Below are 576,716 nucleotides of genomic sequence, written 5' to 3'. Positions count from 1 at the left end.
CTCTCTCTCACCCCACCCACTTGCTCTCAGGGAAGCCATGTTGTCAGCAGCCCTGCAGAGAGGCCCATGTGGCAAGGAATGGAAGCCTCTTGCCAAAAGCCTCCTGCCAACAGTGAGTTGAACTTAGAAATAGATTTTCCAGCCCCAGTCAAGTCTTTAGCACCGCAGCCTTGTCTGACAGCTTGATTGCAACCTCGTGAGAGACTCTGAGTCAGAAACATCCATCTAAGTAGCTCCCAAATTCCTAACCCTCAGAATCCATGTGAAATAATAAATGTTTCTGGTTTTCGGTTACTAACTGTTCAGGTAATTCTTTTATACAATAACTAACACAAATACTTACATCATATAGCGGAACTTAGTAATGTGTCTGTTTCCCAAACCTATGCCCTTACCATTGTGCCTTTCTGCCAGTCTATAGTAGTTCTGCACTCCATAACTAATGGCTTTTGTTCTGGTTTTGAAAGACAAGCTAGCTCAAGTAAAGTGAGGATGAAGGAAGAAAGCATGAAGCAAATCACAGACCTCCAAGGATAGAAACAAAGTAGAGTTTTGCTTTTAATAAGAAGTGAGTGTCCAACAATTTATCCACCCATAAATAACATCTATAAATACTAGAATAAAAAAAAAAAAACCTTGGGGGCTCTAGGAACTCAGAAAAAGGAGACATATTTTGGAAGGCAGTCAAATTGTAGCAAGAAACCAGCACTGAGTGAATTCCAGTTTTTTCAGGTAATGCCCTGAGGGCAGCCAAAATCATGGCCAAGATGGCATGGCTGAAATTCCAAGAAAAAGTCTGCTACTATTCTGGCTGGGGGAACCAGCTGAAAAAGCCCAGGGAAACTACACAACTAGAGAGTTAGAGGAGAAGAGAGCCAGGAAAAAATACCAAATTCTGTGCTTAAACTCAGCCTAAGTTTCTGCTGGATCCCTGAACCGTATATGAGTTGGCCTAATGGAAAGCAGCTAGTAGTTAAAGCTTACAGAACTGATCTCAGGTCTTAAATTCCCACTCATTATCGACATTACAATTTTCAATTTAAGTCAAACCAGGTTTGTTGCCTGCTAAAATAAGACATCAATGCTCTCTGGAGCAATATAGCAAAATCCAGAGTCTCTACAATGTAATTATTCACAGTGTCCTCCAGGATATAATGTAAAAATGCTCAACATATGAAAATGTGATTCAGTCTCAAGGGAAAATGTAAACAATAGATGCCAGCTCCAACACGGTCCATATATTGGCTTATGAGGGAAGAATTTTTAAATAGCTATTGTAAGGATACTCAGTGAGGTCAAGGAAAATATACTTTAATGAACAACAGAAACTTTAGTAGAGAAATAGAAAATATTTTTTAAATGGAAATTTTAGAATTGAAACACAGAAAATCTGAAATTAAAAATTCAATAGATGGGCCTAATGGCAAAATTGAGATGAAGGGGAACAGTCAGTGAATTTGAAGATGAATCGATAGAAATCACTCAGTTTGAATAAGGGAGTTGAAAAAATTTAACAGAATCCCAGGGACCTGTGAAATAACTTCAAATGTATTACTGAGAGAGAGAATGGGGCAGGAGAAAATTTTAAACAAAAAAAAAATCAGAAACCATCCCAAATATTTGAAAAACATAAGGTTGTAGATCCAGGAAGTTCAAAAGATCTCAAGTAGGATTAATTTGAAGAAATCCATGCCTTTACACATTATAGTCAAACTGCTGAAGAGCAAACATAAAGAGGAAAATTTTACAGTAGTCAGAGAAAAACATCACATTATATATAGGAAAATAAAAGAAATTACTATAAACTTTTCACTAGAAACTGGATGCTAGGAGACACTGGAACATCTTTCAGTGTTGAAAGAAAGTAACTGCTAATATGGAATTTCAAATTAAGCAAAATATTAAGAATATCAAGGAAGTAGGATCGCCTGGGTGGCTTAGCAGTTGAGCCTCTGTCTTTGGCTCAGGGCGTGATCCCGGAGTCCCAGGATTGAGTCCCACATCAGGCTTTCTGCATGGAGCCTGCTTCTCCCTCTGCCTATGTCTCTCCCTCTCTGTGTCTCTCATGAATAAATAAATAAAATATTTTTTAAAAAGCGGGGGAGATCCCTGGGTGGCTCAGTGGTTTAGCGCCTGCCTTCCGCCCAGGGCATGATCCTGGAGTCCTGGGATCGAGTCCCACGTCAGGCTCCTTGCATGGAGCCAGCTTCTCCCTCTGCCTGTGTCTCTGCCTTTCTCTCTGTGTGTCTCTCGTGAATAGATAAATAAAATCTAAAAAAAAAAAAAAAAAAAAAAAATATATATATATATATATATATATATATATATATATATATATCAGGGAAGTAAAGAAATTTTCAGAAAACAACAAGAACATTCATCAGGAAATCTGTCACCACCAGACCTGCAGTAAATATACATTAGGAAAAAAAATTAAGGGGCCCCTGGATGCCTCAGATTGAGAGTCTGCCTTTGGCTCAGGGAGTGATCCTCAGTGGTCCCGCAATGGGCTCCCCACAGGGAGCCAGCCTGCTTCTTCCTCTGTGTCTTTGCCTCTCTCTGTGTCTCTCATGAATAAATAAAAAAAAAATTTTAAAAGAAAAAAATTTAAGGTAGAAAAATACTGAGGAAAATGATAGCACAGGGAATCTTGGACTTTCAGGAATGAATGAAAAGCACCATATACAAGTAATAAATATATAGGTATATAAAAAATACTTTTAATTTCTATTGAATACATATGACTATTCACAGCAAAGAGTATATAGCATTGTCTTGTGGGATTTATAATGCATGTAGGTGTGATATATACAACAAGTATAACTCAGAGTATGGCAGGATGGACCGTAAATGGACCTACACATTATAATACTCTTCATTACTGTATGATACACATTATTTTCATGTGCATATGGTAAATTCACCAAGATAAAACCATTTGTTAAGCCATAATGCAAGTTTCAATAATTCCAAGACACTGAAGTCATACAAAAGATTAAATTAGAAATCAACAATAATATGGTTAGGATGATCATAAATGTTTGGAAATTAGACAACAGTTTTCTCAATAACCCAATAACAAAGAAGAGCTCACAGAAGAATTAGAAAATATTTGAAACTGAATGATAATGAAAATACAACATATAAATATTTGTGAGTTGCAACTAAAGCAGTGCTTAGAGGGAAAATTATAGTTTTAAATATTTATATCAGAGAACAACAAGAAACCTCTACATTTAATAACCTCAAGAATCTAGAAAAAGGAGAAAATAAAGTAAGCCAAAGCAAGTAAAAGGAATATATAATTAAGAGCAAAAAACAATAAAATAGAAAACAATAAATAGAATTAATAAAGTCAAAAGCTTATTCTTTGATAAGAATAAACAAAGTTCCTAAAGCTGTAGCTGAACTGAGTTGGAAGTGGAGTGGGGAAGATGATACAAGTGACCAATATTGGGAGTAAAAAAAAGAGGTTATATCTATATAGATACTACAGATATTAAAATGATAAGAATTACAAAAGTTTTATGTCAAAAAAATTGACAACTTAATAAAATAAATGTATTCCTTGAAAGCTAGCAAAGTACAATCAAGAAGAAACAGATAACTTGACAGCTATTAAGGAAATGAGTCTTGCTAAAAATCCCTCCTATAAAGAAAATCTCTAGTCACTCTAGTGACTTCTACCAGACATATAAGGAAGAAAATCATACTAATTATACACAACTCTTCCAGAAAATCGGGGAGAAGAGTGACATTACCCTGATGATAATCTATACAGAGATATTACAACAAAAGAAAACTACGGATCCATATCATTCATTAACATAGATCAGAAACTCTTAAACTTTCAGCAAAATATTAAAAGAATAACACATCGTGACCAAGTGGTTTATGCTAGTAATGCAAGGTTGTTCTAACATTTAAAAAGAAACCAATGTAATTCACCATATTGACAAAACAAAGGAGAAAATCACATACAGAAAAAAAAAATCACTTGACAGATTTCTATAACCATTCATAAAAATTCTCAGAAGCAAACTATGAATAGAAAGAAACTTCCTCTATGTGGTAAAGAACAGCTAGGAAAGTATTTAAAGCCCAAATCATATTTATTAAGAAATAATGAATGTTATTTCCTTACTTAAGATCACAAAGAAAGTAAGGTGGCCTTACTTTCTATGAAACACTGTTGGTGCTAGCAATTGCAATAATTGAGAAAAATAAACAGTAATAAAGATCAGAAAGGAAGAAGTAAAACTATCTCTATTTGCAGATGATATGATTATGTAGAAAACCTTCCGGAAGATAAAAAACAAATACTGGATGAACTAACGAGTGTATATAGTGAGATCTCAGGATATGAAATTAAAACTTTAAAATCAAAATTAAAAATCAAAAAATTGAAAATCTCAAAAATCAAAATTAAGGAATTTTATACTAGCAGCAAACAATTGGAACACAGTTTTTTTTATTTCATTTATAATAGCCACCTAAAAATGATAGTATCCAACAAAAGCCATACAAGACACCCACACCAAAAAGTATAGAATATTATTGAAACAAACTAACTAAAGATCACAATAAAAGGAGATATACAATGTTAATGGATTAGATAACTCCATTAAAATGTCTCTCTCCAAATTTATCTATGGTTTCAACATAATGCCAATTTAAATTCCAGAAAGACTTAAAAGGTGATTATAAAATTCATATATATATGTATATATGTGGGGGGTTGTGTATGTGTATATTTGTGTGTGTGTGTATATATATATACATACATATACATATATATATACACATAAATGACTTAGGATATAAAAAGCATTTTTGAAAAAGAACAAAATTGGCATTCTTACATTATCTGATTTTAGGATTTATCTAAAGACCTAGTCATCAAAACAGTAATGGCAAAAGAATAGACATGTAGATCAATTTGTACAGAATATGAAATCAAGAACAAGTCTCATACAGTATGGTCAATTTTCAACAAAACTGGTGTGACAAAAAAAATTCTGTGACCATTTAACAAAGAAAAATTTATCAAACTGCTGAAACAACTAGATACGCATAAGTAGGAAAATAAACGCTGACCCTTACCTAACACCATAAATAAAAAATAGAAGTTGTCCATAAACATAAATGTGACACAAACCAAAAAGAAACAAAGAAGAAAATAATTTCAGCCCTGGAGTAGGGAATAATTACTTACAAAAAAACTCCACAAATTATTAAAAAAAAAAAAAATTGGATCTCATCAAAATTTAAACTTTTGCTCACCAAAAGATAGTCTTAAGATATGGATAAGCCACATACTGGTAGAAAATATTTGCAATATGAAGGACTAGTATTTGAAATACATAAAGAACTCTAACAATGTAATAACAAGAAAAATAGGAATAAGAATTAAGTTGTGAACAAAAAAGTTTTGAATAGACACTTCACAAAAGAAGATAAACAAATGGAGAGTCCACACATAGAAAAAAAAAAAAAAAAGCTCAAATCACAAGTAATTAGGGAATCCAAATTAAAACCTAGAATATCCAGTTTCTGGGTAATGACAGAAGTGGAAGCTATGGTACCAGTGCTTGTCAAAAACCATGGTGAATGCTCACTGCCCAGTTCTGTGGTGTGATTTATTTTATTTATTTATTTATTTATTTTATTTTATTTTATTTTATTTTATTTTATTTTATTTTATTTTATTATTTATTTATTCATGAAAGACAGACAGACAGACAGACAGAGAGGCAGAGACAAAGGCCGAGGGAGAAGCAGGCTGTCTGCGGGGAACTTGATGCAGGACTCCATCGCAGGACTCCAAGATCATAACTTGATCCAAAGGCAGATGCTCAACCACTCAGCCACCCAGGTGCCCCTCCATGAGCTTTTTCTACTGAAATTTTCCAAAGTCCATTTCTTTTACACTAGATTAAGAACCGTATCTGACTCAAACAGCTGCTTTATGAAAACTATTTACTTAGACAACTAAATGTAGACAGCATTGATTTTAATTTTTAATTAGGTTCAAGGAATTAAGTAAAAGTTGACAGTATCCAGTGTCAGATGCAATAAAAAAAGAAGTGGGTAAAATATAGTCAGAGATATAAAGATAAGCTAGTTGAGATGAGAAGGAAACTAAAAATGAAATAACAGAACCAAAATCTACATTAGAAGCAGAAAATATAATGGTTGACACCGTAGAAAATGAAATTCATGGCATAAAAACAAATTTCAAAAGTCATTCAAGGATGCAAAAGACATGGGCAGCCCAGGTGGCTCAGCGGTTTAGCGCTGCCTTCAGCCCAGGGTGTGATCCTGGAGTCCCGGGATTGAGTCCCACGTCGGGCTCCCTGCATGGAGCCTGCTTCTCCCTCTGACTCTCTCTCTCTCTCTCTCTGTATCTCTCATGAATAAATAAATAAAATCTTAAAAAAAAAAAAAAAAAGAATGCAAAAGACAGAAAAAGAAACAGAGAGGTGGATGATAGATACAGAGGGTAGGGACCAGAAATGAAATGTGCAAACAATGAATATTTTTAAAAATAAGACCATGATACATGGAAAGAAACAAAAATCAAAGATATGGGGGGGGGGTACTTTGCAGCACTGAAGAAAAATGTGTATCTACTGAACAAAAGGATTTATTATTAGTCAAAACTAAAAAAATAAGAAAAAAAACTGATAAAAAGAGACCAACAGCCAGGAGAAATAAAAAAACTATCAAACACATAATACAGTGTAAAATGTTAATAAAATCCCAAGCCAATAGCTTAAGTGGACTTCTATTAAATTTGTCAAAAATGCCTCTAAAGTTCGTTCAAATATAACCTGATAGAAATAACTAAAAAATTTATGGAAGGAAAAATAATAAAGTAGCATCTACCAGTAATAAATCTCCTGTAGTAAAACATACCATAGAGCTACAATAATCAAAACAGTATGATATTGTTTTTAAAAATCAGAGAAATTTAATAGAAATTCCAGAAATAAAACTCCAGTTGTAAAAAAAAAAAAATTGGGAATAATGATAACAGCATCACAAACAAGTAGAAAAACAAAGGATTAGTCAAGAAATTGACCAGGTTCAAGAAAAAAACTCATAAGAAAAAAACTCAATTAGATCTTTGTATCATTCCTTATTTTAAAAAAAATATATAAAATTCAGATGAATAAAAGAAGGTAAAAAATGAACCCAGAAAATATTAAGAAAAATAAATTTAAATATGTATTCTTTTGGGGGCTAGAGAAATCTTTCATGTTTTTCTCATAAAAACAATGGCAGCAATCTCCAGGGAAAGTAGACTTCAATGCCCATATAATAATTAAAATCTCACAGTGTATATATCTAAAGCAGAGATAAGATTAAAAGAAATAGAAAACTAGGAAAAGATTTAATGCCCTTCATAAATAAGAGCTCTCATAAATCCATATAAGAGCTCTCACCCAATAGAAACATACACAAAAGGCACACATAATTAAAAGTAAACTAAGTCATTAAGAAATAGAATAAAACATTCCCTATCACAAGGAATCAAAGAACTATAAATTTAAAAACAAATATTTTTTAATCATCTGGCCTTATTATTTCCTTCCTAGCACTTCCTACAATCTATAATTACCTGTTTATCATATGTCTGCCTACTAAACATTAATCTCTTTGAGGACATGGTCTTTCTACAACTGTTTTTAGCACTGAACCCAATGCCTGGCACACAGGATTGATCAGTAAATGTTTACTCCACATTTAACAGATTTATTTTTTTCTCGTTACTTATTTATTAACAAACACTTTCATAGCACTAAATGCCTGGCATAGTTCTGTGCTATACAAATATCAACACATCATTCTCAGAGCAACTTACTAAAGTCTATTTTTATCACCAGTTTACAGACTGAAAGACTAAAGGAGCAGATTCATGAGATAACTAATCCAAAGTCATTCAGCTGGTAAATAATAGAATGAGGGCTTAAGCCAAGGCATTCTGATTCCAGTCTCCATGCTCTTAAGCACTATACTTTCAATCCAATATAACATAATATATCATATGGATTACCATATGATCCTTTTCAGCGACTTCATCTGTGATCTCTGGTTATTTCAAGAAAACCCTAGAGACCCTAATGGAAGGAAATAGTTGTTAGGTATAGACCAACAATTTTAGCAAACTTTTAAAATGTATCCATTAGCTATCTCTTCATTTCATTACCTCATTTGTCGCACTAGTATCTGTGTGCCCTCTTTTTTTAGTTTTTAATCAATTTAGGTTAGAACAGCTTTAGATTGAGAGAAAAATGGTGAAGCTATACCACACGCTATTGACAGGGCAAATTTGTACAACTGATTAAATACCGATACATCGTTATTAACTAAAGGTCATATTTTGTTCAGATTTCCTTACTTTTACCTAACAGCCTTTTCTGTTCTAGAACCCTACCCCAGATACATTATATTTAGTCCTTGTGTATCCTTAGGTTCTTCTCAACTATGACAATTTCTTAGGCTTTTCTTGTTTTTGATGACTTTCACAGTATTAAGAAGTACAGGTCAAGTATTTTGTAAAATGTCCTTCTGTTGGGATTTGCCTGATGAACAATTATACAATACTGGGTTTATAGGTTTAGAATAACAGATTTATTTTTGATGATTGTACTCAAGACTAACAAAGATGCATTAAGATGATCGTTCTCTTATAGTGTGAAAGTAAAAGTTGCTACATCTTCCCTAGAAATAATTTTAGTAATATCCTGATCCTTAATACAACCAAATGATTTCATTTCTAGGACTCCTAAAAACACTACCAGTGATGAGGTCAAGGACTGAGCTCACTGATCCACACACTAAGAAAAATTAGATAAATACATCTATAACAAAAAGAAAAAAAAAAAAAAACCTAGAGGAAGTCCTTCAAAAGGTTCACAGTGTTTCTCTCTTGGTGGTATATTATCTGTTTTAAATTTTCTACATTTTAAATTTTTCCTACAATGAACACACATTTATCACCAGAGAGAACAATGTAACTTTTTTTTTGAAGACAGTCATGTAAATACACATTTTAGCTCTGACTACCCTCTGCAGGCCAGGGCTCATGACAGTGTTGAGGCAATAGGCTGCCATTTCCTGCATCCACGATGCTTGAACTCTGCCACAGATTGGCCCAGGGACCTGGACCTGAACGCTCTCCAGGACACACAAGCCAGGGGTCTTCCTACCACAGTTTCTATTTAAAAGCTGACATTAGGACTATGTCCTTGACACCTGTGACCTGGCTCATGGAATACTTGTATTGTTATGTCTAGAGCTTTTTCTCTAGTCTCCATAGAATCAAGCCCAAGATCCTTATCTTGACAATTGTCCCAATATTTGGTCAACTAGTATTTCCCCAACCTTAGATTCCACTACTTTCCTTATAGGTTTTTGTCTGCTAAGTTTTTTGAGGACTAAGCCATATCTATGTTGTTTTCACCTTCTGCACTTAACAAGTCTTCATTAAATCCATAATAAACTAAATTTTTAAAGTAATTGATATAATCTGACTACTTTTTTCCATCATTGCCCTGAACATACCTCATTGGTTTCTGCTTCTGCACCTATCCTTGTACCATCCACCCTGCCTGGCCTAGCTCTTTGGCCTTCCCTTTGCATTAACCACTTTGCCAGCCCTGTAGATTCCAGTTAATTCCATGTCCCTCCATTAATTCTCCCCTACTCATTTGGCCTCCTCTGGTCTCTACTTCTTCTGATCTCCTAAAGCTCCATTTGTATATTGTTATACACCACCTTACAGTGTCCCCTGCTAATATCAAGTCTACCTGAGTTTGAGCCAGCATCAATTAGTGGAAAGTCCTAAAATTTGATATAAGGAGTCATAAACCAACATTGGAGACCATCTGGGGGCATATGTAGCCACGTGATTTATGCTCTTTAAGCCTGTTTTTACCATCTGTAAAATGGAGACTATACAAAGATCAACACAAATAATACATATAAAAAAAGAAGGCAGAAGAAAAGTAATCCCTATTATTGTTACCATCACTAAATCCTCTCTCTCCCAAAGAGTTTGCAGTTTCCTGATACCACGGCATTCCTCTATCTTCCAGAGCATCTCATCCAACATTTCCCACATATCATCGCTTCTTGGCCTTTTGGTTAAAACCAAGTGCAGTATTTCCCACACATCACAGGGACTTCGAAGTCAGAAGACATGCCTTATTATTACATGACCTTAAACAAGTCACTTGACCTGAGTTTCCCTGTTAAGAATCATATTACCATATTTCCCCTACCTATCTCACATTGTTATTGGAGCCAACAAAGAAACGACAATGCACAAGTACTTTTTAAAGCACACTTAATCTGCAAAATGTGACTGTTAGATTTAATTATCAAACATACTCAGTATATACTTATTGACTTCAATTACACTTGGCCTCTTTTCAAATTCTACTTAGTACATTTTACCCCTCTAGTCTTTCCATGAAACACAAAAGAAAACTCCCTCCCTGAGCTATACTCATACCAACTCTGACTTACCATACCCAACATCAGACACTAGCTTCCTTCTGTCTAATAGGCATTATGGTTCACACAACTAATCTTGTTCTCCTCTGTACTTGGGCTACTAGGAGACCAGATCCAAACATGCCCACTTCTAGCAACTATACAGGACCTCTGAGCATGCATTGTTATACTATGCTCCCAGCTTCATCCTTTTCTACTGCTTTACTTTCCCCTATACTTTTCCATTTGCTCTTTTACCTTGTTCCATGTAACTCTAAAAGCCACCCAAATTCCTTCTGAAATGAAAAAGAAACAAAATCTTCAAACAAAGCTCCATTTTTTTTTATTTTATTTATCCATTCATGAAAGACAGAGAGAGAGGCGGTGACATAGGCTCCTGCAGGGAGCCCAATACAGGACTTGATCCCAGGACCCTGGGGGATCACAACCTGAGCCCAAGGCAGACACTCAACCACTGAGCCACCCAGGTGCCCCACTCCATTTATTTGTAAAAACAATGCTCTGCTTTCTTATTGCCAAGTGTTAGGATTCCATAGCAACTATGACAGTCTATTTGGTCATTCATAAGCTCAGTGGCAATAGGAATGGCTATGGCAGACTTTTCACAGAAATTCACAGTGGTTTCCTTGCTGGTGTGAATGCAACTTTGCAATGTTATTTTATAGCAACTTTCACCAAAAAAGTAGAAGTTATTTCCCTACTCCTTGAATCTAGGTAGGTTTTGTAACTCGTTTGAGGAAATAGAACACAGCAGAAGAAACGGCATGATGGTTCTGAGACTCAAGAGAACTTGAGAAGTTCCCTTCTCTCTCTTAGAATCCCATCTAGCCATCAAATGAACAAGCCCAGGTTACTCTACAGGATAATGAAAGACATGTAACCTAGTTGTTCCCGTTTCTCCAGCCAGGTCCCAAAAGAAGAGCCACCTACCTAACTGGAAGTTGATGCAAGACTAAGGATATCCAAGACCAGAAGAACCCTTGGCTGAGCCTAGCCCTAGTTATTAATGCACAGAATCATAATCTAAATATATGTTTGTTGTTTTAAACCAGTATTTAAACCAGTAAATTTGGGGAAATTTTATAAGCAGTAAAAGCAGCTCATACAGTAGCTGAGAACATTCAGAGGGCTGGAAAATAATAATTCAGTCAAAGGAAAATAATCATTTGCATGTTGTGAATACTATATAGATAGGAAATACAATCAGAATCTATTGAGGACACCATCTTGGAATCCAAGATGACTCCATCACATAAGGGAGCAAATCAAAGCAACTTATCCTCATGAAAAATGCAGTTCACTTGAAGGAGGATAAAAACAATCATCATTACCAATCAACATGCATCCAAAGCTAGCTGAGTGCAAGACACTGAGCGCACAACCCTCAGCATCATCTAGGGTTCCCATTCCCCACACCCTTCCATACTTCTTCGTTACTGCCTTTACAACTTACAAAGCTTGGATTTCAGACCGAAGATATCAGACAGAAACCTACTGCTATGGAATGATTCCTAGGACCAGAAATTCCAAAGCTCCTGCATTTAACAAGACCCAGAGAGGAGACACAGAACGGAGGTATCACAGAGCATTAAGAGACCTGTCCTTGTACTGACCCCTGAATCTAATGCCATTCCTTCCAAGGCTACTTACTGGGCTTGGACTTAGGAAACCTAATAATCACTTCTGATGTTTCCACCTACCCTCTGCAAAATGAGGAGTTCTTTTCAGTCTTAAAAGTTAGTAATTTTGAGACTAGAGGACAAGAAGTTTATTAAGGCACAGTCTACTTTTTTGAGCAAGTTACTTAACCTCTCTGACCTTCACTTTCCTAATGTTTAAAAATGGGTTTAGTAAAACCTCCCCTACAGCATTGATCTATATGTAAAGCACAGTGCTGACATTCAACAGCAGGCAAATAGTAGACGCTCAATAAACAGAAGCCAGTGGGAAAAATGTTTAGCTTTTCTGTTCAGACCATGTATTTTCTGCTAGAATCTTTTGATAGTTCAGTATTGAATTCCAGGGTTTTCTACTACTCTAATAAGTCCTTTTTATTGAGAGTACCTAGAAGTCAGGAATATTATTAATTATGATTATTATTGGTAAGCCACAGAATTAAAAAGCATAGAATGTTAAAAGAAAAAAAATGAATGTACCTTAACAAACCTGTAATCTCAAAATTACTGATTTTTAAGAACACAACAAAGTTCCTCATTTTGCAAATGATGAAAATGAGGCTCAGTGAATAAGTGGAAACTCTCGAAGTGAGCCCAGGGTTTCCAAACCCCAAATCCATTCTCTTTCCACAATTCAGAAAATTGTGAATTGAATCACATTCACCCCAAGAATTTAATAAGTATTTGATCACAGTGGTAACAACAACAAAAACACATACATGTATCTCCTAAAGGAAATGTTCCCAAGTCATTTCTCATCCATCCTTTGGGCCAGAAATACAGATTAGCTTTTGTCACTGCCATATCATCAGGCCAGCTTCACTCAAGACCCACTTATTGTCTGCAAATGTTGCTATAATTAAATCCAAGTGGCCACTGTGAGTTATCATCACATACCCTCTCCAGCCATTAGTCAGATTTTCAGGGCTGCAGTTCTTTCTAAAGAGGTCACTCACTTCTCTTTCCCCTTGGCTATCCCAGCAGGTTTTTTCTTTCCATTTCTTGGGCAAGGAACTTTTAAGCCAAACTCATTTTCAGGCAATGGGCCAACCTTCCCATTTATCCCAATGACCTTACGGCAGCCAGAAAGTCTCTCACCAGCGTTGCTGCTGAGCTGAGGAAGGGAAGGAGGGAACTCTGAAGCAGTATTTCTTCAGATGCTGAGCAGAGGACTGAGGGCTGTTTCTAATAGAATGCAAGATTGCTGTCACATTAGTACCACCAGGATCAGAATCAGGAACACCTTGTGTTTATATAGCACAGTACCATACTTCATCTCTCTGGATGTTTACAATAATCCCTCTAGCTAGGATAAAGAAAACTGTAGCATCTTTAAGGTGGATAGCATCATCAGAATCACCTGGTCCAAATTCCTCATCTTACAAATGAGGATTCTGAGACCCCCAGGAGGGAAAGTAACTAGCCCAAAGTCATTTAGAGAGCAAATGGAAGAATGCACCTAGACTCAGTTCTCCTCTCCGAAGGTCATTTCAGGAAGCATCTCACTCTCTGCTCTTAGGATCCCAGAAGACTAATAAGCGACTATAATGGAATATGTATTGACGCTGTCCTCTGAGAAACCACCTCACCACCATTTCTAGTCAACATGAGACACTTGGGTTTGACCATGTTTGTTTCTGGTTTCAGGGATAAGCACATGGCCCAAACTTGAATAATTAGAACACACCCTCCTGCCGGCCACAGTTATTGGTTTGAGGATAATTATACAATCTAAATTAGGCCAAGGAGAATCACCCCAGAGTTTTTGCTAGAACTTTAGAAAAAAATCTCCTCGGTATTCTCTAGGATTGTGAACTGTAAGGATTATATAAAAGCCTTGAGTGGCTAAAGGATATCTTTCCCACTAGTTCAAAAAAAGCCTTCCTTAGAAAGAATCCAACATAGTGACATAATTTGAGCACCTGGATTCAACCATGTCTGAAGACCTAGACCTTTTCAATTACAAGTGTTGATAAATTTTACCTTTAAGATAGTCTGAGTTGTGTTGTCATTTGTGACCGAATGAATCCTGACTAATACACGAACAAAAGTTCCCAATTACTTTCAATCATGAATGAAATTTTAAGACTCCCTTGATGCAACACAGCTTTTAACATAATCACGGCAACACAAGCACCCCTTCCCCTATCCACTTACACACCTATACCCAATGGACCCCCTAAATGGAACTGCTCCCTGAGTCTTCCATAGTACTAATCACATTAATAAATTATTACCAAGCACTACTTTTTGCATTATCTCTGACTATACTGCCATTAAATTCTGTAAAATCCCCATCAGGAAAAAATATATATAAATGAAACAAGAGGGCTTTTAGGACTCTGGTTTACCTAATGTAAAATGGCCCAAATTGTGAGAAAGCAAGCATCCAGTCCATCATCCCATTGCCTTGGTGCACACCCACTTCCCAGCCAAAGGGCAGTATTAATGATATATGCTCAGACAGGACAACCCATTTAAAACAATGCCTGCTAAAAAGTCATGACAGCATTTTTTACTTACTATGAAGAGCTGCCCTGAGAAAACAAAATACTACTACTAAAATCACCTCAGCTGTCACATCAGCTTGGCACTTTTCAAAAGACCCATCTTCTAGGTGATGGAAAAGATTTGTAGAGAAATTAATAAAGATGCTTCAAGTGTCACCAAATGTTCAGCATATGCTGTGGTACAGGAAGTGAAATTGCAACCAAACAAAAGAAGAGGAAGAGGAACAAGATTGTGTATTGAAAAGACAAAGCATCCAGTGCCATCATTCTACTTGAATGAAAGCTTTACTAATAGTTGTGATTTGTGGACACTAAGAAAGCAGAAGTTTGGCTATCAAAGCAAGTCAGGAAAAGAAGTCTTCCATCCTACTATAAATATGCCTGTTTCTCTGTGTACACTGTGGTATCAAATGCTAAGAAGCCCAAGAGTTATTTTTCAAGTATTGCATCAGAGCCAATATTATGCTTGATGGATAGGAAGGAGGGAAGGGGAAAAGAAAGGATATAAAGGATATAAAGGGATATAGATATTGCTTCTTAATTCATTTTAGATCCGGATCATGCCCATCCTTTTACAATTACCTGAGAAAATTTGTCATGTGATGGGTTCTAGGAAAAATACATGACCCTGACTAAAGACAAACAGCATGCTTAGCCTCAAAATATTTTGCATGCAAACAAGCAGAAGTTAGTATCAGGACCCAGACACATGTTGAAGGAAAACCAAGGAATGAGGAAGAGAATACATGAATAATTTAGGAGTCCAAGTAGAGAATCCATACCTACGTTTTAGGCTAACTCCACTCTGTTCAACTTGTCATGGAACGTTCCTGTGGTGCCCTAATACTGGGCTAAGCGTTTGAGTACACAGTGTGAACAAACCAGACAGGGTCCCTATTCTCCTCATCATGTACTGTCTAAAGGGGAAAAATACATATTAATAAATAAATATCAATGAGTATTGTTCCAGTTGTCTATTACGCAAAACAAGCTACTCCAAAGCATAATGGCTTGAAGTGTCAAACACTGTATTATATCTTGCAACACTGAGGGTCAGGAATTCAGGCAGGGTTCAGCTAAGCGGTTCTATCCCACTTGGTGTCAATGGAGGCCACATGACAGTATTCCACTGGCATACATGATGAAGTCTGGAGGGTCCAAAGCTGCTCACTGACATGTCCTATGCCTTCGCAAGGACGACTGGAAGGTTGGGCTCAGTAGGGACAGTTGAACAAGTGCCTCTGTAAGGATGCTCTGGCATGGCAGTATCAGGGTAATCAGGATTCCTGTTCAGTAGCTCAGGGCTCCCAGTAAGTGTTCCAGGATACAGGAAGCAGAAGCCACCAGTTTATTAAGATCTGAGCCTGGAAAGTCTCATATCATCTTTTGCCATGTTCTACTGGCCTAACAGTCATGGAGCCTACCCAGATTCAAGGGCAGGTCACAGGGATCCCACTCTTCCTTATGGAAGAAGAAAGAATTTGCAGGCATTAGTCTACCACAAATATTTAATTCACACTTCTGAAAAGTACTATGAAGAACACAGTGCCATAAGGGGGATTGAGAGAGGAAATCTAATTTAGAGTGAGTGAACAGGCAACCATGGGCTCTCTAGCTCTGGAGCATAAGTAGTCATAAGCTATAAAGTGCAGCCCATCTTCATCACACAATGATATCCCATCTTCAACATTATCTTTCCCCAAAAAAAGAAACCTGCCATTATTCGTGGGGAAAAAAATTCAGGAAGGTGTTTTGTGCTTTTCTAACTCCCTGGAAGACATGTACAGGCTTCAAAACTACTGAATTCTATTCTCTGAAGACTGAAAAAAATTATATCCCTGAGAATTTAGTTAATGATATGCAATATCAAACTTCACTCTGAAATCACATACAACATCTATAATAGTACAATAAAATAATAAGCAATCGAGGAGAAAAATGTGTTACTAAATATGAATATCTAGAAACTATAATTTGTCATCTTAATGTACAGAATGTTAGATGCTACAGAATGGCTATAATTCACATTTACTTTTTATAATGAAAGTAAATATTTTAACTTAAAATTTCCAGGTATTTATGTTTATCATAAAAATTACATAGCTGGTATCTGTGCATGTGTAAATACAATCCCTCTGTATACTCAGCTTGCATTCACAAAGTAAGCATCTACTTTGTGCCAGGTCCTTTCATTATATACCACCTTCATATACGAATTCTGAGAACAGTAGAATCCCTTATTTGATTGAGTCTGTCCTCCCCTCCTCCCTCCTACACTGCCGCTGCCCTAATTCAAGACTGCTTCAGTCTTGCCTAGACTATTAGAGCAAACTTTCTCCAGTCTTTTCTCTCCAGTACATTCTTAAATGGCCCCCCAGAGGGATCTTTCTGAAACCATCACCACAGGATAACATCCAAGCTCCAAAGTCTAATGGGCAAGGCCCTCCACAGGCAGGTTGTCATCACTCTCTCCAGCCTCATCTCTGACCGCCCCAGATACTCACATGTCCTATGGTTCTGTAGTTTTGCCCACACTTGCCTCCTTTATTTTTGCCAGCTTATCCTTCAAGCCTCATCTTGAAACTCCCCTCCTCTAGAGAATTTTCCCCAGGCTCCTGCTCTCAGCTCTGTCACAGCCTAATGACAGCATATTAAACTGTCCACTTTGTCTGTCCCTGACCTCCAGCCTCAGCCTGGGGCTGTATCTTCTTCACCTTTTTATTTCCAGTGACCAGCAGGGCCTTGGCCCGACGTCACCATTCAATAAACATTGTGGAATATCTCCCCCTCTAGACCCCAGATAACCTTCTAGAAGGTTGCTTGTCTGCCTTGAGAAAATCTCAGCTTTCTTGAAACATCCAAAAGCTGTGGTGCCACTTGGGATATAGAGGAAAAAAAATATTTAAGTTCAACTTTTAAATTGTTTTCCTAGTAAGCAGAGGATTCTTCTCCATGGTCATTTATTTGACTCTACGTTGACATCTGATGTAATCTCCTATTTCTAAGTTCCAAAACCAAATTTCTGGGAATTTGTTGGCCAAATCTAATCCCAGTACACTGATCCACCACACTGGCTTTTCAAACAGTCCCTGAAAATGCTCCTTCTGCAGAGTTCAGCATTCCCTGGGATACCAGAAACTGATGAAAGAAATGAGAGAGAGGAGTAAAGATCGCACAGTAAGCTCTCTAGTACATTGTCATTGCCTAACACTGGGACCTAAAGCAAGTTAATTTCTCCATACAGCTCAGCTGCCCCATCTAGAAAATGGGGACTACAGGAAGATAATCACTGCCTCACAGAATTTAGTGAGGTAATAAATGTAGAGTATTCAGCACAGCAAATAGCACCCCACACACACCTCTTGCTCTCCTCCTCCATCCCCTGGTAAACATTAAAGAAAGCAGGTTCCCATAAGCAGGAGACACAGGATAGACAGCCAACTAGGCCCTGACACCCAGGCCAGACCCAGCCCATATGCAGGAACTTGTTTTCTCTGGCCCGCAGTTGCCTTTGCAGACCGAGATTCCTAGGGAGGAACTCCCACTCCCACAGTGATGAAGAGGAGAAGTCATAGACACTATATACTATTAAGTACTGGTTTCTCCATGGCTGTTCCCCCAGGCTGTAGTGTCACAAAAGGCAAACAGGTTCTCCCCAGTAACACAATAGGTGCCAGCAATGAAATCCAACTGTCTTTCTTGTGCAGTGCATCTGGAGGCACCCCTTTCTCCAGACATCATCACCTGACACACTCCTTTAACACCACCCAAGAATCTCCAAACATAGGGGAAACACTGGGTCCACCTAAATAATTTGCAGACTGCATCTCAGAATAGTTAGTTTAAAACCAAGTTGCTTCTATTAAGGTTGCTTCAGGGGAACAGCAGTAGGGAAATTGGAAACAATCAGAGGTCAGGAATCAGAGGGAGCTTAAAGATCATCTGGAAAGAAGTAATGACTTGCTCAAGGTCATACAGCAAGTTAATGACTGAAATGGGAGTAGAGACCAGTGCTCTTGAAGCCAACTCCACTATTTTTGCCCAATAAGGCATGGAGAAGATGATGATGACTGAATACACTTTGGTATTCAGTGAGGGGAGGCATTTTAAGAGCAGAAGGACTACTGAAGTATACACATTGATTTTTGCATCAAAGATTTGTTGAGTGGCAACCTGTGTCAGGCAGTGAGGTAACAGCAAAGAATGTGATAGACAGGGTGCTCATAGGGTGGCTTACAGTCTGAGTAGGGTGAGGGGCAAGATAACAAGCAAAGGCACCAAGTAATTACCATTTGTGACAAGAGCCATGAAGGAAGCAAAGACAGCACTGTGATGGCAAATAACACAGGAGAGGGAGCTTTTTAAAATAAGGTGGCCAAAAAAGATCTCATAGAAGAATCGGCCTTTAAACCAAGACCTGAAGGGCAAAACTCCAGCCATAGGAAGAGCCAGTAGAAGAATATTCTAAGGAGAGAAAAAGAGTAAGAAGCAGGAAAGAGCTTTGCTCTTTTCTAGAAATAGTATGTGGGGGAGTGGAGCATGGAGAGCAAAGCACAGAGTGTAGGAGGTGGGATGAGCAGGGAAGGCTGGAACCACAGCATGCCAGGTCTCATAGGCCAAGGCAGGAAATTCAAATTTTACTCTAGTCACAATAGCAAATCTACAGAGAATCCAAGCAGAGGAGAGGAGAGACACGTTTCATCTTCATTTCTTGGAAGATGCCAGTCTGCATGATGCCAGGTAAGCAAGCATAGAAGCAAGGAGCACACCTGGAAACCAGAGAAGGGGATATGCTAGAAGTGCTAGTGCCCTGGGCTCTAGTGAGGACGCTGGTGATAATAGAAAAAAAAAAAAAAAAAAGCACATGGATTTGTGATCAGTGGAACTGAAAAATTTTGTCAGTGGATTAGATTTAACTGCAAGGAAAAAGAAGGCATTTTACTTAGGTATGTCACTTAAGACACTGGCTGGCCACCCTACAATTTAGAGAAATTTCTAAAGACCTAAAATGAATGTGAGATGATAAGTAACAAACTCTGGCTTAATCTAGGTAATCTGAAGTCTGAGCAAGTTGGTAGACATCCCTAGGCCTTGGTTTCTTAATGTACAAAAATGCAGTAATGACACCCACACTATCCAATGATCAAAGGGATTTAGGGAGTACAGTGCGTGCCTGGCACGTATTGGTCCCCCATGTTAGTTCACTCTTCCTAAAAATAAAAAATCTCATTTGGGAACAGATATGGCCCTCTGAAGATTTTTTTTAATTTAGTCCACTATAAGGCAAAAAGCTTTTAAATATTCTAAATTAATATTTTCTAAAACAAATTAGTAGCATGCATCATTACTATATCATTAGGAAAACCTATAAAGCCTTTTAGAAGATCTATCTTTCTTTCATTTGTTGTTTCTGACTCTCAGTGTTAATCTGTTTGGTTTTATTGTGATGTAATCTAGAGAAAAATCTTAAAATTCTTCAAGTTATTGCCTTGTAAGTAGGTCAACCTGATTACATGAACTAGGGTACAACTTTGGATTTCTCAACCACACATTATGTTAAGTTTCAATTCTAGGTCCAAACAATATTTCCAAAGTGACACAGTCAACAGAAAGAAAAATAATGCCCCGTTGGTTGATTCTTGGGGAGGAACCACTCAGGAGGCATAGTGGAAGTCAAGAAGTAGGTAGCACGACTTGCATCCACTTAGCCACTGGAATCTAAAGTCAGCATCTTTTCCACACCAAGCTGTAGAAGAGCAGGAAGCAGCTCTGGGGCTCCAGCTGAGACTCTAAGACAGTAAGGAATCATCTGGTCTCTCATCCTATTAACAAAGGCTTTCAATGCTGAGACATGGAAATTGAGTGTTTAAAGCCTAAATAAGACTATTCTGCTATCACCTAAGATCTTCCCCCAACACATTTGACATGTATGTACAACACACATAAACTTGTATCTAAAGGCTTTGCCCTGTGATTTTGTTGGTTTGTTTGCTAGAAGATTCAAATTCCGTAAGAAGAGAGAGAAATCACTGTGATTTCTAGCCTAACTCATTCATTGGAGAATCACACTTATGCCTTAGGGAGAAAAATTATTTTTCCCCTCAAGACAAGTAATTCGGAGACTATCATAAAGGTTTGTTTCAATTTCTTATTCAATATTCCAAAATAAAAGTAGAATGTAGGTACAACTTCTTGGGAGCTACGTAGTGCAATGTAGGGGTGTACCCAGAAAACCACAACCACATATTTGCTATACTACTAAGCATGCATTCCTATGAAAAAGATGAACAATACCCAACTGCTGATAACCAAAGAGCTTGCTATTCTAAGTGAGGGTGGTAATATAATATGTTTCTAAGGCTAAATATCTCCTCTCACAGAGACTGTCATTTAAATTCCTGCCTAGCAAAGGGATTTTTATGGAAGGTTAATGCCTCCTATAACATTTATCCTGGATGGTGGAGCTTTTCGCATAATTTTCTAGGCTTTATTCCTGGCAGTGTTATAGAACCTTATCTTCCCTCTAATAGCTTGCCAGTAAAGAGCCAGTGCATATAAAGGCAGTCGTTATTTCTCAGTTCAGCCCTGATTTAATGAAATTCCAAATCTTTAGTAAAAGGAGGCTTGGGGTTAAGCCATGAAGAAAAAAAGGGCAGGCCAAAGGCAAGCTGTTACAGCCCTGCATAGGTCAGAGTTATCGAAGGTTACTCAGGACAGAGCTCTGGCCAGTGGAGGCTGCCCGAGGCTGCAAGAAAGAGCATTAGTCAGGCCAGTGGACTAAGTCAAGGACAGTATCACTGTTGTCTTTGAAGGGATCTTTAGCTGGAGGAGGATTTTTCAAATACCCCCCGTTTGCCTTTGAACTTATTTGCCTTTTTTTTTTTAATATTTTTTTTCAATTTTTATTTATTTATGATAGTCATAGAGAGAGAGAGAGAGAGAGAGAGAGGCAGAGACATAGGCCGAGGGAGAAGCAGGCTCCATGCACCGGGAGCCCGACGTGGGATTCGATCCCGGGTCTCCAGGATCACGCCCTGGGCCAAAGGCAGGCGCCAAACCGCTGCGCCACTCAGGGATCCCTTTATTGCCTTTTTATCATTTTCCTAATACCCTTCATTATTTTAACATTTATTAGAGACCCTGGCATTTCAGTAAAACATTTCCTTCTCGGTTACTTCTCTACCTTTCCTTCCTCATCCATAACTTAGGATGACAACACTGATAATGACCATAATAGACTGTATTTTCTAAGAATGACCACAGCAATATTTCTGGTCCTACCTGCCCTCCTGGTACCTTGTCAATTCCCATCAAGAGGTAGAGTCTGTTTTGCCTTTCCTTTATACTAGACTTTGTGACCACCTTGTTGAATAAGATGCATGAAGCACAGGACTTCTGGGGCAAGGCAATTATAAGCAATAAAACTCTTGGCTGTTCTTTAGAATGCTGTGAGAAAGCCAAAACCAGTCTATATAGACAAATGACATGGAGAGCTTTGATGTAACTGGTTGACAGCCAACCTCAACCAGCAGAGCTGGGAGTAAACAGGTCTTCAGATCATTCCAGCCCTTGGCCTTCGAGTCCTCCAAATGGGGCCTCACCTGTCACAGAGCAGAGATAAATCAACATTGTGCCCTGCCCAAATTTCTGACCCATGGAACTATGAGCATCATAAGAGTTGTTTCATGCCATTTTGGGGTAATTTCTTTCATAGCAATAGTTAGCGTTGCATCAATGCATTAAAACTATATCCTCTGTAAGAAATTAAAAGTATTTGCTGCAGAGATCTCTTGCTCTCCAGTAAAGGCTCCTCAGGCACACTCCAGTGGTCCCTCAGACATTGAATGCCCTAGCCATTCAAGGGCACCAGTGAAACACTGAAAGGGGCAAGGTCTCTGGAGATCCCAGACATGAGTCCTTTCTTGTAGCCTCAGCTAAGTTACTTAACCTGAGCTTTACTATTTCATCCTAACAGGGTGATCATGTCTACCTCAGAAAAAATAAATAAATAACAATAATGTCTACCCTTGGAAACAAGGCATGTGAAGCTCTCATGCACAGTAGGGCCTCCATAATTGAGAATGCTTCCCAGTACATGCTTCCTTCCTTCAGGAAGTCTGTACTAGTACAGAACTTGCTGTCTGCCCCTCCACATCACTCCTTTAGACTCCATCTAGCATAACTTCCACGAGTCAACAGAACATTTTAGCTGGCTCAGACACTGTTGGCCATTGTTAAGAGAAATCCATTCCCCACCATATCTTTGTGCATTTGGGTTATAGATTCCCACACGAACTTTGTATCTACAAATCTACATCAGAGCAGAGGAACCTCATGAGAGGAGGAGAAATAAAACTCTGACTCTCTTGCCCCTAACCTATTAATGTTCAAGGATTTAAAACCTAGTTCTTGACAGAGTAGCAGCAGAGCAGGAAAATACAAGAGACCCCTAACAGGGAATTCATTGTAAGGGAAATGGAGTTAGAATAGGTAAATAAGACAAAATACTAGATTAAAGAAAATAATTCTAGGCACTACATGTAACAAGTTGAACCCCTCAGAGACCCATTGAACTGGAGCCAGAAGTAGTTTTTGAGAAAAGAAGTTGCATGTAAATATCACCACCTATCCTCCTATAGGGTTGTACCACTTGGAGCATCAGTATTTTCTTCTAGAACTGTGCTGTCTCATACAGTAGCCACTAGCCATATGTGGCTACTGAGCACTTAAAATGTGGGTAGACCAACTTGAGATGTAAGCATAAAATATACACCAGATTTCAAGGACTTGTTATGAAAAAAATCAATTATTTCATTAATAATTTCATATACATTATACACTGAAATAATATTTAGGTCTATTGAGTTAAATAACATTGACATTTCATCTATTTATTTATATATTCTTTAATGCATCTGCTAGAAAATATATATGTGGCCCACACTACATTTCCGCTGGATAGTACCGCACTATCCTTGTATCCACAACATCCTTGCCTATGATACAGGGCATTGGAAAACCAAGCTGACTTGAGCAAATGTGTAAATATATATTCACAATGCAATAACAAACAAGTCCTAGAATTCTTGGGGTCCAGGAAGAGCTTTATCAGACATTCCTGTGGAGAAACCCCAAGGCTTAGCCCAGCTCTCATCAACAGCTCCCCTCCTCCACTAGCCATGTGGTGCTAGACACACCCACGGCACAGACAGGGCAGCCTGGAGATCACTGGTTGAAGAACTTCACCTCCAGGAACGCATCTTGGTCCCTGCTCTCCCTTTCCAGGAAGGACATAGAGATGGGCATCAAGGAGAAACAAGGACTCATGAACCTGGGAATTCTCAAGAATAGTGGGGGTTAAAAAAATCTCAGAAAAGGCAAGAATTCCAGCTAGGAGACTGAACTGAATCCCAAACCATGGTAACTTGGTGTTAAAAGTCACATAGCTTTATTTATAGTCCTGGATTATCAAAGCCTCCTCATTTCGGTTACATTTATGGTTCCCTTCTACTTACATATTCATTCCTCATAATAATAATAGTTACCCTTGAATGGTGCTGTTAGACATTTGATACATATGTTGAATCACCTCTAAACCCCTAAGACATAGGCATTATTACCTAAATCTTATAGATAACAAAACTGAGACGTGGAGCTGTTAAATCTTGTTCAAATTCTAGTAAATGACAGAATGTAGATTCAAAGGAAGAGGTCTCATTCCAAATCTCACAGTCTGTAGTTTTCAGGAGCCACAGAATTCCAACCAACAAAACAAATGTGCTATAATTTATTTGCATTGATTAAATATGTACTTAAACTTGTATGTGTACTCCTTTGCAAAGATTTTATGATGCTAAAATAGATAATGCCACAGATAGAAAGCTCTGACTCGGTTTCTACGTTTCACATTGAACACCCTGACCCTCAGTTTCCTCTCCTACAAAAACCTGCATTTGAGGACAACATGAGAGTGATGGATTCACGTCTTGGTTCTGTGCCTATACTAGATTCTATGGCCCTTGCATATACAGGGTCTTATCAAGCTAAAATAGTCTTTTAGTTATTCAAAAGTCATGTAGCAGACATGGTTTCTCTTACATAGTTTAGTCTTTATTGTGAAGGCAGCAGAGATCACTTTTAAACTGGGCGTGAGATAATCAGATTTGCATTTTAGAAGGATCCCTGTGGGGTAATCTCACACACACTGGTGGGAGTGTAAATTGATACAATCCTTTTGGAAAGCAATTTGGCAAAGTGTACTAAGAGCTCTAAAATGTTTGACACGGTAATATCACTTTTGTGACTACTCCGAGGAAATAATCCTAAAACCAGAAAAAGCTTTATGCACAAAGCATCCATTGTAGCATTATTCATAATGGCAGAAAAATGGCAATGACCTCACTACCCAACAATAGGGAAATGGTCACACAAGGTTCAGTACATCCACTTGGTGGCACATTACTCAGCCACCTAAATTAGATTCATGACAAGTTACCAGGAACATCAAAAAAATGATAATTTTAGGGATCCCTGGGTGGCGCAGCAGTTTAGTGCCTGCCTTTGGCCCAGGGCGCGATCCTGGAGACCCGGGATCGAATCCCACGTCAGGCTCCCGGTGCATGGAGCCTGCTTCTCCCTCTGCCTGTGTCTCTACCTCTCTCTCTCTCTCTCTCTCTCTCTCTGTGACTATCATAAATAAAAAATTTTAAAAAAAATTTTTAAAAAATGATAATTTTACTAATATTAATATTAGCAACACATCTTGTGGTAGATTATAAAAATAGCCACAAATCCTTCTGCCTATACCCATGTCCTTAAAACAGGATGCTATAGAATCTCTTGTCAAGAGGTAGAATGGATTTCTCCATCCCTTGAGTGTGAACTGACCCTGTCACTTGCTTTGGCCAATGACATATTAGTAAATGAGATACAACCAGAATCTTGAAAAGCACTTATGCATTGGCACTTGCTTCTCACTGGCTTGGAAGTCTTCCATCACCATATGAGGAAGCCTAGGGATAACCTGCTGGATAAGAAGAGATACATTGACCCACTCCCTTCTGTGGCCCCACATGGCAGCCAGCCAAACCCAGAAGCAGAGTCATCTAACTAAGTGGCAGCAAAACACAGATGCACAGCTAAGGCCAGCCAAGACTAGCAAAAGAATCACACAGCTGAGCCCGGCCCAAATCGCTCCCCCAGGGAATTATCAACTAAATCAATGGTGGTTACTTTAAACTGCTAAATTTTGAGACCATTTGGTACATATCAAAAGTTTACCAATAGAGTACTGATCATTTTCAAAGCTAGAGATGGAGTACATAGGGGCCAGGGTTCATTACAATATTCTCTATGCTTTTGTGTATGTTTTATACCTTCCATGATTTAAAAAAAAAAAATTCGATACATATACACATTTAAGCTCAAGGAAAAGTAAATGTTAAGTAAAACATTTGAATGCAAATATATACATGTATACAATTAGATCATAATGATACAAAAGAAATTTTCCATAGTAAAGTACTAGGAAAAAATATATGATTGGTTTGCTCTGGATGCTCAGACTACCAATTTTTTTTTTAAGTTTGTACGTATTTTCCAAAGTATCTATAATAAGCTTGATTTACTTTAATCTAAAAATAAATAGTTACAATTTTATTCATTTTATCTCCCATGCTCCAACAAATTTTTTCTTCTTTTCATAGAAGACATGGAGAAACAACTGGAGGGATGAGAAACTATAGGCAGAGAGACAAATTCAGAGGAAGTTAAAATAGCCTAAGGGAAAAGTTACCAAGGTCGAAAATCCAGGCAACAACAATAGAGAAGGACATTTAACCTGGACCATGGATGGGTTTCGGGGGATCCAGGAACCCAACCTTAAAATGTACTCAGTTTTGGATTTAAGTATGTAAACACACCTCTCAAGACAGAAAATCCATAGATTTCATCAGATTCTCAAATGGTAAATATGATCCCAAAAGCTGAAGACCCATTAAGCCTTGCCTCTCTGTAGGCAGGGAAGAATTTAGTTTGGTCTTAATTCCTACTCAAATCTGACCAGTCGTAAGACAAGCCGAACAAGAACGTTGAAATGATCAGGCCACAGTCGGGGACTTTGGTCCCCAAAGCATGACCTACCTAAGCGCATGATGGACCCAGGCAATGTCAACCTTCTGTGTCACAACTCATCACATGCACTTTCCTACTGTCCCTTAGAAGCTAAATCCACTCTGGAGAAAGCTAAATCCTGTGGAACATCACTTCAGGGTGTCAGAGCCATGGGTCTACCTGGGAACTCTGGCCTCCTGGAGACACATGGATGCAAAACCAATTTTTCTAAATCTGTGCTTCCTCCTACCATAGGAGCTTTGCATATGCTGTTCCCCTGGCTTTATTCCACTCCCCTTCAACTAGTGAATTTATCCTTCATATCTTAACCTTAATCAGTATTTCCCAGGCCAAGCAAATTCTCCTGATATATCCTTGCAGAGCACTTAGCACAGATAAAATGTATTTCTTTTTGTGATTACTGAATTAATGCCTGCCTCCTTCACCAATAATGATTATAATAAAAGCCAACATCATCTGAATGTTCACTATGTACCAGGCCCTATATAGGAATCCCTTGATATATATTTGTTTATTTTACTAGCATAACAATCTCACAAGAAAAAATGAGGGCTAGAAGACTGCAACTCCCCAGCAAGGAAAAAGCAGTGGTGGGATATAATCAATCGCAGGCAACCTGCGGCTGGAACTGCACTGGCCTGGAGTTCATGTCTTTTCACTGATTGTATCCCCATGCCCAGCACAAGGTCTAGTGCCTAACAGGAACTCCAGTAGTGGTGACTAAACTGGCTGGTCTCGCCTAGACTGAACTGCACTGAAGGAACTCAGAACTGGGGACAACCTTACAAATCACCTTCACAAACTCCAACAGAAGAGGAGCAGGAGACTCACACCCCACACTGGGCATTGAGTTTACTTAAAGGGAATGTGGTTGTCTTAAGGCCATACAGAACCAGGACAGGAAGCCAGATCTCCCAACACAGCCCAGTGCTTTTTCTACCTCATTAATTGGAAACTTAAAAATATCAGGTATAAAATACCTAATAAATACTTTAAACCAATAAAGAAGTATTACATTCCCTTTCCCTGTCCCAACTTTACTGAAGAATCAGGAGGGAAGAGAGATGGGTGGGTAAGTAAAGAAAACAATTTCTGTAGTAATTTGTATTTGGAGAAAAGTACACGGATTATAGAAAATTGCTGTTCATGTAAATTGTTCCCTAAAAATGATTTTCTTTTTTTTCTCCCCTCAATTTACTAGTGTTGAGCATTTTTTAACTCAAAATAACCTTGATTTAGCAAGTCTGCGTCTTAAACTTACAATTATTTCAATGTGATCATCTGTTGTCAATTACTTTTGTTAGCTCAATGGCAATCTAACTTGTGCCGATCTTGGTTTATGAAGAGGTGCACCGTAACGGGTATCTCTAGGTCTACAGCGATGCAGCCTTGGCCATCAGAAAAAGCCTCATCGTGGCTGGGGAGGCTCTTTGGATGTCACATTAGCTGGAATAGGAAAGGTTCTGAGATTGGTGAAAAGGATTAGGTGAGTTTTATATTGTTTGTAGAGCCTCATTTATTCTTGTAAAGACTCAATGTGTAAAACAAGTATAGCTTTCTTTAATTCCTCAAAGAATTGGGTTGCAACCAGAAGAATATCAAGACACTGACCCAGCCGTTAGACTACATTATCCTCAACTTGTTTCTTTACATCAGGGAGATCTTCAACTAAGATGCAAGTCAAATGATTACTATTTTCAGTGATTCCAAGGGGCACCTGTACACCAATGTCCACAAGAGCCAAACTATGGAAAGAGCCCAGGTGCCCAAAAACAGGTGAATTGATAAAGAAGATATGCTATACACACACGCGCAATGGAATATTACTCAGCCATCAAAAAGAATGAAATCTCACCATTTGCAAGGACTTGGACGGAACTAGAGGGCATTATGCTGAATGAAATAAGTCAGAGAAGACAAATACCATATGATTTCATTCACATGTGGAATTTAAGAAACAAAACAGATGAACATAGAGGAAGGGAACGAAGAATAAGGTAAAAACAGAGAGACGCAAACCATAAGAGACTCTCAACTATAGGAAACAAACAGGGTTGCTGGAGGGGAGGAGGGGGGGGAACAGGGTGATGGCATTAAGGAGGGCACTTGATGGAATGAACACTGGGTGTGATATGCAACTGATGAGTCACTAAATTCTACCCCTGAAACTAATAATACACTATATGTTAACTAAATTGAATTCAAGTTAAAAAATTTTTTTTAATTCCTATTTTCTAGGGGTGCCTGGCTAGCTAATTCAGCTGAGCATGCTCTTGATCTCACAGTCATGAGTTCACGCACCACACTGGGCATTGAGTTTACTTAAAAAAATAAAATAAAATAAAAAAAACTTACGTTCTAGAATTAGAGCTGTGTTTCTTTGGAATGTTTTAATAAATCCTTCTACAGTGGCTTCAGAATGTTTTCTTTCCTGGTGGGTACATAGTTTTATTTTAGCTTAGGGGAGAAGGCTTTTTTAAAAGTTCCTATCAGGTTCTGAAATAGCAGCTTCCAATTTGGCTAACTTCTAACCACAGACATACCTTAAAAAAAAAAAAAAAAAAAAAATTCCTCTCCACTACCTTGCCAGGTTTCAGCTGGAGGAGCAGTGACCATTTCCTGGTTATACTGAACAATCCCACGGTCGCAAGAGGGCTCCTCAGGAAGGGTACAGAAGACACTGCCCCCCCCCCCCCACCAAGATCCAGAGCTACTTTCCAAGATCACACAGAGAAAGACAGTCACCCCAAGAGCAGGCCACAGTTGTGGGAACCCAAGAGCCAAGGGAGTGCCATTCACAGTTCCCTCCAGCCCTATTTTTTAGGCCCCACCCCACCCCACGGTTGACAAACCAGGTCCTCAGGAAACAAAAGGAGACAAAGGAAGGGGCAGGAGCGGTGGAGAGCAAGGATGGTTAAACCTGTGTGGCTGCCCCAGGGCCAAGGCCCAGCTGCTGGGCTCCTGGGGCTCCGTGGGCCTGGGAGGCCCAGTCTGGTTTTTGAGTCCAACCCAGTGCCACAGAGCAGAAAAAATGAATGCTTTAAGCCGGACATGTAGCAAAAGCTGCAGGACTTAAAGCAGGGACTTCCCCATGGCCTCCAGAAACCTCAACGGGCACCCCTGCCTGGTGGCCCGTCGCTCCTGGGCGGGGGGGGGGGGGGGGGGGGGGGGTCTCTGCTTTCTTCTTCTGACACCAAGAGTGTTAAAAGATAAATTGAGGCATATTAACAATGCTAAGAGTTTATCTGAGCAAAACCGACTCCAGGTAGGCAGCACCAAGCCGAAAGTGGGTAGCAGCACTCCACCAATAGGAGCTTGGGAAGAGATTCTTAGAAAAAGTAGAAGCAAAGTAAGGAAATTATTGATTGGCTATAGGTTAAAGCCCAATTGGCATAGCGTTTCTGTTTCCTAACCTTGAGGCACTCAGGGGCTTAGATTTTGGTTGGCTTGGGTAGGCTGCCCACAGCATGGGAGACACATCAGTCTGGTGACTGACTTGCTTAATTAATTGACTACTGTTAGAATGATGTCATTACCCACTTTCACAGATGAGGATACTAAGAGCCCAAAGAGGTAGAGTGATTTGCCCGAGGTAGCAGAGCAAGCCCTGGGTTGCCTGAATCCGACTTAGAACTCCATGAGAAATGCGCCAGAGTGTCAACAACATGATCACTTTTCACAAGCCAGGAGGCTAATGCAGAAGGACACGCTAACATGCTAGTGAGCTACAGAGAATCCAGGTCAGAGACTGAATTAGATCCAAGAGCAGCTGCCTCCCATAGGGCCCCCTGGGACCCCCACAAACACTTTGCAGGAAGGCTTCTGTCTTTTATTCTGACATTGCCTCTACCACCAGCAATGACATCGAAGCTCAGCCCTGGCTTATTTTAATGCTCTGGATTTTTAAAATGCCTTCTCCCTGAAAAGAGCTGTGGAAAAAGTTCATCATGTGCTCTTTGGAAAGCCTCTGCACCCAGAATAGATGCCTTCATGGTTAGATGTCACCAACAAAGCCCACTGTCTCCTAATAAAAGAAAACAATCATAAGGTCTCTTCAAAATGTTCAAGAAGTAAATGACACATGTTTTGAGAAGAGCGTTGGTACGCCGGAACGGGTCTAGAGGAACTCACCAAACTAAGACTAAGGAATGTCTGGCATGAAATAGAAAAAAAGGAAAACTAGACGGAAAGAAAGGCTGCCTGGACCATTCAAAGGGGGATCATGTAAAACAGGGGCAAGGTATATTCCAAATGTTTCCAAGGGACAGAAAAGTAACAATCAATGGGATTGCTACGTTGCTGCCAATGATGGGATAGGCTGGGCAGGTGTCTCTGCAACATACACAGCCTCAGTTTCTCCACCTGTAAAATGGTGGTGGCAAGAATAGTACCTATCTCATAAAGTTGTTGTGAGCATTAAATAAGATCATGAATCTTAGGGGCTTATCACAAAGCCTGACACACAGTAAGTCTTCCATCTAATGTCCTCTGTTGTCCTTGCTGTTTAGAGGAAGTGAGTTCTTTGTCCTTGGAGGTATTCAAATAGCAACTGATGATCCACAAGCCATGAAGCTGTGCTGGGAAAGAGATTCATGCTTTAGACAAAGGATCGGATTAGGTGACCTTAAATTTCCTTCCATGCTTGGCTTTCAAATTCTTTGCTTCATTGAAACTGAGGTTAATGTGAAGTCGTCTATTGGACTACCCTCGCAGGCTCCAGCTTCGGGGCTTTGTTTTTCCACCTTTCTACTTGCAAATCGTTGCTGTGGAGCAGAATCTGGAGAGTGAGTCTTGAAGTGCACAACCCAGGAAGGAAAGCTTCTTTTGCTTGTTGGCTGCATTCTTGGAATTCCCAAGATTCCAGCCCCTTTTCCTCCTCACATTGTAAACATTAGGTTCTTGTGGGGAGGACAAAAAGGTCACTTTCCAAACAGCATTTGCTCCCAGGCTCTGATCTGAATAATTCAACTCGTCCTTGGTGAGAGCACCAGGCTTGGGGATGATCTCAAGCCATCTGACAGGCGCGGTGCTGATATAGGCTAAATGGGAGGTCATTGTTTGAGCAGAAGAATAGCATCCTCGCTTCTTGGTGAGCAGAACCAGGTATGGGACCGTAGAACAAGTCCAACTGACTCATCACAACTGAACCAGTGACAGTCAACTGCCTTCTCCAATTCTCCTTTTAGCAGGACCAAGCCCTTGAGGAGCAGGAGGAGGAGGAGGAGGAGGAGGAGGCATATATTGGGGGGATTGCTACAAATTCAGCTTACTGCCACTGCCTTTATAACCACAATATAAAGTAACTCCCACAACACAGTGAAGATAAGCTCTTTAAAGAAAATATAAAAGCATTAGCTTGGCAATTCACCCAAACCTCATCATGCACCATAGACATTTTTGAAGTTTAACAAAGAAAAGCACATCATTAAAGAATACTGCTCTATCACCATTCTTATGCAAATCCTCCCAGATAGTTGGGTGGAAATTTCCATCTAACACGCAGTGAGAAATAAGTGTTGCAGGGTAGAAATTTCAGCTATACTGAGTGCATCTATCACTTGTATAATCCAAACTACTGTATGTGCACTGACTACAGAATTAGTATTGATCCATTCGCCATGTAAACATCAAGTACTTTCTATTATTACTTGAAATAGCATGCTATCACAATTTCTATTTCCTCCTTCTATCTTAAATAGAAGTATTGCACATTAGCCCTTTCCTTCATGTACTTTTTTGCACAGCTATCTAACTACAGTGTTCAGTGTGGTGCTGAGTTTCCTGCAGACATCTGCAGTATTAGCATTAAAGCACTTTATTTTCAAGTCATCTCTGATGGAAGACAATACAACTTTCATTTACCCAGGAAACCTGTTACCAGAGCTTCTCTTAGAAACAAGAACATTTTCCTCTCTCCCTTTCTCCCTCTCTCTCTCTGTCTCTGTCTCTCTCTCTCTCTCTCTCTCTCTCTCACACACACACACACACACACACACACACACACATCATCATCATCATCATCTTTTGTTTGCTACTCATCCCCATGCTGAGATCACCATCATCAATATGTACCTCCAGCCCCATCCCCACCCCCCAAGAGGACAGGACCACCAGGTCTCTGGAGTTCTGAGGTAGTAGGAAAATATTTGCCAAGGCTGAGAATGGTATTCGACTTTAGGATGACTTGCTATGGAAGCTCAAGATTTGACTCTGGGTTGCATCGTTCAAGTGTCTGGATGCATGAAGAAAAATTACTTTGGAGAATCAGTTCTGGTGTTTGAAAGCATATAAAAACATAGCAAGGGATGAGCCTTCTCTTTTCTCTTTCCTGTATGCCACAGCATAACAGCATGAGGAAATTTGGACTGGGCTCTGGACCCTGGAGGGTCAATTTTCGCTCAAATAGCTTGGAGCTACATATGGCATAATTCATGTTCTCTGGTGCCTGTGGCATTCCCTGGGTACCATGAGCATCCTGACCAGTGCACGATGCTTCTTGTTACCTTGGCCATGATGTGAATGATACGCACTGCGTGTGACTTAACTAGATTTCCAGTGTCTTCAGAGCCCAGCAGCAGCCCTAGTCAGAACACATACAATTTCACTTCTGTCACTGGGAATCTATACATTGCAACCATCACCTGCCACACAGCCAACTTGCATGACTGCTTGTAATACCCCTTTAGCACAATCCAAGTTGTACAACACTGTGGTTCTCTTTTACCAACATGTGAAACCTGCACATTTTCATCTGAAAAAAACAAAGCTGTGGCTTCGTTTAATGGAGAGAAAATATCCGGAACCAGCTGAGCACTATTCAGCCACCGGCCTCATGTCCAAACTCCTTTCAACCACTCTGAAAAAATAATAATGATTAACTAATTAATTGAAATTCTTCTTAACAAATGGCAGCTTTGTTGCCAAACTTGACTGATGTAAACTCAAACAGATGAAATTGTGAGATTGGATAGTGTGTGTTAAATATTCAAAGAGAGTGTGAGGATATTATAAAGGAACTGTGCACCTACTTCTGCCTCTCATAAATCTCCATCTTTATTTCTTGACACCAACTATTCAGTCTCTTGAATGCTCAACTGTGTTCAGAGCAACAAAGCTTTATTTGCCACCCTACAGAGTACCCCTTCCAGAAGTGGGACCAGATGTAAGATATGCACATGTGCACTCTCCTTCTTACGTGTGATCACTGGAAGTGAACCGCGGAACCTCAAAGGAGTGAATCAGGTTGCTCCAACAATAACCATGTTAATGTTTGGAGAACATAAAATTAATTCATTAACCAATTGATTAAAATAAAAGCAGTATCATAGCAACCACTGCTGGTTGCTTCTCCACCCCCCCGCCCCCCGTTGTTAACAACACCCTGTCTGATTTTGACCAGGTAAGCCACCACTCAAGGGAAGGTGACCCTCTCCCTATCTCAGGGTAAAATCGTGAACAGGCAGTAACTGATTGAACTTATCCCATTCTCTTGGCAGTGACTGGTCCAGGAGCAGACATATGCCTCAACTCTGACAAACAAGACATGAAGGAACCAGGCTGGGGCCTTCAAGACAAGGTTTCTTCACTCTTAAAAAGAGATTTGGTGGAGAGTCCACCAGCAGTCAAAACACTGTGCCAGGCTGGATCTGCACATGACCCCTGGACCCCAACAGTCATATTATGCAAGAGGCAAAAAGTCATGATTCTTGTTGAGCTGCTGAATTAAGCAACCCTAAAGAAGCCTGACCTTGGACTTCCAGTTTAAAAACGATATAGTCATCCCCCCCAACCCTTATCAGAAGGCGATTTCAAGACCCCCAGAGGATACCTGAAACTGTGGCTAGATATACCAAACCCAGTACATACTACAATTTTTCCTTTACATGCATATCTATGATAAAGTTTAATTTATAATTAGACACAGTGAGAGATTAGCAACAATAACCAATAATAGAATAATCATAGCAAGATACTGTAATAAAAGTTATGTGAATGTGGTCTCTCTCTCTCTCTCTCTCTGCACTCACCCTACTTCCTGTGATGATGTGAGATGACAATGCCTGTATGATGAGATGACGTGGGGTGAGTAACGTAGCAGATGTTTGGCTACTATTTGGCCTTCTGAGGATAAGTCAGAAGGAGTATTGTCCGTTTCCAGACTGTGGTTGACAGTAGGTAACTGAAAATGAGGAAAGCAAAACTGTTGGGGGTTGGGGGGGGGAGCACTCGTGTAATTATTTTCCTGGTGGTTAGGGTTTCCATTACTATCATCAAAAGCAGCGCTTCTGCTACAAGTAATTATCAGTCCTTATCAATTGGTATGTTGAGAAACGACTCTCCACTCACTTCCTCTCTTGCTGCACCCTTGCCCCAGATGAACTTCTTGGTTGAAATGGGAACATTTATATATTTGAGAAGACACGGTTAATGTTGCTTTAAAAACAAGAATAGATACTAATGAAACTTACCATCAAGTACCTTCACCAAAGAAGGAAAAATTTCATCCTGGCCTGTTAACCAAAATCTGCCCTGTACACACCCAAGAGCATCCAGCTGTGCATTACTGCAGAGCTCCAAGATGGCCTCATTATCCAGAGGTGAGAGAGTGATTACGATATAAAAAAGATGCATTTTTTGAAGGCCCTGGAGCTTCACAGCTTTTTAGAAAATAAAGCCCTCACTCTACAGTATGGCTGTAGGTAGCCATTTTCCAGGATGGCTTAGGCCCAGAAACCACTGCTTTCTTCACAGAGAATGTCATGCAAGAGTCCTACAGGTTAAAGAGAGGCTGAGGCCTCTACTCCACCCTCTCAGTCCGCACCCCATGACAATCCCTGAGTCATTTCCACTGAATCGCAAGGACTCCCTGGAGTTATTTCAGGAATGATCTAAACCAAGGATGAGGGGCCATCCATGTTTTGAGTAATAGAATATTTTAAGCAAGAAAAAGACATGAAGTCCTAAAAGTTGAAACAAAAATGCTTTTGTCTGTAGGAAAACGTGCAAAGCAATGATAAAGTGCTCTATTACCAGAGGAGAAATGACCACAGCAAGGCTGGTGAAGAATGACTCCTCACCTCTCCTTCAGGATTCACCTGCAGCCCCCCAGAGTAGGATCTATTGAAGAATCTCTTTCTACTCTTGGCTGGAAAGAAAAAGAAGAGCTAACGAAACATAGTTCAAGACATCTGCAGGAAGACATTAGGGAGCTTTGGTCTACACAGGAATTGTATTGTGTCTCCAGGTCAAAAAGGTGGGGTTAGGCCATAAACAATGTTAAAAGACTAAAGACAGCTTGAGAGAAAATAGTTCTAGCACATGTAACAGACAAAGCTTAAATATTCATACTATATGGAATCTACAAGTCAATGTAAATTTTTTAAAAGACAACTCAATATAAAAAGTGAGGAAAGAATCTGAACAATTTATAGAAAAAAAATACAGGTGACCAATAAATTCATGAACGGATTCTCAGTTTCACTGCTAATTAGAGAAATGCAAAATGCAACAATGCAACACCACTCTCACAGCCTTATGTTTGCAAAAATTTAAAAGACATAATATCCAGGGTTGCAAATAAAGTAGAGAAATGGGCACTCTCACACATCTGATGGAAGTGTGAATTGAAACACAGTTTTGGAGGACAATTTGGCAATGTCTATCAAACTTAAAATGCAATTCCATTTTAGGAGTCTGCCCTACAGATATATTTGCACATGGCTGTAAAGATATAGCTACAAGGATACTCACTGCAACATTGTTTGCAATTGCAAACACACAGGAAACAATGTGAATGTCCATCAGTAAGGACCAGATTAAATATATTCTGGTATATGCATAAAATAAAACAGTGAGCAAACATTAAAAACAATGAGGTGGATATGGGTGTGTTATTATAGAAGCATCTGAAATGTTAAAAAAAAAAAAAAAATGAATAAAGAAAAGCACATGTTCCAAGAAAAATTTTAAAAGATAAATGTGCATATATCCTCTTTTTAATATACTTCGTATGATGCCAGGAATATAGTAAATACCCAATACATATTGGAAGTATAAATGGCTTATAATTATTTGGTAGAGGAATGAATGGCTGATGAATAAATAAATGATGAATGTACACGTAAACATAAGAAATTTGCAAAGATAACCAAGGTTAGCTCGGTGTAATGGGAAGGGAGATTCACTTTTCATATACCTTTTTATAGATCATTTTAAAATTTTTAGTTGCTATTTTCACATTAACAGAAATAGAAAAGTTAAAGATCCATCTCTGTTTTTGATTAAACATATTAATATCTTAAACAGTACTGAAAGATAAAGGAAAGACATAAGGAAAACATTTGCAACACATATAACAAAATTAACTCCACAGAACACAAAGGGTTCTTAGCAATTAATAAGATAGAGATAAAACAGAAGAAAAAAATAATGAATAGCCAAATGCTATGGTAGGCAAAACTGGTTGGTAATTGTCTACCTATAATCCATTCTTTCTTACAAATAGAAATGTATCAGAGGGCAGGGCCAGCAATGTTTATTATCCAAAAGAAAAAGTGCAAATGACCAAAAATCATGTTAAAAGATATTCAATCTCATATAATCAGAGAAATACAAATTAAAACAAAATAAAGGGCAGCCCCGGTGGATCAGCAGTTTAGCGCCTGCCTTCCACCCAGGGCGTGATCCTGGAGTCCCAGGATTGAGTCCCGCATCGGGCTCCCTGCATGGAGCCTGCTTCTCCCTCTGCCTGTGTCTCTGCTTCTCTCTCTCTCTCTCTCTTCGTCCCTCATGAGTAAATAAAAAAAAAAAAAAAACTTTGAAAAAAATAAAATAAAACAAAGTAAAATACTTGGTTTTGCCCATAACATAGGCCAAAAACAAGAAAAACATTTTTATTATCCAGTGCTGTCAAGGACTTGGAGAAAGGCCTTCTCAAAGTCAATGGAAGTACAAATTGGTACAATAATTTGGGCAGTAGCTTGATACATCTATCAAATTTAAAATACGCTATCTTCAACCTAGAAATTCCACTTCAAGCAGTCTGTCCCACAGAATCCCTTACACAATTACCCAAAGATCTATGTGCAAGAATGTTCACTAGAGGCTCATTCATTAGCAACAATCTGGAAACACTTTTATCTATCCATCAGTAGAGCTGTGAACAAGAACACGAGTCAAGATCTCTGCCGCGACAGAGCCTCTGTTCAGTCAGAGGTAGGGACAGATGATAAACAAGGAAATAAGCAAGATATGTTCTAATTACATAAGTACTATATAAAGGAAACAAAACTGGGTGATATGATAGAGCATGTTTGGGGGTACAGAGGTGGTCAGGGCAAAAGTGAGACTACTGTATGGAGCCATCAGGGCATGTCTCCGTGGAGGGCAACAGTGAGTTAAGATCAGAATGATGACAAAGAACTAGCCCAGCAAATATAAGGCCCTGAGACATGGTAGGAGGGAGACAAAGGATAATCAATAAGAAAGAGAAATGGTCCAGATGAAACTAGAGAAGCCACTGGGGTATTAAGCAAGGAGGGACAAAATCAAGTTTACCATTTTCAAAAGATCATTCTGGCTGCTGAATGGACTGGCTGCTGAATGGAGAATGCATTGTAGGAAATACCAATGAGGGGATGGAGAGCCGTTAGGATCCTGGCAAGGTGAAGTGGTGGCTTAGAACAGGTTTCTGGCAGCGGAGAGTGTGAGAAGTGTCCAGATAAGGGCATACTTTGGAGGTAGAGCCAACAGGATGTGCCAGTGGATTGGCCTTGGGGTCCGAGAGTAAGTAAAGAAGGAATTGAGAATTGAGGATGTCGCCAAGTCTTGGGGCCTGAACAACTGGGTGGAGTTATTTACGAAGATGAGAAAGCCCAGGGGGAGAAAGAAGTTTAGTGGAGAAAGTCCGGAGTCATTTTGGACATGTTAAGTTTGAATGTCCTATGAGACAGACAAGTAGAGATAAAGTGGGAAATTAACATATATATTTGCAAATGCACGGAATAAAATCTGGGAGGTTATCCACCTAACTGATAAAGGGATTCTCTCCAGGAAGTGCAATTGGGGGTGGGGGGAAGGGAGATGAAGAGGAAAGAAGCTACTTCTACATTTGACTTTATATACATTAATAAGGTTTGAAATCGTTACAATGAATATGTATTACCTTTGAAATTTAAATAAATGAATATAAATAAAAGAAGACTGAGTGATTTTCAATTTTTTTTTCCACAGAGCTTTTGCTTCAAACAAAATCTTATCCAGAATGCTCTTCCCACTGTCATCATTCAGGCCTCGGCTCAAACATCACCTCACAGAGGCCATCCTTAACACAGGATCTAAAGGAGCTGGGTTGCTTCCTTCCCCCAAGTTATTCTGTTGCATACAATTGCAGACCATGTTTCATTGTGTTCATACACTTGCAACCCAAAATTGACCTATTTGTTTACTTGTCTACTAGAATATAATGGTCCAGAGTAGGAATGTTATATGTCCTGTTCTCCAAATACCTCTAGAATCTGGAACAGTGCGTTGCACACAGTAGGCACTCAAGAAATACTCCTTTATTAAAATAAAGGCTTAAAAATAAACTCCAATTTGTCCTCAGGATAAAAAGCTGAGTGGCTTCAACTGAACCAATGCTAGGAGTCCAGAGTCTTGTCTCTCTCTCTCTCTCTCTCTCTCTCTCCTTCTCTCTCTCCCCCTCCCTCTACTCCCTTCCCACCAGCACTGGCTGCCCTAAGGTACGACCCGGGAACCCCCTGGGCCCTGCAGGAAACTGGAAAACCCACAGGACTTCCGATGGCTCAGATCTCTTCCAGTTCAGACCATCCACAAGGGTCTGCTCTGAGGCCTCCTTCTCAGGAACTCTATGTCCTCCGGTTGCACCCAGGCCCGCCAGAGCGGGTCTGGTCCAGACTCAGCTGGAAGCTGCACCCTCTCCACCTCCCCTCCACTGTCCCAACGGCCCCCACAGGCCGCCCCTCTGCCAGGTGCTCCAGGCGGTGCCCACTGCCCCTCCACGGCCCCTGCCCACGGAGTCCCCGGCGAGTGGCGGGGCTCAGCCCTGGCTCAGCTCTGCACTGGCCAAGTGGACCCAGAGACCAGCAGACCAGGGGCCTGTGCTGCGGGAGCTGCACGTGGGAGATGACCCAGGCCGTGGCCAATTCCCGGCCGTGCCAGTGGCTCTCACGGGAATGTCCAACTGGGTCCCTAGCTCTCAAGCCTTCCCGATTGTCCTGAGGCCACACAGTCACACTTTAAGACCGGCTGTGTGTGTGCGTGCGCCCGGTCGCTGCCTTCGTGAGATGCGGGTGACGGAACGGCCGGCCTCCGAGGAAGGGCAATGCCACCTGTCCGCGCCGCTTGGCCTCGACGCCACCTCAAGCAGAGGCCAGCAAGCCTCCCGAGGCATCGTCTTCCTTCCCTTCTGTGGCCCGGAGGGCGCAGTTCTCACCCTCGGGTTGCGCTGCTCCCCAGCCTCGGCCAAGGCCCGGGCCTGGCGCACGCACCTGCTGTCGGCCTTGGCCGCGGGCCAGCAGCTCCCAGCCAGAGGCCAGCGCAGAACCGAGAGCCGAGAGCCGCGCTCGGCGACTCGACGGGAGGCTACGCCCCCGCCACTCCCGGGACCTCGCCCACAGGTCAGAAGCATCCTCCTTCTGCCCACCGTGTCCCTTGGCTGCGGGACGCGCCTCCGCCTCTGGGTGGGCTGAGGGTGGGACGTGGGGCCGCCGGAGCCTCAGGTGAAGCCGGAGAGGCCTGGGCGCCGCGGGGAGGATCCCTGCCGTCCGCAGCAGCGCGGCGACTCTCAGGAGGGAGAGCGAGCGCAGGGAGGCTGCGGGCCCCTTCCCCAGAGCCCGGGCCGCGGTGCTCAGGGGCCACCTGCTGGCAGCCGGGGGCATGTGTGGCTCCGGGGCGAGGGCGGCCCGGACCCAGGGCTCCTCCAGGGACACACACGCGAGGCCCTCGGCCGTGGCGCGCTCACAGGCGCCCGCCCGGGAAGCCTACGGCCCACCTGCCGCAGCACGTGCGCGCTCACACGGGGAGCCACGCGCACGCATGCACGCGCCTGCAGACGCGGATGCAGGCGTGCAAGCGTGCAAGCGTGCAAGCGACACGTGCAGTGCGGGCTGCCCATTAGCGCGCCGCTGCACGCCCGGGGCCCGCGGGTTCGCGCGGACCTTGAGGCCCGGCCCCGGGGCCCCGCTCCCAGGCCCTTCCCCGCGCCGCCACCCGGAGACACACGGAAACGCACGCGGCTTCCCGCGCCGCTCTCCCACCCTTGGGCGCTGGGCAGCGCTCACCGCAGGGCGCAGCTTCCAGGGGCCCTGAGCCCCACGTCCTCCCGGGGGCCCGCGGCGCCCCCCCCCTGCAGCCCGGGCACGTGGGGGCACCGGCCCGCCTCGACCGCGCGAGGACAGGGGCTCAGGGGCGCGGGCTGCCAGCGAGTCCCCGCGGAGTGCGGGACCCACGGGGTGGGACGGGCCCCGAGCTGCCCCGAGCTGCCCCGAGCTGCCCGAGGAGCCGAGTTCAAGGGCGCGATCGTCCTGAGCAGCCCCCGCCCCCCGCAGGCGCCGCCCGCCTTGCACTCCGCGTGGCCAAGCGGCCAAGACCCCGCCGGTCCTCCCGCAACCAGACGTCGCCAAGTCCCGCGGGTTCCCTTTCTGCTGCCCGTCGGGTTATCCCGGCGAGGCACCGGCGGGCCCGGGCCTCCGTGGGCTTTCGTCCCGGCCCCCGGCCCAGCCTCCGCCCCGGGCCCCCCGCGACCCCTGGGCGTCCAGGGCGCCCTCCGTAACCCAGACAGATCCTTCTTATTTATTTATTCATGATACACATGGAGAGACAGAGAGAGAGAGGCAGAGACACAGGAGGAGGGAGAAGCAGGCTCCATGCAGGGAGCCCGACGCCGGACTCGATCCCGGGTCTCCAGGGTCACGCCCTGGGCCAAAGGCAGGCGCTAAACCGCGGAGCCTCCCAGAGATCCCCAGAGAGCTCAGTTTTAACAGCTGGAAGCCAAGAGTCTCTAACTTGCTCCAAGGACTTCCTGCTCTCAGGACCAGCACCCCGATCCCAATCTCGGCGTCACCCCCCTGCGTCTTGCCTGTCCCGCCTGCCCTTCCACACTGGCCACTTTCAGCCACCCCAGTGCCCCCTGCTTCCTCCCACACCGGGAGCTTGGCACAGGCTCTTCCCTCCCCTGGCTCCCCATCCTCATGCCCGCGCCTGAGAAAATCCTCCTTCCTCTCTCTCCTCCAACGCCAATTCCTCCTGAGGCCCCCTTGCCCCCTGATCTTCTCTCCCTGTGAAACACTCCTAACTCCCTGGAGTTCTGTTCTAACTCACAGCGGCAATGGCAATGACCTCTTCGTGCTGCTACGTGGTCTCCCTCTGTCCCCCCCTGCCTAGGCTCTGAGCTCTACGGGGGCACAGACCTTGTCTCTTGCTCATTCTTTTACACCCAGGTTCCCAGGAACTGCACACGCTAGAGAAGATGATAGTCCAGCCGGGTCCCTCTGCCTCCAAACGGCGTCCCCTAATTCAACAAGAGTCTCTATGTCTCAGGGGGGACAAGGTTGGCACAGTGATGCCAAGAAGAAGGACTAGACCTTTCTGGATTCCAAGACCCCTGACCTTACAGGTTAGTCCCTGGTTCGAATGATCCAAGCCAGCCCATCCTTCCACCAGCCCTGGCACTCAGCAGAACACACTGTGCATTTGTTTCTACCTTGGCAGGCCTGTACCATGATCTTTCTTGAGCAAAATAATAGCTATCTGATTGGCAAAAGGCAGTCCTTGCCTGCAGTCTCTGGTTGTTGGATAAATGAAAATAAACCCATAAAGAGAAGAAAAAAGACCAGCAGATAGGAATGTCATCTTGGGAAGGCAGGGGAAGCGTTTTAATTCGTAGTGCCAAAGGCTCCCATTAAATAAAATATTGACCAAGGAAAAATGTTAAACTTCTTTCTGTACGTCTTTTTAGATATTCACCACCCAAAGGACAAATTAGGCCCTCGGAGCTCCTGAGGGCATATGGTCAGAGAACTCTGGGTAGACAAGCCTCCTTCATAAGAGCAGCTATACAACCCATGGAGCCTCTTCAAAAACTACTAAGAATTTCAAGACAGTGATAGCAGAACATTAGCCAAGTTCAGGGCCTTTCTGTCTAACTACACACGTGGCACATCCATGGAGCTGGTCCTGCACCTTCCTTCTGGAAAACTGGGTAGCCCCAAACTACCCACGCACAATTCAATTCTGGAAACATTCATTCACTAAGCACATCACCTGCACCCTGTTCTTGCCTTCACGAAGCTCAGAGCCTGAGAGTAGAAAAGCAGTCAGTGCACAGCCGAAAAGATAACTCAGTGTATCTTTACTCCCCTGGAGGCAGGCGAGGAGGATGGGCTCCATTCCAGCTCCCAGGATCTCGGGGGTGAACGATGACCCGTTAAAGTGCAAACATGCCCTGGGGATTGGCTCATGCACCGTGCCCTGTAAATTACTTTACTCACTCTGCAAAAGCCCGGCTGCATTTTGGTGGCAGGAGTTGGAGAAAATCTGGCCAAAGACAGCTAGCCCCAGTGCTACATGGAAGTGAGGGTCTTTAGAAAGCCAGACGTCCCCTGGAGGCCCTCTGCAGCTTCATGACGGCCAAGTGCCACTCCTTTAACAGGAATTGTGATGGATGCAAAACTCCCTGAAAATCATCCAAGACGATTCTCCCTCCGTGTGCCAACCGGAGTGGGAAGTTTGAAGGCTTCCTCTCCCGGAACCCTGGCTGCAGCGCTTTTGCCAAAGAAGAGCCAGGGAAGAGATCAAGGCAAACTTCAACTCCCCACATGCAATAAAAATAAAAGCCACCATTTGCTGTCCAGCACACTAAAGCAAGGCTGTGTCGTGAGCTTTTACATTGAACCTTCACCTGAGTGTCCTAGGGTATGTGTCATCCCTAGAGTCTGGTGACTCTAGGAAGGCCGATGTCTCTGTGTGGGTTTTAGTTTAACACTCGTGTAGTAATAGCCACAGACCAGGCACCATTCTAAGAACTTGACAAGTATAAACTCATTAATCCATGCAGCCACCCCATAAAGTCGGTACTATGAATAGCACTCCCATTTTACTGATGGGGAAACTGAGACAACCACAGAGCGAAGTTACTTCAATGCTGTGTAGACTGTAATTGGTAGAACAAGGATTCAAACCTGACTCCAGAATCTGTGTCCTTAACAGATAGTTAAGGTACACAACAGGTAATGTTGTATTACCTCTCTAGGCTCAAAAGGTAGACAGAGTAGAGTGCAAGCTTACCTCCATAATCTGACTGTGAACGTGTATGCCATGTGGGTTCTAATTCTGTAGATATTTGCAAATGCCAAGTTACTACATCATTCTTTCAAGAAATCAGCTAACACGGACTAAGATTTTGAGTTTTGGGGTGCCTGGGTGGCTCAGTCGGTTAAGCATCTGCCTTTGGCTCAGGTCCTGATCCCGGGATCCTAGGATCAAGCCCCACATCAGGCTCCCTGCTCAGCGGTGAGCCTGCTTCTCCCTCTCCCTTGGCCTCTCTGCCCACTTGTGCTCTCTCTCTCCCTCTCCCAAATAAATAAATAAAATATTTAAAAATATATATATATTGAGTTTTGGATTAAGACAGACCTGGATTCAAATGTTAGGTCTGCCATTTGCCAAGCTGGGAAGCTTGGACAACTAACTGCAGCTATCTGTGCCTCAATTTCTTTGACTGTAGAATGGTCATAGTAATGGGACCCACCTTCAGAGCTGCAGTGAGGATAAAATGGGTTAATGCAAATAAAACTCTTTGCATGGGACCAGGGCCAGGGTAAGACCCAATACAGGTTAGTAGTTACTTTTCTTAACACTATCATCTTCATTTCATCAATAACGATTGAAAGATGGTCGGGCTCAGTGAGAAGAAGATGGAATTTGGAGACAGGAAATCCTGAATGGAAATGCAGCCACATAATTCATTCCCAGCATGGCCTTGCGTGAGTCACTTCTAGCTCCTCTTCCTCCCCCATAAATGGAGACTGTAATAGAGCTACCTGTCCAGCATTTGTCAAGAACACACAGGCTCGTATGTATCACAAGGGCATGGTTATCTATCAAGAAACATACACATAGTGCTCATCATTCGTGAGACATAAAATAGCCTATCTATGGTGGATTGAGTGGTGACCCAAAAAAAAAACTTATGTCCACATCCTAACCCCCAAAATCTGGGAATGGGCCCTTTTTTTTTTTGGAAAAAAGAATTACATTCTTTGCCAATGTAATTAAATTATGGATCTCAAGAAGAAATCATCCTGGATTATCTGGGTGGACCCTAAACTCATGTTCCTATAAGTGGTTGGAGAAGGCCAACATAGAAGCCGGAGAAGCCATATAGGAGAGATGTGAGGAGTGCAGTCAGGCCAGGGAACACTTGGAGCCACCAGAAGAGGAAGAGGCAAACGAGGGCCCTTCACTAGAAACTTCGGAGGGTGTGTAACTCTGCCAACACCTGGATGTCAGACTTCTGACCTCTGAAACTTTGACAGAATAAACTTCTGCTGCTTTAATAAAGCCACCAAGTTAATAGTCCTTTGTTACAGCCCTAGGAAACTAATGCACCGTCCCTGGCGGAAGAAGAGGAAAAACAAAAAACCACGAGTAGGCTGTATTGGTTTGTTTGAGCTGCCATAACAAAATGCCACAGACTGGGTGGCTTCAGCGGTTTCTCTCTCACAGTTCTGGAGGCTAGAAGTCCATAATCAAAGTGCGAGCAGATTGCAACTTCTAGCGAGGACGCTCCTTGTGGCTTGGAGACACATGCGCCTTCACCATGTCCTCCCATGGCCTTCGCTCTGTGCATGCTCAGAGAGAGAACTCTGGTGTCTCTGCCTCTTCCCATAAGGACACCAGTTCTCTTTGATTAGAGTTCTGCCTTTACATTTAACCCTAATTACCTCCAAAAAGGGGGATCCCTGGGTGGCTCAGTGGTTTGGCACCTGCCTGCGGCCCAGGGCGTGATCCTGGAGTCCTGGGATCAAGTCCTGCATCAGGCTCCCTTGCATGGAGCCTGCTTCTCCCTCTGTCTGTGTCTCTGCCTCTGTGTGTATGAGTCTCTCATGAATAAACAAATAAAATCTTAAAAAAAAAAATTACCTCCATAAAAGCCTTATCTCCAAATACAGTCATGTTGGGAGCTGGGGCTTCAACATACGAATTTTGAGGGGAACACAATTCAGTCTATAACAGAGGCCATGTGAAGAATGTGTTAAAATTCAGAGTAAATAGATACAGCTCCACTATGGCACGTGGAAGTATTCTGGAGTGCAAGCCTGTCCTGGAGGGGAACCCCAAGAACAGGTAGCAGCAAAAGAGGAAGCCTTCCTACACCATTAGCCACCTTCTCAAGTCTAACTCACCTACAATTTATGCCAGGTCACTATTATTCCCCTTTCTTTTATTAGTAGAGTGGTTGGTCTCCCCCTCAGGAAACGACCCACAAGTTTTCATTTTTGGAAAGTTAATTCTTCAATTTTATTTTTTTTAAGATTTTATTTATTTATTCATGAGAGACACAGAGAGAGAGAGAGAGAGGCAGAGACACAGGCAGAGGGAGAAGCAGGCTCCATGCAGGGAGCCCGACGTGGGACTCGATCCCAGGTCTCCAGGATCACACCAAGGGCTGAAGTCAGTGCTAAACCACTGAGCCACCTGGACTGCCCAATTTTTTTATTTTAAATACCTCCAAAGAGTATAAGAATCCCTTCAAATTGTATGGAGGGTTGTGTTTATAAATAAATATCTGGACAGATTTGGGTTTGAACAGCAAAGATGGCTGGAGTCATTTTATTACAGAATTATTAAAAAGCAGTTTATCCCCAAGTGGATGGGAATACACATCAACTCCAAATGGGAGAATCGTGAACAGGATTTGGGATTATATAGCAAAAGCATCTGGGGGAACTGCTCTGCAATTTGAAGAGTGTGTTAAAATAAGTCCTTTGACATCTTTTAAAACCTAAGTAAATCAGTTTTATGTTTCTCGAACAGGTTAGGTTTTGGTGAAATAAACAATTCAAACTTTTCAAATCATCCTGGCTTTGAAAACAAACAGCTGATCACCATCCATTCCTGCATATCCATTTCTCTTGAATGTTTACAATTTATTTGGTCAGTAAGTATTTATTCGGTTCCTACTATGTGCCAGGCATCAGCCTGGATTCAACCGCAAACAAAAATAGACAATGCACGGCCCCAAGGTAGGTCCACAGTTGGCCCCGGGGTTCAGGAGCCGGGGATCAAGGAAGAAGACAGCCTTACGAACACGGAGGCCCCAGCATAGGAGCTTGGAAGGGGAGGCAGGCCAATAATAGGGGACCCATCAAGGTTTATGCAAACTCAGAAATAGTAATAGCCACTGCCTAAAGTGGTTACCCTGATTTAGGGATGGGGAGGCATGTGGCCAGGAACATCTCAGGCCACAGTTGGGGGTCCCAGTAGCCCAAGCCAGGTGCTCCTTCTTGATCTACCAAGGGGGCTGATACAACGCTGAGCACAGCCACCTGGGAAGAGGAGAGCACCTGCAACAGATACCCACTCCCTGCTTCTGCCGGGATGGAGATGGGACAGGAGCAAAGAAGCACCAGTTCATCCAGCTGGAAGTCGACAACAAAAAGAGAAAAATCACCCAGAAAGTGAGGCTGGAACAGATGCAAATCCACCTGGTGAAGACTGGGTGGTCAGGGACTCCCTCATGCATTGGGATTTTTAAGCCCCAAATGCACACAAAGGGCCCAAGCTCCCTGTGAGTTTGGAATGGCACCTCCAGACCCTCCTGCCCTGTCATTCTCTCACGGAAGAGCAGCCTCTGGTCTTCTTGGAGCCTTGTCTAGCGTGTCTCCCTGACCTGCAGCTCTAGCAGAGGAGGTGAGAAAAGACGAAGTGCAGGGAGAGAGGAGCCCCCCACCCGGAATCATCACATAAACTTTAAGCCAACTCCTCTACTTGCATTCTTTTTTCCTACCTGACCTTATCTCTTCTGGAAACTGGCAGTGGTTTCCAAACTAAAACGGTATCCAGGAAAACAAAAAACAAAAAAACAAAACAGTAGGAGGCAAATAGACTTCTTTATCTGCCCTTGTATTAAAGAGATCCTGGAGTGGTGAGCTTGGAAAAGCCATGGCCTCCCTCAGCCTCATTCTTCATCTTTGAAGAACAGGAATGAACAAGGATAAAAGCCCAGCTCACAGAGCTAATGTGGGGAGGAGTGAATGTTCACGATTTGCACATGTGTGTGCATTAGTAATTGTTGGTACAGACACACCACGCCACAGAAGGGCCCCATGAAGCTTCTGTGAAGCCACAGAAGCTCCCTCCCTGATGCCTGGGTGTCTGTCCCCTGCACTGAGGCGGTCACCCCGAGTTCCTGACCCACAGATGAGGAATCCATCGGGGACAATAATATCTGCCATTCACGGAGCACACCCTCTGCATCTGGCACTGGGCTGAAGGTTTCCCCTGCAAGACTCACTCCACCTTCAAAATCAGTCAGTGAGGGGGTGATACAGTGAGGGGGTACAATTTTGTGAACATACCAAAAACCACTGAATCGTATGACTTAAATGGATAAATTGTGCAGTATATGAATTATATCTCAATACAGCTGCCCTAAAAGCAAATACAAACCCACAGCAGAAAAGGAGCTATTCTTCTCCTCATTTTAAAGGTGAAGTAACGGAGGCTCAGACAGGCACGAGAACAGCCTGAAGTCACACAGCTAGCAGGGAGCAGAGCCAAGACATCTGCCCCCCAGGCTGCTTTCCTGTCTCTGTGAGGGTAGCTTCGGCTTACAGAGGGCTTGCTCTCAGGGAGGGCCTGGGCCAAGCAGGTGGCTCTGATTCTCCCCACAGCCCAGGAGGCAGCCTGCCCCTGTGTTGGATAATGTGGGTCCTCAGAGAGTTTCCACATCTGCTGAGCCAAACCTGCCTCTGGAATTTCCACGCCCTCATGCTGGTCCTCCCTCGGCAACCGCATGGAGTGGGGATGCTCTGCGCTCCAGGAGATGCCTTCCAAGCATCAGAACACACCAGTAGATTCCTCTTTCTTCTTTCCTCCTTGGCCTGAAAGATACATGGGCCCAACTGAAGCTGGGAGACCAGTGATTCCCAAAAATCATCCTGTGGACCCTGGCTGCACCACTGTCACCAGAGGCTCTAAAAATCCCCAGTTCCATTAGGAGAGTCCAAATCAGTGGGTATAATCCCAGGAGTCCATATTTTTTAGAAGCTACCAGGTGACTTCTGTCAGAATCAAGGTTTAAAAAAAGGCTATCATTTTAAAGAAAGAAACTGGGGGTGCCTAGGTGGCACAGTCAGTTAAGTATCTGAATCTTGGTTTTGGCTCAGGTCATGATCTCAGGGTTGTGAGATCCAGCCCCATCTTGGGCTCTGCACTCAGCACATAGTCTGCTTGGGACTCTCCATCCCTCTCCTTCTGTCCCCCTCCATATGCTCGTGTGTGTGCTTTCTCTCTCTCTCTCAAATAAATAAATCTTTAAATAAAGAAAGAAACTAAAGTTCATAGAGGGATGTAACTATCTCAAAATCACACAGCCATATTCAAACCAGCTCACCTCTGGACAAGCCCACTTCCATATCAGTGATTCTAAGTTGAGAAACTGATGTGAGACTGTAGGTTATAAGGTAAAGGGTAAAGGACAGAAATATGTGATCCATACAAGAAGAGGCGCTGTTAATCAGCAACCTAATCTCAATGCCTATTTTTTAAAACCCAAGTAAAACAATGTGGGACATTTTAAAGCCATCAAATTTAAGGTGAACAATACCCAATTTGAGTGGTCATACTGAACCTGATTCGTTTGCACATTGCATGTAAAAATTTAAATTGATATAATACTTTGCAAACCACTGAAGCATGATAAATGAAGAGCATCAGGCTGAGTCCTTACTGAGTGCCTACTCTGTGCGCGTGCTGGAAATAGAGGGACAAGTAAGAATTGCTCACAGCCTTCAAAGAGCTTGCCGTGCACTGGACAAATCAGAGAAGTGAATGCTTGTTTCAACATTAAAGGTGAGTGGTAAGCACTAGGGGGTCGTGACACCTTCCAAGGAGGGCCCATTGGCCCTACCTGGAGGTTCAGGAAAAGGATTCCTAAAAATACTTGAGCAAGTGCACCTAGGTGACTCAGTTGGTTAAGCGTCTGACTTTGATTCAGGTCATGATCTCAGGGTTCTGGGGTCAGCCTGCATCAGGCTCTGTGCTCCTCAGGGAGTCTGCTTGTCCCTCTTTTTCTGCCCCTCCTCCTGAGTCGTGCTTGATTTCTCTCTCTCTCTCTCTCTCTCTCTCTCAATCAATCAAATAAATAAGATATAAAAAAAATGCTTGAGCAAAAGCATGAAAGCTTGCAATTGGGAAGCCAGCTACAGTTACTTAGAGGTAGGTGTGTCCATGCCACAGAGCCTTCAGGGTTCTGCTAAGAGTCTAAGCTTTGCCCTATAGGTTATAAGGAGGCATTGAAAACTTTAGACAAGGGAATGACACACACGTAGGGGAGCTTTGAAATGGTCCTTCAGGCTGCAGTGTGGAGGACAGCAGACAGACAAGAGCAGACAGGGAGCCCAGCTAGGAGGATGTGGCCACGGTCCGAACAGGGAACAGACAATGGAGGCTCCCACAGAGTAGAGACAGTAGGAGGAGAGGAAGAGATGGATGGGGAGAAGGAAGGGCAGGAGACTTTCTGCATATTCTAATCACCTACTCCCCAGAATGTGGTCATTTTTTATTGAGATTTGAAGGGGAAAGAAGAATTGAAACCATCTCAGAGGAAGAACTGGAAGGGGCCCATGATGCCCCAGGTGCAACTGAAGGCAATGCTGTGGTTCAGGGGAGTTCAGACGTCCACCTGCATTAGCATCCCAGGTTGTGGCTAGCTGCTGTGGGGAGGGCAGAGTCCAGGCAGTAGGGACTAGGAGGTGTCACAGCTTTTCCCAGGAAGCCAACTCTGAGATGGAGATTAGCATGCAGAAGGTTTATTAGATCATTGCCTGTGGAAGGAAGGGGGTGGGGAGAAGGAAGCAGAATGAGCAGAGGGAGAAGTTGGGCTGTGATGGAGCCCTGATGGAGGTCTCAGGGAGGCTGGGATGGCTCTTCAGAGTTGTCCCAGTTTGCAGAGAGAGGGCCAGGCCTTTACATCCCTGCATCCATCATAGAGGTGGCTCAGGGAAGGGGCCGTGGCTTTGGCAAGGCAGCTGTCTTCAATGGAAGCAATCTTGTACAACTGTGTGCAAGTTATACTCCCGGAAGCTGGGGATAACATCCTACACTTTGAGGAGGGATCTGGGTGGCAAACGTAGGGTCTGCTGCAGCATCACTAGTGAGGATGTCAGAGTTAAGCATAAGGGCTGGGGTCAGTCTCCTGGTGAGGCGATTGGAAACCGCACCAAAGTCAAAGTGTAAGACAGAGCCACTCGGGTAGCCCCGGTGGCGCAGTGGTTTAGGGCTACCTGCAGCCCAGGGTGTGATCCTAGAGACCCGGAATCGAGTCCCACATCGGGCTCCTTGCATGGAGCCTGCTTCTCCCTCTGCCTGTGTCTTTGCCTCTCTCTCTCTCTCTCTCTGTTTCTTATAAATAAATAAATAAATAAATAAATAAATAAATAAATAAATAAATAAATAAATCTTAAAAAAAAAAAAAAAAGACAGAGCCACTCAGAGGGGGATTGGGGAGTATGAAGGAGCCAAGCCTTCCTCTAGCTCTGTGGCTACCAGTACAAGGGCAGCAGGACTCTTTTCAGAATCATCGGAGTGTTCAAAGCCCCGTAAACTATTGCCTCAAACATGACAGACTCTGTCCAGGCCAGGGTCTCTGGCAGCTGCTGCTGGCCCATGGGAATGGGAAGGGTCGGCACTCAGTTGTACTCTGACCACAACCGCCAGAATCTGAAAACAACCTGCCTATTCAACACTGGAGGGCAAATGAGTAAATCATCGTGTTTCTATATTCTTTAAAATAATTCAGGCAACTTTTGAGTCACTTGAAAAACAGAATTCATTCAGCAAAGAAAAACACATGAAATATCCCCCTCATCGGTGTAACTATAAAAATGAGCTCTGCATATGGGCAGACACTGGCAGCAAACACAGAAAATAAAACCATTGATTTTTATGATTCAGAGAGTATGGATGGTTTTTAATTCCTATTACCAGAGCTTGCAATAAATACTTTTTTCCAGCCTTGACCACCTCCCACCAGAGGAGGCTACAGATGCATTAATATTGGTATGGCTGGCTGACATTATCTCCCATTTCATACTTACAGTGACATCTGTGTGCAGCCCACATGGCAGGCAGACCTCAAGCCTGCTAAGAGATTTTTCAGAGGCAGCCATTAGCTATGTCTCTGAGCAAAAGGGGTTCAAAAGTTGGCAATGAGGAAAATATTTCTAGGAGGGGAGATAAAAGAGGGTCTTAGGCCTCCCAGTCCCAACAACTAGTAATTGGAACATTAAAAGAGGCAGAGTATAGCTCGATATTTAAGTAAAGTGTTTGTAATAACAACTGATAGGCTGTTTCCAGGGTCCGGCTAGATTCAAGCAGATGCTAAAAAGACTATAAAAAATCAATAAAGGGAACCTCATGCAAAACGGAGTCGTGAAGCCTTGCAGGGGGAGCTTTCATACACTACAACTCACAGTAAGAAGAGTACCTCCCCTTTTCCAACCCACAGAAGCTTACTTTATGTGGTCCAGCAGGGGGAAGGAAGATTTTCTCCCCACCCAGCAACAGCCCAGCCAATGGGAACTCAGCAAAACAGCTGCTCCCAGCTTCCTCCTTTCCCCTGCAAAAGCAAGCTCATCTCCTCTGTTCTCTGGACTTGCCTATGATTCACCATAGTCTGCTGGTCTCAAATTGCAGTTCCTCTACTATTCCCAAATAAAGTCATTTTGCTGATAAAATAAGGGGCTCTTGTTTTTTAAGGTCAACCAGATCAGTGGTCAAGAATGCTGTAGAAGAGTTTCAGGCAGTCAAAGACCCTGCCTTGATTTGTTTGATCAGAAGATTTTTGAGGTGGTAATTAAAAATTTAACTCAAGAAGGTTGGGTAGAGACCAGCTGGGTCAGAGCCTCATGGATTCCTAGAGGGCCAAGTGAGATGATCCAGGGTAGCCTATGGAGAAGCGCATTGAGAGAGCTCTCCTCCAGCACCCTTTTGTGGTGATCCACTAATCTGCATTTGGGCTACAAAACAACTCAGACCTTTCAAGGCTGAGTCATTCAAGAAACCACAAACTTCTATCTCTTCCTCGGGCTCAAAAGAGTTTCTACAAGTGTGGTAAAGAAAAACCCCAAGGCTAACCAAGTGGCCCTTATTTCAACCATCTTCCCCTAAAAATACTTTAAACACACACACACACACACACACACACACACAATGGTCAATGGTTTTTGAATGCAGGCTTTCAAGGAGGTCCCCCCTGCCCAGGAGTTTTAATTACAAATTATCAAGTAGCCCTAAACTCCATTGCACACATCAACTGGGCTTTGATTCTGCCTACAATTCCCAAAGACATTTTTTGTACCTTTCCTGAAGCCATTTAGCCAACGTTTAGTGAACTCACTGTGTGCCAAGGAATTGCGTTAGGCATTGAGGACCCAAAGATGAACTAAGCCAGGAGCAACAGTTGAAAGAAAGTAAAATTACATATCAAATGTGAGAAGAGCGGAGATGGAAGCACAGGGCATAATCCATGGGATTCTGTGACCTTCAGAGACAGGTGGTATCACACCTGGAAAGAAAAGATTAGTAGAATTGCTCCAGGTGGAGAAAGTGGCACAAGATACAGCAGAAACTGATCTCTGTAGGGAAAAATGAAAAAGCTGAGTTTCCCAAATGGCAGTAGGTTAAGGGGCAGAGAGAATGGTGAACCTATATAGGTAAAGAGACTTCTAATCATGAAAGATTTTTCAGGCCAAGCCTAAGAGTTTGGGTTTTATCCTAAGAGTCATAGAGAGCAGTGGGGGTTTTCAGGCAAGGAGCCAGTGGAATTTGTGATTTTCATTTTGATCTTTCTGGAACAATGAGAGGATGGACCTGAGGACGAAGGGACAAGCGGGAAATTTTACTATCTGTTATAACTTAATCTGTCTCATTTAATTCTGACATCACTACCGTGATTCCCCATCCCTCACCTGATGCATGATCTACTGTGATGTCGATCTGCTTCTGTCATGGAAAGATTTGGTGGTGTGGTTGAAAGAGCACAAGGCCTAGAAATTGGAAACCCCAGGTTAGAATTATGATTTCTTTACTGACCAGCTGTGTAACCTTGAAAAAGCCACTTCGCCTCTCTGATTCCTAGCTCTCTCACTATGGAGCAGGAGCACCTGCCTCCCAGAGGTGTCCTGAAGGCCCTGAGGCAGGGATGCGAAAGGTCTTGGTCAATCACAGAGCTCTGTGAAAATACAAATTCCATTGTCTTCCTACAATAGTAGGATGGAAATACAGGGGTTCTCATTTCCCCCCAGCATTAACTTTGCAATGGGGGGGGGGGGGTCCACCCAGATTTGGATTCCAGGTTTTCACTGTACTGAGAGAGTCTCAATACTGTATCTTTAGACAAAATTGTACTACATAAAAGAAAGGGCCCATCTTTCTTTACATTCCCCTGTCCCCAAGAAATTGAGGTTGCACCAAACCATACTCTGCCGCTAGAGGGAGCTCATCCTTTAGCATCAAAGTCATTTAAACTCAAATTCTCAAGAGGTCATCTACTGGAATGCACCGAAAGCTGGGGAGGGTTGCTTGGTCGCTTGGTTGCTTGGTTGGGGGTGGGGGCAGTACTTTAATCATCATTGTCATTAGTCCAGATCTCTGCCATTAGGCTAGAGTTCAATCCAGGGCGACCATTTCCTGGTATACAAATTTGGACCCACCACTTCATTTCTCCGAACCTGTTTCTGCATCATTCCTGTCCAATGGCGATTATTAGGTGAGATATTCGATCACAGAGTGGCCAGCAAGTCCCTAGCACAGAACAGGAACTCCATACTTCTAGAATGCTCTCCTTTTCACATTTGGCTACAAATAACAACAATTGAGAAATCTGTGAATGAAATTGAAAGGCCAACAAGAGACAACAGAGTGGAGAGAGGCGTGAAGGGATGGTGACTGCTCTTGGTGTCAGATGTGGACATCCCTCATCCTCACATCTGTTGAGTGAAGGCATCCATATATGTAGATGCTGTTTTATAAGCCCCATGGTTAGACTAGGCAGTCACAAACAGATGGGCAGCTAGGAGTAGCTGCAAAATGAAGCAGGCATATGGACCGCAAACTATGGCTCCCTCTCCTTCTGTTGGAGCCATTCCCTTCAATTCCAAAGTCATTACCCTGAGGTGGGGGGGGGGAATTTTATTTAATCGATTTCGTGTCACCCTACCTTATATTTCTGAAATCACCATATTAATCCTGCCTTGTATTTCCACAGAGCCTTCTCTTGGTATTATAGCAAGTGGCTCTGACAAAGGCTGTGCCGAAACCTTGCCAACACAACTGGTGGAAAAAGAAGATTTGAGTCAAACAACCAGGTTCCCTTGACCGAGTTCCAAATATCAGATGGGGTGTTTTTTTCCTCTCTGAATTAACTCTTTTTTTACTAAACCAACAGAGTCAACAGGATCTTTTGATGTCTCTTACGCAAAGGGAAGAGGGAATTCGCATTTGTCAAGCACCTGTCCTGTGCCAGGCTCTGGGTTGGGCACTTTACTAATACTCCCATGTAATGCTCACAACCCTATAATGGAGAGGTACTTATCTCTGCTTTACTGATGAGGTGCCTGAAGCTCAGAGAGGTTGAGTAACTTGCTGGAGGTCACACAGCTAAGTGTGTGGGAGAGCCAGGTCTGGAGCTCTTATGTGTGAGACACCAGAGTCTGAGCTTTTCCAACAGGTGCACACCAAATATGATAAAAGTCTGTCTGAAATCTCCCTCTTTAAAGTGTTCCTATGTGATGTGTTCCCTTTTTAGATCTCAGCCATCTCAACTTCTAAGTCTTTCTGCAGTTTTCCCTGTTAGAAAACTGTTTGCATTTAATCCACCCTCAAATGACCTTACCCTCTTTATTCACTATAACGATGCCCCCAGAAAAGGCAAGAAAAGCCTGTTTCACATGAAGGGAAACTGAGGCTAGGAGTGACTTAACTAAGGTCACCCAGTTGGCAAGCAAGTCTTCCAGGTACAGAAAAACAACCTTCTCTCATGCAGACCCTGCCGCTAGACTGAGCTGGAAGAGTGCCACAGTGCTCTGGCTCTCTGAATACACAACTCAGGAGCATTATCCTTTCCTGAACTCTCATCTCAATACTGATTAAACATATCTTAAATTAGTCACCTTATCTCTGCCTTCACTGCCAGTGCCCCGGGTCAGGCCCCCATTGGCTCTCAACAGGATCCTTGCAAAAGTCAGCCACCTGCTGTCCAAATCTCCAAATCTCCTGCCTCATCAACCCAGGGCCTTGCTGTCAACAGAGAGCTCTTTTCAAAAAATTAATTCCATGGACTCACATAGCTGATGAAAATGTTACAGTGACACTCCTGTCATCTCCCAAAGAAAGCCAGAATCCTTTAACCTGCAAAACAGCTTCCTTTATGCTCTGATGCAGGCCACCTCTCCAATCTCATCAATTCCACCCCAAGACCATGCCTTCCCCTACCCAATTGCTTAACGAGGCAATGTAGTGTTGGGTCTATGATTAATGTTAATTCACTCCCCAATTCTTTTTTTGGCAGTGGAACCCTGGAGCTCTCACCGAGCGTACAGACTCCCTTGCAGCTAGGTGTGACCATATGACTAGGTTCTGGCCCATGGGATGTAAGAGAATGCAACGTTGGCTACTTATGGGATGTAGAATAGGAAGGAAGCTTCTTGTGGGGCACCTGGGTGGCTCAGTTGGTTAAGTGTTCAACTCTTGCTTTCAGCTCAGGTCATGATCCCAAAGTCATGAAATCCAACCCCATGGTTGGTCAGTCGGGCTCCATGCTCAGCAGGGAGTCTGCTTAAAATTCTCTCTCTCCCTCTCCCTCTCTCTCTCCCTGTGCTCTTTCTCTCTCTAGAGTAGATAAATAAATCTTTAAAAGAAAAAAAAAAGAAATAGGAACTTGGGTCTCTGAGGGTTTAGAGTATGCCACTGTTGTGCTTAGTTTTTGCTTCCTTGAAGATAAGGATTTGAGTGCATTTATTTCAGAGATGATGCAGAAGACACCAGGAGGGTGTCGGGAAAGAAACAATAAAATGTACATTACTAAGCCATTACCACCATGGGCAGCTGGCCCTCGATCACAGTGGGAATACTGGGAAAATGTACAATATCACCCAGAGTTATCCTGCCCCAGGGGCAAGGATGCTGAGGGATTTATATGGCAACACCTGCAGAAACTGATAAGAGTTTTGGAGGAAGGGGGGGGGGCATTCCTTTGCTGCCACTTTGAGCCCACCTCACTCCAGGCAGAGGGTGACATGGGTGCAGAGAGGCCCCTCAGGGAGGCATGGATGCTAGATGACGGATGGTCCGAGTATACAGAAATGGTGACTGTGCAGGGGATTTGGCCACCCCACCTTGGTATAGACATGTATTTGCCACTCACCCACCTCTCCATTCCTTCATTCTGCTTAGACTTTTATGAAAGAGAAAAGTAAACCTTCCATTTTCTCAAGTGATCATTATTTAGTCTCTTAATGCTTAGATTTCTGTTAAGCAACATAGTGTGACATTGCCTGTGTGCAGAGTCCTTCTCTGTCCCTTGTGAGATGCAAGGGGACTGAGCCTCTCTGCCCTCAGTTTCTCCTTCTGGAAAGTGGGTCTACTCAGACTTCCTAAGAGGGCTGGTTTTTAAGGGTGCCTGAGATCATACTTGCAAAGCACCCAGCACGCTGCCTGCCACTGAGTGAACCGGTCGAAATACCTGTTTCACTTCTAAGAACTTTTCAAAGGCTACTCTTGAATTTGCCTTCACAGTCCACATAGTCTCTAGGACCGGTCCCTACAAAAGGCAGAACATGATGCGCTGGCCCAGAGCAGTGCTGGAGAATGTTATCAGCAAAGGCTCAATCTGCAGAGATGCTACTGCCCCAGAGTAAAAATGATATTGGGACCTGAAGCCAGAGCCCAAGATCAAAGCCAAGAAGAGACAGCCGATCTGGGAAGAAAATGACCGGAAATGAGACCAGACCCACAAGGAAGCCAGGAGAGGAGGGAGGAGATACCAGCACTCCTGAGGCTTTCAGCACAAGTTCCCTAGTCACTGAGCTTCTCTGGCCCCAGCATCCAGCCAGGCAGCAGGGAGCCAGTGCCCCATAAGTGTCTGTGAATGAGCAGGGACAGGTCACCCAGGCGGTGGCCTGGCTCTGTTCCCAGCTCTGCTCAGTTAGCAACACTGAGGAAAGCAGCTCCCCCAGCAGGCACCCTGGATGTCTGCAGACTGCTCACCCTCCTGCCCCCCTCCATCCCTCCCCGTCCTCCCACCAGCACCAGCAGCAGAGAGCTCACTCCAGAGCCAGAAAGCAGCAACTCCTCCCTTTCAAAGACCAGTCTATGGGAACCTGGAATCATTAACAATTGCACGGCTGCCCAAGGTAAATATTTGTGGACTCCTGATGGATAGCAAGTGCTCCGTCATTAAGATTAGTTGAAATTGAACCTAGGGGGTTATTGTTTTAACTGTTACTCTCCCCGGGTGCTATCACACATGCAGAACTGGTCATTAATATTAATTATTCAGTTGGCTTCTATGGAGTACTTCCCTGAGCCAGGGTCTCAGAAACTAGGAGACAGTCTCCATGACTTTGATTAAATCCTGTCTAGCTGGGGAAACAACTGAGCAACCAAGTAACTTTATGAGTGTGATCAGCCAGTGATCTTTAAATGTTAACTGATAGGAATTAATCTGACTCAAAATTTGCTGGGGCCCCACTCCCAGGGACTTAATGCGGGACTTGCATTTTCTCAAATAGACTTTATTTGTTAGAACAGTTTTAAATTTACAGAAGAACAGAGAAGCCAGTACAGTGAGCTCCCATATGCCCCCTCTCTCCCAGTTTCCTCTATTTTTGGCATCCTAGATTTGGATGGCTCATTTATCAAAATTTATGAACCAATATTGATACGTTTTTATTTACTAAAGTCCAGAGTTCATTCAAATTTCCTTCGTTTTTACCTAATGCCCCTTTCTGTTCCAGCATCCCATTCAGGACACCACATTACATTTAGTTTGTCTCCTTCGGGGCTCCCCCTGGCTGGGACAATCCTTCAGATTTCCCTCGTTTTTCATGACCTTCACAGTTGTGGTCAGGTTGCAGGGTGCCTCTCTACTGGAATTCGTGTCGTGTTTTTCTCATGATTAGACTGGGCCTGTGGCTTTGGGGAGGGCAGCCACAGAGGGACAGTGCCATTCTCATCACATCATATCAAGGGTCCATATAATTGGCAGAACTTACTGCTGTTGATATGGACTTTGATCGCTGACTGAAGTTGTGTTTCTCAGTTTTCTCCACTGTGAGGCTACTCTTTTTTTTTTTTAATCACTTCCATACTCTACCACACTTAAGAAATGGGAAGTTGCAAAAAAGAAGAAAAAAAAAAAAAAAAAGAAATGGGAAGTTGTCCTTCCCGTCCTTGAGGGCAGAGTATTAGGTCAGTATGATCTAATGGCTATTTATTTCAAACTTCAGGTTTCACTCCAGTACTGTTGTATTTGGTTGTGCAAGTTGCTCCAGTGTTGGCCATTGGAAGCTCTTCCAGTTGGCCTCTGGATCCCTCTGACTCAATTTAGGTTTTTTGGTTTGTTTTTAAGCACATCCTCACTATCTAGCACTATGAGATGCTTCGGGCCTATCTTACATTTTTCATGTTCCAGTCCTAAAATCATCCATTTCTTCAAGGAGCCTCAGCACCTTTTATTAAAGAATGGTTTTAGAAACCAAGACTTGGGTGTTAGGTAGACTGCCTGCATTTTACATAGCTCCTTATTTGCACATAATTTCAAACTTAGAGGAAAGTTACAATAAAGCATTGCATTTTGTGCCATTTACTGTGCCATTTGATCTCTTTCTTTCTCTCTGTACATAATTTTACGAAACCATTTGGGACACCATGGCTCTCTACCTCTACATACTTCAGTGTGTATTTGCTAAAAAGAACAAGGATGGTCTCTTACGTAACCACAAAGGGTTACTGATTTCCATAAATTCAACATAAATGTATGATTCTTTTTTTCTAAACTACCATCCATTTTCCAATTTTGTCAATGAACCCAACATTATCCTTTATGGATTTTTTTTTTCTTCTAGAAAAACTCTAGACAGAACTCAGTCTAAAATTAGGTATTTCATTTAGCCGTCATGTCCTTTAACCCCCCTGTAATCTGAAACAGTTCCCCAGCCTTGCTTTGTCTTTTATGACACTGAAATTTTGAGAATACCATCTGCTTTTTTAAAATAGAAAGTTCCTCACTGGGGATTTGTCCAATTGCCCAGAGTTGGCCAGATTATGAAGTTCAAAGGCATAGTCCCCAAGTCTATCCTCACATCTGATGCCAATTGCAAATCCAGGGGATTACCAAAAGTACCCTTAAATTCGGTAATTTGCTAGAAGGGCTCATAGAATTTATGGATGGCTGTTTTACTCACAGTTATGGTTTATTACAGAGAAAGGAGACAGATTAAAATCAGCCAAAGGAATAGATGCATAGGGCAGAGTCTTGGAGGGTTCCAAACAGGAATTTTCTGTTTTCTTCTCCATAGGGCTAGCACATATTGGCCTCCCAGAATTGATACATGACAACACACACAAGGGATAGGTAAGGGAAGCCGACTCAAGACTCAACCTGTAGAGCTTGTACTGGAGTTCCCTCATGCAGGCATGATGGATTGATTGCCTGATTGACCATATGGTTGAGCTCAGTCCCCAGGCCAACCTGTGTCACATGACCCATGTTTCCCATTCTATTCACAAGGTTGGTCTTTCTGGTGTGGCCAGCCTCTACTCCTGTCAGTTATAACAGATTACTTCCCAGAGCTGAGGGCAATAGCCACATTTCTTTGGGCAAGGCCAAATTCTTTACTGCACACTGATGTCTTTTCCTAAATAGACCCAGATTATGCATTCCCAGCAGTGATAGCATCTAAGCAATGTTGCGGCCTTCTCAAAGCATCATATCTAAAGGTACACACTGCCACACTGTCCATCTGCCTCACCTTGGTGATGTTAACTATAAACATCCAGTCAAGGTACTGTCTTCCTCCACTGTACAGGAATTATATTTTCTTTTGCTTCTAATAACCATCTATGAAAAGGGGGGATACAATTTAAGATCAAGCAAATATCCTGCACCTAATCAAAATTCCCCTGGATTTAGCATCCATTGATGTGTCTTGCCTGAACCAATCTTTACTGTGACAGTTGCAGAATGTTGCTGTTAAATCTCTAGTACCCACCCCCTCCAACTTTTCCAGTCAGCACGTGTCAGCTACCATACGCAAGGAGGACTAGCAGTTTTAATAAGCATCCCCAAGTGATTCTGATGCAGGAAGTTTCCTTAACATTCTCCAAGAAACACACTGACAAGCTAATCTAATTCAGAAATGAAAACTGGAATAGAATAAGTCTCCACTTTGTGGATGAGGAGACATTCATCTGTAGAAGAAATCCATCTTGGGGAGAAGGAGCAGCACTTGCAACAGCCAGGTGTTTGGAAGGGTCTAGCTCATTTGAGAAAAGGCAAGGATTGGGACCTGGAAGGAATAGGTCTTCTTTCGATTCCCTTAGCTTATTTTCCTTATTTTCTTTCCAACAGCTTCATGCTGCTGCCTAAAACCCTTCATTTTTTACAGAGTAGAATCAAATCCTTTTTACTATCATACCACCTTACTGGTCAAAGTGATCCAGCAGCACCTGCTGCACTTGGGTAAGAAATGTGGAATCTCAGACCTCATCGTTGACTCACTGAGTCAGAATCTGCATCTTAGCAAAATCTCCACATGGTTTGTTACCATATTACATTTTGGAAAACACTGACCTTTAGGACCCCTCTTGATCTAGCCCCTGACTCTCCAGAAGAGTCAGACTCCAATCATACTGATCCATGTGCCCTCCTCTGTAAATGCCTCCTATTCTCTCTAGCCTCCAAATAGCCTTTTTACCAGCTAGTCCTTTGCCTCAGATGCCCTGATCCATCCCACACCACAGCACTTTGAATACTTGCTGCCTCTTCAACCTTCTGGACTCAGCTTAGAATCATTTCCTCCAGTCTTTCCTGATCCCATCAACTAGGTTAGAAGCCCCTGTCATGTGCTTCAAAGGCACCCTCAACTTCCCTTCTTTCAGCTCATGTCCACTGTATGGTAAATGCCCATTTTCCTATCATTCCCTCCACTGAATACTGCAAGGAATTTAAGGGCAGTGACTGTCTTCACTCATTCATTCCCAGAACAAAGTACCTGAGCCCTAATGGGCACTAGTAAAATTTGTTTAATTAAATAATAGATATATGCTTGATTACAGCAATAATTAACATTTATTTCATGTTTACTGTGTGCCTGGCACTGTTCCATGTGAGATATACGCACACCCATACTAATTATGCAGATATAATTATTATGTCCATTTTGCAGATGAGAACATTGAGGCACAGAGATGTTTGGTTTCTGAACCAGGATTACCCAGTTAGCAATTGCTGGGACTAGGATTTGAATCCAGGCAGTCTGCAAGTTTCATAGACTGTGTTTCTTGATACAAAAGTATCCTGGGGGGAAAGCAAGCTAGCTCTTCTCTCAGAGTCCTCTGTGGATGGGTAAGTTCTAGCAGACTGACCCTCCTAGGCACAGAACTTAAAGCCCCATCACCACCAGGGCAATGTGCCATTATTATTGTCAGGCTACCTGCCAGATGGGCAGCCACTTGTGAGGGCTGAACTTGCAAACCCCAAAGAGGAGAAGAAAGGAATAAGGAAGTTCAAATGAGCTTTTAAGTGAAAAGAAAAGTACTGTCCTACTGTGGCACAGGCTTCTAACGATCTCAAAAGGTAAAATGCTCAAGGAAGTTTATCACAGAGAAATGGACACATTTACAAAAGTTGCTAAACTGAACTCACTTATTCATTCCGTACGTGTGCTGAGTTCCTCTCGCTATTAGCCAGGCATTGTGCATGTACAGATGGTGAAACGCCAATGAAAGGAAAAGACACCACCGTGCCATCAAGGGACTTATAGCCCCTATCGATGTCCATAATAACCTAAAGGCTGTATCTGAGTCATAGCTGAAGAGAATAAGGTCTCCTTATAAGAACACACATTTCAGGATGTTACAGGGCAAGATCCAAGCCTGGTCTTTTACGGGCCATGTGAGCCCACGAAAGTCATTTCAGCCTGTGTCCTCTTTTGCAGATGCTAATAATTCCTCTTTCACGGGCAGTGAGCCATTCTTTGATTCAACAAACATTACTGGATATCTGCTAAGGGCAGGAACTGGGGACAGGAATAGAAAGGATCTAGTCTCTGACCTTCCAGTGCTCATTACAAAGGGGACAGACATATAATGCACTGAGAAACTCCCTGCTCTATCACTAGGCCCCATTTGACACATGACAGGCATGCACCAGAAATAGGAACTAAACGGATAAATGTAAACTAAAAATCCATAAGGCTACGGGGTAAGTGTATGGCAGGCCTGGATAGCCATTCATGTATTCAATTATTCATTCAAAGTTATTTCCTGAGCATCTACTATGTGCCAGTCACTATACTGGAGCACAGGAATGTGGCAGTAGACAAAACAAAGACTCCATGGAACTTTGCCCCAGTGCAGTTTTCACTGTGCTAGCGAAAGAAGATGATAAACAAATAAGTAAATGAATGCATACATTCATCCCAGGGGATATGAGGAAAAACAGAGCAGAATAAGGAATCAGAGCGACGTCCTGGGTGGCTCAGCGGTTGAGTGTTTGCCTTTGGCTCAGGGCGTGATCCTAGGGTCGGGGATCAAGTCCCACATCGGGCTCCTTGCAAGGAGCCTGCTTCTCCCTCTGCCTGTGTCTCTGCCAACTCCCCCTCCTGCTGTCTCTCATGAATGAATAAATAAAATCTTTAAAAAAAAATAAATGAATAAGGAATCAGAAAAAGTGGGGGTGGGGGCTACTGGACCCGTCAGGATGCACTGAGCTTGCACGGCAGAAATAAGCAATGCAACGCCTCAGGGGCTTAGCACAACATAGGTTTATAGTTTGCTCTCCATCGTGGGTGTGGACCGGGAGCCTTGAATGTTTGGTTCCCGCTCCACCTTCCAAACTCAGCTGAGAAATCCTTTCCTCCAATCTTCCCCATTCGTCCATCTGGTTTAGAAGCCCCTGCTGTGCCCCTCCCCACAGCGCTGCTTAGGGTCCACCGATTTACCGAGATGCCACCTCAACAGGAGGCTTCGCGGCCCACCACGGCAGGTGAGGAGAGAAGCAAGAGGCAAGCATCTGCAATCCCACGTGATGCACGGCACTTCTGCTCCCAGCACATGGGCCAGGACTAGTCAGCAGCTCTCCCTCGATCCCAGAACTCAGGGAAACGTGTCTTCTACACCAAAGAACTTGAGAAGAAATCCATATTCTTTTGTTCTTTTTCTCTTTTTTTCAGCTTCATTGAGGTATAACTGAAACCAATATTCATGAACATTAGTAAAGGGCTAATAATGTCCCCCAAGATGTTTTTCCTTTTTTTTTTAAGATGTATTTATTTATTTTATAGAGAGCGAGAAAGTGTGAGTAGGGGGAGGAAAAGAATCTACAAGCAGACTCCTCGCTGAGCACAGCAACAAATGCAGGTCGTGACCATGAGATCACAACCTGAGCTGAAAGCAAGAGCCAGAGGCTTAGCAGACTGAGCCACCCAGGAGCCCCCAAATACTTATTTTTAAACACGTGGCCATGAAGGCTTCTTGGAGGAGGTGATTTTTGAGCGAAGTCTGAAATGAAACAATGTCATGCATACATCTGGGGAAAAAGTGTTCCAACCTGAGACAAGAGCTAATGCAAAAGTCCTGAAGCTGGATGTGCTTGGCATGTTCAAGAACAGCAAAGCTGTCAGAGCAGCAGAATGCTGGGTAGTCCACAGACCTCAAACAAAAGATATTTGATTTAGGCTAGAGAGGAGGAATAGGAGCTTGCCAGACCTAAAAGAGGTGTTCCAGATAGAAGGCACAGTCGGGGCAATGATGTAACGTGGACAAAATAAGATGATGTGGGTGAAAGTACTTTATAAAGGGCTCCATTCATACTACTTGTGGTTATTGCCCACCATATGTAGGGAAGAGGTAGTGAAATTATTAGAGCAAATGGTGGAGAAAGTTGAAGATTCTCGGAGGTAGCTATGTCGGAAAAAGAACCCTTAGGAAAGATGAAAAATCAGTGATAACATATTGGCATTAACAATGCAAGTGCAGCCTTTTTCTGACGAGCCCTTTTGGTGTTCTGGAAACACTGGATGAAGTCGTGGGATCTGCAAATACTTAATCAAAACCATTTTGTGGCTGGTTCTGCTGCCATTGCTATGTCTGCCACTTAGAAATCACAAGAAAAATCATGGTAGGAGATTAAGCGTCATACTAGAAATTATCCTGGTTAGATATGGACTAGTCAGGGTCTTTCAAAGACATAGAACTTCCTGGAGGAGATAGAGAGATAGATAATAAAGATTGGCTCATGTGATTATGGAAGCCAAGAAGTCCCACGATCTGCCATCTGTAAGCTGGAGCCTGGGAAAGCTGGTGGCGTAAATTCCCATTGGATCCGAAGGTGTGAGAACCAGGATCACTTGATAGTACAAATTCTAGCCTGAGAGTAAAATACTGATGTCCTAGCTCAGGCACAGAAAGGATTTCCCCCTTTCCTCTGCCTTTTTGTTCTTTTCAGGCCCTCAATGGATTGGACGATGCCCACCCAAATTAGGGAAGGCAATCTGCTTTACCAAGTCTACTGTTTCAAATGCTGATTGCACCCAAGACACCCTCACAGAAATTATCATTTAATCTAGGCACCCCATGGTCCAGCCGAATTGACGTATTAAATTAACCCTCACAAGATGTCAGTTCCCAAAGAAAGCATAACCACGTCGACCCATCCTTCAGAACCAAAGTCAGCAGTCCTGGTCTCAGGAAAACCAGAGAAAAATGCTGCCCCTCCAGGAACCCATCTCCCCACATATGGAAAAAAATGGCAAGTAGTAATTTTTATGGAAGCAATGGAACATGATTGGTAAGAATACATGAAACATTTGGCTCTCATCTCATCTCTGTCTATACATAGTAAGTATATACAGTATACGTGTGTCCTTGGACAATCACATGCCTCTCTCTGCCTTCTTCCTCAACTGTAAATTAAAAATAATAATAATACTATCTTCCTCAAAAAGTTGTAGTGATAGTTCAAGGAGAGAATGCATGTAAAGCACACAATAATTGTTAGTTCTTGTCTATACATTTAAATATTAGGAATCCTACTATCGTTAGAGAAGCGTTGGTGGAAAGCCTGAGAGGAAAATGTATAATGACAGGGTTAAATTCACGTTGTGAACAGAAGGAGAAAGGAAAAAAGAATTCAACTTTATTAAGCATTAACCATGTGACAGACACTGTTAGACCCTAAATCCTTTGTCTCATTCATTTCTCACGACCATCTCTGAAGAGTGAATTGGGCAAGACAATGGTCTTCATTTTTCAGAGACTGAGTTTCAGACAAGTTTAGTATCTTGCTCAAGGTCACTTAGTTCCTAAGTGGTATTTTTTTTATGGCTGCAAAAACCTCTTCTCTTTCCATTACAGCAAAAAAATGTTTCTGCATGTTACCAATATCCTTGCTATTATTCTCAATACTAACGCTAATCATTAATCTCCCAAAGAAGCACATCTGAAGTCAACTCTCCAGACTCAATACCAATTCATTTTAGAGATAAAGGCAGTTCTTATTAGTGAGGTTCTCAAGAGAGTCACAGCACTTACTAGCGTTATAACCAGGGGTGAATTCCCTAAACCCTCAGCCTTGATTTGCTCACCTGCAAAATGGAGATAACAATGCCTTGCAAAATCACCATGTGGATTAAATGAGATTATATATGGGAAATCGCCCAGCAAAGTGCTCGCTTTTTAATATAAATCTTCAAATCAGCCCTACAGAGATAGTTTGGAAATCCCTTACTGTCAGAAACCATTGAAGTGATAATCTAACTTCTAATATCCATGGTTACTTTTGTAGATGTAAGGAAACATTTCTTTGGGGAAACTCTTTTGTGGAATTAAAAAAACCAAGGGAGTTCATCTTTTTCTAGGTTAAGAATAAACAGGAAGAAAGTAGACACTGAATGAACATCATAACTCAATATTATTTCTTATTTTTACCTACCAGAGAATATGTTTCATTTTTGCTACATGAGGGGGTGTGCAAAAAAAAAAGCACATACTAGATTTGTTAAAATTATCTATAGGTTGAGCTTGTTAGCTTTTAAAATTGACTTATTATTTGGTATCAAGATAGGAATTCTAATACAGGTATCAAAAACATCTCCCAGATGTACAAAATCATCCACTCCAAAGTTGTCTGCTGATCCATCGGCTCTAGGGTGAGGACAAGAAAACTGCTTTCCCAGAGCACTCCAGGTTATTCTTAAAACCAGGCAAATCTGGAAAATACTATTCAAACCCACCTTGCAAATTTCAAGATGTTTCACCTCCCCAGGAGGCTACTAATTTTGGCCTCAAGTATTTTTGGCCAACGCAACTACCAAATCATTAAACAATTCCCTAATGTGACTGACAATTAACTTTTAATAAAGTACTGCTATAATTAATTTCAGAAAAGAAAGCATTCCTACAAAGGAAACCTGTCTGCCCATCTGAGCAATGAAGAAAGTACTCAGACTGCATTAGAATAGAGAAGCCCACTCTGAGTGGGGAAGAGAAAGTGATCCAAAGGATCTCTTTGACCAAGTGATTTATATCAGGTGCTACTTGACATCCAGGCAGGTGTTTGTGCACTCGAGAAACTCCTGTCTCGAGCATCACTACACCGCCAGGGAGAAGGTGACTAAGGACCAAGAAATTATGAACAACTGAATTTCATGAAGCAAACGAACATTTACACAATGCCATAGGATTTACAGAGACCTTTTATAAACGTCTTCCCATTTACCCTTCAGAACAACTCTGTGAGGTAAGTTGTCCTCACTTTACAGTCAAGGAAAACAAGGCTCAAGCTAATGATCAAACTGTCCCTGGAACGTTGGGTATTCGAGATTCTAAGTTCCTGGCTCTTTCAACACTTGGAGCTGCTTTAACAGACAATGTTGAACTAGAGGGAAGGGGTTTCTGGGATGGAGTGGAATGAAGAAGGCAATTGTTATAAATCAAGCAGAATAAAATATAAGTGGAAGAAAAGGATGAGGACTCTAACAGAAGTCAAGAGGGCATTCAAGAGTTCAGAAAGGAATGGTGACCAATGACAGCAAATCAACCTCATAAATTTCCAAAGCTGTGCTTGAGTCAAAGCTTGTCAGGGCAGACCCCACACTGAAAGGTCCTTTGCAAGAGGGAAAATATTTCCATCATTCGTCATCAGGTGCCATCCCCAAGAGCAGAAGGAGTACGGCAAACCTATAGGGTCACCAGGTCATCATGCTGAGTGGGATGCCCTAGGCTTTAAGACCATACATCAGAGACAGACATCCCAGCCTGTGGAGCTAGAAGCTGTTGGGTCTGAGATCGGATGTCTCCCCCAGGGTCTCTGCTCCAACCCCAGGGCCATTGGCCCAATCCAGACCACTTCATCTCTCCTGGTCCCTTGATTGGTCTCCTTGCTTTCAGCCTCCTTCACTACCTGCAAAGTACCATTTCAAATTGCAAATGAGGATCCAGCCTCATTCCTCTAGGGAAAGACATTCAGCAACTTACGGGATGCCTGAGATGCTAAGTGTTACAGTTAAGAACTTCAGCACTAGAGTCATATTGTCTAGGTTCAAATCCCAGCTCCCCTCCCACCACTTATGGTTCCTTAAGAAGTTACCTTTCTAGGGATGCCTGGATTGAGCGTTTGAGCATTTGCCTTTGGCTCAGGGCATCATCCCGGTGTCCCAGGATCGAGTCCAGCATCGGGCTCCCTCACGGAGCCTGCTTCTCTCTCTGCCTGTGTCTCTGCCTCTCTTTCTCTCTGTATCTCTCATGAATAAATAAATAAAATCTTTTTTTTTAAAGTTACCTATCTTCTAGGAGCTTCCTCTCTAAAAAGTGGAAAATGATGACACCAGTAGTATCTACTGCACAGACTGTAGTGAAGCACTTAGCACGGTGCCTGCCACATGGTATGTGATCAGCAAATGGTGGCTGTCATTATTGCTCTCTAAAACACCAACCCCAAGGAGATATCACTGGGGTGTTGGACTAGTTCATCCTCTGCTAGGAATTGTCCCAGTATAGGATGGACCCCTGTCATCACAAAATAACTCTGTGTCTCCATGTACTAGTTTTCCATTTGTTCGACAGTTGCTAAGGGCCTATTCTGGGCCAGAAACTGTTATCAGTGCTGGGGAACTTCCTTTTTCTATAAAAATTATGTATTTTTAAGGTGTTAAAAGTTTTAAGGGGTTAAAAGTTTCAACCAAATTCCATGTGGTTGTGGGGTCTGGGGACCAATAAGCATCATTCTGACACCAGCTGAGTATCCTATGATCCAACTCAGTTCTGACACTATCCACCTGGAGACACCATCAGATCCCACAGGTTAAGGGCTCAGTCCTAAAGACTGGCCCTCTCCACACACACACACACACACTTCAGATGTCAGTCACAAACCTGCATTGTCACCTGGGCTTCTGACAGACTATGGACTGGGACTTCAAACAAAACCCCTCCTTGGATTTGATTAATTTGCTAGAGCGGCTCACAGAACTCAGAGAAACATTTTACTTGCTAGATTACCAGTTAATTATAAAAGGATGTAACTCCGCAGACAGATGGACAAGATACACAGGGCAAAGCGTGAAGAAAGGGCACAGAGCTTCCATGCTCTCTTGGAGCACATCACTCTCCTCAAATTTCAATGTATATTCACCAACCCGGAAACTCTCCGAATCCCACGCATTTAGGATTTTATGGAGACTTCCTCACGCAGGCATGAGAGAATATTGACTCCATTTCCAGCTCTTCTCCCCTCTCAAGAGAATGGTGGGTGGGGCTGAAAATTCCAAGTATCCAAACATGGCTTGGTGTCCCAGGGACCAGCCCTCATTCAGGAGCCCAGGAGCCCACCCAAACTGTCTCGCTAGAACAATCTGACACTCCTATCACCCAGGAAATTATAAGGTGTTCAGGAACTCTGCCAGAAACCAAGGACAGAGACCAACATATATTTTCTTTTGTCTCATTGGTGTACGATATGATGCTTTGATACACATATACATTGTGAAATGATTATGACTATAGCCAGGTTCATTAACATCACCTCACACAGTTATCCCTTTTGTGGTATGTATGTGTGTGTGCGTGCACCCATAATGAGAACACTTATGGTTGACGAGTTTAACGAGTTTCAAGTATTATTAACTATAGACACCATGCTGTACCTTAGATCTCTAGGACTTATTTATCATGCAGAAACTGAAGCTTTGTACTTTTTGACCCATATCTCCCTATTTCTCTCACACTTCCCCACTCCAGTAACCACCATTTCACTCTATGCTTCTATGAATATGATTTTTTTCATACTCCATATATAAGTGAGATCATGCAATATTTTCCTTCCTGTGCTTATTTTGCTTAGCATAACGTCTTCTAGGTTCATCCATGTTGTCAAAAACGGCAAGATTTCCTTCTTCCTTAAGGCTGAATAATATATATACTATACACATAATAATATAACATTTATATTATTTATATAATAATATAAAGTAAGAGATATTATATATAATATTATATACTATCATATATATTGTGAATAATGCTGCAATGAATATGAAGTGTGGCTCTCTCTTCAGGATATTGATTTTATTTCCTTTGGATATATACTCAGAAGTACATGGGACTGTTGGGTCATATGATAGGGTTTTTTTTTAGGAAGCTCTATACTGTATTCCATAATGGCTGTGCCAATTTACATTCCCAACAGTGCACAAGGGTACCCCTTTCTTCATATTCTCACCAACAATTGTTATCTTTATTTCTTTGGTAATACCACCTCAACAGATATGAGAGGATATCTCATTGTAGTTTTGATTTGCATTGCCCTGATGATGAATGATATTAAGCACCTTCTCATATACCTTTTTGCCATTTGTATGTCTTCTACATACAAAACGTCCATTCGAGTTGTTTGCCTATTTTTCATTTTGGTTATTTGTTTTGCGCTATTGAGTTGTTATGAGTTCCTTATATATTTTGGATACTAACCCCTTACATCTGTATAGTTTGCAAATAGTTATTCCCAATCCATAGGTTGCCTTTTTCATTGTGTTAATCATTTCCTTTGCTGTGCAAGGAAATTTATTGTTTATTTTTTCTTTTGTTGCCTGCACTTCTGGTGTCGCATCCAAAAATTCATTGACAAAACCAATGTCAAGGATACTTCTCCTTCGTTTTCTTCTAGGAGTTTTATGGTTTCAGGTCTTATGTTTGTCTTTAATCTATTTTGAGTTAATTTTTGTTTTTAGTGTAAGGTAAGGGTCGAATTTCATTCTTTTGCATGTGGATATCTAGTTTTCCTAGTATCATTTATTGAAGAAACCATCCTTTCCTCTTTGAGTACTCTTGGTGCCTTTGTTGAAGATTGACTATATGTATGACTGAGTTTCAATCTGGGCTCTTGATTCCGTTCTACTGATCTGTGTGTCTGCTTTTATGCTAGCACCATACTTTTTTTATTACTATGGTTTATAATATAATTTGAAATCAGAAAGTATGATGCTTCCAATTTTGTTCTTCTCTTTCAAAATTCCTTCAGCTACCCAGGGTCATTTGTAGTTCCGAGTCATTTTAGAATTGATTTTTCCATTTCTGTGACAAGTATTGGGATTTTGACAGGTATTGCACTGAATATGTAGATCTGTTTGAGTAGTATGAACATTTTAACAACTTCCAATTCATAGCACCAATTTTGTACATCTGAGAAACAAGTGCTAAATAATTAAAATGCCATCTCTGTCCTCTCAGAGCTTACGTTCTAGTAAAGTGGACTAAGACTTTAGACTTTGGCCTGTTCTGAGTGATCTCTTGGAGACCTCTAGGAGCAGAAGGAACCAGGGCCAGGAACCAGAGTAGGCTGGTCTGAAGGATGAGAGAAGAATAAAGCAGTGGCCCCAGAGGAGCCATCCTAAAGGACAGAGAGAGGCTCCTGAGGTCTAATTGCACTCTAGCCTCCATGCTCATGAGACACTTTTGCACTTTTATAATAGGTTCTGTCCAGGTTCCTCCCTGGGCATAAGACAGGTCCGATACACTTACATTTACATTAATCCAACCAGAAGAAAAGTCTATGCATGGATGCAGGGGTTGTCACAAGTAGGGACCAGTCTACATGTATTACATTAATGAACATTCTGATAGCTCTGTGGCTGTATCAAAAATGTCACTTCATTTAATTCTCAAAACAGTCATATCAAGTAGAAGTTTCCAGACCCATTTTATAGATGGTAAAACAGGTTCACAGAGGTGATAAAATTGCCTGGCCTACCAGTGGTAGAATGGAACTCTGAACTCAACTAAATCTGACTCCAAACCTGTGCTTTTGATAGTATATCATTTTATCCAAAGAAAAGAGTTTCATCAGTTCTGCTTTAATGGCCAAGTATTCATGACTCCTCCCCTTCCACATCCTAGAGTATGTTCACCTGTATGTACTCCACTCCAGGCACTGTCTCTAGCTATGGAGTCCATAGAGATGAACTGGACATCAATCCCCATCACAAAATTGCTAGTCCATAGGGATGTACTAACCATGACAACAACCCTGAAATCTCAGTGGTGTATTTCTCACTGTTCTCACAGTCCCACGCAGGTCTGTGAGGTTTCTGTTCATGCCAGGATCAGGGGTTTGGATCCTTCCATGTGTCATTCTACCAAGTCAGACTCCTTCAACTCCAGTTGATTGGCCAGGAGAAAAGGAGCCAAGAATATTGCAGAGAACTTGTAATGCCCAGGTCTAGACGTGGAAAATATCATTTCCAACCACAACAGACCTAGGAATAGCATAGACAGTTGTAACCAGCCAGCCAGGCTTTGCTAGAGAAGTGACTGGAAAACAAAGTAGCAGGTGTCCTATTCTCTGAGATGTGAGTGGAGTGTGATACAAGTTAAGAGGAGGGCCAGTTTCCTCCAGCCCAGCTTGTCCAGGAGAAGTATTATTTCTGTCTCAATGGCCAGGCTATACCTTCCATAGCAGTGAAGTGAGGTCACTACCTGCTAGGGAGAGGAAGGGCAGGACAAGCTCTCCTTCTGTATCAACCTGAAGCCCATCTTGCCCAAAAGATTCTGTTCTTCACCAGACTCCTTCTCCCACAGGCAGGAGCCCCTGCTTTTAGCAACAAAAGTGAATATTTTTCCTGTCCTTCCCTGTCTTCATGCCTTCAGTGCCCTGGACCTTGGGTGCAGATGCTGCAAAATGGAGCTGTTCATCTTCAGGCTGAGAGCGAGAGGAGAAGGTCAGCCTCCTTGGTGCAAAGCTTCCTGACTCTGATTCACAACCAGAACTAAAGATGATAACTATAATGCCCAACACTTAAAAAAATAAGGCTTTGGCACTCACCCCTAATAAATTATTGAATGCTTCTCTTTCCTCACCTTCAACCTCCATTTCTCATTCTTACTGCTTCTACTGGATTCCCACCACCTGAGTATTATGTAATATCATAGAGCCGATTTCTCAGACTTGACTGCTGATATGAATGATCTAGAATACTTGCTAAATATACAGATCATGAGGCCTCTCCCCCAAAAATGCGAATTCTGGGAAGGAGCCCAGCAATCTGTATTTTCTAAGAAGAGTTTCAGGTAATTCTTACCTTCAGAAAAGGCTGGAAAACACTGTTATAATGCATATGCCATCATAAATGATTTCTGAAAGTTTTTAGCTGGAAAACACAATTTTATATAGCTTTTAACACCTTGTCTTAGAGTCTTGTTAACAACTGATATTTACGCATTACGTAACAATGATCTCATACAGGTCTCACAGTCACCAAGGGGAGCTAAATGGAAACTGGAAACAGAAAAGGTGAGTGATGTGCCCAAACTTGTCCACAAGGAAATTATAAAGTTCAGATCAAACCCAGGCTTCCCAACATCAAGGTTACATCCTGTGCCTTCATTATCCTTCATTCTATCATTTGATGAATCTTCATCCTGCGCCTCCTATCTGCCTGTGGCTATGACCCAGGTGGGAGGGCAATCCACACTAACTAAAAAAGCCAGGAAGCTTCTCTGACATCCGATCCACCTGTGGCAGATGGGATGGGGAGGCAAAGATTCGGCTGGGAAGTTGGCTGAGGAGCCAGGCAGAAGCAGGAAGCAGGCAGTGCTGATGATAGGATTCCTTTCAGCGGAGCAAACAGTAGCCCTGGGGGCTCCTCAGGAGGTGCCAGGACCCAGACTTGCACTGAACAGGGTGGCTTGGAAATCATTAAAGGTCTGAGAAGTCACAGAACCAAGTCCCCAATGGTCAGCCAAAGTATGGGTCAGCCCTGATGTCTTTACCATTCTTGGCCTTAATCCAGCCTTCTCTCTCGCTGGACGTCAGGGGTTCTATTTCCAGTTCAAGACCCTCTGTGGCTGCCATTGCCCGCCTCCTCCTGAAACATGCTTTCTCCAGGCATTTTCTAATTCCCTTCCTTGGAGCCCCAGGACAAATACCCGCTCCTTTAGGGAGCCCTCATCTGTACTTCCCAGGCCGCCCCCCGCCCCGCATCTGCACTTCCTTGGAAGTAATTGGGCACTAAATCACTCAGATTAGTGTTTTTTGGGACATAGGCTGGGTCTCATGAGGTTGAGCAGGAGGCCAGACACAGCCCTGCAACTCAGAACCGAATGGCCCACTGAAGTGGCACAAATGTGTTCTCTCTCAATACCCCCTGCCAGGCTCCTGAGCTCCGTGAGGCTGCCTTCCACCCCGCCCCTGAGGCCTGGCCAGAGCTCACACCTCTTCACCTCCTTCTGGCTCTCTTGCTCTGGTTTGCATTCTCTTTCTCCTTCTCTCTTGCTTTCTCTTTTGCTCTCTTTCTCTTCCTTTTCCTCTCTCCCTATCCCTCTCTTCCCATCACAGACTCAAATTTTCTTCCAGTGGGATTTGTCTTTCTGTTTCTCTTGAATGCTCTCTCTCTCTGTCTCTCTCAATCACACACACACACACTCATCATCATCATCACAGGTTGAGGTTCAGGTGAGAGATGAGTCACACCTGCCATTTCACCACACTGAAAGACATGCTGTTTCCTGGTGACACACACGTTGCCAATCACCAGGCCTAGCTTTTGTCCATGGGCTTGTTTCCTCTTTATTACATGTTTGTGGCCCACAGTGGACAGCAGGTGTTGTTTTGATCCACATTCCTTTCTATTCAGTTCCTGCTCTCCATTGGTTTCCCTCCAGAGCCTATGGGTTCAAAATGTGCTGGTAGAGACTCATAGGGGCTCGGGATGAACAGTGCCCACCATGACATCAGCTGCAGCTACAGGAGCTTCTCTGGGGAGTCAGGAGTCTCAGTTAACAAATCCAGAAAGTTCAACTTGAAGTTCAAGTCCCCCCAAGTCTGGATGATTCCTGCTGGTACATTTTCTCAGTAAAACACCCCACCGTGTGTCTCCCTTTCCCTGGTATCTCCGAATTTTCTTTTTTTTTTTTTTAAGATTTTATTTGTTTACTCATGAGAGACACACAGAGAGAGGCAGAGACACAGGCAGAGGGAGAAATAGGCTCTCCAGGGGAGCCTGATGCAGGACTCGATCCCAGGACCTCGGGATCACGACCTGAACCAAAGGCAGACACTAAACCACTGAGCCACCCAGGCATCCCGGTATCTCTGAATTTTCATGGAAGCCCAAAGCTGACAGCTCCTGGATCTCCTAACTCATCACATACCTTCAGCCCAGACTAGCTTATAAAGTTAGAATAAGGGTTTCTTTGAAGAGAGTTGCCCATCTGGCAGGAAGTGTCTGACACCCCTGGCTCCTCTTTATAAAGGAAGGAAGTGGGCAGGAGAGAGGGTACTCAGCCCACCTCAACCCACAGAGAGCTGCCTGTGACTGCAGAGTGGAGAGGGAATGACACAGCAGGGGTGAGCTCCACCTCCTCAGAAGGTGCAGCAAGGGTGACATAGGTTTTCCCACGGGTTAAGTGCACTTCACCCAGTGTAGCTAAGCTGGAGCCATCTTAAAAGGAGCCCCTCACAGGAGGATGGTGCAGGCTGAAGAGATGCCAGCAGGAAGAGTCTGGAGGTATTCCTTCTGAGCAAGAGCTGAGGAGGGGTTATTGGCTGCCAGCCAGGGGATGCATCGCCCACGCCAGAGATCCCTGGGAGGGCCAGGGCTGGGACTTCAAGGACTCACAGAGTCTCTCCTTGAGCATTTGGGCATCTGCCACACAGACAGCATCAAGGCCAATTATGCCAGCAGCTGTCAAATAAGAATTAAGATTTCCCTCCTTCCCACTCATCCAGAAGCAGTAGAAAGGGAGCTAGCTGGGAGGCAGGGTAAAAGAACAGACCACATCTCTCTTCTCCAAGGCAGGAAGCTGAGTCCAACCTAATTTAAATCAAATTGAGCTTTTTAATACTCCAAAAAGGAGTCTGTTCTGATACCTGAAATCACCAGAAAAGCTACTATTTCTGAGTTATTGGCTTGGAATAGGAAAGAGAATCCCAACTGAGCTGGCTTAAAGAGCAGTGGTTGATTTAAAAACTAAAGCTATTTTTGGATTTCACTCTACCAAGTTCGACCCATTCAACTTATTGGTCAGTTATACGTAATTGAGATATGCTCAGATATAAGGCATACTAGACTCTTAGAGGAGGCAGGTATTAAAAGTGGACTCTGAGATGAGAGGAGAAACCAGAAGGTGGGGCCAAACAGAAGGGATCTAGGGAAACTAACCTGGCTCAGGACCAGGCTGCTGTGGACCAGTATGTAGGTCCCAGCCTAGCTCCCAAAGTCTGATTTTTTTCCATGTACCTGTGTTGGGCGATCCACTCTGGAAGATGCTGCAGAAATGGGGGTCCAAGGCTCAGAGGTCAAACACTCAGAAGTCAAGTAACAGTGGACCTGGCTCTGGAAGATTTCAGAAAGTGGATCAGGGACCAAGCATATTCCATCACCCAGAGGGGAGGAAAATGCCAAAAGGAGTTAAGCAGGGTACCTGGATTCCAACCAAATTCACTGAGTTTCAGGAAAGGACTTCTACACAAAGGTGAAACAGGAGAATTAGAAAGTACAACTGATAAAGCACAAGGCAGAGAACTAAGATGGAGACAAGTCCCCTAGATGGAGACAGAAGTGCTCGTTATGTGCAGGGACTCAGTTCCATGAGTTTGCTTCCTAGGAAATGTTCCCCTACAGCCTCGCCCCCTCTCCTCTCTGCTCAGTCCCTGACTGGATTAAAATTTCCTTTTTGTTTTCATAGCATTCTGTGCTTCCCTCTCGTTTTAGTTCCTATATTATACTATATGATACAATATGATACGATACTATAATTGTCCCCTTTCTATCCCCACCACAGGGCTTGAGGAGAGGTTTTCTAGGCACAAGGATTCAGTAAATGATTCCTAAGTATATGCCTAAGTGAATGAATGCATGAGTGAATGGATGTATGAATGAAAAGCTACATGAGTGCCTTGGACTAGGTACTGGTGTATATAGGTCTAAAAGTTGGTTAGCATCAAACAGGCATTAGCAGGTAGGTTAGGGTATGGGTAAAGAAGAGACTAAAATGGCTAACTGGTGGGAATCTGGATCTAGGGTAGATTCGAATTCCTTTTAAGGACCCTAGTGTTAAGGGAAAGGAGTACAAGAGCTTTCTCAATCATGATGTCCTAGGATTTGAGTGATGGGGGGGGGGGGTCTTATCAGTGGAAGATATCAGGAAATCCAGTGGGAAGTTGCTGAGCTCAGGGAAACAGGATGGCAGCTGATATCAAGATGGCAGCCAATGCGGCGGTCCTTCTAGAGTGTATCACAACTGACCCTGGAGCGTTTGCAGCATAAGGACCATATCAGTGTGAGTACATCTTCTGTATTAAATATCTCAAGGGCAACCATTTATCAGTGGTGCCTGGTACTGTGGTACTACAACTTGTAGGCTGAGGAATCCTATCTAAGGAGCAATGATACAGCTCCTACTGAATCCAGTTCCCACTGAACTACAGCTACAGAAGAATAATGTCATTTGGGAACATATGCTAAGAACACCTTCCCAATAAAATTCTTTAAATTAAAAGGCAGTGTTTAAATCATAGTGAGCATATCAACATCAAGGAGATGCAATTGATTCCAACTACCAGAGGGATACATCAAAGCCCGTATTACCATGTGCATCCATATTCCCACAGAAAAGTAAAGCTGGACAGACAAGGGGAGAATGGTCAGACATCACACCCAACATAATTTCAGATCTCTGAGCCCCATGCCAAGAATCTGCCAAACCTTATGGCATCCAAGAGATGGGAGTTAGATAGAAAAAGCATATGGCTAGGGTGGGAGGGGGTTGAGGAGAAATTGCACAAGAAACAGACTTGCTTTTCCAGAGGTCTGCTTCAGCATCAGACTGTTGAGACAAAAATATGCTGTTCGAAACACACGAAAAAAATGTCCTAACTATTGCCTTTTAATACCAGGAATTGTGTCCCCGGGGGGCAGGCCACATCCAGCCTCCACCTCGCGCACACACACAAAGTGCAGACATGTGGATGGGTGCACACAGGAAATGTAATTCCCAGGAATCTAGACCTTTTGGGGTGCTGTCAAAGGCATCTGGCAGAAGTAACTTGATTACTTGATTCAAGACCCACTCTACATGTTTTGCAAGTATAATTTTTTTTATTATTTCTTAGGGGGTAAAAAAAAAAGTACACACATAAAATTAAGTTTTGGCATATTTTTAGTGTTTTTGCCAACTGTTACATGGGGGAGGGGTGTCAGCTTTGGTTCTTTAAATTATGTATAAAAAACAAGTGGTCATAAGTAATTTGAAAAGAAAAAAGGAAAAGAAAGCTATCACAGAAAGCCAAAAGGCTATTTCTACCGGGTGAGGAAAAGCCACTCCAGGAATTTCAAAAGTGGGTGGATATGGTAGCTTAGAGAAAAATGGATCAAGCAGGGCATATCCGAGCAACAGCCTGTCCTTCCATATTTAACATGAGACTAGGCCATAAATCTAACAATTGTTAGACACTGTGCCCAAGGGCATTCCTTGGTTCAATAAGAGATGTGACACTAAGCAAGTCACCCTCTCTCAAAATTAATTAAGAGTTTTGGAGGACCTATGATGTCTGCTGCTATGCTAAGTTTCACAATCCTCACAACCATGAGGATTTAGGAATTGTTATTCCCAACTTCCAAGTGAGGAAACTGGAAGAAAGAAAAGTTTCATAACCTTTCCAATGTTACGCAGCATCCTGGACCATCAAAATTGGCCAGGGGATGGAGTGTTTGAGTTAGGGAGAATAATGCCAAACCAGGAAACCAGCAGAGGGAAGAGAAAAACCAGAGCAGATCAGGTGGGACATCAGGGACACGTGATGTTTTGTGCCATCTGGCCTCATTTTCATTCCATCCACCTGTTGCACTGACTTCCTCCAAAGTAACTTGAAGACTCCAAAAAGCTTCTGATGCTCAGAAAAGCTGATTCAGGATCCAAAGATAGGTAGGGATGGGGATGAGGATGATGAGAATGGTAATCACGAATGATGAAGATGATGAGTAACATGATGGCAGTGATGATAAATAAAACAGTCCCACCTATGGAGCTCTTTCAATGTGCTAGACATTATTAGGTTTTCTCAATCTTTTACCTCATTTTATCCTTACTATAACCTTGTGAGATAGAGATTACCATTATCCTCCACGTTACAGATAAAGAAGCTGAGGCTCAGAGAGAAATGAGTTCCCCAAGGTAACAGTTAGTAGCCGAAGCCCTACTTGAAACCAAGTCACCCCTACAGATTCTCAAGGCCATGCTCTTCACCAGTACACCTGGTGGTCTTCACTTGACCCATTAGTCACAGTCCCAGTATGGACCTAATACCCCACCTCACCTTGGGAAAAGTTTGACCAAAGTAATTCCTAAAGTTCCATGTAGATATGAAATTCTATGACCTGACTTTGTCATTATTGTTACAAATACATCCATAATATGTTTGCCTTCTAAATGTTGGTTCTTTTTGTTGTTGAACAGAAGTTTTTCATTTTTGGAGTCCAATCTTGGAAACTTTTATTTCTCTGTGACTTCAGTGCTTAGTAAGGTATTCTTCTTTGGGGAAAAAAATGATAACAACTCTATTTTACATTAGTCTGTTTTCTGACTGTACATTCTTTTAACTCTTGAATCCATCTGGAATTCATTTTGATGTATGGTAGTAATCAGATTTTATATCCACTGGTCTAGCTAACACTATTTCTGACAAAAGCCTCCTTATTGCCTCTTCCTGCAATTACTATCACAAGATAAGTTGTTCTTTTCTCACAGTTTACGTTTCCAAATGATTTTCCAATTATTTGAATTCCCACCAATATGAGTCTCCATCTTCCTTAACTATGCATAGATAATTCAACATTAAACTTTTTAGCAAATACATTTGATCAGAAGGGAGAAAAGAAAACACACTGCCCAAGCCACTGGGGTTCCAAGCTGACCCACAGCGGAAAGGAAGACTTCTGAAGGATTTATTGATGTAAAAAAAAAAAATCACCTCTATTTGAAATTTCCAAATAAACCAAGTTTATGCTTAAAAAATCTTTTTTTTCTTTTTGACCCTAAAGAGGACTGGCTAAGATGGTAACTTAGAGAAGACATTTGTTATCTCCATTCCCAAATTTCCATGAAAAAGGCAAACAAATTCAGTCAACACTCCATAAGCAATTTGTAGACTGACCCAAGTGCAGACTACTAAGGTTGGCATCACCCCCGGGGCAAGTACTACATTAAGCAAACAGTTGAGTTTATTTTCTGGAGGACAAGCAAAGTGCTGACTGAGCCTTGGAGGTAAGATGCCCCAAGTGAAGAAACAGTAAAATCACCACATCTACGAAATAAGAATATTGCAGGTCAGAAGAAGGAGAGGATATCTTTTTTAAAAAAATTTCTTTTATGAAATAGATTTACTCCAAGAAGCAGGAGAAATTTTGAAGCATTTATGAGTCATATGCTCAGCAAGATTCAAGAATATATTGAATCTATGAAACTAAAACAGAGTCATGAAGAAGTAACAATTTGACATCAAGAAAGATTGGATGAACATGAAAATAAAACTGGAATTAAAGCTGTAATGGAAGCAGACAGATACTGCAGAAAATTGGATTACCACAGTGGAAGAGACACGAGAAATTTAAAACCCTAAGCAGGAAAAATAAACATTTTTTAAATGTAAGAGGATATGCAGGATACATTGAGGAGATTCAGTCTATGTATGACCCCAATGTCCACAATATTCTAGTCTTTATAACAGCTTTATTGAGATATAATTTACATACCGTATAATTCATCCATTAAAATGCACAATTCAGTGGATTTTAGTACATGCACAGAAATGTGCAATATTATCACCATCAATTTTAGAATGTTTTCATCACCCCAAAGAGAACTCCATACTCGCTAGCTCCTAAACTCCTTATCCCCTTCCAGACTCTAGTATAGGCAACAACTAGAATACTTCCTATCTCTAGGAGTTTGTCTATTCAGGACATTTCATATAAATGGAATACTACAATCTGTGATCTTCTGTGATTGGCTCCATCCATATAGCATATTTTTAAGATTTATTCATTTAACGTATCAATATTCTTTTTATAACCAAATAATGGATATTTGGGTTGTTTTCACCTTTTGACTATCATGAATAATGCTGCTGTGAACATTTACGTACAAGTTTGTTTGTTTAGCAGACATATGTTTTCATTTCTCTTGGGTATATACCTAGGAATGGAATTGTCACTGGGTCATATGGTAATTCTATGTTTAAATTTTTGAGGAATTGACAGACCATTTTCCAAAGCAACTGCACCATTTTACATTCCCACCAGCTGTATACGAGTGTTGTAATTTCTCCACATCCTCACCAATACTTGCTATCTGTCCTTTTAATTAGAGCCACCCTAGTGGGTATAAACCAGTGGCTCATTGTGGTCTCAATTTGCATTTCTCTGATGACTAACGATGTTGAGCATCTTTTCATGTGCTTATTGGCCATTTGTAGATCTTCTATGGAAAAATATCTATTCAGATCCTGTGCCCATTTTTAATTTTGTTGTCTTTTCATTATTGAATTGTAAGAGTTCTTTAGATATTCCAGATATAAATCCTTTATCAGATATATGATTTGCAAATATTTTCTTCCAGTCTGTGAATTATCTTTTCATTTTATTGATGATGCCCTTCGAAACCTTCTGAAGCACCAAAGTTTTTAACTTTGATGAAGTCCAATTTATCTATATTTTCTTTGGATACTTGTGTTTTATTGTCATATTTAAGAAACCATTGCCAAATCTGAGATCATGAAGATTTATGCCTGTGTTTACTTTAAGAATCCTTTAGGAATACCTCTTACTTTAAGGTCATTAATCCACCTGATTTTCTATATTGTGTGCAATAGAGGTTCAAGTTCATTCTTTTGCATTTGAATATCAAGTTGTCCCAGCCCTACTTCTGGCCCTTTGAGTCACTGTGTTCTTTAATATCCAAGAGAAATAATTCAAATCTCAACCCACATAGCTGCAGAAAGTTCAGTGCTATCATCAATATTTTTAAAGATTCCTTTATAGAGAAATGTGCCACGTTCCATCATCCTTTCTTCTGAAGTCTTTCCTATCACAGATGCGGTATGGCTCAGAAAGCAGATGCTCAGAACTGTCCACGTTGCAAAAGAAGTCCTAAGAATGCCTTCCAGGGGACTTTCCTCCTGAGAAGAGGGATCCCGAGCAGATCTTACCCACAAGCATGCTGGAGTCATATGTGTCACGTACACAATCTTGCAGCTTGAGTCATAGCTGATGGCACCAGGGAGCAGTTGCAAAGGTATGAAGAAGGCCAGGAACTTATAAGATTGCTTGATAAAGACACTACTTACAAAGTGTACTCCATATAAATGGGGGGGGGGGGGCTGACCCAATCAAGTCCTCTATTTAGAGAATTATAAATGCTCCCACTCACGTTGTGAGATTCATGGGAACTCTAGATCACTATAACTGATCACCACCAAGGATGATTTGGGTTCACACAGAAACTCTTAATAATGCTAAGTTTTATGGTAAATGGGTGTAATATTTTCTCTTTTTAAAGGGACCTCTACAAATATAATGTTTTATTGCAATAAATTCCTAAAATTAATCCTTTCTTTATGGAATAAACCTTCCTTGGTTCTATTGCATCATTTTCCACTCCTTTTTTTAAGACTTAAGATTCTTAAGAATGGTCTATTGGTTTCCTTTTCATCCATCTCTATTGAGAATATTTAGATTATGCTACTTTTTAATTGGCTTTAAATTGATTAGGTTCCCTATTCTAGAACAGTACAAATGATAGGGGAATTTTCCAATTCTTGTCAATTGGGGAAGAATTATCAATAATTACCTCTACCCTGGAATGTGTTTTCCTTTTTTTTTTTTTTTGAGATTTAATAATTTTATTTTTTAAAAATATGTTGAAATTTGTTATTCTTCTTATATATCCAATGATTTTTGCTCTGCATATTTTGATGCTATTCTGTAGCACATACATTTGCATTGCTATTCAATTTCCACTCTCAATTAGTGTTTCTCAGTGACTAGCAGCATCAAGTCTCATCTGGGAATTTGTTAGCTATGCAAATCCTCATGCCCCACCCCAGACTTAATGAATCAGAAACTCTGTGGGTGGGGCCCAGGGACCTGTTTATTGACAGACCCTCCAGGTGATTTTGATGTACCTTACTGTTAGAGGATCACTGATCTCTATCAGCACTTCTAGTAGTATAAAATGATTCTAAAACGAGTTACTAGTGATTCCTATAACCATTCTCTCTTTTTGTTTCCATTTTCCCAATATATCTTTGTCTTTTATTTTTTAGCAAACCACTGAATTTTATGATCAAATTGAAAAAAATTTAACTTTTTTTTAAACAGGAAATTTTAAACTATATTTATTCTCAGACTTGTTATGCTAGCCTTTCTAATGCGATTTTACGCTTTCTGTTTTTCATTTCTTTGATATTTCCTTTCTGTTCCAGTTCTCTTTATAGATTAATCTTTGTTTCACTCTTCTAAAAAAATTTGGAATTCTAGTAATAAATTCCATGGAAAACTTTCAAAAGCGCTCTCAAATCTATATTTATCAAATACAGAGACTGTAATTTTTACTATAGTCTATTGAAAATACGAAAATTAGCACTTACATTTTCTCTTGCCTCTATTCCTTCCATTTTGCTTTCTTTTATTTCGAATTCAGTTATTATTTTCCCTTTTATTTTTTAAGGATTTATTTGTTTATTTGAGAGATACAAAGATAGCAAGAGATAGAACACGAGTGGGGAGAAGAGGGAAAAGCAGGCTCCCCGTGGAACAGGGAGCCCATCGCGGGGCTCAACCCCAGGAACCTGAGTTCATGACCTGAGCAAAAGGCAGACGCTCAATTGACTGAGCCACCCAGGTGCCCCTATTTTCTCTCTTAAATATGTATAACATGTTAAATTTCTTTACATATAGTCTTTTGCTTTCTGTCACCATTACTTAAATTATATCTGTGTATTTAATATAGGCAAGGCTCACGGCAGTGTATCACATCTCAAGGATCTGGGACACCTTATGAACAATTTGTTAAGCAATATCGTGCGGGTGGGATATTTCTCCAGATACCATACATATTTGATAGTTTCTTCCTATTCCCTTCACATAGGAACCATAACCTTCTCCACTAAGTTCTACATTGTTTCCTGGCATTCAGTGTTGCCAAGAATTCTAACATCAATCTGCTTTTTTGCTCTTTTGTTAGAAACAGGTTTTTTACTTTCTTTTCAGGATGCTTGCAAGGTTCTTTTTCTTTGAAATCCAATTTTTTAAAAAAATTTAAGGATTTTTTAAAATCGGAAATCCTGTTTTATTTTTTCCCACAGTTATCGCCTCCACTCATTTGTTCTGGATTCTTTTCTAGAATGCTTATCAATCATGAAGCTAATTTTTGCTTTCTGTTGCTTACAGTTGCCATCTTCTTTGATATTGCTTTAATAACTTTGCCCATTTCCTCTGCATTCTAAGAACACCTAAAGTTCATCTTCTACCTCACTTAATTGCTTTTTTTAATAGTATCCTGTCTCTGCTCTCTTGATTCCTATGTAGATTCTACTCCAGCTATAACATCTGATCATTCGTGCATTCTTTTATTTTCTTACTCCCTTTCCTCCCAAGAACAGCCGGGTCAATTTAAAAGAAACAAGTATCTTTGCATGTCTTGTTAGGAATTAATATTTTTAAATATGTTTTCAGTTTCTTATAAGAAATATATCTTGGAGGAAAGTGAATTTGCCCAGTCACATTACATTACCATGCTTCTCTTGTGCAACAGAATTTTTCCATAAACTTTACACTGATTCTGTCCCGTTTTGAAGGAGATACACACTCATCCAAGACTGAAGGATTACCAAGAAAGAATTGCTTCAGGACTAATCCTGACTTTGGACGAGGAGGTAGTAGAAGAGGGTGCCCTCCCAACTCCTTCACATTCCCAGATTCTGATCCAGAGGAGAGAGAAAAGTTGCAACAGGTTATGAATGCAGAGATTAAATGACCCTGAGAGGGGCAGGACCACCTGTGGGAATTTGTTAACATCTGTAAGAACCAAAGACAGGAAAAAGCCTCCTGCTGTGCCTTCCTTGAATACATTCTTAGTCCCACAATATTCCAGGGCCAGAAGGAAACTAAGGCCCAGAGAAGTCAAGCTCTCTCCCCAGCTGCGACATAGTTTACACTTGAATCCAGGTGCCTAACCTCCAAACTCAAGCCATTGCACATGGCCACACAGGCTGTACACTGCACCATCTAGAGAACTGCGTTCATAAAGCTACACCCCTAGCATTGCGCACTGTGGCAGCCCTGATTTAAGAATTACATTTTTTAAACCCGGGGAATTTTCTTTGGTCACTAATCCAAAGCAAGTGCCTCTTTATCATGATATACTCTTTTCATTTTATGAGAATATCATCTTGACTAATTCACATCTTTAATAATCCTTCTAAAGTTTTCTTCTTTTCTCTGAATTATCCATATTTACTTTTTTTTTTTAAGATTTTATTTTTTTATTCATGAAAGACACACAGAGAGAGAGAGAAGCAGAGACACAAGCAGAGGGAGAAGCAGGCTCCATGCAGGGAGCCTGACATGGGACTCTATCCCAGGTCTCCAGGGCCACCCCTGGGCTGAAGGCAGCGCTAAACCGGTGAGGCCACCCGGGCTGCCCCCCATATTTACTTTAAAGTCAGTTGTATTGGTTCATTTTCATTTTCTCTTTCTTATTTTCTTCATGAGTTTGGTGATCATGGGTTATCCAACCCCCATCAATGTATCATTTGCAAATACCTTCTCCCATTCAGTAGGCTGCCTTTTCATTTTGTTGATTATTTCCCTCACTGTGCAAAAGCTTTTTATTTTGTTGTAGTCTCAATAGTTTTTGTTTTTATTTCCTTTGCCTGAGGAGATATACCTTTAAAAATGTTGCTATGGCCGATGTCAAAGTACTGCTTACGTATTTTCTAGGATTTTTATCATTTCAGGTCTCACATTTAGGTCTTTAATCCATCTTGAGTTTATCTTTGTGTATGATGTAAACGAGTAGTCCAGTTTTTGTTTTTTGTTTTTTGTTTTTTTGGCGTGCAGCTGACCAGTTTTCCCAGTAGCATTTATTGAAGAGACTGTCTTTTCCCCATTGTATATTACCTCTTTTATCATAGATTAATTGACCATATAAGTGCAGGTTTGTTTCTGGGCTCTCTATTCTATTCCATTGACCTAAGTATCTATTTCTATCCCAGTACTATACTGTTTTGATTATTACAGCTTTATAACATATCTTAAAATCTGTAATTGTGACACCTCCAGCTTTGTTCTTCTTTCTCAAGATTGCTTTGGCTATTTGGGGTCTCTTGTGGTTCCACACAAATTTTAGGATTTTTTGTTCTAGTTCTGTGAAATCATTCTTGATACTTCTAAGGATGAAAGGGGTTGAATGTTTGTGCTCAGTCTGCTCTTGGACTGAAAGCTAGGTAGAAATTTTCTAAAAATTAAAATAAAGTTTGAAAGCAGCTGAGCAGTGGTTTTAAGAAACTTTCCTGAACTGTCCTAAAATGTTTTTATTTAAAATTTAAAATTTTATATTTATATATTCTAATTCTGGGTAGAGTTTATAAAAATTCTATGTATATTCTATAAGTTTTATAATTTTTTATAAATTTTTAAAGACTCTTTATTGGGCAGCCCCGGTGGCCCAGCGGTTTAGCGCCACCTTCAGCCCAGGGTGTGATCCTGGAGACTGGGGATCTACTCCCACATCAGGCTCCCTGCATGGAGCCTGCTTCTTCCTCTGCCTGTCTCTCTCTCTCTCTCTCTCTCTCTCTCTCTGTCATGAATAAATAAATAAAATCTTTTTCAAAAAAATAAATAAATAAAAAATAAAAACTCTTTATTTTTAAGTAATTTTTACATCCAACGTGAGGCTCAAACCCACAAACCTGAGACCAAGAATTGTATGCTCCATTGACTGAGCCAGCCAGGTGCCCCAAATTCTATAATTTTATATTTACATACATTTTATCTATTTATGATTTATATTTTATATAAATTTTAAAACTTTATTCTTTAAAGACTACTATGTATTTTTTCATAATGATAAAAAGATGTTTTAAGAGGGTGTTGGGAAAATATGATTATAAGAGCAGTGGTTTATCTATTTTTTGGTATATTTTTTTATTTGCCAACATATAGCATAACACCCAGTGCTCATCCCGTCAAGTGCCTCCCTCAGAGCCCGTCACCCAGTCACCTCCACCCCCCACCCACCTCCCCTTCCACTACCCCTTGTTCGTTTCCCAGAGTTAGGAGTCTCTCATGTTCTGTCTCCCTCTCTGATATTTCCCACTCAAGAACAGTGGTTTAAAAGTCTCCCTAGGGTGCCTGGGTGGCTCAGTAGTTTAAGCTCCTGACTCTTGATTTTGGCCCAGGTCATGATCCCAGGGCTATGAAATCAAGCCACCCTCTCCCCCTGTTGGGCTGCATGCTGGGTGTGGAGCCTGCTTAAGATTCTCTCCCACTTCCTCTGTCTTCTCCCCCCACCCCCTCCCAACTCACTCTCTCTTAAAAAGAACAAAACAAACAAAACAATTCTATCCCCAAAATTCTGTAACTATGTAGGGTGACACATGTTCACTAGACTTATTGTGGCGATCATTTTGCAATATATACAAAAACTGAATCATTATGTTGTTCACTGAAACTAATATAATGATGTATGTCAATCATATCTCCATAAAAATAAATGAATTCAAAAGTATAATAATAAAATAAAACTATTTCCCATGAAGACCTGAGGTTTGGCAAAGGTGGCTCAAGAATAAAAGAGGAGGATGAGGGGACAAATTCCCAGTGTCCTTGCCATTTTTATCTATTTTATATATTTGGGATTTTGTACAAGATTTCATCTGGAAAATGATCACCATTTCCTCAAAAAAATGAAACACATTGTGTTACAGCCTTTATATTTGGTTTATTCAGGTATGCTGTGATTTATAAGTAAGCTTTGTTTTTTATTTAACAATCATTGAAGAGTTGTCTGCCTTTAACAATCAGAATTTATTTTATCTCTAAGAACACGGCCTCCCTTGATTGCATCACGGGTTTCTCCTGCCACCTGGTGGCAACATATGTCTATTGCAGGGGCAATTTCTAAATTTAGCTGGTATCCGCTGAAGTTGCAAACACAACTCACAAAACAATGATTTGTAGTGGGCTTCTTTTTTAAAAAATTAGAGTATAGTTCACACAGCGATAAATAGTTTCAGGTTTACAACATAGTGATTCAACTTTTCTTATTTCCCTAACTTATTCATTCCATAACTGAAAGCCTGTATCTCCCTGTTCCCCTTCACACACTTTGCTCATCCTCCAGCCCCTGCTTTCCTCTGGCAACCATCGGTTTGTTCTCTATATTATAGGTCTGATTCTGCTCTTGGATTTTGTGTATTCATTTGTTTTGCTTCTCAGATTCCACATATGAGTAAAATCATATGGTATGTCTTTTTCAATCTGGCTTATTTCACTTAGCATAATGCCCTCTAGGTCCATCCACCTTGCAAATGGCAAGATCTCATCCAATTTGTGACTGTATAATATTCCACTGTGTGTGTGTGTGTGTGTGTGTGTGTGTATCACATCTTCTTTATCTGTTCATCTATCAATAGACACTTCGGTTGCTTTTATATCTTCGTTATTGTAAATAATGCTGCAACAAACAGAGGGGTGAATATATCTTTAAAAATAGTGTTTTTGTTTTCTTTTGGCAAATTTCTAATAGTAGGATTATTGGATCATATGGTATTTTTATTTTTAATTTTGGGGGGGAACCTCCATACTGTTTTGCACCAACTCACATTCCCACCAACAGTACTTGAAGGTTCTTTTTTCTCCACATCCCTTACCAACGCTTGTTATTTCTTGTCTTTTTTATTCTAGTCATTCTGACAGTTGTGAGGTGGTATCTCACTGTGGTTTGGATTTGCATTTCCCTGATGATTAGTGATGTTGAACATCTTTTCATGTGTCTGGACATCTATGCAGAGAGCTTATTTTTAACATCTGTTATAAGTTACAAGACAGTTCTACATCCATTATCTCATTTTATCCTCCCACCATCTTTGACAGGTGAATATTCATAATCTCTCCATTTTCCACAGAAGAAAAAGCAGCTTAAAAGCTAAAAAAAACTTACCTTAGATGACAGTCAAAAAATTATGGGAGTGGGGTGTAACCCCAAACTTTTAACAGTTATAGGAGAATGATGTAACTATCTAAAGGGTCTTAAATCTAGAGAGAGATGGTCTGGAAGGACAAAATTGACAGCCATCAGAATAAAGGTAGGTAGTACTTGAAGTTTTAGGTTGATATGACTTGGAGCCATGAGAATGACACAAAGGGATTCCAATACACAAACTAAGATGGTATGGCTTAGTAATGGCAGGTAAAAGAAAGATAAGGACACTCATGCTGTTGGCAGTCTAAAATCACAATGTGAAGGATGAGCATGAGAAGGAGGAGGAGGAGGAAGGAGAGGGACATAACAGTTCTACTGTACACAGTCCAGATCAAACCTAAAATTCAGGTCCCTATTTGTTATGAGAAACACAGATGCAACACAAAAAATAAGAAAGTATGACTATTTCTAGTCTCTTTTCCCTCCTTACTACTCACTCTCAAAAGAATTCTTCCTTGCCCAATTATCCAATCAGTCTCTAAATGTTTTTGTGAATAGTGAGGTAATCAAGAAGAAAGATAATAAAAGAAGAGGAAGACAATATCAAGATTTAAAACAGAAAGGGAGAGAACTAAGGACAAGGGAAAAAGAATTAATGCAAAGATGAAAAGAGACCTTACAGGCTGGATTTAGAAGAGAATACTTTAGACTTTGGGATGAAAGAGATATGAGAATCTGTTACAGTTGCCTTGTGTGGAAGATTAGTAGAGAGAGAGCATGGACAGAACTGGGCACACCCTCAGATGGCTCATGAGCTGTCACAGAAGAAAGAGATTAGAGTACAGAGCAAGTCACAAGTCCCAACAGACGGCAAGAGGTCAAGAGGTCAAAACTCCTGAGAAAGAGGCCAAGACCAGCATGACTCCAAGGCAACGTCTGTACCACCCATGACTGGACTACCAAGATAGAAACCAGATCTTCAGCATGGATGGGTCCAGACCAATTAATGCAAGAGAGAGAGGACCACATGCCAGTGAATAAAGAAGAGAAAGAAAAGACTGAAAAACACCATCTGGCAACTCAGGGACAAGAAGAGAGAACTCTGCCCCGGCTTAAGAGCCCACTCTGACATTTTCTAACCGGTGACTTTGGAGAATTCCTCCCATCTCTGAGCTTGCACGTCATCCTCTAGATATTAAGTGGATGTTGATGTCTAAGTGAGGAGGTAATCTCTGGGTGCTCTTCTGGCTCTGGCGGTCTGCCTCAGTGCCTCGGCATTCCATGTGGTTACAGACACCGAACCTGTCTCCCCAGAAACAGAACAGTGGGCCTGAGGGAAGCAGATCTTGACCTGCTGTGGCTGTTGCCAAAAGGAGTTCTTATCCCCAACCCCAATGTAGCCTGCAGCTTTCTCACCACTGTGCTCTTCACAGCTGCTTCCCACTGCCTTTGGGACATAACCTCCAGCCACCCTCTCTCATTCTATTCTCTAGGTGCCAACTGCATTGTGTTCTTCAGCATTCCCCTTGCTCGGCCCTGGGCCTCTGCTCCTGCTCTGTCCTGTCTCTATACAGAATGTGAGTGGCATCTGCCAAACACCTCTTGTTTATGTTTACCAATAGATTCTATGATGGAAATTTATGTTTCTCAGTAGATTCTATGATGGCAAGTGTGAGTTCCTCCCTTCTCTGGTTCCTTAGACTCTCAGAATTCTGAAGTTGGATGGGCTTCTGATAATTAACTATTCATCTTTCATTTCAGATTGTCATCTCTGTGAGGACTCAGTAAATATTCATTAAACCATTTATGAAATGACTTATTAAATAATTAATGAATAAGTGGACGCATAATGCTAACAAACCCCCATATTTCTCACTGTATTCTCAGCTACTATCTTTATCTTCTGAAGTTTTGTAATAATTCTTACCTGTTCTTATGTCTGCCTCCCCTTTCATCTTTTAAATTCCTCCTTTAAAAAATAAAATAAAATAAAAAAATTCCTCCTTTTAAAACTTAAGTCATTTTTAAGTCATATTCATTGCTCCTCTGCTCAGAGCTCTCCAGAGTACAAGCCAGGGGTTTGTAATGACTTACAAACTCCTGGTGAGCAGGGCTCTGCGCTCATCCATGGCACTTTGCCTTACTAACTACACTATAGCCATATAGCCCCCTTGTTATCCACAAACATGCCCTGGCACCAACTCTTCTGAGACTCTGCCTCAGATATGTGGCCTGGCTCACCCTTTGCACACCTCAAAGCTTTGATCGCATGTCACTCTCTCATGGAGGCTTTCCCAGACCACCATATTTAAAATTTTCGACATATCTGCCCCCTGAAACTCCATATCTCTCTCCTGCTTTATTTTTTCCGTGGTATTTACTACTTAACAATATATGATATAATTTACTTATTTTATTTACGTTCTATCTCTTCCAATAAGTTCCATGAGAAAAAGGTTTGGGTCTGTTTTATTCACTGCTATATGCCCAATAGTTGGCAGTGAACATTTGTTGAATGAAATTCCTGGTTCTCAAGCAGTTGGATTCCAGCATGGTGTCTCACTCAAGTAAACTAATTCAATAGGCAAAAATAATTCAAAACTTTTATTATACTCTTTAAAAATGCTAAAGGAGATTATAATCATAACCCAAGTGAGCCTTCTTCAAATTTTCTTCCCATCCTTTTGTATTTCTTAGACTCTGGCAGTTGTTTCCTCTAAAAACTTCACTTACACGTCTCTTCCTGAACTTTTCCCACGTGCCTTGTCCAAGCAGGTTCTCCACTTTTCCTTCCTCATGGGCCACTCCCTGACCATCCCAAAAGTCACTGCCAGTACTTCTTCCAGTATCACTGATCCACAGTAGGATGAGACTCCCCCTCACTCACTATGGAAGGAAATGAGCCAAATCCTCTAAGAAGCAAGGTTCCCTCACTCTGAGTGCTCTTCCTAAGGTAATTATAAGAAAGAAGTCTTTGGTAGTAGTTTTGTTCATTTGTTACAAATGCAACTTCAGAGAGCAAATAGGCCAAGGGCCCCAGTATTTTCCCAAATAGTCAATTTATGTGTTAGTAGAGGCACATGTGTTTTTATTAACTTACCTATTATCACTTGGAGAGAGGTTAAAGACTTCCCTTCCCCTTAGTTTGAGAACCTTGACTTTTCTGCAGAGTAGAGTTGGGAGACTGGAGCATATGGGTGACTCTAGAAGAGAAACTGAATCCCACCCTGACAGCCTTGCCCCATACTCATATGCTCAGCTCAGAGAGGAAGGTCTTACCAGCTGGAGAAGCATATTCCAGGGAGCAGTCAGGCTACAAAGCTGTCAGTTCCAGGGACTGATCATCTCAGTTGGTGGCCAAGACTCTGGAGGCATTTACCTGGAGAAAAATTCAAGGACGACAGGACCCAGAGTTTCTGCCCTTGAATCAAGGGGACTAGAGAACAGAGACCAGCATTACCACCAGGACTGAAGGTGAGACACACAACCAGGATTGCCCCTAGGGGTAAAGTGTTGTGCAGCAAAGGAGATGTGAGGAGCAATGATGGGATCAGCCAGTAGATCATAATGGGGTCCTCTAGTCCTAGTCGGGCCTGAGGACCCTGACTTTGAGCATGTGAGGCACCTACAGCAAGAATGCTGATAAAATTCCTCCGTTGGTCAGAATGGGCACAAGATCTAGGGGCAGAAGGAAACCTGCAAGTAGGGCTGTCAGAGGAGAGAGCAACCAGAAAATCCATTCACTCAACAAATGTTTACTGAGTCTACTACTGCCAGGTATTCTTCCCTTGGAGCTGACCTCCCAGTCAAATCGGCAAACCTCTATTTGGGACAAGTCACTACCAGAGAACATCCCCAGTAGCCACTCTTGTATGGCTTCCCCATACACACTTGATCCATACCTGTGGCTAACTCTTACAAACTTCAGGGAGTACAGTCTGTTTGCACTAGGTATACATTTTAACCCCAGAAAAAGTTTAACAACCACACCAAAATAATAGTGCCTTGAAAAATAATTTAAAAAACAAAAACAAAAACAAATGTCCATGCTGATTTTATTACTGGTGTTTCCTAGAACTCTTGGCAGCCTACTCAGGATTCCAGGATTCCACAGAGCACAATTTAAAGTCTTTGTCCTCAGTCAGGCTGACCTTCCAAAAAAGAGGTGGGCACACTCTCTATCCCCCAAGCAGCAGTAGTGGTGAGATATATCAAAGCAGAGTGAGCCAGGCTTCATTACTGGAGCTCTGAGGCCCGAAGTGGGCTCCCAGAGGGTCCATGTGGACTTGTAAATAGATGTAGTAAAAGAGTAAATAATGAATTTGTGCGATTGGAGGGAAAAGCTCCAGCAGTTCTGGTGATGCAGAGACAGCCATTTAAAAGAGAGTGCCTGGGCATGCATCTCACCCAGCAGATGTAATGGCTTCATATACATTCATGAGCTTTGGTCTCCCAACTCTGCCTCTTTTTCAATCACAATCATAAAAGACAAAGGAAAAGTGAGAGGGGAGAGAAGATAGATAAACTTTAAGGGTCCGAATTGCAAACACAACCTACAGTTTGTAAATTGCTTGGAGACCTTTGGAGGGAGAATCAAGGAAATGAAAAGTAGAACATACAGGAATATTGCTGTTTAGGGGAAAGTCTCTGCTCTGGGCATAAAATCTTGTCTGGAGAATGGTTGAGAGGCACAATACTGACTAAATGTGAGATTGCTTTGTATAAAGGACGTGACTTGTTCTTTACTCTGCATTCTTCTGCCTGTCTCCTGTGGCCACCTCCAAGGTCATTTCCTTGCGGAAACTCCAAGATTCTATGATTTTAGTTATATTAAAACCAAGAGCCCAGGAGTCCTGGCTATGTTTGTTGGCCTCTGCTACCTGCCACCCCTCCCAGGTGGATCCTCTGAAAGCCCAACCTGCCAGTCAGGGGGGTGTCTCATAGCTCAGATGCTAGAGTCAGTTTGTGTTTAAATACCAGTCAGCCACTTCTGTGTAACCCGCAACTCCTTCCAGAAAGGATTTAAAGTCATCTGCAAAAAGGCTTCTCAACTGTATACATTTGTGCATGTGTTACCTGATAATTTGAATAGAGGGATTTATTGTTTCTAGAAATAAACATAAACACACACACACACACACACACACACATACACACGCTAGATGAGGGAATTGGATGCCAGTAACTTGAGGTCAAGCTATTGTTACATGCTGAGGTCTTGTGTCCTCAAAGGCAAGTGCATGTTGCTAACTTCAGCTGGGAGGAATGCAGCAGTGCAGCCCAAAAGAATGAAAGAAAGATCACAGGCCAGCTTCCGTTCCCACACCAGGCTGTGTTTAGACCAAAGGCAGCCGAGAGCCAAGCAGCCAGCTCAGCTGGGTCACGGGGCTCTGCTGCCCCTTCCCTGTGAGTGAGACTGACCCCAGGCCCCAGCAAGCTGTTAGGGGTCTCCACGCTGCCGGAGGAGCAGCTCTTCAGAAGGGATGCGAGACGAAGGTCGTACCCATTTGTGTTTAGCCCTGGCCTCGCAGTGGCTCTGAGAATCCTTGGCCCAGGGCCAGCTTGGATAATTACATTTCACCTGCCCAAACTCTTCCATGGTTTCCCCTGAGAGATGTATTCCTCTTCCATGGCTGCGGTGATCCAGAACATAAATACTCTCTCAAAGGCAGTATTCTATGCCTGGGCAGTTGAGGTTTTGTTCCTTAAAAGGAAAAATTCTCTTTAAAAATGCACTTATTTTCATTCCTTCATTTCATCAGCAAACATTTAGTAAGCAACTACTTAATAATTCCTAAGTGCTGTGCTGAGTGCCGGATGTGCAAAGAGGAATAAGATGATATGTTTCTTTGGCCCTTAAGAAGCTCACAGTCTAGTAGGAAAACCATCAGCAGGAGCAGTAAATGCTTTTAAAAATGGAGTATGACTGGTGAAATGACAGAAATTCTGAATCTCCTTAGAAGAGTCAAGGAAGGTCCTGAGACCGGTGATGTTAAATCTAAACTTTTTTTTTAAGATTTTATTTATTTATTCATGAGAGACACAGAGAGAGAAAGGCAGAGACACAAGCAGAGGGAGAAGCAGGCTCCATGCAGGGAGCCCAATGTGGGACTCGATCCTGAGTCTCCAGGATCCCGCCCTGGGCTGAAGGCGGCGCCAAACTGCTAAGCCACCAGGACTGCCCTAAATCTAAACTTTTAAATAGAAACTCAATAAGCAGATAATGAAGAAGAAGAACATGCTAGGCAGGGAACAAATGCATATGCAGAAGCGAGGAGGCATGAAAGAGCTTGCAATTGACAGAATAAAAGATAAAGTGGCTGGAGTCTATGGTATGAGAGAAACAGGCAGAAAGGAGAGGCTGGAAATGTAATCTTTGGTTAGGCTGTGAAGAACCTGGGATATCATGGTAAGGAATTTATCTAAAGCATTTGAAGATTTTTCAGGACGTGGAATAAGATCATGCTTTAGTACAATCCCTCCATGGCAGTGTGGAAAGAAGAATGAGGAAACTAAAGACAAAGAGGTCAGAAGGAACAAAAATGTGGCACTGTCATCCTAAACCCAATGAGAGGTAGTGGGAATTGAATAAAAGCAGAGATGGTGGCAGAGATACTCAGACAGATACAAACTCTCAGAAGGGAAATCAATAGGTTCTTAAAGCCAGGCTGGATGGCAAGTGAGAGAATAGAAGGATCCAGAAGACTAGGCTCATGGATGGCAGGACTATAGTGCAAGATGCCACAAGAGGCAGAGTTGGGGCAGGAGGGGCTCAGGTGGAGATTACGGAAGACAACTGCAAGTGCAGGCCTGGGCTTATTAACTTCTACAACTTCTCTGCAATGACTACAGGCTGAGTTTTATCAACAAATTTATCTCTGGTGGCTTATGCCAGTGGTTCCCAAATCTGAGCTTAAGAATCACCTGGAGGGCTTGTTAAAACACTGGATGCTGGGTCCCACTTCCAGATTTTCAGATTTAGTAGGTCTGGGGTACCTAACCCAAGAATTTTTATTTCTAGCAAGTTCCCTGTGATGCTGACATGATTGACCTGGGGCCCACTAGGAGAATCTCTTCTCTAGACTTTTTTGAGACTCTTCTCCTACTTGGTCTAATACTTTCCCTAAGTGGGTAACTAAAAGGGCTGGATACGATCAAAGATGTTCTCTTTTACCAGCAGAATTTCAAGGATTCAGTTCTAACCATTAAGAACAAGTGTTTGGATTTGGTGGCTACTTAATCTCCCATTTTTTCTTACTCAAATGATAGGTTTAAAAAAAAAAAAAAACCTTAGCCATAGGGACACCTGGGTGGCTCAGTTGTTGAGCATCTGCCTTTGGCTTACGTTGTGATCCCAGTGTCCTGGAATTGAGTCCTGCATCAGGCTCCCCACAGGGAGCCTGCTTCTCCCTCTACCTATATCTCTGCGTCTCTCTGTGTGTCTCTCATGAGCAAATAAAATCTTTTAAAAAAATTTTTAGCCTATAATAATAGGTAACCTATTTTTTGAGGGTCTACTATATGCCAAGCATCATGATAAGCACTTTCTATGCATTGTCTCACTTAGCTCTATCGATAACCCTATGGAGGTGAGTACTATTATAATTCCATTTCTCAATTGAGGAAATTGAGGTGCTAAATGGTTAAAATGAGCCCAAGATCAAGTTGCCATTAAATGGTAGATTTACTTCAGTCTATGCTCAAATACTATCATATATTGCCTCCTTTACTATCCCATATTTTGTTCTATGAAATAGGCTTACTCCAAGACCAGAACTTTCCATATCTTGTCATTAACCTACAGTGATTTCCTGAATCTGTTTTCAAAAATCTGCCAGCATAGAGCTGACAACCACAATGTAGTGTAATAATCATCTTTTGGCTTCTTAATAACCCTTGTGCATTGAACAATCTAGAGAGTGGAAGGGTCAAGTGGAAGGCAACGCCCTGTAGTGCTATGAATGTGTTTGAGGACTTCCTAAGAAAATGTCTGGGGGATACATGGGCATTCTTAGCATATTACAGTGTAAAAGCCTCGCAACATCTGTTCCAACAATATCTCTAGACAGTACATGCAGTATCATCCTTAAAAGACAATTTTCAGAAAGCCCTAAACAATTGTTAAGATTTTTTTGGCCACCTCCGAAGAAGAAAGCAAACAAAGCAAGGAATTCATGCAAGTTTTCCATAAAGAATCTATTGGCTATTTAAAATCTAGTAGTTACTTAGCCTCTAATATACATGCCTAAACCGTGAGACCGAATATATCCTATGAGACCACAGGACATTAGAAATTCTGACCTGTGTCACAGCATTATTTTGATGTAAATTCCTAAGAGCTAGGGAATATAAATATGGCTGCTTAAAGAAGCCATAGGTAGCAGGGCAACTCTTTTAAGGAGATTAAGCTCTTTGAAGAGCATAGATGAGTGCCCTTCTGGAAAAGACAAGGTTAAAAGAAAATTTCAGGAAGAAGACCAGTCTTAAACTGTCCCAGAGCTGTGCCTAGCCCAAACACTCCCAGGCCCAGTAGCAGGGGTAACCTGGGATTAAGTGTTGCAGTCAAGGGCAAAGAATCTTCAAGGCAAGCCCTTACATGTAAGCCTTTTCCCAAATCTCTGTCCATACTATTGGCTTTCAATATCACCACCAGAGCTTGGACTTAAATATTAGTTCTTGGCTCAGGTCCTAGAATCTCACCCTTTTGAATCCCTTTTCCCAGGGACTAGCATCAATACACTTCCACCACCAAAACCATCTCCACAGCTACAGCTGAATAACATCTTACTTTAAGTTGGCCATAACAGTTCAAATACTGCCTCCTGCCTGACTTCCTGCAAACTCTTGGTTTTAGCTTCTGCTGCTGCCCTGTTCCAGACACTACATCCCTATCCCTTGGATACAGAAGCTATATATCCAACATTGCTAGTCCTCACAAATTGATTTCCTCTCCTTTGGCTCATAGCCCAGTTTCTCTTACAGTGAGATGTGGCCATACTATTCAGTTCTACCAAAGGAAAGAAATGGTATTCCAGGTCTGGTCCATAAAACCTTGAATGTGCCTCTTTCCCCTTCCAATAGCTGGGTATTAATTTCTAGGGCAACCTTGAAAGCCATGTATTAAAGATGGCAGAGCCTATCAAACTGGATCACTGAATGCCTGTGCAGAACATAGTTTCACACCACCTAGAGGTCTTAGACTGTTCATGTGAATGAAAATAAACTTGAGTGCATTTGAGCCATTATATATTCTGGGGACTTTGGTTACTGCAGTTGGCCTATCTGACTAATACAAATGGATCAATACCAGAGCACTATAACCTTTAGAGAATCCTCCACAGGGACCTTCCTCACTGATGAGTGAACCTCCCTGACCATGTGCTCAGTCCCAATCTGCTGATTTTCCTGACCATGTATGGCTAAGATCCCAGCACCTTATCTGCAAATCCCATCTAAGGAAGCACAGTACCCTATGGATTCAAGGATGGAAAAAGCTAGATTTACTAGATTTACAGCAAGGAAATAGGGGAATGTACACATACATACATACATACATACATACACAGCCCTGGGCCTATTTCTCCTGGTTTACTAATTCAGAGATAGATGGCTGACTGGCACCCCCAGCAGGAAGAATCTAAGTCTGTAACTTCAGTGTCCCTCTGTAAAATATGAGAGGATCCAAAAGAATGTCAATATATCACTGACATCTCTTACTTTTCTGGAGTAGATTCTTTTAATTTGTTCTTGTGATAGTAGATGTGAAAAGTGCTTCCTTTAGGGTAATTGGGAACTCCTGAAACCAGAAAAATTTTCAGTTAAACCTGTTTAAAAACATTGTTAGGGGTGTTCTGAGTTCCTATCTAATACATTCTCTTCTTACAATGCTTAAGAGAGGCTTGGAACTTGAGCCCCTGAACCAGCACAGGGAAGAGATGAGACATTAAAAAAACATGGGAGACATGGTAAAACCAGTGAATTATCATGAACAACGGCCCGTGCTACACTTCATTTGCTGTGAGGGGGAATTCCTTGATCAGAAGCAATGCTATATAGAATTATAATGATAGGTAGATAGGTAGGTAGGTAGGTAGGTAGAGACAGAAGATTCTATAAGCCCAAAAATGATGAGAGAGAGAGAGAGAGAGAGAGAGAGAGATTCTATAAGCCCAAAAATGATAGCTTTGGCAGAAGCATTGTGTACAGGGAAGTCAAATCTGTGTCCAAAGTGTCTATTTGAGTAAGAACAAAGTACTTCCCTTTCCATTTTAGAAGCAGTTCAATGTAATCATACTGAGAGGGCTACCATATTGAGGGCTCAGCGTTGGTCTCTATTACTGGTAGATTGGGCATCAGCATCAAGTATAGCCAAACTGGCCTTGGTGAGTAGATGTCTATTTGTTGCCAGTAGATTCATAATTTCCATAGAAGTTCAGTCGTTCCATTTTTGCAAAAAAAAAATTATTGGAATTTTGATGGGGATTGCACTGAATCTGTAGATTGCTTTGGGACATACTGCCATTTGAACAATATTGTCTTCTAATGCATTAATATGGGATATCTTTCAATTTATTTAGTTCCTTCATTTCTTTCAGCAATGTTTGTACTTTCTTGAATTTGCTGAAACTTGTTCTGTGGCCTAACCTATGATCTATCCTGGAGAATATTACATGTGCACTTGGGAAGAATGTGTATTCTGCTGCTAGATGGAATATTCTATATATGTCTGTTAAATCCATTTGGTCTACAGTATTGTTCAAATCCACTATTTCCTTACTTATTTTCTCTCTGGATGATCTATGCATTGTTGAAAACTGGGGGACCGAAGTCCCCTACTAGTATTGTATTGTTGTCTATTTCTCCCTTCAGTTCTGTTAGTGTTTGCTTAATATATTTTGGTGCTCCACCGTTAAGTGCATATGTACTTACAATTGTTATATTTTTTCAATAATTGACCTCTTTATCATATGATCACCTTCTTTGTCTCTTGTTACTGTTTTGGCTTATAGTCTATTTTGTCTGGTATATTGCTAGCCTTGCTGTCTCTTGGTTTCTACTTATATGGAATATCTTTTTCTCTTTTAGCCTATGTGTATCCTTAAAGCTTAAGTGAGTCTCCTTTAGAAAGCATATAGTTGGGTCTTGTTTTTTATTCCATCTAGCCACTCTAGGACTTTTCACCGGAGAATTTAATCCATTTATACTCAGAATAACAGTTTATAGGTAAGGACTTCTTAATGATATCCTATTGTTTTCTGGCTGTTTTGAAGTTCTCTTATTCCTTTCTTCTTCTCTTGCTGCCTTCCTTTGTGAACTGATGATTGTTCTCATTGCTATGCTTTGATTCTCTTCTCTTTATCTTCTGCATATCTACTGTAGGTTTTCGCTTTTGTGGTTATCAGGAAGTTTACATAAAACATTTTATAGATATAACAGCCTATTTTATGTTGATAATATTGATAATCAGTTACCCTTGATCACATACAAAAATGCTACCCTTTTACTCCTCACCTTTTGTTACTGATGTCATAATTTACCTCTTTTTATATTGTGTACTCATAACAAATTATTATAACTATAGTTATTTTTAATACAATTATTCTTTAACACCTATACTAGAGTTAAGTAGTTAACATACCACAATATTACAGTATTAGAGTACTCTGATTTTGACTACATACTTACACTTACAAGTCCTTCTCACACTTTGCCAAAAAACTGAAGAGGGGGAAACACTTCCTAACTCATTCTATGAGGCCAGGATTACCCTAATGCCAATGCTAGACCACAACACTACAAGGGGAAAAGACAAAACAAAAACTATAGACCAATATCCCTTAGGAACTTTGATACAAAAATCCCTAACACAACACTCCCAAATCAAATTCAACAGCATATGAAAATTATTACATAGCATGACCAACTGAGATTTATTCTCAGAATGCAAGGTTGGCCCAACATATGAAAACTGATCAATTTACTACACCACATTAACAGAAGGAAGGGAAAATAAATAATTATCTCAACAGACACAGAAAAAGCATTTGACAAAATTCAACACCTTTTTTTTTTTTTAAAAAAGATTTTATTTATTTAATTTAGAGAGAGAGAGAGAGAGCACTCACACATGCATGAGCAGGAGGAGGATCAGAGGGGGAGGGAGAGGGACAAATAGACTCTGATGTGGGGCTCCATCCTAGGACCCTGAGATCATGACCTGAGCTGAAATTAAGAGCTGGACATTTAACCAACTGAGCCACTTAGGCACCCTTAATACCCTTTAATGATAAAAAAAAATCAATAAACTAGAATTAGAAGGAAACTATCTCACAAAACAAAAGCTATATATAAAATCCACAGAGATCATGCTCCATGATTAAAGACTAAAAGCTTTTTCTCAAAGATGAGGAATGAGACAAAGATGTCTACTTCTATTCAGCATAGTACTGGAAGTTCTAACAAAACCAATTAGGAAGGAAAAAGAAATAAAAGATATTCAAATTGGAAAGAAGAAAGTAAAATTATCTCTGTTCTCAGGTGATCTCATAATAGAAAACCCTTAATACTGAACACAAAAAAAGTTAAAAATACTAAGTGAATCCATCTAAATAGCAGAATACAAAGTAAACATACAAAAATCAAATAGCATTTCTATACATTAACAATGAACAATCTGAAAAGGAAATTGTGAAAACAATTCCATTTACAATAACATGAAAAAAGAGTAAAATACTTAGGAACTAACCATGAAGTTGAAAGATTTCACAATAAAAACTACAATATATTGCTGGAAAAAGTGAAAGAAGACAAAAATAAATAGAAACGCATCTCATGTGTTCATGGATTGGAAGTCTTAATGTTGTTTAGATGTTAACGCTACCCAAAATGATCTAAAGACTCAATATAATCCCTATCAAAATCCCCATGATTTTTTTTGCAGAATAACCCATCCTGAAATTTATATGGAAGCTCAAGCAACCCCCAACAGCCAAAACAATCTTGAAAAAGAACAAAGCCAGGACACTCACATTTCATAACTTCAAAACTTGTTACAAAGCTACAATAATCAAAATATAGTGGTGATCATTAATAAAAGAAAGGATAAGAACCATATGATCCTCAGCGTGCCTGGCTGGGTTAGTCAGCTGGCATCTGCCTTCAGCTCATGTCATGATCTCAGGGTCCTGGGATCAAGCCCTGTGTCGGGCTCCCTGCTTAGTAGAAAGTCTGCTTTTCCCTCTACCCCTCTTCACTTGCTCGCTCTCTTTCCAGTAAAAAAAAAAAAAAAAAAAAAAGAACTACATGATCCTCTCAATAGATGCAAAAAAAGTATTTCACAACACACAGCATTCTTTCTTGATAAAAAAACTCTCAAGAGAGTAGGGATAGAAGGACTATACCTTAACATCATAAAGGCCATACATGAAAGTCCCACAGCTAATATCATCCTCAATGGAGAAAAACTGAGAGCTTTTCCCCTAAGGTCAGGAATAGGACAGGGATGTCCATTCTCACCACTATTGTTTGACATACTACTGGAAGTCCTAGCCTCAGGAATCAGACAATGAAAAGAAATAAAAGGCCTCCAAATCAGCAAGGAAGAAGTCAAACTATCACTCTTCACAGATGCCATGATACTCTATGTGGAAACTCAAAAAGATTCAACCAAAAAATTGCTAAAACTAATACATGAATTCAGCAAAGTCACAAGATATAAAATCAACATACAGAAATCAGTTGCATTTCTTTTTTTTTTTTAAGATTTTATTTATTCACGAGAGACAGAAGCAGAGAACAGAGACAGAGGCAGAGGGAGAAGCAGGCTCCATGCAGGGAGCCCAATGTGGCACTCGATCCCGGGACCACAGGATCACACCCTGAGCCAAAGGCAGACACTCAACTACTGAGACACCCAGGCATCCCAATCAGTTGCATTTCTATACACCAATAAAGCAGCAGCAGAAAAAGAAATCTAGGAATCAATCCCATTTATAATTGCACCAAAAGCCATTAAGATACCTAGGAATAAAAACCTATCCAAAGATGTAAAAGATCTGAAAACTAATGATCACTTATGAAAGAAATTGAAGAAGACACAAAGAAATGGAAAAGCATTCCATGCTCATGGATAAGAATAAATATTGTTAAATTATCTCTACAATTCAAAGCAATCTACATATTTAATGCAATCTCTATCAAAATACCACCAGTGTTTTTCACAGAGCTAGAACAATTCTAAAATTTGAATGAGAGCAGAAAAGACCCCAAATAGCAAAAAAAAAAAAAAAAAAAAGTGGGTAGGATCATAATTCCAGACTTTAGGCTGTTTTATAAAGCTGTAATCACAAGACAGTATTGGTACTAGCACAAAAACAGACACATAGATCAATGGAACAGACTAGAGAACCCAGAAATGGACCCACAACTATAGGGTCAACTAATATTCAACAAAGCTGGAAAGAATATCTAACAGAAAAGAGACAGTCTCTCCAATAAATGGTGCTAGAGGGGCAACTGGGTGGCTCAGTAGTTGAGTGTCTGCCTTTAGCTCAAATCCTGATCCCAGGATCCTGAGATCAAGCCCCACATTGGGCTCCTCGCAGGGAGCCTGCTTCTCCCTCTGCCTATGTCTCTGCCTCTCTCTGTGTGTCTCTTATAAATAAATAAATAAAATCTTTAAAAAAAAAACAAAATAAATGGTGCTAGGAAAACTGGACAGTGACATGCAGAAGAATGAAACTTGATCACTTTCTTATGCCATACACAAAAATAAATTCAAAATGGATGAAAGACCTAAATGTAAGACAGGAATCCATCAAAATCCTAGAGGAGAACACAGGCAGAAACCTCTTTGACCTTGGCTGTAGCAACTTCTTACTAGACACATCTCTGGAGGCAAGGGAAATAAAGGCAAAAATAAACTATTGGGACTTCCATCAAGATAAAAAGCTTCTGCACAGCAAAGGAAACAATCAACAAAACTAAAAAGGTAGTCTACAGAATGGAAGAAGATATTTGCAAATGACATATCTGATAAAGGGTTAGTATCCAAAATCTATAAAGAACTTATCAAACTCAAGCCAAAAAATAAATAATCTAGTTAAGAAATGGGCAGAAGACATGAACAGACATTTTTCCAAAGACATCCAGATGGCCAACAGACACATGAAAGATGCTCAACATCACTCATCTGGACAATTAAAATCCACAATGATATACCACCTCACATCAGTCAGAATGGCTAAAATTAACAAATCAGGAAACAAATGTTGGTGAAGATGTAGAGAAAGGGGAACCCTCTTACACTGCTGGTGAGAATGCAGCTGGTAGCCGCTCTGGAAAACAGTATAGAGGTTCCTCAAAAGGTTAAAAATAGAGCTACCCTACAACCCAGCAATTGCACTAGTAGGTATTTACCCAAAGGATACAAAAATACAGATTTGAAGGGGTACATGCACTCTATTTATAGCAGCATTATCAACAATAGCCAAACTATGGAAAGAGCCCAAGTGTTCATCAACTGATGAATGGTTAAAGAAGATGTGGTGTATATATGCGTGTATATACACATACACATACACAATGGAATATTATTCAGCTGTCAGAAAGAACAAAATCTTGCCACTTGCAATGATGTGGATGAAACTGGATTGTATTATGCTAAGTAAAATAAGTCAGTCAGAGAAAGACAAATACCTTATTATTTCGTTCATATATGGAATTTAAGAAACAAAACAGATGAATATGGGGAAAGGAAGGAAAAATAAAATAAAAACAGAGAGAGAGGTCAACCATAAGAGACTCTTAACTATAGAGAACAAACTGAAGGTTGCTGGAGAGGAGGTGAGTGGGGCATGGGCTAAATGGATGATGGGTATTAAGGAGGGTACTTGTGATGAGCACTGGGTATTATATGTGATGAGTCACTAAACTCTCCTGAAATCGATACTATATGTTAACTAACTTGAATTTAAATAAAAACATAGGAAAATAAAACTTTAAAAAATATATAAATACCATTAAGTATTTTAGAGATGAGGAGGAGAGACAGCATGGGAAGAAGTGGGAAAGAGAGTATTAAGCAGACTCTGTGCTGAGCAGAGCTGGCCACACGCAAAAGAAAAAAGCTGGACCCTTTCCTAACACTGTATACTCAAAATAGATCAAAGACCTAAATGTAATAACACCTAAAACTATAGCATTCTTAGACAAAAACAGAGGGCAAATACTTCATGACATTAGGTTTGGCAATGATTTCTTAGATATGATACCAAAGGCAAAGGCAACAAAAGAAACAAATTGGGCTTTGTGATTATTTAAAAACTGTGTGCATCAAAAGACAATAGCAACAGAATAATGGATAAAATATTTGCAAGTCATATATCAAATAAAAGATTTAATATTAAATTGAGAATCCCTAAAACTCAATGAAGAAAAAAGCCCAAATTTAACAAACAAAGTATTTGAATAGACATTTCTCCAAAGAAGACATTCAAATGGTCAATAAGCTCATGAAAGAGTCTCAACATCCTTAGTCGTTTGGCAAATGCAAATCAAAAGTACAATGAGATATCAGTTCACACTGGTTAGGATGGCTATTATAAATCAAAAGTACAATGAGATATCAGTTCACACTGGTTAGGATGGCTATTATAAAAAAAATTAAAAACAGAAAATAGTAAGCGTTGGAGAGGATGTGGAGAAATTGGAACCCTTATGCGCCACTATCAGGAATGTAAAATGGCATAGCCACTGTGGAAAACAGTATGGCAGGTCCTCAAAAAGTTAAAAATAGAATTATCCTATAATCCACCAATTCCATTTCCCATGTGGAAAATAGTATGGCAGATCCTCAAAAAATTAAAAATAGAATCACCATATAATTCAGCAATTGCATTTCTAGGTAAACCTAAAAGAATTAAGAGTATGGTCTCAAAGAGATATCTGTACACCCATGTTCATAGTAGCATTATTTACAAGAGCTAAAATGTGAAAAAGACCAAAGTGGCCACTCACAGATAAATGGATAAACGAAATGTGGTATATGCACACAATGGAATATAATTCAGTCTTTAAAAGGACAGAAATTCTAACTTATGTTTCAACATGGATGAATCTAGAGGACATTATGCTAAGTAAAATGTACTAGTCACAAGACACATACTGTATGATTCTACCTATATAAGGTAGTCAAAATCATAGAGATATAAAGTTGACCAGTAGTTGCCAGAGGCTGGGGAAGGGGGAAACAGAGTTACTGCCTAAAGGATATAGAGTTTGTTTATATAAGATTAAAATAGTTACGGAGATGGATAGTGATGTGCACAACATTTTAGATAGATTTAATATCATTGAACTGTACAATTAAAAAATAGGGGCACCTGGGTGGCTCAAACATCTGCTTTCAGCTCGGGTCATGATCTCAGGGTCCTGGGATCGAGCCCCACATCATGCTCCTTGCTCAGTAGGGAGTCTGCTTCTCCCTCTCCCTCTGATGCTCCCCCTGCTTATGAGCTCTCTTTCACTCTCAAAATCTTTACAAATAAAAACAGTAAATAAAAATGGTAAACGTTTCACTTATTTTATACAGTAAAAATATGAGAGAGTTCCAATTTCCAGTTCCCCATGTAGAGCTTGGAAGTCGCCAAACTGTCCTAACAGCAAGTAAAGAGCTGAACACACTGAAAAATTAATGCTTCTTGGATTCATAAGAAAGGAGACGGAATAAACACAATTGCAGAAACAGGCAAATAGAGGGAGTCGTAGTTTACCAGAGTGGAGACTCAAGCATAAACTGCCAACAAAGTCAGTGCTAGGTGGGAAAACCTAAACTGTACTTGCTGGAGGCTCAGTGTAGACAACTCTGGAAGTTAAAAACTTTAGGGGGACCCAGTCATAAGTGGGCCCCAACAACATTGTGAGATTTACCTGCAGAAGCTCAACTAGACTCTCATGGTAAATACAGGAGAAAAATCTCCTTAAGCTTCCAGCAGGGGAAAGGAACCACTTTGAAATAAGTCAGAGAACTTTGTTCTTAACAAGGCCTACTCTAAGGAGTACCTAGTTAAGCAGAGCCTCAACTGCTAGGGTATTATAAGAGCCTAACTGACCTGGGAAACGGAAAGACCTAACATTGGTGCCTGCTAGCCAATCTGTCCCATGTACAGGGGCAGAAAAAAACCTGAAACACTTGTGATGTTCACAGTCCAGAGGCAAAGGGTTTGATGAAAGACTGAGACCTAATGACAAGACCCTCTCACCACACCTCACTACTGTATGAGTATGGTCTCAAAGAGATATCTGTACACCTAAAGGTGTACTAAAGGCCTACTTCCAGCAGTTTCTTCTTTCTGATACATCATGTCTGGCTATCAAGAAAATATTAGAAGGCATACCAAAAGTCAAATCACAGTTTGAAGAGACAGAGCAAGCATCTGAACCAGACATTGCAGGGATGCTGGAATTCTAGGCGAGGAATTTAAAATAACTGTGATTAATATGCTAAGGGCTATTATAACGGATAGAGAGCATGAAATAATAGATGAGCAAGCAATGCAAGCAGAAAGACGGAAATCATAAAGAGAACCAAAAGAAATGCTAGATATCAAAAACACCGAAACAGAAATGAAGAAAGTCTTTGATCAGTTTTTTAGTAGACTGAACATGACTGAGGAAACAATCTCTGAGCTAGAGGATAAATCCCTGAAAACCAAAAAAACAAAGAGAATAAAGACTAAAAAAAGGAATGGAATATTCAAATACTGTGGAGATACCACAAGAAGTATAACAGGACACATATGCAAATACCAGAAGAAGAGAGGAAAGAAACAGAATATTTGAAATGATAATGACTGAGAATTTTCCCCCAAATCAATGTCACACACCAAACAAGAGATCCAGGAAGGTCAGAAAACACCAAGCCAGATAAATATCAACAAAACAAAACCAAAAAACCCTACAAGTAAGCATATCATTTTCAAATTACAGAAAATCAAAGACAAAGAACCATGAAAGAAACCAGAGTGGGGGGAAAAACACCTTAACTATAGAGAAACAAAGATGCAATAAAGTATGCAAGCAAGGAGAGAATGGAATGAAATATTTAAATGCTGTGAGAAAAAACCACCAACCTGGACTTCTGTACCCTGCAAAATTATTCTTCAAAAGTGAAAGAGAAATAATTTCTCAGGTAATAAATATTGAGGAAATTTGTTGCCAGTAGATTGGCCTTGCAAGAAAAGTCAAGAAAATTTCTTTAGAAAAAAAAAGAAAAATAGGTCAGAATTCAGATTTACATAAGGAAAGGGATAGCATTCAAGAAGGAATGTGAGGGGCACATGAGTGACTCAGTCAGTTAAGCATCTGCCTTGAGATCAGATCATGATCCCAAGGTCCTGGGATTGAGCCGTGCATCATGTTCCCTGCTCAGTGGTGAGCCTGCTTCTCCCTCTCCCTTTGCCTGCTGTTCCCCCTGCTTGTGCTCTGTTAAATAAATAAATAAAATTTAAAAGAAGAAGGGAAAAAGAAATAAGTGAGAGGGGAGCCTGGGTGGCTCAGTTGGTTAAGCAACCAACTCTTGGTTTCCAGTCAGGTCATGGTCTCAGGGTCCTGATCTCAGGGCTGTGAGTTTGAGTCCCACATCGGGCTTGATGCTAGGGGTGATGCCTGCTTAAGATTATCTCCCTCTCTAAAATTAAAAAAAAAAAGAAGAAAAATAAAGGAGTTAATTGAAAGTAAAATAAAAACCCCAACATTTTTTTTAATTCCAATTTAAAAAATTTCAAAAGACTCAATCAAGTTATTTTTGTGGAAGCTGACAATTTCAAAATTGATATAGAAGCAAAGGGAGCCAAGGATAGACAAGAAAAATTTGAAGGAAAAGATCAAAGTGAGAGGATTTATTCTGCTAGATATGAAGACATATCCGCTACCATAGTTTACATAATATAGTATATATGCAATACAGCATAAGGATGGACAGAGAACAATGGAACAAATAGGGTTTTAATGCATTTTAATTTTAATGCATACATGTCCAATTTATGACAAAGTGGCACTTTTCAATAAATGATGGTGAAAGAACTAGATATAGAAAAAGAAAAAAAGGAAAATGCTCCATGCTCACACCATACAAAAATAATAAATTCCAGGTGGAATTTTAGAATCTTTTAGGATAAAAGATACAATAATATAGCTTCCAGAAGATAATATAGAATATCTCTATGACTGTGGAATAGGGAAAGATTTCTTAAATAAGACAAAAAAAAGTCATTAATCAATTATAATGAGAATATTGTTAAACTGGACATTATAATTAGTAACTTCTGTTCATGGTACTTAACTATTAAGAGTGAAAATGAAAGCTGACAGAGTGGATGAATATATTTGCAATGCATGAAACTCCCAAACCTCTCATATCCAAAGTGTATGTGTACACACACACACATACACACACACACACACACACACACACACACACACACACACCACACTGCCCTATGCATAAATGAAAGGACATACAACCTAAGAGAAAAAAATGGGCAAGAAACTAGAACAGACATTTCACAAAAGAGGATATCCAAATGGCCAATAAACTTACCTGAAACATGTTCAACTTCACTATTCATCAGGGAAATACAAATTTAAAAACATGAGATACTACTCTAACTCCACCAGAATTATTAAATGTAAAAGATGGATTGGTAAGGAAGTGGGGGTACTGGGACTCTCAACCACTGCTCATAGGAGTTCAAATTAAGCTAACTATTTTGGAAAACTTTTGAGATCTACAGAGGCTGAATATGTTCACATTCCATGACCCATCGCTTCAGTAAGAACATACAGAACAAAAATGTATATATATGTAAATCAAAAGATATGCAAAGGAGTATTTTTATAGCGGCAATATTAGCAATAGCACCAAACTAAAAGCAATCTAAAATCCCATCAACACAATAGACTAGATACACAAATTGAAGTCATACAATTGCAATACAATGCAATTACAAGCTACACAAATAACAGAGAGATGAATTTCACAAATGTATGCAGAAGTTAGACACACTTGGACAAATATGGTATAATTCTATGCATGTAAAACTCAAAAACAATCAAAACAAATATCTTATATTAGAAGTCAAGATACCCTCTTCAAGGGAAGAGTGGTGATTAGAAAAGAGGTATTAATAATGCTTCATTTTTGATCTGGACTTTACACGGGTATGTTCTCTTTGTGATAACAAGACAAACACAATTTGTACGCTTTTCTGAATGTTATATGTCAATTAAAATTTTTAAATGCAAATCTGATAAATGTCCTTTTGAAGAAACGTTCCTGTTTCTAATAGAGATTACTTGCCTTGCCAGTTTCTTCTCATCCTTGCCTGAATTGAACTCATTTGTCTCATGTATGCTGAGGGGAGTGCCCTGTCAGAATTGAAGTATGTGTTTTAATTTCTCTTCCACAGTGAGATGTCAACTGCATTTTGATACAGTTCAAGACTAAAAGTCACCTTGAAGCAGATCTTCCCTTTTCTGCAAAGAATCTCTTGCATGGGTTCCTCCCCTCAGAGAAAGGCTTAGTAAAACTCAGTATTAACAAAACTAACAGTATTTGAATGGTTTTAAGTATGATATCTTATAGAGGTAGTCACCAAAGAGGAAGTAGGAATAAGGGTTCTAGGTTTGTGTACTGGAATGTAGTGTTTCTAAGAGGTCTAATAGGATATTAAGACCCTGGATGGTTGTCCTTTAAACAACTGCTGTGAAAGAACTTTACCTTGACAGCTTTAATAACGGCTAGAGCAGAATTTAGCCTTTCTGCCACCTTATTTCCGACCTAATATTTAGGGATAACTGTGCCAGCACAGTTAACTGTGCCTTCTGTGGAGCCTAATTAGTCTCCTATCTTCCTAGAAAATTCTCAACCTTGTTCCTGCTGCCCACAGCTCTTACACATTTATCAACTGCTTCATCCACCACCTACTGACTCACATCACTACTACCTGTGGAGTGACCATCAACTCAATCTGTGCCATTCCCACTGTCCTGGGGTAGCCTAGAACCCCATGGATTTGGTTCAGAGAGGGACTGGAAAGAACTTTAAAGATTCTGGACAGTTTGGCTTGAAGTCTCCTTTAGAAAGAGTAACATTAATGATATTGCTCAAGACAAGGAGTCAGGACCAGACCTTAAGCCACTTGAACACATAACCACATAAGAGAGAGATGGGATTTTATTTTTTTAAAAAGACTGTATTCAAATATTTAATTAGCACAAAAATTATCATAATACATAATCTGTAATCTAATGTAAGCTTTTGAGGACACGTATCCAACTGAGAATACTGAAACATCAGACATAGAATGTGCATGTGATAACTGACATAGGAGTGCAGTGACAGTATGATAGATCTAAATGTATGAGTCAGAATGCCATACAGAGTGACTCACCTCCTTCATAATAATACTATTACATCACCACAGCATCATAACAATAAAACAGTAACAGTGTAATGAGAATGGACTTCTGGACTTTGAGTCTTACTGACTGTGGGATTCAAATATTACACATGGGAAAATGAATGCGGCACATTTCTTGCCCTGCAAACCGTGTAGAACTCTGGCTTCACCTATAAATTTACTCTTCTCTATGAAATGTTTTAAAAACATTTTCACATACATTATTTTCAAAACACTCTCTTCAGGTAAGCAGTCACAGCAAAGACTGCTGTTTGTCCTCTAACATGAATTTCTCTCTCTTCCATAGTAAGGAAACACTCACAATGGCAGGCTTCTCAAAACAAAGACTATAACATGTTAATGTTTCATTAATTCCTGTCAATCAGTTTATTACAAAATATATGCATATTTCCTTAGGTTCAGGTCTTCTATAATTTTAACTGCTGCATACTTGTATTTTTCAAGCCACATCATTTCCCAAACGTAACTATTAGTCCTTTTGAGTTTTTCTGGTCATTATGGGCTTTCATAACATCTAATGTCTTTTGCAAATTTAAGTACATACTACATACTTTAAGTACTACATACTTCCTCTCAGAGGTAAGATGTCAAAATATTAAAATGCTATTTATAAACCACAAACAGAATCCCTTCTTTTGTATTATTTTCAAAGAAAGTTTCAGTCTACAGTCTGTTTTTTAAAAATCAATTAAGTCAAACTTTGCATGATTACACAAATGTTTATTAAAAATACAAATGTCCTTTATCAACTTTATTTTCTTTACTAATACTATAATTCTACAGGGGTAAAAATACACATGAAGTCACTAAATTTGTCAGGCAGGAGTCTCTCCAGTCCTCTGCCTCACTAACCAAACTATTGCTTGCTGGTAATAATCCCACCATATGAATCGACTTTTTCTTGGTCCCAATTAAATCTTAAATATCCTTATTAAACATAGAAGAAAGTAATACTACCTTCAGTTAAGCATGCCACATAAACGTACTATCATGGGTCACCTGACAGTCTGCCATGTAACATAATCTAAGGTCTACTATTTTCACACCAGATCACTGGTCCAAATTCCATCTCCACAAATATACACTAAGATTATATATTCCAATATGGACCACTACCTTTCCAACCAATCCCACACCTACACTGAGCTTAGAGATTTATTTCATTTTTAAAGTATTTTCTAGTATCACATTCTTATTCGCCATCTCTATATTTTCAGCATTGTGATGAAACAAGGTCAAGCCTACCCCTTAGTCCCTAAACAGACACCTAGAGAAAAGCACTAAATTCCTGTAATATACAAACTGTAACACAAGCACAGAAAAAGCGACCACACATAGAAGGTGTACAATGATTTTCAAGAAGCAGAACTAAAAATGAGGCCTAAGTGACTCGCTGACTAACAAAATTATTACTTTACATAATAGCATAAAATATTTCTAAGTGTTTCTCAGAATAAAAGCTAGCCACTGATTTGGAGTTCCTCAGGCAAATATCTTCATAACCTGGATGTACGCAGAAGTTTCTTAAGACACAGAAAACAGTTAACTATAAATTAAAATATTGAGAAATTAGACCTTTTCAATATTTAAAAGCCTCTGCTTGGGGGATCCCTGGGTGGCTCAGCGGTTTAGCACCTGCCTTCAGCCCAGGGCGTGATTTTGGAGTCCTGGGATCAAGTCCCACATTGGACTTCTTGCATGGAGCCTGCTTCTCCCTCTGCTTCTGCCTATGTCTCTGCCCCTCTCTGTGTCTCTCATGAATAAATAAATAAAATCTTAAAAAAAAAAAAAAAACCTCTGCTTGTTAAAAGACCTTATAAAAATGAGTAGGTAAGCCACAGACCAGAAAAAAAAAATATGTGCAAAATACATATTTGACAAAGGATCAATATCCACAATACATAAAAACCCCTACAACTTAATAATAAAAAAGTAAATCCAATAAAGTATGAACAGAAGACGTGAACAGATGCTTCACAGAAGGAAATAAACAAATGGCCAATAAGCACACATAAAAAGTGCTCTAGTATTATCAATCATCAGGGAAATACAAATTAAAAACATAGAAACCACAAACCACCCATTGGAAATGGACGAAATTAAAATGTTTAACAACTCTAATCCTTGGTAAGGATGCAGAGCCCTGGGACTTTCAAACTATGTTATGGAGTATAAAGTGGTACACTTTGTAAAAAAAGGTTTAGCAGTAATTCTACTCCTAAATATTTGCCCAAAAGAAATTAAAAACATATGCTCATCAAGACTTACACAAAAATGGTCATAGTAGCTTATTCAGAACATCCCAAAACTAGAAACAGCCCTGATGTGCATCAAAAGGACAAACAAAATGTGGCATATTCACATAGAATACTTGCTACTAAGCAACTTAAAACAGGATGAACTACTGATAAATGCAACAAGATGAATGAATCTGAAAAACATTATGCTGAGTATGAGAGCAGTCTTATGAAAAGAGAATATATTGCCTGATTCTATTTATTCTATTCAGGATAATTGGGCGGGGGGGGGGGGGGGGCGCAGATTTAACTTGAAAGAACTTCCCAACATGCTGATAACATTCTATATCTTCATAGAAATTTAGCGTATCTAGTTGTATTCATTTGTCAAAACCATTTTTTTTAAGATTTTATTTATTTGACAGAGAGAGAGAATGAGTACAAGCAGGGGAAGCAGAGAGGAGAGGGAGAGGAGGCTCCCTATCCAGGAGGGAGCCTGACAAGGGGCTTGATCCCAGGAGCCTGAGATCACGACCTGAGCTGAAGGCAGATACTTAACCAACTGAGCCACCCAGGTGCCCCTGTCAAAACTAAATGTACACTTACAATTTGTGCATTTCATGCATGCAAACTTTACTTGGAGAAAAAAAAAATGTAAAAATAAAAAACAAAGAAACTTCTCTGTTAAAAACCAAGAGTGGAATCATACTTATTATTTTTTTAGAAGAAAAATACATTATACATTATCTAACTTAAGTATGTAAAAAAAGCTGAATGACCTTTGCACTTATTTGGATGTCTACCTGGCCTACTCCCTCACATGTTCTTTAGGTCTCTGCTAAAATCCAACTTTAACAGAAAGGCCTTCTCTAGCAACACTATTTCAACATCCCCAAGTCCCTCACTTTCTATCTTTGTGTCCTGCTTAATACTTATTCATAACCTTTAGTATCACAAGAACACATTGTTTATTCTAAGACTCTCTACCAGGGGAATGTAAACTCCAAGAGAGCAGTGGGGAGAAGGAAAGTATTCTTTAACACATTATTCCAACAAATCATTCAACTGCAATCCACTTGAGCTTTGAGGTAGATTTTAATGGAAGTGTCTGGCCTCCAAGGAATGGACAGAGAAATACAGTAAAGGGGGAATCTCTCCTCTCTTCTCTCATTTCCACCTTTTGGTCTCTGCTTAGAGGGAAGCTGGACTTTCCACTGAAATCCTCCTACTCCACATATCTGGGTCCTCTCCAGCCCTTACTCCCTCAGCAAAGAAGAGAAACTAATCTGATAAATCAGAATTTGTTATTAATTTGGCCACATTTTACTAGAGAGTGAAACCACTGAGCTAAGCTGGCCCATGTTCTGGCCAGCGTCCTGTCTCCTCTAACTTAAGGAGACCAGGAGGTCCTGACTTTCTCACTGCTACCTATGTAGCAGTGTGTGAAACTGCTGTGTGAAACAGGCCCATAGGGTTCATTCATTTTACATGTTGGGAAAGTCTAAACAATCTTCTTTGCAAATCTAGTGAAGTTTCCAGTCTAGGCAACACGAGTATATCTGGAGTGGGAGGTTTCAAGCCTAAGCCATGTTCTCCAGTAGCTTTTTTCCCCAAGAACCCTGAATTGAAGGTTATAGGATGCACAACTAGATTAATAAAGTTTGTACCAATATTCCATTCGGACAGCAATCACTGGATATATAATACTGTAATATCAGCCAAAATACCAGAGAAGTTCTGAACTCCTAACTCAAAGAAAAATATAAAACAAAAACATAAAAATAATATAATACTCCATTAGTGCTAAAGAGCTTATTTTAATAAATTTGACTTTAATACAAGTGTAAAACAACACTCCTAATATTTCAACTATAGTTAAACCCACACTTCAAAGCTAAGTCAATAATTAGTAACATGTTAATTCTGAAAAGTTTTTAACTACAAGAGTTATCAAATATAATACAAAACCCAAATATTTAATGCTTTCAGACACAATATTGAAAATAAACTTTTTAATATCCCAAGGCTATCAAAGGTCCTCCCCTGAAAAAAATCTTTTTTTATTTAACAAGTACAGTACCCTGCTGTTTATATTAAAACATTTTTTAAAAATTTCTAATGTTAGTGTGATTTGAGTACTTCTATGCCATCCCCAAATGCCTTATGTACATACTAACCGTGGTTCATGGTCTTGGTGGAAAAAAAAGACGTTAGTCACAGTGTTTAAAAATTGTAACTAGACTTTTAAATTATAAAATGAAGCAAGAAAGTTTAACATTATTTAGTACCTTTTTTTCTCCTAGAAAAGTGAAAAGTAGCCATCAGAAAGAGACATAAGGGAAAATCTTTAAATTAAAATGATGAATCATTAAAGATACTACCACCAATGTACCCCAACCAAGATCAGAAAGAAATTAAGAATATGTGAAATGTTGAGGAGAATATTTCTTCTAAAATTAAAATGAATGTGTTTTAAGAGAGGAAAAAAATAAGCTCTTAAAATGAAATTTACAAAGCAAAACATGGGCTTAATAATTTATTAAAAATTATACCCCTAATTTTCTCTGGAGAAAAAGGAACATTATAAACAAGGGCATGAAACAGACTTCAAATCAAGACTTATATCAATACTCTGTTCTTGCTTAAAAATACGATTTAAAAAATTAAATTTCAAATATTTTCCACTTAATGTGGGTTAAAAAATACAATGTTTATATCTGAAATATAAACTAGTCATTTATTTTCATTCATAATATAAAGTGGTTTAGGTAAGGTTTACTTTTCCCAGTGCTCAAAGTTAAATAGGAATTGTTTTCTATATCTAGGAATTATAATGGTAATATGAAGTATAAGTTTAATTTTGAACTAAAGCTCAGAGATTCCATTTAAAATGTGTATGAAAATACCTAAATAAAACAAAGGCTTTAATTTTTATTATTTTGCAATGATAGTAAGTTTACTTTTTCTAACATTAGGAAAAAAAATCTAGCCTCCTTTATCAACATAAAACTATTAAATAATCACAACAGAATTTTTTATATATAACTTAGGAAAACAGTTTCACATGATACACTCATAACACTCAATTACAATCCAGAAAGAGACAATCTCCCTGAAACAGAAAGAAGTTCTTTCTTTTTGTCACCTCCATTCCTTATATATAATCTTTATTTCACATCATTTACATAGAAGTATTTATCACAATCTGACAGGTAGATAAGAAAAAAATTTCTGCCTTTAGAACTCATAAAGTAAATTTACTCAGTCTTCTTAGTATGTTTCTTTTTAACAGTATCTGAAGCAACAGCTATAGGTTTTGAGGTCGATGAACCAGTACCATTAAAAGATGATTTTGTTTCACTTTTCTTTTCACATGATGAAAACTGCTGCTGCCAGCCAAATAGCATCCGACCCAATGTATCCTCAAGAGGAGCAAAAAGCACAGTAGCAGTCTCTGTAATCATCATGGTTATCTGGAAAAAAAAAAAGTTCAATTTTGAATTTAAATACAAATGTTTTCTGCTTCTCAAAACTGAGAGGAGAAAGTAAATTTAAAAAGAGAAAGATTAAAAACACATTCTTAGTTTTTACTCTTTAAAAAAATGTTTTTTATTGAGGTATTATTGACATATAGTTTCAGGTGTAAAACATGATTCAATATTTGTATATATTACAAATGATCACCACAATAGGTCACTATACATAGTTACATATTTTCTGTGCTGTGATGAGAACTTTTAAGATTTATTCTTAGCAGCTTTTAAATATGCAATACACTATTATTAACTATAGTCATCATGCTGCACATTGCATCCCCATGACTTATAACCAGAGGTTCATACCTTTTGGATCCCTTTACCCATTTCATTCCCCTGACTCCTTGCCTCTGGCAGCCACCAATCTATTCCTTATATTTAGGAGTTTTGTTTTATTTGCTTGTTTGTTCCAGTTTTTAGATTTCATATACAAGTGAAATCATGTAGTATTTGTCTTTCTCTATCTGACTTATTTCACTTAGCATAATGTCTTCAAGATCCATCCAAGTTGTTGCAAATGGCAAGATTTCATTCTTTTTATGGCTGAGTAATTTCCATTGGATAAATAAACACATACCCACATACACACACACACACACATTACATCTTCTTCATCCATTCATCCATCAACAGACATGTTGTTTCTATTATCCTGGCTATTGTAAATAATGCTGCAATGAACATAGGGGTGCATCTATCTTTTTGAATTAGTGTCATTTTCTTCAGATAAATATCCAGAGTGGAACCACGAGATCATACAGAGTTCTATATTTAATTTTCTGAGGAGCTTATGTATTGTTTTGCATAGTGGCTGCACCAACTTACATTCCCACCAATGGTGTACAAAGGTTCCTTTTCTCCACAACCTCATCAACACTTGTTATTTCTTGTCTTTTTGAAATAGCCATTCTGGCAGGTGTAAGGTGATATCTCTTTATGGTTCCGACTACATTTCTTGATGATCAGTGATGCTGAGCATCTTTTCATGTACCCATTGGCCATCTGTATGTCTTTGGAAAAATGTCTATTCAAAGCCGTCCATTTTTTTAACTGGATTATTTAGGTTTTTTGCTATTCATTTATATGAGTTCTTTGTGTATTTTGGATATTAACCACTTATCAGATATATGATATGCTAATATTTTGTCCCTTTCATATTGCTGACAGTTTCCTTTGCTGCACAGTTTTTTGGTTTTATGTAGTTCCACTTGTTTATCTTTGCTTTTAATGCCTTTGCTTTTGGTGTCAGATCAAAAAAAAATGCCAAGACTGATGTCAAGAAGTTTACTGCCTATATCTTCTTCCAGGAGTTTTATGGTTTTGGTTCTGGAATCCATTTTGAGTTAATTTTTGTATGAGATAGTGGTCCAATTTATCCTTTTGCATGTGGCTCTCCACTTTTCCCAGCACCATTTACTGAAGAAACCATCCTTCCTCCATGGTATATTCTTGGCCGCTTTGTAGTAAATTAATTGACTGGATATGCATGGGTTTATTGCTGAGCTAAAAATGTATTCTTTAATCTTTAGGAGAAACAAACTAAGCTAGGTTCTAGGAAATCTCTGTTCTCTATAAGTTTATACTTTACCAAAGTAGAACATAACTCATTAACAATAATACAAGGCACCATGTTTGTGGGTACCAAATGAGCAGTATAACCACAAAAATAGTATTCAAAGGAAACAGGAAGGTAAAATATCTACAGTCTATAACAAACAACCAAGAACAGATACCATTAGTATGCTCTTAACATGTGCCAGAACTTTGATAAGTGTTCTATATGATCTTATCCTCTTTAAATTTACGCCAACAATTACTCCACTATTACTCTGAGCACAGAGATGTGAACCAAGGCCGACAGGTTCAGTAATTTGCCCAAAGTCACAGAACTAATAAGCAGTAAAGCAGTTTGGAACACCCAGATTTTGAGTTCAATCACTAAATACACTGAATTCCATCATTATCTAAGGTCACAGACTTTCAGTAAATTGCAGGATACTACCCTTAGGAGGGACAGTATAAAGTCTCTAATCATCCAATTTTTCCCACAGGTGTATTTATATCCAAAGCACCGAGACATTAAGAGGTAGAATATAAAGTGCTACCAATTCTTTATCTGGCAAAATGCACAGTGTTCAGAGATGTTCAGATACTCAAAAAATCAGATTGGTACCAATATGGATCTGAGGGGAGAACTAAGGACTAGTATGGTTTGAAAAAAGCCCAAGAATTTCCAAAAGACAATTCCTCCAGCAGATCTAAGATAATGAATCACATTAGAAATTTTTGGAATCAAATCTCCACAAGAGGCCCCTACCTGATCCATTTGTTTAAGGAAAATGGAATCAAGAATAAAATTCTTATGAAGTGCAATACTGTGTAGGTAGTGAGCAGTTGGGAGACAGAATAGGGGTCCATCAAGAAGAATGCATTAAATGAAATGCATACTGTGCACCTGTTAAACCTAAGAGAAAAGCAATATGGAAAAATTCCTAAAAATACTGTTAGGTGAAAATGAGACAAAGAACAAGAGCTACGGAATACTATCATTTAGATAAATTAAAAATGCAAGGACACACAACATTGTGAATATACAAAAAGTCACAGAATCGTATAACTATGAAATAGTTTGTCTTGTTATTTTGACCTCAATAAAAGTAAACAAATAAAATAACGAACCTTTTAAAAACTGCATGCACACACATGACCTCATGCCAGTCATAACTATATAAATGCCGTGTATCAGACTCAGTCTCTTACCAGAATCAATATAAAAAACAAATACATAAAACAACCATTAAAAGGCCCTGGAGAATAACAAATCAGGTGGAACCTAATAACGCTTTGAACCCTAAGAGAAAGTTACTTGAGCAAGGTGAGCTCCACATTCGACCTGTTTTTTTCTTTTAATGATATGTGTCAATTCACAGCATAGGACAAGAGCAAACACAAGTCCCAAATGGACTAAGGACACAGAGGCTGCAGTGGAGAAGGCCAAAGCATCCAGGACTTGAGGGCAATACAGCTCAAGGCAAAGAGAAGCACAAAAAAGTGAGCCCAAAGACCCACACATAACTTGCCCTGGAGAAGTTTACCAACTCTAAACTGTACAAACATAGAAAGAGATTTCAAAAATCTAACAAAGAGCAACAGTTGGAAAGCTAAAAGCTGGTCAGACAGACACTTCAGCAACCAGCTGAAGGCTGGAGTTCAAGACCAGCCAATGTGGAACTGCCTAGGGATATACCTCAGGTTTAAACCGAGACTCCAAAAGGGTCACATTCTAGAAGGCAAACTCAAAACACAACAGCATGAACAAAACCTAAAATCAACTATCAACAGGATTAAAATAATCTGCTTATGCATTACATCTTGCTGTCAGAAAAAAGTTGAACACAGTCCCCACCCTTAAAGTCCTTACAGATCAGTCAGGGACAGGCTGGTCAGAGACAGAATAAACCAGTAATTACAGAGCAGTAAACAGTAAATGCAGTGATAAGACCTGGCCACAAATAGTTAAGTAAGAGATACAGATTTGGAAGTCATTACTATACATACAACTAAAAGGTAAAGGGGTAAATATGAACATGGTCACCTGAAGAGAGAATATAGAGTATGAGTCTAAATATAATGTTAATCTACAAGTTTAAATCATTATTGGGTAAGATCTAAGAAGAACTTCTTTATATGAAATTATTCCTTAGAATAAATAGTTAAAATAATGTGTATTAGCATAACTACCTTGGTCACAGCTTGACTTCATGGACTGCCAATAACAAATAAAATAATTCAGTTAAAAACAATGGTCCACTGTCAGGAAAACAGCAATGTCTTTTACAAACACTAATAGAGAAGACTGTCAGGATCTAAAGTATTTCCTAAGAACATGAACTATAGTATTTTTCAAAGTCGAGTGTTTTAATAGAATCTCCACTCCCAGTAGACTCATCACTCAGCTGAGAAGTATTGCTGGCATCAGAAATTACTGCTGAGATAGACTTATGAGGTTCAAGGACAAACTTCTGTGAATTCAGCCTCTTATCAGATCTTGATTCAGCTAGGTGACACCAATATAATGGTGACAAATGGAATGAACCTTTATTCTTTTACAAATAAAATATAAAACTGATTCCTTATTTAGCAAACCATTAACAGAACAAGCATAACATCTAAATTAAATAGCATTTGACTTCCTGGTCTCTTGCTTAAAAAGGAAAAAAAAGAAAGTAGAAACTCTAAAGACTATTGGATATTTACAATATATCCTAAAATATAAATAATTCAGGTAAAGAAACTGTTTAAAACTCTACCACATTCTTTATGTAATATCTCATATTATGTCATTTAAAAGATGCCCAGAAAAATGTGACATACAATCTAAGTTTTTAAGGGCACAAATAGCATTTAATGTACTTTTAGATCCTCTACTGAGTCTAGCATAGAAAGCACAATGAATAAACATAATTTCTACCTCATATGATCAACTGAAAGACTATCACAATGAATCTATATATAAGGAAAATTTACATGATTACTCTCTCCATCCAGAACATACTTCTGTCTCTGCATCCCTAGATCCAAAAAATCCTTTGCAAGGCAACTCATGTGTCTACTCCATTAAAATAGTGTCCGGTGAAATCTGAATGAACTCCCAAAGACAAGTGGCATATTCAACCATGTTTTTTGGTCACCTATGCTTTCTTCATTGGTGATCTCATTCGTTCAGGCATCAGTAATTATTAACCTGAAGACTGTCAAATAAATTAAAATTTTAAGATTTCCATTTTTATAAATGTCCTTTTCAATAAACTGGGCAAATGAATTGTTCGCTTCTGGTAGTACAATCTTAGATAAGTATGGAAGAATTAAATACAGAGAGACCTCTTAAAGAGGACTTTGGTCATTTATCAGTCAACAAATATGTATTTAATATCTGCTACAAACACTAGACACACTGCTAGGGATGCAGTGATAAATAAAACAAAACTAGTCTCTATCCTTATAAAGCTTAAAAGGATAGTGTACGTTTCTCATATTTCTTTTCCTAACATCATAAGGACAGACTTTGGGTCTTATTCAAAGTTTATATGCCCATTTGTATCCCCCAAAGGGCCTAACAACACTGTCCCTCATTCATGTTTTCAGTAACATACTATCTCAATATACCCTTCAACAGCATTTAGTACAACCCCCCCCATCCATCCTTCCTAAAGCCTTATCTTGGTTTTCCCCTTGCTTGCCCAACAACTTCCTTCCAGTTTCCCATTCTGAATCTTCCTTCTCTAAATAAATATTAAAGAATCTTATAGCTCTGTCCTCACTCCTGTTTCAACAGCTCTGTTTCTCTCTATGTAATATAACTGCCTAATTTATAAATTTAATACAATCTCAATAAAAAATACCAACAAGTTTTTCTATGGAGTTAGACAACTTGCTATTAAAGTTCACATCAATATGCAAAAATAGCCAGAAAAAATTAAAGAGAAAAACAAACATGCAAGAATATTCAAAAAACACAGAAAATGAAAAATTCCAAGAGTGTCTGATTCTCCATAACCTTGTAGATAGAACACAGAACCAGATTTTTAAAATTCTGCCAGCTAGATAAATGAAAAAGGATATCCAAGTGTTATTTTAATATTTCTCAAATTATGAGTGTTGCACATTTTTTCACGTTTGAAAGATATCTTCCTATCTTCTCTGTGTGAATTGTCTGCTGACAGCTCCTTTTAATTTTCCTTTCAGGTTTTGTTGCTCTATATCCCTTAATTTTTAAGGTTGTTATGATTTACAAATATAAGCCGTTTGTGATGTATGTTGTAAATACTTCTATCAGTTTGACAGGTATATTTTTACTTTGTCCATGGTGCTTTCTTCTATGCAACTTTTTAAAAAAAAATGTTATAGAGTCAAATTTATCAACCTTTTCTTTATAGAAAAAGAAATAAAGTAAGCCCAAAGTACATACAAGGAAGAACATAATAAAGAGATGAAATTAAGTGAAATATCAAATAGGAAACAATGACACTAAAGGCTAGGTCTTTCCAACAAATTAATGAAACTGATAAACATCCAGTAGGGCTGATTTAAAAAGAGAGAAAACACAAATGACCAAACCAGGAACTAAAGTAGAGACGTTACTACAAATTCTACAGACATTAAAAAGGGTATCAAAGAACTGCCATGAAAAATTTCATGCCAATAAAATAAAAAATGTAAGCAAAACACCAAATTCCTTGAAAAATACAACTTACCAAATGAACACAAGTAAAATAAAAAATCTAAATAGTCCTAGATTAAACACTTAACCAGGAAATAATATCAAACCTACATAAATGCTTTCAGAGAATAGAGAATTGAACACTTTTCAACTTAGTTAATGAGCCAAGTGTTATGCTGATACAAAAACCAAACAAAGGGGCAGCCCCGGTGGCTTAGTGGTTTAGAACCTGCCTTTGGCCCAGGGCAGGATCCTGGAGATCCGGGATCGAGTCCCACGTCCCACGTCAGGCTCCCTGCATGAAGCCTGCTTCTCCTTCTGCCTGTGTCTCTGCCTCTCTCTCCTGCATCTCTCATGCATAAATAAATAAAATCTTAAAAAAAAAAAAAAAAAAGCAGACAAAGAAACTACAAAGAAGAAAACTGCAAACCAATATCCTTCATGAACATACTGGAAAAAAATCCTTCCAAAATATCATCAAATTGAATCTAGCAATATCATAGCCAAATGGGGTTTATCACAGAAATGAAAGGTTGATGTAACATTTCTTAAAATCAATGTAACCTACTACACATCAACAGAATATAGGAGAAAAAATCCATATGATCATCTCAACCAATGCTGAACAAAGTATTTAACAAAATTCCAAACCACTTCATGATAGAAATTATCACCAAATTAGGAATATAAGGGAATTTCCTCAACCTGATAAGTACAACAATAAGAACTTATATAGCTCACATCATATTTAATGTATGATGAATGTTTTCCTACTAAGGTTAAGAACAAGACAAAAATGTCTACTTTCACTCACCATTTCTATTCACTGTTGTACAGGAGGTTCTAGCCAGGACAATAAGGCAATAAAAAGAACTAAACAGCATCCATATCAAAAAGGAAAAAGTAAAATTGTATTACAGATAACAAGATTATATATGTAGACAATGTTAAGAAATCTATACAAACTATACCAGAACCAACTGGTAAAATTTAGCAAGGTCACAGGATTTAAGAAATACATACAAGAATCAATTATACATCTACACACAAGCAATGTAAACCGCAAAACTGAAAATTTTTAAATTATTATTTATAAAGGCATCCAAAACTATGAACTACTTCAGGATAAATTTAAATGTAACAAAATATGTGTAAAACAATGAAAACACATAAATTTAAGAAGAACTAAATAAACAGAGAAGTATATCATATCGACAGAATGGCAGATTCAATATTCTTAAGATATTATTTCTCCCAAATAGATCTATTAAACAACACAATCTCAATCACAATCCTAGAAGTCTTGCTGGTTTTTAAAATTTTTTTGTATATTTTTTATTGGATTTCAATTGTTGGTTTTTTTATAGAAATGATATCCTAATCTTAACATCATATGAAAATGTAAAACACTTAAAATATCCAAAGAAATCTTGAGAAAGAATAAAGTTGAAGTATTTACACTATTTGATTTCAAGACTTACTATGAAATTATAGTTATGTAAAACAAGTTGGTAAATTCCAAAAAAAAAAAAAAAAAAAAAAAAAAAAAAAAAACAAGTTGGTATTGGCTAAAGATAGACATATAAATCAATGGAACAGAATACTGCCCAGAAATGGACCCACATATATAAGGGCAACTGATATTCAACAAAGGTGCCAATATAATTCAATGAGGGAAAAGACCGTCTTTTCAACAAATAATGCTGGAACAAAGTCATGTTCATATGGAAAAATAAATCTGATCCTTATCTTTTACCAAAAATAAAAATTTGAAATGGATCATGTAACTAAATATAAAGGTAAAAACTATAAGAAGAAGATACAGGTGAAAAATCTTCACAATCCTGGGGTATGGAAGGATTATTTACATAGGACACAAAAAGCAGGACCATAAAAGGAAAATCTGATAAATTGAACTTCATCAAAACTAAAAAAACTTCAGCTCTTCTAAAGACAATATTAATGAAATAAAAAAGAAAGCCTAATTTGTGGAGAAAAATATTTGCAATTCATATATCTCACAAAGGATTGCTATCTTGAATATACAGAGAACTGTTATGTTACAACTCATTAGAAGACAAACCATCCAATTTTAAAAAATGAGCAAAGATCTAAACAAACCCTGCTTAAAGATAATGATATAAATGGCTGATAAGCACATGAAAAAGTGCTCAGATCTCTAGTTTATAAGAGAAATGCAAAGAAAAAAACCTTACAGTGAGATACCACTGCATATATAAAAAACTGGAACTTTCATACGTTGCTGGTAATAATGTTGAGGAGTATAACCATTTTGGAAAAGAGTGTGCCAGTTTCTTTAAACATTAAACATATGCTTTCCATATGACCTAGCAATTCCACTCCTAGTTATTTATCCAAGAGAAATGAAAATACATGTCCACACGAAGTACATGTGTTCACAGCAACTTTATTCATAATAACCTTACTGGAAAAATCAAAAACTAGAAACAATCCAAAATCTGTCAACAGATAACTGGATAAACAAATTGGGGTATATAATGCTACTTAGCAATAAAAAGGAATATGCAACAGCATAGGTAAATCTCAAAAACATTACACCAAAAAGGGGTACCTGGGGGGCTCAGTCAGTTAAGCAGCCAACTCTTGATTTTGGCTAGGTTATGATCCCAGGGTCCTAGAATACAGTCCCTTGCAATGGTCTCCGTCTGCTGGTCTCTCTGTCCCTCCCCCTACTTGTGCTCATGCTCTCCCTCTCAAATAAAATCTTTAAAAACACATTATGCTGAAAAAGAGAAGCTAGACACAAAGATATATATGATATAATTCCATATATATAAAACTTGAAAAAAAGATTAATCTACAGTGACAGAAAGTGGGTAAGTGGTACCCTGGAGATATAAGCAATAGTTGGTATTTATTGTAGTACACAAGGGCCTTTCTGAAGTAATGGAAATATTCTGTATCTTGACTGTAATGATTATGCAGGTACATAAATTTGTCAAACTCATTAAATTTAATCATAGAATGAGTATATTTTATTGTACAAAAATAGTATTTCAGTGAGTTGGTTTTTAAAAAAATTTTAAAGAGCCTGTTCCTAAGATTTTTGTAAATGTAATAGCCCTTTGAAGTTATCCTTTGTATTTCTGGAAAATGTACTGTCAATCAGATTAATTTTCTGTATGAGGTCATTTAGCCCAACTTTCTCAGATTTGACACCTTGAATAAAAGACCATGTATAATAAGGATGAGAAATAGAGTACACAAAAGAATTAGTTGGTGGCTTAGGTATTAGTGGGATCCATCTAAAAAAAAATGCTATTCTGCTAAGCATTTTTTAAAAGAGACACGGATGAGGTTGGGCTCTGTACCACAAGTTGGGAGACGGCTATAGGTTATACCTAGAAAAGGAATTAACAGGTCACAAGACATGTAATTCTTTAACTTTGTCAGATATTTGCCAAACTGCTCTCTCAAGCTGCTTCTACTTATACTCTCTCCAAATCTCTTTAAAATAGTTGATATGCTTTGTCTTCAATTCCTCTTATTCACCTCACTTTATTTACAATCATTTTTCTATTCTCTATCAGTCCACTGAAACTGCTTTACCAAGGTCACTAAATACCTCTTCATTTCAAAATCCAACAGCTTTTCAGTTTTAATCACTCTTAAAAAAAAAAAAAAATCACTCTTAACCACTCAAGTCTCCCTGTGTTTTATTTCACAATAACACTATTTCACCATAACTCCTTATGCCAAGGAGCCAAAAGATAATCCACGCTTCTCAAACTTTTTTCAAATCATCTCTGATAGGAGAAAGTGAACTTCACAGAGCCCGAAACAAAGGCATGCCAAATATAAAATGTCATATTTTATCTTTAAAAATGTGAATTTTGAACTCTATCCCATTATATATTCCTGTTTAACTTTAAGATGTTTATAATAATAACACTGAGATCAACCAATGGTATATAATGCATCACATTTATAATGTGACTTAGTACAGCTAGTGCCCCAAAAAAGCCATATATCCCTCAGTGTATATATAACTCCAATTTTTTTTGTGTAACTCCAATTTAAGAAAATAAATGACAAAAAAAAAGAAAGAAAAGAAATGACTTGCTCAAAACTGTGAAGCCTGGATTTCACATTCTGACTCCAAACCCCATGTGCTTTTCCCTATACTAAGTTTCTTTCCTCTGAGACTTAAATTTTAACAATTATAAATGACTTGTGAAAGCTGAAGAGTAGAAGTAAGTCCTCCTTGAATGAAACCAGGATCCTATAAGAGCGAAACATCACTAAATGTCCAGCTTGCTTGGGTTTGGGAAGGCAAGGAGGAGGAGGGGGAACGGAAAGGAAAGGAAGGGAAGGAAAGGAAGATAAGAGGGAGGAAAAGAGACAAGAAGAGGAGGAGAAATTTAACACACTTCTCTCGGAAAAAGAAAATTAATATATCAGACATGGAAAAAATTAGTAACTACATATTTGAAACATAATTAACAAGGATGTGTACATATATGCAATGCAGAGTCCTTATACCTCCAAAATAAAAAATATACTTACTTTTCATACATACAAATTATAAAATTTCATCAATGTAGTACAGAAATGAAGTCTCAACAAACACCAGAGAATAACAAACCACATATACTGTCTATAATGCAGTTAAAGAAAAGTTTTTAAAAGTTTAAAAGATTTTTTTTAATGTCTGAAATTTTAAAATACAAACATTTTTTGTCAAAGAAGAAATTGTAATGTAAGTTAAGAGGAATTTAAACTGGGGAGCCTGAGTGGTGCAGTTGGTTAAGCATTCAACTCTTGGTTTCAGCTCAGGTCATGATCTCAAGATCTTCGAACTGAGCGCCATATCTGGCTACCAGCTCAGGACTGGGCTATCCTCTTAGCATTGGGCTACCTGCCAGCACTCAGTGAGAAGTCTCCTAAGTTTCTTTCTCCCTCTCCTTTTGCCCTTCCCCGCACTCACTTGCGTGCACTCACTCGCTCTCTAAAATAAATGGATAAATCTTTAAAAAAAGAAATTTAAACTGAATAACAATAAATGCATATACATGAAGACGTGTGATGTGGGACACAGCAATGTAAAACAATATGATTGAGGAACAACAAAACCAAAAAGTTGGTCCTCTGAAAAGATTAACAATATACAAAAGTCTCTGACAGACTGATGAAGTAAGTAGAAAGGAACTTCCTCCTTGACTATAGAATAACTAGTTCTAGACTCTAGGCATAAAAACCTTAAACCTGACCAAAAAATGAGGTAACTACTTTTGGGCACTGGACAACAGAGAGTGTAAGACTAATGAGGAGAAGAGAGAAACTGATAAACTGATCCACACATTTACCCTCACTTCTGCCTCAGGACAATTTCTCAATCAGAAAGCTAGAACTAAAACTGAGGTGGTAGAAATTGATGTCAGTGAAGCTAAATGGACTTGAATCTGCAGGGCAGGGTATCAAATAGGAGGACACTGGGTAGGCACAGGAGGCAGGGGAAGAGACACCAGATGTCTATATGGGATGGTGCCACAAGTCCTTGGCTTAGGGCTAGGCTGCACATGTCAAGAGAGAGACTTCCTCTGGCTTACCACGGAGTGGATGCTAATGGGTCAAGACATCAAAAGAGATACTAGAGGTTGAACAATGGTGGGGACATTTACTTTCTGTTTCTCTGACAGAACTCATTATTTTTATACTTCTAGCTTTCTAAATGTGTTTGTTTTACTTTTGGGGAGCTGGTCTCTTTGAAAAGAGAAATCATCCTTATCAGTATATCTGTATACACCAAAACACTAGATTATTATCCAAAACAAGCAGACAATACACATTTTCTATACACACTGACTATATAAAGAATACAGCAAAAGAGTAAAGAAAAATAATTACTGGCAAATTTTTCCCTGTATATTCATTTTTTTATATCTAAGAAATGAAAGGCTATAGTAGCTACTCAGAAACAAATGAGAAGTCACTTAAAAAATCAATATAAATCTAAATGGAATTTAGGCAAATTTATGGGTTAAAATGCATATTTTATTTAAAAGTTGGTGGATAATTAGAAAAATGTTGTGAAATATTATGAGACAAGTTCAATACTGTGTGTTATTACCACATTTCAATATGGTGTTTAAGTATTATAATAAAGAACTATATGTCCAGCAATAATTGTAAGAAAAATTCATTTTTATTCCACAAACCAAGCCTTCAACAAAAACTGATCCTTATAATTAAAAAAATTCAACAAATACAGGTACTACTTATTCTTACCAATACATCCACAATACGCATTTGTTTTCTTTAAAGATTAAAGTTAGAAATCTCAGAAATGATATAGCTCCCAACACCCTGCATGATGAAAACACTCAAAAAACTAGGAATAGAGGGAACAAACTTCCTCAATCTGATAAAAGGCATCAATGAAAGACTCAAAGTTAGTATCATATTTAATAGAGGAAGACTAGATAGCCTCTCCCTAAGATCCAGGAAAAAGACAAGGATGTTCATTCTATTTCTGTTAAACTCTGTAGAGTGTGTCTAACCGGGCAATTGCACAAGAAAATTAGACAGAAGACATGCAGATTGGAAAGAAAGAAGTAGGGGCGCCTGAGTGGCTCAGGCGGTTAAGTGGCCAACTGTTGGCCTGGTCCTGGCTTAGGTCCTGATTTCAAAGTCCTGGAATCAAGCTCTGCATCAGGCTCTGCACTCAGCAGGGAGTCTGAGGATTCGCTTTCCCTCTCCCTCTCTCTCTAAAATAAATAAATAAGTCTTAAAAAAGAAAAGAAAGAAGTAAAACTATCTCTATTTGCAGATGACATCATCTTGAATACATAAAAGCCTAAGGAATCCACACCAAAAAACCCCCACAACAACCTATTAGAGCTAACAAATGAGTTTATTAGCAAGGTTACAGGATACAAGATCAAAAAACAATTTTAGGGCAGCCCCGGTGGCTCAATGGTTTAGCGCCACCTGTAGCCCAGGGCCTGATCCTGGAGACCCGGGATGGAGTCCCATGTCAGGCTCCCTGTATGGAGCCTGCTTCTCCCTCTGCCTGTGTCTCTGCCTCTCTCTCTCTCTCTCATGAATGAATGAATGAATAAAATCTTTTTAAAAAATCAATTTTATTTCCACATATTTACAATGTACAACCTGGAAATAAAGCTAAAAACCAATTCCATTTACTACAGCATCAAACAGAATAAAATACTTAGGAAGAAATTTAACAAAAGGAGCGTACATACAACTCGTACACTGAAACATAATGAAGAAGTATTTTAAAAGACATGGAATAAATGGAAAGACATCTGTGTTGGCAGACTGAAAGCCTTAACAGTGTTAGGATGACAATACTCCCAAACTTATTTGCAGATTCAATGCAATCTCTAAGAGAATATGAGCTGGACTTCTTTGCAGAAATTGTGAAGTTATACCTAAAATTTATACGGCAATGAAAGTGACCCAGAGTAATTAAAACAATCCTTAGAAAGAACACGCTCAGAGAATTCATATCTCTCCATTTCAAAATTAAGCAGACAGCTAAAATAATTAAGACAGTGTGGTACTGGCAGAAGGATAAGTAAATAGATGAAGGGAGTAAAAGTGAGGGAAAAGAATCCAGAAAAATACTCTTACATTTACAACTGATTTTTCTGCATGGGTGCCAAGAAAATTCAATGAAGAAAATAATAGTCTTTTCAACACATAATACTAGGACAACTAGATATCCACAGAAATCTACATGAGTATATAAATAGATATCCACAGAATGTAAAAGAATGAAGCTGAATTGAAAGTTCCTCATACTATACCCAAAAATTAACTCAAAATAGATCACAGAGCTAAATATTAGAGCTAAAACTATAAAACTTGTAGAAGAAAACATAGACATAATCTTTTTAACCTTAGATTTGGCAACAGTTTCTTAGATATGACACCAAAAGCATACACAACAAAAGAGAAAATAGGTAAACTTGACTTGATTAAAATTTTAGAAATTTGTATTTTTAAAAACATTACCAAGAAAGTGAAAAGACAATCTACCAAATGGGAGAAAACAAACACAAATCAGAAATCTAATAAGCATCTAGGATCCAGAATATATGAGGAATTCTTACAATTCAACATTAAAAAGACAAATGAAACAATTAAAATTGGGCAAATGATCTGAAGAGACATTTTTCCAAAGAAGATGTACAAACAAGCACATGAAAGATGCTCAACACTGAACAGGGAAATGTAAATCAAAATCATGATGAGAGGACACTTCACACCCACTAGAATGGCTCTAATAAAGACAAGCATTGATGATGGTATGCGAAACTAGAATTTTCATATACTGCTGGTGGGAATGTAAAATTATCAAATCACCATAGAAAACAGTGTGTAGTTCTCCAAAGGTTAAACACAAAATTACTGTATTATCTATTCCATTTTATGTGACATACCCAGAAGAAATGAAACATGGATCTACACAAAAAAAGTATAATAATGCTCACAGCTCATTATCATACTAGCCAAAGAATAAAACAACCCAAATATCCATCAAATGATGGATAAACAAAATGTGCAATATCTATACAATGGACTCTTATTTGGCAATAAAAAAGGAATAACATACTGATACATACCATAACATGGATTAACCTCAAAAACATTACACTAAGTAAAAGAAACAAGTCACAGGGCCACATATTTATGATATCAATTACATGAAATGTCAGAATAGGCAAATCTATAGACAGAGAATAATAGATCAGTGGTTGCCTACATTTGGGGGGCCTGATGGAAAATGTTAAGTGACTGCTAATGGGCATGAGGTTTCTTTTCTGGAGTGGTGAAAATGTTTTAATATTGATTATAGTGACATCTGTACAATTCTGTGAATAGACAAAAAAAATTGAAATGTACACTTAAATGGATGAATTGTATGGTACATAATGTATCTCAATAAGCGATTACAAAAAAATACATACAGTTCACAAAGTGAGGACTGGAAGAGAAATATGCATAAGAAGAGACTACCTTAGATATCTGAAGTTCCTAAATTACAGCCACAGATCACTTTCACTGCAGAGACTACTAAAACAAAGGTAAGTAATCCCTATAATGCCAAGTCACTATAAGATATAAATTTATATAATATATATGGTTTTCCTTTTAAGAATTCCATAGGTTAAGTTTTTAGCCAAAAATACCTAGGCTAAGACAAAGTTAGCTATAAAATTCCTCTACACTTAAATAATAATCTTATTTTAAAACCAAGTATCTACTTTTGAATAGGGAACAATATCTAATAATGGTAGATAATCAGAATTAGCCTCATGACGCAAATAAAATTCCTAAGACTGTCACAGTGATAAAAGGATATGCACCATCCAATTCTCTCAACAATCAAACAATGAAGATGAGGAAGTCAGGATTCAGAGACATTAAGTGACTTGTCTATTCCAGAATTAGATAGCAAAGCTAAGATTTGAACTTAAGACTGCCTGTCTCCAAAACCTGTGATCTTATATCATACTACCTCCTAATTTCAAGACAAAATAAAGCTTCCAACGAGACAATAATAAGAAACTAAGCACATGTATGTCCTACTATAAAATTCTGAAATGTTAAAGCTTAAAGGAACCTCAGAGAACACCTAGCCCAAGTACCTCATTTTACAAACGAGACAATGCTGTCTTCAGTCTCTGATCAGCAATAGCAATTTCCACTACTCTCTGGCCTCCAATATATGGTTAGACTATCTGCAAATCTTTCCTGATAGCTTCAGCCAATGTCAAAGGAAGAATCATACAAGAGCTATGTTTCAGAAAGTCATGGATGCAATGAATAAACCACCCAAAATTTACCTTTTTAGACTGTAATAACAATAAAAAATAAATGTTCCTGTTATTTGCCTAGTATGCAGAATTCTGGTTACACAGAATTTAGAATACTGATTTATAGCTATTCTGAATTCTTACCTTTGTGACCACAAGAAACATGGTATAAAGGAACATAAGGTTATGCCTTGATACTGCCAGATACTTCGTGTGCTGGAATGTGAAGATAATTGACCCCAGTAGGGTCACCTTGGCAGGGCTGAAAATAAAACATACTTTAAGTCAGTAAGTAACAAATATGCTCCATTTACTTCTCAAAGAGTACTCTGGAAAATATTAATTTAATGAGTTATTAACAGATAAAAATGAGTTCTGTTAATATACTTGTAAAGTTTTAGAAGTGCTAAGTTGTATAAAGTATAATTTCCCTGATAAAATATCATAGATCTTAGAATGTTCATACATATTGTGACTCTCCAATAGAGTTCATTTCTACATACAGTATTTCTGAAATACATCTGACCATATAATACTTTATCACAAAGATATGAAAGTCCCATGTTCCACAGTATGACTCAGAAAAAGGAGATTAGTCATTATAGCACGAAACAAGCACCCTTTGGGTGGGTGGGAAAAGAAAGCCCTGATTTCGGGATCCCTGGGTGGCGCAGCGGTTTGGCGCCTGCCTTTGGCCCAGGGCGCAATCCTGGAGACCCGGGATCGAATCCCATGTCGGGCTCCCGGTGCATGGAGCCTGCTTCTCCCTCTGCCTGTGTCTCTGCCTCTCTCTCTCTCTGTGTGTGTGACTATCATAAGTAAATAAAAATTAAAAAAAAAAAAAAAGAAAGCCCTGATTTCTAGTATTTTCCCATTTCCATGGTGTAAATACTCCCATCACAGTAAATTTCAGGCTACTGTACAGAATGGAAAAGAAACAGATACACACAATTGGCTCTCATATAACACTATAAGCCAGATCCAGCACATTACTTTGCTAACTCCAGCATAGACTATTAGTGTTAGTATATTAATAAATGAATGCTGAAATTTTAACATCCATAATAAAATGTTAATCTACAAAAGCATTACTTTCGTATTATTTATTTGCCACACATTTAAAGTATGTATCTCAGTAACAGATCATTATCTAGCTTTATGCTTATGCTTACAACTAGAGAAAGATAAATGATAAACTCTTAGAATGCCACATGGCAAATATGACAAATTGCATTTCATGAAAAATTAACTATTTATTTATTATAAGCTGAGGATTGAGTCAAAACAGGGTTAGGTGTAGGCCACAGGGGTTTAGACCTTGCTTAACAGTTGACTGGGTAACACTCATGTTTTGGAACAGTGGTCTCTCTAAACTTTTTTTTTTTTTAATTTTATTTATTTATTCATGAGAAACACAGAGAGGAGAGAGAGAAAGGCAGAGACACAGGCAGAGGGAGAAACAGGCTCCATGCAGGGAGCCCAACGTGGGACTGGATCCCGGGTCTCCAGGATCACGCCCTGGGCTGAAGGCGGCACCAAACCGCTGAGCCACCCAGGCTGCCCTAAGCTTTTTAACTGTGCAGCCCTATTAATACCAAAAAAAGTGTTTTAAGACACAAATACATGTTTATCAATTAACTTATAAATTACATATACATATAACTGTATTATAAAATGTATTCCAAATTGACATTTTTAAAGGATGAGATAAAAAAAAAAAAGGAATTACGTTAATCTCTTTTTTAAAGATTTTATTTATTTGTCAGAGAGGGAGAGAGAAAGAGAGAATAAAAATGACCACAAGCAGGGGGAGTGGCAGGCAGAGGGAGAAGCAGGCTCCCCGCTGAGCAGGGAGCTGGCTGTGATGCGGGACTCAATCCCAGGACCCTGAGACCATGACCTGAGCCGACGGCAGACAGTTGTTTAACTAACTGAGCCACCCAGGGGTCACAGGCATGAGGTTTATCTTAATGTCATTTTGCTATCTTTTGTTTCTAACAGTTTGGGTTGTGTACCATAGTGTCTCATCATGGGTATCCTCTTAGCATATTCACATTCCATTTTGGATTGCATTCCCTTAGAGCATAAATTCAGAAGCACTGAATCTGAAAAGCAAGGATTTTGCAGACAATAAAATGGGACAGGGAATTGGAAAAGAGCTGAGATTTAGGAAAATGTCAGTAAAACTGGTTTGAAAGATCAGGACACAATTAGAATATTCTGAGATTAGTTTCCTGTGAAACTGGAAAATGAGCTTATGTGCATCCAAAATACAACAGTGGAATACGTATAGGGTAACAGACACATTTCCATTCCAAAAGAGAGAAAATGAAAGAAAAGGAAGGAAGAAGTCACTGGTCCTGTGCAACTTCAAAATCCAGCAGGGCAAACTCCATTAGGTTTCAAGGTTTCAAGGCCTGGGAATAATCCTCTGTGACATAAGGTTCCATCCAGTGAGTCCACCCATCCATTCTGCACCCATGGCTCTGGCCTTTGCACCTGGACTCCAACTGTGGGCCTGGCCTCAGACATCTAGGCCCGTGGCTCCCAGCCAAAAGTCATTTTTCCTTTTTCTTGAAAGGTAACACATGTTTGCAGCTGAGCAGTTTTATCAGCCTATTTCCTGCCTAAAGAATTTTGGGAGTCTGACAGTCTCTTCATTTCACCTTATCTTTGTCCCTTTCCAGGCAAGCTGGCAGTACTTATACTGATATAACATTTTCAAAAACCTTGTGGGTCTGCAGCGTAAGACATAGGAATCTATAACATTAGTTAAAATGGTCCTCCACAGGGGATACCTGGGTGGCTCAGGGGTTGAGCATCTGCCTTTGGCTCAGGGTGTAATCCTGGAGTCCCGGGATCTAGTCCCACATCGGGCTCCCTGCATGAAGCCTGCTTCTCCCTCTGCCTATGTCTCTGCCTCTCTCTGTGTCTCTCATGAATAAATTTTAAAAATCTTAAAAAAAAAAAAATAGATGGTCCTCCACATATCTTTCCTAAATAATCTCATGTCTGTTCCTAGCTTGTGCTGTGATGGCTGAATGGATCCATGAGTCACACACCTAATTTAACACTAGCAAAAGTTTTCTAGCCACACTCTTTACCTTCTCTCCACAACAGACTTTCGTAAATATGAATCTCCTAATTTAATCACCTTTGCAATCTGGATAGGCCGAGAATTTTCCAAATCATCATATTAGCTTCTTTGTTCAACAGTTATCCCCTCAATTGAACTTTTTCTCTCTCACTTTACTAAAAGCAGCAAGAAACCAGTCCAGACCTTTAACACTGCTTCAAAATCTCAACTAAATATCCAAGTTCACTGCTCACAAATTATACTTTCCACATAACTGTAGTACATAACTCAACTAAGTTTTCTCCCACTGTATGTCACCTCTCCTCCAATTTCCAATATCATGTTCCTCATTCTCTTTTGAGCCCTCACCAGGATCTTTAACATTCATAATTCTACCATCATTCTGTTTATGACAATATATATATTCTCTAAGACCATACAGGCTTTCTCTACTATGCAAAAGTATTTGGTAATAGATAAATGAAAATTTATATATACACACTCATACACAAAATATCATAATGAACAAGTAATCAATCTCACCTGACCAACTGATAATTCATTCATCTAATGTTTACTGAGTATCTACTATGTGGTAAATTTGTTCAAGGATACAGTACAGATTACCTGGCTTATTCCAGGATACAAGCAAAGGAGAAAATAATAATAAATCAAGTCAAAGCAAATAGGATATGGAAGAAAGACAGATCTTATAGGGTCTTACAGGCCATCTGGGGAGTCATTCCAAGGTTTTGAACAAAGGAGAAACAAATTGATTTTGGTTATAAGAGCTCAAGAAATGTTTTGTGAAAGACTTTTCAAGGCATTTACAAAAGACAATTTAAGACAAAATGAGAAAAATTTCCCTTGAATATCATTAATGCCTTATTTATAACTTATCAGTCAAAGCCTTGTTTGTTCTATTTCTAAACTACTTCATTCACACTTAAGAGTACATTCAAAGTTAAATATAGAATTTGTTGGTTCACAAAAAACATATACTTCATCATACAGACTGCTTCTCAACCTTCATTTTTAATCCATTTTAATATAAAGTCTTTCCTCACCTTGCTTATTACTATGGCCACTATTCCCTAAGTCTTTTTCCTCCTTGATCTGTGGTAACAGTAACTCTATCTCTTTATTTCATTTGCAGGAGCATCAGGGATACACCCATGACTTATTTAAGAATGAGTCAGTGTCTTTAGATAGCATTTAATGATCAGATTCTCTTAAATGGATGCAAAAGGTAACCTGTACACCCTACAAATATAGAGTGGTTTATTTCCTTTAATCTTTTATTTTTATGTGTAATTAAGCTCAACTCTCATTTTTAAAGCAACAAGGCCTTACAATAATGGATTGATTTGTTCCCATAAACTTAACATTTTACTACCATGCAAATCTGAAATCTGAGTGATGTTGTTTGTAGTCATTAATGAAAATGCCAAAAACCTGCAACTGATTCATTTCGATCCACAGAAGTGTGTTCCTATGTACTTCTCTCTCCATAAATACATACTCTTCCCACAATTCCATAACAATCCAGGAGCTTTGGTTTCTAAGGGGAGGAACTCACAGAGAAAAGAATCAATATTTATTTTAAAAACTGCATTTGAGAGAGCAGACTTCTTGAAAGATTAAGTTTCTTGATTCTCTTCCCATTATCATGACTATTTTTTTCAGCTTCATTGCATCCATATTTAGATACTTGGTAAGATTTAAGGATAAAAAGCTGGTCTCGGTATAGTTTATACCAACTCACTAGGACATCTTCAGCCATTCATCAGCTTCTGGTTTCCAACCTCCTTTTACCAACTGTTCAAAATTCGTGATGATGCTACCACCTGCACCTAAAAATAAAACAAGAATTTTAGATAAATTTTATGGAGGAAATATTTGAAACAACTAACATAAAATTCGAAGAAGATCCCCAAAATATAATTTTGAGGAGGAAGGAAAGAGTTTTCTTGTACATTTATGGTACTGAGACAATTGCAACTCCTCCCATTCATCAGAGCTGGCAACTGTCTATTGTACCATAATTAAGGTTAAAATTGGAACCTCAAGCACAGAGATGTTTCTAAGAGTTTGTTTCAGGCTGAAAAATAAAATTTTCTGCTTTATCATTTCCTTCCCTGTACTAGTTTTAGGTGCAGTATAGTAAGAGATTAGAGAAATTTGTTCAACTTCTACATATAAAAGAACTCAACAATAAAGGTAAGTGATATAGAGTGAAGATGAATCCATAATCAATCATATTTAAATACTATTTCTAGTTGTTCTGGATAAAAAAAAACAAAAAAGAGCAATTTTTAATATAATCCTTTTTACATAACTTCTTAAGTCAATTTGTCCCTCTAGTTCTGAGCTACTAATCAAACCAATGATAAAGATTTTATATTGTAAGATAGGCTCAAAATACGGTTGATGACTAGTTGATGACTAGTACTAACAAAGTGCTAGTTATAAATTAACTTTACTAGCGAACAGAAGACTTCTTTCTTCCCAAAATACTGTTACTAAAGTATGTGGTCCTCATTAACGTAACTAGAGAATTGTTCAGTAGCAATAACATATCAATAACAGAATATTTACAAACACATTATGTTAATATTACCTCGGGCCCATCCAATAGCTATCATCACTATCCAGCTATTTTTGTAATAGCTATTAGCATGTTTCACTCCACCTACTATTTTCCAAGTTCTGGTCACTTCTTTCATTCCCGCAGCCAAGAGTTGAACAGGTAGGAAAGAATAGCCCTGGGAAACTAGGTCACATGGGCAAAAAAATGTAATATACCTGAAATTAAAATTTAAATATTTTAATGTAAAAACAAAATATAAGTTTTTATAATATAAATATTTTAATACTTTATAAAATTTTAAATATATTAAGTATAACATGTTAATATATAAATGTAATATATAAATATAAATTATTTAATATATACCCAATTTAGTTAGGTAAGCTTAGATTTTAAACAAATCACAAGATCAGCAATAAAGAGAAATCAAAACCCAGCATATCAGCAATAATTTTCCAAAGCACGACAAACTGAATTATCCATATTAACAAGGAATTTGACTTCAAGAAGACCACGGATTGGGCAGTCAATTTTTGTAAATCCTGGAGGCATACACAATAATCTGCCCAAAAGAAATGATCAAAGGGGACTTTCATCTTGTTTGGACTTCTGAATAGTCTTTATATGCAAAAAGTATTTACTGAATCCCTAATTTGTGCCTATACTCTCCTAGATGGTAGGAGCTGAATCCACCAACAAAAAAAGTAAAGGTACAATCACTTTTAAGGTAGGGACTTCTCTAAATGGAGTGTCTTTGTCCTCTGGGAAAAGGAGTTAGAGAAGAGTCCTTAGTAGCTGAGAAGGGCTCCATTTCAACCCTATTAGCATCTTTACCTGTATCCTTCTGTGCAGAACATAAACTAGGACCAATACAGAGAAAGGTCATAGCTCTCAGGAGACAGATTTGTGTTGAGGAAAAATATTTTTACATTCAGGTAAAAAAAATATGAAACTCGTTCTTCAATTAAATTGTGATACTAGTTTAAAAATAACTCTCTCAGGTAAATTATTATTTTTTTAAAGACTTTATTATTTATTCATGAGAGACACAGAGATTGAGAGAGAGAGAGAGAGAGAGAGAGAGAGAGAGAGCCAGAGACACAGGCAGAGGCGAGAAGTAGGCTCCATGCAGGGAGCCCGACATGGGACTCGATCCGGGGTCTCCAGGATCACGCCCTGAGCCGAAGGCAGCGCTAAACCGCTGAGCTATCCGGGCTGCCCAGGTACATTATTTTTTGAAGTTTAATTTGTTCTACGTACCTATACAGTCTACTAACAGCATTAACTGGAAAACACACTAGTTTTTTTTCTCCCATTTCTAAAATACTCTGGCAGACAATTTCATGCTTAAAGCAGAACATAGTATTATATGTCTTCCAAAAGAACTGCAATTCATGATTCATAAAGTCAGAATTCCTAAAAGTATTCATGGAATATGAAATTTATTTGTTAAAATACTACTTCAGAGATCCAGTGCAAGATGCAATGGGGTTTGTTCAGGCTCGAGTACTCTTTCTTCTTCATCTCCACCTACCAATGCCTTCCTATTCTTCAAGGTCCCATTCAAATACTATAATGTACATTTGACTTTGGGAATTTCTTTTTAATATTCTCAGTTCACTAAATTCTGATGGCTCTGTACAATTAAAATAATCAATTCTTATGCTTCAACATCTCTACAAATTTTTTTCTATAACATATAAAGGGTGTAAATCTCATAATAAATCAGAATAGTCCTTAGATGTCATTCATTTTGTTATCTCCTCACCTAAAACTCAGCGTGATGAAAAGTAGCTCTAAATTAAATAATTTATTAGTAGTTAATCAGGAGACAAAATACAAAATATGTCAAATCAAAGAATCAGTTGATAATTAAAGAGTTTGAGGGAAAGGAATAAATTATCTGAGAGTAATAAAAAGCATTTTAAAAACAATTCATTTAAAAATTTTACATGTCCAAATATTTTGAGAGCCTCTACACACCTCTCTCTCTAAATACAGAATAAGGAAGTCGATTTAAGTACTGGAAGAAAAGGTTACACATAAAATAAGCAATTTTTTAAAAGATTTTATTTATTCATAAGAGACACGGGGCAGGGGTTGGGGGGTGCAGAGACAAAGGCAGAGGGAGAAGCAGGCTCCATGCAGGGAGCCTGATGTGGGACTCCTGGGTCTCCAGGATCAGGCCCTGGGCTGAAGGCAGTGCTAAACCACTGAGCCACCCAGGATGCCCAAAATAAGAATTTTTAAAAATATTTTAAGATATAATAAAAATACTTCGGTATCCACCATAGATCAGATTAAGAAAGAAGAACTAGGTTTGACTTTGGCAGTAATGAATGCTCAAAAGTAAAACACTCAAAGAAACAACAAAAACTAAAAGAATACAGTATAATGACCCCATTTTTGTTCTCTACGCATGACTATCTTTAAAATGAGTTTAAAAACCTAAACTATTAGCAACTTGGACTTTTTATATTCAACTATGTGACATTTTGGCATAAGAGCTAAAATTTGTAATTATTGCTATTTTTAAATAAACAAGGCTTTATCCTATTTAATCAGATATTGCTGAAGTATACCTACAATAAGCTAACATTTTAAACAGAACACAGTTCTCATTCAAGTGTTAAATAGCCACAGGGCAAAAAAACAATTGTTTATTGTTCTCAGTAGATTCACAAGTAAACAAATCAGACTAATGGCTCCCTAAACAGCCATTCTTGCTCTATAACGTAAGTTAGCTTTTTAAAATTCCCTTAATGAACCACTCAACCAATACTCATTAAGCAATCACCACATCCCTCCTTTTGTAAAGACATCATTTCACCTCTTACTAAAATCATCACATCCAAGGCAACTTTCATTGTATAAAGTGTCTAAAGAAAACACTGGAGAAGAAATGGAACACCAGACAAGAAAGAATAAGAAGGCAACTGATTTCTCATACATTTTTAAGTCACAAAGGTTAAACGAAAGAAAAAACAGCAAAGAATAGTTCAAAATAATAGAAGTTAGTCTAAAATAGGATACAACACGATGCCAGACCATTGACAAATGAAAGCTAAACCAGTTTAAGTAGGAAAGATGAAAATAGAATTTAGGTAAATACCTAGGGCTGAGCAGAGAGACTCTTCCCATGGTTAATCAGAGAACCCTTGTTTTCACTTTATTATTAATTCTACTCCTCTGACTACAAAAAAACAGCATTACTTAACTAAACCAAAACAGAATTACAAATTAAATACAGTTCGTGTTAGTCCAATATGACAGCTTTTCTCTTGTTCTTATTACTCTAACAAATTAATAAGTTTGTGTATTTTATGTATGCTTTGAAAAATACTGGAGAATAACAGACCTATAAAACTACACTTTTTCTTGTATTTTTCCTCAAAACAATACAGTCACAGTTATACATATGCGCATAATTTAATACTTGGAAGTTTGAGGAAACCAAATGGGGCACAAATCCCAGTACATAGAAAAATTACAAAATATTAATTTCCCCAGAAACAGTTTTCAAAAAGAAAAATCCTATGAAAGTATACATTATCTTCCAAACAATACTATACTATGACATACCAAGTTATTGTTTCCCATTGCCAGTAGATGGTGCTAATATCCACATGTGAGTACTATGAGCTATTGTACTGAATAAAGATGGCCTTTTCATTAAGTGCATTCACAGAATCCCGTAGTTTAGTTTGCTAGAGTTTGAAGTACATTCCAAAAATCATTTTAGCTCTCAAATTAAAATCAAATAAAGCAAAGATTACAATTTTTTCTCAACATTAAAACCTTAAAAATAAAATAGTAAAACATACTGTGTCTTTAAACAGTTACCATTTTTTATTTTTAAAGGTCTGAGAGGACAGAGGTCTTGTCTACATTTTCAGGATCCAAAACAACACACTGCATAAAAGCCAACTAAAGATAGCCTAGATCTGAATTCTGCACCTAACTACTAGATATCTGTGATACTTGGGCAAGTTACTTAGCCCATCTTGCCTCAATTACATCATCTGCTAAATGAGAATAAAACAGTACCTACCTCAAAGGGTTCTTGTGAGGTTTAAAGGAGATAATACGTATAAAGCACTTAAAAAAAAGTCTAGGACATAGTGAGTATTCTATCAGTGGTTGTTAATATTATTTTGTAAACAATAACAATGTTCATCAGAAGAAGAATAAAATGTAGATATTAATAAATTATACAGCATGAGAAGGAATGTACTAACGTACATTAGTAATATAATGTTAAGTGAAAAAAAACAAGTCCCAGAGGCACCTGGGTAGCTCAGCTGGTTAAATATCTGCCTTCAGCTCAGGTCATGATCCCAGGGTCCTGGGATCCAGCCCTGCACAGGAAGGAGGGGGGGGGGGGTCCCTGCTCCAGCAGGGAGCCTGCTTCTCCCTCTCCCTCTGCCTCCCCCCCTCCCAACTTGTTCTCTCTCTCTCAAATAAATAAAATAAAATAAAAAACACATCCCAGAGATACCTCATTTTAAAACAGGGCCAAAACAAGTAAAACAAAAAACTTATTGTATAGTCGTATGTATTATATACCTTTTTCAGAAAGTTAAGATAAACACAAACAGGATAGAGATTATCTGTAGGAAAAGTACATAGAAATGGGATGGGGGGGCGGGGCGCAGGCCGTTTCCCCCCCCAGCGGGCTCCTCCCGCCCAATTAAAAAAAAAGAAAAAAAGAAATGGGATGGGGGAAGAGAAATATATGTAAGTTATTGGTAAAGTCCAGTTCTTAGGTTGAGTGCAATATGATGGAAATGTAAATTTGTTAACCACTTTGAGAAATGATTTGGCATTATCTTTATCTAATAGAGTTTAAGAATAACTTGCTCTGTAACTCAATAAATCTACTCTTAATCAAATATAAAGATAAAATCTTGCTCATGTACACAAGTATATACCAGAATGTTCTTAGCAACATTGTTTGTAAGAGAAAAAAAAACTAGAAACAATTGTCAACAGAAGAATGAATAAATTATGACAATTCTAGTATGCTATACAGTGAAAATTAATAAATTAGAACCATACACAATAAGACTGAATCTCAAGAAAAAAGGCTGACCAAAAACAGAAAGTCACTGAAAAATACATACACATGATGCCATATATAACACTTTCAAAAATATATTGTTCAGGGACATAAACATATGCTAAAACTGCACAGAAAAGTAAAGGAATGGATAAGCACAAAATTAAGAGTAATAGTTATCTCTGAGAAAGGAAGAAAGGAGATGGGATCAGTCAAGCAGTGGGACATCAAAACTAATGGCAAGGGTTTTAGGGAAGATGATGGCAGCAGTGGCTGTACAGACTTTGATCTCTTCAAACCCTAATAAAAACAGGGCAACTAGAAAGCAAAATCAAAACCCCATCCACAACGCTTAAAACTATGTGACAAGGTATCCCTTCAAATCCCAAAATGCAAATGGAAAGAGACAATTCACCAACACCCACAGGACCTATATTTTTTGGAAGGAAGAAGAGAGCAAAAAGGTGGCAACTAATGGACCTAAAAACAAAACAACTCCAAAATAGCAAATGGGTATTCACTAGAAAGCACAATGGGCCAATTTGGAAACAACTGAAACAGATTCTCCAATACCAGGCGCCATAGTAAGAAGTTCCTAAGAGGTTGAAACAATTTAGTCCCCATAAACTTTCAAAATGGATCCACCCAAGCTGTCTCCCAGAACAAGCCCCAGGTGAAGAAAACACTGGTATAGAATTAAAACAGCAGTACAGAGCAACAGAAGGAAGGTTCAGACCAAACTGAGAAAGGAGAAGAGACATAGGAATCTGAGAAAGCAGGTCTTAATCTTTTGAACACTATAAAAACAACAGAAGCAGGAACTCTATGAAGCCAGAACATCTTTTCTGAATTCCACCTTACACTAAAAGTTCAAGAAACCTAATTTCACATAAAAATGACCAACAGAAAAGTATCAAGGTCAAATCTCACACAAATTTATTAAAAGAAAAAAAAAGCAGAATAAATCCCTGTAGACAATGAAAGCACTCAGGAAAATCTGTCCACCAAATAGATAAAAACTGTGACCTACTATTTCAAAACAACCTAAAGACATTAAGAAAAGTGATACAGGGGGATCCCTGGGTAGCTCAGCGGTTTAGCGCCTGCCTTTGGCCCGGAGCATGATCCTGGAGTCCCAGAATCGAGTCCCACATCAGGCTCTCAGCATGGAGCCTGTTTCTCCCTCTGCCTGTGTCTCTGTCTCTCTCTCTCTCTCTCTCTCTTTCTCTCCCTCTATGTCTATCATGAATAAATAAATAAAATCTTAAAAAAAAAGAAAAGAAAAGTGATACAACACATAAAAGAACAACACATATTAGAATTAGAAAAACTAAGAACTGAAGATACAATCCTCAGGAAAAAAAAATATTAAAGGAAAAGAAATCACTTCAGTAATGAAAACCAAACTAGAATGAAAACAAAGAGAAATAAGCATAATAATACCTTCAAAGAAATACGAGAAAGAGGAAAACATTTTAAATTTAAAAAAGGAGATTTAAAAAGTCCTCTAAACTATGACCCAGCAACTGCACATCTGGATATTTACCCCAAAGACACAGGTGTAATGAAGAGACAGGACACCTGTGCCCCAATGTTCATAGCAGAAATGTCTACAACAGTCAAACTGTGGAAGGAGCCACGATGTCCTCAGATAGATGAATAAAGATGTGGTTATATGTGTGTGTATATGTATACATATGTGTGTGTATGGGTATATATATATATGTATATATATACACAATGGAATATTACTTAGCCATCAGAAAAGATAAATACCTATCATTTATTTCAATGTGGATGTAAATGGAAGGTATTATGCTGAGTGAAATAAGTCAGAGAAACAATTATCATATGGTTTCATTCATATGTAGAATATAGAATATAATAAATAGTGAAAGGGACTATAAGGGAAACTGGGAAAAAATGAGAGAGAAAGACAAACCATGAAAGATGCCTAACTCCAGGAAACAAAGGGTTGCAGTAGGGGAGGTAGATGAGGGGATGGGGTAACTGGGTGACAGGCACTAAGGAGAGCACATGATAAGATGAGAGCTGGGTTAAACTATATGTTGGCAAATTGAATTTAAATAAAAATATTTTTAAAATATTAAAAAATAAAAAGTCTACTGAAGAAAGACAAAGAGCTGTATAACAACCATAAGAGTTCCTGAAGAGTACAAATACTAAAATAATTTTCTCAATTGGAAAAAAAAAAAGCATGTACCTACTAAAAAGAACATACCACATAACCTAAAAATACTGACTCAGAATGACCAACACCAAGACTTCTTTTATTTAAATTATTAGGCTTTAACAGGAAAAAATATATTTTGGGCATCTAGAAGGGTATGTGACTTATAAGAAAAATAAAATTAAATGATCATCAGACTTTTTCACAGTAATGTTTTATGACATAAGAAATAGAGTGACACTTTCAAATCCTCAAAGATACAAAATGTGATCCAATTATTTTATACCCAGCAAAGCTGACTTTCAGGTACAAAAGACACAAACATCAATATATGGGACCTCAGTGGTAAATCTCCTAGAATATAAGCTTCAAACAACCAAAACTACTAGAGAGACACAAACATAAAGACTGGTGATAAGCACTAAACATACAGTTAACTATAAAATATAAAACTAAGATTGAATTACAATTAGGAAGGCAAGAATAACAGTATATAATAGCTATAACTATGACAATGTAGAATAGTTTATTTTTACAATGGGAAGAGAACAAGAAACACATATGCAAAAAAAAAAAATTAATGTTCTCAGTAATCACATCAATGGTAGTATTAGTACTGTCACTCCAAAGCTATTGTGTATCATATATATAATAGAGAATAAAAGAAATGAGTAATGCTGGAACATTCTATTATGCCTTGTGCCCTCAAGAAAGAAAATTCTTAGTGTGAAAGAAGGATACACACACACACACACAGAGGTAACAGAAAAGTTTAATGAAGGCTCTATGGTCTTGAATTTGAATTAAAAATATTAATATGAACTCATAAATAATTTTCATCCTGATTTTTCCTAGCTCTGTCCACTGAAAAGGCTTAGAAACAGTATCAATCCAGTAATAATGAACAACTCTAGTGTTCAAATTTTGGTCCTGAAATGCCATTGCTCAGTAAGAGAAACCAGAGAAATGAGTGATTCCAGAAGAAAAGTACAAGATGAATCTTAGGGTGCTTTGGTGGCTCAGTCAGTTAGAAGTCTGGCTTCAACTCAGGTCATGATCCAGGAGTCCCAGGATCCAGCCCCACGTGTGGGATTCCCCCTTGACAGAGAGTCTGTTTCTCCCTCTGACCCTCCCTACTCTTGTGCACGTGCTCTCTCTCTCTCTCAAAGAAAGAAAGAAAGAAAGAAAGAAAGAAAGAAAGAAAGAAAGAAAGAAAGAAAGAAAGAAAGAAAAGAAAAGAAAAGAAAGAAAGAAATCTTATATTAAGTATCAAGGAGCTAATCAGTCTGAAGAACCAATCTGAAGAAGCTCCCATCTGCCAAAGATGAAACAAATTGAACTTCAACAATGACAACTGCAATTTATTGCAACCTATGAAATATGTTTAAATCCATAAGTTCATAATAACTAAAAAAAAAAAAAACAAAACAAAACTGGTTACCTTTGGAAGATGACAGGGGACTAATTATCATGAAAACTGGTACATAAAAAGAAAGAATCAAGGATTTATCCTACCATTCTTACATGAATGGTACAACTGGGTAACCAAATAATAGATGGTGAGTGGAAAGTTATCTATTTATAATACTACTCCATCTAATACATAAGAAGACAGAACTAGACTATTACCATTGTGTAATTCCCAGTTAATTAATACGGTCATTAAGTGTAAGAGTGCAAACGTCAACAAAAAAGAAAGCAAATCAGATATTTGGGGCCCCTTCTGGTCTTGCCAAAGGAATCTAACCTGAATCTGATTTGTATTCGGAATCAATCTACCAATTTTCAAGAAACACAGAGAATTCAGAAATATAATGATCTGCACCATGTGTATGCGATCAGCACATTCCAGACTACGGAAAACTTTACAGGTCAAATGGCTCTGGTTCAAGAGATAAATTATAAGGGAAAAAAAGGAATGGAGGGGGAAATCTATAATATAAAAATGACTTAAGAGACATCAATCTTTTAATAGGTATGACAAAATTATAGTGTCTAGGGATGAACATCTGGATGATAAAATCATAAAAATATACAAGTGATTACCATAAAAGGATAAATGGTATGCTACTGTAAGGGTTAAGGTGGGAAAAGCATTGTGATTAGAATGAGATACACAGAAGGGGCTTCTAGAATGAATGGCAAAAACTTACTTCTTACTTGAGTAAAACTTCAAGTATATTATACTTCATAATAATACATTAGGCCAAATATTTATTTTTTTGTGGTTTTCCTGAATTTTCATTTTATAATAAAAAGATTCCTATTCTAAATGATGGGAATGCACCTTTTTTATATCACAGTTCTTTATACTTTGCATTTATTTTATAAATATTCTTCTGTATCTGTTTAATATTAATTGAAAAATTTTAAAGAAAAAATATATTGTAATAAATAAGTAAATAAAAATAAGACAAAAGATTTGATCCTAAAAAAAAGAAAACTGTTCAAATGAAACCTCTTCTTGGTTAAAGTCATGGTCCAAATGCTGAGTTGAATTCAGACCCTGCCATTCACCAATTCCCTAAGCCTCAATTTCCTCCTGCATAAAACTGCAATAATAAAAGATCTGAGGTTTACAATTAAATATTATACTATTAATTCACTATGTAAAATTGCATTTCTTATTTTCCACTTCTAACATACTTTTTAATTTAAGCTAAGAAAGCATCCACTTGGAGACAAGCAATTTTATTTTATTTAAGGGATCAAATAATCAAGATCTGTAATTCCTTACTACTCAATTACAGAAATCCCTTCTAATACATAGCAGTGCATTTCTTTAATATATTTAGCGAACCTAGAAAAGTACTTATCACACAGTTCACAAAACAAAATCCCTGTTCTAAAAAAAACAAAAACAAACAAAAATCCCTGTTCTGATAAGCTATTGTGTTAGAAGAATGAGACAGACCAACATAAAAAGAAATAAACAGATAATACATCAGACAGTAGTAAGTCTAAAAAGAAAAATAAGGAAGGATTATGTGATATTCATGGGAGAGGAGGTGCTATTCCAGTCAAGAAGACCTCTCTGAAAAAAGAAAATATGAGCCTTTTGGGGAAACAGCATTACAGAGAAAAGACTGCAAGCACAAAGGTCCTGAGGCAGAAAAACATTGTATGTGCTCAAGAAATGATAAAAACCAATGTTGGAAAAAAAAAAAAAAAAAAAACCAATGTTGGCTAAAACAGAATGAACAGGAGTACAATCAATGGAGACATTACATCAGGAAGAACAAAAGGGAAGATATTGTAGGGTTTTATAAGCCATAGTAAAAGTTTTAGATTTTGTTCTTTTTTATTTTTTTTTATATTTTGTTCTTTATTGGATAAGCAACTAATGAGCATAGGAGTAAAACGTTCTAACTTATTTTTATCTTTCTTATTTTCAAATAGCTCCACACCCAGCATGGAGGAGCCCAACACAAGGGCTTGAACTCACCATCCTGAGATCAAGGCCTAAGCTAAGATCAAGAATTGGACACTTAACCTACTGAGCCACCCAGACACCCCTCTAACTTATTTTTAAATAATCACTTTGTCCATGCAACAAAGAAGGGTGGTTAGTATACAGGAGAAGTGGAAATGGGTGAACTAGGTAAAAGGGTTTAAGAGTACACTTACCATTATGAGCACTGAGTAAGGCACAGAACTCTCGAAACATATTGTACACCAAAACTAATATAACACTATATGTCAACTGTACTTCAAAGAAAGAAAGAAAGAAAGAAAGAAAGAACGAACATATAGCAAGCAGAAGACTGTATTTTAAGAGATGATTAAACAAATCTATGAGAGACAGGGGCACCTGGCTGGCTCAGTTGGTAAAGCATGCACTCTTGATGTCTGGGTCATGAGTTTGAGTCCCACACTGGGGGTAAAGTCACTTAAAACAAAAAACAAACAAACAAAAAAAACAATTATGAGAGACAGGGGCTGTTACATGTCAAAGCTCTAAAGTCAAATTTCCTGGGTTTGATCTGAATATGAATACTGAACTGTAAATTCTAGCAAAGTTTCTCCAGGCCTCAGTTTTCTCATTTGTCAAATGTCAAAAATAATGGTTACCTTACGGGACGTGTATGATTAAATATGAATATAAAGAATTTAGCTGATATACGGTTAACAACTCAGTAAATATTAGCTATCAAATTTATTATTCTACTCCTACTTGTTTCTACTAACACAGGTTTCCACTGTTACTTTTTCTCATTGCCACCACTATGTATAATATTCCCCTTTAAGACTGGTTGCATACTCATTTAAAAATTATCACAATAAAAATGAACTTTAAGTGTTCCTAATATTCTATATTTGATATGTTTTTTAATCAAAAGTATAGTTTCTGCTTCAGATGTTGCAAACCCACTCTGATGTGTATTATACTTTTTTTTTAGCTTGATGGATCAATCTTCTTAAAGATAACTGAATCTTTGGATTTGTAAGAATCCAAAGCCATTCCTACTAACATTTTTTCTTCACTTCAAAACTAGATTAAAAACAAAATTAGGGCAGCCCGAATGGTTCAGTGGTTTAGCGCCACCTTTAGCCCACGGCCTGATCCTGGAGACCCAGGATAGAGTCCCATGTCAGATTCCCTGCATGGAGCCTGCTTCTCCCTCTGCCTGTGTCTCTGCCTCTCTCTCTCTCTCTCTCTCTCTCTCTCTCTCATGAATAAATAAAATCTTTTAAAAAAATAAAATAAAAAATAAAAAATAAATAAAAACAAAATTAATGTTAAATCCCATAAGGCGATGAAAAATCCAACATAGAATATAATAAGAATGGTAATTATAAATGGATCATAATAATCACCTGGACTTTTTGTGTAGTTGGTCGCATTCTTGATTTTATCCTTTTGTATGTCTGTGGGTATGAATTAGTAAGTTTGGGGTCAAATATTTGGTTTCCTTTCACATTTGACAAGCTTCCACTAAAGGTAACAAACTTGCCTCTGGACAGGATAAATGAGAAGGGTGAGAAAGAGACTTTGTACTTAAAACCATCAGCTTTATTTGGGTTCCTTCCTTTGCACATGTATTAACTTTTCAAGAACATAAGATAGGTTTTATAAAGAAAAAAATTTCATTTATTAGTAATTTACAAAACAATTTTTTAAAATGTCTCATAGTTCACCATAATGGCAGCTTACCAGATTGAAGATGCCAGTAATATATTAGTGTTGTTTGCAAGAAACCTCAACGGAGGCTCTGCAAGCAACACACAGGATAAAATTCCTCCACCAAAGCAATGGAGCATAGCAGTAAACCAGCTTGAAAAAGGGTTCTTCCGTGCCACCGCCGCAGCCCCTGGAACAGCAAAGTGGAAATGCACTCTGAGAGAACTGTACACTGAATAAACCCTAAGGTGCCCGTGGCACTAAAGAAAAACTTCTTGGGCAGCCCGGGTGGCTCAGCAGGTTAGCACCTGCCTTCAGCCCAGGGCATGATCCTGGAGACCCAGGATCGAGCCCAAGTCCCACATCGGGCTCCCTGCATGGAGCCTGCTTCTCCCTCTGTCTGTGTTTCTGCCCCTCTCTCTGTGTCTCTTGTGAATAAATAAAATCTTAAAAAAAAAAAAAAATAAGAAAGAAATGAACTTAACTTCATGACTTTCAAAACCTTACTCATAAGTGCGACAATCACAATCATTATAAACTCTATCTTTTGTTCTTTAAACCAAGACTGTAAGCACTTTGTTAAGACACAGGTGATCGGGACACCTTTAAAACACTCTGTCCAGCCTCTTACTGCCAGTTTCCTAATAGCACATTATTATAAACAATCTCCCTACCTACTCTCTCTCCTTTCATTCCCAGCCCTGTTTTAAGTACTTCCAGTTGATACATCAAAGCAAATTTTAAGAAAAATTTATTATCTTAATTACTTTAGAAAATAAAAGCTGAAATAAACTTAGCTTTTAACATAACAGGCTAGAAACAGAATAACAAAATAAACCCAGAGGTGAAAGGCTCATGAGGAACATATATATATACATTATCTTAAAATGCTTCCTAACAAACTACTTATTAATTAGAGGGAAATAATTTTAGAGTGGAGAAACCTTGCAGACCTCACCATAAACAAACATCAGGTGACTCCTGCTATCATGCACTGAAAACACATCTTAACTTCTACAGTATTTCCACCAAAAATATATAACTCGAACTAATCTAATCAGATACACCCAAATTGAGGGCACTTCTGGGAAAAAACCTGGCCTACACTTTAGCAATGTCAAAGTCAAGAAACACATACCAAAAAAAAAAAAAAAAAGGCTGATAAAATGCTCCAGATTAAATAACATTAAAGAGACAACAACTACATGCAATGTATGTTCTAGATCATATCCTAGAATGGGAAAGAATATTTACAAATGACCTTTTTGGACAACTGACAAAATCTAAATATGGACTATGGCTTAATAATAGTGTTGTATTACTGTTAAATGTTCTGATTTTAGTAAATGTTCTATAGTTCTTATATATTAACAGACTTAAGTAATTTGAAGTAACTACGCAAATGCTTCCAACTGACATTCTGGTGGTTTTGAAAAAAAATAGTAATGCATAAATAAAAACACTCAGAGATGCTAGAGTACAAATTTCTAGTTCTAAAATGAGGAAGTTCTGGAGATCTAAAGTACAGCATAGTGACTACAGTTAACAATACTATCTCATACACTTGAAATTTGCTAAGACAGTAGATGTTAAGTCACGGGGTGGGGGGGGTAACTATGTGAGATGATGGATGTGCTAATTAACTTGATTGTGATAATCATGTAACAATTCACATGCATATCAAACCATCAAACTGTACACTTTAAATATATATAATTTTGTCAATTATACCTCAGTAAAGCTGGAAAAAAATTTTAAATGGGGCAAAACATAAATGCTTGATGAATTTGGGTAAAGTACATGAGAATTCCTTGACCTATTCTGGCAACTCTTTTGTAAGTTTGAAATATCAAAGGGAAAGTACAAAAAAATAAAAATAAAAATAAACTCAACCAGAGAAATAGAAGCAATTTATAAAAATAAAAGCAGGGATGCCTAGGTGGTGCAGTGGTTGAGCATCTGCCTTTGGCTCAGGGTGTGATCCTGGGCTCCTGGGTTTGAGTCCCACCTTGGGCTCCCCACAGGGATCCTGCTTCTCCCTCTGCCTGTGTCTCTGCCTGCCTCTACAGATCTTTCATGAATAAATCAATAAAATCTTTTTAAAAATAAAAAAATAAAAGCAGAAACCAATTAAATAGAAGTTAAAATAGCAAGATGGAGATGGGCAATCAATAAAGCTAACCCCAAGCTATTCTTGGAAAAACCAATAAAACAGACCATTGTTCAACAAGTCTGAGAAAGGGGCTCAGGGTAGGAACAAAAATAATGCAAAGCATTAGAAGGAAAAATAAAGAAATAGTTTTTATAGAGTTTTACAGGAAAACAACATCCATTTAATATAATAAATGTGAAAATGCAGTAGAAATGGACAACATAAATTATCAAAATTCCCTTAAAAACAGATAGAAAACTTGAACATATAAATAACTGGAAAAAACCTACAAGGCCAAGATCTATCTTAAGAAAGGTGCCAACTCAGATAAATTAATGGAAAACATTTACCAAATATTCTTGGATTACTCATTTTTATGCTATATAACCATTATGGAATACAGCAAAGGAGAAAAACTTAAATCATTCCATGATTAATCCAATATCATACATTATAAAGAAAGAAGAGTGAGAGAGGAAGGAGGAGAAGAAAGAAAGGAAAGGAAGAAGACAGTATAATTTAGTTTAGGAGTATAATGCACAAATATATTAGTAATGAATTAAAATCAGTAGTTTTTTGAAAAGATAATAAATCAAGACAAGTAGATTTTATCCAAATTAAAAGAGTTCAATATTTAAAATTCATGTTTTAAAAGATTTATTTATTCATGAGAGACACAGAGAGAGAGAGGCAGAGACACAGGCAGAGGGAGAAACAGGCCCCATGCAGGGACTCAATCCCGGGACTCCAGGATCACACCCTGGGTGGAAGGCAGGCACCACCCAGGCGTCCCTAAAATTCATTTAAATCATTTACTATACTAACAAATGTATTATCATCTCCCATTTAGACAATTAAAGACTTAAAAATTCAACATGCCCAATTTCAAAAAAAATCTAGCACGCTGACAACAGAAAGAAAAGTACTTAACCTGAATAAAGATATGAAGGAAAAGACTTTTTTGACCTTACTAAAATTCAAAACTTCTATATGACAAAAGACTGGAATAGTGTTTTTCAACTTACATAAGCAAATTCCAATAAATCAACAGAAAAAGACAACAAACACGAGAGAAAAATGGACAAGTCACAAAGCAGGAAATATAAATGACCAAATACATATCACACATTCAACTGGTAAAAAAATGTACAGCTCAGTATTTATATTAACTTATTAGTTGGCAACAATGTGAAGAAGTTCATATACTGCTGTAAGAGTATTAAAAGTCATTTTAAAGAGTAACTTGGGAGTATAAATTAAAATTTTAATTTAAAACTGACTCAAGTGTCCAAGGAATTTCATACAAGAATATTAAAGCAGTGTTGTTTATAATGCTGTGAAAAAAAATGAAAAAAATCTAAATGACTATCATCAGAGAAGAGTTAAACGAACCATGATCATTTGTGGTATGGAATACTATACAGGAGCAATCAAGAGTGTGATATAGCAATATTAACATGGGAAGATGCATATACATGGAATGCACAGAAAAGGGTATGCAATACACCAAAATTAACTCCTATTATATCTCTTGAGAAAGCCTGGGATTTGTGAGGATGGTCAAATTTATTTAATTATATTGATTATGATATGATAATGATATAATATTATGATGATTTAATCATATTTGAATTCTTTTAACTAAATTATTACTAATTATAAAATTAAACAAAATTTTAACAAATTATGTCACACCCAATCTGTGGAATACAATGCATCTATTTTTTTTTTAAGATTTTATTTATTTACTCATGAAAGACACAGGGAGAGAGAGAGGCAGAGATACAGGCAGAGGGAGAAGCAGGCTCCATGCAGGGAGCTGGACGTGGGACTCAGTCCCGGGACTCCAGGATCACGCCCTGGGCCAAAGGCAGGCGCCAAACTGCTGAGCCACCAGGGATTCCCAACCCAATACAATGCATCTATTTAAAAGAATGTAGCAGCTTTACATGCACTGATAGACAAAAAAAATATTTATATATGTATATAAACAATATGTAGAATAAGAAATCATTATTGTACAGAAAACCATGTATTTCGATCAGTACATATACATATAAATAATACATAAAATAAGGTCTGCAAGAATATATAACCAAGTTGTTGTTATCTCTTAGGAAAATGCCCATTTATGCAAAAACAAACAACAAAACAAACTACATAAATGCATGTGTGAATTTGTTAGGGTAACATCATCATATTTGTATTAACATGGAAATTCATCTCTATGTGCTCAGGGAGAAAAAAGGAGATAAAGTCAAATAGTGCAACCCACCATTCCACACAACAAAACGTGCCCAGGAGTGAACATGAGTTGGCAGATGTGCATTTTCTGTGGTGTACATATCCTGTCAATGAACATGTGATGCCAAGGTTTAATGATATACATCTGGTAAGAACTCAAGAAATGGTGACCTGTTCCAAATCTGGAAGAAAAATCAATTATGAGAAAAGTACTAAGAGGCAGGACATCAATCTTCAGTGTAGCAACTTCCTTAAACCTAAGAATTTTCAAGAATTATTTTGATAATACATGCTGTCTCTAGAGCCAAACCCCCATGTAAGCTATGATACCGCTATGTCTCTACTTAGATATTATTACCTACCTAAATATGTATATGGGCACTAGAGCACCACAGAGTGGTGACTGATTATAACATTGGTCAGTCAGCCTGACAAAGGAGTATTATCTTTTCTTAGGTAATGGTCACTAGCTTCCTCCATACTGCACCATCTTCATGTTGAAAAGGAATACAGAGGGGTGCTGCACGGCTCAGTCGGTTAAGCGCCTGTCTGCCTTCAGCTAAGTCAGGATCCGCTCAAGGATCAGACTCAGCAGGGAGTCAGCTTCTCCCTCCCCTCTGCCCCACCTCCAACTTGTATACACAGGCACACTATCTCAAATAAATAAATAAAATCTTAAAAAAAAAAAAAAAGCAATTACAGAGTGCTTAATGTAGAGTGCTTATTGACTCTATGGTTTAACTACTCAGGTATAAATCCTGGCACCAGCACTTACTCTTTGTGTGAACTCAACAAGTTGATTGTTTGCTTTCCCACATCTTCAAAAAAGAAAAAATAGGGATCCCTGGGTGGCACAGCGGTTTGGCGCCTGCCTTTGGCCCAGGGCGTGATCCTGGAGACCGGGGATCGAATCCCACATCGGGCTCCCGGTGCATGGAGCCTGCTTCTCCCTCTGCCTATGTCTCTGCCTCTCTCTCTCTCTCTCTCTCTCTCTCTCTCTCTGTGACTATCATAAATAAATAAAAATTTAAAAAAAAAAGAAAAAATACACATACGGAAGTGGTAAAGAAAAAAGTAATTTACACCACACAGTTGTTGTAAAAATCAACTACAAGTGAGTACTTTGAAATCACTCAGAATGGGGACCTGGCACACAGTAAGCAGTAAGTATTAACTTACCACTATTATTATATAAGTAAATCAAAATAAGCAAAAAATTACCCTTTCCTATTTCTACCATTCTATCACACTCCTATCCTGAGAAATGACAACTGCCAGACTTTTTCCCTATGCTTATTTACACATACACACCCTTTATCCCCCTTTCTCTTAACTGTCTTCCAATCCTACCGTGTGTGTGTCCCTCTCTCTCTCTCTCTCACACAGGCATACTCTGGTTAGCTCTGGGAATGCATTCTGGAAATGACTGCATGACAGCCATAACGAGCCCATCACAGCACAGTCACTATGAAGAACACATTCTAAGATAACTTATTACTTCAAATAAACATACAATTAGGAATACTCACTGGTGTCTGTCCTCTGTGTTCCTGGGTACTACTCTAATGGAAATTTACCATTACCTTCAGCTACCTAATACCCAACACTCACTAACTTAGCCAAATTTTAATATACCTGGGTTTTCCTTTGACCATTAAAACAATCCAAATCAAATTTACTAAATGATTTCATTTAAATGATTCACTCATGTAATACTCATTTCTGATTAGGTCAAAATAACTTTCCTTTTTTCCTCAACTTGCACATTTTATTCTGTCCTCTTAGGACATAATCACATTCTAGATTTTGTGTATGTGTTAGCTCCATTATAAAGTTCTTATCTCTTAAAATTCTAAGAGACTTTAGACAGTAGGTGCTCTATAAATGTACTGAATGACAGAAAAACATGTGAAATATTTCAAGAGCTCAGTATTATGATTTTAACTACCATTAACTTCCCTTTGTATTGTCACAAGTCAAAGAAGCAGCTGGAATTATATACCAGTTTTGTGACCTCTTTGTAGGATCACTAAACCCTGCTGGCTTAAGTTTCAACTTTCATAAAATGGGAGTAATACACAACTTACAAGGATTTAAAATAAGAAAATATACAAAAAGACATATTTACTACCTAGTACACAGCAGACACTTGTTGATATATCTACTGAACGGACTGATCATTACCAGCAGAGAAAGCAGGCAAAATGCAACTTCTGGCTGCTTCTATTCTCTGAGCCCCAGATAAAATTCTTTTCAATTCTTATTGCAAGGCTGAGATGAAAACAACACACCATAGCACTAGGAAAGTACTTATAACCCTAAATCACTTAAATCAGTGAAACGAAGATTTTATTAGAGAAAAAAAAGAAAGGAAAAGAACAATTGAAGGGTCTCACATCCATCTTTTTTGTCTAATTTTCAAAACTATGTCCGCTAGAAAAATTTCCCTTAATTCAAATAGGCCTTTCTATGAAGCTCTTTTCAATATATACACTATGGTAACACATTTTACAGTATGAGGCAATCCTATGACAAATCTCTTTAGGTGTTATGTTCTTTTGTATATATCATACCAGTACCAGAATTAGTTTATTGTGAAGTTAAACTGTGAAAATACAGAAAGTTAACCAGAAACAGCTTGTAGATCTTTCCTGCATATATAAATAATTGTCAGTAGAAAAATATAGTTAATATGGTTTCTTTGCTTTTTTTTCTCAGTTTTAAAACATTCCTTTAGCTAAGGAACAAGCTGACATTAGGAGATGTTATTTTATTTTTAACATGCTCATATTTAAAAGACAAAAATTATCTGTCCTATCTTAAGATGTTTGTGATATTCCCCAAAACTCTTAACAAAATTTGTCACATTGAGATCTGACTCTAATTCAAAGTAGGAGTTCTGAAAAAAAGAAAAGAAACAAACAAACAAAAAAAAAAATATGAGTTCTGAAGCACTCATAATCACCTATGAACTTTAACATCACAATATTTTCATTATGAAATGAAAGCTAGAAAATAAAGTCATATTCTACTTCCAGTTTTGGATCAAGTTTGGATCATAGTGGGCCAAGCAAATCTACAGACCCACCTTGTGGTTGTTTCCATAGTTCCTTAATGTGTAACTAGAATAGACGTAGCTGGCAAGTAACACAAAGCCCATAGTGATCCTCTGATTTATGGAGTCAGACGTAGCTGGCAAGTGACACAAAGCCCATAGTGATCCTCTGATTTATGTAGTCAGAATCAGTATGGTAGAAACATTCGAGTAGAAGCCCCTAGAGTTTCTTCTCCCCCTCAAGGTATTTTTAAAAAGCAGTACCACAGAGATGGGTGCCATAACCAAAAACGTCAAAGATGAAAAGGTGGTGACAGCTATCACATCCCATTTAACTTGCCTATTTGGTCTATAAGTACTAAGCAGATGGATCTTGGAGAATGCCTGTGGATTATCAGAAAGGTAGACAGGTAGTGACTCCAAATACAGCTGTATTCAAGATGCAGTATTTTTACTGGAACAAATCAATATAACCCCTGAAACCTCGTAAGCAAATTCTCTTTTTCTGTATTAATTTGAAGGAACCCCAGAGACACCTCTTTTACCTGACTAGGTGAACAGTATATTGCAATCTTGCCTTAGTTCTATGTCAACTCTCCTGTTCTCTAACAAAGTCACAGAGATTTTGATCATATTGGAAATCCATCCAACATCACACTGGCCCACTACAACTAATGACATTATACTGACTGGATCTAGGCAGGAAGTAGCCAGAACTTTAGATATCCTAACTTGACATATGCAAACTGGAAAGTAGGAAGTTAAACTCCACTGCTAGGACTCTGTACCGTCTGAGTCCAGTCAGGGAACAAAATACATAGTTATTTTAATAGAGAGAATTTGCTATAAAGACATTAAGTATAAAATTTTTAACTAGATTGTTAAAAAGGTAAAACGTACTACAGATTCACAGAATTACCAACTACAGAAAGCAGTTAGTTTACCACTACTGGGGAAACAAAGGATGGGTTGAAAATATCTTTAAACTTTGAAGCTTGAGGGGATCCCTAGGTGGCTCAGCAGTTTAGTGCCGCCTTCAGCCCAGGGCGTGATCCTGGAGACCCCGGGATCAAGTCCCACATCGGGCTTCCCACAGGGAGCCTGCTTCTCCCTCTCTCTGCCTGTCTCTCTGCCTCTCTCTCTCTCTGTCTTTCATGAATAAATAAAAATCTTAAAAAAAAAAAAAAAAAAAAAAAAAAAAAACTTTGAAGCTTGAACATCTCTTTAGAGCCAAAACTGAGATTCTTAAGGAAGAAACACAGGTCAGCTGTTGTTCTAGTCCAGACCACTCACTGCACAGATGAAATACTGGGTTTTAATTTATCTCAAACTACCCGGTTAGTGATAGAGTTTTAATACTGGTGTCCTGATTTTATTAGCTCTTTTTACCACATCACACTGCCTGACCAATATTTTATGTCTTGTCAATCAAATATTCTTTCACTTAAAAATTGGAGACATTTAAGACTCTCTAATAGAAGTAAATTATGAACTGTCATTTCTGAGACATCCTTTTCCACCCTACACTGGGAGAACAAACTGTCAGTTTTTAAAACATCACATAACAAAAGAGGCTTTGGGGTTTCATGAATTTTTTTATCTGGGTATTGATTAAACAGATGTGCTCATTTTGAAAATTCATTGAGCTGTATGTACATTTATGATTTTTGTACCTTTCTGTATGCTTTTATGTGTGGATTCATAAAGACAGCAAAATTATGCTGCCACCTTTACAGAATCCTCAGAACTGACAAATTCTTGACATATAAATCCTTTCATCTCCCACAAATTAAAAGGAGAAACAATAATAGGCTTTATTCCTGGATTCCTAGTTCTGGAAAGCAAAACTCATTGGTGATATGGAAACGATAGAAATCATGGAAGAAAATAACACTGTTAAGGCTACAACAACATCTTTCGTCTTGGTATCCTTAGCATCTTGGATCCCTGGGTGGCCCAGCGGTTTAGCATCTGCCTTCGGCCCAGGGTGTGACCCTGGAGTCCCGGGATCAAGTCGCAGGTCGGGCTCCCTACATGGAGCCTGCTTCTCCCTCTGCCTGTGTGTCTGCCTCTCTCTCTCTCTCTCTCTCTGTCTCTCATGAATAAATAAATAAAATATTTTTAAAAAAATCTAATATAGTGCCTGATACACAGTAAAGTTTCAATGAACATTTGCTTAACTGAACTTCCTGTGATTTGAGAGAGGTTAGCAATATTTGAAATATTTTAGATATTCCTAAACTATGAACTTTCTTAATATCACTGTCTTGCCAGATCACCAATACTGTCCCCTGTAGTATAGTGGGGGAGAATTAACAGGAAAAATAGATTGTGTGTGTAAAAATCAAGTAGAAATAACTGTAGATTAAATTTTCAGGAAATTTTACCAAAAATAGCAACTGGATATGAATGTATGATTGCAAAAATGTGTTAATTTTAATGAAGATTTAAATAAGAAAAGAGAGAAGGCAGATTTAAAACGTAAGATAAGAAAAAAAAATAAAATGTAAGGTAAGGGGCAGCCTGGGGGGGCTCAGTGGTTCAGCGCCGCCTTCAGCCCAGAGCATGATCCTGGAGACCCGGGACTGAGTCCACATCGGGCTCCCTGCACAGAGCCTGCTTCTCCTTCTGCCTGTGTCTCTGCCTCTCTCTCTCTCCGTGTCTCTCATGAATAAATAAATAAGATCTTAAAAAAAAAAAAAAAGTAAGATAAGAGAGACTAAAATTGATATAAACTTTCTGTTAAGTGGGGTTTTTCTTAAGATTTTATTTATTCATGAGAGACACAGAAAGAGGGGCAGACACATAGGCTGAGGGAGAAGAAGCAGGGTCCCCACAGGGAGCCTGATGTGGGACTTGATCCCAGGGTCCTGGGATCACAACCTGAGCCAAAGGCAGATGCTCAACCACTAAGCCAGCCAGGTGCCCCTGCTAAATGGTTTCTGACTAATAACCCTCAACACAGCATTTTCCAACTTCCTACTAAAATAGGAAAACAAACAAGCAAAACCTATGACTACTAGCCAAAACTAAAAACTATAGAAAATCAGATGCGAAGGTTTAGGAGGAACTAAAGTTAACTATTTGACAAATGGAGGTAAATTAAGAAATAAAAAACAATCCAAATTATTAAATACAAGTCATGTGGAAAAGGAAAGAGGAAAACCATCATCTTTCCTTGGATTTGAAACCTACGACTTGAACCAAATAGCAAAGGGACGCTGTCCTTATCCACACCACAGAAAGAAAGAGTTAATCCCCTTTACCTGTTTCCACTAGCATTGTTTAAGCTCTAGGAAGAGATATATAAGATGTAAATGGTAGGCAAGTGAGGAGAGAGGTATGGGCAGTGATAAAATACATTCCAAAAGTCAGGAGTCTCAAGGAGTAATGTGCTCCAGAGAATAAAGATAAGAAGAATCCTGGTACTACATAGACGAATTATAGTTTTATTGCACAATAGGTCTGAGTTCTAGAGAAATCAGTCAACAGGGGATAAGAAAAAGTTGCCAATTAAGTAAAAATTTAAACAAAGTATTGGCAAATAAAATCCTTAGTGAATTAAAATGATACCTCAAACAGGTGGAGTTTATTCCAAGAATATAAGGATGATTCAATATTTTTTTAATTTTTATTTTTATTTATTTTTTAGTAATTCCTACACCCAACATGGGGCTTAAACTCACAACCCTGAGATCAAGAGTCACATGCTCTTCTGACTGAGCAATCCAGGAGCCCCTGATTCATCATTTTTAAAAATGTATTACATTACAATTTAAATAGAAAAAACAATATGATCAACTCAATGAGAAGTGAAAATACAAATTGCCAATAAACTTAAGAAGCATTCACTCAGTAACCCTGACAGGTACAAATGAAAACTATTTTTCTGATCATTAGAATGATAAGATAGTTAAGAATGATAACAGTGGGGGGGGGTAGCAAATATTGAGGAAGAAACAAGCAGTCTAACATACTTCTGGTAAAAGCTTAAATTGGTACACTCTTTTGTATGAATTCTATCATTTTCACCTGTTTACAAGCACTGGTACTGGAATATAAAGTATGTTTCTCTCTCTCTCACACACACATATATAAAATATATTCACAAGATGTAATACTGTTTCAGCATTAAATTAGTCCAGCGCTTCTCAAATTTTTTGGTCTCAGGACTCCTTGCGCCCCTAAAAATTAGTGAGCAAATGAATGGTTGCCAGAGACTAGAGGAAGGCCAACTACAAAGGGCAGGAGGGAATCTGGGGTGAGTGATGAAACTACTGGATATCTTGATAGTGGTGGCAATCACATGTCTGTATGTCTTTGTCCAAAATCACAAACTTTAGGACAGCTCGAGTGGCTCAGTGGTTTAGAGCTGCATTCAGCCCAGGGCGTGATCCTGGGGTCCCGGAATTGAGTCCCACATCGGGCTCCCTGCATGGAGCCTGCTTCTCCCTCTGCCTGTGTCTCTGCCTCTCTCTCTCTGTGTGTCTCATGAATAAATAAATAAAATCTTTTAAAAAATCACAAACTTCAGTTTAAAGGTTAAAAAGTCAGACTTGAAAAAAAAAGTTCTTGAAGACCCCAAAGAGCTTTTATGGGAGTTAACAGGTATATTTAGCTTATTAGAAATTGTTGAGAAAATTTTAAAGGAGTACTTAATGTTTTTCATTTCAAAAATAATAAACATACTAAATGTTAACATCAATTATGTATTCTTTATGAAAAATACGTGTTTTCCAAAGCAAACATTTAGTGAGGAAGGTCCCACTGTTTTATGTTAGCAAATCCTTTTTTTATGTCTGGCTTCAAGCAGAAAACAGCTGGACTCTCATATCTGTTTCTGTATTCAATCTGTTACAGCATCACAGGTCATGTAGCCTCTGGAAAATTCCACTGCACACTTGTGAGAAAATGAGTGTAAAGAAAGACAAATAATATTTGCATATTATTATGAACTAATTTTGACCTGGAAGTGTCAGGAACCCCAAGGGTTCCCAGGCCACACTTTGAGAACCTGATTTGGCCTATACAAGAAAACTCCAAATACTAAATATGGCATGATAAGGTACTTCTTTTCAAATCAGGGAAACACTTTCACTTACACAGATTATCTGTCCTGATTTAATACAATATCCACCTTTTCCAGGGCAAAACTTCGACCAAACAATGCTTTAAAAGACTGAGCTACAAACATCAATGTAAGTGAAAAATATTTCTGAGAGCAAAGAGTCAAAAACAAAAACAAAAAACAGTCCCCAAGAGTTACAGCACCTCTTCAAGCCCTCATTCACTCATTAATGAACTCTCCCTAAAGGACCAGGCTGCATGAACAGATAAAACGTAGGAAAGGGGGAAAAAAAATGCCTGAGCTCAAAGAAAGAAGAGAGTCATAAAGGATCCAAAAGGCAAGCAGAATAACTGCAGAAGTAAAGCAATACAGGCATAAACATACTCTGAGAGTAAAAAAGACGAATATTGCTCCTTGACCATATACGATTAAAAAAAACCCTCAAAATGCTGTATAGTGAAACCGTGCCAAACGACCCTTGGACGACGTCACGCGTACGACGGAAAAAAGGGGGATCCCCTCTCTTCCAACCACAATCACTTTATTCGGCTGCAGAGCAAGGTGACAGAGCTGGGTACGGAGAAGACAAGTGTCCCTGCTTGGGGCTCTCTGAGCGTCCACACAACTTTCAGGGCTGCAGAGCAGTCCAGAACCACTCCTTATTCCAAGCGACCAAGCTCCACTTGCTGTCCCCGGGGGGCTCTGTCCCCAGGTGACTTTTACGGGTTTTTTTTTTTAAAGATTTTATTTATCTATTTATTCATGAGAGACACAGAGGCAAAGACATAGACGGAGGGAGAAGCAGGCTCCGTGCAGGGCGCCCGACGTGGGACTCGATCCCTGGACCCCGGGGTCACGCCCTGGGCTGAAGGCAGGTGCTAAAGCGCTGAGCCACCCGGGCGGCCCATCTTAGGCACTTTTTCATATGTTTCTTGGCTCTTTAGAAATACTCTGTGTGTGTGTGTGTAACTGCCCGTTAAAGTTTCTCTCCTTCGTCTTCCTCTTCCTTAAACACACTTTTTTTTTCCTACGGAATTGTCTTTTCGTAATTGACATGTAGTTCTGTATACACTTTATTTACACATCCTTTGTTGGCTCTAGTTTTGCAAATACCCGTTCTCAGGTTGTGCTCTGTGTCTTCAGCCCTTGAATGGTGTCTTCTGAGGAACAGTTCTTACTATTTTTTTTAAGATGTTCTCTATCTATTCATGAGAGAGACACACAGAGAGAGGCGGAGACGCAGGCAGAGGGAGACGCAGGCTCCACGCGGGGCGCCCGACGGGGGGCTCGATCCCGGGACCCCGGGGTCACGCCCTGGGCGGCAGGCGGCGCTGGAGCGCGGAGGCCCGGGGCCGCCCCCGCAGGTGAGCCGTGAACGCCGGGGGTCCCCAGGCCGGCGGCGGCGCCCGGGGACCGCGCAGGGCCAGGGCCAGGCCGGTGCAGGGGCTCCGGCTCCCACACGCCGCAGCGGCGTCTTCCCCGTCAGCGGCCCCTGCCCGCCGCGGCGTCCGCACCCGCGGTCGCGCCTCCTCTGACGCCTCCCGGGGCCACACACACACACACACACACACACACACACACACGCCCGCTCCCTGCCTCAGTCTCCCCCGCGCTCGCGAGGCGGGCGGCTCGGCCCCGGCGCCCCTCCAGCCCGTCTCCAGGCCCCGGGCCGTTCGGGCGGCTCCGGCCGTCCTCCCGGGAGAGGCACCCTGAGGCGGCCGGTCTGCGGCTCCCGCACTCACCCGGCTGACGCTTCAGCGCCATCACGGACACCAGGTAGTGGGCGATGTCAAAAAAGGGGAACATAGACGTGCGAGAAAAGGCAAGGGTCAGCTCATCCCACGGAGAGTCCATGACGACGACCGACAGCAGCAGCCGCAGCAGCCCCGGCGACGGGTTCCTGCGGTGCGCGGCCAGAGTGGGGGAGGGGCCGCCGCCTCGCGCCCGGGCGCGCCGCCTGCGGGAGCCCTGCGCGTGCGCCCTGGGACCCGGCGCCGGCACGCTAGGGGCGGGGCGGGGCGGGGCGGGGCGGGGGCGGGGGCGTGTCCTGGGAGTGGGCGGGGCCAGCGGCTTCCCGCCTGTTCCTGCAGGGCCGAGCCTGGTTCTCCCAGACAGGGTCCGTCCGGCGTTCTTCGTGCTGCAAACGGTGCCAGCTCCAGGAGAATGGGCAGAGGAATATATACGTAGTGAATTTTATTTTATTTTTATTAAAATATTTTATTTATTTATTCATGAGAGACACAGAGAGAGAGAGAGAGGCAGAGGGAGAAGCAGGCTCCATGCAGGGAGCCCAATGCGGGACTCGATCCCGGGACTCCAGGATCACATCTTGGGCCAAAGGCAGGTGCTAAACTGCTGAGCCACCCAGGGATCCTCCGTAGTGAATTTTAAAATGCACTACTTACATTAACATTTAGCACATTTGGGCAGCCCGGGTGGTTCAGCGGTTTAGGGCCTGCCTTTGGCCCAGGGTGTGATCCTGGAGACCCGGGATCCAGTCCCATGTCTGGCTCCCTGCATGGAGCTTAGCCTGCTTCTCCCTCTGCCTGTGTCTCTGCCTCTCTCTCTCGCTGTGTCTCTCATGAATAAATAAATAAAATCTTTAAAAAAAAAAAACATTTAGCATATTTATTATTTTAAAGCCATATGTAGAGAACTTTTAAATTTTTCTCCTAAGATGTGAAATATGCTAAGTATTGATTGCATAGCCCTCGTAGAGTCTTGGGGACTCTTTTGGGTCCTCAAGAAATTTTTTTAGGGATTTGATTTACATACATTGCATTCATCCTTTTTAATATAAAGTTCTATGATTTGGGATAAACCTGTACAGGCCAGAGGGGTAGAGGTTCAGAGTGGGATTAACTTCTTTAAATTGATTCACCTGACATTTGTCAAGCAAAGCTAGTGTGCAAGGCACATCGTGATTTAGTGGAGATCTAAAAAAGAATACAATAATATCGTGCCCTCAGTAAGCTTGTGTTTTCTCAAGAGATTAAGTTTTCTAGGCACACACGTCATTTGTACAGAACTGGTAGTGAGAAGCAGAGGTGCCATGCTAGAGCAGTTCCGAGAAGAGGAGGACTATTTCAGGGAAGTGGTAAGATGACCCGGCCTTACAGGCTAGAAGGAGATGGACAGAGGAATTTTGGCTAGACTACAAAGTGAGAAATGAGGCTGGAAAAGAAATCCTTGAATGGCATACCACAAACTATGTGGCTTGGCTTCAGAATCTAAGCTCTTGATCACTACATTATGCTCAGACAAATCAGAGCCAGAATCCATTCTCTTAACCATTATACTAAACTGGGTTTTTCCCTTTTTGATGGAGGTGGAGGGTAATGTGCAATCAACAAATAGTTTAGGAGTAAATTGGTGAGAAGAGACTGGAGACTGGGAAAATCAAAGGGTATTCATTTTCCATACTTTTTATGCATTCCTTTATCTTTGGAATTGCAGTGTTATGAATTTAGGGGCACAATTTGGATAGTGTTTCCCAAAAGGTTTTACATTTGACAATCTTAAATTTCATAAAGGATGCATTTTGTTCTTTAAAAAGTAATATATATGAAGGACTCTTTGCAACACCTCCAATGATAGTCTATGCCACTATTATTCTAAGGTATAATTAAATCAATTATTAAGACCAATAGGACAACATAAAAAGCATCAGAGTTTTTTAAAAAGCAGGTAAATCCAACATTTTACTTACCCTAAACAGACTAATTCCAACAGAAAGAAATGAATCATTTCAGGCTCTCCTAGTAATCTGAAACTTGTTTCTTTTCAAAAACTGAGAATTAGATGGGTCTCCATCTGCCTAGAGTCTAAAGAAAAAAATGTGTAAATCTAAGAAAAATGAAATTATAATCTTATAAAAAGACAATTTGTATCCAAATGTTAAATATGCTCACTATATTTGCTTCTGGTCAGTGCTTCAGTTATTTAGTAAAATAAAATAATCCAGAAAAAAAGGAAGTGAGCAATGAAAGAAGGAAAGGCTTTGAACTGGTAACAGAGCAAGGTGAGATTGGGGGAGATTAAGTGTGAATATTCAAACTTTTCCTGACTTTTGGAAGCAGTTTACAAAGTTACATAATCATTGCAGAAAAATGAATTTGTATTATAAAGTATTGCTTATCTATTAGAAAGTAAAGCTGGTCTTATTATATGAATATCTAGAAGAGTTTAGACTAAAAAGAATTTGAGTTCAAAAACATGTGAAACTAATTTTCATAAACCAGATTTCTCAACAATACTATTGGCTCTTTGTTGTGGTGACTGTCTTATGCATTGTAGGATGTTTAACAGCATTCCTAGCCTCTACCCAATAGATGCAGTAACACACACATGCCAAAGATGTCTCCATATATTGCCAAATGTCCCAGTGGAAGGCTGGGATGAAAATGCCCCTCATTCAGAACTACCCTTATAAATAAATAATTTTTTTGCAGTCTGTATCTCTGTATACAAACATTACAGTCGTGCCACTAATATTAATCATGAAGTTAATTCTAGAACAACTCACATAACTCTTCTTAGTCTCAGCTTGCTTACCCATTCCCCCAAGTCAAGGTGGCAAAATCCCAAAAACTAGTATCTCAAAATGTAATCATCGCTATCTCTTCTCTGCAATACTGCTTTCCATCCACTGAGTGGCATGCCTTTCACTTTGGGAAATCAGTAACAGTAACTTTTTAAAGAATCATAAAGGGCCCATAGTTAGGTTTCATATTAAAGGGGCTAATTACACTTCTAAACTTTGATATTCCAATTAGACATTTTCACTCTAAAGTTATTTTGATAGGTATTTGATACCATGCCATATCAAATTATAGTGTAATATTACATGACCTTTACAACAAAATGTTTAATTTGAATTCAACTTTTTTAATATCCAGCATTATCTCCGAGAATTAACTAAAGAACATCAGTTGCATTCAAAATACCCACTGAATTTAATCAGTTAAGTGGGCTGCTAGTGCATGAGATTTAAGTGATGAACCAATTTGGGTATCACTCAACTTTTTAGACTCAAGTGTTTAATAATAGTGCCTTTCGATATGGTGACTTTTAAAATATTACTTGGTTACCTATTTCTTGCCCTGGAGGCAAATCCTTTTCTATAAACATCACATATACCTCTAACATAAACTATCAAACTAAAACTGTTCTCCCTGTGTAACAAATGTAAATATACCTGATTAAAAATCTGATGTTATTAAAAGGAATATCTCAGTATTCATCAGTGTAAGGACTGCCAAAACTGCAGTCACTCACCACTGCGTGGCTGCTAGGTGTCTGTGGTTACCAACACCCAAGGTTACAACTCATCTCCATTCAAGATTAACAGGTACCGTTAAATCAAAGAATAATAACATTCTAGAAGTTGAATGGACCCTTTAAAAAATTACCGTGGATTGCAGGTCATAGAAAACAGTTTGGGGCAGCTTAAACAAAGTGAAGGATTTACTGAAAAACTGCAGAATCAGATGAAAGGAAGAATTGAGCCATTAAGCCCTAAGAAGAGCAAGAAGCTGGGAATTTCTGAGGCCAGCAGCAGCAGGTGGGGGTGGCTTGCTCTCAGTTACTAATGATGGTCAATGTCAACATTGTTCCATCTCTGCGCTCCCCTATTCAATACTGCAGGAAAGAGAGCCTGCCTGGCCTGGGATAGATGTCCTCTCCTGCTTAATCAGCTCTAAAGGGAGGCTGTGGCACATGGACCCATAGCATCCCTAGGTATCAGAGGCAATGTCCTGAGAATAAAGTGAACGAGGCAACCATCACAAGAGGTGTCTATTACAATCATTTTCTTTAGCCCATTTATTTCAGAGTAGGAAACCCAGGGTGACAAAGAGATCACAAAGGCAGTCAGTGACAAACCAGGATTGGTTATTATCCTGTTACAATCTCTCCTAAGTACTCCTCCTGGGCTTTCTCCTATCCCACAGACACCAAATATTATTCTTAAAGTTGTCTTTTAATAACAGTTTCAGCACCCCTACAGCAATGAAAAGGATACCAGTTAAGAGCCAGAAAGACTTATTAGGAGTCAGGGCAATGGGTCAGCAGTCAGGATTAGAAAAAGGGTTTGTAGTTTATAGCATAACCAGTTTGTTGAAGGAACTGAACTCAGTGGGACACAATCAGGAAGTGAATTTATCTTCCTCCAGAAACCCCACGCCCAACTATAATCCTGTGTCAGATCTCCCCTTCCCATCCTTTAACATTATCTCAGCAGATCCCATTGCTTCTTGTCATTAAACATACTAAAAAATAAAATGAAATGAAAATGTTAAAGTCTACTACAGCTAAATTGTCAGTCTTGCATCTAATTCAGAACTTCTCCCATTCCATCAGCTTGGTCTGCCTAGCCCAGAAACTTGCCATAGAAGAAAGGTCTTTCATCTTTCCTCATCTGCCCCTTCCATCTTCTGTCCCCTCCAAAGTCAAGGTAAAAGGTAGCGACATTATAGAAAAGGAACAAAGGTCTTGTGGTTAACAAGTGTTGGTTATAGTTCTCGGGTTTTTTTGTGGCTATTGATACTTTTTATGGGAGGTTCCCAGCGCTGACCCATTCATGTGGTACATTTGTAGGTTTGGCAATGATGCCATGGACCTCTGCATAGCTAGGTTTCCCGACATCTACAGTTGCAGCAGACACCATCAGGCTAACTCAACAGGTATATCTAACTTTGCACATTGAATTAAAACTTTAAATATGGCTTTTACAGCCTCTCAGCAAGGAGTGACCATGTATTAAAATACTGGCAAATGAAAATGAAGAGGGAGTCTGTTGGAATGCTTCTAAAAACAAAGTGAAGAAGAACACAGCTGGTAGACTGATTCTGCTTGCTTGACCTTAAGACGTATTATACATATAACCTCAGTAATCAAGATACTGTGATATTGGTAAAAGAATAGACAAACAGGTTGGGGAAAGCACTGTGGCTTCTCTCACAAGGGTGACCCATGCTCTTGATATGGGTCTTATTTCTGCCTTGAGCTGGAACAGCCATCATGTGACCATGAGAGAAGGTCAAGAAAATAGCAGATAACTGAAGATATCAGCTATCTCTCTCAGGCTTACTGTTTTTTTTTTTAATAAATTTATTTTTTATTGGTGTTCAATTTGTCAACATACAGAATAACACCCAGTGCTCATCCCATCAAGTGCCCACCTCAGTGCCTGCCACCCGGTCACCCCCACCCTCCACCCACCTCCCCTTCCACCACCCTAGTTCGTTTCTCAGGCTTACTGTTATTTGAGAAAAAAAGTAATCCTATACCTGTTTAAATAGCGTCTGAATTGGCATGGTGGAGAGGTGTGTACTTACTTCCTCACAGACAGAGGAGTAGAAAAGCAAATGCACCAAACCTTTGAATTCCCTTCTATGAATTTCCTTTCAAATTGTTGACATCTTGGGGTGTTGGGAGCAAAGGTCTCTGGACCAGTTGTTATCTGTAAGTCTCAGTTAGATGGCCTACCTCCTCTTTTTAGAATATGAAGGTAACATCTTTTGTCTTAGGGGCGTTCCAAGATAGTAAGTCCCAATTAACATCTTGTTGCACTAGAAGATAAGCAAAAGAGAGAGATTCGAAAATGAGGTCGATGAGTGAGGTTTGAAAGAAAATGCATGTAGCTAAAGCTAGGAACTCACAAAACATAAGTGATCTGTGTAGATGGGTTGGTTAAACCAAAACATGAGCAATGAGAACATAATATGCCCCTAACATTTGGGCAAACCAAAGGAATCCTACTTAGAGGTTCAGAAGTGTGTCCAAATAACAGGGAATGAATGGTGAGGAGGGTCCATAAGTACAAATAGAGAAGGTAAATGCAGTTGCAGGTGGTCTCTGTCCAGTAACAATCACTGAGGCAAATTAATCCAATTTAAAGCTGCCCTTATAGGACAACTGACAATAAACATGTATTCCATTGCTTGAGCCCAAAGCTGTCTAGGTTTCATACAGAATTCATCTATATTACATGCTTCCCAGATCTATTTTTTAAATCTATGTCAGTTAGTGGAATTGCATATGTTTCTGTGGACAGCACAGTCTGCTTCAATCACTCAAAGTTCCTTAAAAATCTGTAAATCTGTATAAATCACATTAGATGTAAAATCTGTAAAATGTAAAGATTTATTAGTATTTATTATCCACGTTCTTGTGGTTTTGCATAGAAAAATTAGTAACAAGTTTCCTTAGTCTGAAAAAAAGAAAACTTAAAGAGAATATTTTTTTAAAGATGTATTTATTTTAGAGGGTGTGCATGGGTAAGCAGGGGGAGGGGCAAAGGAAGGGTGGGGAGAGAGAGAGAGGAGAGACAAAGAGAGAGAGAATCTCAGGCAGGCTCCCCACTGAATGTGGCACCTCCCAGGGACTCAATCTCACGACCCTGAGATCATAACCTGAGCTGAAATCAAGAGTCCAATGCTTAACTGACTGAACCACCTGGGTGCCCCAAGAGAAGATTGTTAATAACAGCACAACTTCTTAGAGGCATTATGATTATCTAAGAAGGGAATAATTCCCCAAAGTATTTTAAACATGGAAATCTATTTTTTTCCCTCCAAGCAGTTCATGAAACTGGAAATCCAGCAAGGAAAACCCTGTACAAATCTCTTCCTATCACCACTATACTCAGCTGGACTATCAGCTTATTTCTAATGTTCATTCACTCAATAAATATGTATCTCATCTTTCAAATGGGGCCCATCAAATCTAACAGCAAAGTCTTTCCCTCCATCTCCTTAGCTACCTCTCTGTGAAGTTTAGCCAGCTAGTAGCAGCATATAAAATTGCATTTTCCATTTTATACTAAGGGGTTCACTTGGGAAACTCTCATCTTAGGAGACAGGGTAGCATAGTGGTAATATAAAACACACGGTCTCTGGAGACTGGCTGGCTATTTACTGTGTAACCTTGTAGAAAGCAATTGCTAACTCTCTCTAATCCTGTGCCTTCATCTTAATTTAGGATTAACAGTATTTAATAAGTAGTGTTGTTTTCAAAACTAATAGCGCATGCATATAAATTGCTTAGCATAGGGGTACCTGGGTGGCTCAGTGGTTGAGCGTCTGCCTTTGGCTCAGGTCATGATCTCCATGTCCTGGGATCGAGTCTCGCATCAGGTTCCCCACAGGAATCCTGCTTCTCCCTCTGCCTATGTATTTGCCTCTCTCTGTGTGTCTCTCATGAATAAGTAAATAAAATCTTTGAAAAAAATTGTTTAGCATAGTGCCTAACACATGAGTACTTGCTTGATAAACCTTAGCTATCAGTCTTCTCCTATGATATTCAGACCTCTTGGAAGGGAATTAGATATTTTTTCCTACTGCTTTCTTAACTACTGAAGTTATATAGATTTTATTAATTTTAGAGGAATAGTGATTAAGATTGCAGGTGCTGAAGCAAGGGATCCTGAGTCAAATTCTGGCTCTGCTCCTTGCTAGCTGAATTATCTTGGGCAAGTTTCTCTGTACCTCAGTTTTCTCATTTCTAAAATGGTGAACAACAAAAATAACTAACTAACTAACTAACTAACTAAATAAATAAATAAATAAAATGGTGAACATAATACTCTGTACCTCATGGGGTTTTGTGAGGATTAAATATATTAATGTGTGTTAAGAACAGTGCCTAGCACATACAAAGCCCTCAATAAATGTCAGTTACTATTCAGAATTTACTTAACCAGCATTATAAGGACTTTAATAATTTTCTCTTATCATGAACATAATTCAATTGGGACCTAATTTCTTTTAAAAAAATCTATCACATAAAAGCACTTTCAAACTTGTGATCTAGTATATATTAACTAAATAATGAACAAAATCATCTGTGTGCAATAGAAAAGGATGCTTAGGTGACAGACTTCAGTAAGCTCAGTGAAACCGTCGTTAGCATTCCAAGAAAAAATGTAGGTATTTCTCCCTTATTTGCTTCCTTTTACTTTTGTGTTTTGCTTTTTATTTTTATTTCCTTGTCTTTAGCCTTGTACCTAATAATTATGTGTGCCCAAATAGAAATAACAATAATGCTTCCCTTAGTCCATGAAAACAACGCTATTGCTTTGACTAAAGTCACATAGTTGAGGTTTCCTTGAGTTCTCTTATTACATTTTCTCACCCAGAAGCCATCCATATTGAAGTCTACCAGTTCAATTCAGAAAAGTCTTTGACAAGGCTTCCAATCCTGTAAACTCACCTAACTTTGAGGTGCCAAAGGAAAAAAAAAAGTTAACCAGAATACTCTCTAAAGAAGAGCTGGGAACATTCTCTACCAGACGGAGGTTAGGACAACTGGGCTAACAGTTGTTGCACATCCATAACCACGAGAGAGACTGAGGATAAAATTAGATATAGGGACATTGAGACTAGCTAATTAGAGTGGGTAACTGGCAAGTCTGGTCAGTCAGATAATAGCTGAGACTAAGAAATACAACCTGAGGGGCAGATAAAGTTTAGTCAGCTGTCATTAGCAGGACCATAGTCAAACATTACCAGAACAAAAATGTCAGGTGAAAAAAGTCAAGCCAATGAAGCAAGGAACACTTTAATGACAAGGTATGGATGACTAGCTATTACAAAATTACTGATGCTAACACTGGGCAGGAGCCACACGAAGATTTCTTCCAGACGGGTGAAAAGTTGCATCAAAAAGGACTAGTCTTTAGACATCTCCTCAAAGAAAGCTCAAACCACGAAGAATAAAATTGATGAATAGGCTTACATTAAAATTAACTTCTAATTATCAAAAGTCACCATTAAGAGAATAAAAAGGCAAACACAAAGTGGAAGAAGATACATGCCATATGTGTTTATCTCCCAACAGAAAAGTCTTACCCCCAAAATATAAAGAATTCATATATATCAATAAATAAAAGTCAATTAGTTTTTTTAAGTTCAGTACAAAACAGCAAAAACTTGAACAGATAATTCACAAAAGAGGATAACCAAATAACCAATAAATACATGAAGAGGTCCCAACTTCAATAGTCATCATGGAAATGCAAATTAAAACTGCTTATTAAGGAATGCCTGGGTGGCTCAGCGGTTAAGCATCTGCTGGCCTGGGATCAAGTCCCACATTGGGCTTCCTGCATAGAGCCTGCTTCTCCCTCTGCCCGTGTCTCTGCCTCTCTCTGTGTCTCTCATGAATAAGTAAAATCTTTTCTAAAAACCTCCTTATTGGGCAGCCCCAGTGGCGCAGTGGTTTAGCGCCACCTGCAGCCCGGGGTTTGATCCTGGGGACCCACATCAGGCTCCCTGCATGGAGCCTGCTTCTCCCTCTGCCTGTGCCTCTGCTCCTCTCTCTCTGTATGTGTCTCTATGAATAAAGAAATAAAAATCTTAAAAAAAACCTGCTTATTAAAATGTTTACAATTAAAAAGAGAGACAATACCGAGTGCTGGTAAAAATATAAAGCCACTTAAACTCTCATAGACTGCTGGCAAGAGTCTAACATTATGCAACCACTTTGGAAAACTGCTAAAGGTGAACATAGATATCCTCAGATCTACAAATTCCACTCACAAATATGAATAGCACCATTATTTATAATAGCATAAAATTGTAAACAACACAAATGTTTGTCAAAATAAATATGGGTGAATAAATTGTGATGTCCAGTTGCTATATAGGTATACACACACAGACACAAACACAATATTCTGTACAGCAATGAAAATGAATGAAATATTGCTACTTGCATCAATATCAGTGAATCATGACTCTCAAACACAATATTCCATTTAATGGAATTCAAAAAACAGGCAAAACTAATCTATGGAGTTGAAAATAGGGATGAGTGGTTGCTCTTGGAGGCAGGAGAAGGGAGCTTCTGGAGTTTCTATTCTTTACTATGATGTTGCTGTGTTCACTTTATTGAAAATGGAGTTATACTTTTAAGATGTGTACATTTTGATTTGTATTTTATACCTCAAAAAGTTTTTTCAAGTAAAGAGGAGGAATGACATTTTCTAACAAACTTACTAGGCAGCTTGGGGCTTGGCAGGAAGTCTGGCCCTGACTGGGTTTTCTGTCTCTCCAGGAAGAGCTCAGTCTCTGTGAGAGTAGCATGATAAGCCAAGGTATAAAAACCTATCCTAATTCAGTCAAAGGCAATGTTATGTTATCTGTTCAATCAGAGGTTTCCTCTGGAACCCTGAGAAAAAATAGTGAAGCTGCATGCAATTTTCTTAGTTCATACTCTCCTGAAGTCTGTTTCCTAAAGAATGAAGAAGAGAAGATGAAGTTAATAGTCACTCTGGCATTAATCTGCAGGTGCTAAAAATCTTGGGCCTTAAGAATGGTTGATTCTTTGTATCATCTACTTTTAAATATATATTCAGGGGCAGGGATGCTTAAAAAGTAGGGAGAGGAGGTCAGATGCCAAGTCCTTCAGTTGTAAGCCTCTAGATGCTACAAGAGTTCTCTTCTCCTTGAAAGGAAGTAATTTCAGCTAAATCGGGCTAAGATTCTTGTGTTGTTGCTTAAACAAATGAATACTTCGGGCTCCAGACATACAAATTTTAGTGCGCACTTTGAAGTCAGAGCTGGGTGGCAAGGATACCTGAAGTCAGGCTCAGATTTCATGAAGCATAGAATAGATTTCTATTCTCCACAAGGCTTCTAGATCATGAGAGTCAGTAGGGGTAAGGAAGAGAATACATCAATTCCCCTAAAGATTGCCATTCAGAAGAAGAATGGTGAATGGTTCAATAGTTATATGAAAAATGACCACCAGCATCTCTGCCTACATTGGATTCTTGTGAGATATTTGTGAGGAAATTCTAATAGGCTGGTTCATGCACCTGATCAACTTTATGGGCAGATGAAGAACACCTCCAGGCTCTTGGGAGCTTTGTTCTACTTGGCACACAGACAAATGAACAAAGATTGTGTAGCATGACTGTGGGAGAGCAGGACCTCAGCGGTAAAAGAAACAGTAAGAACAGGGCCATATATAAATGGCAACAGGGCAGCCCCGGTGGCGCAGTGGTTTAGTGCCGCCTGTAGCCCAGGGAGTGATCCTGGAGACCTGGGATCAAGTCCCACATCCAGCTCCCTGCTTGGGGCCTGCTTCTCCCTCTGCCTGTGTCTCTGCCTCTCTCTCTCTCTCTCTCTCTCTCTCTGTGTCTCTGCCTCTCTCTCTCTCTCTCTCTCTCTCTCTGTGTGTCTATCATGAATAAATAAATAAATCTTTAAAAAAATAATAAAAATAAATGGCAGCAGCTTTATGTGTATGGCAAAAGCCAATTATTCCTGCCATCCATCCGTCCTGAAAACAGCAATGATGGTGGATAAGATAGCCAGGCCTGCTGAGGTCAGTTCTCCCATCCCCAGCAGCCCCCTACTTAATGCTTTTCTGAGACCCCTGCAGATAGTCACATATGCAGTTCCCTGCTGTCCCTCACATGACTGGTTTCTTGAGTTGTTTTCCTTCCTTGCTTCTGCATACTTTACATTCCACAATAATAAAACTGAAAGCCAGTCCAGGACTCAGGGCTTCACCTCAGTGCCGGCACTTCTTGGTGCTGCCTGATGGTATAGCCCCTGCGGGCCTCTCTTTGTTCCAAGGTTCCAAGGTATTGGACTCCAAGGAACCATTTCGTCTCTCATAGCAAGGCGCCACATGGCACCTGATGACTGCTATAACAGCACAGGGTACTATGAGAGCCCCTGGAAGATGATCTCCTAACACAAGCTCGAGAGGTTGAGAAAGTCTGGGGAATAGCTGCTTAGCAAATGAACTCGAGTCATAACCTCATGTGTACTCCACAGTGTTTGCCTGCCATCCCTGGCTACAAAGCAGGGGATTTCCTTCAGGAAGCTCTTTGCCAATCTCATAGCAGCAAATCAGGCCTCTGAGTAGCAGTACTCTCCCAGAGTTTAATGCACAGTGTGTCCTGCTTCTGACTAAAAGAAGAGACCTGGAATTTGACCAGGACTCTGGTCTACAGGTCTAGAATGTGTAACAGCTGTCTGGTTGAAGCCCAAGTACAAGTCCATGAACTGATGCAACAATTTGTTTAAAGTGGAAAGATAATTGTCCTGCCGGCAAATCAGCCACTATTCGATGGACTATTTTATAGAGCAATCTGTTTCTCTTGCTCCTGTTTATATATATCCACCCACAGAAGCATGGGCCAAGCACTGTACACACACATACACACTCACACACACATACGTACACACACCCCGCACCCCGGCATCATGTTCTCTAAGCCGCATTGCTATGTCTACTGGTACCTCGTGGGGCCTTGTTGCATGACATATTTATCTATCAAAAACTAAGTGCAGAAAGCAGATAATCTTTTGCATCGTTCAGAAGGACAGAGAGCTCAAGGATTCCCACTAGTCTCAGGGTAATTGCAGCATTTACTGGATGGGGATTGGAAGCTGGGAAAATAGCCAAAGAGTGAAACTGAAAACTTGCTGCCAACTTCTGCAAGACCTCAAACATATGACATCCTCCCACTACCACATTCCCACAAAGTCCAAAGACTAGCGACTACTTGGCCCGGAGAACTGGTGCAGAGTAGCAGGAAAGAACAGGGCGGGGAGGCGGAACTAGTGTCACATGCCACTCCAGAGAATGGGGTCTTTATAAATAATGAAAGAGTCACAGGGATGGGACTCTGTGTCTTTATAAGAAGCCCCAATATATCTCATCGCTAGATCTAATAACTATTTGATCTTTCCTATTTGAAAAAAGAAAACAACACTTTACTGAGGTATGATTGGCATACAAAAAGCTTATTCATATTTAACGTACACAACTTGATGAGTTTGGAGATAAATATACTCCCATGAGATGATCACTATAAGCTATGTCATAGACAAATCCATCACCTCCAAAATTTTCCTCCCATCTCTTTATTTGTTATTATTTTGTGTTTAAGTGTAATAAGATCTACTCTTAGCAGTTTTAAGTATATAATACAATATTGTTAACTATAGGCTCTAAACTGTTCAGTAGGTCTCTAGGACTTACTCATCTTGTATAAGTGAAACTTTGTCCTCTTTGACTAAGACGTCTCTATTTCTCTCTCCCTCCAGCCTCTGGCAACCACCATTTACTCTCTGCTTCTATCTAACTATTTTAGATTCCTTATGTTAGCAATATCATGTGGTATCTGTTTGCTGTACCTGGTTTGTTTTTTAGCATGTCCTCAAGATTCATCCATGTTATTGCAAATGGCAGGATTTTTTTCTTTTTAAAGGCTGAATAATACTCCATTGTACATATATACCACATTTTCCTTACCCATCCATTGATGAGTAGGAAGTTTTGAGCCATATTTCTTTAAATAATTTTTCTGCCCCTTTCCCTTTCTTTTCCTACTGAGACTTCCACAATGCATATATTCATTTTCATAAAGATATGCCATACATCCCATAGGCTTTCTTCACTCTTTCTTTTCTATTTTGTGGTTTTTGGGTTTTTGTTGTTGTTGTTCCTCCAACTGGATAATTTCAAATGACATGTCTTTGAGTGTGCTGATTCTTTATTCTGCTTGATTGAGTCTGCTGTTGAAGCTCTCTATTGAAATTTTCAGTTCAGTCTTCCTATTCTTCTTCAGCTCTAGAATTTCTGTTTGGTTCTTTTTAATGATTTCTATCTCTTTGTTGAACTTCTCGTTTTGTTCATGTATTGACTGGGTTCTGGCTTTGGAAAATCCTGGGGTCGATATAACACATAGGGGAAAAACTGCCAGAGTGAATTCAATCATATATTTTCTAGCATAACCAAAATGTCTACTAGTATTTTCTATGAAATACCTAACTTTATACAATGCAAACATTTCTCACTCATCAGATTTTTCTAATGTTAGCCAAGTTTTTTCAAATTCTAGGCTTAAAAGAAATCTATATCATTACCATTTTCATAAAGAAGTCATTTTTTTCACAGAGCTATGTCCATTATACTTGTTTTGAGTGAAGCCAATAGAGTTATTAGTTTAGGAAAGTTCCAAGTGTCAGCCAACATCCACCTAACCCCCAGCCCTTAGTTCATTATACGAATTTGACAAGAGTGTCCTAAATGAGCACTAAAAATCCAGAAGGGCATCATTATAGTGGCAAAGAAGGCCATTTGCAGCAAAATTATACCAAGATGAATATGTTTAAATATTCATCATTGTTTAGATTACTGAATGTTAAACTATAACAAAAGTCTGAGATTGGCTTATAACATTCGACCATATGAGGAAATTAAAACTACTGGTGGAAGATTTCGGATATGCTTAAATAAACCATTTCTTAGCAGAAAAATGTTTTCCTTACTCAACTTATTGTTGGTTTTAAGACATTTTTTTGTCTGAAGAGATTCCACTTCTAACCCTCTGCCTTTCCATTCTCCATTCTAACCAGGGTCTGAAGCTATGAGATGATAAGAGTGATCTTTTTAGTTTTCAGACAAAAATGAGGAGGGGACATACAGCAGAGATGAAATATGCCTTTCTGTTCTTCTGATGGAATCTGATATTTGATGCATATTTGGGCTATTTTGGAAGTGATGGAGAGGGAGAAGTGACGAAGTAAGCATGTGAACTGAGAAGGCCTGAATCATTCACTAATTTTAGGATAGTCAAGCTTGTCAGCTCTGTAAGTGAATTGTCTCAGTCTGTTATGAAGTTATATACTTATGCAATTTGAATTAACACAAAGCCTCATATGAATATAAGTTATTTTAAAAATAACCCGTGGAAGGTTGTGAAAGATGACTAGCAGGGTCCTCAAGCATGAGGCAGAGAAAACAAATTAAAGGAATGCAATCTCCTCACTGAGGTGTTTCATAATTTCTGTACCTGGATATCTTTCCCTATCAGAGTATAAATTCTGAAAGGCAAGTACTAAGGCTTCAACACTTTTGTGCAGCCCATAGCACAAAGCATCATCCTTAATGAGTAGTAGGATCCAGTGAATGTTAAACTGTACCATTCAGCTTCAGCTTCTGAATTTATATATTTTTTTTTGAATTTATATATTGATTAACCAAGAGGGTAAATGTGAGTCAGTTGGGTAAAAAAACGAAGAGGAACCTTACTTTTTAAGAGGGAAAAAACAGCCTTGTCAGTGCAGTCCTAATTGTGCCTTCACTGCACTGCCTTTTCTGTTCGGAACACAGAGACCTCTGGGCACTCTAAATTGTCAAGAGCTCTGTAGGCTTTCCAGAGTAGCAGCTTTGTGTGGCTAAACACAGGACGTGCTTTCTTTTTGCACTTTTTTGCGGGGTAGGTTTACCAACAAAGTCGTTGTCCCTCTCTTCCTGGCCTTAGCCCTCTGCAGATCTAGTTATGCTGTTTAGGTTCATGAAGTATAAATTAGCATAATCCGATTAGATTAGCTGCTGAGGGACGTCTTTGGTCTGAAAAGCGGAGAAAACAAAAGTATCTCACAAAGAGGGGAGGCTGGAGCTTGCAAGGGGGAGGGGCGACAATTGCTCCTGTGCTGCTGGCCTGAAAGCTTGCACCTGCACAAGCCCTCTTGTAAATAAGGACTCTTAGATGGTATTAAACAGGGCACTGAGGAGTCCGGGGGAGCTTGGGGAGGTAAGCATCAGGAAGAGAAAGGCAAGACAGCAGCTCTGCATCCCATTAATTGATTTATCTGGATTGGCAAGGCAGGAGTTGCTGACAGAAGAGAATGCCTGTTTGATTCCTACTCAGCACTGAGAGTGGGTCAGCCCCATAATCTGGTCTATCGAGATAAGCGTTTTAGAATCTCTGCAAGAGACTGATAAGGGGTTTACTTACAGGGAACAAAGTTCACTGGATGTTTGATTTCGGTACTTTCTGAATTGGACTTCTGTATGTTTCCTTTATTTCTGGAAAAGAAGTGGGGGAAAGCTAGGTGGTGGTAGCTGTTTTAGGCCTTTGGGTAAGGTGTGCTTAGAAGCCAACAATCAACTTATTATAACAAGGGAAGCCAGAAAACTTTTTGACTGAGTGCAGCTTTCTCTGCTATGGGCCATTTATGCATAGAACTGCAATTTTCATTATTTTGAAAACTAAGGAAGGACTCTATGTATGCAGTAAATCACGATGTGATCTCAGATTTGTCTCTTAGACTCTTTTAAGCCACAATTCCTCCAACTGTAAAGTGGAACAAATACTACCATTAAATGGTTATTAGGACTATCAGAGATAGCATTTATAAAATATAATAGGCTCTCAGTGGATATTAGTGACCCTTCCTTGAGGTGTTTATACTTCCCTTCTGCATCCCCACCTTGCCATACTGGCATCTGTTTATGTTGTATATCTACGTAGGTGTATCATGGTATCAATATCATGATATTCAAACACAATGTGAAGAGTTTACTAGTCCCACAAGCTGACTTTTGTCTGCCTTGTCTCCCCATCTTTTGTCCAGTACATCTTTCCTTCTCAGTCTCTGCGGTGGAACATCTTTCCTCCTGGAGCCTAGAGCCATTCAGTCTCTCAGGGAAGATGAAGAAGATACTCCAAGGTTGTTTTCAGAAGGTCTGGAATCTAGGGGCAAAAATTTAGTCTGAGGAGGCAGGTAGGAAAATCATTTCTATCTTCTAGAAGCCAAAGTAAGCATGCAGAACACGCTGAGTGTGAGATGGGGGTGTGGAGGCCTGGTATCTAGAGAAAAGGGTAAGAAGGTGATAAGGAGAAGGCCTGAGAAGCTCACTAACTCTGACAACCCACATATCTCTTGAGCTGTGGGTTGAAACAATTGCATCTTCATACATCTTTTACATAGGCAGAGTTGGTGGGGTGGCATAAAGGGAAGTGGCACAAGGTATCCTTAGAGAAGATTCTCTTCCTTCCCACGTAGATTTTAGTAAAGATAGCTTTTGTAAGTCTGACTTTTTCAGGGATATTTTACAACATGGCCAAGATATCGATTAGGAACATATATGAAATTATTTATAATTATATCATGACAATTATTTTTTATCATGATAATTATATCATGGCCAAGTAAAGGTTTATCCAAACACTGCTAGGAAATACATTAATATTATATATCTCATCCAATTTCAATAGGTATCAAAAACCTTTCATTAAAATGCGTTACCGGATCCTCATGTGGGAGGCAAGGAAAACTGCCTTTCTCTATGCCCCAGGAGGTAGACCCGTACAAACCTCAGCCTCCATCACTCTGGCCTCCCTACTCTTGGGCCTCTAGTTGGGCTAACAAATGAAAGGCAGTAGCAGAGCAGAGGGTAGCAGGAGAAAAAGAGGTCAAGGTATTTACCACTCCCATGGCACTCCCACCACTTCATCTGCAACCACAGCAACTATTAGACAGACTCCTTCGTGGACACAGCTCTGCTAGAGATACCAGGCAGTAGCAGACTCTAATCCCACCTTTACCCAGCTATCCGTTTCTGGAGACTCAATTTCTGAGGAAATTGTTCTTCTGAACTTTCACTTCTTGTTTTGTTTTCTTCCTTTTCTCTTTGTTTTGCCTTTTGGATGTTTCTTTTTCTTCCTGCCCAGTATATGTGTACTCTTAGCTCTGCCAACTTAGGATAGAAGATGCTGATCTATCTCAAACCCGGTGGGCCCTTGGTCTCCCACTTTCTTGTATCAGAGTACCAGGGGGCAAATTTTTGAAACTTTTCTTTATTAGAATCAAATTTAGAATTTGGTGAAGGAGCAGTTTTATCTATTTGAACTTATTTGAATTATGTAATTTTCTTTTTTTTTTTTATTTTTTTTTATTTTTTTTGAATTATGTAATTTTCAATGTCATAATAAGTCGTTTGTATTAAAGGGGAAGAAATATTCAGCATCCCCCCCCCACCATTTCTTGCCTCAGAAACCTCAAAAATGGGGCCTCACAGCAAGATTTTAAAGTGGGTTCAAAAGGACAAAAACCTCAGAGTGAAGGAAGTCTTTATAACTATGACTCAAAATCCAGAACCATAAATTTAAAAATCAAATTCTTATACAAGGCAAATGAATGCCATAAACAAAGTCATAAGACAAATGAAATATTGGGGGGGGGGGGATATTTGTTTTTCACATCACAGAAAAAAGATTGATCTCTTTCACATATAAAGAGCTTTTAGAAATTGGAAAGAAAAAACCAAACAACCCAATAGAAAAAAAAAAAGCTAATAGTCCTCAAAAACACAAATAACTCATAAGCATATGATGTCAGCCTCACTCATAAAAAGAAAAATGCAAATTAAAACTGCATTGAGATAACATTTTCACCTATCAGATTGGCAAGTATCCCAGCAACTGTCAACATGCTCTCTAGGTGACTGTGGAAACAAGAATTCCCACACGTTGCTGCTAAGAATGCACTTATCCTATAAATATATCTACAAGCTTGAGAAATCTTGTGTGTTGAAGGCTATTCGTTGCAGCATTGTTAATATCAGCAAAAGACTGGATAAAACCCAGTGTCTGTCAGTAACCAAGGTATATCCATATGGTATAAGACATGCAGATATTAACAAGAATGAGAAAGTTCACTATGGTATTGGAAGATCTCCAGGATATAGTGTTAAGAGAGAAAGCAAGGTGGTATAAGAAAGAAGGAAATGAGAATATATGATTATGTTTGCACAAAGATACAGATAAATTAGTTAAAAGATAATGGTTCACTCCTTGTGTTGTACATTCTAAGGGTTTTAATAAATGTATAAAGTCATATGGATGATGGTGGAGGATCCTAAACTTAGGTGAAGGAGATTAACAGTACACTTATGATGAACACTGAGTAATGTATAGAATTGTTGAATCACTATATTATACACCTGAAACTAATATAATACTATATGTTAACTCTACTGGAATTTTTAATTCTAATTTTGTATTCACTAAAACAGCCTCTTTGCTATCATTGATTAATTTTATAACTAGATATTACATAAACTCATTGAAATAAATGTCACTGATTTTTAAAATCTAGTTTTTGTTGATGGTATATGTTGGCATCCTGAATAGAATTTCTACTGGAGGAGCACCTGGGTGACTCAGTCTGTTAAGTGTCTGACTCTTGGTTTCGGCTCTGGTCATGCTCTCAGGTTCCTGAGATCAAGCCCCTCATTGAGCTCCACGCTCATCATGGGGTCTGCTCAAGATGCTCTCTCCCTCACCCTCTGCCCCTTGCCGCCCTCATGCTGTAAATACATACATACATACATAAAATCTTTTAAACATTTTGAACTGGAGGGAAAATTGTATAATAACATGTATCCATCATTATTATATCAGACAGAGTAATTTCAGTGCCCTAAAAATCCTCTCCCTTTCGTCCTACCCCCTCCCACTTCCAGCAACCACTGATCTTTTTACTGTCTCTATAGTTCTGTCTTTTCCAGAATGTCATGTAGTTGGAATCATACAGCATGTAGTCTTTTTCAAGTTGGCTTATTTCACTTAGTGATAGGCATTTAAGGTTCCTCTGTGTCTTTTCATGGCTTGATAACTCATCTCCTTTTAGTGCTGAGTAATAGTACACTGTCTAGATGCACTATAGTTTATGTATCCATTCATCTACTGAAGGACATCTTGGTTGCTTCTAAGTGTTGGCAATGACGAATACAGCTGCTATAAACATCTGTGTGAAGGTGTTTGTGTGGACATAAGTCTTCAACTCTTTTGGGCAAAAACTGAGGAATGCAAGTGCTGGATTGTATGGAAGGATATGTTTAGTTTTATAAGGAACTGCCAAGCAGCTGTCCAAAGTGGCTATACTGTAGTGTTTCACCAGCAATGTATGAAAGGTCCTGTTGCCCCCCATGCTCTCCAGCATTTGGTGTTGTCAGTGATCCAAAATTTAACTGTTCTGATAGGTGTGTAACAGTATCTCATTGTTTTAATTCGCATTTCCCTGATGACATTAGATGTGGAGCAATTTTCCATATGCTCATTTGCCCTCCGTATGTTCTTTGGTGAGGTGTCTTTTAAGGTCTTTGGCTCATTTTTCTTTTTCTTTTTCTTTTTATTTATTTAAGATAGTCACACAGAAAGAGAGAGAGAGGCAGAGACACAGGCAGAGGGAGAAGCAGGCTCCATGCACCAGGAGCCCGACGTGGGATTCGATCCCAGGTCTCCAGGATCGCGCCCCGGGCCAAAGGCAGGGGCCAAACCGCTGCGCCACCCAGGGATCCCTTTGGCTCATTTTTCAATTGTTTTTGCTTGTTTGTTTTCTTCTTGAGTTCTTTGTATATTTTGAATAACAATCCTTTATCAGATGTGTCTTTTGACAATATTTTTTCCCCAATCTGTGGCTTATCTTCTTATTCTCTCTTCTTTTTAAAAAAAGATTTTAGGGACACTTGGGTGGCTCAGCGGTTGAGCGTCCACCTTCGGCTCAGGGCGTGATCCTTGGGTCCTGGGATCGGGTTCCCTGAGAGCCTGCTTCTCCCTCTGCCTATGTCTCTCCCTCTCTCTCTCTTCTCTCATGAATAAATAAATAAAATATTAAAAAAAAAAAAACCACCCAGACTTCATAGTAAATGGTATAGGAATGACCAATAAGCATATAACATTAACCATCAGAGAAATGCAAATTAAAACTTCAGTGAGATACCACTACAGATAGACTAAAAGAAAGACCAATAATAATAAGTGTTGGTGAGGTTTTGGAGCAATCTGGAATTCTTTTTTTTTTTTTTTTTAAGATTTTATTTATTTATTCATGAGAAACACAGAGAGAGAGGGAGAGACATAGGCAGAGGGAGAAGCAGTGTCCCTGAGGGGAGCCCAGTATGAGACCCGATCCCAGGACCCCGGGATCATGCTCTGAGCATGATTCCTCAGTGGCTCAACCACTGAGCCACCCAGGCATCCCTATCTTCTCATTCTCTTAAAATTGTCTTTCACAGAGCTTAATAATTAAAAAAAAAAATGTTGTTACTGACCCCACTCCCACTCTCCTTTTCTTTTTTTCTTTAAAAAATAGCTTTGAAGGGTCACTTGTTTTGTTCAGTTGGTAGAGCATGTGACTCTTAGTCTCAGGATGTTGAATTGAAGTCCGACATTGGGCATGGAGACAACTTAATAAAAAAAAAAAAAATAGGGATCCCTGGGTGGCTCAGCGGTTTAGTGCCTGCCTTCAGCCCAGGGCATGATCCTGGAGTCCTGGGATCGAGTCTCACATCAGGATCCCTGCGTGGAGCCTGCTTCTCCCTTTGGCTGTGTCTCTGCCTTTCTCTCTCTCTGTGTGTTTCTATGAATAAATAAACAAAAACTTAAAAAAAATAGCCTTAGAAAGTGACTTTTTGATAACCGTTTCCTGGGAGTATTACTGTATCCCTCCTATTATCTCAATCCCCTGTTTTAAAACATTACTTCTAAAATACAAAAACTATGGATTTTAAAGCACTTTATCAATTTACAAAAATACAGCAGTTGATTTGAGACCATTTTATTTTAGGATACTTATAACCACAAAAGATAAAATGTATAGCTTTTTAATGTTTTACACAGCCTAGCCTATCCATTTAAACATTTTATCTCACTGGGTAACAAACATTTATTCTTTAAGCAGAAGTACTGAAAATAAAAGATGTTTATGCCTCAAAACTTTGTACTTTATAGTTTTGCTTAGAAAGTTCTCTTTTCAACTATGTATATGACCATCTTCTGAAAACTAATTTTGACTCCAAAATATTTTACAATATGTCCAAATAAGGGCTCCAAGGCTAAAGCTTTTGAGAAGATTCAGATCTCAATTTGACAAACACTGTATTTTCTTGTTTGTTTGTTTTGTTTATTTGATTGTTTTGTCCTCAGCAGCCCTCTCCTCTCCTTTTTAAATCTACTCGTGCAGAGAAAGTAAACTCAGGACATTTGGGGTTCTCCTCTGACATACTGCTTAAAAGCTAAATATGTACCCAGTTTTTGTTCAGAAAGTCAATGATGCTCAGTCTAGGGACATCTCTGAGGCCTGTCCCATCCAGAATGTTACCGTACCATGTGATAAGACTGGGGACATTCGAGGACCCCCCGCTACAGTTCCTATCCCAGGTTCCTTCCTCCCTATGGATTTGGCTCATTTTGTGACCTCTGTGATCACATAGATGTTGTGCTCAACATCTACCTCCTTGGGTAGAGTATTAAAGAGACACCAAGAAACTGGATCTTATACCAACAGATCCTCAGCTTTAACCTTATCTAGTTACTTATTAGTCCAAATTGAAAGGAGCTGAAGGGAAGGCCAAAAGATGTCACTGATATGACAACCTCTCTAAACTTCTCTTAGAGACCCAATGGTTTCAATAACTGATTAGCCCATCCCTTTCCACATATTTTCCAGTCACCACTGTTAAATACTTCAAAACTCATTCTTTCTGCAGTGCCCATATGAGATGTGATGTCTCCCAATTGCTGCCACAATTGTATGCTCTCAGGTATGTTAGTGGTTGGTGGAAAGAGAACATGTGCACACATGTACTTGTGCTCACATGCACACATACACACACCATAAGGTAAAATTAAGTCTTAGTTTATTTAGTGAAAGATATAAAAAAACATACCCTGTAGTGACCTGACTGCTGGAGCAGATGCTAAATATTCAGCACAGCACTCCACTTCTCCCAGAGTGGGGAGAGGGTCACAGTGTCCCTAAGACTATGTGCAAAGTAGAGTCCTGCTGAATCCAAGAGATTTAATTCTTTGCTGTTCCACAGTGTTTTTAAACCTGATTTGTATCACTAGTTAGAAAGAATTGATATGAATAGTCTAAACTGAATATAGGAAGAAAATGCAATCCCATATCCAGTGAAGAAAAATACTGTCCATTTCCTTAGACACTCTTCTTCCTCCTCAACTGCAGAGGAGCTAAAACCAGGAGGAGACAGGTAGGAGATGTGGAGGAGTAGATTTCCTGTCGTGTGCATGCAAGCACATGCACAGACACACACACTCACAAGAACCAATGCTCTGAACCATAGTTCATGCTCAAGCCAAGGTGGAAGCGGGAAGCAGAGTCTAAAGAGAGCAACTAACAGTTGCTCCTGCAGGCTCACTTTCAAGCCTGCCTCTGCAGGACAGCGTCCTCAAAGTGTCTTGCTGTGGGATTACCCCCAACTTGGTGCTTTTAAACAGGAGGACTTTGTTTTGCAAGGTTGTGTCTGATTACCCAATAGCGTTATTGGGTAATATGCCTGCTCCATGATGTTCCATTAAAGTGGTCAGGATTTAAAATATTAAGAATTCCCACATCTGACATTTATCCAAAGGATACAAAAATAGTGATTCAAAGGGGTACATGCACCCCGATGTTTATAGCAGCAATGTCCACAATAGCTAAACTATGGAAGAGCCCAGATGTCCATTGACAGATATATGAATAAAGAGAGAGACTATAGATATATAGTCACCTCTTCTTTATCCATTTATATATTTGTTCATATACATATGAATATATGTATATATAAGTCCATATATATATTATATATATATATATAACTCACCATCAGAATGAATGAAATCTTGGCATTGCCATTTGCAATGCTGTGGATGAAACTAGAGGGTATTATGTTAAGCAAAATAAATCAGAGAAATACCAAATGATTTCATTCATATGTATAATTTAAGAAACAAAACAGAGGAACAGAGAGGAAGGGAAGGAAAAAGAAAATAAGATAAAAACAGAAAGGGAGATAAACCATAAGAGATTCTTAACTATAGGAAATAAACAGGGTTGCTGGAGTGGAGTTGGGAGGGTAACTGGGTGATGGGCATTAAGGAGGGCCCTTGAGGAAATGAGCACTGGGTGTTATATGCAACTGATGAATTACTAAATTCTACTCTGAAACTAATAATACAGTATATGTTAACTAAATTGAATTTAAATTAAAAATAATTTTTAATAAATTTAAAAAAAGAATTCCCACACCTGAAACTAATGCAACATTGTGTGTCAACTATAGTTCAATTTAAAGGATAATTTTTTAAATTTAAAAATACAAAAGGAATTAAGAATTTTGACTCACACACAAAATGTGTCTGTGAAAAGCAGTAATTTTGAATAAAAATGACTGGGGCCAAATTCTGACTCTGCAGTGGAAACGTGAGCAAGATAAATAGTCTCCTAAACTTCAGTTTCCTCATCTGTGAAGTGAGAATAACACACATAATTAATATAATGTTAATGATACAGCATTGTTATGAAGATTAGGTGGGCTGATACACTGGAAGCTGCCTTGGCAGTCAAGGAAGCACCCCACCCATGACTCTTAGCTCTTACTCTTATTATTATAGTTTTATGTACATTGTGAAATTCTGAAATAGAGATCCATGTACATACTTCTTTGGCCATAATTCTGATTAATTATTTATGATAGGTTCTAGAAGGATAATTACTTAGGTTGAAGCGTATGGGCATATTGGATGATAATCCTGTCTTTTTCAGTTATCCAGAAAAAGAAAATTCAATTCGACAGTTCGCTTCACTTGACTACCAGGGAATTCTTGAACCCTGGATATTAAATTCTTAAATTTATTTGGCAGATTACAAACCTAAATTTATGTATATTTATGTTAAAATCTAGTGCTCTTTAAGGTCTCTTTGTGATAAGTCATTAGAAAGAAAGAGAAAGAAAAAAAAGAAAAGTTTCCCTATTTATGGTACACCCAACAATCACAGAAGTGAAAGTGGTTTAGGAGACTGTGCACACCCCCCCCCCCCCCCCCCCCCCCCCCCCGCCCCAGCCTCCTGCAATCCTTTGAATGCATTCATTCCTTGGCATTCCTTTCTGACACCTGCCACTTTAAATCCCTTGCTTTGCATTGCCATTGGACTTTTAGATTCCCTCCTTATCTTTGACCTTTTTATTTAAGGATGTGACTTTTAACTAACCTTTGGCCTGTGGGTCAGCAGTTAAGCTGTCCATTCTCCCAGACTCCTTTCATCTTTTGCCTTTTTAAGGACAAAGCCAGTTGTGCATAACTTATACATATTTCACCCATCTCAAGCCATTCTTAGGTGGTGATACTTCCTAAGGCAGGTGCTGCATGTAGAATAGAAATGATGAGAAACAATGCTTTTAAGAAAAGCATTAGACTTTGGGGTTTTCAGGAAAATTCAGCCTATCCAAGTTTCATTTGTGTCCTCTTTTAGGGGAGGCTGCCTTCTTAACAGGGATGGTCTTGATACAGTTTTCTCATTTTGAAAATGAAGTCTCTTGCAGGGCTGTGGTGAGGAGTAAATGTTAGAAACTACCCCTCTCCTTGAGGAAATCTTCGCTTACTGGAGAAGGGGGACAGGCTATACACCAATATTTGTAACCATAGAGTAGAGGAAGTTAGGGTCAGGAAGCACAAAAGGGGATTCTAAGAAAGTTAAGTTTCAATAGAATGGTGGAAATCTAGGAGGACTTTGTGTAAAAGATGGTGTTTAAGAGGAGTCAAGGGGGGATCCCTGGGTGGCTCAGCGGTTTAGCGCCTGCCCTCGGCCCAGGGCATGATCCTGGAGACCCCGGATCAAGTCCCACATCGGGCTCCCTGTGTGGAGCCTGCTTCTGTCTCTGCCTGTGTCTCTGCCTCTCTCTCTCTCTCTGTCTCATGAATAAATAAATAAAAGTCTTAAAAAAAAATAAGAGGAGTCAAGGTTTGTGAAGGAGTGGTGTTTAAGATCAGTCATGAAAGATGTTAGTGGGTGGAATTTGGAGCAGGTGGAGGAGTGAGTAGAATGAGAGAGAATAAGAACATTCATGCATGCAAGTGAAATCATAAGAGAAAACTCAGAAGTATTAAGAAGTAGGACATGTGTAGAGGCCATCAAGTGAGGCAGTTTCATTAGCATGTACAATCTTTTTTTTAAAGATTTATTTATTTATTTATTCATGATAGATGTAGAGAGAGAAAGAGAGAGGCAGAGACACAGGAGGAGGGAGAAGCAGGTTCCATGCTGGGAGCCCAACGCAGGACTCAATCCCGGGACTCCAGGATCGCGCCCTGGGCCAAAGGCAGGCGCCAAACCGCTGAGCCACCCAGGAATCCCCTAGCATGTACAATCTATCTAGGGGATTGTGGAAGATACAAGGAAGGACCAGGCTGCAGAGGGCCTGGAGTAAGGCACTTGTCTCGGTCTGGTGGACAAGACACTGAAGGTTTGATAGCTAGGGAGTGGTCTGACCACAGCAATGGTTTGAGAAGGATAATGAGGGAGCTGTGTGAAAGGTAAAATGAAGAGAGAGCCAGAGGTAGAGAGAGAGACAAAGGGAGAGGAGAGAAAGACTAACCAGGGGATGCTAGATTTTTTTTCTAGAGTAAAGACCATGATGGGGGAGGGGCTGAGAGCCAAAAGCTATAAGAATGAAGAGAGCAGTGCTTAGTAAATTTACGAAATTCTTTTTTTTAAAGAACAATTTCTTTTCTTAAATAATTTATTTGCAATAAATTAATAGTTAAATAGCAAGCCCAATGTTAAAAACGCACGAAACACATTAACAAAAAAAAAATCTTTGGTTAATACATCTAATCACATTCTATAAAGCAGATTAATTCAATTTCAATTAAAAGGCATATGAAGATTACCGAATGCTGTTGTAAAGAGCATAGCAATAAGGTGCTTATCCATTTTCAATCCTAAAAAACTTAGAGGGTGAACAGGGCTGTAGAAAGGTTGGACACAGAGTCAGGAAATCAAGCACTAACTGTCCATGGGACCTCAGAAGGCCACTTCAGAACACTCTGGTCCTGTTTTCTCCTCTGTATATTGAGGAGTAAAACTAGCCAATCTAATGATCTATAAAAATCAATGACCTGGTTTCCAGAAGTTTCCAGTGCCCACAGGAGACTGAACATTTTTTTCAAGTAACGGAGTAGCATAAATGGCATAATCTGTCTAAACTTTTCTGTTTGGTTCAAATGATCCATAAAGAGATATGCCATCGGTGAGCTCTAATGTATTTTAACCATATATTCTTACTACTGCAATTACCAAGCCTTGACTATAAGACACCAAGGAAGACTACAGAGTAATTTTTTAATTAGCTTCCAGTCTCATGGATACCTTGCCAAAGGTTTTGGTCTATGTGTACCTACAATTCCTTTTGACAGTCACTTTAACCCAACACAACCTGATATACCAAAACCTAAGCTCACAAAATAAGAGGTGAATTAGATCAAGTAGTATTTTAACTGTTTATTCATTTATCAATGGAATTTCCTGCAGTTTCTTTAAGTCATTATCCCCCTCATATAGTTTAGTGATAACTCAATCTCCTCACGACTTTTCAGAAGCACCCTCTTACACGTCAGTGGAAAAGCCCCCTGTATACACAGACCTGGCTCCAATAGCAGAAAAGGGGGCATTCATTCTGAGGAGAGCAGTAAAATCCTGCATTCAGGCAAAGAGGTCCTCTGTGCCTTCCTCAGCAACATGTTAATATGAAGCTAATTTAAAAAACGCTGTCAAAAGTGTTATTTTGATTTAATGCCAGATGAGAGAGTAAGTAGTGTTTGATCGACAACTGTCATCAAAGCTTTGAGCTATACTATCAGTTGGTTTGGGGACAAATTTAAGTCCACATCACCTCATAGAAAGAAATGCACATTCAGAGGAAGGCTCCTAGAATCGGTGTGTATGTGTTTCCCTGGACTATTCTGGACCCATAGGAAGTGTACAGAATGCAGTTTAAAGGACCTAGAAGGAAAATATTGTTTGGAGAAATGCACTGGGCTACGAGTGTAAATGCTGTATAGATGTCAATGACATTATGACCTTGCTATCTCGGGGGAATGAGAATTTGAGGGAGCCTCATTGAGCTTTTTTCTGATCACCAAACCAAAGAAACTCACTTCAACCTTCCATAAGTCAATATCTTCTTTCTGGAGTAGCAGGAAATTTAAATTCCTCTGTTGTGTACACACTGAAAATCCATAATTGCAAATCCATCAATTTCCTACCTGTGGTTCAGAAGGTTTTAAAACCAAGGCTATGTCAAGAACTTTAGGGAAATCAAATGTCCCAGAGACCATCAAATGCTATTATTTGTATTCTGGGCTCAGCTATGGGATTCATCTTTGAATCCATCTTTGAATCCAATCATCAGGGTGGCACATGGTTGTGAGTACTTTTGCCAGATCCACACTGTTTCATTGACTAGTGGGTACAACCCCTCCCAGAATAGGATTGAGCTAATGCTCCATAGCAAGGAAGACAAATTACAAATTCATTAATTCATTAAAGTCTGGTATTACATTCCTATTGTCTACTCTAGATCTTTTGTTTAAACTAAGCTGTCAAATGAGTCGTTAAATGGTAACATTTGGATTTTCATAATTATATTTGAATTTTACAGGTCTTAAATAGCAGAAACTCAGGCTGAATGAAAAGTTTTAATGTCTGACATGTGCAACTAAGGGTTTAGATAACCTAGTTCAGCTGTTTTTCATAAGAAAACTATGAACTCTACTTCATAAATTATCAAGTCCTTTCCTCTCACAGATATAATCCACCTTTTGGCTTTAGAGATAACACATATATAAATGGCTCAACACAGGCAACACTTCGTATTTCCACAGGGATAAGGGATACAGAGCTCTTCCACATGTATTGGCCATGTTCCTGTAATCCTCACAGGTCAGGAGGGTCTTTTCCCTGAACTTCCGCAGGGAGTTCATGTTGGTTTCCATGAGGGTTGTCTTCACATTCATCAACCTTATTTCATTCACCCTCCATCACATATATCTCATTTTTCAAAACAAACTTTAAAATACATTTCGAAAAAAAAAATACATTTTGAGGGAAGCATTTTCTACTCATCCATCTGAGATCTGTTATGAGAAAACTCCTTCCTTGTATTGAAAACAAATTGAGTAAAGCGGTGGTTTTCAAACCTGTGTTTAACCTATGTTTTTTTTCTTCTTTTTTCTTTTTTTTCCCCCACAAACAACATGTTATGCAGATCCTGGATAAATAAAATAGAGGTGGGTTGCTCTGCCTGAAAGGCCCGGGCTGGTGGCAGACTCCAAAGCCTCATAGCCCCTTTCCAGCTCAGCTGTCCCTGAGCCATCTCCTGTGGAACTTAAATTCATGCCTCACAAATTATTCATCAAGTTGATACCAGAACATGCAAAAGGCTGTCGACGGCCAGTGGCTTCTGAGCAAGTGCTGCCCTGGGTGATTACAGCCAGAGCCCCACTACACAACTTTGGGGCTTGGGTCAAGTGAAGGAACCTGGTAGTCACCAAGAAGAGTCCTGTCCGGCAGGTGGGATCCTTGGGGGAAGAGTCCCAGAATGTTTCCCTGAGCAGCCACTCCCGTTTGCTGCAGGGTTTGCTCCCCTAAAACCTTGACCAGGAAGTTGATATATCTCATTGCCAGGCGAAGTGTTTCATTTTTGCTTAGCTTTTTGTCTGGAGGGTGAGTGGGGATGAGCTTCCTCAGCTTGGCAAAGGCACTGTTGACATTCTGCTGCCTCCACCGCTCCCTGGTGTTGGTGAAGATCTTCCTGGTCATGTTTGAAGTCCTGAGACAGGAAAGAGAAAGGGCCCAGTACTGTGTAAGAGACGGTGGGTATCACCTGTCCTGCCAAGAATTTGAGATGTTAGATCTTTTTGAACCAGGTTTTAGGAAATTCCACTTCCTCATTTTTAGGTTTGTGGGTTTTTTTTTTTGGGGGGGGGGGGGTTGGTGATGGTGGCTTTTGTTTTTCCTTTTTTTTTTTTTTTTTTTAATCTTCCTTTTGACAACGGAAGAAAATGTGGCAGAAGAAGGGATAGGGTCAGAACAATACCCTTCAGCCTTTTTCTCCCTCCCTGTTCTGGAGCCCCCATCACAAGGTGGTTTTATCCCAGTAACCCCACTACTTCCTTTGGAACTAACTCTTCATAACTGTTCAGAATTAGGCATAGCATAGGATTTAGTATTGTGCAAACAAAATATATAGTCAGCCAACAGGGAGTTAAATATGAATTCTCAAAAAATAAAAGCTCTAACCCTAGGCTTCACTAATAAGATAATTTGAGGAATGAGGACATTAACACAGCTCTCCTCTTAAGACAGCAGACCTCACCTGGAGGGTTGGGCCTCACTGTGCAAAATCTAAAATATCCAGACTGGACCACAATTAGAGGAGGGTGAACAGAGTGATGAAGAGTTGTGAAACCCTATTGTATGAAAAACAGAAGTGGGGATATTTGGTGTAAGAAGAAGACAAGACAAGGGGCAAGTGAGGGTGGCAATTTGCCATAGATGCTGTAGAAGATATTCAGGCCTCCACAAGCCTGCACTTGGGTTGCCTTTCCAACCCCAGGCAGCTTGGATTAACATGTGTTAATGGGAATGTAGATGATGCATCAGCAAACAAACCTCTCTATGATCTCAGCGTGTGGTGGACATTGAGCACCCGTGCTCTACTCTTGAAATAGGAACCCCGTCATCCCTATCAAAATTGTGTGTGGTAAGAAGCAGTGCACTCACCGGTCCCTGTAATCCTGGAGGAAGGTACAGCAGGAGTTCAACATAGAGGAAAAGCCACCTTGTCCCTCCAAGGGTGTGTGTTCTGGTCAAAGCACCAAACACTAACCAGCTGTGAGGCGCTGCCTAAGTCACTTCACCAGCCTGAGCCTCAATTCCTCAGCTATACGACGGGTGTAATTATACCATCCTTTCCTCACAGCTTGTTGTAAGGATTAAATGGAATACTACACGTGAAAGCATTCTGTGAACTATAAACTAAGGAAAATAAGAGCAAACAGAGCATTTGCTTTGTGCCAGGCACTGTTTTTTTGTGCATTAACTCATGCTCTATACATACGCAAGCAGCGTTGGCTGTAGTGACAGTACTGTAGACACTGTCGGGATTGGCCAAGAGACGCTGACATATTCCAGAAGTCATTTCACTACATTGTGTGCTGGTATCTCTGCCCTTCTGTAGGAACCAAATGATGATCTCAATTAATTAGAACAAGTCACTGTTACCACCAAGCCCTGACCCTACAGGGATCAGTCACCAATGGAAGCACCTATACAGTGGTTAAGAACACAGGCTTCGGAGCCAGAACCTTGTTTTGGCTTTTGGTTCTGCTCTTTAGCTGTCGGACCCTGAGCAATCTACTTAAACTCTCTATGTATCAAACGCCTCATAAGTAAAGGGGGACTCAGGGCACCATCTGTAAGGACACATAAAATGATCCACGTAAACCATTTTAGCAAAGTGTTCGGCACACAGTAAGTGGTCAATAAATATTAGATAATTACAATCACCATCTCTACAAATAAAACAGGGAAAAGTAAATGTTTATTGCAACTTAGCATTTTTTTTTTCTGATACAGAAGCTACGTGCAGTAGAAAATGTCTGAGCTTGATTTATGTATTTGTTCTGCTCTATATGTCTACGGACACGCGCACGCGCATATGTGTGTGTGTGTGTGTGTGTGTGTGTGCAAAATACCTGGAAGGATTCAGGTCAAACTGTTGATAGTGGTTCCTTAAGGGAGGACAGTGGGTTGGGGGAAGATAGAAAAAGAAGATGAGTGTGTTTTGTTATAGTTGAGTAATATTTTACATTTTTTTAAGGATTTTATTTATATTCATGAGAGACACACAGAGAGAGGCAGAGACACAGGCAGAGGGAGAAGCAGGCTCCCTGTGGGGAGCCCAATGTGGGATTTGATCCCAGTACCCTGGGATCACAACCTGAGCCCAAAGCAGATGCTCAATCACTGAACCACCCAGCTGCCCCAATATTTTACATTTTTATAATAAGAAAGGTCTCACATATTATTTGCTTCATAATAGACAAAAACTAAGAAAGTTTATGTGCTTTAATGTAGAAAGACCTGGTTTTAAATTTCAGCTCCCAATTTCTTAGTTATATGATTCTGAGAAAATCAGTTAACTACTGTAGCCTCAATTTCTTCTCTGGAAAATGGAAATGAAGCCATCATCAGGGTTCTTGTGAGGATTCAGTAATATGTTATGTGAAGTATATAATATATAAATGAGATACTATGTGCCTGCTATAAAGGTGCTTAATAAATAACAAGCATTCTCTTCCTTATACATATGATAAGTGTCATTACTCCAAAGAATAGCATTTTTCAATCATCTGTATGGTCCCAGGACATTTCTCCATCCCTGTTCTTGTGGCCTTTCCTGCTTCTATCTGGGTTGGGTGCTGTGCTGAGAACCCAGTGGTAAGAAAACATGGCAGCCCAAGCTCACTGGCTGGCCTCAGGCTCCCTCCACCAGCCACTCAGGTCCACTTCCTTTCTCTGTGAAGACATTCTTAGTAGGACCCATAATCCAATTACAATCATATGCACTCCGAGCTTAGGTAACAACACTTACTGACCCTATGTGTCTGACACTCTACTGGCTGCTGGACACTGGGAAACCAATGTCTTGTGAATGGACAGCGAAACAGGGGCTATAGAAGCACAGAAGCAGCTTCTACCCAAGTGTTCTAGGGGCCTTCCCGGCATACCATGTGTCCTTCCAAACTGAAGGGGGTGAACTAGGTGATCCCAAAGGCCTCTTTCTGCTCTAAAATGCCACAGTGCACAGCCTATTAATAGTCTTTGATCTAACTCATTTCCAAATAACCTAATCCTTCATCTGCAATGAAAAATATGAGTGCCATCAGAACTATAGCCAATTAAAACTAAAATATCACAGTTTGAACCTAAATCAAGGGATTTTAGATAGAAAACTATTCAGTTTTGTTTACACCACGAGGCTGGCTGCTTTGCAGCCAGGACTGTAGGAGCAAAGTTACTTTCAAGCTTTTCTTGTCAAAGGAGGGTTTAGCTCACTCACTAAGTCAACTCTACTTCCTTATGTGTGGGGGACGGGGACGGGGGCGGGGGGGGGGGGGCAGTAGTGGTCCTTTTCAAGCTGGGAAGAGAAAGATTAAGCAGGATAAACTAACTGGTGTTCTCTTCTAAGAGGGCTCAATCCTATTGTGCTAGAAGCAGACAGAGGAAATAAGGAGAGGAAAAGATGGGCTTCGGCTTCAGAAATGTAGCCTGCAGTCCTAGAAGAAGCTTAATAATGCCTTGTTGATTTAGCCTCAAGGGTGTTACTCTCCTCCACAGGGGGAAATAGAAATCAGGTCTTTAACAAGCTGGGAAAATTCAAAGTAGTGGTCACTGGAAAATACCGAACTACTTATTAAATCAAAGTAAATTGCATTTAGTGTTTTACCAGTTGTAAGGCCCGATTACTGCTAAGCTTGATCTCAGAATAATTTAAGAGCTTAAAAAAATACACCAGATGCTGCAAAATCAGAAAACACCTGATAGATGTCAAAAAAGAAGTAAAGCATGCTGTCCCTGGGTCACACGGGGAATTGGTGGCATGGCCTGTGTCTCATGCCTCTCTATGTATGCATCTTTGTCACCACTGACTCCTGCTGGGTCAGGATACATAAACTTTTTGTGGCATGGATTCTTTTGGCAGACTGGGGAAGTCTAGGGGAGGACTCTATCCCAGGACAATGATTTTAAATCATTTTCACAAAGTGAAAAGCTTTTGGTTCCCTTCTCAAAATAATTATTTTAAATGCATGAGTTGAAATACATAGACGTATAAAAATAATCCATTATCATTAATAATTCTTAAAATAATTTTAAAATGCAATATAGTAGTAATGTGCTTTGTTTTTAACACATTAAATGACGTGTTACCATAATTTCTACACCATGATATATAAGCAAAAGATCTGCAACATATGTGAGAGGAAGGTATTTATGATTTTTGTTGGTGACATTGTCACCTGTACTACTTTTTATTACCCACATTTGTAAATAAAGGAAAGGCTAAATTTAGATGAAAGGTTACTAGAAGTAAAAATGTAAATTCTCCCCATCCAAATACACAGAACCCCTGATTTCTATTTACATCCGTCTGGTTGGATAGGTGTCATGGACCTGGGATTAGGAACACCTGGGCAGGGGGAATGTAATGGTAAATATAATAGGAATATATATAGTTGGACACAAACTTCCCTCTCTTATATTGTCCTCACTGAAGATAACAGGTTACCAAAGAAAAGAATGACAATTATCCCCCCACAGAAAGTAGCCAATGCCCCCAATAGGGATTGCTGCTTTTCTGTGACAGTGGTCTCTGGACACAGAGTCCAGGTCAACAAGAAAAGGGTGCAGCCCAGGCTCACAGCTAACATTCCTGCAGTGGCCTGTCCCAGGCAGTCAGATCATGTGGCTCTTTGTTCATAAGACTTTAAATTCCTCATTCTTTCATTTGGTCATATGTATTTGTCTCTTCGTCCATCTTTTTCTCGAAAATAAGTGAAAACAGTCTCCAGAAGGAGAGAAAGGTGATTTACATAGACAGGTTAAGGGAAGATGCCTAACCTCCCACACTGGGCATAGCGTTGCCTTTTGAAATCAGTACAGAAGTAATCACATGCTCTTCCAAGAAAAAACAAAACAAAACAACCAACAAACGAGCTGTCCGTAGGTGCATAAAGTAAAACACAGAAGGTTCTCTATCTATACCTTCAATCTGATCGCCCAGCAGTAGCCAGTCTGGTGTGTGTACTTTATACATAACACATATGTCCTTTAAATATCAGAACACACACTATTATGCAAACTACTTTCCTCCTTAGACACCTCCGCATGTTGATGTTCTAATAAATGCGTTTCCCTGAGTAGCAAGCAGTCTTTGTGTGGGCACCCGCCTGCTGCACCTGAATCCTCTGCCAGCCCCGCCCCACCTGCGGCCCTCGCCCCTTCACTTCCCGACTCTTCCCTTGGCCTGCAGCGCCGGGGGGGCAGCTCGGCCTGGAGCTGGGCACCTGCAGCTGCGGAGTCGGCACCTGCAGCTGCGGAGTTGGCACCTGCAGCTGCGGAGCTGGGCACCTGAACCTGCAGAGTCGGCACCTGCAGCTGCGGAGCTGGGGACCTGCACCTGCGGAGTCGGCACCTCCACCTGCGGAGCTGGGGACCTGCACCTGCGGAGTCGGCACCTCCACCTGCGGAGCTGGGGACCTGCACCTGCGGAGTCGGCACCTGCAGCTGCGGAGCTGGGGACCTGCAGCTGCGGGCGAGTCGCTCACCGGGACGGGACGCCGCCGCAGCGGCCCTGGCAGGAGCCGCGGGGGGACCTCCAGCAGCACCCACCCAGGTGGGGCGGCCTGGCCGACCGCGCAGGGCATCGCTTTGCTCCCCCGGAGCCGCGTCCCCCCCGCCCCGACCTCGGAGCCCCCCCCAGGGCTTCCATTGAGTCCTCGGCCCTCCGAGCCCCCGCGCCCCCGGGGCCGACGCACCTCCTCGCGGAGCCGGGAGCCGGGAGCCGGGAGCCGCAGCCTCGCTGGCCGTGTGCGCCCTCGCCGGGACGCGCGCCTCCGCCTCCGCCGCCGCCGCCGCCTTTATAGGACGCGCGCGGCCCTTTGTCTCCGGGCCACTCGGGGCCTGCCCGCCGCCGCCGCGCGCCCCTCCCGCGCCCCTCCCGCGCCCCGCGCCCGCAGGACGAGGCTCCCGCCGAGAGGGCCGGGGGCGCCAGGGGCCGGGAAGCACGGCGACCCCGGCCCAGCGCGGAGCAGGTTACTCAGCGCCCTGCCCACGGGGCTTCCCGCCTCCACACCTGCCCTCTCGGTCTACACTCCAGCATCACTCAACGACCCAGTTGGGATTCCTGTGGCTTCTGGCTCAAAGCCCTTATGCGGCTCTCCATTTCACTCAGAATTAACCTGAAGTCTTCACGAGGGCCCCTAAGACCCCCTTTACCTGCCTGTTCCTTCTCTCCCCCAGGTTTAGTCGACTGTAGCCACTCTGACCTTTGTTGTTTCAGGAACGTACCCAACGCACTCCCGCCTCAGGGCCTTTGCACTGTTTTCGCTGCCTGAAACACTCTGCCTCCAAGTTACCCACGTAGTTTCCCACCCCCACCTCACCTCCTTTCATCCATTGCACGGTTATTACTGAGCACCTACTATGGTCCACCCTGTACAGGTGCCGGGAGACAACTTCAAACAAAACACACAAATCTCTGCCCTCAAGAAACTGACATTCTTCCTGTCTTTGGTCAAATGTCACCTTTTATTTTTTTTTAAAGATTTTATTTATTTATTTATTTATTCATGAGAGACACAGAGAGAGAGAAAGAGGCAGAAGCAGGCTCCATGCAGGGAGCCTGACGTGGGACTGGATCCCGGGTCCCCAGGATCACACCCTGGGCCAAAGGCAGGCACCCAACCACTGAGCCACCCAGGGATTCCCCCAAATGTCACCTTCTTATGAAGATTCTGAGAACGACATCTAAAATTGCACCTTCACATACATAAGGACTTTTCATCCTCCTGCCCTGCTTTATTCTCTCTTTAGTGCTCCTTTCCGTTTAGCAATATTTTACTTATTTACTTCATCTGTCTCCTCCCAACCCCAGTGAATAGGCATTCATCAAACATTGGCTGAATAATGAATGGGTAAGTAAAGAATTTCTAGATATCACATTCTCTAAAGGACCCAGCATGGGATTTAAAATCATAAATTCACAATACATTATAGTTTCATGGATAAAAGTGAAGGACTCTGGAGTTGCTGCCCAAATTGAAATCCCTGGTCTACCCCCTTATGTGACCCTAGGCAAATTATATAACTTCTCCCTGCCTCAGTCTCCTCATCTGTAAAATAGGACTATTTAAAATAGGACTGTTGTAACAACAATAGGACTATAAGGACAACTACTGGCTCCCTTTCCTGGGAGATTATATAACCCCACCCATGTGCTGGACAGTGCCTCCCTGTAGGTGGTGGGAGGGGATTTCTCTGCCCACATCCTGGCTTGGCCATGAGACTTGCATCAGCCAACAGAGTGTGGGCAGACCTGACATCTGCAGTGATGGAGGGGAAGCTCTAAGAGTGATTCCTAGTTGGGCTGTCATGAGAAATGTTTGGGGTTGGGGTTGCTCTTTCAGCCTGACAGCCATAGAGCAAAGCCATAACCAACCACAGCCCTCATGTAACATGAGCGAGGAGTCAATCTTCACTGTTTTAAGCAAGCCTCACTGAGACTCTGAGATTGTTTGTCCCTCTTCATATATATGTATTTATTATATTTTTATTATATTTCTTATTATAAATTTTTTAAAAAGCTTTTGTGTGAATTGTTAGAGTTTCCAGAAGCAAGAAGGTGAAGAAAACACTACATCTGCATTCAAGGAGTTCACAGCTTTTGGGAGGGAGAGGCATGGCCATAATGACTAAATACAAGAGAGTCCTGAGTGCTAGAGAGTGTGAACAAGATTCTAACAGGAGGATCAGAGATTGCTTGTGAGGGGGATGGCATTTAAACCCGGCCCTGAGGCAGGGCTGCCTCTGACATCTGTGGGATCCAGGACAAAGGTACAGATGGAGACTTCTGAGCCATCCCCATTCTTTCCCCACTGCCCAGCTCTGTTCTGCTCGGTGAAGGGCTTTGTGTATATGATGTGGACTCCCAGCCCACACGGACCTAAGGAAGAACCCTGTGCAGGCTCTGAAAATAGGCTCAGGGCCATTTGAGCAGAAATTCAGGGAGTCCTAGATACACAGAGTGTGGTCTAAATCCAGGGGTCCTGGATACCCAGAATGGGATCTAGAATGTAGGAAATGGGCACCCGCTGGGTACTGGAGAAGAACTAATACGGAGTCATCTAAAGCACATCTAAAAAGGCAGGAGTTACAGTTGCCTGGGTACGTGGGCAGAAGGGTGGGAAAGACTGAAGGAATTACACAGGTAGGAGTGGAGGAGAAGCCAATCCATGTGAAGCCAGCTGCATGGATTGAAGATGATGAGAATGATATGTTTAGGTTTACAGGTTCCAACACTCATCTGGTAGCAATGCAAAGGATGGAACGGGAGTGGGGAGTGAGTTGGAGAAAATTGATCAACTTGTGCACAAAGGGGGCCCTTAGAAACACACTTTGATATTTCCAGATGATATTTCCATCCTCCATTTGTCCTCTTTCTGCCCTTCTGTCTGCTTTGTGGGCTGTGGAAGGGGAACTGCAGATTCCCAGTGCCCATGTTTTTCTACCAAGCCCTGTGACATCACTATTCTGATAGACCGCGTATTATATTTTTTAAAAGATTTTATTTATTTATTCATAGACACAGAGAGAGGCAGAGACACAGGCAGAGGAAGAAGCAGGCTCCATGCAGGGAGCCCGATGTGGGACTCCATCCTGGGTCCCCAGGATCACACCCCAGGCTGCAGGCGGTGCCCAACAGTTGTGCCACCGGGGCTGCCCTAGACCGTGTATTATATTTTAAACCAAGAACCCATATTACCCTTCATCTTAGCCAAAAACCTTAGCAAATGTATTTGCTTAGTGGCATAGTCTGTGATTGCTAAAAAAAAAGGGGGGGGGGGTGGCAGCCTGAGTGGCTCAGCAGTTAAGCGCCGCCTTCAGCCCAGGGTGTGATCCTGGAGTCCTGGGATCTAATCCCACGTCCGGCTCCATGGAGCCTGCTTCTCCCTCTGCCTGTGTCTCTGCCTCTCTCTCTCTCTGTCTCTCGTGAATAAATAAATAAAATCTTTTTTAAAAATGTCGCAACTGGGTAGCAAGGGCAGAAATGTGTGATGCCAAATGAAACAATAAGCTGTGGAGTGGGATCTGTGCACAACTGGACAAGAACTGACAGGAGGGCAAAGATTACAGAGAAAGAGACCCAACTATACTGGCACACTGGGACCAGGGTCGACATTTGCTTTCTTCTCAAAACTGTCTTACACGTTATTGTTGCCTTTATTTTTAAAATGGGGAAACATTTTTCGGTGCCCCATTCCACTGGCAGTGATTCTTCCGATGATGGGCGCTCTTCCATCCCGGTCTCCCAGTGCTGAGAGTTAGGGGCTAGGTCCCGTCCCCCAGGGGAAGGGGTTGAAGGAGGAATTTACATAATCCGATTATTGAGGGATTAAGTTTGGGCAGCTAAACGCCTCTGTGTGCTTGAGCTAAAACCCTTACTATTCATGGCTCTCACTGCCCCCTGGAGAGACTGCACCTGCAGACTCCTGGCGAGGGAAGGGTAGGCCGCTAGGAGAGCCGGGTTCTACTGGCTTAATTGATCTGTCTGGATTAGCCTGTGAATCCTGGACCTCTAGTCCTGTGTGCAGGGGTTGTCAGCTTCAGGAGAGACCAAACCTGAGGTTTGCAGAAGGGATTTCTGTCATCCCAGGTGGTTGTGAGCCAAGGTCATTTTGGCTGGAGGTCAAGCATCAGCCTTACCTCTCCAGTCTTAAAACTCCTTCCTCCCTACTCCATCCATCCATCCATCCATCCATCCATCCATCCATCCATCCATCCATCCTTTCTTCCACCCATTGTGTCCGCAACCATCAATTTATTCATTGCATGAAATAGCTGGTTCTTGATAGTTAATAGAATCCACTAGTAAATCCTTTTAGGTAGGTTTTGTTCCTTCAAGTGTTCTCTCTTAGGTTAATTTTGGTACTTTTCAGAATCATTAACAAAGTGTTATATACAGCTATTCAACGATTTTTAAAATATATATATATATATCTGATGGCACCTGGGTGGCTTAGTCATTAAGTGTCTGACTTCAGCTCAGGTCATGATTTCAGGGTCCGGCGATTGAGCCCCAAGTCCAGGTTCCCTGCTTAATGGGGAGTCTGTTTCTCCCACCCCTCTGCACCTCCCCCATTTGTGCTATCAAATAAATAAAATCTTAAAAAGATGAAAATTTAAAAATATATCTGTATCTGTGTTGCTTTCCTCATTCCTCATGTTGTTGTTCATGACTTCTTGATTAGCTTTGCAGAAGCTTATACATTTTATTGTTTTTGAAAACTACCTCTGTGTTCCAACACTTTTATGATTTTCTAATGTATTAATGTCTACTCTATGTTTTTAAATCTGCCCTTTCTCATTTGCTTATGCTTATTTTGTTTTCTCTCCACATCCCATTCTTAGATTGAATGTTTATTTTATTAATTTTCTGGCTATGAATTATATTCTGATATATCTTTGGTGTCATTCTGTGTTTCCATTTATGCTATCACTGTCATTAGTTTCTAACATCTGTTGTTTATTTTAATTTTTCTTTTTGAAGGTGCTTTTAAAATTTCTTTATCATTGTATCTTTTGGTAACAATTTACTATTAATTTCTAATTTCACTGTGGTATAGTCAAAGATACACTGTATATTCTTTTGTTTGGGATATTTATTGAGAGCTTTCTCTTTGGTAAAACATGATCAACTGTTATAAATGATCCATTAGCAATAAAAAGGAGGTAAATATCCTGTTTGAAAAATAAAATGTTTTTATATACAACCATTAACATAATCCTTCACATCCTTTTGGTCTATTTTAATCTATTTGACAGAGTTGTATGAAAATCTCCCTCTATTATTTCATATCTGTTCCTTCCTTTCAGTTTTTCCAGAAGAGTTTGCTTTAGATCTTTATATTTTAAGATACAATGCATTTGACACATGAAGACTCAGTGAAGTTTTATTGATTTAGAGAACTATACTCCATATCAATATAAAAATGGTTCTCTTTGCTTTGCTTTTTGTCATGAATTTTATATTAATACAACCTACTTTGCATTTTCCAAAAAAAACTGTGCTTGTTCTTTTACAGTTAATTTGAAGCTGTGTGGGTATGACTCTTGGTCATAGGTTTTATCCTTCTGTGAAACTTTATTTGGTTAATTAAAATTCTTTTGACTCTGGTTTTTTAAAAGTGCCCCATCACCATGGTGAATTCTTCAAAGCAAATCTCATTCTAGTTTACTTGCTTATTGGCTTGCCTGTTATACACTGTAAATGTCAAGAGGGCAAGGACTTAGCTTTGTTAATCACTAAACCCCACAGTGTTCACTGCACATAAAAGCTGCTTGATAAGACATTTGTTGAATGAATGCAAGACAGCGCTGACTCATTTCTCCAAACAGCTGCCTCCAGCCTGCCCTGCTTTCTGTCAGAAGACACATAGCTTGTTTCTATGAAACGAATGCTTCCAAGGCCATGGGACAGGTTTGGGTGATTTTTTTTAATTAATTAATTAATTAATTAATTTATTTATTTATTTATTATTTATTTTTTTTTGGGAGGGGTGATTGTTTTTTAAGGAGAAGAGAAGAACATTCTGGCTGCTGTACACAGAGGGGTGAGAAACAATGTGAGGAGACTAGCTAGCAGGTTGTGACAGGAGAGCGGATGCTGCTTGACCTAGGGGGTGATATCAAGCACCAACTGGGGGCCAGGTGTCAAATTCTCTATCCCATTATTTAGCACTAAGTACTAGGTGTCATGCAAAGCATTACACACACTTTTTCCATTTAATATGAGAAATTATATATCTTGATTATAAAATTACATAACAAGTTATCATCCTTGACAAAACAAAATATTGCTCCCAAACAAGTGAAATACTAAAAAGTATGCCCAAAGAAGCAAGACTTCACTTGCAGCTGACTCTGTTTTACTAGTGGTCCTTGGACAAATATCTTCCCAGAGCCAGCAGAGGCTGTAAATCCTCATGGACATTAATGTCACTTCGTTCACAGGACCCATAGAGCCACTTAGTGATTAGCTTACCTCCTCAGATGCTCTTCCTGCCTCCCCTTCTTCGACCTCCTGCAAATAAAAAAGTAATAAAGCAAGCGGGTGCAGACGAAAGCAGGTGATGTAAGAAACCAGGGCATCTGGAGGGAGAAATAAGCTGACATGGCCTCATCTCTACTAGAGCGCTGGGAAGGGTGCTGGCTGAGTGAGAGCTTTGGTCTTCTGTCATAAGGAAAGAGAGATCTGGCTGCTTTCTCATCATTTTCGGACTTTCCTGAGGTTGTTTCCTAGTTTGGCCAGAAAAGGAAAGATAGTAGAATCTGCAGACCAGAGTCTCTGATGTACACTAGTCTTGCGGCCCTGGACATACTCACAGATAGAAACAATAAAGGAAAAAATGGTATTGATATATAAGGAAACAAATGTGCTGTCCACTGAGGTTTTCCCTGCAGCTTACAGTGACTTTAGTTGACAAAAGAAGAGGACAATATTACTCGGTAAACAAAGTTATCCTTACTTGGAAGATTGCCATAGCCTGCCAGACATCCTGCATTTCAGAAGCAGTCAACGTTGAATCTCAGTGGTGGTCCTCAACTGGATCCAAACCTAAGGCCCTGTTTGAATAAAGAAGAGGGGAAGGGTGGGTGATCCATCTACAATCAGATTTGCAAAGATTTCCTGCACTGTTGTAACACTGTCTTCTTGATGCCTTTTCTCATTTCCTGTTTTCTCTGTCTGCTGTCTAATCTTGTGCTTTGCCTGGGACAAGTGCAATGATAAGGCTACTGGTTTGGATTGCAAGTAGAGGAATTTATAAATTGCTTTCCAGACCCATGCTGCTTTGAAACTTTCTCAATTAAACTGGCTACTTGACTTAAGAAACAAAAAGCTGATAGAATTGCCAACCCCCCCCCCCATATTTTACCTTTCTGAGGCTGTTTTCTATAACATGGGAATAACAAATACTCACTTTGCTATGAATTAAGTGCAATAAAGTATTAAGAAACACCAAGTGGGTGACAGCTCAAAGAAGGCCTTTGCTATGGCTGCAGAGGCAGGCTGACTGCCTGAATCCTCATTCCTACACTAGTCTCCCAGTTCCAATATTCTCATGTGAGTTGGAAACATTAGCTTCATGGCTTATTGTGAAGATTCAGTGAATGATTTGGAGTAAATGCTTAAAAATGGTGAGAATAGGCATCTAATAAAAATCATAGCCGCTCAATACATTGTGTTTTCATTTTCATTGCCAGAAAAACCCTATCCAAAAACTAAATGGAGAGTCTGAACACATGCTTCTAATATCGTTCAAAGGGCACTTTTTTCCTTTCATTTGCCCCCCCCCCCCGCCCCCCCCCCCCAGCTATCCTGGCTCCCACTTCTCTTCTCCCAGTTACTTTGGGTCCTGTGCTGCTAAGAAGCATTTATTTCCTTCTGGTATTTGAAGCAAACAGAACCCAGAGCTGGGTGAGGGAGATATCAAAGAGGGGAAAGAAAAGCTTCTCTTGAGCATCAGTCTCTCTTTTACCATTAATTTCCACCCTCCAAGGCTCCCCAGACCCAGGACTCCTTGGTAACACCCAGACACACATGCACACACATATCTCTATCAGGACACCTGGTGTTGAGGCCTGTCCAGAGCAAATGTTGACCATTGCAATAGAAAGCACGGCATAGAACTGCCTAAAGTGAGCGGGCTTTTCTTCCCATAGTTACAACTAGAGGGATGCACAGCCCTGGGTGTGCCCAGCTGCTGACTCTCAAGACCAGGCTGATTTGGCCTTCGCTCTGTAGGCCTGGAGTGGAGAGTGCTACTTCCAGCCAATAACCCCCAGGGCAGTGGGAAAGCAAGGGGAATTGGGGGGAGAGGAACGGGGAGCAGAGCAAGGTACTGGAGAAAAGAAAGAGGTGGGGTGTGACTCCCCTTTCTCCTTTTTATATTCTCTGGTCTTTGTATAAGAGACATAACTCATCAAATGGGTCCCCTAGATGGGGATTTGGATGCTCTGTGGGCAGCAGATAAGAGTGCAGCCTTCTTGCAGAAAGTAAATTCACTGAATACTCCCCATAAAGTCAATAATGTCAGGCTTATCAGCTGTCCTCATTCCCCACTCCGCCCCCTGGGGACCAGACTTGAAATAAAGGCCACAGCTCCCAGGGCTGGAAAGTGAAGGCACAGGATTGGACTAGGAAGGGGCCTCTGCCCCCCTGAGCTATATTTTAGGCAGGTGGGGGAAATCTGCCAGGCCTGAGCTGCCCAGAGCCCTCTGCTTTCCAGACGGACAAAGCCCAAACCAAACACATATACCGAGGGGATGAGGGAGGCACCCCCTTAGTCCTCAAATTCAGCAGATGTTTTCAGGAGACGCCACCGGGGCTTCTTAGGGACAATTAGAGGATGTCATTTGAAATATAACCAATAAAAAAAACCTATAGGGGAAACCTTGGTTTCTTGCCACAGCTCTCACATTTGCTTTTGCATAATACAGATACTTCTGTACTACCCAAGAGCATATCCATCTTTTCTAGCTGGTGGAGATCTGGTTTCCTTACAAGTTATGTGAAATAAGTCCAAGACCAGCTAGCTAGGGTTTCAGATACGATTCTGAAACTCACACTGTAGCCGAAGTGGGCTGTTTTAACAGGACGCAACCTGTGCTTGGGGCTCCTCTCCTCCCACACTCGACACCCTTAGGATCCAAGCAGACATTAAAGCTGGCCCAGACCTTGCCAGGGAGTAGTCCCAGCTTCAGCTCTCTGACCCAGGCAGCAGAATCTGGCTGGGTGGAAATGGACTTGTCCTAGACTGATTTCATGGGATCAGTCTCAGTGAACCTAAATTCTTCTAAATCCCCACTCTGGCCTTGGAGGTGCTTCATGAATATTTCCTGAGTCAACAAATGGACCTCAGCCCCCAACATAGTACGCGTGAGTAGTAATCTAGCCAGGAGTGTTGATTAAAAACATCATGTTCTTATTCAAATAACCTTTCTACACTTTCTTTTATCCAAACTTCACAGCAGTATATTCAGGTCCCCCTGCCCCCAATCTGTTCCTTGCCCGCTTTTCTAGCTGTCTTTTCCCCCCCACTATTTATCCATGTATAGCCAAGTGGTCTTATGTACTGTCCTACAAAGCCCATTCCATGATTTCACTGACTTCTTTTGTTCAGAAATGCTTTCTTCCCTTTCTTCATTCAAAGTTACTGTTCACTAATAATGTCTTAAGATCAAGTTACACCTCATCGTCCCTTCCTTGCCCTCCTTCCTAGAGCTTTTTCTAGCCTAGGGTGCTCAGGCTGCCTTCTACAAAGTCTGGGACTTTTGGTCTCCTTATCCAAGCCTGGTCTTTGAGAATCAATTAATCCCATGTCCTGTCTCCCCAAAAGACAGAGCATGCACCTGTGCCCTTGAGGCTAGGGTCCTTTCTTATCACCAGACCTTAGGACAGGGTCCTCTACCCAAGAGAACTCTTAAATATCTAATCTTACAGAAAAAAAATTACTTGGGTTTATTGGGAAAATATAAGTTCATGGGATTTATTCCAAAAGTAGAAATAAAAGCAAGATACTATTCACAAGAGCCACCATTTATTAAACATCTACTATGCACTGAACAGTGTACCAGATACTACAGATTTCCTATATTTCTTATAATAACCCTTAAAGGTAGACATTAATTTCAGCCCCCTGAATTGAAAAAAAGTTGGAACTCAAAAGTTAAATAATTAGCCCAAGATCATAAAACTAGGAAGTGGCACCCCTGGATTTGAGTCCAAGTTTGTACAACACCAAAGCCCTTGCGGTCTCTAGTGCATTATGCTAGTGTCATACTGTTTTGATTAGTACAGCACAAAAATTGTGGTAAGATTATTCCTTTAATTTTTTTATAAAGAGGGCAGCCCCGCTGGTGCAGCGGTTTAGCACCGCCTGCAGCCCAGGGCGTGATCCTGGAGACCCTGGATGGGGTCCCACGTTGGGCTCTCTGCATGGAGCCTGCTTCTCCCTCTGCCTGTGTCTCTGCCTCTCTCTCTCTCTCTGTGTCTCTGAATAAATAAAATCTTTAAAAAAATTAAAAAAATAAATTTTTTATAAAGAGTGTTATAAGAGTTTTTGTAACATGTTGAAGGGCACTCTAGTAAAATCATAGTACAAACCATGGTACACAGTACACATGCAAAAAGAAATCCTTTATAAAAGAGACAACTACAGTATTTGGTGTTATCACTATTTAAAATTTTAGCCATTCTAGTAGGTGTACGGTGATATCTCATTATGCTTGTAATTGCACTTCCCTGATGGTTAACAATGTTGAACATTTTTTCTTTCTTTCTTTCTTTCTTTCTTTCTTTCTTTCTTTCTTTCTTTCTTTCTTTCTTTCTTTCTCTTTCTCTCTTTCTTTCTTTTCCTTTTTCTTTCTTTCTTTCTTTCTTTTTCTTTCTTTCTTTCTTTCTTTCTTTCTTTCTTTCTTTCTTCTTCTTCTTTCTTTCTTCTTTCTTTCTTTCTTTCTTTCTTTCTTTCTTTCTTTCTTTCTTTCTTTCCTTTTTAAGATTTTATTTATTCATGAGAAACACAAAGAGAGAGAGAGAGAGGCAGAGACACAGGCAGAGGGAGAAGCAGACTCCCTGTGGGGAGCCCGATGTGGGACTCCATCCTGGGAGCCCAGGATCATGCCTTGAGCCAAAGGCAGACGCTCAATCGCTGAGCCACCCAGGTGTCCCTGTTGAACATTTTCTTAAAGTTATATTAATAATCAACATTATAGCTCTCTCTCTTTACTTCTCTATTATCAATGATAAATTTTACTCCCTTCAGAAAATGCTGTTACATTTAGCACCTTTGGTCAGCAGTTTACATATAGTTTTGTGGGGAGAGAATAGTCATAGGGAAACATTATTTATGGGACGAATACTAAAGGTATAAAGTTAGATTAGAAATAAAATTAATAGTAACTTTTAGTAAAAATGGACATTTCCATAACATTTTTGGAAAATGATACATTTTGGAAGAGGACTATGCTGAAATTCAGATTGCATTTTTGCGTCCAAGGAATAGGATCCCAAAACACAAAGTGCAATGAATCAGAGCTGAGGAAGCTCTAGCATTACTTCTCATACCAGTGATAACAAGAAAAATTTCTAATTATCAGCTGAGCAAGGGCTGATTTATTAATGTTTGCTTCAGTAATATTTCAGATTTCATGGAAGAAATTATGACCAGGAAAAATGGCAACATTTTCCCCAGTTTTATAGAGATATAATTGACTTCTAACATTGTATATAGGTCATAAAGTGTACAACACAATTATTTGATATATGTACGTATTGTGAAATGATCACTACTAGTTAACATCCATCACCTCACATAGCTAAAAATTTGTTTTCTTGTGACAAAATGCTTTCGAATATACAATATAGTATTGTTAACTATACTCATCATGCTGTATATTATACCCCTAGAACTTGTCTCAACTGGAAGTTCGTACCTTTTGACCACCTTCATCCAATTCCCTACCCCCTGCCTCTGGCAACCACCAATCTGTTGTTTCTGAGTTTGGTTTTTCTAGATTCCACATATAAAGTGAGATCATATAGTTATCTAATCTTTTTCTGTTTGTTATGTCCCTTAACAATAATGCCTTCAAGGTCTACTTATTTGGCCACAAATGACAAGATTTCCTGCTTTTTTGTGGCTAAACAGTATTCCATTCTCTATATATGCCACATCTTCTTATCCATTTGTACATTGATGGGACACTTAGGTTGTTTCCATATCTTGACTATTGTAAATAAACCTGCAATGTATGGGGGCGGGGGGGGGCAAAAATCTCTTTGGGATAATGATTTTGTTTCCTTCAGGTAAGTATCCAGGGTGGAATTGCTGGATCATCATATGGTAGCCCTATTTTTAATATTTTGAGGAAACTTCATGCTGTTTTTCTAGTGCCTGCATCAATTTACATTCCCATCAGCAGTGAATAAGAGTTCCCTTTTCTGCATATTCTCATCAACATTTATTAGCCCCTGTCTTTTTTAGTAAGTCATTTTAACAGGTGTGAGATTTTGATTTGCATTTCCCTGAGGATTAGTAATGTTGAACACCTTTCCAGGTACCTGTTGGCCACCTGAATATCTCCTTTGGAAAAATGTCTATTCAGTTCCTTTGCCCACTTTTAATTGGATTGTTTTTTTTCTATTGAGTTGTAGGAGTTCCTTGTATCTTTTGGATATTAGCTCCTTATCAGATACATTGTTTGCAAATACTTATTTCTAATCTATAGGCTGCCTTGCATTGTTGTGCAGAAGCTTTTTAATTTGATGTAGTCCCACTTGTTTATTTTCACTTTTGTTGCCTTTGGTGCTTCTGGTGTCATATCCCAAAAGAAGATCATTGACATGAACAAGGTCAAGAAGTCTTTTCCCATTTTATTCTAGGAGTTTTGTGGTTTCACATTTATGTTTTTAAATCCATTTTGAGTTAACTTTTGTGAGTGGTGGAAGACAGAAGTGGTTTCATACTTTCGCATGTGAACATCCATTTTCCAACCTCATTTATTAAAGAGACTGTATATCCTCTGTTGAGTATTCTTGGCTCCCTCATCAAATATTAGTTGATTGGATATGCATGGGTTTATTTTCTAGGCTCTCAATTCTGTTCCATTGGTCTATGTGTCTATGTTTACGCTAGTACCATACTGTTCTGATTAGTATAGCACTAGATTATGGTTGGAGATCAGCAAATGTGATGCCTCTAGCTTTGCTCTTCTCAGTATTGCTTTTGGCTATTTTGTTAACAGTGCTGAACATCTTTTTAGCGTGCTTAATCAGCTGTAAATATTTTTCAGTGAAATGTCTGTTCATGTCTTTTGCCCATTTTCTAATGGATTTTTCAGGCTATTGAGGGTCAGTTTCTTTATATATTCTAAATGCTACTCTCTTGTCAGCTATGTAGTTTGCAAATACTTCCTTCTAGTCTGTGGCTTGATTTCCATCCTCTTCTTGTAGGCTTTTGTAGTTTTAAATTTTGGTTTAGTCCAGCTTACCAATTTTCCCTTTTATGGATTATGCTTTTGGTTGGTATCAAGTCTTAAGAAAGAACCCTTTGCCTAGCCCCAAATCATGAAGATTTTCTGTTTTTTCCCTTAGAAGTTTCATAGTCTTAGATTTAAGTACAGGATACATTTGAGCTCATTTTTGTAAAAAGTATGAGGTTCAAGTTGAGGTTATTTTTGTTGTTGTTTAAATGGCTATCTTAGCCTCTACTGAATTGCTTTTGCACTTTGTTCAAAAATCCATTGAGTGTATTTGTGTGTCAATGTCTGGGTTATTCTGTTCCAGTGATCTATGTGTCTTTTTACCAATACCACACTGTCTTCATTACTGCATTAATCAAGGGCTGCCTAATAAAGTATCACAAATGGGGTGCCTGGTGGCTCAGTCAGTTAAGTGTCTCACTCTTGGTTTTGGGCTCAGGGCATGATCTCAGGGTCGTGAGATGGAGCTCCGTGTCAGGCTCTGCGATCAGCAGGGAGTCAGCTTGAGATTCTCTTCCTCTTGCTCTCCCTCTGCTCCACCCCTGCTTGCACACGAGTGTGTGCTCTCTCTCTCTCTAAAATAAATAAATCTTAAAAAAAAAAAAGTATCACAGACTAGGTGGTTTAAAACAGACATTTATTTTCTCACAGTTCTGTAGGTTAGAAGTCCAAGATCAAGGTGCTGGTAGAGTTTGTTTCCGTTGAGGGTCTTTCTTCTTGACTTGTAGATGACTGCCCTCTCCCTAATCTTCGCAGTATTCCTTCTGTGCCTGTCTGTATTCTAATCTCTTCTTATAAGGGCCTAGTCATATTTGATTAGGACCCACTCATATGACTTCATTTTACCCTAGTTTTTAGAAGTATGGTACTTGTGGCAAGATTTACTATTTTACCAGATTGCTTAAGAATGTTAGTGGCTGTAATATCTACTGCAAACTTGCAGAATAAACACGAAACATCTCAAGTAATTTAAAATGTTTATTTATCATCCCAAACTGATTATATATTATAAATTCTGATCAAAATAATAATATTAAAGGTATTTTCAGTAGTACTACAAACTACCTGTACCTGAAGATAAAATCAAATAGTCAACTGGTAAGGATACATTGAAATTTACGTTTAAAATATCACTTTGTTTAAAAAATTCACATACATGTGTTTCTGGTTTTGAATTAGAAGGGACACACAAATAGCTATATATGGTCTTCATTTAACAAACCCATGCTCTGAATGAGTCATCAAAAGACTACAAAATCTTGTAATTTTCTTTAATGGCACATGAGACAGTACGTTGTTTTATAAAACAAAATACAGTACTTCTAATTCTCTTCACACACCTTTTCAACCCCACTGTGAGAGCTGCTCATAAGTGTATAGCAGCCTGGTTGAATAATGGGTTCCTGCATCATCTCTATATTGGGTTATGTTGGGGGATGGCAAGAGGGACATTCTAACCCAGAAATTCTGAAAATACAGAAGCACAGATTTCTCATTAGAAAAATGTACACTTGCCTACTTTAGTACTGGTTCTGTAAAAAGGTATCACTATTGAATCATTCTGTTTGACTTATAAACTATAATTAGATTTTAGTTTGTGCAGAGAAGCTTAAAATAGCTTAAAACATACTGTTCATTATTGCCTGAAACAGAAACACAAATTTGATGAAAGAAGGTGGAAATGAGTATTTTCGATTCTCCTTTACTAAAAGTACTGATAGTTATATGACACTAAGTATTCCAAGTTCTTCCTCTCTGCAAATTGTAACTTATACCTGATTTTGGCTGGGTAGAGATTTAGTAACAAGGAGATGAGGGTTTACCTCTAGAAAAAGCTGGAATGTTGAAATAGTCCAGGGCAGAACAAGAATTAAATCTAGGAAGGGAGAGAGAGGGAACTGCTTGGGGCTAAGGAACTATGTAACATAAGGGATCATATAAAGAGACCTTAGGAGACAATAGCCTGACCAATAAAATGAAAATACTAGTTCTATTTAGAGAAGGAGGCAACTTGGTAATGTCTCTGAATTCATGAACCATACAATTTGTCCTTTAATGCCTTGATATAATGAAACAATTTTTTCCCTAAGCAAATTCAGCTACCCACCTCCTGAGTAAGGCTTGTATTCTGAACCATAGTTTCCTTAATCTTATTTGAAGGATTAGAAAAGGGACTTGGAAGTAGGAAATGGAACATTTCTTGAGAACTTACTTAATCCTAGGCCTGATGCTAAGCACTTTATGTTCCATTTTATCCTACCGAAATTCTAGAAAAGTACACATTTCCCCAATTCACTTATGTGGAAATTGAGGCTGAGAGGTCCTCTACCACAAATGCCACATGACGAAGCTGGGATACAAACTCAGGCCAAATTCAGAAGTTTGTGGTCTTTTTATACTAATATGCTGACTCCCCTAAGTGAAACATTAGAGGTGACCTACCACAGGTCTCAATGACAGAGGAAGAGGAGGAAAGAGAAATTCCCTCAAAGATATCCTTTCATCTGGTCAGGAATTGGAGTTTTTCCATGGTAATTATTAGAAGTTGAGAATGTGGCTCTTTCTCTGACTAGTCTTTGAGGGTAAATTTCCCATGGAGATTTATAATATTAAGGATGAAAGAAGTGTTCATTTTCCAGAAGGTGAAACTTGGGAGAGTCTCAGAGACATTTGCAGCCTTACTTAGGTTTGTGATACTGGGTAAGGTATTAGGCTAGAATGTGGGAATTCATTCCAAGTGTGTTTCCCAGATGCAGCTCTGGTCTCCAATCTATAACCCCTGCTTTTCTATGTAACACCTTGCTCTTCTGTCTGCCATCTGAAGGTCTATAACCATATTAAGACTAGATACAATGGTTTGGGGTCACAAAGAAGAATAGCAATGAGCACAACTTATCCTCAACTTCTAGTATCCATAAGAGAGTATCAACAAGGGAAGGAGGAAGGATTCTTTGGAAATGAGTGCTTAGCCAATGGTTTCCTGGGGAATTGGAAGGGGTGAAGTAGCAATGGGACACATCTTGAGCTTAAGAGAATCAGGTACTTCTGGACGTTAAGAATATCATAATCAAAGGCTGATGTCTCCACATAGGAACTATTTCACTGTTTGGAGATATGGCATTTTGCAGATAAAGGTGTGAAGATAGCCTAAGTATTTTGGACAAGAAAGAAATACTCCTTCTTGATCTCTTTGTCAGCTCAGGCTCTCAATCTGAGCAGAAAGATATTAAGTGGAGAACGGCAGAAATACCCTGAAACTTACTCCTAAGGCAGAGGTTGACTTCTCTGTCAAGTATCTCAAGCAGAGTTAAAGATGCTGTGCTGTGATGCAATGAACTAGGAACTGGGCCAAAAGTCATGGCACTCTTAAGTTTTAGATTCCAGTGTTTCTCAAATCACTGCTATAGCTTATTGATTTAGCTATAAAATGAAAGGGATAAAATGAATGTGACCTCTTTTAAGACTCAAGAGCAAGATGATTTTCACTTGAGAGTATACTTGTTTTGGGAGGATGGTGGTAGACATTCCGCCACCTAGTGGTCATATTACAGGGTTTGTAGCTAGGGAATTAAAGAAACTGATTATCCCACTGCCCAGCTTCTTAGGGATGCTTGATTTTAGGAACTGCTGTCATACTACACTTTTATTCCGGGAGCCAGGTATCAGTAGCTGCAGCAGAGGGGAGAAGGCCAAGTGCTCCTTGCTTAAAGAAGGAGTGAGTGACCACCAGTTTGTCAAGGGAGAGGTTATCAATCTTGCCTCTCAGGATCTCCCTGGAGGATATCCAGGGGTACCTAACTTCCAAGTTAATATAAGAGGTTTTCGCCTATGAACCAGACAAAGTGGACCTGAAAGTAGCCATATCAGGAGAATTATTGGGATACTCAGGTGAAGAAAGAAAAATGATCTTATGAGGTTTGATGGTAGATCCACCTGAAACAAGGTCTCTGGACACTGGGCACAGTTAAGAACTGTCAAGAAGCACAGGATGAAGTATGGCTGAATCTGTATCAGAAGCAAGCCTGGCCTTCAGAGTCTGGGGAAAAGCTTTCATTCCCTCAAGTCAGGGTAGGAACAAAGCAAGAGCAGGAACTTGTAAAACCAGAAGGCAGTCAAGGAAGGTATTTCAGCTGCCAGTGGTCTGTGGAGGGAAGGATACAGAATCTCTGTCAATGAGACCAAGACATCTCAGGTTTTGGATTATTCAAGACCTTGAACTACAGAGACAGATAAAAAAAAAAAAATAACCTAAATAGTGGTGGGTAAGACCTCCACCACCTGGCAAACAGTGGAAGCCTCAATTTGAAATGGGCAGAAATGTGTATTGCACTTTTATATACACTTCTAGATGCTGAGCACAAGCAAATGGTCCTCAGTAAGCAAGGCAGATTTTGCTCAGGAACACTATTATTATCTGATATTTTTTTCAACCATGAAAAATGAAATTATGTTCGGCTTTTTGGAATTTGGGTATGATTTCTGTGGGCTGATTTTCCAGCAAAGAGAGACTGATTACAATGGCCTGTCCTTTGGGGACAAGTTTAATGGTAATCTATAAGGGTCTCTAAAAGCCTCATTATGTTATGAAAAGATCCAATGGTCACATGTTGAAAGCTCATCCCAACAAAGGAATTTGGGTCAGTGGTTAACATTTATCAAAAAAAGTTTTTGGTGTTTTGAAAATATCAAGTGGGGTGGTTTCAGGTCACTTTTCCCAACCTTGTTTTAGAAAAACTCAGCCTATTCCCTCAGACCCTCTGCTTTCCATTTCTGACACTCCTGTTATTCTCTGGTTTTAGAGGAAAATCTGGGATTTTGTCCAGAAAGTTGTCCTGAACAGCTTAGATAAAACGTTAAGACTCAGCTTCCTTTCCTGAATAAAAAGATAGCAGTGTTTATTGTATATATACATATACCTCTACTTTTCACTTGGAATATATAATTAAAGTGACTCATGAGATGTGGAAGACAGGGCCATCCCATCCCACTCAGAAACGTATCTTGAGGCAGGGGAAAGGAAACTGAAGGGTTTTAGAATGGGTGGTATTTGACAAAGCAGGAAGTCTGAGTTCCTGTCCCATCAATATGCAACAGATACAACATCTAGATAGAACAATGAGAATGGATACAGACTTTACAAACACCATGATCTGGGAGTGGGAGGACGGAGAAAGCATTTGTCAGGTTTGCCGTTCATCTTCGTTTGGGGACATGATAGTACAGAAGGGAGGGAACAGGTAGGTTCATATACTATTTAAATTGGCTTGCTGGCCATAAATGAAAGATATGGAGCTGCAATTGATGAATGAATGCACTGAAGAATAAGTACACTTAGAAAAATAAGAGGTATTTCTACTAATATTTTAGTGTTAACATTAAAATTGGGAGTACAAGGATTATAAATTCAGAAAATATTAATGTCCATGAATGGCTCATATTTTTACCTAACAGATGGCTGGGAATGAAATAAGGAAAATAACTTTTGTGAAATCACAACCCTTTCAAAATCATGTCTGGTAACATGATCTCGCTCGAATGATTTGTTAACAAGTGCTACAGAGGTCAGTGAAAATATTCTCACAATGACTGGAAATTCAAGCATCACACAAGCACAAGCTTTCTTTTCACTTAAAATATAAAAATACAAATTGTACAGGAATTTGCATATCTTTGACAAAGCTAAAAAGAAGCTCTCATTCTCACAGAAAGAATGATGCCCTATACTCTAAAACAATTCCATACTGGGTTGCTTGTAAAATGAACGTTCTAGCATCTTTTCTTGATGTCACCTAAAGTCTGATCACTTAAATATTAACTCCGACTCTACAACCTTGAAAGCAGCACTAACATACAAGCTTAACTGCTGATTACAGGAGTGGGCTATTCTTTTTTACTAGTATATCCTCCTTAGCTTTGCCCAATAAACCCATCTTCCAGTCCAAACATTACCTAACAGTATGAAAGAACATCATATTCTACAGGAACTTCAAAGGGTAAGGATGTTTCCCTCAAAAGAAAATTGAGGTGCTTACCAAAGGGAAGGGAAAGAGAGACAGGCGTGTGTGCCACTCATCTCTGCTTCTCCACTGTAACCTAGCACTGTACCTAGCACATAGGGACTCCTGAATAAAAGTAAAATGAGAGAATTCAATCAGATGGCTCAGAGGTTAGGACTCTTTCTGCATCTTCAGACTCAACATATATCTTTGGCCCCTACTTACATTTGACAAATAGAGATTTATCTTCTTAATAGTTAGAATCCACCTGTTTCAGAAGGGGAATTTTATCATTTCAACCTATTGTCTCAGTATAACTGGATAACCTCATCCCACTCAGAAATAGGCCAGATTCCATTGGGCTGCACATTGGGGGGAGAGCGCTTCCAGTCCCACGTCTTCACAGGAATCTTCCAGGTTTTACCATAGTTGGCTTCAATGTATTCAGTGGTTTCACAGGGCACATGAACCTTCATGTCTACAAACTCAGTCCAGCACAGTGTAAACTTGGGAAACAGGTATCTGTGGCAAAACAGAGGCAATGTGCAGAGGGATGAGACTCAACAGAAGTCCGGTCTAAGGAACCCAGCTGCTAGTGCACTCGGATTGAAGAAAAATTCTCTCCCATTAAATAGCTTTGGGGACAAATACAGTGGACATTTTGTTGTTTCTGACTGTCTAACCTTCCCTTCCACTTTTAATGTTTTTTTTTTAATTTTAAAGATTTTATTTATTTATTCATGATAGACAGAGGGGGGAGGGCAGAGACACAGGCAGAGGGAGAAGCAGGCTCCATGCAGGGAGCCTGATGTGGGACTCAATCCCGGGACCCCAGGATCACGCCCTGGGCCAAAGGCAGGCACTGAACCGCTGAGCTTCCCAGGGATCCCCTCCACTTTTAATGTTAACAGCATCCCCATTTCCCTGTCCCTATGGTTCAGGAAGGGCTGACCCCACCCCCTCTCTAGAGATGGGTTAAAAAAAAAAAAAAAAAAAGACCCAGGCCTAACTAGTATATTATATTATTAGTATATTATAGTGATTGGATCAGGGATGGGAATATACACAAATTAGGCAAATAAAAGTCAGCTTTGGGATTTCCACTGGAACTACTGGAAGAAAGAGGCATTCTTTCTGCTGAGGTTTCTAAGCCGGTGGGATGGAAGCTGAGCATCTTTGTTATCTATTAGCAAGAAGAGCCTGAAGATGAGGTCAAAGCAAAAAAGCTCCCAAAACATGGAGAGAAATGACTAGCTGAGAAAACCCTAGAGAAGGACTTGGATTTGGCTGTAACCATTCCTTAAATATCTCAGGTAAGCCAATGAATATATAAGTATTTTTTTAAACTACATTTCTAATATTTGAAATTCTTCATACACAGAGGGAGGTACATGTAGCAGTGAGAAAGGAAACAAAACCCTTCTAGTCAGCCACAGAACCTGAATCAATTCTGACAATATAAAGACATTCTCCAACAACAGTACCACAAATGCTTGTGTCTTTGTGACAGGCCTTATTCACACCTGCATTCTGAGTTTCACTGTGGTCCTAGATAGCTTCTGAAAACCTAGTCAGCTTAGAGAGCTAAAGAAGAAACTCTCAGGATCAGCCAGGGTATTTTTCAGACTCCTTTGCTAACTCATACTGTAGTGAAAATTTCACACCACAGTACATGAATGTGGTAGGATGCACTAAGATCACTTTTTGGGGATCTTCACACCCCAAACCCCTCCTCAAATGCAGAAAGAGACCTAATGCCTGGATGTCCTGTACTTGAACAATATTTCCCTTAAAGACAGTGATATGGACCACATTCTTTCTGCTTTTATTTTACCACCTGCCCCCTCCCTTAAATTTCTGTTCTCAGCCACAAACTTACTTTCTTATTTTTAACAGTTCACACATCATTAAATCCGCATCAAATTCAAACTGCCACTGAAAGAATCTAACTACAGAACACTGAAATAAGTACCACATGTGTGAATCTTCTTTTCTTTCAACGTGGACTTCCCAAGGATATCTAGCAACTGTGACTCCAAGATGCATTCCCAGGCTTCTGTCCCTCACATGAACCTTCCTGTAGTTTCTTTCTTTCATCTCAGATGTGAAAGAAAGTCTCTACATCAGCCCAGGCAATGTTAGTTATAATGAATTTTACTCTATCTATGGTGGAACTATTTTAACTAGCAGATATGTTTAAGAAATTAAGCCAAATTATGTTTCTTAAAGGTACTCCAGATCAGTAAATTCAATTCAATATATTACCAAGGAAAACTAAAATGAGCAGTTTCGTTAGACTTAAGTTTATATTATAACCCTATATTCTGTGTTGGTGTTTTCTGAGAAATGTTTCTTTTCTTCACAACATGAAAAGAACTTTCAGTAATGAGATTTCAAGTGGCAATAGCAGAGATCACAGAAACTTAAAATATCAGTGGATTAAAGAAAAAAGGAACAGGAAAGAGCCAGATGTCAAAGCATAATCATATTGTGGAAATGGGATCTAGCTGGGATATTCTCCAAGGAAAGGTCAGTTCTCATACATTCTGCTTTTAAATATCATGTTTTACCACCAGATGAACATAAAGCCATACATGAAAATGAGAGGCTGAACAAATTCTAAAGAAAGCAACAAGTCCCTTCTACCCAAACCAATGGGTGCTGGCAGTTAATAGACAATCCCAGCTGGCTTCTGTGAAAAGACGGCCACAGCAAATCTCATAGCTGAGGAAGAAATAAGATACAGCATAGCTCCACCATCTGCTGGTCCCAATTTTATTCTGCACACTCATATTCATGGAATTGCTTATTTTGTCATCAGACACAGCCATCCATCACCGGCCTCCACCCTCCCCTATCAGATGCTGGTCAGAAGAATGTCCACCTGTCCCATCCTATCAAGGGGACACACTCTAGTTGAAATAAAGCAGAAATTATGGTCTATCTTGTTACACAGGCCAGGAAGCTCCTCTCTTAAATATTAGCCTCTATAGTCTATCAAAGAGGTGAAAGAAAGAAAAATCACAGGTCCAGGATAGACAGGGTAAATGAGAATACTACAAATTTTACAGAAGCAGTATTTTAAACAATGAAATGTTCAAATGAACAAAACCAAAACATTAAAAGCACATAAACAATGTATAAAAATAACACAAAGACAATTTAACTCAAATGTTCATTTTTGCTCCTAAATGGAAATATCCCTAAATCATTATGGTTTTCTTTTCACTAAAAAATTTTTCAGTTCAATCAGCAAAAAGAAAATTCCAGCTTCCTAGGAGAAGAGGAAAGATAAACAAACCATAAAATGTGAAAGTTGACTGTAAAATGGGACTGAGGAGAGGAAGAGGGAGTCAGTGACACAGAATATCACATGCCATGTACTCTGCCCAGGTTACCAGTAAACAATGACTAAGACTAGAACACACCATGGGTCTGTGACATTACCTTACCTTAGCTTTTAAAGCAAAGATTAAGTTTGGCTAAGCAGTTTGCACTTTAAAGCTCTGGGACAGGATCCAGAATGGGAACAGATTTAAATTCACACTAAGGCAACCCTTATAAGTTTAAGGGATCTTTTCAAACACACAAAAAGCCTTCCATTCACAGTTTCTATTTCATAGTTCGTTTACTTCATTTTATCTTTGCATAAAAGAATAATTAGAATTAAGACTTAGAGTTAAAAAAAAAAAAGAGTTGGAGTAGACCATTGCATTTTCTTCCTCACAGACCTCCTTACAATCTGTAAAACTACTTACTGGTTGCTGTATAAAGTAATCTCATCAGTTTAATTGTGCAACCTATAAACATAATTGCTAAATGAAAAACACTTTTTATTATTACTAGTTAGCTAGGCTAAGTGAGCAAGAGAGAGAGAGAGAAAAAAACTATCAATTACAACTGAATTTGACCTTTTTAAACATAAGCTGCATTAAACTCCGAGTTGGAACAGCAGAGCCATGTTTTTAAACAAGAATTTCCTACAAAACAACACAAATGGTTTATTCTCATTACCAGTTTTGTCTCTGCTTTTAATTCTTAATTTCTTTTCTTGTGTTATTCTAGTGCCTAAGCCCTCTAGCATTCTACTTAATAGAAGCAGGGAGAGTACATTTTTTTTTTTATTTTTGATAGAAAGGCTTAAAAGGTTTATCATGAAATATGATTGCTTCTTTTAGGTTTTTAGTATATTCTCTTTATCCGGTTAAAGAAATTCTGAACTCTTTTATTCCAAGCTTGCTAAAAGGCCTCCCCACCCCCCCTTTTGGTTAATTACGAAATTTATCAAACGTTTGCAATGTCATTTATTGAAATAATAATGGAGGGGTTTTTCCTTTAATCTTTTAATCCTTTAATGTTGAGAATTACACTAATATATAAATACTACAAAATTTGATTCATTGTGCTTAAGGTATCCTCATCTGTGTTTGACAATACTGTAATTTTCCTTTAAAAAATTTTTGGCACTGTTCAAGTCATTTTGCTATCAGTCTCATACAATAAGTTGCTTAAAGCATTCTTTTTCTTTTTAAAATTTCTGACATAGGAAATATAGGGAATAATCTCTCTGGTAAGGCATGGTAAAACTTTCCTGTAAACTTTCAGTAGGGAAAAGACAGGGAAGGAGAATTTCCGATCATTGATTCAATTTCTTTCATGAGTATGGGTTATCCAGATCTTCCTGAGTTAATTTTGACATTTATTTTTTCCCAGAAAAATTTATCATTTTCACATTATACCTAATTATCAAATTTATGACTTAACATTGTCCTTAGCATTTTCTTTTGAAAGTTGGTATAATGAGTTAAAAACATAGTTTCTTTTTTTTTTTTTTTTTGGCTGATTTTAAAATGTTTATTCTTTAAAAAGCTAGTTTCTTTTTACACTGCTATAGAGTTCTTAATGTTTCTTTGCCAATGGAATATAATGGAATTTTACAACTATATAAAAAAGTTACCTTTGTCTAAGAAATGGTATTTACTGTGTGTACAGTTGACAGTATTCTCTACGACCCAGAACCCTAATTAATTGACGAAATAAGCTACCTCAAAAGGGATATTACAGGATTTCCCAAAAGAAAGGTATAGACACACACACGTGCACACATACACATACACACACATACATACACTCTTCTGTGGCTCAAAAGACAGTATCACGGTCCCCTCTGCAGGGAACTTATAATTACCAAATACAATTTAGTGATAAGAAAAATCCTTTCAGTGATGAAAAAATAATTCTAAGTCCCATCAAAGTACTGCTGTAGTTTATGCATAAGAAATTACTTAACCATGAAGACAAGAGAAACAAAAGCAAAAATGAACTATTGGGACTTCATCAAGATAAGAAGCTTTTGTACAGCAAAAGATACAGTCAACAAAACTCAAAGACAATCTACAGAATGGGAGAAGATATTTGCAAATGACATATCAGATAAAGGGCTAGTTTCCAAGATCTATAAAGAACTTATTAAACTCAACACCAAAGAAACAAACAATCCAATCATGAAATGGGCAAAAGACATGAACAGAAATCGCACAGAGGAAGACACAGACATGGCCAACAAGCACATGAGAAAATGCTCCGCATCATTTGCCATCAGGGAAATACAAATCAAAACCACAATGAGATACCACTTCACACCAGTGAGAATGGGGAAAATTAACAAGACAGTAAACAACCAATGTTGGAGAGAATGTGGAGAAAGGGGAACCCTCCTGCACTGTTGGTGGGAATGTGAACTGGTGCAGCCACTCTGGAAAACTGTGTGGAGGTTCCTCAGAGTTAAAAATAGACCTGCCCTACGACCCAGCAATTGCACTGTTGGGGATTTACCCCAAAGATACAGATGCAATGAAACGCCGGGACACCTGCATCCCGATGTTTCTAGCAGCAATGTCCACAATAGCCAAACTATGGAAGGAGCCTCGGTGTCCATCGAAAGATGAATGGATGAATCATCGAAATGGATGAATTCATCGAAAGATGAATGGTCTATGTATACAATGGAATATTACTCAGTCATTAGAAACGACAAATACCCAACTTTTGCTTCGACGTGGATGGAACTGGAGGGTATTATGCTGAGTGAAATAAGTCAATCGGAGAAGGACAAACAGTGTATGCTCTCAATCACTGATCTAACAACATCTTTCATTGGTTATGCGTGTTCTACAATTTCAAATACATGCAGCTACGTAGTATGTCTGACTTCCTCCACTAAGCATAATATTTTGGACATTCATCTATGTTATTGCATGTATCAGTAGTTCATTTCTCTCTATTGCTGAGTAGTATGCCACTGCATGAACATGTAAGTTGTTTATCTGGTCAGAAAATGGACAGTTGGGTTCTTTTCTTTTCTTTTTTTTGGCTACCATAAGTAAGAATGCTATGAACATTCATGTCAACTCTTTCAGTGAAAATATGTTTTTATTTCTCCTGGACTACTACCTTATAGAAAACTTTATAGAATTACATTCTTTTTTTAAAAAGATTTTATTTATTTATTTGAGAGAGAGAGAGAAAGCAAGAGAAAGAGTATGAGTGGGGATAAGGAGAGGGAGAAGCAGACTCCCCACTGAGCAGGACCCTGACTCGGGGCTTGATCGCAGGACCCTGAGATCATGACCTGAGCTGAAGACAGATGCTTAACCAACTGAGCCACTCAGGCACCCTTAGAATTACATTTAAACAAAACATATGGTGGTCTTAAAAAATATCATTTACCTCACACAGATGAAAGGTCTGCCATTTATTCATTCTGAGGTAATCTTTTTTTAAAAAAAGATTTTATCTTTATTTTATCTTAAGTAATCTCTATACCCAATGTAGGGCTTGAACTTACAACCCCTAGCTCAAGAGTCACATGCTCTACTAACTGCAGCAGTCAGGTTCCCCTGAAATAACCCTTTCTTTAAAAAACCAAATAAACAAAGTTAACTATATAACTAACTCCCACTTCTGTATATTGTATACAGGTAGAGGTTTGGAGATACAATTAAGGAAACCTAAGACAATATATCTGTTGTAAAATATAAAGATATAAATAGAATAGGAAATGTGAGATCATTTTTAGAAAAGTCTATGTTTTAAATACACTATTTTTTTGTAAATTTTTTTAAAGATTTTATTTATTTATTCATGAGAGAGAGAGAGAGAGAGAGGCAGAGATACAGGCAGAAGGAGAAGCAGGCTCCATGCAGGGAGCCCGATGCGGGACTCAATTCTGGGTCTCCAGGATCACATCCTGGGCTGAAGCGGGCGCCAAACCACTGAGCCTCCCCGGGGCCGCCCTAAATACATTAATTTAAAGAAATAATTCAAATTCATCGTTTTAGCTTCACAGCTATAAGTACTAAAAAGGCAAATATATTTTTGAGAGCTAAAACCATGGGAGCTTGGTATCAATCTATAAAGCTGAGAGAACCTAGGAGTAGAGATTCAACAACTAACTTTAACTTCTGGTAAAACAGAATGGCTGAAAAAACTGGGTGGCTTGACCTTGTGGTTCTGATGCCAAAAAGGTGGTAGCTGGATCAAGATACCAGTCTGGTATTATTACCTTATCATCTTAATAAAACAAATGCACTTAAGGACTGATTTTGGTTTCACGTAGGGCTCAGGTCTCACTCAGTCCAACAGATTTACCTGGCCTGATTCTATCTATAACTCAGAAAGGAAAGCCAAATCAGCAGAAGTTCCCAAATAAGATATGAAAAAGTAAAGGAAAAAAAAATCTATGGAAATTCAGAATAACGAGAGATTATTTCCAGTTAAGAGTACTGAGGAGCAACATCAAAAAAGGGAACTCAATGCTCTTGAATGGACACAACTGGGACATGTCATGATATATTGTAAGCCGGTACTACTTAGTGACATGCTTAAAATCTTGGTCTCAAAGAAGTTGCAAAAGGCTGGGTATCTAAATGCAATGTGGTATTTTGAGTTATATCCTAAGACAGAAAAAGGACATTAAGGAGAAAAACTGGTGAAACCCAAATCATGTCTGGAATTCAGTTCATTGTAATACACCAATGTTAGTTTCTTAGCTTTGAGCAAGGTACTGTGGTACCACATTAGGAATAACTGGCATACAGAAACTCTGTATTATCTTTGCAACTTTTCTGTAAATCAAAAATGATCATAAAATAAAAAGTTTATCTAAAAAATAGGGGTGAGGGGTGTCTGGGTGGCTCGGCGGTTCAGCGTCTGCCTTTGGCTCGGGGTGTGATCCCGGGATCCTTATGAGGAGCCTGCTACTCTCTCTGCCTGTGTCTCTGTCTCTGTCTCTCTCTGTGTCTCTCATGTATAAATAAATAAAATCTTAAAAAAAAATAAAAATAAAAAGTACGAGTGAAAAGACAGAATAAAACATGCTGCAAGGAAGACTGAGGAAGCCCATACAACTTCTAAGTCCTAACGAGTCAAAGGAAAAACAAGACTGAGGAATAAAATCTTGGACTTTACTGGTATTGGAACATTACCCACTTACCCTTTGTACTTCTCAAACAGCACAAACAATAATGATTTCATTTCTGGGAATCTAGTCAAGGAAACAATCCATAATTAAGCTTTTACTTTATGTAAAAAATACTCATAGAATTTTCTAATAAGAAGAAAAATAGAAATAGTTTAAAGAGAAAAATAGTTAAGTAAAACTATTATTAGGCCTTTCTCCATATTCCTACCAAGTCTACCTAACAAACTTTTCTATTTTAAAGCCACATTTCCTTGCTGTCACTTCTAGACAGACTTTGATTTGGTATCTCAACTATATATAATATATACTTCAATTACTATACTGTTGATAAAATACTTTAATAATTTGTTTCATGGTCCATACTATGAAATCCTTGAGAGCAGAAACTAAGTATGTTCACATGAGAATACTTAGCACATAGAGTTAGTAAATAAACTCTGCATAAATGAAACATTATATGAGAGCCACACTCGGATAGGAGTCTAGTCCCACAGAAAACAAATCCAAATTTTGTGAAGATCTGTACAATAAGCAGAAATATCAGAAGTATCAGACAAATATCAGAATATCTACAAATATCAGAAGGTGTAAGGAACCCACTACTAGCTCATGGAGTACCATGTTTCCTATTAGAGGTTAGAGAGGTAGCTATATTACTCTGATAATATCATAGAGTAGAAAGGGCTATTTTCATAGCAGGAGTCTTTACAATATGATAGATCGTGGTGACGCTAACATCACGTATATATAATATAGGTTCTGAAGTGATATGGCCCCACGTCTGAGTATTAGCTTTGCCTTAACTTCTACATCTATAAAATGAAGGTGACAAGATTAATGGCTCCCTCATAAACTTGTGAAGATTAAATGAGATGATGCATATAAAAGCTTGGCATAGTGCCTGGCACATGGTAAATAGTTTTTATTATTACTTCTCAAACTTCTGGCCCCTATTTACATCAGCTGACTCAGATGGGAAAGAACGAAATAACCCCAAGAAACCTGGGCAGCATCTGTAGGAACTGTAAAGTTATGGAATAAAAACATCACATTCTGATGACTCAGTTATTATATTCATCACTTTTTATTACTAGTGATTGGGACTCTGGAGAAGAAAAATAAGTATACAAAATTCAGACCCACTGGAGTAACTAATCCAAGTTAACACTGTGTTGAAGGTAACTATGTTCGTGTCAGAGCAACACAGTAGCACAAACAGTAATAATAATAATATAGTAATGATAGGAGCAGCAGTAGTTAAATGTTTATAGAGTACTTACTAAGTGCCAAGTACTGTTGTAAATGCATTTCATATATTAACTCACTCAACCTATTAAGTCTTAGAAATAAGAACTTAGGCTTAAGAACCCAGCAGCTCTGGAGTTAAATCTCGGTTCTACCATTAATGAGCAAGTTATTTCATTTCTCTAAGTGTTACTTTTCTCATGACTGGGAGTGAGAACACCTAACCCACAGGGATAATGTGAGGATTGTCTGAGATAATAAACATAAAGTACCTATTATGTGCCAGATAACCAGTATTAATACTCTAGTAGCTATATATTTATTATTCACATTAATATTATTATTACATCTGAGGACCAAAAACATTATTTTGCAGGCATGCAGAGTAAAGTTTCAAAAGGAGGAATTTTTTCTTTCTTCCTGAGTTCCTTGTTAGCCTTTTTTTTAAAAAAATGCATTCTATGATAGTATTAAGCTTTTCTCAGAATGAACATGAATACAAAGTAAAATACTATACAGATAAAAAGACCTTTAGAGTAGCTTTAAAAGCTTTTTTCCCCCCTCAAGGAATAGTAGTGGTGAAAATACTATAGTTCCTTCAAGTAAATAGAGCTGAAAAGAATGAAAATGGCATATGGCTGGAGGAATCTTCCAAAGAAACTACTCTACACAGCCATCCCCTGTTCTTTTCTCTGCCTTTTAAGGTCACAGTAACAGGATAGAAAATCTGGGATTCACACCATCTGTCCAGACAGTTCCATCACTGCTCATTTCTCTTGTTAAATAATCAGAACACTTCACACTTCCCAAACACTGCTACCATAAAGAGCAGTAACAGCAGAATGAAAGAAGCTCTTTCTATGCAGAAATGTACTGGTTAGAAATGAATCGTTCTTTTGAAGTTTGTGGGTTTCAGATCATGTTAGTGAGAAGAAAGATATTCAAGCCTCGGAAGGAAATTTAAGAATAACAATGATAATACTGGAAAAAAAAAAAACAATGATAATACTGGCTCAAGAAAGTACCTTTCTTAGAAAAAAGGTGAGATTCTCATATGAGTTCTCTAAGAATAGATTCGGGAGTTTAATATTGAGTTAATTATATAGGTATCTAATCCGTAAGTTTCTCATAAGATGAAGAAGAGAAATAGTTTTCTTTACCCCTGTCCTACTACTAGTAGTAGTAATAATAGCAGCCAATAATTACTTGACACTCAGGACATCTTTAATTCTCTTTGAAACTTTTTATGTATTAACTCACTTAATCCCTAAAGCCATTCTATGTAGCAATTTCTATTATTATTGTCAATTTTACACTTGAGGAGACAGGCACAGGAGACAGGAGAGAGGCTAAATAACTTGCCCACAGTAATAGAGCTAGTGAAGAATAAAGCTGGGATTCAAAAGCAAGTAGACTGGCTCTATCCCTTCAATTTCTGTGCTACACTATCTTATAGTTTTTAAAGAAGCCTCTAAATCATACACTAATTTTAACTTTTCAATTTCTTTAAAAGATTTATTTATTTTAGAGAGAGAAAGAGTGAGAGTGAGCACGAGCAGGAGGGGCAGAGGGAGAGGGAGAGAGAATCTCAAGCAGACTCCATACTGAATGTGAAGCCTGATGCAGGGCTCTACTTCATGACCCTGAGATCATGACCTGAACTGAAACCAAGAGTCAGACACTCAACCGAGTCACCCACGCACCTCCAAATTCAGTTTCTTTATTATATTTGGATAAACAAACTACAGCCAATGTTATAAACACTTACCCCCATTCACCTAGCCACAGTGAGAATGTCAATTTTATGTTAATTTCTGTCTTCTAATCAGAGCTTAACCTTATAATGAGAATTCAACCATACACGAAGACTCCTTACCTTCAAATAAAGATTCAGCAATATCAAGAGGGTGTGTCAATGCACCCAGGAAAAACCAGTCTGAAAACGACATTTCTCTTCTGTGTTATAGAAATTCCCCACCCTGCCCAATGGCTCAAATGTATTCAACAATAGAAGCTCCAATCTTAGCTAGTTAGTGAGGCAAATTTATGCTTCGGGTCACAGAACTACCATAATAATGATAATAATCACATTAGTAATCATAATAATGATAACCACATTTTTTACTGATAACTGAGTAAGTGCTAAGCATTTTGCCAGGTGCCTCAAATTGTGAGGTGTATTAGGGAGGCAGTGAGGAGTGGTGGCTAAAGGCCAGGTTGCTGTCTAAGTCTTTCACTTATGTGCTGTGTAGTCTTGAACAACTACTTACAGTATCAGCACCTCACCGAATACCTGCCTCCTAAGATTTTTTTGATGATTATATGTTAACAGATGCAAAATATTCATATAGTCAAACACAGTAATACTATCCAAAGTTAGCAGACTAGGAGATTAATGTTCAGAAAAGCTAAAGGCCACGAACTGGTTACGGAGTAGCTGAAGTCTCCCATGTCTGTCTGACTCCAAAGCCCATGCTCTGTGGGCTCCTGTTCCCATTCATTCACCTCTCTTTGTCTTTCCCTCTCAGAATTGAGAATAGGTCAACTGCATCATAAAGGAGAACATAGTGGCTCTAATGTCATTTTTGTCTTTTCTCATCAGAAAGTTTTACTGTAACAGCATTAAAAAAAATGTTAAAAATGTCAATCTAACATACTGCACTCCATCAATTCTGAAACATTTCCCCCTACCCAAATTTTTCCATCTGTGAATCATGTGTCTTAGAATTATAATTGGCAGTATTTTTCCTTTCTTCATAGCACAAAGAATAATGGTGCATCTTATAATCCATATCATCTTAAATTTGACAAAATATGGTAGCTGTTAAGCTCAATGAGTATACTTTAAGGATCAGCCCGCAGTTATTGTTGAAGTCATATTCTACAGCCTGTTGAGCATTCATGGCTTCAAAGCAGTTCAGTCCCAACATCCTCACTTAAATTTCACTTCACCCTGACTATCCCCTTCTTACTGACCCTTTGCCCATTTCCATCAAATTAACAAGCTCTTACTATTGAAAAAGCCAATTAGTGTTGTGGCTACGGCTCTGGCCACAGTGTGCCTTGTTTTGCTTTTCCCTTTCTGATGCCTCAAAGGCTTCTAATCATAATGACTCTTTAGACTGAAGTCCCAGGGGCACTTCCTCCTCTTAAACTGTCCTTATAAGCAGTCCATACTTTCCAAACATAATTGGGCTTTATGGGTAAAATGAGGAAGAATAAGTTAATAGTGAAATTGTGACAGTCTTTTATTTGTTTTTTTCAGTTGCTTCCTCATTTCTACCTTCTGAAGTTATTTCTCTGGCCCCTTTTATAAGTACTTATCTGATTCATACTTAAATTTTTTTCCTGTTTTGGCCTGAGTGCCTCCATTCCACATATGGTCAGTCTCTTCATAGAAGAAAAAAATGTCGAGTTTTATATCATCTTTTCCCTGGAAAGATAGTTCCAAGCTGTCCTCTACCTAGGAGGAAGATGAAAACTTTCACAGACTGAAATGAAGGAAGTATATTTAAAAAAAAAACAAAAAAAAAAAAACAAAGATTTTGTTTTGTAGAGAGAATACTGATTCTAACATTTTTTAAAAGCTGAAACCCTCTGAAAATGGATTTATCAGTAGCATGACATCATTTCATTTCTTAAATGCATATAAAATAATGTTGCTTCTGACAATTAATGAAAACTCAGAGGAAATGATTTACAGTAGCTAAATTACCACTCTGCAGAACATCCTGTTCCTGAGCCCATTTCTGACTAAAGAAGGAAAGGAATCAAGAAAAATGATTCCCTTTAATAATCAAGTAAAACTGTTAGGAAATAAGTCTCTCATCTCAATCAATAATAAGTACCTAGGTAAATGCGGTATCATAGAAACTCATCTACATAGCATAAATCATTACATTATGTACTTAAAAAAAGAAGAAGAAATAAAAGTTAAAGGTACAAAGAATTTTGAGAGCATTTCCCTAAAGAAACTTAATGATTTAAGTTTCTTAACAAATAATTATGTTCCCATTAGTCTTGATGTATCTGTCTTGTTATAGCACTAATCACATAATTATTATGTGTTTTTTTTCCCCAATTAGACAGTGAACACCTCAAGGATAAGTACTGTTACTTATTTTTGTGTCCAGGTGCAGAGGCAGTGCCAGGCATACAGTGAGTGTACAGTAAACATCTGCTGCATGCCTAGAGTTCTATTGCTTGGACTCTAACCTCTGAAAAACATTTTATTAAATTTTCATATAAACTAAAATTACGATAAAGAAAATAATTTGTTAGTGACTAAATATGCTTCTACTTGCTTTCCAGGACAACATTTCCCTATGAACTAACAAATTAAGGGTAAGATGTTATTTGCAAAAAAAAAAAAAAAAAAGAGTAAGATGTTTGCAAGGAATCATGGGCTTGGGGCATAGAAATTAAATTAAATTCTCTAAAAGGAAATTTCATTTAAGTCATGATGACCTATTCCTAGTTGAACTCTGAGAAAATTGCTGTGACCCAGAACATGTGAAATAGATAAGAAATTTAAGTACTATTTGAAATGATTCTATATTTCTAACCCTTAGCTACCAAAGGACCATTTCACGTTGATAATGACAGGACACCTAAGTGAACATAAAATTAAGTGACTCATAAGAAACAATATAACTTCAGGTAGTGTGGGTGGGACTCTTAATAATTGTATTAATTTTACATTATACAGTATATTAATTATGTTATATTGTTATCTAACATAATGGCAATAAACTCGCCTTCAAGAGTTCAAAAGATCCTTTTCTCCTTCTCATTATCAACAGAAAGTCAGATTTTTCTGGTTTTCCTTAAAGAGTCCAGAAGTCACATAAGAAACTTCTGCTGATCTCATCCTGGTCAATACTGAGTGATAAAATGACATGTGCAACATTCTTAACCATCTCTGAACTGTTTCATATAAACTCTAACTTTGAGACATGTTACTTACGAAGTAAAGCAGATTGTTACTACTGACCTTCCCAAATTTGTGTTTGAGTGGAAGTCCTACATCCTGAAATGCTGAAATAATATCAGATTTATAATCTTGTATAAAAATTCCTAGGTCAACATCTTTACTATAAGTAATAATGTTGCATTGCCGATACCACCCTAAAAATTAAAAAAGAAACAAGAAAATTTTTTAAAATCTTAAGTTTGGAAAAAATTAGTCACTATTCTATGATCTTTGTAAGAGTGGTTTTTATTTCATAAGATTAGACTTCCAGTGCTTTACCAAAATTATTTTTAAAAAATTAAATCCCAAACTAAAAATCTATGGTTATAAGGAGCCATCTGTAGAAGAACCTTTCTTTCTTTTTCTCTTTCCTTCTTTCCTTCATTTTTACTGCTCTGAGCACTCAGCATCCTCAAAAATTTTCATGAGTTATTTTTATTTCTAGATAAACTATCAGCTTTAATGATGTTAACTGGGCCAGGCCTCCTGTGTGGCTCAGTCAGTTGGGTGTTTTAGCTCAGGTTATGATCTAGGGGTTGTATTGAGTTCTGAGTCAGGCTCCACACTCTGTAAATAAATAAATTCAATTAAAAAAATGTTAAGTGGGGGATGCCTGGGTGGCTCAGTGGTTGAGCGCCTGCCTTTGGCCCAGGGCATGATCCTGGATTCCTGGGATCAAGTCCCACATTGGGCTCCCTGCACGGAGCCTGCTTCTCCCTCTGCTTGTGTCTCTACCTCTGTGTGTGTGTCTCTCATGAATAAATAAATAAAATCTTAAAAAAAAAATGTTAGGTGGGCCATCCATTAAAAAAATTACATTACAAAAAAAAAATTACATTACTTTTGAGAATGTTTGATCATAAGCCTCTAATGATGAAGGCTGCCTTTAAGGCATGCTACACAATATAATTTAATTCTTTTGCTTAGCTATTATCCCTTTCCTGAGCAACTCTGAACAGCTCATGTCTGATATAAATCAACATAAAGATTGATTTATTAATTTAGAGAGAGTGTGTGTGGTGGGGGGAGAGGGAGAGAGAAACTCAAGCAGACTCCCCACTGCCATGGAGCCCAACAAAGGCTCCATCTCAGGACCCTGAGATCACAACCTGAGCTGAACCAAGAGTCGGTCGCTTAACTGACTATACTACCTGGTGCCCCTGAGGGGTCATATAAAAAAGAGCAGTTTCATCCCCAATTTTCAGTACATTGTCAATATTAAAAGGCAATTAAGTGCTATAGTACTGTTCTAAAAAACTAAAATCTATACCTTAGTACTACTAAAGGCTCTTGGGTCTCCCCTAGTATCCTTCTAATTCTTTAATCCAAATTATTCAGAAAGTACGTAAATGTCTACAGTTGTCTTATCGGCATTGCTATTGGGCAATACTATTTGGCATTCTAAACTTTATCTTCATTTTAACATAGATCTTTAGAAGTCTAGGATGGGGTCTTATCTCTAGCTTGAGAAAAATCCACACCCCACATCCATGAAAGATTCATAAACTATTAAAGATGGAAGGCTCCTTAGGGTGTCTGGGCGGATCAGTTAGTTAAAGCATCAGACTCTTGATTTCAGCTCAGGTTTTGATCTCAGGGTTGTGAGTTCTGGCCCCGCACTGGGTTCCACACTAGGTGTGGAGCCTACTTTAAAAAAAAAAAAAGGAAGGCTCCTTAAATAGTGTCTAATCTAACTCCCTCATTTTGCTCTTAAATGAAGAAAAACATGGATTAAAAATGCATAATACAACACAAGTGATTAAGAAGTATTTCTGATGACATAGTTTGTAATACAATCTTGCTTCAAAAAGTTAAACCTTAGAAAAAAAAGTTAAACCTTAAAGCATATATCACATAAATGTGTGAGATGTAATGTATAGTGGAAAGAGATCCATCAATCTTTCTCTGATTCTAACAGCAACTTGCATAAGGACTCTAGAAAAGCATTCATTTCCCCCTCTTAGAATGAATAGAATGTGGTAAGGCAGTGATGTCCAACCAGTGATAGTATCAGTGACCTGGAAAAGACTTGTGGGAAGACCTTATGACACTCCCTCAGTCTTCCTCTCATTTGTGTAGTGTGTAAATAAAGAAATAGAACAGATTTTTTTTCTAAAATGGCAGAACAATCTTTGGGATAGAAATAATAAAATGCTAATCTAAGGATTACCTGAAGATCAAATGTAGTCTATATATCCTGATATAAATTTTATACATGACTTATAGTTTTTGGTAAACACATACAACATGGTCTTCCTAACTCTTTTCTGTTTCTGAAATTAATTTCTTTAAAAAATCAATAAATTCCTGCTACATGCACTACATTTATTCTGTCTATGACACTTCAAATATCACAGATGTTTTGTCATCTCAAGCAGTCATCCCTAAAGCCAGAGGACAAAATGACAAAAAGACAAATGTAAAGCAACACGAGTTTTACCTAGACAAGTTCCACTGCTCAGCCAGAACTGTACTCCCAATTTCTTTAATGTTTTGGCTGCCAGTTGCAATAATTCCTTTGCATTCTTCCGAAAGGCCATAGCTTCCACAGTGTTATCATCAAGGTATTGCTACAGATATAACAAACAGTCAGCTATTACGACCATTCCTAAATTTCTAGAAATAATTCTGTGACATCCAAGTCAAATTTGAAAATTAATCCCATATTATAATTTTTCTATTATAAAAAATCAAGTGTCAAAAAAAATCAAGTGTCAGACTTCCTTATTTGTTGCACTTTTATAAGACTACAGGGGCAGATTCTAGAAAAGACAAGTGAAAGGGAAAGGAGTATAACCAGGATTCCCAAAGGATGAGACTTCCACTTCTATCAACTCCCTCCACGTCACAATTTAGCAGACTGGGCAGTTAAGAGAAAAGAAGACTAATTCTGAGAGCTATAAGCATATCTATACAAAATGCACTTAGAGACATTTTCAAGATTCACTGATTCAATTGGTCTTGAGAAACTACAGAGTTTAATAGAAAGAGCCTGTGATTTTTGAGTCAGATTATCTGTGTTCAAGTCCAGCCCCACTTCTTTTTGGCTCTGATGCTGGGCACTATCACCTTAGAAGAACACAAGCTGTACTAGTAAAGTGACTTCATTCTACCACTTTACCTCCAGTGCCCAGAGCAGCACCTGAACATCTGCTGAATGAGTGAGAGTATGAAAGAACAAACCTCTCTTAGATACAGTTTCCTCATCAGTAACTAAAGGATAAGAATTACACTTTGCAGGGCTGCTCTGAAGATTTAGTGAGACAATGGATGACAGAAAATATCCCATAAATTATGAAGTTCTGCACAAATATTATCAGCATCATTTACTTAGTCATGCTTTTCTAATTTTCTTCATGATTAGGATATTCTAGACTAAGGAAAACACTATAGATTCTTCAGTGATGCTTCGCTACCTATGGATCAAAATCTAAACTTCTTGCCATAGTAGACGAGGACGTTTGTTCTGGTCCCTGACTACTGGTCCAGCCTCATGCAACCTTCCTCACACTGTATAATACAGCAATACCTTCTAGCTCCCCAAATATAGCATAACTTTTCAAGCCTCTGTTTCTTTATACATGTCTCCTTTATCTGAAGTGCTCTTGACTAACAAAATCTTCCAAGTCTCAGTTCTACCCTTTGAAAAACATTCCCTAATTTTCCTAGGAAGATGTATGTATTTATTCTCCAATGCTGCCCTTTTGTCCAGCACATACAGAACAAAGAAATATTTGTCAATAGAAAAGACAAATGAAAGAATCTGTCCAATGACTTTATAGTAGTTACCACTTACATATACTTTCACTATAATTATCATTTTAAATTCACATTGTTGATTTTATTTGTATTTCCTCCACTAGCTTATACAGATGGTTTCTTGAGGGCATGTACTAAACCTCCCCATCACTGGATTTACATATTTAGAATGGCGCCTGACACATAATATGTGAGCATCATATAGTGGTAAATGGGAAAATGAATAAATGACTCGGCCCCTCCTACACTAGCCCCTGCCTATAATAACCTATATTACCTATAATATCCCATCATTCTTCTACAATATAGCAGGAGAAAATATAGTTGCTGGAAGGACTTTAGGGAATCTTAAGAAAAAACTATCCCTAGGAAGAAAGTGGGATCCCAGAAGAGAAGTTGCCTTCTCCAGAACATACAAATTGTATGTGATCCCTTCAAGATAAAAACATACTCAGAGCCATAGCTTCTCTTGATTGGAAAGGGAGGCGCATGTTCTTACCCTTGGTATGGTGGGAAAGACTGAAGAGCAGGACTTAGTCTATGCTCAGCCAATAATGACTGTGTAGCACAATGAAAACTCAGGTTTTTTACTTGTTAAAGATAAATACTTGCCTTATTTAGAAGAGTGACTGAAAGAGTCAGATTAAATAACAGACATGAAAACTCTGCTTGATAAAAATATTACTCTGATAGTTATGTCCTACGAGGCTGTCCCCTGCATGGACATACTCTCACCTCTGATATACCTTTCCTAGCATGACACTTCCAGAAATTTCACTTCTTAGAACTGATTCTCATATATATTAAAGGATATGTACCTATAAACCTTTCATATCTGTTTTGGATTTTTTAAAATATAGTATTTATTTTTTTCTATTTAAAAATGTCAATCTTGGGGAGGGGCAAGATGGCGGAAGAGTAGGGTCTCCAAATCACGTACCAACCAAATTATCTAGAAAACCTTCAAATTATCCTGAAAGTCTATGAATTCGGCCTGAGATTTAGAGAGAACACCTGGAATGCTACAGTGAGAAGAGTTCGCGCTTCTATCAAGGTAGGAAGACGGGGAAAAAGAAATAAAGAAACAAAAGGCCTCCAAGGGGGAGGGGCCACGGGAGGAGCCGGGCTGAGGCCCGGGCGAGTGTCCCCAGGACAGGAGAGCCCCGTCCCGGAGGAGCAGGAGCTGCACCGACCTTCCCGGGCGGAAAGGGGCTCGCGGGGAGTTGGAGCAGGACCCAGGAGGGCGGGGATGCCCTCGGGCTCCCGGGGACACTAACAGAGCAACTGCGCGCCCAGGAGAGTGCGCCACACCTTGCGGCCGAGCTCCCTAAAAGACTGCAGCTCGCACGGCGGGACCGGAGCAGCTCGGAGGGGCTCGGGGGCGGCTCCGCGGAGGGGGCTGCGGGGCGGGAGCAGCTGGTGGGGGGGCTCGGGCGGCGGCTCCGCAGAGGGGGCTGCGCGGCCAGGAGCAGCTCGGAGGGGCTCGGGCAGAGGAAGAGGCTCCGTGCGGAGGGGGCTGCGCGGCTCCAGGAGCAGCTTGGAGGGGCTCGAGCGGCGGCGCCGCGGAGGGGGGCTGCGCCGCAGGGAGCGCGAATCCAACAGGGCAGGCCCCGGAGCACAGGGCGCCGGGACACAGCCCAGGATCCGGCCTCCCCCGGGACAGGCAGAGGCCCGGAGGGCCCAGGACAGCAAGGACGCTCCTGCCCCGAGCTGAGCAGATCAGCGGCCCCGCCCCGGAGCATCCAGGCCCTGCAGACGGAGTAGTTACTGTGGGAGCTGAATCCAGGGCTCCAGAGCTGGCCCCGCCACTGCAGTTGTTGCTCCTGGGGCCTCACGGGGTAAACAACCCCCACTGAGCCCTGCACCAGGCAGGGGGCAGAGCAGCTCCCCCAAGTGCTCACACCTGAAAATCAGCACAACAGGCCCCTCCCCCAGAAGACCAGCTAGACGGACAAGTTCCAGGGGAAGTCAAGGGACTTAAAGTACACAGAATCAGAAGATACTCCCCCGTGGGTTTTTTGTTTTTTTTGTTTTGTTTTGTTTTGTTTTGCTTTTTGATTTGTTTGCTTCCCCCACCCTTTTTCCCCCTTTTTTCTTTCTCTTTTTCTTTTTTTTTCTTTTTTTCTTCCTTTTCTTTTTCTCTCTCTCTTTTCTTTCCTTCTTTCTCTCCTCTCTTTTTCTCCTTTTCCCAATACAACTTGCTTTTTGGCCACTCTGCACTGAGCAAAATGACTAGAAGGAAAACCTCACCTCAAAAGAAAGAATCAGAAACAGTCCTCTCTCCCACAGAGTTACAATGTCAGAAAGCCAATTCAGAAGCACTATTATACAGCTACTGGAGGCTCTAGAAAAAACCATAAAGGACTCAAGAGACTTCATGACTGCAGAATTTAGAGCTAATCAGGCAGAAATTAAAAATCAATTGAATGAGATGCAATCCAAACTAGAAGTCCTAACGACCAGGGTTAACGAGGTGGAAGAATGAGTGAGTGACATAGAAGACAAGTTGATGGCAAAGAGGGAAACTGAGGAAAAAAGAGACAAAAGACCATGAAGATAGATTAAGGGAAATAAACGATAGCCTGAGGAAGAAAAACCTACGTTTAATTGGGGTTCCCGAGGGCGCCGAAAGGGACAGAGGGCCAGAATATGTATTTGAACAAATTCTAGCTGAAAACTTTCCTAATCTGGGAAGGGAAACAGGCATTCAGATCCAGGAAATAGAGAGATTCCCCCTAAAATCAATAAAAACCGTTCAACACCTCGACATTTAATAGTGAAGCTTGCAAATTCCAAAGATAAAGAGAAGATCCTTAAAGAAGCAAGAGACAAGAAATCCCTGACTTTTATGGGGAGGAGTATTAGGGTAACAGCAGACCTCTCCACAGAGACCTGGCAGGCCAGAAAGGGCTGGCAGGATATATTCAGGGTCCTAAAGGAGAAGAACATGCAACCAAGAATACTTTATCCAGCAAGGCTCTCATTCAAAATGGAAGGAGAGATAAAGAGCTTCCAAGACAGGCAGCAACTGAAAGAATATGTGACCTCCAAACCAGCTCTGCAAGAAATTTTAAGGGGGACTCTTAAAATTCCCCTTTAAGAAGAAGTTCAGGAGAAAAATCCACAAAAACAAGGACTGAATAGATCTCATGATGACACTAAACTCATATCTCTCAATAGTAACTCTGAATGTGAACGGGCTTCATGACCCCATCAAAAGGCGCAGGGTTTCAGACTGGATAAAAAAGCAGGACCCATCTATTTGCTGTCTACAAGAGACTCATTTTAGACAGAAGGACACCTACAGCCTGAAAATAAAAGGTTGGAAAACTATTTACTATTCGAATGGTCCTCAAAAGAAAGCAGGGGTAGCCATCCTTATATCAGATAAACTAAAATTTACCCCAAAGACTGTAGTGAGAGATGAAGAGGGACACTATATCATACTTAAAGGATCTATCCAACAAGAGGACTTAACAATCCTCAATATATATGCCCCGAATGTGGGAGCTGCCAAATATATCAATTAATAACCAAAGTGAAGAAATACTTAAATAACAATACACTTATACTTGGTGACTTCAATCTAGCTCTTTCTATACTCAATAGGTCTTCTAAGCACAACATCTCCAAAGAAACGAGAGCTTTAAATGATACACTGGACCAGATGGATTTCACAGATATCTACAGAACTTTACATCCAAACTCAACTGAATACACATTCTTCTCAAGTGCACATGGAACTTTCTCCAGAATAGACCACATACTGGGTCACAAATCGGGTCTGAACCGATACCAAAAGATTGGGATCGTCCCCTGCATATTCTCAGACCATAATGCCTTGAAATTAGAACTAAATCACAACAAGAAGTTTGGAAGGACCTCAAACACGTGGAGATTAAGGACCATCCTGCTAAAAGATGAAAGGGTCAACCAGGAAATTAAGGAAGAATTAAAAAGATTCATGGAAACTAATGAGAATGAAGATACAACCGTTCAAAATCTTTGGGATGCAGCAAAAGCAGTCCTAAGGGGGAAATACATCGCAATACAAGCATCCATTCAAAAACTGGAAAGAACTCAAATACAAAAGCTAACCTTACACATAAAGGAGCTAGAGAAAAAACAGCAGATAGATCCTACACCCAGGAGAAGACGAGAGTTAATAAAGATTCGAGCAGAACTCAACAAAATCGAGACCAGAAAAACTGTGGAACAGATCAACAGAACCAGGAGTTGGTTCTTTGAAAGAATTAGTAAGATAGATAAACCATTAGCCAGCCTTATTAAAAAGAAGAGAGAGAAGACTCAAATTAATAAAATCATGTATGAGAAAGGAGAGATCACTACCAACACCAAGGAAATACAAACGATTTTAAAAACATATTATGAACAGCTATACACCAATAAATTAGGCAATCTGGAAGAAATGGACGCATTCCTGGAAAGCCACAAACTACCAAAACTGGAACAGGAAGAAATAGAAAACCTGAACAGGCCAATAACCAGGGAGGAAATTGAAGCAGTCATCAAAAACCTCCCAAGACACAAGAGTCCAGGGCCAGATGGCTTCCCAGGGGAATTCTATCAAACGTTTAAAGAAGAAACCACACCTATTCTACTAAAGCTGTTTGGAAAGATAGAAAGAGATGGAGTACTTACAAATTCATTCTATGAGGCCAGCATCACCTTAATTCCAAAACCAGACAAAGACCCCACCAAAAAGGAGAATTACAGACCAATACCCCTGATGAACATGGATGCAAAAATCTCAACAAGATACTGGCCAATAGGATCCAACAATACATTAAGAAAATTATTCACCATGACCAAGTAGGATTTATCCCTGGGACACAAGGCTGGTTCAACACCCGTAAAACAATCAATGTGATTCATCATATCAGCAAGAGAAAAACCAAGAACCATATGATCCTCTCATTAGATGCAGAGAAAGCATTTGACAAAATACAGCATCCATTTCTGATCAAAACTCTTCAGAGTGTAGGGATAGAGGGAACATTCCTCAACATCTTAAAAGCCATCTACGAAAAGCCCACAGCAAATATCATTCTCAATGGGGAAGCACTGGGAGCCTTTCCCCTAAGATCAGGAACAAGACAGGGATGTCCACTATCACCACTACTATTCAACATAGTACTGGAAGTCCTAGCCTCAGCAATCAGACAACAAAAAGACATTAAAGCCATTCAAATTGGCAAAGAAGAAGTCAAACTTTCCCTCTTCGCCAATGACATGATACTCTACATAGAAAACCCAAAAGTCTCTACCCCAAGATTGCTAGAACTCATACAGCAATTTGGTAGCGTGGCAGGATACAAAATCAATGCCCAGAAATCAGTGGCATTTCTATACACTAACAATGAGACTGAAGAAAGAGAAATTAAGGAGTCAATCCCATTTACAATTGCACCCAAAAGCATAAGATACCTAGGAATAAACCTAACCAAAGAGGTAAAGGATCCATACCCTAAAAACTATAGAACACTTCTGAAAGAAATTGAGGAAGACACAAAGAGATGGAAAAATATTCCATGCTCATGGATTGGCAGAATTAATATTGTGAAAATGTCAATGTTACCCAGGGCAATATACACGTTTAGTGCAATCCCTATCAAAATACCATGGACTTTCTTCAGAGAGTTAGAACAAATTATTTTAAGATTTGTGTGGAATCAGAAAAGACCCCGAATAGCTAGGGGAATTTTAAAAAAGAAAACCATATCTGGGGGCATCACAATGCCAGATTTCAGGTTGTACTACAAAGCTGTGGTCATCAAGACAGTGTGGTACTGGCACAAAAACAGACACATAGATCAATGGAACAGAATAGAGAACCCAGAAGTGGACCCTGAACTTTATGGGCAACTAATATTCGATAAAGGAGGAAAGACTATCCATCGGAAGAAAGACAATCTCTTCAATAAATGGTGCTGGGAAAATTGGACATCCACATGCAGAAGAATGAAACTAGCCCACTCGCTTGCACCATACACAAAGATAAACTCAAAATGGATAAAAGATCTAAATGTGAGACAAGATTCCATCAAAATCCTAGAGAAGAACACAGGCAACACCCTTTTAGAACTCGGCCACAGTAACTTCTTGCAAGATACATCCAGGAAGGCAAAAGAAACAAAAGCAAAAATGAACTATTGGGACTTCATCAAGATAAGAAGCTTTTGCACAGCAAAGGATACAGTCAACAAAACTAAAAGACAACCTACAGAATGGGAGAAGATATTTGCAAATGACATATCAGATAAAGGGCTAGTTTCCAAGATGTATAAAGAACTTATCAAACAACACCAAAGAAACAAACAATCCAATCATGAAATGGGCAAAAGACATAAAGAGAAATCTCACAGAGGAAGACACAGACATGGCCAACATGCACATGAGAAAATGCTCCGCATCACTTGCCATCAGGGAAATACAAATCAAAACCACAATGAGATCCCACCTCACACCAGTGAGAATGGGGAAAATTAACAAGGCAGGAAACAACAAATGTTGGAGAGGATGCGGAGAAAAGGGAACCCTCCTGCACTGTTGGTGGGAATGTGAACTGGTGCAGCCACTCTGGAAAACTGTGTGGAGGTTCCTCAAAGAGTTAAAAATAGACCTGCCCTACGACCCAGCAATTGCACTGTTGGGGATTTACCCCAAAGATACAGATGCAAGGAAACGCAGGGACACCTGCACCCCGATGTTTATAGCAGCAATGGCCACGATAGCCAAGCTGTGGAAGGAGCCTCGGTGTCCATCGAAAGATGAGTGGATAAAGAAGATGTGGTTTATGTATACAATGGAATATTCCTCAGCCATTAGAAATGACAAATACCCACCATTTGCTTCAATGTGGATGGAACTGGAGGGTATTATGCTGAGTGAAATAAGTCAATCGGAGAAGGACAAACATTATATGTTCTCATTCATGTGGGGAATATAAATAATAGTGAAAGGGAATATAAGGGAAGGGAGAAGAAATGTGTGGGAAATATCAGAAAGGGAGACAGAACGTAAAGACTGCTAACTCTGGGAATCGAACTAGGGGTGGTAGAAGGGGAGGCGGGCAGGGGGTGGGAGTGAATGGGTGACGGACACTGGGGGTTATTCTGTATGTTGGTAAATTGAACACCAATAAAAAGTAAGTTAAAAAATAAAAATAAAAATGTCAATCTTGAGCTTACCATACCTCTAGAAAAAGACAAAACCTTAATTTAATTTTTTTTTTTATGATAGTCACAGAGAGAGAGAGAGAGAGAGAGAGAGAGAGAGGCAGAGGGAGAAGCAGGCTCCATGCACTGGGAGCCCGACGTGGGATTCGATCCCGGGTCTCCAGGATCGCGCCCTGGGCCAAAGGCAGGTGCCAAACCGCTGCGCCACCCAGGGATCCCTTAATTTAAATATTATATCCATTTGATCCTTGGCATTCAGGCAACCTTTCCCTCAGTCTTCCCCCAAATATAGACTGAAAATAATGTGACAGAAGGTACCCACTCATGGGGAAATTAAGGCTTAGAAATTTGTCCAAAATCTCAGAAAAAAATTGGTAGAAAAGGAGGGTAATATAGCTTTGTAGATATTCCTAAGCCAGGTGTCCAGATATTTCCATATTACCCTCTGGTTTTTCAATAGAATACAATAGACTGGACTGAAACTCATTAAGTATTATTTGATAGTTACTGCTGAAACAAAATCAAGTTCAGGAAAACGTATATTATCCTACTTCTAAACTTCTTGGTAGATTAAGAAAATAATTAGAAGTAAATAAAGTAAGTCAAGAGAGTATTTCCTCTTCTCCTCCCCCTGCCTTCCTGAACTATTCAATACTAAAACCACTAGGTAAGGCAAAGCAAGAAAATGCTCATGGTAGCTGGGTATGGGCATCAGAGCTTGAATCAAGTGAGGAGGGAATCCACATGGAGAGGACACCCCCTCCACGTCCAGTGTGAGGAGTCAGAGCCGGAAGCAGTTTGAGAAGTATGTCCATAGATGGAGGCAGCCCAGGGGGAGATTAGCAACATTCAAGCAGGGTGAGGACAGCAACCATGTGGGAGAAGGGACAGAAGCAATGACAGGCAATTGGACATATAAGCAAATATATTAAGAACAACAGAAGTCAAATTTCTCACTTTTTGAGAAGGGAGTCACAAATAAGGAAATAAACCCTAGGCTGTTTAAATGAAACATAAATTAGTTGGAATGGTGATATCAATGTAAATTTATGGATCTAAATAGATAGATACAGAAACACACACACACACACACACACACACAGTCATTGAGAGGGCTTGTGTGCAACAAAAACCAAGTAGCAATGAACACACCTGGCATCCAAATCATGGCTTCTAAAAGGAATCAGGGGATGCCTGAGTGGCTCAGCAGTTAAGCGCCTGCCTCCGGCTCAGGGCATGAACCTGGAGTCCTGGGATCAAGTCCCACATTGGACTCCCTGCATAGAACCTGCTTCTCCCTCTGCCTGTGTCTCTGCCTCCCTCTATCTCTCATGAATGAATGAATGAATGGATAAATAAATAGATAGATAGATATTAAAAAATAAAAAATAAAAGGAATCAGAACTTAGAGAAACAGTTGATTCTGGTGTTGCAGCAGGGAAGTTAAAGGATGAACCTAGAGCCAAAGAGCCAAAGAGTAAAATAGAACTCAAAAAATGAAGAAGACGTGTCAAAAAGCCATGGAAGCCACCATGAAGAGGTTTCCACTGGCCAAGTAAGAAAGAATTTGAGGATGAAAGTAAATAATGAAAATAAAAGAGGTTGCCTGGCTGACTCAGAAGGTCATGTGACTCTTGATCTCTGGGTTGTGTGTTCAAGCCCCATGGTGGGTGTACAGATTACTAAAAAAAATATATATATATAAGTAAGTAATTAAAAAGAAAAGAATGGACTATAACCTGTTGAATAAAATAGGAAACCAGGATGTAAACAAATAAATTGAAAGACTGATAAGGATATTATCAATTTTTTTAAGAGGGAGATCGCGCACCTGGTGTGGGAAGAGGGGCAGAAGGAGAAAGAGAATCTTAAGCAGGCTCCATGCCCAGCACAGAGTCTGATGCAGGGCTCAATCTCATGACCTGGGCTGAAATCAAGAGTCCAACACACCTCACCAATTGGGCCACCCAGGCGCCAATATTTTGGCAATATTGCCAATATTTACTTGGTTTGAAAGTACCTTCTGGGCACCTGGGTAGCTCAGTCAGTTGAGCTTCTGACTGGCAATTTCAGCTCAGGTCATGATCTCATAGCTCTTGAGACTGAGCCCCACGGTGGCCTCCATGCTCAGCAGGGAGTCTGCTTGGATTCTTCTCTTCCTGTGTCTCTCCTGAACCCTGCGCAAACTTTCTCTCAAATAAATAAATAAATATTTTTTTAAAAAAGTGCCTTCATGCCAAATTTCTATTGGTAACAAAGGAAAAGCAGAACCTTGACAAGGGTGAAGCTAGAGATACCACTTTAATCGAGTGATCAGTGTGAACATCAATAGTAACGGGACAAATCACAACCATGCAGCATCTGATGTAATGAGAAAAGCACAGAATCACCTCTGTTATTCCTATTATAGGTGTATTACCTGAATCTTATATGAGGAAAAATCAGATGAACCTCAAACAAGGAACAATTTACAAAATATCTGGCCTGTAATCTTCAAAAGCATCAAAGTTATTCATAAAAGTTAAAAAACAGGACTATGAAATCATTCCAGACTGGATGAAACTAAAGAAATAGAAAAATTAAATACAGGGGCACCTGGGTGGCTCAGTAGGTTAAGCAATCAACTCTTGATTTCGGCTCAGGTCATGACCTCAGGGTAGTGAGATCAAACACCTGGGTCATGCTCTGCACTCAGGGCAGTGTCTGCTTGGGATTCTTTCTCTCCCTCTCCCTTCACCCCTCCTCCTGCTCACACTCTCTCTCCCCCTAAAATAAATAAAATCTTTTTTAAAAAGAGAAAGAAAAAAATTAAATACGACATGTGATTCTAAATCCTTTTTATCATATTTTACTCTGAACTGGATCCTTTTATTATAAAGGCATTACTGGGGTAATTAGCAAAACTCAAATGGGGATTAAGTGGTAATAAATCTACATGTTAACTTCCTGATTTTTTTTTATTAAGACAACGTACGAGAATGTTCTTGTTTTGGGAAAATGCTAAATTATCTGATTTGTGAGATATACAGTCAACAACTTACTCCCAAATGGTTCAGGAAAAAAATATTTGTATTTTATTTATAACTTTCTTGGATGTTTGAGAATTTTTCAAAAAAAATATTATTAGAAATAGAAAGTTAGAAGGTTGTTTTATGAGCTCTGTTGGATTAGTTCATTGCTTGTTTTACACCAGGCATTGTATATAAGACTGTTTGGCGCCATCAAGTGTCCAAAGTTATGTATGCTCACTTCAATTTAAAAACTGACTCTCCTGGTATTTTCAAACAATGAAACATTTAAGAGATTAAGAGTAAAGAGTTATTAACCTAACTAGGCACCCTACATTAGTAATACCAATATAACAGCAAAAAAGAAAAGAAAATTTGAAATCACAAGTATACCTTGCTGCAAGTGAGGGACACAAACAACCTGATAGAATGAACACAAAGTTCCATATGATCCTACTATAAATATAAACCTCCAGGCAGGATTATAGTCTTGCTGTGTGATGGTACTCTAAACAACAAAATCTATGAGGCTATAAATGGTAAGCCCTCTGAGCATCTATCATCCATATTCTTCACTCAAATGCTGACTGAGTGCTTGCCCTAAAAATTTCAAAAGCAAGAACGAAAATACAGAATTAAAAAATTTGATACTATCCTAATGATGCATCACTATTTTGAAGCATTTTACATTTTACACTGCTTTCTCACAAAGAGCAATGAAATGGGCCTGGGCAAATGCTTGCTAGGTAATAGAGGAGTCCTCCTAAGTGTCCTTAAAAAAAATCATTTGATTCAGATGAGCACATTATTCTCCAAACATTTTTTCATAATTATAGGATTTTTTCTTTGTGCCAGATGCTGTTTTAGATACTGGGGCTACAGAGGTGAATAAAGTAAGATGCCTGCCATCAAGAAGTTCATATAGTCTACTAGGGGGACAAGACATACACTCCTAATTCACTGTCATAAGTGCTCTAACAGAAGTGGCAACCAGAACAAACTCCCTTAAGGCCAGAAGAGTGAGTGGTCAAGTCCAAGCACCAGACTACATCTCTGCGTCTTCTTACTTACTGCGTGATAAATGATGATCAGCACTTGCCTATGAGAGTAGGCTCATCCACAGAGGCAGTTGGCCAGCTTTCCACCCATGAGGCTGACTGGGTATGTTTCACAGCTCCACAACTACAGAAAAGGGGACTGGGCTGGGAAGACCCACCAGGAAGGCTGTCAGGCCTTAGTCCATGGGAGTAACACAGCCTACCAGGAAAACCTTGCATTTGTGGGTGTGGGGCACAATTTTAGGGCATCACTTAGTGATGATACAGCTGGTACTTCATTTCTCCATTCCTTTCCTGTTCATGTGTCTACAGCTTTCTTGGAAGGGAATCCCAAAAAGCAAAGGGCAAGAGGAAGGATTAGGTACCCCAAATCCATCATAAATCTGTTTTTACTATATTTCTGTTTCCAGTCATCACTTAGAACTGAACTTTCATGTCTCTCAAAATCTTTATATCCCCGGGGTCAGCAGAGTTCCTGGGAAACTGGCTTTCAATAAATGTTTATTGAACTGAAAGCTACAGCTGCAGAATAAAGTAAAGTTCAAAAAGCACTGGTCTCTGCATAGCATTTACCTTCAAAATCCTTCATAAACACAAAAAAATTCATATTCATTGTCAACCCTCTGAGAAAAACTGTATTTTCCATGAAATCTTTTCCAAATCTATATGGTCCATCTTCAGTGGCTTCATCCTAACTGGGGTGCTTCAAGAACACACCACCTTTGATAAAGTGTATGGGGTGTCCTAACCTAAAGCAAAGGCCAGTGCTAAACCTACCAAAAGTCTATCTAAATAAAACAATGTCTCCACAAACAACACACCATTCAACTAGGGAAGAAATAGTTTCTTGAGGTTAATGTTTAAACTACCTAAAAATCAATCAATCAATCAATCAATCAATCTAGAAGAAAATAGATAAACCAAAAAATATTTCTTACCTATTTTTCATAAGTCCCTTCATTCCCTACCCCTTCCCAGAACTATTAAAAATACACACATTTCCTTTAATTTAAAAAGTACAATATTTGATTATTTCTAACCTGAAAGAATGCTCGAGCTTCTTTATACCTACACTCAATAAACCTAGAGCGTGGTATTTCTTCTAGAAAGTGCACTGGATCTTTTGGGATGAGAATTTCTAATCCATCAATAGTAATTTGTTGTAATTCTGGCCTGAAAACAAAAGTTAAGATTTATTACAAGGACTTAACCCAGAAAACTGGCAGCTCTTCAAAAAATACAACATAAGTAAAAGAGCTAAACATCAAGCATATTTTCCTCAGCTACCTCAGAGATCACTTTTTAAGATCTACTTTCTCAGCAACTTTCAAATATACAATACAGCACTGTAGCTACAGTCACCACACTGTACATTACATCCACAGAAATTATTTATCTTTTAACTGGGAGTTTGTACCTTCTGACCACTTTTACTATGAAAGCATATATTATGAACATATCTTCTCCTGTGTTTGTACTTTTTATAAATGTAATCAAGAGTTGTATTATTTTAAGTCTTGCTTCGGTCACTCAACATTGTAGGATTCAACTATGTTGTTACACAGAGCATTAATTCATTCATTTCCATGCTCTACAATATTTCACTGTATGAATATACAATGTTTGGGGGCGTTACAAACAATGTTGTCATGAATGTTCTTACATATATTTCTTGGTGTCATGTACATGAATTTCTTCCTATTGAATATTTACATTTCAAAACTGATTTGTGTAAATTACATATTAATTATTAAATGTAAACAAAGAGTAAGAATTCATGACTGGAAAATATAAGTTTCAGGACTCCCCTTTAGATCCTGAATTTACCTGTCAAAAGCTCCAGGATAACGACCAAACTGTAACTTTCGGAAAGGAACAAATTTCCTGTCCATGTGTCCTTTGAGTCGTAAATGGCCATGCCAGAGGTAGTTGCCACTCCTCTCATGAAAGACCACCAAGTGGATGGCATGATTGGCCAATCTGCAGATGTAGTGCAAGGGAATTTCAGTTCCAGAAAGTGAGTCTATGCCATCTAGCCGGGGATCTTTGCTCTCGATCTTTAGGCATTGAAATCCCATATTTTCAGCTATCCGAAACCAGCCTTCCTAAAACCAAAGAAACATCAAGCTTAAATATTTAAAACCAAATGCTGGTAGCAAAACTAAAGTGACTTTTACACTGAATTAAGCCATACATATTTTATGCTAACGTGCTCTTTGCCTGAAGATTTAGAACTAAGGGTGGCAAGGAGGAAGGTGGTGGTGGTAGAATTAAGAAGCATACCAGAAAGGGGAACTACATAGCTTGGAGGATACATTCAAACTCTCTTTATGCAAATTAGTACCAATTTCTTCCTTGGAAAGAGAATGCTCACATTAGTGTTTTCTGGATAGTATCTACAAAGTAATTGTTAATATAAGGATAGCACTTAAAACAAAACATTTAATTTTCAATTTAACTTCTATTAATCTGTATCTTCCAAAGTACTTCAAAAGAAGAATACTTTCATCTCATAGTTAAACTGCTACTTCAATAGAAGTCCATCATAATGCCAATTAGAAAAGATACTGAGACATACTATCAAACAAGTACATTTTCCAACATCATTACAGTAAAATCTAATGTAACAAGATTAATCTATATGGTAGACTTTTAGTCCTAATACTAACAAAAAGTGCTATGGATGATTAAATAGTATTAATTATTGAGAACACACGAGATTTTAATAGGACTTTATAATTTCCAAGGAACTTTTATAAACATTATTGCATTTACATATGACATCTACCTTCTAAAATAAGTAGCACGAGGTATGCTAGATTAAAAACCAGACCCACAGAAGTCTAAAAAACCAGAATTAATAAGAGGCAAAGCCATTGCCAGCATTTAGGTCTTCTCCAACTAAATCTAAGGTTCTTTCCATTCTTAATACTACCTCTCTATTCTATATTCATATAGTGTATATGAAACTCATTCACATTCATTATCTCATCTGATGCCCCCAGAAACTATTTGAGGGCAGCAAGGAAGATATTATTATACTTAGTCTACAATTAAGGATAACAAAGCTCTAAGTGGTAATATCAGGCTTTAACATTATTAAATTATGGAGCTGTGTCTGTAAGTTTGTCTTAAGTCACAGTAGTCATAAACATTCTTCAAGAATACTTTATTCACATCACTTACTGCTTCTGAATGTTGTCATTTGGATTAGCTGTATCCTCATCATGATCTCATAACAGACATAGACCTCTATTATAATATTGATTATACAGCTTTTTAATTGTTTAATTGTTTAACTCCACCAACAACTGCAAGTACTAGTTGATTCCTAGTACACAGTAGGTACTCAACAGATATCTGGTGTTATTGTTATTTATGCTGTTATATGAGAGAAAGTGCTAATTCTGGTAGAGAACGCTAACTGGCAATAACAACTGTCACTTATGGATATAGAGCTAAACTGTGTCCTGACCAAAGGAATGTGGATGGAAATATCATATAATACTTCTAGGCCTGGCTTACAATCTTCATAAAATCTTCCATGCTTTCCCTCTTCTGTCTGCATCTAGGGAAGCAAAGAACTCCAAGATGGAAAAACCACACAAATGAAACAGCCTGTATCCCTAAGTCACTGCTTCGAGGAGGGTCATCCAGGAGTACCCCTGACCAAGAATATCCATACTGGAGTTGAGTAAAGACAATCACTCCTTTCTTGTGCTAGGTTAATGAGATTTTAGGGATTTTTTTTTTTTTTTAACAGCAACTAATGCAACTTACCCTAACTAATGTAATTTCACCTGACTCTCCTTATGTTAGATTGATCAACTGCAGGGCTCCTCTTTTTCCTTTTCTCTCTGAGTATACCTAAGAAGTAGAATGTACTGACTGAGGGTGAGAGTGACCAACTCAGAGATGAAATGTACAGGATGGAAGAAATGCATTATTAGCTGGTAAATTGAGGAAAAAATTAAAAGGCTAACAAGACCTTGAAGGGGAATCAGACCTTGGGATGTGGGAGGAAACACTGACAAACAAAATAGGTAGAACTATGAAATGGCTTGTCTTCTTATAATCATGAGAGAAAAGTCAGAACAAACTAATTGCTCTGATGAAATAGAGCAAAGGCCTAAGTCAAGGCTATACAGCACAAATCTACTCCCAATTGCCTTTGGCAGTAGTTTGCTCACTTTATGGTAATGGTATTAATAAAGAATAATCACATACGAATTAAGTTTGTAATAATTAGGTCTAGTACTCTAATTAGCTCTACCTTAGGAGAAGGTTTAGGAAGGACTATCCAAGAACTCTATGTGATGTCATATGTATAAAAGAATAAATATGAACCTGTGTAATTATTCTGGGTATTGCTGACCTTTTGCATATTGGTCTTGCCAATCGTGGCACAGTCTCTTTCTTCTAAAGTATTGGTTCTCAAGGCAAGTGCTACCATATCCAAGAGACATTTAAAAAATTTGTGGGCAGGGGCACCTGGGTGGCTCAGTTGATTTAAGTGTCTACCTTTGGCTTAGGTCACAAACCAGGGTCCTGGGACTGAACCCTGTGTCAGGCTCCCTGCTCAGTGAGGAACCTGCTTCTCCCTCTTCTTTTGCCTCTCCCCTCATTTGTGCATTCTCTCTCAAATAAATAAATAAAATCTTTAAAAATATTTGTGGGCATATTTTTAATTATCATAATGATTGAGGAAGATACAAGTGGCATTTAGAGCCTCAGGCCAGGAAGGCTAGACATTCTATAATTCAAAATATGAATATCTGTCCCATATCCTAAATAATTTCAAATGTTCTATCAGTCCTGCAGCAGAAAAACTTGTTCATAATGATCTGAACCTCTATTTCTCAGGGATACAATGGCTATGCTAAAGAGGAGACAATTTTACTTTTCTGTTGTTGGAAACCTGTTCATTATTTAAAAAAATCACATTACTAACAGTATCATTCATAATATGAGTCTATATTTGAAGCTAATCATATTTAATGATCCCACTGAAAAGTGCAACCATCTGAATTACTTCATTATGCTTTCCAATGTAGTCTTGACTGAACATTTACAAGCTGAAATACACATTCCCTTTTATTTCTAATTCATATTATAATTAAGACATTATATTGACTTAGGGGATTCTGTATGTAGGCAGGTTATAATGTCAAACTTCATTTTGGGAAAACAAAGGAACATTATAAAAACTCTTTATAGAAAAGGCTTATAAGCATTGTGGTCTTTTTCTATGAGGAAATCAAACAGTCCAGTAGAAATGGGCTACAAATACTGACATTTAGGAATCAGTGAGAAAGCTGGCATAGCCTTATTATTACTCTATCATGAAAGTCACCAGTTTATGAAACATGGCCCTAAAAGAAAGCTTCCAACTGGTTTTCAGTGCCTCATTCTTAAATATGAACAAAGATCAGCAAACATTAAAGAATGGCTATATCATGAAAACCAAATAAAATAACCACAACAAAAAAATAAATAACCATAACAAAAAAATAAATGCCCAAAATGAAGGGATTTAGAAAAACAAAATGCAATACGGAGCAAACAACTAAACAAAACCCCCAAAACATGAAAATCTACAGAACAAAAAAAGATATAACCATACCCATGAAACAAGAATCATAAGAAACAGTACACAAAATTTTTGGAAAAATATAAAAATTTTGAACAATATGAAGAAAATCAATGGCAGTGTTAGATTTTGTTTAAAAGTAGGACAAGAACTACGGGTGGTGGAAGGGGAGGTGGGTTGGGGGTGGGGGTGACTGGGCGACCAGGCACTGAGGTGGGCACTTGACGGGATGAGCACTGGGTGTTATTCTATATGATGGCAAATTGAACACCAATAAAAAATAAATTTATAAAAAAATAAAAGTAGGACAGTTAGAAAAAGAGATGAAAAATCTATAGATGAGAAAGAAATCAAAGACAAGAAAATGAGAGACTCAATTCTGGAGGTCCAACATCCAAGCAATACAAAGTTCTTTCTTTCAAAATAAAGAATACTTTTATTTAATATTATCTTGTCCTACCTAAATCAATAACACAAGAAAAAGAAATCAGGTGTAAAGATTGGAAAGGAAGAGACTAAATTGTCTTTTTTTTTTTTTTAAGATTTTATTTATTTATTCATGAGAGACACACACAGAGAGAGGCAGAGACATAGGCAGAAGGAGGAGAAGCAGGCTCCATGCAAGGAGCCCGATGTGGGGCCCGACCCCGGGCCTTGACCCAAAGGCAGATGCTCAACCACTGAGCCACACAGGCATCCCACTAAATTGTCTTTTTGTGCAGAAAATATAACCTGCTACATTCAAAGAAAGAGAAAAAAGAAAGAGGGTGGGAAAGGGGATGAAGAAGGGAGAAGGCAGGGAAGAAACTGAAGTTTATCTATACAGTGCAGATTTAAGAACAGTAGCTGGGAAACAGGGTCAAAATACAAAAATCAACAGCATTCTCAACTACCTCTAATAACGAATTAGTAAAGGAAGAGGTAAAATATCCATGTTATCTTGTCACCTCCACCCCTTGTGCGTGCATGCACACGTGCACACAAACTATAAGGTAGCAAGGAATAAATCTTATCAAAAATGTGCAAAATATGGAGCACCTGGGTGGCTCAGTTGGTTGAGCGCCTGACTCCTGGTTTGGCTCAGGTCAAAATCTCAGGGTTGCGGGATCAAGGCACACGTTGGGCTCCACGTTCAGTGCAGAGTCTCCTTGAGATGCCCGCCCTCCCGCCCTCCCTCCCTCCCTCCCTCCCTTCCCCTCTGCCCCTCCCCCAACTTGTATGCTCTCTCTTTTTCTCTAAATAAGTAAATAGAATCTTTTTTAATGTGTAAAATCTGTTAGAAAAAATACAGTATTTTATTAAATCTCATCAAAGAACATCTGAATGAAAGGATTATTTATTTATGTTCACAGTTAAGAAACCTTAATATTTTAACAATATCAAGAAACTTTTCATGTTTTTGCTTTCTCAGACTAGCCTGGATGATTAGACACATGGTCAAGATACCTCCACTGCTCCATTTGACAGCAAGCCACCCTGGAGAAGCAGAGCTGCCTAGGTGACTAGAAGCTGAGCTTAGCTGAGATCAGAACTGCCCAGCTAAATGCTACCCAAAAATCCCACCATCACAGAATCATGAGTATCAAACAAGTACTACACACTTTCAAGATGGAAAGAGTAGTGCTATGGACTAGTGACATTGCCCTCACACACCTTATGTGGCAAATACTGAATATTCATCACCAAAACCCTTCCTACTTGCCTGCCTATGCTGATGGAAATGCTAAACACCTGTCTTCCTAAGCCCTTTACAACCAGAAGACGTACGAATCTAGTTCTGGACAGTGAGCTATAAGCAGTTTATCAGAAGCTTCTGAGAAAATTCTTGCTTCAAAGGATAGTGTCACTAGCCCTTCCTGTCTTTAAACATGGATTATGATGCCTGATAACCTAACCAGGACAGCTATCTTGTTATGATGAGAAAAATGAAGAAAGAACTTCAGTGATACCAGCCCTGACATCAGTGAGCAGCTAATACCAACGGCACCAATCTTTTAACCTCTTGTTACACAAGAAAAGTAGGTCCCTCTATTTGCTGAAGCCATTGTTAATTGTCTTCTATTACTTATAGCTGAAAATATTCCCAACACAATTTATAAAAAGCTTTAAAGATTTTTGAAATGTTTTACTTTTAAAAAACTGGTTTATTCCCACACTATTTTGTAAAGGACACATTCTGTTATGTGAAAGCAAATCATCTTACCTCATTCTTCCACAGGTGATACCGTAGCGCAAATGTGGTAAAGTCTCTTGGAACACAGAAAAACTTGCATTCTGAAGTGGAGCCATGAGAAGTATTTTTGACTTGTTCAAAGTCTTTATTAATCAATTCCAGGATCAAAGGATCAATAAGGAACACTGGTACATTTTGGCTGGATGTTAGCACAATAAATTTTTTAACTGCACGCTGTTTGAGAGAAAAAGAATCTCCTTAACTCTTCTAAACCAATACAATAATCCACCTTATTAATTTTTTTATTCATTAATTTTATAAGAATATGTACAGTTTTTACTCAAAAGATACCATGTCTATTATTTATGCTGAACGAGTAAGCAGATAAATACTATAGGGCCCCTGCTCTCAGGATATACACAATATACTAAGCAAGATGAACAAGTATTTACAATATATGATAAAATATGCTACAGTAAAAATATATGCAACATACTATAAAGTACAGAAAAGTAAGCTACCAATTATACATCAAAAGAACAACATAGACGAAATTGTACCTGAGATGAAAACCTGGGGCTTACAAATTATTCCCTTGGTATTGGCTAAATCTTTTTGAGCCTAAGTTGGAGAGGTAATACCGGATCTGTCAGTTTTTAAAAATGGTAATGTCAACCTTTTCAAAATAAAAAATCAATTCTGTGTGCTACTTTTTTTCATGTTTGTTAATACTGCTTAATAATCTTTCTAAGCAAAAGATTCAAACTAAAATATATTGCATGCTTGACTATTCTCAAATATAGTTTGATTTTCTAACAGTAATGTAATATTTTAAAATATAATTCTTTGGAGCAGTAAGTAGAGACCCCTACTGAAAAAATAAGTTTCAAAATTAGAATAGAAACACAATCCCACTCAAGTGTAACACCAAAGAACAGCAAAGATAAATAGAAGAACTGGTATACATTATTGCTTAAAAGTATACCTTAGGGCAGCCCGGGTGGCTCAGGGGTTTTAGCACCACCTTTGGTCCAGGTAGTGATCCTGGAGACCTGGGATCGAGTCCCACATCAGGCTTCCTGCATGGAGCCTGCTTCTCCCTCTGCCTGTGTCTCTGCCTCTTTCTCTCTCTTACTCTGTGTCTCTCATGAATAAATAAAATCTTTTTTTTTTAAAGTATACTTTAATGAAAGTAATAATGATTTCAAAGGGATGTATGCCCATTAAAAAGATGTCTCACAGAATTAAGGATAAACTATTATTCACAAAATTTGAAGAAAAATGTAAAAACATATACAAGATAATAAACAGATAAGGATATTAAGAATTTTAAGGATAGACTGGGGCGCCTGGGTGGCTCAGTGGTTGAGTGTCTGCCTTTGGCTCAGGTCTTGATCCCGGATCCTGGGATCGAGTCCCGCATCAGGCTCCCCACATGGAGCCTGCTTCTCCCTCCCTATGTCTCTGCCTCTCTGTGTCTCTCATGAATAAATAAAATATTAAAAAAAAATTTTAAGAATAGAAAAAAAAATGAGGGCAGCCAGAGTGGCTCAGCGGTTTAGCACCTGCCTTCGGCCCAGGGTATGATCCAGGAGTCTTGGGATCAAGTCCTGCATTGGGCTCCCTTTGTGGAGCCTGCTCCTCCCTCTGCCTGTGTCTCTGCCTCTCTCTCTGTCTCTCAAGAATAAATGAATAAAATCTAAAAAAATTTGCGAAAAAAAAAAAAAAAGACCATGAGAAACTCTCAACTATAGGGAACAAACTGTGTGTGGCTGAAAGGCAGGTGAATAGAAGGATGGGGTCACTGGGTAATGGGCATTAAGGAGGGCAGGTGATAGAATGAGCAGTGGTATTATGTACAACTGATGAATCATTAAATTCTACCCCTGAAACGAATAATACACTGTATGTGAACTAAATTGAATTTAAATAAAAAAATTTTTAAAGAAAGAAAAAATGAGATAAAGCTAGTAATAAGTCTCTTACCATTTGTTCTTAGGCCGAGTATGCAAAATACCAAGACTACAATAATCTCTGCTCTAGAGGAATTTATGATCTCTTAGTGGCTGAAATAACTAAGTTAAAAATTAGAAAGCCAACTTTATGCTAAAAGATTCAATAACTTAGGGACACCTGGGTGGCTCTGCGGTTGAGCGTCTGCCTTTGGCTTGGGGGTGATCCTGGAGTTCCAGGATCAAGTCTCATATCAGGCTCCCTGCATGGAGCCTGCTTCTCCTTCTGCCTATGTCTCTGCCTCTCCCTCTGTCTCTCATGAATAAACAAAATCTTTAAAAACAAGAGATTCAATGACTTAGATGAAATGGATAAATTTCTTTAAAAACACAATTAACAAACTCCCATAAGATGAAACAGAAAATCTGAATTGCCCTATACCTATTAACTAAGTTGAATTTATATATACATATATGTTACATGTTTATATATTATATATTCATATATATTTTTGTATATTTTATTTGAATATATTTTATGAGTTAACTAAATTGAATGTGCATATATACATATATTCATTATATATTCATATATGTTATATATTTGTATATATTTGTTTCATATACTTTATATGAATTTTATATATATATATGTATATATATATAAACAATAGCAACAAGAAAAAACTCCAGATTCAGATGATTCACAGGTGAAGTCTATCAACAATTTAAGGAATAATACCAATTTCACAAAAATTTTTTCAAAAAACTGATGTCTTAAATTTTGATTTTCTCATTTATCTTTTTTTTTTTTTCTTTTATGGTGGTTGCTTTCTGTGCTTCACACTAGGAGAATAAAAGAATGATTTTGGAAGAAAGATGATGAAGTGACAGACACCAGCACATATATGGTATTTAACGTTTGTAGAATGAATCTCTTTCAGCTTAGTGTTAAATACAAACATGACAAACACATTTATGGCTTTGTTACAATTATCAATATAAGTATAGATTGGGGCAGGGTGGAGGAGAGATTCCCTAACTCACCTTCTAAATATGCCTTCCAGGCTGTTATCAATGCAATCATCAATGCTCCTTGGAAACAGATGTCCAATTGACTCTAAATCCAATTAATTCTAAATAAACATGTCTATCATCATCGTAATTCGTTTTGTTTAGAAGAAAGAAAAATGTCTTGTTGATAGAGTGTACTGAGACTGTAAGAGCCTATTCATCTACAAGGGCTTTGGCGGGACTTGTTCTTAGTGAAAGGCTGGTTCCTAATAATCATCCTTCTCTTTCCTCAAGTCATCTATTTAATAACTCATTCTAGAATCTTATCAGCTTGCAGTATCACACTTACTGATTAGATTTCATCCCTCCTTCCTTCTAAAATACCATAACAAAAGTATTTTAGTACTTCTCCCCCTCCACATGATTCTGCAATTATAAACAGTGATTCTTAGTACCATGCAATGTAATTAACACAGAGAACTCACTGAATAGTGAGCTGTTCTTTAATCTTTTCTCATTTATCTTGGAAGCAAACCCTTTAAAAAAAAAATCCCTTATTTTCTCCTACCTCAGGATCCTTCCCTGAAAGAAAAAGATGAGGCTTTTCCCGTTCCCCTCAGACAACTCCTACATTCACAGAGCAAAATATCTGATATTTTTAATAAATTAAAAATTTATTTTGATATTTCATAGTTGAGGAGGCTGATTTAGGATATCCCAGACTTTACTTTTAAATAATAGTTCAAGACCAATTGGTGTCAGCAATGACCTAAAATTATTACTACTTCATTGCTGCTTCATGATTTTGAAAACCCATTTCCTATCTAAAGCTTCATGTCTCTGGTTAAAGAGATGCCAAAGACGAGTCATCCACAAGAAATAAATGGTCATATTCAAAATGTATACTAATAGGATAAATGTAATTTTTTATTAGTAACCAATAACCTTGCACTGTTTTTCATTCTAAATTTGGCTAGAAAAAAGGTAAAGAAACATATTTTATAAATGTATACTCTAAAATTTGTAAATCAAAACAGGGATATCTTGTGCATACCACTAGTTTTCTTGATCTTAAAAAGTAAACATGTTGACTAGATTTCTATTCTTAATCATTATTTTCCCTTATTCATAGTTCCATTCTGATTCACATATTTTTTCATTTGGAGATGCACCATCGTTTAGTGAGTGAGAATTCTGAAGGCAAACATTTAGAATCTGGGTTCAGTCACTTATTAGCCAACTAACCTTAAACCTTCTAAGTGAACTGAGATAAAAACATGTACTGACTTAATAAAGTTTCCATAAGAACTAAATGAAATACTGTATATAAAGCACTTGACACAGGGCCTACCTCTTCCCCTCCACCACCTACTTTCACTGCCCACGAAGATAGCTATCACCATTGTCATCATTCAACAAATACTTATTGAGTACATAAACAAATGAACTAAATGAACACTATAAATGAGGAATTTCATGCTTGTACATACCCACTGTGTGCTATCAAATCCAATTCGGCTTCCTTTAGATTTAGATAAACCAGTTCCATTCTAAGAAGATAACAGAAAAATATTTTAGTAAATTCAAAGCTATCTTTCTCTGTCTGACTTGTTTGAGTTGGTATACGGAGAACAAACTGGTGGTGGCTGGGGCGGGGGAGGGACTGGGCAAAATGAGTGAAGGAGAGTGGGAGATAAAGGCTTCTAGTTATGGAATGAATAAGCCACAGGGATGAAAGGTACAGCTTGAGGAATGCAGTCAATGGTACTGTAATAGTGCTGCATGACAGACGGTAGCTACCCCTGTGGTGAGCATAGCATGACTTGATTCACTGTGTTGTACTAATTTACTAATGTACTAATGTACTGTTGAATCAGTGTTGAAACTAATGTAACATTGTGTGTTAACTATACTCCAGTAACAAATAAAAATTAAGAAAAAATATTCAGGGCTAGAGAATCAGAAGGAAGAAAACCTTATCAGTTTTCATCTGACAAGCCCCAAAATACTTTGAAAGTATAAGGAAAAAGAATGTCTGATGGCCTAGAGACAACAGGAAGAATGCTTCAAACTGAAAGAAGATCCAGAGAAGTTTCTTATGCCTTGAGTGTGTTCTTTACCTAGAAGATGTAGATGGGAGGATACTGAAGAAGAAAGAATAGCCTTATCCTAAAAATGAAATATGCCCCAGGCTCCTAAAAAGGAGACTTACTTCCCCCACTAAACTGCAAACTCAAGAGCAGGGACTGAATCCAATCCTTCTTTGTATTGACAGTGCCCTAGCATGGGCAATGAGTAAATGTTTAATGATGGTTTGTTAAATGCAGGGAAGGAGAGCGGAAAAGAGGAACAGATATACTGAGTAAGATAGAGTGAACTGGTCTCTCCTCATAAGCTCTCAATTTGACAATAATATTTTCATACCAAGGGATATTTGAGAACAAACCACAAAGAGATAGCTTTGTAATCTTCATCCTTGAAAAGAGATTGCAAACTCTGTGACATAGCCCTTGTTGCTTACTTAGCCCTTCATTAGTAGATGAGACACAATTTCTGAGCTTTGTTTTCTTTGCTGGATCATTCTCATCAATATAGAAACATGGTATTATTTCTCCTATCTTCAAACAAACAAACAAACAAACAAAAGAAAAAACTCCTCTTGCCAACTAACAATTTTCTCTCTTCTTTCAAGCAAAACCCCTAATAGGTTGTCTGTTCTCACTGCCTCTGATTCATTTCTTCCCATGAGCTCACAAGATTAATTTCACTCTTTCAGGTATTCATCAAGATCACCAATGACTTCCACATTGCTAAATCCAATGGTCAATTATTACTCCTTATTTGATCTAACAAGAATTATTGATCATTTCTATCTCACTTAAACTTCAGTTGCTTGGCTCTCAGAATCCCATACTTCTAGTTTTCCTGGATTTCTCTCTGGCTGCTCCTTCTTATTCTCATTTGCTAGTTCTTCCACCTCCCTGATGTATTGGAGGATCCCAAAACTCAGACCATGAGACTTTTCTCTTTTTATTCACTGTTCACTTTCTTGGTAATTCATCTACTCTAATGGCTTTACATACAATCTACACACTTACAACTTTCAATTTATATTTCCAACCAAACCAGTCCTTTGAATTCCAAACTTATATATTCAACTCTATTCACCTCTTCATCTGTATGTCAAATAGGCATCTCAAATTCAGATCTCCATCCCTCAAGCTTGCTTCTCCTGTCTTTTCCATCTCAGTAAATAGCAACTTCCCAATTAGCAACGTTTCCAATTAGGCCCAAAACACTGAAATTATCCCTGACTCCTTTCTGTCTTTTACATCCAATAACTAACTCATCAACAAATTCTGACAGCTTTACTTTCCACTTTTTCTGAACTCTACCACTTTTCATGAACTCTTCCACTTTTCATGACACTTGTTCCACTTCTTCCACTTGTTCAAGCCATTACCATTTTGTGTAAGTTACTAGGACAGCCTTCTAACTGGTCTGTTTTAGCCCTTGACCTTACAATCTATTCTCAACAGAGCATTCACTCTACTACTTTTTTAAGAGTCAGATCATGCCACCTATCAGCTCAAAACTTTCGTATGGTTCCTAATTTCACTTAGAATAAAAGCAAAAGTCCTCTATAGCCATATTGACATCTTTCCTGTTCTTAAAACTGGGAGGCATGTTCCTGCCTTAGGACTTCTGTGCTTCCTTTGGTCTCTGGGTAGTATGCTCCTCTTCTAAATATCCACATAGCTCATTCTCTTCAAATAGGCCGCTTCCTCTATTTGTAATGGCCTTCCCAATCTTCTTTACCTGGAGAACTTATAAAATCAATTCAAAATACTATTTCATCCATTAAGTATTCTATTGTAACCTTCCTAAGTAGGTTATTCAGCAGTTTTTCATTCACTATAAACTTTGCACTTACCTAAGCTTGAAGGGTCAAAGATAAGGACATAGGAGGTTCCAGTTTTATAGGAGCCTGAAAATTATACAATTATGGTAGTCCTTTTTAAGAAAAGAATGCAAAAATATCTTTTGCAAACTTCACCAAAAAATTTAGCTTGGTAATATATTCCTAAGGCCCCTTCAAGGGCCTTTGGAAGTGAAGGACCCTGCAGTTTAAATTTCATTTATCTTAATAGTTAATCTACCTGGTAAGAAGTTACTGGCACCCAGTGGCTATACTGTAGCTGTATCAGAGGAATGCAGTCCCTATCAAGCAATGATCCTACAAATAGAGAACCAAGAGAAGAAATAACCTGACCTCTCTTTCCCTCTGGTCTCCAATCTCCAGGTGATGTTTCCCATTGGCTGACCTCAACTAGAAAATACAAGGGAACTCAGCTAATGCAGTCCATAGAGGTCAGCCTCCCAAGGCCCAGAGTATGGAGAAAACACAATCTGGAGGAGCTAACAGTGACTACCCACATGGTAAGAAATTTGGATCTTATTTCATAGGTGTGCTATGCAGAGAATAACTGGATCTGATCTTAAGAAAAATAACTGTGACAGCTGTACAGAAAAGGATTACAAAGGCTAGAGACTAAAAGTTCTTAAACTGTAACTAGTAAAATAGGCAGAACAGGGTTTATGAAGTATACTTTAAAGAAGTAACATATTATATTGTTATTTGCTTATATGTCTCTTTCTAGGTTTCTTTTTTTTTTCTTTTTCTTTTTTTTTAATTTCATTATTTGAGAGGGAGAGAACAAGCGAGCAAGGTGGAAGGGCAGAGGGAGGGGGGGAGAGAGAATCTCAAGCAGACTCTGCAGAGTGTGGAGTAGGACATAGGGCTTGATCCCAGGACTCTGAGATCATGACCTGAGCTGAAATGAAGAGTCAGACAAGACACTTAACCCACTAAGCTGCCCAGGCGCCTCTATACATTTCTTAACTCCTTGCTTCTTCAATCCCAAATTTCCCCAATTTGTGACTTCCTAGACAGCAAGGATTACACATGACTCATCATTTTGTCTCACAACCTAGTACTAAGCTTGGCACACAGTAAGTGCTCAACCAACACTTCAGAAATAAATGGCTGAATGTTCTGAAAGAAATGCTACATAAAACCAGGAGTTTTAAAAATAAAAAATTTTAAGCCTAAATATATTCCCATAGGATATTTAGAGTAAAAATTAAGTGAACAAATAAATTAAGTGAAGTAAATAAAGATGGAATCAGATGCCAAAAAAAAGGGTAGAAAGTCTGGTGGCTTACTGAACTACACGGATAAAGGAGTCAAATTAAGATATGCCATTAAAGACAAAGTATTTGAGACAGAGGAGGTGAAAATTTAAGGAAAAAATCCTTTCTTTTTTTTGAAAGAGAGTATCCAATAACTCACAGAAACCAAAAACCAGAATTCTTAATCTAGCATGATCATTAATCTGCCTACAGAGAATCGAAGAGTAAGACTTAAGAACATCTTTTTAAGTCTTTAATAACTGATCTTTTTCAATTATTTATACATTTGCGATCCTAAGGATCAGAAACACGAATCATGGTAAATCCATCAATCCTACAGGCAGCTTTCCCCTTCTGGATCTCAGTGCCTTTCCTTCCAGGGGACGCACTGTTCTTTTCCTTATTCCCAAGTCACTCAAGTTCTTAGTGGATAGGCCTCATAAATGTGATGTGGGATGGTGGAAAGCTTTGTTTATTAGTAAGCCAAAATGTTTGGCCAGAAAACCTATGAAGTCTGAAGTCTGGGAACACATGGAAATATTTTTTCAGTATCTGTCAATTCCAATGGAAGAAATTCTTTCACATTTCTCCTGAACAATGGCAATAATGGGGCCAGGGAGATGTGGAGGAAAAATTAGGAAGAGGACAACAGCATTTATCAAAGTTTATCATACTACATCAGATTATCAGATAAAATATTTTTCCTCCAGCAATGACCCATATATTATCCTTCAGAACATAAGAGCCAATAGCCAAAGAAGATATTTTTAACTGTATGTTGGTAAATTGAACACCAATAAAAAATAAATTTATTATTAAAAAAAGAAGATATTTTAAAAATCATTTCTTGCATGATTTTAGCCAACTGACCAACTCAAAATATTTCAAAAATCTTTGTTGCAAATGATCTAAATGGCTACCAGATTTATTTCCATTTCTAATAACAGCATATAAAATTGTTCACTGTGAATGACTATTGTTAAACTTGAAACCCAAACTCCCCTTTCTTCCTTCCTGGTCTTCTAACCAAACACACAGAGGTTACTACATATAATGCAAAGAAAGACATCCTAGCACAAAACCCTGTAAGTGGCTTTCTAGGTAATAAGAATAGCTGGATATTGCAGGTACTGATGCTGCTTATAGTTCTAAGTCAAGAACATCATTAACTGAGACGCCTGGGTGGCTCAGTGGTTGAGCATATGCCTTTGGCTCAGGTCATAATCCCGGGGTCTGGGGATGGAGTCCTCTATCAGGCTCCCTGCGAGGAGCCTGCTTCTCCTTCTGCCTATGTCTCTGCCTCTCTCTCTGTGTCTCTCATGAATAAGAGATAATAATTTAATAATTATTAATAATAATTATTAATAATAATATAATAATTTATTAGATTATTTTATAATAAATAAAATCTTAAAAAAAATCATTAACCAAACCAACAGTTTGGTTCACTCAGTGCTTTATATAAACATAGGTTGTTGACTTTTCTTCCTTCCACTTAGGCAATAATATTTTATAATTTTTTACTGTGATTCATAATACTTTAAAGCCATCTCATTTCACATCTTATCAATGCTATAGTATTTCATTTGAACATATTCATATTTACATGTGGTATTAGCTCTATGAGTAAAGACGTAAGTTTTAGGATCTGAACTTGGCAATCTTCAGCAGGAAGCTTAACATATCTGGGCCCCAGATAACTCACTTATGAAAAACTGATAAATGTAGGCTCATGAGAAACCTGTAATAATTAAATACAATTTAATTTTCAAACAGCAATATAAACCTTAGAAGGACCAGAATGTATGAGCTACTAATAGCTAGCTACCATCCACTGAGCATCTACCATATACCCAACAGTAAGTTAGATGAATTACATACATTATCTTAACCAGCAAAGTTGCTATTAGTGCATTTAAAAAAAAAATGAGGCTCAAATTGACTTGCAGTAAGCCAAACAAATCATAAATATATGGAAGAAAGAAACCATTTCTCATTGTTTCTATCACTTTGTCAGAATGCCTGGCAAAAGTGACTTTTAAATAAAAATTTTTGAATTAATAAAGTTTAAAATTCCATTTTGTAAAATGTAAAATTACTTGACTAGGAATAGCTTAATATAGTTTCTATATTTTTCAATAACATAAAAGTAACCTTTGTTATTTCAGAACTTAGATGTTCATTCTACCTATGATTAATAGTGAACATAAAAAATAACTAGTACAAATACAAACTTCGCAAATCTAAGAGCATACAAGTTTAGTGAACTTTTTAAAATTTTATGCCTTATTTTGTTCAATTTTGCTTAATGGCACTTATCACTAAGGCAGTTTATATGCCATGGACACAATATAACAAATACTACTTTTGATTATAAAACTGAAGATAATAATAAAAAAATAGCTCATGGGGTGCCTGGGTGGCTCAGTTGGTTGGGCATCCGACTTGTGGTTTTGGCTCAGGTCATGATCTCAGTGTCCTGGGATCGAGCCCAACATCACGCTCTGCATTCAGCAGGTCTGCTTGAGATTCTCTCTCCTTCACTCTCTGCCTCTCCCCCCATTTGTGTTCTCTCTCTCTCTCAAATAAATAAATCTTTAAAAACAATAGCTCATAGGCAGACTGTAAGAAACTCTTAACTATAGAAAACTGAGGGTTGAGATAGAGGAGGTGGGTGGGGGATGGGCTAGATGGGTGGTGGGTATTAAGGAGGGCACTTGTTATGATTAAGCACTGGGTGCTACACATATAAGTGATGAATCACTAAATTCTATTCCTGAAACCAGTATTACACTATATGACAACTAGAATTTAAATAAAAACTTGAAACAAAATGAATGAGTGAATGAATGATATTACTTGAAAAAAAAATAAACCTTGGGTCAGGTAACATCTTTCCTCAAAAAAAATAAAAAGCCTATATTTTTTGATCTGTATGTGACATGCACTGTTCCAAAGGTTTTATGTGCATTAATTTGTTTAAGCTTCATAAGTCTACAAGATGGTACTGTTATTCTCCCTATTTTATAGATGAGGGCACAGCATTTAGAAGTAATTTACCCAAGATCCCATAGCTAATAAGCAGTATAGATACGGTTTATTCCTAGGCTGGAGTTTGTGCTTTAAACAACTAAAACTACAATGCATTCCAAAAGAAAGGGTCGAGATAATAGTTATTTATAGGAATTTAACGTATAATTAAGATGGGATTTTTAAGTTAATGATGGAATTAAAAAGGTGATATTGGTACAAATGATCAACCATTTGGGAAAAAATTTAAGTTAGATATCGAATTCATACCTCATTCTAAAGTAAATTCTATTTAATTAAAAAATGTAAACATGAATAGTATTAGATGAAAATACAGGTGAATATTTCCACAGTCTTGGACCACTTATGACATAAAAACCAGATGCCTTAAGGAAGACAGCTGTCTACCTAGAAATTAAATACAAATGTATTACGGGGGGTTATATCATGAATATAAAGTTAAAAGGCAAATTCATAAATCAGGAAAAATGTTCAATATGTCTGATAAAGGTATACCATCCTTAAAATTATATAGAACACACCCTCAGAAAAATATGCAGGTAGGAATACAAAGAAGTAAGAAAAAAAAAAAAAAGAAACAGAAAGAACCAGTAAGCATATGGAAAGTTTAGCCCCAGTAGTAATCAAATAAATGACCTATAATGGAGTTTAATATCTTTTCAGTTTTTGAACATCAAAAACACTAAAAATATTAGGAACAAGGTTCTTGGGGGTAGACTCCCTAGGTTTAAATTCTATCTCCCTCACTTAATAATTATGTGACATAAGGGTGCCTGGGTGGCTCAGCTGGTTTAAGCATCTGACTCCTGATTCCAGTTTAGGTCATGATCTCAGGGTTGTGAGACTGAGATTCCATGCCCAGTGTGGAGTCTGCTTAAGATTCTCTGTCTCCCTTTTCTCTGCCTCTCCCCCTACTTGCACACTCTCTCTCTCAAAAATAAAACAAAATAAAATAAATTATGTGACAGTTGACAAATTAAGAAATCTCAACAAACCTCAGCTTTTTCTCCAGGAAAACAGAAAGTACAAGATATACTTAATTTGCTGTTTTAAGAATTAAATGTGCAATGCTTAGCACAGTGCCAAGCCTAGAAGCACACCAAAAGATGTAGCTGCTGTAGCAGACACTGTAGGTCAGTTGACCTGACCCCCACTCTCACACTTCTCCTCTGCAATCTCTATTATATAGGCTGGAAAAGCTAAGTAACAACAACAACAACAACACTAGTAATAAAACCTTGCTTTCCCAGATTATCTTATATCTGGAAATCTGTAGGTAAATGTCACAAAAGTAGAAGCCTTTTAGAATGCACTATGTCTTCTTCCAGCCTTGTCTAGCACAAGGAAAACGTCAAGAGAATTTGAGAAGCTTTGGACTTAAAGGCAGAAGAGACCAATAATCCTCTATTTGTTTAAGCTACTAGTAGTCAGCCCCAAACATCTCTAACTCATACAGATGCCATTACTGTTGTTACTGTTGCTATTATTCCCACATTTGAAAAGGGGATAGCAAATTAGACACACTACTCATCCTTACGGAATATAACTTTGCGATATGTGACAAAATCTAAAACATGCACATTAGACCCAGAAATTCTACTCTAGGACCTTCTCCGGAGCAAGTACTCAGGAGGGGGTTGAAGATGGCACACAAAGGCATTCATTGGGATAAACAGCCAAGATAGCTGGTAGCCTGGGTACTTGCCAATTATTTCAGAAATAAGTTAGCCTGCAAAGAATGGACAAGCTGTCAGCCCTGCTTGTTAGAAATTGGGTGATTCAGGGAGGTAAGTTATCTTCTCTGTTAGAGTTTTGGTTTTCTCATCTGTAAAATGAGATCTAGCAACTCCACATAACAATGCTGCATAATAAACTTGACCCAGTCTTAAAATGCTACCATGCATTTATTTTCTCTGTCAGATCCATGGGTCAAGCTGGGCAGCTATGCTTTGATCTGCTTCATACATCTCATCCAGAGCCCAGACTGGAGGAGCAGCATCTACTCAGGGCACATTCTAGTCAGGGTTACACAAAGGGCAAGTCACATCATAACAATCTCTTTGAAATTTCTGCACGTGTCTGTAACATTCCACCAGCCAAAGTAAGTCTCATGGTCAAGTTCAACGAGGGCAGAGAAGTATCCTCCCCTAGAGTGGGAGGGAGAAGTACATTGTACTAAAATAAACCAATTTTGGTATTTTATCAAAATTATTTATTACTGAATTCTTCCCAATAGGGATGATGTGTTTGGAAGAATAATAGTTTTTATATAACTGTAACAGAAAAAAAATTCAATAAACATTACTGAAACTTGGCACCTTTGACTAGTGTGTTATTATAATAATATTTAACTGCAATGTTGAATTGCTCGCCACACTTTACAAAGATGAGAATCTCAGTAAGATCTATTTCTAGGAGCGCCTGGGTAGCTCAGTCAGTTAAGTGTCTGCCTTTGGCTCAGGTCATGATCTCAGGGTCCTGGGATCAAAGCCCTTGATGGGTTCCTTGCTCTGCAGGGAGCCTGCTTCTCCCTCTCCCTTTGCCTACTGCCCCTCCTCCCCCACTTGTGGTCTCTCTCTCTCTCTGTCAAATAAATGAAATCTTAAAAAAAAAAAAAAAAAAAAGAACTATTTCTGCAAGAATTTGAAAAACTGCAACTAATTAAATTTAATTAACTAAATTTAATTAATTAAATTTAATTAGAAAAATATACAGTTAAAATTAAGCCTAATGATGAGAAGAGAGAAAAAAAATATTACCTTTGCTGATAAATAGTGCTTGTAGTAGTACAGCTGAAACAGCAGAAATGCAGAACTTGTCAAAGTTAAAAGCGCCAAAATCACGTTCTTATTGATTCTACTCATTAGTCTGCGGTGCTCACTTGGTTGTCTTTTGAGAGTAACCCAGTTGATTTCATCTTTTTTGGATAAGAAGATAATCTTGTTTTCTGTAAACAAAAAGATATTTCTAAAAAACAAAAACCTATTTTTAATTTTTCACCTCTAATAAACACCACAAAAATAGAGAAAATGTCACCTGAAGTTCTATAGAACATTCTTTGATTTGCTTATTTCCTCCTAAATAAATAATCAGATATGAGACCAAACATGAAAGAACAAAAATATTTATCATGTCATTCTACAAATAACAATTGCAAATACCAAACATGAACAAGATATCTGTAAAATTTGGCCAATGGAGATTTGGGGGCTTCTATAGTTCCTGATTCAGTAGATCTGGCTTCTGAATTTGCATTTCTGACAAGTTGCCAGGCCATGCTGATGCTGCTGAGCATATTAACTACTTCCATAGAAGAAACTGAGAAAATTTTGTCAGGAAACATCATCTGTATGATAGCTTTTTGTTGTTTTTTGTGACCTAGGATATGGTCAGTTTTTATAAATATCCCACATATGTTTTCAGTCCTTTTGCAAATGTAAATAAACCATAAAAATAAAAATTTTTGTCCTTCCACCTTTGGTTGCATCTGACAATTAAAGATAAAACATTTAATATAGTTCTACCTCTTTGTACCTAGTCTGCCCTGATTTTGGTTAAACATATATTTAGTTCTTCAAGTGTTCATCTTTATTCCTTTAAATATACCGACACCTCTATTACTCGATGTCTAAACTTTCTGTCCTTTGTTCCCCAGCTGAAAAATAAGAGGAAATCAATAAATTTATACTCACCCTCCTTTTTTTCCTCCTTCAATCTTGACTTTTATTAATTATTTCTACCTTGTTTCAGTTCTATTATATTCTGTTGCTACAAATCCCACAGTTCTTTTGTTCTTGTTCATATCTTCCCTGCCAAGCCTTTTGCTCTATCATCTCCATTCATCTCTAGATGGCTGATTTTCATCGTCTCACAGTTTATCAAAAAACTTAATAGATATTATTTACCTTGAGTTCTTGCATTGTTGAAATACACTTATCAACTGATAACTGTGCTGAGGTCATACTTTCTTCCCCCTGATGACTTGTATGTAGGCTTTGTACCACCGTCCTATAATGCTAAATATCTCCTTGACAATATCTGATCCTTCCCCCAGTACTCCTCTATAGGTAAACTGACTTTTTTAATGAAATGAGCAGAGAATGCACTCCTTAACTCTGAAATCCAATTTTTAAAAAGTAGGTTGATGTTGACGACTCTACAGCTGACCCTTTAACACAGGTTTGAATTACATGGATCCACTTATACATGGATTATTTAAAGTTGTAAATGTACTTTCTCTTCCTTATGATTTTCCTCATAACATTTTTTCTCCAGCTTACTTTATAGTAAAAATACAGCATATAATACATATACAAAATATGTGTTAATCAACTGTTATCAATAAGACTTCTGGTCAATGGTAGGTTAGGTTATTAGCAGTTAAGAATTGGGGGAGTCAAAAGTTAACACACAGATTTTTAACTGCATGGGAGGTCAGTGTCCTTAATCTCACAATGTTCAAGGGTTAACGTACATTAGCTTTCCTTCATTATGTGTCATTTCGACCTATAGAACTAAGATTTCCTTTTTAGCAGTTTAAGTTATATGTTTGAGTATTTTTCTGTTTTTTTTTTTAAGATTTTATTTATTTATTCATAGAGACACAGCTAGAGAGAGAGAGAGGCAGAGACACAGGCAGAGGGAGAAGCAGGCTCCATGCAGGGAGCCCGACGTAGGACTCGATCCTGAGTCTCCAGGATCACACCCTGGGCTGCAGGCGGCGCTAAACCACTGCGCTACCGGGGCTGCCCTATTTTTCTGCTTTCATGCTGAATTCTCTATTTCCAGGATACAATGAGCATTTGTTTCATCTCCTTTCATTCTCATTTTACTTTGTTCAATTTTCAAAAGTCCATCAACATGCCCTTTACTGACTTTTCAACAATGTTAATTCTCCTTTTTTGCTTTCAATATGGTCTTTTATTTCTGATTTTCTTTTTTTCTTTTCTTGAGTTCCGCCAGAATATGATTTATCACATCCTGTTGTCTTACTATTTCTCCCTAGTCAATTAACTTTCTCTATTATTTTAAAGAAGTGATTATTTCATTAAATTTGTTAGGCCAATACAGTTTTCTCATGGGTTCTTTGTCAAGTGTTTTTCCCTGTTCACTTTTTCCTTTTTTCTTGCAGCACTTTTGTGTAGATACTGTGCCCATTTCCATTTTATTATTTACCTGTAGATGATGTGAACTCTATTCGGACTAATTATTTGGAGGGGACTGTGGAAGGAAGAAGTAGGCTGTGTTCTGGTCTAGAAGGTAGTCTCTGATATACAAGAACGCATTTTATGACAGTGTTCTGAGCATGAGTGTGTGTGACAAAAACAGAGGCAAAGAGAATGTGTCTTGAGAACAAGTGAGAGAAAGTTGTTTGGCCATGACTTCTTGCCTTACCAAGAAAGTACTTCCTGCAAGATGGTGGGTGTGTCTGTGTTTTCTCATTTGCTCTTCCTTTCCTGCTAGTTCATGCAGCCAAACCATCCAAGGAAACTCCCGCTGCCTTCCTATACACCCGGATCCCCCTCTAAACAGACGATCTCTCTCATATCACTCTACAAACTGTATCTGAGATCTCTTCCAATTAGCATCCTCTTTTAATCTCTTCCTGCTTACATTTGACAACCATTTCTCAAATATTTTGATTTGGGGTCTTAGGATTTCTGGTCTCATCAAAGATACAATCTCTGTTTCTCATTTTCCTTGTAATTTCAGGGTAATTTCAGATAGAAGAGGGTACAAATGTCTCTACTCTGCCATCTTGAAAATCAAGTCTTGGCTTAGAGTTTTAAAACAATACAAATGAGCTTCCAGAGCTGAAGCCTACATGAAGCAAATACAATATTATATAAAGTCAACAAACTACTTAGGAGAAATGATGCTAAACGTAGGAATAATTCACTTGATTTACAGATAATGTGTAGAGTAAAAACAACTGAGTAAATCACGATCATGTTCTGTTTTCTTATTAAACTGTAAAAACTAGCAACATACATAAAATAACATTGATGATGACACTAGTTTTTGCTATCAGCTAAAATCTGCTAAAATAAATACTCTGATAAGGGTAGCTTGTAAGAGAACAAGGAGAATTTCCTTCATTTTTAATTTTTCAGCTCAGTTTCTTGTAGTTATACTAAATAGTGTTTCAACATATTATATACTGATTCCTATGTACTTTTCTAAAGTGGCATTCAGAGTGTGCCATAACTGAGCCTCTTCTATGCTCAAATTAATACATAGAGAGAAAGCATAAAAGGCCTATATAAACCACTACAGAGACCCAAAATAAGGTCCAAATTATTACCTTGTTCTCTTTTTGGACAGGTCTCTAATCTGCAATCAATTCTTACATAAAATAAACCTCCAACACTTATCATCAATCACTTAACTCTACTATTATCAAGATGATATCCAATTAACTTTATTTCATTATTTTCTATAAATGCCAAGGCAATTTCAATTGCAAAGAAGGAGTATTTGCCTGTCAAAGCATTCCTTTTTGCTAGCACAATCTCTTAATTAGGAATGTAGTTACCATTTTAAAATGAAAAATGTGATACTTAAAAAAAGAGGCGCTAAGGCTTATTCATTTTATCTCTGGTATCAATTCCCTCTTCTTTCTTCATAGTCATTCTAATTTAGACTCTAATTGTACCTAATGTCATAATTTTAACTAAAGCTTTCGACCTGCCCATAATCTCACCCACAGAATGATATACCAAATTGCTGACAGATGAATCAAGTTGTGCCATGATAAAAAATTTTTCAATGGTTCTCTTCCACCTACAAATAAAGTTCCAATGCCATACAATGGCCTTCAAGAGTATTCACAATCTGACTGAACACAGGCAAATTCTGTAGGCTTCTCCCACTTCACACACTCTGAGATTTCTGCCCAAGAATCCTGGAGTATACACACTTTTCTGCCTCTGCTTTTGCTCATTCTCTCTTGTGTGAAATGCTTTCATCCATTTCCATAAAACTAGCTCTACGCTTTTCATAACTCTTCTCAAGTAACCCTTGCATAAAGTCTTTCATGGTCTTCCAAATCAAAATTAATTTCTCCTACACTGAAACTCCTAGTTTTACTTTCCTGCTGGGAACATTTACTGTCTACCTTACAAGCAGAGGCCATAAAAATGCTAAGCACTGGACATAAAATGATAAATAAGATACAGTTTCCTATTTTCTAAGGGTTTAGAGATGAGTAGGAGTTTTCAAAAGAATGGTGATGTTGATGGTGATGAATAACGTGATGTACCTAAAAAATAGCATGGGAAGTTTTTTCCAAAATCAAACAAACGCTACTCCTTACCATCCCCACATCTAGTTTGTGATAGACTCTATCAGAGGAAAATATGAGGGAAATGGAAATGGTGTAACTGCTATGTAGGAGTAGGCACAAGTTATCATGGCAACACAAGGAGAGGCTTTTCTAACTTTCCACTATGAATTATACTTATTAGTACATATGAATCATTCCCCTACCAGCCTAAAACTGGCTGAATTAATATCAAGAAATAACAAGTATACTCAAATAATGCTAAAGAACACACAAAATTATTTTAAAAATTTTTTATTTTAAGAAGATTTGCAGGAATTTTTATGTTAAAGCAAAATATGAAAAAGTGATTCTTTTAAAAGAATTTAAAGCTCAGGGGTGCCTGGGTGGCTCAGTCAGTTAAGCTTCTGCCTTTGGCTCTCAGGTCATGATCCTGGAGCCCTGGGATCAAGCCCCACATCAGGCTCCCTGCTCAGCAGGGAGTCTGCTTCTCCCTCTGCTCCTTACCTTACCTGTGCTCTCGCTCTCTCTCTCTCAAATAAGTAAATAAAATCTTTAAAAAAAAAAAAAAAAGAATTAAGAATTTAAAGCCCATACTTTGTTCCAACTCCTTAACAGGAAACTTTTAAAAATAATGTATGGAGAAATATGGCATAGAAAATAAAAATATTCTTCACGTATATGTTTCTTTTTATATGTGGCATTTTAGCGATCGTGATAAAAGTTCTGGGGAGGATAGGTAATGTATTTTCTTTTTGGAAGATTTTATTTATTTATTCATGAGAGACACAGGGAGAGAGAGAAGCAGGCTCCATGCAGGGAGCCCGATGTGGGACTCAATTCTGGGACTCCAGGATCACGTCCTAGGCCAAGGGCAGGCGCTAAACTGCTGAGCCACCCAAGCGTCCCAAGGTTATGTATTTTCTTAGGTAAAGCTTCCTAAAAAACACAATATGTCTAATGAAAAAGAGTACAAGTATTGCAGATAATAAAATGAAGGGAAAATAAAAGGAAAAAAGCAAACGTTTTCAGAAAAATAATAATGCAGATATAAGGGGAGTTATGAGGTTTAAGTAATTCAAGTATCTTCAAGTTCTAATGTAAATGTGAGAAATATAAGTATGGTGTATTGCAGCACAGAATTCATCTCAGATGACACGGAAACCTGCCATCACCGGTACCGTAAACTGACATTTGGCAATGAAGAAGAAAGGATTGGGCAGATCTGTCTCCCAACTGAACCTTTAATGGATTATGGGTGTCAGAGCTATCAGTCCTCTCAGTCTTTGGGCCTGGGATAACCAAAGCCCAAGACTAGTCACGTCTAGTCAAGAACAAACACATTCTTATATCCTTTATTATCAATTTCACTATGTGTCAAGACATGAAAAGGTTGGAAAAAACTGGTGGTAGATCAAAGTCATACACAAATACGAAAGGAAAATGTGCAGGATGGGAAGTTCACGGCAAGTTCTCAGGCTTGCTCTACAGCCAAGATCAGCAGTTCATATTCTCCTGGCTTCCCATTTGCTTGTTTTATATAATTTGTTCTTTGGAGGTAATGGCAGTGAAAGACTTTGGCACCTGGCTTACCTGACATCCCAAGACCACCACCACCATCACTCCTTTAAGAATCATCTGAGAAAGGATCTGAATGTCTAATTGCCTTTTTTATTTCACTTTCCCATACTCCTGCCTTCTGGACCACCTCTCTTGACATCAGAACTCTGACAAGAAATGACCAGGCCTGACACCTAAATTAGGTTCCTAAGATGATGTGCGCCAGCCCGTTCCCTTCAATGCTGCTAGGTGCCAAGTTATTCAGGGACGTCAGAGAGGGAGAGGAAGAGGGAGGCATGGGTGGTATGAATTAGACAGAACTGAAATTCAAATATGGTTTGCACTGCAAAATAAAACAGGAGGCTAACCACAAAGAGGGCAGTGTAATTAGACAAAGGTACAATTAGAGCTGTGAGGTAGCATTTTAGAAAGCACAAAGAGAAAATGCTTCTGCACATGTATTCAAGGTTAAGGCATGAAGGGCACCTGGGTAGCTCAGTGGTTGAGCATCTGCCTTCGGCTCAGGTCATGATCCTGGGGTCCTAGGATCAAGCTTGCTTGTCCCTCTGCCTATGTCTCTGTCTCTCTCTGTGTCTCTCATAAATAAATAAAATCTTAAAAAAAAAAAGACATGAAAAAAATCTACATTTCCAGTTGCTATGAACAAAAAAAAGGCACAGTAGCAATAAATGCTACCCATCTTCCCTAAATACTACTGGTCTTTCATGTTGTTCATTTCCTTTCTTTTCATAATTAACTTGAGAGTTAAGAATAGCCTGGAAGTTAAGGTTAGATTGCCTGGGGTTAAGAATTCTCTGTTTACCACTCATTCACTTCTTAACCCTTTGCAATATAACCTCTATCTCAACATGCTGACAAAATTAAGATAAAAAAAAAAAAAAAAACTGGTCTCTCCATTTGATGCTCCAGAAAAACTGCAAATATGTAGTGACTCCTTTCTGAATAACTATGGAATGATGAGGTCCTGCAAAGTGTCAGAAATGACAGACCCAGACAAGAAAGTCTAGCTAAGAAACGAAGTGAGGACAGGAGGGGACTGATATTACAAGGGCAAAGTAAAAGGGTAAAGGAAGTTGTATTGTCCAATTGCCTAGAATTGTCTGCTGGCTATAAAATCTAGATGAAGTTCTCTTTACATTCTCTTGCTCTTAATCATTTTATTAGATACACTTGCCATAAGCTATTGGCTTAGTACTACTTACAAATATTCCAGCTGACTGCTAGATATGTCTTCTTGAACATTCCATTAGCATCTAAACAAATCATGGTCTGCCTTCACCCTAGATTTCTTCCATGACTTGACCATTATATTCCGTTAATAGTATACCTATATTCTCCATCTTTTATATTCAAAACAAAATAGTTTTGTGGTTCTAACTCTATATCTAATGAGTCAAACTGTGTATATTCTTCTCAGTGCCTCTAAAAGCTGCCATTTCTCTTCCATTTGCAGTATAATTAACCTAATTTAAAGGTCTTATTACCTCTGCCTAGAGAGAAAGCCTCCTACATGAATATCCTACTACCAACTGGTAGTAGAATATCCCACGGTACTCCATTCCAAATATTTCCTCAAAATACCCAACTTAGGGGTCAAAGTCAAATTTATATCAAGTGTACCTCTTTGTATCACTTTCTCTACATTAAGACCTTCTATGGCTTATTTCATACTATTTTTTTTTTTTAAGATTTTACTTATGCATCAGAGACACACATAGAGAGAGAGGCGGAGATGTAGACAGAGGGAGAAGCAGGCTCCATGCAGAGAGCCCGACGTGGAACTGGATCCCAGGACTCCAGGATCACTACCTGGGCCGGAGGCAGGCACCAAACCGCTGAGCGACCCAGGGATCCCCATTGTACTATTCTTTTATGTAAATCCACTGATACAGTACTGTCTCACCTAGGTGCCTTAGCTTATGCTATTCCTTCTATCTACAATGCTTTCTCCCCCCACCTCCCTGCCCCTCTTGCTGCCTATCAAGTAGTTAAGAGTACTGAAAACAGACTGCTGTCTTCAAATCCTGCTCTGCCACTTGCAACTCGTAGGACTTTGGCCAGGTTACTTAATGTCTCTATGCCCCCATCTTTAAAGTGGATTTATAAATTGTACTTGACTCACAAGGCTGTTCTGAGGACTGAACAAATTAATGCATGTAAAGCACTGAATAGCACCTAGAACAGAGTATACAGTAATGCTAGCAATAATTAATAAGCCATTTTAAAGGTCTACTAATAATTCCCTCCACTCTCACACAATTAAAGTCTCCCTCCCTTATATTCCCACAGCACTGTACATCTGTACTATTTTTGCAGTTAGTCTTAAATTACAGTTCCTTGAGACAAGAGGCTATTATGCATCTTTCTTTATCCCACGGTATTCCGAATTCCAAATTCTTTCACAGAATTTAAGCACACAGACTTAAAAAGCAACTTTTTATAGAAGAGCTCTGTGTGGCTAGAAGAGTACAAAAGAATTTGAGATGAGCTGTGAATGCAAGCATCTGCAGGTGAAGAGTGATAGCCAGAGTTTATGTCACACAGGTGGGCTGGGTTTGCTACTTCATTCACTCATTCCTTCATTAACTTCACAAATATTGCTGAGTCCTCTGCACTAGACACTGGGCAAGCTGCTAGCAGTTCCCTGTCACAAGACTATAGGGTATGTATAACCACAGAAGATTATGGTTATTTTGAAAGCAGCAGAAACTTGATGAACCAAGGATTTCTTTTGATCCAAACATTAATTATATAAGCTATTCTTTGAGGTCATTTAAGAGCTACCTTAGTTAGCATACACTCCACGGTAAGAACACTGTTTGTCTTTGGGTTGGGTGGAGTGAAGGTATTTTTTTCTATTTATCCTATGTGAACATCAATTGACTTTCAAATATTTTTTAAATTTTTTTAAAAAACTTCAAAAAGTCTGAATCAAATTTTTTTAATTTATTTATTCATGAGAGACGCAGAGAGAGAGAGAGGCAGAGACACAGGCAGAGAGAAAGGCAGACACCAGGCAGGGAGCCGGATGTGGGACTGGATCCTAAGACTCCAGGATCACGCCCCGGGGCTGAAGGCAGACACCAAACCGCTAAGCCACTGAGGCGTCCCTCTGAATCAATTTAAAAATACTCATTTACTACAGCTCACACATGTTATAAGCTTTGATTATGTTAATATCTTCCTATTTTTTGAGTAACAGAATGGTATTAAACCACAGTATTTTTAACTGAGCAGTCTTCCCCTCAAGAATGCAAGTTCTTAACTGCTTGGTTGATGCTTGGGTACTGTACTTAGTAAAACTATATGGCTAACAGAATAAAACACAGGGCTCAAAATGTATCAAATATTAAGACAATATATAAAGTATGAACACATGTACACATATAAAACCTGGATGGATATTCACCAAAATATCAATAATATCTAGGTGGGGAAAGTGGAATGATTTTTTACACTGTTCTTTATACTGTACTGTTCTGTACTGTCCCAATATTGTTATAATGATCATACCTGATTTTCATAAAGGCATTGAAATTATTAATAAAAACAGATGATGGGTAGTAGTGGTTTAATAGCTGCCACATTTGCTAGACAGGATCTAGATCATTGCTACTTAAAAGGATGGTCCTGAGACCAGCAATATCAGCATCGCCATTAGTTTGTCAAAAAAATAACACAACGACTCTATTATAGACCTACTGATTTAGAATCCGCACTTTAACAAAATCCTCAGGTGATTTCCTATGTATGTTAAAATTCCCCTAACTCTGGGAAACGAACAAGGGGAGGTGGGCGGGGGGTTGGGGTGACTGGGTGACGGGCACTGAGGGGGGCACTTGGGGGGATGAGCACTGGGTGTTATGCTGTATGTTGGCAAATTGAACTCCCAATAAAAAAAAAAAAACAATTAAATAAATTTGAAAAGCACTGACCTAGAAGCTAAGGCCCTTAGATGCAGCAATAATCAGAACAATATCTACCTTGTTCATCTTAGCACCTAGCAGTGCCTGAAACACATCTATACCTGTTGAACAAACATGTAAATGTTATTATTTCTGAGCAATTAGAAAGGCAGAGAAAAATTACATTTATTTGAATTATTTTCCGCCAGGGTTCCTAGAAACGGGTGTTTAGTATCTGCTGCAAATGCCATTACATTATTATGATAACAATGTTGGCCTCAACAATCTACTATGAGTGACTACATGTAATCTTTTAAGAGACCTTGCTCACCGCTCAGGGCCAGACGTCTCCTTCAATCATTTCTCCAGCCTCCCACCCATGGGCACATCCTCTAGTCACTCTAAAAATCTACCCTTCCGGGGATCCCTGGGTGGCGCAGCGGTTTGGCGCCTGCCTTTGGCCCAGGGCGCGATCCTGGAGACCCGGGATCGAATCCCACGTCGGGCTCCCGGTGCATGGAGCCTGCTTCTCCCTCTGCCTGTGTCTCTGCCTCTCTTTCTGTGTGTCTCTCATAAATAAATAAATAAGTAAATCTTAAAAAAAAAAAGTCTATTCCTCAAAGCAAATTTATTTCAAGATCTTTAACTACCACCCTCTGAGAGACAACTTACTATTTAAGTTCCCAATGTACGCACTCCATCTGCTTGTATTTCCAAGTCTACTTCCTACGCCTCAAATCCAGCAAATTCGAGATTAACAATTTTATTCTCCATCAGCTCTCTCCCTCTCCCATGTCAGAAGAGAAGGCTGCTCCCCACTCCTAGGCTCCCGTTGAGCCCACCGGGAAAGCATCAGGATGAGAGAGAGATGGTTAACGGAGTCGTCCCTCCCTCCCACCGCCCGAGGAAGCGGCCGCGCTGCGGGAGGCGTCGAGGTCCCCGCCCCCCCCGCCCCTCCCGCCACGGCCCTACCCGCCCGCGGGGCTGCCCCAGGCCGGCGGCTCTCCGTGCGTCCGCGCCCCCGCACCCGCCGCCCCACGGCCCGCCGCGCTCGCCGCCACTCACCCCCAGCGCGGTGCTCCCGCCAATCCCGACACGGCTCTCACGACCCTGCTCCAACGTCGCCACCCCGAGCAAAGTCCTACGAGGGTCTCGGTCGCCCCCCCAAACCGCGCCTGTCCCCGGATGCGGCTCTTCCCCGCGGACCCGCTCAGGGGCGTGGGCGGGGCTGTCCCGCCCCGGCCGCTGCGGGGAAGCAGGTGCCCGGAATGCTGGGGATGCACGGGGAGCGCATCCGACCGGCCAGCGATGACGTCTGAAGGCGCACCCCCCGCCCCCCCGCGGCCCCGCGGCGTCTCCCACACCTTACCTCACCCAACAGCGGCGGCAACTCCGCTTTACGGCGTTCCCAGCAACCGCTGCAAAAGGTGCCGTCAAGCGCAGGGCCGTGGCTGCTCCGGTCGTCGTCGGAGACCACCGCGCGGCACTGCCCCGGGCGTCGGCGCGTCCGCAGCTCCGGCCGCGGCCTCCCCGATCCCTGAAGCTCTCCTGCCTGTTGCCATCTCATCGCTCGGCACGCTGAGGCGACCTGAGGCCTGGAGCTGCAGCAAGGACCGCAGAGGCCCCAGCCGAGCTGTGCTGCTAAGAGTGTGAGCTTGCCAGGTACAGTGTAGGATGCTAAAGATGCGGATTTCAGATAAAACGAGGAGGTGGTGTTTTTTTTGTTTGTTTGTTTGTTTTATAGCGCGTGTGCTATGCAAAGGGATTCAGAGTAACTCCCTGAATTCTGGTCTGGGGACCATCCATCAGGTGAGACGGGGATGTAGTGGGAAATAGCCTGTTCTTGCTCAGGAGGTGGAGATGCAGGACATCCAAGCTCCAGGGGGAAGTACACACGCATACAGTCCCGGCTCTGGTCTTCTTTTTTCTTTTAATATTTTATTTATTTACTCATGAGACACGCACAGAGAAAGAGAGAAGGAGGCGGGCAGAGAGAGGCGGAGACACAGGCAGAGGGAGAAGCAGGCTCCGTGCAGGGAGCCCGACGCGGGACTCGATCCTGGGACTCCGGGGTCACGCCCTGGGCTGAGGGCGGCGCTAAGCCGCTGAGCCGCCCGGGCTGCCCCCGGCCCTGGTTTTCTTAACTTCACAGTGAAATCCAAAGGATTGGTAAGAATCAGATATGTATCGATTTTGACGTCAATTTTGTATAAAGCACTAAATACTGTAAATTTTGTTTATACAAAGATTACTATTATCAGTCCATCGTAAAAACTGAAAATACTTTTATATATCTGAGTTTTCTAAACTCTGTTTTTTTGGAACATCATATAATGGTTTTTTTTTTCTTTTTTACCCCCCCGCATTTCCTATAATACCAGTTTATTTTTCCTTTTAGAAATTTTCCGTGTACATACAAACTTATTTTGTCCAAGTCCTCTTATTACTTAAGAACTAGTTCTGTTAAAAAAAAAAAAAAAAAAAAACTAGTTCTGTATACTTAGAACTAGTAGTTGGTAGATTCATAAAAAAGAGAACACCCAAAGGAAGGTTAAAGGGATCACTGGACACGAGTGCTAACTTGGCAGACCAAAGATGGGAAAATGTGAGCATCAAAATGAGTAACTTATTGATTGAAACACTACAGATAAAAATTCTTGATTTTATAATTTCTTAAAAATGAGAAGCACACTAGTCATAATTGAAGATTGCCAGGGCACCAAATCTCTATTGTAAAACTTGATGAAGGAAAAACATCAAGCATTTATCCTTTCTTGCATGAACTGTTAGCCAACATGCTAATTAGAATTCTAGCTAATAAATGAATTAAAGAACAATTACCATTTTGCTACTCATGATGAAATATGGAACAACATTTATCAATAGATGTTAAAATTTAGGTGAAATATTGATGAGGAACTTTTTAACTTTATATTATTTTTTTGATGGGGAACTTATTAATAAGTGGATTAGGCTGACACCACCTGAACCCACCCCGCTGATCAATCTTATGATTGATCTGGGGTGAGACACTCTGTATGCCATGATGTGATGCAGCAGAAAGTACACACCACCACTTGCGAAGGATTCTTGCCTAAAAATTGAACCTGCACTTATTTAATCAAAACTCTAGATTTAACAAAGGGTATGTACAGAAGCAATCAGCCAAATTCAGAATGTATGATATTCTAAGAGGTAAAGGCCCCAGTATATCAATGGAATTTAAAGAGGAGGGAGGGAGAGAACTACCACAAAATCAGAGACCTAAAACCAAAGGCAGTGTGTAGACCTTGCCTGTATCCTGATTTGAAGAAAACAACCATAAAAAGACATTTTGAGGGGCACCTGGGTGGCTCAGTTGGATGAGCGTGAGACTCTTGATTTAGGCTCAGGTGATGATCTTAGCATTGTGGGACTGAGCCTGTATCAGGCTCCCTGTTTAGTGTAGAGTCTGCTTGAGATCCTTTCCCTCTGCCTCTGAATGCATGCCCTCACTCTTAAAAAAAAATAAATTTTGAGACAAAATTTTTATATGAACAGAGCCATTAGATTATATTAAGGAAGTGCTGTTAATTTTGCTAAGAATGTTAACACAATGTGGCTGTGTTTAAAAGACTAAGTCATCATCGACACATACTGCAATGCTTATAGGCGAAATTTTAAAAAGCTTTTTAAAAGATGATACAGACATGGCAAAATTTTAGTAACTGATAAATCTGTGATGAGCATAAAGTGCTCATTAATAGCCTCTCCCTCTGTATATTTGAAAGCGATCATAAAAATGAACAAGAAAAGGGAAAAATTATCATCAGGTTCTTAGAAGTAAATACTTTTCAAATACATAACAAATCTTTTTCCATATAGACCTAAAAAACAAAAAACAGCAGTTAAAGTGAGGATTACATTGGCAATCTTTTGAGCGAAGATCTTTTAAAATACACATCAACTGATTGGAGCTTCTATTTCTCCCACATAAACTAAAAGCACAATGCATCATCTACTATTCCTACTTTATTTTTTTTAAGTGGACCAAGAACTTAAACAAGTGAAGCAATCAAGTCAGAGAGCCTATATTTTTGAGATTTTGTTTTTGCAGTCCTCCCCTATCATTTACAATTATCTTGGACACGACTGTCTTGTCAGTGACTTATTTTTTAGCTATCTTTAAGGTTTCCCTCAACTTAGAATTTTTCATATTCGTGTATCATTGGTTTAGGTCATATTTAAATTCTATAATTAAAATGACTGACACTAGCGTAAACAAGTTTGGGAACAAACAGCTAACAGGATGTAAACACAACTCAACTGGTGGAAGCAGTACTTCTCTAGCATACCAGAGAAGCCCAGTCAGTATGCTTTAACTTGGTCAGCCAATCCAGTTGGACAAAGGGTACAAGAATGGGTAAAAGCAGTCTTTATTATAGGCAAAGATGTATCTTTTTATTAAAAGATTTAAAGAGAGTGCACATGTGCACGTGAGGGGGGTTGGGGAAGAGAATCTCAAGCTGACTCCCTGAACTCAGAGCTCAACTTGGGGCTCAATTCCATGACCCTGAGATCATGACTGGAGCTGAAATCAAGAGTTGGACGCTTAACTGAGCCACTCAGGCACCCCAAAAATCTTTTAAAAATTACAGATGTAGGTAGGAGTGCCTGGGAGCTCAGTCAGTTGAGCATTTGCTTTTAGCTCAGATCATGATCTTGGGGTCCTGGGATCAAGTCCCACATCTGCCTCCCTATTCACTGGGAGTCAGCTTGTCTGCTCTACCTCTCCTCACTCGTGCTCTAATTAATGAAAAAAAAAAAATCTTAAAAAAAATATTTTAGGGGCACTTGGGTGGTTCAGTTGGTTAAGCATCTGCTTTTAGCTCAAGTCATGATCCCAGGGTCCTGGGATCAAGCACTGCATTGAGCTCTTTGCTCAGTGGGAAGCCGGCTTCTCCCTCTCCCTCTGCCTGCTGCTCCTGTTTGTGCTTGCTCTCCCTGTCAAATACACTAATAAATATTTTTAAAAGTCTTTTAAAAACATTACTCTGCTATGGGATTACATCTTGGCCCACCCTAACATTCTGGGTCCTGGGGCAAGAGTACAAATGGAGTCTAACTGACATATTTTAAGTACTAAGTAAAGAACCATCAAATAAGTATGTATCCTCTACCTTGGCAAATATTCCTTCTCAAAAACAGAAATTTAGGATCAAATTTGGAATTCTCAGACATATACTGTAAAGTGTGAGCACAGCTAGGTCGGCCTGTCCTCACAAGGCCCTGGTCTGTCTCCTTTTATTTCTAGTTTCAGCTTACCACAAGAGTCCTGGTATGCATGCACGTGGACACCCCAGTCTGATATCTAAGCCCCATCCATCACGAACTGCCACTCCTTTAAGTGTTAAGGTGTGTGTGACTGTAGCACAGTCTGTCTTCAGGATGATTTCACAAAGAGGCCTGCATCTGTTCTGGAATCAAGCTTTGGGCTGGTCAGGCAGGGAATTATGGGGTTCTGGCTGTCTGATGCATAGTGGATAGGGGAGCATGAATTTCCAAGTGGGTGCAATCCTTTGGGTTCTTCTTCATTCCGTGAAGAGGCACAGCCAGTATGAGGATCAGGGCAGGGATCCCTCTTGCCCAAGTCTAGGTGCGCATATACCCCCATGTGTCACACCATACATACTGTTAGACTTGCTCTTTCCATTTCATATCATGAGTACCCTTCCATTAGTAGCATATTCTGGAACAGGTGTGTAGGGTTACTTGGAAGCACCATATTCTAATCATTGTGGTGACCTTGTGCAAAAGGGGCATAAACATACTACTAATCCCATGCAGTGTAAATGTAAAATACGGTTTAGTAAGGGAAACACTTGGGACAGAAGTAGAGTGCACTCGATTTCCGAGTTCTTATCCCACAGAGATTCAGACAGGCACAGAAGGACTGATATTCATGGAAAGGACTCTAATTGAGGAAACCAACCCCCATGATAGTCTACATATTTTTAAAATTTATTGGGAAAGGGCATGCAGATTATATCTAGAAAAGTATGTAACAATGTTATCTTATTAGTGCAGCAAGTTAGAAAAGGGGAGTCTTTGGAATTCTGGTAGCCTATCTTTTCTTCAATTGACAGGTTGCTTGTATTTTGCTCTTGTAAAGCTATAATGAGTACTGGCTTATTTGTATGTATGACAAATACCAATAAATGGAATTAGCTGTTCAAAGGTATGTGTATTTAATATTGCTAAACTGTTCTCCACTTCATCTTCTATAGGAGGGTACTGGTTTCTCAGTATCTATGTCACACTTCTCTCCCTATGACTCAAGAGGATCCAGTCTCCCTTCATTCTTCTTTTGGTGAAAATAACCATAGTTCAGAGCTCTGGTCTCATTTAGTCATTGATTGGTTTTCTTTTTTCTCCTAAACCAATTTCAAGTTAGGAAACACATTTTAAAAAGGCTTAGATTCTGGTTCTGACTCTTTTAGCTACAATCTGCCAAAATGTAACCCAAGATGTGACAAGCTTCAAAGACAGAAACTAAGTCCTGGATTTATATTATAGCATGTTTCATCTTTCATTTATAGCTGCACTGTACAAAACTGTAGGGAGTAGTAAGATGTGGCTCTTTACATTTAAATGAATTACAATAAAAAATTCAGTTTCTTAGCTGAACTAGTCATATTTACAGTGCTCGAGAGCTGCCTGTGGCTCCTGGCTACCATGTTGGACAGCACGAATATTGAACTTCCCATCACTGCATAAAATTCTGTTGAACAGCACTGCTCTAAAATATAAGCTTGTGGGGGCTTTTTTATCTTCTCATTCCCAACAGCACATTGTAGATAGTTAATGAAAGTTGGTAAAAATGCAAGCACTGAAGCAAAAGAAAGCAGAAAAATGTTTAATTTTTAGATGAGATATTCCAGGTGCTTTTGTAAGAACTTAACTTGGTCATTCTATACAGAACATACAATCATTTCAACATACAAGTTACTCCACTTTGCATACTCTATTTTAAAGTTAAGAAGTTTCTAGTTAAAGTTTAAAAGGCTTTGTCTCGTTTCCAAGGATAATGAGGCAATATGCTTATTAAAACACTAGTTTGCAGAACTGAGTACACTTTAAGTAGTTCATTAATGTTCTCCATAACTTAAAGGTTAAACCTGAGGAATCAGAATTTTTATTATCAGAACTGCATAGCAAAACCATGTCCAGATGACAGACATAACAAATAAGCTATAGATCAAGATAACCTATAAATCCAATTTAAAGCAAAAACAAAATGTTAGGAGAGATACTAAATGATACTCAGGTTAGCAAAGTTTTGAAATGCTTCATATTTTTTAATGCAACTAAAGTTGTCAAATGTTAAGTGGGCACATACACCTAATATCATTTATCCCATGACAAAAAACTACTGAATCATTTGGTTGTTTGGAAATAATTATTTGGGCTAAATTCACTCTGTATTGTGGCACTGAGCAGTCATAAATTGAAAGTGCAAATGCCTGAATGGAAACATAGCTTAAATCATTTATTTATGCTACTATTCTACACTGACACACTAATGCTGTGAGAGACGTTTACAATTGTACAAAGTCTTGATATATAGAGTAATAAGCTTGATGTGAAAAACACAAAAAGGCCACAGGTCATGCAGAAAATAAAGAATGTAAAGGGCATTTTAATCAGGAAGGTTTGTTTTTGTTTGTTTGTTTTTTGTTTTTTTTTTTTTTTGAAGTCCTGGTCATACCACTTTAAGCACATGCTTTATTAAATGAAAGAGCATCTGGAACTATCCCAACACTTAAATCCATTATTAACTGAAAATAATACCTTACACATTTATATAGCATTTTATGGTGTTGAAGCAATTTCACATACTCCATTTCATTTTATTTCTCACAAATTCTCACACATGTGAGAAAAGACAAACAAGTTACAATTATTTTATGTAAGGCAGTGGAGGCCCAAAGATGAGAAATGATTTATGTAGAGGTCATAGGCCTAGTTAGTATATGGTAGAACTATGGTGATTAATTTTAAATTAATTACTTCAAAAGAAATGAAACCAAAATACTTTTTATATCATATCCAGAAATCTTAAAGATTGTGGTTTTTAATGTAGATTGATCTAAAACTTTAACTATTACATATCTTATAGTATGAATTAGTTATAAATTTGATTTTAAAGAGTCTCCCTTAAATGGTAAATTAGACTCTGTGCTTTGGTACCTTAGAGATATTGAAAATGTTAAAAAATATATATGCGTTCTTATAGCCCTTAGGCTCTCCAAAAATTTCCAGTACTAATAAAAAGGCCTTTTACCAATCATAATTTGACTTAATTTTAAAACTAGTCCAAACTTATGAAAACTCCAAGCCAAAGCAAACACATTCACCCACCTTCTGCCCTACATACTGTGAAGTCCTTACATGTCCATTCCCAAAGACCAACTTATAGTGAATGGATATCATTATAAGAAAATATGTTTAAACATAGGTCAAATGATTATGAATCAAAAGTGATTACCTTATATTGACCCAGAAATAACAAATACTGTTTTAATTTAATAATTGGGTACTCTGAGGAGAAAAGTACTATGGCAATCTATTATTTATTTATAAGCCAGTACTAACCTTTATATGACAAGTCCAACAATATCTTTTCAATAAAAGCATCATATACCAAATACAGTCCATTTAAACTCCAAACTACTCAAAAAGCTGTATTTACATTAATCAAATATTCCAGGTAGCAAAGCATATCAGGTCACAAATATTTGGATAATGTGAATACTGTAAAATACACAGAAAACTAAAATTATACTGAACATGAGGTAATCGTTCTGTAGTGATTAAAGAAACATTCATGATCTAGTATAACGTTTCAGTACCAGCATTATGAAATGTACATTTTGGTTAAAAATAGCAAATAACTTTATGGTTACTTGGGTATTGAGTAAATGTATGCTGACTATACACTTCCCTAAGAGAATATATCCAGTTTAAAATAAAATCAAGGAAGAAAGTTTTCTAGACCCATTTTATGTGACTATATAAAAGTAAGCCATATTATAAGCAGTTAATTTGAATTTTTTATAAACTATAACAAATTTACTTTTTAAAATTTGACTTATTAGCAAAACATTGTTTTTAAGATACAAATTTTGTCACACTACTCAAAAAGGTAGTAAAACTATATGCACAATAAATCAAACTTCACTAATTGTGGAAATCTAAATACAAAGCATGGCTGCCCATATCACAGACACTTAAATATCTGCTGCATGAATTAGCTGATGAATGGACATTGATCTTAAAAATATGGGGTTTTTAAAAAAGAACTACGATAAAAAAAATAAGAATTACGATAATTTGAAAATAAACTTCTTAGTATTTTTAGCCTGGAATCCACCATATTTTATACTAAGAAGTCTACAGTGTCCTCTTCCAAAATTAATACTCTGAAATAATCATCTTCCATGTATATCCTTTTCCAACTTTTTCCATGTTTTCAAAAGAAACAAAAAATAACTATAATTTTAGAAGTACAGAGAAAAACTAATCATTCTAGGTAAGTAATGAAATGGAGTATGTTAGCTTAATTAAACTTTCATTACAAATTATTTACTTTTATTATTTGTACCACCCAAGAATCAGTTACAAAAAATTCAAATTATACATGATACTGTTTATACTTTAATTCAACAAATGAGTAAACAAAACCAAGCCAATGTGTTTCTTTAGATGATAATATGGGAAAAAATTACTCTTTGCAGAACTAAGTAGGCCAAGTCTAGCTGTACAGTGGCTGGGTTTGTCAACATGTTACAGATGCCATCAATAAAACCCATGTACAGACAGGCACACTTCTAATACTATCAATTTGTTTACCTACACCTGGAACATTCAAAGAATTACTGTATATTAAATTGCTATGTGCGCTCAGTTATTAAATGCTTGATATATACATATTTACCAAGTTAAAGATGTATGTGACATGGTAAGCCCAAATAATCAAAATCAATTGTGAAAAAATTCTTATTCTAAAGTGCTTAAGGCAATTCCTTCATTCCTTTATCCAGTTTACCAAAACTGGTTTGGGATTCAACTGCTAAAAGAGAAATGCAATACTAAACGCATGTTTTTATAAAACAATTTTTTATACCTATGATACATCCATTACCGTCAACCTCTCATGCATTTCTTTTACAGAAAGCAATCATGTTTGACCTGTCACAACAAAGAGTAAATAAACTAATAAAGAACATCTGAAAGGGTATACTGCCTTCCCATAATGCATTGAATTAAGCAAAAAGGCTCAATATTTTTTAATTCAAATGAAAATGTTATATATTTAGTTACCTTAATGTGAGACTTTTTAAATAGGCACTACAGTTGATTATTTTCTATTTTGAAAATGAAGGTGGCAAACTTTTCCAGTTTAACACATATAAACTTAAAACCCTACACATTTTGTTCTTAATAGAGACCTTTAAGAAGAAGCACAGTAAGAGGGTAATCTCAGATTCTTATAATGAAGTCATAACTGTTATTACTTCAAATGAATTTTCCAAATGAATATTAGAAAATTTTATATGAAAGTTTTCAAATGATGGCATGAGCACAGGAAAGAATCATATGCACTCCTCCAGCCCCTGATTAATATTTCCTCTTCTCCACACCCCTGCAAATAGAAGGCCCTAACCAGTATAACATAATGGTCTCTGGCTTAAATATCAGTTGACACTGCATGGGGCATGGAGCAAGAGCACGCTTAGAGGAAGAAGGCACTGAATTAAAGAGAAGACACAATTATGTAAGACGTAATAGTAAAAAATTTTATACAAGAACATCTGGCATTTTGTGTGTCATTTTTGCTAAAATATACACGTGTAAATGTTCGCAGAAAGCCATTCCACTCACTGCTTTCAGATTTGACTCTATGAAAGATAATTTTAACTGCCTGTTTCCTTAGTTCCTAGAATAACCCCATTGTAAGGAAAAGAACGTCCAAACAATTTTTTGAAGATCTTTAAGAAGAACAAAACCCAAAATTCTACTTTGTTTGGAGAATCAAAAGGATATCTATTGACATACTTCATTCTCCCAACTGCATTGGTCTTTAAAAGTACCAATATGTCATGAGACACTAGAGAAGATATAAATGTCTTCTAGAAAAATAATAGCCAGTTCAAAGGAATTTTCTCATTTAGGTTTGTTTTACCAATGAACAAAACATCCTAACAGTAAGCAGTAAACTTTAATAGGAGAGAATCCACTATACCTATTCAACAGGCCTTTCTATAATAGACAACTCAGCTGTAAGCAGCAACAATCACTTCTTGGGAGAAGTTTGCTAGCACAATATACTTAAAATTAGAATGAAAGTCAACATGAGAAAGTAAAAATCCAGAGACCACTCAAAATGCTCAAAGAATCCTTAAATACTGTAATCACAACTTTCAGTTTGGCTCAAAGAACTTGTATAACAAATTTTAACCAACCTTTAAATAATAGATACGTTCTGCTCAATAACCATGTGTTTTATGTTTAACACATTTTCCCTAAGTTTGGGAAAGATTTGTCTATGATAATTTTTGGAAGAATTATACCCCTTTAGGAAATAAACGAATGTTGCAAAAGGATTAAAAGAAAAATAACATCTGAATAGTTATGTTTGAAAAATTCATGTGGCAAGTAAGTGAAAGAGATATGTAGACCTTTTTTCAAAACATTTGTTTAAACCCTTCCAAATCTTACTAAAAACCAGACATTAATGACTTCAGTATAGTTTCAGGCACCTTCCTTTATAACCTAGCCTTCTGAGATGAAACATAAATGGTGTAGGTTTTTCTACCTAATGTATAACTTTAATAAAATTTCATTCCTACTTAAAATATTAAAAATCAGTATAGTTATCAATTATTATCAAATTCAAGTGGGAATTTTACCAAGATAACTATTAAAGGTAGTATTGAATTAGACAACAAAATCAGAAAATAGAAAGCTTTTAAAAATTTTATCCATCATCCAAAATGATGGAGTGAAAAGAAGTCTACTTAAACAAGGCAACATACAAAGCATATCCCTTTGCCGCTGTTAGTGCAGCTGGTAAAAACTAAAGTATTGGTGATTTTTTTATTTATTTTTTATTTTTTTAGTATTGGTGATTTTTAAGCAACTATGTCTAGAAACTCTTCCTATTCACTCTATTTTGAGTTTTAACCATAAGAGAAATATCACGACATTCAGAAAAGAGAAAATGACACACAATCTAGTCAGTAAACAAAAGAGGATAATTTAGCAAAACTCAAACTTATTTAAAAGGAGAAAAACAAACCATTGTAAGAAAGCCATTCTAGCATCCTGAACCAATTATTTCAATTTTTAGAAAACCTTAGAAGACCTTTTTTTTTTTTTTTTTTTTAAAGCTTCAGTGTATGAACCTAGTAACAGTGTGATGAGATAAAGTATAGAGGAAAGACAACAAAATTTAACGCTTTCCTCTCAGGTCCTAGGGCTACCATATGTAACTAAACATATCAGAAGAGCCAAAGTAACCCAAGAAACACACAAAAAAATGAGTTTTATATAACTATTTTAACACTGCCTTTCTTCCCATTTACTCTTTAAAACATCAGTTTCTTGTGTGGTATCTGCTTGCTTGATGATCCTGCACAGTAGGTTCCTGTGAGTATTTTGTACTAGATGCTTAATGCTAATACATTCCAGGCCTTAAAGCAGAGTGTAGCAAACCTGATTTCCACCACTCAGAAATTTCTGGGATTAGTAACTGCACAGAAAAGGCCACCCAATCAAAAAGGGGGTAAACATATTCTGAGTAAGCATTACTGAGTAACATTGTTGAGGCTGCTAGCTGAACCCGTCATGCCATTTTCACTTTTCTGAAGTGTTCTCACAGCACTTGGCACCTGCATCCCAGTATTCAAAGAAAGTCCACCACACCAAACCTACGAAAAGGTGAAACAAAGCTTCAGTTAGATTTCAAATCAAATTAGAACTTAGGTGATCCTTAAAGTTCCATTTGAAACGCAAAATGCCACTTATGTGAACAAGTGAACAAGCTCCAAACTGATAACCTTCATATGTGAACTGAGGGGATGTTGGAAAGGCTAACTCAAGAGTCTTAGAACCACAGAGGCGAGAGGGAGTCTTTACGGTAGAAGAACACACTGGAAGTGCATGTAAGAGAAGAAACTAAGAGCTGTAGAGATTTAGAGATTAACTTTTTAGGATTAATAGCCAAAGATATTGGCTATTATTAATGATGCTAAACTTCACAATAAGAGAAGTGCAAAAAGAGCCAATTTCCTTATCCCAATTATTTCTTTAGATTATGATAATGAGGTGTGGCCTGAGACTATAGGAATCTAATGTTCCTGTGTTAACAGTAAAATCCGTTATTTTTTCCCTAACTTGTTAATAGTAAGAACTCTTTACAATTCTTTAAGGACTTCTGAGAAAAATGCAAATGGCAATATCCACATATACCACATTGCCATAGTCTATTATCATGAATGTGAATAAGTTCATGAAAGATGAAACTGCTTTGCTTGTAAACAGAGTAAGTATCATTCAATAAGATGAACAATAACTGATTTGGAACAGACTCAAAAGATTTAAAATATGTGAGAATGGATCATTTAAATTATCATAAGTGCCTGGTTTGTAGTAGACATAGCTTGAGACAAGGGACCTAGAAACTGTTGAAGTATTCCCACCTTCAATTATATCCTAAAGTGTTCAATATTTACTAAGTGACTACAGTACTGTACCAAAGAATTTATTGACATGTGAAGTTTATAGCTGTATGATTAACAATCCAAATTTTTAAAACTAGCATGTTCAGTAATGATAACTCCCAACATACAAAAGCAGCTCTGTGATCATAAAATCACTATATTACTTTTTTGTAAATTATTTAAGTGATTAACAAACATATTTACTTGGAACATCGAGCACAAAGGTGCAAGGGCAAGTCAATGAAGAAAGATTAGTCTTTTTCAAAGTGGTACTGGAACACTTGGAATCCATATGCAAAAAATCAGACCTGGTACCATATACAAAAAAATAACTCAAAATGGATCGCAGGCCTAAATGTAAAACGTAAAACTGTAAAACTTTAGGAAGAATGCAAAAGAAAATATCTTTGTAACCTTGAGTTAGGCAAAGCATGATCTATAAAAGAAAAAAAATGGATAAATAGGACTTCATTAAAATGAAAACCTTCTCTTCAAAATGTTCAGAAAATGAGAAAAGCCAAACTGGGAGAAAATATTTGCAAAACAGTTATTTGCTAAGGGACTCATATCTATTATACATAAAGAAAGCTTAAAACTCATTAATGAGAAAACCCAATAAAAAATGAACAAATAGTATACACTTCACCAAAGAAATACAAATGGCAAATAAGCACATGAAAAATGCTCAACGTCATTTGTCCTTAGGAAAATTTGAAACCCCAATGAAATACCATTACATGCCTATTACAATTGCTGACCAATAAAATATCTGACAATATCAAATAGTGGCAAGGATGTGGTGAACTTTCATATATTTCTAGTAGGAATGCAAAAGTCATACAGCCACTTTGGAAAAAACAATTCAGTAGCTTCTTTTAAAGATAAACATCAACTTTCAATGTGATCTAACACCCTCACTCCTAGGTATTTGCCCAAGAGAAATGACAATGAATATTCACACAAAACCCACTTGCAAATGTATATAGTGCCTTTATTCAAAATTGCCAAAAACTGTAAAGAATCCAAAAGTCCTTCAGCTGGTGAGTGGATAATGTTTGGTACATACATACATAGTCAACAATTAAACACACACTCCTCACCTGTAAGAAAGAAAGGCTACTGATAAACACAACATCGATGAATTTCAAATGTATTATGCTACAGAATCAAAAGTCTACATACCATACAATCCCTTTTCTGTAATATTCTAGAAAAGGCAAAAACTGTAGAGTAAAACCTGGTTAGTGACTGCCAGGGATAGGTATGATCAGAGAAGTCCACAACAAAGGAATGACTTTTCTAGGGTGATAGAAATGTTTGAGGTCTTGATTACGGTGGTGTTACACAACTATATGCATCTGTCAAGTCCCAAAGAACTGTACACTCCTATACATTAACCTCAGTAAGCTTACTTTTAAAAAGAAAATTAATCTTGTACACAAAAAATGTAAGTTACCTAGTAATACAGCCTTCAATGAAAGAAAAAAATAATTCCAACCAGTTTGAAGATACATTTCCTAAAGCATCTTTCAACATTTACTAATAAATCATGGTTTAACTATTTGGAACGGAAAGCAATAAACTCACTCTATATCTATGTGAGATAGACTCAAACATGAAATCTACCCTCTGAGACACAGGGAAAAAATTACTTTGAGTTTCATATGCTAAAAAAATTTGTTCCTGATTGACCTATTTGGAAAAACAGCCAAAAACATAATACAGCAGAGGTTTCTGGCAAAGTAATAATAACCTTTTTTCTAAATACCTAAGTATTTTTCTATGAACAATAACTTTATTCACTGATCCCTTTTACTTTTAATGAAAAACCAAAGTTATTAGGACTTTTAAATTTAAGATTTTAGGGTACCCAAGGTAAATAAATTATCATTATCAATTGTGAGATTTAAAAGTACTGTTTTAGCCCCACATACACCTTAAATATGTTCTCTTCATAGTTAGAAGCTGCAGTCAGGATAATGATGAAGATCACACATACAAAACTTTCTACAAGCTCTGCATTGGAAATATACCGTTCTGATTGTAGAAGTAGCACCCAACTTAAGCCAGAATACTGAGGATCTCAACTGTACTGCAGAACTCCCCACAGTAGCCCAAACTACAAATACAAAGGATAAAGGATAAGAAGAAGCAGTAACATCTTAATTAAAAAAAAACTCAAACCACATTTTGTGTAGAATCATGACCTTTTCTTGTATAAATCAACCTGAAATGGAGTAGTCCTCAAATTATGTATGTGTGTCTATGTATGTGTCTGCCTACCACACATAGACTCATCTAATATTTTATAAAGGTGACACCATACTGCAACAGAAAAAGGATCTTTGAGGCACCTGGATGGCTCAGGGGTTAAGCGTCTCCCTTTGGCCCAGGTCGTGATCCTGGGATTGAGTCCTGCATCTGGCTCCCTTCAGGGAATCTATTTCTCCCTCTGCCTCTGTTTCTGCCTTTCTCTATGTATCTCTCTCATGAATAAATAAAATCTTTTAAAAAGCTTTGCAAGAAAACAAGAGTATTTTCATAACCTTGGGGGGGTGAAAATGACTTCTTAAATAGAACACAAAAGTGCAAACCATAAGTTTTTATCTTAATAAATTGAGCAACATTAAAATTAACAACTTTTGTTCATCAAAAGATACCAATAAGACAGGGGAAAGGAAAGCCAGAGTGAAAGACAAATTTGCAATACATATATCAGTATGTAAACCACTCAAGAACCCAATGGATATATAAATGATGAAATACTCATCTAATGGAAAACAATACATATAAATATAATGGAAAACTATGTAAGAATGAATAAACTATCACCACATAGAACATGGATAAATCTCACAAACATAATGCTGAACCAAAAAGATATTGTATGATTTATACAAAGTTGGAAAGGAGACAAAATGAATTTATGGTATTAAAACTCAAGATAGTAGCCACTTTGCCAGTTGATCCTAGGGGCTAGAAATAGGCACAAAGTGGTTCTGATAATGAGGTTCTAATAATGTTCCATTTCTTGATCTAGACACTTGTTACAAAAATGTGTGCAGTCCTATAAAGATTCATCAAACTGCATTCTTATAATACTTTTATGTAATAATATTTACTTCAATAAAAATACCAAAAATATAGAGACAATCACAGATTTGGGAGAGATAGATTAGGGAAAGAAGGAAGAATATAAAGAAAAAAATAAGGTATTTGGCTTCCCCAAATATATAGCACAGATTTTTCTCCTTAAAGTTGCCAAGCCAAAGAAAATATAAATTAAGTACTAACCATGAAACCAGGTAGTACCGGCTGAGTAAATTTTGTCTTAAAGGAATACAACAACTGTTTTGAGCTTGCATCATAGAAAGAAAGTTGACCTAAAACGGGAAAAAAAAAGCCTTATTATACAAAAACATTTTATTAAATCTAACACAAAATCATGGGTAAAAGTAGTAACTTAATACATATTTTGGCACTTTTTTTTGGTTACAAATTATACAGACTGGACTCAGAAATTCTCACTAGAAAATTAGTACACATGCTAAGGAAAAGCCAAAATCTAATTTTTTTTCCTGATTTTCAAGATCTCCATAGTGCTTCCATAATCTGGCACTATTCTACTTACTCAACTATAAACTGTTTCTTTACTTTATCATTATTTAACAAATGGTTTTCTTAACTCAGTAAAAACCGGGCTATTTCTTCCCATTCTTGCTATAACCAGCTTCGCTATGCAATTCCTATCTTCATTTAAGGCTTACTCTATCAAACCTTGTCTTCTAACCACTTGAAGCCATACTCATTTCAGTCTCTGAAATCATAATTATCACTGCTTCAGCTTTTAAATTTTTTTTAAGGTTTTACTTACTTATTCATGAGAGACACAGAGAGAGTCAGAGAGAGAGAGAGAGAGAGAGAGAAAGGATAAGCAAGTCCCATGCAAGGAGCCCAATATGGGACTTGATCCCGGGACCCCAGGATCATGCCCTGAGATGAAGGTAGATGCTCAACCACTGAGCCACCCAGGCATCCCACTGCTTCAGCTATTCTAATTTTTAAAATACCCTCACAGTCTTTCAACATGATCATGCAACTAAAATTACTGTCTTTCTAACCACTTAACTATCCAATCTGATGGCCTCCTTACATCTATTACCACTTCTTGAAATTCTATCCCATGACTTCTCCATATCTCTAACCCTGAGGATACCTCCTGTCTCCTTTTCTCCTACTCTGAATGTAGGCACTTGTCCAGGCTCTGTTGTCTCTCTACAATGTTCTCTTAATGACTCAGCTACCACAAAACAAAGAAGAGAAACTATTATTTATGTCTACCATTAAAGCACTGGGTTCTTTATATACATTACCTCAAAACATTAGCCAAACTATGCTCACAAAGTTAGTAAACAGTAGAGCAATCTGTGAGATCTTCAGTAGCCACTCTGTGATGCCGTGTCTAACTTTCAGCTTCAGCTCTAGTCTTCAGAGTTCTACCATTGAATTTCTAAGTATTAGCCAGCTGTGCCACATGGTTGTCCTGATGGCATCTCATCTTTCTCCAGGACTATGTTCCCATGCTTCTGATCACATACCATCCTCTTGACCACACTGGCTGGAATCTCAGTCATTTTCAACTGCTCTTTGTTTACCCTCCAATCCATATTTAGTTATTGAGCCCTGTAACTTCTCCTAGTACTCACTATCAAATCCATTCCTCTTGATTCCATACTGCTCAGGCCCTTGTTAATACTAATCACTGAACCAGAACTTATTAAGAGCTTGCTATGTAAAAAGCACTTGTCAGGCAATAAGAATATAATACTTAATAAATAAATATGGTCCTGCCTACACTGTTTAAAGACTGACTCCTGAAAAGTCTTACCCTATATTTGCAATCTTTTTCATATTTAACCACATACTCTCCAATATTTCTAAAACTAGATTACCATCATATATGACTATAGTTTTCTAAAATGCCCAGAAACTCCTTTCCCTCACTAAAAAAGACAGCCTATCATTATTTGTCAAGGCCCTCAGAATCTGATCCCATCCTACATTAACAACTCTTTCCTGTACCCTATGTTCTGGCTAGCAATTACATTTCTCACTACTATCTTTGAAGAACCATGAAGTATGAGAAAAGAGACAGAAAAGGGTAAGAGCGAGCTATCTTGAGAGTTGAAAAAGAATAAAATGTGTATATATGTCCTGAGGAGAATTATTTATTTGATTCAAAGTGAGTAGGTAAAAAAGAATGCAGCAAAACTAACATATCACTAAAATTAAACCAAGCCAAAGTTAACTTTTTTCTTTTGAGTAACTAGGTTGAAGGCTCAGCAAATTATTTGGACATAATGTTACTTAAAATGACAAAATAGGGTTTTATTAGCTCAAAGTGTCAACTTGGAAAGAAGTATCTAGGGAATTAGTTTTGTTCCCTAACTTAATAGTCACATCTTCAAAATTTTTATATGAATGCCTGGGAGGCTCAGTCGTTTAAGCATCTGACTCTTGATTTTGGCTCAGGTCATGATCTCGGGGTCATGAGACTGAGCGCCATATTGGGTTCTGTGCTGGGCATGGTGCCTGCTTAAGAGTCTCTCCCTCTCTCTCCGTCTGCCCTGCTCATTCATTCTCTCTCAAAAAAAATATATATATATTTTGATGATAGTAGTGAAGATACTTATCAAGTACCTAATTCAAAAAGCTTAAGCAAATTTTACAAAAGATAAATCAAGTTACTTTTTAGATGACTTTAACAAAAGTTTTCAAAAAACTTGGCCAACTCTATGACAGTGAAACCGTAAGAGACTCTTAACTATAGAGAAAAAACTGAGGGTTGATAGAGGAGAGGTAGATGGGGGATGGGCTAAAATGGGTGATGAGTATTAAGGAGGGCTCTTGTGATGAGCACGGGGCATTATATGTATGTGATGAATCACTAAATTCTACTCCTGAAATCAGTATCACACTGTATATTAACTACCTAGAATTAAAATAAAAATTTGAAACAAAAGAGAAAAAGAAACTTAAGGACAAATGTAGTATTTTCCTTTTGAGTTTGAACACACTAAACTGCCTAACAGGGATCCCTGGGTGGCGCAGCGGTTTGGTGCCTGCCTTTGGCCCAGGGCACGATCCTGGAGACCCAGGATCGAATCCCACATCAGGCTCCCGGTGCATGGAGCCTGCTTCTCCCTCTGCCTGTGTCTCTGCCTCTCTCTCTCTCTCTCTCTCTCTCTCTCTCTCTGTGACTATCATAAAAATAAATAAATAAATAAATAAACAAACAAACAAACAAACAAACTGCCTAACACATGGGGGAAAAAAGACAATCTGACTGCAACTCCATGAAAAAGACCTAGTGGATTGTGTGGCTATAAGTTCAATATAGACCAACAGTACTATTAAGTCACATTACTAGAAATTGTGTTGCCAAATCACATGTCCATGATGATCAGAAGTTCCATGTTCTACTTTGAGAATCAATGCTTAAGAAATATGCTGACACAGAAAATAACCACAGCAGCTTATAAAGTTTTGGAAAAATTAAAGGAGTAAGAGGAATAGCTAATGATACAGAGAATGTATAGTCTGGAAAAAGAGCAAGGGAAGAATGTTAGTAGTTTTTTAACAAGTATTATCATAAGAATGTGGATTAGGGAACATAATTCGGTGTTTCTTCAGGTGACAAAATTTAAGGACAGTAATCTCAGAAGTTATTAGAAAACAAGGTGAGTCAATTATCGAAAAACTTTCTACTACTAAGTACTGTCCAACAATGAAATAAGCTTTAAATTTCATATTAAAAAGCTCATCAAGCACAGCAGTGACAACTACCTGCAGAGACAACCATAATAAGTATTTTTTACTGTGTGGCACATGGTTTGGGCAATTTCTAAGGTCTACTCCAACTTGAAAAATCTGACTCCACAACTCTTTATAGGTAATAAAATAAGGTCAGGAAAGAATTAAAATAGAAAAAAATTTTAATGCTTAAGACTAAAACTAAGAAAACCATTCTTTCAGACTTATAAGCATATTACAGATGACTGTTGTTTAAGGCTTCCGGCAAACATCACACACACTTCCAGTCAATTCTAGAGCTGCATATGTTTGTGATCAAATCCTGGTAGGTCAAGACACCATTACCACCATATTAATGGAAGTTGCATATTGACAATTACCAAAGAAAAGTACTAAAATATAAGCAATTATGACAAAAGGACTTATGAGAAAATCAGTAAACTTACCCCCATCAAAATCACAAAATACACCTATTCTCTCAGGAACAGCAACATCCAAGGCTTTGACTTTATTATTATGCTTTGCTGCAAATGTGTTTTGTAGCCAGTTGTTGACATGGATACACCAACTAGTGTTTGTCTTTCCTAATTGGTCAAATTTCCCCAAAGTCTTATATGCTACTCCCACGCTGTAGGATTTACAATCCTTCTGGGCCTTGACCTCCCAGTAATGTTGTCCACTTTCAATAGCAGTGTCTCCTACAAAAGATCAGAAAGGCAAATTTGACTATTACTTCTTCTTTATGAGTTACATAGATTTTTACCTATCTCTTATCCCACAGAATGGCACAAAAAATCTGATTCAGAAAAATAACCATATTAACACAGACAACAAACGCAGAGTATCTGCTATAACTTTACTTGTATATTTCCTATTAAATTTTCTCATTTATAAAAGGTTTTAAAACTTTTATTCCTTATTATCTCTTTAAAAAGATATGCATATACTTAAAATACAAAGTAAAATGAAGTAAAGTTTTAAACAAACCAATAATTAGACAATTTGAAACCTCCCAAAAGTAATCAGGCTTCAAGAGGGAGAAAACTTGGCAAATATTCATTCAATACATAGGCCTCTCCAGCTCAGGAGTGGCCACCAGTGTGACCATGATGCTTTTAATATTAACTGACAAAATGAAGGCTATGTTTATCCTACCCAGCACTGTGTATGACTCCCCAGTAAAACGATCTCTGCTGCCTCTTACTGCTGGTGGCCTGGAGCCTATAGATGTCCGTTTAGGGGATGGTGTGCCACTTCTATATAAGCAGGAAAAAAGGGAAAACAAATATTCTATGTAATAAATGTTTCACAAACCAAAATCACAAATCATAAAAGGAAACTTTGAAAAGATTTTTAATTATTTTATCTGAATTATTATTAAAGAGTTTTCAACTATAAACACTGAAATGTAAGAAGTCATCAACATAAAGCAGGCTGAACACTAGTATCATGCAGACAACAAAGTTGATACAAAGAACACACAGTTGAAATAAGAAACAATGCCAAAATGAGAAAGATGAAAAGGAAAACAAAAGAATGGAAGGGGAAAAAACCTCAAGAAAAGTAACAGATTATAGAGCTTACATTTCTTGCAGTTAAATTTAAATTTTAAAATGGCAAAAATATGCTTATTCTAATGAAAACTAAATAACCTTTTCATAAGCAGCAGGTATTTTTTTTCTCTGGATCTTCTTAAAAAGAATAGTATATGCCCAAATCCTTACAGAGGATAATATCAAATATTATAAGCATTTCTCCTGCTAAAATGGACAAGAGTCAACCTCTCCTTATATCAAATTACATGATATGATAAATGGGACAGTATGATGTCTTGCACTAAATCTCAAAAACACAAAATAAATCAAAACCCAAAGACAAAGAGAACACTTCAATTATACTGAATCACTGCATTTAAAAAACAAAAAAATTATAACTTACCAGTAGTAAAGAAATAAAAGGAAAAGCATGGAGAAAAAACAAACAGATTTAACTATTAAGAGTGGCAGTTTAAATTTCAGAGAAAAGTTAAATAAGGAGGGCTCCTTGATAGCAGCGTTCTAGACTTCCAACCCTAAGAACATTTTTGCAAGCAGTACAACAGCTATTACTATCCTAGGTCAAACATGATCCCTCCCACCTTGTTCCTCTAAAGACAGATACTTTTGCAGCTTAATTGTGCAAATTAAGGTTCTTTGTTTACCTGCACTCAAGATGGTTTTACTAGTTTCTGAAATTCTCTTTGCCACCTAATTCATCTTGTTCACTGTTACCAGATAAACCTAAGTCTGATATTCCTACTTTAAAATCTTCAAGTACTTCCTTATTGCCTATAAAGCTTAGCTTGGCATTTTAGGTTCTTCTATATTTGGTCGCAATCTGCTTTTCTAGCCTTCTCACCGTTAGAGAGCACTATTTAGCTAAATGTAGCAGCTAAAGTGTTCCTTAAACTCAGGCAACCTGCTTCAGTGTCTTTTCTCTTATTTCTCCCTCTCTCCATGCAAGACCAAATGGCATGCATTCTACTTTCTTGAGAACCAGCCTATTATTTCATTAATGAAGATCTTCCAGATTCTACCAGGCTAAATAACTCTTCTGGGAAATCCATCTCCAGGCTAAAATCCTATGTGTAGCTTTTCAGGCCCAACTATAGACAAGAATAAAAGGCTTTTAGTGACAGGCTTGGGAGGGCTGCCTTTCCTATGCCAGACCTGATACTTACCTAATTTATCCCAGTTTCTGAAGGGAGATGCAATCCACCTCCACCCCAACCCAGTGCTCATATGCATATCTGCACTCCTAGCTTAGGCACTTCCATTCAGAGATTCCCTTATGAGACCTTTTCAGGCCCTCTTTGGAGACCTCCTTAAAGGGAGCAAGGATGATGTATGCAATCTGAAGACACTCTCTCCACTCCATCTCAATACTTTCCCACTTCTAACCCTTCCTCTTCTCTCTTCTTCTTGGCCTCAGGTCCATAAAAGAACAGGAACAGCATTCTGTTTGAGACTCTCTTGGCAGTGAGATGATCCTCCAGATAACCATCATTTGCAATCTGCTTTGATTTACCTGACCCTCACCCAATGCCATTATGTTAGGGAAAATGGAACAGTGAGGAGAGCTAGCACCCTTTCCTTTGTGGCCTCTTGCTTATACTATCACGTAAGTGAATAAAGGCTTGATTGTTACTTTCAGTTCGGCTCAATGTCCTAACTGACCACTTTAAAACCTGGCAGCTCAGGACATCTTTCTTCCTCAAAATTCTTTATTCATGCTTACCATTACATGTAATCTTTACCTTGTATTTCTTTTTTTTTTTAAAGATTTTATTTATTATTTATTCATGATAGAGAGAGACAGGCAGAAGGAGAAGCAGGCTCCATGCAGGGAGCCCGACGTGGGACTCGATGCCGGGACTCCAGGATTGCACCCTGGGCTGAAGGCAGGCGCCAAACCGCTGAGCCACCCAGGGATCCCCTTTACCTTGTATTATCATTAGTTGTATATAGATATATAACCCATATACATAAGCTAAGGCAAATTTCTTAAAGGCAGGAATAGTGTTAATCTCTACAAACCCCACCACATCTAGCTAACACCTTACATTGACCAAGTATTTATAGAAAGAATAAATGGATATAACATTCCAGAAGTACCCTACACATAAAGTATCCTTAAAAGGGAAGGAGAAAGAGAAGTAATATGATCTGAACTGCTTAAATAGAAGCAGTCTAAAAATCTCCAAGTGACCAAATGAAACTTCATATATTCTATTAAGTCCAGCAACATTTTGTAATTTATAATATGCTAACTCAAAGTCACTTTCACTAATAATGAGCAAACAAACTAGAAAAAAGATAATTTTGAAAAGGGAATACATTCTGGTTTCTGGTAAAGATGTGGTATCTTCAAATTAGCACATTATTAATCATGCAATTTGAATTGATTCATCTTTCTGAGCACCGTCCTAGTAATTTCAATAATGACCTTTACTTTTTATCCTTAATGCTTTTGAAACTGTATTATTATCATACAATATAAGAACACTTCAAACCTGCTTCGTGTCAAGTACAAATAAAAACAAAGCTGTAATGTTAGATATACTGAATACAGCACAAGAAAGATGCCAGTTACAAGTAAATGCAGAAAAAAATGAGATGAGGGAAAATAACTCAACAAAGACTTTAAAGCAGAGCTTATTGTTTTGTTACCATATACAACATAATCCAAACAGTATGCAGCATACTATAATGCTGTAAATTCAAAACATAAGCTACCAATACAGACAGTCTACAGAGAGCAGTATTTTAGCTTATGAAAGCTGCTGCAATGGCTTCTGCTTATCGGTTAAAAGAAAAATTAAAGTTATTCAGCGAAGCTAGGTATACTAAGTCCTAGAACCAGACAGACATAGATCATCACCTTGTATGTTTCTTCAGTGAAGTAACATGGACACTGTTAGATAAAAATAGGCAACTGTTAAGAGACTGCTTTACAACTTAAATTTAACAGCTTATAATAAAATTAGATCAAAAGCCTGTTGAGAAAAATTCTTTTGATTCACTGTTGTAACTCACAGTGATATTGCTTTATTTCAGTTTGAGCAAAATTTTCCTCTGTTAAAAAAGAGGCCCCCATACTTCAAAGACTGTCTAAAAAAGTCTGACAACAACAAAAGGTCCCAAGCCTTCCTTCCTCTTTAGTTCATAAGGTTGCTGATCAGGGACAAGACAATGGGACTGTACATGCTAAAAGTTGCCATTTAATGCAGACTTCAGGTAAGATTGGTGATCTAAAATTCAGGAACTTCTTTCTTAATCAGTTCAAGTTGCTGTAGATATAACTTTAAAGAAATGGAATACTGAAATAAAAATGTGTAAAACGAGGATTAGGAAAGAAAAAGTAATGAAAAATTTATAACAAATTCAAGTACTGATAAACAGTATTATATTCCTCTGTGTTACTAGCCTATCACAAATCATACTGATGTATAGAGGAAGAATTTCATAAGTCACTGTCAAATAAGAATCAACACACAAGCATGTGTCCACATAACAGATCTAATGAAATGACTTACCTGCCTTTATTCTCTTTCCCTTTCATTTTGTTTTCTTGACCTTTTCCTCCAGTAGGATCCCACTCTACACAGGTATCTTCAACTCTCAGGTTCAAATGGGATGAGGAGTTATCCAAACTGAAGTTTAATGCTGTCCAAAAAAATAGTTCACTTTTTAAAAATATATAGAACATATCCACAGCACAACCATCATAACATTATTTTCCTTCTTAATTTATTCAGCACTGTACAAAGAGAATAAAGTTCAAATTTCTATTAGCAATAATCGCGCCTTGGATAAACCTCATTGGCTACGATACTGCCACTGCGCAAAGCTAAAGTTCAAATTTCTAATGCTGGAATGCCTGGGTGGCTCAGCGGTTGAGCCCCTGCCTTCGGCCCAGGGCCTGATGCTGGAGTCCTAAGATCGAGTTCCACATCAGGCTCCCTTGCATGGAGACTGCTTCTCCCTCTGCCTGTGTCTCTGCCTCTCTCTGGGTCTCTCATGAATAAATAAATAAAATCTTTTTTAAAAATTCCTAATGCTAGCATTTAAAGTTTCCAAAGATAAGGCTGTAATTAACTAACTCCTACTTTATTTCCCATTATTGTTCTCTATATATCCTGCAACCCCAACCAAACACAATGTACTTGTATGGCCTCTGGTGTTACTGCTATTCCCTCTCCTGGAAGTTCCATCAGCACATAATAATCTCAACTTTCTGTTATTAGAATATCAGTGGACTATCAGTTGATTGTTATGACTAAATAGGAAGAGGAGCTGGTAGACTTGAGGATGTGGGAAAAAAGTGATGTAGAAAATTATACAGTCTGGCACACACATATTTTCTCTGAGGCTCTAATACTTAATGGTTTCATATTTAAACTCTCAGTAGTTTTGAATTAAAAAGCACAGATAAACAGCCTATGACAGGAGAAGCAAGGAAACTGGCCCACCTAATAGAGATAGATGTATTACCTTCTCTCTTTGGAAACTGAACGTAAATCATTAAAATGTATTTATTAAGCTGAATAATGCAGAATTCCTCAGATACTCCAATGCAATTCCCAGAATCTCTGCCTTACACAAGGCATCATCTACTATATATTTACTAACGAATCTGCTTCTGTTAGCTGTATTTTCCTGCAAAAGTTCAAATTTCTGGTAATTACTCATTGAAGTGATATTCCTTTATAACTCCATTTTACTTAAGGATATTACTTGATTTAGCCAAAGCTTCAATGTTTCTATGAAGTATGCATCATCAAACAAGATATTCATATACAGCGCCTAATGTTTACCTAGTAGATTAAAAAAATTTTTCCTTCACTGTTCTATAAAGAGCACTTTAATTTCAGCTATGGATCTGATCCATTGTTCATTGTCTATTTATAAAATAACTTCCTAAGTACAAATCTACTGAACATACTGCTTCTAGGAAATATCATACAAGTAAGTTATTAGCTTTTCAAAATCTGCATGTAAACAGAAATGAAATTACAAAAAGAATATAGTTTTCCAGTATAAATGGTAACAAAATTCCTTACTAAAGGTTACTAAATAGGCACTTAATAAGGTGCCTAAAAGGTTACTAAATAGGCACTTGATAAGCAGGTTACTAAAAAATTAGGATTAAGCAAATTTGACACCCTGCACTATCAAGAATGAGCTGCCTTAAGAAAACTGAACCACTTGGCTGGTTCAGTCAGGAGAGCATGCACTCTTGATCTCAGGGGTGGTGAGTTTGAGCCCCACATTGGTTGTAGATATTAATAAAAACTAAAAAAAAGTCCATAAACTTAAAAAAAAACAAGAGTTAATTAACCCCTATATTAGCTAGTAGCTAATAATATGTTAGGGTATCTACATTCTGGAGAGAAAAAAAAAGTACATTTAAGTCTAAGGTGCCATCAATTCTCAGGTGCTTGTTAAAATTCTAAGACTGTTCAAAAAAACAGGCAAGAAAAAATCCTAAGGCTGTTCCCAAATATTTAATATGATGGAGAAGGACAGAGTCATAAGTGGCAAAAAAAAAAAAAAAAAAGGTGTCACCTTCACGTCACCTGAGACTAGACTTAAATACCACAGCATGCAGACAGAAAGGTATGAACTTTAATCCCAGGGGTATAATCTTTCATCTCTCTCTCTCTCCCTCTTTCTTTTTTTCTTTTTTTGGTTTTGTATACTATCTCCTTTATGGGACGTCAACCAAGTCACTGAACCTCTCTCAGCTAACAGTGATACTGTGTATCAAAAACAAAAAATACAGGACTGGTCTCAAAAGTGAGGTCTCAAACATCAGATTATCTCTATAATAGTTTCTGTATCTTTAAAAGTCTATGAAAACAAAGGACCAAAAAAATCAAAGTTATCGTTATGTTTCATGTTTGTGTTGGTACCTGTTTTCTCTGCACTCCAAAATTGCATCATAGCCACTATCATTTGAAACTAGAGAGTAATTTGTGATTAAAATATCATTTACCTTTACAAGGAAGTAATGTAAAATTACTTAAAAATTCTATTCATAAGACCTTAGGTTACACATCACATGTGACAGTTCCAATAATATGAAATAGTGCTACTACATACACTGGAGAGACAGAAATGAAAGATGTTCACTATTTCCCACATTGAACACTGGTAAGAGGCAGGATATCAAATTTTGGTAGGCTTCCACTATTTAACTTCCATCTTTCTCCCTTTCCCTCCAATTCTTTGTTCTATACATTTATTTCTATGTTTGGTCAAAAAGTACTGCAATAAGCCAAAAAAAATTAATAATTGTTCACCACGTCATCTTTTAAAAAACCTAACCTTTTCCTCTGTAGCTCTTGCCACAGTGGTAGCTCACAACCACTCAGTGGTATGGAATAACTTTAGAAAAGTTGAGACCTACAGCCATTTAAGGGACAAATTCTGAGTCTCCCTGAAGGTCAGAACCATGTTTAGTGGGCCTCAAGGTTAAATTTCAGTCTATCCCCACCCCAAGGGGTTTACCTCACAGTGAGAATTCTTGGAAGGACTAAAACGAATTTAGTCTTTCTCTACAAACACTAAGACCATGAATTTGACTACTAAGATTCACACACTGCCAACAGGAGCAGCCAGCCCAACTCCAAAGAAACAAGCCAGCTGTTTATTTTCCTGAATCTGTGGAATCTGCATAGAAATGTATAGGTCCAAGTTTGGTCCCTAAATATAAAGGGTAAAAGAGAAGGAACAAAAGACATAAAAAGATAAAATACTCCTGAGGGAGAATAATAATGCAATTTTACCTGACAAGGACTAAAAACAATTCAAGCTGTGTAGAAAATAATCTACATATATATGACTATACTTTGAAATGGTTAAAATCTCTAAAGAAACCACAATAACATCTTAATTTGATTACAAGTAATTCAAAGTAACTGCATTCTCGGCTAAGTTATCTATAGTTCTTGAATAAAAACATTTGCTAATCTAAGCAAATTACTCAACTTAGTTTTTTTTAACTTTGTGACACATTCTTTTGAGTTTGTCTTGTCAATAACTTAGGGACTTCATAGTTTGTTTTATTCTGATATAATATTTTTATATCACTTCCAAATCATATCAAACTCTGGCATGTAAACCCATCCAAATGCTTTATGAACTATGTCAGTGGACCACTTGAAAGCTCAAGTACCTCAACAATATGTTGAATCTGATTCTTGAAGTAAACCCAGTCAATTATCATCTCACAACTGACAAGATCTCTAGCACTATGGCCTTCCAAGTGCTAACTACCTAAAAAAAACTATGTTGAAATATGTTATTCTAGAGAGTTTTAACTAAATCCAAATTGCTCTCAGAAGACTATAAACACCCAGGTTCCAGGCCCACAGTAAGGGCTGGCAAGGAACTTGGAAACAGATTTTTTTTTAAAGATCTTATTTATTTGACAGAGAGACAGAGAGAGAGAGAGAGCAAGCATGCACAAGCAGTGGGAGCAGCCGGCAGTAGGAGAGGGAGAAGCAGGCTCTCTGCTCAGCAGACAGCCCAACGTGGGGCTTGATCCTGAACCCTGGAATCACAACCTGAGCCAAGGGCAGATGCTTAACCATCTGAGCCACCCAGGCAGCCTGGAAATAGATTCTTAATTACACCTTTCCAAGTTAGTTCTAGAGATCATAGGCAAGTCATTTAACATATTTAAACTTCACTTTTTTCATCTACAAAATGGGTATAAGTAATATCTAGACTACTGTTCTCTCAAGATGGTTTTATCTTTTTTAATTAATTAATTTATTTATTCATTAGAGACACACACAGAGAGAGAGGCAGAGACACAGGCAGAGGGAGAAGCAGGCTCCATGCAGGGAGCCCGATGTGGGACTCGATCCCGGGACTCCAGGATCACGCCCTGAGCTGAAGGCAGATACTCAACCCCTGAGCCACCCAGGCGTCCCCCAAGATGGTTTTAATAATCAAATGGAGAACTCTCAGAGTGCTCTATAATCATTAATAAAAATACAAGTGTTAATTTCTACAGTAAGGTTTAAGAAAACATGGGGCAGCTGGGTGGCTCAGTTGGTTAAGGGTCTGACTCTTGATTTCAGCACAGGTTACGATCTCAGGGTTGTGAGATCAAGGCTGCACTGGGCTCTGCCCTAGACATGCAGCTTGCTTAAGATTTTCTCTCTCCCACTTCTCTCTCCCTCTCTGGAAAAGAGAGAGAGAGGAAAAAAAAAGAAAGAAAAAGTGAGAGAAAGCAAGAAAAGAGAGCAGGAACTAAACTGAATGGTACCTCCTCATTATTGAGCCATAATCCATTCCCTTAGAAATCTCTGGGCAAATTTCACTGATGCCTATGTATTTATATTAGATTGCAATTTATAAACTAACATCCACCAGAGAATATAATGCCATCATCTTGGTTTATTTTACCCACCTGAACACCATCATAAAAGATGAACAAAGGAAAACCAATATTGTAGTCCTAATTCCCCCATCGTAAAATTCCTACTGCTGGGAATTCCAAGTGTATGTGTGTGTGTGTGTGTGTGTGTGTGTGTACACGTGCAGTGGGGAAAAACTGCTACCATACATGAAATGCTTCCTCTCACAGTCTTGAATAACTTCAGATGTTAAGTTTTGTTTTATGCTATATAAATATCTATGATCTTACCTCTGGTCTCTAGAGTCACTGGATCAGAATACTCTCCAGCTACAGCTTTGTTACAAGCTCGTACTCTGAAATTCATATATTTTGAATCAAACTTCAAGCCTGAAAAAAATGAAAATGGTTTTCAGATATGAAAAATAAAGGGATCTATTCCAAAAGTATGAGTATGAACCTTCAGACACTTTCCCTCCTTGGAACTACTTACTTACCTCTTTACTCCAGGAGAGTACACATTTATGTTAAAAAGGTGATAATGCCTCAAATAAGAGTAATCAAAATTTATCTATTACTTTCTTCAAAAGAAATAAATTATATACAGTTTACCAATGTGGATTTTTAAAAAATCTAGTGATAAAAAGGTACTTTCAAACCTTGTTAAAAGTGATGTTTCATTCAAGGAGAAATGCTAATTTAAAATAACATATTCAGGATGCCTAAATGGTTCAGCAGTTGAACATCTGCCTTTGGCTCAGGGTGTGATCCTGGAGTCCCAGGACTGAGTTCTGCATCAGGCCTGCTTCTCCTCCCTCTTCCTGTGTCTCTACCTCTCTCTCTGTGTCTCTCATGAATAAATAAATAAAATCTTTAAAAATAAATAAATAAATACATAAATAACATATTCAATTTCTGGAAAGAAGATATCCTAAACAATTTTTATATTTATGAAACATTGTCTTTTTATGTGAAAAATGAATTTAAAGAAAAAGTAAAGCATAGGAAACTCTGAAGTAATCAAGTCCAGATTAAAAAATCCTAATGTATGACATCTCTGACTGGCAACTCTGATTCTCAGAATTATGTTTGAGCCCCACAATGGACGTAGATTACTTTAAAAATAAATAAAATCTTTAAAATCTCAGTCTAAAAATTACTAGCTATGAGATCATCAACAACTTGACAGAGCCAGTTTTTGTATCTGCAAAATAGAATAATAGATTCAACTTCATAATTATAAAGATTAAATAATAATGTATTGTGTAATACACTTCAGCCCAGCTCCTGACAAATGGTAAGCGTTTAATAATGGTAATGTAACTGCTCATGCATAAGGTTGAACAATTCTGGAAACAGTTGGCCATTTCAAATACCAAAGCCCTATGTATGTAGAGATACCTTTTTAAAGACTTTTCAAAGGCTAACACAAATTTCTAATGCCAAGTCACAGCTCTTTAAGTATTACTGTGAAGGTAGTCATAAAAAGGTAAAAGCAACAATTTTTATAGTACCACTGAAATGCAGAGTAGTATGTATATCTAGAAAATTGACAGCTTTTTTATTATTAAAAAAAATCAAGGGTAAAATTCAATGTTATTCTGAAATATTGTTTCCAGAACACCCCTTCATGTTTGTTTTACGTACATTGTTTTACCAGATTACAAATATCCAGAACTAATTAAAATGAAAGTCTTCCTGATATTTTAAGAGAAATTTACTTCTATAATAAATTATAGAAAAAGTCAGCTTGGCCAAAGAAGCTTAACTTTATCTTTTAAAGTAACTCAAAATACTTTTCACAATTACACTTACTTTCTGAGAATGAGATTTATGAAATGCAGTCATCATTTTACCTGACAGTGTATATTCAGTACCCTTAATATTATCAATTGTCTCCCAGCATCGCTCATCCTTTACACGTGGAAGTCCATCAAAATTAGTTTTCCGATGTTCTAGTATAAAGTGATCAATCTTATTATCTTCTTCTGGCATTCTCCAAGCTACTGTTACAGAATTGTCTGCCACCAAACACTCTACTGGATCTATCTCTGGAGCTTTAGGGACTGAGAGGAAAAAAAAAAAAAAAAAAAGCTCATTTCTCATTTATTATACTACTAATCTAATATTTATGTTTATCATTCAAACTTTTTTTCATGTTGTTTTTAATGGTGTAATTGAATGAGGCTAACGGAAAGGATACTCTATAAAGGCAAAGTAACTATTTTTCAAAGTTCCATATAAAAATTCACGTTTAAAGTTTTTTCATAGACTTACTCAAAGTTTATTAATAAAATCCTAGTTGGCAAAAAGCAAGTCAAATATGCTAAAGATAAATAATCAAGAATAACTTGTTATTCCTCAACACATACTTTTTAATCTACTACTTCAAACAGCTATGGAATATAGATTACAATCTTGAAATCGTGACCAGAGCTAAAATCAAGAATCAGTAGCTGAGCTACTCAGGCACACCCCAAAGTATTAATTTTTAAAAACTATGACAACAAAGGAATTATACACAAAAGTTAAAATGCAAAGCAATGTAGAACTTAGCAAATAACAAAGTAAACCAAATATTTTACATCTTAGACAAAATAATCAAGACCATGATGAGTCCTAGAGGTCCCTGGGTGGCTCAGTCAGTAAGTATCTGACCCTTAATCTCAGCCCTGGTCTTGATCTCAGAGTCAATGAGTTCAAGACTGTAGCCTAGCATTGGAGCCTACTTTAAAAAAAAAAGACCAATATGAAAAGAATTTGATATAAATTTGACATCTTCAAGCCTAACTAGTAAGAAAAGAGGAAGGGAGAAAAATGGGACAACTGATCTCCATTAAATATAGTCTCCAAAGTTCAACTCTTGTCTGTGTGAGTAATTGTACAATAAATATTTAGAATCTGATATACCTTATTAGTAAGATAAAAGATAACCAAGTAAGTATTTCTTTAAAGATTTTATTTATTTATTCATGAGAGAGGCAGAGACACAGGCACAGGGAGAAGCAGGTTCCCTATGGGGAGCCTGATACAAGACTAGATCCCAGGACCCCAGGATCATGACCTGAGCCAAAGGCAGACACTAAACCACTGACCCACCCAGGTGCCCTCCAATAAATATTTACCATTTGTCACTATGGTTAATTTTCTTAATCTAGCTTTTGTAGGGTTCTTGTCCCTATAATACATAACAAATGCTAATCTCAATTATTGAAACAAGCAATATAGACTAGTATTCACTGCCAAAAGAATAAACCACAGGCATTTATGAATTTAATATGCTCTGCACTGCCTACATGTGAGGAAATGTAACAGCCTATGGCATGTAATAATTTTGTAATTTTGCTGAGTCAAAGGCCGGTACAAAAGCCTGAAAAGTCAAAAGCCTGAAAGTTCCAAGAGGCTGATGTAAAAGCAAAAAGCATTTGTTTTTTTTTTGTTTTGTTTTGTTTTTTTAAGCATTTAATTTGTAAGCAGGCCCAGCTAACTCCCCAGAATCTACATTTTAATTCAGCTGCTATTCCAGTAAGAATGTATTGGCAAGTAGATATTTCTTTCATGTGAATAATGGCCTCCAAAAGAGAACAAACTGCTAGAAGTGGCAACTGAGGTAAAAATGACAAAAAAAAAAAAATCCAAGAAAGTGATGATACCTGGAAGGAGAAAGAAAATTTTGATAATCTAAGAGTGGTATATGTCAAATTAAGGCTGACCTGGATCTAATGTGTGGAAAATTCACCCAAGATTCTATACAGAAGAGAAGAGTTCATCAAATGGGGGACAGAGCTTCAGGGTAAGATGAAAAGTGGTATATTTGTAACAGAAAAAAATACTTAGGAAATGCAGGATTTTCTTTGGAAATGAGAATGGAAAGCAATTCACAGCAATTTCCATAAAGTAACACTCAACTGGCAATAGTGTAGAAATTGGTTCAAGAATTTTATGTTCCTGCATGTGAATGTAAAAAGGCAAGTGACATCAACACTGCCACAGATATGTTTCTCTTCTTAGCTGCAGGAGCTCAGAGAGGAGGAGGATATAAATTCTTAAGTTTTAGTGTATAAAAAATAGCTAAGAGTAGAAGAAAATGACTAGAATTATTATCACTACCACTTCCATTTTTCAAACTCAAGTAAGTGTACAACTCATGTTACTATACATACTACAGTGTAAGAGTTGATTTTTGTGGTGTTTATGGAACAGATTATTAAAGGATGAAGATATTGGTTTTTCGGGATGCCTGGGTGGCTCAGCGGTTGAGCGTCTGCCTTCAGCTCAGGGCATGATCCTGGGATCCCAATTGAGTCCCACACTGGGCTCCCTGCAGGGAACCTGCTTCTCCTTCTGCCTCTCTCTCTCTCTCTCTCTCTCTCTGTCTCTCATGAATAAATAAATAAAAATCTTTTTTTTAAAAAAAAGGTATTTGTTTTTCTAAGTTAATCTGATTCCATCTTATGGGAAATTTTTATGCTATCACAGAATAAAAAATTAGTGACATGAATTCATCTTTCACAAATTTTAACAACCTACTATAATCTTCCTTTCAGATGAAATTCCTCCACAAAAGGTTTTCTTGTTTTTTATTATACTGCATTGCTTGAGACTGTCATAACACAGTTTGCCAAAAAAGGAAATCCTACTGTGTATGCAATCTACTTGACTTTTTAGTAGACATGGCCTTGGTCTGTTAAGCCATGACAGAAAACCCAAGAGAAGGAAAGTAATGGTGAAAAGACTGCTTTTTAACAGTTTTTTTCCAAAAAAAATCAAAATAATAATACTCATGTATACATTCATAATCCACAACTCCTGACTTTCCTTCTGAATTTAGAAATAGTGTGAATGACACTATAATAGTAATTCTGAAAGGCGAATTTACAGGTAGATATCCACTGACAAATATACCCCCTTCCTCTATACCTATGGTTCCTTCTGTCATCTTTTCCTTCTATAAACTCCTCTAGAGGGACGCCTGGGTGGCTCAGCAGTTTAGCGCCACCTTTGGCTAGGGCATGATGATCCTGGAGTCTTGGGATAGAGTCCCACACTGGGCTCCCTGCATGGAGCCTGCTTCTCCCTCTGCCTGTGTCTCTGCCTCTCTCTCTCTCTCTCTCTCTTTCTCTCGCTCTGTCTCATGAATAAATAAAATCTTTAAAAAAAGAATAAACTCCTCTGGAACTACCACACAGGTTAATGCTTCACTTAAACTACCCTTCCTTATTAGTTCCATTTTGGTTTCATGACTACTAACCTATCTTTACAATCATATTTTAAAGTGCCTGACCAAATACTCAGAGAATGGTTTCATATGATCAACACTCTCTATTCAAAAACAGCTAATCTCCAAAAATTAAAGCCAGTTCTAACTAGAACCTGTAATAAAAAGCACCTGTAAATAAGTAAAACAAACACCTGATCCCTCAAATCATCATGTTCAAACTGTTTTAGCTATCAACCTAACACCACTTCTTGACGTTAGCTAAAAAGAGAATACCAACAAACGGTCCTTAGTTTGCTTTCTCACATAAGTGGGAAAAATTGGGGGCTCAATTTCAAATGGTTTTTGCTATCCTCGTACTAACCCTTATACTAATACTCTAATAAACCAATTTTAACCTATTACTACTGGAAATAAAAGTTCATCTAAGCCAACAACCACAACTATACTGGTAATGGCAGCAGCTAATATGCACTGAGTATTAACTAAGTGCCTGGCACTATTTTCAAGCGATTCAGAGGTTTGAATTCATTTAATCCTCATACAAACCCTAGAAGAGTAACATCACATTTTCAAGATGAAGAAAATGAAACAAAATTAAATAATTTGTTCAAGGTTCACAGTAAGTAAATGGCAACCAGGATTCAAGTCTAAGTCTGGCCCCCAAACCCACTGTTAACCATCATGGTATATTGCTTCTCTTTACCAAATTAACAATCATAGATATCCCTTTAATAGGAATCTCAAAATGGGACTCCTGGGTGGCTCAGCAGTTGAGCGTCTGCCTTTGGCTCAGGCGTGATCCCAGAGTCCCTGGATTGAGTCCCACAACAGGCTTCCTGCAAAGAACCTGCTTCTTTCTCTGCCTATGTCTCTGTCTCTCTCTGTGTCTCTAAAATCTTTTTTAAAAATTCTCAAAATGGAATTTTTACTACCAGTAAAATAATTCTCTAAAAATAAAGGCTACCAAATTTAATTATTCCTTAGCTGAATGAAGGAAAAAACCCACACTATACTTAATATTTACATTTCAAAGTCCATTACAATAAAACACTTCACATGTAATATATGTACATACTTACCAGGCAAAAACTTCAAAGTTTGCAGCATCTGTCTTTCCTGAGAAAAATCCACCATTAAATGAGTCATGTTGTCACTGACCTTTGGTTTCAAAGAAAGGCGAAAGGCTGAAGCCATTGTTACTCTACGGTAAACACAAATATACTTTTAAAAATAAAAGAATGGAGAGTATGCCATATTTAATTTATAAATGAAGATAGAAGTTATTTCATTTTAGTGATTTCAGAAACTATAACAAAGGTAACAAAGCTAAAAAGAAATTTGTTCTGAGTCTTTAGAAAATTAAATAAAAAACTTAAAATATTTTTAAATTTAGACATTTAATATAACTTTAAGTAACTTTCTTCCAGCCAGTTTTATAAAATGGCACACAAAAATTTCACAAAAGAAAATATCCCTTATAAATCATCGTTCACAGACCCAACAGGTGTCTGAACCTATGTACACTCAATCTCACTGACTTCCTGATGCCAACCTCATTCCTTTTCATATGCCAAATAATGAACTCTACACTCTCCTTAGTAGTCACAGCTACTCCCTGTAACCTCAATTAAGAGTAAAAGTACCCTGACCAAATACTGTACAGCCTAGTACCTGCTAAAGATAGGGCATGGATGAGAAAGGAGAGAAGTAAAATCACAATTTTGAATACCATGCTAGTAGGTATCACCCTGATGTATCAACATCTGATACATGGAAGGATACAAGGAGAAACAGCCCATATGCCATGGAAATAATAGTTCAATAAATATTTATTAGATGGGTGTGGTATAAAAAAAACAGACATATACACAAAAGAAGCTATATCAGACCTCATTTTACCCAAAGTATGGGGACACTTTTCTGTCAATTAAAACTAGAGATTAAAAGAAATTCTCATATTCTATTAATTTGTCATTTTATCTCAAATTTCTATTTTCACATTACAGTAAATTTCCACAAGTGTCACAAAGTAACGTCCCTTATTATCTTTGGTCAAAAAATGATTAAAAGTACTATTCATGGAATATTGTCCTGTTAATGCATAATTTGGGAGAAGAAGTAAAGCTGACAAACAAAGGGAATACTAGGCCTAGTTATTTAGATCTGGCAAATCTACCCAGATATAATGCGGTATAAAAGATATTAAATTTATTGCTGCATTCAATTATTTTATTTCACTTTAAAACTAGGAAAGTAATAACTTTATTAATAACAGTGAGTCAACAATAGCTGAACTATCGATCAAGAAGAATGTTCTATACTGAAATACAACTTATGGGGAAGTGAACTCACTGAAAACCAAGCATAATGCTGAATATTTCACACACATTACTTTAAGCTGTTGGTTCTCAAAAATTAAATTTCAGATTACATCAATAAGAGGTTAGGAACAAAACCTAAGTCTTACTTTGTTCTTTAAAGCCCCAAGTATCTTTTCGTTTGAAGACTTCTGAAAGAGCTATATTCAGATAGGTACTTAGTATAAATGACCACTCAATCAATGAAACTACTTGGATTTGAAACTACTTGGATGCTTCTAAATCTACTTAAATGTTGACAGCTGTTGAAAAAATCTAAAAGTATTTTAGGGAATTTAAATCTAAAATTTTATCTATAAAACTTGATTTTAGGATGTCTGGGTGGCTCAGCAGTTGAGTATCTGCCTTCGGCTCAGGTCGTGATCCCAGAGTCCCAGGATCGAGTTCCACATCGGAGTCCCCTCGGGGAACCTGTTTCTTTCTCCCTTTGCCTATGTCTCTGCCTCTCTCTCTGTATCTCCCATGAATAAATACAATCTTAAAAAAAAAAAAACACTTGGTTTTAATCACTGTAGCCTCAAAGAAAAAGAATGTCCTCCGAAAGTGCATTAGAAAGGTCCATCAAAACCTAAACTGAATAAATTTAGGTAATTGTGCCTGAAAGCCCAAATCAACAACCTAAAATCCATAGATAATTCTCTACAAGAACCAGATGGTTAGGAATGTTTTAATTCACCTTGACTTTTTTTATTTATTGCCTATAGTACAAATTGAATACAAAGATCCTTTCCCCTCAGTTTCATTTTTACAAAGAAAATATAACTGCAAAACATATAAATGAACACTTTCCATTTCCTCAAATTATCTAATTAACTTGACTCACCTTTTCATGACCCCTTTCTTTCAAGAAGCATAAGTCCACAGCAAACCTCAACTAATCCTCTTCCAACATTACTAAAAGCACCCATAAATACATATCAGTGATTGGTAAAGTTAGAGAGATCTGCTATTATCTTTTCATTTCAGTTGCTTAGTTCTTCTTGTCATTCCCACTGTTTCTCCTGCATAACTTCTACCACAACAAATGATAAATATTCAGTTCTCACAAATGATTTTTACATATTTGATTCTCTGCTCAAGTATGTTAGACACTCTTAAACATCATTTTTGCCCTCATATAAGAGAATAATCCTTCTTCACTAGTAAAAATCATCTTACTATGATTATGTATTTAAATTATTTTTATATCATAAATGGCAATGATGGAATTCTAGCAGCTTGCTTCTAGCAGCACCTAATAAAATATAGAAGAGAAATCTGGACATTTTGAAGTTAAAAATCAAGTTTAAAAAATTAAGTCAAGACCCAGAAGTGTTCTTGAGAAGGAAGTAATAATTTCATGGGTAGCCAAAATAGATAATGTATAAGCTTTTGGGGGGGGGGGGGGCTTGCCGTGACAGAGAAAAGGAATTCCAACTCCTAAGATCACCTGAAAACTAATTAAATCAAGCCAAGAAGTGGGCATAGAAGAGGCAAAGAGGTCAAGCTTTACCAAAGCTTTGCATTCAGCCATGAAAATTCATCATTAAATTGTGACAAAGCTGAACAAAGAAAGATGTCAGGGGTAAGGACAGATTCTTGGAAGTAGAGAACCATACAGATTCCTAGGAGAGGAACAAGAGAAGATCTTGCAAGGGCTCTTGAAAAGTCTTTGGATAAGCCGAAGCCTGATTAGGAAGTGACTTCTAATCCAGAAAATCAGAGACCATAGCAAGACTTAGGGAAGTATGTGCCTAAACTGAAGAATAATCTAGCCACAGTGAAAGATGGGTTACACATAGCAAATTCCAGCAGATACAACCTAATTCTATCTTACTCAAAAAACTGACCTACCTAGCACCTACCTACTCACATAGCCAATACTTTTCACCTTCAGACTCTCATAATCACCTTTCTACATCCAGAATAAGATGATCCATGCTTTTAACCATTCCCTGATATAAAATACACCAAAATACCTAAAAATTAGTATTTGTACTGAGAGTGCTACGAGTGCCATGTGAATCTTGCCTCTAGTCAAATAATAGACGATCAGAAAAACAGAATTGAAGGCTTCAGCCAAGATTGTAACAATAGACACACTGGTTTTCACACAATCCATGATGAATACTTTTGTGAATTATCTGATGAAGAATAAATAGTTTAGTCTCAGATTCAGAGTGGTGTTTTGAAGAGATATGCCTTTCAGAGAATCTCATAATCCTCAAAGGAAGAAACTTTAAGGGATAATCTCACTATCATCAATGCTCAGTGACTAACCAGGAAGATCAAAACCATCCCTTCTGTGGTAACTCAATCCAAAACTGTCAGCAGCTTTTTTAGCCCTTTGGTGTACTCATTACAGCAAGTACTAAATTACCTTTCTGAATCCTGGCTCTACCAATGAGAAAGTCTTTCATTAGGTCATCACTTTCTTTAATTTTCTCTTCCCACACATTAGATAGTAGTGGCATGAAAAATAGAAAGAGATGGCACCAGGAACAGGATGGAATGAGAATACAAAGGTGTTAAACAGGAGAGCACTGAAGTAGGAGAGCTTTAGCTCTTGAGGACTATTAACAATGCTATGACTTCTCAGAAAATAGGACATACTTATAAAATTATGAACAAAAAAACATTGCAGGAATATATTTTTTAATTATCCAAAATGGGTCCCCATCCATTCATAGCTAATTAAGAACTGTACTAAAACTAACTATATAATATCAGAAATGAAATTCTTTAAGTATATAATTGTCCACAACTGTTTTTTTAACCCTGCTAATATACTGTTTATCCCATAAGATATGCAAAAGACATTTTCTTTTTTTGTACATGGCATTAGGTATTTTTATTTTAACCAACAAAAGTGAAATAAGAAACTTTTCTTGAATTTCATTTCTGACTTAAATATTGACACTTATATAAAAATGTAGGTTTTATACCATACCTATCCTTGATCTGTCTGGCAGCCTTGGAGCAAATCAGGGAGAAGAGAAAGAAGGCAGTTAGTGCTTTTCATGCAAGTTTCAATGGCAGTGACATGCAAGAAAAGTTAGGATAAAATCCTGGAATAGATTAGTTCACAGTCACCCAAAACATGAATTACAGGAAATTTGTACAGTTCACATCAGCCTGCATAATGTGATGTTAGAACTATAGCAAAAACAATATCCAGACCCCATATAAATCACCTTAAAAGGAGGAAAACTGAACACTTCAAACTAATTCCAGATGACTATAAATGATTTTCCTTACCTTAAGATTATCAAAATAAACCTCCATTTCCATTCAGTCTGACACGCTTCAACTAGAACAATCAATCTCCTTCATGGGGCACACATTTCTATGCAATCTAATGATTTTCTTATACATTTCAAATCTGCTCTCCAATTTTTCTTCAATGATCTCTTTCACCACTTCATTATGGTTGCTCCAAGTTTTCTCTATATGCCTTCCCTGGGCAAAGACTTTGCATTTTGAGGGCTTGCCTGCTAACATATAAAACTGAGCTGCCGTTCTACAATCCTTTACCCCAAAGAGTGAAGCGATAATGACAAAAATTCAGACGAGGAGAAATCAGAGAAATACTTCTAGCAATAGGTTCTTTCCCTGAGATGACTTCATAGAACCTGCTAACTTAAGCCTACTTGGCATGAGATATCTTTTTTTTTTTTTTTTTTTTTTTTTTTTTTTTTGAGAATGCTAGCACAAATTTACGAATTTAGGAAAGGGCACAGCTGTCACTTGGTGCTGTAGAGTATACAGGAAAACAATACACATAAAATCCACTGTCCCCTTCACATTTACATACAATATATTCAACAACAGTTTTTCTCCCCCAAACTGACCACAATTAACAATGCATCTAATGTAAACCATGATTATTTTGCTCTACACTCTATCCTAGGCCGAGCACAAAGCTTGCCACATGGTGATACTAATAATTATTAAATTTAACTGAACACTAATTTGATGTATATAGCAATGTTTCCGTTGCATCTCTTCTTCAGTTCTAACACTGTTCTTACTTGGTATTGGTCATTTTTATATCTATCCTAAAATAATGTGGTCTTGAGTACCTTTCTACACAAAAAAACAGAACTGACATTTACGAGATGAGCATATGAGACATTTCCAGCACTACAATAATCAATTGTGAGATCCTGTATACTAATCATTCTCTTTTCTTTATTAAGAAATTTTAGTCTTCACTCGTTCTATAGATCCTTTCCAAGCTTCACATTTTACAGCAAACAACCCAACCCACTGGCATTAATACGTGTCTTACATCCTGACATGACTTTGGTACTAGGAATAAGAAATGTTAAAGTCAATTACAAAAATTTTTTTAAATTATTGTCATTACAGCTAGAATTACAACCAAGGATTTTAATATAAGTGTCAGGGAAGAGAAAAAGGAGACTCCTCTGCTCTTGATGTTTCTTTACATATAGATAAGTGCCTAAGTGCTACTAGCATTAATCACTCCCTTAGCCTCTCTCTAATCCTTCATTTCTTCAGGTGAGGAGAAAGGACTTAATCTGATTACGAGTTTGAAAGGAGAAACTAGAAATAAGCTCAGCTATTTTCCCTCTTTCTGGAAGCTTGCTTGCCTACAGGGAACATATATTCTGTTCTTTCCCTCTGTGTAGGAAGTTTCACAGAAACAGGTGCTCGCGTGCGCTCTCTCTCTCACGCGCGCGCGCGCGCACACACACACACACACACACACACACAGAGTCGAGGTACCCTTGTATTGACCATATCTGGGTGGGAAAGTCTGACTAACTCTAGGATTCAATATTAGAAAGCTTGCCCACTGATATAAGCTAAAATTCTCTAATATCATTTTATTGGTATTTGGCCTCTTATCAACTTTATTGCTTTATTTCCCAACTGTTTTAGAATTTGGTTAGAAGAATGTTACTTATCAATCACTCCCAAAGAACCTAACAATATGGAGACCATAACTATCTTTTTCTAAACATTGATTTTCTTTCATCTTTCAAGAACATTATACAGTATGCATGTTTAATTTCCCCACAACAAATTGAACTTAAATAAAATATTAAAGTAATAATAATAATTTCCCTACAACCATTTTTTAAAGTGATCTCTACACCCAATACGGTGCTCAAACTTACAACCCTGAGATTAAGAGTCACATGCTCTACTGATTCAGCCAGCCTGGCACCCCCAATACTGTCTTTTAAACTAACCAGAATGATTCAATTGTGTGTCTAGTATTATTTAACTCAGTAAGGTGACTTTTTTTAGTGTGTCTGTGTACAAGTGTGCACGTGTACACATGCATGTAAAGCTTCCTTTCATCATTTAATGTACTAGGCTGCTTGTGACAAACCAGAAAAGAAACAGATGAAAAGCCAAATAATGCTGGAAAAGTTGTCATCTTGTGTATTTATATATAAACATACCCAGGTGATCAAACTGAAGACTCAGCGGTTCCTCTTTCATTTAGGTTCGAATTTAACAGTATATACACTGTGTAAATGCAGAAGGGGTTGAAAAAGTTATTCTGTGCAATGATAAAAGAGTAGAAAGTCTCAACTTCTGAAGATACTTCTCTAAAAGGGCCCAATTTTAAGAAACATCTTAAATTGGAAAACAAATGGTTTAATTTTTTTTCTGGAATTTCTTCTCCCAAAGTAGAAATCTATCCAAAAGATACACATTACTGTACTGCTTGATTTCTGTAAATTTCAATTTCAAGAGTGATGTTATTTTGTCAATTAAACATCTCTGTTTACCAAGTACAAAACGATTCCAGAATGAACAGGCCTCAGTTAATTCTTTAGATTTTTGGGTAATGCTACTTATTGTACATTATTAGAAAGTTTTCAAGAAGCATTAGCCACATTACCTTGCTCAATATCACTATTTTCTATTTCAATTTCAATCACTATTTCCATTTCAATCTTCCACTGAAATCTTGGTTGCCAACACTTCATTTCTCTTTATTCTGATCAGAGTTGGTTCCTTTCTCCCTCATTCCCTTCCTCCATCTCTCAATAATTGTTTTCAAAATAAATCTTATAATTCTGATCCTTTATCAGTTATAGGAATCTATCACCTGAGACCAAACGCCCTTAAAAAGACCTGTAATAAGAGTACAAGTAGAAGTAATCACAAATGGTTCTTCATAATTACCAATTAAATATAAAGAAGTTAAACCAGATATTTTCCCAATCTTTCTTGTTTTTAATCTGCTGTAAGTAAATACAGAAACTATTTTCTTCCATGAGTTTAATTTAACAAGCACTCTGAAAGTTCAGATCTTATTTTTTCTATATTTCTTACTATCATATTTTTCTCCTTTTATAGAAAGATGTTATATGGAAAGTACCCTAGAAAATAACTCTACTGTGAAGCAGCTAACTTAACAGTATTTTCTAAACATTAAAATGGGAATAATAATAAAACAAAATATGTTTTAGATCTTGCTTATTGTATTCAATGAATCATTTACCCAAAAAGAACAAAATTTGGTATTTCTAAATATCTTCCCAATTAGCAAAAGTTCTAAAACACCTCAGCAAAAAATATGGAGCATGAGACCAAAGGCTTAAGAGATCTGAGTTTCACACCACATTAACCAGCAAATCACTTAACTCTTAGGATTCAATTATCTTATCTATAAAATGATAAGTACTAAAGCATCTTCAAACCCTAAAAGTCCATCCTAAGCCATCTTATTTGCACACAGTAGCTTTTAAAAATTATCCAAAATAAATTAAGCATTTTAACAATCTAATTCTCTGAAATATAGGCTGAAGTGAAGAGGCCGCAAGGGAAAAGTTAGTTAAAATCAGAGCATTAATAAAAAGCAACAAAAATAATATAATTGACCCTTAACAATTTGAACTGCATGGGTCCACCTATATGCAGGATTTTATAACACAGTGCTGTAAATGTATTTTCTTTTCCTTATGATTTTCTTAGTAATATTTTCTCTAGCTTATTTTAAGAATTGAGCATGTAATACATATAACACAAAATATGCATTAATCGACTATGTTATAGGTAAGTCTTCTTGTCAACAATGAGTAGTTAAGATTTGGGTGAGTCAAAAGTCAGACATGGATTTTAAACTACATGGGGCTCAGTGCTCATAATTCTCATGTTTTTTAAAGGCCAACTGTATATCTGTTTCTGGGTAACAACAGAAAATAATACACTCACACTGTCAAAATGATGAATCTAGCAAAAACTAGATTTCAAAACTGGCATTTGCCTGACATGATTTGTCTTTATTTTGATTTGCAGTAAAGCCCAATAGAGTTCCTACTAACACTCTCAATGCCACACAACACTAAGAAACTTTTCAAGTCTTGTCTGTATATTTACATGGTCTTATACTTCAGATTTTCCTCTTAGATTTGGGATAGAAAATTTTGTAATATTTCCTTGAGACAATCTGAAAATGACTAACAGGCAAACATACAATACTTTTCCAATACTTTTTACAATACATAACTGAGACTTCTACCCTCACTCTAAAAATACCATATTAAGGAATGACTTGGGAAATGCGAGGGATTCATCAAGAGAAAGTAAAAAAAATATAGCTTCAATATGCTATTTCTCATTTGGAAAAAATACCAGCATTAAAAAAAAAAACTAAAACAAAAACACTGCAAAGCAGTTGATTCCATATGTTAAAAGTTTTATATTTTCTATACATATGTTTATAAAAAGAACTACTTTTCAAAAAATATGATCATCTTAGTCTTCACAAGCTATAGTAAATAACTGGAAATAAACTTTGAATACAGTACTGCATACATCTGTTCTATAAGTAAGCACATTTATATAACAGGAAACTTTATTTCTGTAAGACTTAAACATCCACAAATGAAATAAAGGTGAAAAATTATAGTCTGGACTATTCTTAACAAATATTTACATTTGTCTTTAAATTGCCTCAGTAACTAAAATCATGCATGCTTTCAGTGAAGGTCCTCTTCTCTCAGCATTCCTGATTTCAACCCACAGAAAACACTTCTGCCAATACTTCTATTCCCTTGAAAACATACAGAGCTTCTATCCTTTTTGTTTGTTCCTCCCAGTAGTTAGAAGCTGACATTGACTGAACAATATGCCAGTGGCTAGTTACTGTGAGTCTAAAGTGGGAAATACACAAAACCTCCCTTTTCATCTGTGATCAAGTGCAGAAGACACTGTTCCCCTTTCACCCCACTTTGTATTTTTTATTCCAGGAAAGGCTTTGTGTACTGGTGACCAGTACCTCCCTTCTAGTCAGACAACTGGGTTATGTGTGGCAAGATAGTGAGGAAGTGGATGGTTAATGACTTGGAAATACCCCACAGACTCAGCTATTTTCATTTTTTTTAAGATTTTATTTATTTATTCATGAGAGAGACAGAGAGAGAGGGGGGCAAAGACACAGGCAGAGGGAGAAGCAGGCTCTGTGCAAAGGAGCCCAATGGGGGACTTGATCCCAGGACCCTGGGATCACCACCTGAGCCAAAGGCAGACACTCAACCACTCAGCTACCCAGGTATCCAAACTAGGCTCTTTTCAAATGTAGAATTCAAGTTCTATATTCGGGGTAGGAAAATAGAAATATTAATTTTGGGGGCACCTGGGTGACTCAGCTGGTTAAGCGTCTGCCTTCCGCTCAGTGGAGAGAGCCTGCTTCTCCCTCTCCTTTTGCCTGACACTCTGCCTACTTGTGCTCTCTGTCAAATAAAATAAAATCTTAAAAAAAGAGAGAAAGAAGTATTAATTTTGTCAAAGGATCCAAGCAATGCAGGCTATTAGCAGAGAAGCCAGGTACGGTGGAGTTTCAGCTACTTGTCCATCCAGAAATAAAGCAAATGATCCAAATCTCATTTGCTGGTGATCCTTCTTCATATATTTACTATCAACCAAACTCCTAACAATTTAAAAAAATTAGTGAAAAATAAAACCAATTTGTAATACCAAATTTTTAAAAATTAGTGTAAGTATGTTCCAAAAATCCTTTCCCATTTGTGCCATTTTTACCCGTTCATTTTCAGATTGCCTAATGCTGGTAAATAGCATAGCTTCATATTCAATTCTCATAATGAGGTACTGTAAGGTGATTATTTAAATATTAGTATTTAAATTACTCTTTTTGAAGATAATAAAGTCTAAAAAGATTCATGGGCTGGATTCTAGCCTATGATTTTTTGTGCCCATGAACTATTCATACTAGTCTGATTTAATCACTTTAATATGGGATATTCATAAACAGCACACCTTAAAAGAATTTTTTTCCAAATTTCTAAAAATATACTAGATAATTATTCTTCAAAGCCAAATAAAATTGATCTTCAAAGTCATCTTCCCTATTTTGTCAGCAATTAGGTGTTTGAGGCAAGCCTCTAGTACATCCAGTTATCTAAGAAAGTGAATTTGGTTTTTGACTTGGAATCAAACCATTATTTGGATACTATTTGGATGTACTAATAATTTCAAACAACTCTCAGTTAAGCATTTTTCTTCAATAATAATAAACTCAGATTTCTAGGTAGTAAACACTGACAAATAATTCATTTCATCACATTTCCAAATGCTTTAAGCTATTAAGCAGTGCCACAAAATGGTGGAAAACCAAAATAATAAAATAAGACACATAATGGAACATTAAGAAAATATGTTTAGGGCAGCCCAGGTGGCACAGCAGTTTAGCGCCACCTTCAGTCCAGGGCTTGATCCTGGAGACTTGGGATCGAGTCCCATGTCGGGCTCCCTGCATGGAGCCTGCTTCTCCCTCTGCCTGTGTTTCTGCCTCTCCCTCTCTCTGTGTGTATCTCTCATGAGTAAATAAATAAAATCTTTATTTTTTTAAAAGATTTATTTATTTATGACAGATAAATATTTATTTATTTATTTACTCATGAGAGACAGAGAGAGAGAGAGAGAGAGGCAGAGACACAGGAGGAGGGAGAAGCAGGCTCCATGCCAGGAGCCTGACGTGGGACTTGATCCCGAAAGGCAGGCGCCAAACCGCTGAGCCACCCAGGGATCCCCCTAAATAAAATCTTTAAAAAATAATTTAAAAAAGAAAATATGTTTAAACCACAATGTGACTTATTTTATCAGAACTTTTCCAATTTACATCAGCTGGGAACAAGTTTTAACAAAGCTGGAAAGGACAAAGGAGAAAGAAAATAGTAGCCTTTGAGAGGAAGGGGAGAGGACATAGTGGAAAGCGAAACTTAGGAGAAACAAACTTGATCACAGGTTTTCTGAGTACCAATCCCTACTTAAATGTAACTGGGCTCAAGTTGTTTTTGAGTACTTGTGTCCATGTTTTATGGTTTTCCTGTCTTCTTCTTCCTCATTCTCAGGCTCTCAGCTATTAATTCTTGCGGCTATGAATATGCCTATCATTAACAGCTATCCCACTCCACTAGAAGAGGACTTTATTAACAGGGAAACTGAAGAAAAAAACTAAAAATTTAGTAGCACCATGGAGATAGCAGGAACTAGATGCTGAGAAACTATCATGAGAAAAGAACATGTATTCCTGCCCATCAACTCTATGATACTGATTTTGATGACTCAGATTATTTTTTGCTTTCTGTATGTTTTTTGGCTATGTTCCAGATGTTTGAGGTTATCCCATAAATGTCTTCTGAATAGGAGATCTATCTATTCTTCTAAAGTACTTTAAAGTATGATACATTTCGGGATGGCTGGGTAGCTCAGCAGTTTGGAGCCTGCCTTCAGCCCAGGGTGTGGTCCTAGAGTCCGGGGATCGAGTCCCACATTGGGCTCCCTGCATGGAGCCTGCTTCTCCCTCTGCCTATGTCTCTGCCTCTCTCTCTTCCTGTGTCTCTCATGAATAGATGGATAAAAATCTTTTTTAAAAATAAAAATTAAAACATAAAGTATGATACATTTATCTCATAATTTCTTTACATAGCTAGTCCTACCAAGTGCAAAGATGAACCTACTTACAGTCTACCTCTAAATTCAAGAATTAATTAGTTCATGAATTTATAGCAAAAGAACTTTTGATTCATTTCACTTAAAAGAATCCATTTTTAAAATTCATTTTAAAAACGCAGCACATAAGCCACCAAATGTTATCTTCTCAAGGAAGATTTTTCTACCTTCAAGTTCAAAGAAAAATCATGAAATTAAAATATTAGATGAACACAAAAGGATAATAAAGCCACCTTTCTAACACTAATACAGTTCACTACCTAGTCCACAAAGACCAAGGAAATAATATCAAATGTGAATACCTTATCTTGATATGATTACTACACAGTACATATTTTACATTAGTACACACTTGAGCTCATTATACAGCTCAAGTTGCCATTTTCCTCACACCATTTTTAATATATTCTACAGCTGTATTCTACATCAAACAGAAATCTGATTTGATAAATTGGTAATCATTTAAAAATGACCCAATTTAAAATAAAAATAAAAATCTAGAATTCAGAATCTCTTAAATAACAGGATCTAGGTTACAACACTAGTAGTCTTATTCTACTGTTTATATTTCATACCAAACATACCCTTAAAATAAGAACCTACATTTTCATATTTTAATTAAACATACAATTACACTAAACAGTGGGGCACTTAATAATAAATATAATAGCAAATTTCACTGTTACAGTGCTTATATGCATCAAGTGATGTTTTTCCAATCAGCTCATAGAAGGAAGGAATACAAAACTAGATTTTTAAGAATGTTAATAGCAATATTAATCTTCCCTTAATCATGAAATATTTATAACAAAGGTATGACTCAGATAAAATACAAAAGTACCCTTAAAATAAGTGACCAATAAGAATGTAACTGAAAAGGAAAATAACTTGATTCATCTTAATAGAGCATTTAAGAGAAATTAGATAATTTGTCCATGGCCCCAAAGATACATACATCTAGGTATCCACATTGGAATAATGAATAGATAACATTTTACTTAAGAAATTCCAAGCCAGGGATGCCTGGGTGGTTCAGTGGCTGAGCATCTGCCTTCGGCTCAGGACGTGATCCCAGAGTCCCGGGATCGAGTCCCACATCGGGCTCCCTGCATGATGCCTGCTTCTCCCTCTGCCTGTGTGTCTCTGCCTCTCTCTCTCTCTGTGTTTCTCATGAATAAATAAATAAAATATGTTTTTAAAAATTCCAAGCCTTTTTTAGTATTAGAAATGACTTAATAAATTCAAAATTGAAAGGGAAAACATCATTTTTTTTAAACAAAATTCTCCTATTTAAATGGTTAGTCTAGTTTTTTGGGCTGGATTTTTACCTTTGAAAATTCTTCAGGTTCCTTTATATCTAATGACCGTGTTGCAAATTCTAGTAGTTCTTCTGAGTTCTCCAAGGCATTATTACATTGACTGAGCTGACTCTAAAAAACAATAATAAATCTTTAAAATAAAATTTCCTATTTCCTTGAGAATCTTAAATATATATTGTTATAACGAACTTACAATTTTAATAGCAAAAATTGAACAAAAATATTTTAGAGAACTATTAAAGCAATATAATCACTAGTCATATATGTAACAAATTTTAACTATCTTAATATATTGTACTAAACATCCTTCCATAATTTGTTCAAAATAGCTAAATTGCATACAGATATACTCATCATTTAAAAATACAAAACAAAATAAAGCAATTATTTACTTAATTTACTTACAATTCTTCTCGATCAGGGCAGTCAGGGAACTAGCAAATATTTTTTAAACTATCAATAATTTAAATTAAAAAATCAAAATATGGGTGGTGCCTGAATGGCTCAGTAGGTTGAGTGTCTGCCTTCAGCTTAGGTTGTGATCCCGGGGTCCTGGGATCAAGCCCTGTATCAGACTTCCTGCTCAACAGAGAGTCTGCTTCTCCCTCTCCCCCTGACCTTCCTCCCCATTTGTATGCTCGCTGTCTCAAAATCTTTCAAAACATTAAAATAAAATAAAAAATAATAAAATATCAAAATAATCCATCTGCAGACAACATCCTGTATAAATGAAGACTAAGTTTCTTTGATATTTAACAATTTAAAGTTTATGAATCAAGTGACAGATGCATGCAGTTGAGCACCACTTTAGTACTCCATATACCACATCAACCCAAGTAATACCTACTACCATAAATGCTAATTTATAATTTCCAAAATTGGGTAACATAGGAATCACAAATCCAAGTGACAGGATTCAAAAAGAATAAAGAGAAATAAAAGACAGTAACTGTTACAGTGATATGCTCTGTTATAGTGATATATTAAATTCATGTACTAGTCTTTCTTATTCAGTTCTCTGTCACTCTATCATCTGTTGTCTAAAACTAAGCCCAGTCATGCAAAAATACTGTGATACTTTTAAGCAAAGAAACAGATCTATTTCTAAGTTTTTTAATGTACCCAAGATTCTACTTAGAATATTAGTATCTATTTATTACTATCTATTCCACATTCAAATCTACTTAGGTATCCCTTAAGTTCAGCACTAAAGATAAAACTATGGCTCATTTTATTGGTGTCTCATGCGTTATATTTTTACTTCGAAAAGTAGAATAGTTTTGCCAAATTTGAGGTTAAAATAGGTTTTCACGTGTTATTCTAAGAACCTAATCATAATTTCCCAAAAATACTATACTTCCTATAAGTAAAGCTCTCATGACTTCTGAAGAATAATTAATAAACCACCATTTGAAACATCCCATTTGGATGAGAGCTTTATGAAAAATTTAAGCAAAATCACTCAGAAAAAAATGGTAGCTATTAATGGTCTACACAGGATCACTAGGGCAGACTAAGTTAATGTAGTATTAAAAGTAAAAGGTAACTAAAAGAATAAGGAGGGATGCGTGGGTGGCTCAGTAGTTGAGTGTCTGCCTTCGGCTGTCCCAGGATCAAGTCCCATATCCGGCTTCTTGCATGGAGCCTGCTTCTCCTGTCTCTGCCTCTCTCTCTGCCTCTCTGTCTCTCATGAATAAGTAAATAAAATCTTTTAAAAAAATAAGGAATATATCTCAAGGAATTATTAAAGTGAAAGAATCCAATCTGAGGTCAAAGTTTAAGATAAAATATTTTATTCTAAGAAAATGTTATGAGGGCATCTGGATGGCTCAGTTAAGCATCAGCCTTCGGCTTAGGTCATGATCCAAGGGTCCTGGGATCCCTGCTCAGGGAGGAGTCGGCTGCTCCCTCTGTCTGCCCCCCTGCTTGTACATGCTCTCTCTCTCTCTCTCTCTCTCTAATAAATAAATAAAATCTTAAAAAAAAAGAAACCTCTATGAATTTGCTTACAAAAGGGAAAGCTTAACAAAGGGGTACAAAGGAATACAATTAAAACAAGTTTGTGAACCCAAATGAAGAACAGAGATGTTCTACTGTCTCCAATTAAAGAATAAAATGGCATCGGTAGCCAAGTTGTGATTTTTTTTAATATTTGGTTTTTAAACTATCCCAATAAAGCTTTACCATTACCATTATGCTGATATTAAATTACCATTATGCTGATATTACCATAGCTTTTCCTTTGAATCATAACATAAGAATGAAGTTAACTAAATTTGTATTTCAACAACTCAGTCTTATTTTATAGCCTGCTATTCCCTAATACCTCTTCATCCCACCTAGATCACTACTCCTATGAAAAAACATTGCCAAAATTTTTGTAGCACTGAGAAGAGGCAAATATTAAGAGTTACAAAGGATAACTGGGTGATAATTTTTAAAAAATGGAATCACTGGAAAAAATGAAGATCTCAAGTTATGCTACAGGAAGAAAAAATGGTTCTAACATCCTTGTAGTCACCACACCCAAACAGCATCATCTCACACTCATTAAGATGGCTACTACCAAAAAAATTTTTAAATGGATGAATGGGTGATGGTGGTCAAAAGGTACAAACTTCCGATTATAAAATAAGTCCTGGAAATGTAACATACAGCATAGTGAAAAGAATACTATATTGTATATTTTTTAAAGTAAGCTCTAGGACGGATGTGGGGCTTGAACTCATGACCCTGAGATCAAGAGTCTCACGCTCTACTGACTGAGCCAGACAGATGCCCCTACTGTATTGTACATTTAAACATTGCTAAGAGAGTAGACCTTAACTTATCAAACTTCACACCCAAAAAAAAACAAAAAAATCCAGTCAAGAAATTGGCAGAGGACATGAACAGACATTTCTCCAAAGACAACACACAAATGGCTAACAGACACATGAAAAAATGCTTAACTAACTACACTTGGCATGAGGGAAATGCAAATCAAAACCACAATGAGATACCACCTCACACCTGTCAGAATGGCTAAAATTAATGACTCAGGAAACAACAGATGTTGATGAGGATGCAGAGAAAGGGAAACCCTCTTACATTGTTGGTGGGAAAGCAAACTGGTGCAGCCACTCTGGAAAACTGTATGGAGCTTCCTCCAAAAGTTAAAAATAGAGCTACTCTTTGTCCCAGCAATTGAACTACTAGCTATTTATCCAAAGGATACAAACACAGTGATTCAAAGGGGCACCTGCACCCCAATGTTTATAGCAGCAATGTCCATAACAGTCAAACTATGGAAAGAGCCCTGATGTTCATCAGCAGATGAATAAAGAAGATGTAGTATATATACACAATGGAATATTATTACTCAGCCATCAAAAACAAGGAAATCTTGCCATTTGTAATGATATGGATGGAACTATATGGTATTATGCTAAGTGAAATAAGTCAGAGAAAAATAAATACCATATGATTTCACTCACGTGTTGAATTTAAGAAACAAAACAAATGAACATAGGGGAAGGGAAGGAAAAATAAAATAAGATGAAATCAGAGGAGGAGGCAAAACCATAAGAGACACTGAACTTTAAGAAACAAACTGAGAATTGCTGGAGGGGGTGGGGGGAACAGATAATCGGGTGATGGGCATTAAGGAGGGCACTTGATGGAAAGAGCATTGGGAGTTATATGCAACTGATAAATCACTAAATTCTACCTCTGAAACTGATGAAAAAAATATGACATATGATTTAAAGCAGTAATTTGTGAATAGCCTCAGAGGAAAAAAAGAGTAGATCTTAAAGGTTCTCATTAGAAGAAAAAAAATGTGTAACTATGTGTGGTGTTGCATGTCAATATATATTTGCATACACACACACACACATTTTCTTTATTCATATAAAGAAATATATAGGGCAGCCCGGGTGGCTCAATGGTTTAGTGCCTACCTTCGGCCCAGGGCATGATCCTGGAGACCTGGGATCGAGTCCCACATCAGGCTCCCTGCATGGAGCCTGCTTCTCCTTCTGCCTGTGTCTTTGCCTGCCTCTCTCTCTGTCTCTCTCATGAATAAATAAAATCTTTTAAAAAATTGTTAGTTTAAAAAAAATCTATACAAACGTACATATATACACACACATTTTTATTCATATAAAGATATATAAATGTACATACATACACATACACACATATATAGTGAAATATAATTCAGTCATAAAAAGGAAATTCTAGCACATATTGCAAGATGGACAAACTTTAAAGACATTACACTGAGTGAAATAAGCCAGTTACAGAAGGGGCAGATACTGAATTATTCCACTTATGTGAGGTTATCTAGAGTAATCAAAATCATGAAAACACACTAGTGGTTGCCAGTGGTGGGGTAAAAAGCAAATAGGTAGTTGTTGTTCGATGGGTATAGAGTTTCAGTTTTAAAGATAAAAAGTTCTAGAGATCTGTTACACAACAATGTCAATAGAGTTAACACTACTGAACTATACATTTTAAAAAGGTTACAATGGTAAATCTTAGGTTTTTATCACTATTAAGAAAAAACAAGATATCTATGAGGAAACCAAAAGTTAATCATTTTTCTACAAGATAAAAGTAGTTATTCACAGAAATTCACTCATTTTTTTCTGTCAGTAAATCAAATATTAAACAGACAAAAGTTATCTATATTTAAATATGCTGCATGATCTCACCTGTAATTCTTGTGATTTACGAGCTTGTTCCTGCTTGATACTGTTAATCATACTTTCCTTCACCTCATCCAAAATAGAATATAAACTATCAAATTCTTCATCTAACTCCGAAAGTATGTTAGAAGAATTTTCCTGTTTAATAAACAAAACAATGATTTTTACTTGAAGAGCTGTCAAATACCTGAAAATTAAAAGATATGCTTACAAAAGACAGAACAGATTCACATTTATAAACTATCTCAAGCTAAAATCATATAAGCAAAAAAATTCTAATATTTGTTTTGTTTTTTCACCACACACGAATGGATTTTATTCCAGGACTTGAAGGAAATTTCAACTATTTGGAAACTTGCCCAAAAAATTATGAATTACAAAAATAAAGGACATGACCCATAAAATTAAATCAACAAATTTTTTTTTTAATTTTATTTATTTATGATAGTCACATAGAGAGAGAGAGAGAGAGGCAGAGACACAGGCAGAGGGAGAAGCAGGCTCCATGCACCGGGAGCCCGATGTGGGATTCGATCCCGGGTCTCCAGGATCGCGCCCTGGGCCAAAGGCAGGCGCCAAACCGCTGCGCCACCCAGGGATCCCAACAAATTTTTTTTAAACCTTGATAGAACTTAGGAAGTCTAAGTATAATAATAATAATTGCTATAGTGGGTACTATGTGCCAAGTACTGTTTAAATACCCAACACTTATGAACTAATTTTATCCTAACAAGCACAGCTTTACTTTACAGATGGAAGAACTGACACACAATGAAGCTAAGTCATACAACTAGAAAAGTGGTTGGACCCAGAATTTGAATAAGGGTACTAGGCACAAAGTCAGTATTCTTAACTACTGTACTATCTTGCTTTTTCTAAAAGCAGGAATAGAGAGGCATCTGGTTGGCTCAGTCAATAGAGCATTCAGCTCTCATTCCTGAGGTCAAGCCCCACATATGCATGGAACCTACTTAAAAAATAATAAATCAATAATAAAAACAGGAATAGAAGGAAACTTCCTAAACACAATACAGTATTTATCAAAAATCAACAATGAAGTAACAGTGATGAGATGTCCAAGAATACATGGAAGATATCAATGAGGACCCTCTATGTGATATCCTACAATGAGATACCACTTCCATCTTTAGAAGCCTCTGGTCTGATTGGAGGGGGGGAAGGGTATCATATCAATTTAAGGATGGTCCAACTAGAGCCCAGTGTTTTAAAAATTTATTAAACTGCTATATGAAAATTATCTATATGCTAAGGAGTATCATAACTAGCCTACCATAAGTTGATCTGAAAATACACACAGACACGTTAAGCTCAGAATAACTGACAAGGTAATTTAACAATAGTTGAACACTGTAGGGCCAACTAACTGGAAGCACTGAGGTCAAATGAGTACAAGTTTAAGAGGGAAGAAGAAGCATTTCAAGAAGGTCTTTCAGAGATGAGTGGGATCTGGAAAAATCTAAGAAACATTAGCAAAAAAGGATAAAAGTTCTTCTTAGGGAACACAGTCCCTACCTAAATGATGACAGTCTAGATTAGAGTAGAAGTGTAAAAACTATACAGGGGAGGGCCTTGGCCAAGATAAAGGAAAGAATTAATCCATCTTGCAATATGACTTACCTAAGTGATAGAACAGAGGGGGTGGAGTAGAATAAAAAATGTAATTAAAAATTCTAATATTTGACATATGCTTTAAAAACAGGTAAATCCTAGAAGCTGGCTGCTAATGCTGACAGCACTATCTCAGTTATGCTGAGTTAAGCATCTTTTATGGAGTAGCCCATACTCTCCTCTTTATCTTTTACAACACCATTTCCATAGGACAATGTGAAAAATTGTTTTAAACTGCCAACTTTGTCCAGAATTTCAGGTTCCAAGGCAGATCCTAAGCCAGTGGTTCTCAACCTTTGTCATGCATCACAATCATCAATGAGCATTTTAATAAAATATTCCAGAAATTTTGTTTCCATAACTGAAGAACAGTTTGTGCACACAGGGATGGGGCTAATTTTGCGTGAATGGTACGATTGTTCAGGTTGTCTAAAACAGTGCATTTACATAAGATATACAGAACTTAACAAGACCAAACAATTCCTTACTGGACCTAAGAGATTTATCAAACATTGATTTTTAGTGCTCAAAGAACCTCACAAGTCATCTACTGACTAAAATTTGTAGTCAAACTCCTAAATTTTAGGAATTAAAATACAGAAGTGACTTGCCCAAAGCCACACAACTAATTAATGATGGCAGAATCAATAAAACATTTCAAGCCTGTTGACGTCCCAGAGCTCCTCACTGCCACGTTAAGCAAGATGCTGCTATTTCAACAATAACTTAAAATATCTGTGAAATCTCTAGATAAGCAATAACCACACTTGCAGTAATTATGAGAAGAAATCATCTTAGGCATTTCTCAACTTAGATAAATCATTCAATTAAGAGAATTGGCACTGGTTAAGAAAACTAATATGTACAATCTATTGTAGTAACATAAACCAAACTTTTGCTTATAATTTTTATAAAAATTAGATATTACCTCACTTGGAGTCTTACCAAAAATGGCATTAATCATTTTACTAATTGATTTGCAGTAATAAGAACAAGCTGTGGCAAAAGAAATGTGCAGTCTGGTAGGAAAAAGAACTAAGTCAAATCTCACATTAACCACTCAGTAACAGTGTGACCTTGGACAAGCCACTTAAATTCGTGGACCTCAGTTTACTTATCTGTAAAAAGAGAATGGACTACTTCTTGATAACCAATTGACACATACTTATAGTCTCTTACACTCTACCTCTTATGCCTCCATCTTCAGTGACAAGGTTGTAGTTCAATTCTCCCTCTAGTTTTCTTTCTAGGTTCTAAGGTAGACTACTAATAATTATTCATCAGAAAAATAGTTTGGGCTATCTCTGGCTTATGATCTCTTTTTCCAGATGTCAAATGTGATAATTCTCTTATATACAGATCAAGAGTCTTAGAACTAGCTTTGCTTATTTAAAGAAAGTGGATTTGTGGATTCACCAAATTTTCCAGTAAAAAAGTTTGAGAATGACAGTTAAAGTGATGAAGATCTTAATCAACTAACCTCAATTACAATAAATTCTGAAGTAAAGGAAATAACAAGGACCATAAAGTTTAACAAGCCAAGACCCAAGCAAAAACCTAGGTTCAAACAAATAAAAATCACAGGAAAGGATTTACTGTCTACTGGTATCCTATAGATCCTCTGTTTATTTCACCAATAAATTCATTAAGGCACATTCATCCACATTTGATTACATACTACATGGATTATCTGCCCAAACCTGGAACCATTTCTAAACATTTCTCTTCCTCATTAGGCACGTTATTTTTAAAAGTTTAACTTTCTTCCAGTTCTGCAAGCAGACCTCTTACCAGCCACATTTTCCTTCCAGTATTTACTGTAAAAGAAATGGTTAGCTTCCCACTACTCTGAAAACGTGTAATTTGCTCTTAATTGGAATTATAAAACAATTATCTATAATGGAAAGGTTCAAAAGCGAGCACTGTAATATTCCCTACCAACTACTACTCCAGAGTTTTCTTCTTCCCCTACTATTTGATCTTTCCATAGAGAATACAAAAATAGTAAGGAAAACATTTTTCTTTATCTGCATTTAAAAACCATGCTCTCACCTTAATTTATAATCTAGAGTTTATGTAGTATATTTATGCTTCTGATTTGACCCAACATCATTCCTTGCAACACATTACACATTTTTTTCATATTACACATTTTTTACACATTTTTAAAAAGATTCATACCTGTACTCCTTTTAGTGTTTGATTTAGTGTATCAATAAAGTTCTGAATTTCATCATTTTTATTTGCCAGAGTTGAAATGATCCTTTGTAGAGCTTCCTAGGATTAAAACAAATGAAACAAACAAAAACTTAACATCATGATATTTTAATAAAAGTATTAAGCATAACAATTCTCTCAACAATCCATATAAGAGGAGAAATGTAAAATTTCTCATTATCAAATTTCCAAAGGCCTATAATTACAAAAGATAGGATATGCATGTACTGTTTTAAAACTTCTTATTCCTAGTGTACAACTTAATCACCACCATACCTTTCATATTGAAGATAATCAATATAATTTAATGCCAATACTATTATTTTAGGTAATAGGGCCAGAGGTAAGGAATAAAACCAAATCCTTAAATGCTGCAAAAACAAATGGAACTTCCTAATACAATATTAAGATATGAAGAATTTTTTAAAGAGCAGTAAAAGTTGACATTTTATTTATAAAAATAAATACCAAAGTAGATAAATTTGTAGCTAAAATTACAATATTCATCACAGTACTTACAGATGCTATAAAACCATAATTAAAGAGTTAAGTAATTTTAATAGCAAGTATCTCAGATTTTTAAGATTTATTTATTTATTCATGAGAGAGACAGAAAGAGAGGCAGAGACATAGGCAGAGGGAGAAGCAGGCTCCCCGAGGGGAGCCTAATGCAGGACCTGATCCCAAGACCCCAGGACCCCAAAGGCAGATGCTCAACCAATGAGCTACCCAGGTGCCCTACCTCAAAAGACTTTTTGATAATGCTTTCTATTTAAATAAAATACTTAGTTATTTAATCTTCTCATACTCTCCAGTTCAGTGCTATACAATTAAGTTCTCTGCTATGATACACATAGCCTATACATGTGCTGTCCAATATGCTAGTCAATAGCTATATGAAGCTAATGAGCTCTTGAAATGTAGACAGAACTGAGGAACTGAGTTTACTGATTTTACCTTTAATTATTTTCACGTTCTCTAGCCATATGTGACAAGTGCTGTCATACTGGACAGCATAGGTCTAGCTGTTCAGTAACTCTTCATGGGTAGTAAGAGCAAAATCCAAACAAGGTACTTGTATTCTCAGTAAGAATCAAATGCAAGTATTTTTACTTTATAATTTTCCCAGAAGTACAAGTCTTGCTTCTGTAAGTACCAGAAATATAAGTATTTTAATAATATCATATAAGACTTTGTGATAAAGGTTCTCCTCAGTATATAACCAGATATCAGTAAAGGGCTATATCTAAAGAGCTCAGGAAATAAACTGATAAAGAGTATTTCATATAAATGCTCATAAGGCATTATAGTAGGAAAAAATTAAAAATAATCATAATAGTTCTCAATTTTCACAAGAATCTCTGAAGATAAGGAGGTATTATCCTCATCCTTGAGGCTGCTCAGGGTTCTGTGTTATATATATTCACTTACTTATACTATTTTTCCCATTCTCACAGTTGGTAGTATTTTAGTATAATAATACAATGAAATTATGCTATGAGAGAAGATCAATACCAAGAGTTAGCTGTTTATCCTGTGGTGTTCTTTCCAGAAATAGGTGCACCAAGATTTTAATACAAAAACAACCAGCAGAGGGGCAGTATGAAGCCAGGATTTGGGGCAGGGGTGAGTACAGTTGTAAGGGCAAGAATGGTAGTACAGAGATAATAGAAAAAGAGGGCAGAGGACTTAAGAGGCTTCCAATTATCCATCCAAGGTATATCTCCTACCTTGGATGAATAATTGGAAGCCTCGTAAGTAAATATTTATATTTATATATATATATATATATATATATATATATATATATATATATTTTTTTTTTTTTTTAAACACAATGGAAGGGGCGCCTAGGTGGCTTAGGGAGTTAAGCATCTGCCTCCAGCTCAGGTTGTGATCTCAGGGTCCTGGGATTGAGCCCCACATTGGGCTCCCTGCTCAGCAGGGAGTCTGCTTCTCCCTCTCCTTCTATTCCCTCCCCACACAGTCGTGCTCTTTTCTCTCTCACTCTCTCTCTCAAATAAATAAAATATTTTTTTAAAAAAACAGTGGAAGAGTAGTAATGGTTCTGCATAATCATTGGACTGTGTAGAGTAAGCTTCAATGAAGACTGGACTCTTTCTGGGGCCTTTGGGTAGTTCAGTCAGTTGAGGGTCCAGTCATGATCTTGGGATTGTGAGATGAAGCCTGGGTCAGGCTCAGCGGGTAGTCTGCTTGGGATTCTCTCTCTCCCTCTGCTCCTCCTTCTTGCTCTTGTGTGCGCTCTCTCTCTCTCTCAAATAAATAAATAAATATTTAAAAAATAAAAAAGAGACTGGGCTCTTTTTGGTAAATGGACTATAGCTGCCTCCTCCTTTATCTCTCCTAATGGCAGGGCTACATTCAAACTGTACAGACGATAAAATGGTAGTAACTGCTAGTAGGGTAAAAATTATGCTCAGTCTGTTTACAAAGTCCATGCTGTTTACCACTTTAGAATACTGTTTCTAAGTCTAGCCAATTTGCCCATCATATGAAATATTCATATAATAAACTATATATTCTTTTTAAATTTTGGTTTGCTAAGCCTCTTCATGACATACAAAACTTAGAATTTACATAGTAAAGAATCACTGGTGGAGGTTAAGCTCTGTCCAGTGCTAAGCATACTCATGAACTTCAAGGTAAAGATGAGTCTTCCTAGGAGAGATTTTATCCCATGAAAAGGAGGAGTCAGACTCAATGAATTCAACTCAAAAACAAAATTTCAATCACCTATATATATGAGTCCAATAAAAACAAAGAAATTTCACCAAAGAACCTGTGAGGCACTGATACATAAAAAAGGCAGATCTAATTCAGAACAACAACAACAAAAGCCCACAAAGCCCAAAAAACTTCCCTAGTACAAAACAGTTTTTCATATTTTTGTCTGAGTTTTGTCTGAGACAAAAACAAAGCTGCACCTGAAGACACCTGACATGTAAGTTATATGAACTTAAAGAATCATCAGGATAATGCTGTCCTTTGTGTATTGTACTACTCCATACCTCCAAGACATAATACTGTGAGATTACAGTAATCTTATGGTAAAGACCATAAAAAATCTAATGGTAAATACTATTCCTTTTTAATTAATTCAAAACTCTGCCATTACCAGAAAATGAAAAGTCATCTTTCTCAATTTGTGTTGGTCCATGAAGAGTTAATAGCAATTTCTGGAAAGAAACCCTCTGATCTATGTGTTAAAGCTTTGGGGGTAATGGTATTCTAAATGAATTACCTAAGGTTTTAAAAATATCACACTCCCCCAGAAAGTAGTTGGGAACCAAAGGTCTCTAAAGTGTGATATAGTATTTCAGGGAAACATCATCTCATTCTTTGAAGAGAAAATGCTTTGTGGCTCACATTTTGCACTTCAGTGGGAGTTCCAGTACAGAATTAGGGTCTACCACGGAACACCTAAACAAAGGGCCCACATCCTGAGAAAGACAGCTTACCTTACTGCCAAAGTAAAAAGACTGAAGTCTGAAATTCTCTGGGGGTGGGGGAGGGTATTACTCCAATCTCTAGGTAGGGAGAGCTTCGGAGCCTTTGCTATAATGTACACCACTGAGATGCTATATGAATGGACAAGCCAGCTGTAGAGGGCTTTGGAGCCTCAGCATTTAAGGTGACCTGTATTTTAACAGCTACCAAATGCATTAGAAAACATGGCTGCAGTGGGGCACCTGGGTAGCTCAGTCAGTTAAGTGCCTGCTTTCTGCCTTCAGTTCAGGTCATGATCTCAAGGTCCTGGGATCAAGCTCCACATAGGGACTCCCTGCTCACTGGAGAATCTGCTTCTCCCTCTCCCTCTGACCTTCCCTACACTCGTTCTTTCTCTCACTCTCTCAAATAAGTAAAATCTTAAAAAGAAGAAGAAAAAAAACCGAAGAAACAATCATCCAGGTGAATAAGAGTACCCAAAGCAACCAATGTGACCTTGGTAGCTAATACAGATAAAGAGCTGCCTCTATCCTAAGCTTTTTTCTTTTCTTTTTTTTTTTTTAAGATTTTATTTATTTATTTATTTATAAGAAACACAGAGAGAGAGGCAGAGACACAGGCAGAGGGAGAAGCAGGCTCCCTCCAGGGAGCCCAATGTGGGACTCAATCCCCTAACCAAGGATCATGCCCTGAGCTTAGGGCAGATGCTCAACCACTAAGCCACCCAAGCGTCCCAACTCTAAGCTTTTCTAAGAAAAAAGGGATGTATCATGAAAGTTCTCCAAGAATAGACTGCTGAAGAGCTCCAGAAGCTCTGAAGCCACTTTCCCTTTAATCTGGAGAGAATGAGCAAATGCAAGACTGTAATCAAGAACTCACATTTTGTATTCTCCTATAGTCAAAGTTCATCAGGAAGGGATGAGAAATAAATAATCAAGGGGACCAAGGCTTCAATCATTCTGGTCCTCACAAGAACAGGGACTGGCTAGACTAAGGGTGAAAATGGCATGAAGACAGAAAGAACTAAGGAACTTGGGACTGAGTAGAACTGGAAAACAAATACAAGTAACCAAAAATTTTAAGTACCACCACCAATACCAAAACTTATAAAAACTAAAGGATAAGGATTACATGAACTGAGTTCTGAAACTCAACTCTATCTTGTGTATGTGATATGAGGTGAGGCTAAAGTTTTCTGTAGGTAGTAAGAGTCAGAAGAAAGGTGTATACAGCGATAGTGTGTGCCTAATAGGCATACAACAGGAGACTAGCTAAATATGTACCAAATCCAGTATAAATTTGTTAAAGTGTTTTATAAATATGACAGGCAACATGCCAGGGCAGGGTATCTATATTCAGAAAATTAGAGAAAGAGAAAAGAATTAAAAGATACCATAATCTTTTGAGTTTTCTACCCCACTTTATCCCTTTAGGGCCTCCACAATTAATCAATAGCTTTTAAAATGGAGACGCAGTAATTGGTAAAGAAGTTGAAGAGGAAGCACAAAGCCAAAAGTCTCAATGAATGTAACGTAAGCAATCAGTGCACCAGTAGATGCAGAGCCTCTTCTCTGAGCCCCAGATCATCTTCATACAACTGCTTACTTGGAATCTCCACCTGGATGTCTCATAAGCACTTCAAAGCTCAACATGTCATAATGTCCCCCACTAAACCTAAGCCCTTTTCTAGTGTTCTATTTCTGCAAATGGTGGTACTAGCTGCAAAATCAGAAACCTAGGCTGCCATCATCATTACATCCCCCTCCTCTCATTTGTGCTCTACATGTAGTCACCAAGTCCTGTGGATTTTACCTCTTAAGTAGTTTTGTAATTAATACTACTACCTTAGCATAAGTCAGTATCATATTTCAACTTATACTCTTGTGAAACTTAACTAGCTTGTGATCCATTTTTTTCTCCCCAACAATCAGTTCTGAATACTGCAGCGAGAATAATATGATAGCATCACTCTTTCTTTTAATTTAGTCTTCAATGGCTTCCTTTGATAAAACTGAAAGCCTTGGGACACCTGGATGGCTCAGTGTTTGAGTGTCTGCCTTTGGCTCAGGGCATGATCCGGAGATAGAGTCCCACGTTGGGCTCCCTGCATGGAGTCTGCTTCTCCCTTTGCCTATGTCTCTGCCTCTGTGTGTGTCTCTCATGAATAAATAAATAAAATCTTTTTAAAAACCCTGAAAATCTTTTAACATGATGTTAACATGACCTTATATAATCTGTAAACCCCTCCATGATCTTCCCGGTGCCAACCTCTCCTGCTTCAGCTCACACCAGACTTCCTCTTTCTTGCTACATTCCAGCTACAGCAGCCTGCTGTGAGTTTCTCTAATATGCCTTGTTTCCCACCTGGGAACCTTCACACCTATCAGTTCCTCTGCCTATAAACACTGTTCTAAAATGTATACACAACGTATTGTTAAAAGAAGTTCCATCATTAAGATAAGTTCCAAAAAGGTATTTATGGAATGGACTTATTGTAGAATACATTTGCGTCAATTATTATCAAAACCTGATGATAGACGACACCTGCTCTGTCGGATTCTACCAATGTGAAAGGATGCCTACAAGGATCTCAGATTTCATCTCAGACCTCAAGTCTCCCATTACCTTTCAATATAATTATATTAGAAGACTTCAGGTGGCCATGACTAAAAGTTCTAGGTGATACAGGTCTGAAGATGCGCTTCGCCAAATACCAAATTTGCTGGATCACAATAAAATACATAGGGCATATATCTCTAAAAGAAGTGTGCACAGGCAATCTCAGCCATTATCCTTCGGTCAAGAACCACAGTTACCAGGACCTCAAAAATCTACTATATCAGGATTTAGCCTCTCAATTACTTGACAAGGGAAACTGGCTCAGATAAGTGCTATGCTAACAAACACAAAAAAAGGGAGGGGGGCTATATACCTCTCCAAGCACAACTGCAATCATTCCCATGGAATGGATCAAAAATCTAGGATGCTGCGATGTGCAAGGCATGAGGTATCCTCTTCAAAGAAGCATAGCTTAATATTATGCTGATAGTCACAATCGCGAAGTAAAGGCACAATCAACAGTCTCTTCCACAAAATAACACTTTTATACTCTTAAGTATAGCACCATTTTAAGCTCTTTACATATATTAATTCATTTAACCCTCTCAAGAATCCTATGAAGTAGGACACTAATATTATCCCTATTTTCCAATTTGGAAGCTGAGATATAGAGAGGTTAAATAATAGTTTGCTCAAGATCTCCATGCTAACGTGGCAGAGCCTGGATTCAAATTAAGGCAGTCTCACTCCTAAGTCTGTGCTCTTAATTATTACACTGTATTACCTGAAAATAAAGATGAGAGGTAAATGAAAAGAGTATCTAAGGGCACCAAAAAGACTAAGATTTTACTTCAAGACTGTAAAAACTGGAGCTAAAAAAAAAACTGGAGCTGATTAGCAGATTGTAACATATACCACCCTGCCAGATACAAGAGGAACAAAAACAGCTATTCTTACTATAGGCATCTTATTAAGCCTGAGAACATAATGACTTTCAACATTTGAAAGGGCACGGTTCTACTCGTTTTAGCTTAATATATGTGAAGATGCCAAATTCAAATATTGAGTGTTAATTCTGCTACATTCAACAAAAACTCTGCCAAGTTGGGTTACTTACTTAGAAACTATCCAGTGCAGTAAGTTCCTGAAATTACGTTTCAGAAACCTCCTGTTCTTAGAACCAGTGGCAGAAATTCATTATACCCAGGTTTATATGCTAGTCTGAATTTGAGGACCTCAATGACCAAGCAGTCATAATTAGAGAAACACCTTGACATATGAATTTCCGACCAGCATCTACTCACACTGACAAGATCTCTGATTCAAATTCTACATTAGTATTCCAGACCATCAAAATACACAAATCTAGAATTACTGCAAATATCACTAGTCAATCTACAATTTAAGAAGGTCAAACTATTCTTATGGCCATTTCAGTAGTATTCACTAAGCACATAGAAAGTGTGCCAGATGCTATGCTAAACATAATAGATTTTTAAAAAGTGGTATCAGCCTTTCCATTTAACGGCTCAAGAAAAGGAAAGTAAGAGAAGAAATTCTCTTACAAAAAATAAAAAAATAGAAAAAAAAAGAAATTTTCTTACATCACATAGCTATCAAGCGGCAGTCACAATTCAAATCTAGGAAGCTCCCTCTATTTTCATGGTACCCTAGGCTGCTTACACTGCCATGGACTGTACATAACAAGCATAGTGTTCCTGCAATTAGAGTAAAGGGATCAATGAAACCAGGATATAGCATTTCTGGAAAACATCCTTATGCCACCAGAAATGATACCACTTGCATCACACCACACCATAGACTTTTCCTTTGAATTAGGTAACAAGAACTGAAATCCAGAACGCTCTATCCAGCTGGTAAGCTAGACAATCAGAATCTCACCAGCTGACCATAGCTCTGACAACACAAATAAAAGTATTATGCTCAGATGTTATATGAAGAACTGAAAAAGGAGAATTATATATTGCTGAGGAATTCAGGAATCTGATCATCATAACTGGTAGAAAGCCATGCCCTCTTTTATCAGTGAAACAGTTAGGAACACCACCTGTTTACAGAGGCAACTGAGGTGATCCACAGAAAAAAATCTAATAAAAGACCTGGTGGGAAATGCTGCCTTTCAACCTTGAACCCAGCTGGAAGATATGAGGACAGAAGAGGTACTCTCTCACCTAGGATTTGAAGAAATATAATGAATGACGACCTAGGGAAGCTTTACCCTTGCACAGTGACCTCTGAATTGGCTGTTCCATTCAGTGAAGTCTAGGAAGCTCATATTCAGCCAGAGAAACCAGAGGTCCCACCATCTGAGGGAGGTGCAAAGGGAATGAAGACAGGGTACACTCAGGCTCTGCGGTGGCAATACAAACTAACAATCCTTGTGTCTTTTTTTTCTTAAGATTTTATTTATTCACAAGAGACGGGGGGGGGGGGCACAGACGGGGGGGGGGGGGGCACAGACGAAGGCAGAGGGAGAAGCAGAACAACCCTTCTCAAGGGCAACTTGGCAATATGTACCAAAAGATTTTTAAAACTTTAGACAGATTGACTCAATAATTCCATTTCTACTAAATTTATTCTAAGTTGGGATGCCTGGGTGGCTCAGCGGTTTAGTGCCTGCCTATGGCCCAGGACATGATCCTAGAGTTCCAGGATTGAGTCCCACTTTGGGCTCCCTGCATGGAGCCTGCTTCTCCCTCTGCCTGTGTTTATGCCTCTCTCTCTCATGAATAAATAAAATATTTTTAAAAGTAAATAAATAGGGCAGCCCAGGTGGCTCAGTGGTTTAGCGCTGCCTTCAGCCCAGAGCCTGATCCTGGGGACCCGGGATCAAGTCCCACGTCGGGCTCCTGCATGGAACCTGCTTCTTCCTCTGCCTGTGTCTCTGCCTCTCTCTCTCCGTGTCTCTCATGAATAAATAAAATCTTTTAAAAAAATTTTAAAAGTAAATAAGTAAATAAATTTATTCTAAGTAAATAACTAAAGGTATAAACAGAGACTTGACTATATTTGTCTCAGTGTTATTTATAACACAAGAAGGTTGGGACCAACATAAACATACAATAAAGAGTACTGATTAAAAATCAAGTAATATACAGCCATACAAAAGAATTCTGAATTAAGTGCTGTAGAATGATATTAACATGGTAAAAGATTTATAATGTATTAATTGAAAGGCAAATTAGAAAACAGTATTACCATACATGATACCATAGTCTTTTTAAGTTCTATATTCATTTAAAAACTGGAATGTAATACATACAAATGCTAAAACAGGTTATCCCTGAGTGGCAGGATTTGGGTGATTTTTCATTTTATTTTCATTTATCTGTATTTCCTATTTTCCTACAATAAGTTTGTATTAATTATAATGTAACAAAAGTGCATAGACTGGCTGTGCTAACTCCTAGTTATATAAATTAGCTAAAAATATAATTAGCTATCAATCAACAAGTATCAATAACTAAAACCAGATTCTACCAGAACCCTGTGGCTGAGAAGAATGTCAAAAAAAGAAAGCTGGAGACAAAATCTACCTACTTTAAAATATTGTCCACCGTAGCTTAGAGTGGATTACCTATCATCATGGCAAACACTCAGTATGTGTTTACTGCATGAATAATCCTGTTTACATTCAGCCAGGCATTGCAAAAAAGCACTGTATTAAAATTAAAATTTTTTAAAAAAATCTGCTTCACCATTGACCCTTGAATTGCCTGGGTTGGAACTGTCCCAGTGCACTTATAAATGGACTTTTTACAGTTCATTACTGTAAATATATTTTCCCTTTCTTATAATTTTCTTAACATTTTCTTTGTGCTAGCTTACTGTACCATAAGCTATAGCTTAATGTACCATATACTGTAAGAATAGAGTATATGGTACATATAACATACAAAATATATGCTCAATGACTGTTTATGTTATCCATAGGCTTCCAGTTTACTGTTTCAGTCAACAGCAGGCTATCTGTAGTTAAGTTTGGGGGGAGTCAAAAGTTATATGCATATATATTTCCAACCGAATCAGGGGCATGTCAGCACCCCTAACTCCTGTGCTGTTCAAGGGTCAATTGTATTTCCAATTTTTTAAAACTTCCAAGTTCAATAACATATGAATAAATCTGTATTTAAATATAGTGATCAAGAGTATGTCAGTATGGTCCTTTGAAAAGGGTACCTCATGCCTGTACATCCCAGATTACTTTGATCCATTCCCTGGGAATGACTGTGGTTGCATTTGGGTAGGATACATAAAACTCCACTTCCTGTTCAGAGTTCTACTTTAGAAAGCTAAGACATTCTCTCAAAAAAGAAGAGCTAGAGAGAGAGGATACATACACCTACACACACATACACACACACACACACGAAAAATAAAGATTGTATACAGGGCATCAAGAGAGACCAAATTCCAGAGTTTTATATAAATCATGTCCTAGGGACGCCTGGGTGGCTCAGCAGTTTGGCACGCCTTTGGCGCAGGGCGTGATCCTAGAGTCCCAGGATCCAGTCCCGCATCGGGCTCCCTGCATGGAGCCTGCTTCTCCCTCTGCCTGTGTCTCTGCCTCTGTGTGTGTGTGTGTGTGTCTCATGAATAAATAAATAAAATCATTTTAAAAATCATGTTCTACTCTTTCTATCAACGATTTTCACTAGATTTAATTAGCTTCTTTAAAAAAACTACTTTATGGTGGCACCTGGGTGGCTAAAGTTAGCTAAGCGCCTGCCTTCAGCTCAGGTCATGATCCTAGGGTCCTGGGATCCAGCCCAAGGTCAAGGCTCCCTTCTCAGCGGGAGCTCTCTGTTTTGCCTTTTCCCTCTGCCCCTCCTGCTGCTCGTGCTCTCTCTCTCTCTTTCTCTCAAATAAATAAAAAATAAATACTTTAATTTTATTTATTTGAGAGAGAGCGACTGAGCATGAGCAGGCAAAGGAAGAAGCTGACTCCCCATTGAGTCTGCAGCCACTCAATGACAGGGCCACCCAGGTGCCTCTAAAATCCTTTTTAAAAAACTCTATTTATAGGAATTTGTTCCTAATAACAACTTAAATTTTAATTAATCATATCACATTAAAGACAAAAGATTCAGTAAAGAAGGGTGGTAATGAAAAAAGCTTGGGCTGTGAAAACCAGGTTTGAATCTAGACTATCACTTGCTAGCTGTGCAACTCTGAACAAGTCAGTTAGCCGCCGAGTTTGGTTTTCCATATAGATGTGCAACAGGAATAAGAACTATCATGAAAGTTTAAAGAAATCTAACACAACACTGGATGCAGAATACTCAAATTTTATTTTTCTTTCCTTTCTTCAGGAAATAATATTTTCTTGACTGAGAAAAGGAAGTAATTTCGGAACATGAAATGGCTGGTTATATGGATATGGTGGAGGTCTCTGAATTGCTAAGGTACAATGAAGGGAAAGAATGAATACCAGGGTAGAGGAGGAAACTGGGATAAGGAAGCCACGTGCAGACAGCTACTTGCTACGGCTTGTCACGCTTTAAAACCAATCCTATTCAGTTCATGTGTTCACCCAATTTTCATGTGTCCAGTCTTGTGTCACTACCACTTTCTAAGTAGAAAGTAAAGAATATGCAGGAAAAGGCAGGGAAATCCACCAAAAAACCAAACCCTCCCCCAAAAAGTATGCTCTTAGCACCATCCTGGGGGAGGTTAGGGAGGGAGGCCTAGGGAGGGAGGTTAGGGAGGAAGGTTAGGGAGGGAGGCTAGGAGGGAGGTTAGGGAGGCTAGGAAGGGAGATTAGGGAGGTTAGGGAGGGAGGCTAGGGAGCATGTCTCCCCCAAAAAAGTATGCTCTTAGCACCATCCTTCTTCTGGGCTCCACCTTTATTATTCCTACAGCATGTACCTTTCCTAGAAACAGCAATCCCTATGAATACAAATGATGTCCTGTGCAAAACCTTAAACTATCAAATTCTAAGGACCAAGATTGTAGAAAGGTGTAAATGTCTTTTGTTTCATTGGTTTCTTTGAACATATGTATTTAATCAGGTATGGAAACCTTCGGGATTTTATCTTAAAACCACTTAAGGACATAATCAAAAGGTTTGGGTATTGAACAAAGCCGCCTATCTGTAACATATCCTGTTGGCAAAAGTGTCCCATAAACTGGATATAAACAAAATTCTTCTGTTTATTTCTAAGAGATAATACTGTGGTTTTCTGTATCCAACAGTATGCCTTACATACCCAAGGCAATTATGTTTTCTTCCTCTACTCAAATAGAGCATCTGTTGCTAACACAACACTGAAGTCCAAGTTATTTTCACAGACAAAAAAGCAGCTGGTCAAGCTAATCCATCTGCTGACTAGCCACCATCCAGCTTCTGTAAGACTGTCCAGTTAACTTAACCCCTATTGTCAGACTGCATGAGTCAGAACTCCGAATCCTCTTTCAATTAGAATTCAACAACTCTTTGACACCATCATTTGAAATCACTTATTACAGATATAAAAACAGAAAACATGTTTTAAAACTTAAGGACAAAGGTTAAAAATTGGTAGGCTGGATTAGAAAAAAAATAGTTATACAAATTATCAACAAAAGGAGAAAGTTATTTTCAAGTTGGGATTATGAAATTCGTAACAACAGCCAGCAGAACTTAAGTGCACTAGGCACCAAGGATTTTTAAAAATTAACATGATCCTCACAATAACCCTTTGAGGTAAGTATAATTGTTATCTCTATTCTATAGATGATAAAATAGAGACACACAGCAAATTACCCAAGCTCATTCAACTCATAGATAGTAGTAGGACTGAAGACTTGTCTCCAAAGTCATCCTCTTAATAATTTAAAGGCCAAATCCCAGTGCCTTACTATCAAGTATATATTCAAGCCATCCTCACCATTTGCCATTTGCAGTACCTTACTATTTTCCTTACAATGACTAAAGTACCTATTTTCATTGTAACATTCTATAACAGGGAAGAAAAAGCATGCTAGGGGTGTACTATTTACATAAAGAGAAATAAATACACAGTTCATTATCAGTTGAGGTATATAATGGATTCTGCAGTAATTCATGAGAAAGATGCTCAAATTCATAATAAATTGGTTATAAGCATTAAGATTTTAAGCTATAAGACAAATAGTTTTTTATTGGAAATACTGTTTTTTCTAGAAATAGTATTTGATACCAACAAGTGAAATGGCATTCAACACATTTTCTAGTGTTGAGAGGTTGATTTTCAAAGTTATCACAAAGAATACCTAATTCTTTGCTACTACCTCTGAGGAAACTGCATGTGGTACTTGTAGCTACTCAAAAACTCCATTTGGAATGAGACCAAGTTAGTTCAAATCTTAGCCTTATGACTAGCTGTAGGACCCTGCAAGGGCCACAACTTCCCACTCTTTGAGTTATTAAAGTAAGTGATAATGCATGCCCTGGCAAAATATGACGATCCACATTAAAATACTCTTTAAAATTATACTTTACCACACATGGAGAATTTTAGTACTTTGTAAACTTTAAAACCTTATGTTTTCAAAATAAATTACCTTACTTGATTTTTACAGTAACTGTAAAATATTCTTACTTCCACTGCATAAATGAGGAAATAGATTGATCACAGTTAGAGTGATTTGCTCATATCACAGAGCTAGTAAATAGTAGAATGGACCCCAAGCCTCCGGCCTTCCATTTGCCCTGAACTAACGCCCACTCAGCTATCACATGACTTTACTTTAGAAAAGTTAAATAAGGTGTGAAATGTTTTTACAAATTTAGGCAGAGATGTTTTAAACATAGATATATTCAAAACACGAAATGTCATTTTTTACATACGTCTAACAGTCATGGAAATGAAAACTGAGTATTATTACCCAACTGAGTCTCAAGATGCACGCACACAAATCATACTGCACTTCAGTAAAATACTGTAATAGTCAATGCTTAACACATCACTACACTACCCACCCTCCCGTGCCCCCGGGGCTCCTTGGGGCCGGGAATGCAGGCAAAATTAGAGAAAATACTGTTCCAAAAAGTTTTTCCAGTGCTTTCCATCTAATAATAGAAAAGAATGGCCTGTTGGTTATGCCCTTGTTTTTCCCTGCTACATTATTAATAACACTTGTGTTCCCCTCCTATACCGTACTGTGCTTCAATTGCTATCTAACAAAGAGAACAGGATTTCTATGCAGGGATTATGACAACATTAATAACTCTAATTGTATTCAAAACATTGGCTGTGATCTCCAAACTTTCTTTTTCTTTTTCTTTTTCTTTTTCTTTTTTTTTTTCTTCTTAATTGAAATGACCAGTTCTGCATATCCTCTCCTTAACTTGTTCGGAAAGTCTACAACAGGCCACCATGACCATGAGGTAACTGTGACCAGCGACCAGCCGGTCGGAGAGGGTGTGGGACCGCTGCCAACTCGAAGTCTCTTCTCCCGGTTCAACTAACACCAAACACCAAGACCTGCTTCCGAACTGGTCACGCGGCGGCGGGGCGCGGGGGGCGCGGGGGGCGCGGGGCGCTGCTTCCCGACCCGCAGCACAGCGTAGGGTGCAGAGACAGACGGCTGGGCGGGGGGAAGGAGCATCGGCCTGGGGCCTGGGCGTCGGCAGGCAGACCCCGCTGAGGAGGGATAAACCCGCGCCCGCACGCGGAGGTTCGAGCATCAAAGGGGGCCTAGGGCGCCGCAGAAAATGACGGAGAGAAACCGGGACAGCTCCCTTCTCCCCCCCTCAGGAGCGGGGCCCGGGGCCAAAGGCCAGCTTGGGTCACCCGGCAAGGTCTCCGCAGCCCGGCGGGCGCTGCTTTGCTCTCACGGGGGAGGGAGGCTGGGGGGGGGGGGGGAGGTTGGGGGGGGGGGGAGGCAGGTTAGGGAGAGAGGTTAGGGAGGGAGGTTAGGGAGAGAGAGAGGTTAGGGAGGGAGGCTGAGGGAGGTTAGGGAGGTTAGGGAGGCTAGGGAGGAAGGCTAGTGAGGGCGCGGGGCCCGCAGCCTCGCCCGAGCCACCGCCCCCGAGCCCGGGCCCCCGCCCCGCCCCCCGCCCCCCGCCCCCCACCTCGGCAGCCCCGCGCCGCCCTCCCTCACTCACTTTCTGGGAGTCCATGGCCGGGGGCTCTGTCCGCTGGGCCCGAAGCGGCGTCGAAGAGCCGTGCGGCGAGGCGGAGGGAAGTCGGACACGCCAACACCGGCCCCGCGGCCGCCTCAGCCTCCGGCCGCCCCGCCCGGTCCGCGCCCAGCCCGCGCCCAGCCCGCGCCGCCGCCGTCGCGCCGCGGTTGCCAGGGTAAAAGGGCGGCCCGCGGGGGGAGGGGCCGGAGCGCCCGGCGCATGCGCGCTGCCGCGGGACGGGGTGGGGCGGGGTCCGCGGCTGGCGGGGGTGGGGCGGAGAGCGGGCGCGTCGTCCCTCGGGGCCCGCGGCCGAGCCTCGCCTTCCTTCGCGCATCCTTCTCCCTCCAGCCCGCGCCATCGCTGCGGGCCTCGGAGCGGACCACGGGACGTCCCGCAGCGGGGCCCGTGGGGAGGGCCGGGCAAGGACAGCGCTGACCCTTGGGATAAACCAGCCCCCTCCGCCTCCTGCTCGCCGCTAAAGCGCCCCTGACACCGGCTGCCCAGGCCAGACCAGGCCCACCGACCACCGAAAAGGACAGGGCTGGGCGGGGGGGTGGGAGGGGTGTAGTGGAAGCACGGAAAGGCCTGCAGGAACGTCGCAGAGACCGGAGTAGACCGCGGAGCCCAGCAGACCTTTCCCAGAGAGCCCTCCTGGGCATCCTCCTGGATTCTGAGCAGGTCGCTGTCCCTGGGCCTATTTCACCTTCCTAAAAAAAAAGAGCAATAAAAAGTCAATAATGATGACTTTGCAGAGCGTTCTGAGGATTAAATAACGTATTGCAAGTGCCCAGTACAAGAGAGGTCCAGGACCTTGTCCAAAGTCACACAGTTGCGTGGAAAAGCCACCCTCAAAGCCAGATCCCTCTCCTCAGCCATCTTCAGCAGCGATTTCCATCAGTGAGGGGTGGGGGGAGCAGAACCGCACCTGCCTACCTTAGCTCTGCAACAGCGGTACTGAGAACAATGCATGAACAGGGCTGGAGAGTGGGGGAGTGGGGGGGTGGGGAGGGGTCAGTTTTATCCTTTAATAATTTTTAAACTATTTTTGAAGTTTGAAAAAAAAAGTGCCCAGTACAGAGTTAATGGCCAGTAAATTATAACTGTTGGTGGGGAGCTAGAACCTCCTCAGTCTGACCTGAAGGGACCATGCATGCAGTCTGTAGAAAGCTAGGGGTGGTAGGCTTGAAAAGGTTCTTCCTCTAGCAGAAAAACCTCATCCTCCATTTCAATGACTCTGGAGAGGCTCAGAAGAGTTCCAACTAGTCAATCACTCAGGAATGAACAGAAGGGAAATATATATTGAGTACCTATGAGGTACCAGTTCTCTAAACTGAGAATTCAGCAGTGACAGGGCCCTGCTCTGCAGGGAGAGCTTACAATCTAGTATAGGAGGCAGGGGGGGGAAATATATATATATATATATAGTAAATGGACTCAAAGACTTGTGAGGGCTCCATTTTCTATAAGAAGGTCAGGGAAGGCCTCAGAAGTGACCTGAGCAAAATGAGAGAATGAGCCATACAAATATCTGGGGAAGAGCATTCTAGATAGAAGGAACAGAAAATACAAAGGCCTCGAGAGGGCATGAACTCTATTTAAGAAAAAGCATTTATCCTACAAGGCTATAATTGTCTCCATACAATTATACTCCGTATTGTGACTTCTATGCAGGTTGAAATTTCTTTTACTGGAATCTGGATCGCCAGCACAGGGCCTGCTATCCAGTATGCACTCAATAAATCCTTTTTATACTGGACAGACATATACAAGAAACAAGCTGAAGGACACAAAAGGAAAAACAGGGACTTGGCTTAAGCTAGGAGGAGAGTGTGCTTAAAGGCCAGGGCCCAGGGGGAGCCTATGTGCACAATTTTATCCTGCAGCTGCATGGAGTAATGGCATGCGAACTTGCAGAGAGATGCTCCGTCTCTTGGTATCACGGGAAAGGAGCCTCCTATCCAAGCCACCCCAGTTCCACAAGGAGCAGTGGGAGCAGCCCAGCACATGGCCTCTAGTGCAGGGCTGCGAGCATGAAGGCCATTCTCCGCATTGCATCTGCACTGTCCTCACTGCTGCTGAGTCAGTTTCCCATAAGGGAGAAATGCAGCCTGGGGACTGGAGAACATTAGAGGTCAAACTGCCTGACTGAGCTCCCTAGCCCTGTCCCTGCCTTCTGCTATGGGACTTATCACTAGGGAAGAAACAGCATTTTGCACTGTCCCCAGTTCTCTTGCTGCAAGGACTTGACTTCAGAGAGCAACTCCTGGGCACTTTATGACTGATAGGTATAACCACAGGAGGAGACAGAAAGAGGCTTTGGAGACAGCAAGTCGCAACTGAAATGTGATCACCAGAATACTGTCACAGGTCACATCCTGGGAGCTCACTCCTGGCTCCTCGCCTCCTCACTCCTCTGGTTCTTTCCCGGCAGCCCAGCCAGGAGCCTGCAGCTTTTGACAAGATCTCTGCTTCATTTGACTTCTAAACTTGCCAGATCTCCTCTCCTCTCCTCTCCTCTCCTCTCCTCTCCTCTCCTCTCCTCTCCTCTCCTCTCCTCTCCTCTCCTCTCCTCTCCTCCTCTCCTCTCCTCTCCTTTCCTTCCTTCTTTTTCTTTCTTTTATATATTTTTTAAAGATTTTATTTATTTATTCATGAGAGACACAGAGAGAGAGGCAGAGACATAGGCAGAAGAAAGAACAGGCTCCATGCAGGGAGCCGGATGTGGGACTTGATCCTGGGATTCCAGGATCACGCCCTGGGCTGAAGGCAGGCGCTAAACCGCTGAGCCACCCAGGCATCCCTCTTTTATATTTATTTATTAGAGAGAGAGAGAGAGAGAGAACAAGCAGGGGGAGCTGCAGAGGGAGAGGGAGAAAGAGGCAACCTGTTGAGCAGGAAGCCTAGGACTCTGGGATCATGACCTGAACTGAAGGCAGATGCTCAACTGACTGAGCCACTCAGACACCCCCAGGTCTCTGTTTCTTTAGGCAGATTGACTTCCCTGCCCAGCTCACCTGGGCTTTCTGCTTGCCCTCGTTCCTGTCTCTTCTGGCTGTGACCTCCATTGTCACCAGCCTATACAGGCCCTCTGGCAGCAGCATGCACCTGGCTGGGCACTGAGTCTGCACCCCCACCCCATTCCCGCTGCTTTGGGCCCATGGGCAAGTCCTTTGCCTTTTCTGTACTTACCTTTTCACAGCCAAGTTGATTTGGCAATTTTCAAAAGTAGCTTTACTAATAGAGTAAAGCCGCTGTTCTCAAGCATAATCCGCAGACCAGCTGCATCAGCACCACCTGGTAACTTGTTAGAAGGGCAAATTCTCAGCCTTCACCCCCCAGCCTTCATCTAGGTCAGAAACACTGGCATGAAGGTTCAGAAATCCGTATTTTAACAAGTCCTCCAGGTGATTGATGCCCACTAAAGCTTGAGAACCATTGAACTAAATGAAAGCAAATTGTTTAAAAAAAAGAAGCACCAACTACAAAGGCATAAAAACAGCTGATGTTTGAACCTTTATGTTTCTAATTCTAAGATAGCATATCTAGCCATATGTATTTATTTTATTGAGGTTCCTGGGCCTCTAGGAATACCTTTCTGAGGAAATGTCAAGTTAGAATAACCTTATGTGAAGAGTCTGGCAAAATTGTCTCTTCCAGAAGCCAGAGTCCCCTCATAAATTCTTGGGATGCTCCCATCTCCTGGGAGGGAAAGTTCCTTCCCTTAAGTGTTGCCAACAGTGTTCCCCTTTGAGAGTCTGTATAGGGCCATGGGCCCTGAGTCAGCAGTCTGAATTTACATCCCGCCACCGTCCCCTACCAGCTGTGTAGCCCTCAGTGAGTCTTTCCACCCAGATAAGCCTCAACTTCCTCATCTGTAACAGTGATGAGAGTAGTAGTCATTCCCAGTTATGCTTATTGTGGGGATTAAGGAGATTACATATACAAAGCGCCGGGTTTAGTACGAATTTAACAAATGGTAGCTGTTACTATTATTACATACATCATCTCCTTCTGTGCCACCCTTGGATGGGGAAACCCTCTTAGTCTTTGGGGCCTTAGGAGTCGTATTCTCACCTCTAACTCCCGTTTTCATTGTTATCCTGGATTTTCTGAAGCATAATCACTGGCCAGATGCTGCTCTTGGTTGAAGCTCCAAATCTCCACCTGTTTCTCCCTGTTAATATCTGACCTGAGTCTTAGCATTCACCACCCAACCCAGGGAAACCCTGAGTTTCTCTAAGCATAAGTTTCTTCAGTTGTGAAAGCAGCATCATAACAGTACCACCTGCACAGTTTTTGGATTGATTAAATGAGATAATTCACGTTAAGAGTTTCACAGCATCTGTCATGTAGAAAGTATTCAAAAAATATTAGCTGTCCTCTCTTCCTAATCATTGAAACCTATGTCTTTTTTTCCCCCTGTCTCCTTCTGACTAAAACAGACTCAACCAAAAGTCCTAGAACCCCCTTGAACTCAGAGTACGAAGTTCTGGCCCTAGGAACTCATTTTAGACATTTAAGCTCTCATAGGAGGGAAAGGATGATTTGTTCCTATGTGAGCTCGTGCTGTATGGGGTGGTCCAGCTCCATACCTGGGGGCGCTGTAAGCAAAGTGGGATGCAATCAGTGCACACAAACATGACGGAAGGGCCTGGAAGGCTTATGAGAAGAGACACAATTAAAAGCGCCTGTGAGTATTTAGCCTGGAAAGGAAAAATCTCTCATGCCAGGGAGGACATGATCATTTACCTCAAATCCCTATAGGGTAGTTGTGTGGAAGAGGCAGGTGACTTGTTCTCTAACATCTCACACATAGAATTAGACCCAATTTATGGAAGCTACTAGAAGATGCATTTCCAATCAACAATAAATCCAACTTTCTTGATAGCCATACACAACTGGAATGGGCTTTGGTGGTGAGGTCCCTATCACTGGAGGTTTCCAAGCAGGAGCTAGGCATGTGCTTTGCAGAGCTTTCCTAGGGGGAATCAGGCAGTGGAAGGGTAGATGGCCGAGATAACTTTTTTCATCTTTCCAAACCCTGAGAGTCTGTCATTCTGCAAACTAGAAGCCATGACTATTCATTCCATTTCTGACTCAGCTTTGCAATTGTACTCACCTCTGGAATGTGCTCTGAATCTCTTCTCCCCACCCCCATTCTCATATGCTCCATTGCAGGAGGCCCCTCTCCTTCCTGGGTCAGGGCTTGAAAGGGGCAGTTAACTAAACTGTAGCCATTATGATGTTGCTATGTCACAATACCTTCTCCATGTATTATGGCTTGCTTTATGCTAGGCACTGGAGACACCGAGATAAGAGAAGTCTGGAAGACACAGGTGTTTCCATCAGAGCCTGCCTTGGCTCTCGAAATGTCTCTAGACTCATCTTGTTCAGGGAATGACCAAGGACAAAGCAAATTTATCGGCCTGTATATTTCTTCATTGTGAAAGGATGCTGCCCCCCGCCCCACCCCACCACCTGGTCCCTCCAACACAGAGTTGTTCTCACTGTTCCTATGGTATGGAATAGTATGGGCCAGATTGAGACTAATTGAGACTTGGAAGATAAAGGGCCATAGTGAATTGACCACTGGCTAAGCACCCAGATTCTGATACCAGACTGAATTCAAATGCCAAGCCTAGGGGCATCTGGGTGGCTCTGTGGTTGAGCATCTGCCTTTGGCTCAGGTTGTGATCCCAGGGTCCTGGGATTGAGTTCCACACCGGGTTCCCCGCAGGGAGGCTGCTTCTGCCTCTGCCTATGTCTCCACCTCTCTCTGTGTGTCTCTCATGAATAAATAAATAAATAAAATATTTTTTTAAAAAATGCCAAGTCTACCACTTACCAGTTGTGTGGCCTTGGGTGATTTGGTAACCTCTTTGTACGTCAATGTTCTTATTTGTAAAATGAGGAGTATTAACAATACCCACCTGAAACGGTTGTCATGAAGATGTAAAGTGCTTACCTAGAATAATCCCCGATTTATGGAAAGTACATAGTATATGGTAGCTATCAATTATTTTTATTTTTTGAGGAAGAGAGCAAGAAAAAGAGCAGGAGCAGGGTAGTGGCAGAGGGAGGGAGAGAGATAACCTTAAGCAGGCTCCACTCCCAGCATGAAGCCCAACGAGGGACTCCATCTCACGACCCTGAGATCATGACCTGAGCTGAAGTCAAGAGTTGATCACTTGACTGACTGAACACCCAGGTGCCCCTATCAATTATCATTTTCTAAAATAAACCATTCTCCTGAGCACAGCACCAGGAAATAATGGTGTCTGTGAGCCCTTCGGTATTACTGTGCTCTTATTGTCAGGTTCAGATGGTGCCATGTCAGCACGTCCGAGGGAAATAAATCTCTTGAAATCCACCTCTCATTCTGCAGGGCACTATATGAACTTTTCCTTAGCCATAGGAGTTTTCAAAGGCTGGGGGTGACAGGGGGATGACAGAACCAAAGCTGGACGGGGGAACGTAATACCAGCAGACATGAAGGGAAGACAAAACCCTCTCCAAGCCAAGGAAACAGCATGAGCGAAGTTGGGAACCAAGAACTACTCTGAGGAATGGAGATAGGAGATGAAATGAATGGAAATAGGAGCCCTCAATGTCCTGATACCGGGGAAGTATTAGGAAAACATTGGAACATCTAAGTCATGGACTGTTCTGCAGCATGAAAAATTATCTTTATGAAAACTACATGGTAATGTGAGAGAACGCTTGTATTACAATTTAAAAACAAAACAAGGGGGCAGCCCTGGTGGCTCAGCGGTTTAGTGCCGCCTACAGCCCAGGGCCTGATCCTCGAGACCCAGGATCGAATCCCATGTCGGGCTCCCTGCGTGGAGCCTGCTTCTCCCTCTGCCTGTGTCTCTGCCTCTCTCTCTCTCCTCTCTCTGTCTCTCATGAATAAATAAATAAAACCTTTAAAAATTTTTTTCTTTTGTTTAGTTTTAACTTAGGTACAGTGACATCATATATAAAGCACAGCCTGGTTTCCTGTTATCAAATACTTTTATATGCTTACTTTTCTACTTATATAACAGTGAATCAGGGGTGCCTGGGTGGCTCAGTTGGTTAAGCATCCAGCTCTTGATTTCAGCTCAGGTCATGATCTCTGGGTCTTAAGACTGAGCCCCGTGTTGGCCTGTGGGCTAAGCGTCTGCTTAGGATTCTCTCCCCCCTCCCTGGCACCCTTGCCTCAGCACATGGTTCCTCTCTCTCTCTCTCTCTCTCTCTCTCTCTCTCTCAAAAAAAAAAAAAAAAAGGTGAATCAAAGAGTGGGGGGATTGGTGAAATAAACAATGAGGATTAAAGAGCACATTTATCATGATGAGCTCTGAGTAATGCATACAACTGTTGAATCACTATATTGTACACCTGAAACTAATGTTAACACTGTATGTTAACTATACTGGAATTAACACTAAAAAACTTTAAAGAATCAAAGAGTAGTAAATTGGCTTTGAAATATAAATTCAAATTTGGCATGACTTACTCATGATTTTTTTAAAAAGGAAAGGAGTGGAAAGAGAGATTAGTAGGGGTCAGATTGTTGTGGTCTCTAAATTCCAGGCTGGAGTATTGGGATTTGAGCATGTTGTAAGTGGGAAACCACTTACAAGTTTATGAGCAAAGAGTTATTTTAGGAAACCTGATTTGGCAGGAGGAATAGGAAGGGCATGAGTGGGATGCATCTGGGGTGAGGAGTTGACTGGGGACCCAGAGGCTCAAACATCTCCCTTCTACTCCCTATCCCTTAACCTTCTGGGGTTAGATCTCAAACCCTCCACCCCCATTCAGACTTGGACACCACCATTAGAATACAGTGATTACCTCTGTATTACAAATCTTCAAGTAGTTTTTCAGTTCAATGGAAAAAAAAAACATAAATCAGCCTAATGAAAACTGTTGGCTTTCTTCCTAAGTCATCTGAAACAGGGATCAGCTACCTTTTTCTGGCAACACCCAGATAGTCAATATTTTAGGCTTTGCAGGCCATATGATCTCTACCACAACTATGCAACTATGCCACTGTAGAGAGAAATCAATCATAGACAACACATACAGGATTGGAGATGGCTGTGTTCCCATAAAACTTTATTTACAAAAAATAGGTTGGGGGCTGGATTTGACTCACAGGCCATAGTTTATCAACCTTTCATCTAAAAGCACGTTATGTTATTTTTCTTAGAAAACAATTCTGCAATTATTCAGTGCCTCTAAAGCCTCCCTGACCCTCCCTCTCAGACACTTCCTACATATACCCCCATCCCTGTCTCTAGTTATGAGAGGAATACCAGTGATGATATGATGGGCTAATTATCCCTGCAGTAGTCATAGGCAAAGCAATGTGTTAGAATGAAGGGGCTTTAGACCTAGATCTAGACTTGAGCCTTGACTCTGCCAACTGTGTGATCTTATACATAGTGCACAATCACTCTGAGCCTCCATTTCCTTGTAGGCAAAATGGATAAAGTAGGTGTTTTGTGAAGCGTAAATATTTTAAAGCATTCAGCCTAATGACTGCAATGGAACAGGCACTCAATAAATAGTTATGAACCCACACTGGCTCTATAAATAGCCTGAATGAAGAGAATTTCATTGTGGATCTAGTCTTCAGGCCAGTAGTGGCGCTTGAGGGAGAAGCAGCAGAGATCACGCAAACATACACAAAGCTAGATAAGAAAGCAACTCTAACTTTGAAGACACTGCTGCAAGACAGACTTGCATCAAATTCTTCTGATGAATCATTTATTAGGCAGCCCTACTGTGCCAAATCCACTTGGCTGTTGGTGGTTCAGCAACATGGTCCCCCGCTTCCATTGAAGTAATAAGATCCTGCTCTTCATCCACAGACTCTCAACAGCTGGTGAGTGGGAGATCCTCATGTAAACAGCCTCTTCTGAGTTCATTCTTCCGGGCTCATGGGACCAGTCACCTTCGCTTCAGCTGAAAAATAAACACATCAAGAAAATGAATGCTTCTCTCCTAGGGGAACACAACACAATGAGAATCAATCAATAACAAGAAATAGCATGGGGTCATCTTTAGAGAAGACACTGTGAAATGTAAGAAGGCGAAATACACACACACATACACATGCACACACATGCACACATATTAACAAATAGGAAAAGAGCTTGAGTTCAAATCTTGATTTTTATGCCATTATCAGCTATTTGTGGTCAACTTAGTTAACTTCCATGCCTACATTTCCCCCTGTATCCAATGAAGATAGCTATGGTATGGTCCTTTACAGTTGTTGTGAGGATTAAGTGCATTAACAAATATAAAGTGCTTAAAACAGTGCCTGACATAATAATGAATGTCCAGTTAGTGTTTGCCAATATTGGTATCGGCATTATTCTTTGTTGTTTTTTTTCAACATTATTCTTTGAAAAAGATGTTTTCAGAATAGCTGAACAATGAAGTCAAACACATAGTGAGTCGAATTCAAAAGTAATCTGAAAAATCTGAACCTTTCGCACTCTCAAAGACCCAAACCTGAAATTCAAATAAGACTTTGGATTTCTCCCCGCTGTGACTCAGCAGTAGGACAGGTCAAACCAGGATAATAGGTGTTCTCACTGTTCAATTCAAGAAACAGTGACTGTGTAAAGTGTACCAAAGTTGACAACTATATACTGTGGTTTTATAAAAGGATATCCTTATTCTTAGGAAATATACAATAAAGTTGTTAGGACTAAAGGGTGATGGTGTATGCAAATTATTCTCAAATGGTTCAAAAATATTGGGTGTGTACACATACATAAAAATAAATAAATAAATAAATAAATATGTATATATATATATAGAGAGAGAAATATTTAACAATATGTGTAACAAGAGTTTATATAGTGTTCTGTGTCCCATTCTTATCCCTGTAGCTTTTCTATAAGTTTGAAATATTTTCCCCAAAAAAATTCTTTTTAAACCCATTAGGATGGGTTAAAAATAGAAAAGAAGCATTGACTCCAGCTCAACTATCAAACAAGTGCAGTGCGGATGCAAGGACAATCAGAGGTGACAAGATGCAGTCCAGACAAGATGCCAAGAGAGCTTGGACTTGAACAAGGGACATAAAGTAGTCCTAGGATTCAAAGGTGCAGTGGAGACAGGCTAAGATCACCTGGATACATGTCTCCTCAGTAGGCTCTGCTTGTTTCTGGGCACCTAAAACAGGTTGTATGTGGTGCTAAGAATAATATTGCTTGAAACCCTTGCCCCGAATTTCATTTTAGGTTTTTAGTCTTGAAGCTTTTGTTCCATATGCCAGTTATTGCCTTTTGCTGATCCCCTGCCACAGATTTCTCCCCATCTTCAACGCATTCTGCAAACACCTGATAGAATAAATCCCTAAGTCATTGCTCTCACTATTTCAGTTCCTCAATTAAGAAATTACAATTCTGGGGCACCTGGGTGGCTCAGTGGTTGAGCGTCTGCCTTTGGCTCAGGTCATGATCTCAGTCCTGGGATTGAGTCCTGCATCAGGCTCCCTACAGGGAGCCTGCTTCTCCCTCTGCCTGTGGCTTTCATGAATAAATAAATAAAATCTTTCATAAAAAAACAAAGAAAGAAATTACAATGTTTTCCTATATACCATACCACCTTTTCTAAGCATTGCTGTCTCATCAGTTCCATGCTTTATGATTTTACATATTTCGATTTGCAGTTTCAACTTCCAAGATTTTTTTTCCTGCCACTGAAAATAACAGAACCTAGGATTAGACTGACATCCGATAGTGGTTGATGTGTTAGTTACTGTTGTGCGGTCTGAAAACTAGGCTCAAGCCAAAGTTGTAATTTATCTGAAATTGAGACAAAAGTTTTTCCTCCTTTTTTAAAATTTAAATAACCTTTTCATTTTAAAATAGTTTTCAGTTTATAGAAAAGTTGCAAAAATAATACAGAGAGTTCCCATATACCCCACACCCTACTGTTTACATTTTATGTCCCTATTGTTTACATCTTATGTCACTATGTACATTTGTTAAAACTAATGAGCCCATATTGGTATATAGTCATTAATTAAACTTTGTACTTTATTCATATCTCATTCATTTTCTTTAATGTCCTTTCCTATTCCAGGATCCCATCCAGGAGACTACATTACAGTTAGCTTCCTCCTTTTTAAAATTATAAAATATTGATTAAGAAGCTAAATATAAATAATGTGTGTAATCTGATTGAATACGATTTTATACAACACTTTAATGGAATCATTATCTTTCCTACTGCTCTTGAACATGAAAAAACCCACAGCATCTAACTCATCCTGAGACATGATTATAACATTCATTTCAAGGCTCCCTGAATTTTCCTGTTATGTCAGATCCCCAGATTTCATGTCCAAGACTAGATCTAATTAGCTGATCCAAGAAAGTTTTGCTTCCTATACAGTATACAGCAGTTTTCTACATAGAGATTCCTGAAGTCTCATGTTTAGTACAAATACATGGTGCTAAAATAAGCTCTCACTACCACCTGTGGAAAGTACCTCAGTAATATCACTGCCGATATTATTCCCTCACCAGCCGGGAGTATTAGAGTGTCCTTTATGAAAAACTGTGGTATCAGCTGCCAGTAAGCTGCCAGTAACTCTTCTCTGATTCAGTTTTAGGGAGTCTATTCACCTTGTTCATAGAGCTCATTAGCTCACAGAGCTAATTAATAGGCAAAGTTTAATGGATCTTTCTAGCCTCCAATTTGACATTGGCTCTGCATTCCTTTCGACACCCTCATTTTCCTCTGCATAGCTGGAGTAAAAAAGAAAGCGTTCATGATAACATCCAACCAAATGGTCATATTTTTCCCACCAGGAGAGGTAATTTCCCATTCTCTCTCTTAAGGAAGAGAAAGAAAACCCCTTTGTACAATTTTTTGGATGGCCCCTGAACTTAAATACAATGCCCTCTAGTATCTTACTAGCAAATAGTATCCTATTAGCAAAGAGCTAATAGTTATAAAGATTTCAGATAATAAACATCTTTGTCAGCAACTCTTTCCAAATGAAATGCTTGGCATAGAATTTTAAACAGCCAACATAGGATTTTTACTAATTCTGTTTTTTTAAATTTTTAATGTTTTCCTTGTCTGTTTAAAAACCCAGCATAAAATTAAAGTGAGTTTTTACAAAAAGAAAACTTTATTCATAATCTCACCATTGTAGCATACCTATTTTAGATTTATGACTTCCCTTTTATCTTTGGCCAAACCTGTGTTCTTCTCACCTCACATTATATTATAAACATTTCCTATGTCTCTGGTATTCATGTATAATTGTAAAGGTTACATAATATTTCATTAAGTAGATGTATAATTATTATTTAAACGTTTCCCTAATGTGCTTTATAAGGGCAAAGACTTTTCTCTGTTTTCACCATTGTAACTTGAGCATTTAAAACAGTGCTAGGTGGTAGAAGGGGAGGAGGGCGGGGGTGGGAGTGAATGGGTGACGGGCACTGGGGGTTATTCTGTATGTTAGTAAATTGAACACCAATAAAAAATAAATTAAAAAAAATAAAAAATTAAAAAATAAAAAAAAAGAAGCGTTGGCACAGAAGTGAGAGGATAGAGTTTCAGCTTTTAATAAACTAGATTCAAGCCCAAAAAAATAAAAAAATAAATAAATAAATAAAACAGTGCTAGCAATGGCACCGGCGTGGCTCAATTGGTTAATCATCTGCCTTCGACACAGGTCATGACCCTAGGGTCCTGGGATGGAGCCCGGATGGGGGTCCCTGCTCATCAGGGTGTCTGCTTCTCCCCTCCCCTCTGCTTGTGTTATTTCTCTCAAATTTAAAACAAACAAACAGTGCTGGCAAAAAAAATAGACACTAGGTACATATTTGTTAAATAAAAAGTGAATTTAAATGGTTTCAAATTTTACTCATTTTTTTTATCATCCTACTTTCTTTTGACTTAATTTTTCTCATTCTACCTCCTTAAAATAAAAACAGTTGATCATGATTATCATTTCTTTTTATATAGAAAACAGAGTGATCAGTTGTCTTTGATTATGATCTGGTATAATTGGTATGACTGTATGTAAATCCCTTGTATATCTGAAATGTCTTTATTCTACTCTCACATAGATTTCACAGTCTGGATAGATGGAGAATCTACAATGGAAACCACTTTCCTTCAAAATTTTGAAAGTGTTCTTCCATTTTTTTGTAGTTACCAGTACTGTGTTAGAAAGCCATTGTCATTCTGATTATTGATCCTTTTTCTATGTATAACAGTTTCTCCCTGCCCCTCCCCCTCCATCTCCCTCCTTCCCTCCCTCACTCCCAGGGGCCCCTCCCCCACAACCTCTCTGGAGTGCCCTGAATTTGGACGTTGAATTCCCTGGAATGAATCTCTAATTTTATCTTTTCCATCTTTTTTTGCCCTACTTTCTGAGAGGTTTCCTCAAATTCATCTTCTAACTCTTCTACTGAATTTTACATTTTTATTCTATTGCTAACTTTCAAGAGCTCTGTTTTTCTGAGACTCCCTCTTTTATATATAAAGCTATTTTCACTACATAATCTTTTCTATGATCTATCTGAATTTAGTACTTTTTAAAAACAATTTATTATTTGAGAGAGAGAGAGAGAGAGAGCATGCAGTGGGAGGGACAGAGGAAGAGGGAGAGAGAGAATCCTCAAGCAGATTCCCCCTGAATGCAGAGCCCACTGTGGGTCTTGATCCCAGGACCCCAAGATCATGACCCGAGCCAAAATCAAGAACTGGCTGCTTCACTCTGGAAAACAGTGTGGAGGTTCCTCAAGAAGTTAAATATAGAGCTAACCTATGACCCTACTATGCACTACTGGGTATTTACCCCAAAGATACTGATGTAGTGAAATGCCAGGACACATGCACCCCAATGTTCATAGCAGCAATGTCCACAATAGCCAAACTTTGGAAAGAGCCATGATGTCCTTCAACTGATGAATGGATAAAGAAGACATATATATATCTTTGTCTCCTATATATATATGTATATATATTCTCTCCCTCATGCCCCATCTCAGTCAAAACACTCCACAAAGTAACCATTATTCTGTTCTCTTTTATCATAGATAACTTTTGCCTGTTCTTAAACTTGAGTTAAATGAAATCACACTGTATATACTCTTGTGTTTAGCATTTTGCTCAATATTTCATCTGTATGATTTCTTCATGTTGTTTCAAGTTAGCTGTAGCTCATTCTTTTTTCACTTCCATGTAGTATGCTATTGTTTAACTATAACACAATTTATTAATCCATTTGACTATTATAAACATGAATTATTTCCAGTTTTTACTATCTTTTAAAATGGAAGTATAGTTGACAATACTTAAAAAACAATAGAGTTTTTTCCAGTTTGGGCTCTTTTTTAAATTTATTTATTTATTTATTTATTTATTTATGTTTTCAGTTTTGGCTCTTATAAATAATCCACCCATGAAGATTATTAAACATAACTTTTGGTGCATGTATGCATGCACTTTCATTGGGCACATACACAGGAGTGAACTTGCTGGATCTTAGGACATATATTTATTTTTAGATTTAATAATATAGCCAAATAAGTTTCCAATGTGCTTACACTGATTTATTTTCCCATGAGCAGTAAATGAGAGTTCCAGTAGCTCTACAACCTAGCCAACACCTTAAATTTTAGCCATCTTGTTGGCTAGGTTGGGTAGTAGTATCATTGTGGTTCTAATTTGCATGTCCTAGATAAATGAAGATGTTAAGCAGCATTTTGTATGCTCATTGGGCATTTGGAAAGTGCCTGTTCAAGTCTTTTACTCATTTGGGGTCTCTTTTATTCTATTGCAGAGGTTCTTTATACATTTTGGATAGGAACTCTTTATCAAATGTGTTTTGAAAATGTCATTTTTCCAGTCTGAGGCTTCTATTTTCTCTCTTTCCATGGTGTCTTTTGATGAACAGAAGTTCCTAGTTTTTAATATGGCAAATTTAAGACTCAATTTTAAGCAACTTAAAAAGGAAAATTTTTATTTAAAAATCAGGGCTGTCTTGGGGTGCCTGGGTGGCTCAGTCAGCTAAACATCTGACTCTTGGTCATGATCTCAGAGTTGTGTCCAGCTCAAGCTCAGTGTGGAGTCTGCTGGAGATTCTCTCCCTGTGCATCTTCCCTGGCTCATGCTCACACTCTCTATTTCTCTCTCTCTTGAAAGAAAGAGAAAGAAAGAAGGAAAGAAAGAAAGAAAGAAAGAAAGAAAGAAAGAAAGAAAGAAAGAAAGAAAGAAGAAAAGAAAGAAAGAAAAAAGAAAATCTTTAAAAAAAAATCAGGGCTGTCTTTCTGGGTTTGCTGTAATGTACTGTAATAAAACTTGTGCTGAGCAGAAATCCATCTTTGTTCCAAAGTTCAGGGTTACGATTCTTGTTCCAGCTGTGATCATAATAGAACATTATCAGACACAAACTACATACCATGCTACTCTATGATTTTTGGTACCAGGAAAGAAGAAAAGAGGGATCCACCTTTGGTTGTTCTTTCTGGAAGAGCATATTGCAACAACACTTTGGTCCCTAAAGACAGAAGAACAAAACTTCCAGGCCCAGAGAATCATTGTCTCTGCCCCCTTTCTTTATACCTTGCTTATTAATGACATGATATTGTTTTTGGATGTTTTCTTCAATCTTTCAGATGCTTCCTCCCAGCTACCTTCAGCAAAGTGAAATAGAACAACAGGCATTCTATTCTACATCAATGGTAAGGTTTTATCACTTCTAACAAGGAGTGGTCTGAACAGATAGTTGTTGGCCTACAAGGTAATCATTGACAAAAGAGTGGGCCTATAAAGCAATTATTCAAAAACTAGAGCCACCATTTAACTGTTTTTAACCTATGAAAAATGATAATTTAATATAGCCAACTTCCTGTTTTTGGTAATCTTGTAAAATGCTGGAAGTATACCAGAAAAAGAAGTCCTCAATTGTTTACTGTGCAAAGTACAGAATAGGAACTCAATTAACATTTATCAGATGAATTTGAAGGTACTGTGATGACGTGGAGTTATACCTGCTTAAAATTTAGTAGGCTTCAAATTCTCTTAACTATACTATATGGACTGGAATTTGGGTCTTATTTGACCATTTGTCTCTCAGAGGCTCTTGGAACTGGTCAGAGTTACTCTTTTCAGGTGCAATTCTGAATGGGAAGCATAATTATTTTAAAAATAATGTTTTCCAAATTAATTTATAAATCTAGTAGTCTTCTAATTAAAATTTCATGACCTTTTTGACAGTAAACAGTTATTAAGTGATTCTATATATCAAAAGATAATAAGTGGCATATGGAAAAATTAGAGATATGAACCAGACAGGGAATGTGGTGGTGGTGTTACTATTTTCTGTAAGTAGTTCAAGGAAGGCCTTACTGATAAGGTAACATTTGTACTGAGACCTAAAGCAAGTGAGTGCATGAGACATGTGGAAGCAAGTACAAAGGTCCTAAGATATACCTGGTTATACAAAGAACAGCAAGGTCCTGGGGGAGGTCTCGTGGCTGGAAGAGAGTGATTGAAGGGAGAATGGTAGGAAATGATTTGAGAGCAGCAGTAGGGGGGGTGAATCATATAGGGACTTTGAAATGTAGTCAATTTATTTTGAGTGAGATGGTAAGCCTTTGGAGAGTGCTGAACAGAGAACTGATGAAATCTGACTTAGATTTTAAAAAGATCACCCTGACTCTTGTGTTGAGAATAAAATGTAAGGGGACAAGGCTGGAAGCCGGAAGATGAGTTAGGAATCTGTTGCCATTTTCCAGGTAACAAATAAGGGGTAGCAGCAATGGAAGAGGTGAGAATGACTGTATTATGGCTCTCTATGGAAAAATAGAGTCCACAGGAGTTGTTAATTGATTGGGTGTGGGGTGTGAGAGAAAAAACATGGTCAAGGATGATTCACAGCTTTTGTTCTCAGCAAATGCCAAGGGCAGAGTTGCTATTTAATGAGAAGAGTTCGGTTTGGGAATGTTAAGTTTGATATGGTTATTAGAAATCCAAGTGGGGGGTGCCTGGGTGGCTCAGTCAGTTAAGCGTCTGCATTTGGCTCAGGTCATGATCCCAGAATCCTGGGATCAAACCCCACATGGGGCTCCCTGCTCAGCAGGGAGTCTGCTTCTCCCTTTCCCTCTACCCCTCCCCCTGCTTGTGCTCTCTCTGTGTCAAATAAATAAATAAATAAATAAATAAATAAATAAATAAAATCAATCTTTGAGAAAATAAAAAAGAAATCCAGTAGAGATGGCAGGTAGGCAATTGGAAAGGCTTAAAAGTGAATCTACATTTCACCTGGAAGAATAATGGGCAAGAGTTGCTATTAAATAAAATTTCAAAATAAAGATTAAGGTGGGAATTGGCTTCACAGATATGAAAGTGCAATCTAAAACTACAATAAACAAACCTGGCACAGGAAACCAGAGAGATTGATGAAACAAATATGCCTTGAAACAGTTCCTACAGGGCTTCTCCGCATTTACAGATTTAAGCATTGATGTTTTACTATTTGCAATGAGCTCTAAATGTTGGTGATGATTAATCTCTAACTTTGTTCAGGTATGCAGTTTTTCCAATGGAAACTTCTTTATTATTCTTCCCTTAATATACACAATTATTGTCAAAAAAAATAAAGTAATACAGAAAACTTTACCCCCAAATCCCTTTAGCTTTTAAGATAATCTGTTTTTTGTTTTGTTCTGTTTGTTTGTTTTATTCTTCAGGTCTTTGTTCTAAAGCATAATCTGAATTGTATGCCCTGTAGATGTGGAAGTGTATCATTTAGTTGTGAGTGGAGCCTCACTAAAATCCACTGTGGAGATATGAATGCAGCTTTGTTTTATTTTTTAATCAAATTCCCAGTAACTCATTACAGGTTAAAACAAATGCAGCTTTATTTTTCAGATTCCCAGTAACTCATGAAAGCTTTCTACATCATTCAAGAACATTGAGATTTATTAAAAGATGGACTAAGTTGGGACACTTGGGTGGCTCAGCGGTTGAGCATCTGCCTTTGGCTCAGGGCGTGATCCCACGGTCCCCAGATCAAGTCCCACATCGGGCTCCCCACAGAAGCTCCCTGCTTCTCCCTCTGCCTACGTCTCTGCCTTTCTCTCTGTATCTCTCATGAATAAATTAAATCTTTTAAAAAAATATGGAATAACTTTACCAATATCACAGTCATAATCATAGCAACTAATATGTACTCTATAGACTACTTCCCAGGTGACACACCTCATGCTAAATGCTCTGGATGCACCATATAATATAATAGAGTCCTCTCTACAATACAATCCCTCTTTTATAGGTGGAGAAACAGGATTCAATGAGCTAAGTAATTTCCCCAAACCAAAAAAAAAAAAAGCAGAGCCAGAGGCAGAGCCAGAATCTGAACCTAAATGTGGTTGATCACAAAGTCCAAACTCTTGGCTACTACTATCTTTCTTGGAAATATTAAGGAGTCTACTGCATACAATAAAACATCTTTAAAAATCAGTGAAGGAAGGGATGAATTATTCAATAAATGATTTGGTGGAAATTGGTTAAATATTTAGTATGGACCTCATTTCATGTTATTTTATTTATTTATTTTATTTATTTTAATTTATGATAGTCACAGAGAGAGAGAGAGAGAAGCAGAGACAGGCAGAGGGAGAAACAGGCTCCATGCAGGGAGCCCGACGTGGGATTCGATCCCGGGTCTCCAAGATCGCACCCTGGGCCAAAGGCAGGCGCCAAACCGCTGCGCCACCCAGGGATCCCCTCATTTCATGTTATATAACAAAATGACTTCCAGCTATTAATAAATATGAAAAATGAAAACTAAAACCATTAAAGACAGGGATGCCTAGGTGGCTCAGTGGTTGAGCATCTGCCTTTAGCTCAGGGTGTGATTCCGGGGTCCTGGGATCGGGTCCTATGTCACTCCCCGCAGGGAGCCTGCTTCTCCCTCTGCCTGTGTCTCTCCCTCTCTCTGTGTCTCTCATGAATCAATAAAGAAAATCTTTAAAAAAAATTAAAAACAGAATATAAATTATACCTTAATTTTTAAAAAGATTTTATTTATTTGGAGAGATAATGAGAGAGAACATGAGCAGGGGGCAGAGGGGGAGGCAGTCTCCCCAGTGCAGGCAACCCGAGGTGGGGCTCAATCCCAGGACCCCGAGATCATGACCTGAGCCAAAGGCAGACACTTAACTGACTGACCATTCAGGTACCCCATACCTCAATTTTGAAAATAAAAAAATTGAAAAAAATAGAAGAATATATAGGTAAGTATTTTATTGATTTAGGGGAATAAGGAAAGACTTGAACGAAAAAATTGGGAAAATAACACAAAATAAATCAATTTGTCTATCATAAAAATTTAGACCATTGATAGATAAAATATCACTAGCAAAATTAGACACATTATAAATAAGGAAAAATATTTGCAATGAATATATGACTGAAAAGATGCTAATATCCCTAATATATAAAAATCATTTATCCAACAGTAAGGAAAGCAGTGATATCTCAATAACAAAATTGGCAAGGGACATGAATAGAGAGTTTACAGAAGAGGAAATAGAAAAGGCTGATAAATTAATGCAACATATTTAATTCACTAATAAAGAAATGCAAGCAAAAACAAGAGACCGTCATTCATCTTCTGCTGTTAGGGTTATCAGAAGTGAGTGAGAATGGTGTCCTGAGTAGCTGCCAGGTGTGGGAAAATGGGGACATTCATAGACCTTAGTAAATATTTACCTTAGTAATTTGGTACCTTTCTTGAAAGCAATTTGGCAATATGTATCAACATTCATAAAGAAGTACCTTTACCTTTTGATCTAGTGATACCATTTCCAGAAGTCTATCTTAAGGAACCAATCAGCAGTATGACAAATACATCCTACAATCAAAAGATTAAAATAATCTAAAAGTTTAATGATAAAACATTAACATAAGGAAATATAAATCCACTATTATAAATCATGTTTCTGAAGAATATTTAATGATCTGAAATATGTTTATGTACATACCTATATATAATGTTATATATAATGTTTAAATGGCGAGGACAGGATATGAAGCTTCTATGTGTATATGTCTTATTATCAACTCTGTGGAAATGAGACATACATGTAGATAAATATTACATATACATAAATATATAGCAGGAAATAAACATCATAAAAGTAGTTAATTCTGGTAAGGGGGATACAGCATAGTTTTTCTTTCCTTTCTGGAAATATTTGCTACATATATTGAAAGGAAAATGAGTTACTTTGATCATCAGGTTAAAACTTTAACTTAGGGGCACCTGGGTGGCTCAGTGGTTGAGCGTCTGCCTTCGGCTCAGGTCATGATCCTGGGGTCCTGGGATCGAGTCCTGCATTGGGCTCACTGTGGGGAGCCTGCTTCTCCCTCTACCTCTGCATCTCTCTCCATGTCTTTCACAAATTAATAAATAAAATCTTTAAAAAAATAAAAATAAACTTTTAACTTAACAAGAGCCTTTTAAAAGTTCATTTCTTGTGGTGCCTGGGTGGTTCAGTCGGTTAAGCGTCTGCCTTTGGCTCGGGTCATGATCTCAGGGTCCCGGAATTGATCCCCACATTGGGCTCCCTGCTCAGTGGGTAGGATCTGCCCCTCCCCCCGCTCATGTTCTCTCTCTCTCACCCTCTCTTTCAAATAAATAAAATTTAAGAAAAAAAAGCTGGTTTATTTTTATCTAATAAGTCATTCAAGTTCCAGAGATGTAACCTTAACAATGGAAAGACAAAGATCTCTATACAAAAGTGATCGTTTTAACATTATTAATAATTCTCTAATTTCGAGGGGGAACTACTAAATTCAATTATAGAGGAAAGACTGAAGAAAATATAGTACATAAAATGAAAGAAGATTGTAAATCTATTATAGCCTTGTTTGCAAGGAATTTTTAATAACACACAATAAAATTCTCATATTTTATGTTAAGGGAAAACAGAGGATAGAAATTATTTAATAGGTATCTAACTTACTGTAGCCTTTTATTTTTAATATGACCTGAATTAGATAGATAGTAGATAGATACACACATACACACACACACACACACTCTCTCTCTCTCTCTCTCTCTTTCTCTCTCTCTCTCTCTCATTTATTTATGTATAGTCATTTGTTTACTCCTTTATTTGCTTAGTTTTCAATTTATCCATTTAACAATTTCTTTACAGAGACTGGGCTTGAATCCAGGCTCTGGCAAAAGATAACTGTGGACTTTGGGCAAATTACCAATCTTCCTTAGCCTCTATTTTCTCATCTGTAAAATGAAGACCATCCACTGTGCAAGAGTAAATGAGATAATATATATAAAGACCCACCACAATGACTTACTCATAGAATGTTTTCAGGAAATATCAATTGATATTATTTGTTATTTTAGAAAATGAAAAAGATTTAGGAAGCAAAGTAGTGAGGAACCAAAAACGTATGGGCGGAGAGAGACCTTCACTTCCTCCCAGCCAGGGGAATTATTTACTTCATAATTTAAAAATAAAAGCACAAAATATATTACATTTCTAGGGCCTAAAAGGAATGTAAATGACAACGTAGATCAAAGATCAAATAAGAAATAACGTTAGGAACGATGCAATGCACTGAGTAACCTCAGCAAATTCTCTCATGTGGCTTAATGACTATGATATCGCCCCCTTGTGGATTAGTGATGCATTTCACATCCTAGGGAATTTGAGATTTTATTTAGAAGTAATTTATATATAAAGCCTAAATTCTACAAATATTCTTACCAAAAAAATTAACATGCAACTAGCGGATATCAGACATAAATTGTTCAAGCACGTAGAAATGTACTAAGTGATATAATAGGGAGTTTGGTGAACAAAAGAAGCCATTTAAAAGTATTTTTTATCATTTCATCCCACTTTTTAAATATCTAAGTTAATGTAATATCATTAGTATTTTCAAGGCTGTGGCATCCTTCATAATGGTTTTTTGATGGTTACCTACCATTTTATTGAATTGTTGTGGCATAACCCAGCTCAACAATCCCATAACGCTGGACATCTAACCTATTTCCAAGTAAAATGTCAGTTTACTGGGATAGTTTCTGTACAGGTGGATATTAATGTATTTATTTAGTTATAAAAACCAAAATGTGTTCTTATTATGAAGATAATACACACTCAGTATTTAAAAGATAAGCAAACAAATTATAATTTTGCAACCCAGAAAACCACTGTTGCACCTTGCATATTTTTTAACACACACAAATGTATGTGTAGTATATATAGTCACATTTTTATTTAATTTAATTTTTTAAGATTATATTTATTTATTTATTCATGAGAGACACAGAGAGAGAGAGAAGCAGAGACACAGTCAGAGGGAGAAGCAGGCTCCATGCAGGGAGCCTGATGTGAGACTCGATCCCGGGTCTCCAGGACCATGCCCTGGGCTGAAGGTGACACTAAAGTGCTGAGCCACCCAGGCTGCCCATATTCACATTTTTAGAAACAAAAATGGGATTATATTACTACATAATCTGCTTTTTTCATTTAATTTTACATCATGTGCCATTTTATATGCCAATAAATATTATTTTATGACAAAATGGTACTCCATTTACAGATTAATTAATGGCACATGTGTACTACATATTACTAAGTTCTGGTGTGTGTATTATTGAATGTGATGATTACAATTTGATGGAGGTAGTAGGCATTAAACAAACAGGAGAAATAGATGCAGGTGGCCGAATAAAAAGGTAGGCCACCATTAAAAATTCATTATGGAGGATGGCACAGCATGGCAACATACTTGAAGGCCCTGAGGTGGAAAATTTCTTAGCAAGCGCTGGAAACTGAAAGATGGTGTCTGTGGCTGGCATTTGTTGAGGCCGAGACAGCAGAAGCTGGAGGCACCCACGTCATGGCACGGAGTAGACACCACATTGTCACACCATGGCAGTTACATGATCCGATTCATGTTTGAGAAAGCTCGTTCTGCTTATCCTGTGTAGGAGAAGGGACTAGGGGACAAGAGCATACGACAGGAAGCTAGTTAGGGGAGTACCACGGCAACCCATCTAAGAGGGGACAGGGCCCAGAGTAGTGTAGAGGTAGTAATGGGTGCAGATGAGATATGGTGGCGCTGGGGGGGAGGTGGCAGGAAATACCACATCCAGGGTGGCTACTAGCACTTGTGGGGTCGGAGGCAAGAGGACCCATTCTTTTCCCATTCCTTGCTCCAGCCCCCTTCTGATGCTCCCTGCAGACTCCTGAGCCCACTAGTCCAAGATCCATCCACACCCCTGCCACAGCCAGGATCCACCCTTGGAGGAGGTACCTGGAAAAGAAACCCATTCAGGCCTTGTTGAAGGAGAGAGTTCTGGGGGCTTGGGTTTCTTCAGTGTGGCCTCAGGGGAAGGAAGTGGGCTTTGGGGGGCCATGTCCCTTCGGCTCTGTGGACTTCTTGCCCTCTGAAGGGGTCCAGAGGGAGGAGGGCAGGAGTGAGGACCTGATGCTCAGTGCTACTTCAGGCGGTACTGATTGCATCTAGTCAAAATCAACTTTGAAAAATCTCATAAACCATCCATCAAGCATAGTACAGTATGTTTTATGCGTATGATCCTGTATCATTGTTTTCTAATTTTTCCTTGTCCATGTTTCTCTACGTCTCTCAGTTAATTTCATCCTGCCTGATGTTGATGGAGTGATCATTACCCACTTACCGTTATTGGAACAATGTATTTCCTCGTATCATGACAAGTCAACCCCTGAAACATTCACAACTGTTTCATACACTGGCTTTTAGGCTTGACGACATCTATTGCCGGCTTGGGCTAACACAAGATGACTCCCTGTATATTTTGGAAAATGATAGGATTTGGAATAACAGTTGAAATGGAGGGAGGGAAATTTAGGAATGATTCTAGCTTCCCAGCCTGAGCGGCTGGCTTAACAGTCAAGCTATTTACTGAGATGGGAAAAACCAGAGGAAGAACAGCTATAGATGTATTGTGATTCACCAATCTGATTCCTTCTTGTTGGACATTTAGGTTGGTTGAAATATCTTCTCACTGGGAACAATACTCTGGTTTGTGACAAAATCTTTTTGCACGTCTTTAATTTCTAAATACAGAAGTACTTGATTAAGGGATGTGCACCTTCTTTAGATTTTAATGCACATCGCCAAATAACTTTTAAAAGAGCTGTTTCTGCACACTGTTAACCTTAGGGCAGATTTTGAACACTGAAGTTCTAAACTGTCCTCCTGCTTTCCTTCTCTCCCTCCCACTTTTCCTTTGTCCACTCAATAAGTAGCCTTTGTTGAGTACCTACTATGTCCCACACAGGGCCTGAGATAAATCTAGCTTTGTTCCTTGTTGGGGGCTGGGAGATGACTGGGGAGAAGGAAAAGCTATGGAAGATTCTAGAGTTTTTAGTTGGGTGACTTGGATATCATGCCCCAAACTTCTTCTTTAGGTCTGGATAGTAATCTAAATAAGTTAAAATTCTTTCTTCGTTTAGATTGGTGATGGCACTCGAAGAATTTTGAGAGAAAATGTTTAACTTCGTGCAGACCACAAATAGGACACCAAATCCAGGTTTTGCCCCAAGGAACTATAGTTTGGAGGGCATTATTTTACAATGAGCTTTTAAAACATAATGCAAATTTTACTCTTAGCCAGTGGCCACATCACCTCACCAAGACTTGTGACAGGATTGCCCTAGCCAGGGGTCTGTCTCATGGCAGCTGATGGAACAGGAGACCCCACATCAGAGCATGAGGCCCCTAGGAGCAGTTCTTACATTTGAAGTAGGAAATGTACTTCAAATTGAGAATGAGTACTTAAATTGGTACTGGAATGAGTACTTAAATTGCTAGATTTGACTTTGAGCTTGAGTTAAAAGAGGTGCTGGTGGACATCCTTATTGTTGTAACTCAGGAAAGTCCAACCCAACAACACCATCTTGCCTCCTGTCAGCTGGCACCTAGTAAAAGATTTCAGCAAGCATAACACTGAATCTACGGCTAGTTATTGGAAGACTTGGGCCCTATACACGATTGGAAAATAATAACATACCCAGGCGCCAAAGAAATTACAAGGAGATGCCTGGAGGATTATGAACTTAAAGCAAGGGATCCCTGGGTGGCGAAGTGGTTTAGCGCCTGCTTTTGGCCCAGGACACGATCCTGGAGACCTGGGATCGAATCCCACGTCAGGCTCCCGTTGCATGGAGCCTGCTTCTCCCTCTGCCTGTGTCTCTGCCTCTCTCTCTCTCTCTCTCTCTCTCTCTCTCTGTGACTATCATAAATAAATAAAAATTAAAAAAAAAAGAACTTAAAGCAAGACTGGATCATGAATATTGTTGCTCTCTTCTCTGAACGTGGGCTATTATATAAACCCCCATAATCCAGAGGTCTGTTAATCACTGTGGATCTAACACTTCAGTAACCTGCTAGAGGCCCTCTGATCTGAGTCATTGTGTTCTTATCTTTAAAATGGGAACTGGGGGCGCCTGGCTGGCTCTGCCGGTAGAGCATGCAACTCTTGATCTCAGGGTTGTGTGTTCAAGACCCCCATTGGGTGTAGAGGTTACTTAAACACTAAATCTTTAAAAAAATAAAAATCATAAAATAAAATGGAGGGAACGCCTGGGTGGCTCAGTAGTTGGGCGTCTGCCTTTGGTCCAGGGCATGATCCTGGAGTCCCAGGATCCAGTCCCACATCAGGCTCCCTGCATGGAGCCTGCTTCTCCCTCTGCCTGTGTCTCTGCTTCTCTCTCTCTCTGTGTCTCTCATGAATAAAATCTTTTTAAAAAAATAAAATAAAATGGGAACAATTCAGTGTCTCATGATTTATAAGGATGTAAAGAGATAATCCACATAAAGCCCATAGTGCTGTAGCTCTCACTTAGTAAGTGTTCAGTAAATGGTGGCTGTTCCTGGAACAATGTACACCATACTAGCACATCTGATTCACAAAATACTAATGCGTCTTATTTATCAGACCATCTATTTGAAAACCAGAAGAATCATTCCCAGGTATTGTTTTATAATGAAAAAATAAGTTAACATAACATGATTTTTTTAAATGCCTAACATCTGCCTTCTTAAAATATATAATGTGGTTACACCTCTGGAACTCTAGGTATTTGTCAGTTTATTCAAATTCTGCTGAACACTTTTTATCTCCCAAAATTATGCTATCTACCTATGTCTTCAAATGGGCTTTTGCAGTTCTTTTCTTGGAAGCATTTCAAAGCAACCCAAAAGCAGATCTATCTAGACCATGCTATTTAAATAAATATTATATTGACTATAATCAGCTCAACTTTCTGACATTGCAGACTTCCTTACTTTGGAAGAAAAGAAAGAGATGTGTATAGAAAAAGGGATATGTGATTTCCAGTGAAAGGAAAGAGCCTTTGTAACTCCACTCTGACTCCTGCATGCGCACATTTCTGTTTCCAGGACAAATTAAGAATCTCATGATAACTTTAATTTTCCATTCCCAATAGTAGGCCAACGCTTCGTAAATAACAGAAGTTACAGATAACCATGATTTTTATTTAATTAAGTCCTGTGTCTTCCTCCCTCTTCCTTGGAATCTAACAGGAAGTTAAACAGGACATTTGGTGTCTCCCCTCTCTTTCTGCCCCAATGGGGGGTGGGGGGTGGTTGCGGCTGCAGGCAGCAGGATGCTTTCCATCCAGACCAGGGGATCCTGGACTGGATGGGCTCTGGAGACCATGGCATCTGTCCTGAGTAATAGCAGACAAAAGAGCCCTCTGAGCAAATGATTGACAGGTTTCAAACAGCACAGGCACCAGCTGTTCCAAAGACAGCTGAGTATACTATGGAAGGTGCAAAGCACCAGATTCTGCTCTCCAACTGTCAAAGCAGGCAGCACGCAAACATGCTGCCTTCTACGAGGACTCCTAAACTGGTTAGAAGGTAGGGATTACTAAATTAATTTCTATTAATAATTTCGCCATTGTATGTACCTGTAAATTAGAAGTTCCAGAGCAAACAAGATGCTTCCTAGAGTGTAGTGTGTTCAAACCTTTAAAATCCCAGATGGGGAGATAACGGTCTGTCCAAAGGCTCTTTCTCTTGACTCGTGTATTTCCTGAAAGGTGCTGCCTTTGTAAAACTACAATGAAGGTACAATCTCCTTTCCAACCCTTTGAGCTTATTAAACACAAAATTAAAAAATTGCTTTGGGAAGCCTGGGTGGCTCCGTCGGTTAAGCATCTGCCTTTGGCTCAGGTTGTGATCCCAGGGCCCTGGGATAGAGCCCCACATCTGGCTCCCTGCTCAGCAGGAAGTCTGCTTCTCCCTCTCCTCCTGCTTGTGCTCTCTCATGCTCTCTGTCAAATAAATAAATAAAATCTTTTTTTTTAAAAATTGCTTTGAACATACTTTAAAATCCTTCAAGTACAATAAAGCAGAGTAATGTTTGAGTATCATCGTTATCTCCCCATGTCAGTCACCAGTTTGTCTGTGGTAGGTAGCACTAATATAACATATAAACACCCCCTCAGGCAGGTGTTTATATAATTTATATTAGTGCTATTCGGAGGTACCGAAGGTGTGCAAACCAGCACAATTCCTACCACACATCTGCATGCCATCATTAGGATTCTTCATCTTCTAAGTCTTTTTCTTTTGGGTTCTTCAATCTTTTGTCACTTGACTCTTTTTTGATTGTCATATCCACGGCCAAACTTTGTTCAGGCACAATTTGCCAATATCTCTGCATTTCTGGAATATTAAGAGTAGATGACTACCACAGAACAGAATATATACAATTTTGGGGAACTGTCCCCCCAAATGTTACCCCTTGAAGTCAAAGATTAACTTTGGACCAAATCTTTGAGAGTAATGTCCTTTAGGCTGTTGACCTGGCTAATAAGCAAGAACCCTCCATCTGTTAGGTAATACCTGTTAATAAGAAAGTCACACTTCGGCATGAGTGGCTAAGAGACCCTCTCCTGATTTGGGGCTGGGCCAGTCAGGCACAAGCTACTTATCTGTGCTGATGGGGCAGTCCCACCCCCAGGTCAAGAGAGCCTGGTTCTGGGGATCACATCAGAGTTATGGTCCATGGCCAGCGGTGAGCAAATATTGACAGGACTGGATTCCTCTCGGAACAGCTGGTTAATGACCGTCAGACTCCATACTTGAAAGAGCTCAAACTCTTTACAGAGCGATTGGGACAGAAAATCTGTAAGCTAAGAAAAGGTCTCTTATTTAATTAACCTGTTTCAGAGGTAAACCCCATAGAACAGCACAGAACAGCATGAACTAATAGCCACTTACCACTGTTGCAGTCTGAATGCTGTGTGCTTCCTGGTCTTTTGATGATTCATCGATATCAAGGGAAGGAAAGAAAAAAGGGAAAGGACTAACATTTATTAAGGGCCTGCTGGGTGTTGGGTACTGGTCTCAGTCATTTTATACATATTTTTCTCACTCAATCCTCAAGAGAAGGTATTATTAGCTCCTTTCGCCCAGTGGAAAAAAAAAAGGAAAAGTTAAGTGGCTTGCTAACATAATGGCAGGGAGGAGGCAAGATTCAAATTCAAGTCCATCAGTTTCCAAATCCATGCTCTTTCTGCTGGATCAGGTCAAGTGTGTAAGGATATATACACAGTGTGGCTGAAGATGGAGCAGAAGGGAGGAGGAAGAAATAAAAAGATTGTGTTTGTCCATCTTTCACGAGGAAAAGTGTTGATTATGTAGCATGAACACAAGGTGAGCACCTTATGCTGCTGTGAAAAGCAACATGGAAATATATCCATTATCACTTATTATTTTTTAAAGATTTCATTTGTTTAATTATTTGAGAGACAGAGAAAGTGCACAAGCAGGGGGAGTGGTGGGCAGAAGGAGAGGGAGAAGCAGGCTCCCCTCTGAGCAGGGAGCCCAATGTGGGGCACGATCCCAAGATCCTGGGATCATGACCTGAGCTGAAGGCAGACACATAACCAACTGAGCCACCCAAGTGCCCCCAATCATTTATTATTTTTAAAAGATGAAAAGTTATGCACAAAACAATGAATTGGTTTCTTTCCTGCCTCTGGCTCTGACTATGAACCAGTGCTAGCTTTGGGTCCTGGGAAGGATACCTGAGAGATTTTGTGTGACAGGCAAAGCTTCATGGAGGGTCCTGTTAGGACAGGAAGAGAGGCAATGCAGAAGCTCTGAAATAAAAGGCATGATGGGGCGCCTGGGTGGCTAAGTGTCCCACTCTTGGTTTGGCCTCGGGTCAGGATCTCAAGGTCACGAGATGGAGCTTCCAGCTCCATGCTCAGCATGGAGTCTGCTTGAGATTCTTTCCCTCTTCCTCTCCCTCTGCCCCTCCCCCTGCTTTTATTATTTCTCTCTCTCAAATACATAAATAAGTATGATCTTTAGAAAAAAGGTGCAGAGATCCAAGCCTGCCATCTATCTACATAAAAAGAACCTCCTGTTTAAATACACAGGCCAAATCTAATTACTAGAATGCTAAGAGATTTTCCAAATGGACTGGGACCTTTTGTGTTGAATCTGCACAAAATTCTCAACTACTATATACAATCTTCAGGAATTTGGACTCAGATTTGACCCGTTAGTTACAAAGGAAGTCCTGTACTTACTGCATTGATATTCCAATGCAATAAATTATCTGATAAAAAGCAAATCTTAGGGATCCCTGGGTGGCTTGGTGGTTTAGTGCCTGCCTTTGGCCCAGGGCGTGATTGGGTCCCGCATCAGGCTCCCTGAATGGAGCCTGCTTCTCCCTCTGCCTGTGTCTCTGCCTCTCTCTCTTTCTGTGTCTCTCACGAATAAATAAATAAAAGCTTAAAAAAAAAAGCAAATCTTAAATTTCAACTTTTCAGTGGTCATTCACACCTATAGGGTGAAATTTAACCTTCTTGGCAGGTAGATGAGGCCCAGCCTGCCTCCTTGGCCCCAGCACCTGTCACTTGCAGCCTCACTCTTCATAAGAGCAAATTAATTGGAGGTTACCCCTCTCCCAGTGCAGACACCCCAAATCCCATTTCACACCTCTATGTTTTAGCACATACTTGTCTCTATTCTGGGAACTTCTGACCTGGGAATGTCTGTGTAGGATTCAGAAGAATGAATTTGTTGCAGGCTTCATCATATTTGTGGATTCCACCTCTATCCCCTCACTGCTTCTACACATCACACGCACTTCCATGGCATTGACCACACCCACCCCCTCTCCATTCCTGAACTTTGAACTCCCTGAGAGGAGGGCCGGCATAGAGTAGGTGCTCAGTAAGGAAAGGAACCAATTACGCTAAGATATCTTGAAACATTTTCCTCTTTATCCTGCCTGGAGTCTTCAATGAGAGATAAAAGTTGGCTTCTCATGATTTCGTTAAAACAACCACAAAGAATGAGCTCTCTAGTTGAAGTTTCAGTAAATCCTCTCAGAGGAAATCCAAAACTTGTCAGTGTTTCATAGGAGCATGAAATAAGAATATTTGGGGACCTGGGTAGCTCAGTCAGTTAAGTGTCTGCCTTTGGCTCAGGTTATGATCTCAGGGTCCTGGGATTTGCCCGCATCAGGCTTTCTGCTCAGCGGGGAGTCCGCTTCTCCCTCTGCCTCTCCTCTTGCTTTCTCTCTCTCTGTAATAAATAAATAAAATCTTTAAAAAAAAAAGAAATAAGAATATTTGTTCTAAGAAACATATAAGATAATTGAAGGACCATATTCTTCAAGAATCTCTTGATTCTACCCAGAGCTACTGAAAAGAGGACAGAAATGTGAAAGCAGGTGTCCCCCCAATACCTGGGGTTTGGGGATATTATTCACTGCTGTTAGAATTCAAACACTAAAATGCAGCATTGTAGGCCCCATAAGAGAAAACACCTGTGCCGTTGGAGGGGCTGGTGCGTTTGCTAATTGTCACCAGCAACCAGCAGGTGTCGTCAGACACAAGCACATCTGCTACGGCGGCTTCCTCGAGGATGACCACCCAAAATCCAGCTCCAGCAGGAATTCCTGCTCCTTTCTAAGGTCCCATCCCTCTGTGGAAGCTTTAACCAGAACAGCCAATATACACACCGGTGGTGCTAGAGTTCATTACACAGGAGAGGCGCTGGGAGGGCAGGGATTGTCAAAATGCAGATTCCTGAGGCCCAGCTGCGGAGATTCTGATTCAGCAGGTTTGGAGTAGGGCCTTGAATGAAAATTTTCCATTTTAGGGACACCTGGGTGGCTCAGTGGTTGAGTGGTGGCCTTCGGCTCGGGTCGTGATCCTGGGGTCTGGGGATCCCATCGAGGAGCCTGCTTCTCCCTCTGCCAATGTCTCTGTGTCTCTCATGAATAAATAAATAAAATCTTTAAAAAAAATTTTTTTTAATCAAAATTTCTATTTTAAGCACCACCTTCTTATCCTCCCTCCATCCTCCATTGTGATGCACTTTGAGAAACACTGATTTGCACCCCACGCAGCCCATATGATAGCATCTCCCAGCCTTGACTCAGGGATAGTCAGGCTGGAAAGGGCCTCATGTGTTCATTCATTCCCCCAACATCTACTGAGCCCTTCCCGCCTGCCAGGCACCACCGGGTACCTTCACAGAGGCAGCCCCTCCTCAGGCTTGAGATCACCCCGGAGGATCTGACACGGCCTCCAGGAAGGACTGAAATGGTCCTTCCTTATATTCATCCCATCAAAGAACCCAGACTTCGATACAAGAGGAAAAAAGTCCTCCTTTCGCATGAAGAACACCGACCACCACGTTTACAAAAACTCTGCCAATAACCTGATCCCTACTGGTTAGTCCCTAGGACATACAGTCGAAAAGAAATCCTGTTACCAAGATCCATTCTTTAAAACATGGACAATAATAAAGCCATTATTTTAAAACAAAGACAAAAATAATAAACCCATTAGTATCTGAAAATCCAAGTGCTGCTGAGTATAGGTTCTGCTGTCGTGTTAACTTTGCAAACCCAAGATAAATAGAAACCCTAGTAGTGGAAGAGTGGGATAAATTACTTTACTACGAATAAAACATAAACTAAAATTCCATTAGAAACTTAAAAATTGGCATGACATGGTTACCCAGGGGGGTTCAGGGAGAGCGCTTTCTTAGAAACTAATGAAGATCGTATATTCCAGTGCAGTCTACGGCTGAAACACACCATCTGTTCAGTGACCAACACTTAAATGCCCTGAGCCCACTTTTTTTTAACGAACTTTCTGACTTTTGGAAAGTTTTTGTTCTAGAATGGACTTTAAAGGCCATTGAATCCAACTCTTCACTCAACACTGAACACTGCTTTATAACACGCAGCTGCAAAAGTGCTGGGACGCCTGGGTGGTTCAGTGGTTTAGTGCCTGCCTTTGGCCCAGGGCGTTATCCTGGAGGCCCAGGATCGAGCCCCATGTCAGGCTCCTGCGGGGAGCCTGCTTCTCCCTCTGCCTGTGTCTCTGCTTTCTTTCTCTCTGTCTCTCATGAATAAATAAATAAAATCTTAAAAAAAAAACAAAGTGCTTCCCAGCCTCTGCATGCATTCCTCTAGGGTCAAGGAGATCATTTCCTTTCCCCCAACTCAGTCCATTTGTTTCTGGGAACTTCCTCCTCACCTTCTGACCAGGAAAGGCAGGGAAAGCCAGTGACTCCATGAGCAAGCCTTTCCTGACCCCATCAAAGTCAGCATGGTGCCTGGGCTGGGACTGCATCTCAGCTGCACAGGCAAGAAACCTGTTACCGTGGCCTAAACCAGGAAGGCATCAATCTTTCTTAGGTAACAGGAAGCACAAAGGAAAAGTTGAATGAGGAGCTGTCCTCCAGGAGCTAGGCCCCTCCCATCTTTCTGCTCCGCCTTTCACCTGTGGTTCTTCCTCCTGCTTGTAAGACGACTGCTGCCAATAACCTGATCCCTACTGGTTAGTTCCTAGGACATACAGTCGAAAAGGAATCCTGTTACCAAGATCCATTCCTTAAAACATGGACAATAATAAAGCCATTATTTTAAAACAAAGACAAAAATAATAAACCCATTAGTATCTGAAGATCCAAGTGCTGCTGAGTATAGGTTCTGCTGTCGTGTTACCTTTGCAAACCCAAGATAAATAGAAGCAGGCGTGGCTGCATTCCAGACAGGGAGAAGGCAGGGAAACCTGGAGGATGGGAGGCACTTCTATTAGAAGGCAAACCTTCTTTGGAATTCTCTCTTATATTCCACCTCATATCTCTTTGCAAGAATGAGGTCACATGACCACCTCAGACTTCAGTCTGAGAAGGTGGGTGTTTTAGTTGGGCACTTGGGTGACTGGAACAACATCTGGGTTAAACTCACGGGGAAGAAGGACAGAACAGATATTGGGTAGGACAATTAGCAGTCACTGCCAGAGCCTGATAGTAATAGGTGATTAACATGTTAGTTGGCTGATAAAATCTGTCTTTCTAACCATTAGAACCCTTCAAGGCCTTAGGGCAAGATTATAGAAACTCTTCTTTCTCTGTAACATCCCTTCCGATAATTGAATACAGTGATCATTTCTTTTCACGTCCCTCACCCCAAGATACCTCTTTTCAAAGTAGATGTCTTTTCCAGGTTTGTCTTTGAAAACACTCTCATTTGTTTATATTCCGGGTGCGGATTGACCTATAAAAACTAATGCAGAGTCATCGCTTCCTTCCTGCTGGACACCGTGCTATTAACAGAGGCCCAAATCCCTTGAACTGAAACATCCCACTATCGATTTATACACAGCATGCCTTGAACTCTGATGCTTGTGGGGCAGGGGTGGGGCAATGGGGACACATACATACCCTGTGAAGCCACTCTGCTGTCTCCTTTATAAGACACTCCATTCAGGAGACCCCAAGGCCATATCAACCTCATTTGGGCCATTGCAAGGCTGGTTTTATGGACCCAAGGAAGCACTTTACACAATCATTGCTAAACTCCATGCTGCCAGATTTAGTCCATTGCTCCGGAGCTCTGGTTGTTATCCAATAAACTATACAGCTAGCTTTTTTAGCTCTAAGTCACTAAAATATGATCTATTTTTAGTATTAGTTAGGATTGTGCTCAGCTGTAATGGCAAAAAACAAAACAAAACAAAACAAAAACCCCATCCAAACAACAGTTACTCACAAGTTTATTCAAGAAGTGTGGAGGGTGGGGGTACCTGGGTGGCTCAGTTGGTTAAGCATCTGAAAACTCTTGATTTTGGCTCAGGTCATGATCTCAGGGTCATGAGATCAAGCCCAGTATCAGGCTCCACGCTGGGTAAGGAGGCTGCTTAAGATTCTCTCTCTCCCTCTTCTTCTGTCCCTCTACCCCTGCTCCTTGCTCTCTATCCCCTCTTTCTCTCTCTCTCAAAAAAAAAAAAAAAAAATGTCTGGAGGTTGTCAGCCCAGGGTTGATATGATATGCCAAGTGTCAAGGACGCAGGCACCTTCTACCTTGTTACTCTATTATGAACTTCTGCAAGTTTCAAGGTCACTGCATTGTCCACGATTGTTGCTGGACTTGTAGCCATCATGTCTGAATCCCAGCCAGCAGGGAAGAGGAAATCAAGGAGGAGACAATAGCCTTTCCTTTTAGACATTTCCTGGTAATTACATATCATTTCCACTTATATCCCACTGGCCAGAACTGAGTCACATAGTCATAACTTAGCTGCAAGTGGAGCTGGGAAATGTAGTCTTTGTTCAGAATGGCTATATATCCATCTAAAAAATCAGGTAAATGTCACCATTAAAGACTGAAAAAAAAAGGATATGGGGAGACAAGTTGTAGTCTTGGCCACTCCTTCCATTTCCTTCTTTCTTTCTCCCTTCCTTCTTTTTTCTCTTTGCTGTTTTTCTTTCTTTCTTTCTTTCTTCCTTCCTTCCTTCCTTCCTTCCTTCCTTCCTTCCTTCCTTCCTTCCTTCCTTCCTTCTTCTTTCTTTCTTTCTTTCTTTCTTTCTTTCTTTCTTTCTTTCTTTCTTTCTTTTTCTTTCTTTCCTCTTTCTTTTTTAAGTAAGCTCCATGCCCAACATGGGGCTTGAACTTACAAACCCTAGATCAAGAGTCACATGCTCTACCAACTGAGCCAGCCAGGCGCCCCTCTCTCCATTTCTTCATCCACATCAGCAGGAAAAATATTAAACTGTCCAAGACTAAGGCAAAAGACCAACAACAAGAGTTAATATTTACTGAACATTCACTGTATGCCGGGAGCTGCTTTATGAATTTTGCATGTAACAATGGAGTTAATAATCATTAAAAAAAAAAAAAAAAAAAAAAACTCTTTTACACTGGACACTATTTCTCTATTACCTAGGTGGAAAAACAGAGGCCTAGAGAGTCTGAAGCCCAAGATCATATAGCTCCTAAGGGACACAGGTGTGCTTGAATTGGAGCTCATGCTCCTAATTAATCACTGTAATGCACTGCCTTAGGGCGATGTGTGAGAAATACAAACTTCTGTCTTCTTTCAGCAACTGTTATTTTGGGTTTTTTTGTTACTCACATCTGGCGTCTGCCTCCTCTATTGGAGCCCTCCCTTGGGTTGAAATTAATTAGCAAGTCTTAGGTTTGGTCCTTCAATTAATGACTATTCCACCCATATTTCTTCTCAGGTCTGCTAAGCTCCTGAGAGCCTTGTTCTTTGTAATTTAGATAAACAGTAAGGGCTCCCAGAACCAGGCTTATGCTGAAGAAAAATCCGAGCTCTGACCTAAATGCAGGCAGCAGGTGTGGCAGCCCAGCCAACACATCATGGCAGGATGGAGTGCCTTTTGTATGGCAAAGTTCAAGGTCTTTGCAGTAAGAAAGACCTCAGGTTGAATCCTGGATCTGCCATTTGTCACCAGAAAAACTCCTTAACCTCTTTGTCTCTCAATTCCTCAGATAAGACCCACTTTGCACATTTGTCCTGAGGAGGCAAACACATCTACATGCATGCACAAGCACACATCTCTGAACCATATATGGTTCTGCTATGCTATAGCACAGAATCTGGTGCCTGGTAGGCACTCCTTGCTTTATGACTTTGATGAAGACCAGTGAAACTCCAACACACTGTTGGAGCTCCAGGCATCCTTGGAGGAGAAAGAAATGTGAAAGATTAAAGGTTGAAAAGATAGTGAGGAAAAGAAATTGTGTTACACTTAAAAAAAAAATCTTTTTTTGACTTCTGGGAATTTATCCAGAGGAACAAATACAGCTGAAGAAAAAACATGGATGCTAGATTTTCAGAACCATCTCTGAATAGCTAAAACCTAAAAGCCACTACATGCCCACACTAGAGAAAGAAGAACTTAGTGCACAGGGCACAGCTGCTCAATGGAACTCGGGGAAGCCATTTGAAAGGAGAGGGATTAAGCCCTTGTAGCAGCACGACAACATATTTAGGAACAGGATTTAACATACGTGAAAAAAGGAAAACATAGTAATATGACATATGGTTGCAACTTTGCATATATAACTATATATAAATGTGCATATATATATATGCACATTCCTTTTTTAAAAAAAAGATTTTATTTATTTATTCATGAGAGAGAGAGAGAGAGAGAGAGGCAGAGACACAGGCAGAGGGAGAAGCAGGCTCCATGCAGGGAGACCGATGTGGGACTCGACCCTGGGACTGGATCCTGGGACTGGATCCTGGGACTCGATCCTGAGACTCGATCCTGGGACTCCCTGGGCCGAAGGCAGGCGCTCAACCGCTGAGCCACCCAGGCATCCCAATATGCACATTCCTATGTAGGATTAGAAATCATATGTACAAGATAAAAATAGTGGCACAAGGACGTAGGCAAGGGGTGGAATATTTTCAGTATTTTTGTATTTTGTATTGCCGTTTCAATAAAACAACAAAAAAGCATTGTATAGTGCCATTAGGTGAAGTCAGCTTTCTGTATTTTCAATAAAAGCTACCACAATGAGTACTTGTAGTGCCTAGACTTTGGTTTCTAAATACCAACTTCCATCAAAAGGAACCAGGGTTCCTTTAAGAATTAGTGATTACAGAGTTGAGCCAGGGCAAGCCCTAGATGAGCCTGGAATATCTGGGTTGTGTTAGTAAACAAGAAGTACTCAAAGGCTCATAGAGACAAGTCAAAGTATAAAGAAGCCAGTATGGATGTGCTCTCGTTGGGCAAATGTGAGACAATTCGGGCATAAAGACAATGAGGATAGAAAAAAAATCCATAATTAGATATTTATTCAATGAATAAATATATAAGTGGGAGAGAAGAAAAAGTTCTTCCTTACAGTAGAACACCAACTAATAAACATAGAAGGAATGATGGTATTAGAAAACCATCATTAGGCAAAAGTCACAGTAGTGGTTGTTTCAGAGAAGAATCACGAAGAGTTGCTAAAGCCAGTGGGTGAAAGGTTGATGAGAAACAGGATCTTGACATAGTTTCAAAATACCTCTTCACGAGATACTTTTTTTTAACATCATTTATTTATTTATTTATTTATTTATTTATTTATTTATTTATTTATTCATGAGAGACACAGAGAGAGAGAGAGGCAGAGACACAGGCAGAGTGAGAAGCAGGCTCCATGCAGGGAGCCCGATGTGGGACTCGATCCCAGGTCTCCAGGATCACGCCCTGGGCCAAAGGCAGGCGCTAAACTGCTGAGCCACCCGGGGATCCCACGAGATACTTATTAACTACAAAGGGAGAAATAGCAAATTTATAGTGGAGAGACCAGGGAGATCCACCCTAACCAGATGATCAATCACCACTAATCACCAATAGTGGACAAACACATATTAGGTGCCTCCTGATATGAAGCACTGAGAACAATACAACGTGATGTCTGTGGTAACCCTGCCAATAATGCATAACTTAATCTAATCATGAGGAAACTTACACCCAAATTGAAGGACATTCTATCAAATAAATGTCCTGACTCTTAAAAAATGTCAAGGTTGTAAGTGATGAAGACTGAGGAATTGGTGGTTCTTCACCTTTATTCTTTTTCAAGATTGTTTTGGCAATATGGAGTTCTTGGGAAAACTCCATATGAATTTTTGAATTGCAATTTCTACAAAAACAGGCCACTGGGATTTTGATAAGGATTGCATTGACTCTGTCAACCACTTTGGGTAGTATTATCATCCTAATAATAGTAATTCTGGCTCAGTTGGTAGAGCATGTGACTTGATCTCAGGGTTGTAAGTTTGAGCCCCATGTTGGGCTTGGAGCCCACTTCAAAATAAAATTTAACTCTTCCAACCCATGAACATAGATGTCTTTCCATTTATTTATGTCTTCTTTTCATTTCTTTCAATGGTATTTTGTGGTTTTTAATGTAAACATCTTGTACCTCCTTGGTTAAATTTATTTCTCAGGATTTTATTCTTTTTGGTGCTGTGAATGGGATTGTTTTCTTCATTTCCTTTTTAGATGGTTCGTTGCTGCTGCATAGAAATAAAATTGATTTTTATGTGTTGATCTTGTATCCCACAACAATGCTTACTTTAATTGTGTGTGTGTGTGTGTGTGTGTGTGTGAATTCATCATGATTTTCTATATATAAAATTGTGTCATCTGGGAAGAGAGATAATTTTACTTCTTTCTAATCTGGGTACCTTTTTTCTTGTTTTTCTTACTGAATTGCCCTGGCTGGAACGTTCAGTATAATGTTGAATAGAAATGGCAAGAATAGGCATGCCTGTCTTTTTACTGATCGTAGGGGGAAAACTTTGCATCTTTTACCAATGGGTATGATATTAGCTGTGTGGATTTCATAAACACTCCTTATCAGGTTGAGTAAGTTCCCACACTGCTACCATGGTGATTTCCCCCCCTAAAATGCTCAAATCATCAAGCAACTCTTCTGCTTAAAATCCTTCAGTGAGTCTCCATTTTCTTCAGCATAATATCAAATCCTTTAGCATGACCCACAAGACCCCCAAGACCTGACTTGCGTTGAGATCTCCAATTTCAGGTCCCTGCACCCATTCTCTGGTACAGATTGACAGACATGTCATTTCTTTATACATGCTGTTCCCTCTGCTTGGAACAGAGAACCCACCTCCCTTTCTCTAAGGTTTCTTTACCTCACGCCATCCCATCTCTCTGTCCCTCCACGCTGCTGAGCTAACTCCATTGGAGGGTCTGGCTCACTCCATTACAATCATCTGCTCATCCCTCTGCTTTCCTAAATGCTGAAGGCAAAGCCTGGGTCTCTCATTTCTGTATCCTTAGCAAATATAGGACTCGGTAAATGTCTTTGGAATAAACGAAAAGTCTTTCCTGTTTTATTAATACTTAAGAATGCGTCTTTTAAGTCCCAATAGAGGAAGATCTGGGTAAGGATAAAGTAACACACTCAGTTAAAGACTCGGAGTTACATGCTGGGACTTTATCAGCTCAGCACTTCCAAACCCCAATTTGATGGTCATATGCAGATTAATTTTGCTCTTACAGTAACTTGAATAATACATACACTTACATCAAAAAATCATAGTCTATAAACCTCGGTGTTTTCCTCTCTTTTCAGGATGCCAGGAAGCTCAAAATATTAATGCCTTATTATGCTGTGACAATTAGTCCTAGGGTCTAGCATATTTGTTTCTTCTCGCTTATCCTTTGCTTTTCTATTTTCTTTCTTTATTTATAATCTCTACATCCAACGTAGGGCTCAAACCCACGACCCGAGATCAGGAGTTGCATGGTCCACCGATTGAGCCAGGTAGACACCCTTGCTTTTCTATTTTTAGTAATCTTGTTGTATAGATGCCTCTTTGGAAAAAAGTGGAGCACGTATATGTAAACATACAAATACACCAAATATATTGCATTATTTTTTGTTAGTGTAGAAGTGTGCAGATGATTAACAATCAGCAGATCAGAGATCTAAGGCCATGGAGACAGTTTGCCTGCAGCTACCTGAACTGCACAGCCATTGTTAGGTTGGGATCTCTTAACTGAAAACCAGAAATTAGGTGGATTTCATTTATCAGGGAGTGAAAAAAATATTTTGTTGACAGAATTTTCTTCAGGCCCTCACACTCTTCTCCATTTGACTCCTTCTTATCACTACAGAATTTTTGTATCAGATAGCATTAAGGAGTAAAGGTAAATATTTCTGATATTCACTCAAGTAGAGAATCAGAGCCTGGATGAATGTGACCACCCGGTGCAAGCCCCTATCTTTAAGTGCAAAGGTGACACGCACCACTCTGAGTATAGACCTCCACAATTTCCTTTTCTTTCTCCCCACTAGTTGGTCATCAGGCCTGTTAGATTTCCCCCTGGAATATTCCTCTTCCTCTTCCTCCCCATTCTCAGGTCTCCTTCTTCCTGTTCCAGGCTCCTGACAGCTCTTGGTTCAGACCTGAATGCACACGCGAGACTCCTGTATCCTCTCCGGGGTCACAGGCACCTCTAGCTACATATCCACATATTCTTGGCTTAGGACATGCTGAACAACTGGTGTTGTTCCGTGTTGCTGTAGGATCGCTGCTATTCCTGAGTAGAATCTTCTCCCCTCCCCCCATCTCTCCTTTCATCATCTGGCTAATTCCTGCTCATCCTTCAAGTCTCAGCTCAGGTAGCTCCTAATGACCCCAATACCTCCCTATGTGCTCCCAAAGCACCCTGTTCTCATCCTAACACTCACTGCTGCCTATCTCCCTCATTAAGCTGTGAGCTACCTAAGATCAGGGAGTGAATATTCACCACTGAGTTCCCACATTATAAATCTGGTTGACCAGAGGAGGTCTCAGGAAATGCTCGTTGAGTTAAAGTGGACACACTTAGCAGACTGCTGTAGATATGCTTAGTAAATGCATCTGAAATGGGCCTTGCTCATTACATTTTCCACAAAATGTGGGACAGGATCTCACCACTCCCACCAGTCCATGCTTTTTTTTTTAAACCTAATCCTTCTAAATTCATGAAGTCCCTCCCACTCCTTCCCCTGATCTTTCCTTCATCTAATAGAAAAAAAAAATTCTTAATCCATTTGGATTTAACTTAGATTTGTTTTCAGACTGAAAGTCAATTGTTTTTAACACCGTTTATTAAATGAAATTTCTTTCCTTATTCATTTGAGGTCCTTAGCTTTTATTAAATTCTTATAAAAATATAATTTGTTTTGGCAACTATCTCTTCTACTCCATTAGATCTATTATCATATGGGTTTAGTTACTACCGTTTTACGATACTTACCTAGCTATTTGCTTTTTAATGTGACTATGTTTTTTCATATTAAGAAACTGTAGAGGAATATTTTAAACATACAAATAAGCAAAGAAAAAATAAATTATCCACAATCCCATAATGCAGAGATAACCATCACCATCATTTTGATATAAATAGAGTGGCTTTCTTAGCTGACCTCCACTTCATCATCTTGCCAGATTAACTGCCATTCTCCACTCCCTTGTAGAAGGTACTGGTTGATTTCATAGCAGGCTGAACGTTCCCAGGGGCACTGTACACTGTTTTCGGCATCAGTGGACTATGTTTAGCAAGAGTCAGGTGTGTTTATTCCAACATGTTATGCCAGGTGCAGTGTTGATTCTAATGGTATGGTTATTTACATTATACATATTGATTAAAACAATGAGTATGAAGAGAGTAATTGCAATGAAAACTGAGTTGAATGCTTCGCTTTGGAAAGACTATAAAGATACTAAAAATATTACTCTCAAATTCTGTGTGTGTGAGGATTATAACAAATGGAAAGAAATTATAAAAATCTGGGAGTCCATACACAGCTGGCTTCATATGCATGTCTAAACTCCCGATCCACTTTTAAAAATCGATAATTCCACTTATTACATTTTTAGGTGGTTACATTATCGGTGTGGTTAATGAAAAAAAAAAAAGGACAAAAGACAAATTCAGAGGAGTCAGTCATAAAAAAGAACTACACTATGTCAAAGATTGGCCAATGAATACTTACTTGTATTTAAACTTTTTCATTAATAATGATTCTCTTCATTAACCAAAATTTTCAATTAACCGATTAAGTACCAGCGCTTACAGAATTACATCTACTGTACCCTTAGTTATTTAAAAATGTATAAAAATATTGATTTTACATAAATGAGATCAGGCTGGAAATACTGCTTTATCCTTTTTTCATTGACTATATACTGTAGACATTATGTCAAGTCATTAAACATTACTCATCTTTAATACCTGCCCAGTCCCTCCTTATTAAAGTTCTATTCAACACTTCTTTTTATTAGGCATGTAAAACTATGTACCTTTCTTGATTTCCTCTTTGCAGGACTGACAGACAACTGGGAATTCAGTCTTAATGCTCATCCTTGGGTTTCTTAAGCAGCTAATCTTCTTTTCCCAATTTTCATTTGCCTTTTATTTTTAACTTTGTTGTTAAATTATTTGATTATAAGCTGTGAGAATCCTTCCTAGCAGATGGACAGTAGATCAAACACAAACTCTTAATATCCTGTCTCCAAGTGTAAAGTTATATGATAAGTATGAATGACTAAAAGCCCTTTTGTTTTGCCTTGAAGGCAATTCCTTACTGTCGCCTCTCTAGACTGACATACCTGGCCAGGGAGCTGCTAACTATCCAGAAAGCTTTAAGACTTCTATTGAAATTGCTGATAAGTCCATGAAATGGTCTAATACCTTAGCTTTGTGTTTTCTGAAAACCCAAATGCAATCTAGGTGCATCTTCTAAAGTTATTTTTCTCAGGATTTGAATAGTTAACGCATAATATCAAATTAAAGGCACAAAGCACATTTGCTTTCACTGCTACTTGCCACAACCAACCAGAAAACACAAATGATGTGAAAAGGCACTGAATAGTTTCATAGCACTTGATCAAAGATCTAAGGCCAAAGATTCTCATAGGACACTGGCTTCTTTCTGAACTTTTCAACACCTGTAAGAGCTTCGATCTATACAGCTAGTTGAAGCTCAAATTTCAATCCTAACTTACATATTAACCTGGAGTGTGCAAATAGTAGCTTCCTGGAAGAAATCCTATAGATTTTTCTTTATTCTCTGAAATTTGAAATTGAATACAGAGTATACTTTCCACAGTCAAAGAAAAAAATTCTGGGTTCCTTTTAGGAGATGTGAGGCTTTTCACAGGATCTTTAATCACTAGGTGGTCTATAGAACAAGAAATTATATATATTTACATCAGAACCACCCAAAAAAAAGAATTAACAGTCCGGAATCATTAATATACTCCAGTACCTCAAGTACCTCCAGTGTTTGAGGAGGCCTCACAAATGTTCTGTAACAACTTTTGGCAAGATGGGTACAGATAAACATCTATGATCTGGGCATCATTCACATTTGCTAATGAAAAGTAGTCTGTACAGCAGCATCTTAAATAAAGTCCAAAACTATGAAACAAATTAGAAGTTTATTGGTATACCAAAAGGTCTTCCACTTATGCACATCCTCTTCTTTAGTCCCCAGTACCATTTAAAATACAATTAGTTTTAAACAAGCTTGCTTTTTCCAAACTTTAATGGGGCACAGCCACTGCATAAATGATGGCATACCACAGTTTCACAAACCCATGAACTTAGCACAGATCCAGGCTTCCATTTACGTGCAGGGCGTACCAGCCAAAAGTGTTTTCCATTGTAAATGTTATCCAACAGGCCTTTTTCTACTCCACCTAATGACTTAATTCAGTTGTAACCTTAGCATTCACAGGGCAAGTCAGATTCAAGCCTGGTCGGGCAGTGGATGAATTTGGTACTTCTTTGGTTTGTAGTGCTTTTATATTTTGTATCTCAAAGACCCTAGGATATGCTGAGAGGTGCTAGAAAGGAAGAGCTGGGAAATTCTAGGGTACCCTTGCAGCATAATGACCTAATCTGAAGACAAGATGTTGCCCAGGATCACTATTTCTACTGAAGAGTAGAATATGCCACCCCAAAATATGACTCTACAGTCTACAATTTCAAAACATGCCACCCAAAAAATGCCATTGTGGTATATTGATCATTTTGAACTGTAGGTACTTGAAAAACAGCAAATGCAGGAAGAGGCTTTCTCTGAATGCTCCTTATCTGGCTAAAGACAGATCCTCCAAAAGGAACTTGAGTGTCATCAATTCTCTTTTTGGGAGGTTCCTCAACGAGGGAGAATGGACTTATCACTGGAGACAAGAAGTCGACACCATACCCAGGCTAACTCTCTCACAAACTATCTTACCCCTCCTGTATTCTTCTAAGGGCCCACTCATCTTCCCTAAAAATCATCTCCTCTTCTCTATGAGACCTCCCCTTTCCCTAGTAAGATGGTGTTTAAGCTTGAATTCTAAGTCACCTTGGCGGGGGACGACTCAATTTTCCCTGGGTATCTCCCATGTATACATGAGGTATACATGTTAACAAATTTCTGCCTGCTTTTCTCTCATTGATCTGTCTTCTGTCATGTAGGGGTCTCAGCTAAAAACTCAGAAGGGTAGGGGGAAAATTATTTTCCTCCCTTACAGTGCTATTTATCACCATCCTGGGCATGGGAAAGGTTCCAACACAGTAGACAATGATATTCTTTCCTATAAAATTTTATTTATTACATAAAAAATTCTATACATTTTTTAGACTAAAATACAGTTTTCATTATAATTCTGGCAACTGAGTCAGTACACAGAGAAAACTTAGCATTGGATCAGCACTTTTTTTCTAGTTCATATTTCTGCACAAGAAAAACATTTCAAAGCTCCATTTCATATAGGCTCATTGTACTCTGAAGCCAGATGGAATTCCATCCATTTCAGAGCTCTTGTAAGTTAATTTCCCAGCAAGATTTGATAACTCCAGAAAGTTAATTGCTTAATATACATATTTTTAAAGTCCTCTGAGAGCATAATGCTCTGTCTGTAAAGTCTGCACTGTGTCAATAATGACAGTCACAAATAGTAGGGCTACAACCGTGTCTGTGGGGCATGTTCAAGCACCTACATGTTTGTTTCCCCACCTGAATACAGTGTAGTGACACTGTGATAAGGAAAAGCTCAAAATAGCGCTAAAGTAAAGGATCCCGAACTACAGAATTCATGGAAGGCTGAACTGTGATCCCATAGTTCGTAATGGACAGACAGGACGTGATACAAAAATTCATTTTGACACTATGAAATAGGATGCAAATGGCAAAAGAAAATGACGAAGACAAAAAAAGGCATCAGATAGAGAAATATGTGGTACCACAACATACTTCTCATGCTGGATCACACAGCAGTGAGCAATCGAGACACTGATGCGTGTTTTCTATTCATATCACCCCTTACACTGCACTTCCGTACACCGGGCTGGGCCTGACACTGGATATAAGGCTCAGAGCCTGAGCGATCAATAGCAGGTCCCTATTGCACTGACTCATCTTAAAGCTTGGCTGCCTCTTCTAGGAGCTCTATTCTCATCTCCAGAAGTTCAGATGGGCTGTGCCAGCAAGTACTTAAAGTTGGACCTTTGGTCTTCAGAAGATACGCTTTTGTCTTTGGTTGTTTTTCCAGAGCCCCTATTATTTTGTTAGGTGCCCTCTATGCTTTTCTCCCTACTTTTTTATTAGTTGTAATGTTTTTCCTCCTATAATCGGATCAGCTAACAACCCACTGAACTTACCTCACTGGGTACAAGACCTGTTTGAAGTGCACTCAGTGGTCAAGAATGTACTGAGTTAGTACAATTGAAACTTCTTTTCATTATGGAGCTCCCAGTATCCTTTTATAGGAAGGAAGAAGTCAGAAAACCTCAACAACACAATATAACCTTGCAGCACTAAGGCAACATAGAAGAAAGGTAACTTTCCCCATGCTAAGTCTCTGAAAACCAAAACTAGCACAAAAACAAGAGGAGCCAAAAAGAACTCTGAGCAGACTACTGGAACCCAGAGGATGGGGAAAATTTACTGAATGGTCCCTGTCTCAAATCATCAGCCCCCAAAGTTGTCCTATTATTGTCTCATTCCTGCGAGGTATCTAACACAATTTATGAATCCTGGCCTGATGATCAACACGGCAAATAGAGTGCTCACATTTTCTAGTGGCAGGTAGAATGGTCTCTGGGATGCTGGCTGTAGCTTCCACTCAGTTCCATGCCCATTTATTCAAGTCTTCTTTTCAGTGCTTACTTTTACTCACACAGAATGGTTTAACACAAATTCCTGAAAAAAAATATAACTAACTCCAACTACATTCCAATCTGACGGGATGGGTGGATCAGATTCAGATGTGAAGATCAGAACATTCTCTCTAAGTCATACACATCTACAACAAAAGGAATATCAAATGTAGATACTTACACTGGACTTAGGGCCTTTTGCACCCGATATGGGAATTTCCACCCATGGTCTCTCCATTTGCTACTGCAGAAGGTTCATTAAAGCTCTTCTGGAGGTATGGGGTCGGGGAGGGAGCTGAATTTTCTCCTTTCTTCTCCAGCCAGTTATGAGATTCCCACTGCTTTCTTCAGCTTGAAAATGTAGGTAACGGTTTGATGTCTGACTATAAATGACTCATTGGAACCCAATCTTAAAAAGAACTTCAAACTCCTTTAAGGATTTCTAGCTGCTCCTTTAAGGGCCCCGAGGGCCCTCAATGTAGATGCAGCACCCTAACTAATAGTAAGGTTGAGATGTCAAGAAATCCACATGCTTCCCTAAAGAAGACCGGGTGGCTGCGGGGCAGTGGAGGCACAGTCTCATTAGCAGAGTGGCCAAAGGCTGCTCTAGGGGGTGACTAGAAAGGCAAAACAAAGAAATACCTCCCTGATATAAGGAGGGAGAAAAATAAATTTGGAATTCCCTGCCCTCCACCCCCAGCATCTGCTCCTCCAACTTTCTACTAAAATGTTATCAACTATGAACTATACTGAGTTTGCTCATTGATCATCATCTTCAACTGTTCTTGGTCATGATGACGGATAGATTTTTAGACAGTGATCTACTGATAAGGTTTGTCATATCTGAGCAATAATAAAAAGAATTGAGTGTTTTGGTAGATGTGATAATTATAAGGATTCCTTCTTGGATTTTCTTGTCCATGCCCAAGAATTTGGTAGCTTGCCAAAATCCCCTCTCCAACACACACCATCATACCTCCAAGGAAAGAAATCTTACTGTCCTGAAGATTCAGTGTTGACCATTTTGTTACTCACTCAGATTAGTGTGGTTTCGATTTCCAAAGCTGGTACTAAATCAAAGTCTTCAAGTTATACAAATGATTCCAAGACAGAAGTTGGTAAGTACTATCTTAGAAGTATCTTCAGTGGACGGCCTAATCACGACTTTATTTCAAAACATGTTATCACATCAACATTAGAGCAGCTTTTGATTTGTGTGCATTAGGCTCCAAGGGGCTGGTGGGGTGGAGGCTGGCAGATGGAGGGCCCTGAAATTCTATTACCATTTTAAATGTTCATAGATGTGCTATGCGCATTTGAGAGAAAGTCCATTGCTTTCATAAGCTTCTCAAAGGGGCCCATAGTCCTCCCAAAAGATTAAGAACCTGCTTAAGAATATCAAATATTAAAATCAGGTCTTAGCAAATAAAAGTGAAAATTTTTCTGAAACATTTAGGAATTACAATGTTTTCATATTCAACCAGATATTGACTAAACCTTTAGTTTAGTCAATTTAGTAACTGAAAAGCTTTATTATTCTGAATGCTCTGGCCTGGAGTATTTATTCCTCACGAAATCATTTTAGTTGTAAAATTGAGTATCAAAATGGGAAAACATTGTCTAATATTTTGGTTCCTAATAATTTCACGTCTTTTCCACAAATTTACTAATGAACTCCTTTAGAAAATATCAGACTTAAATCCTGTCCGTGTAATTTACAAAAGTGATCATTGTTCATGCAATACTGAAACTGAACCATGATTTGTCTTTTTTTACACATATAAAAATCACGAAGATGGGAAGAAAAGGTACTATAGTATTTCTATAGAAAGGTTTTCCACAGAAACTCTCAAATTTAAAAACTTGGCATTGAAGTTTTCTGTAAGAAAGATATTTTTAAAGATTTGAATCTTGGATTAAAATTTTCCTCTTAAAATGTAGAGAATAAGAATTTGGCTCACATTTATGAAATCTGAATGGGGAGAGTGTGCTATTTTAAATTGACAAGCATATGCAACATGCTTAGTTTTCTGATTTGCTTTTTAAGTTTGTTACATGCTTTAGATTTTTCTCTTGACCCATTCAAGGGTCTTGCTTTCAAAATTTAGGCTATGTGCCACTAATCAAAGATGAGCTAACTCCAAAAGCAGCCACTGTATCTGAACAGTGCCTACTTTTCAAAAGGGCTAATGTGCATACTTAGTACACAAAGACACATGAATATGCATTTAAAGCAAAAGGCAGTCTATGCTGTGAATATATAACACATTTATATATGTATTTACTTTGAACCTGCAATTTTCCAATATATATTCACAGACCACGTCTTAACAACTCTAAGCAAGCCCTTGTAGTGCACTCCTGTCAGATGGAATATATGAAAAGAATACAGAAATTAACTGTGGCAGGTGCATCGATAAGCCTCCAGACTCTCAGGATTTTTTTTTTTTTTTTTTTAGTAGCAATAAAAAAAGCAGTAGAGAACTTATTGAAAGGTGAAAGAAAGCTTAAAGACTTTTCTGAAGGAAACTTCTCACAGGCTATGTTAAGGCTACTGGAAACTCCAAAAATTCAAGTGAGAAGGTTACTGACCAAAGATAAAATTAAATGCTTGGGTCACCATAATTGGCAACTCTGGTTTTGGAACTGACCCCATAGTTTTGTTTTGTAGGTGGGGTGGGTGGAGAGGACCTCCTGAAATGGATTTTATTAGCTAGTACAGGTGCCTGGTGGAAATGGCTGAAGCGTTGGGGGCACTGACATGGCCTGATATTTGGTGCCAGCAGTTCTGTTGGGAGAACACTGCTCCGGTGTAAAGCTGCAGCTCAGGACCAGGGCAAAGGCAGGGGTCAGCTCTTCACTACCCCCTAGTGGGATGAAATCCTGAAACTGCCCTGGAAAGACAAGGGCCCCTGGCAGATACCAAGGTCAATGGTATCAGAAATCAGCAGCTTAATGTTCTTTGCTGAAAAAAGAAAATATAAGAGTAAGGGGATATTCTCTAGAGAAAAAAACTTATTTCCAGTATAATTTTAAAATAGACTTAGGGAGCGCCTCCTCCCCAACCACTGTGGAAGAAGTTTGGGGAACAACACACAGTTAAGCTACTTAAATTGCAGTACGTGGGGTTTAATCATGCTATAGGATAGGATAAAAGCTCTAATCCTAAACATGAAGCATTGCATTAAATGATTTAAAGGAACAACTTGCTTTGAGCTCTGCTCATCCATGCAAGGATTATATAATCTCAATGCCCTAGCTAAATTCCTAATGTTTACCTAAGGCGCTGGTTAAGCCTCCCATAGAAGATGGGTCTCGTGGATTTATAACTGAAATATATATCCTTTTCCCTTCCATTTTATATTACAGCAGCGCTTGCTCTTGAGGCAGGAGCCTAGAAAGTCTAAATCATGTATCAGAGCCTTTTTCTGATAACAGAACCCACAGTGATACTCTGGTCACCATGATCAGTATTTACAGTAGAGGACCCTAACTGTGACTCTGGAGATGTAAGTACTGAACACAGTTTTGAAGATCCACCACAGAAAAAGACACAAACCACAACACAGAGTCAATGGCTTATAAAATTATTCAGGTCACCACATATCACAGATAATTTTTGTTTTTCATCTATTCTTCGCACTTGGGCAGAAGATGGAGGCAGTGAGCGAATAGCAATAAGGCAGCCCAGAGCTAGCTGGAGAATGACTCGCAATGAATGAAAGAGGCAGCAGGAATATCCAAACATAACCTCAAAACATTTAAATATTGCTAAAAAGCCTCTGTGAGGCTTTATAACACGTATCAAGGAATGAAGCTCACAAGAGAGTGATATTCTCTGTATTAAATATCTCTCTGTGTGTGCCTGTGTAATGTATATATGCACAGATGCATATATCTACTTACATGGCACACAAATTTACTTAGGGAAAACAGCCTGGCAATTAATTTGAAACTCAAATGACATGGTTACACATAGATCATAATTTCTAAACACAATGTTAGTAAAACAAAATTTATTTGTAAAACAGGACCTGTTATATAAAATGGCACACAATCAAGTTATACAAAAATACAAAATTTCTTTCTGATTACAGTTCTAGTTGCAAATGATAATTAGAAAGCATTCCTGGTGGCTTCCAAATAGCTGAGATTGTGAGCAAATGCAACAGGGAGCAGCAAGAGTCCATGATGTTGGGATGTCCAAGTGAGTAGAACCTAATTTCCAAATTCAAGACTTCCATCACGTCACTTTGGAGGGACATCTCCTAAAATAGCTAGCTCCTAGAATGTCTTCTGTTCTGATACTCGTCTTCCAAACTTTTTCCAATCCTAAATTTAGTTCCCAATGTTTCTTAACGTCCAAAATCTGTGTGGCTATGAAACAGAAGGTATTCCGAATTTTCTCACATTATTTGCTCTCTCATCTATTTGGGTAATTGTTAGTTACATAATTATATTTATTCCATTTCAAATGATACAAAAGAGTACAATGATACTGTCTGGCTGATGTTAGATGTTAACTTCTGGAGAATTACTGTTTCAAAATAGCTATTCTCACAATGTTGGTTTCTCAGGTCTTGCCAAGATATGAGCTCTTAACTGTGTGGTTTTTTTTTTTTTTTTTTAATCCAGACTCTTATTGCAAATATTCTGAAAAATCAGAAATATTACATGAGCTTTGAAAAGAAACCAAGGCATTTAGCAAATTTTAGCCTAGCTAGAGTAAAGAACACGGATACTTAAAAACAAAAAACAAAAAACAAGGAAACAATTTACCTTTTGCAGCAATTTAAAGGTCTAACCCTTTGAAAGCAAGCACGTGAGCAAATCGCTGCTTATTAAGCCCTAGTGACATTAATTGTATGCATTTCCATAATACCGGTCTAATTCACTGTCTAATTCTGGTAGGAGGCAATGCTTTCTTTCAAAAGATTCTTCTTCCATGGAATGATAAAATGCTGAGGCTTTTTTTTTTTTTTGTACAGAGCCTGTATTTAGTGCAATAAGTTTAAAAAATTTGCTCTGAAATATTTACTTTACATTAACAAAAATAGCTTTTTTTAAAAAAATCGTAACAAAAAGGAGTTATCGCATAAACAGATCATGAATTATTCTTAGCAAATTACACTTTTTTTTTCTTAAAGCATTCACCATTACAATAAGCAGAACAATGGAATATTAGCCATTCATATCTGGTAAGCTTCAGGAATAAAAAAGAAAAACAACAAGAAACAAAAAACCCCAAACCCATTCCCAAAGAAAAAGAATATTCAACACTTGAGGATCAAAAAAATATAACCAATTCTTCAGTGAAACATTGTAGGATTCTGGATACTGAATGAATTGCCGAGGAGAGGAGCACCTGCCAGTATGTTTTCAGATTTTACAGCAAGCATTTGAATAAAATGGCCACTTAAGCCTGAAGCCACTGAAGTTCCTTAGAAGCAGAAGCCCAAGCACTGGAATCTGCAATGCTTTGTGTTCCACAATTCTCTCCCTTTTTTATTCCTCCCAGCATTACTTAATCAGCAAATCAATACACAGAAACTTAAAGGCTAAAGTTGCTGGGCACCCCAGCTTCCCTTCAAATCAGGCACACAAATGTGTGGAGGATGCTACTACAGTAAAAAATGAAAGAAAGACAAACTATAAGAACAAAGTTTGCATAAGAAAGATTATCTACCCTTTTCTTTTTAACCTACTCTCTTATAGAAGCTTAGGGTAAACTACAAATACCTGAGGAGTTGGTTACTTTTTAATGTTGGCTGACAAATGCATGAGCTATTATGAAAATTCCCATATTGAGTCCACTAGTATGTTTCTAAAAGTAAAATGACATGGCTTCTTTGATTGGGGAAAACTGATTGGAGTATCTCCTTATTTATCTGAAAGCATATGCCTAGTCTCATCCCACTAGGACTTATGCATCAGTAAAATAAGACCTTGATTTTATGCATACATCAGGGAAAATCACCCCTGAATAAACTTTAGACAGAGAATTCGGTACAATCATTTTACCTAATTTAAATAACTAAAGTTAAAATCTCCTCTAAGTTATTAAAAATGTTAATCAGATATGAATCTTAACATTTCCATTAAGACAATTACAATTGAAAACATTAAATGACGGCAGTTGCCTTGTAAAAGCCACCCGTATGAAAGGAGTACATGTTTGACAAAAATAAGCATAAAAAAGGTATTAAATCCCTGTTCCTTTTCTCTGATTTTGGCTGATTATGTGTGTGTGTGTATATACATATACATATATATACACACATACATATACATATATACACACACCCACACACACAAATACATAGTTATGTGTATATATTGTTTTGGAATGTCAATGGGTTCCATAACGGTCGGCTAGGTTCAAGCAGAACTTGCTCCCGAAGCCTAGAAAACAAAGTCATACAGAGTATAATCTTAGACAATTACCATTAAAAGGAGATCATGAATGATGTTACAAATACATAGATGGTGATAAGCGGCAGCAAAGCAAAATGGACTGAGAGCCTTTCTCCTTGAACTTCTATTCCAGGGGCTATAATTCCTATGAATGTTGAAAATCACACTTCCTTTTGGGGGAATCTTTGAGATATGTAGAAGAATACGTCTATGGCCTAAGTTGCTATAGTGTTCAGGTTTCTTTTCTCCCCTTTCCTCTATAAATTCTTTCCTGTACGCGGAAGGCCGGAATGTCTCTTTCTTAAACTTCTACATCACATTTGATCAATTTTTCTAAAATCATTTTCAAAGATTTATAGGATGACCTCACAAACCTTTAAAGTTTCCTTAACTGGTGAGGTTCTCTCAAAAAAAATAAAAATAAAAATAAAAGCTCAAGAGTTAAACTGGAAGTACTTATTTACTTCAACGGTCTCCTGTCAAAAGGGAAACTTAAAACCTCATTTTTCCTGAATGTTATTCTATAGGCAAAAAGTAAACCCTAAATTAAAATATCCCATCAAGAAAGAAGATAGACAAGTGAACTTAAAGAGCAGATTGTATAGATACAGCAAAATAGGTATGACACTTTTACAGAATTTTCATCTAAGGGAACAACATGTGAATTAAACCAAGCAAATAAAAATAAGCAATCCTAAATTCTATCAATCCCTAAATTTGAGTGAGGAATTTCTCAGATAATTATTTAGGGACACATCCAAGAGAGTGGTCAACTCTTATCATGCTAATTTAAAAAGAGAGCTAAGAATCAGAGCTACTGGTTATGCTTCAAATTTTTAACTACCCTGTAAGCAACATCTCAACTTCTCTCCTGGGAAGTTTTTAAATCATATAAAACATCATTCTTAGAGATCAAATGCTATAATGTCCAAAGCACCAGAAGAACAATGCACATAAAAGATAGATTTGGGGACATAGTGGAGGGTTTTGCCATTAATCAGCAAGCAATGAACTGATGAACAACATAAAATAAAAGCAAAATATGAATGAAGATTTTAAAGCAGAGTTTGAGTTAAGGGACATTAATTTAAAACTGAAAGTAATATTGGAAAAAAAAATCTTTCTAAATCTTGGCTTCTGGTAGAATGCCCCATAACTTGGGCAATTCTCCTAGTATTATCGCCAATGAATTAGGGGTTTAGGTAAGAGAATTCTGCATTCTGGTCAACCGCAATTTATCTTTCACTAAAGAATGATGCAGAAATACATATGCCAATTCATGGTCAAACTAAGCTAGTCTAGACCTCCAAATACTTCTCCCTTTTAAAAAATGATTATTACTGACAAATGATTTAATAGAAAAGTGTCAACTAGTGGAAAGGCAGAAAAGGGAGAGAAAAAATGGCTTGCATTTTCAGATTTTATGTTTTACCTTTTTAAGTTATAGGCTGGGATCCTTATTTACTGAACAAGAAAGACGAACAGTGGCAAGAAGAAAGCCTTCCTCATTTCCCCATGCCACCAGAAAGTTGGCAAGAACCTTTATTGCTGTCCCCCTCAGCCAGTGTTAAGTAAGAGGGATACAGAAAGAAAGAAAGGGAAGGCAAGTAACCAGACTGGGGGTGTTGCTGATGGTGCCCCTCGCTCACTCAATGCAGTTCTGGTAGATGCAGGCTTAATTAAAACTAAGAGCTCGACATCCCTTTACTTATGATTAGAGTGATCTGTACCTTGGAAAGTAAACATTGAAGTCTTGACTTTATAATTATCAATGCTATTAAAAGTAACACCAAAACATGCCCTGGAAGGGGTTATGGAGGAAAGAGTTTATTCTAAACATTCTGCTGAGGTTTTAATTTAGGTTGAATATACAATTATTCTGCATATCCATATAGCCTTCCTCCCTCCCTATCTTAAACAGACCCATTTTCTTTACTCTTGTATACTTAAATGGGCTTGTTTTATATTATGTATTTATTTTTAAGATGGAAACCTATGAAATCAACCACTTACTACACTATAAAGAAGAAAGAAGAGTCTTCATCTCATACTTTTGGAGGTTATGTGCAATTAGAAGGCACATTATTTAAAATGAACTGTTTAAGGAGGTAGGCAATCATATAATATCTTGTAGTAACATGCTCTTTAAGAACAATACATTTGTAAAATAAGCAGTAATTACACAAACATACGCAAGAGACATCTGTCATTATGCAGAGGTGGGAATATCTGTGGGAAAAGCAACTCAGGAGTCTCTTACAGTGATTAAGTTGCTTTTTTTTTTCTTCAAATGAAAGTAGAGTACTTATAATACATATATATCACTGACCAGAGATCATTTATCCTTCTCACAATTAAGCTGAGGTTAGAGAAGACCAGGTTGTCTTACTGAGCGGGAACGTGAGTGCTGATGGAAATAAACCTTGTTGGCTACTGAAAAATAGCTTAAGAAACAAAGAAAGTACAATCCAGGCAACGGAAGAAAAAGTCAGCAAAGGGTAAAAGACAGGAACAGAAACAAAACAATATTTAAAAAGTGGGGGATATGAATTTTAGCAAGTTGAAAGGAATTATCACCTCCCAAAAATGACAAAAATCAGACTGTCCATTCAACCGTATAACCACATGTTCAGTCTGATGAAAACCAAACACTGACAGTTAAAAAGACCCCCCCTCTTGTGTCCCCCCCCCCCACCTCCCCACCCTGCATTGAACCAGCAGTTTTACTTTAGGGACAAAAGAGCCCCTGCCCACCACAGGCACAGGAAAACGATGCTGTTCCTTTCAGCTTACTTTTACAGAAGGTGACCTCAGTTGTGACAAGAATTCTGCAATCCAGGTGATGGGTAAACACACAAACAGAAAGAGCAGCACGTCCTGCGTGATACAGATAACCAAAGCTTCTCCCGAAGAAGTGCAATCAGTGAAGACAGAGAGAGAGAGGAAGTGAAAATGAAACTCTTGGAGGCCGGCCACTGCCTCATCTCCACCTACCATCGGTTTTAGCTCTCTGGCATCAGCAACGCCTCCCTTCCCAGCTTCTTTCATTGCTTTTCTACTGTTTTCCACAAACTCCTGCAAAATATGGACCAGATTGCATGAATTCTTGGGTCCTTTCAGATGATGGTTGGTAGATGACTTCTAAGGAGCATTTACATTTTTGATTCTATGTTAGTAAATGGATGGCCTGAAAACATAGCAGTAAATTATATTTATTAACTCTACACAAGAGCTGCTAAATTTGTGTGGATAGGCTGCAATTTGTCAAGATAAAATCTTTTTGATCCATTCGTTGTGACCATCGTACTGAGGCTCAAGGTAAGAATGTTACTTCTATTTGGAAGAGAAAATACCTAACTTTTTTTTTTAAAAGGACTGTTTTCCCAGACTTGGTTATTGTTTTGTTGTTCTACTTTTTCCAAATCAAGGTTAAACGGAACAACAAGAGCATTTTACTCCATACTCCAGCATTTACGCCCTCTCTTTAAAATAACCTTAGAAGGTAAAAGAAAACATCGATACTACTATGTCCAGAACACAGTTTTTACCAAGCCATAAATGAGCTACTTAAAAAAAAATGCCTATCTGGCTTTGAAATTACTCCATAAAGCAGGAAGACAGGAAGTAACAACCAGAACTTGTGGTCAAAAGTAGTTAAAATGGGATTGTGCCCCAAAGGAGACATTTCTATCCTGTCAAAGTTTATGGAGTACTTCTCCATTAAATATTCTCATCATTCTTACAGAAAACACTAAAAGAAGAAAAAGTATATTTTTTTTACTCAGCTTCTGATCAGGGGTTTAAAAAACAAAAACAAATTCTTCTTCCTTTTTTTTTTTTTAATCTACACCCACATGGCACTGAAATTTATAACCCCGAGATCAAGAGTCACATGCTCTACCGACTAAGCCAGCCAGATATCACCAAATTCTTCTTCTAAATGCCTTCATCAGCAGGGAGGTAGAATGCTCACAAGTCAAATACCATCATGAAGACAACCAGTTAGAATTATAATTTAGACATTATGAAAAAGTCCAAAATTTAGCTGATGGTGTTCTCAGTGAAAGAGATCATCAGTACCAAATATGTCCGTTAAATCATTTACAACTTTTGCAATTGGGGGGAAAAAAAGGAATCTATCTTATTTATTACCACATTTATTTTAGATTTAACTAGATAAACCACACTCCTGGGCAGAGGACTTGTTATCTTAGTGTCTAATATTTACTCTTCAATGTTACCTACTCTTCAGGTAGGAATATTTCACTGCTTAACAGCAAAGTATTATTATTAAGAAGTATCCTTAATTTGGTAGCATTTGACATTGGTAACAGTATTTGAACCATTTAAATACGGTTTCTAAATTTTTAAAAAATTTCTATTGAGATTCGAAAACAGGGAAGCTGCAGAGGCTACATAAGTATAAAGAATGTAAATGTTAATACCTGTGTAAAGATTTGGATCTTGACTAATGGAAAATAATACAATCAGGGTCTGTTCATCTGTATTCATTACGCAACACCCTCAATTTGGCCTGGCATACTTAGGATAATGAGTTCTAGTGGGGTTGATAGCAATAATATTTGGAAAGATGATAGATGGAGAAATACAGACAGGTACTACAACCTAGGAAGTCTTTGAGCTCCACTTTAGGAAAGGGCACTGAGAACATCAGTGGTCCAATGTTCCAATTCAAGGGCTAAAACTCGGTTTAAAAAGTCAATTCTATTCCATCTAATCGCAGAGAGGGAGGCAGTAGTATGACATAATGTGAACTCAGGGCTAAAGTGGGTATGGCTACAGCTTGGTGTATTTAAATTTTCCCATCCATGCCAAGGATGGGACTTTCTTCCCTGATTTCCCTATGACTAACCTCATTCCTGAACACTACAGGTATAACTCCAAATTACTCAGTTACATATACTAGGAGTGAATTACAGAGAACGTTTTGCAGAATATTTTCACTAGTATTTTTACCCCTAAAGCAGTCGAGGGCATTTGAAGTACTTACCATCAGCACTTTATCCATATAGAATTCTCTGCCAGGGCTCCCATCATTGTATTTTGTATCAATGGCAAAACACAAGAATAATACATCCACTACCATTTCGTAAATGGACAGGAAGCAATGAGCGACTAGGAAAGCAAAGAGGCAGACGATGATCAGAGGCAGCACCCATACTGTGTAATCTTGCTGGTAGTTGAGCAGCATAATCCCAGCCAAGCCTGTGCTGCAGACTATCAGCACCTGAAGCAGAGAGAACAAAGAGGACACTTAATAGCCTACAACAGAAAATCACCATTTCTTCATCATTTGCAGACTTCAAATTCCCTTCAACATGTATAAATGATGGTCGCATACATTCATTCCACCTCAAGTTAGGAAGTATAATTCACATATATCCACAGACACGTATACATATATATCACATAAATAAAACAGAATCCGTTAAACACGTCTGGTTTAAATGAAAAATAGTCATGTTTTCCAAATGTTATGCTGGTTCCTTAAAACTTCCCATATTTAGCACCTTTAAAACTTCCCATATTTAGCAATTTTTAAAATCAAGGTATGCATATTTTAGAAAATTCCCTTAGTAGCACTTAGAAGAAAATTACTGACATTCCAGGGTGTTGCTATGTACTTTTTTCTAAGCACTTTTACATATATGAAACAGTATTATATATGAATCATTAAAATCTATTCATTAATATTTATAGCATCATTCTAAATGTTTCATAAATACTTAGCCACATAATTTCATTTTAGGGGTGATTTAAAATTTGACTGGGCTTCTCCAACTAGAGACTTCTATTGTTTTCTGGCTGCAACAAACATCTCTAAGGGTTCTTTGTTTCACATTTTATTTCACACAGTATACGTGGTGAATTTAATATGATTTGCCTTGAAATTTAGATTTGGATTACCTTATGAGCAAAGAGGTTGCCACAAACATCCATCATAGAAGAATACAAGAAATAGCCAATTTGCTTATTGTCAAGAATGACCTACTCTGATCTTTCCCATGCAGCACTTTACATTTCTTGTGGTTCTTTTAATACATTTTAGTTCGGTTTTTCAATCTCTATGAATGGTTTATGGCGAACATTATCATCCTCATTTTATAGACTGGGAAATGTGCTCAGAGATGCTAGGCAACCTGCCCAAGGTCACAGAGTAGAAGAGCAGGCAGCACCCAAATAACGGTGTTACAATGCCAACTCCAGCACTATTTGTAGGTAAAAACTCAGGAAATGCTTGGATTTGAATATAAAGCAGTAACAGGTTTTATTGAATCCTGAACAGAGTTTTGCTCAGCCCCTTACTTGGCCTACCACCCAGCATTAAATAACAAAGGAAAAGAAAGAATGCTCTAGAATCACAGCAGCCTTTCCTTGTCCAGTGCTGAGAATGTTACAATGCCAACTCCAGCACTATTTGTAGGTAAAAACTCAGGAAATGCTTGGATTTGAATATAAAGCAGTAACAGGTTTTAATGAATCCTGAACAGAGTTTTGCTCAGCCCCTTACTTGGCCTACCACCCAGCATTAAATAACAAAGGAAAAGAAAGAATGCTCTAGAATCACAGCAGCCTTTCCTTGTCCAGTGCTGAGAATGGTTTGAGAATTCTCTTGCCTTTTCCCTACTATTTATCCACACCAAAGCACCTCTCCCTCAACATTTTAACCAAGAGTTATAAGGCATTAGGTGAAATATTGATCAGGCTATAAATGACCCTTCTCAGATTTAGGGAGCAAATCTGGGTTTATCCAAAATTTGAAAGACCCTCCACCATTTTTTGAGGCACTCAGGAATCCTCTTTAATAGTTACTTATTTTCTGGGGTGATTTCTACAGATAGCTAATTATATCTGTTTTCCTTCACTCTTTTTGGTTTTTAGAATCAGTTATTTCTTATACTCATCTTCAAATTTTTGATATTCATCCTGCAGGACTGAGGGTCTTTTGCTCTCATTATACCACCAGAAGTTAAGCCACATTTGAAATGTTAAAGTCAAGTAAAGGGAGAAGGTATGGCTCAGACAAACCAATGCTGAGACCAAAGCTGTTGAGGTGGGAGGCTAGATATTGTCATATGAGAAAAATCTTCAAGAATTAATGATATTTAGCCAAAAAGGTCAAAGAAATATAATAATTACTCCCAAATATTATGAAAGGGTATCATCCATTTATTCAAGCAGAGGATACATTAACGGTTCTCAAACAATAGAGGAGATAGGTATCACTTGGGGAGTTTGTGAATAACAGATTCCTGGGCCCCACCCCTAGAGTCCAATAAGGGGAAGCCCAGCAATATTCATTTAAAAAGTACCTAAGGTCATTGTGATAAAGTCCACAGCCTGTAAGAAGTACTGGTCTGTATCAGTGATCTCCATACTGATCACAAATACCCGAGGAGTATTTGAGGGGATCACCTAGGACTTCAAATTGTCTCTCTCATTTATTGAAATTTTTTAATACTATGCTTTATATGCTTCATAAATTATTAAACACAGCACATATATTAATAAATATAAATATATTAGGAAGTGGGCTCAAAACTTTTTTCTAATAAGACATATGATTTAAAAAGTTTTGACTCTTCTGCAGGAAGGAAAGGGTGCTAGTTTTGTAATCAGAAAGATGTAGATTTGAATCACAGAGTTAATACTTCTTAGTTTTGTAACTCGAAGCAAGGTCAAATTTAACCTGAGTCTGTTTTTCTGCCTTTAAAAGAGACATAATAGTACACACATCCCTAAGTATTAAAATAAGGCATTCTGAAACCCCACAGTGCTTGGCAATCATTGTTTTTTCCTTTCATTTCCACCATAAATCTTGCATTTATGATGTCCTTTCCACATGGAACTCAAAGTTTTGAAATATTTTGTTTACCAGTAAAATAGCACCTATAAGTAATAATTCATATCCTCATTTTTAATTAATCGATACCAAATAAACTTCCAATGATTAATGTTAGAAAAAGTATTATCAAATAGAGATAAAATAATTTCACACAGAAGTGAAGAGCTTGAGATTTTGTGGGTGTTTTTGTATAGTTTTATTGGGCAAATATGCACTATCTACTGGACTTGAAAATGTTTAAATAGCTTGTAAATCTCTATTTTTATCTGTGGGGGCCCTATAGACCAGTGATCACAGTTCACAAGCCACTACATTAGAGGACCTAAGATCCCTCCCAAATCTAATTTACCATGCCATGAAACTACTTGGGTTCCATGGAAATGGGATCCATGGCACTGTCTTTGGTTTTCTTTTAAATTTAGGGATTTTAAAATTAAATCTTAAGACAATTTTGAATTCATGGGTAGGTGTGAGAAATAACACAGATGATTCCATGTACCCTTTACCTAGTTCCCTTCAACGATTACATCTTGTAAAACTACACTATAGTATTGTACAATATCATAACCACAGTATTGACATCAACATAGTCAAGATACAGAGCATTTTCATCATCACAAGGATCCTTCACCTTACCCTTTTTTATGACTATTCCTATTCCTCCCCCAACCCCATCTCTAACTGGGTGACCACAAATCTGTTCCCAATTTCCATAATGTTGTCATTTTAAGACTGTTTCAAGCCCCACATTCGGCATACAGCCTACTTAAAAAAAAAAAGGTATCTAAGAATGTTATATAAATGGAATCAATACAGTATTTAATTTTCTGGGATTGGAGTTTTCCACTCAGCAAAATTCCCTCATGATTAATCCAAGTTGTATATTATCAATAGTTTGTTCCTGACACTTTTATTTTTTTAAAATGACTTTATTTATTTGAGAGAGAGTGAGTGAGTGAGAAAGAGCACAGGCAGGGGGAGGGGCAGAGGGAAAAGCAAACTCCTTGCTCAGCAAGGAGCCGGGATGACATGACGTGGGGCTTGATCCCAGGACCCTGGAATCATGATTTGAGCCAAAGAGCAGACAGTAGGTGCTTCACCAACTGAGCCACCCAGATGCTCCCTGTCCTTTATAATGCTTATTCAGATCTACCCACTTGAACTATCTAATCAGAAAACTATTTCTGCATACTAGTAGCCACTTTTAATTGTAACGAAAGAAATGCTTTCAAAAGATTTCCTGCATTCTGTGATCAGAACTACATTTTAAAAAAGATAACTAAAGAATATTTATCTCAGTATGTTGAAAACCCAGAAGACTTTATTCCCCTCTCAATTTTTTCCCTCCTTTTTTAGTATCTCGATTAAAAAATAATTTATCATCCGTGGCTTTTTTACAGTGTTACAAATTTTGTATTATTCCAACTTATATGTTTCTGGAAAGCAATTTAGCAATGTACATCAAGAAACCTATTATGTACTTTGACTCATTAATTCCACTTCTATGATTCTGGGCTCAGGAAATAAGGATCGACACAGGCAAGGATTTGTATACAAAAGTTTCACAGTATCATACTTTATATTCATAAATGAGAACAGTTTAACCGTAAAAAGAAATTGGAGGTTTGGTTAAATAAATGATGATACAGCAATTGTTTAACCATGTTTAAAACATTTTTAATAAAATAGGAAATGCTCATAACACAATATGAAGTGAAAAGAGGGATATAAAGCTGCCTTTTCTACTAGATTTTAAATTCTTTTTATTGACTAGTATATAACCAGTACCCAGAAAAGTCCCTCACACATTAGTAGTGGGCATTCTAGAATATTTGTGGAATGAAAAAAAGGTTATGATAAAACTAAAGAAAAAATTTTGACAGGTCACTAAGCTGCTGAAAAACTCAAAGTCAATTTTAAAATATTGTATTTTATCATCTCTATATTTCTCCATTATACAAAAATCCATATTTATTTATTTTTAAAGATTTCATTTATTTATTCAGAGAGAGGTGGAGACATAGGCAGAGGGAGAAGCAGGGTCCCTGTAGGGAGCCTGATGTGGGACTCGATCCCAGGACTCCAGGATCACGCCCTGAGCCAAAGGCAGACACTCAACCGCTGAGCCACCCAGGCATTCCAAAAATCCATATTTTATAGAGATTATTATGGTAACGCAGGGGAAGGGGTTTCCAATCACTGACATTTTCAATATCCAAACATATTTTCAATATCCAAAGATAATCATTATTAACATTTTGAGACAGTAATTCTTTTTCATATGTACATTCTTAAACAGTACTTAACAGTACTAACAGTTTAAGTACTTAAACAGTACTTAACAGTGATAGTCCAGTAGTTTTACTCAGCCTTTTCGCTTATCATATTATAAACTTTTAATGAAAAATATGGTCTAATAGGTAAATAATAGTCTGCTATTATTTCTAACCATTTCTCTATTGTTAGGCAGTAGATTTAGAAAATTTTTTTTTACTTTTTTAAAATTTAAATTCAATGAACTAACATGTAGTATATTGCTAGTTTCAGAGGTAGAGGTCAGTGGTTCATCAATCTTATATAATGCCCAGGGTTCATTATATCACATGAACCTCCTTAATGTCCATCACCCAGTTACCCTGTCCCCCAGATCCCCACCCTCCAGCGACCCTCAATTTGTTTCCTAGAGTTCAGCATCTCTTATGGTTTGTCTCCCTCTCTGATTTCATCTTGTTTTATATTTGTCTCCCTTCCTCTATGATCCCATTTTGTTTCTTGAATTCCACTTATGAGTGAAATCATATAATTGTCTTTTTCTGATTGACTTATTTTGCTTAGCATAATACCCTCTAGTTCTATCCATGTCATTGCAAATGGCAAGATTTCTTTCTTTTTGTTTTTTTTTCTTTTTCTTTTTTGATGGCTGGGTAGTATTCCATGGTGTATATCCATATCTTCTTTATCCATTAATCTGTCAATAGACATCTGGGCTCTTTCCATAGTTTGGGTATTGTGAACATTGCTGCTATAAACATTGGGGTGCAGGTGCCCCTTCAGATTACATCTGTATCTTTATGATAAATGCTTAGTAGTGCAATTTGTTAGGCAGCAGATTGTTTGCAATTGATAACTATTAGAAATAATACTCTATTTTTCTGTATTTAGAATTATTTCTAGTAGTGGTTTACCATCAAGAGAATTCCTGAATCAAAAGACTTCTTTAAAAAAAAAATCCAAGGGCAAACTTAATGTCAGCGCATAGTGACTTAAAACTGAGAAACCAGACAGACCTAAGTTTGAACTCCAGCTTTGCCACATTCTAGTTCTCTAAATTTGGGCAACGTATCTAGTTCTCCTAACTTTGGTTTCCTCTGCTATAAAATGAAGGTAATAACAGTGGCTCACCTTACAGGGGAGGATGATTAACACTTCACATAAAATACATTCCTCAGTACCTAGTGCTGAGCAAGTGTCTCCATCAGAGTTTACTAAAATCACCATCATGATCAAGTGCTGCTCCTGAATATAATTTTCTGTTACTCTTCTAATATGGCTTCTCTTTTATTTTAATTGCTCTGTGTACACATGTTCTTACTTTAAGTTGCCTCATATCCTTCTTAGTAGATAAATTATAAATATGTAAAACATATAGACAAAAAATCTGAAGCCTTCTTAAATTAGTCATATAGCATATAAATAACAGCAATAGTTAATAAGAGTGTCAAACACTACACTCAGTCCTTAACATGGATTAACTCATTCAGTCCTTACTATAAAACATTTCCTCTTGTAAGAACATGACAAGGACAAATCCAACAGTCATAATGTAAGTTGAATTACAGATTCTCAAAATAACTGCACAGTTTTATAATTCTTTTCAGATGACAGTTGCCTGAGAACTTGAAACCACACTGTGCTATCCATGCCTCTATACATCAAATATTTTTTCCCTTTCAAAAACATTTTCAAAACACAGTGGCTGGAGTAACCTAAATGTTTAGCAGTAAGAGGATATTTAAGAATGGCATTTGATAAAATACTTTCCATCATGATAATGAATAATTATGAAGATTATCAGGGCAATATGAGAATTGTATATGATATAATATGAAGTACAAAGGACAGAACAAACTGGTATGATGCTATGATTGTTATTCTACAGAAATATAAGCCTACAAAAAAACACTGGGAGGGAATATATGAAAATGATATTATTAGGCTATAATGGTGTCAGCTCAATTTTTCAAATTTTCTGAGATTCTAATGGTTCAAACTACAGATACAAAGAAATCCATTATATTGTTATTTATTATTTTGCAGATTTTAAAAGTACATAAAAATTACCTCTTTTCAGACACTTTAAGGACAGGTAAGTCTCACTTCCTAACAGCTCTGTTTTAAAGGCATTTATACATAGTAACAGTAACAGCCAACATTCATCGAGAACGTAAAATGTGTTGAGCACTGTCTTAGGTACACTACCCGTATTATGCATCTAATCCTCATAGCCCTACAGGTATGACTCTATTATTATCCCACTTTCATACACGCACAAATTGAAGCACAGAATGGTTATGTACCCTGCCTCGGTCATACAGCTAGTAGGTAACAGAGCCAGGATTTAAACTGACGCAGTCAGACTCCTGATGCAGTACCCCTAATCACTAAGCAGACTGGTTCTGAATTCTTTACAGATCAAAATATGTAAGGAGAAACATGGGCAAATTACTTAACTGCTGTGTCTCCGTTTCCCCATTATAAAAATGAGGATAATATTAGAACTTCCTTTACAAATTTGTTAAGATTAAATGAGCACCATAGATACTTAGAACAGTATCTGACACAAATTAGGGCTTTGTAAGTGCTTCTTTTATATTACATATATTTAGTACTTTGGTGAGCAAGATATTTTTCATATATAAATATGCAAAAATTGACTTTATGTTTCAGATAACATATTTGGTCTTACCTTGCCTAGGAATAACATGAAATCCCCCACTGTGTTGATGGCAGCCACCCGTAAAGCATTCTCCACCAGAATGACAAAGGCATCCTTCGCGGAGGTGCAGAAGTTGGTGCTGTTGATAGCTGTGGCTGTGTATGCATTCTGGACCAAAGCAAAAAACAATATTTTCATCAATAAATGTAATTTTACTCTGTTAAGATATAAACCAAATAATATGGTTAAAGCATAGCTTGTGAAAACAGGGCAGCCCAGGTGGCTCAGCGGTTTAGCGCCGCCTTCAGCCCAGGGCCTGATCCTGGAGACCCGGGATCGAGTCCCACATCGGGCTTCCTGCGAGGAGCCTGCTTCTCCCTCTGCCTGTGTCTCTCTGCCTCTCTTTCTCTCTGTGTCTCTCATGAATAAATAAATAAAAATAAAAAAATAAAAATAAATAAAAATAAATAAAGCATAGCTTGTGAAAACAGTTCACAGTTAAACTCACGCCTTTGGTGAGGTATAGGTTAAGACTTAGCACAAGGAAATGCTAGACATTTAAAAAAAAACAAAACCTGATATGGTAAAAAGAGCTTTTTGGTTGGCTTAGTTTTAGTCCTTCTAAAATACTGATATTTATTAAAGCATGCACAAACCTTTCCAACATCCATTAAGTTCTTCCCTGCCTTAGGTAAATCAAACATAATTTAACCTTTCCTAGATGTCTCAGGTTCATCATTATGAATATCAGTGATGCATTATTACGATTCCAGTGATGCTTTAAAAGCTACACAAATAGGTAAAAGGCACAGGGATGCTGTGTTGTTTTCTGGAACACCTGCCATCTACCTCTTTGGTGCCTTCCATTATGCTATCATTTCTCACAGTACTTGTGGTAGACAGCTGTTTGTTGCAAACATACCCTCCTGGGAGTAGGACCCCACATCCCCTTTGAGAAAACAGTCCTTCCCCATTCTCTTAGAGTCTGAGTGAGGGACACTAGCTCTGGCTCTGGGGGTGGCCTAGACTGATGTCAGCTGATCAGCATGTTTTACCTACCTCCACAATGACTGGTTCTGGGATTGGTACATACACTAATAGAGCCAATGAAAGCAAAAGATGTTCCCTAGGGCTTCTGGGAAAAAATAAGTTTCCCTTCTCTTCCACAGGAGCTCCTGACAAACCAGCTCTCATTTTCTTGGATAGCAATGTGTGAGGGTATGAACTGCCATGGCTGTTTTGCCAACATAATGCAAAGAGCCTGAAGCTGCTGGAGGTCCCAATATGAAAGGGAGGGCAAGGCTTCCATCACAGGGGCGGGGGGCGGGGGGGGGGGGGTAGGGGGGAGAGCAGAGAGAAACCAGTTACTTGTACCTGGTGACAATGTTTGCATGATTAGGAGCCACATTTCTGGACTTTCCAGCCACACAAGCTAATACATTGCTAAGAATCTTTCCTCCCAATCTCTCTCTGCCCCTTCCTCATGCTCTCTTTTTTAGGTCAGATTGAGCTGGCTTTCTGTCCCTTGTCATACGGAGTCCCAGCTGACACACTTTTATTCAATTATACCTGCTTCTGCTGCTCCATGTCTTCTCTGACCCTCTGTCACAGACTCTGATTTTTTTTTCCCCCTTTTTACACAGCATTCTAGAATAGGATTGACATTTTCTGGGAAATGTGAATAAATACTAGAACATCAAATACGTCTAAGTCTTAAGAAGGGAAAGTATGTGACTAAAACTTATCCTGGGGAATTTTTGGTTTAGTGCAGACTTAAATTGTTGGTGAGTCCAGAATGTTACAGCTGTTGGAAAGCTGCCATATAAAGGGCTTACTTTACATTGTCCACTTTTTAAAAAGATTTTATTTATTTATTTATTTATTTATTTATTTATTTATTTGAGAGAGACAGAGTGAGAGAGAGGGAGAACATGCACCTGGGAGCAAGGTGGAAGGAAGGGAAAAGGAGAGAGAGAATCTCAAGCAGACTCCCCACTGAGTGTGGAGCCTCACGTTCAATCTCATGACCTTAAGCCAAAGCTAAGAATTAGACACTCAACTGACTGAGCCACCTAGTGCCCCTGTAAAGTTTTTTTTTAACTTGTTTTTTATTTTAAGAGATTTATTTCTTTATTTGAGAGAAAGAGAGAGTGAGCACAAGTGGGGTATGGAGCAGAGGGAGAAGCAGACTCCCTGCTGAGCAGGGAGCCCAATGTGGGCTTGATCCCAGGACCCTGGGATCATGACCTAGGCTGGAGGCAGATGCTTAAGGGACTATGACACCCAGGTGTCCCTAAAGTCTTTTTCTTAAACTGAAGTATACTTAACACACAATGATACATTAGTTTCAGCTATACAATATAGCGACTCCACAACTCTGTAAGTTATGCTCTGTTCACCACAAGCGTGGCTACCATGTGTCACCATACAGTATGACAATACCACCATCTTCCCCATTCTGTACCTTTCATCCCCATGACTTATTCATTCCATAACTGGAAGCCAGTATCTCCCAGTCCCATTTAAACACTGAGCTTGGGAGATATAGTCTTTAATTTATGAATGTTCCTATTGTATGCTTGTTAATAGGAATTTGGCATGAAATTTGAGTCACCAAAAAATTAATTTGTTATTATACAGTTAAATTCATCGACTGAAAACACAGAATATTATAGGGCCAAGGAAAGAAGACTATACGGGTAGGGCACTACTTTTTCAGCAAGGAGGCAGTAGGATATAATGATGCTCTTTGAGAAAGATAACATGATTTTACTATATATCACTCCATCAAACAAACTAGGTTAATTTGTTATCAGAATATACTACTTCATTATGTTTACAGTTCTTTTTATCTCAAAAGCTAATATATAGAGTGTTTTAAAGAAATAATACTATTAAATTGTTCTGGTAGCATTAGTTTGCTGCTTGCTCTCATATATTGTCATCTGCCATTGCTTCTTACCAGCTAAAAGATAGCAGGCACCAAAGAGTCAACTACCTAACTGCAGTGCAGTGGTCTACATTTTACCTATAAAGCTTCTTTTGAAACATTCTACCAAATGCCTCAATGACATCAAAATAAACTATACTTTTGATCTTATGTAACAGTAACTCTGCTGAAAAATGATGGAGAAGGACTTCCTAGGCCTGATCTCTTCTCAAAGAACCAAGACCAACCAGTTCCCTCTATACTCAAACACACAAAAAACCCATTTAACAATTTATTCTAAAGCAGAGGTTGTCAAACTACAACCTGTGGGCCAAATCTGGCCTGCTGTCTACTTCTGTTAATAAAGTTTTATTGGAACACAGCAATTTTCATTTGTTTACATAGTGTTATGGCTGTTTTCATGCTACAATGGCAGAAATGAACAATTGTGACAGAGTCTATATGGCCACAAAGCCAAAACTATTTACTATTTGGTCCTTTACAGAAAAACTTTGCTGCTGACTCCTGTTCTAGAGTATTGCCCAGTATCAACATCAACCTTGTTTATAGTCCACGAACCCCATCTTCTCATCCCTTTTGGAAAACAAACCACATTTCCTCATTTCCAGTCTTTTAGTACCTTTCTCTACGACTTCTGACAACTGACAGATGTCTGTGGTGATTTGAAACAGAACATCCCATAAGGAAAATACAGGAAAATACCTTATTTCCCTTATTCTAAGACATGATCAGGAGACTAATGAACCATTTAATTAATAACAGGTTCTCAGGGGGAAAATACCTGTCATATTAACTATGTATTATTAGATGTTTTCCGAAGCTAAAAAAAAAAAAAAGGCACTATAATATCTAGAATCAAGGATACCAGATAACCCATTTAAATCAAATAGTTACTGTCTTAAACTTTACCTCCTCAATGAGTATCAACAACTCATTGTTAACTATGCTATTCTCCCCTCCCCAGTTTATTTATTTATTTTTTAAAAGATTTTATTTATTTATTAATGAGAGACACAGGGAGAGAGAGGCAGAGACACAGGCAGAGGGGGAAGCAGGCTCCCACAGGGAGCCTGATGCAGGACTCGATTCCAGGACCCCGGGATCACAACCTGAGCCAAAGGCAGACGTTCAACCACTGAGCCACCCAGGTGCCTCTTTACCCTTCCCAGTTTGACCATGACCTTCTTTGAAAGAGATAGAAGCAAGAGAGGATCCACACACCTCCAACCTCTCTCCTCTGTTATCATCAGACCAGCAAACTCAAAGAGGGTCTAACATCTCCAAACTAAGCCACAGAAGTTTTGTTTTTCAATAATTCAGAAGAAATTATTATTCCTCCTCTGACCTGCTTCTTCTCTTCCCATCCTGCCCCACCCATTCCATCTACCCTTTGTGGACATGGAAGGAGGGAGCAATAATTTCTTTTCTCCACTCCTCAGTTTCAGGGTTGGATATATCACAGAAATTTAGCTTTCTTGGCAAAATTCCTACAGATCTGTGCAACTCCTTTGTATTCAACCTAACTGAAAAAAAGTTAAGTGGATATTTCATAAGCTCTTTCTCCCACTCCTAAGGCAGGAAGATGAGCTGCATGTGACACACAAAGGTCAAGATGACCTCTTCAGGAATAAAATTGTGCTACAGATCACAGCAGGCCAATGAAACTTTCCTTTCACTTCTATACCTCCTAGTCTGAAAGGATTCACGCTAAGGCTCTCAAGAAATTCTGAGTTCTCTGTGGCTTTCCCTATTACTGTTCTCTGAACTTTCTGTTCAACTACTTGGTTGAGATTTTTACAGCCCACCTACCTTCACAGACAACCTTCCTGATCTTGCACTCAACTGCCCACAGAGAGGCAAATGATGAACATTTAGCCAGTGCCCAACATCTGCTCAGGCAGGATATAGGCTTGAGACTGTATAACTCCCAGAAGGAAGATAGAAGGTGATTGCCATCCAGGGAGCTTTTTAAAAGGATGACTGTTAGGCCCAAGGGGTCCCTGGTAGCATTTGTATGTGACAGGATGAGGTATAAAAGTCCTGGTCGGGGCACCTGGGTGGCTCAGTGGTTAAGCATCTGCCTTTGGCTGAGGTCATGATCCCAGGGTCCTGGGATCGAGTCCTGCATCCGGTTCCCCATAGGGAGCCTGCTTCTCCTTCTGCCTATGTCTCTGCCCTTCTGTGTTTCCCATGAATGAATGAATGAATGAATAAAAAGAAAAAGTCCTGGGCATGTGGAAGAAAATGTTAGGGTAGAAGGTCACCATGTATATAACCCAGGCCTGCTTGGCCACATGTTCTGGAATACTGCTTCCACATTTTCACACCTTTCTTTTCTTCACTTACAGAACTAGAAATTCTCTTGAAATTTAAAATCTGTATATAATAACTCACTAGGGCAAGATAGACAACAATGGTAGGAAAAAGGAAAAGGTATGTGTGGATCATTATAAAGTAAATAAGGGAAAATATAGTGAAATTATCCCTTTCTTATTTTGAGTGAGAAACGGGGGGCAAAAAGCCCAACAACCTATACCATACATTTCATTCAGTTTGGTTCTTTTATTTTTTTTAAAGATTTTATTTATTCATGAGAGACACAGAGAGGCCGAGACACAGGAAGAGGGAGAAGCAGGCTCCATGCAGGGAGCCTGATGTGGGACTCGATCCCAGGACCCCAGGAGCCGAAGGCAGATGCTCAACCATTCCTCAAGTGTCCCTCATTTAGTTTGGTTCTAAATTCTTAGGACTTTTTAAGGGATATAAGAATTAAAAATATGTTGTAAATCTTAAATTGATTGTCATGAAAACCACTGTTTCTCTTAGTTTATAGCACAAAACTTGAAAATTTGAGATGTTTGCATGATGTCTATAATAATCTGTACTCTAGTCCTTTTTATGATGCATACAATGAGTATATATTTATATGGGAAATGGTGATCCCCTGGCAAGAACTGGGCAAACTTAGTTTTGAAAACTTCCTCCATCTCTAGGTCATACGATTTGCTACAAGATGCTAGTCTCAACTTTCTCATCTGTAAGACGGAGGAAATGAGCCTTCCTTACAGAGTTCTAGAGAGAAAGTGATAATATATATTAAGTGCTTAATGTAGTATTAGGTAGTAAGTGCTCAAAAAATATCTTTGCAGCTGCATAGAGAAGAGCTTTATAATCTTAAAAGCTTGGCAGCCAGAGAGCAGATCCCGTCTAGTATTAAACACACTACTTCTAAATGGTGTCAAAGCAAACCAAGGGCTGAGTAATGCCCACAAGAAACAGATTTTAGTTGTAACAGTCTCTCCACCTAAAGTGAATTCTGTTAGATGAGGTGTACAATCACCTTCCTGGTCACTTAAGATATGCACTTGCAGAAACAAAGAGCAGTTCACAGTTCACTCTCTTTATGTGCAAAACTCTAGCACCTATGCTATAAATAATAAATGGCTTATTTTGAAAATCCAACGGTCTTTTCTGAAGCCAGCTGTATTTTCCATGCAGTTTGGCACTGGACCATGGCTTGGGCTTTTAGAATTTCATACCATGCTGCAAAAGGATTCTGGTCTCCTCTACCTTCATTATCAATACTCCTCTACTATTATCCTCTAAATTCTTAAAGCACTGGCAATAAGCTGATGGCTTATGGACAACTGACCCTTTTTTTTTTTTTTTTTTAAGATTTTATTTATTTATTCATGAGAGAGAGGCAGACACAGAGGCAGAGGGAGAAGCAGGCTCCATGCCGGGAGCCCGACACGGGACTTGATCCCAGGTCTCCAGGATCATGCCCTGAGCCAAAGGCAGACGCTCAACCACTGAGCCACCCAGGCATCCCGGACAACTGACTTTTTGGTGGCCTAAAGACCTTATTTGTCTGGCTCATTCAGTTTTTTTTTTTTTTTTTTTTTTTTTAGTTGTCAACATTTTAATAGCAGGAGACAAAATGCAAACATCGAGAATTCTGGCTTCACTTGAGAAAGTGGAAGAGTTAGCAACTGTCTAGAAATTCTCACATGGCAAGAGTATATCAGAGCTAAGAAGTGACTGTCCTCTGGGGATGCAATACGAACTCCCCAGTTTACTAGTCTCTACCACTCTCTACTGCCTTGGGCCCAGTCTGCTGCACTTATTTCCATGAGTAACCTAATGCTCCTCAACTGTCCTGCAGGGGTCTGCATTGTCCAGCCCTACTCAAGGCTTTTGACTTCAAAGTTGCATGATGGGCAGCCCCGGTGGCACAGTGGTTTAGCGCCGCCTGCAGCCCAGGGTGTGATCCTGGAGACCCAGGAACGAGTGCCACGTCAGGCTTCCTGCATGGGGCCTGCTTTCCCTCTGCCTGTGTCTCTGCATCTCTCTCTTTCTTTCTCTCTGTGTCTCTCATGAATAAATAAAATCTTAAAAAAAAAAAGTTGCATGATGATCTCAGGAGTGACAGCAAAAGAAAGGACAGGAGGAAAACAATGCAACAGGCATTAACTAATTGTTAACCATTTCCAAAGAGTAGACAAAACAGATCTCTGGATGGGAGACTCTACATGTAAAGTGTGAACGAACCACAGTGCCTGGCACGTGGTAAGTGTTCAATAAATATTAGCTGGCATTAAAATTAGTATTATTATTTCACTGTACTCTATTAAACATTCCAAAAATAATTTCAGAATGTAAACAGGTGACTTGACAAGAAATTTTGAAAAATAAGAATGAGAGGAATTTGTATTATATGTGTTAGAGATATATAATGAAGCTATAGAATTAAAAAAAAAAATACCCATTGTATCCAGAAGAAGAAGAAGAAAAAGAAAAAGAAGAAGAGGAGGAGGAGGGGGAGGAGGAAGTAGAAGAAGGTATAGTAGTTAGATATTGCAGTACTGGTGTAAAAGCATAGGCAGATCAATAGTACAGAAAAGAAAGTCCTAAGACATACTCAAGTATGATGTAGAAGAATTTAGTACATGATTAAAGTGACATTTCATAGCAGAAGCAAGAATAATGACTAACTGGCCATGAGACAACTGATTAAATCCCCAACTCAAAAGTATTAAAAAAAAAAAAAAAAAAAGGTAAACATCTGAAATATTAGAGGAAAAAATACTGGAATAATTATTTGACCTTAAGGTGGGAAAAATCTTTCCAAGCATAAAAAGCTAAGTAAGAAAGTGTTAAAAAAAAAGTCTGAAAGACCTGCCAGGAGAAAAATAAAAACCACTGCACATTAAAAAATGTAAAAGAAACTAACTGTGAACAGTACTATACAATAAGAGTCATCATTACAGAGGATTTGCTGTGTCCAGGCACAGACTCAGAGTACTACAGATACCATCTCTGCATCCTCATGGTAATGGGCACTACAGATACTATTATTATCCTCGTTTTACAAATGACTGTCTTATCAGTCTATAAGCAATGTCTGATAAGACATTACTACACTGAAATAAAATATTAGAAACTTTTTCTCAAAGCTAATAGTACATATTTCAATAAAGGTCACTTTTATTAGCACAGTGAGATCATGGGTGACTTTGTTTTCTCTTGGTTTTCCAAACTCTTCAGTATTTTTTACATTATATTTACTTTTAAAGAAAGTAGATACATCTTTAGAACTACTTCTCGTTTTATCTTTGCCAGAGCTCTCTTATCTTAGAGTAAAACATTGGGAGTTCTTTATAAAACAATAAAATGAAGGGAGCAGGAGAGAGCGATAACGGTTACTAGGTGATGATCAAGAGCCAGGCACTGTAAGAGGTGATTTATCTGCATTAATATTTCATCCTTGCCTAAAGCCTATGAGGATAGGTATATTTTTCTCTACTCAGTGAAGAAGGAAACGGAGATTCTGAAGTTTCACTGGACTTGCCAAATAATTAAACTGTTGGGATTGAAACACACCTTCAATATCTGGGCTTTCTCCACTGTATATCCCCCCAATTATCCATCTTGTCTTCTCCAACAAGGCTATAAAAATATGGACTCAATCCAATGCATATGGGAAAAAGAAACTTCATTTTCAGGAAGTGATAAATACTAGAGACAAAAGGAAAGGTGTGAGCTGCCTGTTATCTTGGTGCCAGCTCAGGCTTGATCTCTAGCACAGCACTAATCTTGTAACTGCCAAATGTTTGTGACAGCACTGAGAAGAATGTCCCTTCAAACACCAGCAGATCATACTCTTAGACCTTACTGTTTTTTTTTTTTTTTCCAAATTTTAGAAAAGTCTCTAAAGCTCATCTATTCAGTACTGCCATGATTCCTGTCATCTTAAATGCTTTAAACAGACGGGTGCCCACCCAACTCTGAAACACGGGAGCAAGGGTTTAAAAAAATTCCACTGGTAGGGCACCTGGGTGGCTCGGGTCAGGGCCTTAGGGTCCTGGAATCAAGCCCTGCAATGGTTTCTCTGCTCAGCAGGCATTCTGCTTCTCCCTCTGCCTCTCTCCCCTGCTCATGCTCTCTCTCTCTCTCTCTCTCTCTCTCTCTCTGCTTTCTCTCAAATAAATGAAATCTTAAGAAAAAAATTCTACTGGCAACAGATACTTCTGCTTAACCTGGCAGGAAGGGTTCATTAGAACACTTTTTTTTTTTTAATTTCTAAAAAAGATTTAATTAATTTATTTATGAGAGACACAGGGAGAGAGGCAGAGACATAGGCAGAGGGAGAAACAGGCTCTGATAGGGAGTCTGATGCAGGACTTCATCCCAGGACCCCAGGGTCATGCCCCGAGCTGAAGGCAGACGCTCAACCACTGAGCTACCCCCAGGTGCCCTGTTCCGATGTCTTCAGGATGTTGACCTCAACTCCAGTGAGATTCCTGTGAGAAAAGGAGACATGAAGCACTCTGGTAATCAGGCCTGATAGCGTTTCATTCCCAAACAGAACTAAGTATTAGTTCAGAATCACTCTCTCTAAACCTAAACTCACTTATTTATTACTATTTTAACAGTTCCCTTAAATCTTCAATGAAGATCCAAAGTGTACAAAACCTGTACAATAAAGACCAACTTGAAGTTTGGATATATGTCTCAGGACTGTCAGTACTAAAATGATTAACGTTTAGCATGGGATGAGCTGAGAACCTTGGATTCTCATCAAACCGTGTGATTTCTTCTCTTCCTTCTGTATACCTGTACATCTCCTTTTTGAGACTCTTTCTTCTGGTTTTACATCACACTATTAGTCTTTTAAAATCCAGGTATTCACTGATTAACAATTCATTTGGAAAACATTTAAAGACCACCTATTCTATATCAGATACTGGGATAGTTTCTAGAGACAAAAATAATTAAGATCCCTGTCTTTAGGGAGCTAAAGGTCTGAAGGTGGAGATAAAAGAGGTAATGGGATCCCTGGGTGGCTCAGCGGTTTAGCGCCTGCCTTTGGCTCAGGGTGTGATCCTGGAGTCCCGGGATCTAGTCTCACATCAGGCTCCCTGCATGGAGCTTCCTTCTACCTCTGCCTATGTCTCTGCGTCTCTCTCTTTGTGTCTCTCATGAATAAATAAATAAAATATTTTTTTTTTAAAAAAAGAGGTAAACAGATGATTTCCATGTAACATTGTTAGTGTTTTCACAGAGGTATGAATCTGTTATGTGGAGGGTCAGCAGGGGGGCTAGGATAATGAGGGAAGACTTCTTTGAAGCGAAGCTCAAGGTAGAATCTTTAAGGATTAGTAGGAGCTATTCAAGTGTTGGAAGGAACTCATTTCAGGCAGGTTTGGAAAACTACAAAGAGCAAAAGATTCCTGTTGGGAAGATGGTAGAAACTGAGAATGAAGAGATGGGTTTTGCTTCTTCTCTACCGATGAGCAATTTAGTGATGGGTACAAAATGTAATGATGATTATTTTTAGTACTGCATCCATCAACTCTTCGATAAGGATGACTTGGTCCCAAACCAAATTTTAAAGAATGTAATTTTTCAGATTGCTATGGCTATTACTAATTTTTTTAATAATGACCTTCCAAATACTTTCCATCCATACAATATTACAATTGACAAGAATTTATTTTGCTAATGAAATGTCATGCCTACTTTTTCATATTAACCATAGAACTCCAATAAAGCAAAATTCCAGGCATGCTCAACGCCACAGCGAACAGGGCTACCATCCTCTGACTAGCCTCGAGTGAATGAAAGTACACTGCTACTCTTGAATCACTTAGAGGTAAATGGTGAGAAAGCCCATTTCTATCTTTGGTCTATTAGATGAGGGCATTGGCACATTACAACTGATTTTCAAGTAATGCAGAGGAGTTGTAAAAAAAAAAAAAAGAAGAAGAAGAAGAAAAGATGGGAAGAGTGCTTCAGAGAGAGTCCTGTGTGCCTAGATACAGCAAGACATAGCACTTCCTCTGAGACTATCTCCCAGGCTAATATCATAGTCTTTAAGCAGCTGGATCTCCCTGAAAAAAGTATCAGGATAGACAGCACACTAGTCTTAGACAATAGTAGACAGAGCAAAAAAATGAGTTTAAGTGTCACAATGACTTTTCACTAAAGCTTTCAAACAATATTCATTCATTCACTCATTCATTCATTTTAAAAGGTAAGCTCCATACTCAACATGGGGCTTGAACACACGACCCTGAGATCAACAGTCACATGCTCTATGGGATGAACCAGCCAGGTACCTCTCAAACATTTAAAAGAAGAATTAAAGAAATATGGCTAGCTTAGACAGATTCTTAGAGAAAATCAAAGATGAAAGGATGTGAATTAAGGGATAAATGTCTTTCCTGAAGATGAACCCTAATGATATTTTATCCTTATGTTACAATTAACTAATACTGAGCCTTGACAAGAATATACATCACTCTTAAAAATAAGAATATGATGGGGCACTGGGGTGGCTCAGTTGGTTAAGTATCTGCCTTCAGCTCAGGTCATGATCCTCAGGGTCCTGGGATAGAGCCCAGCATTAGGCTCCCTGCTCAGCGGGGAGCCTGCTTCTCCCTCTCCTTCTGCCCCTCCCCCTGCTTGTGCTCTTTCTTCCTCTCTCTCAAATAAAGTCTTTTTTTTTTTTAAAGAATATGATAGAAATAGATATACGCGAATAAGCCACAATGTATAACATCATGAGAAATATGTAACATCTTTCAAGTAAGCTCAATTATTTTATCTTGGAAGAAGAAATGATGAACCTATCCTTGAAAGTGAATGTTAGATTTATTTTTTAAAATATTTTACCTGATTTAAATAGTTTAGGCACTTTTCAAGACACCAAAGGCAACAAATGCAAGATTTCAGCACACATCGGGCACAAGCATTTTCCTGGAAAGGACAAATTAGAAATAATTAAAAACCATCATATAGAATCAAACCATCATATAGAATATTCCAAATGTTAGAAAAATAAAGTAAAAAAAATCACAACCTATGTTTCAAAGGCCTCCGTACCCACCCTCTTTTCCCTCAAAATGTAATAGCTAAATTATTTGTAATCAATTAATTCAACAGGTATTTAGTACCTACTGCATATAAGATAAAGTCAGGTATACAAGACCAGAAAGGAACTTCTACTATTGTAGAAGAAAAAAAAGCTAAACATAAAAAAAGGTTAGAAACAGAATATGCAATAGATACTAGTGCTATAAGAGTGGAGGACAGAAGGAGATGATGTCATCGAGGAGGAGGAATCAGGGAAGGTTTCTAGGAAGGGGTGGCATATGAGCCAACCTGTGTTGAAATGTGTATTATCTCCACAGTCAGGGATAGGGAAGAGGATCCAAGGAGGAGGTGTGAGTCAACACAGAGGAAGAGAAGCACAGGATAACTTTGGGAAACCAGTGACACGATGGATTTTGCCACAGCATGTAGAGAGCAAGAGTAGGGGACAAAGCAGAAGGACTAGATTCTGCTTTGCAAGGATTCTGAAGAAAATGTTCACAGCTATGGACTTAGCATCACTGGGAGCTTTACCACACACAGAGCTGAGGTCTGGGATATGACCACAGAAAGCCCAGAAAAGTATTTTCTCCTTACCTTTCCTTTGAGCTGACTGTGCATGTACATAAGGATCATTCGTGGAATTTTGACTAACGTGATAATGAAAGATCCTTTTGCCACAGTACCCAGGTGATAACGAATAAGGCGATTCACTGATGCCAAAATAGGTGTAAATGGCAAATTCCTTTTATCCCTGTTTAAAAAATAACCAAAGACATTTAAAACAAAGGCTAAGTACAGGAATGGTTCAGAATCCAATGCAGTGAAAAATTAGTTCATCTAAAAAGAATTCTAGATTTGTGACAAAATGGGAAAGTAATATACAACTAATACAAATGCTGCTGATGTACCAAATTGAGTTCATGTTTCATTTCTCTATGGTAGTTTCACGGGGTTCTTAGGCTCTAAGACGTTAAGTAAAATTAAACTGTGCTTTGAAAGCTTTTACTAGTAAATACAGAGTTAAATATACAATCAAAAAACAGAACTTAAAAAAGATGTTCTGGGGTGCCTAGATGGTACAGTTGGTTAGGCATCCAGCTCTTGGTTTCAGCTCATGTCAGGATCTCAAGGTTGTGGGATGGAGCCTTATGTCAGTTCCATTCTCAGCATGGAGTCTGCTTAAAAGACTATCCTTCATCCTCTGTCTCTCCCCACCTGCTCTCTCACTCAAATAAATAAATAAATAAATAAATAAATAAATAAATAAATCTTAAAAAAAAAAAAAAAAGATGTTCAATCTAGACCAGGTACCTCATTTTAATAGAAAACTAAAATGCCAAAAAAAAAAAAAAAAAAAAAAAGAAAACTAAAATGCCTACAGCTTATATTCATCTCTGAAGTTAGGAATGGGAGTCACAATACTGTTCTGACCCAAATAAATTAAAAAGGTTTGTTGGGACGCCTGGGTGGCTCAGTGGTTGAGTGTCTGCCTTTGGTTCAGGGCATGATCCTGGAGTCCCAGGATAGAGTTCCACATTGGGCCTGCTTGTCCCTCTGCCTGTGTCTCTGCCTCTCTCTCTGTATATATCTCATGAATAAATAAAATCTTAAAAAAAAAAAAAAAAGGCTTGTTGTCCTTTGATGGACCTTTATTTATTTTATTTTTTAAAATTTATTGATTTATTTTAGAGAGAGTACAAATGTGAGGGGCAGAGGGAAAAGGGGAGAGAATTTCAGGCAGATTCTATGCTGAGCACCCCACCCAGGGCTTGATCTCACTACCCTGAGATCATGACCTGAGCCAAATCTAAGAGTCCGATGCTTAACTTGCTGCACCACCTAGGTGCCCCGATGGACCTTTATATAAAGCAAAAAGTACATAAGACACTACAAGATTTATTTTTCTGCCTAATATAATTGAAGTTATGTCATGACCTGCTGTTCTAACTTTTTGAGAAACTTACAGAAAAGTATAAAGATTAAATAACAACCTCCCATGTTCCTACCTCTCAGGATTATCAGCTATAACATTTTGTCATATTTATTTCCAATTACTTTTTAAAGAAATAAAACCCTTACCAGCCTTACTTCCATCTCCTTCAGACACAATCACTTAGAAGATCTTAAGTTTTCTGACAAGAATAAATTCTCACCTAGTAAAATAGTATGTTACCACAGCTCCTGCCACAGTCATCTGCTGACACGCTAGGATAAATTCACTGATCCAAATCAGGCCCACCACATGGTACCACCACATGTATTGCAGAGGCCCAGAAACTTTAAACTCCACAAAGCCTTGCTCATTCTGAACAGCGCTGCCTGGGAAAATAATCAAGGAAGGAAAGAAGGAGCTCATAAAGTACAAACTAAGAAATATGGCTGTTAAATATAAGAGATTAATCTAATTTCCAACAACAGTCCCTCCTACCCCCAAACCACAAAATTTATGATCACGGTGCTATTTAATTAAGAGACAAAAATAATTATCACTTGAAAAGCTGTGAAGCCAGACATTCTACATTTAAGCATTTTGTTTTCCCCAAAGGCATCATAAAGCTTTTAAAAAGTGTTCTATTTGAATATAGTTCTTACCACGTCAGTTAATTTAGGCATGAATTTTCAAACACTTCAATCTTTTTTCAGGGTTCTTTTATTACTCATCCAATAATTATAGATATCTCAATTATTAGCAAAGGACAGAAATTAATATTATATTCAATTGGTGAATGCGTGCTGAACTGCCAGAGAAGTTACATACAAGCACACTATCCTTATGCCACTCATCACAATTAATTCCATTTAGGGTTAACTTCTGATATAAAGTGTAGCTACACGCAAGTCTGAGAGTCTAACTACAAACAATATCATCACCAGAAACTCTACCTAGGTTCAGATCTTTTCCAAATTAGAAAATCCCGAGGAAGCAAGTTGATCTTTGGCTGTAACTGGGGTTTAAGGCTGCTCCACAGCCGCACAGAGTTCATTTGTCCATCTTAGAATGAATCCTAATGTCTGAATCAGTACTGGACTTCAAAGCCATGACCTGTCTGGACCTACTTTGGGAGGAGGATCTAAAAATCATGAATAGGGAATGGGCTGTTGAAGAATCTTAACCAAATTCATTGCTAGTTCCAATGGCAATCAGACCTTCGTTATAAAGGTCTAAGAATTCTATCTGAAGTTTTAAAGTAATTTAATACAAATCAGATTCATCACGAATAAGGAGAAGCAGCAGCAGGTCTTCTTACCAGTAGTGCCAAGAAAAAGAAGTGTCATGATCCAGTATGCCCAAAACAAGACAAGAGCAAAGAAAGTCCAAAAGGGTTGGAAGACTAGCAGCGGCAAGTGGATGAAGACTTTGCCAGCCACGTGGAACAAGGCAATGGTGAGAGCAACACGCTTGCGCATGACCAACATTATCAGGAACAATATCACCTGTAAAGAGCAAATGCAGAGAAAGGTTCCAGTTACTGCCCTAAGCAGTGAATACAGAAACCAAATGATGGTGGAAATTTTGAACATTACACTTCATCCCACATGGGGGAAAGGTTATTCTCTGAATCCCAAAAATACTTTATCAGTGTTGTGGCATTTAGCATTCTCAATTGAATCCTGAAAATATCCTTAAAGCTAAACATAAAAGGATTTCTCAGTTTATTAATATCCTAGAATTCTCCTAACTTTCCTTTTCTACTCATTAGGAATCAAAACATGTTGTTTGTCAGTCAGGATGAGGCTCTGCATTTATTTGAATAGATACATGCCTGTCACTCTGAAAACAGGGGAGATCATATGCCATGACTACAAAAGGAGGTATTTGCACTTCACCTCTGTTATCAGACCAAGGGCTCCTAAAGAGCAGGGTCTGTGTCAGATTCACCCCTTACACACCCTCACCGTGCCCTGGGTGAGGGTCAGTGAACTATACTTAAAAAAGAGGGGAAAAAACTGTTTAAAAGACGATTAATATGTATTTGTATAATAATAACAAGCAAATACCTTTTGGCACCAATGGTTTCATGTTGCCTTTATTTTTTATTTCTAAAGCTCAATTAAAAGCTTGGGATTGGTCCAAGAAGTGGTCTGAGATTTTTTTTTCTTTTCTCAGAGAGGAGAAGGAGATGAATCAAATATATGGGTACACATTATTTAACCACACGTTCATCAGTAATTTACTCTACAGTGCCTAGGCAGTGAAGTTCATCTCTAACTTGGAATAATGTTGTGAAAAGTTTAAAAGGAAAAAAAGAGGAAAATAATTAGTACACAAGGAAATGAAATGATATGAAGTGGTGTATTTCTTAACATACTTTAGTAAAGAAAACCACTTTTAAAAAGGGAATTATATTATGACAGCAAAATAATATGTTTTTACTAACAAAGGATAATATAAATATTCTAGGTAAAAATCCCCTCTTAACGAGCAGGCAATGCAGAACCAAATGTTGCATCAAATAACACTCATCAATTAGGGAAGCCTTCTGAAGACCTTTTAATGTTCCATGCCTATGGGACAGAGATTTCATCTAATGCAGCTCAGGGTTAGGCATGCAATTGCCAGAGGTGAGTTTCTGCTTCATTAATGATCCCTGTAAATAAAAACATAAACCTAAACGATCCACCCGAGCCCACTCACTGTGAACACCGTGGCTGAAATGGCATAGATGAGGAGGGCCCGAAGATTGTCTTCAGCTATCTGAAGCTGCTCAGGAATAACTGTTTCTTTGGGAGACCTTCTTTGCTTTGCATACAGCCACCACAGTACCCCAGTGCCACCTGCATTCAAAAAACAATTGTTTTGGAAATAACAAGCACAAGGAAACTCATAACATAAATCTTCACTTTCCCGGATCCTTCCTATACATCACCATGGGACTAACGCAGCAACAATCCATTTGGCTGGGAGGTGTGTGGCTGTCACTTTTTGCAGGCATAAGGGGAGCTCCAATTACTCCATTATCATCATTCACACTAGGTAGTTAAGATATCTTTCAGTACACCAAATAAATGTCCTTCAATGGTATTTATTATTGACGCTGAAGCTCAGAGAGAGCCAAGCAAAGACAAGTACCCCTGAGAGGAACTGACCATACAGAGAGAATCAGTGCCTGCTGAGACCTGAGGAGCTTGTACGAAGTTAGTAAGGGTCACAGAAACCAGGAATGAAGCTGAGGAAGGCCCAGATCCTCTCTGTTGTGTTACCACAGTAACCCCAGTGCCTCGTGCAGACACAGTCATGCAGTTAAGACAGTATTTGTACAAGGAGCAAATGAAGATGAAAGAAACGATTCCCACCAAAAGTAGGAACAAAGATAGGAGATCTTTGATAGCTTGGTAGTGGTGTGTGCTGGATGCAGGTTTCTCCCTATCACTGGTTCAGAGATTCCAAAAGTTAGACTAAAGATGGGGGAAAACCCACCTCCACATGAGAGAGCTGCATCAAACACCTTCTTTCTGAGTGCCCAGAGCATCAACTATTTTAGGTGCTGGGGACAGAGCTGTGAACAAAACTAAATCCCCATCTTCAACCCTCAAGGAGCTTATATAGTAATAAGGAAACAAAACAAATAAGGAAATAAGTAAAAATATAGTCTATGAAGCCTAAGGGAAAAAAAGTCATCTTTTAATAGGGATAGAAAGTGCTGTGGTTGGGAAAGCATTGTGAAAGGATGAGTAAGCAAGGTTTCAGTGGTGAAATGGTATTTGAGCAAAAGAATCAAAGACAGAGAGAAAACAATTTATAAAGCCATCTAAGGAAAGGGTGTTGCAGGCAAGAGGTACTAGCAAGTTCTAAGATGCTGAGATGAGACCATGTCTGGCAGGAGAGAAAGGAGAAGGCCACAAGCAAGGGGCAGAGTGGTGGGAGCTGTGGGCAGAGGGGCTCTGGGGACCAGATCATACTAGAAGGCCTTGTAGGCTCTGGTAAGGAAATGGAAGATTCTGAGTAAAGATGTATATGAATGGGCAGACAAGATAAATGTCTGGGAGATGAGAAATTGGACCAAGAAGTATACAAATCAACCTGACCTCCAACTGCACTCAAGTAAACAGTGAGCAGGGTCAAAGGGAAATGCCAACCCTACCTGGTGCCAAACAGCCAGAATCAATTTTTTTTTTTCTATTGAAGATGAGTAAACAAACTTAAACACAAGTCTATGAAAAACATTTGAAAAAGGGAACTATTTTCATTTTGAAATCTTTTTTATTTTTTATTTTTAATTTTATTTATTTATGATAGTCACACAGAGAGAGAGAGAGAGAGAGGCAGAGACACAGGCAGAGGGAGAAGCAGGCTCCATGCACCGGGAGCCTGACGTGGGATTCGATCCCGGGTCTCCGGGATCGCGCCCTGGGCCAAAGGCAGGCGCCAAACCGCTGCGCCACCCAGGGATCCCTCATTTTGAAATCTTAAAGAAAAGTGTCATTGCCTCAAACAACAGAATAAAACATGTTATCTACAAATGGGAATAAAAAGTTACGAGGGAAATGGGCACCTTGGTGGCTCAGTTGGCAGAGCATGTAACTCTTGACCTCGGGGTTGTGAGTTTGAGCTCCACGCTGGGTATAGAGATTACTTAAAAATTTTTTAAATCTTTAAAAAAAAAGTTATGAGAGAAAGACAAACAGAAAAGAAAACAGAATGAGATAATAATGAAGACATCAAGGAGGTCACTGTCCATAACAGCCACAATAGACATTGCTTATGTAAATTTGTGTTCGGAAGTACACAGTAGAGGTGACCAAATTGAATCACCACAATACTATTAAGTAGGTATTAAAAGTCCCACTTTATAGATAAATGATAAAATTGAAATTCAGGAAAGTGAAGTAACATGCCAAATGTGACACATCTAGTAAGTGACAGAGCTGGAATGCAAATCTACTTTTATTATAAAAAACTACCCATCTGCTATAAGCTGAATGTTTATGACCCCCTAAAACTCATAGATTGAATTCCTAATCCTTAATGAGATGGTATTTGGAGGTGGGTCTTTGGAAGATGATGAGGTCATGAGAGTGTAGCCCTCATGAACAGGATTAGTGTCCTTATAAAATAGCTCTCAGAGAGCTCCTCTCCACTTGCACCATGTTAGCAAATAGCAAGATGACAGCTGGACAAAGGAAGCCAGAACTCATCAGATTCCGAATCTGCTGGCACCTTGGTTTTGACCTTCCTGGTCTCCAGAACTATGAGAAGTAAGTATTTCTTGTTGATAAGGCATCCAGTCAATGGTACTTTGTTATGGCAGCCCAAAGTGACTAAGACAACATCTAAACACAGTACTAGACACAACGGCCACACGATGGCTGGAAGAAGTAAGAAATGGAATCACAAAATGAGGTAAGTCAAGTACAGAAATGACAGTGAGGAAAACAAAATCAGTGATCTGGAAGGTATGCTTGAAGAGAGCTTCCTGAGTGTAAAGAAAATGTCAAAGGATTAAAATGATAATTTAGAAGATGACAGCAGAAGAATGAACAATGATGCTAAGAGGAAAACCACTGGAACAGAAATTGTAATCAGATACAGAAATACGACCACTTTTCAAAGTTGTAAAAGACACCCCCCCGCCAAAGAAAAGAATCATTGGCAAATTTAGTTAAGATTCAGAACTAAACGGAAATTTTAAGTTATAAAGATAAATTAAAAATTAGATACACAACAAGGTAAGTGAGATGGGTGATGGGCAAGGGCACAAAATTAGACTGGTCTCCAAAAAGTAAAGTACCGACACAGGAAACATATTGCTGCTTGAGAATTTTATATGCAGCAGATTCAATATTCAGATGTAAGACAAAGATAATCTTAGATAATAAAGAGTTGAGAAAATACACAACCCACAAGTACTTCATGAATAAGCTACATGAATTCAAATTCTCATCAAAACAAAGATGAACCAGAGCACCCGCACCCCAAAGTTTATAGCAGCAATGTCCACAATAGCCAAAATATGGAAATAGCTCAGATGTTCATCCACAGATAAATGGATAAAGAAGACGTGTACACACACACACACACACACACACTGGAATATTACTCAGCCTTCAAAAATAATGAAATCTTGCCATTTGCAACACTGTGCATGGAGCTACAGTGTATGATGCTAAGCGAAATAAATCAATCAGAGAAAGACAAATACCATATAATTTCACTCACATGTGGAATTTAAGAAACAAAACAGATGAACACAGGGGAAGGGAAGAAAAAATAAAATCAGATAAAAATAGAGAGGGAGGCAAACCATAAGAGATGCTGAACTCTAGGAAACAAAATGAGGGTTGCTGGAGGGGTGGTGAGTAGGGGGGTGGGGTAACTAGGTGATGGGCATTAGAGCACTTGATGGAATGAGCACTGGGTGTGATATGTAACTGATGATTCACTAAATTCTACCCCTGAAACTAAGAATTAAAAACAAAGATGAACTGAAATTAAGAACTCAAGAATGAAGTTTTACAAAAATAAGACCAGTAGTTCTCACTAAAACTGGGGCAGAAGAATGTAAATAATTTTATAAACATTATTATGAAACATTTCAAGGCAAAGCAAACATTCTTTAGAAAGATACAATGTATCAAATAATATTTTAACTTTAATAACCTGAATACAAAAACTCGGATTATTTGTTAATGGCTAAAAAGCGGGAACAGGCAGATGAGAGGAGGGTTAGAATGGAAGAAGTACATGTTGAATTTAAAGGAAGCAGGGTAAAACCCAACATATACCCTTTCCATTTCACCCTTAAATAACAAGAAGATTCTAGATTAAAGAATATTTTCTGAAAATGTATAGATTATCTACTGTAGAAGTAAATATAAAATGTATACCATCCAAACCAAGGGTAAAAATAACCAATGAAAGCATAGTATATATAGCAAACATAGAGAAAACAAAATAAGAAAGCATAGACTTAAAGAAAATATAAAATAGATGACATCAATAAGACCAAACATAGCAGGCAGGATTATAAATGTAATGGGGGCAAACTCCCCTAATAATAAAGTTTCATATTGGGTAAAGCATTGAAAAAACAATTTTCAGTGAACTTGTATATAAGTTCAATGAACTCATATATAAATATAAGTTCTGAATTTCATATGCTAGTAGTGGTAAACTGAGGGGAAGCCAGGTTAAACTGTGAAAATTTTAAAGGCAAAAGCAAACTCTCTTTAAAGAAAAGAGGTGTTATGTGAAAAATAAAACTTCTTTCTTTTTTTATATTTCTATTTTCTACCATGGAAGTAGCTAGATACCATGAGTAGGTATCACATTTATAATTGGGAGGGGGGAAGAGGGAGGGGGAAGTTATTGTTCTCAAAAAAAGACAATAAATACAGAAAACCCAGAAGGTTTCATTAGAAATAGTAAAATAAAAACATTACACAAAATAGAATATCAATAGATAGAAAAATGAGTAACAATATTTTACACACATTCGATTATTACGCCAGGAATATTTCAACCAGAAAGAATCTCAACACTTTCGGATGGCGTGTTCAGGCCTTTAAAAAGTTTAGGATAAAAAGAAAGAGTCGCTTCCTCTGCCAGGCAGGGAACACTGAAAAGTACTGAGTGAAAAATTGAAGAACAAGAAGCAGGGGCACCTGCGTGGCTCAGTGGTTGAGCGTGTCTGCCTTTGGCTCAGGTCGTGATCCAGGGTTCTAGGATCCAGCCCCTTGTTGGGCTCCCGCTCAGCGCAGTCTGCTGGTCTCTCTCCCTCCCCCTCTGCTCCTTCCCTAGCTCACATGTGTGTACCCTCTCCCTTTCTCTCTCAAATACATAAATAAAATCTTTAAAATAATGAACGTAGTTCTGAATTGAGGGGTTGCTAAAAGCAAACTTAACTCTCAATTCTAATTACTAAAAAACAAAGGAATAAGAAGCTTACCAAGTGAACCCAGTATGACCAGAATTGTTAAGATCCACACAAGTACTCTTGAAATATACCTGATTATCACCATCAGAATCATGGACAGAACTGCAGGGAAGATAGAGAACATGTAGAATATTATTTTAAAACATTGGAAAACATAAAGAGAAACTCTTTCAATTGTTTTCTCCTAGGGATATAAATTGTTGCTCTTGACAAGACCCCAATTTTGGTAAGAAAGGTTAACTGGCTACTTTTGCACTTTGACTTTGGTACTTGCGCCACTGGAAGAGCGTCGCTTGAAACTCAGGTTCCTAACTGTGGGTTGATAAATGACAAAGAACACATGCAAATGCAATATGGTGACTCAAAAACAGCACAGAACTGTTGTGGATTCACCACGGGAAGACATCAGAACTCACATGCAAACACACATGCCAACACACAGAGTGTAGAGAATGACGTGTCATGTTGGTGATCAGAAAAATTGCTACACGTAGGCAAAGGTCAGTTAAAATAGCTGCTGTACTTCCCTAGAGTAATCCTAGCATTTCAGGACCAACTTCTCTGATAGCTGGTCAACAAGCTAGACAGTATTTTAATCTTTTTCTGGTCATTTCTCCTCTAAAATTCCCAAGAAATGCTCTGACTCTACAGAATAGTATCCTGAAGCCACGAAGGCCCTAATCCCTCTGACCTTATTTCTCAATTCAATTGGGGTCAGGGGTCCTGATTGACAGATCTTCAAAAAAAGAGCAAAGCCTAGTTGAGTGATTTAGCCAACACCTCTACCCATCCTAAGCTAAATTCTGACATGCTAAAATCTGGAGTGAAAAATTTTAAAGAAAGAAACTGGGAAGATTTGACCTTTGCATAGGGAAATTCATTTCTGAAATCATAATATGTTCATCTTTAATTATCTAAAGGCCCATTTCACAAACAAATGAACAAAGATCTTAAGCCTAAAGAGAACCATTCTAATAAAAACTGGAATTCCAATGGTTTAAAATTACTATCACCATTTTTAAGGTTTCGTTTTCTTTTTTCCTTATTCAACTATTTCAGAGAGTAAATAATTTTTTTTTTAATAATTTTTTTTTATAAAGCCAGACTAATAGTCAAGTTTTCGGGGGCCATTTGCAAAGCCAAAAAATGGTTGGGATCTGTGACTAGATAACATTATCACTTTTGCAATAAATGTATAGGAACCAAAAACAGATGGGAGCGTTTCAAATATCACAGAAATAGCTTTTCATATGGACAGCATTATTTCAATTGAGTCAAGTACTACCTAAGCAAAAAGAAAATAGTCTCTAATGACAAGATGGAAATTCAGCTAGTCTTCTCAATGACTATAATTGTTGCTAACAGACAAAAATACTCATTTTACTTATATAATGAAAGAGGTGCTTGGTTCCTACCACAGTTTACTCCTCTTAACTAGAAAGATCTCTAGATTCTGATATGGCTACATATAGAGCTCTAGGATAATACAGGCAGTTTACATCTTGAAAATCACATTTATTTGATTATATTATCTAATGACAGGAATTCAGTGGCTACCAAGTGGAGATTTTCTAACTTTCCCAGCAATACAGTGATATTATGAACTGTAGCAATGAAAAAAAAAAAAAAAAACCCATATCTCAAAAGTAATCTATCAGAAAGCTATGCTCTTTGATGAAAATATAGAAAAGAATATGTGGCCTCTTTGTATAAGCCTTTGGAATCATAACAAAAAACAAAGGGGTGTTGATTCATTAAAAGAAGCCTCCTGCTATCATAGTAAAGGTTATTATAGACAGTCATCAAAGTTTGGGAAAACACCAGTTTTCTCCAATGAGAGAAAAAGAAAGTTTCAGATATATAAATATATATATATATATTTATTTAAATATGTATATATTTGTAACTATATATAATCTGAAACAGTTAGTTTGGCTATGGGAAGTTAAACATTTTACAGGTATCCCGGCTATATTCATATTTTGGTTACAAGACAGAACAGTCTTCTACTGCGGTACTATGCAATAGCTAAGAATGAGAAAAACAATTACCTAGTGATAACAAGCAAAGTCCCAATATAATTTCTTTGCTGGTCATTACTCCACTAATCAGCCTGTGTAAGACACTATTGTCACTGACAAAGGTGATCAGGGCCTCTGCAAACTTGGCATAGCAGGAAATGTTCACGGGAGCACAGCGATGGAAGAATGGGATAGGTGCACTGGTGATACAAGAAAACAAAAATCAGAAAAAAAATTACTCCTCCTTAATATAAATGCCACATCCAACACACAAATGAAAGGTGACTGTGACTGCGATACACTCCACCCTCCACGCATCACATGGGGGCCACGAGCTGGAGCTCAATGCCGTGAAGATGACTGTCATGGGCAGGGATGCGCATCTCACCACAGGCCTCATCACAGAGGGTGGAGTGCATATTCCGAAGGAAGACAGTACCCTCCCCTTCTGAAAAGAGACACACACACACATACACACACACGTACAGAACTACCAAAAGCAAAACCGAACACATAAACGCCTAGCCTGCACATCTATCAATCAATGGGCAGATGACAGAACTTACAAACATACACTTCATTGAACTGAAAATGAATTTTTGCCATAAGCTATTTAAACATAGAAAACACACATGCTTTTGCTCAAAACGTGCCACTGTTAATAAAATGTTTCCTCTATCAGAACAGCATACAAAACCTGGCATGAAAAGAAAAGGTGTTTGGGGCACAAGCTTATTAACGCTCTTAGAAATTAATCATGCCGAGACATCAACATACAGCATAATACATAGCTGTTTCAAACAATAACTATGGGGTGCCTGGGTGGCTCAGTGGGTTAAGGTTAAGCATCTGCCTTCAGCTCAGGTCATGATCTTGGGGTCCTGGGATCGAGCCCTGCGTGGGCCTCCCTGCTCAGTGGGGAGTTTACTTCTCCCTCTGCCTCTGCCCCTCCAGCCCCACGCTCTCTCTCACTCTCATATAAATAAATGAAATCTAAAAAAACACAAAAACACAAAAACAGAAAAACCCAATAACCATGGATATTAATGTATGGGAACACTTTATGAGGTAATAGTACAAGGGAAAAAAAAACCCAAAGATTTGTATCTAATGTGATGGTTGCTGTCTCTGTACAAAAGATATAAACATAAGAATGAGAACAGAAAAAAATAAGAATAAATGAAAAATCTCTGATTTGTTAGGGTCATGAGATTCTGCACTGTTTTCTTTTTATATGTCATTATTATTGTGAGATTATTTATGTCCAAAAAAAGAGGTAACCAGTTATATCAGGTTTATACTGACCACAGCTCTTCTTGTTAAGGAACACGGCTGTGTGTGAACAGAGACATAGGTCTGGTTTGTTATAACATATTCTACTTTAGCCTTTGAGAATATGGTATACGTCTGACCAATGAGAGATTCTAAAAGAGCTCTGTGAATATGCCCTCAGTTGTGATTTGTATGGATTCCACGAGATTCCATATGCCTGTCCATACACATATACACACTTCTGTGTGCATTAAAAGTTAGCCATCGCTACCATAAATCTCATATTTTCAGAATTATCTGTAGAACTCAGAGAAAGCTCTCATATAACACAGCTGACTGCAGTGAGGCAGGTGTGCTCTCATTCTTGGTTGGCGCTGTATTGTGGTCAAATTAGTGGATAGGAGTACATGTCTGAATACCAAATTCCAAGTTTTCTGATCTCAGCAAAGCAATTTTGAATGACCTAAAGCAAAACACTATCTTTGTGTTTCCTTCCTCAAAAAAACAACAAAAATATTTCTTTCCAAATAAAAATATAAGTGTGCTAAGTATTGATTTTCCTTAAATGCTGGTAAATGAGCACCAATGGGAGTAAGAATAGGCAACATCTTCATGCTTCATGTTCCATCTTCATGGAACAATAAAATAATAATAAAGACCTAGTCTTACCTTCGTTATGCTTCAGTAAAATGTATCCCAAAATAATGATGTGACACTATGACATAGTGTCCACTTAAAAAAAGAAGTGTCTCTTGTGACTTGTGGGTTATTTGTGTGTACCTCTAAAATGTTGGTGTTGGTGAAAGTGAATGCCCAAGATTTGATATTTTGTCAGAAATTGCAGAAAGAGCATTCTGAGTAATGTTTAAATAAAGGTATACAAGTCAATGTTTTTGACCAAACTTGTTTCACTAATCGTATAAAAAACTATAAAATTATAGCTACAATAAATGAAATGAATTTAATCCGAAATAGCACAGGAAGGAATCAAAAGAATTAACCATAAGTTCATGGTCAACGGTGGCTGACTTGGGACAGAAACCTTTAAACTGACAACCTTTTGTGACCTACACCTGTTTTTCTTCCTGATATTATCTAACTAGATGATGTCTCTGCCAGGTTAATGTCCCTACGTAAGGAGTTCTAACCATATTTTAACTAAAGCGTTGTTCTCTATCCTTCAAAACTGAAGTCTTCTCTGCTCCACGATTATCTACATCTTCATCTGCTTTACTTATTACCCTATCATTTCGGGTGTAGCCTCTGCTTAACTCACTTGCCTTCACCCTGGAACATAAAATATATCTACCTTGAGGATACAGATGCCATTTTCTCATTTTCAATATCTACCAATTTTGTTGGCCCCTTTTCCTGTCATATAACCATAAGTGAAACTTATCCTCTGTCCAGAGGCAGCTCTGCCTCTATCTCCCAAATCCTACCAGGATGCTGCCATAGTTTTAGACTCAAAGAGAAATACACATCACTTCCAAAAGATAGCGGGGCCTGTTATAATGGGAACAAACCTGGATGAGTTCAAAAGCCTGCGGTGATCCTCCTACCACTACATAGCCGCCTGTTTCTCTTCCTGTTAGCTGAAAGAGTGGGAGTAGTAATAATATAATAAATAGTAATAAAGCCCAGCCATAAGTCAGTGATTCTAAATTAACAGGAGCAACATGCTCAGTAGTGTTGGTGTTTTTCTGCTTTTCAGACTTATAATGAGGATAAATGGCTTGAAAGGGAAGGATTATATTCTTAAAATTCTAATCTTTCATTTCTATTTAAGAGTTAACGCTGAGTAATATCTGCTCTTTTACCCTTTGAAGTCAATTTTAAACTATACCTAAACACTTGGCTAATTGGAAAGAGTACTTTTACAAGTCTCCTTCAAAGAACTGAAGCAAAGTAACAACAGTCCCTTACCTTATAATTTAACCTATGTCAATTTAAAAAAACAAACAAACCACAACACCTGACAGCTCTAAATTTGAAGGCATAAAATTAGCATAAACTGATTACATTGTCTAGCTGATGGTCAAAATCTGCTCTTAGTGGTAAGGCATATCAAAAATAGGAGGCAAATAAAAGAGAAGATGGTATTTGGACACAGTAGTCAAAAACAAAGTTAAATAGTTAGTTTTAAAGTAAAAAACACTACACTCCTTGGTCATTCTTTTCTTCTACTATTCCCACAACAAAAACAACTTAACCAGCCATGAATTTTTAATACTCAAATGACATTCTTGTTAAAAAAATATACATATCTAAGTAATCATGGCATTGAAATGGTTTGTCTGGTATTTCACCATTTAAGACCTACATGATATAGTGAATGTTTGCTGGCTTCATATACCTCTCAGAAAAGAACACTTCTGAGAACCTGGTATGTGAGATCTTTTCTACTTTAATGTCTAACCTAAATGACACACTCTGTGCTTCTTAATTAGGAGGACAAGCATAAAGAATTCTATTTATAGCAACTTTTTCTACCTTTTGAAGCCCACAGAATATTGAATCTTTAAGAAGTCAATGTAGTCCCATTAGGAACTGATGCTGTTTCACATTATTGAAACATAAGTCAACAAGAACAAAATGAATTTATAATAAGTCTTCTAAAGATTTTTAAAAATTAGCCACTCAGAGGGAAATTGTATCTTACCTTGGCAAACACACTGCCCACTGGCCTTAAGTCCAGGCTATCGCAGTTAATGAGCTCTCCTCCCTCAAAGCCTGACGACACATGATGCCTAATATCTCTTATCCATATGCCGTCATAAGAGAAGACAGGGGTTTGTATCTCACACAATTATCTTAAAACTTCAGGTTAATAAGCATGTGTAAATAAGCAGTTACACATGATTTCTAAAGAAAAGTTTTATTTAATGAAGAATAACAATAAAGATTTCTAGCAGTATCTCTATAACACAGAAAATGAAGGAAATAAATCAAGAATCTAATTGTAATACTCAGTGGTTTTCATACATTTCTTTTATTTTCTCTCTTCTTTCCTTCCTATACTCCTTTTTTTTTTTTTTACTTTTACTTTTTACTTTTTTATTAAGTAGGTTCCATGCCCAATGTGGAGCTAGAACTAATGACCCTGAGATCAGGAGTCACATGCTCTACCAACTAAGCATGCCGGTCGCCTCCACCTTTTTAACTGTGGTATTGGACTATGTCGTGGGGAAGAGGGCAGAGTAGGAGGACCCTAAGGTCACCTCATCCCATGGCTATAAGTAGATTAACATTCGCATAGTGTAAAACTATGGTATAGATTTTATAAGATCTTAGATTAAAACTCTGATTCCCAACAATTAATTGTGTGACTTTGCACAACATTTAACTTCTCTCATCTTTTATTTCCTCATCTATAAATCAGGAACAATATCCTCATAGGCTTTTGTGAAGATTAAATAAGACAATACACATGAGAAGCTTCATATGGTGGCTGGCACACAGTAGATGATTTATAAATGTTAATTTACATTGAATCCTTCATTTAAAAAATATGAATATATAACATTTTTTTTTCCTTGGCTATTAGTTTCTCTTTTCCATATCATACTATTAATTCCCCAACACCTAATATCCTTTCTGGCATCCAGAAGTATCAAAATAAACGTCTGGTGAGTAAACTGAATTTATGTAATATTTCTACTACTGCAGTTTTCTTTAGCTACACCTAAACCTTTAAGTGTTTTAAGTGTAAGGGCTAGTCTCCCTATCACTACCATACTCAGCATGCCACCAACAGTTACAAATTTGGATTAAACATTGCCCTTTCCAGGCATTTGCTTTTAAAATTCAAAAGCTCTTAGAAATAGTAATCATTTGGCAATTGTGTAGTGTTAGTGTTTTATTGTAAATTAGTTTACAATTGCTTTTCTCTAAGACAAGGCATTGCTTTCAATAGCAGAAGGTGCCCACGTACCCAGGAAGGTGAAGGGCAAAAGGGGAGGCTCTAGAGGTTAAGAGAAATACTTTTCCCTACGCCGGATGCCAAGCACAATAATGCTTAAAACATATTACTTTATTTATTTTATTTTATTTTTTTACTTTAATTCTTACAACAATTCCATGATAGAGGTATTAATATTCTCATTTTACATGTGAGGATGCTTGGTTCACAGAGAGGTGAAGAGACTTGCCCAAGGTGACAAAGAACAAGTGGTGACACAGAATTCACCCCCAGGCCTATCTGGACTCAAAGTTCAGCTCTTTCTGTCCTGCTAGGGTGCTTCTAGAAGGAGAGCAACAGAGATATAAACAATGCTCAGGGCCATTTGCCTGCATCATAGGTTTGCGTGGTGCCAGTCTTCTAGTGTATATAAAAAAGTCACCAAAACCAGTTCCTTTTTTTTTTTTTTTTAATTGACAGAGTTTCTTAAGGACAGAAACTAGATCTTACTCATCTTTGAAGATCTGATATCTAATATGAGGTGAAGAATGTGGGATTGCCCCAAGTTTTTTATTAAAACACATTCACTGTTTTCTGATCTTTGCTCTTTGCTTGCCAAATGCTAAATGGTATTTACAAGGTCCTAACTTGATTTTTCTTGTATCAACTGTCACTTCTTTTTTACTTTCCAACAGGTTGAATTCAGATAAAAGTGCTAAGATACTTAGACTATGAGGTATGCTAAAATAAGTTAAGCATGAGGATCTTTAAATACAGCATAAACATTGGGTATAGTCCATTTTAAGATGGCATAGGGTCATCACTGCTTCTTAGATTACTGAGACATTAGTGTATGATCTTGCTAGAAGACAAATCTGTCCATGTTTGTTTGTTTTGTTTTTTTTTTTGTCCATGTTTAAAACTCAAGCCCTAATACTATGTTTCATCTTTCAGTGAATGCCCCTTAGGACACTGTATTTGAGATGTGTGAGTTCTGTACAGCCAAGAATGGAACACCTAAGATAGATAATCAGGAACAGGCAGTTATCAACATGGTAGAGCCAGAGGTCAGAGGTGAATGAGGATTTACCTGAACCCCTGTCCCACCCATATTACACAGGAGCAGAGCAACCTCATCCTCACATCTAGGCTTTTGGTTATCCTTTTATAATATGTTTATGCCTTAAAATATGACTCTATACTCATAGCATGCATTTAAAACAGGCTTTTTAGCAGTTGAGTTGATAAGAGGACAGAGCCTTTCCTGTTTTTACATTGATAAATTTTCTCCAATGACTCTATTCTATTCTCAATGGTCATGAATGGAGTCTCTTTATCTATTGGTCTAAGCCCATAATTTATAGGTCCTACTTAGTATCTTTTAAAACAGTCCCTTAATTTTCATTTTCATAGGCTTTACATTTTAATTTCAATGGTGACTTGACAAGACTAAAAGAGCTGGACATCAATTAAACGGATATATCCTTTGTCTACTTTCCAACAGAAAATTTCATTCAAGTTAATAAAGCAGCACAAGTTACAACCATAAGCAAGCCAAAGGAATGCACACATAAAATCAGTCTCAAAATTTTAATCAGTAGCTTGCTGTAATATACCAAGATATAATAAAAGTGGTTTCAACTTCGTATTCCTGGCGAAGCTGACTCGTGTCATACATGCTTAGTGATACACACTTAAGGTTCTCAAGATCAGGCATGCTCCAAATCCTATGCATCTAATTCTGAGGATATATTCTATAATACCTGCAAATTTATTTCCTTGTCAAAAAACCTATTTATAATTTTAAAGTTGGCTTTACTCATAACTACTCTGAGATCCTTCAATACAAAGAGTATTTCTTGTCTCTTCTTTGTATCCATTATATGCAGTAAGTACTGAAATAATAAATGTTTGTTGAGTAAGACCTTGGATAAGATATGGCAAACAGTGTATTATTATAGAGAATGTACCTTAATACAGCCTGCAACAAGGTATAGAGAACAGTCACTGGCATATTTTCTACATTTACAAAGTAAATTAAAAATAATCCTAGGAAGTATTATAAGGATCAACTTCAAGGCATCTTTGGAGACTGTGAGACTTGGCTTCTAGATTTTGCAATGACTCAGTAGTTCTACATACTTAAAAATTATGGCATTAAAAAAAAAAGTAAGCCCCCAAAAGCAATTTAAAATCTGAGAATGAGAAAAAGTTGTTTCCTCTGTGTGTGTTTTAAGATATGAAAGACATGTTGTCATTTTTAGTACTACTTTTTAAATTTTGTTGTAAAAGTATTGGTCCTGAGCAACAGATATCAGGTTACTCTTTCCCCAGTTTAAAATCTACCTACAAAAACAAAAGTCACAAGTGAACAAAATACAATAAAATTTACCTCGCTGGAACTGGTAGTTTGGGGCACAGAACAGAAGCTTTTGAAGATGTAGTATATTCTGAAGGCTTTAGGTTGTAGCTACATAGTGCTGAGCCTGTTGAAAGAAAAGCTGTATGTTAGCTAAGAGAACAGAGCCTAAATAAATTGTCTCATTGATCCACTGTATTTATTTTATATGCTAATATTAATTCAACATATCGAACTTTCAAATACTATAGAATTAATAAGAATTTGATTTGGTCTTTAATATCAATCCTCAATCATTTAAAATGGATTCCTCTCAGGTAATTAATATGCAAATTTTAATTAATAATATTAAGGTAATAACAACAAGAACTTTATTGAGTGTCTGCCACATATCAGGTGCTATATATATATATATATTTTTTTGTTTGTTTGTTTTTTTAAGAGTCAACTTTTAATTTTAACTGACCAAACTGTGTCCAAGAATGTCTCCAAACAACACAACAATAGAAACATGACAAAATCCTCCTACTGAAGAAGCCAACCATCTTGGCCAGCCTCAGCACTTCTGAGGATCAGGCCAAGAGCAGCCCATTCCCAAGGCTGATTCTATTCCCCATGCAAGTTTCTCATCCCAGCAGGAAGGTTGGGGAAGGACAAGGGGCCTGCCCTCTCCTTTCATCATACTGGGAACTCTTAGAAAGTCATTGGTGGAGTGGTTGGGGGGAGGGCCCTCTTCTCATCTCATACATATTATTAACTATGTATTGACTACAACTCTATTATGCAAGTGTTATTAAGCCTACTTTAGAGAGGACAAAATAGAGGCTAGGAGATAAGGTACATAACTTGCCCAAGATGACACAGCTGCTATGCAGCAGAGCTGGGGTTGAACCCCTAGATCTCTGACTACAAATCCACCCTCAACTATACTTGCTGTCCCTCTTCCCTATGCTTTCCAGTACTAAGCATTTTAAGTGACTGCACATAGCATATATCCTTTCAGACAATACACCACTTTTTCCTTATTTAAAAGGCAAGAAATACTAGTTGCAAATAAACTTAACAGATTGATTAAAGGACTCTGTTTTCAGATAGTTTAAGACAGCTCATATTCCATCATAAACTGGGTTATGCAAACAGCCATCTATTTCTTGGTCTCTGTGGCTAATAGGTATCTCAATAATATATAAAATTCAGATGGATGCAGTCCACCAAATCCTTGATAAGTCTTATTTTATTGGCCTGCTAATTCTGTCATATGGCAACTAGAATGTTGTCAGGTTTGTCATACAATAGATATCGTTAACTGAGAAGACCTAGGTTCTAGTTCTAATTTTGCTGAGGACCTACTGTACTCTATCAGGTAACCGATTTATATTTTATTAATTATAGTTCCTACCAGATTACAAATTTGGTCAAATACTTATTATTAAATATAAATGGAATAGCTTTGTGTTTATATTACAGTAACAATGGACTTGCACACTGTATGACCACGGAAAAAGTTGAAGAAAAAAGGTGAAGTGAAAACAGCAGGTTTTAACATTGAGCTAATTATAGAAATGTCACGTGAAGATATAAGAAAGAACTAGAAGGGAATACATGGTTGGTCCTACCAACCAAAGAATTTTTAAAAAGCCACAAACCTGCATTTTATTCAGTAATGCTGCTCCAAAACCAGCGACCAACTTGCTAGGTATTTAAGTACGTGGGCTATAAATATCATCATTAAAAAATACATACAGCATCTATTTTATATAAAGATATTTCACGTAATTTGACAATGTAAGATACTTTTTTTAAAAAGATTAATTTATTTATTTGAGAGATAGAGAACAAGGAGAGGGGCAAAGAGAGAGGGAGACAAGCAGGCTCTCTGCAGAGCGGAGAACCCAACGTGGGCTCTATCCCAGGACTCTGAGATCATGACCCAAGTGGAAATCAAGAGTCAGATGCTTAGCCGACTGAGGCATCCAGGTGTCCCTTGACAACATAAAATATTTTAAGAGAGATACTTGAAAGTTACATGGCACTGTTCAAGTTTCTTCAGCTTCTTAAGATAGATTCTGTAGGAAACGAAGTTTCTGAAATTGTTTTTGAACATTCTTTTCCATTTTAATGACTTATTATTTTAAGTTAAGCATGAATATTAAATAACTAACTCTTCTAAAATTAGCCTTTCACATTTGAAGATAATGCCACTAGATTCTATTTACAGCAATTTTAGAGAAAACATGACAGCAGTGGCAAGCAAACATTTTAGATTAATCCTGAAATATCTGGGAGTCTTACTATAGAATTGCTCATGAAAAAAACAGCAACTGTGCCAATAACTGCAGAGCACCCAACGTGATCATCAACTTCCTGATCTGAATTGTCAACTTATTTCTTTCAGAGTCCAAGATGGAATCGATTTGCACAATATGAAAGGGCCGAACCAAAGCACTCTGTGTCAGGGCTGTCAAACACACTGCTCCGTCTGAATTCAGTGAACATAATCTCCATCCCCACCCTTTCTTCATTTAAAAAAGGAGGTCAGCAGGTGCAACAGAGTTCAATTTTATAAATACTTTCCCAGGATAATGCTCAATGAAAGGATAATAGCCTTATCTCTGATGGTATTCTGGGACATAGGCCAGTACTAAATAGATCCTGTACTAAATAGATTAAAGGAAAAAGATCTTTACAATGTGTGAGTAGTAACAATCAGAAGAAACCTTATAATGCTTCCTGTTCAAAGGGCTGATGGATACAGAAGTCTCAATGCAAAACATTAAAACAACCCAGTAATGGCAAACATTTTACAATTGTTTTTCTTTTCATGTTTATTAGCTAATGCATTTTCAGCAAACACTTTTAAGGTGGTATCCATCTTATTATTTTTTTTTTATAGTGATAGTATAAACAATACTTAGCACAAGAGGTTTGGTCATAAAGAGTAAGACAAAGTTTTTCTTCTAATGTAAAAGGCAGGGAAAACCGTACTTGAGTAATGGAGTCTAAAACCAAAAACAAAAGCTTATCTAAACCACACCAGAGGCAATTCATGCATCTCAGCCAATGTTATTCAAAATGAGTGATCTTAGGAAGCCAACTTGGGTATATAAACATTTATCTTGGTAAACAGTTGCTATAGTCCCCAGAATGTTTAACTACTATAATTTTTCAAATGCCTTATAATATTCAATTATTTATTCTTTAGCTCAATATCACTTATAAGAATTCCTCTAAGAGGTATGTTTCCATCACCATGCTCCAAACACTACAGATGAAATAAAATAAGTAATACTTCTAAGGCCTTATAAGCAATCACTGACAAATTTAGAAATAAAATTCTTTCATCCTAGGCCACAATGCTTCTTCTGTGCCATTCTTAATAATCATAATCAGACAAATATTCAATAAGCTTCTGGGCAAAAAACATCCATTCCACAGATACCTCAAAAACAACGTTTGAAAAAAAAAAGACATTTCCGTCACCTACTCTTCAAATCTGCTCTGCCTCTCTCATACATCATCTATGGTTGGTAATGGCTTCACCATCCACAAAATCCCCAAGATGAAATGGGAGGTCATCTTCTATTGTCTTCTTTAGCCACCGTCTCCATATAGTATTCAAGACTTCAAATTACCAAGTTCTGACAATCAGATCTTTCTGTTATATCAGACCTTCAAGATCTCCTATTGGTACAAACTATTCTCCCAAAGGGTTTCTTCTCTGCATGCTGCACACAGCCTTGAGAATGGTCTTTGTAAAATGGTCCTTACTTGTATTATCCTCTGGCCCTCAGAATAATTTCCAAACTCCTTGGCTTCAAAGCTCTCCTAAGGTAGGCCTCCACCAAAAACTCCAGCCTCATTTTAACATAATATACTACTTACAATTCCTGCTGTTTGACAAACTTCCGTGCTTTTCACATGCTGTTCCCTCAGCTTGGATTATCCATTCCTAATTACCATTTGAGTGAGTATTCAAGTTTGAGCAGAATTTCTACAAACTACCAAGCCTCACCATCTTCATCAAGCTTCTCTGATGCACCCAAAGCTCTTTACTGTTTAATTCTATTATACAACTTAGTCTATTATTTTGTGGGTTTTTTTTTTTTTAAAGCTTACATATCATCTCTATTTGTAGAAAGCAAGCTCTTTGAGAACTGGGATCTTATGCCTTCAAAACATGTGGGACTCCTCTCTTCTGGCACATAGACAGTAGTCAAAAGCCATCTGTTGAATACAACAGACATCTTGATTGAAAAAAATGAAATAACCTATTTTTAATCTCTTATTTGGGTGTTACATGTTATATAAAATGTTTATATGCTTTTCACTATTCACTACAAATTATACTATGTAAAACAAAATCTCTCAACCTTGGTATTATGACAATTTGAGCTGGGCAATTCTTGCTTGCAGGGAGCTGTCCCGTGCATTGCAGGATGTTTACCAGTCTCCTTGGTTTCTATCCACTAGATTACAGTGCCCTCTCCCTAACCCTTCACTCAGTTTTGACAACCAAAAACGTCTCCTAACACTGCTATGCATGTGTATGGAGTGAGGGGTGTAGGGGGAGGCATACAGTGGCAAAATTACCCTTAGTTGATAACTACTGGTCTAAAACACCAAATTATTTGAAACAAAAATACAAAATGGGGTTGGTAAGTTGGAGGCTAATTCTTCTTGCTTTAAAATTTTGCTTGATTTGCTATCAATGATATTAGTAGGACACACTAAATTAAGAGCAAAGATTCCTTTAAAAACATACTTTAGAACATTGTAGTTAATAAAAAAAGAAAATCTCCCAATGCAGAACAGTGTTCATTATGAAAAACAAATTACATTGCTGTGTGAGGTCCAATGAATTTAACCCCTTTCTCTCTAATTAGGAAAGCCAACAACCAGGATACCAGTAACCAGCAAAAAAAAGCATGTATTTCCCAAGAAGCACCCATTAACTAGCTGGTGGTATGACATTATCTGTCAACCAGTATTAGCACATACTATGTACCTAATAAATATTTGCTGAGTGAATTAATTTTGGGCATCTATGTGTAAGACTCCTAGGTATTGTGAAGGACAATGAAAAGTTTGTCTTCTATCATGCAAGTCCCTTAAAGGGTACTGTACTTTTTCTTTGTTTCTCTAGCACGCACTTAATGGGTGCTAATTAATTGCTGAATGAAGGAATTACTTAAAATTGCATTATGAAATGTAAAGATTTTTTTTTTCCCTTAACAATCAAGCTTCCCTTGCTGGCTTCTGAGTTGGATGCAATTAAGACAGTTGCTAGGGTTGATCACTTCATTCCTTTATAAATGATATCAAGTCCAATCTTTTGATTCACTGTGCCAAAAAGAAAACATACTAACTCTCTGGTTTAAGTTCTATAGTTACTGACTGGCAAGAAAGAGGGTAATACTGGTCATCTATTGATACTAACTTTAAACATAACACCTAGATAATGATAATCAAAGGCTTATTTCTATTCACAAATTTTATCTGATGTACCACATCATCTTTCGAGGTTTTCAAAGACAGAACAACGATTGCTGAGAAAGCACCACGCTGGATGGCCCTACTCAAAGTATGAACACGGTCTAAATGGTAGTTCATAAAGCTCTCAGACTTTTCACAAAATACAGTGCACCAAAGAAGCACTCTCAGATGGGAATCATTTCTCACATACTGGAAATGGGACATGAACAAGAAAAATAAGATTTCTTCCATTTTACTACCGTTAGGAAAAATAAAAATCAGGTATCATAAAAAGTTTGGTAAGAGTAATGCAAAAGGTGTAAAATACTAGCAACGACTGAGAATATGCAGTGGGCTCCCAGCTTTTAGGTTGTTCTTATTTCTAAACTGCTGTTTAGAATTTAGATTGCAAGAAAGAATAAAATGACATGCAAAAGCCAACTGGCACTGTGCTTGGCACAAAGTAGGTACTGATAAATGGCACAGTAGAACAATGCAGGGCTTAAGTCTGATTTATATAGACCCAGGCACCCATCCTGACTAACGAGGATAGCGGAGTAAAGCAAAAGACAAACTAAGGGCCAGACTCAGAGCAGGGAGAGAAGAAGGGAAGGGACTGTTCCAGCAGGCATTACGACCTGGCGTGGCCAGGCTGGGTTGAGGTAAAATTCTCATATCAGGCTGACAAGAGCTTCAGAGGGACGGGCATTCTCTTCCCCCCTACAATGGACACATTAGTTGATTTTTCAAAATTAACAATAATAAAGTATGAAGGAAACTTGTACTTGTACTAGAGGGAAGTAAAATTAGAGTAAGATGGAATTCATGCTCTCCTGAAAATAACTCATGTGAGGGCTCTCACCAGATGGTTGCAGTTTTCTCTGTAGGGCACAAGGTTAGGAAAGACGAAAAACAAGAGGGCTTAGGAAAAAAGAAAAGGTTATGAATAATCACGTGGATAGCTGGATAGAGAGAGAAATGAATGAATAAGATGAACATTTTGAGAGATGAAGAAGAAGATGACCAAAGATTCACATCAATTCTGGTTAGAATGAAGCTAAACATTTTACCCTGGTGGCAACTGATGCTGATTCAGAATTGAGCGAAGGATAAAGCGTGTTGAGAGAATGAGAAATTCTGAAGTGCTGAGAGAAATGAAGAGGGAAGTCCAGGGGCACCTGGGTGGCTCAGGTCATGATCGCAGGGTCCTGGGATAGGAGCCCAGCCTCCAGCTCCCTGCTCAGAGGGGAGTCTGCTTCTCCCTCTTCCTCTCCCCCTGCTCGTGCTCTCTCTCTCCTCTCTCTCTCTCTAGTAAATAAATAAAATCTGTTTTTTTTTTTTTAAAGTAGGGAAGTCCAATCCATTATTCTTTCAAAAAACATAAATAGCTACTATGTGGGGTCCTGTACTGGGCTTGCATATACAGAAGTGAAGAGCGCAATCCTGCCACACAGGAAACTCATGCACTATTGCAGGAAGATAATAAACAAAGAACCAAAAAAGTTTAGTACTGAGTCATAGTACTTGACAACTTTAATCTTTAAAAGACAATTTTTAACTTATTCTCTAGCATACTTACATTCGTATCATATAAAAACGACAAATCATAATAATAAAGTGTATGCTTGTACAGCTACCACTCAACTCATGTGTCAGAATTTAGACTTTTACATTTGTCTAAATTCTTCTGCTTGCCTTTTAAAGCTCTTTGTAATATGGCATCTCCACATGACCATCTCATGTCCAGCTATTTCTTCTAAATTTTCTATTTTAGCCGGACAGATTTGACGGAGGCGTTTTACAAACTGCAGTGTCCAAGAAAACAACTCCTCTTTCTTATCTAAAAGAAAGAGTTGAGGAAATATTTTTTGCCTCATAAATGCATTTCTTACAAACATTATTACAGGAGCCTAAAAGTTAGCTTTCCCTTATAAAGATTTTAAGTAATTTGTGAAGGTAATAAAAGGTCACACAAATGGATAGTTGTAAATGCTAAAAAGCCCTTTCAAATGTTGTCATGGAAACTTAAAACTCTTTGAAATGATTTATATTGTCGTTTTTAGTCTGGTAAGAAAAATGTTGTTTTACCTTATATTTTAAATTAAGGTTTAAAATTATCATTTAAAAAGTTACTACTCTAAACAGGATCTTTCTCTTTCATGATCTTTTTTTTTCTTTCATGATCTTTTTAACTGTAGTAAAATACACATAATAAAACATTTACCATTTTACCACCATTTAAGTGCACATTTCAGTAGCTTTAAATACATTCACGTTGTTGCTCAACCATCACCACCCTCTACCTCCAGAACTTCCCATCTTGCAAAATTCAACCTCTTTACTTATAAAGCAGTAACTCCCCATTCTTCTCGCCCTGCAGCCCCTGGCAACTACCATTCTATTCTGTCTCCATGAATCTGACTACCCTAAGTACTTCATATAAGTAGAATCATACTGTATGTGTCCTTAGGTGACTGGGTTATTTCATATAACAATGTCTTCAAGATTCATCCATATTGTAGCATGTATCAGAATTTCCTTCCTTTTTAAAAAAAAAAAAATTGTGGTAAAACATGTAATACAACAATGACCATCCTAACCAGTTTTTCAGTGTATATAGTGTTAACTATATGCATATTGTTGTCCAACAGATCTCTAGAATTTCTTTTCATCTGAAAAACTGAAATTCTATAGTCAGTGAAAACCATCGCCCTATCTTCCTATTACTGGCTTATTTCACCTAAAATAATGACTTCAAGGTTCATCTATGTTGTAGTGCATATGACAGGACTTCCTTGTTTTTTTAAGGCGAATATTCCATTGAAGGTTAATACCATGTTTTCTTTATCCATTCATCCATCAGTTGCTCCCATCTTTTGGCTATTATGAATCATGCTACAGTGAACATGAGTATACAAATACCTCTCTGAAATCCTGTCATCACTTCTTTTGGATATATACCGGAAAGTGAGATTGCTAGGTCATATGGTAATTTTCTTTTTCTTTTTTTTTTTTTTTTTTAAGATTTTATTCATTTATTCATGAGAGACACAGAGAGAGGCAGAGACAAAGGCAGAGGGAGAAGCAGGCTCCCCACAGGGAGCCCAATATGGGACTCGATCCCAGAACCCTGGGATCACAACCTGAGCCGGAAGCAGATGCTCAACCACTGACTCACCCACGTGCTGCAGTAATCTACTTTCTAAAAGACTATTTTTTAGAGTAGTTTTAGGTTCACAACAAAATTTAAAGGAAGGTACAGAGGTTTCCCACATACCTCCTGCCTCCACACATGCGTAGCCTCCTCTATTATAACTTCCCCACCAGAGTGGTACATTTGATACAACTGATGAGCCTCCCTTGACACATCGTAATCACCCAAAGTCCACAGTACTAGGGGCATGGACAAATGTATAATGATGTGAATCCATCATTAAAGTATCATACGAAATATTTTTACTGCCCTAAAATCCTCTGTGGTAATTCTATTTTTAATTTTTTAAGGAAACTCCAAACTCTTTTCCATAACAGACACACAATTCCATATTTCTACCAATGATGCACAAAGATTCCAATTTACCCAGAACTTCACCAACATTTGTTGTTTTCTGTCTTGTGGTGTTTTGGGTTTTTCTCTATGAAGCTGTCCTAATGTGTGTAAGGTGGTATCTCACTGTGGTTTTTATTTGCATTTCTCATATGATGAGTAGATTGAACATTTTTTCATGTCCTTACTATTGGCCCATCATGTATCTTCTTTGAAGAAATGTCTATTCAAGTCCTTTGCCATTTTTGGCCACTTTGGGTACTTTTTTTTTTCCTGTTGTGTTCTAAAAATTCTTTATATATTCTGGATATTAATCCTTTATCAGATATATGATTTGCAAATCTTTTCTCCTATTTACCTTTTCACTCTGCTGTGTCCTTGGATGAAGAGAAGTTTTAAATTTTGATGTAGTCCAATTTACCTATTTTTTTCTTTTGTTGACTGTGCTTTTGGTTCCGAGCCAAGAAATTATTGTCAATATAATGTCATTAAGTTTTCCCCTATGTTTTCTTCTAAGAGTTTTATAGTTTGCTCTCACATTCTGACTCTGTTGTGGATTTTGGACAATTCTTTCTTACAGGTTTGGAAATTCCCCCACTTAAAACTAAAATCATCTGTTCCTTCCAAATCAATATCCACCTCAAATGATAGACAAAAGAGGGAAAAAGGATAATGCACAAAATAGACACAGAATTCTCTCCATGACAAGAACAATGTTGGAATTAAATCTTACAGGTCCAGTATTAAGTCACCAATCCAAAGAACAACATAGATTTCTTTTTAAGAAATTCAGAATTTTCAACTTTGGGTTGCTACTAAAATAAAAGTATTTAGGTCCCTCCACCAAAGGCTCCCTTCTTTATTACAATTTCATAGTTTTTCTATTGCCTTTTAAAATATTTATCTTCTCTATCCTCCACTGCTGTGTTTCTTGAAGCTGCCATTATTAATACTTTTTTTTTATGCCTAACACGTTAACTTATTTTACAAACAGCTGCCTCAAAAGCCTAAGGGTGCCTGTATAGTTAGGCACCAATTTAAGAAGTCTGTTTTCTGGAATAATATTTATTCATTAATATTCTTGAACACCTGCTTTGTGTAAGACACTGTGGAAAAAAAAAAGCTGCAAAACTCACCAGAAAGGTCTTATACACTGCCTTAATAGGCCATACTCAGTATCATAATCACTTAAAAGGATAATGGCCTGGAAATAAACATACCAGCAGGGCGGCATGGGGCATTTCTTCCCAGATCATCACAGCAGGCAATACAGTTGACAATGAACTAACTCTCTTCTGGCCCTCCAGATGACATGTCAAGTTCAAGGGACCAAGACTCATACCCAGTGGGTTCAAGAAAACGTGTTAGAAGATAGTTTGACACTAGGTCATAGCTTTGAATGCCAAGGTAAGACATATAGTGCTTTCTTTTTTTTCTTTCTTTCCTTTTTTTTTCCTCTGATGACTTCTAAGTAAGGGATTGATAGGATTGAAACTCTGGCAACATTAATATGGCAGCAATATGTAAGGGGCTAGAAGTAGAGAGAGACTACAGGCAGGAAAATATTACATTCCATTGAAAGAATAAGAACATTAACAGTAGTAATGTAACAGGGGTAACCAACACTTTTTTTTTTTTTTTTTTACCAATTTGCTATTTGCCAGACACTCTACTAAGCATTTTTCACTTATGAGGTCCTTATAACAACCTATGAAATAGTTTTCGTACAAATATTATCTCCTTCATAAATGAAGAAATTGAGGCATCTATAGATCAGTAAGTAACTTGCCCTGGGTCTCATGGCTAGTAAGTGGTAGGACCAACATTTGAACCCAGATAATCTGGTTCTAGAGCCAATAATCTTAATCACTCAATACCACCACCTCACAGAGTGAACTGTGCATGCTCACGCTGCCTAAGATTTTAGAAAAGCCTGTAAGGGATAACACATTCCTCCCTAAGAAACTTGATAATGAAAGGGCCAACTGTTGCACTATTAGACTCAGCAAATCAATACATGTAAGGATATCCTGGGGGAATAAAAAATGAGGGATCCCTGGGTGGCACAGCTGGTTAGCGCCTGCCTTTGGCCCAGGGCGCGATCCTGGAGACCCGGGATCGAATCCCACATCGGGCTCTCAGTGCATGGAGCCTGCTTCTCCCTCTGCCTGTGTCTCTCCCTCTCTCTCTCTCTCTCTCTCTCTCTCTCTCTCTGTGACTATCATAAATAAATAAAAATTTTTAAAAAATGAGATCTTGAAGGATAGTGGGTACCTCTTTATTCAGTGCCCACCAAGTGCCAAAAATTCATGCATCATCTCATTTATTCCTCACAATTACCTATAAAGGAGGTATTGCTTTTAATCCATTTTTTCCCCCAGATGAAACAATCTAGTTCAGAGGCTATACCTTCTGTCCCTCATTACAGAGCCAGTTAGTGACAGCAGTAGAATCAGAATCCAGTCACATTAATCTCATTCTCTTCCCACCACCTCATGCTGAGGGCATGGAGTGTTAGGATAAGAATACTGCCAGTCTGGAAGGACGTGTGGTCCTTCTACAGAGACCAACATCTCGGGAAGAACTGGAGCCACGTAGAGGTGTGTGTGCAGCTACGTTCCTAAGCTGTCTCTTCACCCAGCTAGAAGTTGTACCAAATGCATGCCTGAGTTAGCCCTTGTTCCTAGGAACCAAAATGAGCTTGTCAATTCAGGTAGGGTGAAGGTAGCTCCAAGGATCCCAGCACACAAAATGCAAACATGAAACCTCATGGAAGTTTAAAACTACAGGCTAACAGTTTGTGGCCCTCCACGAAGAGAGGTTAAAAACAAAATTCTCTGAAGAGAACTAAGGTAAGTCAGAGGGAAGTGAGGACAGCTCCTGGAAATTGGAAACCCAAGGGAATGGAGTCAGAGATCTGGAAATGGACTATGTTTTCTCAACTAATTCGTTTATGTTTAACCTCAAAGTTTCGCAAAACTTTACTCTTAGAAAAATGCTTATGTGGGCAGCCCAGGTGGCTCAGCGGTTTAGCGCCACTTTCAGCCCAGGGTATGATCCTGGAGACCTGGGATCAAGTCCCACGTCGGGCTCCCTGCACGGAGCCTGTTTCTCCCTCTGCCTGTGCCTCTCTCTCTGTGTGTCTCTCATGAATAAATAAAATCTTTAAAAAAATAAAAAAATAAAAGAAAAATGCTTATGAGACAGTGTTAAATTTAAAAAAGCAAAATGCACCAACATAATTCGAAGATGGTAGAATTTTGGTTTTTACTTCATTTTCCTTTTCCTGAATATTTCAAATTTCTTATAATAGACATATATGATTATCCAGGAATAAAAACAAAATATACTCATTGAAATACTTTTAATCAATACTTAGGAAGACAAAAAGAAAAAAAAAACATTTCACAAAGAATAGTCTCTAGTAATTCCCAAATGCTCAAAGAGGCTACTCAAAATCACCTGAGACATTTATAAAAAAGAAAAACAACAACAACAACAAATTTCCAGAACCCAAAGACCTACTCAGTCAGAATTTCCCTGGGGGGAGCCTAGGAATCTGGAGTTTTAACAAGCTCCCCAGGTGACTATAATCTTTTTCATCAAGAAAGTCCAAAAGCACTTTCAATTCTCTTTCTCCTTTTTAAGGTTCTTTGATGATCTAACACTAGTTATATTGGAAAGCAAATACAATTTTCAACAGTGAGAGGAAATGACCAGCGTGAGGACCTGGATGGCCTCATGTCTCACCATTCATCTCTGCAAACTTCTGAACATCACTTAGGGTTTTCAATTCTTGTCTTGGACATGCTGTTACACAGAGTGCTACAGACTTGATCTTTCGGTTTATCAAGTCCAGATTGCATGGATCCAAAAAGAACACATACCTAAAGCATGGAGAAAAATATTGAGATGTTATTTCACAAGAACACATTCTGGTCCACTGCCTAATTTGACTAAGCCTAAAAGCAAAGAACATCTATTCCATACTCATTCACAAATTTTATCAAAGATGAACAGACATTTCACCAATCTAATCAGTTTTCTTTTAATTAATTAATTGTAAATAATGGGGGCTGGAGGAACTGGAGGACTTTTATCATGATGCATTTTTTTTAATATTTAAATTTCTGTAATGTATACTTTATAATTAGAAATTATCTATTTTAGTTTTTAAATAATTAATTTGTTTTATTTTTTGTCAAACTTGTGCCTAAAAATTACTAGAGTATCCTAAGACTGCCGAATAACATGAATTATAGTTTATATATAAACATTAGCTAACGAAAATATAATTATATAAAAAGTAAAATTATAAAAACATAAACTTTTGCTAATGAATATGTAATTGTAAAAATGAGTTATAAAATTATATAAAATTGAATATATAAAGTTATGAGTTATAAAATTATATAAAATTGAATATATAAAGTTGAATGGAGACTAGAGGGGAAAACATCAACATTTTAACTACAGTCATCTCTGGATGTTAGAATAAGGTGATTTTAATTTCTTTCACTTTTCAGAATTCTCATTTTCTAGAAAATGTAAATGACTTTTGAAAAGAGGTAACTATAATAAATATTGTTTATTAAAAAGGTCCATTACATATCAACAAAATAATGTCCAAATCTTAAATCATCCCTTTTATATGCTATACATTTATATTTTGGAAAAGGAAAGATTAGTCAGAAATTACCCTGAAACAGATTTTTTTTTAAATGTTAAAAAGTAGAAGAGAAGGGATCCCTGGGTGGCTCAGCGGTTTAGCGCCTGCCTTCGGCCCAAGATATGACGCTGGAGTCCCAGGATCGAGTCCCACATCAGGCTCCCTGCATGGAGCCTGCTTCTCCCTCTGCCTGTGTCTCTGCCTCTCTCTCTCTCTGTGTCTATCATGAATGAATGAATGAATGAATGAATGAATGAATGAAATAATCTTTTTTTTAAAAAGTAGAGGAGATGGCAAAGATTGTGGATGTTCTCATCTACCCAAAAAGGAAGTAAGAGCCAAATACTCTTAACTGAGAAAAGCAAGGTCTACCATGGATCAGTGGTGTGGGAGGTACAAGTAGGAATGCCTTTAAGTAAGAGAGCAGTTAAAAGAACCTCCGGTGCGCTGGTTTCCATTCTACTGGGTCCGCAGAAAGTTTTATGAAATCATCTATCTGCCAACAGCCTTCCCACGTTGTTAAACTCTGTTGCTTTGCTATATAAAATAGGATTCAAATCAGGAAACATAACCAAATATAAGAACTAGGTGAGAAAATTGAAAAGCAAGTCAATACACATGCTGGAATGGACAATAAAAAACGATACCAGAAAAAAAAAATTAAACAGAAAACAAAAGTGCGTATGTCACAGGGAGGAGGACCTGAGAGGCCTTTTTAGGTGCAGTCATGTCACATACTGCAGAGGAGCCAGGTTCAAGCACGAAGGCCAGGGATAAGCTACAAACCACCAAACTAAAAACAAACAAAAAAAACCCCAAATTTGTAACAATGTTCATGACTCCAATACCATTAATGTTCTACATAGATAAGAAGAAAGAAAGAAGCCAAGCAGAAAGATGTTATTTGGAAGTGGAATTCACAGACTGTTCCTGTGTCTGATGACAGGGAACTAGCACACAGAGAAAACCTTCTGACCATCTTTGTGTGGAAACAAGTGCTCCCCTACTCCCTCTCTCTCCATCGATCCTGTGCATGGGAGTGAGCTTGCCATGCCTGGGAAATCTGGCAAGGGACGTGGCACGAAGCCAGCTCCAGGGCAGAGAACACACAGGTCCTTGTGGGAAGTGTCATGAAAACTTGGAATCATTTACCAGCACCACCAAGGATAAACAAGAACAATAAAAAATAATGGCAGCCAAGGTTTATTGAGTACTTACTATGTGCCAGATGCTGTATTACACCTTTTACACATATTAATTCACTCATCACACAGTCCTCACCACAATCCTGCTGTCTGTTTTTGTGGGGAGCAGGCAGGTGGGCTGTGGAACTGGGGTGGGAAGAGGAGTTAGATGCACAGTTCTAAGTGATGAGCAATGCCTGGAGAAGTATCTGCAGAAATTACATGACAGGGACGCCTGGGTGGCTCAGTGGTTAGGTGTCTGCCTTTGGCTCAGGGCATGGTCCTGGGGTCCCGGGATTGAGTCCCGCATCGGGGTCCCTGCATAGAGCCTGTTTCTCCTTCTGCCTATGTCTCTGCCCCTCTCTGTGTGTGTCTCTCATGAATAAATAAATAAAGAATCGAAGAAGAAGAAGAGAAGAAAGAAGAAGGAAGAAGAAGGAAGAAGAAGGAAGAAGGAAGAAGAAGGAAGAAGAAGGAAGAAGGAAGAAGGAAGAAGAAAGAAGAAAGAAGGAAGAAGAAGAAGAAGAAGAAGAAGAAGAAGAAGAAGAAGAAGAAGAAATAATAATAATCATCACATGACAATAGGAAAACAGGCTTGGGAAAAAGGAGGGCCAGAGGCTCCTAGGCCTTTGCTGTTGGATCAGTGACATCGCCTTTCACAACCTGCTGAGATCAGATACCTTGTCTGACCGTCCTGCAGGAATCTGCCTTCTCCAAGGCCAAAAATGTTCTCACTGTATTTGCAATCTCTTATATATCTTAAAGCACACTCTTGATTTATCCTAGTGACTGAACAGTAGCCTTCTATCAGGCGTGGGTCAGACCAATCTGAGCCTACTTTCTGGCTCTCTTTCTTAACAGTTCTCTGCCCTTGGGGAATATGCTTCTTTCTGAGCCTCAGTTTCCTTATGTATAAAACTGCATAGTTTTATAGTTTTTTTATACCTATTTTATAGTTTAATGTTACTGATACTATACATAAAACAGCTAACATGCAGTATATACTCAGTGATTTATATCCTTAAGAAAACTATTTGCCTTTTCAGGAATTTTACATATGATAGTAAGGCACTAAATTCAGCACTTTCTGATATGGGCATACAACAGGACTCTTATACTAACATTATCCATTATTTGGAAGAAAAATCTGTGTAGGAGTATTCACGACCATTAGGTCATTAGCCATGATAAGAACTAAGGAGGCCTTGAGGTGCTTGGATGACTTAGTTGGAAGAGTAAGTGATTTTTGATCTCAGGGTCCATGAGTTCAAGTCCCACAATGGGTGTGGAGATTACTAAAAAATAAATAAATGAACTTTAAAAACAACAACAATTAAGTAGCCCTCTAGAAGCGGTCTGGCACAAGGTATAAAATAACACAGCAGGCAGAGAAGAACTCTAGCATGTCTATAACACTATAAAATTAACACCACTCATTCTTCAGCCTGTATGTATGGTATGGAAGAATTTACTTCAACAGAAGATGATCTTAAACGATATCCTCAGGAAATAAAATCACTTGCACATATATACACCATTATATGCAAAACAGTCTCCCACCTCCACAGTCTATGAATACATGCCTTTAATTCCTTACACACTCCACATATTAAAATGCACATACACACAACATATGTATGTGCATACACACAACATTTAAAATGATTTATAGGCCTTAGAGTCCAATTCTAAGAGACTCATGCTCTACTGACTAGGCTAGCCGGGCGAGATTCTGATTCTATTAACACTTACTGGATGTCTGGGTCCTAGGAACTGTCACATTCATGACTTTATTTGATCCTCACAACAATTTTAAGAGCTAGAGGCTATTGCCATTCCACAGAGGATAAAACTGAGGCCCTAGGGACTAACTACATGACCCAAGTGAGCTAGTAGATGCCAGAGCATGAATTTAAACTTAGTCCTTCTGATTTGGTGTTTCACGCCGTGTCCAACCTGCTCTATTCCCAAAATATTTCCTACAAAATAATAAATCATTGTAACTGTTCTGTATTAACATTTAATATTGTTTCCAGCATCCTGAAGTTCATTCAATCCATGGCAACATGTTCGTAAGTAATTAAATTTTAACTGAATGGCATTTAACCGAATATTTGAGTAGGAAAAGTGTATGTGTCAAATAGACAAATTTATGATTCATTAAAATTGCACCTTCTTGCCTTTTGATTTAAAAATGCCATTAGCCAGGTAAATAAATCCTTACATTAGTTTCAGTTTTCATTTCAAACAAAATGAACTGTATTTGCCAATTTCATTTTTTGGGAAATGAAACAAATAACTAACTCTCAAATAAGCATGACATTGGCAAACCCGATTATTTTAACTAACAAATCTACCGATAAGTTGGGGTTTTTTTAACTGAGAGAGCAAAGACACCAGATAGGAGGCTATAAAACATACTAAAAAGGTTTCCTAAACAGTCTTCTTGGACTCTGCCACTGGGTAAATAAATGGTTGGGAAGGGGCTGGAGCCCATGGATTCATGATTACACGCCCTGGCTCCTCTGCCCCATCCTTTCAAGGTGGAGAACCACTGTCACAGATAACCAATAAACTGGAGTGAAAAGCCAATTTTTTTTAAAGATTTTATTTATTTATTCGTGAGAGACACAGATTGAGAGAGAGCACAGACACAGGCAGAGGGAGAAGCAGACTCTATGCAGGGAGCCTGATGTGGGACTCGATCTTGGGCCCCCAGGATCATACCCTGGGCTGAAGGTGGCGCTAAACCACTGAGCCACCCAGGCTGCCCCGAAAAGCCAATTTTCATTGCTATCTCAAGGAGTCTTTGCTAGACCTACTAACAACTTAAAAATTTCTTTAGCTCATATTAGCTCATATTCTATAGAGGAGCAATAATGAATAAAATACCAAAAGTGGGAATGAAAGTAGGAAGAGATGCAACAAGAGAAAAACACATTCACAAACCGACAGCCCAGACACCTACAGGCATTGGCAAGTATGACAGGCATGCAGCAGTATCATGTGGTATCGAGAAGGACACATTTGCAAAGAGCACTACAAAGCAACCTAAGAGAGTTTTGAACTTTAGTTACAGGAATGGTGAAAAATGCTGAACACTGAACTGTAAGGCAAACATTACAGAGAACGGCAGGTAAGGCGTGGGAACATGTATTAGAGTCGAGATATAGTCCTGGGAACCGCTGAAGGTGAGAAATGGAAAATTCACTTTAAATTGAAATTCTTGAAATACAGGGTATGGCAGGACAGAGTAAACTCATGGGGACAGATACACCAAAGACAAAAACAAGCAAGCATGGAAGTTCGGGAAAAGAGACAAGAGACATAGAAAGAGGCGATTTCTCCAGCTGTGCTCAGGGCAAGGGAGTGGACACTGAGCAACCCAATGCAGATAAGGATGCTAGAGATGGTGCAAACTATTTAAACTTCTAGTTTGCTTTCATGTTCTTCAAGGAAGATAGGGCAAAGGAGAGAACCTAAGATTTACCAAGAATTTACTTCGGGGCCATAGAGCATCATAGGCACTATCCTCACCCATCCTAATTCAACAAGAGGGAACTGAGATTTACAAGCCGGTCAAGTAACCGAAGGCCACACTGACTTGAACCCTGGGGGGACAGGATCCCAAGGGTGGCTCTTTCCACCAGCGCCCCTCCGATTCAAAATGGAAAGTGGAAATAAATAAATAAATAAAAGGTGAATGAGTTACAGACCAATTAGATCGGCTCAACCTTCTGGAGCCTGAGAGCAGATGAAACCCTAGCCAGACACGACACAGTCGGTCCTTTACGTGGCATGCAACGCTCCCAGGATAAGAAGGACGTAGGATGATGTGGAAACACTTCATTCCCTCAACAAACACTATGAAGTGTTTACTACTTGTGGGCTAGGCCTGGGGATACGAAATTCATTTAAAAAAAATAACAGTTCTTAAATGCAAATAACTTACAGTCTAGAGAAGAAACAAAAATACAGTAATTTCCAAATCAGGTGATACGTAGCAAGGCTGAGATGGCAGAGGAAACTGCGTAATTCTGCACGGAGCATGAGGGGTTAGAAGAAGCACTATGGAGCAAGAGGCAGTATCTAAGCCACATTTTGAAAATGAGTAGGAATTTTCCAGACAGTTGGGGAGGGGAGCATTCTAGGCAGAGGAAACTGCATGTATAAAAGTACAGGAGCATGAAAGAGCATATTTAAGGAACTGCAAATGATTTGATAAGGTGGACTGCAGGATGGGACTTCAGAGGGCTACGCCCAAGGGGAAACAGGAGACAGAAGTGGCCACCCTTGGAATCTGAAGGCCCCTCCAGCCCCAGGGCATCACGCGTGTGCTCTCAGCAGCCACGGCACACGGATACCCTGGGGTCACAGGCCCTGGGGTTGACGGCCGGGGAGGGGAAGGCTGGGGCCACCAGCGGCGCTGCTCCCCGAGCTGAGCCTTTGCCATTAAATCCTCTCCGGCTGCCATGGCAACTCTGCGGCAGGGCTTTTTGGAGCAAAAAGTGGCAAACAGATACTAGTCTACTGGCCACCTCCTGCCAAATTTGGATTCTCTCCTCTCTAATCAGGACGGAAGCACTGCAGCACTAGAGCTGGAACGCTGGCTGAAAAATCCCTCTGCCCGTCGCCCTCTGCGTTAGTGATTCCTGACGCATGTTTCCCCCCAGAGGAGAAGAGAAACGGAGTCTGATCATTTTTCCAATTATTACCACCTATCAATTTACAATTTGCAGCCCCTATCCACAGAGCACGCTGCCATTAGTGAATCGCACCAAAAGGAAGGACACAACAGCCTAGCAGAGGCTTCTCCCATCGCTAAATATAGACTTCAGAGAGCCCTGGATCTCTGCCCCACCCGCAGTGGGGCTGTGTCCAGAGGAGGCCTCTCACTTCCTGTGTGGGGTGCCAGCATCCCAGGGGAGACCCACCCTGAAGTGCTGTGTTCCACAAGGGCAGAGCAACTGGAGTCTGCATATGGAAGTCCATAAAAAACCCAAACTAACTCAACACACACTAACCCAACACATAATTAACTGAAACCCCCGTTGGCCCTCTACTTTCTGGAACAAAGCCATGCGGAGAAAGAGAAACAAGTTGAAAGCAGTGATTTATCTTCAAAACTGTCACTCTAGACAGTGGCTGAGAGAACTGTAGGATGTTCACGATGCCCCCACGATGGCAAGAACACAGACAAAGGAACAGAAACAAAGGGCGGAGGTGAACTGTGGGCGACCCGACCTGCGAGGTTGACGACGGCGATGCCCTACTTTCCCACTGCCCGCCCCCCAATGTCATTGAGGAAGAGGCAAAAAAACGTCCCCAGGGGTATCACCTGTTAAAGAAGTGCCTTGGCACGTACCTCACCAACCTGGCAGCCCTCTACGCAAGCACTTCTGTAGCCCTTGATTCACAGATAACTGCTAAGAAGGGAAACTTTCTTCTCGTTTCTGGTAAATTCACAGCATTGAGAGCTGAAAACAGCTTCCAACTGTGGAGGAAGCCCAGGGATCAGATTAAGACAGAAACACTCTGAGATGTTTACCTCTCTGACCTCACCTCCCACAGGTCTCCTTTCTGTTCCTCTCTTCCAGCTCACTCGTGCCTAGACACCTCTGCCCTTCTATCTGCCTGGGGTGTTCTTTCTCCAGAGAGCAGCACAGCTATTGGTAGCCTCATGTGCTTCAAGTCTCCATGAAGGTGGGGCAGCCACCTCTCTAAAATGTGCATCATGCATCTTTCCTGCCTTCTGTTTCTCCTTAGCACTTATACTCACACACTCTCTATTTTACTTATTTATCTGTTTATTATCTGTCTCCATCCATAGACTATCAGCTCCCAAAAGGCAGAAATATTCGCTGTCTCATTCATCATTATTATCTCCAGTGCTGAAAACAGTGCCTGGAATAAAGGAGTTCCTAACGTATTTGTTGAGTTAATCAATGGACCTTAACTGTGTAAGATTTTGCCAAGCAGAGCAGAGGGTAGAGAGAAGGTAAGGAAGAAGATAGTTTAGGTAGAAGGAAATACTCTTATTCATTCAACAGAAATATATTGAACACCTCTGCCAGGTACAGGGCTAAATACACACTAGCGATGCCATGATAAATAAGACCAACATAAACAGTGTCTCCCTTCCCAGCATTGAGTCCAGAGAGAGTAGGGAGGTAATTACAAAAGTGTACAAATGCTATCGCAGAGGAAGAAGGATAAGTGAATGCCTCCAAAGGGCTCTATGAATGGACAGGTGTCCAGAAGAAGGGAAACCTAAAGCCAGGACCTAAAGACTGAGTAATGAATTTGCAAGGTGTGGGGGAACGGAGGCAGAAACAGGGAAGGAAGAGAACATGCAAAGACATGAAAGGGAGAGACAGCGTGGCATAACAGAGAAAATGAAAACCGGACTGTGGTGAAGAACCAGTGGCCAAACAGGTCAGCTGGAGCTGCTTCACACAGGCCTCGTAGATGGTGGCAAAGAGGTCAGAAACTTGGGAATTCAACCTAACGACACTGGAGAGCCACTGAGGGTTCACCAGCTGTCATGTGGGGAATGAATTAAAGGCGGGCAAGAGAGAAAGTAAAAAGACTGAATCTCTACCGAGAGGATGACTTCGACTAGGATGGGAATGGGAACAAAAATGAAATTTTGGAAACACAGAATTAACACAATTAAGAAACCTGATGATTGATTATATGTGGAGGGAAAGGAAGAAATTAAGCACGATGCTCATTTGTGGACAAAATTAAGAATGGAAGAAATTAAGAATGATGTGGTTTAGACTAGAGTAGCCAGGGCACTGTGGTTTGGACGCCTGTTCTGTTCAATCAGACACTCATCTCAGGAGGAGAGGTAGAGTTTGGAGGGAGAAGATCATGTTCTAACTGTAGATAGTGTGAGTCCAAAGTGTCTGTGGAATGTCCAAGTAGAGACCTGGACAGTTGGTTGGAATGTTTTGGCACAAAAATCTGGACAAAAGATAAAGACTGTGGAATTACCAGCATATAAATGATAACCTCACCCCCAGGAGTATATGAGATCACCAAAGTGAGTGTGCAGAGATTTTTTTTTTTAATTTTATGTATTTATTTGAGTAGAGTGAGCAAGACCAAGCAGAGGGAGAGGGAAACACAGGCTCTCCCCTGAGCAGGGAGCCCAGTGTGGGGCTTAATCCCAGGATCCTGGGATAATGACCTGAGCTAAAGGGAGATGCTTAATTGACTGAGCCACCCAGGTGCCCCCAGAGTTGAGATTCTAATCCTAGGTGAAACCTGTGATCCTCTTGAAAAATTTTTTTGTGGCCCCCTTGAAATTATAAGCAAAATTTGGTGCACAAATTCACATGCAGTTTTCTGAAGAGAGATTTCTTATAATTTTTATCAGATTGTCAAAGCCTCCCAAAGAGATTAAAACTAAGAGTAAAGTAAGATGAACAAAGAGACAAAACAAAGGCATGGACCTGAAACGGCATGGGGAAAAAAATGATTCTATTATTTAGCTAAGCGTCTGTCGGCTCCTTATGCATATACTATAAAGGAAAAGATAATCATCAGAATGATAACCAAGAGCTAGACAGTAAATTGTGTTCCTCACACTAAGCTGAAGCCAGAAAAAAAAAAAAAAAAGCAAATTAAATTTTTAAGAGATTTATTTTTAAGTAATCTCTACGCCCAGTGTGGGGCCCAAACTCACAACCCTGAGATCAAGAGTCACATACTCCACCAACTAGGCCGGCCAGGTTCCCCTAAAATACCTCTTAAAAATAATCCACAAGACCTGTAAGAGAGAAAAGCTCTCTATTTAATCTAGTCAACTGGAATAACATCCCTAACCCCAAGTTCAATGGCAATACTACACAGTCACGGGGGGTATTCTCAAAATCAACTTCTTCCAGCACTCAGGCTGAGAAATAATATGTGCTAAGAGTCAATGACCAGAGATTTATTTTTCTTTTTAGTTTAACAGTTTTATTGAGCTATAACTCACATGCCATGAAATTTTCCTATAAACTGTATAGTTCAAAGTTTTGTACAACTCAGTTCAATTAAATATTTTTAAGTATATTTTACAGAGTTGTTTATCCATCACCACAATCTATTTCTATAACATTTCATTACCCTCAAAAGAAATCTCATACCTGTTAACAGCCATTCCCCATCCCCCCACTTTCTAACCCCTAGCCCCAGGCAACCACGAATATGTTCTCTATCCCTACAGATTTATCTGTTCTGGAGAGTTCATATAAATAGTATCATAGAATAAATGGTCCTTCGTAACAGTCTTCTTCTAGTTAGCATGGGGTCTTCAAGTCGCATCCATGTTATAGCATATATCGGTGGTACTTTTTTTTTTTTTTGGTACTTCTTCTTTATGGCTGAATATTATGTTGTACAGAGAAAACACATTTTGTTTATTCATTCATCAGTTGGTACACATTTGTGTTGTTTTCCTTTCTCGGCTATTTGGAATAATGCTGCTATGAACATCTATATACAAGCCTTTGTATGGATGCATGCTTTTATGAATATAAGTAATGAGTAGAATTGCTGGGTCACATGGTAACTCTGTATTTATTATTTTGAGGAACTGCCAGACTTCTCCATAGCAGGTGCTTCATTTAATGTTCAGAAGACCAGCAATATATGAGGAATCTGATTTTTCCACATCCTTGCCAACACTTGCAACTGTCTTTTTTTTTTTTTTTTTTTACCATTAACTATTCTAGTGGATGTGAAGTAGTAACTCATTGTGATTCTGATTTGCATTTCCTTGATGTTGAACATCTTTTTATGTGCTTATTGGCCATTCAACCTCTCTTCTTTAAAAAAAAATTATTTCTAAAGATTTTATTTATTTATTTGACAGAAAGTACAAGCAGGGGGAGTGGCAGGCAGAGGGAGAGGGAGAGGTCCAGCAGGGAGCCTAAGGTGGGGCTTGATCCCAGGACCCTGAGATCGTAACCTGAACCAAAGGCAGATGCTTAACCATCTGAGCCACCCAGGCACCCCTCAACCTCACTTCTTTGAAGAAATGTCCATTTAAATCCTCTGCCTGTCATAGACTTCTTAGTCTTTGAGAAGGACAGAATAAGGCAGAAACAGGCACTAGATATGATCACAACAGCATGAAAAATTATAACAGAAAATAAGGACAAAAGAAAGAAAAGCAGTTAGGAGAAGGTACTGGAGTCAAAGAACTAAAGGTCAGAGAATGGCTCCAGTAGGCAAAGAAAAACAGACAAGCAGGAAGGAGAGAAGGCTATGGTCAGAGTGGGGAGTTCTTGAATTAGTTTGAATTGATGTTATAGGTGGAGCAATAAAGGGTGATGACCAAAAACCAAGCTGTGACTCCGAAGAGTGAATCCTGAAAGCCCCCACTGAGAAGAAATTCAGAGTTCCCAGGGCTAGAGTGAGAATCAATGAGACAATATGTGAAAGTACTTTGTAAACTCCACAAATGTAAACTTGGGGAAAACTGCTATTTTAGCCATCTGGGTTAAAAAGGGAAGAAGCTTTGATAAGTAACTTTGAAACCTGCTTTGGAAAATAATAATAATGAAAATGATTATAATAAATAAGAGTTTAACATCTATGGTTCCAGGCAGTGTGCTAAGAAGCATACATCATTTATTGTATTTATACCTCCAAAACACCCTAGGAAATAGGGTGTTTATTATTAACTTCATTTACCAAATGAAGATCTTTAGGTCACACATATTAATGTTATTTTCTCCAGTGTAAATCATCCTTGGTGAAAATGTAAACCATTGTTGGTAATCTATCTACTGCATCTACCCTTACAGATATATCTCCAATTACAGGAAGAATCTTACTGATCATAGAAAAACTACAAACGCTGTTCTCAAGGTACTGCTTTTCTCTTTATATCAGAGAATCAAATTTTTTAACAATCAAACATACCCACCTTGGTTCTACTTTACTCCTTTAATGCTTCAATAATATATAAATGGTTTCCTCTCCATAACAAAAGTAAGTATAATATTTGTTTTACAATATTTAACTCATCTAAAATTTATTTTGCATGGTGTGAGATTAAAATAGCTCTAGATATAGCTTCCTTCATACTATCATCCAACAATGTCTTTTGTTAAACACCAATTGCTATTAGTTTTTATTTTATTTGATTTTGATTTCTCATATGCTGCTATCAATTTATTTCTGATATTTCTATTGTGTTTCTATCACTGTTACTAACCTGCGTTCAAGTGGTCTTGTTAACATACTTTTTGAATGGCAAAATTCCTTTTTGTTCTGCTCTAACCTACACAATCACTAATTAGACAACGAGTAATCTTTCCACCCTTCCGGTTTTGTTTGGCCAATACATTAATTGCCAATATTTAAAAATCAGAAGATCAGTAAGTGCTATAGTCAGAATGTATGCCCCCACATTTCATATGTTAAATCCTAACTTTCAAAAGCGATGGTATTAGGAGCCTCTGAGAGGTGATTTGGTCATGAGGGTGGAGCCCTCATGAGTGGGGCTAGTGCCCTTACGAAAGTTTCCAAAGAGATCTCTCTCCACTTCCACCACATGAGCACACAGGGAGATATTAGCAATGAACCACAAAGAGGGCCTTCATGAGACTGTTATCATTCCAATGTCTCGACCTTAGACTTCTAGTCTCCAGAACTAAGAGAATTAAAATTCCTGTTGTTGTTTATAACCCTCTCAGTCTGTGACATTTTGTTTTAACAGCCTGAATAGACTAAGGTGATAGGTTATGTGTGCTCGCCTACTCTCCTTCCATAAATAGATTTCTGGCTTCTTTTGAAAAAGGAGGACCACTGGGCCATCCATCCACATGCCAAAAATCATCTAGGACCAAGTAGAAACTATTCTTTAATTGGGCACAAACATATCAAGTTCAAAGTGTCCAACATTCCCTATGATCCCAGCCCCCTTACATGACTTATAGTACCTGCCTAGAGGTCTTTAAATAGGCAAACTCTGGTGAAACCCAAAAATTTCCCTTTCTATCTCCAAAGCCAGTAATTTCAGTTAATCTGATGCTAACATTTAGGAACCACACTTAACCTAAATTTCTGGTCTAATCTTACTTCTCTACTTCCATTGTATGGCTCCCTACTCTTCTATCTCCATTTAACTGTCTCAAAATATATATGCTCCTAATTCTAATCCTCTCAAATTATTCTGTGAACAAGCATAATTTTTAACATGTTCTCCCCTGAAGTTCTTTCCTGCTCCTTTATTCTGTGATTTATACTCTCAATCAAGCCCAATTCACCATCCTATCAGGATCTTAACTGGTATTGTATTAAATCTATAAATTAACTTTGTTAGTATTGTCATCCTTATTAAGGCTACTCAACTAGGAGTAGATTATATTCTCTTATTATTCGTTTTCTTTTCTTTTTTTTTTTTTTTTTAAGATTTATTTATTTATTTATGATAGACATAGAGAGAGATAGAGGCAGAGACACAGGAGGAGGGAGAAGCAGGATCCATGCTGGGAGCCCGACGCAGGGACTCCAGGATCAAGCCCTGGGCCAAAGGCAGGCGCTAAACCACTGAGCCACCCAGGGATCCCCTGTTTTCTTTTCTATTAAAGTATTATAATTCTCTGTATTTGGCCCTCTATCTTGTTAGATTGTTTTCTCATAAGACAAGTATTACGTTTTTCATTCTATTTTGTCTAGTGATAAAATAAATTACTGAATTGAGTTAGGTGTATGTCTTATAACTCATGATTTAAGCATCTCATTTCAAGATATGTTTTTGTTAAATCTCCTAAGCATTTAGGTTACCGTCCCTCGTCATTGGCAGATAGTATTATCTTTATCTCTACTGACCTACACACATTCCATTTATCTTTTATATAATTTGTTGCAACTAGTTATTTAAAACAGTGCTACAAAAAGAGGTGATAGCCTTACTTTAATTTTTTCAGTAATACCGGTATCTGCCGCTACCAGAAACTCTATCAGCTTCCTTTAATGCCCTAGACTTAAAAATCTATTTTTTTACAAAGGTGCCAAGGTTATTCAACAGGGAGGGCAGTCTTTTCAATAAATGAAGCTAGAATAACTGGGTTTTTGTATTGGGGGAAAAAGAAGACAAATCTTGACCTCTTTACACAGTATGCAAACATTAAATCAAAATGGATCATAGGCATAAACATAAGAGCTAAATACAAAATGTACAGAAGAAAATGAAAGAGGATGTCAAGTACTTCCATTTGAACCTCAGTCTGTACTTTCCAACTGATTAAGTTCTTCTTTCCAGCTTATCTCTTAACTCAGGCAAAAGACCCTGCAGGTAAAGCATCCCCTGTTGGGAACCAAAACCACCCTCTCAAGCAAGAAGACTGCCCAGAGCCAACAAGACCCCACGTGACTGACCCCAAGACAATGATGACCTGACCTTTACAGCCCACCTGCATGTACCCACCCACCTTTGTCCCACATTCTCCTTATATAAACCTAGAAGTATTTTCAGCACTTTGAAGATGGTCTTTGAGACGTTAATCCGCTGCCTTCCTGGTGTTGGCCTCACTGAAATAAATTCCTTTCTTGTTTCCTCACCACGTGTCTCTCTGCCTTTGGATTTTGTTAAGGGCAAGCAGCCTGAACCTGGTCTGTTTGGGGACCCCGGAGCCAGGGGCTCCTGTACCCCTGTGCACCGGCTACAAAAACATAGAAACAAATCTCTATGACTTTGGGTCACATCGATGATTTGTCAGAGTACAAAAACATTGAGCCATTAAAAAGATACATTTGTGTGTATGTTTTAAGTATATCTAATGGACAAATGAGATTTCATCAAAATTAAAAATTTGTCAAAAGATACCACTAAGAAAACAAAAAGGCAAACCACAAATTAGAGAAATATTTGCAAAACATATACCTAATTAGGGTCTTGTAAACAGAATATATGAAGAATTCTTAAAACTTTTTAAAACAAACCAATTTGTCGAAATGTGCAAAGGATCTGAACAAATACTTCACACAAGAAGACTTATGGATGGTTAACCAATACTTTAAAAAGATGCTCACCATCACTGGTCACTAAAACACGAGATTTAAAACCATACAGAAATACCATCACATGCACATGTGACCAGCTGAACCTGGTCCATTTGGAACCCCCAGGGCCAGGTGCTCTTGCACCCCTGTGCTCCAGCTATGGTGAGAATGCAAAATGCTGCAACTCCTTTGGAAAATAGTTCCGCAATTTCTTATAAAGTTAAACATAACTGTACTATATGACTCAGCAATCCCAAACCTAGGTATCTACCCAAGAATAATGAAATACACATCTATATAGCATCACATGCATAGGTTTCCAAAGCAGTGTTATTCACAACAGAAAAAAAATTATTTTAAATAAGTAAATAAACCAAATTACCCAAACCTAGTGAACAGACAAGCAAAATGTGGTATATCCACAGAATGGAATACTACTCAGTAATTAAAACAGAACAGACTATTGTATTTAACAACATGGGTGAATCTCAATAACATTATTATGCTATGTTAAAAAGGCCAGACACAAAACACAATATACTACATGATTCCATGCCTATGAAATTCTAGACAAGGTAAAACTATACCATCAGAAAGCAGATCAGTGGTTACTTGGGGACAAGAATGGGGGAAGAACTGGCTGCAAAGGGGCATAAAGTAATTTTCAGGGGGCAACAGAAGTGTGGATTGTGATAAAGCATGTATGAATATACAGTTACTAGTTACAATAAATTATTATATGTAAATTATACTGTAATAAAACTATAAAAATAAAATATCTCAAATTTCATCTTGAAAAACATACTTTACAAAATCCAAGAATCCCCTAATTAAGTCCTACACATTTAAAGTGCATAACAAAGAATTTAATCTACTCAGAAAAAGGTTTCAACTTTGCCCTGGGCAAAGGAGTGTCTTTATTTGCCAGGGACCTTGGGTCATGGCAGATACTCCAACAATATGATTTAGGGTGTGGGCAGGCCTCACCAGATAGAATTTAGGGCAGGGACTGATCATTCTTCTTCTTCTTTTTTTTTAAGCTTTTAAAGTAATCTCTACACCCAACATGGAGCTTCAATTTACAGCACTGAGATCAAGAACTGAATGCTCTACCAACTGAACTAGCCAGCTGCCCAAGGGGTTGACCACCCTTAGGAACACCAGCAATGTCATGTAGACAAGGAATTTGGGGATCATGTGTTGTCAGTTTGATAAGGGGCTAGACGGGATCCCTGGGTGGCGCAGCGGTTTGGCGCCTGCCTTTGGCCCAGGGCGCGATCCTGGAGACCCGGGATCGAATCCCACGTCGGGCTCCCGGTGCATGGAGCCTGCTTCTCCCTCTGCCTGTGTCTCTGCCTCTCTCTCTCTCTCTCTCTGTGTGACTATCATAAATAAATAAAAAAATTAAAAAAAAAAAAAAAAAAAAAAAAAAAAAAAAAAAAAAAAAAAAAAAAAAAAAAAAAAAAAGATAAGGGGCTAGAGATAGGATCAGCCACATGTGCAATGAATCATGCCTGCATAATGAAGCCACAATAAAAATTCTGAATATTGAGACTTGGGTGAGCTTATCACTTGGCAATGTGTCATGTATACTGTTACATATCAAGGCCAGGTAAGCAAATGCCCTGACACCACAGAAAGAAAACAATGAACACTCTGCCCTGTGTACTTCTTTCACTGGCTGGTGTTAATCTATAGCTCTTCCCTCAAACTGTAGCTGTGAATATAATGGATTTCAGCAAGTTCTGTGAGTCTTAAGAATGGTCGTGTGGACCCCCTGAACTTGCAAGTGGTATCAGAAGTAAAGATAATCTTAGGGATCCAATCTTGCATAAGTGTCGGAATTGAGTGTGGTCATATGTGGACTGTGGACCCTCACATCCAGATAAATAAAGAGGTGGCAAACTAATGACTTTAACATTCATAGTTGAAGTGGTTAATAATTATCTAAAGTATATTACAAAGGTCATATCTATGAGCTTATATACAATGACAAATGCTTATTAGACTCTTTACAGTTGCCTGGTTAACCTGGAACCAACCCAAGTAGTGAAAGTCTGGACTGAGCATGTTTAACTCACTTGGGCGGGATATACACTGAAGCAGGTAACACAGAGAAAAACCAATCACCTCATCCTTGTCTCATTGCATGCATGTCATCTACTTCTAAGTGGCTTTTTACTTCCCTATTTTGAATCTGCAAAACATTTCAAATTTCAACTCCTGCATTTTCTAAGGTACATAATTGAATCTCTTCTTTCAAATTGCTAGCGGTATTATCCATAGCAAATAATATCCTAGAATTAGACTAGTAATACAGATGTTATCTTTGTAGAAAGCTTTAAAATTCAGGCTAAATCGTGGTGTGATAAAAAAAAAAAATAGTGGTGCGATCACAAAATACAGCAAAAAAAAAGAAAGGAAAGAAAGGAAAGAAAGGAAAGAAAAGAAAGAAAAGAAAGAAAGAAAGAAAGAAAGAAAGAAAGAAAGAAAGAAAGAAAGAAAGAAAAAGGAAAAAAAGAAATTCCAAAGATGCCTCCATAAATTTGCCCTCAGAATATTTACCTATCATTTTTACAACACCTCACATTTTCCATGAGAGTAAAACAGAGTTTAGGGAAAACTGCATAAATAATACAATAAGTTTCCATTTAGAACTTCAAAAATGTTATTCTTTTCAAATGCTTATCAGTTTATGACAAAAAGAGTCCACAAATACAAGTTCATGTGTAGTATCTAGGCTGCTCTTTTTCGTGTTGAACCAAACTAGGAGAGATGGTAGGTTAATGCTAGAATCAGAGAATATTTGACAAGAAGCCAAGAGGACAGGGCTTTCCCTCAAGGCAAAGCCAAAGTATCTCCATTTGTTCAAACTCCTCTCAAACTGTAGGAATAAGCAAGTGCTCTATTGGGCTGCTCTGGAGAAAACCCTGAACACTGTAAAACTCAAGCATTAGCACCATGGATAAAATGCACTGCCTCTCCTCTTCTAAGCCTCTACAACTCCACAAGATAGAATTAGGAGCTCTTCATTATAGGTGCCAGTTGTCACCCAGCTTTAGCATGTCCTACAGAACTCCAACCTGTAGACTCAGCCCACAATGTTATTCAGCAAATAAGAACTAAGCTTGACATTCTAATTGGAATTCCATCCTCACTGGAGATAGGCTCTTGAGCTGCCACATAGCCCAAGAACCCACACGACCATCCATTCACCAGTTTCCCCCTCATCACCACTACGTATGCCTTTCTTCCAAAAAGCCTACTTTATTTGATTTTCGCCTTGCTAGAATGCAAGTCCTGCTCTGGACCTCCAACGTAAGGCTCTAAAACCCTACTTGAAATGACTCTGTCCCTGAACCCCCCAAGCCTTTGGCTGAGAGAGATTCTTTCACACAAATGGACAATCTAGAACCAACATGTTACCCTGAAGAAGGGGAGGTCAGAGACACCGAAGCATGAGAAGGATCTGGCCCATTGTTGCTAAAGGATGGACCATGAGCCACAGAATATAGGTTCTTGAATATATAGGCTGCCTCTAGAAGCTGAGAACGACCCCTTGTTGACAACCAGCAAGGAAATGGGACCTCAATCTGACAGCCACATGGAACCAAATTCTGGTAAGAGCTTGAATGAGCTTGGAAGAAGATTCATTCCCCAAAGCCTCCGGTAAGAAACCTAGCCCTGCTGACACTTTGATTTCAGCCCTGTGAAACCTTGCACAGGGAACCGGTTGAGCCTTACCATGCAGATTTCTGATCTACAGAGAACTTTGCGTTTCAAGCCACTTGGTTTGTGGCAATTTGTTACAGTTGCAGAAGCAACTAATAATAGAGCAGTGGTTCCAGTGCCACCATCAAATTGCCTTATTTTTCTGTCCCCACCAGCCTGCTGTTAGGAACCTAGGAAAAGGCACTCACCACACAACACTTACAGGATGTCCCACATGGCACGGTCATGGTTTATCTGCATATTCTGTCTTCCTTGCTAAAATCCAAGCTTTTCAAGGACAGGGATTATGAATGTCTTTTTTCCCCACTTTTTTTCATTACATAAATTATATATATTGATTGAAGAGAACTTAGGAGAAACAGTATAAAATCAAAACCATCCAAAATGTGACAGATAACCACACGTTAACATCTTCATGTCATTCTATACCTTTCTATGCACGTTTTTATATGTATATATAAAAATCATACTATTTCTGTTGTTCTGTAACTTATTTTTCCCTTCATAATGTTATGTGGCTATTCCATATCAATGGACATGATTCTACACCATAATTTTCCATTCAACAGTAACTCGGACTGGGCCAGGTCCTCCTACTACAACCTGTCTCAAGCCTTTATGCTTCTCCCTTCATAACACTTAAAACAGCTGTTAATACTATGACTGTCAGATGACCTTATTAAGTTCTGTTTTGTTCACTAGATTATAATTTCCATGAGTTAAAGAGTGTGCCTCTTTTGCTCAAGATTATAATCGCCAATGCCTAAACAAAAGAAGATGGCAAAAAATAGAATGCCTGAATAAATGAATTTAACCAAACCTCTTTTGTCAGCCATTTGGGTTGTTTCCTCTTTTGTTTTTCCTAATGGAGATCTCTTGCACACACATTTTAATAAATGCTGAGGACTAAATAAAATAATTAATAGAATTTTCAAGAATGGTGAAGGATAGTCATTCAGTAAGCAGTAATTTAAGTCATCTGAAAGAGAAAGATGTCCTAGTTGAATAAGAACTAACTGTAGTTGGCTGACAAGGATCCTCGAAGCAAGAAGTTTAGCAAATTTTATTCTAGTTCCTTTTCTTCTTCAAACAGGGACAGGTATGCACAGTCAAGAAGACTTGATAACTCCTTAAAAACTCTTCACTAAAGGCATGTTTTACTTATTAACTAATTAAAGAAAAACATTCTTCCTAATATAGATGGGTATTCGGTATGATGTAGGCACGGGAAACTTGCCAATCTTCTTATGAGTAGTTTAAAGAGTAAACACATTCTCCAAATTGGTACCATATCAGTCCCAACTCCCCAAAAAGCTTTTTATAAGAGTAAGTAAGCTAACTAGCCATCATGGGGTGGACTGAGCCAGACACTAAACCTACAGAGACCTGAGCTTTAGGGAAGGTAATCGGTGGCCACTACAGTCCTATCCTGTGTCCATACAGAGATCGTAAAAATAGAGTGTTTCTTTAAAATAAGACTACTGTCTATTAAATAATCAACTATCTTAAAAAAGTAACATTGTCAGGAGAAAAAAAGTAACATTATTAGTTTAAACTACATGTTTTTCAGGCAGCCCAGGTGGCTCAGTGGTTTAGTGCCACCTTCAGTCCAGGGCATGATCCTGGAGGCCCAGGATGGAGTCCTGCTTTGGAGTCCCTGCATGGAGCCTGCTTCTCCCTCTGCCTGTGTCTCCGCCTCTCTCTCTCTCCCTCTGTCTCTCATGAATAAATAAATAAAATCTTTAAAAAATAAAAATAAAAAAATAAACTACATGTTTTTCAGTAGGTATTTAAAACACACAAATGCTAAAAATGCCCAAGTGTGAAATAAGAACAACATATTTCATCAATAAAATGCACGTTCTTCATCTGACAGAGAGAAACAGACAAGGCTGCCTTCAGATTATTCGAAGCCTTCATAGATTGTGTAGGTTTCAAAGTTTCTTTAGTTATAACTTTATTAATTTATATTACCTGCCCTTTCTTCTCTGCATGTTCTACTAAAAGTTTTTCATCTTTAAATGTCCAGAGGGAGAGACCCCAAAAGTAAAAAGGATGGGAAACTGAAATCATTGTGTCGCTTACCAGGGGTGGTGGAGTACATAACGCAAAGAGCACTAGACTGAGCGTAAAGAGTGGGGTGCTAGTTCTGATACTACTGTTTCATCAAGCCACTGACATTTCCTAGACCCCAGTCTCTTTATCCGAAAAATGAAGGGGCTCAGTGATCTCCACGGCCCTTTTAAGCACAAACATTCTTTGCAGTGGATTTCCGGGGAATGAGACAGTTAAAGAAAAAGTAAAACTCACAGTAGATATACCCTGCCACAGGTTATGAAGGTAATTGAAAAAGGTCTCAAATAAAATGCCCCCTATAGATTTTACTTATAAATGTATGCCATCAACCTCCTCAGACCTCTACTTCCTGTACATTCTGTTCATACTGATTATCTGAAATCTGAGAGGCATTTTACAGTCAAAGAGCCTTTATCAGTGATTGGGGCTTTAAATGGCTTCCTTAGAGGAAAGATAAAAAGATAAAGAATAAAGTTAGATTTGTGCAAAAAATAAATCTTTGGAACCTCTATGAAAAAAATCAATAGTGATAAGTGAGATCTATCTCACTTATCTCACTGAGAAAATTTCTTAAGAGTCACAAAGACTCACTAAGCTCTGTGTTAGGACTTTTTGCAGAATAGAGAAAAATTTCTAATAATGATATAATACCTACATTTAAAACATTAAAAGCAGTTCTCAACATACCCTTATCTGGTTTTACAATAACCTATGCATACTAAGAGCCACTACCATCTTGCCATAGCCTCTCCCATCCCGGGCACCCAGGACAAGGTAACATCCATGGTAGAAATATAATAATACCTCCTGCTCCTCCAGTTGTCTCCCAGGGGCTAACAGAGCTAGATGCTTTGCCCCAGTATAGTCCCCATATCGACAAATCCAGATATCTTAGAACTAGAAGCAGCCTTGCTCTATCCAAATTGATATGGAGGATATGGGGCTTCCCCTTTGGGAACAATTTCTATAATAATAATAATTCTCTGTCTAAAAATTGACACATATACTGTAAGGCTAGCTTTACAGTTCTGAAAATGGTAGGCAATGTAGAATGTGGAAGAAGAGATCTTTTTGGAATTGTCTATCAGACTTCAAATATATTATTACTACTCCACTCCCTACAACTACTCCCTCCACCAAAAAAAGAAAGGAAAAAAGACTGTAAGCCTTACCTATGTTCTCTAGCATCCTGCTACATAATAATAGCTCAACTACAAAATAAGTCATTTTCAACTACAAAATAAGTCATTTTCTTCTCTGAGCCTCAGTTGGCAGCAATATTTGATGGGCTGCTTTACCGAGGTTACACACAAGTTTACCAATACTTGATGGGATGCTTTAAGGAGGTTACACACTAGATAATCTTAAAAATCCCTTTCATCTCTGACACTCCATGATTCTAAGACAAATGACCTTTCTGAGTTAACCCAGCCTCAGAACCTTATTTATAGCATTGTTTCTATGCAGAAGAGTTATACATATCTCAAACAAACAATTTAAAAGTGAACTTTGGGAACATAATCCATTTGAAGTTGGGGCCTTCCTGTATTTCATAAAATATTATCTACCATTTTCTTTCACATCCTTACTAAGCCCCTGTGAAATAACTCTTGGATGTTTTAATCTGGCAGCTGTAAAAATATGGCGCTCCAGGGAGACAGAGTTGGGTAGGGTGGCAGAAGACTATAAGATGCCCCAATTATTCCCACTTCTTGGAATTCACACTTTGGTGTAATTCCCTCCCTTGACTTTGGGTGGGACTTGTGATATGCTTCTAACACGAGAAAATGGCAAAGGTAACAAGATATCACTTCTATAATTATATTACATAAAATTTAATTTCCATCTTGCTAGCAGACTCTATTGATGCTTTCCCTTGCTGGCTTTTGAAGTAAGCCACCATATATATGGAGTGGCTCTCACAGCATGCACTGAGGGTGGCCCAGGCTTACAGCCATGAAGAAGAGCTAAAGCCCTGAGTCCAACAATCCTGAAAGACGGGGTGTTGCCAACTATGTGAGCTTGGAAGGAGAACTCCCCAACAGAGCCCAAGGCCTGACCAACACCTTGATCGAGGTCCTGGGAGACACTCCGAAGCAGAAGACTCAGTTAAACCATACTCATATTCCTGACCCACAGAAACTGTGAGATAGTAATTGTGTCTTGTTTTAAGCCACCAATTTATAGTAACATTGTTACCTAGCAAATGATAATTAATGCAGGCAGAAGAAACACACAGTATAATTGGAGAAGAACTCCAGGGCAACAGAAAAACAGATTTGAGATAGGAAAGTTCAGGTAATAAAAGATCACTATAGGATAAAGTTTGTTTTGAAATATTTCATGAAGAGGTTAGTTACAGGACCCATCTTATTAAGTCTTTCAAGAATTCAAACTGGCAGAGAAGTAGAGGGGACTGCACACAAATAGAATGAATATCTTGGATAAAAATACTATCTACTGCACTGAGAAACAGTGGGAAAGGACTGAGTAGGTACAATGGGTCTAGATCATGGGAAGCCTGCAAAGGCAGGTGTTGAATAGGCTCCCCTTTGATAATGTAGGCATCAACACTAAGGAAAGGCTCTTGAGCAGGGAAATGACCATAAAAAGTATTTGAAAGAACTTAATCCTATCACAGCATAAAGGATGGAGAAGATTAGAGATTAGAAGACCAAGAATAGATATGCTACCACAACAGCTGTCCTGAGGTCAACAAACATGTGAAGGAAAAAGGCTCATGCTCATGAATAACCAAAGACTTGCAAATTAAAACTATAAAATGCCATTTTTGGTTAACCAAATTAGCAAAAAATAAAAACTAGTAATACAAGCAAAGATAAAGCAGCCTCAGACACTGGTGGTAATGTAAATAGAATGGACATTATGGAAAGCCATATTCATTAGCAATTTTTATAATCTTAAAATATTTATTAGTAATCTTAATCTTATCCTCAGACTTGGTATTTCACTTCTTAAAAAATATTTTAAGAAAATAAATTTTTTACCCATTCAACAAACATTTACTTGAGTGCCTGCAACATTCCAAGTACTACGGATACAGTCTGAATGAAACAGACTTCACCTCTGCTCTCATGAACTTAGAAGACACAAACATTTAACAAATAATCACAAAATAAATATGTTATTACACATATTACAGGACACAATGGGAATCTTTTTATTTATTTTCATTTATTTATTTTTAAAATAAACTACACTGAACATGGAGCTCAAACTTACAACCCCAAGATCAAGAGTCATTTTCCCCATGAGAAAGTATTTTTAAATACCTGATTTAAACTGTGAAGTCAAAAAAGACCTTTCTGGGAAATAACATATATAATGAGGACTGAAGGATGAGTAGAATGCAGCCACATGAAGAATGGGAGAAATATTTCCTTCTGACAGAGGAAATAATACTCATGAAGGCAAGAAAGAATTAGTTGTATTCAAGATTTTAGAGGATTCATTTATTAACTTATTCAAGAAGTATGTATGGAGATAGGTCCTAGTAAATATCAGGTATTAGGGACTGAGGATTAAAAAATGAGAGAAAATAGTGATCAAGGTCAAGTTGGGGTAGAAGCAGACAAAACAGGTATAAAAAATTTTTATTGCTTATGGTAGGGCCTAGTATCATAATGGAGACAAACATATAGTAGGAAATGAATGAAAAACTAGGAAATGAATGCATTTGGCTGAAAAAATAAGAGGACGGAGTAAAGGTAACAAACACAGAGACACTGTGCCTTCTTTCAAATCCAAACAATATAGACTTACCTGAGAAAGTTATGTTAAAAAATGTATTACTCATTAAAATATATATGTAGCATTTTAAGAGAAATACTTAGATGGTTCAGCACTAAAATGGGTAGCACTGTTGGTTGAGCATCTGACTCTGCATTTTGGTTCAGGTCATGATCTCAGGGTTGTGAGATCGAGCCCTGGGTCAGGCTCCACATTGGGCATGGAGCCTGCTTAAGATTCTCCCTCACCCTCTCCCTCTCAATAAACAAACAAACAAACAAACATGTATACTTAAGGTATAGCTACCTGGGAAACTATTTCCTCTATAGCTATCCATGAATGGCTCCCAACTATGCTAATACTCAGGGAAAAGTCACCACTTTTTTGGAATAAGAAGTAGGCTCTCTTTGAAAGAGGCCAATTATAAAAATATATATAGTGTGTGTACATACACATACATAGTGTATTGAATATATAGTATGAAGAATATATAGTATACAAGAAATAGCTGTATCAGTATTTAGAAAATACAAGGACTTGAAATTAAAAATTGACCAAATGAACTTCTATAAGTTTAAGTGTGAAGAGTGACATTTACACAAATCTTATGGTGACAATATGTTTGGAACCATCAGCAAATTATAAAGGGAGCCATAAACATGAGTATGACCTCATGTGAGCAGTAGATCTGAAGGAAGAGATCTCTTTTCCTCCTATCTCTTCAGTTACCTAAATGGTAATATTTTATGTTTGGTACATGTCAATAGCATTAAAGAGTCAAAAAGTGTTTGCAACATAGACATTACCTACAACAACAACAAAAAAAGATGTGGAATTCTGTACTATTTTTGTAACTTCTATGAGTCTAAAATTATTTCAAAACAAAAAGTAAAAGAAATATATATATATAAAGAAATATATACATACACACACACACATACATATATATATATATAGGCTGTCTATATATAAACAAATAAACAATATACATATATAGGCTGTCTTGTTATCAGAAATAACACAAGGCCTAAAAGTGTTAATTCTATAAAACAATCAAAAAAGGGATAAATGAAAATCCTCCAAATTACTCTGAGTCCAATTTTCACTTCTGTCAAGGGATGCAGATGCTTATCAAGAGAAAAAGCTCATAATCTGCATTTGATATTCCACTGACCAACCAGACTTTTGAGAAAATCATTTCAATCTCTCTAAACCTCTGCTACACCTACCTCACAGCATGGTGTTATATGCTTGCCAACTATGATACGCTACACAAATATTCATTATTATTATTTAAAATTATATTTATTTGAACTGCATTACTCCATTCAATGGGGGAATATTTCTGAGATCATATCATAACTACTTGGATTTCTTCAAGTTTGTGAAATTATCAAATTAATCTTATACTTTCCAGTAAAGGCACTGATTTAATGAACGGATTTATCTAATAATAAATATAGTTACTATATCCTGGAAAATACTTCTTAAGACAACTACATCCTTAAAAATAGTTTTCACTGCTTAGCCTTTTCCTATAAAGTTCATAAACTGAATTGGGTAACCCATTACTTTAAAATGTTTGGTTAATTTTGAAGACTTGATTTATTTATTAAACCTGTCTAATCAACTGTAATGGGGCATAAACATACAGTGTGGACAAATATACTGACATCAAATCTAAAATATGTATGATGACATTTTCCTCACAGACATTAAAAATGAAATAATAGCTCCTCTGAAGAAAAAAGGCAATTAAGTCAGGAATTTCATGAAATGCGAAAGATGAAACTTGCAAATTCAAAACAAATTTTAAAGTCTGACAAAGAAAATGTATCTTATAAAATTGGAAATTGATGTGTACTGTACTTATAAATGATGCATCACAAAATGTTTCGTTATACCTTTAATGTTTCAAAATCCATTATCATCCCTCTGTCTCCCATCAATACAGTCGTAGGAAGAAAAAGTATTAAGTTATTTCCTGATTTAAGACTTCATGTATAACCTAAAGGCTAATGGGAAAACAGAGTATAGGAATAATCCTCTCAAATCAAGCCTATACTCATTAAAACCTCAAGATAGTGCATTTTAACTTGGTAGCTAATTTTATTTCCTGGAAAATGTATTGACAGACCAAAAACAGGAATAATTCGAGTGGGAGGTTAAAAAAATAAAAACACCAACAGGAGTCATATAAAAATAATATTCAGTAAGATATTACTGGAAAAGCAGGATTTTCTACCCCCCATTCAAAGTTTCCACAGTGTTCATTCAGCCAACAGTCTACTCACTTCCGATGGGTGTGGTCCATACCACTGTTTGGTATTGCTTCCAACTTTGCATTTTTCTGCCCACAGATATTTCCATAGCTGTCGTATCCTGACACTAGTCTCGCTGCTGCACCTGTTGCTACTGAAAAGCCACAAATAAATCCCTAGAAAAAAAAAACAGAAAAAACATACAAATAAACCAGTTCAATAGCAACAGTCACTACTTGATACGATAATGAGCTTCTTTTGTCTGTTGAAGGGAACAAAGAGCCATCTTTCCTTATTGCAAACACTATTCAACTGTTTTCCTTGGATTTCACATAAGCAGCACAAGAAGCCCACAGGGAAACACTATTTACTACCACAACAAAACAAATCTCAAGCTTTTACATCATAAGATAGTCTTTGCATTTTATGATAGTAATAGCTTCTCTGTATTGAACATCTGCACCGTGCCATGCTCCTACTAGGTGCTTACCAGACATTATCGCTAATCCTCAGGAGGGAGAATGAGACCCAGAGAGGTTCAGTAAGTTGCCCAATGCCACAGAAGCTAGTAAAGATCAGACCATAAAATCAAACCCAGCTTGTTTCATTCTTTAGTTTTATTTGGTTGTAAAGGAGTTCTGTTAAATGAACAATAGCAACAGATGAAAGAAAAAAAAATCAAAGAACATAGGTATGTGGGTTTTGAATTATTATCACTTTGGTACATGCAACACTTCTGTTTCCTTTCTGCAATAAAGCTGTATACAAGCCAAAGAATTACACCGTGCAACACCACCGTGCTTTTAATGTCGCAGACTCAAGAGAGTGAGGCACTGGGTCTATGTGCCACAAAGGTTACTTCATTTCACAGGAATAGGCTTCATCACAGTGCCAAAGGCAAATAAATGGTAGACGCTTCGGAACTGTATCGTGCCTGCTAAGTCAAGTATGCAGTGACCGAGACAAGGCAATAACAGCCTATACTCACTGCAGGCTAGCAGTCATAAGAATAGGAAGTAAGTGACTCACTCACTCCTGACAAAATGAATTGGGAGAAAAGACTGGGGTTAGAAAATCTTGCAACATGGTCATTAAAAGGTTATGGTTTTTTTTGTCCTTATTGAAGTGGCCAACGAAGGCAGAGATTATCAGTGTTTAACGTAGGATAGTCAAGACTCATGAGTAGTGTGCGTATAAGCAGCCCAGTGAGATCTCAGGCCTATGGTGCTCAGTGCTGTACTCATATGCAGTTCCTCCAAGGAGACTATTTCTTTCCTAAACATACTTTCTTAAAAAGGCAAAAACTCTTTTTTTTTTTTTTTTCTAAATAACCCCTCTATTTTTTATCTTGCAGGTAAGGAAAGGGAAGGAGGGGGGAAGTGTAGAGAGTGTGGCTCTAGTTAGTAGAAACTGCTTGAAACTACAGTCTGTAAGAAAGTCCAATTTCAGAGGGAGACTATCTCTGATTTGCTACTCTCATGCCTGCGGATCCTTGCCAAGTGATTTCAACTCTGCGTCTCACTCTATTCAGGTAAAATGGAGATAGTGGGTGTATATCTCATAAGAGTGCTATATGGATTAAATGAAATAATCCAGTAAAGTGGCAAGAATACTGCTCAGCACATAGTAAGAGCTCAATAAATATTAACTATTATTGTTGTTAAAAATGAGAACACGTAAAGGAAAAGACCATGGGTTCTAGGGTCAGATAACCTTCACTGATCAATGGAATACTGATCACTCCATTTTCTACTTGTGTGACACTGGACAAACCTGCTTAATGTTCTGTGCTTCAGTTTTCCTGTCTATAAATTGAGGCTAAAACCACTTACCACAAAGGCTGCTGTGAGAATTACATGAAATAATGCATGTAAGTGTCTGTTTCAATAAAAATGTTAGTACCCTTCTGCCTCAAAGCAGCAGCTAACTGCTCGCAATAGAGTTAGGCAGAGGCTGGTGGGGATTCACTCATTCACCCTCGCCTTTTGCCCCCTCCCTCTCCTGATTCCTCCATGGAAAATGCAAGATAGTTCCATGACAGGACTTCACGCCAATACTAAAAAAGAGAAAAAAAAAAAAAATACTTAAGCCCCTGTACACATACAGAGATGCAAACCAGCATGCCATTTTAAGCATATCATTACTTCAAATTAGGAAATCCTACACCGAACAAAAACTGGAAGTGATTAGGAGGTTTAATGGCTAACCTTTCCAATACAGTTCTTTGACAAGATGAATCAGAGAGTAACAGAAAGGGAACCCAGAGAGATATGGATTTAAACCCTCACTCTACCACTTACTACCTATGGGACTTTGATCCAATTACCTACTTAGAGTGTTTCTTCCTCATCCCTAACACAAGTACCATCATCTATTTCACAGCCTGATGATGAGGACTAAATGAGATAATGCATATCTAACCCCTAGCTGGGCTGGTGCATGACTGGTCATCAAGACAGGGTAGCTGTTAGTGGGAAATTTGAAAGACAAAGCCAGACTAAAGAAGTTGACACCAATAATTGGGGACTAACCAAAAACTCCTTTAGTTCTCTCCTTTAGAACAAAAATTTCTAGGGAGGAAAATGAGAAAGCATGTCAGTAATTCTGACACTATACAGAAACATTCAGACCACAATTACAATCTTCTTTCTCTACTAGTCTAAAATAGCAAAGCCCTTGCATAATTAAAAGGTTATGTTCTTCTTTCACTTTTTATAGAAATTTTCTTCTTGTGTTTGATAAGTACTTTTTGTTACAGATTCCTTTAAATGGTTTCTGATTTCCCTTTGTGACTATTTTTAACAGTACAGTTGGATATGTGAGGGTTTGTTGGTTTTTGTTTTTTATTTTCATTTTTTTAATAATAAATTTATTTTTTATTGGTGTTCAATTTGCCAACATACAGAATAACACCCAGTGCTCATCCCGTCAAGTGCTCCCCTCAGTGCCCGCCAACCAGTCACCCCCACCCCCCGCCCCCCTCCCCTTCCACCACCCCTAGTTCGTTTCCCAGAGTTAGGAATCTTCCATGTTCTGTCTCCCTTTCTGATATTTCCTACCCATTTCTTCTCCCTTCCCCTCTATTCCCTTTCACTATTATTTATATTCCCCAAATGAATGAGACCATATAATGTTTGTCCTTTTGTTCCGACGTGGATGGAAATGGAGGGTATTATGCTGAGTGTTTTTTTGTCTTTTAAATCATAAGCCACCTCATATCCCTCTGGGATGTAGACAGAGTATAAATTATAAATGTTACATATATGTGGTAAAATGGGACACTGACATATTTTCACACAGGCCATTTAAACTTCTTAGTAGCTTCCAAAGGCATTAGAGAAGGGAGGGTAAGAAGCTGCAGGGGAGAAAGGAAGGAGAATAAGTAAGGTAATAAGATAGGAGGAAACCATGACTGTTATCCCAGGGACTTCCCATATGGTACAAGTACTGATGATGGGGAACTAGGCCAAATATAATTAAAAATACAATCGCCCTTAAAAAAACACACACAACATTCTGAAATCCAAATGCAGGAAGCAATACAGTTTCAGAAGAGAAAAAAATATGGTACATGAAATTAAAATAGGACGAGAGAAACTTTACAGAATCCACTCAGTAATTTAATGGCTGTGAGTGGGGAGAGGAAGAGGCATTCAAGAGAAGGAAATCATATTAATGAAGCAAATGATAAGGGGGATGAGGAAAGCTTTTATATCCCTATAGTAGAGAGCAATCACTGCAGAGAAAGTAAGCCTATTAGTAAGGAAGAGAACCATGGCTAAAATCTTAAAAGGACTGAGTTACTGAAGTGCTGGCAGAACTGCTCTTCTGAGAGAGGGAGAGAAGGAGCAGACAAATCTAATCACAAACAGGAGGTGACTCAAATCAGATCAAGGCATCAAGTGGTGGTGGATCCCAAGCTGGATCTGGCACACTCGGAAGTGTGTGAGAAAGACACACTTTGCCTATGTGGGAGAAAGACAATTTGCTAATTAATGAACTGTGCTCATTACTTCAACGTAAGAAGGAGGATTTGCTTAGTTTCACTCACTATTAGTCAAAAAGAGGGACACATTTTATTTCACAAGCATGTTTGAATTTCAAACCTGGAGCCTTAACATGCAACTGAGCAAGACAGAAGGCCTTAGTTTTGGTTTGAGGGGTGAGGAAAAAAATCAACAAAAACATGTGTGGCAGATGGCAATGAAATATGAATATAACAAAATGATTCAAAATAAAAAGATGGGCAAAAAAGATTGACACTTATAGCTTTCTCCCAAGGACTAATGAAAATATATCCAGACTCTTCTCCTCAAATATAACCTCCTTTAGCTCTCTACCTAATCCTATTCCTCTATCCCTAAACTCAGTCAAAGCTTGGAGTCAATCTCCTAATAACTAATTTGTCAAACCTTGAAGTAACATTTGGCTTCTGTTCCTCCTCTTCTGAGAGCCCTGAAACAAGAAAGGCCATGAGGACCCAGCAGACAGGATAGCATAAGAATGCCTAATGCAGAACTAATATTTATACAAACAAATAAAAATTTAAAAATTTTGCCAATCTGCCAAATTTCTAGATTTCTTTAAAGTTTAATAGGATGTACTACTCTAAAAGGAAGAAAGAAGCAATAAGCAAAAATTACTGGAAGTCTAAGAAATGTCTAGTTCATAAGCATTTATTGAGCATAATCAAACACAAGATGCCAGGCAGGGTATGAAAGGGTTATAATACATAAAGTTTACCCTGAAAGAACTGAAATGTTCTCAAAAGATCAGAAAATAATGAGGTGTGAGGAAACAGAATCAGAGAAGCTCAGTTTCATAGGCAGCTTGAACAATGAAAAAAAGAAATAAAACACACAGACAAGGAATACTAGGAAATGAACCCGGCTCTGCCACAAATACTCCTTATGATCGTGGGGAAGTCTCTGTAAATTCTGAGCCTCAGTTTCCTTACCTGTCAAGGGGCTTGACCTAGATTAATCTTTAAAGCCCTTTCCTCTTCCCAAATTTTATGATCCTAAGGGAAAGTAGATAAAAAGTAAAATGTTTCAAACTATACTTGCTGGAAGAAGTATAAACCCATTTGGTCCATAGTATCCGAGAATACAAAAACAAGAGTGGATCAAAAGCAAATTGATTCAAACTATTTTAAAATAGTTAAAATAGTGAATTTTATGTTATGTATATTTTGCCATAATTTTTTTTAAAAAAGGAAAAAAAAAAAAAAACCCAAAGGATTAACAGAAGTAAGTAGGTATTTGGATCGGGTAACCTTAAGGTAATTTTTGGCATGCTGTTATTCCTTTTCTCCAATCCTGCCAAAGCACAGACCATCACACAAATGACTAAATACTGCAGTGAGTCTCTGAGTCTTTCACTTTGTGCTGCATGCTCGACAATAGTTAATGAGGTAGAAACACTATGCTCTGGGAACTAGACGAATGCTATCAAATAAAGAAAGGTCCTTGAAAGCAGTCTGAAGGGACAAGGTATACAGGGAGGTCTCCTACACCCAGCTCTAGTCCAGATCATTCTCTAAAACTCCAACCCATTGCTTATCTTTACCCACACCCTACCTCTCCCAAACTCATCTTCTCATTCCACATTTCCCCAAACCACTTCCCTTTTCCTACATCTACCCTGTCTGTCTTTGTAGTATCATTCTTCACCAGACTGCATATGTGAGATACAAAGTCAGAGGGACTCCTCAGTCTCCCCTCTCCACACTTCCTGCCATCACTCTCACTTCCTAACTTCATGGGAGGAAGCAAGAATGCTAACCTGTTTGCTGAAACACTGACAAGTCCATGTTTTGCTGGCAGGTGAGGTTACCGCGTCCATGTTCTAAACAATTACTTTCCTGTTGTTCCCAATTTCAGGCAACAGAGGACCTCTTGAGGCCTCACCATCTTTCATCTTCTCTTCTGGGTCCACTACTGCCACTATGTAACCTAGACAAGTTATTTAACATAGCTCTGTGCCTCTGCTTTCTTAACTGTAAAAGAGAATGATGTTGACAACAGAATCTACTTCATTGTATATTTGTGAAATTGAAATGTTTCTATGTCGCATGCCGAACACCCCCTAGTCCACAGTAAATAGGACTAAGTATCAGGGGTAAGTTGTAGGCATCTCTGTGCCTTTTACTGTTTGTGGGGAGCACTCCCATTAAGGCCAAGTAGCCACCTCTTTCCTGTCTTTCTGTGGTAAGCTGATCTGGGCAGATAGGGTCCAGACGGATCTCTTTTCTCTTCTCACTCATACCTCTCTCTCCCTGAGACAAAATTAAGTCACACAACCCACGATGAGAAGGACCTTCAGGCCACATGGCCCACGCTTCATTCTACAAGTCATTTTTACCAAGGAGTTCTTTATTTGGGTATAATCAGGGTACAGCCTCGCTACTAATATAATACTTTGTTTATCCATCTCATTCTTCTTCCTGCATGTGTATAGAAACTGTGGTTTGGAACTTATAAGTTGGGGTCAGATTTGACCTGAAAAACCCTACCCTGAACCCCTAATACAAGAACCTCTTAGTCATGCATACTCTGCCTCCATCTTATCTACAACATTGATGACACTCTCTCCTCCTCTCCTTTATCGCTACTTTATTTCAAGTTTTCCACATGTTATCTGGACTATTACAGCCTCTAAAGTGCTTCCCCTTTATAACAGCATTATAAGCTATCTGTAACATTGGCTACCAGGGCCATCTTTGTAAACTCGGTCACATCATTTCTTGCTCATAACTCTTCAGTGGTTGGGGCATCTGGGTGGCTCAGTTCAGTTAAGCTTCCAACTCTTAATTTCTGCCCAGGTCATGAACTCAGGATTGTGAGATTGAGCCCCGTGTCAGGTATGGAGCCTGCTTAAGATTCTCTCTCTCCCTCTGCCCCTCCCAGCTCTCCCTCTTCAAAAAAAAAAAAAAAATAGGGCAGCCCTGGTGGCGCAGTGGTTTAGTGCTGCCTGCAGCCTGGGGTGTGATACTGGAGACCTGGGATCGAGTCCCACATCGGGCTCCCTGCATGGAGCCTGCTTCTCCCTCTGCCTGTGTCTCTGCCTCTCTCTCTCTCTGTGTCTCTCATGAATAAATAAATAAAATCTTAAAAAAAAAGAAAAAGAAAAAGAACAGAAAACTCTTCAGTGGTTTATTGGTGCCTAAAACAGTAGTCTCAACCCTGGATAAACATTGAAAACACAGAGACTAAGTCAGAATCAGAGGAAGAACCCAGGAAAGAATTGTTTGTTTGTTTTAAATCCTAGCTGATTCTGGTATGTAGTCAACTTGTCCAATATGAGAACCACTTGATTGCTACCTTAATGGAAAACATAAATTTAGAAGTACAATGCTACATGCAGTTTTTTAGAACAGAGTAAATGTATGTCCAATAATTTCAAAATATCGATAAAAGTTCAAATGTGGAAGATGATAGCTCTCAAAAAGGCTGGTAGCAATTTGCTTTGAAAAAAACCCTAAGTTCTAGACAAGGCAAGCATGGAAAAACTGAATGTAAGGGAAGAAATAAAAGAGAAGCCTCTACTTATGAAGAGGTGAACACATATAAAAAAGACTTAATGGTGAAGATGAATGAAATAAGAAAGACCTTAAAATATTTCAAAGAGTAGATATCAAGGAATGAGCAAAGAACTTCAAGTAAGGACAGTGAATAAAGATACAGCTTAAATATTAGGCCACCGAGATGACAGAAAGAAGCAGACCACTGGCTACTAGGTTAAAGAGTATTCCAGTTCCTATTCTACCTTTGTCACATGTTACCAGTATTCTATTCTTAGACAAGCTAATATTTAACCTTGTTACACCTTGTTTGTAAACTGAGGATAGAATCTATTTCATAAGGCAACTGGGAGAACTGAATGAGATAAATACATACAGAAGCATCAAGCACAGGATAATGCTCGACAAATGTTTGGTGAATGTTTCTCTGAAAAGTACTACAGAATGAAATCCTAAAGAAAAAAAAAAAAGGCTTTTAAAAACCATACAAAACAAATACACAGAAGACAAACTTGGCTCGAACTGCTGTGCCAGTATGGTGGGCAACAGAATTTGGAAATTTCTCCAGTTTCCACATAGCAGGATGTGAGGTTAGCTCAACTCTATGAGGGTAATCCAATAAAAAAAAAAAAATCATTCCAAAACAAACAACACTATGCCTGCATTTAAAAGTACACACAGTGGGTCTTAATTACCATGGCACCGAAATCAGCATTATATTAATTACCAATGCATTAAAATGTGTCAGTAAACAAATAGCTCCTTACCCTGAGTCACTCCCAAATCAGCCTATCAACATTAATGACTGCACTTTACCAAGCTATTTTAGCATAGAAAAATCAAAAGCACCTAGAGTGGCAGGTACATGTTTTTATAAACATAATTTTGAAAGGTCAGCTGCTGTCTGTCTCAGGGATAATTCAGGGAGTAGAGAGAGGTTGCGCTAATTCTGTTAGCAAAAAAAAAAAGAAAATCTCTCCCACACTCTGCATGCACACTGCATTTCAGGTGCTACTCCATTAAACTAAGTAGACTCTTGAACCACATCTCAGAAGTTCTAAGTGAGGAAATGGGTATTTTGAAGTTTTCTAAATATCTCAGGTTTCATGAAACTGAGCTATTATCTTTAAAACTAGCACTCCTCATTTTGCCCAATTTATTACATATCTTTTTAAAGTCTGCTGCTTTCTTTTCCTTTCTTCGGGTATATAACTGGTACCTGCAATTATGTCTATTAGGATTAGGGTGGTTCTGTGATTTTTCAAAGGGCGTTTGTGAGGTGTGCAGTCACAGAGAACACAGAGTAAGATTATCCTTAAAGAAGCTCTATAAAAGGTATGGGGAGCTGGGGACTAAAAATACTCTCACATTTGTGGAAAAAGGCTGCCAGAGAGGTAGCATGTTTGTGTTTTTGGTTGTAAAGACTAAGAAAGAGAAAGCAATGCCCATCTGCACAGTCCCTTTAAGGAAGAGGAAACAAGCTGACAGAAGAGAGCACAGCCCTGGAAATAAGGAGAGCAGGGTTCTGTTACCAGCTCTCCCATTAACATGATGTGGTTTTGGCATGGTCATTTCCATCTCTGGGTTTGATGCTTTTAATCTGTAGAAGGAGGGTGATGAACCAGATGAGGATTTCCAACTCTGCTCTGATTCTAGCTCTAAACATCAGCTAGCTTGAAAACCACTGTTTTCAACCTTTTTTTCCAGCTCAGCACCTTGTGACTCTTGAGTTCCAGAGGCCTGTGTCAGAAATCCTGCAGGGCAGGGTGGGGATGCAATTTGAATAAGCACACCCCTGACACTCTGCACCAGGGGCTCTGTTCCTCCATCCTCTATACCCAATGGAAAATCACCAGGTTCCTGGATCTCCAACTGAGAGATGCCACTCTTTCCAGCAGACACAGCAGGCAGCAGGGGCCTGGTATGGGCAGAAGCAGGGAGCAATCAGCCTCCCCTCCAAGAAGAACTGAAAGATGTCAGAATTGGAAACATTGTAGATATCCTCTGGCAAAAAGTCTAATTTTATACAAAGGAACACCAAATCCCCTGAGAGGAAAACTGGTTCAAAAATAATCATTAGGTTTGTGTGACTGGGTTGGATAAATACTCCAGACTCAGGGGCCAGTGCTCTGCTCAACACTCCACCAAGATCACAATCCACAGAAATTTATGTCAAATGATCTGGCTTTCTCAAATGATCTAGGAAAAGAGACAGAGTTCCAATCCTCTTAATTTATCTCATGGAGGCTTAAGAAAAAAAAAATCAAAGGGTACCAAATACCAACGAATTGTATGGGGCAAAATTAAGCAGCTTCAATGGTATCCTAGAACCTCTAGTTATAAGCAATGCAGGAGGGGTTAAATATAAGTAAATAACAAGCTCCCTCTTTAAACCAATTCCCCATCATTCCCTTGGATCGTGAATTCATCAGGTTCTGATCATCTGTGAGAGTATCCTTACCATCCCAATGCAGAAGAGGATAAAAAGCAGCAGCCACGGTATGTCTGTACAGCTACGATCTTCCAGTGGCTTCCATTCTCGTTTAGAACTCTAATGGAAAATGAAAAATAATAGAGTGGTGAATGTTAAATTTAATTAAAATGAGGAAGGCACAAACATACCACATATTCCTAGATTCCATCTTGCCTGACAAGTTTCTACTGAACATTTTAATACACAACTCATATATGTGTCACCTTCCTGGGAACTTTTCCCTAACTCCCACCTTTCTTCTGGCCAGGAAGAGTACTGATTCCAATGCTTTTTTTTTTTGTACCTCTATTACATTTAGCATGTTGAATTAGAACGTGCTGAGCTATGTCCTCAGAAGATCATGAGCTTCACAAAGAAAGAGACCTCTTCTCATTTCCCAGCATCTAACATGACACCAAAGGGTTCAAGATATATACTCAGTGTTAGCTCTTTAAAAAGAATAAACAGGGGTGCCTGGGTGGCTCAGTCGGTTAAGCTCCTGATTCTTGTTATCAGCTCAGGTTTTGATCTCAGGGTTGTGAGTTCAAGCCCCAAAGTAGGCTCTATGCTGGGCGTGGAGCCTGCTTAAAAATAAATAAACTAAACTAAAATAAAATAAAATGACAAATTCTTCCAACTTCAATCCTAGTGGTAGCTTTCTTGTTGTGTGTCCAGATGTTAGATTTACAAATTTAGAATGTGTTTTACATGTGTTCTCTTCTAGGAAGAAAGTCCGTTAAAATGAATTCTAGTAAGATTCAGGAACGAAAAACTAAATTAAAACTTTTTTTTTAAGATTTTATTTAATTATTTACTCACGAGAGACAACAAAGAGAGGCAGACACACAGGCAGAGGGAGAAGCAGGCTCCCCCACAGGGAGCCCGGTGTAGGACCCGACTCCAGAACCAGAATCAGCCCTGAGCTAAAGGCAGACACTCAACTGCTGAGCCACCCAGGTGTCCCATAAATTAAAACATTTTTATAGACTGATCTGGGTAACTCCTAAACCACCATCCACAGATTTTCATTCTGTTTCTGGAAAGTTTAAAGAGTTTCTAGATTTAACAGAGATTCCCTAACTAAAGAACCAGCAGCATTTTTTTTTTTTTTTTAAGAACCAGCAGCATTCTAAAGGTGAATTTGCAAAGTATTGATTGGAATCCTGATTGTATTTTTTTTTTCTTACAGCAAATAGTCTTATGTTTTCAAGTCAATGTACAAATTCCTTTTAAACAGAATGTAATTGAAATAACACCCCTAAGCTTTCTAATGAACAAAAATCCTGCACCCTCTGCTGGAAACAATAAACAGAGAAGGGAGAGAGACAGTAAGTAGCCTTGGAAAACCTACAGGAAAAGTTCCTGTAAGAAGAAGGCCAGGGCCTCCAAAGGCTTCCATGACAAGATCCAGGAAACCATGTGGGAAGTCTTATCTACCAGAAAGGGCACACAAGCAGAAGGTGGCTGGAGATAATAAGGAGCCCTCTAGTATAATTAGTATGTAGAGTGCAAGAGTGAGGAACTGGTTCTCAGGTTTTATTAGCTTTCCCTCCCTTAAAAAAAAAAAAAAAAAGAAAGAAAGAAAGGTTTTAGCTACATACCCTTTGATAACCTGATGAAAGGTACACATTCTGGTCTTGGGAGGTATGCATCTATTTGCATAATTTTCATAAAACTTTAGAAAATTCAGACCCCAGGTTAGGAAACTCAACTTTAAAATACCTGCCTATCAATACTGAGGGCAAAGAGTCTGAGCTACAACACTTCCTCCTGACCCTTCACGTGCTAACCAGACAAATGCTTTTTCCTTGTTCAGAGCCTTACACTGTTCAATTGTTCAACAAAAAACCCCGCCACCCTTGATAGCTTGCTCCCAGACACCCACACAAGAAAACAAAAGAGCAGTAGTGAGTCATGGGGAAAAAACCTTACCCCAAGACTCTAACTAGCATTAAAAACCAAGAGTGAGTAGGCAGTTTTTTCCAGAGGAATGTAACACTATGGAAAATAGATGAAGGGCTCTGTTCTCTCCCTGGTTCTGTCATTAGTTAGCTACAGGACTAGATAAATCGCTTCATCTCTCTGGGTGGCAGGAAGGAGTTAGATTGGATCTCTTAGGTTCCTTCCAACTCTAAAAATCTGTGATCATGAAGACAGTTTTGTGAAAATTTTTATGACCAAAAAAAGAAAAAGCTACAAAAATAATTTGACATTATTCCTTGTACTATTCAAGTAAGAAGGCCGGTATTGTGGTCTGTGTTTTGGAACACAGTTGCTCAGTGTATGAATAAAGAATGTTTCTTTGTATTAAATAATTTCAATCTTGAGTAATACCCATTACAATAATATTATTTACAAACACAGAATTTGGACACTTCTGCGAAATTCATTATATTTACTCTAAGGTAACCTCTAGAGCAACAGCTACTTTAAAATACTGTATTTGTTTATCTTAAACAGTCGGGGATGGGGCGGGGGGGCTCAGGCTGATTGACCAGTTTATTTATCCACAGCTATTTTCTTAGTAGTTTTACTTTAGACAAATATTCCATTTTTAATGCTTAGATTTTCACCTATAACATAAAGTGGGATTTCACTCCTGACCAGAAACATGCAAAGATTCAAAAATCTCAACAATTCAACTCACTGTGGGCCACTTCTAACCTTATATATAAAAAAACCTTCACTGGGGATGAGAAGTGGAAAAAGGACAGGAGTTATACATAAAAATTGCGATAAAGTATAAATTAGAATGGAAGAACACAAAACGGGGTGGCACGCTCATTCAGATAAAGAAAGACTTCTCAGAAGAGTGGCAGCTTACTTCACGGAGCTATTCTGAGGATCTCGTCACATAGCAAACACGAATTCTTGGTTATTATTCTTATTCATCAACATTCATTTTTTAGTTAGCCCTCTCCCTTTTGTTAAAATACTCTGGGGCACCTGGGTGACTCAGTGGTTGAGTGTCTGCCTTCGCCTCAGGTCGTGATCCTAGGGTCCTGGGATCAAGTACCACCTCAGGCTCCCTGAAGGAAACCTGATTCTCCCTCTGCCTCTGTCTCTTGCCTAAACTAAATGCCTATGTCTCTGCCTCTCTCTGTGTGTCTCTCATGAATAAATAAATAAAAATCTTTAAAAAATATATGTGTGTGTGTGTGTGTGTGTGTGTGTCTTGGGAGATGGATCTTTTCAACTAAAAGAAAAAAGAATATTAAACTTGTCTTTCCCCTTCTATTTACTAAAATTTGACTTAATAATGGCATATTTCCACTTTAGCTACTATTATTCTTAATGCCACATCACTCATTGATCTCTATTAACTAGGCACTATACCCAAAGCTTCACATACTTTATGTATATAAACATTGTCTTTAAAACAGCTGATGTAGGTATCATCCTTATTTCACAGATAAAACAAAAACTCAAGCTCTAAAGTTAAATAATCAGCCCAAGATTATACAGCTGTGTAGCCAGAATCTGAATCCAAGTCTGTGACTACAAAGGCAAATCCAATGAGAATAACATTCATTTCCACCAGTCAGTAAGGAGAAAAACCTCCATTAGTTTTTCCTCACAATGCAAAATTTGGGAGCCAATCCAATTATTTAAAATCCTATATGCGCAGAGAAAGAGAGTAAGATGTTTTATGAGCCATGACATTTCTCAAGTGTGTCAAGAAACCCAACAGTTGAAAAATTTTAATGACTCTTTAACAGATTTAACCAAGTGGCAACTGGATTTAATGCTGTTTCTTTCAATTAAAATCCACATAGACCTGGTAAAAGTAAAATGTTTTACAAAAGCACTTTTTAAATGTGATTTTTATCCCTTTCTCAAATTCTACATGAGATTAATATAGGCTGTCAGTAAATATTAGGTCCCTTCCCCTTCACAGAATCTCACAATTTAGGAACTAAATAGGGTCAAAGTAATCATACCATGCAAGCCTTGAGTGACAGATTGAACCATGGGAAAGGAGAGGTAGGAACTAGTCCAATGGATCATATTTGATTCTCATAACAATTCTGTTAGTTATTATTATATATTATTATTATATACATATATAATGATTTTTTAGTTTATAAAAGAGAAAAACAAGGTTCAAAGAAAATAAGTGTAAAATCTATTTCTGAAACCTGAGACCTCAAACTCAAGCAGAGAGATGGGCATATAAGTAAGAGTTAAGGAAATGCTAAAAATAAAAAACATGGTAACAAGATAAAGAATGCCTTTGTCATGCTCATCAATATACTAAACACAGCCCAGGAAGAAATCAATAAACTCAAGGATAAGTCAATAGAAATTACTGACAGTGAAACACAAAGAAAAAAAGAATGAAAAATCAAAAACCCACAACAGAACATCCAAGAACTACAGGGAAATATCAAATGGTCTACAGAAGTGTAATTGGAATCCTAGAAGAAGATTGAATGAAACAGAGAAAATGTTAGGAAAACTAATGACTGAGAATTTTCCGAAATTTGTAACTAATAGCACAGCTATATTTACTAAATTTATAACAAAAGAAATCAAAGCAGAGATCCAAGAAGCTCAGAGAATCCCAAGCAGGATAAATCCAACACACACATGCATGTGTGTATACACACACATACATACCCTACACATATTATATTGAAACCCTTGGAAACCAAAAATACAGAGATCATCTCAATGGCAGTGGAGGCAGGGGCAGGATACAAAGATTAAGCAACCTTCTTGTCAGAAACTACGTAAAGCAAAAAACCATGCAATGACAGCTTTAAATTACTTAAAAAAAGTAAAACAACCAATACTAGGGGCACCTGGGTGGCTCAGTGGGTTGGTTAAGCACCTGCCTTCAGCTCAGGTCATGATCTTCCACTCCCTGCTCAGCAGGGAGTCTGCTTCTCCCTCTCCCTCTGTCCCTTCCTACTCCCTGCTCAAGCTCTCTCTCTCAATCTCTCAAATACATAAAATCTTCAAATAAACAAACAAAAACAAGGAGCACCTGGGTGGCTCAGTCTTTTAGGCATCTGCCTTCAGCTCAGTCATGATCCTGGGGACCTGGGATCAAGCCCCACGTTGGGCTTCTGGCTGGGAGGCAGGGCAGGAGCCTGCTTCTCCCTTTCCCTCTGCCCTTTCCCCTTGTTTGTACTAGCTCTCTCTCTCAAATAAATAAAATCTTTAAAAAAAAATGAAGCAAAACAAAACAATGAACACTATTAACCCAGAATCATATACCACCCCCAAAAAATGTTTTTCAGAAATAAAAACCTTTTCAAACAAATAAAATCTAAGAATTTATTAGCAGCAAACCTCAACTACAAAAAAAAATGTTTTTTTTTACAAATTCTTCAGATTGAAAGAATAAGATACCAAATTTGAATGTATACAAAGAAAAGTTTTGAATAAAATGGGTAAAATTAAAGTTTGACATTTTCCATAATCAAGTTTTTTGTTACTTATTTTTTAAAGAATTATTTATCTTAGAGAGTGAGAGAGAGAGCACATGAGTGAGGGGAGGGGCAGAGGGAGAGGGAGACAAGCAGACTCCCCACTGAGTAGGGAACCAGATGCGGGGCTCAATCCTAGGCCCCTGAGATCATGACCTGAGTTGAAACCAAGAGTCCAACTCTTAACTGACTGAGCCACCCAGGCCCCAAAGTTTTGTTTTGTTTTTAATTTTAAAAATAAGGGTGCAAATATGTATGTACAATGACATTCACATCATATAATCTTTTTAGCTATACAAGGTTAATAATCTAGAAAGTAGAATTGTAATTTTTAATATTAGTTACTAGACCACAAAAAACAACTCTAAGACCATAACTGACCTCTACCTCATGTTTTGGAGGGTTTTTGTTTTTTTTTTAAGATTTATTTATTATTCACAGATTTATTTTAAGATTTATTTATTTATTTATTTATTTGAGAGAGAGAGAGAGAGAACATGCATGCATGAGCAGGCGAATCTCAAGTAGACTCTATGCTGGGCATGGACCCGGGCTTGATCTTCCAACCCTGACATCATGACATGAGCCAAAACCAGGAGTCCAACACTTAACCGAATGACCCATCCCGACTCCCTTGACATCTACCTCATGTTTATGTTTTATTATATTCATATCTTTACAGTTAGGAAAGAACAATGTTTAGTATCTTCCCATTCCTTCCTACATTTTGCATATCATAGTTGAAAAGAAGGAAGGAGGAAGGAAGGGAGGAAGGGAAGGAGGAAGGGAGGAAGAAAAGCTTCCATAGTATCTCTCATAGAAGTCTTAGCACTAGCAACTATGCCCTAGCCTCTACATTCACTATGAGCCCTAATACCCAAGGCCTTCTGATGAATTTGATAGGCTGTAGTAGGAATGTGTATTTTTTAGGAACTAAACCTGAAATAAGTTTTGACTTAAATTTCTATGTTATCTCTAATGAAAATATAGTTGTTGAGTAAATGTATTAAAGATAACAGTAACACACACAGGTTTGGAGAAATGATATGTTATAACCTGTTAGGTCAAATCAGGTATCGTTGGAGGCCATCAGCCCTCATAGGGCAGGCAGGGTGGGCCAAGTATAGCAAAAGGTCTAGCAGATGTGAATCTAGTTCATGGAAGTAGGCAGGGCAGGAAGGATCAGGAAAAAAAGAAAAGATCAGAGACGCAATACCAACAACAATCCAGAACTGAGACAAGCGGGTCTCAATTATGGAGTTGAGGAAGATCCAAAATCCAGGCAGTCACAAGTTACCCAGGTGATATCTAACAGCAATGACTGAATGCTTCCAGCCCTCTTTCGATACTCTATACTTACTCTCTGTATGACTTTCTCCTAATTAAAAGTACAAAGCTTCCCAAAAGATTCTTATACTAATCTAGTAACAGTATTACCTTATGCTATGAATCTTTCCTTGACACAGCAGACTTGTGTAGATATGGTTTGAAATAATGAAAAATGTGTTACAAAAAGAGTACAATTACATTAAGAAGTTACTCGATTTTAAGACAATACCTTTAAACATTCCATTGATTCTTCAGATCAATACTGAGCGCCACACAGGGTACCTGTGATTCAAAGCCAACTGAGATAGCCCTGCCCTCACTGAGCTCCAGTTTCATGAGAGAGAGACAAATTAGGTACCATGATATCTCATCAAGGGATGCCAAAATAGAGATGTGTACAAATTACTGCAGAAATAGAGATGCAGAACTATTGAGTAAACATTTGTGAGATCTGTTGAAATTACCTCACAAATTCTGAAGCAAACACTGAAAAATGATCCTTCGGTGTCTAAAATAGAATGTGTTTTGTGCCCAAAATGTGAGTGAAAATTCTCGCTCACTATGATGGGGAAATACCGACTGCCAAATAAGAATTATTCCACTCAGAAATGTTTAGTAGCAAACAAACAGAACATTAAGTTGATTTAAAAATACAAAAATCAGCCATTTCTTTACTTTGTATCCATTAAGATTTCTTTATACTAAAGATTCTATGGCTGCTTCAGTTAGGAAGCGGCCTTTCAGTCTTCAAAGAAAGGAAAACCATTTTTCCTTTCTTTTCTGGCACAATTAGTGCAGCACTGTATTTACTTAGCCGCTGGAATATTTTCATGTTCATGTCACTGGTGAGATCCCCAAATACTATCCGGTCGCATACATCTAGAATTGCTTCAGCTTGGGATTTCTGTTGCAATAACTGGCCACAAGGTCCCTTGTCATTTCCCCTGAGGAACCCAGAGGACTGCAGCCTACTACATTCAAATAAGCATTAAGTGTCAACTTGGGGGGCTGGTTCAAAGGAAAAGAAGTGGTGTACAGGCGGTGTTAACCCTGCAAATAAAGGCAGGCCAGCGTCAGCTCCAACACCGTTAGGGCCAAAGTCACAACTATAGTTGCCCATCCTTGTATGTTTTGATCAGTCGGGAGGTATACCGCAAGTATTCATTATGAATAATTAAGTACCGAAGCTCAGAAATTTAAGCAGAATCAAGATTATCCTTTTAAGATATTCGACACATGCCCACACTCTCCAGCAATGAGAGTTAAACTGGTAGGTCAGGAATTGCAGTAACCTGGAGCCTATAGCTCACGAGAAGCATAGAGACACCATGTGTACCTAGATCTCTGCAGCACAGATCCATCCTTTCCATCCATGCTGCCTTTTCCAGATTCCAGTGAAAAGCCAACTATGCATGTGAAGGCCAAAGCAAACTGAGACGTGGCCTCTCTTGTAGGACAGATTCCCAGAATGTGTATCTGTGGGGTATGTTTGCTAATTTGTTGAATAATCAATTCTCCCTCCCCAGTGTTTTGTTGTTGGTTTTTTTTTTTTTTGGGGGGGGGGGGGGTGTTTCTGTTTTTGTTTTGAAATCATGGTCTCTCTAAATAGATCACCTCTAAAATTGGCTCCATGGTTCCAATGGCTCTGCTACAGTTTCACTGCCCTGGCTGCTCCTTGGCACATCCAGAAAGCCTCTAAGGTAGTCACTGAATGCATCTCCAAGGTGACTACTACTAGGTATTTGTGTGATTTAAGTACATATGTGGCAAACATTGGGCTATCTGTGAGGACTTGATTTTGTTCGTGCCAGTCTGTTTTACACAAAAATCTCCAGTATTAAAGACAAATAGTCATACACTCCAAATCTTCAAAGCTCCCTCCAAGGACATACTGCTTCATTAAGTTCCCCAATATGCTTTTATTTGCGCAGAGTAGTAACAAAAGAATAAAAGAGCTGATGTGTATCATTTTTGCCACAATTTTCAATAGAGTGAGCAGACCTGATGAAGTTGGGCAGCAATAAAACATGGAGGCTTTCAGCCTTCTGTTCATAGCACCTGCAAATAAAATCCTGTAATAGGATTTTGAAAGACATTGCCTGCCCTTTGGGAAAGCTCTCTCAAGGATTTGGAGTGCATAACTACTCACAGTTACCATAAGTAATCCGTTTCATTTGCTAAGCCTGGTGATGGCAATTTATATTTGAAAGGTAAAAATAAAAGCATGATTTTAACAGGCAGTTAAAGGTAATAAGATACATAGAGTGGAAAGATACAGGCATCTGTGTCCAACCGCTTTTCTTAGTTCATGAACTTTATACTAAATCACAGACATTCATCTGTTTAAGAAAAAAGAAGGAAATGGCAACTAGAGCTGCTTTATAAGTTATTTAGTTACATGGAGATAGAAAGATCATGGGGAGATATTTTGCTTCTGTCTTCACCCTTTCTCCAACTGCTCTAAAAATAAATAAATAAATAACTGAGGGGCCTGCTAAAAAATGTTCTTACATCAGACTCCTCAGTGGCTGTCTTTCTTGCACACAGGCATGTGATAATTACTGGGCAGAGGCCAAGATCATCTTGCTCTGCAACATAGCTTAATAGCATCTTTTACCACCATCATCAAATGAAACATGAACAAAATTGTACAGACAAGCCTTGTCTGTGTCCTCAAACAGTATTTCTTTATTCTGAATCAGTGGTGAGCAATGTTTTTAATTTGGAATTACTATTTTTTAATTATAAATTTTAATGGCCTTTGTCTTTCCCCCATTACATCTTGTAAGTATCAGAACTTCTTCAGTACTTGATGATACCAAGGACAGACAAACAAGACCAAGGTCTACTTTGCACCACTTCCCTGCTACAGTACAGCCAGTTTCCAGACTGCTAATGGATTTATGAGTTTCCTTGCTATGCCAAAAATATTTATGAAAGCAGGAGTTCACAGGTACTCAGTTTAGGATTCTAACTCACATCTGGCTTCCTTTCCATGACACAATAGGTAAGAACTGACTTGAAGTCTATACTGACTAAGGAGAAGAAATGTGAAGATTACACTGACTATAAAATAGCTAATGAGTGGATGGAATTGAGTAAATTTATGTTTTAAGTCAGAATAAGAGGGGTGCCTAGGCGGCTCAGTCATTAAGCACCTGCCTTGGGCTCAAGTCATGATCTCGGGGTCCTGGGATCAAGCCCTGCATCAGGCTCCCTGCTCAGTGGAGAGTCTGCTTTTCTCTCTTCCTCTGCCCCACCCTGCAGCTCGTATTCTTTCTCTCAAATAGAAATTTAAAAATCTTAAAAAAAAAAATCAAGGTGTACAAAATCCTCTGCAAGGGAATGAACATATAAGGACCATTCTTCCCACCTTACTGCCTACTTAGGGGCAAGGACTTGTTGTTTTATTCACAGCTATATCCCCAGTAGATGAACAGTGTCTGGCACACAGCAGGCCCTCTAAATGTCTAATGAATGAACGAACAAGGTTAGGTCCCTTACCATTAGAGTGATGTAATGTTAGAGCAAACATCCCTACTTGCCTCCCCTGCACAAGATCACATTCCTAAAGAGCATTCTCCTATGTTATAGGCTGGCTCCTTTTCCCACAGATATTATATAGTATGGTCTTCTCATAGACTTATTAATAAGTCTATGAGAAAAATAAATTTCAGATTTAAATAAGTTTCAGAAATGCTAACAAATCTAGCTTTGAAGTAAGACTTCTTTGACATCTTAATGTGAGACTCCTAAAAAGTTATGCGGTCAGATATCCATTGGGAGACATGAATACAGACAGTGCCAACCTCTCTAACAATACATTTCTGGAAACCACAGCATAAGGATTCATGCTCCCACTGAAAAACACTTTGAAAAGTGAAGGCAGGTAGCAAGCAGCACTAGTTAAGACTATGCTGAAACTGAAAGCAGTTTAAACTGGTTAGATACTTTTAGAAAGTGATTTGGCACTACATTTCAAAAACCCAAGGAAATAATCTAAAATGTTAAAATAGCTACACATAAGATGTTCAATACAGGGCCATTATGAAAAAAGAATTAACTAACAGGAAAATAGTTATACAGGAGAGTGGAATACTGAGCAATCATAAAAATACTTATGAAGAGTTTGCATTGTAACCAAAAAAATGGTAATGATAAAAAGTTATATATATTAAGAAACATGGTAGGAGGGGCGGGCACCTAGGGGGGGCTCAGTGTTTGAGTGTCTGCCTTTGGCTCAGGTTGTGATCCCGGGGTCCTGGGATGGAATCCTGCATCCAGCTCCCTGCAGGGAGCCTGCTTTTCCCTCTGCCTATGTCTCTACTTCTCTCTGTGTGTCTCTCATCAATAAAGAAATAAAATCTTTAAAAATTTCTTTAAAAAGAAACATGGTATGAAAGCAAATGTATGTTCTAGCTCTACAACTTATAAAATAGTATATGAAAATGTACAAGCATTGGAAGGAGGTAGTGAAATTTTTAAATAGTTTGACTTATAATGCATTTTCCTCACTTTGATTTCCATTAATGCTATTTAATTATGGAGGAAATAACAACAAAAAGTAATACTGGCTCCCATTTCTCCAGGTTATTCTTTTTCTACTTCCTCAGTATAGTATTAACTATAAATAGACACAGTATCAAAAGCACCGGAAAACATTCACTCATCCTGACACTTATTGACAGGAGATCAGAACATGTAAAACGTCACTTGAAAGCTATATGTTGACAATCAGCCAGGCAGGAGCAAGGTTCTCCTAAAGAATGCAGAAGTGGCAACATGACACAGATAATAAATATACTGGCAAACATTATAAAGGTGGTAATACACGGGTACAGTGAGAGGGAGCAACATAAACTTGGATTTGAATCCTACCTTCTCTTATAAATAGAAGTATAATCAGCTGACCTGATTTCCCCACTTGAAAGGTAAAGGAGACTATCCCCACATCATGTGCTGTGGTTTAAAGGACTAAATGAATTTAAGTAAAGCTCCGAGCTAGAACCAGGCCCTAAATCACTATCAATGCCCTTTCACAACTGGCAAAGGGGGGAATCTTCCCTACGATGCATCTTAAAAATTTATTTCTGACCAGTACTCATGTCAAACACGTAAAAATTGCTCCCATATTGCATACGTTCTAAAATGTGTGCCTGAAAAATATGAAAAATTAGTTGTATAAGAAAATACAATCAGGAGAAACTAGGGCACCTGAGTGGCCAGTAGGTCTGCCTTCAGCTCAGGTCAGAATCCTAGGGTCCTGAAATCCGAGCCCAGATCAAGCTCTCTATTCAGTGGAGAACCTGCTTCTCCCTTTCCCTCTCCCTTTGCCCCTCCCCCTGTTCACACTCCCTCTCTGTTTCAAAATAAATGGATAAAATCTTAAAAAAAAACAAAAACAAAAACAGGAGAAATTAATGAGTGCACAGTTATAGCAGAGATTATCATGGTAAATGTTAAGAAATAAATAGTAACCTTCAAATGGCAATGGCCAACAAGAGCAACTGAAATGCCTTCCTAGGTCTTAAATTTGTTAAGAAATATGAAGAAAACTTCAATTCTAAAACCCAGAGTCGGGATCCCTGGGTGGCGCAGCGGTTTGGCGCCTGTCTTTGGCCCAGGGCGCGATCCTGGAGACCCGGGATTGAATCCCACATCAGGCTCCCAGTGCATGGAGCCTGCTTCTCCCTCTGCCTATGTCTCTGCCTCTCTCTCTCTCTCTGTGTGTGACTATCATAAATAAATAAAAAAATTCTAAAAAATAAAAAAATAATAAAACCCAGAGTCAACCAAACTACACAAAAATCCATCCATTCGATAAATAGTCATTACCACATGAAAGGAACCGCACTGGGGCCTAAGAAATTTGGTACTTGATTTTCACCTTTCTGTTCTCCTCTTTCTAACCTTCCTCATCTCTAGGTTTTACCTTTTCTTTCCTTCCTTTTATAAATATGCAATTCATTTGAGTTCACACATGAAGCTTGGTGAAATAGGTAAAATGCACATGTTTACTGAAGGTGGGAAAAGGTTATCCATCAACCTCAGCTAAGATTACCAAAATCAGGGGTGCCTGGGTGACTGGGTTCAGTCAGTTGAGCATCTGACTCTTGCTTTGCCTCAGGTCATGATCTCAGGGTTGTAGAATGGAGCCTGGCACCCAGCCCTGTGCTCAGCGCAGTTTGTCCCTCTCCCTGCCAGTCTGAAGGCACATGCATGCACTCAAGCACTCTCTCTCATTCTCTCTCTCCCTCCCTCTCCCAATAAATAAATAAAATCTTTAAAAAAAATGGATTACCAAAATGTTTTATCCCAAGCGCTTAGTAACTGTATGACATTAAATGAAGACTATATCTTATATTATTGAACATATCCCATATGCCAGACACTTTACAACATTAACCTATTTGATTTTCACAACAAGCCTGAGGTTGGTACTATTATTATTTCCATTTCATTGATGACAAAACTGAGGCAAAGAGGGAGTAAGTAACTTGTCCAAGTCATGCAGCCAGTAAGTACTAAAACAGCTGGCATATGAAGCAAGCAGTTGAGCTCCAGGGCTGAGGACCCCATTGCTCTTCTCTGCTGACTGTGGTTAACATCCTATGTGGATACTGTGAACTGATGATATATTTGAAAGAGAACAGGGAAAATAGAACAATGAGAGGCATAAGAATTACAGCAAAATTACTATAGTACATTCTGTGGCTTATTTTATCTAAATTGATTTTTTTGCATGGTTAACATTTTTCTTACAGGAAAATTATAGGCCATAACGAAGAATAACATGTTATTAACATATTTTGGATTTTGAGTTCAAAGATAATTTCCAAATGTCCAAATATTGCTGTTGATATTTAAGTAAACACCTGCAGCGATGTCTAACAGGTAGAAACAACTGTTGTTTCCTCCTAGCCTTCTACAGCTTCCATCCATATTTTCTAAAACACTGCTTGGATTTCAAAATGAAAAACAATGCTTAGGAGCTACTTTGCTAATAAGAAATCACATACAGGGACATTTGGCTGGATCAGTCAGTAGGGCATGTGACTCTTGATCTCGGAGTCATGAGTTCAAGTACCATGTTGAGTGTAAAGCTTACTTTAAAAAAAAAGAAAAAAATCACATACAAATGCCCATCAACTGATGAATGGATAAATGCAGTATGGTAGATCCACAGCATGGAATATAAACTTTGGAATAAAAAGGAGTGAAGTAGTGATACATACTACAACATGAACTCTGAAAACATTAAAGCGAAAAAAGCCTGACACAAAAGGCCACATATTACATCATTCCATTTATATAAAAATGTCCAGAATAGGCAAATCTATAGACAGAAAGTAGATTAGAACTTGCCTACAATCGGATGGGAGTTGAGGGGAAATGGGAAATGATGACTCATGAGTATGGGGTTTCTTTGGGGGATGATAAAAATGTTCTAAAACTGATGGAAGTGTTGGTTACACACTCTGAATATACTAAAAACTACTGAACAATAAATTTTTAATGCACAAATTGTATGGTATAAGAATTAATCTTGGGGCACCTGGGTGGCTGGCCCAGTCAGTTAAGTGTCCAACTCCCGATTTCAATCCAGGTCATGAGCTCAGGGTCGTGAGATCAAGCCCCACGTTGGGCTCTGCACTGGGTGTAGAGACTGCTTAAGATTTTCCCTCTCCCTCTGTCCCTTCCCCCCCTAAAAATTGTATCTCATTAAAGCTGTTATATGGGGCAACCCGGGTGGCTTAGGGCAACCTGGGTGGCTCAGTGGTTTAGCGCCACCTTCAGTACAGGGCATGATCCTGGAGACTTGGGATCGAGTCCCACGTCAGGCTTCCTGCATGGAACCTGCTGTCTGTGTCTCTCTGCCTCTCTCTCTCTGTGTCTCTCATGAGTAAATAAATAAAATCTTTAAAAAAAAAAATAAAGCTGTTATATGTATAAAAGAAATCATAGAAAACACGTAAAAGGAGGCCATTTTGGCTACTTCACACACGGAGTTCTGATTTCATAACAGACTTCATATAAACACCTAATGTAGATACATTAGATAGACGATACATTAGATAGACAATAAGATAAAAACAGTAATTTTAATCAAGGTGGAGAGTTGGGTAATAATGAAATTTGATGAAAGGAAGTATTTTTGTAAGAAATCAGAAATTACAAGAATTACTAGATAGTGCTGATTTTCATAGACTAGTTCAACCCTTCTGTGGAAAGCACAAGAGGAAAAAGAGAAATAAGTTTGTACAGAACTGAAATAAAACAGATCAAAGTAGAAATAGAAAAGACATCTTAAAGAGGCTAAAGGGTACACATGCTAAAGTAAAACTAGGCTGTGGTATAAACATACCTAGAGAAAAAATGTACTTGTCAGAAAAAAGGGCTGGGAAGGGCAGGTACACCCACGGCTACTATTTATTTAGCAACTATTAGGTGGCAGGATCTGTACTTGACCAGTTACACTGAAAAATAACAGTCTGAGAGATAAATGTTGACATCGCCCTTCCAAACTATCTTGAAGAAGAGGTGCCAGGGCAGCAGACTCTAGGTTGATGAATAGACAATTCAGGCTACTGACTGACATGCTGCTACACGGTGAGTCATCCAGACTGCTCTGCTCATCTGATTCCATGTCATTAGGTAACCTTATGACTGTCCTCTAGCTTCTTCCCACAAGTTAACAAGTGATGTGCTCTAGAGAGCTATAGAAAACTAAAGCCAAGAGAGTAGCAGAGGCAACTCCATGTGCAGAGAGTCTGGATGACTACATCTAGACTCTGCTCTTAACCATTGTTATTTCACAAGGTAGGATCACAAAAGGACTTTTCTTTTTTTTTTTTTTTTTTTTTTTTAAATTTTTTTTCTTTTTAAATTTATTTATTCATGATAGTCACACTGAGAGAGAGAGAGAGGCAGAGACACAGGCAGAGGGAGAAGCAGGCTCCAAGCACCGGGAGCCCGATGTGGGATTCGATCCTGGGTCTCCAGGATCGCGCCCTGGGCCAAAGGCAGGCGCCAAACCGCTGCGCCACCCAGGGATCCCCAAAAGGACTTTTCGACTTAACACATTTCCATATTTGGATTGAACTATTAAAAAAAAAAGTACTACTTTCTATTAAGAATAAATATAATTTTAAAATAATAATTCAGCTTTACCTTAATATTAGCTAAGATGACTAAAATTTTCTGGTCAGTATGTTCACTTAATAAATTAGCCCCCTGAGTTGACATGTGTCTTGTTACTTAGATTTACATAATTCTACTATTAAGAGAAGGATGCACTCTATATATACTAGCAAAATTGACTCTTTGAGCCTAAAAAGCTCTAGGGCTTGGTGAATTCTAATATCAAGGATACTCGGTAAAGCCTCCTGGCAGCCATCAGTTGGGCTTCCTTGGTAAAACCCAAACTACACCAACTATTCTGCATTCAAATTCTATAAGCAGGGAAGCCTGGGTGGCCCAGCAGTTTAGCGCCGCCTTCAGCCAGGGCGTGATCCTGGAGTCCCGGGATCTAGTCCCACGTCGGGCTCCCTACATGGAGCCTGCTTCTCCTTCTGCCTGAGTCTCTGCCTCTCTCTCTCTCTCTCTCTCTCTCTCTCTCTGTGTGTGTGTGTCTCCCATGAACAAATAAATAAAATCTTTTAAAAATAAATAAAATCTTTTTTAAAAAATTCTATAAGCAAAAAAAACATTAATGAGCTATAATTTAGAACCCTTCTAGAGAACTTTCCCAGCATTTCAGCATAATTTACAAACGGGTAGCTGTTGGACCTACAGACTGACCTTATTAGAAGGCAAGCCTGGAAAAAAAGAAGTTGGTTCTATACTACCACCAACCTCAAACACCCTATCTCCCCCTACAAATAGATAAGAACTATGGAGGAAGCCCTAGGAACATGAGAGTCCTGGGTTTAGTCCAGGCCTAGAATCTGGGTCCTAAAACCAACCACACTGCCACCCCTGCCTAGAGTTTAAAGGTCAGAGTACCCAGTAGTAAGGGCAACCGAATGGTATCCATGTTCCAGCCTTCAGCCATCCCTAAGGATGACTAATTAGTTATCTCCAAGTGAATGCTGGGTCTGAGAATGCTATACTGCCACAAACCCTCAAATCCCACTTCTTGATAGACCCAACTCTTAAAAATCAAGATATTATGTAAGGCTGAAATGGAAGAGAATAATACAGGGGATTCAAGCATCGAATTGAAAGTTGGATTAGAAAATTATTACAGTCCTTTGCAACTCTGAGATACAATGTTCCATCATTAGGGAAAGTTTTCAAGAAAATATGTGGGCACATCAGGAGCTAAATTAATGAAAACCAGCTAAAGATCTGAAGTGATTAAAAATACACTTCATACAAAAAGACTAGAAACACCCAAATAAGAAGGAACACTGAATCAGCAAATTAATAGCCCTATAAATGACAGATACTAAACTTGCTCTTAAAAAAAAAAAAAAAATCAACCAAGAAAAATGAATGTTAATGGACCAAACTTGAATAAATAAATGCTCTAAAAAACATGAGTATCTGTAAACTTCCATGCCAATAAGTCACTAAAATATCCCACCATGAATGAAGTGCCTGGGTACCTCAGTCAGTTGAGTGTCCAATTCTTGATCTCAGCTCAGGTCTTGATCTCAGGGTTGTGAGTTCAAGCCCCCCATGTGGGTGTAGGGCCCACTTTAAAAAAAAAATCCCACTCATAAGAAACAATGTTTGTCCATCTCCAAAGCCAAGTTCCAAACCAGCTGACCTCATTCATACCTCAACTGGTCTGTATCCAAATCTGGCAACCCATCTTTCCAACCAATTAGTCCTCTGTATGTATAAGTTACTTTTCTTACATCATAAGATTGATTTTGATTAACCCCTTAAAAGTAACTATTTTCTCTTTCCATATACCTATCCCACTCCATACCAATTGGTTCTGTACTGCCTAAAGTATGTAATGATTCTCAATTACAGGCTTCCAGCAACTATACAACTTCTAACAATTTTGTTCCCATATTCAAAAAGTCTCCACCTCCTTGAGATCCAATTAAATCCTAATTCCAATCTATTAGAACCCCAGATATGATCACAAAGAAACAATCCATTCTAAAATGATAAACCTAAGACAGGGCTACCAAATAATAAGCTAGCAATCCATTATGGAATGAAAGGTACAAGCCCCTGCTGGAATCCCAATATCCAACAAACATGAGACAGGACCTCAAGTCTCCATACCGTGAAGCCTCCCTTCTTGACAATACCATGATTCCCTGATCACAATGAGACACATCTTTGGCCTTCTGGTCTACTACAAAAAACCACGTGGCTCACTTCATCACTTTCTAAACAAAAGCCTTTGTGCTCTCACACATCATCATTCCCACCATGTCTGGTCTTTCTGAGGACCATACTTATGAAAACTACTATAGACAGTAACTGAACAAAGGGAGAATAAAAGAGAGATAAGAATATAAATATGCAGAGACAGAAGATAGTAAAACACATATCCACCACCAAGAGTACCACGGGCTTCAGAAGAAGAAACCAAGGAGGAAACAACCTCTACTCTGGTCTAATTGTTCTTTTACTGCTAAGCATTTACCTAGCAATACCTTGCCCCTTTAGTCTTCAACCAATGTATGATTTTGTTTCCAAAGAGGCTGCTCCCAAGTGGGCCCGAGCCACCCCACAGGCCTCTTCCCCGCCCTCCCCACCCCCAACACCTTTTGCAGGTTCAGCTTCCTTCTACTGGTGCTGGTCCAGTGCAAGGTATCTCCATGATACAACAGAGTAAAGTTTTTATTCTCAATTCTCTCTATCTGATGCTTCCTGAGGAAGACAGTTTCCAGCAGGAATGTGTTCTGGCTTAGGATGATCACTAGATGGTTTCTCAGCATGCTTTGCCATTTCTGAGCAAGTGGCATGCTACAGCCAGATTGTACCAGTTCATGAGAGCCAGCGATGCACATCTCCTCCCAATTCCTGCTCACTGATTTCATGTTGGTAGCCCGAAATCAGCATGGCGGGAGAATTATACCAAGGAAATCTACAGATGTGACCAACCTGGGCATCTGCTTTCCTCCCTCACAGAGCTGGTTATTATATATTGACCAATATACCACTCCTTGCGCCTCAGTCAATCCATTTGACTTTGGATCTTTTCTCACGGCTTTTAAGCTATTCAATTATTTGATACATTTTTTTCTATTTGTTTATGGTTCCATGGAATTTATTTTGATGTGGAATACGAGTCATCCAAAATTTTTAACCTAAATATCTAATCAACTGTCTGATTCAAAATGGCTCCTTCAGGGCAGCCCGGGTGGCTCAGCGTTTTAGCGCTGCCTTCAGCCCAGGGCACGATCCTGAAGCCCCGGGATGGGGTCCCACATCAGGCTCCCTACATGGAGCCTGTTTCTCCCTCTGCCGGTGTCTCTGCCTCTCTCTCTGTGTCTCTCATGAATAAATAAATAAAATCTTAAAAAAAAAAAATGGCTCTTTCAATAAGTAATTAATTCTGATAGATGTTATGGTCTTATGTTTATAAATTCTCTTCCACTGACATGTTTTACTCTTGTGTCAATGCAAAATAAGAACAACTAACATGTTTTGGGTACTTTCCATGTACCAGCAGTTTGCTCAGCTCCTTATTTACAGTATCTCATTTAATCTCATGCTTTACAGGTGAGAAAATTAAAGAGTAGAGGGATTAAGTAACTGGGCCATGGTCATCTGCCTGGTAAATGCCAAGCCTAGAATCCAAGGACTCTACCTCCAACACGTGACCTCATGACCACTATGCTAACTGTAACACACAATTGATTGCTATGGCATTAAGTTTTGTTATCTGTATTAGTCTCTCCTTTATTACTTAGAATCATTTTCTCAAGTCCCTTTACAAATGTACATTATTTTTACTCAAATTATGTTAGATCTGTAAATTGGGAAAAAAATGACATAGCACTATTCCAGTTTCCACACCCAGGAACAAGGTGCATCCCTCCAGTTCATTAAAGTTTTGCTTTAGAAATTCCAAGTTTGGGATCCCTGGGTGGCGCAGCAGTTTGGCGCCTGCCTTTGGCCCAGGGCGCGATCCTGGAGACCCAGGATCGAATCCCACGTCGGGCTCCCAGTGCGTGGAGCCTGCTTCTCCCTCTGCCTATGTCTCTGCCTCTCTCTCTCTCTCTCTGTGACTATCATAAAAAAAAAAAAAAAAAAAAAAAGAAATTCCAAGTTTTACAGTATTCATGATTTTTTTTTAAAGATTTTATTCATCCATCCATGAGAGAAACAGAGAGAGAGAGAGAGGCAGAGACACAGGCAGAGGGAGAAGCAGGCTCCACGCAGGGAGCCCAATGCGGGACTCAATCCCGGGTCTCCAGGATCACGCCCTGGGCTGAAGGCAGTGCTAAACCACTGAGCTACCCGGGCTGTCCAAGTATTCATGATTTTGATACCACACACTTCTTACTAGGCTTATTTCTATGTATATTATATTTGTTGTTACTATACTGAAGGATGTTCTTCACATTTTATGTTTCTAACTGGTTATTGTCAACACTTGGGAAAGCTATTGATTTTTTATACTTAACATATATACTGCTTATTAATAATTTTAATTGATTTTCTTGGTTTTTGTATTTTATCTCTTTTCAAATAATTATAGTTTCTTTCTTTATAGTTTACTTCACCAGTCAAAACTTCCAGAATACTGTTAATGGTAATAGAAATCTTGCTAATATGCTCCAGAAGTAAGCAGAAAATCCTCTAGTGTGTCATTATCAAGTGTGATATTGGCTGTTGGTTGGTTCAAGAGAGTGGGTCTCATTCAATATGTAGTTTTCACTTCCTGCTTCTTAAATGAATAGATGTTGAACTTTTTCAAATGTTTTTTGAGTATACTACTGAAATAACATTAGGATTTTTCTTACTGAACACCTCTTTTATTTTTTAACACACACTTTTTTTTAAAGATTTATTTGAGAAAGAGAGAGAGAGAGCACCTGAGCAGGGGGAGGGGCAGAGGGAGAGATAGAATCTCAGGTAGACTCCCCACTGAGCAGAGAGCCAATGCGGGACTCAATCTCACAACCCTGAGATGGTGACCTGAGCCAAAATCAAGAGTTGGATGCTCAACCCACCAAGCCATCCAGGCACCACTTGATTACATATTTTTTTTAATTTTTTTTAACTTTTATTTATTTATGATAGGCACACAGTGAGAGAGAGAGAGGCAGAGACACAGGCAGAGGGAGAAGCAGGCTCCATGCACCGGGAGCCTGACATGGGATTCGATCCCGGATATCCAGGACCGCGCCCTGGGCCAAAGGCAGGCGCCAAACCGCTGCGCCACCCAGGGATCCCTTTTTTTTTTTTTTTTAATTTTTTTTTTAACTTTTATTTATTGATTACATATTTTAAACAGAAAAATTCTAGATAATCCAATAAAGAGGTAGATCCAAGTTTGGTCCTGGACTGTACATCAGCTCTCAGGAGTCAGGAGGCCCAGCCTAGCAATATAACCTGTTCTGCAGCAATGTGTTTCTTTGATTCTCATTATCTCACACACAACTGGCAAAGAGATGAATGACATTCGCATAATGAAGAAGTCACACTGGCTCTCATGTACTTTTTCCCAGCATGTTAATGTTTCCGAGTAATCAGACATAAGTTTTCTCATGATTGTTAAAGAGAATGCCTTCGCAAGTAGAACTTAACAGGGAAAAAAGCTGAAAAATCTATAGAAGTGACTTACTTTTAAGAGGTGGCTGATTCATCGGCTTCAAATACAACTACACTCTCCATCTTCTAAACTAACTATCTGGCAAAGCTGTAAATACAGATGAGCAAGATGCAAAGACAGCTTCATTAATCCATGAAGGCTATATAACCTGGATCAGATTTTTAACTTTGATGAAAAGGTCTCTATTAGAAGCAAATACCCCCTAAGACCTACTTCTCCAAAGAACAAAGCACGAACTCTGGAGTTTAAGGTTACAAAGAATTTTCTCACTGCCATATTGGGTGCAATGCCAGTAAACTATGTGTATTTTTTCTTAATACTTCTATTAGGACTACCTGGCCACAAAGTTCCTTAGTTTTAAATGTTCTGTCCCAACCCCATTTCTCCCATCAACCTTGATTTTACACAACATGAAGTTGTTTATTTTAAAGTATTGAGGCTTTAGTTTCGTTCTGTTTTTGTTTGCTTATATTTTCCAGGTTCACCTATAGGGTGTGGCAGCAGAAACATCCGTATTCCAGAACTATTGGGTCTACTGCAACTTGCTTATCACAGGGAAACCACTTGAAATGTGAGATTCTTTTTTAACCTAGTAGCTAAAAGACAGGAAGTACCCGCCACCAAAGAATTTAAGATGCTTGATTTAAACATTGAAAAGTTTAAACCATTTGTCATCAGTGGAGTACCTTGCAGGGGAGAGGGCATATGCAAATTTCTGAAGAACATGCAAGCAAAGAGTGTGGCCACACCCAGCCCCATTGTCTCATTCAAAGGCACACAGAGCACCAAAACTCCAGATATTATCCCACACAACCTGCTCCAACAGCCTTCCCCATCTCTGCAGTCATTCCATCTTCTCAGGTGTTCAGACTAAAAACCTTATGAACTCTCTTTCTCACACCACAAATCCCATTCATTAAGAAATGCTGAAGTCAGGATGCCTGGGTGGCTCAGCGGTTGAGCACCTGCCTTTTGTTCAGGGTGTGATCCTGGATCTGGGTATGCAGTCCCCCATCAGGCTCCCTATGAGGAGCCTGCTTCTCCCTCTGCCTGTGTCTCTGCCTCTCTCTCTGTGTCGCTCATGAATAAATAAATAAAATCTTAAAAAAAAAAAAGGAAGAAAGAAAGAAAGAAAAGAAATGCTGATGTCTTTTATCTTCCAAACATGTCCAGAATCTGACCATTCCCACCACCCTGGCTCAAGCCACCTTTATCTGAATTACTGCAACAGCCTTCTGTTTTTATCCTTGTCCCCTCAACACTAGTTTCAATAAAATGAAACCCTTTTCATCAGAAAGCCAGATCAGGGATCCCTGGGTGGCGCAGTGGTTTGGCGCCTGCCTTTGGCCCAGGGCGCGATCCTGGAGACCCGGGATCGAATCCCACGTCAGGCTCCCGGTGCATGGAGCCTGCTTCTCCCTCTGCCTGTGTCTCTGCCTCTCTCTCTCTCTCTCTCTCTGTGACTATCATAAATAAATAAAAATTAAAAAAAAAAAAAAAGAAAGCCAGATCATATTATTCCTTTGCTCAAGACCCCACAATGTTTTCTAACCTCACTCAGAGCAAAAGCCAGTTTTTATAATGGCTTACAACATGCTAAGTGTTCCGGTGCCACCCATCTCTGAGCTGTTCCCTCCATACACACCTCCAACCACTATAGCCTTGCTACCCTACCCCTCTAGTCTCTCAGGCTTGCTTCCATCTCCTGACTTTTGCACTTATGGTTCCCTCTGCCTAGAACAGTCCTTTCCTGGGTAATAAAGCTAGCTTGCCCCCTCACTACCCTTAAGTTTTTGCTCAAATGTCATCTTAGCGAGGCTTCTCCTGACCACCATCCTGTATATCTCAAACACACACTCCCTAACTTACTATTCTCCACAGCAGCATGCTAAACTGTCTATTTTACTTATTTTGTGCACCTGCCTTGTCCACTAGAAAAGAAGCCTGGTGCTTGCTGTCTGCTGTATCCCCAGTACCTAGAAGAGTTGCTGGCACACAGAATGCTATTGAGTTCAACAAATACTGAATGAATGAATGAATCAGGTTCACTACATGAAATGATAAAGGAACTCCAGGTTATGGCCTTCATCATCACAAATTCAAGGAGTATTTGGAAGATGGTGAAACAGTGCAGAGAAGTTTATTTTAATGCAGGCATATGGTTAGGCTGTGAAAACTTAAAGAGATTTACTGAGCTGCTTCCTCAGATCAAGGACACTTGGAATTAAAGGGCTTTGAGTGGCTCGACTTGTCAGACCCCCTGGCGACTCACAAGATTGTTCTTCCATGATGTGACAAGACATTTGAACACACCAAAGCTGAAACTGTAGGGAAAAAACCAGAGCACTACTGATATGACCAAGGCTATTCAAGTGTTCTGATTCAAACTAGACATGTGAACCAAGCCAATGGAAACTGCGATTCATTTAACAGCTGACAAACCCCCACATTCTGTGGAATCACTGAATTTAAAAATTAGAGAATCTTATCAATTAATCTCAAAAGAGTATCTGTCATTACCTCTAAAGTGCATCCTTCAGAGACAGGCCTGAATCATCAAGCATTTGTCCCACTGGCATGGTTCACATTTTCATGAACAAAATGCGAGAGCTGAAGACAAAATTTAACCAACAAAGAGTCAATATTTAAGATAGTCTGAAGATGAATTTACAAGCTTAAAGGTATCCTAAAACTTCGGACATGTGCTGAATTCTACAATGTGTCTACTACTGTAAAAGCATACTCTTTTTCAGGAAAGGGCTGAAATTAACACTGGAGCTTTACATTTGTGATGTGACCCTAGAGTCAGGACAAACTGAAATATGCCTGACTATATACCCTATAGCTGCAGAGTATGGTTGTTTCTTAAATGCCACTTTCCTATCAATACATCAAGAATGCTATATGATTAGTTCCAGGCCTGTAATTTTGCACTTTGGGGATTAACTTTATTAAATTATATTTCAAAATGATTTCAAATTAATTCTGAAACCTTAATTTCATAAATATGTTTTGCATCATTATCAAGAATTTTTTTAAGAATTTAGGGGCGCCTGGGTGGCTCCAACAGTTAAGCATCCAACACTTGGTTTTGGCTTAGATCATTGGGATCTCTGCTCAGTGAGGAGTCTGCTTCCCCACTCTCTGTCTCTCCTCCTGCTCGGGCTCTCTAAAATAAATTTTTAAATCTTTAAAAAAAAAAAAAAGAATTTAAACTTCATGTGGACCTACACATAAGTGGATTTCAAATAATGCATAAATTTTCCCTGCTATCCAAAAATTCACTTTACTAAAAAACTACATTTGTTCTTTTTTCCTCAAATGAAAGAAATCCAAAGAGGATTTCTGCCTTTATGAAACAGTAACTGTTTCTTCACTTTTCAGCATTTCAGCTTTCATGGGACTCCTCTACTTTTGGATAGTGAGGGAACCTGTAATTCATTACTTCAAAGCATATGTGCTTACTTTTCAATAGATACAAGGTAATGAAATAAAAGAATCACCTGAGAAACTGTCATAGCTTGGAGGAGTTAACTAAGAAGATATGATGGCTAAATGCAATGTGGGATCCTGGACTGAATCCTGGGATAGAAAAAAAAAGAAACAACAATGGAAAAACTGGGAAAACCCAAATAAAGACTATAATTTATTTAACAGTGTCATACCAATGTTAATTTCTTAGTTTGATAAATGTATCATTGTTACATAAGATGTTAACATAAAGGACGCTGGATAAAGGGAACAAGAATATTCTGTATTATTTGCAACTCTTCTGTAAATCTAAAATTATTCCAAATAAAAATGTAAGCCTGGGTGGCTCAGTCGGTTAAGCATCTGACTCTTGATTTGGGCTCAGAGCTTGATCTCAGTGTCCTGGAATCGAGCCCCGAGTTGGGCTCTCTGCTTAGTGAGGAGTCTGCTTCTCCCTCTGCCCCACGTCCCTGTGCTCTCTAATAATAAAATCTTAAAAAAAAAAAAAAAAACACACACACACATAGTGGTTGTTTCTATGTGCTGGAATTATGATTTTTTTTAAGATTTTGTTTATTTAAAAAAAAAAAAAAAAAAAAGATTTTGTTTATTTATTAATGAGAGAGAGACAGAGACATAGGCAGAGGGAGATGCAGGTTCCCTGCGAGGAGCCCAATACAGGACTCGATCCCGGGACCCCAGGATCATGCTCTGAGCCAAAGACAGATGCACAACCACTGAGTCACTCAGGCGTCCCTGGAATTATGATTATTTTATTCTAAACTTTTCTCTAAAATGAGCACATAAAGATTTTATAAGCTGAACAATAAGAATACACACATTTCAGTGTTAGTGCACATGATCTTGAGGTGAAATAACAGGAGGTTATTTCTGCTCCTGCACGTCTCAGCCTCTTATTCCCCTTACTCCCCACCAACCTACACTGGTTTGGATTCTCATCAGTTTTCCCCTAGTCAGTCAGCTGCATCATCAGTCTTCCCATACCCCTCCACTCATCTGCAGTCTAATTTTCCCATTCTATTATTTTCCTAAAGTTCACGTTACATGACACCACTTCTGTGAAAACAAAACAAAACAAAACAAAAATACAAAACTCGAATGGCTCTATCTGTTGTCTAAGGAAGAAGCAATAACATTCTGAGGATCAAATGATTCACTGAAACCATAATTTCCAATTTGCCTTTCAAGGCTCATCCCACTGTGTACCATTATATTTAGTCCCAAAGAGACTAAAACCCCTCCAAAAACTTACTAGTCACTTTCAAGCTTCTTCTAAGGGTTTGTTCATGACCTTTTCATTAACAAAATTACTTTAGCTAACATTTACTGAGAGCTTATTACGTACTAGGCACAATGCCAAGAGATCCACATACAATTTTTTCCTAGAGTCTTCTCATTAACCCCTAAAGTCAGAGCTATTGGCTAATTTTCCCAAGGTTACCTGGCTAGTAAATGATGGTGTAAGAAACTGAACCCCAGTCTTCAAGTTCCAAAATCCAAGCTCAATACAATCTTTTTTTTTTTAAGATTTATTTATTTATTCGTGATAGAGAGAGAGACAGAGAGAGAGAGAGACAGAGAGAGAGAGACAGAGAAAGGCAGAGACACAGGAGGAGGGAGAAGCAGGTTCCATGCCAGGAGCCTGACATGGGACTCAATCCCGGGACTCCACCCTGGGCCAAAGGCAGGCGCTAAACCGCTGGGCCACCCAGGGATCCCCCAAGCTCAATACAATCTTATTTCCAACTTCTGTCCTTCCATCAATCCCAGAATGCTAGCTTCTGGTCCATCTCTAATTCTTCCAGTTGGAAATGATAATCTCTTCCACACACCTATAGGACTATTTAAGTTCCTCTTTCCTCTTTTTTTTTTTTTTTTTTAGATTTTATTTATTCATGAGAGACACAGAGAGACAGAGATAGAGATTTTACATAGGCAGACGGAGAAGCAGGCTCCCTGAGAGGAGCCAGATGTGGAACTCGATTCCAGGAGCCTAGGATCACGATGTGAGCCAAAGACAGATGCTCAACCACTGAGCCACTTAGGTGCCCCTAATGTCCTTTTACAGATCTTATTTCATCCTTCCTTGTGTGTAGGTAACAATACATAGACCTATATTAGCCAATTAGATTCAAGTGCTTTGAGGACAAGAAGGCAAAATTATTATCCTTCACAACCCTGACCCATGATAATGTCATGTTGTAGTAGTACTCAGCGTCTATCAAAGAAGAAAATCACGTTCAAAGAAAGACTTCTATTTTATTCCTTCAGTTATACACACATACACATTTGAATTAGAGGTACAAAGACTTTCACACAGTACAAAGAACACTGGTTTTGAAGCTTGGCAAACCTGTTTACAAACCCCTGGCTCTACTACAAAGAAGCTACTATCTGACCTTGGGGCAACTCACTTAACCAATGTGCCCTTAATTTCTCATCCGTAACATTGTGATAATATGTACAAAATACATAGCACTACATGTAGCAAAGTAAACTGATAGCAAGCTATCAAAGTAACTTGATACACTTATGTGTTAGTGTTCTTTGATTCTACAATATGTTAATTAAATTGTGGGCATGAGAATTTGCTTCATGCCCAGAATGACAGGGCCCCATTTCTATGCTTTTAAGTAGTATTTCTGTAGGTAGATGACTTGGAAAACTCAGGTAATAATACTCAGGCTAGTGAGATGATTATGTGCTAAGTGCATAGAGATAGGAGTAATCAGTATAGACTAATGAGAAAGACTTCTTTAAAGGAAGGAATATTAAAAAAAAAATAGAAGGAATATGAGCTGGCTCATTGGAACAAAATTACATAGAATAGAAAGTCCAAACAAGAACAAGGAGAACATCATAAGGAAAAGCAGTGGGACAGGATTACGTTGCTTACTGGAAAAGGCCAGCATGCCTCAAGTGCCATCTTGCTCAGTGGACAAAGATCATATGAAGAAACTGAGGGCAGAATCCAGAGGGAATTTTGAATCTAATGCTGAAATAAAAGATACACTGTTCAACAGGATAAAAGTGGGAAAGGGAAAGCTTCATATTGCTTATAGGAAATTATCCAATAAAATGAGAATTAGGGATTTATCCAATAAATGCATTAAGAGTTTGCTATAATGAGCATAAACAAATCTTGAGAGATATATCCTTTGTATTGATTAGTCTTCTTCACCATTGTTATCTCTAACCTCAAGGTCAGTGGTCCTATCCTATCCCATCTTTCAGCACTATGAAACATATTTGTATGCAGAGAGAAATAATAATTTAGAGAACTCCCATATTCATTCACATGTATCTGTGGGTGTGGATAAAATGTAGAAGACACAGGGTTGAGGGTTCCTTACAACTAAAAAATGCTACCTGATTCAAAAGACCATCAGAAGCAGGAAAAGTAGTTTACCATTAATATTACCAAGAACAACAACAACAAAAAAGTTAGGCACACTCTGTGGAGGGAAAAACAAAAGCCATAATTTTAGAGCAATGCCAAACTGGTTAATGAACTCTGATACTGATATGTACAATGGTTTGAATTATCACTGCTCTGTGACTGCAGATTAAGAATTAGACAATATACACAGAACATAACACTTTTTTTGCAATGGACTCACATCTTCAAGACTCTCACTGCTTGAATGAAATTCACTCAGTTGCAATTTTACACAAATCATCCACCATGAAATGATATAAGAGCCCAGCATCCTGAGTTTACATACAGATTTTTCAAATCAATGGGCACCTATTCAATTAGAACTGGAAAAAAGAAGAAAAAAAGAAAAACCTAGTTGACAAGTATTAATAAAAGCAAAATGTAGTCCACTCACCTCCACAGTCCATACTGACTACATTGACAATAAAGGAGTAAGACCTCCACCTCTAATTCATCAACATTTTATGTCTTAGAAATAAACTCTGGGGTGCACCTGGGTGGCTCTGTCAGTTAAGTGTTTGCTTTCCACTCAGGTCATGATCCTAGGGTCCTGGGATCAAGCCCTGCCTCAAGCACTCAGCGGGGAGTCGGCTTCTCTCTCTCTCTTTCTCTCCCTCTCAAATAAATAAAATTTTAAAAAAAGAAAGAAACTTTGGTTGACTCTAACTAATCAAAGTTATCAGTATCAGTTCCAGTTTATGACAAATGGAGAAAGCCCTTCTGAGAATTATAAAGTCCATGGTGAAAATCCAAGGGAAGAAAACTAAAAATTAAACATGTGAAATAGTTATTTTAACATAATATTTAATGTGGTAGAAGTTTTTTTTGTAAAAGATTACATTTATTTATGTATTGAGAGAGAGAGAGCACACACACAAGCAGGGGGAGGAGCAAAAGGAGAGGGAGAGGGAAAGAATCTCAAGTAGACTCCCCACAAAGCATGGAGCCCTACTTGGGTCTCAACCTCACAACCCTGAGATTGTTACCTGAGCCAAAACCAAGAGTCAGATACCTAACCGACTAGACCACCTAGGTGCCCTTTTTTCTTTTTCTTACCCATTTTCATGCAATTGTCACAAGAAAGGCCAGACACTTTGAATTTGCCTGTAACTCTCAGCAGATGGGAAGGCCCACTTTCAGCATGTATCCTAGACACTGATGCACAAACTGCATTTTTTTTTTCAATTGGCCAGTAGGCCACTCATCAACCTTAAGTGGGATTTGGGATACCCAAAACAGGGAAAACACCAACCTAAGACTTATGTTCTAATTCCACATCATTTGTTTACTAAGTAATTTTAGACCTTTGACCACTATCACCTCATTTTCCTTTTTTTTTTTTTTAAGATTTTATTTATTTATTCATGAGAGACACAGAGAGAGAGGGGGGAGGAGACACAGGCAGAGGGAGAAGCAGGCTCCCTGCAAGGAGCCCAATGTGGAATTTGATCCTAGATCCCGGGATCACGCCCTGAGCTAGAGGCAGACACTCAACCGCTGAGCCACTCAGGCCTCCCTGATTTTCTTATCTATAAACAAGACCATTATACCTAACATGAGATAATCCATAGTGGCTCCAGATTTTCTTCTCTGAGGGAAAGAGAATTCCCTGATTGGAAGGGAGTACATGAAGATGGCCCTGTACAGTACTGCACTGGAGATTATGGAAATATCAACTGTCCTATCAAGAATGGGGACCTGATGGAGATACTGAGAAAGCTAAGGCCTCTCCTTGATTCCAGTACTGCTTGCTGTGATAACATAGATTATAAATGGAAAAGCGACATGTAAGAAATAAAGACACCAAAAAAATGAACATCCACAGTGCAGATGCATGAGGTATACAATACAAAATCATTTATCCCCTTTTTTAGATTAATTCAATAGAAAAAGTCTGGCCTTCTAGATTCTTGGGGAGATTAAATCTTATCAAAATTCAATTTAACTCAACAGTGAACACCTATTATATGCAAGCTACTATGTAGGGTGCTGTTGAAGACAGGAAAAGAAATTAAGAGATATTCACCTTCAACCAATATGTAAAAAGAATTAAATAATTCCCACACTAACAATATAAAAGAAGGGGAACATGGGTGGCTCAGTGGTTGAACTTCTGCTTTCGGCTCAGGGCGTGATCCTGGTGTCCTGGGATCGAGTCCTGCATCAGGCTCCCCTACAGGGAGCCTGCCTCTCCCTCTGACTATGTCTCTGCCTCTCTGACTCTCTCATGAATAAATAAAATCTTTTTTTAAAATAGAAAAAATAAAAATAGTACGGGAGAGAATACAGAACCTCCATAATCCTGAGCCTTCATTTAAGGTCACAATCTACTTTTCAGCAGACCCCCATACTGCTGATAAACACATACTCCAGTCATCCCAGACCACTTCTGCAAAACACACTGTGTGTTGTGCCCTTTTGTGCTTTTGCTTATGCCATTCCTACAGACCAGCAGAGTTCCTTTACGTAGTCCCACTAAAGTTATTACTCATCCTCAAGACCAAACTCCAATCCTTTTGCTTCACAAAGCCTTTCCCATGACCAGCTGGAATTAGGGAAGTGATTTAAAAAAAAATACCATTGTGAACAGGAACATAGAGGAAGAAGAGAATAAAAAATCTGGACTAGAGGAGATATAAATATAGGACTAAAGATTTGCAGAATCTTCTAGAAGACCATCATCCCATGCTAAGCAGAAAATTAACAAGTCTAACAAGTTTCAACAGGAGGAATCCAAAAGGTAAGAGAAAGCCTGTCAAGATTACAGGATACTAGGGCATCTAGCTGGCTCAGTCAATACAGCATAGAAGTCTTGATCCCAGGGTCATGATGAGTTCAAGACCCACACTGGGCAGAGAACATTAGGCAGAGAGATTACTTCAAAAACAAACAAAAAAACGATCATGTGATACAAAAAGCCTAGCAATAGAAACATATCTAAGAATTATGAAACACAAGGAGTTAGAGCCACAGTTGGTCTTTTTATCTATTATTCCAACAGGACTAGGAAGCATGCAGAAAATTAACCACTGGTTACACAAATGGTATCAAAGAAGAGAATTTAATTTCTTACAGTTTAAGACACAACTCTGCCAGCAGGTACCTTATCAAGTCTGGAAGAATGCTTTTGCTCACAAACTGGCCTATCTCATCAAAAGGGCCTTAAACTTTAAACGAATAAAGGAGAGGTAGAAAAAATGATGTAAACCAATACTGCAATGCATCATTCATCCAATAATAAACATTATTTGGCCATCTCCTAATTGCCACAGCCTTCTGAAACATTGGGGATACAGCATTCAACCAAACAGAAAAATTCCTGTGCTCATGAAGCTTATGGAGGGAGAAAGCCAGTAAATATATGTAAATAGTTCCAGGTGATGATCAGCTTAAAGAAACATACAACCAATTTAAGAAATAGCACGACAGGGTTGAGGTAGAAATGCCATCTCAGAACCGAGAAAGCAAGCCTGACAAATCTGAGGGTATAGTTAAGCAGACAGAAGAAAAGCAAGGCTATGACATGGAAGGATCGACATGTCTGAAAACAATAAATCTGGCCAGAACATAACGAATGGAAACTGGTAGGAGGGGAGGTGAAGAGATAGGCAGAGCCAGATCAAGGCAGAAAGGAAGTCTGGATATCACTGTGAAGTGGGATGGAAGTTACTGATGGGCTGCAGGCACAGGGGAGATGGGATCTGAGTTAGCTTTTTGATCACACAGACTGCTGTGTGGAGAAAGCAGTGCAAGCCCATAAACACAGGACAATGTTGACTCAGACTAGGGTGGTGGCAGCAAAGTTAGCACATGCCAGACATGTTACATAAAGACTATGTGCATAGGATGGGTCATGCACCAACTTTACTGTCGGCCCTTCTTCAGTGCTTTCCTCCCCACTGAGTCGTAAGCTCCATGACAGCAGGAACCGTCTTAGGCTTTACTATAGATCCAAAAGCCAGCATAATACTTGGAACATCCTGACACTTTAAACACAAGTGAGAAAGTATCACAAAAATTTAGTAGAATGAGACTCAACATTAAGGTCAATAGGTGAATAGGTGAGGAAGTCCAGAAAGAAGGTGAAGCTGTTTCAAACAAACAAACTCAAACATTTACAGAATGTCTCCTACATTAGACCAGCACAGTGTGCTGAGAACACAGGCAGATCAGACATTGCCTCCTTTCCTATCTCCCAGGCGAGAGTTCACACCCTGGTCATCCAGACCAGTTATATGCCCTCCACGATGGCAGAGAACCAGGGGAAATACGTTAGCCTCTCCATTTCCAGAAAGGGGAATAAAGTGAATGCCACAAACTGCAATTGAGCATAACTTCAACTCTGAGTAAAATTCTAGAGCGAATTAACAAAGGAGGGTTAGTGGGCTCTTAAGAAGAGGTAAATAGTAAGAGCCGGCACCTATACCAGAGCAAGGCATCCCTAGTTAATGTGATGTTCTCTTTCGACATTACCAGAATAGAGACTGGGCAACATATGATATAGCTAAATTTTACTAAAATGTGTTGACCCCATCCTAATCCTATCTCTGAAGATGGGGGAAATGGACTCAAATAAGTGTCAGATGTAGTTGGAACTGCTCAAGTGGTGTTTTGTTTTTTCTTTAAGTAGGCTCCACACCAGAGTGGAGCCCAACATGGGGCTTAAACTCACAACTCTGAGATCAAGACCTGAATTGAGATCAAGAGTTGGACACTTAACTCTCTGAGTCACCCAAATGTCCCACAATTGCTCAAATGGCCTTAAGAAAAGAGATGACCAACTAAAGAGACTGGGCAAAACCCAACAGTTTTAAAAATCCTAGGTAAATTCAAGCTTTGTCCTGTTTTAAAAACCCAACATTACAAAAACATCAGGACAGGATAAAAGATGACTTAGGGCTTTTGGTAGACTGCAAGCTAATGTAAGTGAAGTTATTAGAAAAGCTAATTCCACCTTGGGCAACATGAAGAATCCAGAAGGACTGACTTCCTCTAGGTTAGTGAGCTCCTTTCTGTGCACCACACTTTAATGAAACTGTTAAACTAGAATTCATAAAGACAAAAGAGACTTGGATAGTAAATCCAGTAAATGCTGACTTATTGAATACATGCATTTAACTCTGCTCTCTTCCAAAATGCCACTAAAATGACAGTAAAGGGACTTAAAATATTTGGAGCTTGGAAGTGGGTAGGAAAGACATAATTGACATATAAGAATCCAAAAACCTAAATTCCAAGTCAACAGTGAAAGCCTGGAAGCATACCAATGTATGGCATAAAAATCCCCCAAACCTCAGGAATTAGTGGTATATCATATCTCTAGAACTGGAGGTGACAGTAGACTTAAATGGGAGAATTTAGTGAAAGGATGCTCAAGAGCAGTTATACGCTGTGTGCAGCTGAGCAACTAACAGCCCCTTGTCTGTCCAGACAGGTTATGGCCAGGGGTACTACATGGGAAACAAAAAACTTAGGTGGAAGTTTACATATTAACTATTGAGACCAACTCCCATCCAACTTCCTTTCCCCTCTGTATCCCAGAACTCTGGCAACCTGACTAGTAATGCCCTCCATGAGACAGGAAGAAACTTCTTTGGGAAAATCTGACTAGTCCCAAAGATACTGACGCTGGACATTTCCCAAGGAAACAGCCCAGCCAGGCCACACCACAGTGGAGCCCAGTCAACTGTTTCCAAATGAATACAGTATTTTCAAACAGCCTTTTAGAGCCCCACACTTAAATAATGAGCAGATAGCTAAGATTACCAGACATTTAAGGCAAGTTTTAAGGTGAATGCAGAGACAAACAGAGTACATTAGAAGAAACAGATGATGCAAATAGAGAACTGAATTTAAAACAAATGCGTACACATATGCCCAGAGAGATAAGAACAGAAGATGCAAAAATAAAAAAGAACATTGAAAAGAAAAAAATAAAATACCCTAGGAAAAAAAAATACCCTAGGAAATTAAGTTCCACAGCAGAAATAAAAATACAATAGAAATACTAAAAGATAAACTGAGGAAATCTACCAGAATGTGGAGAAGACAAGGAGTTCAAAAATGATGAAGAAAATTAAGGAACAGGGGAAACAGATGGGAAAGAATCAAATAAAATTCAGGAAAAATTTTTCCAACTGCAAAACACAGATTTCCAGATTTCCAGTGGTCAGCATAATGGATAAAAACCGATCCTCAAAAGACACATCACTGAAAAATGTCAGAATACAGGTTACAAGGAAAATCCTAAAAGGCTCCAGAGAGAATAAAACAAGTTGAATACTGAAAAATCAAGAATCGGAATGGCAAGAGTCAACAGTCACCCTAGAAGCAAAACAACAAAAGAACAACACATTCTAAATTCTGAGGAACAATAATTTCCAATCCAGAATTCTAAATCCAGCCAAATGTAAAACAGTTATGAAGTAAGAATAAAAACATGCGAGGTATATAAAAAAAAAAAAAAATTACCTCAAGTATCCTTTCTCAGGAAACTACAGAAAGAGGTATTTTACCAAATCAGGGGAATAAACCAAGACAGAAAAGATCAGAACAGTAACACTAAGGAAAGAAATCAAAGGTTTAAATATACAGAGAACTATACCACAATCACAGATATGAAAACTCAGTATTATTTAACAATTCTTCCTTAATTGATCTACAGCTTTAACAAAAGACAAATAAAAACCCCAGCAGGATTTATATTGACAAGCTGATTCTAAAATGTGTAAGGAAAGACAAAGGAACTCTAACAGCCAAAATAGTTCTTTAAAAAGCAGAAAAAGGTTAAAGGAATCACAGTACCTGACTTCAATATACAGTATAAAGCTACCATAAAACAGATGAAGGGGGCACCTGGGTGGCTCAGTTGGTTAAGCGTCTGCCTTCGGCTCAGGTCATGATCCCAGGGTCCTGGGATTGCGCCCTATGTCAGGCTCCCAGCTTGGCAGGGAGCCTGCTTCTCCCTCTCCCTGCCATTGCCTCCGCTTGTGCTCTGTCAAATAAAAATAAAATCTTAAAAAACAAAAAAACCCCAGATGAATGTAACAGAATAGAAAGTTCAGAAATGGACCCACACGCATATATGGTTGATATCTGAAAAAGGAACAAATGAAATCCAGTGGAAAAAGTATAGCATTTTCAACAAATTGTACTGGAATAATTAGAAACCCATATGCAAAAATGCAAACAAAAAATCCAACTTATACCTCAAACCATCTACAAAAATGAACTCAAAATGGATCAGAGACCTTAATGTAACATGTAAAAACAGAAAATTTGAGGGCAGAGTGTTATCTAGTTGCTTGGCTGGGAAGTGATCCAAGGGTCTACCTATTCCTAACATACACTGTCAACCAATTTTGTTGTTTTCAGCCTCTTTTCTCACCTATGCCCTCAGTGATCCTCGGCCTCAAATTCTAAGTGATCTGGATCCATATTTATGCCATGCCAAGGAGTTTGGAGAAGGAGCAGAGACAAGTGCATATTGAATCTACCATGTTGACCACATTCACTGGTCTTGTTTCAAGCAGAGATGTTCTGAACTCTCCCCAGATCTTGCAGTTTGAAGGCAAAAAAGCAGCCTTCTTCCTCCAATTCTTTTTTCCCTTCTTCCTCCTTTCCTTCATTTTCCTTACATGAATTCATAAAATAAAGCCACACAGGCACTTTAAATATTTTTAAATAAATTTTTAAAAAGTACACAACATCCAGATAACTGGGACTCCAACACAAGAAAGACCAAGGTAATCTCTGGTATGAAGGGAAATCTCAAATTAAGAGCTTTGCAATAGAAGCCTGAAAAGTGGCCAGCTCGGATTAGAGTTATAGGAGAGATCTAGTCAGGAAATTGAAATTGAAAAGAGTATCTAAAGTACCTGAGCTAACTCAAAGAAATTCACACAACTAGGCAAGAATTTAGAGGTAGTCATTAAGTCCACAGAAAACTAAGTAAAAAGCAAACAAAACAATTATCTCCAAGAGCAACAAAAGATTATGTAAGATTAATGAAATATTACATGATTCAGCTGTGAAGAGCATTTATATAGTCATAACGTAAAGCCTGAACACTGACCCAAACATTATGATAGGTCTACAGCAGATGGATAACAGGGACTGGAAGTGTGCACATGGGATGGTACAAAAAAGGGTGTTGCAAGAGAGCTCAATCTTCATCATCCATAACAGAGGCCAAAATTAATGTCAAAAACTGAAGAGCCAGGAGGTAGCAATATAAGCATGCTAGAGATACAGAGAGAAAAGCAAAAGATTTACTTCAAAGATTTGAAAGTGATGGCCTCCGGGCAACAAAAAATGGGGGAGACTTAAAAAAAAGCTCCTGCTAGAAATGTTTCTTTAAAAATATATGCATGTATAGCTTTGATAGGAATAAAAAAAATTTAAAAATCAAAGCATAAGAGAGAGAAATGGGGGGAGCCCAGAATAGTACAGGATCTGGACTCATGACATTTAGAAATAGTTGTATAAGGGTTTTTAAGTATAAAACACACACATACATTACTTGGCACACATTAAAGGTTGATTTCAGTTTTCTATCTTCAGTTCAGTTATTTTATCTGGCCAAAGGGTGCAGAATCAGAACCAACCATAAAGTTGCATGGACACAAGAGCTCAGCTGTGCAAAAATGAAGACATTTCCACTAACTGCCCAGAATTAAGTATCTCAAGAAGCAGTGAGTTCTCTGCTGATGGAAGTATTTAAGCAGAGCCTGAACAAAGTCCACTTAGTGGATATGATACTTTGGTGGGTTGGGCTATAGACCTCAAGTCTCTGACAGTTGTGGGATTCGGTAAAAGGATTCCATGTAATAATCTCCTTTGAGTTAGTACCATTCTAAAGTAGGGCTAGGAACTCTGATAGGTAAGTTTAGGCACTTAGGACATGTGTGCCTCTTTCTTCTTTACCACCTCCACCTCCTCTCCTTTTAGCTTTTTATTTTTCATCTTGAAACTCTTAAATATATTTACATTTGTTAACAAATCACGTAAAATATTTTCGGAAACAGATACAGTGTAAATACTTAGAGAATAGAAGAGAAAATGCCCATTTGTGTGGGAGAAAACTGGAAAAGACAAGAAGCTGGTCTGATGCAGCAATTAGAGACAACTGAAATCTACTCTGGGCCCTGTGGTTCGGTGGCTGTGGGTCATTAACAGGTTACAGTATCCAGTTAGGTATGACAGTACCTGGGCTTCCTGGCAGGGTGAAAGGGGAGAGATCTGGGACTCAGTCTACAGATGTGGATAAGCAGCAAGAGCTACCAGAAATTAGTGAAAACAACCTAAGAATACCTTTGATTTGTTCTACTTTAAATAAAGTTACGATAACCTTGCACTATCAAAGAACAAAAATCAGATAGCTTAAATGTTGGTCATTTCAATGCAGGAATAATAAAAATATTAAACAAATGGGGCGCCTGACTAGAAGAGCATGTGACTCTTGATCATGAGTCGGAGCCCCACATTGGGGGTAGAGATTACTTAAATAAATAAAAACTTAAAAAAAAATATATATATATATTAAACACATTACAGGTACTATCTTTTCTATGGGACTGCCTCAGGAGTCAGTGTGACCTGTCTATGGACTCTAGGGAAGCTTTATTTTCTGGTAAAGGACAATATTTTTCCTCTTGCTCAGTGTAATAAAATACTACCGCACCTATAGACACAATAAATTTATCGCAAAGTTTACTGAACTCCACGCTTAGTAGTTAAGAATTGACACAGATCATACGTCATAATGTCTAGTTCTAGCTCTTTTTTTTTTTTTTTTAAGATTTATTTATTTTAGAGAGATAGCAAGAGCAAGAGCAGGGGCAGGGGAGGGGTAGAGGGGAAGGAAAAGAGAATTCTAAAAAAAAAAAAAAAAAAAGAAGAAGAAGAGAGAATTCTCAGGCAGACTCCCAGCTAAACAAGGAGTCCGACTTGGAGCTTGCTCCCAGGACCCCAAGATCATGATCTGAGCTTAATTAGGAGTCAGCCGAGACTGCTAGCTTATATTTTTAAAAATTAGTTTAGGATCTACCAAGAGTGATACCTGCCTGGGTGGCTCAGTGGTTGAGCATCTGCCTTTGGCTCAGGTCGTGATCTTGGGGCCCTGGGACCAAGTCCCTGCATTGGGCTTCCTGTGAGGAGCCCGCTTCTCCCTCTGCCTGTCTCTGCCCCTCTCTCATGAATAAATGAGTAAAATCTTAAAAAAAAAAAAAAATCTACCAAGAAATTATCAGTGCTTTACACACTGTAAACAAGTTTAACTTCTGGCTATTTAAGAAACAGGGGTGCAGGGGCACCTGGGTGGCTCAGTGGTTGAGCATCTGCCTTTGATTCAGGTTGTGATCCCAGAGTCCCAGGATCGAGTCCTACATCAGGCTCCCTGCAGGGAGCCTGCTTCTCCCTCTGCCTGTGTCTCTTCCTCGCTCTCTGTTGCTCATGAATAAATAAAATCTTAAAAAGAAAAAAGAGTTGCAGGTGTACCCCAACACTGTGGAAGCCCCTACACTCCTCTGTAGATTGTACACTTCTAGAGGCAAAGTCTCATTCTTGGTTAAAGCCAGTACTTAGCAGCCTGAGCAGCATACTCACCAGTAAACACTAAACTAAACCAAAGCATGTGACCAGCCTAGAATTTTCTATTTTACTAACATTCTTGATGCTTTTATTTTTTTCTTCTCAGTGCCTTCCCACTGGCTTCAGAGCTTCCTCACTGGTGCACCACAGCCACAGGCAGGGCTCAGTTCTGCTGTGCTTTTTGTCCTTCCAGTCACACTTTGAACAAAATACATAGGATCTGTGGCTGTACCCACTCTGCTCCCAGGAAGGCATTGTGAAGACAGGCCAGAGGAGCTTCCTTCACGCATTTTGCAACATGAGCCAGTAAAAAAAAGAAAGGGCGGGGGGGGGGGGGGGGGGGGGGGGCAGGAGGCAGAGGCAGAAGGGAAGAGAAGGCTTCATTCCCATAAATCCATCAACCAGTGCTGATTACGTAGCATACTTAGGTATGGACCAGCCGGAGGTCTCTAGTTTATGATGTGCTTTTTTTTCCCCCCTAACTTGCTAGCATTAAGGTCTTTACCAAGACTTCATTATAATGAAGGGAACACATGCTAACAAGGTCAGGTTCACAATCACAAGGATTAAGACAAACATTTAGAATAATGGCTTATTGTAATTTTCAGGTTCATTCACATTTCCTCTACACCACAGGTTATATTTGTTTTAATAGTAATTTTGACAAGTATCATTAGCATCCTAAACTGTTAGCCCCTGAATACCCCATGCCCCCATCACATTTATTTAGTGTTCACTGAGAATCTATTATTTGCTTAGCCCCTCCCTATAGCTTCATCTCCATCCTCAATTCTTTCTCCAACAAAAGACAGCATCGGATCACCAGGTCTCACTGGATGGCCCTTTGGAGTGTTTAGCAGCAGACCTAGAGGAAAGAAGAAAACCCCCAAGCACAAATGTCTAGTTCCCTCTCTAGCTCTTGGCCCAGCTGGCCTCATAGCAGTCCAGATTCCCAAGTTACAAACTGGTTGGCTCCTTTTTAAACTATTAACTCTTCCCCAACTTCTTGGGAGATCTCAAGCTACAAATCTGAGAAATAATTCACATGAAGGCTTTTAGATTATAATACAGTAGAGTGACTTGAAATTTATTTACATTGTCCTGTCAATATTTTAAAGAACATGAGGTCTCAAATATGGTTTCAGATCTGCTGAGCACTTCTACCTAAGGGCTACCTATCTGTGTTGCTACCACTCTCTCTTTTGTTGTCCCTTAAGAGAATTGAGAAGAAATACTCCAAGAACTATTTCTCAAAGTGTGTTCTGCATAATAGTTCCTCAAGATGTGATGAAAGGGGCACCTGGCTGATTCAGTGGAAAATGCTTGCAACTTTTGATCTTGGGGGTTGTGAGTTTGAGTCCCGTTGGAGGTAGTTTACTAAAAAAAATAAATATACTTAAAATAGATGTAATAAAAAAAATTTCTAAGGACAAATAATTTCAAAAAGGTCAGTTATGCAAAGTTAAATTGGTTTCCTGGGGTTGGGGATGGGAAGTGTGTAGCAATGACCCTTTAATACACTGATATGCACTGTGACCCAAACAAAAGAGGTAAGGAAAGGGAGATGTTGGGGAGGTGGTATGGAACGAGCAAGAGCAAGAACTTCCCAACTTTTCTGACCTTAGAACCCTTTTCTTGGATGATCATCTAGTAGCTCTGGTGTTGAGGAAGCACATCCTTGGAAGAAACCCTCAAGGCATTCTTAGCTAAGTAACATTTGTATCCTTAACGTGGAGCACCACCCCTGGAGCATAGAACCTGATAAATAGCCAGTAGGAGGGTATGGGAAAGTGAGAGAAACATGCCTTTCTACTAACTCTTGGCTTACCTTCTCAGATTAAACTATAAACTTTTAAAAATTATCACTATCTATTTAAAAACAGAATTGTATTCAATTTTAACATGAAAGTATTCAAGTATTATTTCTAAACTTTCACAACTGAAATCTACTTCTACCACCTGTGTCTATTCCAAAATGTTTTTCTTGATGTAGAATGGTTAGTTTCAATATGTATTTAATATGCTAGACCTAAAACTTGATATCCTTAGAATTGTCTTCCAACACTTGATGTTTTTAGACTTGTCATGAAAATACAAAATCACATGCAAAACAGACTTGAAAAAACTTCAGAGCCTAGAAGGAATAAAACTCTCTTAAATATGCTGAGTTTTTAAAGTATAATTTAGTTGTTTTTTTTTAATCCAGCTTTTGCCCTGGTGGTGAAAATCTCTGCCTTCGTAATTTGATCCTAATGTGCATGCTAATCATTTGTGCTACAAAGTCAACTTCACTGTGGCCATTTTCTTCACCCTTTCCTTTCTTACTGCTCTCCAGAGCCTTGTTGGTACTCACTATTAAATAACACCAGCATCAATTACATTAACCCTTTTAGAGGTCATGGACCTCCAAAGACTGACTGACTAAACATATATTCCTTATTTAAAACTATATTCTCGGGGATCCCTGGGTGGTGCAGCGGTTTGGCGCCTGCCTTTGGCCCAGGGCGCGATCCTGGAGACCCGGGATCGAATCCCACGTCGGGCTCCCGGTGCATGGAGCCTGCTTCTCCCTCTGCCTGTGTCTCTGCCTCTCTCTCTCTCTCTCTCTCTCTCTCTCTCTCTGTGACTATCATAAATACATTAAAAAAATTTAAAAAAAATAAAAAATAAAAATAAAAAAAAAATAAATAAATAAAACTATATTCTCAACAATCTGAATTATAGGGATAAGGACACAATTATAGTCACATTTAGTAAACTTAATGCCATGATAGACTTGTTCAGACTCAAGGTCTTAGAAGAATCTGTAAAAGGGCCCAGGCATGAATACACGGTAGTCAAGGGTCCCTAGAGTCTGAGGTTTATAACCACCACTTATGCAGACCACATACTCTGCTCCAAATTGTCATTCCAGACCTCTAGTTTGGGGTACGCTGATTTAAAACCAACACCTTAAAAAAAAAAAATAAATAAAATAAAAAAAATAAAACCAACACCTTCTGGGCACCTGGGTGGCTCAGTCAGCTAAGCTTCTGACTCTCAATTTTGACTCAGGTCATGATCTGGGAGTCCTGAGATCAAGCTTACCTTGGGCTCCGTGCTCAGCAGGGAGTCTTCTGGAGATCCTCTCCCTCTGCCCCTCCCCCCTGCCCAATCTCTCTCTCTCTCTCTCTCTCTCAAATAAATAATCCTAAAAAAAAATAAGATAAAACCAACACCCTCCTCTATACACACATACTTTAATGTGAAGTAGTACATACAATCTATGAATTTAAGTGACAGAAAAGTGGTGTCTGAGGTACATTTAATATACTATTCAAACGTAGTAGAGAAAAATGAATGTGCAGGAGGAAATGTACATGCTTTCAACTACTCTGGGCTTGACACTATTTAGGGGACGTTGGGAGATGCCTGGGTGGCTCAGCTGTTGAACATCTGCCTTCAGTCTAGGGTGTGATCCTGGGGTCACAGGATCGAGTCCCACATCGGGCTTCCTGCATGGAGCCTGCTTCTCCCTCTGCCTGTGTCTCTGCCTCTCTCTGTGGGTCTCTCATGAATAAATAAAAAAATCTTTTAAAATAAAAAAATAAGGGAAGTTGGCCAAACTGCCTAAGCCTTCTCAGCCTCAGCTTCCTCATCTATAAAATGGGGCTAACACTGCTACTCCTCCCAGAGTTGTGAGAAAAAAATGAAATTTATTGTATGAGAGCAGATGGGGATTCAGCACAGGGAAACCCCTAGTTAACGACCAGTCATTACTCATTCTCTAGTTGTCTACTCTCGTATTTCATGCCCTCTCCTTCGCCTCAGAGATCACCCATCCTGAAAGCATCCACTCAATGCACATGACTTAAAGCATTACTTGAAATCCAGTTCTGGGTCTTCCATTGCCTATGGGAAACTGCTTGCTATATGTAGGTATCAGTATCGCCTCAAAACTCAGTCCACACAAAATTAAACTCATCTTCCCTTCCCCACATACCGGTCTCCATCTCCACTTGTGATGCCTAGTATAATACCCTTCCTCCATTATATGGCATTCTAAACTGGTTTTATCCCTCTCCTTCATCCCACATACCCAGATAAATCAGGAAAGTCTGTCCTATTTCAATTCCATAATATCTCTTCTCTGTTACCCATTTGGGAAACACTACTGTTTGGTCCAAGATAGTGAGCAGCTTCGTGGGGTGGCATCTGTTTCCCCTTCTCCTACTTTGAGCACAGGCAAGGCTGTCATATTAATCTTCCTTAAATCACTCTGAAAACCCTTCCATGGCTGCCTATTTCCTTCCCGTCAAATATTAATGCCTTCCCTACAAGTACGACCTCTTCTCTCTACTCGGGCCAGGTCTCCTTTGCAGTATGTTAAAGGCTTCCTTGCCTTTATTCAAGCAATTCCTTTCATTTAAATGCCTCCTCTCTCCCTGTTCTCTACTGAAATCTGACTATCCCCCCCACTCTTTCTAAGCCTTATCCTTCAAGGCCAGATCAATGGCCATTTTCAGGTAGCCCACTCACCAACTGGTCCATCTTTTCTTGTTTTCCCCGTTCCCTGAATCCCTAAGCACCCAATTTAGCTCTCATTATTGCTATTTCACCCTTAGCACTCATCTTCCTGACATAATTGAAAATTTTTAGAAGTCAGGGTCCCTTTTCCCAAACCCACACAGGATTTTTTTCAGGGCAGGATTAATATATACAAAGACATCTGACAGATTTAGTTTCCATTAATATCATAATGGTGGAGACATTTTCATGGGTTGTGCAATCTGCTATAAGCCTATGAGACAGGTTTTATAATTGTTCCCATTTTACATCTGGGGAAAGTGAGGAGCCAAATGTTAAAAGAAGTTAGTCCAAATAAACCAGCTGGTGAGAAACTGAAATTCAAACCCATGCAGTCTGGCTATACAGCCATTACTCCCATCAGTATAAGAAGGTGTTCAATTCTATGGATTCTAATAGCTCTTCAGGGTAACAGTAGGGAAAAGATATCTTATAAGGAAGATAGAAGGCATTAAAGGAGGATCATTAAGCTGGGGATAGGAAATGAGACACATATAATACACTTTTTTTAGCATAAAAGAAATTTTACACCAAAAATATATTTAAAATTAAATTCTTTTGCTATTATAAATAACACCAAAAGGAAAGATTCTTGCATATAGTATTTATTGTACTTCTGAAGTACTAAATAAGGGATGTCAACTGCTTTTTTATGGCTTTCAATGTATGTCATCAAACAATGTCCCAAGAGAGTCATTTCAATTTATTCAGCAAATCAATAAAGTACACTTGAGTCAAAACCACATGAGCAATTAATATTCTGTTAACTTTTACCAAAGTTGCAGGTGTAAGAGAGTCTCTGTACTTTCAGTTAATTTGATTATCTGTAACACTGAACACATTTACATATTAGTTTACTATTTCGTCTTCTGTAAATTAGCTATTTGTTGCAGAGATGCATTTTTATGAGCTCTTTACATCATAGATTTCCTAAATAATGATGTGAACCTTCAGCTTTTTTATTCTTTATACAAAAAGAAAAAGAAAGAAATTAACAGGAGGGAAAGAAAAAAAAGGCGCTCTCTCTTCCTTCTGTCCCAGTCTATTCCACTCAGTATTATGACTCCTGATGCGTCAGGGAGGGGTGTGAAGAAAAAAGAAAATGTAAGAGAAAAGAGAATAAATGAGTACTGAATAGACAAAAACACATACGGAAGAGGTAGAAAGGAAACTGAGAGCCATAGGGAAGAGTTTATACTAACCCCCAAGATTCTCTTGGGGATCCATGGACTTGGGGGAATATTAATGAGCTACTTCACCATCATTCCAACCTTAAATGGTCTTCTTTATCCTGAAGCTATCCTGACCTCAGAACGGGAAAGAGGCAGTGGGGTGGGTAAAAGAAATAGGGGCTTCACTGGTGGCTAGAGCAGTATTACTGGGAGAACAGGAAGATAATTGTGTGACTTTCAGCTATGAACTGTGAAAAGTCTTATAATGGAGCTATAAGCAAAATGTTAGGAAACACTACAGAGGTGTGACTTCACAGGCAGAAGAAAATGGCAAAACCATGTAACAGGTACTATTGGCTGACATACTCCGTCACCATCCCCACCCTCTGCACTGCTGGCAGATTTCTAATTTTGTTCTAGTGTTGCTCCACCCTCCACTTGACTCCAGGAAATCCTGGTGAGCCTAAGCCAACCAATTACAGGGTTCTTTGCCTCCCCCTCGCTAGAAATTGTTTAGGGATGAGTATGCAGCCCTCCCTATCTCCTCCTACAGGGAAACCACTGGAGGTTGTTGGCTCAGCAAAAGAAGGTCAGAAGAGCCACATCCATCTTGGGATCATGAGGGCAGATAAGGAAGGAGAAGCTGCCTAATTTAAACAATTAAAAAAAAAAAAAAAACAAAGAGGGAAGTTAGGTCCTGGTTGACATCATCAAGCCATTAAACTAACCAACTTAGTAGACACCCTACCTCTCAATTTATGAGAGATTAATTTTTTAATGTTGTAACTATTTATTTTTTTAAGATTTTACTTATTTGACAGAGACAGAGCACAAGCAGGGAGAGCTGCAGGCCGAAGAAGCAGACTCCCCACTGAGCAGGGAGCCCGATGTGGAGCTTGGTCCCAGGACCCCAAATTCATGACCTGAGCCAAAGGCAGATACTCAACCACTGAGCCACCATGCACCCCTGTTTTAGCTACTTAGATTTAAGGTTTATTTCTTACACCTGAATCATCCTAAGTGGTTCATAATGAAAAATCTTACAAGATCATCATCATTATCACAATGCTACAAAAAAAAAAGCAAATTTTCATATCTTCACTGCTACTAGAGTAACAAGAAGTAACCATCTATTTCCAGTTTTTCTTCTTGCTATTTTCTTTAACATTATACTAAAGTATCCAGAAATCAAACACTTCTGTTTAACAATTTTCAGTGTATCTAGCAACCTCAAAAATTAGACTAAAAATAGCTTTGAAGAGTTTCCTTTCTAAATAAATGTTCAAATAGTTGTTTGTGAGATGTTACAGAGAACAGCTAAAAAGAGTAATATTATTTTCACATGATAAATAAATTCCAGTGGTTTATCAACCAAATGTTTTTTAAGTAAATTCTATTATACAACTGATACAAAATTAAAAAGGAGTCTATTAGGGAACCTGGGTGACGCAGTCTGTTAAGCGTCCGATTCTTGGTTTCAGCTCAGGTCATGATCTCAGGATTCTGAGATGGAGCCCTGCATCCATGGGGCTCTGTGCTCAGCAGAGAGTCAACTTAAGACTCTCTCCCAGGGTACCTAGGTGGCTTAGTCAGTTAAGGACCTCCCTTCAGGTCAGATCATGATCTCAGGGTCCTGGGATTAAATCCCATGTTGGGCTCCCTGCTCAGAGGGGAGTCTGCTTCTTCCTCTCTCCTCTGTCCACACCCCCCTCTAAAATAAATAAATCTTTAAAAAAGAAAAAAAAAAAAAGAGTCTATCTCAGGAAAAAATAAACTAAGACCTCCCACACCACCAATGAGCATATTAAAACATACTGAAAAGGGATGCCTGAGGTTGCTCAGTCGGTTAAGCATCTGCCTTCAGCTCAGGTCATGATCCCACGGTCTTGGGATAGAGCCCCAAGTCCAGCTCCCAGAACAGCAGGGAGTCAGCTTTTCCCTCTCCCCCTCCGTCCCACCTGCCCCACACTTGTGCACCTTCTCTCTCTCAAATAAATAAAATCTTAAGAAAAAAAAACTACTGAAAAGTGCAAGTAACTCTCAAAAATCACCTTTTAAACAGTACCAAGTTTGACACAATGCATAAATTTAAAATTGGAACATCATGCTGTGCTAAATTCCAAATAAATAAGAAAACAAAAAGTACTAAAAGGGAAGAAATATTACTGTACCAGAAACTTTAACCATTTCCAGAGTGAATTCCCACAATATAAATAACAATGCCTCTTTAACAACTGAAGTTTTTACCAGTCCAAACACTTTTTCTTTGTAACACTACACATAAAGTCCCATCCATTTGTGCCTGTTATAAAAACATCAGCACTGTAAATCCAACTGGTCCATTATTAGAGTGGACCAGTGTTTTCCCATCCACCTTGACACAGGAACTTACACCTCTTTAATAAGTCCCCTTGCTTCATGTGAGATGTATATCTGCAACATACAAGCTGCTGAAGAATGCTGCTGAAGATGCTATAGAGAATATTCTCTGAAAGTATCCCTTTAAAAAAGTATCATATTGAATCTTAAAATAGCAGAATTGCTAAGGTAGGAGTTCATCCACATCCATCCATGGAAAAAAGAGAACCTTTGCCAATTTGTTCAAATATTTCCTGAGCACCTATTATGTACCGGGGATCAATCTAGCACAGAGAATAACAGCAATGAACAAAAGAGACATGGTCCTACTCTTCGTCAGCTTGGTCTAGCCCAGGGGTCAGCATACTTTTTTTTTTTTTTAAGGCCACAGAATAAATATTGACACTTGTAGACTACAACCTTGCTTTGCAGCATGAAAGCCGCCACAGACAATATGTAAATGAATGAGTAGGATCGTATCCCATTAAAACTTTGTGGACAATGAAAGTCAAATTTCATACAACTTGTATGAAATAAATTATCATACAATAATCTTTTGATTTTTTCAACCATTTAAATACACACACACACACACACACACAATTTTGGCATTCTTAGCTTGCAAGCCATATAAAAAACAGGTAGCTGTCCAGATTTGGCCCATGGACTATAAAGTTTTGCCAACTCTCAGGCCAGACAATATCAATTGTATAATTATTTGTTTATTATTTTAAGCATTCAAAGGGAAAATACTTAAGGCTATGAGAATTTATTGAGGAGATGTGGCCTGGTTTGAAAGATCAGGGGAGTCTTTTCCAAAGAAATGACTGGAAGGCTAAAACTTAAGAGTAAGTAGCCAGCCAAAGGCCAGGAAGAAAACAAAGAATCTTCCAAACAAATGACTAGCAAGTGGGAAAGGTCCTAAAGGGAGAAGAAATACAATCTACTGAGGAGTCTGTGAGGTTGGAGCACAAAGAGTACGATGCCTGGCATAAGAGGACAATGACGCTGGAGAGTGGGAGACCAGCCAACAAGGAGTCTTGTTGGTTAAAGTCAGAGATTCTGGTCTTTGTCCTAAAGGCCATCAGAAACCATTAAAGGGTTTTAAGCAGGAGAGGGACACAACCAACTCTGGATTTTTTTAAAGATCACTAAGAGTACAGTACAAAGAAAAATTTGAAGGGGGCATGAATAATACAGGGAGATCTGTAAGCAAGGTTCTGGCCAGATGATGGAGGCTTAGACTGGGGTGCTGGCAGTTGAATTTAGGAGGTAAAAGAAGCAAAACGTGGTGATTAGATGAGAAGAAATGAAAAGTAGGCTCCTGTATGCCTCAGTTTCCAGCTTTCACACCAGGATATTGGTATCCTTCAGTGAACCAGAGATTCTGAAAAAGATGTGTGTGTGTACAAATTTTGAGTTCAGTTTTTGACAAGCTGAGTTTGAGCTGCCTCTAAGATATTCTAGTGGAAGTGCTAAGTCATCAGCTGGATATTAGGATCAGAGGCCAGAACAGAGTTTCTTTCAATTCAGTAATTCATTTTGGGAATTGTCAGCATACAGACTGTAATTGAAACCATAAGAGGGGATGAAGTTACCTAAATAAAGGTATGTTCTCCATGGTTTTCAACCTTGGCGGCAGAGAAGAATCACCGGGGAAGCTTCAAAAAATTGTGATGCCCACGCAGTGACCTAGAACCACTGAAATCAGAATCTCTGGGAGTAGGACCCAGGCATTACTGTTTTATTTTGTTTTTAAGGATTTTATTTATTTGACACATAGAGAGAGAGAGCACAAGCAGGGGGAGAGGCAGAGAGAGGAAAAAGTAGGCCCCACACTGAGAAGGGAGCCCAACGCAGAGATGCAGGGCTCGATTCCAGGACCCTGGGATCATGACCTGAGCTGAAGGCAGAGGCTTAATGGATCAAGCCGCCCAGGCATTAGTGTTTTTTTAAGTTCTCCCAAGTGTTTCTAATATACAGCCAAGGTTGCAAAGATAAGACTTAAAATATTAAGAATTAACTGTACTACAAAAAAAGCAAGAGATTAAGAGTAGGCTTCTAGTCCCAGCTACATCACAACATCTTTCTCTGACATCAGACTACTTCATAGCTTCTCAGTTCTAGTTTAGCTCAACAGAAAAGTGAGACAGTAGGACTGGTTTATCTCTGATATCCCCTAAAGTCCCAAAAATCTGAGCCAAAGTTACAACATGGAAATATTTTTCTTCTTGGAAGGTGGGAGGTGGGGGCAGGAGGGGGTGGAGGGTTATATGCAAAAACAGCTATTAACCAATTACCAGTAGCATAATAGAGAATGTATTTTTATAAATAATTATCCTCCCAAGCCAATAACATTTCTAAATGATAGGATGAACACATCAAATAGTATTTGGTAGTATTTTTAAGCCTGGGAACATTCTAGCCAGACTACTTTTGCTATAGTATGTTGTTCCACAGCTAGAAACTGCAGGAAGTTCAAAATGGTGGCATGACTTTAACTTGGAAATTCCTTAATTCAGAATTGTATTGAGTGGAACCTTTTTTTTTTTTTTTTTTTAAGATTTTATTTATCCATTCGACAGAGAGAGAGAAAGCATAAGCATGAGGAACAGCAGAGAGGATCCAGCCCCATTTCCAGTTCCCGAAATGAGACTGGATCCCAGCGCCCTGGGATCATGACCTGAGCCTAAGGCAAAAGCTTCACAGACTGAGCCACCCAGGTGCCCCAGTGGAACTTTTCTAAAGACAGTAAGCTGCAATGTAAGATTTGGGAAGCATGCATGTGAACACAGGAACACAGAACTGCGATCCAGAAACCAGGGTTAAAGTTTGGATCTGTCACTCGGTAGTTGACTTCAGCCAAGTTTCCCAACCTCCAACTCCTAATTTCCTCAGCTGTAAAATGAGAGTAGAGTCAACTTCGGAATTACTATAGAAATTAATACCTGAAAATGGCTGTGGAAAATAACTGTACAAAAAGCATTACCATTTTTACATTATTTTCCAATTTTAACAGTAACTTTGATTTACATATTTTGAGGAGTGGGTCTTCCATACTAACAGCAGAGCACTCAGAAGTAGGAAAAAAACAAAACAAAACAAAACACATCTTCATGCCATGACTTTTTAATCCCTAGTTGTACCAAGTCTACTTTCCTGGACATATTTTAATGGAACAATTTAGTTTCTGTTGGGAAATCCCATCACACTCTTCAAATACCATTTTTATCATCTGACTCCAAATTCCACAAAATAGATGGAGACTACAGTATTATTAAAATCTGTTAAGGAACAGTTAACATACTCAAAAGTTAACCAGTATTAGTGAACCACTTGGCTGTTTTTTATTACTCCCTCGACAAGATGTAAGAGCTAGAAAAAGACAGTTAAATTTATAGCTCTCAGTTTGAGGACCATGGGACAAGACAATAGACAAGCACTATTTCTCCTAAAGTCAGACAGACAAGAGGCGGTTTGTTCAACCAGAAAGATACTCCTCTATCTTTCTCACAATTTCTAAGGTTAGAACCAAAGGACACAGAACTTCAGAGCACTTGCAAAATCTCCTGGCCTCCAAAGCACTGCTGTGAGAAATAATGATCTAGCCATTAACGACAAAGACTTACGGCAATTTGCTAAGTAATCTTTGGAAAGCCTGCTTCATTCAAACGGGTTTGTCAATGGAAAAGAACATTTCATAAATCTGAAGATTTACAAGTGAACTTTGAAGTTTAACATTACAAGAATAGAAATTATGTCAGGTTATAACAGAACAAACGAATTATGGAGAGTTGGGAATAAATTTTAAGAGTCTTAGGGAAGATTAGTGCTGTAAAAAGAAACTCAAGACTATCTCACTTTTATGTTCCCTTCAAAGAGATTTTTAGGCAAAGGCTATCATGTGTTTGGCTTGTTTTGAGCAGCTACTAATATTAGCAAATAACTCATAGTGGTCACTAATAAAAATCATAATTAAGAGTTCTATAAGAGCCCTGACTCACTAGATATTCTTAAGATTCTTAGATGTACATAACTGATACAGCACAAATTATTCTGCCAATAATTTGCTCCTTCCGCAATGACATGCAAGTTAGTATAGAATGTGACACTTTCCTTTGATCTAAATCCTAAAACAGGGTAATTATTTTGATGGCAAATTATGATATCCAGACACTGCCAAGAAAATGAAAATAATACCAGGACAGGCTAAAAGAGATGAAACAGTTGGGAAGACCATAAACTCTTTCATGAGAGTCTACAACATAGCAAGAGACTAGGAGGAAAAATAAATTACATTTCAAAAGTGAATCGCTACTACAAAAAGGAAACGTACTATATTTACATTGATAAAACCTGCCAGAGCTTTAAAATTGCTGACGATACCACTGAGAAAAGCTAAGCTGAACTGCAGAGTACCCCGAAGCACGTTGTTTTGATGTGCTGTGCAGGTTATCATTAGAGTTTGCAGACAAGCTTTTTAAAGATGTTACAGCCACTGCTCCAGCTAAAATATAGGCATTGAGCAGAGCACCAGGAGAAAAGGAAAATCCTGCTCAATTTTGCAAACTGATGGTACCACTGACAGAATAGGAAGGAACGTGGGAAAGGCAGGTCAGTTTTAACTTAAACAGTTCAAATTTGAGCTTCAAAGAGGATAGCTTGGTAGAATTAGTCAACCAGCCTATGGAAGTGAAAACAGCACATGGGTCAGGGCTGGACTCATATTCAATGCTACTTGCAGCCAGATGTTCAAATGTGTGTACATAATTCTGTTTACTGAATATTGCTGAGCAACTATTCTGTACAAGGTATATAAGAGTGAGGCACTGCAATGGATACAAAAATGAGGAAAACAAAAACAGTTCCTATACTCAAGAAGCTTACAGTCCAGTAGAAGGGATGAAAAGAAACCTATTCTGCCTGAAATTATCACTGAGGCCTCCAAGAGAGGTTCAAAGTGATGCGAAGTTGCATTCCTATTTTGTTTCAACATAATATATATAGATATATTATTCTAAAACCAGAAATACTCCTGAAAGGGGCATTTAAATGCCAGTAGACTGGTAACATTTCACAAATGAAGAATGATGCCAAAATCTCAAATTGAAAAAAAAAAAAAAAAAAAGAGGAGCTCTTTGGCACAAAACCTGCTACTCAATGCTCCACTGAACACTACAAGTCCCTAAAGCTGAACTTAAAGGCATATGACAGCTGTCAATTGGTTATAGGAATCTAGAGGAAAAAAAAAAAAATGCATCCCTGAGGGTGCATGACATGCATCTTGTCTGTAGAACGTGGCATGAAGGAAACAGTGACTACAAGAGGAGGAAAAGGCAAAGAAAACGTATGTGACAGCATTCTGAAAAGTAAGATGTGGAGCTAGTCAAATGCAAGACCTATGATTAAAGCAGAGTTTTGGTCCAGCGTTCCTCCCTCCCAATTTTAACTGTTCACACACTGAACAAGCCATCTACAAACTATCAATAATTTCCTGCCTTAAAGGCATTTCACCACCAAAAGAGGATGTAAGGTAGCCCAGCTCTTAAAAGAAAAGCAGTATGAAAACACCTTTTTATTGAAAATAATATGTAAGTAAATGTTAGACGAATAGCACTCAATTAGATTCCCCCTCCCCCAAAACTCCCTAACCAGTGGAAAGGTATTGTATAATCCCACACCTTTAACTGTTAATATGAAAACCCTGGTCTATCGACCTCTGCTCCATACCACCAACCACACATAGTTTTCTTTGCTATTCCAACTAAATAGGAAGGTTTAACTAACTAAACCAATCAGCCTGACTGTGATCCTAGTAGGGGAGGGGGAAAAAAAAAAAAAAACAGTAAGCAAACACCCCCCCCCAAAAAAAAAAGAACTGGACAAATGGGTTGGATACTTGATAAAACATAAATGTCCTCCATTCATCTGCAATTCTAGTCATTTTCTAACAGATCTCAGATTTTCAGAACAAGTATGCAGGTTATTTAAAACTGAGTTATATATAGTCATTTAGCAGCAGCAAAACACTTCTGGCATTATCACAGATGCTCGATCTCCGGAGGAATTTTTTTTTTTTTCCCCAAACTAGCATTTTTTCTTCACCAAGAACCAACCAGCCTTTATTTCCAAAAACAAGAGCCCTTGTCTCCCCCAAAACAAACAAACCAAAGACCACAGTTAAATTCTACGCTAATGAAACTGTGAGATTACATCCCAGGCGTTGTCAGAGCCTATTTTTCATACACCACCGCCAGACAGTTTGATGCAGTATTCCTGATTGCTTTTTATCGTATTTGTAAATACACTCACTAATCCACTAAATTAGGTAATTTACAAACAGGTCCTCTCAGTTATTAGTGGCCAGCAGTCAAGTTCCATTACATTTGATCCTTATACAGTTGTCTAAACATTTCCATCCAGGTTCAAGGCTCGGATCGGCAAGGGAGAGGGAGGTTAGCGAAATTTGGATGGGGGCAGGGTGGAAGCTGGGAGAAATCTCTGCATCTCAGCCCTCAGCGACAACATTCAGCCAGTGCCCACAGAAAAACTAAATTCGGCACCTCTTCCTCCTGTTACACTGGCAACAAAGAGGGAGTTTCCGTAACGCTCCCGTCCCCCCCCAGGTGCCCAATCTCCCGCCCGGCTTAGGGGCAGCGCTCCCGCAGGGGCCTCGGGTGCGGAGGCCGCGGAGCCGCGGAGCCGCGGAGCCGCGGAGCCGCGGGTCGGGGCACGGGGGTGGGGCGCACGCCGGCCGCTGGGGTCCGGGCAGCGGGCGGTGGAGGGGCTCGGAACGCGCTCCAGCACTTGGACCCGGGGTCGGGGGCCACGAGCAAGGGGCAGGACGGATGCCTGATGGAGCAGACACCGCAATAAGATGGCAAAGGGGTGAAGAGCCCACGCTGGGGGGCACCCCGCCTGGGGGCACAGCACGCAGCCGGCGGATGGGGAAGGGGAGACTCCCAGGGGATGGGAGGAGAGGCGCCAGGCCCGAAGACGGGGACCGGGTGCCACCTGGGGCACAGCAGCGGGCAGGCGCCCGGGCCGCCTCTACCTGCAGGCGGCGGGACGGGCCGCTCAGGTGTGACTGGGAAGAGGAGGCCAAGTCGGGAAGGCGCCCGCAGAGCCGGGGGGGGGGGGGGGCGGGGGGCGCAGAGGCGGCCGCGGGGGCACCTGCGGGGGCACCTGCGGGAGGGGGGCACCTGCGGGAGAGGCGCCCTCCGGAGTGCGCGGGGGGCTGAAGGGGCGCACGGGCGGGGGAGGCATCCGGGCGGGCGGCCGGGAGGCGGGAGCCCCTCACCTGCGCGGCGGAGGAGGCGGAGCTGCAGCAGCCCATGGCGGGGCCGGAGGAGCCCGGAGGCGGCGCCCGGCGCGCAGCTACGCCCCGGAGCCCCTCGGCATGCGAGCCGGCGGGCGCCCGGGGAGGGCGCGGCCTGGCCCCGCACGGCGCGGCGGCTCGGGCGGCGGCGGCTCTGGCGGCGGCGGCTCGGGCGGCGGCGGGGCGCTCAGGACGCGGCGCGGCTCGGGGCGGGCGCCGGCCACATCCCCCGGCGGCGGCGGCGGCGGCGGCGGCGGCGGCGGCTGCGCGGCTCCTGCTCCGCTCCTGCTGCTGCAGCTGCTCCCCAGCGGAAAGGGGCGGGCGGCGGCGGCGGCGGCGGCGGCGCCTCCCCCTGTCCCCCGCCTCCCGCCTCCCGCGCCCAGTCCCTCTCCCGCTCCCTCTCCCTCTCCCGGGCCGCCGCCTCCTCCGCGCCGCGCGCGTCTCCCATCAGACTCCCCGCCCCCAGTGCAGCGCCGCGCCGACAGCCGGGCGGCGGCGGCCCCAACGAGCCCGGGCCTTTCGGCGCGCGTCCGAGCCTGCGCAGCGCCGAGCCTCTTTGGCGGTGGCACCGAGGCACGGCGCTGCCTCGGAGCGGGAGGGCGCCGGGGGCTGTGGCGCTTCCGGACCCGGCAGGCTCCGGCGAGGCTCGTGCACTCCTCGCTCGCCCTGCTGCTGGGCGCGCAGCCCGAAGACCCCGCTGGCACCTCCCTGCTTCCGCGGGGGCTTCTTGGCCCGAGAGGAAAGTGTACACACTCAACCTTGCCTGGTGACGGAGTGGGTGGTAGACGACGGGGAGAGACCTGCATCTGTTGCTGCTGGCCCCGTTTTGCTGATGAAACTGAGCGTTTGCAGGAGACAGCCTAGTAAGATGCACGCAACCCCAAGGTCAAAATGTTTACAAAGAGCCATGGATGGGGAAACAGGTAGCAGGTTCGCCGAGTCTCCCAGTGCACAGCGATGTTGGTCTGAACGAAACTTTCGTATGCAGGATTGTCCGCAAAAAGCAATAAGCCAGTATTAAGTCGTTCCTATTAAAAAGAGTTAACTGAGGACGTACTTAGTCCCAGTAACGTATGGGTACTGGGAATGAAGAAGTGAACCAGAATGACAGCTTCTGTGGTCTTAACCAGTCCCCATTGCTACATTAATACCCTGTGGACTTGCAACAAGTTAGAATAGGCGTGGTCGCCACCTTCCAGAGACGTACAGCCCTGGGGAAATAGCGTCCAATAAGGAATAGGGGCCCCGGGCTGGCTCCTTAGTGGAGCATGTAACTCTTCACCTTGTCTTGAGTTCAAGCCCCACGTTGGTGTAGGGTTTACTTAAAAAAACAAAACAAGGGGATCCCTGGGTGGCTCAGCAGTTTAGCACCTGCCTTCAACCCAGGGCCTGATACTGGGGTCACGGGATCGAGTCCCACGTCCGGCTCCCTGCATGGAGCCTGCTTCTCCCTCTGCCTCTCTCTGTGTGTGTCTCTCATGAACAAGATCTTTAAAAAATATATATCCTTTAAAAAAAAACAAAAAGGCTAAAGAAGCAAGTGTTTAAAAAGAAAAGGCGAAAAGAAGCAAGTGAAAGGGTGGCGGGAATAAAACTTAAAGATCAGGGTCAAAATTAAGAGAACCACCTGCCAAGCACTGTTGCAAGCCTTTTACAGGTTTCATTTCATCCTGCCAAAGAATGTCTCAAAGACGAATGGGGGAGGGAGGGGAGTTTCTTTACAAAGGTGCAAAGCAGTGAGGCTTTAGAAGGCCTACCCAAATGAGAGACAGCAAATTTTAGAGATTACTCCAAGTCTAGGGGGAAAAAGACAGCACTGAAGTCAGTTGACCTATGTGCATTGAAAGCCAAGGGAAGTCATAACAGGAACCTGGAGACAGCTAAAAAACAAAACAAACAAACAAACAAAAGACCAATGAAGAATCCCTGATTGGTGTGTTCCAATACCACTTCCTAGATCTGTGACAGCGGATGAATCACCTTTCTAAACCACTTTCTTGTCTCCTGTGACTTGATGATAGGAAGACCAGGAAGGGTTATCTTCAAGATCAGATAAGAAAGCGGCTAGTAGGTAGAGCTCCACTCCACAAGTACTGCTTGAGATCATCAATGCTTCCTCTGCATCCTATCCGCGTTCTAGTTCAGCCTGTTCCAAGGGTGCACCGTACCTCTGGGCTAGTAAATCCTCAATGTGTTACCAGGAACCATCAAGCCACTATATAGAAGTGAAAAAAATAAAACTTGAATGGCTCTCGTCCCAATTCTGATTATAAACTTCACAATTAGACTGTAAACTCCCTGAGAACAAGGGAAAGGATTTTCTTCTTTGTATTTCCCTCAGCTCTCTCAAATGTTTGTTGAATTATTCAATGCAGTCAGGAAGAAAAAAAAACCTTCCCTTGAGATTTTCCCTCAAAGCCTCAAAGTACATCTTGTTTTTAACTGAGGGAGGAGGCTGAAAGTAAAATTACAGTCTTAAACAAGAAGCCATCTGTCTTCCTTCTTTATAATCAAGGAAAGGGGAGTTGTTTCTCTTAGCAGAGTCAATATGGGAGCATTTCTCCCAGATTATAAAAATCTTTTTGGCTAGTATAGCTATTCCATGTAGTAGCTAGTGCTTATTTTGTAATTAGAGCTGCAAAAGCAGATAAATACGTAACAGGCTGTGGCAGTGCTTCAGAAAAAAATAATGTATTTCACTTTCTTGGAGGTCTCTTTCGTAGATACGGAGGTTGGGTGAATATACTTGAAAGGAAACACATTCCATTGTGCTTGACTGTTATGAAATCGGTTTCCCTTGAAGGGTTAATGGAACTAGGAGTTCTAAGATTCCGCGAGGGGCTTTGTAAATATACTAATTATGTATGTATGCATCATATATGCATATGAATGTGATGTTTTAAAATTATACCTCGTCATTAGCATAAGAGAAACTAAGGGCTCCCGACTTGATATTCTGTACCTTCTAAGAAGGAGTCTCTTTCCCATCCCCCTCATACCCAAAGAAGCCTCATAAAAGGAGTGATTTAGAGGGGGACAAACTGCTGTTCCTCTTCTTCACTCTTTCTCATAAACAAGCACGTTCAGGATTCAATGAAAGCTACAGAAAATTCAGAAATTGCGAAAGGTGTTTTTTTTTTTTTTTTTATTCGAGCCAGTGATCAAGGTACTGATCTCACTACCATGAGGTGTCATCAAGGCAAACCACTTGGGAAGGGCTTAGTTTGTTTTTCTTTTGAGAGAAAGAGCGTGGTTTTTTGTTTTGGTTTTTTATTTTTTTCAACTTATGTAAGAACAGCATCTGCACTAACCAGGATAAAATTATAAGGTCTATCAATCTTGGTGCTGCAGGGTAAAAGCAGATCACCAGCTGAGCCAGCCAGAAATGCTTCCCAGTGGTCTAGTATTGCATAATTGGCCAAGTGAATTCCAGGGTTTCCAGTTTCAGATGGAGGGTTTGGTGCTGGTCACTCACAGAAGGAAAACACTGAATCACTGGTCTTTCCTACGATTTTAATAATGCCTGACTAATTGTTCACAGGATTGCTGGTTTGGGGGTACAAATATAAATGCATCTATGTATGTGTATGCCTGTAACTGCTCAGAATCATCCTCTTTTTTTTTTTTTTTTTTTTTTGTAAAAAGTGGCATTTGGTGCTTTTGGCTGTGTTATTTACATTTTAGCACATACTGTGTTCACAGCCGCATCCCATAAGAGCACATTTGCTTCAGCAGAGCCCCAGCCTCCAGATCTGCCTCACAATCTCCTCCTGGAAGCATTGGCATATCACCCCTGGGAAATGCTCCAGAAGCAAAAACTAATTGTAACCAAGGGCTGTAACTGTTCATTCATTACCAGAAAGGCAAGAGCAAGTCTCTATTTGAGAAGATGGAAATGTATCGCAGGCTCCCAGTTAAGTCTTGAAGTTAGAAACCCCTGAAAAGAGCTTGCCTGAACTCAGGCGTGTGACAAAAAAAAGACAGCGTTGTTCCCCGCAAGACTCTAAGAATTATAAATCCTTAGTTCTGCAACTTAGTTTCTGCCTGTACTTTAAGTTGATGTCTCCCTGGTGTTAATAACTCTATCTTTTATTTGTGGTTTCATGTGGATTTCTCCTGCAATATCAGGCAATTTGTAAGTTCTCTAAAAATGCTAGCTGTGAATTTGTGTTGGGGGGTGGTGGTTAGCTTTTCCCTTATTACTTTCCTGAATGACATTTTTAAAATCTGCAGTTATCATTTATTCAATAATTTTTTAATTGAGTCTTTCTTATGAGCCAAGCATGTTTGATTAAATATCACTATGTAAACATCAGTCCTTGGGGAGTTCAGCTGTTTCCATCATACAGTTAGCATTGGTTTTTATTTTGAGGTGGTTGGGTGAGGAAAGAGAGGAAGGGAGACAGGATTATGAGTATTCATGTGAGAAGGAAAAGAGGCAACTTGTAAAGTAGGGAAATCCATTTATTTAACAATATAGGTCTTGAGCCATTATAATGAGCCAGATACCTAGCTAGATGCCAGGGATTCAAAGATAAATGAGGTACATTTTTTGCCCTTAAGTCGTTTACATTTTAGTGAGGTGGAAAGACATTTAAACTAAGAATTAGAGTATAGATTAAATGTAATGAGAGGAATGAGTCCACATGCTATATAAGCTCAGAGGAGGACCACAGAGATTGATTTATTTTGTTCGTTAAAAAAAATGCTGCATTACATTTTTCCCTCTGTTAACTCTTCTTATCCCCACTAGACAAGTTCCCACTGTGTACCAAAAGACTAGAAAAGAGGATGGTATCCAGGAATAGGTCACAAATATTTCTTCAACAAATAACTGCATTTTGTCAATGAGTTCCCAGAAATTGACATTTACAAATGCCTAGAATGTCTTAAGGAAGAGTTATCAGAAATATTATATGATTTTTTTTAATGTTTGGCTTTTTTTTCTGTAAAACATCTGGAATGAAATATATTTATTTTTATAATATTTAAAGTATAGAAGGGTTTTTGTTTTTTGTTTTTTAAGAAACTGTAACCTAACACCTTGGCAAAAGACAGTGTTAACTATATAAATCTCTTTAAACCCCTAGATGCAAAAGTTACCATAAACACACCCAACACAGAGATAAAAAATCCTTGCAAAGTGATATATAAAATGTTCACTGCTACAGCAGGAATGTTCATGTCCCCCAAAATTCATATGTTGAAATCCTAATTCCCAAAGGTGGTAGTTTTAGAAGGTGGGCCTTTGGAAGGTATGTGGGTTTTAAGGATAGAGCCCTCAAGAATGGGATTAGTGACTATAAAAAAGGTTCCAGAGAGATCCTCAGTCTCTTCCACCATGTGAGGACACAGAAAGAAGTTGGCAGTATGAAACCAGGAAAGGGCCTTCACCAGAATTCCATCATGCTGTCTAGCACCCTGATCTTAGGATTTGCAACTTCTAGAACTTGGGGAATTAATTTCTGTCGTTTATGAAACACCCAGTCTATGGAATTTTGTCATAGCAGCCTGAACAGACTAAGATTTTTACTATTGTTAATACTCAGACGGTTCCTATTAAAAAAGTAAAAGCCAAAAAATCCCTAAAAGCACTCAATAGAGAAAGAAACAGGCAAAGGACATAGCAGACAAAACCCACAGTGAAAGAAATACAAGGACTCATAAAATGTGAAATGCTGCTCAACTTCACTAGGAATAAAACTGTAAGTTAAAAAATTAGAAGCTATCATTCTTCACCTAACAAATTGGTGAAGATTTAAAAGCTCGATAATATTCAGTGTCAGAGAAAGTCACAGTGCTCTCATATACTATTGATGGGGATATAGTTACCTCTTTCTGGAAAAGGGTTTAAGAATTTATACCAAAATTTAAAAGATGCATTTCTTTCAGTTCAACCTTTTCTTGTCCAGGAACGTATTTAACAGCAATACAATCTCGTTTACAGTAAGGAAAAATTGGGAAAGACCTAAATTTCTATAAGTAGAATATTAAATAATTGGTTAGCTAATAGGAGATATTTTACAGCTATAAAAAATATGAGGTAGGTTAGTACTTACTGACATGGGAAGATAACCACAATACATCATCTACTAAAAAAGGTTTACCAAACAGTATTATGATAGAATCCTGTTTATATTTTATTTATTTATTTTAAAGATTTTATTTCTTTATTCATGAGAGACACAGAGAGAGAGAGAGAGAGAGAGAGGCAGAGACACAGGTAGAGGGAGACACAGGCTCCATGCAGGGAGCCCAATATGGGACTCAATCCTGGGACTCCAGGATCATGCCCTGGGCTGAAGCCAGTGCTAAACTGCTGAGCCACCCTGGAATCCTGTTTATACAAATACTGTGTGTTTGTCTCTGTGTATTTGTAATAAAGGCTGTGAAAAATATATACCACTCTGCTGGTAAATATACCATTCACCTTTGGAGAAGATGCGAGATTAAATTGAGGTGAGGTAGAGCAAGACAGAAGAGAGAGACTTTCTGAATTATGGACTTCTGCATTGCTGTGGTTTTGACAAACCAGGCACTGTTTTTTAAACTATGTTAAATGTTTTTATAAAATGATTGTAGGGAAAGCAGTCCTCCCAGATGACCTTTTAATCATGGAGAAATCATGCAAAGTGTCCAGAATACAGAGAAAGAACAGATCGCTATCAAAAGCCATGATTAATAAAGACTTCTTGGAGCAAGTGGCATTCAGCTGATCCTTGAACAACAGGTAGATTTTCAGTAAGTGAAGAGAGGAAATAAAAAGATTTCTCTGGCATAAAATAACTTAAGCAAGGCACAGGCTTAGAAATGAATAAGATCTGTTGGGTGTTCCAATTATATATTGTATCACAAATCAGACTTAAGACAACAATTATTTATTACCATCTCTCACAGTTCTGGGGACTTCTCACGTGAGAGCTCTCATGTCACTGCAATCATACAGTGGATGGGGCAGGAGTCATCTCAGAATTTCTTCATTCACCTGCCTGGTGGTTGATGCTGGCTGTTGGCTGTGAGCCAGAATACTTACATGGAGACTTGCCCTATGACCTGGGCTTCCTTGCAGGATGGTGGCTGGGTTCCAAGAGTGAGCATCCGAAGAGGACCAGGCTTAAACTACATTACATTACCTTTTATAACCTAGCATCAGAAAGCACATAACATGATTTTTGTTATAGTCACAAGCCCATTCAGACTCAAGGAAAGGGATGTTGGTTGCCACCAACACCTGACCCCAACGGAAGAATTATCAATGTCACATTGTAGGAAGAGTATGTGGGATGGGAGATCTTGCTATGAGCTCTCCAGTTTGCCATGGTTCCTAATACTGGTCTCTAAAGTGTCTTCTGACAAGAGCCAGCTTCTCCCATCTACATTACCCCCTGGCTCCATAGACCTTGGAGTTCACACCTCCTACAGACAAGAGGATCAGAGAATGGAGCAAAAATGGTAATAGAACCTTTAAAAACTTCACTGTGATGATATGTTACAGGGAGGGGAGGTCTAGAAGAAGGAGAGATTAAGTAATAAAAACAGTAGGTGCTAAAGCTTTTGCCCCTAGTCATCAACTCCTCTGCTCAATTCAGCAAAATAATGCCCAAGTATGATTGATGGGAGTCCTCCATATTCTTTTTTTTTTTAATTTTATTTATTTATTTATTTATTTATTTATTTATTTATTTATTTATTTATTTATGATAGTCACAGAGAGAGAGAGAGAGAGAGGCAGAGACACAGGCAGAGGGAGAAGCAGGCTCCATGCACCGGGAGCCTGATGTGGGATTCGATCCCAGGTCTCCAGGATCGCGCCCTGGGCCAAAGGCAGGCACCAAACCGCTGCGCCACCCAGGGATCCCAGTCCTCCATATTCTTAACAAAGCATTCAGTGTTCAGGATGCTCTCGACGGGCCTCAATTCTTGTAGAACCAGATGCTCCTATGCCTGGCAGGAAATTACTAGGCCATAGGAAGTAGTTGAACTTTTTGAGAATACCAAGGTACCACTTCAGGGAAACTAAGTGATATTTCTCTGACTGAGCAAAGAACATAGACTACCTGGGAAGGAAGCCATCTCTTGACCGCCAACTCCTCTCCTCCCAAGTGTTCCCATAGCTGGCCTCCTAGTGTGGTGCTGCAGAACAAAGTGAAGGAAAAGAGGCAGGCAGAGACTGTGAGTTCTGGCTGGACTGGCAGTTTGAAGCTTAGCTGCAGTCATTCCCAGCTTCCCTCAAGTCCTGTTAAGAGATTTGTGTTAGGTAATGAAAATTGTAGCATTAGTCTGGTTTTTAAAGTTTTTTTCCCCCCAACTATTATTATTTTATTGGACAAACTGTCAAAATCCACCTGTTCTTTTTCTCAGAGCTCCTTTCTTCCTTCTTCATTGGCACTAGACAGAGTCATTTTCCCTAATACTATGTAATTTAGAAGAGGCTGTGTCAATTGCATAAAATATTTCTAATCTCCATAATTAAGATGCTGCTGGTCTGACAGCTTTGCTCTCTTACTCCCCCTCAGCTAGTTGCAGGGATATAGAAAGACATTTTAAAAGAGTACTAAAGCAAAAATGACATGCTGTTCCCTTCCCAAAGGGCCTTCTCATGACTATCACCAGCTTCCCTAGACTCCTTCCTGGAGAGCTTCATTTATGGTTTCTTCAAAAGTAGGAAAGAGAGACTATGCCAAGTTTCTTCAGATCATTTTCTCTCCATTCCCAGAACATGTATGCCCTATCCTCAGTTTGGATTTAGAGAAAATCCAAATTGCCCTTTCTCATGACCTGTCCCCTTGGTCATCTCCTAACACAGCATTTGGCAGGGAATAGTCACCAATTAACTTGAGTCAAACAACTGAATGATGGAAGTCTGAAGTCAAGGAGAAATTTAGAGGAGTAGCAGAATATTGAGTTGGTGGCAAGAAACCTTTGAATATCATATATGTAGTCTAATTTCCTTTACTTTTGGAAAAAGCAGAGAGACAGTGATTCACCCAGATTGCCATATACTCAACTCCTTCCTCCTACCTCTTCCTAGTTTGACGATGCATTCAGGTATGGCCTATAAAAAGTCTCATTTCATCCTCAAGATAATTCAGTTAAGTAAAAATTATTATGGCTGTTTTAGAGACTAGGAAAATGAGATGTAAAAAAAAAAAAGTGATCTAGACAGACTGGACTATGCTGCTACAACAAATTTACCTTCAGATCTAAGTGGTTTAGTAGAACAAAGGTTTCCTTTGCCCTCACAGTATTTATGACATGGTGTGTGGCTCAGATGGGAGAGGATGGTTGTAACTGCTCCATGGAATTATTCAGGTACCCAAATTTCTGGAAGTTTGAATGGATTTTAACTGCATCTTGTAAAACTTCAGGTCTTTCAATCTCTCAAAGTAAAGAAATAATGGGGTGCCTAGGCAGCTCAGTTGGTTAAGCGGCCAACTCTCGATCTCAGCTTGGTTCATGATCTCAGGGGCTTGGAACTGAGCCCTGAGTCAGCCTCCGCCCCACTGGGAGTTTGTATATCTCCTTCTCCCTCTGTCCTTCCCTCTGCTCATTTGCACATGCTCTCTTGCTCTCTCTCAAATAAGTAAATAAATAAATAAATCTCTCTTTAAAAAAAGAAAGCATTAGATAATTACCCATGGACTTTTCACTGATTTAGCCCAGAAAGGACACTTATTCTTTTGGTTGTATTTCATTAGCTAGTACGTGTCCTCACAGAACAGAAAGGGGGAAGAAATGTAGGAGAAATGGAATATTCTATAGGCATTGCTCACTCACTGTCATTGACCTATGAGGTAATAATTTGCCCACCATCCCATAGCTGTGAAGTGGTAGGATTGGCATCTAGAGCCAAGCTGTCTGACTCCATAGCCCATGTTCTTCACCATTGCATTTTCTTTAGGGACAGAAGTGGCCATGGCATAGGAGGCAGCTATACAGCATAGTCGAAAGATCTCTGGACTTGAGACAGATGGGTTTTATACCCATTTTGCCATTTACTAATTGTGAGGCCTTGGGCAAGTCCCTTAGCGTCTCTGCTAACAGCAATATTCCAGTCTATAAAATAGGGATCAATAAAACTCTTTCATTAGGTCACTGTGAGAGTGACCTTCATGAAATGTATGAGAACCTTCATGAAATGTAACTTTTCCTCAACAAATGTTTAAATCTGAATTCTTAGCATTTCTTTTTCCTGCCCCTCTTTCTGTCACACAAATGCTTCATGTGATGTAAGTCCTTATAGTGACACCTTACTGAAAGTTCTAGTGAAATTCTGCCAGAGGAGAGACATCAGTAACCTGATCCCAACACTTCCAGCACTAAAGTTCTGTTTCTATTACCAGTCCTTTTTCTGACATCAGCAATTTTCTTCACGTATTGCCAAGCACAGCTCATTCATGACTTCAGGTAAAAGGAAAGGATAATGTCGCAATGGAACTAAAAGTTGTGGCTTGAGAACAGTTTTGCATTTAAAAACACTGGAAATGCTGGAGCCTTTTTAAGAAGTAAATGTCAAGGCACATTAATATAGAGTGAACGTAAATGCCTCTGGTTTCTCAACCTATTGAGAAAGCCCATTTGGTTCATCATTGTAGCCTCTTCTGAACTCTGAAAAGAGGTCCTCTATATTATTTTAATGTTATTTCGAAAAACAAATTAAACATCTATTAAAGCAACCAGGTAATAGGGAAAAAATATCTTATTTAGAAGCTTAATGGGGCTTTTACTCCTGGGAAAAGAAAGTAAATTGTTTCCTGTGGGAAGGTGCATAAACTCTTTCAGGCCCTTAGGTAATTGTTTAGGAGAGTGTTGGTAGAGATAATTTACAATCTTAGGAGCTAAGGTTCAAGGCAAAAGTAATGAACTGCCCTGAAGTAAGGCTTCTTTTTCAAAAGAAGCCTGAAACACAACAACTTCTATTCCTTACTTTGCCTTTCTTGTTAGCAATGCAAACAACCTGACACACTGGTTGCAATCTTGGGCTCTGGAGTCAGACAAAGGTGGGTTTCATCACCAGCTTTGCATATTACTAGCTGTGGGTCTTGTCCTAGTCTGCGACATTGCATTGTGATTATTAAAAGGCAGAGAGCACTTGGCAGGTTTACAATGGTGTATTGGGCATATTTGATGCCTGGAACAGGTCATTTTTAATGCACCTCTCTAGGTGACAAAGTTATTATCACTAATAATCATTTTCTAATTTATTTTTCTGTTTCAAAACAATTAAAAAATAAATTTCAATTTTTAAGAACTAAAAGGTGTATTTTGTGTGAAAAATATACACTTATTCACCAAGGTATTGTACCTTGCAGTTCACAGTTTTACTATTTTGAGGTTTGTTTTAAGATTTTTTGATTTATTAGAGAGAGAGCGAGAGAGAGTACACGAGATGGGGGAGGAGGAGAGGGAGAAGCAGACTCCCTAATGAGCAGGGAGCTCAATCCCAGGGCCCTGAGATCATGACCTGAGCCAAAGGCAGACGCTTAACCAACTAAGCTACCCAGGCATCCCTGTTTGAAGTTTTTTTGTTTTGTTTTGTTTTGTTTTAAGATTTTATTTATTTATTCATGAGAGACACACAGAGAGAGAGAGAGAGGCAGAGACACAGGCAGAAGGAGAAGCAGGCTCCATGCAGGGAACCCGACGTGGGACTCGATCCCAGGACTCCAAGTTCATGCCGTGGGCCAAAGGCAGGTGCCAAACCGCTGAGCCACCCAGGGATCCCCCCTGTTTGAAGTTTTAAACTATAACTAAAAACCCAAACTGTGACATAAAATGATTGCATTAAATTAATCTAGTTTTGTTTCTTTACCTTTTGAATGACTGTGCTGTTATTGTTTATTTGTACTTGCTGTTTAAATGTAGGGGTGTGTCCTACCAAGGTGCTATAAAGAGGAACACTGCCCTAAATGAGCTTGAACAATTCCTAACCATTATGAACTTACTCTTGAAGCAAACCCATGAAGCTGTGTCTACATGTATCACGGTTGACTGTGCAAGTACGGTTTCTTTGGATTAACTTCTATTTTGGAATACAATGTTTGTTAAGAGACAAGTAATAAACTTTTGCTAATATGAGGTGTATATATAAAATATATATTATATAATAAGTATCTTATATACATATTATATAATAAACATCTATAAGGTTATATATATATACATCTAATATAATATATATACATATTCTTAAAACTCAGCAAGCAGTTTAGAAGGTAGTCCAACCAAAGATGTTTTAGAGAAGAGCAATTTCATCACTGACATTGTTCAAAATTTCAGGCACATGGTAATAATAAAAAGCAGGCAGATAAAGCTTGATTACTTTTGAAAATTCTCTATAGACAATGCACCTTATATGTCATTAGCTACTCCCACTGCCCCACCCTTGGCACAATACTATAAAGCTCCTGGTTATAGTATGCAATCAACAAGTGTCAGCTATTAGTATTTTTCTACAAGTCTTAAAAACAAAGAGATTTCTAGGGTCTTTTGTGTTGCAGAGAGAGAGAGAGAGAGAGAGAGAGATGGAAATATGACGTAATGCCCCAATAAAGAAGTAGTGTTATCTTTTAAAAAGAATAATGTTTTTCTGTAATAATAGCAGTAGATGCTTTCTTTTTTTGAAAAAGATTTTATTTATTCATGAAAGACACAGAGAGAAAGAGAGAGAGAGGCAGAGACATAGGCAGAGGGAGAAGCAGGCTCCATGCAGGGAGCCCGATATGGGACTCGATCCCAGAACTCCAGGATCAGGTCCTGAGCCAAAGACAGATACTCAACTGTTGAGCCACCCAGGTGTCCCAGCAGACGCTTTTTTAAAAAAAAAAATTTTATTAGGGTAAAGTACACATAACATTTGCCACTTTAACCACTTCATTTTATTATTTTAAGTAATCTCTACCTACATCATGGGACTTGAACGAGCCCAGAGGTCAAAAGTCACAAACTCTACCAACTGAGTCAGCCAGGCACCCCCATAGCAATAGATGCTTTTTAATTTAGAAAATATATGATGTGTAAAAAAGGCATACAAAATGCATTAAAAGTCCCTGTGGCCCTGTTATCTAAAGACAACAATAACTTGTTTATCTACTGTATGTATCCCAAGATTTGTACATTCAATTATTTTCATCTTCACTATTAACCTATGAAGTAGGTCATTTTTTACATTTTTCATTTCTTCACATTCCCCTTTTCCTTTTTCACAGAGGAGATAACTGAGACCTGGAGAAGTTATATAAGTTCATAAGTGGCAAAGCTGGTATTCAATGACAACTCTGACTGGAAGCCCAATCTCTGTCTTTTTTTAAAACTTTATTTATTTAAGCAATCTATACACCCAATGTGGGGCTTGAACTCACAACCTGAGACCAAGAGTCGCACACTCTTCCGACTGAGCCAACCAGGTGCACCTGAAAGCTCAATCTCTTAATAACTCTACTATTGTATATCTTTATAACCTTAGGGAATACATTCAGAGGATATAAACAGAATTGTTTTTAGATTTATAAATGAGGGTACTTATCACAGTGATAGTTGTAAAAACATATTTATGTACATAGAAAGCTGAGAAGGAAGCAATAACACGTTACTGGTGGCTAACTCTTAGTTACTGAATTACTGATGATTTTTTATTTTATCGTATATAATTTTCAATATTTTCTAAAATTTCTATGTTAAGAATGTGAATGTTTTCAAATGTGAGATCTTCTTTTATTATTATTTTAAAAAATATGTTATTTATTTATTTTTGAGAGAGAGAGAGAGTCAGAGACACAGGAAGAGGGAGAAGCAGGCTCGGATCCAGGTTCTCCAGGATCAGCCCCCGGCTGAAGGCAGGCGCTAAGGCAGGCGCTAAACCGCTGAGCCCCGGGGCTGCCCTTCTTTTATTTTTTATTTTTGTTTTTTATAATAAATTTATTTTTTATTGGTGTTCAATTTGCCAACATACAGAATAACACCCAGTGCTCATCCTGTCAAGTGCCCCCCTCAGTGCCCGTCACCCATTCACCCCCACCCCCTGCCCTCCTCCCCTTCCACCACCCCTAGTTCGTTTCCCAGAGTTAGGAGTCTTTATGTTCTGTCTCCCTTTCTGATATTTCCCACACATTTCTTCTCCCTTCCCTTAAATTCCCTTTCACTATTATTTATATTCCCCAAATGAATGAGAACATATATTTAGATTTTGTTTATTTATTTGACAGAGAGAGAGAGCACAAGCACAAGCAAGTGGGGCAGCTGGCAGAGGGAGAGGGAGAAGCAGGCTCCCTGCTGAGCAGAGAGCCTGATGCAGGACCCTGGGATCATGACCTGAGCTGAAGGCAGACACTTAAGGGACTGAGCCACCCAGGGGCCCCATCAAATGTGAAATTCCCTAAAAATTTGAAATATATGTCTTTAAAAAATTGCTGGTAAATTTTTGGTGAATCTTCAACTCATCAATCATTGAATCCCGATCTTTCGTATAGCGTTTTGATTAAATGTTGTGCACAGCTCACACTTTCCAACAATGTGTGGACTGGGCTGAAATTCAATGTCACTTTATTGTCTTCTCTCACGTCTTTACCCCTCAGCTGTTAGTGGCTTTTATTCTATCAGTTCTTTGTTTGTAACCTTCCCGGGAGAAGATATTCATTTACTTCTTTGATTGCTTTTTTATAAGGACATCCAATTTCTTTCTCTCGTTAGGAGATTATGGAAAGAAATATTGACACAATCCAAGTTTCTCCAGTCAGATGGAACATTTTTTTTCCCCATCTTGTTAAAAACTTCCTTGTAGCTAGCTCACTCCAGAAATTTTGGACAAAGTTAGCTGTTTTTATCATAAACATAAGATTTCTAAATATCTGGGTAATGGTATGTTAGCTGCAGCTTTTCACATGAGGCTCACTCTTCTCATCTATAAAATGAAGACACAAACTCATGAAGCTCTGAAGTCCCTGCCCAATCCCAATCCTTAGTTAAAAACAGACCAGTCAAGGAATGGGTGTTAGTTCTTTGGGTCTAGTTCTTCGGGTTAATATATCTAATATACATCGCAGGACAATGTACATATATTAGCTCTCTGAATGGTTTCTGAGCAAAGGGTTTCTAGGATAGAGGATTAATATAGTGTGGGACAACCAGACTAGGTGGAGACCAACCTTGCAGGCAGTGAACGAAGTCACCCAAGACGTAAAAAGGGAGCAGGGGGCTGCACAGCAATGGAGAGACTGTCTGCGACAGGCGGTGGTAAGGAGCCACAGTTATAAGGCAGAGTGAGTGAGTATGGGGATGTATGGAATTTCTCCTTTTTTTGGTAATCTTTGGAACTGTGCCTGGTTGTAATTGGTCAGTTAGGGACTATGGTTATTCCAAGGTGAGTCACTTAATAAGCCTGTATGCACTGCCTACTTCCAATCAACTCAGTGTTCGCTTGTGGGCAATTTTGCCTTGCTCTACATGTAGTATTGAGGAAAGATACTGAATTTGGAATGAAATGACCCCAAAAGGAGGCTTTGACTGTCTTTTTTATTGGCTACATGGCCTTAAGCAAGTTGGGTAAGCCACTTTTCAGATTTTCTCTTTGTCTTGGTACTCTGTGGTTTCTGTACAAAGTGTCCGTATGTGGATTTCTTTTTGTTTATCTTGCTTGGGAACAGTTGGAATTTTTGAGTCTGTGTAGATGCTATCTTCTTATTAGTTTTGGAAAATTCTCAGTCATTCAATATTTAAAAACTGCCTCTGGGGGCAAAAGCGATATGAACTCTGGAAATTGCTTTAAAACATAGCAACAAAGAAAGACGTAAAGAAAAAGAAAGAAAATGAACAAATGTGGCCCGATCTTAATAATTGTGGAGTCTGAATGATGATGGGTGTATAGGGTTTATAGTATTAGTTATCGAGTTTTTTCTTTCATGCATGCTTAATTTTATAATTAAAAAACAAAGAGATAAAAGAGGCATAATAAATATTCTGTCTCCTTCTCCATCTGGAACTTCAAGGGTGTGTACACCAGACCTTCTCATTCTATCCTGTAAATCTCCTAATGCTCATATTTTCCATATTTTTATTTGTCGTGTAACATTCTGGGTAATTTCTTCTGACCTATTTTTAGTTCATTTATTCTCTATTTAATTGTATTTAATCAGTTACTGGGTGCTTAATTTTGGTTATATAATTTTCATAGACATTCCTTTTCAAATGCGCTAGACTATCTTTTTTTGAGATTACTTTTAATGGTTTCCTATTCCTTATCCTTTTTCTCCAATCAGAAGTGGGCTCTCTCCAGAACTTTTTAAAAATACCCTTCCCCAGCTATTCAAACAACAACTAACAATAACAACATACTAGGCATAATTGTGTTATACCCTGGGTCTCACGATTATGACCTCAGAACTCTGTGAAAATCTAATTATATTGTGTATGTGTCCTACTGCTTTTAAAGGATCTTATGCATGGTGCCTTGCTTGTGTGCTTGACTATTTTTGACTGTGTGCTGCTCATATATTTGAAAAATTACATGTGCAATCCTTTATGGTTTAAGATGAAGCTGCTTTCCTCCAGAGAGAATATACATTTGATTATGCCATGTGCTCAATGGCATCGCCCATTTAGGACTATTTCAAAATAAATTCAGAAGTTGCAATTTTTTGGGACCAACCAAATTCAGTGATGTGAAGGAAGGGTGCAAATTTGAGTGTGACTTGCTACAACTTTTCAGTCTTTTCCTACCCAAGCTTGGGCTCAGCAACAAAGCCATTTTCTTGTAGCCTCCGAAGTGGGAAAAGATACAACCCTTTGGTGTCCCATCTTCTTTGGGACAAAGGGGTCTCCCCTTAGAGAATTAATCTTGGGTAGGATCTGGGCTTTGATTTCCCTCCTCCTTGCCTTGGGGACCACTAATACTCTGGGGGAAGAAAAGCAGTTTTATTGTTTTCTCTTGCCTTCCTAGAAAAAGATGAGTAGTAAACTCCTTTGAGGTCCAATTTCTTCATATGTAAGATGGGGCTAATATTGCTTCACTCACAGAGATACAAGTGTTCAGATTTAAAAATGCCCTCTGTAAATTGTAACTCACATTATTAACTTGTTCTGGAACCATGGCCCTTAAAATTTGGGGAACCTCTGCAAGTTTTATGCATTACTTCTTGAATGTGTGCACTTTGCTTTGTGTGTGTCAGAGGGTGCCCATATATTTCATAAGATTTTATTATTTTTTCTTTTTTTTAAAGATTTTATTTATTTATTCATTAGAGACACAGAGAGAAAGAGAGGCAGAGACACAGGCAGGGGGAGAAGCAGGGTCCATGCAGGGAGCCCAATGTGGGACTCGATCCTGGGTCTCCAGGATCACTCCCTGGGCCACAGGCAGGCACTAAACCGCTGAGCCACCCAGGGATCCCCTCATAAGATTTTCAAAGGACCTACTGGCTTCCAAAATATGTTTTAAAAGCAATTGAAGGGGATCCCAGGATGGCACAGTGGTCTAGCACCTGCCTTTGGCCCAGGGCATGATCCTAGAGTCCTGGGATCGAGTCCCACGTCCGGCTCTCTAAGTAGAGCCTGCTCCTCTCTCTTCCTGTGTCTCTCCCTCTCTTTCTGTGTCTCTCATGAATAAATAAATAAAATCTTAAAAAAAAATAAAAATAAAAGCAATTGAAAATAGAAATTATTATTAGAAATCAAACAAGTACAGGAAGAGGGCAGCAGATTTGGTTTATTCATTTAGATGTTGTGGAATTTTAAAAATCTCTGCCAATGACCAAAATCATATTTTTTTGCTCAGTAAAACCACATTTTCCCTGTTCTCTTCTCAACTCCCTTCCACATGTATGAAGTCCAATGGTAAGAGAAAGAAAACATACCAAAATAAATGCATTGGTCCTGGTTCAAGTTTAGCATCTGGTAGGAAGAGCATTTTGTTCCTTTCATAATTTATTCCTTGCATATTTCCATTCTTAGGTACATAGACTCTTAGAATATTAGAATTGGCTGGATCTGTACAGATCAGATCGCTCACCTTCTTAATTTACATTTAAGGACACTGAGGAAAGGACAAAGATAAATTTATCAGGATTGAAAATGCAGCCAGTATTTCAGAGTCTTTCTGCTAATTAAAATGTTTCTTTCCTCTAAAAAAAAAAAAAAAAAAAAAGCAGAATCTGAGATTTTCCCTGGTTTCCTTGATAGCATTGCTGAAATTATCCTTTAAGATTCTGACCAGGGATGCCTGGGTGGCTCAGCAGTTGAACATCTGCCTTTGGCTCAGGGCCTGATCCTGGAGTCCCAGGATCAAATCCCATATCAGGTTTCCTGTATGGAGCCTGCTTCTCCCTCTGCCTCTCTCTCTGCCTGCCTCTCTCTCTCTCTCTCTCTCTCTCATGAGTAAATAAATAAAATCTTAAAAAAAAAAAAAAGATTTTGACCAAATGCCCTCTCTTCTCTGAAACTTCCCTACTTCAGATGAAATGACCCACATAACTATACACAAAGACTTCTTGATATACAAGAATTCCACTATAACTTTTCACCTCTTTCCATAGAAGGAATCTTGTCATATTCCAGAATTAGAGTAAAAGAGAAGTCAATGATGGAAAGCTTGAAAATGTGTAAATGTAATTCCAAAGCTGACAGTTGTCAGTAGTTCTTCAACCTTTCATTCAACAAATATTT

The 576,716-nt window shown here is 38.7% G+C and overlaps 6 protein-coding genes, 2 long non-coding RNA genes and 1 pseudogene across 29 annotated transcripts; 3 read left to right on the top strand and 6 right to left on the bottom strand.

Annotated features, from left to right (window-relative positions):
* Positions 1 to 116,576: 116,576 nt before the first annotated feature.
* On the bottom strand, positions 116,577 to 166,889 carry TMEM38B (transmembrane protein 38B). 3 transcript variants are annotated; one of them, XM_025432929.3, is made up of 7 exons: positions 166,659 to 166,798; positions 156,825 to 156,975; positions 152,431 to 152,587; positions 140,056 to 140,240; positions 139,201 to 139,288; positions 134,504 to 134,621; positions 116,577 to 118,252 (listed from the first exon to the last, which is right to left on the bottom strand). In XM_025432929.3, exons 2-7 carry the CDS (start codon positions 156,892 to 156,894, stop codon positions 118,037 to 118,039), a joined length of 834 nt encoding a protein of 277 aa, XP_025288714.1. In that variant the 5' UTR covers positions 156,895 to 156,975; positions 166,659 to 166,798; the 3' UTR covers positions 116,577 to 118,036. The 3 variants fall into 3 exon arrangements, with proteins under 3 accessions (XP_025288714.1, XP_048972301.1, XP_025288713.1); XM_049116344.1 differs by lacking the exon at positions 166,659 to 166,798 and adding an exon at positions 158,429 to 158,453; XM_025432928.3 differs by lacking the exon at positions 156,825 to 156,975 and having other exon boundaries at positions 166,659 to 166,889.
* Positions 134,526 to 158,484, top strand: LOC112650196 (uncharacterized). The gene is made up of 3 exons (XR_003130020.3): positions 134,526 to 134,647; positions 139,583 to 139,655; positions 157,250 to 158,484. It is a non-coding gene; the product is annotated as an uncharacterized LOC112650196 (long non-coding RNA).
* Positions 166,890 to 195,195: 28,306 nt separating the features above from the next.
* Positions 195,196 to 259,043, bottom strand: TAL2 (TAL bHLH transcription factor 2). Of its 5 annotated transcripts, none has more exons than XM_035697215.2 (4): positions 258,912 to 259,043; positions 208,886 to 208,982; positions 208,402 to 208,440; positions 195,196 to 196,347 (listed from the first exon to the last, which is right to left on the bottom strand). In XM_035697215.2, the coding sequence occupies exons 2-4, from the start codon at positions 208,912 to 208,914 to the stop codon at positions 196,020 to 196,022; spliced, it is 396 nt and encodes a 131-aa protein (XP_035553108.1). In that variant the 5' UTR covers positions 208,915 to 208,982; positions 258,912 to 259,043; the 3' UTR covers positions 195,196 to 196,019. The 5 variants fall into 5 exon arrangements, with proteins under 5 accessions (XP_035553108.1, XP_048972303.1, XP_025288715.1 ...); XM_049116346.1 differs by lacking the exon at positions 258,912 to 259,043 and adding an exon at positions 252,159 to 252,286; XM_025432930.3 differs by lacking the exon at positions 258,912 to 259,043 and adding an exon at positions 234,458 to 234,585.
* Positions 216,360 to 289,252, bottom strand: FKTN (fukutin). 2 transcript variants are annotated; one of them, XM_025432926.3, is made up of 10 exons: positions 284,229 to 289,252; positions 272,851 to 273,038; positions 263,338 to 263,397; positions 258,912 to 259,115; positions 252,946 to 253,223; positions 252,159 to 252,291; positions 238,535 to 238,664; positions 236,116 to 236,249; positions 234,458 to 234,585; positions 216,360 to 221,917 (listed from the first exon to the last, which is right to left on the bottom strand). In XM_025432926.3, exons 2-10 carry the CDS (start codon positions 272,953 to 272,955, stop codon positions 221,704 to 221,706), a joined length of 1,386 nt encoding a protein of 461 aa, XP_025288711.1. In that variant the 5' UTR covers positions 272,956 to 273,038; positions 284,229 to 289,252; the 3' UTR covers positions 216,360 to 221,703. The 2 variants fall into 2 exon arrangements, with proteins under 2 accessions (XP_025288711.1, XP_025288710.1); XM_025432925.3 differs by lacking the exon at positions 284,229 to 289,252 and adding an exon at positions 283,925 to 284,060.
* On the top strand, positions 281,364 to 284,579 carry LOC125756076 (basic proline-rich protein-like). The gene is made up of 2 exons (XM_049116345.1): positions 281,364 to 281,498; positions 283,637 to 284,579. The coding sequence occupies exons 1-2, from the start codon at positions 281,488 to 281,490 to the stop codon at positions 284,169 to 284,171; spliced, it is 546 nt and encodes a 181-aa protein (XP_048972302.1). The 5' UTR covers positions 281,364 to 281,487; the 3' UTR covers positions 284,172 to 284,579.
* A 138-nt stretch (positions 289,253 to 289,390) lies between the features above and the next one.
* On the bottom strand, positions 289,391 to 362,077 carry FSD1L (fibronectin type III and SPRY domain containing 1 like). 11 transcript variants are annotated; one of them, XR_003130301.3, is made up of 16 exons: positions 361,996 to 362,077; positions 341,705 to 341,800; positions 337,901 to 338,032; positions 333,213 to 333,314; positions 323,873 to 323,895; positions 319,645 to 319,766; positions 315,201 to 315,410; positions 313,636 to 313,734; positions 308,510 to 308,639; positions 307,855 to 307,887; positions 304,591 to 304,691; positions 303,882 to 304,133; positions 299,917 to 300,005; positions 295,712 to 295,830; positions 291,494 to 291,652; positions 289,391 to 289,727 (listed from the first exon to the last, which is right to left on the bottom strand). XR_003130301.3 is itself a non-coding variant. In XM_025433428.3 (15 exons), the coding sequence occupies exons 1-15, from the start codon at positions 362,047 to 362,049 to the stop codon at positions 289,700 to 289,702; spliced, it is 1,590 nt and encodes a 529-aa protein (XP_025289213.1). In that variant the 5' UTR covers positions 362,050 to 362,077; the 3' UTR covers positions 289,391 to 289,699. The 11 variants fall into 11 exon arrangements, 10 of the variants coding, with proteins under 10 accessions (XP_025289213.1, XP_025289212.1, XP_025289218.1 ...); XM_025433428.3 differs by lacking the exon at positions 291,494 to 291,652; XM_025433427.3 differs by lacking the exon at positions 289,391 to 289,727 and having other exon boundaries at positions 289,739 to 291,652.
* On the top strand, positions 295,825 to 365,871 carry LOC118350322 (uncharacterized). Its single transcript, XR_004803933.2, has 3 exons — positions 295,825 to 296,064; positions 353,101 to 353,193; positions 365,735 to 365,871. It is a non-coding gene; the product is annotated as an uncharacterized LOC118350322 (long non-coding RNA).
* On the bottom strand, positions 308,701 to 308,825 carry LOC112650627 (U4 spliceosomal RNA; annotated as a pseudogene).
* On the bottom strand, positions 364,949 to 558,505 carry SLC44A1 (solute carrier family 44 member 1). Of its 5 annotated transcripts, none has more exons than XM_049116338.1 (16): positions 505,210 to 505,371; positions 503,597 to 503,686; positions 493,647 to 493,789; positions 466,684 to 466,820; positions 453,948 to 454,041; positions 446,413 to 446,582; positions 444,374 to 444,463; positions 439,123 to 439,262; positions 437,735 to 437,921; positions 436,640 to 436,805; positions 435,081 to 435,237; positions 434,286 to 434,369; positions 422,189 to 422,326; positions 414,367 to 414,603; positions 412,350 to 412,430; positions 364,949 to 365,828 (listed from the first exon to the last, which is right to left on the bottom strand). In XM_049116338.1, the coding sequence occupies exons 1-16, from the start codon at positions 505,258 to 505,260 to the stop codon at positions 365,814 to 365,816; spliced, it is 1,980 nt and encodes a 659-aa protein (XP_048972295.1). In that variant the 5' UTR covers positions 505,261 to 505,371; the 3' UTR covers positions 364,949 to 365,813. The 5 variants fall into 5 exon arrangements, with proteins under 5 accessions (XP_048972295.1, XP_048972294.1, XP_048972296.1 ...); XM_049116337.1 differs by lacking the exon at positions 364,949 to 365,828 and adding an exon at positions 406,943 to 409,343 and having other exon boundaries at positions 505,210 to 505,369; XM_049116339.1 differs by lacking the exons at positions 364,949 to 365,828; positions 493,647 to 493,789 and adding an exon at positions 406,943 to 409,343 and having other exon boundaries at positions 505,210 to 505,366.
* Between the last annotated feature and the right edge of the window lie 18,211 nt (positions 558,506 to 576,716).

Source organism: Canis lupus, chromosome 11 (assembly GCF_003254725.2).
Source record: "Canis lupus dingo isolate Sandy chromosome 11, ASM325472v2, whole genome shotgun sequence".
In the NCBI taxonomy this organism is placed as follows: Eukaryota; Metazoa; Chordata; class Mammalia; order Carnivora; family Canidae; genus Canis; species Canis lupus.
Note: the sequence above shows the minus strand (reverse complement) of the source record. Positions and strands in the feature narration are given on the sequence as shown.

Coding starts and splice junctions, on each gene's coding strand:
- TAL2 (XM_035697215.2), bottom strand. CDS start 208,914: ATGTCTGGCAGGCTATGGCAATCTTCCAA. Junction 208,441..208,885: donor AGGCTATGGCAATCTTCCAA/GTAAGGATAACT, acceptor TTTTATTTGCAG/GAGGTCGAAGAAGGGGAGGC. Junction 196,348..208,401: donor CAGGAAGAGCATCTGAGGAG/GTAAGCTAATCA, acceptor TTCCTGTCTCAG/GACTTCAAACATGACCAGGA.
- FKTN (XM_025432926.3), bottom strand. CDS start 272,955: ATGAGTAGAATCAATAAGAACGTGATTTTGGCGCTTTTAACTTTGACA. Junction 252,292..252,945: donor TATCCTGGAGCTTTTGACAG/GTAAATTCAGGA, acceptor TTTTGTTTTCAG/GCCAGAATTACAACAAATTA. Junction 238,665..252,158: donor AAGCTCGAGCATTCTTTCAG/GTTAGAAATAAT, acceptor TTATATCTGTAG/CAATACCTTGATGATAACAC.
- FSD1L (XM_025433427.3), bottom strand. CDS start 362,049: ATGGAGCATATGAGAATGGGGGTGGGGAGAAGAGATTCAGAGCACATT. Junction 308,640..313,635: donor AGTGACTCTAGAGACCAGAG/GTAAGATCATAG, acceptor TTTTTTGGACAG/CATTAAACTTCAGTTTGGAT. Junction 300,006..303,881: donor ATTTTGTGATTTTGATGGGG/GTAAGTTTACTG, acceptor TTCCCGTTTTAG/GTCAACTTTCTTTCTATGAT.
- SLC44A1 (XM_049116336.1), bottom strand. CDS start 505,260: ATGCATACCTCCCAAGACCAGAATGTGTACCTTTCATCAGGTTATCAA. Junction 439,263..444,373: donor GGTCATACTGGGTTCACTTG/GTAAGCTTCTTA, acceptor TTTTGAATGCAG/GTGGCACTGGGGTACTGTGG. Junction 437,922..439,122: donor TTTCAGCCACGGTGTTCACA/GTGAGTGGGCTC, acceptor TGCTCTTTACAG/GTGATATTGTTCCTGATAAT.
- TMEM38B (XM_025432928.3), bottom strand. CDS start 166,770: ATGGACTCTCCGTGGGATGAGCTGACCCTTGCCTTTTCTCGCACGTCT. Junction 152,588..166,658: donor GGCGCTGAAGCGTCAGCCGG/GTGAGTGCGGGA, acceptor TTGCTGTTCCAG/GGGCTGCGGCGGTGGCACGG. Junction 134,622..139,200: donor GAATGGCTGAAGATGTCCTA/GTGAGTTGGTAT, acceptor TTTTATTTTCAG/CCCTGCCAAGGTGACCCTAC.